This window comes from Sebastes fasciatus, chromosome 21, assembly GCF_043250625.1.
Source record: "Sebastes fasciatus isolate fSebFas1 chromosome 21, fSebFas1.pri, whole genome shotgun sequence".
NCBI lineage: Eukaryota > Metazoa > Chordata > Actinopteri > Perciformes > Sebastidae > Sebastes > Sebastes fasciatus.
The window spans coordinates 7,342,741-7,919,456 of NC_133815.1; the positions used below are offsets into that span (position 1 = coordinate 7,342,741).

A 576,716-nucleotide genomic window follows, 5' to 3' on the forward strand; every position below is an offset into this window, starting at 1 on the left:
AGTCTGCGGTTGAATTACAGGAAACTGGAAACAGCCTCAGGTGCCGCCCTGATGACGGACGGCAGCCACAAACATTGGTGAGAGAATAAAGCATGATGTGCAGAAGAAGAGTTGAATAAGGTGTTTTAATTTTGTATTTTTTAACTAACAAATACTATCTGCATGTCATAAGAACAATTTGAAAGATTTCATGATCACATTAAAAACAAAACTAATCATAGGAGCTTTAAGGTGTATATCAACATGAATAGTACCTCTGTGAGTCTGGGCTTCTGGATACAGTGAACATACGGCTTGGGGTTCGACTCTATCTCATCTGCCATTGTTTTGTAGCAAACCGCGCAGTCCATCAGTGGCTGTGAAGTCATTAAAAAACATAAAAAGCGTGAGGATGCTATACATAGATTTGAAATAAATCCGTCTCCTTTTTGAAATTCACTCACTCTGTCGTTCCTGAAGGGGCACGTCTGAGGGCTGGACTCAGTTGTTCCTTTGGCACACCTGGTGGGTTTCAGGGAGAAGTGGTGGTAGAGGTATCTCACACCGAATCCAGACTGCAAAAGAGCAGAAGGTCATTTTAATACGAGCTACAAGGCAGCTAAGTAAAGTTCTGCTTTGCTCCTGTCATAATTTATAAATTTCATGCCAATCCATGCAATATTTGATGAACTGGCTGTACAGTTGAGCCCTTTGGCCTGACACTTTCCATCCATTCGTCGGGTTTGGGCCTTTAAAGGTTGAGTACCTCTGTGAACATTTTTAAACAACAGCTGAAAACGTATTTATTTAATTTAGCTTATAATCAATGTCATTCTTTTTATTATTTATTTATTTACATTTTTTTATTAATTTTTATTTTATTTTATTTTATTTTCATTTATTTTATCTTATTTTATTTTATTATCCATCCATCCATCCATCTTCAACCGCTTATCCGGGATCGGGTCGCGGGGGCAACAGCTCCAGCAGGGGACCCCAAACTTCCCTTTCCCGGGCCACATTAACCAGCTCTGACTGGGGGATCCCGAGGCGTTCCCAGGCCAGAGTAGAGATATAATCTCTCCACCTAGTCCTGGGTCTTCCCCGTGGTCTCCTCCCAGCTGGTCGTGCCTGGAACACCTCCCAAGGGAGGCGCCCAGGAGGCATCCGTGCTAGATGCCCGAACCACCTCAACTGGCTCCTTTCGACGCAAAGGAGCAAGGACTCTACTCCGAGTCCCTCACGGATGACTGAGCTTCTTACCCTATCTCTAAGGGAGACGCCAGCCACCCTCCTGAGGAAACCCATTTCGGCCGCTTGCACCCGCGACCTCGTTCTTTCGGTCATGACCCAACCCTCATGACCATAGGTGAGAGTAGGAACGAAGATTGAACGGTAGATCGAGAGCTTTGCCTTCCGGCTCAGCTCTCTTTTCGTCACAACGGTGCGGTAAAGCGAATGCAATACCGCCCCTGCTGCTCCGATTCTCCGACCAATCTCACGTTCCATCGTCCCCTCACTCGCGAACAAGACCCCGAGATACTTAAACTCCTTCACTTGGGGTAAGGACTCATTCCCTACCCGGAGTAGGCAAACCACCGGTTTCCTGCTGAGAACCATGGCCTCAGATTTAGAGGTGCTGATTCTCATCATATATTATTTTATTATAATTTAATTTAATTTAAAAGTTGAGTACCTCTGTGAATATTTTTTAACAACAGCTGAAAATGTATTTATTTAATTTAGCTTATAATCAATGTCATTCTTTTTATTATTTATTTATTTACATTTTTTATTAATTTTTATTTTATTTTATTTTATTTTATTTAGTTTAGTTTAGTTTAGTTTAGTTAAGTTTTGTTTTACTAATTTTCTAATTTTTATTATTCTTAACCTGCCGGGTATTATAATAAAACTACTCCATTTGCAGTCAAAATTACACAATTTTGTTGTTTTTTATTGATTTTATACTGTGCACAATGTACTGTGCACAGGGTAAATGTCACGGCCAAAGGCTCCATTGTGTGCACAGAGCCTCCTGTAGTGGATACCAGTCGTATTTTATTGCCAGATTCCCTTTCAAGAGGTTGAAAACCCATTTGGCACACTTTGGATATCCAACTGGCCAAATGGAGAGTCCGCCTGGTCCTATCCTCAATAAAACCTTTGTAGAATCTATGTTCTTTGTGTTATTTATATCTGCTTTGGCACAGTTGTAGTCAAGGAGTTGCTGAATGAATCCAGTGGCATCTCTGTGCATGGCATCATTGCTATAATGGTGTTATCCACTGTCTAATCTAGAAAACATTTTAGGCGAGGATAAAAATGTACATTCTTCCTTTGGTTCATCACAATTTACTCAAGCATAGTAACAGTCACAATGTTACTGACACTGGGGATGAATTCTCTGCGGTCTTACCTATCCATAGAGACCAAGATCATGCATATAGACCTGGTAGTTGTGGAGCTATTCTTGATTTATTTTGGGTATGTCTGTCTAGGCGAACCACACCTTCCAGCACCTTCGTGCTTAAGAGGTTAATGGTCTCTGTTTTTAATTTCACTTATATATTTTAGCATCTATTGTCCTCTTATTGTCTAATTTTATTGCCCTTGTTTGTTGCATTTTTATTTTCTTTTGTAAACCACTATGAGCTGCATCTCTTGTATGAAAATTGCTCTATAAATAAAGATATTATTATTATTATTATTACCTTATAATTTAAAGATAAAGCAACACCTATTTTGTCAGCATTCAACATTTAAACAATTCAATTATGAAAGCCTGTTAATATAAAGCAGTTAAGCCGTATGCACACTGCGAGCAAACTATCATAGACCAGCAGTTGACAGTGATAGGTTCGGCTTTGGATATCAGCTCATATTTACCTTAATTGCGTAATAACCGTAAATATAATCTTCCGGGACCAGAGGGGAAAAAAACATAATATTGATTTGCAGCTGTCTCATATTTCAGCGTTGGCTTTTCTCCAAGCTGAAACTGTTCAATATGAAAACCACAGTTCACACGGATAATATCAGAGTATCAGGTTGATGCTTGAGGGAATGTTTGTATAATTTTCTATAATTTGTACATTGAAGCTAACATTCCAGTTAAGTTACGCCTTTTCTTTTTGGGAAAGCCGAACCCTTGCTGACAACATGTTGAAATGTGAAGATTCACAGTAGTGCACTTTGACGTGAAGCAGATGTGAAAACAGGTGTGAACAAGAATTCCCCGAGGGCAGAGTGAGAGTGACAAACCTTTGAAAGCAGAAACAAATCTGAAACAGAACTTCAATCTTTTCTGGTACTTATTAAGATTACAATTAAATGTTTGGCTTGTTTCGTTTATATGATAAATAAATAAATAATAAAATTCATAATTCTATATTTTCATTCTCTCCTGAAGACATTTAGGAGAACATTTGTTTAACATCTGCTACGTCATCACTCCCCATTAATGTTCGTCTCAGGCTGCTATACATGTTTTAACACAGAATATTGAATATACAAAGATATTGACTGATATTGAGGAACTGATTATAAAATCATAAACTCAAGGTTTACCTCGATGTCTGACTTCTGCAGACTTCTCAAGAAGCGAAAATGGAGGTGCACCCCGGCATGGGTGTTGAGCTGCTCTACCGCCAGATCCACTCCCTTCTTGTAGTTATCAGGCAGCCCATTGTACGGATCCTGGGCCTCGGCCGAGTACAGAAAAGCTCCAGCACAAACAAGCAACAGCAACCCAGCAGTCATCTTCCTCCCGAATGTGTGAGGAGAGCAGCTCGGCTCAAAGGGTGAACTCCCTCCTTTCTCTGCGGGATCAATACTCACAGGCAAAACAATTCCTATTATGGCTGTATGAGTAACAAGTGAAACTAAACACACTGACCAACGTCTGGCCTGCGTCACAGACTGTTTACGCTTTATCTCCAAGTTCCCGTACACCCCAGGGGATACAGATCAAAGTTTGTCTTAACAAAACACTTTCTCAATGGGGAGTTTCCATTTCCCAGAAGTGGAAATACACTCATATCTCTAAGTGGATCAGTAATCCAAGTCCTGGAAACAAGCCCAACGTGCCATGAAAAGCATTTGGCCCCAGGACAGATATAAAGGTCAGCGGTGATCAGTGGGTCAACGACCTCTTTTGGGTCTGCTTCATCAGCTCCCTTGTTGTTGCATTAACAGGAAAGTAGGTCACTTAGAAGAAATGTGGGGTTTTCTTGGAATATACGTAACGGGCTGGTTAATGAAACTGTTCTTTCACAAATTAGCTGACTAAGCAGTGAGTAACACCATTTTGAGAAACACACAATCAGAGTTCCTATGATCATCTTTTTTTTTTTTTACTGTTGTAGCCTGTCGAGGTGGAGCTACTTTTGTCTACTTTATATACAATTCAATTGTTTACCAGAGGTTCCCAATCGAGGGTTCGGGGCCCTCCAAAGGGTCACAGGATAAACCTTCCAGTGGAAAAAAATGATGAAGTGCTTTCTTGGGTGCCCTTAAATGGGGAAAACATGCTAAAGTGCCCTCTAGTGTGCCCTTCCAGTGGAGAAAATGTGATGAAGTGCCCTCTAGGGTGCCCTTTTAGTGGAGGAAACAAGATAAAGTGCCCTCTAGGTTGCCCTTAAGTGGAGAAAACAAGATAAAATGCCCTCTAGGGGTGCCCTTAAATGGAGAAAACCAGATAAAGTGCCCTTTAGGGTGCCCTTAAATGGAGAAAACAAGATAAAATGCCCTCTAGGGGTGCCCTTAAATGGAGAAAACCAGATAAAGTGCCCTTTAGGGTGCCCTTAAATGGAGAAAACAAGATAAAGTGCCCTCTAGTGTACCCTTCTAGTGGAGAAAACAAGGTAAAGTGCCCTCTAGGGTGCCCTTCTAGTGGAGAAAAAAAGATAAAGTGCCCTCTAGGGTGCCCTTCCAGTGGAGAAAACAAGTTAAAGTGCCCTCTAGGGTGCCCTTCCAGTGGAGAAAACATGCTAAAGTGCCCTCTAGGGTGTCCTTCCAGTGGAGAAAATAAGATGACATGCTCTGTCTTTTTCATGAATTAAACTTTATTGGCAATTTTGTTACACAAAGTTTCACAAAAATTATATATTTGCATAGTAGTAGACAATAAATTGCTCAACTCAACTCAAATGTCATAAAAACTGGCCATACTACAAAAAGAATACTTGAGGATGCATGCATATTAAAGAGGACCTATCATGTTCATTTCAAGGTTCATACTTGTATTTTAGGTTTCTACTAAAACATGTTTACATGCTTTAATGTAAGAAAAGACACTTTATTTTTCTCATACCGGCTGTGCTGCAGAAACTATTGTCACCCTCTTTCTGAAACGCTCTGTTTGAGCTCCTATCCCACCCAGTCTGCTCATTATCCAATTGTGTTACTTGGTGACATCACCACGTTACGAAAGAAAAGGCGGGATTTCAAACAAGGCGTTTCAGGCAGTTCAGGAGTGTTTCTGTGGGGGAGAGTAACTTTTACATGCACAAAAAACTATAACAGTGAGGGAAAGGGACAAAGCACAAAAGCATAATAGGTCCTCTTTAATGTCAACGTAGTAATCTGCTTTAATACTAAAAATAGCTTCAAAAAGCACAAAGAAACTGTGAAAGGTCCCAATAGATACTTAATAATGCATATTAGGATTCAGTGATGCCAGAGGTTCTGGGGATCCAGTAACGGAGCCCATTCTGTTGCAGCGATTGATACTGCGTATCTTCATCTTCTGCCATTCAAAACAAAAGAAGATGAAGATCAGTGTAAAAATGTCAGAAACAATCTCAAGAAGTTATATTTGATTTTTGCAGTGTGGATTTGCAGTGTGGATTTGTCAAAGTAAGTTTCCGGTGAACAGACTTACCTTTGTAATAGCTGATTTGTTGATACATTTAAAATACGGTTTGGGGCTCGTTTCGATTTCTTCATTAATCGTTTTGTAGCACATCGCACAGTCGATCAGCGCCTGCATGAATGCACACAAACAAAAGTTAGAGCAAGCAGCCGCCCTCCAATTCCACATTTCTGAGTTCAGTAAATCCAATAAAACTTACTCCATTGTCACTGAGCTGACACGCTGTGGTGTCAACCGTTCCGTTTTTTGAACAGTTGGAGGCCTTAAGGTAGAAGTGGTAGTAGATGTAGTACTCATTATCACTAGCCTGAAGAGAAAGAGGAGAATTAGCTCTGAGCAGTTCTCAACCTAATCCCCACATTCAGTGTTGATTAGAGCTTCTCTTTAGGGTTTTATTCACAATAAATCACAGGAAACCACTCACTAATGAGCCACAGCACAACAAAAGATAAACACTGCAGACATGTACAGTGAAAAGCCGACATACTGTACCTCAATGTCTGACCTCAAGATACCTCTGAAGTACAGAAAATGGTCCTGGATTTCAGCACGAGAGTTGACCTTCGTCACGGCCCGATCCACTCCTTCCTTAAAGCTTTGAGGAAGTACATCGTAATTTTCATTTGCATCAGAGGAAAAAAACAAGGCTCCAACGCTGAAGAGCAGCAGCAATAACGCAGCCATCTTTCTCACTGTGTCTGTAACAATGTGAGCGACGGGAAAGTGCAGCTGCAAACCCAATCTGTTGTTTTAACCAAACATCCAGCCCCTTTTTTATAATGTTCCAACATCTGTATTTGATAATGTTGATTCACAACAGTGTGGTGTCCCTGAATGCACTGCAGCTTAGAAAACAAATAGACAAAACAAATGAAAACTAGAAGGGCATTGGGGGAACGCAGACCTGTACGCCAAGGCCATGCCGCATCTCGCAATGTTAATGAAAGTGAAAAAATTATTTGGATCCACCACGTTTCATGAAAATCGGGCCAATAGTTTTTCCATAAACCTGCTGACAAACAGACAAACAAACCAAAGCGAAAACATAACCTCCTTGGCGGAGGTCACGAAGAAAGAATCCTCACATGCTTTAATGTTAAAAAAAACACTTTATTTTTCTCATACCGGCTGTGCTGCAGAAACTCTTGTCACCCTCTTTCTGAAACGCTCTGTTTGAGCTCCTGCCCCGCCCAGTCTGTTGTGATTGGTCAACAGAATTAAACTCCTCGGACTCCGCTCCAGCTCCGCTCTAACTAGCTTTGTTTTGAGGGCGAGCCAAACTTGGCAGGTATTATGCAATTGTGTTACTTGGTGACATCACCACGTTACGAAAGAAAAGGTGGGACTTCAAGCAAGGCGTTTCAGGCAGTTCAGGAGTGTTTCTGTGGGGGGGGAGTAACTTACGCCAAGGCTATGCCGCATCTCGCAATGTTAATGAAAGTGAAAAAATCATTTGGATCCACCACATTTCATGAAAATCGGGCCAATAGTTTTTCCATAATCTTGCTGACAAACAGACAAACAAACCAAAGCGAAAACATAACCTCCTTGACAGAGGTAAAAAAAAAAGCATCCTCACCAATTTGAAAACACGTGCGTGTACAAATCCGTATAAATGTTTTGAATTGGCATTTTTGTGATATGTTGGATTATTTCATCCTTTTAGGCCACAAATAAAACTAATAGAGCAAACTGCTACTAACTCATAGACATCTGAAATGTGACAAGGGGCCCCAAAGAGACGCTTCTTTTCTTTGTTATTTGAATAATTTTTAAATACCAGAGGCGGTAAAAGAATCCAGTATTTCCCGCAAAAAGAAAGAGTCTGAAATTTGATGTAACATAAATATATATTTTTGCTATCACTTAAATCATCTGGTGACCCCCAGTGTTGGGATCATAGAGTGTATATAAATAGTGGACGTAGACCGTCACGTCACCCATTGGTTTGTGGACTGCCGTTTTGAAGCCTCGAGTTTGCAATTTTGGCCGTTGCCATCTTGTTTTTTTGCAACCAGAAGTGACACGAGAGGGCGGAGCTAAGTACAACCCAACACTGACTTTCTTAAGCGACCAAAATGTTACAATTAACTTTCATGAACTGAAAAAACACTGTGAAAGGGTTAAAGTTGTAAGACGAAAACGCGTGTACAACGCTGTGTAGCGACCTGTCAATCACAAGGTGGCCACGCCCTAAAGCATCCCCTGCTTTATGGTCTATTTTACGGTCTATTATACATCACGCTGTATTGAAGAAGACTTGAAACTAGCGATTGAGACCATAAACTCATGTTTACTGAGGTAATAAATCAAGTGAGAAGTAGGCTCATTTTCTCATAGACTTCTATACAATCAGACTTCTTTTTGCAACCAGAGGAGTCGCCCCCTGCTGGCTGTTAGAAAGAATGCAAGTTTAATGCACTTCAGCATTGGCTTCACTTTTCAGACCCGGAGGTTACCCACTGTTTGGAACCACCGATCTTTGTGGGACAAACTAAAGCAGAAAAGATTTTTGAAACTGTTCTGGCCCTGCATGGTAAGCATTAACGCTGAGGCGTTAACCCTTGGTGTAGTCATGGACTCTGACCTGAGCTTTAACAGCCATATTAAGACAATTACAAAGACAGCCTACTATCACCTGAAGAATATAGCAGGAATTAGAGGACTGATGTCTCAGCAGGATTTGGAAAAACTAGTCCATGCATTTATCTTCAGCCAACTTGACTACTGTAACGGCGTCTTTACTGGTCTTCCTAAAAAATGGATCAGACAGCAGCAGCTGATTCAGAACCTGCTAGAGTCCTCACTAAGACCTAGAAAGTGGATCACATCAGTCCAGTTCTGAGGTCTCTACACTGGCTGCCTGTCTCTCAGAGAATTGATTTCAAAATACTCCTGCTGGTTTACAAAGCACTAAATGGTTTAGGGCCAAAATACATTTCTGATCTTCTATGTTCTGAACCATCCAGACCTCTCAGGTCATCTGGATCAGGTCTGCTTAGTGTCCCCCAGAGTCAGAACTAAACATGCAGAAGCAGCGTTCAGTTTTTATGCACCAAATATTTGGAACAAGCTCCCAGAAACCTGCAGGACCGCTCCAACTCTGAGTTCTTTTAAATCAAAGCTTACAACTTTCCTGTTTGCTGCTGCCTTTAATTAAACCAGATAATGATCTGATACTGCACTAGAGCTTTTACTCTTTTGTGTTTTATTCTATTTTAACTTCTATCCTAGCTTTTATTTTTAGATTGTTTTTATTTTCTAATCTTTAATGTTTTTATAACTGTTTTAATTATGGCTTAATGTTCTTTTGCACTTTGTCGCAATGTTCTTGAATGTTTATGTAAAGCACTTTGAATTGCCCTGTTGTTGAAATGTGCTCTACAAATAAAGCTGCCTTGCCTTGAGGCAAAAAATGTGGGCCGGTACTGACGCCCCTCCCACATCTCTCTCCAGAGGGAATGAATGGGCTCATGGCTGAGTGCCACAGACGGGATAGAGAGGTTGAACATTGTTGGTTTTGGTCTTTTTAACAGGATTTGTTAACAATAAGAAAAATATAGATTAGAATTACTGACCTTAGTCAAATTAGGTCAAATAAAACTTTATTGACACTTGTTACACAAACATATTTGCGTAGAAGTAAACAAATAGTTGACACAAGTATCAAACTCAAATGACCATATTACAGAAAGAATACTTATGAGGTTGTGTGCACATCGATGTAGTGATCTGCTTTTAGTTTTAAAAAAAGAAAAAGCATTAAGAAACCGTTAAAGGTGTCACAATAGATACTAAATGAGTCATCCAAGTATTCACTCTGTTGCTGTTGATGCCAGAAGAGTTGGAGAGCCACTGCTGTAACCCATTGTGTTGCAGTGATCTACTCTGGCCGTCTTCATCTCCTGCCATTCAGAACAAAAAGAGAAGATGTCAGAAACAATCTTAAGAAGTTCTATTTAATAAAGATAGAAGTGACCTTCCAGTGAACAGACTAACCTCTGTTACAGATGGTTTGTGGACACAGTGAACATACGGTTTGGGTTCCTGTTCAATTGCTCCTCGGTATGTTTTGTAACAGACGGCACAGTCTATCAGCGGCTGCATGAACACACACAAACAAACACAGCACGAGGCGAGTCAGAGGAGGTCAGTCGGTCACCCGCGAATTTCAGAGTTTAGACAAAACTCACTCTGTCGTTTCTGAACTGACACGCTGTGGAGTCAACCGTTCCTTTTGGACACTTGGTGGCTTTAAGGTAGAAGTTGTGGTAGATGTAGGTCACATCGAAACCAGGCTGAAGAGAAAGAGAAGGAGGAGGATTAGCTGTGAGGGGTTTTTCTCTGATGAAATCCCCACATTCTTTGATGATTAGAGCTCCACTTGAGGGTTTTACTACCAATAAATCACAGGAAGCCACTCACTAATGAGCCACAGTGCAACAAAAGATAAACACTGACTCTGGAAAGCAAACATACTGTACCTCAATGTTTGACTTTGAGATAGTTTTGAGGAAGAGAAAATGGTGCAGGATTCCAGCATGAGAGCTGAGCTTCTCCAGGGCCAGATCCACTCCTTTCTTGAAGGTTTCAGGAAGTCCATCGTAAGCCTCCTGTGCATTAGAGGGAGAAAACAAGGCTCCAACGCTGAGGAGCAGCAGCAGTAACGCAGCCATCTTGCTCCCTGTGTCTGTAACAAGGGGAGTGACGGGATAGTGCAGAGCGACACCCACTCCGTGTTGTTTTCCTGAACAGGAAAGAACATCCAGCCCTCTTTTTCCTGGGAGACAAGTCTGGAAACGCAGAACACTACTTCTTTTCCTCAACTGTCTGTATTTAATAACTCAAAGCAGACTTCAACATGAGTATTTTAGTATGGTGGCCACGAGAGCTCGATGCACTGCAACTTAAAAAACAAACATGCAAATAGACGAAACTAAAGACATTTCTGTGATATTGGATATTCATCCGTTTTGAGCCACAAATGAAACCATTTGAGAACTTTGATGGGAAATCTGCTAAACACTCACATCTGAAATGTGACTATAGGGGCTCTGAAGTTTTACATTTGAAGCATTTTTAGATGCAAGAGGAGGTAAAGTAATCTGGTATTTCCCAGAAAGAAAATAGAGAAAAGCCTGAAAAAAATATAACAAATGTTATGTAACAGAATCACTTTCTGAATCACCACGTTGGGAACCACTGATCTAACCAATGTCAAAAAGTTTGGGGGACAAACTTGTTTTTTTTGGCATTTGGTTGTTTTTTGGTATTTGGTTGTTTTTTTGGTATTTGGTTGTGTTTTGGGTATTTGGTTGTTTTTTGGGGTATTTGGTTGTTTTTTTGGTATTTGGATTTTGTTTTGGTATTTGGATCTTTTTTTGGAATTTTGTTGTTTTTTGGGGTATTTGTTTTTTTTGGGTATTTGGTTGTTTTTTTGGTATTTGATTGTTGTTTTTGGTTGTTTTTTGGTATTTGGTTGTTTTTTGGGTATTTCGTTGGTTTATTGGTATTTGATTGTGTTTTTGGTATTTGTTTTTTTTTGGGTATTTGGTTGTTTTTTGGTATTTGATTGTTGTTTTTGGTTGTTTTTTGGTATTTGATTGTTTTCGGTTGTTTTTTGGTGTTTGGTTGTTTTTCGGTATGTGGTTGTTTTTTGGTATTTGATTGTTGTTTTTGGTTGTTTTTTGGTATTTGATTGTTTTTGGTTGTTTTTTGGGTATTTCGTTGGTTTATTGGTATTTGATTGTGTTTTTTTGGTATTTGGTTGTTTTTTTGGTATTTGGTTGTCTTTTGGTATTTTTTATTTTTTTTGGTATTTGATTGTGTTTTTGGTATTGTGTTTTTTTTGGTATTTTTTTTTAGGGGGTATTTGGTTGTTTTTTTGGTTGTTTTTTGGTATTTGATTGTTTTTTTTGGTATTTGGTTGTCTTTTGGTATTTTTTTGGTAATTGGTTGTTTGAAATACAATGAACCTGGATTTTCTTTTTGGGTATTTGCATCGTGTTTCTGTATTTCGTTGTTTTTTGCAGCATGTTTTTCTAAATGCTGCACAACAGTTGTCATATTAGTAGATATTTTCTACATTTGCTTTGTTTTCTCTATCAGCATGCATTTTCTTACATACACAAAAAAAAACGAACGAAAAACAGCCAGGATAAATAGAAAATAACTTTTATTTGTCATCAATATTTCAACCATTATTGTACAAGGGAACATCAGCAATAGCCTCTCGGACTTTGTATTGCTTTTGAAATGGAACAACATATCGTATCAGCATTTAGCGACTTTGACAGATACTTTGGCATACACAGACCAACTTCACTTCATCCACAGGCACAATAAGCAAACATAAAACTGACACTGCCTACTTCTCATTAACATCTCCTTCATTGTCCATAGCCATGATGCAGCCAAATGTGTGTGTACATTTAAAAAAAAAAAGAAAAAGGTTCTGTGACGTGACAAATAAATCTTCAAAAACAGCAATAATGCCTCATATTGCAACAGATAAATAATGGAGAGATGTTTGATTTATGAGCGTCTTGAAAGTGCAAACTATTGTAACATGTGTGTCTTCCTTACAAACAACAGATACTTGTAGCTAATCACTTCATGGTCCCACAGGCACTTGAGATTTTGTGCACCTTTGTGACACCAAACAGGCACAAGATCACAACCACAGTCAGGCTGGGACAGGTCAGAGGGGAAAGTATCTGAAACTTGAGAGTAACAGAGGACTGAAAATTTAAGTTATTTGACACAGTCAAAGCTTTAACCAATCCATGTCACACTGATACAACATGACATAAAACAAAATACATATATATATTTTTTTAAAAGCCTTCCCTCTCAGTAAAGCATGATATTGAGATTGTCTACACAGCTTGTGTGGAAATTTGGTCGACCAAGTTCACATGATTGCGAATGAAATGTTTAAATTAGTCAATGCCAAAAACGTGATTATGATAAAACAAGGAATGTTGTACTGTGAAAATGTTGTTAATTTAGGCTCCTTCAAGAAATGCTGTTAGGAGATGTGAGATGGCTGAACTGCAGCTTATTGTTCTGATCACAAAACTATTTACACGAGACATTTGGCACCCCTGTGCAAAGAAACCAAATAAATTACAGTGATTCCCATAAACACACCAAGTGAAACAAACCCTACAATAATACATTAGTGCCCTAAACATGTGCGTGGAGACATTTAGAGTATATTCATTATGCCACTGTGTTAATTTTCTGTGTTGTGATTGGAAACATGATTTCATTAGTGTAAAGAGAAAAGGAGATTTACTTCATCATCACAGTCCTGCAAGATCTCCCTCTGCTGGTGATCTTAACTCACAGCAGGTACATAATTTGACATAAAATCCCAACTGTCATCTAAACTGCTGCGTTTGACTACAACAAAAAAAAAGTATTGTTAAAGAAAGACAGGCTAAAAATCAATCACATAATCGTTTAAGGAGCAAACTAAAGCGACATTGATATTTAAGAGGACGCTAAAAAGATATGATTTCATAAAATACAGTCATTGTTCAGATTTGGTGTCTTTAAAAAAGTGCTACGAGCTTCGCGAGGCGGGTAAAGTGATCTGCTGTCTAAAATAAGACAGAATGAGGAAAAAAAAAACACCTCAGTATACCGTTTAAATTCCTTCATAAGGCGCTTGGTGAGCTTAAAACATGAAAAAAGCGACACACTTGAATAGCGGTAGCGTGTTAATATAAAAGAATATATATCCCATAATTCCTCCACATATTCAATGTGAATCAGAGCAACCTTTCAGGGCTAAAAAATTAATCAATCTTGCAAATCTATACTGTAATCGCATTTCATTTTCAGCTCGAGATCACATTTGATTTGGAATCTCTTGTCCCCTGAAATATATATATATATTTAAAAAAAATTATATTATGAGTGAACACACGCTGTCGACTGTTTGATCTCAGTTGGATGCTGAGTTGCCCCCAACAATCTGAGAAAAAGCTACTTAAATAGTTAAAGTTGGACTAAATTAACAACCAACCGGATCGCCGACATAGCGTGCGTTCATGTCTCAGTGTTAATAAAGAGGATGCACAGTGACGCGGCAACAAATCGTGAGTGTTTCAAGTTTGAATGACCCCCGGATCTCATTGGTTGGTAGAGTGAGTCAACAGATTTTTTGGTGTTCACTAAAAGGAGTTAAGTGGTGATACGAGGGCTTGTTGCGGGTTACACAGGCATGTGCATCTCTGAGTACTCATCGTGACAGTCACGCTCGTCGAACTTCGGCTCTGCGTCGTCCGCATCCAGCTGGAGGAGGAGGGAGAAGACACATCGGGATTCGTTATTTTGATCTTGCATTAAGCTTCAGCACATTTTTTATTCCACGTTATATATAAAACAGTTTGTTAAAAGTTATTCTCGCTGTGAGTTATCATGAATATATATTATGTTCCTTGGTGTAATTTGTGTAGTCAATTTTCTGTATCTTTCTAATGTTTGGTCTACTAAAGAAATTTACTACATTTCCCAGAATGCATTAGAAGTAAACTCTTTCTTAAATGTTTAAATGTTATTGGTGAATATTGCTCTTTTGTATCTAGATTGTCAAAACCAGTAAACAACAATCAGATGTCACAGCTGGAGATACATTTAAAAAGAAAAAAGAAAATAAATATAACTAAACTTCAGCAAAACATGCACAATTTACAATAATAAAATGAAATAGATATAAAAAATAAAATAAATGGCAGCGCTATTTCCATGTGCTTCTTGACCTCTTTACTAGTTCCTGCTTCCAACGGCTCTTTGTACTGACATAATTTAAAAAAAAAACTGACTAATAATATGGCGTTTGTCTAACATATAATCAAATAAGATAATATAATCAAACACTAATATCTTTTTGGGATGGAGGGTTACAATCAAAGTATGCAGCAATGTCTTTATTCCTTAACTGTATGCTATAATCACCAGAATATTCCTCTAAAATCTTTCCAAAATGTCGGCCTAAATTTAGAAATATGATGCTGAAACTATTATCAGTGTCAATCATACTGCAGGGATGGATTTTGTGCAGGAGTTTTAACTTTAACTACTTTAACTTTTCTACTATGACTGCAGTGGTGCAGGTGTACAAAGCAACATATTGCGCCTTCCGGTGGTCAACTTACACATGCAATCTCTTTGACGGTGAAGATTTTGCGCAGCACAACCAATTTGACAGGGATGGTGAGGATGAGGACGAAGGGGAAAGCCAGCGACGCCTGGGTCGACATCACAGCCCACAGAGTCGCCAGACACACCACCTGGATGCAGGTGAACAGATGCATACGCAGCGTGCGGACCTGAAGGGAACAGAGACCGTTTATAAAACCTCTTCAACAGCACAAGTGTGTCTGTGAGATCAGATTAAAATCTGTCAAGATAAATGTTGCTACAAGGATTTAGCTCAATCACAAAAGCATCAATTTTTACATTTCAAATCTTGTAAGATAATACTTCTCTTACCTTGCGTACGTAGGTGTGGTCAGGGTGATACTTTGGTGGCATGAGCAGCAGCATCATCCGCTCCGTTAGCTGAATACCATTAAGCGACATCACACCCATGTAGAGGAAGATACCAAACAGCACCGCCAGGGGGATTTGGCGCAGCAGTTTACCGATCACAACGGACATACCTGAGGAGGAGGAAGGACGTTAAAAGTTAGTAAATAGGACATGGGAGGTGATGAGCAAAAGAGCAGTAATGAGATTTAAATGTCCGACACCCACCAACCATGATGGCCACCAGGAGCCCCGTGACCCTTTGCTCCTTCACCTCCTGGATGCGAGGCTTGTCTCCGGGGGCGACGGCCTTGCTCATGACCGTGAGGGCGTTGACGTGGGTCACCGAGCGAACGGTCGCGGCGGCCATCCACGGCAGGCCGAACAGAGCCGAGCAGCCGCCCAGCACCACGATCAGCAGCAGGTCCAGATGGAAACCAGAACCCTTCATCAGCATCCGCTCCTTCTTACTCACTATCAGGCTGCAGGAAGTCGGGGAGAGAGGGTGGGGGGAATACAGATGTAAACATCAGGGGTCGAATAAGTCAAGCAGAATTATCAGATCTTATTATTCAGTGTATACTGACTGAACATGCACGCTCTTTTAGATGAATACAATAAAATGTAACTCAGAAATACTAAATACTGTAGTCCATTGAAGTGCTTCAATATCATACAGAGGATGACATGGTTAGTTCAGAAACTGTGTGACTTTGATCTAGTGTAGCCTGTTATAGCAATGTATACTTAAATAAATACCTTATGTCAGTATTTAAAGTCTTCATAAATTAATCATAAAATATAGTAAATAAATGTTATAAATCCTGGATTCCTGCCAAATATTGCATCTTTTTTATGTTGTAAAATCATCGTTTTAAAGTGTTACAGTATAATATAATAAATAAACAATGTAATTATATTGTTTTGGCTTTTATGATATTAATGGTTGTTACATATTGTCAATTAGCAAACATTGCATCACAAGTAACGTTAATAAATGTATTATTTGTATAATGAAATACAGCTGTTTTTTGTCTTCAACTGTTTAGCCATTCAGAGGCAGATATTAGAAGATGTAAATAAATAAAAACGACACCTTTAGCATTGCTTTAATCTAGAATCTGTTATAACTATTATTATAATTATTAAAATGATGGTGAAAGTGGTTATGGTAATGATTATTCATTATTTGACTTCCTTGCACTTTTTAAACGTATTTTTATATTTTAACTGATGTTTTCTTTTTTAATTTATACAGCACATTGAGCTGCCTTTTTATATATGAAAGGTGCTGTAAAAATATATTTTTCAAAATTAGTATATTAAAAGGTACAGTGTGTAGGATTTGGCAGCATCTAGTGGTGTGGTTGCAGACTGCGACCAACTGAGAACCCCTCCGCTCACTCCTCCCTTTTCAAGACTGCGGTAACGTGAGCCGCCGAGTACAAAACAGCGGCAACGCCGTTCGCCTCACTCAGAGGTCATCCTTACCATAATAACACTACTTTAGGAGCAACGGAGGTCAGACGGCGGCTGGCGGTAACACGGTTTTGCAGTCCGCGGCTAACGTTACCGCAGTTTCACAAGGGTGTCGGAGAACTACGGTGGCCTTCAGTTAACGTAAAAACGCTAAAGTCTCTCTCTAGAGCCTGTGTTTGGTTTGTCCATTCTGGGCTACTGTAGAAACATGGTAGACTCTGAAGAGGACCCGCTCCCTATGTAGATATGAAGGGCTCATTCTAAACTAACAAAAACACAATTCTTATTTCAGGTGATTATACACTAATGAAGACATAGTTATGAACATTATATTCCATTTCTGCCAATAAATTCCTCAAAATGTTATCCTTTATCTGGACATTACTAGATTACACCATAAATCCAACTTTAAAATCCTGTTATATGAGTTTCAGGTTGTACAGTAGAGATTAGTCAAACTCAAAACAAACTGACTCTTAAAATGTCAAAACGTTGAGCAATTGTGAGGATATTCCTGTGTGATGTGACTTGTAACTCACGTGGTGATCTGAGTCTCCATGAAGATGAGGATGAAGACCAGCAGAGCGGGCAGACAGCAGGCGAACATCATCCAGATGGGAAATTCCCCGTTGGTGCCCAGAGGATTGATGACCCAGTTACGTTTATCGGGCCTCGTCACAGAGAAACCATCAGGAACGCTCAGTTTCTGGACGACAACAGGAATGTGAGTGTGACAACAAAGATGATGATTGTCTGAATCTTTGGCAGCTAAAGGTCAAATGTTTACAAAAGATTTAGTGGCACTATTTGAGTGTTACCTGCGTGTATGTGTCGTTTAAACTGTAATCCACCAGGACCATGATGAGGATGGCAATTGGGACACCAAAATCTCCAATAACCCTGCGCAACTGAACACACAAGATGGTTTGAGCACAAGTGGCAAAGATTTGTAGATACTGTGATTTTCTTACTGTATGATAACTTCAACAGATTAGAGCATTTTAAGATTGAAAGTTTATTCTTGAACTTGAAAACAGAAGTTCATAAAACAAGTTCCATTAAGTGGCTGATGATGGTAACACAGGAGAGGAAGAAAACCATGCGATATGATTGAAAAGCTCCAGAACAGCAACTAAAAGGTTATCTTAGCACAAAGACTGGAAACAGAAGGAAACAACTCAAGCTCACTAATTAACACTTTATATTTAGTTTTTGTTTCCCAAAATGTCAAACTATTCCTTTAAAGTGGTCCAACAAACAAAATGAAAATGTAACATGTCAACTGGACAAACTCCATCTGCATAGGAAGACAATGTGATACGATCAAAAGCTCCAGAAGAGCTACTAAATGGAACTTGTCGTAAGTTTTTTTTGACAACTAGGGCTCAAATGAATTTTAATTTGTTGTAATTAGTTGTAATTAGTTTTTTGTCTCTCAGCTATATTGTCTCAGAAGTATGTAGCTACATATAGACACAAAATACACGGATGGAAAACTGTAATCTTTAATCTTCACACTACTTTACATAAGTGAAGCAATTGCAGCATGGCGCCATCTCCTGGCATGTCACGTCCGTTCAATGTCCTTTTTCGGTAGTAATATTTTATAGCTAAAAAAAACTAAAACTGAAATAAATTTCATTGTGTAAATGTACATTTTTTTTTTTTTTTAATTAGTTATTAGTTTTTTTTAAACGGTACTTTATGTAACATTTTGCATGTTTTAATCACTTTATATTGCCAATGTGTGAACGGATTGTAACGTAACTTAAAAACTGAGACCTTCCTCGACTTTTTCGGTTGCCTCTAACAGCCTGTGCGTGGACTGATTTATATGTAAAGGACTTGGGACTGTTTTGTTGGGACAATCCAAAGAAGCCATTGGTTGCTTTAGCTAATAAAGTAATTTACAAACTATAAGCTAGTTAGTATCCTGGAGCAAATAAAATATAGAAACATTTCAGAACATTATGTAAGGGATAATGCCCAACAAGTGGTCCATTATCAGGAATTAATGAACAATGTGGTGGGATGTCAGGATGCTGACTGTAGGTGTCATTAATAACAAGGATTTTCTGAAAGTTACATACAGCACCTTTAAAAGATAGTTTTTTTTTATTTAGTTTCAGTTAACTAACAATATTTTTCCCTACTTATTTTCTTTAAGTTCCAGTTTTAGTTTACTATTATAATCCTGGCAAGAACTGACTTCACTGATTTTAATAACATACAAGGATCCGTGATAAGTGATGTTGGGATGTTCAAGGAAGGTTAAATAAATAAATAAATATGTGGGTTAATATACTGTATATGAAAGGGTTAATGTTGCAGGACTGATGTTTTATAGTGAATTTAGCTCCTCACCCTTCCAGGGAAGAACGCACTATTCTTGAACTTGCGCAGGTAGAAGGCGATGAAGAACGTTCCGGCCATGAGAACCAGAGAGAGCAGCGCCGTGTTGGGCTGGTCTCGGACCGACTCCGTCGCCGGCAGGCTAGTGTTGCTCACACCATATGTGATGTTTACGGTCGATGCGTTCCCTTCTGTGCCGTTGTTGAGGGAGCAACTTCTCAGCGGATGCTCCTTGAAAATCTGCCCGACGACACAGAAGGTTAAAATGAATGCACCATAATTTCATGACACAAATATGCATGCACACATGTACACCACCTCTTTAGAGGGATTATCATTTATCACTCTTTTAGGTACCACAACCACACTTTCTGGAAAATGAGATTATCTCAAACGCCTTAACAATAGCAAATAGCAAACCTTCCAAAATCATAAGCCTGGATAATAGTTAAACTCTTAATCCATTTAACTTTCAAGGCCAATCAATCACAAAAGATTTCAGGTGCACTTGTTAGAAAAACACACTCATTTCGACCCCGAGATTTGACATTTGTCCAAAGATTAGTCTGTTCAGTTTAGTGTCGGGGACGTGAACACGCAGCATGCCAACAAAAACTTTTTGTAATCAGCAGTTGTTATTTCAAGTCTCAGGTGTACCCTGCCGAGCTTGATGAAGGTCTCGCAGATGAAGATGAGGGAGATGAGGAAGGAGAAGATCTCCTGGGTGAAGCGGGAGACGAAGCGGACCAGAAAGCTTCCCTCGAAGGCCACCGTGACGACCACGATGATGATGAGCCAAAACCCGATCCAGACGCGGCCCGTCAGGTACTCCATCTCGTTTGCTTTGCAGAACTGTGAGGACACAGAGCCAAGAAACTCAATTCATCCACTGGAAAATGTTCACAGCAGCCATGAAAACCTTTTTCCTCAAACAGTTTCTTACTATGAATGATGGGGACCTACATGAACGCACAATGCTCTACCAAAGTTGAAATAGTTTAATTATTTCTTATGAGAGATTTCTGTATATTTAGTTTTGTTTGTGCTGTGTAGATATGAGAGTGGTAAAGATCTTCTCATCTAACTCTTGACAAGAACGTGGATACGCTTATTTCCAAAAAATTTTTTTAAAAGAGCATCCATCCTATCTGGAACCTTGAGAGAAATGATAAACTAGACTTTTAAATTGTAGGCTGTTCATCATCAGTTGTTGTTGTTTATCAACCTACACTGTAAAAGGCTTCTTCAAAGACGAGCAGGGGTCCGGAGAAGCCCACAACGAGCAGCGGCTGCGCTCCGAGCAAGCAGAAGATCACACCCTGCACTGATGTCGACACAATCAGCTCAGAAACACCAATCAGACCGTCCGTCTTCTCACCTAGCAACACAAAAAAACACAACTAATTAACACCGTAATGAACACCAATGAAGTTTAAAGGTTTGTCAATTGATAATTAAATGAACCATCTAGGCAAAAACATGAATGGGGTTTTGACATACGAGACGATAAACTGTGAATCCACAGTAACTCGACTCCTGCTTCCCCCATGTGTGACTCACCCAGTAGGCCTCCGAATGTTATGGCTGGAGAGAGGGCAGCAAAGTAGATAAAAATAACGGCAGCCATGCACTGACTGTTCAGGCTGTCCTTGAAGTCACTGAGGTACTTTGGGTAACGGCGCCGCACGTCTCGTACGAGCCCACCGAAGGGGCGTCCGGTGCGCTCTAAAGGATCGTCTGACTTTTTCAAGGGTGTGAGGAGGGCCTCTGTGTGACGGGAAAGAGCAGGTTATTAATTGCAATAACACAAAGTCATACAACAGCAACATTTCCTTTGATAAAGCCCACAGATGATATGATATATTACCTTTTTCCTCAAAGCTTTTAGGCTCCTTAGCCAGTTTGACCCCCTGCTCCTCCCTCTTGCGCAGCATCTCCCTCTGAAAGCGAGCGACGGAGCGCAGCAGCTCATCGCCTCCCATCTCTGAAGGCGGCAGCACGATGCTGCAGTCCAGGAAGCTGTTGATAGCGTTCAGCAGGTCCTGCCTGTCGTCTGCCAGGTAAGCAGCCTCGTGGAATTGCTGTATGGCGATTCAGATATAAAGAGATGTAACCAATAATATACTACTCTATATTTCTTTTCTAAGCTATAGTTCTTTATCTCTTGTTTGCAAATCAATTTTATTTTCCTTTCCTTTCTATTCTGGTCAGAAACTGGCTGATAGAATGACATTTGATAGCTCTAGGAGAACGAAATCTTTAAACGTAAACTTAAAACCTACATATTCAGCCAGGCTTTTGATTAAGAATGGTTTATAGACATTATTTACATTATTTTATTCACTTATTTTATTGTATTTAGGTTGTAAAATTGTATTCTATTTTAATGTTATTTTATTAATCACTTATTTTATTGTATTTAAGACGTGATGTTTAATTCTATTATATTGTTATTTTATTAATCACTTATTTTATTGTATTTAAGCTGTACATTTTTATTGTATTTTATTTTTATTTTATTTTATTTTAAGTATCCCTCTTTATTCTGCAGCTCGCTCACCTTGTCAGACATGAGTGTGGAGATAGAGCGTCCTATCTGGTGATAGTCCATGCTGGTGGTGGGGGGTCCCAGCAGAACAAAGAGAAACCGGACCGGCACGGGGACCTCAAGGACGGACTCCAGCTCCACGGCCTCCTGCAGCCGCACAAACGCCATGGTGGGCTGCTCCAGGAAGTCCACACTGCCTGGAAGACGGGCGGGACATAACAGTCAAAATACGGACAGCACTGCTCTGAGTACAAGTGATTTTAAGCTGATAAGATATTTAAAGTAAAGTGTTTGTGGTTTTCAAGACTCACCCACAAGGACAACAGTGGCCTCAGCATTTTCAGGAATCTTCTCCAGCAGCTTCAGCTCATGTTTGGATTTGGACCGATGCATACCGTGAGCCAAGTTCGGCTCCTTCTGCTGCAAATGGAAAGAACACAAAAATCAGGATAATGAAGAATACTTGTGACTAAGACTTTTTGAAAACACTTCAGCACTGGACTTACGTGTGCCTCGTTCTTCTCCATGTCAACGCGTGTTTCTTTGTCTCCTGTGGCGTGGACGGTGCCCATGAGCGGGTCGGTCACCGACGGTTCTGGCTGATGGGTGTGATTGGCACTGTGGTGATGTGTTATCAAGCTGCCCAGGCTGGCCGCGGACATGTTCCTGGGGAAAGGGCTACTGTGCTCCTTCTCATCGCTCGGGTGACTAAGGGAGGCAGGGTGAGGAAGAGAGAGGTTGAGCAGGAGGAAGATGGGCAATGACCAGGCATGAAGCCACCTAGTAGCAGGAAGCGTGCAGCGGTGAAAGAAAAGCCAGTTTAATCGCTGTTTATCCTCATAATCAACAGCACAAACTAGTATTAGCTTTGAAAGTCAAACGGTGGAAACGGTCCGATACCTTCTCATGAAAGCCGGTTGTTTTGGTCAGCACCAGAGTAAGATAACTGCTTTCACAACCGCCCAAACCAACCATACCAGGGGTTGAACTGCACCAGAGTTTGATTAAAACAGACCAAATGTTGGATTGTGAAAGCGTCCTCTGTGATCCTTTTTTCATCTGAAGTTTGTCATCATTGTTTTGAGAAGCACCTGACTCAGCTGCACATTGCTGGAGGATGCACAGAGAACCCCTGCTCACTACTGTAATATGACATTCAGCCTCAGTGAGTATTTGATGAGTTGTTAATCGATACCAGTAATACCAAGATATCTGCCATTTCAAAATAACTTTCCAGCCTGTACTCAGACATTATAATGAGCAAACACTAAAAAGAGCAAATGACAAGGTAGTAGTAAGGCCTCATAAACTTAAAGGGGGCTCTGCCAGATTCTTGGAAGAAAGACAGAAATCTATCAGTGTAGCTGAAATCCCCCTGCTAGGTTACTTAATTATCTTTTTAAAGGGAAACCACTGCTTGTTTGTTGCGGTCTGGTGCTGCAGGTCACCTGTGTTTCAGCAGCAGGGCCCTCAGGACGTTGGCTCGGTCCTCAGCTTTGATCTGGTCAGAAATGATCATTTGCTCCACCACCTGGTGGGCGATGCCAGGCAGGGTTTTCTGGTCCAGGTCCAGCAGCACGGCACCTGTGGACGCACACACACTGAGCTCAGCACTCCGTGAACTGCATCGCTGACTTTTAGGCTTAAAAAATTAACTCCATCTCTTACCGTGTGAGATGGTCTTTCGGAGGTCCAGCAAACTGCGGAAAGACAATGAGGCCACGTGAGGTTTCCCCCAGCGGTCGATCTCCTCTTCCACGTCCTCCTCAAACTTGATCCATCGAGCCGTCTCCTTCCACTGCATCCCCTGGTTCTTGTCCATAGTCAGCTCATTCAGCTCCACAAACACCTGGAGACAACATCACACACAGAGGTGTGGGTGAGATAGAAAACACCAATGCTGTCCACAAAACAACATGCACATTCAGCATGTGCCAAATATTCAACTTAAAGGGGCTGTATGTAAGTTTTTACACGTTTAAATGTTTTTTAAAATCGTTTATTGCCATAGTGTGAACAGGTTGTAACCATACATAAAAAATGAGACCTTCCGTGACTTTCTGGGTTTCCTCTATCAGCCTGTAGATTGCTTTTAATGCGAATAATGCGCAATGTTTTTTCCAGGAAAATCCAACGGATGTGACATCATGCGCGCTCGTTAGTGCCTTTATTTTCAGCTCCGCTTCAGGGCTAACAGTGTGCAACGATAGCTAACATTCGGTTAGAAATGGAGTCCGCTAATGCCAACAAACGACCAGCCTCCACCACAACTCAGACTCCAACACAACTCCAATGAAGCACAAAAAAACAAAAGTTATATAGAGTGATGCCCGTCTTGCAAAACAGGAATGTGATCGACGTCGGGGGGAAAACTAGGATCTTGTGTCTGTTGCCTCATTGTTTTGACCGATGCACGCTCGCGTCTACGTAATGCGAGCACAAGTAACAGGACGCTGACTGTCATTGACTTAACGGCCACAGGTGTCACTGTTAACGAGCAATTTCTGATTGTTACATCTAGCCCCTTTAATAACCAAAGCACTTTGTATTTAGTTGATTCAGTGGAGCATTTTGCACGTCAACATCAGGAAACAGACTCCATGCTTACCAAAGTGATTTATTTTAATTCACTCAACACACAACAGATGCATCTTGTTCATGTTATTATTACCCTAGATGTTCAACTTGGAATAAGTTGCATAAAAACATCTTAGAAGCTTAACACTAAAAAGTCAGAGAAGAGACCATAATCTTCAGCTCTCAGCATCAAATATCTTTTAACGGGTTATTAATTGAACACCATGCTGGTCAGTCACAATTCCCTGTGAGATGAAGACCAAACAACAGGCTGGAAAAACATAATATATCGTCTGCATGCCTGTGAAATCACGCTCACACGGATCAAACCTGACTCTGGCCGGTCACCCTGCCTCACCTTCTGGTACCTAGCCATTTGACCGATGTCCAGCAGGACGCCGTCGATCTGCGAGGCAGAGCGGTACACAACCACCGGTAGCGACTGGAGGAGCGAGACGATGCAGGAGAGGACTCAAACACTGATGCGACCGACAGCGGCACAAAGGGCGGGACCCTCACGTTTACACACATACCCACAGGTAACTCTTCCTCATCACACACACCTGACAGGGACCTGTTGTTTACCCGGTCTGCTGGGGGCTCAGAGCGCTGTATGAGAATGTGTGTGTGTTAATAAAACATAGCTCTCCCTCTCTCTCAGGAGCTCTCAGTGTCCGGTTACCTACGCTTCTCTCTCCCCTCTTTTTTTCTTTTCCGTGTGTGAAAGGAAAGAACTCATTCATTCATTTTTAATTGTCTCCTTCCCTCCCTGTCCCATCCACAAAAGAGAAGAGGCAGTGCCAAATTTGAGAGAGGGAAAGAAGACAAAACATCTCTCAGGATTTGCTACAATTTATGGTTACATTTTTAAACATAAAGTCTAAAGTGGAAAACATAGCACCGGAAAAAAATTTCCCCAAAAAGTTCCTCTAAGTAAAAATTCCCATCAGTCATTTTCAGACCAAATAAAAACAGTTTTTTTGTATTTATTCTTTTATATAACTGCAGCATTTTCCATACTGATTATTGAAAATATGAACCTGATTTATCTCTCTTTTTTGTAACAAACATACCTGAGGTAAAAAAAATCAGCAGCAGCGTCAGAAAACATAAATAAGTTAAGACTTTTAGACTTTCTTTGCAGTGTTTATTCAATCTATTGTCTATACTAAAAGTCTATTTTGAAGTGATGGCAGGTTTCGATTCTGGATTTTTAATATTGAGGAATAATTTAGTTGATCAATAGATAATTTGATCAAGAAAACATTCTGTTTTATATTGTAAATTGGATATTTTGGGGGAATTGGACTGACTGCACTTGTAACCTCATAATCTATCGAAGGACTGGAAAAAAAAATCTGTAAATAGTGTGAATTTTACCTACACTTCATTATTTGATTTATTTATTATTTCTTACACAAACTTGTAACCTACATACAACTATTTTTTTAACATTTTATCGTCAAAGCGTTGCAAAAATAGTTGACAGATTGATTGTGTATGAAAATAATCATTAGATGTCACCCTACTTTTGAATTTTGTTGGTGAATCAACCCTTGCTTACATTAGGATCACAGATTGTGTCTTAAATGTTACCAAAACTAAAAGATTGTACCCCGGTCTTTGACATGACACATGACAAAAGTAAAAAAAAATTTATGTACTGATGAGGCTGAAAAACGGGACAAACATCATCAAACTCGGCGTGGCATTAATTGACGTATGTCCTGCTTTAATGTTCAAGAGGATAGGTGACTAGCGAGTGCTGTAATGTCTCACCTCATGTGGGGTTCGGTCCTGCTTACGGCTGCGAGTGGTCGGCTCTGTGTGGTCCTTGCCGATGTGCACCACTTGACCCTTGGTGCTCTTTCTGACCAGGTGTCTGCGCACGCCGGGAACATCTTCGAAACGATGACCTGGTGGAGAAGAAGAGACGAGAAGAAGGGTGAGATGTGTTGAAAAATGCAGAGAAGACGGATGGGCAATGAGTTTAAACTTCAGACACCCTCAAACACAAATAACCAAAAACAAAACGTATATACAACTCAATATGATATCCCAATTATATTACTGGGAATTAAATCCCAGCACAGAGGCTGCACATCTTATTTAGTGCTTCTGCAGCCGTCACATGTTGACCTTGCACCCAAAGTTCAAATCTAAGCCCACCAGGTCACAGAGGGACAGACCACATTGTTTTTGTTTCTGTGGTCCCTCAGCAGCGAGTAGAGTTACTAGCTGGCAGCACACCAGGCACTGGAAAGGATTTGGAGAGACACCGGATGGCACAGAGACGACGCTGCGAGTAGGAACTGTCCGATCAGGTTTTTAGAGTTCAAAGATCAAAAGAACTCTGCTGATTCGGTCAACTAGAATACAATAAATAGTCAAAGCTAAGCAAAAATTGAACTACTTTCCCAGAAACCACAATCATATTTAGGAATAATAATCTTACAGTAAGAAAATCTAAATATAGGTACAGAAATAAGTGAGATTCCCTCCAAGAACACCAACTGCCTTACCTTTATCAGAGCGTGTATGTCCTATGAAACAAACAGTGATGCTTTTATGGTTCTTCATCAATGTTTCAACTCATCATGTAAAAATGTCATTGCAAGAGATTTCCAGCTGCTGTCCTGCTCATTCTAGCTTTACTTCATCTTTTACTGAGATGGTCCCCTGTCAAGTCGCTCCATGGTGTCTGAGTGAGGTTTGGGGCCGACCCTGGAGTGAAATGAGGCCCGACTGGCATGCGGCTCTTGAAGGATTTGTGGTGGGCGTAGGGTTAGTGCTGGACTACGTGACGCCCTCAGACTGGAGCGTGCAACTTGTGCAAGTTTTGACAAGTCGGAAAAAAGTTGCCACTTCTTGACCGGCGCCTGACCTTGCTGGAACGATCAGAATGCATCAGTGAGCGGAGGTGTTAATTCGCTCGGGTCGGACAAAAGGGTAGGGACAGTGATCAAATAATTCCTATTGTTGAGCAGCAGCCAGAGACGGAGACACTTTCCCAGGATGATTTACGGTGGCGGGAAGCAGATAAAAGAAGACACAGACAGTAACTGGTGATGAACCTATTGGGAGGCTCGACTCTGCGTCACTAAGCCCCATAACGACCAAATATCTGGCCCATATCAAGCCCATACCGCCATCCACGGCCTCTTTATTTTGCCTTCGAGTCCACTTAACTCTTCCCCTTGTTTCATTCCACTAATGATTAAAGGTTGTGAACCGAGATCCAAGTTTCACAATTAGCCACCATGTTTGCTCGGGCCCGAGTCCAGGGGCCTCAGCTGACAGCGGGAACGGCTAATTTAATAATGTGAGCCTGTCTGCCACACTCTCTGATAAGCTGCTGCTCTCTGCTGAGGGGTCGGCTCCCTGACGTAAATCTCCCCGGCCCTGAACACAACCCCACGCTGGCGCCGGGGGCCGGGAACGTCACAGGGCAGCGGGGAGCCGACTGCCAGGTTAGAAGGGACTGGAGGTGGCCCCCGCCCTCGCCATAATGTTTCTGGAGAAATCTGAGCATCAACAAATCCAAGACTTCATTTTTGTTGCCGTCTAATAACAACGACAATTCAGAGTTAATTAATTTATAAAACTGGCAGGTTGAAAACGTAAATATACACACAAAACACCATTAGCCAGCCACACATGCTGGAGAAACTTTGATGATGTTGAGGCAAAACACTACAACCCCTTGGAAAGTATCTGGAAATATCTGAAAGGATTAACAAGTAAGGGATAATGTACAACGAGCCGGTCATTGTGAAATAAACCCTGACCCGCTAGCTGTACATTATCCCACTTATTACACGGCTACTTACTTAAGAAATCAATTATTTGACACAAAAATGATCCGCCAGAGTCTGAGTTCAGACCTGCGTCCATATTAACGGTCTGTTATACATAGCAATGGTCTGCTATAAAGAAATAACAGACCGTAGAGCGATATCTTCTAAAAATGTTTTCTGCTGCAGTAAAAAAAAAAAATCTGGTTACAGATTGAATCGCCTAAATGAGCCATGAGATGGAGACAAACTCATCTATATTTCTAGGTGGATAAATTGGACAATATATTCAATTGAATAATGGAAATGGCAGTTGGTTTACCTCGTTCACCTTTCATGAGTTATCATGTGCAAATTATGTAGAACTACACCATTACTGTTCCCAATGTTTGTGACATAACGTGACCAAAGTGCTGTTGTTTATTTTGTTGTTATTGACAAAAAATAGTCATCTTTAACATTTAAACATGCAATCATTGTTTTATTTACCACTAGGGGGCAGCAGGAACAAATTGTATTGTGAAATGTTACCACTTTATAAAGTTGATTTTACTGCAGACTTGATGATGGGTTATAATACTCTGTGGGTTCATCACTACAAGCGACACATAAAAGTATGTTGGGTGATAATTCAATATGATCATTTATCACCCTTCAATGCAATCGTATTGTGAGGAAATCATAGAAATATCGTGATACACTATTACGTGGTCTAAATTGATAATAACAAGCACATACTAACTCAATTCTCAGAAAATCTGATCATTTTGCACCAAAGTTCTTAATTAAATAATAGAAGAGTATAGAGAGAAAATACTCTACAAAATACTACTCCTAAAATACTCTAATCTAGCATTTTTCATTTGTCAAGTACTGAATTCACTCAGGAGTATACAACAATGAGCTTTACCACGTGGCTATTTCATATAGACTTTATTTACTGAATTACCAGAACACTTGCTACATCACGATATGTATATTGTTATTGAGATATGAAATTACCTATATCAGGATAAAGGATTTTGACCATATTGCCCCTTAGGCCCACCTCCAAGCAAGTTTTAAGAGCATAAAATCTGCCAAGTGAGAATCTATCTGTACTCACTCTTGATGCCGTCCAGGTCAGCGGAGGCCAGCGTCTGAGCCTCGATCTCGTCAGTAGGGATGCGCTCGTACTTGGCCTGTTCGGCACCCGTCATGTTGCCTGTGCGCCGGCGCTCTTGCAGGTCGTAGCCGCGGCTGGCGGAGGACTGTCGGGCCAGCGGTATGTGTTCAGGTGGCGCTGACTGGGGAGAGGGGCTGGAAGTGTCGGAGGAGGCTGGCTTACTAGATAAAAGCAAAAAAACAAGACACAATTGTAGCTCAGAGGAATGGTTGTTTCATGGTTATTTTTTGAACATTTTCTGCAACAAAAGTTTCACATGTGAAGTTTGAAACATAGAGACAAAGAGGGACTTTTTACCAACTTATTGCCACTGAACTACAAACATTTCTCCTCCTCTGCTCTCCTTTTATAGACATTTTATTTTTTTCCTACTTGGTGATTTGGTTGTCACAGGAATAATATCTCTACACTATGGTTATCATCTTTTGATTGATGTATTAGACCCCACCAATGCTGCTCCTAATAAAACATGCACCTCTCAGCTCAAAACACTCAGCCAACACAAATCCCTCAAAGCACTTTTAAAATAAACATAATGAACTCACCGTCCTTTAAAGGTCAGTTGTCCACAGCATTTCAAAATCACTTTTTCACTCAGTTATATCAGGATGTTTTGTAAAATAAATCCACTGTTATTAGGTTGCTCGTCGATCGACTGAAAACAAGCAAAAGGTTTGTATACGCAGCTTTATCCCTTTAGCCCTAGACCCTCATGAAGTGGAACAGTAAATGTCATAGATGGAGCCTGAGGCTGCTGAGGTGTGCTGCGTCGTCTATAGCAACAGGTGATATATGGGTCTCCGAGGAGAGGAGTACTCGGGTCTATCAGATCATGCCCAGCAGGCCCACTGGATGCCTGAGACATGGTAACGTACAGTGTGAACCTCACTGGCCAATGAAACGTGTGCCTGAGCCGTCTCACCCAATCAGATTGTCTATGAGAACATTTCAGCAACATGGCAAAAACATGCCATCATCACAGCAGGTAAAGCATTTTATATTATTATTTTATAAAGTCTCTCAAGCCCCCAGAACTCGACTCGACTCACTCTGAGGAAGATGCATCTCCGGTATCTGCTCCCTCCGCAGACTGAGGCACGATGTCCAGCTCACGGGCAGAGTGTGGGCTTTCTTTGCCACGTCTGGCCACTTGGTCTTCATCCGAAACAAAGAACTGTGGAGGGAATACAGAGCATGAGAGCACTGCTTACTGTAAAAAAATAAAATTCAAACCAGGAACTTCAGATAATAACCACAGAAAAACAAAACAGCCCTGTGCACATTGGTCCAAGGGAGAGAATTGAACACAATTAATGAATTGAACAAGGAATTTGATCTTGAAAATAAATTATTTTAGATATTTACTGTACAAATCAGGGACTATTATTTAAAGGGGAGAAAAAAAAAAGCATCTATCCGATGAGGCCTCTGCAGTCTTAAACAATGAGGAAACATACTATAGGACATACAGTATATATATATATATATATATATATATATATATATATATATATATATATATATGTGATGGGAAAACTGGTATTTTCTTTGAGGAATTGGCAGAAGATTTTTCCTAGAAATTTGGAGACACTGATCACCTTCACTGTGAACAACAAGGACACTATCATATCTGGATCTGAATAAATCTAAGGGCAATGGACAGCAGAAAGTCAACAGACCAAGAAATGTATAACCTGCCTGGTTCACATGCTTTGTTGAGGTCTGTTTTCTCCTTTTCTTTTCTAAAATATATTTATTCAAACTGCTACAAAATAAAGCTGAAGCCAAACAGAAACACAAAACTAAAACAGATAAACGAAAGATTAAAGCAAAACAACTCCTCTCAATCATATTCTACAAATTCTGCAGGGGTGCATAGTATTTAGCAGAGGTGGACCAAGTCATTGTTTTGCAAGTCACAAGTAGGTCTCAAGTATTAGCACTCAAGTCCCAAGTCCTAGACCTTGAGTTTTGAGTCCTAAATAAGTCATAATGAGCTCTTCACCGAATGCAATGCCATTTGTGTCTCCCTCTGTAATTTTCGACCTGCACATTTTGCATACTAACGTAATGTTAGTTCTTCATGGTTCTCTCCTGCAACTTGATTGGATGATGTCGGATTGGTTCAAACAAAGTGGATCTGGGGACTTAAGTGTCGACTTGCTGGGAATGAATAGCATTAACGTCAGTTCCATTGAGGAAATTAATTGACACTTTGGAGCAAGTCAAGTCTAAAGTCATCAAGTTTATGACCGAGTCTGACTCAAGTCCACACCTCTCGTATTTAGTTACCATTATTATTTTTTATCAGGTTAAATTGGGTCTTGTTTTGTGAAGCATAATAACAACCAAACATGAAACCCACTGATGAATGATTAAGACTGTACTGAAATATTCATTAGAGGAAAATATGGTAATGCTACAACAGGCTGGGTATCAGAGCAAAGCATGGACTATGGCCATTTGTACAGCAGCACGTTCATTCACCCACATCTCAATGCAAATCATTAGAAGAATACTTTCAGATACATTATTAGAATATTTTTACTCCCCAAGTACAGTGTCAAAAGGATCTCAATTTAAACCAAAACAAATAATGTTTTAATGCAAAAGTCAGTCCCTATCAGTGCTTTTCCACTCACTCATAAATTCACTTAAAGATTAGGATGAAGGTGAGTGAATACCTCCACATCTTTGACTCTCTCCAGCTCAGATGGAGCAGACGTTGCCTCCGACCCCTCTTCCTCCTCTTCCTCCTCATCCTCTCCCTCCTCTATGGGGCCACTGCTGGGAGCATGGCTGCTTTTGTGATCTTTGTCCTTTCTCCTTTTCTTGTTGTTCTTCTTCCTGCGTCCGTCGGAGGGCAGTTTGGACAGAGGTCGGTGGATGTGGTGAGAGGAGTGACGGTTGTCTGGGGAGAAGATACAGCAGAGATACACAAACATCAGCTACTTCCATGTTAGATTTAAAGGTTGTTTTTATTTCTCTGGCTTGCTGAATGTTGAAATGCACTGAACAACGAGGAGACCGCCGTGCGCTTACATTCGATGTCCTCCTCATGGTAGATGTGGTGCTGTTCATCAGGAACGGCAGCAGCGGGACTGAGGATCTGCTGAAAGCGCTGGACCCCCAAGGCTTTGTTCAGGTCCCCATCATCCTCCTCTTCAGGGCGCGGAGTCCCGTGTAGTGATGAGGCAGCAGGAGCCTCTGGCTACAACAAAACAAAAGAACAAATACATTAAATAAACCGAAATATAAGACATTGGGAAATAAATGCAGACAAATGGATAATAAAACCATAAATCTGTGAAATAATCTAATACTTTTAAAACTTAATCTCAATATTACTGCCTCTTTTCACAATAAGCATTTACTGCAGGTCTTTTTTTATTTCATTTCAGCAATTCATTTTACAAGTCTTTTTTCCACAGTCAGTTTTTGTCTTTCAGATTAAAATGTAGTGTGTAACATCTGGCGGCATACAACGGTGAGGTTGTAGATTGTGCTAATCGTGTAGAAGAACTACGGTGGCCGGCATGACAACGCGAATGGCCCCATCTAGAGCTGTTGTAAGAGTAGTGGGAAGTGAGTGGTGAAGCGAGAGAGAGAGCGGCGGCGAATGTGTGTGATGGTGTGAACGATCAAGTGAGCTAGTGGAGCAGAAGTCAGAGTTAGTTTAACTTTGAGAATATCGATTGAATGTACAGTGGAAGTCGCAGTTTGTGCAGACATAAAAACTGCAGCTCCTCAAGAGGTTTCCTGTGTCTTGTTTCCTGGTGGCTGAGTGGAGATGACGGGGATCCCCCTAAATGCTACACACTGTTCCTTTAAGTAGTGAACAAAGTCTATACTGTCTCAATTCCTTAATATATACTAATTGTATATAGTATATACTATAATAATCTCTATAGTATACCATTTCAAACTACAATCAAACTGCGATTTTAGAATAGTGCTGCCAATTAAATCGGTCTTGTCTAGAAGGTAACACACATATTGCGAAACTCTTGCGAGTTGGTTAAGGTTAGGCATCAACCTCGAATGGTTAGGGTTAGGATAGGTCGTCGGGCAGCGAGTCTCGCGAGAGTTTTTGCAATTTGAGGATTGCTTTTCTAGACACAACCAATTAAACCTAAAGAGACAGCAAAATCTTTTTTCCATAAAATCAGTACTAATTTAGTCTTGCGGGGTGTTTCTGGAACCATTTCATCTCCATCCTCAATTAGTTTTAATGTTTTCCAGCTGCGATAAGCGCCTACTTTTTGTTTGTGCATTGCATTGTGGGAGAATGGAGTCCACTTAAAATTTTTTTTTTTTAGTCTGCACAGTAACACTCATACTCAAAACCTGCTTAGAATTCGTATGTATTATGGATTTTGGACACAGCATGCATTGCATTTCACTTCAACCAACACCAGAGGGAGTTCTGGTTCTGCAAATACTCCACCATCAGGACATCATATGACGAGTCCTCTCATGCATACCTTCCTGAAAATTTGCCTGAAATTGGAAACAATAGCCATGTGCTTCGATCGGTTACTCTTTTTCCACGCTGTGGTGTGACAGGGATCATGTGAGGTGATAAGAGATCTGTTTTCTTGCAGCAGGATGCCGTGCCCTGCTGCGCCCTGCTCTGCCGGTGGGATGTTGTGATAAGGCTTGGCTGCAGCAACACAGCGAGTGGATCTACTCTGGCTAACGGGATCGTGCTGTAGCCACCTCACGGCAGAGTAAATGTTGCCATGACTACTGCGCAGGTGCCTCGGATCCTCCGGCGAACCCTTCCTGTGGCAAAACTCAGGGGCCACAAGTCACCTGATGCTCCCACAAACGGTTCTCAGGACACCCAACATGTCAGTCGTATATTAAGTTTTCTCCAGTGCTGCAGGGAGTAACAGAAAGCACGTGATGACTCACTCGTCTCCCACCTGCAGCTCCTTATTACTTTTGTGTCTCACACTTTTTTCACTTTATGCACAGCAGACTGCTAAAAGAGCACACACATGTACTGTAATATATTCAAAATTACAGTGGCAGAAAGTAACTCCAGCACTTTACTTAATTATAGTACATGTACCTCAAAATTGTGGTTTGGCATTTCCATTTTATGGTACTTTATACTGCTCTACATTTATCTGACAGCTATAATTACTTGTTCCCTTTCTGCATATAGAAATATTTAATAAGCTTATAAAATAATGCATTGTTAAAGATTCACAACCTTCTATCAGGGGCCATTTTTCTGCAGAATGACAACTTTTACTTTTGATACTTTAAGTACATTTAGCTGATAATACTTCTGTGCTTAAGTAAAATTTTGAATGCAGAACTTTTACTTGTCACAGAGATTTCACATTATGATATCGGTACATTTAAAGGACCAGTGTGTAACGTTTAGGGGGATCTATTGGCAGAAATGGAATATCATATTAATAGGTATGTTTTCATTAGTGTATAATCACCTGATAGTAAGAATTGTTGTGTTTTCGTTACCTTAGACTGAGCCGTTTATATCTACATAGGGAGCGGGTCCTCTCCACGGAGTCCGCCGTGTTGCACCGCCATGTTTCTACAGTAACCCCAAAATGGACAAACCAAACACTGATAACTTTTCCTGCTTTGGCCGGAGTCGATAATGTTACTCGCTCCCATCGCTGCCGTTTTCTCTCTCTTGCTTCACCACTCACTTCCTAGGTACACACACACACACACACACACGCACTGGCTCTCCTCCAAATGACCTATGCAACTCTTAAAACAACTGATTCTAAAGAGGGCCTTTCGCGTTTTCGCGTCGGCCCCCGTAGCTCTGCAACAGGCTTGGCACACGGGAGAGGCTTAAGTTGGTTGCGACCTCCTCCTCACTGCTAGATACCGCCAGATCTTACACACTGGACATTTAAGTACATTTTGCTGATAATACTTGCTTAAGTAACATGTTTAATACAGGACTTTTACTTGATAAAGGGAGATTTTGTTTGTGGTATCGGTACATATACTCAAGTAAAAGAATACTTTTTCCAACATCGCAAATATTGCTTCAAAAAGTGCCACAAACTGTATCAAGTATAAATCCGGAAATAATATATTATTAAATCAAATCAATTCTTTCCATCAACTTAAATCAATACATCACATACAGAACAAGACGTTATACGCATGATGTGAAGTAGTTTGGACACTTTGTTTGTTCCACTTTTATCACATTAAGCGCATCAAATCCATCAAGACAAGAAAATGTGAACAGGAAACTCAAGAGTTCATCCTGAATCTATCACATTCATAGCTTGACAGATGTTCATGAATTAAGGCATGTCCAAAGAAAGTGTGAAGAGCTGATTCCCATGACCCACACAACGGTGCAAAGTTTTTACATGCCACACACAGGTGACAGAAGCAGAAAGCCCTGCACTGAACTGTGGACGAGCTGAGACCCAGGCCAGCCTGTTGGGCAAACATTCAATTCCTCTTATAGCGTTTTTTTCCTGACAGATCAACAAAAGTCTCAAAAAAAGGAGTAAACAAACTAAACGATCACCTCACTGACCTCCAGAACAAACTGCCAAAGACAATAGCACTTTAAAGCAACAATAACTCAGCAGATTTCTTTCACTGGAAACCCAAATAAAAAAGGGGCCTAAATGGCAAATGTGGCTCTTTAAACTCCAAATTTTGAGTTAAAGATAATAAATTGGAGTAACATGACAAAGTTAAAGTTAGTCAACTGTTTTTACTACAAAACTTTCATTAAAACATGTCACAAATTGCAGAGACCTTTTAAATTTCTGTAATTCTGCGTGACTATCTCAATACTTCCAATATTTTTAGATGATATATTAGATGACCATTGATCCAAAAGCCTTGAGTACACGTATCCTATCCAGATGTGTGTTGCTACACTATCCGGCAGTTTATTTTTACAGAGCTCTCATTCATATCATGGTTTCACAGTGAATCCCTAGAGGTGGGAGAGATGTGTGAGGGATTCTCAAAGAGGTGAGAGAATTTTCCACAACCGAAACCATGTGCAAAAACAAGCCGAGGGGAGCCGAGTAAAAACAAAAACTGACCAGACAACGAAGAAAACTATCAGGGACTTACCTCGCTCATGGCAACGTAAGCTTAATTGCAATCAGCGTTTTGGTGGCAACAAGTGTCACTGCCCTCCAACATGACAAAAGTGGAGCTCTGACCCTCAACAGCTCTGTTAAGAACTGCAGGCAGGAGACATCCCTCTCCCCCTACTTATCAAAGCCTCGTGATGCCCTAATCAGAGCCCTATCGGCCAACCTGCCACCTTCACCAGTCTGCCCATTGTACCAGCCAGAGCAGAATAAACAAGACTCTCGTTCTCCCTTTGAGGACGAATGCTGCCTGAAAGGACAAGCCGTGTTTGAACAGCCAGGAACAAAACCCCGCGTTGACATTCATCTCCACATTTTAACTTTGACACATGAAGCCTAAATATTGACCAAGGTGCTCTTAGTCAGCGCGCCTTGAAGGGCAATGTAAACGCATAGGAACTAAACATCTAGCAGTTTTCAATGGATGCTTTTTTTTATGGCTAATATTGACAGAAGACATGTTAAGTAACAGGCTGGAATGAAGATTAAAATGTTGTGTGTGCCAGAAAGGTTAAACCGCTAATGACTATTTTCTACATGACAAATGACTGAACAAACATATTTTGGTTGATCATTTGACCAAATAAAAACATCTGTGCATGGAACTCTTTTAGAAAAGATTTCCACATCTTTAGTCCGTTCAATTTCAGTCTTATGTCGAATTCACACCAGAGCAGCAGTAAATAAATAAATAAATAAATTCTAATCCTGTTCTTAATTTATTATTTTTTTTAAATAATATATTTTTAAAAGCAATTATTTAGTAATGAAAAAGAAAAAAAGAATTGAAAGAATATCAATAATGAACCGAACCGATAAGGAGTATCGATAAGAGTAGTAGGCTAATATCGATAAAATCCTAAAGCTACCCATCTCTACACGTTATGAATACAATACGTTTTGTTATTTTTTTATCGCCAATCGTTCCTGACCTTTGACCTTGAATAAAAATCAGGTGCAGAACTTTGAGTAATAAGTTTTAGAACGCCTGCAATAGCTGTTGAGATATTTCAGTTTGAACCAAAGTGCTGGAAAAAGTTTCTAACACAAATGACTCATACTCAGCAGGAATATTTGCCTCAACAGACTGCAGAAAAAACAAACAAAACTGATGTTATGTTCTTGTCTTTTAGTATCTAAATGTGGTGGTATGTGAGAATAAATTATTAGCTAGTGAAAGAGTTAATCTTGTGAAGCAACAGTTTTAAAAGGTAGAGGCATGTGTAGAGGCCGTGTTGTATAATGAGGACACTCGACCGTGTGTGGAGGCAGCAGAGGAGATTATCTGTGTCGTGAAGTAGGCTCAAATCCAACACAGTCAGCATTTGGAGGGGAAAGGGGGAGATAGGCTGTCGTAATGATCATGTCGAGATGAGTCAATGCATTCCTACATATCTTAACATGAGTCTGCCACGAGATCTGGGTGCTCAATATGCTCTGAGTTTCTGATGATTCTATGAAAGCGTGCGAGTTGTAACCCAGTTTCACCCTCAGCCAACTGTGAATTCTGTGTTATGCAAGCACTGATTTACACAACCTTCCTATTACATCATGAATTAAACAGCATGTTTGCGCTGCTTAAAATCAAATATAAAATGTTTACGTCATACACTCAGTCAATTTAATTAAGAGATACTCCAGACGCTCAGAAACCGGAAAATATGTCTCCAATTGGTTTGTTTTTGCTCCCCGTCTGGTGATACCGTTTGATTATATTTGTATTGGTAACTGGGCTTTTAGCAGTCATCAGCTTTGTCATTTCATATTATGCAAACAGGGTTTTCAGTAGCCAAGCATGGAAAGATCATTCACTAAAAAAATAGAGTTCTCACACCTCGGTTTTATCTAAGTTGAAGATGTCCAACTGATAAGAGGGAGATTCTACAGACGCTGTCAGATGCACGTCACAGGAAGTTTATGAGGTAATAAAACATGATAGGTAGGAGGGGGCGCAAACCACACTTTACTGATCAGATCTCTCTGAGGTCTGATGGCTCACTTCCAGACAGCGACTGTCTCACTGAGAGTCACTGATACGGTTGCACTATAATGTCAAAGCTCAATATATGACATGATGACAGCTACGGGTCTTGGGAGCATGTCGTGGTCTACACAAGTAGTTTCCAACCTGGGGGTTAAGCCCCCCAAAAGGGGTTGTAGGAAACTATGAGATGATTAACGGGACAAAGGAGAAAAACAAACATATTTTGATAAAGTGGGTAGTTTTCAGGCCTCAAAAATGTCAAATGAAACCATTTGTGTAAGGAAAATCACTTGGGTTAAACTTCCCAGGACGGTTAGACATTAAACCTGTGATGAGGGGTCACCTGTAGACATAGCCTCGTTTTAAAGGAACAGTTCAACATTTGGGGAAAAACGTCTATTCGTATTCTTGCTGAGAGATAAGCTGCTTTCATTTGATAAGAAATTTGCTCTTCGCTCACCACGAGGTAGGGCTCACAGAGGCAAAGTGCAGCGCAGGTATAATATGTCATCAAAAAGTGCAGAAGGGACACCATTCACTGTTTCTAGGCAACAACAACAGTTGCAGAGGTTATCTAATTTGTTGTGCTTTGAAAGGTCAGCAACAACCGAGGTTTAAGTTGAAATAATTTGAACTCTAAGCGCTGCGCTTTGTGGCACTTTCGAGCGGTGCACCATGGCAAGGGTAGCGATTCCGCCTAGTTGGGAGGCACCGCTCTCCCCATAGGAAAACAATGGCACAGTCAGCAGACAGCGATTCTACCACTGATCATGTGTAGGAGGATTAAGATGAGGAGATCGCTCCCACTTTCATGTAAATATCGAGCTCTGGCCAGCAGCTGACTGGCTTAGCTTAGTTCACTAAACGGCTTTGTTGAATACTTGATTCTGATTGGTCAATCACAGTTTTCTATAGTTTATTATTTCTTTATAACAGATCATTGCTGTGGACGCAGTTCTGATCTTGGACTCTGAAGGATCATTTTTTTTGTGTCAAATTTTTGATTTCTTAAGTTAGTAAACGTGTCATAAGCGGGATAATGTACAGCGAGCCGGTCACCCCTCTGCAAGTATCGCAAACCCCCAGTAACCCTAACCCAAAATCTGCACAGCACCTTATAGCTTGTTTAATCTGTGCAAAGAACAACATACAAGTTGTACACTAAGCTAACCATGCGGCTGGTTTAGTGGAGAGACATATCAATCTTGTCATTTAACTCTCAACAAGAAAGAGAATAAGCACATGTCCTAAAACATTGAACCATAGCTTTAAAGTAATAGTTTGACATTTCTTGTCATCTCTCTGAGGCTCAAGGACTGCCAGCCAAAAAACTATATGGCACATAACACCTGTAAAAAAATGCAACCTGATGTTTTTACACTTCAGTGTTTGTATGAATTAAAGAAACTAGATATAACAGTAATTCATGAGCTTTAGAGGTGCTGGTAGGTGGATTTTGTTACCTCTGAGCAGAGCCAGGCTAGCTGCTTCCCCCTGTTTCCAGTCTTTATGCTAAGCTAAGCTAACTGTCTCCCAGCTCCAGCTTCATGTTTACCCTACAGACATGAGTGTCGTATCAATCTTCTAATCTTACTCTTGGCAAGAAAGTAAATAGGCACATTTCCGAAAGGGTGAAACCATTCCTTTAAGGGGACACAAGCCAAATGGGTTGGAAACCAATAATCTAGACTGTTTTAATATAACAGGTTGCTTGCACTGCTGAAATGCCCTGAAGCAACATTGCTCCAATGGCTCAGCAGAAATAAACCTTTGCAAACTGTTTTAAACTGAACCAGCAGCACAGCAGGTTTCTTAATATTACTTTTTCCAGTTAATTAAAGAAAGTGGCACCCTTTTAAGAAACCTTTCATAATCCACCTGCTGACATTAGAGGGGCGACTATATGTAACTAGTGACGCATTAAAATAACATTAGGTTGTAATTATTACCTTGGATTTTATAATGCCTGAGAAAAGTCAATGAGCTGATGACGAAGTAAAAGTGCATTTCAAAAGCACAACTAGATTGAACATTAACCAGCTGCAGAGTTCGTGTTGAGGGTACATTTACCTTAAGAACCGAAGCCAGAAGAAGAAAGTCAGGCTACATATAAGCTTAGAAAATCTCTATTTGCCCCATGTAGGATAATGTTCAATGACTGACTGGGAATGATAAGAACAAGACTAAATATCACACACACGAACACGCCACGCTACGTTGAGTCCTCTATCCTCGAACTAAACAAACTCACCTTTAATGAATACAGATAGTCCATCACATTACACACAGGTGTGTTGCTGCAGCTTAAAATACAACAAGATAGCTATATTTGCTTTTCCAAAGTCAAAAGTAAAAGCCAGAGACGTCCGCCACTTTCATGGAAGACAACCTGCTTCCCATTTCAGTTAGCCCTCGTCACGTGACCAGGGCAGACCTTTCACGGTAGAAAGAAGACATTACTCAGTTTCACAATGAGTCCTTAAAAAAATTCAAACAGGATTACCTGAACTCTCCCTGTCCACACACAGACACACAAAACACACATTGTTAAGGAGATAATAATTAACTTGACAGAGTTGGAGCCAAGAGAACAACCAATAAGGCTCTGTCAATCAGCAAACATTTTTATCTTTCCTGAGCTTCTTGGTCATCAGGCTACATCCTGGCGACTCATACTATAGCCAAGTCATATTCTAGTCCACAAACTCAATATGTTTTATGGCAGTTAACTGTCTTACCGGCTGTAAATGGAAATAACGACATGCTGATTCTGAGCAGGCTTGACAGAATATCTTTAAGGATGTCAATCGACACCTTCTGCAAGAAAATAATAAAGGTCTTTGTCTTGTTTAAAAGGCACATCGCTGATACAAAGACAAAAGTGTACAAAAGTATTGACATTCTGAACAAAACTAAGTATATGTTGGATTATTAAGCACTTCCAATGTAGTACTTCTCACTTATTACTGTGAAGGAGGTGTGGGGCAACGCATATACAACTAATGTAAATCCATTATATAAACTACAGAAAAACAAATTATAAATACGGTGGATGTTTATCAAGTGAAAGATAATAAAACTGCAGGATTTAGCTGTTAGTTATGTTTAAAACCAACTACAGATTACTGCCTGAAACCTGTTTGTGCTAGTTGTTTGTGTCAGGTGATGATGATTACAGAAGGAAATTTCATTTTTAAACTCAGTTTTTGTTTTTTCCTTTGTCCTGCTAAACTACTTTAAAGCAGACGTGTATTTCAGTGTGTGGAGTCAAACTCACCTGAGACCAAATAATGGGATCATTATGAACTTAATGAGCGTTTATGTTTAATATTTGAGTTTAGATGTGTGTACCTAGGCCTTAAGGGACTGTATGTAAATTTGTACATGTATAAACATTTTGTAATTGTTTTTTATTGCCAATGTGTGAACAGGTTGTGATTTAACCTAAAAAATGAGACCTAGTGTACAGTAAAAGTGTACACTGACGTGATTGAAATAAATAATTAACTACTAAATGACGTATTTTGTAATAAGTCATCCAAATGGTAAAACTAAATATGAGAAGTAGTTAAACCCACGGCCTCTCGTCTTTCTGCACCTCTTTCATGGATCAGTGGTTAAGCGTCATATATCCACTTCCACCTCCTAAATTCGTTGCATTCTACGTCTGGACTGGTAGGGTAGGGTTTACAACTTGGACAGCACTTATATTGTTTATGTCCAGATTGCATGCAGGTAGATGCAGTGGTTGTCAGGATGGTCACAATGTTGTGAAACACTGAAAAGGAAGCAGCTGACTGCACACTGAGAAAAAATGCAAAGCTAAGGGAAAGCAAGCATTTCCCACATTGGTGTTGCAATGAAGAACAGAGCAGCTCTGATGTCAAATGAACACCATGAGCACGTCTAAAGGACATTTTGAACGAGAACATGTGTTCTTCCAGTCAGAAATCATCTCTCAACAATACAATAAGTGATGAACCTTATCAGAAGTGGCATCTATGACTTGTTACTGGAAAATCTCTTCTTATTATCTCTTCTCCCACTGCGCTATAAACATCACTATTTCCACTCACCTACACATTCAACCCACTGCACAGTAAACTCTCTTCAATTTGGGCTGTTGAAAGACATTCTGGGAAACTTAGAAATCCTTAACTCATGTAAAAGAACATGAGAAAGGTTTAGTTGGTAAATCAATAAAGATATGCAGTCCTTAACAATCCAATAACTCCTGGAATGCAATAGAACATATTAAATCCTGGAAATCACTAACCATGGCAAACTGATATCTAACAATATGAGGCTATTCTTGGGGGGGATTTTTCCTTTAAGCTTGTGATATTTTCTGCTGCAGCATCTTAATCATCCGAAAATGAACTTGTTGAGAACCTCTTGAGTCGGGGAATGCTGCTTTCTTTGGCTGCTGACCAGCTGCCCTCCAGGCAGCATGTTCATCACATCTATCCCACCAGCAGCCATGCAATTATGTTTTTCATTATATGCCAATATTATTTTTGTGTTTCCAACACTGGCAACCCATCAACTTGGAGTAAAGAGGAAGGAAACAGTTTCAGTTGTGGAACCGTCGACATTCTCCACTGCTCTAATGAAAAGGGGAATTCAAGGAGCAGCTCTCGGTGCAGATCTGAAGTGTTTCTGAACTATTCTCAACGTTTTTATTTTTGCGGTCAGAAGTCCTGTATGTGGGAACAGCGCTGTCCAAAACACACACTCTGATGACAGAGTGGACTGAGGGAGCTGATGCAGCATAAATCCAGCACAGGGAGAACATGAAATGAAGTAGAGGAAAGTTGAATACGCTGAGTAGCTACAGTCTTATGCACGAAAAGACAATAAACTGCTAATTGTGAGCGTCATCTCCTCATGAAGAGCATTTAACCTGGTTTGTTACAGGTTCGCCAACTCTGCCTCATGTGCAGGGCTGCACCATATTGGGAATATTCAAGGTGGAAACTTTTGATGGGAATTAACAGGAATTTAAGGGAATTTATGGCAATAAAATGGAAATATATGGGCTATTTGCTCAGGCTGTATTAACCATGTCATATGCAGACAGAAACAACCTTTTACCATATCATAAACAGACATAATCCATTAATTTGTCAAATGCATAAAATGTGAAAGGTGCCATGTGGTGAGTTACCTAGCAAGCTAACTAACGGGGAAAGGTAGTTTGAAAATTCGAGCCGATAATGTGGGCTATGTGCAAATTTAGGGTTTAAGGTGAACAACTCATTTATAAAAGAAATGCTTTACAACAAAGAATGAATGTGAAATAGATTAAATAAAACTCCTTGATTAGTATGCTCAATCAAGCTACAGCCACATAACTATCAAAAGGTGTTGACGAGTTATAAACTGCATGTACTTTGCTATCCGCTGGTTAACTGTAATATCATAATAAAATACAAAATATATTCAAAACTTTCCTGAAAGCATGTAGTCGTTTGGGTCAGACAGTGCAGTCGTGTTGGCAGCAGTGTGATGGGAGAATGCACGGCGCATATAGAGGGGTTGTAACTGTACTGATTTCCTATTTAATGGGATGTTGGCAAATGATCTGTACATGTGATGGAAGAGTGTGCTGCTGAATACGGAGTGGGGCATACTTCTAACCAAAACATGCCATGTATTTTCCCATCAAATGAGTTCACTATTAAAAAAGGTATGATTTTTATATTGACATAGTGCAAGATTTCCCGAGATAAACTTAACTTGGAAAATTTAATGAAATTTACGAGTGTTTTATCATGTGGTCAACAATGCTAAAGCGTGACCGGACAGGGTGCCGTGTGCGGTCGTGTGGACTTACGCTGTGAGTCACCGATGCCACGGCATCTGTAATCTTGTTGGGAGCGCTGGGGTTGCTCATGGCTCCACAGTGGAGTCGCTGCTGGAGAGGCTCTGGAAAGCTGGTTTGGATCGGTGTGGCTTTAGCCCTTCTCTTTCTCACTGGGACTCAGACAGCTTTTGGGCAGCATAACCTGGAGACAGATACAGATCCGAGGGGTTAGTCCACATGAAGCTGGAGATTTATAACATGAGGCGCTGAAATACTGGAGCTGTGGGCCAGTAATCCCTGAATATGAAGTGCAGGCAGAAAGTATAATGACAGTGGTGTGTTTTTAGCTGTTTTGGCTCTTTTCTTCTTTTTCAATATCTCTTCTAATACATTGTCCTCCAATTTTAGGACATTGCAGTAGGAATATGATCCTAAAACATACAAAAACTTATTGTGTTAGGGCAAAACAGGACTGTTTCATCACCTAATCTACATGTATCTCCATCTGAGGATGTGTTTCACTGATGGAAACCAGGCTGAACGCAAAAAATGTCCTGAAACAAACAAGTTACGATTTCTGCAGCACAGGCCTCACAAGGAAAGGTATGTACCAAAGTGTCGGCTGCAAATATTAAATAATTTATGAAGACTTTGAGATTAATGTTATGTTCATTTATCTCCTAAAAACAAGAGTTTTCATGATGTTTGCAGCTCTGTGAGGCTCTACTTAGACACAGCATTGCTTTGAGCTAAATGCTAACGTAAGCATGTACTCACAATGGCAATGCTAACATGCACTTTAACCTCATAAAGTGACGACTTTTTTTTGCATGTGCTGAAGTGCAAAGCCAACAAAATGCAAAACACAAAGCAACATGCTTCACTGGATGACTACTCTGAAGGAGTTTCAGGATTTTTTCTGAAAGCGCCTCAAGTGCCTTTGAGTCCCCAGACCCACTTTAGAAACACAGATGGCCTAAACTGAATGACGTTTTTATGATGAAGTGGAAACACTGACATTATACTTGAGGCATGATAGCAACAATGGCGGAAGAATTACACACCAACATGCTTTTATAAACAATGACACCCCGTCTATTTTCAGTTCTACGATTCTTGATTTCAAGCCCTGTAGCACTTCCTCGCCGCCATTCAAGGTTATTAAGCATTAGAGCCAGATAAGAGCCAGATAACACAGTGCTACTGTGCAGAGGACCCTTTGATAAGCGGCGGCACGTGCCTCAGCTAACCTCCATCAACCTCCGTCACTCTGGAGTCGCTGTTAGACGACATACAACCGCAGGAATCCAAAGGTAATCACAATTCAGTCGGCCAGAGGAGGAGGAGCACTCTATGATTGTAAACTCAATATTTTGGGGTTTCAGTCAGTTGATGAGCCAAACAAGATATTTGAAGAGGTCACCTTGGGGTTAAGGGAATGTAACAAGCTTTTTTTTAAATATATTTTACTATTTTATAGACCGAACGAAAAATAATTAAATCAAGAAAAATGTTCTTGTAGCCCTAGTTCTTGATATAATTAAACTTTATTGTTAGGCTGCAAAGATCAACGATAGAGTGTATAAATTGGTATAGTTCAAATGACACTGGGGATGTATTGCTAAACATGATATATCTAAATTAATTGAAGCAAACAACAAAACCCTTTGTTTTACAGTTGTTAAACATACTAGGCACTCAGTCTTAGACTTTACGGTTTTCCTTCAGTCTAAAAGCAGAGGAAGGCCCTCTTTTGGTTCACTTTTCAGTGTCACAGTCAGAAATAATGTTCTGGCTCCCTGACAGCAGCTATCAAAGAAACGATAAGCCTCCCTGCTGCCTGACTACAATCATATCAATGACCTTGTTGACGGCGAGGGATTTCTGAGAGGTATGTTTCACTAAAGCACAATCAATGACAAGAGATTAAAGGCAGTGCAGAAGTATTCAGGAGCTGTTCAGTGTAAACTTGCATTTAAATGTGGATTGAACAAAGACATTATCTGCCAAAGAGACCGTGAAACTGAGACACACAGCAGACTACACAACGTTTTGGCAACGCTCTTCGTTTGCTCTGCCAAAATGGAAATCATTGCCCCGAATGTTAATTACATACCAGCAGCTGTTCTTTTCAGAGTAACAACTTTAACTTGTTTGAGACGTTGTAATCCGGGCAGTAGTGGGCGACAAAGGAGGCTATTGGAGTTAGCTTGGGTGTGTTTGAAGCTTACTTTCTCAGTAAACCTAGACCCCACCACTGTGGAAGAGGCAGGGCGGGCTACACAGGGATAAAGTTACAGAACCCTGGGATCCTGCACAAATAGCATGGGAACCAGCTTATCTACCTCAGGGCATGGCTGTAACGAAACAGATAACAGTAACAATCAGAAGAAGAAATGCTAATTGTCTTGGTAAGCAAGCAGGTTTATTAAAAAAAAGCTGCTATCAGGTGCAATCAGTCAGAGGACTGAATAAAAAGGAACTGCATGGTTGCCCCTTATGTAATAACTGAAATGATGGGTGGATGAATGCTGACAGTGCAAGAGGAAGTGAGGACAAGACACTCTGTGTTTCCCCTGGAAGAAGTTCATCATGTGTGATCCAGAAGCCCAGTACCTCACAAACTGTTCCTAAAAGAAGACGATGAGTGTGGAATTTGTTTCCACTTCTCCATGCAAGATTTAGCCACATGGCCTCAAATGTGTGCACGCAAACAAAGCTTTGGGAAAACTATCCTTCTGGGAGGAAGTAAGTATGAAAACAGGAAGAAGGTAAGGAGGAGCTGTAAATGTTAAAAAAATATATAGAAACAGGGCACTTTGGGATTCTTCCTCGTGTACATAATGTTAGACTTTGGAAATAGTTAACTGAAAAACCATGCGTATGCTTTGCCCGGACCTACAGTATATTCCAAAGATAAGTTAATACAAAATGTCTCAATGTCTACCCTGTGACATTATAAGTTAACTCAGCATGTCACAGCATAACAAGCTGTCCCTGTCCCTCCTGCAGAGAGCAGAGTATACAGTATATAATCAGGTCACATGAGTGAAGACGCTACCTTTGACCGCAGAAACTGTCATCTTGTTGTCCCGTTTCTGTTTAAACTACAGATGTGTCTGGCATATGAGGCTTAGATGTCGCAAATGTTAGTTATCAGGTTTGAAAAAATAGCAGCCGAATACACTCAGCTCTTTTAAAGGATGCCCTTAAGAGATTTAGAAAAAGCTTTTCTGTATATCGGTCAAAATACATCACATTTCCTATTTGATTGATTTGACAGCTGATAGTGAGTACCTGCTATTTACGGTTTCTGAAATAACATTGCAATGTTTCTGACAAACTGACATTTCCTTTAACTAAACCGATCTAGTCTGAAATTTATCTGAATATCATAAAAGTTTTGACATTTGCGTCATACCTTTAGAGAACAATGATAACTCAAGAGCATGACTTTGGCTTTTTTTTTGGTCAGTATTAAGACCTGATATGCAGTTGGTGGTGACTCATCTCTCCCACACAGTGCAAATAAACCTGACAAAGTCTCTTTGGTATGTGGTAAATTTCCAGTATTGATCAAAATGTACTGCTCACCTTCGAAATGTTGAATTTCCCTGAAAAGAGCATTTTCCTTCTTTTATTTAGAAGCTCTTTTAACACCTTTTTAAGAGAAAAGGAGAATAAAAAGGGAGGAGCAAAAGTCAGACATTTGCCTGGCATCCTCAACACAATGTCTTTCTTTCGAAATTTGAGAGGTTTAAGGTATTTTTTAGATGCTCTGCAGGGCTTTTCTTAAAGGAAGAACGATGACGGGTTACAGAAATCTGGGACACTAGAGGAGTGATAGGTCAGCACACCAACCATCTCAAAAACGACAAAGTATGAGAAGCAACTATCAGATTTTTTCACTCTAAGCCAAGATCTGTATTTCAAAAATGCCAATTTCACTGTAATCTCATGTGACCTTTGGGGATACAGAGGGACAAAAAGGTTAAAAGTTCTTCTCCACATAATGACATTAAGCGAAAGGAGCGAGACAGTCAGACGACATAACAGAGGTCATGAGCCAGACTTGAACTCACGACATGAGCCCACATGTGTGTTAACCCAGTGATCTGCCAGGACACCCGGCCGGACCCGGCTTGAATCAGACCGCCTGGCACGCGAGTGGCGACCACAGGCTGCATGTTCATCTACAAACTCTATCAAAAAGGGCATAATTAAAGAACAGTTCAATAAAACACACAAACTGCCAATAAAAAAGGCCTGTCCAGAAATAGGAGTTTGATCACAATGTCCAAACCTCAACAGACACACAGGCCTGTACTTATAAAAGCAGGACAATGACAGGGGGGGAAAGGAGCGGTTTATGGTTTCATTAGAGAACTGGGATTCCAAAAAACAAGACTGTGTGGGTTTCCTTTTAACAGACAACGCATGTTTAAAGACATTTTTTATCCGGATTGTGTTGCTGTGATAACTCCAAGTGACATGAAGATAATTTGTGGCCTTAATGTTTTATCTAAAACAATAACATGCTGCTATGAATTTACAGAATCAACAGCGTTATCGCCGGTTTAAGACGCAGTCTAGGTCTGATGTAGAAAAACATGTGCGTGATAAACAGAAATGGGTCAAACAGAGGGCGGTTTAAGAAAACAAAAAAGACAAACACTTGAGAAAGTAAGGTCGGTTTTTTTGTAGATATGAATGGTCAATTCTGATTCGACCACAGCATTTAGAGGGCCATCACTTCCCCAAAACATGGCCTTTAAAAAGCTTCTAATTTAGGATTTACAAGAGTGTAAGAGCATGTTTGTGCTACTAAAACTCAAGTGTTTTCTGCTGTGTAACCTGTGTAACTAAACAGGATTTGTTAACAGTTATGCTATGGTTGCTCAAGCCTGAGACACTAACAGGAAGGATCTTGTTAAGTTTCATTAGCCCTGACAAACAATCACCTAATTGAGTACTCACCCATGTAAACAATGAATTAAACAGACAATAAATTAAATAGAAAAACAACGAGCAGTAGAAAGTGACATTCTGACAAATAAGACAATTTGAAAACATGACAACTGGTCAAGAAATATAAGAATATATCCATGATTGTACCATACCTTTGTGTGCTCACAGCAGAGAAGCCACCGCAGACATGGTAGTGCAATTCTGAACTCTGCCGTGAAGAGAGACCCAGGGCTGGTCAGAGTGCAGGGCAAAAACAAACAGAGGGGGAAAACAGAGAGAGGGAGACAAAAGAAAGGAGAGTTAGAGATGTGGAGCCGATCATGTGCGGTTCCAGCCTCTCGACGGGCTGAGTGCTCTCTCAGACGAACACGCACAGACTGATAAAAGCAGCCTTCCTCCTCAGGATTATGTTTCCTCCTCCAGCCTGCTGACAAGTAGCCATGTGACTCCAGGACCCATTCAACACTGAGTCAGAGGCTGCTGCTCAGTCACACAAATCTGTCGGTCTGTCTGTCACACACGCACAGATGACCTCAACCTTAAAGTGGAAACTCAACCCCAATGATCAATATCTCTCTTTAACAAACCATAACAGTGGATTTGCATGTTTTTTGACCAGCGGTTCCCCACATGTTTGGCTTGTGACCTCTTAAAACAAATCAATGACTACAACTACTCGTTACTGGTTGCAAATGTCTACAGTGATTCTCCTTACTTTATTTGAATTATTTTTACAGTACTGAAGAAGTACAATTATTCAGTAATTCACTAAAAAGCAAGCATTAGAGGCAAGTTTTAAAAAAAAAAAAAAGCGTTTTTGTGTAGCAGAAATATGTTTTTTCTGCTTTCCTCATCTGTGAATCATCTCGCCGACAGTTATCGTGCATCCTGACCCCGAGGTTGGGGACCACCGATTTAGCCCATTAACTACAACAGACTAAAAGTCTACGTGCTAGAGACTGCGAGACACTGTATTACCATACTAAGTTGCTAAGATGGTGAACATGGTAAACATTATATATGTTAAACATCAACAAGTTCGCCTTGTCATTATGGGCATGTTAGACATAGTGACGTTCGCGTTTAGGTCATAGACTGTATATAAAGATGGATGACATGACAGCTCCCCATAAGTAAAGTCAAAATATCTGGATCGCCCCCTGACGGCTCCTCTGACCTTTCCTCTAGCGCCACCATGAGGGCGATTGAGGAAAAGTCAAGAGGATCTCCAATGTTAGGATACATTGTCTGGGAACCATGAATGTCTGTATGAAATTTCATGACAGTCCCTCTGATAGTTATTGCTATATTTCATTCTGGACCAAAGCAGTTGATGGACATTGCCACCCACAGAGGCACACGGTAAGCATGGCTAAAAACACATTCCAATATCATAAAAAAAGTGCACTGGGTGGAAATAGGGTGGCAGTAACAATGGGCCAAAACATGCAAGAACATATATGGTCCTTTAATCACATGAGGATTAAATGCAGTGTTTCTCATGTGGAAATATCTATAATCTACTCTGAAGGTCTATTGCAGTCTATTTCTCAATCTACCAGAGTGACATAAATACATGTTGCCACACACAGACAATAGGTGACCGGCGGGTAAATAAAAGGCTTTCGACATAAAAAATTCGAGGGTGACGTGAAAGGAAGTGCCGCAAAAGCCTGGTTTGCAACCGCATACAAGCAAATGAATGACCTCTTTCATTCCATGTAATACAGATTGCAAGACAGAGAGTGAGTCATGATGTACTGGCTTTCTTTAGAAAAATTGGACAGTTTGACTTCTCATGAAGGGCACTGCCACTTTGCCAGGAAGCTTCTGTGCATTAATATGGTGAATAATTGATCGATAATGTGACACAAGCAATGCAAATGATTTATGGCATTGTATATATCTCAAGTTCGAAATGAAACTAGTGCAACTTTAGAACTGCATGTTTTTTGGCATGTTTATAAATTTGCACAGGATGTTTATTCATGTGTTAATATGTGTGCTTAAAATGAGTGGGAAAGCAATGACATGTTGCCTAATAGATCTTTAATTATTAACCGGTAATGACTTTTGGAAATGATTGTGGGTGCTGACATTTCCGAACAGCATCTTAATAATTTTTTGTTGGAGTTCACCTGGACTTTGTACAGGTCAAATATATCAGTTTTAGGGTCAATTTTCCTTCCTGGCATGCCGCAGGTTCTTAGTGTATTTGGCAATGGAAAAACAAACTTGTCATGTCATGGAGGAATCAACATTATTACACAATTAATCCCACATAAAGTCATGAAAGCCGCCAGATTAATTGTGTTTTGCAGCGAACAAAGAACAGTCCTGTGATCTAAACAAGTTGCTTACCCGTTGGCCAAATAATCAAGCGCTGCATTCCACATCAGCTTATTTGAGCCTTAGGGCTAAAGAAATACCCAACCTCAGGAGGAACCTGAGTGTGTGTGTGTGTGTGCGTGCATGTGTGTGTGAGATATAATTGTTTGTCCCCGGGGATGAGGGATCACTGTGGAGTCACATGCATGTCTTGCGGGGAAAAGAAACACAGTCAATGCCACAAGCAGCTAAAATTGAAGTCCACTTCAAAGTCTGGGGCTTTCCTCAATCCCAACAGTGTGCTAATAATAGCATTATCTACTGTGGTCAACCATATTAAGAGCAGTGACCTCATGCGTGCAAGGTCGATTGGCAACTTTTTCTTAACCATGACCAACAGACGATACGCTTATTACACAGCACAACCACAGAATAGAAACACTGTCCTCGTTCTGGCTGTCTGTGACATTTTCAATTAAGTTATTGAGCCACTTTTCATTCATTGTCACCAATTTTTTTAGCAAAATGTGGTGAAATAAAGCAATCTGTGCTGCGCCCAAACCATCTCCTGCACAGTACAAAACACAATTCCTCTGCTGAAAGATTTAAAAAAGACACAAAAATAACATTTAACAAGAAATTTTACTCAATAAATATCTTTTTATAAAGTGTTAACACAACTCGGAAATTCTCCCTCCAGCTTCCTGTTCTCTCCCTTCAAGTCTAAACAAGTCTGCTAGAACATATTCCTAGACGTAAAGACAACACACTCAAGTGGTCAACCCTGGACAAACTGCAGGGTATCGTGTCAACAGGTGACCATTACAACCAAATCTGTGCAGCCTAATTTCAAACATCCAAAACTTGACAGAAACTTACCAGAACACTGCTCAGTGCTCTCGCCCACTCTCCTTTGCAGCTTGGTAATGCAAAGCCTGACCTCGATGTAGCTGTATACCACTGATAGCTGCCCTGTTTGTGGATCTCTATGGGGATTTGGCGGCGGTGTATGTTGATGGCTGTGCCTCTGTTAGCCTGAAATAGCTCAGTAGTTTAAGAAGTCAGCCATCCACCTCCTCTTTCAACAAGCAGAGGTCTCTACCTCCCCGCTCTGGTCCTCACAGCCTAGCAGCCACACTTACTTTGCTCAGGGTTTGGCAGGGTCCAGCACTTTAGCATGACCGTGCTAAGTTATGTGCGCACACAGTCACTGGAACACATCCAGTCTCAGCTAACAGCTGCACACGGGCAATGTATGCCAATCTTTATCGCGGCTGTGCTTACAGCTAAGGCAGCACCTGTCTTTGGGGTGAAGAGGGATTGAGGAGGCAACTAAATCCTGGCAGCTTACATAATGCCAGCCCATTGTCCTCTACTCTAGAAAAGAAAAAGCAATCACCACTCAAGTATTTTTATACCTTGAAGAGGGTTAGAGTGCGTTGTAGGAGGCCAATACACATTCTCAAATGGAAAAAAAATGTCATGTGGAAACATTTTTTACTGCCTGCAGACTGGGAATGTCCTGTAGCTCATAGTAACAAGTTATATTAATGAGTTACAATATGAAAGGTTCATACTCAAGAGGGAGACAATAATTCAAAGAGCTACACAAGCAAGTCAATGAAAAGCTCACGTAACATCATGCATAACGCAACGGAAGGCCAAGTTCAAGCGTCACATTTGTTCAGTCTTACTTCCCATTTTGCTCGAGGCTTGGATGTAAAAGATTCTACTTTACTTTAGCGTCACCTCCTCTAACAAGTGAAGCCTGGCGAGATGTTAAATCATAATTTTCATGTCTACAGTAAACTAAGGAAAATAGTGTAAAAAGTAAATCTGGACTCAACATCAGCTGACTTCTCAGAGATGTACACATATCAGTTTATTCTGGAGATGTGAAAATCGTTGGCATTTTTGACACTTATTTAAAAAATTTCGTTAATTGTTGAAACTAAGGCTGCAACAATTAATCAATTAGTTGTCAACTATTAAATTAATCGCCAACTATTTCAATAATCGATTAATCAGTTTGAGAAATTTTTGAAGGAAAATTAAGTACAAATTCTCTGATTCCAGCTTCTTAAGTGTGAATATTTTCTGGTTTCTTTACTCCTCTGTGACAGTAAACTGAATATCTTAACAGAGTCGTGGACAAAACAAGACATTTAAGGTAGTCATCTTTGGGAAACACTGATCGACATCTTTCACCATTTTATTGACCAAACAACTAATCGATTAACTGAGAATATAATCACTAGATTAATCAATAATGAAAATAATTGTTTGTTGCAGCCCTAGTTGAAACTGAGATTTTATAAAAAAAAAATGTTTATAATACTTTTTAAAATTATAGTAAAGTTGTTCAACTTCTAAATATCCTGCACATCTCCTTGTCTTTATAACTACACTTCAGGGATCCATGGTAAAATGTTTACTTACAATGAGTGTTTGTGTACAACAAAGTTAATGCATCTTTACTAGACTTTATTAAAACCTGCATTAACTCATTTTTTGACCACTTAGGGCCAGCGCAGCAAGCTGTGAGCATGACACATTACCTTAAAAAGCTTTTATGGTGAACTTGGTGGTTGCTCACAGAGCAACATTAGCCCTCATTTGCAGTTGTGTTTCTGGCCATCTGGTGAAAGTACATCCAATATATTCTCTCTTCTTTTAGCTCCTGGGGGAAATATCTGGCTCTTTAGCTGCTAAATGTTCCTCTATTATCACCAGTAGCTAATTTTGTTGGTTGTTTTGTACTTGGGAGGTAGTATACAGAGAGATTATGAGAGCTTTTTGCAGAAAACAGCTGCCTGCTGCAAGTGACACTGATGAGAGTGGTGAGGCTGAACCAAAACAGTAAAGCTGTAGGCCATAAAACAAAAGCAATGAGCTGAAAGATGCTAAAACACTGTAGAGCTGCGGGGAACAGAGTCAGGTGATTGTCTGTGGGTTTATCGAGCCACCCCCATCACATTACACAAAGTAATTTGATCCATTCATAATACAAAGATATTGATTTGTGCAGCTTTTAAGTCACTAATATCAATTGCGGTATCAGCCTTGAAAAATCCCATAACAGTTAGACCGTAATAAAAACACTGAATTGGCACTGAGACTGTACTGTGACTTGTTGCAATGCTTCTATTCCAGTAAACTCCGATAAATAATGACTGCATAGGGATTTCAACTCTGTGGTATATCACCCAAAGGAATTATACGTCAATCGAAGAGAAACTCGGGCGGATAAAATAAAATAAAAAGGGAATACTAAATAGTTGGCCAAGGTCTACTGTATATGCCTTACACAAGAGTTAATGTTTTTACCCTCCACTGGACGTTTTTACAGTAACCACTATTACTACTGGTCCTGTCCAGGTCCAGAAGTGTTAGGGTGTGGTACTTTCTTGCAATAACTTCGTCCAGGGCTGCTCAGGTTGCACCAGCTGCACAAAACATAAAGCCACATTCTCACAGAAACACGGTAATTGTGGAGCTTTGACCCGGTGCACTTGTAATAACTGTATTTACTCTCACGAGACTCAGACTGGGACGGGAATAAAAGATCTCCCAGCCAGGCTCCCAGACCCAAAACAAAGGTCTTAAAACTCATACTACGGTCAAACACAAATCAGCCCTTTATCCATTTCCTGGGAAACAACCTAATATGATTACACAACCATGAAAACACTACGGGTAAAGAGTGAGAAAAGGCATGAGAATTTTAACTGATACCCACATGGGAAAGGATGAAAATAGTGAAGGGGGAGATGGGGAGAGTGCCAAGGATGCCTCACTGTGTCTTCTGCAGCTGAGTGTATGATTAAATGCTCCAAAGAGGCTACAAACTCCAGACATCTTAATGGGGTTAAATGTGAGAGAACAGTAGCCCAAACTCCTTCCAAGGTGTACTGCCAAAGCCACATTAAATGCAACTTACAGTAGGCTCGAGCAGAGCAACAGCCAAGCAAGCAAACTGAATTATTATCCACAATTTCTAATAGTAAACAGACCTAAAATAATAGTGTTTAGTTTCGGTTAAGACAGATGTTTGGGCCTGATGTGTTTAACCAAACTCTGGGCCTGTTTATCTGCAGAGGGGACGGTAAAATAAACATGAAGAGCCGAGAGGCCATGATAAAAAAAAAAAAAAAGAGCTTATTATCAACCTCTTTCCTTCCTTGTCTTCTGCATGACCAAGCAATTCACAGCAAGAATGTGGAGACACTCTGCTGCTCAACTGTTTGTGCTTTCACATTGTTTTCCCCCCACCAGCAAAACACACCATTGTTGTCACAAATCAGTTCACAATAAGTCTGTTTGACATATTCCACCGAGGCGAAGGAAAACAAATAAAAGCGGAGACTGTGATCACGCAGATAAGATGGATCTATCTGATGTGTTCAAGCACCGCCCAGGATTACACGACAAAAAGGAAGCCGAACCGCTCTAGAATTTGAGAGTGCAGATCGAACAAGGTCAGATTCACCGAGACAAACATTTCAGATTCTGCTATTCTACGAGTCCTTGAAGCGCTCAGGTTTTGTAAAACAACAACATCACTGTGGTTTGATTTACTTAGATTTAATCATCTCTAAGAAAAGATAATCACTTTATCCTGTATCTCGGCTTTACATCAAAGTAAAATATCTCCTCAAATAACCTGCAGCGCACATGGAGATGATACTAGTGAGTCAGCAGAAGAGACACATCCTTCCTCCATCCTGCCAGAGGGCATGTGCTGACATCTAATAGCCACGTGACAGAAACAATTCAGGGACCAAGGTTCCCAAACTGAGGTGCAGGGACCTAGAGGGATCCTGGAGAGGGTTTCAAAGGGGTCCATGGCACACAAAGTCACAGGGATTTCATTCACTATATAATTCATTATAGTACCAAATAGGGGTGGGGAAAAAAAACGATTCACCTACAGTATGTATCGGGATTTTTTTAATGCCAGAGTCAATATATTTGCTTCAGTCTATGCAGAGGTAGAAGGAAGTTATCGCTTTTATTCTTGTAGTCTGAGTAACATGACGTCATATCCGTTCTGTATCCGTCTCTCAAAACTAACTCTGTCATTGACAGGAAATGTTATCGTATTGTAGTAACTTGTGGCAAGCAGGCCGTCATTCTCATCTCTGTGGTCAAATCGGCTGACGCTACAACTGTAGAGCACCCATAGTATACAGACATTTATGTTAAATGCAGTCAAACAGCCCCGATGGAGCTGACCATGGATGTATAAAGAGAACGGAGCTGACCTTGTCTTTATTCTTTGTTTTTTGGGTTGCTGGAACTGTTTTTATAAATAATGCTTGACAATGACTGATATATTTGACTTCAGGACATCTCTGACTACATAAATGCTGAAACTCAAACATTTTTACTGTATTAATTTAGATATTTTCTAAAGTAAAAGCCCCTAGAAGTGTATGATTCAACTTTTTCCCATGGTTTAGTGTTAAAAAAAGTTTTTTTTTAAAAATCACAATAAATCGTAATATCGCATCGCAATACTTAAAAATCGAAATACATATCGAACCGGCACCCAAGTATCGTGATCGATTTGACTGACATTTATCCTTTATGAGCGACCATTACCAGTTTTCCTTTTCTTCCCTGTCAAAACTCTGTCCATCCTGTACTGTACATGTCGTATGGCTGCCTCAATAATCCCGCTCACATGAATCTTGATAGCCTCGCTCGCATCAGAGCACTCTTATTTCTCAGATTCATACTGTAAACCTTTTTCAAAGCAGACGTTTTGACTCGTCACAGCAGGAAAAGCACAGGTGGAACTAATAACACAAACCACGGCTCAGTTGCTGCAATTAATGTTATTAGTTTCACCCGTGTCTGACAAGTCAAAATGTCTGCTGTGAAAAAGCAGTTTCATAAATGAGGAGCTGCCTGTATTTCTGTTTTATATCATTATAAATAACTGCTTAGTTCAACTTTGTGATGGTTAGTAAAGAACTTTAATAGCAACTTCTTTGGTTCTTATCTCCATTTGTCACATTTTTGTAGCATAATGCTATATTTGTGCTCCCTCATTAGTGTGCTCTACTTTCATAGTCAAATCTATATGGTACAATAGAACAGAACAAAAACCCCAAATCGAGGTCAATGGGGTGAAACCTGGGGTTTCCTGTTGAGAATCCATGGCTTATATTGAGATAGATTTCATTTAATTGACAATTAATTATATAATTGTCATTCCTGCTTCTCAAATATGAGAAGTTGCTATTATATACTGATTTATATCATTGTATATTGAAAATATTTGGGTTTTGACAGTTGGTTGAATAAAACAAGCAATCTGAAGATGTCCCTTTGACTTCTGGGGACGTGCAATGGATCTTTTGTAACCATTTCAAATGGAGGTCAATGGGTTTAAACCTGGGGTTTCCTGTTGAGAACCCATGGGTTATATTGAGATAGATTTCATTTAATTGACAAAATTAATTAGATAATTGGCATTCCTGCTTCTCAAATGTAAGATTTTTCTCTGATTTATATCATTGTATATTGAAACTATTTGGGTTTTGACGGTTGGTTGAATAAAACAAGCAATCTGAAGACTTCTGGGGACGTGCAATGCATCTTTTGTCATCATCTCTCCACCAAAATAAAGAAAACAGATTAGTGAAAGTAGTTGCAGTTGTCATTATCCATACACTTTGCAGGCTATGTACAGGAGCCTAATATCATCATATTCCTCTTAAATTAACTTGCCAATGACATTTCTTTCGAATTAACTGATTGAATGATGAATTAATGAGAAACTGACTGCCTTGTTGAAAGCCTTGTTCAGTTAATAAAGACACAAGACTAGCTAACGTTGGCCAACTCTTCAAAATGACCATCACATGTTTACACTGTAGAAACCTGAGGTCAGGAGGAGGAGTGACCGCTAGCTTGCTAGGATGAGGAACTCTCCTCTTAACATTATCGTTTACTACCCAACCAGTCTGTGAGGAGGAGGAGGCTTTAAACCACGACATAAACCATAAGTTAGAGCACATTTCCAGAACTTTCTCCCATCTTTTACCTGGTTAACAAGCTGAGGAACAAAGCGAAGTCATCAACCGGCAGTAACGGCACTAACAGACATTAACGGACACTCTCATGTGCTTGTGTGGCAGTTAGTAGCAGTTAGATCAACCGGCAGCAACGGCAACTAACGGACACTAACGGTTACTACCCAACACTCTCATGTGCATGTGTGGCAGTTAGTAGCAGTTAGATCAACCGGCAGCAACGGCAACTAACGGACACTAACGGTTACTACCCAACACTCTCATGTGCATGTGTGACAGTTAGTAGCAGTTAGATCGACTGGCAGCAACTGCACTAACGGACACTCTGGAGCATGTGTGGCAGTTAGTGGATGTCAGCGCCAACGTATCTTCACATTCAAATACCTCAACAGTCATGACCAGTTCATGACCTTTAAAATAACGATAGTTTAAAACAAAAACCGAGTTTTTACAAAGCGAAATCCGGCTCATGAGGCTTTAATTTACACACACACACGCTGTGGCTTATATTTACTCACCGGTTCCTGGTGGTGGTACTCAGCATCTAACTCTCTCTCCTCTGCCTGAATGACTCCCCTCAACCGGCGTCAAACCGACATCATTAAAACCCCTTTCACTTCCGGTAGAGAATTCAAATTAAAATAATTTGTGACGAGTTTAGGTTAATGGGTGATTTTATCACAACAAAAACACAATATTATGTTTAATGATAAGATAATAATAAATACAGGATATCAAAAGATCACATCACAGCGTGATATGGTGATTGGCTTCTTATAAACGCTTTTATTCTGAAGTCAATATTAATTAACTTCCGGTTTTACTCTTTAATTTCCGGTAAATTTACGTCATCTTCCTCCAGACATAAGTTGTTGCGCCTGCGTGAATGATGATTAATATTTCTGATGAAGGCCTGAGGGGAAACGTTTTAACGTTATGATGCTCCGTACAGTCAACATCAACAGGAACACATTAAATAGTCATTATAAACATATATCATTTGTTTATACAATTATTTCTGTGATTTATTGGATTTTGTACAGAATACCAATAAAAAGACTTTGAACCAAAAAAAAAAAAAAGATGCACTTATGAGGCTTTTTATGGTTTCACACAAACTTTAGAAGATGGAGTTCAACCAGTTGTCATGAAACTGTGTTAGACATGTCTCCTGCATATATCCTTCCTGCTGCTCTGTAGTCACCTGACTATCACCTGCCCCTCAGTAACCCTAATTAGTCACCTGTATATGCACCAGTCCATTAGCTCACACTCTTTGCCAGATGTCAGATCAGTTATTGAACTTCATAGCCATAGTGGTCCAGCCTTTGTTCACTCTATCTGCCTAATGTCTGCTAATGATCGATGCCTGTTTTTGTTTTATATCTGCCTTCCTGCTTCCTCTTTGGACACTTGCCTTTGCTGACTGCCTACCTGTTGCTTTGTATTTGAACAAATTCAATTCAATTCAAACTTTATTGCAGACTCACGGTCCAGATAAGAGAAAAGAAAAAACAACAACAATACATTACATATAATACATTACAATACAGAAAGCACAATAAAAAGTCATGATAAAGACCAAATAAACTGCTATTATTTTCGTTTTACCTTATCCGCTCTGCCTTTGTGTCTTGCTTTTTGTCCCCACCTCAACTTATATCAAAATTAACACACACATATATAAACACTTAATAACAAGTAGTATTCCAACTTTTATCACAGTGCACATAGAGAGTGGGAGAAATGGGGTTATTTATCATATTCTTGGCTTGGGCCTACAATTAGTTTATCAAACTGTACAAAACATAAGTAACATTCCTAAACAGCATAGCGCAGCAAATATTTCACTGTTTTGGGTGGAAATATATGAACAATTTGGTCAATCAAAACTGTGAACTTCTTAATTTTGCAGCCTAATTTTTTAAAGGTAGTTGGATTCATGTGACTATCTATCTATCCATCTATCTATCTATCTAACTGTAATTGAATATTTAAATAAAGAAGGGAATAAAAAGTATTTACAGTAGCCTATTTTGTTATACCGAATAGAAAATATTGATTCATTTCAGAATAATACTGGTCTGTTTGTCAATTATATGGTTTATCTAGTTGCTTCCTATCGTACATTGTTAAGTAGCAGGTTTATGAAAGCCTTATCTCACTTAATGACATTCGTTATCACAAATAGTATCACATACTATTTCTGCACTAATGGTAGTAATGCCTTTGATGTAGTGGTATTGAAGAAGGCTTAATCAAAAGTAATTTAAAGTATTCTAGATTCCCACATTCCTATTTCTTTTTTTGACCATTTTAACTATCTTTTTAAAGCCAGATATAATGATAATAATGACACATTAATTTTACTTGAGTAAACGATTTGTATCTTTCTTCAGTTGCTCATATAGTATTTTTGTTTTATAGTTTTATATACCGTTGATTTGCTATTTATATGCAGCATGCATGATGCAAAGGTCACATCAATATTTTGGCAACACATTTGCACTTTTATTTCCCATTATACTGATTCAGAATTTTTCCTCTCCTATGAAAATGTATTTTACGGGCTTCTTTTCTTACCCCTCTACCAAAGCAAATCAATATTATATTATTTATTTGATCTTATTACTTGCAAATTCTCACATTCACAAAATATAAAATTTTCCGATCATAAACCTTCCTTTTTAATTTTTGAAAATAAACTCAAACAACAAGTGGCTTCAATCTTATATTCTAAAAATAGAAAGGCTATAAAAACCATAAATCTATGTACCCTGTATAACATTTTTATGAATGGATTTATGTTTTCTGTCATTGCTCTGATCCCCTGGCATTATCTGTTTTTGTATTTTGCTCTATGTTCACTTTGCTTTTTGTCAATAAAAGGTTAAAATAATAAAATAAAATAAAGAAATGAAATAGAAATGGAATAGAATAAAATAAAATAAAATAAAATAAAATAAAATAAAATAAAATAAAATAAAATAAAACAAAAATAAAATAAAATAAAATAAAATAAAATAAAATAAAATAAAATAAAATAAAATAAAAATAAAAATAAAAATAAAAATAAAAATAAAATAAAATAAAATAAAATAAAATAAAATAAACAGAAAGTAGGGGTAGAGTGACCCCTACTTGTGGTTTGCTGCTACTGAAGCCAGGGGTTTCACCTGTTAAATACATAGACTCTTATATAATACTAATACTAATAATACTAATACTAATACTAATACTACTACTACTACTACTACTACTAATAATAATAATAATAATAATAATAATATGTATTACTTATTACTTCATTTATTTATATGTGGTATAAATTTGCAATACATAAATTCATATATGATAATAATAATAATAATAATAATAATAATAATACAAAAATAATAATAAAATGTATTACTTATTACTTACTTCTTCATTTATTTAATGATAAAATAATAATATTTATTACTTATTTCTTCATTTATTTATATGTGGTATAATTTTGCAATAATCAGTCTAGTCTGTCTGATCTATCTCATTCTGTACCTCAATAAAAGCAACACATCCACAGATTGCATGGATCTGTTTAGTCATAGATGATGATATGACAGTCAGGGCGGTGGTTGGAGGTTTGTGTCTGTCAGTCAGTGAGAGGTGAACCTGATTTGTTCTCCAGCAGAGGAAACCTCGTGTTTCTCTCCTCAGTGTTGATAGGCTGCTCTCTTGTTGATATTCTGTCACTCTGCAGAGTCAAAGGGCTTCTGTTCAGTGTTAGCATTAGCATTAGCAGGAGCTGCTGCAGACACAACCAGGAAGTCAACTAAGCTGCTGACTAACATCAGCTTCAGTTTGATTTAATATCCACTAAAGGTTGAAACGACAGCATGAGTTCTGCTGCTCCACCGGTAAGATGCAAGTTAGACATCTGCGTTTCACATGACACTGCAACTGTTAGCATGCTAGCTGCTTTAGCTTCACCATCGTTCTCCTCTGCTTTAGCTAGCTGCTAGCTGTTAGCCGCCATGCTAACGTCGTTTGTTGACATCAGCTCACTGAACCAGAGACATAACAACATAACAACATCATGGACTAGCTGCTCAGCTGTTAGTTAGTTTACAACCTCTCACTTACTGTGATATAATGTGTTAACCCTGCCAGAAGCGAACTAACAGCTAACAACTTTACATTAACCTACAATTGGAGAGTTTAAATGCTAAACTGAGGTCAACTCCAGTCAGATTAAATAAAGGTAATATTTAATTGTTGCATTTAACCTTAACTCATATGCATGCTTTACAATGTTTTAACGATGACTAGCTACAACTAAACATATTTATTTTTCTACCCCTACTTTCTGTTTATTTTGTTTTATTTAACTTTATTTTATTTTATTTAACTCAACTTAACTTTATTTTATTTTATTTTATTCTACTTTATTCTATTTTATGTTATTATTTTATTTTATTTAACAGCTGTCTATACATGCATTTTAAATTTGCTATTGTTATTCAATTTGTAAAATGGGTTATTATCAAAGACATATTAAAATTATTAATAGAAATAGAATATAAAGACTTTATAAGGGATTTAAATAGGTGCTGGTGAGAATATTTAATTGTTGCATTTAACCTTAACTCATATGCATGTGATCCAATGTTTTAACGATGACTAGCTACAACTAAACATATTTATTTTTCTACCCCTACCTTCTATTTATTTTGTTTTATTTAACTCAATTTAACTTTATTTAATTTTATTTAATTTTATTCTACTTTATTCTATTTTATGTTATTATTTTATTTTATTTAACAGCTGTCTATACACATGTCTATGTCTATACATGCATTTTAAATTTGCTATTATTCAATTTGTAAAATGGGTTATTATCAAAGACATATTAAAATTATTAATAGAAATAGAATATAAAGACTATATAAGGGATTTAAATAGGCGCTGGTGAGAATATTTAATTGTTGCATTTAACCTTAACTCATATGCATGCTATACAATGTTTTAACGATGACTAGCTACAACTAAACATATTTATTTTTCTACCCCTACTTTCTGTTTATTTTGTTATATTTAACTTAATTTAATTTAACTCAACTTAACTTTATTTAATTTTATTTTATTTTATTCTACTTTATTCTATTTTATTTTACTATTTTTATTTTATTTAACAGCTGTCTATACACATGTCTATGTCTATACATGCATTTTAAATTTGCTATTGTTATTCAATTTGTAAAATGGGTTATTATCAAAGACATATTAAAATTATTAATAGAAATAGAATATAAAGACTGTATAAGGGATTTAAATAGGTGCTGGTGAGAATATTTAATTGTTGCATTTAACCTTAACTCATATGCATGTGATCCAATGTTTTAACGATGACTAGCTACAACTAAACATATTTATTTTTCTACCCCTACTTTCTATTTATTTTGTTTTATTTAACTTAATTTAATTTTATTCTATTTTATTTTTTTATTTTTATTTTATTTAACAGCTTTCTATACACTAGTGCATTTTAAATTTGCTATTGTTATTCAATTTATAAAATGGGTTATAATCAAAGATATATTAAAATTATTAATAGAACTAGAATATAAAGACTGTATGAGGGATTTAAATAGGTGCTGGTGTGAATATTTAATTGTTGCATTTATCCTTAACTTATATGCATGTGATCCAATGTTTTAACAACGACTAGCTACAACTAAACATATTTATTGTTTGTTATTTAAATCCCATATACAGTCTTTATATTCTATTTCTATTCATAAATTTAATATGTCTTTGATAATAACCCATTTTACTTGCAAAGATTAATCAACGCAGAGCTATTTTTTATGAAACAATAGTAACAAATTGAACAATAGCAAATTTAAAATGCACTAGTGTATAAACAGCTGTTAATGCAACTAGCAAATTATACTTTATTAGTCCCACAGCAGAATCAAAATACAGTGTAATAAAACAAAAGCTAGGTAATAAAAGAAGCAAATACAATAAAATAAAAGTGGAGAATAGGGCCATAATCTTTAATTTGAATATGTACTGAACATACAAAGTACAATTATAGTACCCTGTAATGCACTATACATTAGTACTGGATATTTAATAGATAATATTGTATGTTGTAATGTAAGGTGCAGAATTATCCTTGGTTATTAATAATAGAAATAACTGGATACTTAATAGATTAATTCATTGGATAGTGGTATTTGCATTCCCACAAACAGCACATGGCAGGTCAAACAAAGCAATAATAATACTAGAATAGAGACCATAAGCAAAGTAAAAACAAGTCTAAAAATGTGTTTTAATGCATCTTAAAAAACAATCTTGATCAATAAAGGTGTCAATAAAAAAATGTACCCCCATTGTTTGTGCATCACTGATGAGGGAAAACACAGAGGTCAACCCTTGTTTACATGTCTTTTTGATGAGTATTGATTTGCTTGTTTTTGCAGACTATTGGGGAGCTGTTCCTCATCCTCAGTGAGATGGGGTTCTCAGAGGAACAGATCCAGGCAGCTGTACAGGCGGGGCATTTCTCTGTGTCAGACGCGGCCGAGTGGTGAGTTGTCCCAGCTCTGCTTAAATCTTAAATAAGTTAGCAATAGCATTCATTAAATGCTAATACAATTGCATCTATATCCCTCTCTCATATGTCGACAGGCTCTTGCAGGGTCAGTATCCACGGCACCGGTTGGTCAAGCAGTCGTCACAGCCGGCTGCAACGCCATTTGCTGCTTTCAACCTACCGAAAGAAGCAGCAGGCACTTCAGAGACCCACACATCTCCTTCTGACAGCAGAGGTACACCAAGTAGTCTGCTAAAGACCGGGTTTGCTTTTAAGGATAGAGAGTCATAAATAAGTTTAATTCAACATTGTTGTATCATGTAAATAGTTCTTTGTAATCCTGTCATTGAAGTTTTCAATAAGACTTAAAGAAATTAATAGTTTAAGGTCCAAAATTGACTGTTTTTTTGTTTTTACAGCGTCCCCTGGATTGGTGCTGAGACCATCAGAGTCAGGCACCCTCTCCCCTGACCCGCTACCAGTCGAGTCCCGCATCAAACAGGACAAGAGTGACTTTGAGGAGCAGCAGAGGCTACGCGTTGCTCAGGAGGCCAAAACAGAGAGAAGACAAAAGAAACAGGTCAGCAGTGCTGAAAAGAAAGACTTCTTTAGGACTACTTTAAGTGTCCGATTTGTAGTCTCTGAGTTGACATCTTGTCTTGTGTTTGTTCTGTCTACCAGGAGCGCGAGTTGGTGTTGAAGCGGATAGCTGAGGATCGGAGGAGCTTGCAGGAGAAGAACCAGACCAGCGCCGCCACAGAGACGTCTCCTCCTAGTGTTCCAGAGCAGAAGCTTGGAGGACAGATTCAGACTAATGTGGATAACAACTGCGTCCTCATGGTGAGGCTATGATTTTTTAATTTATGTGTGTGTGTGTTAAATTACAGAACTTCAGTTTTTTTAAAACTTCATGTTTTTCGCTGCAGATTCGTCTCCCATCCGGCGAGTCCATGCGCAAACGCTTCCCAGCTGATGCTCCTCTGCGCAGCGTAGTGGAGCACATCACCGGACGCCACCCCTCCCTACCCTCCTTTTCCCTTCTCCAGGGGTTTCCACGGAAACGCTTCGGGGAGGCAGAGCTCGCTTGTTCGCTGCACTCTCTCGGCCTGACGCCCAATGCTGCGCTGTGTATCCAGACCACTCCTCCGGAGACGCCTCAGGATCCACCGAGTCCTGCAGCTCCGCCGCCGTTAGCGGGACAGGATGAGCCGTCTCCTTGCGATGTGTCTCCTCAGCCACATGTCCCTGTCCCTGTCCTGGAGGGGCCGAGAGGGCAGGACATGGTTCTGCCTCCTCCGCTACCCAACCAGCTGTGGGAGGAGGCGGTGAATTACGCAGGGATACCTGGAGTTGGTCCCTCACTGTCTGGGCCGTCTCACTTCTGGGGTAAATATGCAGGCCACTTTGCAGCTCTATTATTTCAACAAACCAGAACATTATTTAAACATGAGCGGTTGAGTCATTAGATATCTGACATTCCTGGTGCTGTCCAACAGGCCGAGGCCAGAAGCTGGTTCCTGGTAATGCTGAGGACGCTGTTGGCATAGAGGTCGATGAGGAGCAAGGAGAGGAGGAAGAACCACTTGACATGCTCAACGGTACTCCTCCCGGTGTCTGGGTTTTTTTTCGAACACGTCATCCCTCCTTTGACTTACATTTTGTCTGCCTCCCCCGCCTCTCTCCTCCCTTCTTCCCGCCTCCACATGTCTCCATTTATTCATAGAGCTTTCTGTCCTCCCATGACCTCCCTTGTCTCTTGCTTTCAGCTCAGTAACTCTTCATTCAGTTTCATACTGTATGTTGCATAAGTTCCCCAGTGTGGAGAACATTTGCCCGACTGCCCTAGTAATATGTGTCATATGTTAGAAAGATTAGGATTAGGAAATATGTAGGTGAACGCCCCTTTCTGTCAAACATATAGGACACAGGGTCAGAGCTGCTGAGCCCCACCGGAGAGAACCGAGTTCCCTAACTGCTTACAGACGATCAGCCAATCATATCAGTCTGTCTGAGCATGTGGTTGTGATGTAGTATTCTGAATGTGTGTCAGACCAGAGAGTGAAGTGAGCTCAGTTGAAGCTAGTAAGAGGAGAATCAGAGATCCAGAAGAAAAGATGCTGATGTTGATTAGAGGTGTGGGATATAAACATGTTTTTTCATTGTAAAGACAGTAGGACCAGACAAATACTCTATTATATTAATAGACCTGTGACGTATACTGTGTACAAGCTGGTTTTGAGTTTCATCTTTGTAATCCATAAGGATGTTCTAATATCACCATCGTTACTTGTGCCATGTTCACAGGAATGCCGCGGCTGCCTTTCTTTCCGGAGAACAGGATCCGTGGAGAATTTGAACCCAGGCACCACTGGCCAGAGCAGGGCAATCGACTCAGGTGGGTGTCTAGACAGAACGGCTCCAATGTAACATGATGTTAGAACTGTATATTGATGCAACTTTATATGTTCTTTTACAGTTTCAATATTTCCCTCTGGACTACAATTGATTTAAAAGTGTTGTTGCAGCTGGTTATAATGAATCATTCTGAAGGTGCCTCTGTACCGGGCTATGACACATCTTCACTACAGTTTATTGTTAAGCTCTATTGTGTTTTAATTGGAGCGAAAATCTATTCATCATTTAATTGATCGACAGAAAATTAATCTGCAACTATTTTGATATAATTGAGTCATTTTTCAAGCAAAAAGGTAAAACATTTGCTCGTTCTAGCTTCTCAAATGTGCTGCTTTTCTTTGTCTTGTATCATTGTATAGTGCAGGGGTCTCCAACCTTTTTTCCTCTCGTGGACCCGTGGGTACTCATAGAACCCATTTTCATGCACATATCTTGAGGTCAGAGGTCAAGGGACCCTGTTAAAAATGGCTAAGCCAATTTTTCTGAACCAAAATTTAGCATAAGTTTAGAGCGTTATTTAACCTCCTCCGTGACAAGCTAATATGACATGGTTGCTACCAGTGGATTCCTTAGGTTTTTTAGTTTAATATGATGCCAGTATCTTCACTCTACCTTTAAAACTCAGCCCGCTACACCCTAAAAATTGCAAGTTGCATTAATGCGTTAAAGATTTTGCGTTATTATCGCATTAACGTTGACATCCCTAGTATAACCATTTAAACAAGGTAGATTGGCCGAATATAGATGTTCAAGCGATGCCCTGTTAGACGCTTAGAGTCATTATTAGACAGGTAGAGAAAGAACAGTCGTTATACAGACCATATTGAGATGTCTGTTTTCACATAATTCGACCATGAAGTATTTTACATGTTGATTAAAATCCAGTATGTACGGGTGTAAAAGACGGTTGTGTTTGTGTGTTTTAGAGATGCTCCAGAAGAGGACCCAGCAGAGCCTGAGGACGCGGGAGGTCGGGAGGCGCCCGGAGCTGCAGGTCTGGCTGCAGTGGAGCGACTTCACAGAGCTGCACAGCAAGAAGACCCGCGAGCCTCCCAGGGACAACCATCACCCCCTAAGAAACCCTACAGGGCGCCCAGTGTGCCGTCCCTATGTGCCTTGGCAACCCGCGCAACTGTCCACCTCATGACTGGTGAGCCTACCATGTAGAATATCCACTAGGAGCACTCAGTGACTCTCTAGGAAAATGCGTGTAATTGCTTTGTTTAATCGCTGTCGTCATTCTTGGCCCTGTGCCTCTACTCTCTCTCTCTCTCAGCTCCCAGCATGCAGTACAGCAGCAGTCTGGCGTGCCTCACCCCAGAGCTAGCGGAGCTTCTGCTCAACCACATGTCCCGCGAGAGGCTCCTACGTCCACGCACCCTGGAGCTCTTCTTCGGCTGCCCGCTGCAGAAGTTTGTCCTGAACTGCTACCCTTACTCCACCAATGAGCTGCTGCGGCAGCTGAGGGCCTTCACAGCACTGAAGCATCTGAGTCTGGTCAATTCACCTCTCATCACGGGTATACAAGTTCATCTCAGGATGGAGTTTTTAGTTTTTTCAGATATCAGTTTTGCTGTGTCAACTTCTGCAGTATATTTGGTCAATGTCTGCTATTTTATTTTGTCCAGATTCTGGGCTGTCGATCCTGTCCAGCCTGGTCAAACTCCAGTACCTTAACCTGGCCTCCTGTAGCAAACTGACCGACTCCTGTCTGCAGCACATCACAGGTTAGACTTCCAGAGGGTTACCAGAGGGGATATAATAGATTATGTAACACTGCTTCATAGGCAATTACGTGCAAGAACGCCACATCCCAACATAAGCTGCTAAGTACTTGTATTTAGTGCTGAATGCCTTGACAATTTCTCTTTTTTCTTTGTCTACAAGGGTTAAAGAGCCTGTGTTCCCTGTCCCTGGACCACACCAAAGTGACGGATACTGGGATGGTATTATATCTCCAGTCAGCTCCGTCCTGTCTCTCCCAGCTCAGCCTGAACCAGACGGCTGTGACTGAAGCCACGCTGGCAGTCCTGCCCACCTGTGTTCCACAACTGCGGCTCCTCAGCATCAAGCAGACTCAGGTGACTTCAGTTCTACGGGGCACATCTGACGTGTGAATCACGCCATCACGTCTGTTTTTAACCATTCATAATTTTATTGTTTTGCTCTGCTAGGTCAGGGATGTGTCGGCTTTGGCGGAGCTGTCCAGCCTGCAGACTCTCAACCTGGACGGGACGGGGGTGTCAGAAAGCTCTCTGGGGCACCTCGCCACCCACCCTGCCCTGTCCTCCCTCAGTTTGGCGGGAATCGCCGTAGCGGATGGTAATCACGCCCTGCAGATCATCTCAGGTATGTAAAAAATGAGCAGACAGACGGTATGAAAAATCGAAATAACGTTTAAGAGAGAGTACGATTAACGGACTAAAACGGACTAAATGTTGGTTTGTGAAAGCGTCCTTAGAGAGGTTTCTACTTTCCTTCCAGGTCTAAAGCTGACTCAGCTGACCCTCCCTGGACGCCACTCCGTGACAGACGGCGGGTTGTCATTCCTCTCCAGACTGTCTCTGCTCTTAGAGCTGGACCTGACCGACTACACACAAGTCACAGACCAGGGTGTCATCCAGCTCTCCACCATGAGCAGGTCCGTCATCCCCACACTTTATAACTTTCCTTTACATTACATGCAGGTCATTGTTTCGGTAGGATTACAACATGGATATTGACAGGAGTATTGTGTATGTGTGTGTGTGTGTGTGTGTGTATTTTGTGTAGGTTGAAGAAGCTGTCGCTAAGCAACACACAGGTGACGGATACGGGGCTTCCCTCGCTGCGCGGCCTGCAGGAGCTGCAGGAGCTCTGTTTGGACCGGACAGCCGTCACCAGCCGAGGAGTGGCCGAGCTCATCGTCTGTCTGCCGCACCTCCAGGTGAGCTTACTGCTGACGTTTCTGTTAACCGCCTAACACGAGCTTAGTTTAAGTAATGGTAGAGAAACAATACGTGCTGCCCTGTAATTTTAACCCTTTGTTTTAATAAATATCGGTCAATTTGCATCACATTTAACACTGGTTTAATGTGGTCCTAGCTTTGCAGATCGAATCCTGCGACAGTACAGCGCTCATTGATTTAGGGTTAAAAGTGGTGCTTTACCATTTTTCAAAAATACTATAGTGAAAATGTGATAAACCAGGCTTAAATGTTGGGCTCAGAAAGGGGGTCGCCAGGCGTTTAAAGTTGTGTGAAAACTCTTATAGTCATGATCTGTCATGCAATATAATATTTTGTTATTTATAAAGAGGATTTGATTGTTGAAAGGAAGATTTTTTTCCAGCGTTTATGGAGTTTAGGGGTCAGGGCTGTTCACAGAACAGCTGCTTTGGAGCTAATTGGGATGTTTAAGGACTTTTGCAGACAGGTTAATTAGTATTTAGTCTCCATTCAAACCTCGGCCTGTATTGTTGATAAAAGATTTCAGTAACAAGTTAAGATATCAGAAATAATCAAATTTTATATGCATGATTGTTGCGGCGTCCCTATTATTACTTTCTAAAAGCCACTTTAGACGCTTTGTAGATGTAGACATTTCCAACACGCTATCTTTCAAGTTATTTGGCTCGGGTTACTCACCGTTGTGGCGACTTGTTTGGTTCGTCAGGATGACTTGATGCTCGTGCGGTTTATCGAAAATAAATCAAGGTTGTTCGGAAACACATTCAACAAAAACAAAATAGGCCTTTACAATAATCAAAACCAAATCAAAGAGGCAAAACTCAAATAAGCAAACTTAGATTGTCTCTAGTCGGCGTCTTCAGCCACAAATTGCCCACACCTGGCTCTATTAATTGGCTGGAGCATCATGGGAATTGTAGTCCTATAATTTTCTACGGCCTACAAAGGTAACCACAAGCTAGCAATATTGTTGTGACCATTTACCCAGACAAAAAACTGTCTCTAACATGATACTTTGCTGACGTTAATGTGTGTTTTCTAGGTGTTGGGGTTGGCCAGCACGCAGGTGGGAGACACCGTAGTGAAGCGAGGTCTGATCCGCTGCAATCAGCTTGTGAAGCTTAATCTCAGCCGCACACGCATCACAGACCACGGTAAGGTCAAACTCTAAAAACTGCTGGCCCTTGACTTGTTCACAACACACAACTGTAATCTCTTCTTACATGGGTGAACAATATCTGTGTATTTTGATATGTCTTCCTCAGGTATAAAGTTCTTGAAACACATGCACCTGGCCCAGGTGAACCTGGACGGCACCGGTGTGAGTCTGATGGGTATCGCAAACCTCCTCTCTTTCACCAACATCAGCAGCATCCGGGCCAGCAACACTCGCAGCATCCCCTCCGACGAGGTCTCAGATGAGGAGTGGGAAGCCCAGTGAGCATCGACACCTCTGGTTGGTCCACGCATACTGTCCCCGAGCACGCCTCCGACTGCTGCAGCCCCCCGTTAACGCCCCCTGAAACATGCTGCCCAAAACAGCATAACCGAAACACTCCTCCTATTTGCACTGTTTCAATTGCAGCTAGTGCCACTAATCCGTTAATCACGCACGCCACCAAGTTGAAACCCTTAAACGTGAGGCTGGCGGTTAAAAAACTAGGCCGTTAATAACATTAACATATACATAATCAATCTACGTGCATACACTGCAGCCCTTTGTCTCTGGATCAAAACTCCAGCTGACAAACTTTAAAGCTTTACGTGCAGCCTTAGAGGTTGGAGCGACCTGTGTTTCTCCTGGTCGGCACTTTCTGAGCCGACTGGCAGGAAACATATTAAATGTTGGAGATGTAACATATAACACAGCATGTATTTTCAGACTGTAATGACTAACAGCCTGGTATATGTATAAATTAAAAACCTTAATAACAAATTCAACTAAATATGGTTGAAGATTTTTTTTTTTTTTTTTTGTTGAAGGATGTGAAGGCAGATAATGTCTTCCAGTATAATTCTGTCACTCGTTATTAAAACTAACATTGAATCTTGAGCTGTATCCATGTCACCATGTTGGATTTATTAGAGTATATTTAGAACTGGGACTGACGTCTATTTTCTGTTAGCGATAATATTTGACACTATTAACTGTACAGGACATGAAAACACTACTGCACATGATGAAAACTGTCCCTGATGATAAAAATATACGGTTTCCTCTGCTGAAGACGAGATGTCAGCTCCTCTTAGTGTATAATTGGCTTTAAATCCATAAAAATGAAAATACTGCCGTGTTGTGTCTGAGTATTGTTGCCACCATGACAAAAAAGTTTGCTCAGTTTCTCGTTTTAATAAAAATGTTAAAGGAACAGTGTGTAGGATCTGGCGGTATCTATTGGTTCTTCTAAATCCATGATTCTCCTGTGTGCCAAGCGTAGTAATGGCCGTTTATAGTTGTCTAAAGTTGTAAGAATAGGGTGTTTAGTTTGTGTTTGTGTACGTGGGAAGACTCCGGCCCAAGCAGGAAAAGTTAAGTGTTTGGTTTGTCCGTTCTGGGCGACTGTAGAAACATGGCGGACTCCCTATGTAGATATAAAGGGCTCATTCTAAGCTAACGGAAACACGTCTCTTATCAGGTGATTATACTCTAAAGAAAACATACTTATTAAATTCCATTTCTGCCAATACAGCCCCCTAATTGTTACTGTTCCTTTAAGACATTTTTTCATTATTACTTAGTACATACCAAATTATCGTTTTAAAACATCTGGCCAGATGTCTAGATGCATTATGTTGCATGATTGATCTAGATAGGCATTGATAGTATGTTTTTTTTTTTTCTTTTAGCATTATGGAAGTGTCTTGTTATAACATCAAATGAGAAATGTTTCCTGATTAAAGGAATAGATTTGTGTGATTAAGTGTTTTAGTTTCTTGTTGAAACACAGATTTGGTATGTAGTAATATTGAAACAGGATCTTGATGAAATGAGAATTTTGTTATGAGAAACTGAGCATATATTTGTCGTCATGGTGGCAGCAAAATGCGGCTGTACTTCTTAGATGTTCCGATACCATTTTTTCCTTCCCGATACCGAGTACTGATCTGATACCAGCATGATAAAAAAAACTTATAATTTAACAGCTTGTTGGATTTTCCACTGAAATACTGCCAAATGGCTGACTACCGTTACTACCTGCAATCAGTTCTTCTTCGCTGCTCTAAAACAGTAGTTGCCAGTACCAGGAGCGACAGCACAGTGAAGGCTACTGTTTGGGAGCAGCGAAGAAGAATTGATTTGACGACTGGTGTACTTGCCGATACCAGATACCGAATTTTGGGCAGTATCGGACACATTTCTGATACTGGTATCGGAACAACTCTAATAACTTCTGAGTTACTTTATCACCGTTCCTGACATGAACACAGCCTCACTGCAAGACCTCATAATGAAGGTTTTCTAACTTGTGATGTCACCTGTATGGATGTTAGTTTACAGCAAGTCACCTAGAAACATTTCTTTAAGTGCATCCTGGCGATGCATTGGATTCAGTTGATGTTTTATAAACGGCTGTCGTATTACCCTTTTTTTTTTTTTTAGCATTAGTTATGCCAAGAAATGCCACCATCTTTTTTGACAGCCCAGCCATTTTCAGTTCGATGGAGGACAGGGTGAGCAGCAGCAGCGTACACATACAGTTCTGTAGTGTCTGTAAGATGAGGGAGGATCTATGCAGCCATGGGGGCTCACAAGCCAGAATCCAAAGCAACTTATTTTAATCACTTCAAGTTTTGTCCTCTTGTTTACAGAGATGTAAAATAGTTTATTTTCCCTAAAGGCTTTTGATTTTTGGATACGAGCACTGTATTCGTTAAGTGTAAAATGAATAAAGTCTGAATCTAAAATATGCTGTTTTTATGTTCTGTTTATTCAGACAAACCTTTATTGCATTACATTGTTAAATAAGGAACTGTTTAAGAACTGCTCTTTTACACGGAGAAAAAAAAAAAAAAAGTCAACTTTTAAATATAAAATATGACCTAAAAGCTGCTGCGTACATGTTGGGATAAAACAGAACATTCGGAAAAATAAAACTTTTCTATGAAGACAGCACAATGGAATGCATTCCACAATGCACTGAGATGCTTCAGGTGAATCAGCCAATCAGAGTGCAGCCTGAGGTGAAAGGAAAGTAGGGAGGGAGGAAAGGAAAGGAGGGAGGGAGGGAGGGTTCAGCACTTTGCGGCACTGTTAAACCGAGATGGAAATACAGTACAACATGTACAAGAGACGTGTCCAATAAGATGCATAAGAGATTGTTTCAGTTCTAGTTATGACGTTTCCTGTGTTGTAAATGCTGCTCATCCAGCAGGTCAAATCCATGATGCGAGATAAAGGAGTGGCTCAGAGTGTGACGTTTTATTTAGATATCATGCGCTTGCTGCTTTTCAATCTTTGATTTCAAGTGTTCCTTGTATGCCAGGATGTCCCTTTTCCACTTTGTGATGGTTTGGTTCTCACACACCCAGATCTCTTGAGCCACCTGGAAGAAAACAGATGATAATTAGGGTTAAATCCTGCTTTGCCATTTCCAACCAAATGTTAAAAATGAATCCATCGAACGATAAATATATATATATATAAATATACCTGTTGAATTAGCCTGAAGTCGTGGCTAACTAGCATCACGCCGCCGTCAAACTCGTTGATGGCTTCTGCCAACGCATCGATAGTCTCGATGTCCAAGTGATTGGTGGGCTCGTCGAGGAACAGCATGTGAGGGTTCTGCTGGGCCAGCCAGGCAAAACACACCCGGCACTTCTGACCATCAGACAGGTTCCTGATCGGACTGACCTGGAAGAAATTTATAGTGTAAATTTAGAGATAGTTACAGACAGTATCCTAAGGAGACTGGTAGATGAAAAAAATCCACCGGCCAAGCATACACATAGAGCAGAGGACAGAAGCAGTGTACATGACACTAAAACGCAGGAGAAACTCTCAGTGTAATCAAGCTTATAGTTTGACTATGATAGGAGTATTTTGGTACAAACGTTTACCCGCCAGATAGCCTTCCGAGATTTACTCGCCTAACGGAAAATCGAACCGCATTTGGTGCTTGGCGGTGTTAATTTCGGACCCTGGTTGCAGACAATTAATAATTTTGTACATTCTCATTATTTATCATCCCAATCCTACCTGCTGTTTTCCTGTCAGCCCGTAGCGACCGATGATCTTCCTCATCTCCTCTTTTTCTTTGATGGCAGGGAAACACTTCAGCATGTACTCCAGAGGAGAAAGGTCCAGTTCCAGTTGCTCTGTCAGATGCTGTAACATAAACAGATACACAGGAGACATTTAGTTTTACAGTAAATATACTTTCTATGGAAGGTTCCTCCCAGGTCTAGCAGAGCCTGATTTAGCCTTTTGAGATCACTGTAATGTTCTCTGGTTGTTAAAAGGGATGACGCTCATGGTGGTTTTGGTATTTGGTTTTACCTGGTGATATCTGCCAATCTTGACGTGAGAATGTTTGCGGATCATGCCATCGGTGGGTAGGAGCTACAAAGAGAAAAGGGACAATGAATACTCTGACAACTGCAGGTTGTTGCGGTGTGATTGGGAAATAATGCTGCACCTACCTCTCCCATCAGCAGCTTCAGCAGGGTGGACTTCCCTGCTCCGTTGGGTCCCACCAGAGCCACTCGGGTATCCAAGTCGATACCAAACTCCAGGTTTCTGTATATGTGCGGCTTTAGGAAACATTAACAGTTGAGTTAGACTGAGAAATGCATCTATATGTCAGTGAACAAAGCTCTGTCTATAATACTAACTGTACTCACTGTGTTGTCATTGTACTTGAAGCTCACGTTCTGAACCATGATAACAGGAGGAGGAATCTTCCCACAGGAAGGGAAAAAAAATGACAGAGTCTGTGGGAGACAGAGGCGGGTATTAGTACCATAATATACTGTATAATATGTATGCATATACTGTGCCACTGGCCACCATTGATCCTTCGCTAAGCCCCTCCCTAGAACAGCCACTGTCCAATCCTACGTGTGTGATGTCGGATATGGATTAAACCGTGTGGAAGATCTCACTCACAGCTGAATCCATCGAAGATCAACATAAACCTTCGTTTGCTACAAGGTAAGATGCTAATAATGGTAGCTAGCTTAGCAAACAAAGATGGTTGAATATTATGTTTGTCCTTCACATGAGCTTTTCCTTGATTTTAATGTCCTCTTCATTCACAATACACCGCCGACAAATTAGCCTACACTGCGATAGTAGCTCTCAAATGTATATTGTAATCATTTCAGTCTACTTCTCTCTTATTCCAGAAATTTGACATCATTTCATTTGGAATATCTCTTCACTGATATCGTTGAAAACGCTGTATTGACATGCCAATTGCGAAAGCTTGACAGGCCTAGCAACAGTAACCGTGGGGGGGAGGGGCTTAGCGAAGGGTGAATTGCTCTAAATGTGTGCCCCCGGGTCAAAAGTCTGAAAATAGTAGTCGTTTCCAAACCATCCCAACCACATCGGTAACCCACATCATTACGGTACCTTGTCACTCTCAACTTTTTCAGTCAAGCCTGAGGCCACCATCTTCTGCAGCGTCTTCTCTTTGCTCTGTGCCTGTCGAGCCAGCTTTGCAGAGCCGTGACCAAACCTGGCAATGTAATTCTAGAGGAGAGGGATGTAAAAAGAACAATGAGTACAAGTCTTGATTTGGCTAATGTCAAACAGAATAATGATCATTTGTAAAACTGAAAAGCATGCAACTGCTGTAAAAAATAAGTCCACACTTTTATAACATTTTCCCTATTTAACATCTTCATAGCATCAGAGAATGCATGTGGTGACTTTTTTCCTGTGGTCACGGAAACCCTAACGGTGGCTACTTGTTATAACATGAAATAATGTACAGCAAGAATCTTGTCTTGTCAAGAAGAGGGTTCACAGTATGGACATGGACTTGACTTAAAGAACTATCCATTGTGTGCAGAGGACACATCGACCACATGCTGTCTCTCATTTACCTTCATGTGTGTAATCTGGTCCTGTTCCCAGTTGAAGCGTTTCATCTGGTTCTCTTCCAGCTCCTCTCTGGTCTTAATATACTGGTCATAGTTACCCTTAAAGCAAAAAATAGATTTGCACGGTCATCCAACAGGGCGGCACACAGACACATAATTAGTAACAGCCTGCCTACAGTTTCCTTTTTTAGCATTGGGAGATTACATATAGCAGAGCCTTTTAAACTCTTTAAGAGGTTCTGAGGGATGCTGAGGCCGTTTTCCTTTCTGGCACCGGGCTTCTTTATCGTCAGTGGTTTTAAGCCTTACCGTGTAATACTTCAGTTTCCTCTGATGCAGGTGGATGATGTTGGTGCACACACCGTTTAGGAAGTCTTGGGAGTGTGAGATGAGCACAAGGATTCGCTTGAACCTGAGAACAGGAAGCAGGGTGAGCAATACACTTCAACAGTTTGGACTGATTTATAAAAGGTGAGGAAGTAGGGGGTGAACTTACGAACTGAGCTCCTCCTCCAGCCACACACAAGCATCCAGATCCAAGTGGTTGGTCGGCTCATCCAGCAACAGCATGAAGGGTTTGATGAACAGGGCTCTGGACAAATACAGGAAAATCGTTCAAATTTAATTCAGAGGAAACGTTTCATTGTGAAACTTGTTTTTTTCTGTATACGTCAACAACTCTTTAATTTCACACTCCATTACCTTTGAGTTTCTAAAGCTCATAGTTATCAGTTTTATATTACAGTTCAGGAAGGTACAGTATGTACACCTACTCCTCTTTAATGGGTGTGGCCCTTTATGAGTGACGAATCATTAGATTCCAGTTTGACTCACGAACGGGTCACACTGCCTGCATGAGCAGCGCGTGACGGCGACCTCACTGAACTGTTTCTTCCCTCACGTGTGTGGCGTCCACACCTATAGTTACCTACCGTTGCTGCTGCTAAGCTGCTACTGCCAGCAGTTTCTGTCTAAATAGTTTTTCATAATGGCCATTTCATTGAATTATAAATGCCATTTATATTTATTTTACACAGAAAACCAGTTAAGAAGCATGTGCTCATTTTTAAATAATAATAATCTACAAAAAAATGCCAGTACTCTGGAATACTACTGTACCATACTGAGCCATGCAAGTCACTGCATTTTCCCCTACACGGTCCTGCACATATTTCAGAATAAAAGCCTTGTGTTAACAAACAAAGGGATTCTGTCCACAGAAAAAAAACCACTAGAAAACACTAGAGGGCTTTCATTTTGAAACGAAACAGGAAAAGTTGAGTTAAAAATAAATATAAACTTGTTTTCACTGTCTGACATATTCTACAGATACGGACATTGAAATTGTAGTAATGTTGCTGTTATGATGTCAATATACGGTCAAAAAATCACTTTCACTGTGATATATTCCAGATATCTAGACATTGAAACTGTAGAAATGTTGCTGGTATGATGTCAATATATGATCAAAAGATCACTTTCACGGTGTATTTTTGCTGTGAACCGCATGCTACATCTGGAAAAAATAAGTGAGACCTCGAATCTCTAGAAGAGACAGCTGACATGCAGCCACACCACTCACACGGGCTGTGTGGCTCCTCTAACCTGTTAACGGGGCCGCCGAAAAAAGGTTCTGTGACGCACATACGCTGCTCACGAAAGCAATAATAATAATTAATTTGACAGCAAAACAATGTTTCTGAACCAGGTGAACTTGGTGCAAGAAGCAGTTCTGCCGTCAGTAGATTTAGCTGAACTTGGCACCAAGTGGGTTATACACAATTTGAAAGGTAGTTATACTAATACTCAGAATTCAGAATAAAGCATGTGCAAAGTTAAAGTCATGACTGGCATGGTTTTGTAAGTGGAAGCTTTAGATAGGAGGCAAGGCTATGTTACACCGTTTGCTTTCTTCTTATTTATTATTCAGAAAAACCTACAACCTAAAAAAAACTAGAATCTACACAGGACAAGCAGTGCTACCCAAAACATATCTGCAGAGTAGCTCTGAATGTAGTATTTTACAAATTGAGCAAGGGAAATCAGGACTAGACTGTTAAAATTCAAATGTATGCAGACAAAGAGGAAGGATGCATCACATCATGTCACTGAATGGTGTGATACTACTAAGCACTTTGCGTTTACCTGGCCAGAGCAACGCGCATCCTCCATCCTCCACTGAAGTCCTTCAGTTGCTTCCGCTGCATAGCAGCGGTGAAACCCAAACCGTGGAGGATCCGAGAGGCTCGCACCTCTGCCTTGTCTGCATCCAGCTCCTCCAGACGCTCGTACAGCTCCATCAGCTTCTCACACTCAGCTGTGCAGGGGTGTAAAAAAGGCATTTACTATTAATTTCAATCAGTATAGCTACCGAACAACTACATGTGAGAGTTTTCCTTGTGTTTGCTTTAAATCAAGTCAGCCTCACTCAAACAAGGGTGTGTTTTGTTAAATTTCTGATTAGTGTCTCAGCTGTTTTGCCTCTGTGACAATAAATTTCCCCTCTGCAGTTATTTCTTGGTACGTCAAATGGAACTCACAGTCCTCATGGGCAAGTCTCTCTGCCTCCTTCTCCAGCATAATCCTCTGCTCATCCACCTCCATGACACACTCCAGAGCCGTCTTTTCGCTGGGGGCCATCTCCCGGGTCAAGTGGTAAATATCTATGTGCTCTGGAATGGGAACCTCACGATGCCCGATGGCTGACAACAGCATGGATTTTCCTGGCAGATAGAAGTAGACAAAATTAATTTTCTTGTCTCTGTGACATGAAAAATCCCTTCTGTGTGACATTCATCCCACTTTTACTTAGAAGAACTGCTGTAAGTGAGCAAATGTGTAGGTGTAGTGACTGAATAGTGTATGTATGTGCTGTTCTTCGTGTTGAAAGAGTGTTGCTTTTAGGATGTCCAAGTTCCCAAAACAGCCAAAGGGAAATTGGCATTATGTACTGGGAAATGTACAGGCTACTGACTAGGGCTGGGACAATACACTTATCTCTAGATTAGATAAAATCACAATACTTGGGTGCCGATTTGATATGTATTGCGATTCTACAAGAATTGTGATTCGATATTACAATTAATTGTTGTTAACTTTTTTTTAACACTAGACCATGGGGAAAAGTTTAATCATACACTTCTACGGACTTTTACTTTAGAAAATGTTTGATTTTCAGCATGTATGTAGTCTGAGATGTCCTGAAGTCAAATATATCAGTCATTGTCAGGAATTTTTTTTTTTTTTTTCAGCAACCCAAAAATCAAAGAAAAGACATTTCCCTCACAATTTAGTGTTATTTTCTTTTTAATTGATAAAGGGACATGTAATGTTTTGTACTTCTGGTGAATATTCCAATCAATCTTATTTCCATATATGTATTTTGTATATACAGTTCCCTTTGTTAAAACCTTATTTTGAAAACTGGACGTAGTATACGAAGTGTATACTTCCTCTAACTTCCGTTTTGTGCTTTCTTGTTTCAGCTCACTGCGACCGGATGCTGTTTTTTTTGGGTTCACAGATACGGAAGGGATATGACGTCATGTTACTCTTACTACAACAATGAAAGCGTTAATTTCCTGAATATTCCCCCCCCCCCTACTAATGACTAGTAATATCATGTACAATGAGAGATCTTTTACCTGTGCCGTTAAGGCCAATGAGACCATAGCGTCTGCCTGAGTTGAGCTCCAGGCTGGTGTCTTGTAGCAGCTCTTGGCCGTGGAAGGTGAGCGAGAGGCTGGCAACGTGGACATCAGTGCTGTTGGGGTGTGAGGCCAGAACGCCCGTCACTGCCCGTGCCTCCGTCTTCGCCAGCTCAAATTCATCCAGCTCCTTTGTCAAACAGGCAATACCTATACCTATACCTATACCTATAAAAACAAAATCCTGTTCACCGTTTTGCTTACATTTCAAGCTTGATAATTGATCTCAGGAAATATACAAACCCTAGTAAATCACAACCATGCCTATACAATTTACTCAGGCTCTATCTGTTTGGCGAAACATCTGTACACACATATATTGCACATCTGTCCATCCTGAAAGAAGGATCCCTCCTCTGTTGCTCTTCCTGAGGTTTCTTCCATCCATCCATCCATCCATCCATCCTCCTCCCCAATTAAAAGGATTTTTTGGGAGGAGTTTTTCCTTATCCAATGAAAGGGTTGTACTGTAAAGCCCCCTGTGGCAAATTTGTGATTTTGGGCTATACAAATAAAATGGACTTGACTCAAAGATCAGTCCTCTCACCATTGCTCTCTGCTCCATTGACCTGGGTCTCTGGTTGTTCAGCCTCATCACCGTCCTCATCAGTTCTCTTGGTGCGCTGGCGGGCTTTGGCAGCCTCCTTCTTCTTCGCTGCCTTCTTCTTGGCTAAGTCGGATGGCATGGTTGTGAAAGGCTATTCAAGAGCAGGAAATAAAAAAAGGAAACAAAGGGATACATATAGATCAACACTTTTATTCTCCAATAACACCATGTTATGGTATGTATACTAGTGGTACAACCAGGGAATGAAATTAGCACCTGCCAAATACAGGGTAAATGTTGGTTGTGGCAGGTGAAATTTTCAGGTCACCTGCCACCATGGCACATAGGTTTTCCTTATCTTAAGAAATATTATTTTTTACAAAGCAATTCTAAACCCTAAATTAAATATATGGTTACACTTAATTTTACAGGTCTACAAATTTCATGGTAATAAGGTGATAATTAGCAGGTAACCTATTTGAAATTTCTTTGGAATTATTATTTGGAACTGAACAATGATTTTCTACATGAAATAAGGCAGGCTACTTGGTGGTCAAGTATAAGATAATTGCCTCTGGCACCTCATCAGATAATGAGCAGGCATGTATTTAATAGTGGTTCAACAAGCACACGGTTCAGTTTCTATTGAGGTTTTTGGGATCACGGTTTCAGTTGGTTGTTTTTTTTGCACATTAGGGAAAAGAAGACAACCATTTCCAATGTGATTAAACTCCAAAATATATAAATAGATTGGCAATAATGAATAATATTTTTCTGAACACTGATTTTATACATGAAATAAGGCAGGCTACTTCATGGTCAAGTATTAGATAACTGCCTCTTCTATGTCCCTGGCACCTCATCAAATAATGAGCAGGCCTGTATTTAATAGTGGTTCAACAAGCTCACGGTTCAGTTTGAACGTAATTGAACAGATCGGTTTGGTTTTACATCCCTAATGTATACCATACCCAGATTCTCAAATTTTAGCAATACATTGATAATACCTGACTGGTATAATGAGAGTATAAATCTGGATAAAAGTGGCTAATAGCTTACAGAAAGTGGCTTAAGGAGTAACCATTTCCAATGTGTTTGAACTCCAAAATATATAAATAGATTGATAATATTTCTGATTTTCTACATGAAATAAGGCATCATGGTCAAGTATTAGATAATTGCCTCTGGCACCTCAGCAAATAATTAGAAGGCCTGTATTTAATGATGGTTCAGTTTGTATGTTATTCAACAGATGGATTTGGTTTTACATCCCTAATGTATACCATACCCCAGATTCTCAATTTTGGCAATACTCTGATAACATCTGCCTGGTATAATGAGAATATAAATCTGGGTAAAAAGTGGCTAATAGCTCACAGAAAGTAGGCTTTAGGAGTAACCATTTCCAATGTGTTTGAGCTCCAAAATACATAAATAGATTGACCATAAGGAATCATATTTCTGATATTTTTCTGAACACCGATTTTCTATAAAAAGGCAGGCTACTTCATGGTCAAGTATTAGATAACTGCCTCTTCTATGTCCCTGGCACCTCATTAGATAATGAGCAGTCCTGAATTTAATAGTGGTTCAACAAGCTCACGGTTCACGTTATTGAACGGATCAGGTCTTTACTGTTTGGTTTTACATCCCTAATGTATACCACACAGCAGATTCTCAATTTTGGCAATACTTTGGTAACATCTGACTAGTAAAATAAAAGTATAAATCTGGATAAAAGTGGCTAATGGCTCACAGAAAGTAGGCTTTAGGAGTAACCATTTCCAATGTGGTTGAACTCCAAAATATATAAATAGATTGATAACATTTCAGATTTTCTACATGAAATAAGGCAGGCTACTTCATGGTTAAGTATTAGATAACTGCCTCTTCTATGTCCCTGAAACCTCATCAAATAATGAGCAGGCCTGTATTTAATAGTGGTTCAGTTTTTACGTTATTGAACGGATGGATTTGGTTTTACATCCCTAATGTATACCATACCCCAGATTCTCCATTTTGGCAATACTTTGGTAACATCTGACTAGTAAAATAAGAGTATAAATCTGTGTAAAAAGTGGATAATAGCTACAGAAAGAGTAGATTACTCGGTCAAAAATGAGCCTGTAATCTAACTCAGGGTGTTAACTCGACTTTAAGGAAGGACTTAACATTATTAGAGGCCTAACATGGTTAACGGTACAGCCTTAAAGAGCGGTGATGATGGTGACGACAAATGGGCCCCGCATTTTTGCCTCCTTCCAGTCTCACCACCTGCTAGCACGTTGGTCACATTACTGTTAGAGAAGCTAACGGCCGCTAACGGCCGCTAACGGTAGCTAACGGCCGCTAACGGTCACTAACGGTCACTTCAGGGTGAATTAGTCGACGACAGCACGGAGATAGTCGTGTTAGCTGATTAACATATAATGTCATATAAAGGAGAAATATATTTTTTGTGTATAAACTATCCGCCGAGTTAGCTTTCAAGCTAAAGCTAACAACGGTTGTTAAGCTACCTAGCTACAGCTGATAGGCCGGAAGCTAACTGTGACGCGAAGGCCCCAACGGCTAAAAAAACGGCTAAAATCGTCGGTTAATGTTCGTTTTTCAACCGTATTCTTTATTAAGACAGAAACCTGTGTGTGTTACTCATTCGAGCCGGTAGTTGTCAGACTAAATATCTCCTCTTACCTTGGTAATATGTCTCTGGTCTCTGGGAGCACACTGATCTCGTGTCCACTTTTTTGCCGGGTGGATGTAGACGCATGTTAAACCCGCCAGACGGACCATATATGGTCATAGAGAGGCGGTGTCATGAATAGGAAGGTTCCCGCCCACTTCCTCCGTGGGACTGCAGTAAAAAAATGTAGTGATGGGAATTACGGCGCTTTTTAGTGAGTCGGATCATTTGGCTCAGCTCACCAAGAAGAGTCGGTTCTTTCGACTCCCCAAACGGCTCTTCGTTTTTACCACTTCTGCCTTTTTATAATTCAGCCAAATTTAGCGCTCTTTTGACCTATGATTGTGCACATAAATCACTTAAATTATTCAATATAATTATACTAAACCCTATCATTTCCAGAATACCATCATTTTACATGCTGCTTCGTTTCCGACTGTCACTCATCTTTTCTGCTATTTGCGCACCGCACTCCTCTCTCTCTTTCTCTCCTCCTCACAGTGTCCTGCCGGTGTCTCCCCTGTTCCTGGTCGGGAAGCTGAAGCAGGAATAGCCAACACTAGGATCAGATCTAAATCATGTTCATGGAGAGACCTCCGTCTGGTCAGCTAACATTACTGCCAAACAGGTCAAATATAGAGTGATATTGTGGTTTTAGCTGACGTGTGTCGCCTCACTGTGTTGAGCGATGCTCGTTCATGTCTATTTAGAGCGAGCACAAGCGCGAGCCCGACGCTGACTTTCGTTGACTTAGCGGCCACAGGTGGTACTGTTAACAAGCATTTCTGAAAGTTACAAACAGTCCCTTTAAAGGGACTGTTTGTAACTTTGTAAGCGTATAAATGTAGCGGGTCGGCACACATGCGCGCTCACACATGCGCGCTCGCATATGCGCGTTCGCGGGTAGCCGCTGTACCCTCCTCCTCTGCCTGCTCGCCTTCACTCAGACAGCTCAGCTCGCTCCACCTCTAGACGTGAACGCGCGCTCACTACACACTGCAGAAGAGTTAGTTTAGCTCTGAGAATATCTAGTGAATGCACAGGGGACGTTTGTGCAGAAATAACTGCTGCAGCTCCTCCAGACCAACAGAGGTTTTCCGTATCTTGTGAAGTGACGGAGCTCTACAGAGATTTACGTTGTCTTCTCGTTACCGACCGGGTGCCGGTGTCTCCTCTGCTCTCTCCGGCTGCGGGCGGAGAGAGCAGGGAGACATGCTGCAGAGCCCCGCTGCCTCAGCCTGCACTTAGGCAGGAAAAGCCAACACTAGGATCAGATCTAAATCATGTTCATGGAGAGACCTTCGTCTGGTCAGCTAACATTACTGCCAAGCAGCTGAAATATAGAGTGATATTGTGGTTTTAGCTGACGTGTGTCGCCTCACTGTTTTGAGTGATGCTCGTTCAGGTATATTGAGAGCGAACAAGCGCGAGCCCGACGTTGACTTTCGTTGATTTCACAACCACAGGTGTCGCTGTTAAGAAGCATTTCTGAAAGTTACAAATAGTCCCTTTAAGTAAAGAAAGAAAAAAAAACTGCTCTCGGACGGGAGCCGGCTCTAATCGTTCACTTCAAAGAGCCGGCTCTTTGAGTCGGCTCGTTCGCAACCGACACATCACTAGAATAGATGCTCATCTTACTGATACTGATTCTAAATGCACCTTTTTCCAAACCATTACAAACATCCACATCTTGACACAATCTTACACTACTACATATACATGTGATCTTCTTGTGGTGTTAGATATTCTGTGTATATTTGTGATAAGCTTATCCTTATCACAAAAACACACACAGGTCCCTTAATGAGTCATAGGTGATGCTGCAGCAGCTAGAGGCTCAGTCAGATGATGATGATGATGATGATGATGAGGGTGAGGGTGAGGGTGAACCCGACGTGAGAGGAGACGTTATTCCTCTGTGTGTGTGTGTGTGTGTGTGTGTGTGTGGCACTCAATATTTGAGGAAGTCAAGAAACTGAAGAAAATGGACGACATGTTTGACGGATTTTTACCTGCAACACCGGTGAAAAACGGGATCTATACTATCATCAAGTCGTGGAGATGGATCGAGGAGCGACACTTAAAACCACAACGATGCTAGCTTGCTAGCTTTGATGCTTGCTCTTTGACACATTGACGTTAACTGTTGAGGTTATAATCTCACATACGACGACCAACAACTTTTCTTCGACTTGTATTAGAGTAAACCTAAAATAGGTCGACATTTAGCGTCTTGCTACATTAGTTATCTGACTTTAGAGGTTAGTTTATTAGCGTTAAAGCTTAGCCCAAAAATAGTTAATGCTAATTAATTAGCATAAACGTTAGCTCAACCGTCAATGAGTTTAAATGGCAACGGCTAACTGAACGTTCGTTACACAGCCGTTAGACAGCCGTTACACCACAATAAACGTTAATAATGTTAAGATATTTGCTATTTTTTGCTCTTATAAAAAGGACAAACTAGTTGACACCGTTTACACTTTATGTATCTTCAATTATGAGGTTGAAGATTTAACATTTCTGACTTTTATTGCTCAATATTTGCTTTGTAGAGACGTTATAACGTCTACTTCAACAGTCAATGAGTTTAAATGGCAGTTGGCTAACAGCCGTTACGCAGCCGTTACTATACAATACACGTTGATAGTGTTAAGATATTTGCAATTATTTGCTCTTAAAAAAAGGACAAACTAGTTGACACCGTTTATGCATCTTCAATTATGAGGTTGAAGATCAAACATTTCATATTTGCTTTGTAGAGACGTTATAACGGCTACCTCTACCTGAAGAAAAGAGACATTATGTGACATTTCCTGTCTGTGTCAAGCACATCAGCTTCCTCTATCATAGGTTATCTTCCTGCTAAAATGTGTTAAGTTAGTGTAGAGAGAGTTAACACATCTTTAGGTAGCATATTTCTCCCGAAAAGAGCCCTAGTTCACTGCCAGATATGCGTCTCTCCTCTTTCCTGGCCGTGTTCAGGCCTGCTCTGCCCCTTATCCTGGGGCTGTCTCTGGGCTGTAGTCTGAGCCTCTTGATGGTGTCCTGGACTCAAGAGGACGCAGAGGACTCCTCCTGTGGGGATGAACTGGGCAATGGGAGGCTGTTCATGGGCAGAGGAGATGCCCAGAGAGACACCAGGGATGGAGCTGGAGAGGAAGACTTCCAGCCACGGATAGTGCCCTATCACAAGGACCCCAACAAGCCACACAAGAAGGTCCTCAGGTGAGGGTGGAGGTCTTTGTCATGTTCCCCAGAGAGATGCTTTCTGCAAGAACAGAGCTACATATAGATAGATAGATAGATAGATAGATAGATAGATAGATAGATAGATAGATAGATAGATGGATGGATAGATGGATAGATGGATAGATGGATAGATGGATGGATAGATAGATAGATAGATAGATAGATAGATAGATAGATGGATAGATGGATAGATGGATGGATAGATGGATAGATGGATGGATAGATGGATAGATGGATAGATGGATGGATAGATGGATAGATGGATGGATAGATAGATAGATAGATAGATAGATAGATAGATAGATAGATAGATAGATAGATAGACTTTATTGATCCCAAGGGAAATTCAAGTTCCCAGCATCACAGTTCCATAGTGCAAAACATGTTAGTAAAAAAGCAGTAAAAAAGTTAGTAGTGCAAAGTACAAAGTACAAAAAAATCATACCAGATATAAAAATACAAGGAGATGAAGAAAACTTTAAAAACTGAATATAGTGCAGGGTAACAGCTGTGATCCAGGACTATTAAAAAACTGAATATAGTGCAGAAGAGACTGTCAAAAATGAGTACAGTGCAGGGTAACTCCAGTAGCTTAGTCTATGAAAGCTCGGCAGTGCTCATGAGGCGATCAGGCACCACTCCAGCTACCAGTCCGTACTTGATCCATCCAGGGACTTGAACCGGCAACCCTCCGGTGCCCAAACCAAGTCCCCACAGATTGAGTTACTGCCGCCCCATCACTTTATATCTTTCTCAATTTAATAGGCTTACATTTAAATCTTCCCTGCAATAATCTAAATGCTCTGAGTGGGATATACAGTATAGGTGGCTCATAGATTAGAGATTACATCAATCAGATCTCTTTGTACTGACATACAGTAGCTCAGATGTGGAGACCAGACATTGTAATACAGAGATGTATAAGATTTCATCCTGTTTTTCAAATCTTATTTCAAATTTAACAGCAGATTATTAGCTGGAAATCTTATCCTATCTCATCGTTTTTAATGCTTGTTTAATAGTTTTAGAAGTTTGTGTAAATAAGTGTTGAAATCAATATCTCATGTGATTGAAACAAGTTATGAGAAATGATCACCTTTATTCTGTTTGTGTGTTTCCATTTGTCTCTCCAGAACTCGTTACATTCACACTGAACTGGGCATCAGAGAGCGGCTGCTGGTGGGCGTGCTGACCTCCCGGGCCACCCTCAACACGCTGGCCGTGGCCGTGAACCGCACGGTCGCCCACCGCTTCCATCGCACCTTCTTCTTCACAGGCCTGCGCAGCCCCAAGGTGCCTCACGGCATGACTGTGGTCGCCCACGGCGACGACCGTCCGGTGTGGCTGATGTACGAGACGGTTCGCCACCTCCACCAGCACTACGGCTCCGACTACGACTGGTTCCTCTTGGCCCAGGATGACACGTACATGCAAGCGGATCGTCTGTCGGAGCTGGTGGGCCACCTCAGCGCGGGTCAGGACCTGTATATGGGTCGGGCGGAGGAGTTTATTGGTGGAGAGGAGAAGGCACGCTACTGCCACGGCGGCTACGGCTACCTTCTGTCCCGCAGCCTGCTGGCCCGTCTGCAGCCTCACCTTGACACCTGCCGTAATGACATCCTCAGTGTGAGACCTGATGAGTGGCTGGGCCGCTGCATTATTGACTACCTGGGGCTCAGTTGTGTGGAAGTGCACCAGGTAAAAAAAACACAGACTAATGCATTGACACCAGTAGACATTTGACACCAATAGACATTTGACACCGTTTTATTGGCGTCATATCAGTACTAGGGTTGTCCCCAATACCATTTTTTGGGCTTCGAAGCTTCGGTGAGAAATATTGTTATACATAGCAACGGCCTGTTATAAAGAAATAACAGACCGTAGAACGCCATGATTGACCAGTCAGAATCGAGTATTCAACAAAGCCGTGTAATAATGACTAATATTGTGGGGTTATTCCTTATTTCATGGGCTATTTGGGGATTTATACTTTATTGTTACATACGATTTAAAAACATTTGAATAGTGATTTGGAGGTTGAATACCATGGCAACAGTTGAAGTTTCAAAGCATTCTGGTCAGCATTAATCAATACTAACATTTCTTTTCTTTGTCGATGTTTGTGTGGCTCACAGGAGATGACCTATCGCTACTTTGAGCTCGGGAAAAACGCAGATCCAGAGCGTGAAGATGGCGTACAGTTTAAAAACGCCTTCACGGTCCATCCCATATCAGAACCGAATCTCATGTACCGCCTGCACAAACGCTTCAGCCAGATTGAGCTGGAGTGGACGTACCTACAGATACAACAGCTGCAGGTTTGTAATACTAAACACTGCTTTCTCTCAACTATAAACAGATATGATGGGACTGTATGAGTGGGCTGCTTGGGTGATGAGTTCTGTGTCATAGTATCCTGTTTGTTCTCCTCTTCACAACACCCACTCTTTGAGCCAAGGCAGGAAAGCCAAGACAAGGGATTGGGTGTTATGCGAGGGCATGTCGCATTCCAGTGTCATCATCTTGTGAATACGATTTGCCTCACAAGCCTTATTGTGTAGTTAAAGTAGCTGCTAAGGATGGTTCATTATCTCTGTATTGACTTAACTTTTCACCCCACAGAGCAATCACACACATCACAAAGGCAAATGTTTACACACGGGTCAGCGGTCGCTTTTCAGCTTTGATTTGACAGATTTTAATATGTGCTCATCAGGTGCAGATCAACAACCTGAGCGACCTGACGCCGGAGGGTAAAGCTGGAGTCACGTGGCCCATCGGGATCAACCCTCCCTTCAAGCCAAGAACCCGTTTCGAGGTTATAAACTGGGAGTACTTCACCGAAGAGCACATCTACTCGTGCATCGACAGCTCCCCCAAGTGTGAGATGAGAGGGGCCGACCGCGCAGACGTAAACGCGGTTCTGGAGATAGCGGTGGAACGTCTAAATGAGCGCTACCAGCCGCAGCTGCGCTTCCGCAAGCGGCGTCTACTCAACGGCTACAGGCGCTTTGACCCCACGCGTGGTATGGAGTACGTGCTGGACCTGGCGCTGGAGGCGTACACCCAGAAAGGCCACAGTCAAGTCATCGCCAAGCGGGTTAACCTGTTGCGACCTCTTAGCGCAGTTGAGATTATCCCCATGCCGTATGTGACGGAGGCAACACGGGTGCAGGTCATCCTACCCGTCACCGCCCAGGATCAGGACTACGTTGGTAACTTCCTCGACATGTACGTGATGAACACTTTGGACACCCATGACAACGTTTTGCTGACGTTCCTGTTCATCTATGATCCCTTCGACGCGCAGCGAGTCAGCCAGACGGACGTGTTCGCCGGCATCAAGGCGATGATCGGGGAGGTGGAGAAGCGCTACGGAGACGTGAAGATCCCCTGGATCAGCGTGAAGACAGAGGTGCCCTCGCAGGTCAAGCTCATGGACATCATCTCCAAGAAACACCCAGTGGACACGCTGTTTTTCCTCGCCGGCGTGTGGACAGAGGTCAACGCCGACTTCCTGAATCGCTGCAGAATGAACGCCATCAGCAACTGGCAGGTGTTCTTCCCCATCCACTTCCAAGAGTACAGCCCCGCCGTCATGTACCGCGACCAGCAGCCCTCCGCCGCCTCCTCCTCTTTCGCCTCAGAGTCGCTGCGAGACGGCCACTTCGACCGCCACGTCTTCGACGAGGCCTGCTTTTACAACGCGGACTACATGACCGCACGGACCAAGATGGCCGCTGACATCTTAGACAACGAGGAGCTGCTGGAAAGCATGGACGTGTACGACATATTCGTGCGTTACTCGGGGCTACACGTGTTCAGAGCCGTGGAGCCGGCGCTGATACAGAAATACGTGCGGCGAGCGTGCAACCCGCGATTCAGCGAGGACATCTACCACCGCTGCGTCCTCAGCAACCTGGAGGGTCTGGGGTCACGCTCGCATCTAGCTATGGCTCTTTTTGAACAGGAGCAGGCCAACAGCACCTAGAGGATATTTTTATAAAGGATACTCACACAGCAAATATGGGACTTTTTTTAATCCATACACTGAAATTTGCGCCGTTGTATTTGGCGGGAAGAGGTCAGGATCAGCTGCAGAACAGCGTCGTCTTGCTCATGGACACTTTGACGGAGCAAATGTGCGCTGATGCTGCAGTTCCTCCAGCTGAAAACCTCTTTGTTCAGAGTACATCTGACTTATGAGTCTATAACTGTGACTCTGTCGCGTCTACGCATTATGAGTCACGGAGGTGTCTGAACTACTGCCATTGATGTATTCTTACAGGAGCCGAGCAACAGTATTTATACTATAGGAGATTGTGTCTTGATATAATGAACGAACAAAGACTTTTATTGTTTGATTAACTGAGAAAAACTTGAGCCATAAGTCTTCCTGAGCGAAGACGTTTAAACTGAAACTGGAATCAAGCTGAAGCCGTCGGCTGCCTTTTCTTTTCTTTTTTTTAAGAGGTATTAAAGAGTAATATTTCCATTCAGAGTTGTTTCTTCATTCATACAGTGTGTAAAAATGCTTGTTTCAGTCTCATTAGACAACTCTTTATAGGAACAGTTACTCCTGGAGGTGTCTGTTATCTGCTTGGCAGAGCTGAAGAAAAGGCAATATGGCGGAAAACATCTTGCGGTCAGTAGCGATGGCGTGCTCATGTCATGTTCAGAATAATATAAAGTAGTCTTTCCGGTTTGCATAAAAGCTTTACTGCAGCGCCTCGAGGCAGTGAACAGTTTGTTCCAGAGCAGCTCGCCCCGCCTCGTCTCCCCACATTAAGTCAGTAAATCTCCACCCCGGCCCGGGCCTCCCTGGGTTTCTGGCGAGTATTCTACACACACACATGTCTTTAGGGAGAGAAGTGAACCCAGTGCCCAGAGGGAGGGTCGCCTCTACCTAGCCAAGGTCCGCCGTGGTGGTGGTGTGAGCGGTTAACCTTCACAGCGAGATGGTTGAACGAGCTGAATGGCTCCTCTCTTTCTCTCTCACTGAGGCCCCTTAACCTCCCCCCCCCCCACCCACAAAACTTCTCCATGTGAGGGTTGTCGGGAGAATAGCGGAGCAGCGGAGTGAAAGAGGCTCTTTCTGCAGTCGGCATTACACCATCTCTGTGGAAAAGAGCCTCCACCTGCTTCCTTGTGGTGAGGTCGCTGAACAATAAAACGCCTGTCTGCCACCTTTCTGAGGAACGCCTCTTGCTCATGCTGGAGATTTAACCTCCAATGAGCTGGAGCACAAAATCAACACAACACTGACGCAGACTAGTATGACAGTGTTCTGTTAGTGAAGGGGAGTTTAGCAGGGCTCCATAATTAGATACTGCAGCTTCAGATCCCACAGTTAATAGCATAGAAAAACAATAATTTAATTGGAAAATAATAAAGATATCAAAGAGTGCATTTGAGTAATTCTGCCCCATACATGTTTGAGAGTTATATCTGTTTATTCCAACATTGTTTTTCAATTATCATTTATCCATAATTAAAGATAAGACTGCAACAGTTTATTTTCATTGTTGATCAATCTGTCGATTGTTTTCTTGATTAATTAATTAGTTGTTTGGTCTATAAAATGTAAGAAAATGCTGAAAAATGTTGAATGAAAAAGCTCGAAAACGCAAAGATATTCAGTTTACTGTCAGAGAGGAGTAAAGAAACCAGAAAATATTCACATTTAAGCTGAAATCAAAGAATTTTGGCTTAAAAAAACAAATTGTCAAACTGATTAATCGATTATCAAAATAGTTGGCGATTAATTTAATACTTGACAACTAATCGATTAATCGCTGCAGCTCTAATTAAAGAGTCCAGGTTAGTCTCCCTGTGACCTCAGGTACCTGATATTCCTCACATAAAGTCAGCTCATACTGTGTAGACTTAGCACACAGAGCAAGATCTACATGCTATCTAGTTGAAAGATTGATAATTTAACATTTTACCTATTGAAAAGAGTACAAAAACTCACAATAATTATGCTTTGTGCATTGACTTACATTATATATTATACAAATCTATGTGCATTTATCCTCCAGGTCTTCAGCAGGGAACGTTTTATTTATGTTCTTGTTAAATTGAACAAAAATGCATTTAGACCCGAAAAAAGTCCCCGACAACAGGCAGCTACACAACCCCACGCTGCTTTAAAGCTGTTGTTAAAAGATGGAGTGTAAACAGATGAAGTAAAAAAGAAAGAAGTCTCCATTAACTCTGTGATTGCTTTGTTTATCAAGCAGTAATTCACTTTATGTGTCAAACACTAAAACAAACTGTTGTGTATCTGTACATGGGGAATGGGGTGAAACATACCTTAGTCTGAGAGGTAAAACAATACACGCTCCTTTGTGAATAGGCCCTTTGACGTGTCACTGCAGAGGTAACACAGGTGTAATTGATCAAATTAATTATGGTCCTGTTGTATTTAGTGTGTCGCAGCCTTACCAGTGAGCCAGCATGCACAACAACAGGACCCTGGCACACCTAAATGGAACAGGGCCGTAAATTAATGTTATTAATTACACCTGTGTTTACCCTGCAATGACATGTCAATATGGCTGCTGTGAAAAGGACATATTACTCATCTAATATAAATGTGTGATAACTGCAGCAGAACATAGTGTTATTTATAAAGCAAAATTTTGAATTTTGCCCATTTTTTAGTTTTGTCTCATGACTTCATTGATTGAAAAAAACAACCTAGTTCACTTTTTTTTACTGTATAACCTTTAGATGTGGATACAAGAGGCACTTCAGCTGCCTGATATCCTTTTAATCCCAATGACCTTTACAGTATCACTGATTCTTAGATATTATTTCTGCACAATCTCGTCAAAATAAAAATGACAATCTAGCATTGATAAGCCAGATATAAACCAGAATTTAAGCCTTATTTTGATTTAGTTTGTCTACGTATGGAGCAATGGCAGAAACATCACATATTGAAGGATCAGTTCTTCAGTTTGTAGCTTTAGGAATGAGTAAAAATATTTTTAAAAAAATGGTATTTGTAGATGGCATTTTTTAAGCATATTAAAGCTGTAACAATTAATCGATTAGTTGTCAACTATTAAATTAATCTCCAACTATTTTGATCACCGATTTATCGTTTTGAGTAATTTTTTAAGAAAAAAAAAAGTTAAATTCTCTGATTCCCGCTTCTTAAATGTGAATTTTTTTTTTGGTTTCTTTACTCCTCTATGACAGTAAACAAAATTTCTTTGAGTTGTGGACAAAACAAGACATTTGAGGACGTCATCTTAGGATTTGGGAAACACTGATTAACATTTTCTGACATTTTATACACCAAACAACTAATCAATTAATTAAGAAAATAATCGACAATGAAAACAATCTTTAGTTGCAGCCCTAAAGCTTATTACCACCCTGTAAAACGTTTAGAAGAGGCTCAGTTTAACACATTAATATGTACATTTTTTAATCATTTGAGGAAACTTGTGTCCACATCAACATGTCGTGTTCATTAAAAGATGAAAAAAAGACACTTCAGATATCGTGGCATTTACAAACTTTGGCAAGCGCTTCTTTATTTACATCCAGGCTGTCTCGCAACGTCACAGCTGTTTTCCCTTTTTTCTTTTCTTTTTTTTTTTTGTATGTAGAATCACCAAACAAGTTTGCTCTTTACAGATATACAGTGTCATGTATACTATCATCATCTCCCCGTTGGTGACGCTCTGACAGAAGACAGTGTAAACAGAGAGAAAGAGCAGTTCCCGCTCTTCACAAAACACATGCAGGGAGCTGGGACAGACAGTATGTCAGGGTTTTAGTAACAGGAGACGCAGCAGTAGTCTTGTTAACAGATACTCTGAACGCTGAGGTCACCCAGGAGAGTTGCAGCTTCTAGTTTCCTCCTCAAGAGGGTGCAAGTGAATCAGTGACTGTATGACAACAATGTGAATGCCCCGGCCATACAAAGACAAACCGCTCCTGGTCAGACACAGGACTAAGATACTACCAATGACTACTGTTCCTCCTCTAAAGAGTGCAGTTAATATAACTTAGTCCTAGTAACAAAAACACAGTTCAGAAAAAAATCACACCTACAGTTAGTTGCTGGTAGGGCATATCATTTTTGGCAAAAAAGTTTCCAGAAGGCATCTCAACAAAAGTCTCACAGACTGCTAATGCCAGCTTTTTGATATATTTACACATACTATCTCACCGGATGTATTAATTAATGTCCATGGAGCATGCATAGGTCAATCACTTTTTGTGTATGCTGGGATAATAAAGAGGCTCTCTCACCCACGCCGAGTCCTAAAGAGTTACAGCACAGTGCAAAGAAACCCAGAAAAAGGTTCCAGCTAGAAACTGACTGCTGAGAAAAAATCCTCCATCTGACGTTACAACATATACATACAAGTCATTAAAAAAAAAAAAAAACGTGTAAAAGGAGATCGGTGCAGATTATATCATGTGTTACAGCTACTGAGACTGAAAGCGAGGGAGGTCTTTCTTTGTTGCTTCCAGCTCCCACGATAGTTAGACCTAAAATAAATCACCCCAACCCGAGATAGTACACAGAGGAACACTAACATTCCTGCCCTACTAATTCAAAACTCATGGAGCTCCCATAATGCACCATGTAACTCACCCCCCCTCCCAACCCTTCCCTAAAACAAACACACAAATAGTCTTGTCGTATACTGTACAAGTTAGTCGGAAAAACATATTTACATTCACATCTCTAGAAAAGAAAATCTTCATGTAACATAAAAAGTGTAGAAATGGACAAAAGCCCCTCCAGACCTGGGTTTAAGTGTTCATTACAATAACACTTTTAGGGGTTTGTTTACAAAAACCTGAGGCCTAATTGTTTTTATGACCACCTTACAAGGAAATGTTCTGCAATTTCTGTTTAAACCCAGGTGAGGATTTATTTTTTTTGCCCACTTCTATTTCAGTGATCATGTTTCTCTTCTTCTTGTTGCAACCTTTGGTAACACCTTCAGGACATTAACTGGCAAAAATATACGACACAAGGAAGAGGCAGTGAGCGACTCTGACGAAACAAATCAAGTCCCAACACGTATAGGCATATTTGTCATTTATGCTATGATGATTAAGGGAAGATTATTATGACGATCAATACTTGTTTCTCCTTCATTAAAACACTATTGTGATAATACTTCTTATCTAATACTGTTGTAAGAGTTACTGTAAAAAGAAGTTTACTGGGACTAAAATGAGACACATTGGAGTTTTTTTTCTCCCATTTGATTCACTCAAACCTGAAAATGAACGACACCTCAGGCTTATAGATAGACTTGATTCCCTGCAAACCCAATGTGTCACACTGTAATCTCCACTTTTTTTTGCTGGTGTAATTAATCAACCTTTCAAAAACACTCTCCTAATGAGAACAAACAACGCAGTCACACTTACAATCAAACAATAAATCAGTTTCAGAAAGAGTTGGAAGCTCATCCAGAGAGCCGACTGACTGAGAATCCCCAAAACACAGCAGTGTGTGTGTGTGTGTGTGTGTGAGCAGACGGTTTTCAGAGTTTATCCTGACGTGTTTTGTGACGTATTTACAAAAGCAGAGAGTAGCGATGAAGAGGAGGTTTTGTTTATTAGGCGGTGAGTCTGAGGATGCTTGTGGTCTGAGGGTCGCGACCTCTGAGGGTGCAGCTGAACACATGCGGGTTAATGATGATGATCCTCGCAGTCCTGCACAAAACGGAACAAATACGCAGTGGACGCATGTCTGCATCGAGACATCCACATCGCTGCCGTCGTGAGAAAAGCCTCCTCCTAATTTCACTTTTAATTTTGGAAAATTGCATTTCTTTATCACATTTCTTAGAGGTATGAGGTTTCACCAGACTGCAGCGACGGCCTCACACACATCCAAACACACACGCAGCTCTGAAATCAGATGCAGAGACTCAGGAGGGGCCTTGGTTTAGGTGTTGCGGACAGCCAAAGCCTGTTCCAGCTCCTGTCTCCTCTGCTGGATCTGTGGAGGAAAGAGGAAAAGAAGAAGGAATACGTCATCTGAGCGTCTAGAGGCAGAGCTGCAGAGCTGTTGTGAAGTGAGTGTAAAAGACAGCTCCTCACCTTGCAGTAGAAATAGCGGCTGACGGCCTCCTGGGACCAGGGCTCGTGGTAGAACGCCGCCCTCCTCTCCTCTTCAGGGTTCCCCACCACGTCTGTCATTAACTGCAGCCGATGAGGAGGAAATCATTAATGATAGGACTAAATAATAACCAGCGTTAATGTTATATGTGGAAACTTTGATATTCAAAGTGACCAGTGACTACAGCTGCCAGATTCTTCTGTATTTTATTATCCACCCCGACATCCTGAACATTATGTCCAAATAAAGGCAGTGAAGTTGCTTCAATGGAACTTTAAATGATGAAAGGAGCGACATGAGTGTGTGCGTGCTTATAAATATCAAACCTTAAGGTCTCGGCTCTGGGATTTGAGCCAGTCCTGGATGTAGCCCTTGGGATCTCTGGAGAAACTGAGCATGAAGTCCCTCTGGATCTTCAGCTGGTTGATGGACTCGATGGTCTCATGGATCTGAAAGAGGAACAGACACATACTATACATCAGGAAAATCTATTAAAACTGATTCTGTATCAAGTCTCAGAACTAAAATCTTTATGGTGGGCTTATAGATGTAAACATCAAGAGAAGCAACAGAAGAAAAAGTGATTAAACTGAGTCTCCAAATCTGCCCACCATAACAAATGCACTTCAATACAGGCAGTTAGAAATAGAGGTGAATGAGATAAAAGAATATATAGAAAGAGGTATAACTCTACTATGGCACATTAGGGCCATTGTAGGGAAAAAATAGATAAATTACGGAGCAGGAGAGGGGGTAATATTTTCGAGAAAAAAATAATTTTCTAAATTTACAAGAAAAAAACGTAGATTTTCTAAGATTAAAGTCACAAATGTACGAGAAAAAACTCACAAATTTATGAGAAAAAACTAGAATATTCCCTGAGATTAAAGTAAACAATTTACAAGAAAAAAACTAGAATATTCTCTGATATTAAAGTCACAAATTTTCAAGAATTTTTTTATATCATATGAGATTAAAGTGGTAAATTTGGGAGAAAAAAATTTAATTTACGAGAAAAAAACTACAATATTATTTGAGATTATAGTCACAAATCTACGAGAAAAAAACTAAAATATTGTCTGAGATTAAAGTTGTAAATTTACAAGAAAAACATAAAAAATTTTCAAGACAAAAAAACCCGGAATAATAGTGTTGTTTTGTCAAGGAAACACATTGCTTCACTTTGCAAAGTTGGATCAACTCATCACACCACAGATGCCGCCGCTTGCCGTGTATTATGCCGGCAGTGGATGACCTAATCAAATTATTCTTTGCAATCGGATTTAGCAAGAAGGAAATACTCGTGATTTTGGCCCAGAATCACCACATTATCATAAGCCTCTAGACTTTAAAGAATTGTTTTCTTCTTCTTCTTACTGAATTTAGTTTGTTTTTTTTACAAATTTACCGCTTTAATCTGAGAAATTCAGAGGTTTTATAAATAAATAAAAGCAGCTATACTTGCTGCTGGGTATGATTTTTTTTGTTCTTGTTCCTTCCTGGTCACACACATCAACAAATGTTTAAAAGTTAAAATGTGTCTGTTAAACATAAATCTTGGTCAAACATTAATAGTTCCTATAACAGAAGGGTGTGAAATCCATTGCAAGCAAACTACCATAAAAAAAAAAGCTCCTGCTAAAAATATATGTGCAATAAAATTGGTTGTTCCCCCGAGGCAGCTTAGTTATCACCTTGGTGAGATTTACAGCATCAAAGGTGAATCAATCCACAGTTTGTATGCTGTGATGCCGGCGGTGATCTCACCTTGTTGTCGAGCGAGGCGATCTCCTGCTGGTTGGCGGTGGAGAGGAGGAAGCTGCTCATCTGGCCCTTCAGGGGGTCTTCCACCTCCACGTCGATGTCGTAGCAGGCCGTCTTCTTCTGGTCGTTGGGATCCACGCTGACAGAGAGCAAACAGATGCAGAAGAAAATCGTTAGAGAGATCTTTCAACAAATCCTTAAAAGCATGTCGCAGTGCCTGGAAAGATTACTGAATCCATGTTCACTTATAAGATGTGTCTTTTCTCTTATATAGTGAATAATAACAGCACGTTTTTATTACAAACCTACAAAAAACATGAATTGAAGAGGCAGTTTCTACTGTCTAATGGCCAACACTTGTGGTGCAAGAGTGGTTTATTAATTTTATTATATTATATCTATTATTTGAAATTATTCTATTTTTATGTTCACAAATAAAGTTAATTGAAAATACAAAAAAACTATTTAGAATAAGCTTGAAGACACATTTTCTAACTCATGAGGCCACACTAAGAAAACAAAGAAAATGTTTATAGCTATTTTAATTAAATATATTTTTAAATTGTTACTTTTTTCTACAAATGTGCAAAACATACACAAAAAAATTTATTCGGGCTGCAACTAACAATTATTTTCTCAATTAATCACTTGCTCTGGAGCAGGTTATGTTCCAGATAAGAGATCAACTCGTATAAAAGCACCGCGTACTGACCAATCAGAGCTCTGTGCGGTGATTGTATGATAATATTACACACATCAGAAGAAGTTTAAGTCATAATCCAGGCTAAAATCAACACAGTTTAAACTGACAAATGCAGTAATGACAGCTGGATTTATGCTGTGGGTGTTTACCGCTTTGAATTATGTTTTTATATTTATTTTTTTACTTGCTCTTGAATCAGTTTCACACCACCTGAGAGGGGGGACACAGCTGAAAGAAGGTTGAAATAGTCATACATGCCATATCATAATTAATAGATATAATGAGGTGTAATCCTTTCATCCTTAACACATAGTAAAGCTATTTATATCTAAACAACAATATATCACTTTTGAGTCTGTTAATTTACGCATTCACACATCGGGAGTTTTTTCTTTTGCCAGCTGTTCTTCCTGCATTTCGCAGCTTCAACTGTGTTACTTTTAGCCTGGATTCTGAATTTAATTTCTTCGTATTTGTCTAATATAGTTTCTTTCTTTGTTAAATGTGCCGCTCTGCCTGTCTGTCTGCAAGTCTGTGGACTTGTTCATGTCTGTGATTGGTCATATGCTGCAAACACCTCCCCGTTCATGTGAACGCGCTCACAACCAGACTGAGCAGCCCTGGGTTGATTTACCGAGTTGATAACCACCGTCTTAGGACCGCTTACCGAGATCTCGTTTGTTAGGTTAAGTGAAGCCAGATAACGAGAAGATACTCTGGGTATGATGAACTCGCTTCCTAGTCCTCGGGACGCTCTCGAAAAAAATATTTTGATCTCAATGAGGCGTTTCATGGTTTAATAAGGTTTGTATCATAGAAATAAAATAGGTATTAATTACATATTAATTCTATATCTATGGTTTATATGCAGTAAAAGAGGAATGTACCTGATGACATGGTTGATGACGATGGGGTCGGGGGGTAACAGGAGGTTGGTGAGGCGCTGAGGGATCTCAGAGAACTTCAGCCGAGGGCAGTCAAAGATCTGTAGAGGAGGGAGGGAGAAAATATATCACATTCATAATCATATTTTCGGCAACACAGACATTAATATTTATGCAACAACAGTGTGATTTATAGTGTGATCTTGTACCTGTTGGAAGTACTTGTCACAGTTGATGTACTCCTTGTCATGGGAGTCCTGCAGCTTGTTGGTCTTGACGTACTGCCAGAGGGCCTGGATGATGCAGGAGCGGGTCTGAGTGTGAATGCCAAGCAGGCGAGCCAGGCGAGGGTCCAGCTTAAACTGGGGAGGCTGCGGAGACGATATATAATCGCATTACAACACTTTAGTACAGCCGCCCACCTCGGAGCCTTTTACATCATCACATCTGACGTCCTCATCGCATTTCCCCGGCTCGGAGATGGATGTCAGGTTCAAAATGGAGCCTTTAATGCACTCTGTAATGTTTCTGTAGGCTGGTGGTTATCAGTGACGTGAGGCCTGCAGGTTGTCACTACAGCGGCTGATTTCATGGATTAAGTCACAGAGCGTGTGGCGCCCTCACCTGGTAGTCCAGCATCAGCAGCAGAGTGCAGCGCACGCTCACGTCTCCCGGCCGCTTCACCTGGAAGCCGTCCGTCTCCTGAGTTGTGGGCGTGCGGTGCCACTGAAACAGCAAACCGCCACATGTTGACTACACACCCCAAACTACTGAGGTGGTTTATTCAGACTGAATGTTCTTATTTAAGTTTCACACTTCATCATCAGTTTGTTTCACACAATATTAATCAGAACTGTTAATTAATTCATACTTTAAAGACCCTGAACATCTGTTTTGACAGGTTACAATTCACACCGTCTTAACATACAAATATAAATCCTGCATGCTGTATATACACATGTATACAGGCATACACTGTACATAACCACCTACTTCATATCTATGAAGTAATCAGTTGCATTATCCATTCAAAATGTTTTCCTTTGCACTATTTGTTTACAAGCCATCATCAGGTTGAAATTTTAATTTGTTCAATACATTGCTTTATGACCAAAAGCCTGCAAAAACTGATACATGTCCTCAGTTGTACTTTGTTTTTAGTGCTAATTACCAAATGTTAACATGCTAACACGCTAAGTAAGGGATAATGTAAAGCGAGCCGGTCATTGTTGTGAAATAAACCCCAACAGGGCAATGCAAGACCCCTCTGCATCGCCCTGTTGGGGTTTATTTTACAACAATGACCCGCTAGCTGTACATTATCCCGCTTATTACACGGCTACTTACTTCAGAAATCAAAACTTTGACACAAAAATGGTCCGCTAGAGTCTGAGATCTGAGCTGCGTCCATAGCAACGGTCTGCTATAAATAAATAACAGACAGCAGAACTTTGTGATTGACCAATCAGAATCGAGTATTAAGCAACGCCGTGTAATAAACTAAGATGGGGAACATTATACCTGCTAAACATCAGTGTGTTAGCATTGTCATTGTGAGCTTGTTAGCGTGCTGACATTAGCCTCGTTGAGTGTTCGGATATTGGATATAAAAATATCTAATGATTTCTTCCTGAACTCTAACTTTGATTATTATTTAAAAGGTACAGTGTGTAGGATTTAGTGGCATCTAGTGATGTGGTTGCAGATTGCAACCAACTGAGTACCCCTCCGCTCACTCCTCCCTTTCCAAGACTGCGGTAACGTGAGCCGCCGAGTACGAAACCTCGCTCAGAGGCCATCCTATACCACAATAACACTACGTTAGGAGCAACGGAAGTCAGACGGCATCTGGCGGTACCACGGTTTTACACTCTGCAGCTCACGTTACCGCAGTTTCACAAGCGTGTCGGAGAACTACGGTGGCCTTCGGGTAACGTATAATGTCCACGTAGTCCACGTAAAATGTGGACTCTGTGAAGAGGACCTGCTCCCTATGTAGATATGAAGGGCTCATGCTAAGCTAACGAAAATTCTTAGTTTCAGGTGATTATACACTAATGAAAACATAGTTATGAATACTATTTTCCATTTCTGCCAATAAATCCCCTGAAAGCCTGCACACTGGACCTTTAATATTTAATGTTGTAGAGAAATACTTATCAATGGCTTTAAGGAAGCTGCAGACTGTTTGAAGGAGGATATTTGGCACAATTAACATAAGCACAAAGACGTCTCTAGCAGCCATGATCTTGACCTAGAGCGCAACGTCTGTGGTTTGGTGAGAGGTTAAATTTCTGCAAACTAGCCATGCACGGTGTGCTGAGAAACTAAGATAGCAAAAGGTTAACCATGTGGCCGTGCAGCTGAATGTTATCACACTCAGGATCACACTGTCAACGCAGACTTGAAGTGAAATAACAGAAAAACTACATATGAACCCGGAACAAATACAACTATTTCCACAAGACTCTGTGTTTCAGTCTTTGTGTTGATGTATATCAGAACCTCTCCTGTATCCAACCGCAGATGAAATGCTTTTTACAACTCCACTTTATCTTAACTGCTCAGAAACTGAAAAGAAAAGCACTTTAAGCACCATCTTCAGTATAGTGGATTGCAGTAACTTGGCACGCAATACAGAGTAATGTTTTCCTCCAACCAATGGCTGATTCAGTACAGATTAAGTACTGATTGTGCCTCAAGGTGGAGAAAAAATTCTTTTGATGGAAAATCATTCAGAGCGATGCACCTGAGTGCCTTGCCAAAATTCCCTCTTAAAAAGAGGAACCTTGAGAAGTCATAATTTTCACTTTGAAACTCTTCAAGTGTTTTTTTTAAGTCAATACGTTTTTTGACGATACAAAGTGAAGGGCAGCTAATGATTGTTTTTCCATAAGTAAGCACTTGATTTCTGCAGCTCTCACACCTGCATGTTAAAACAACCTTGCCATGTTGAAAAAAGAAGCCTCTTCCTTTCTGTTGTATTAGAAAATCAAATTATGAATAAAGAGAGAGGGCAGTCCACTCTCTCCGTCTGTTCTATTTTGTATTTATCCAAAGGGCATGTAAGAAAAGGAAGCAGGTTAGTTGGGGTGATTGTAGCTGGAGACTTAACCAGACAACACGAAATAACACGTCTCTCGTCTGCACGATGAAGAAGTCGTCACCGACCCTGACTGTGTGGCTCAATAGTCTCTGATTTGAGCCGCACACAAAAGCTCTTTTACTAATGGATGTGATCTCAAATGAAAGCACTGACCTACAAAGTGACAAACTAGTTGTCCAGGTTGTGAATATTGAAGGGATAAAACAGATATTGAAGCGACAGTTCAGGGAAACACGCCTATTAGCCTTCTTGCAAAAAATTATCTGTTTTGTGATTTGTGATACGGAGCTATATAAATAAAATTGACTTGATTTGACTTTAAGAGAAGATCTAATTAGGCCACATAATAAAACACCTACAGTATGTGGGTGGACTACAGGTGTGTAGTGGAACTAAGCCATTGTTAATGAGCTTCACTTGTGATATCGCTCATATCTGTCCATTAAATATGAACAAAATCGGCCTATCAGCACCTCTAAAGCTCACTAATTAACATGCTATATTTGGTTTGTTTAATCTGTACAATATATATACTGTATATATACAATATATATATGTATATATATATATATGCAGTTTTACAGGGAGCCTCACAATGACGAGGCTGTAGCTTCATATTGAACCATAGACTGTATATGAGATGTGGACGTAGTCACCGTGACGTCACCCATTGGTTTGTGGACTGCTGTTTTGAAGCCTCAAGTTTGTCATTTAGGCCGTTACCATCTTGTTTTTTTGCAACCAGAAGCAAGCAGAAACTAGTGATTGAGACCATAAACTCCTGTATTACAATGTTTACTGAGGTAATAAATCAAGTGAGGATGACGTATGACCTGCAGCTTCGACTATAGTCGTACGTCATATTCCCATTTTAGCAACGACCTTCTTTTAACTTTGAACACCAAATTAAATTATTTATCAAAAATATTTGGCAAACAGTGTGGCTAATTAACTTAGTCAGGAAATCAAATAAATATGAAATATCACAGAAAAAGCCTAAATACACAGGAGGGGGGCTTTAACAGTGATGAACAGTCCGTCCCACACACACTAATGTAAAAATCTGAGACGGTAATTTTCACTAATCCTCAAAGAAAGTTTTAATGGGATTTGAAAGTCGAATAAAAACCCAGAAGGTATAAAAGATGTGGAACATTTTAAAGTTTGAATGGAGTTTCTATCTGAAAGTATGAATTAGTGGATAAGAGTTTAAAATGTATGAAAAAGTTGAAAGAATGAATAAAATTCTGAACATTACGTCCGTTCACTTGAATGCAGAATTTATATATTTCTGAAAGTATGAAAGGTATGACTGATAAAAGTAATCCCAACAATCGTGTTCAAATTGAGCTGAACGTTTTGATGTTTGACTGAAGTTTCTACATTGAAAAATGTGGAAGGAGTTAAGTGAGGAATAAAGCGGCTGAGGAACAATAATAAAGAGCGAGGCGAATGAGAGCATGTAGTGCTACCGCCACTGAGGACAAGCTGACATTCATTCATTTTAAAAACACTGATACTAAAAAAGTTTGCAATCATTTTATAAGAGCAGGTAAAAAGTCGATTGGATAGTTTGAACTGACCTCAACCAGGTGGTTGTCAGGACCGTAGAGGTCTTTGTCCAGCTCAATCACCAGGCTCTTAAAAAACGAAGAGAACTTCTTCTTCTGCTTCCCCGGCTGTGACACAGAAAGAGAGAGAGAGGTGGTTAATTAATGTCTAAATCAGACACACAAAATCCAAAAGCAAACAAAAGCATTGCTTATAGCAACGCGACAAACCCACAAGAGGCCGAGTGAGATCAGAAGCAAAGTGAGACACACTACGCATTCTCAGGGTCCACTTCCTCTGAGCTCGACCAGAAATATTTGTGGTTTGTGAAACCTAAATGCTTCCTACCGCTGTGAGACGACGGCCTTGCCCCGGACTGCTAAGAACATCAGAGCTCATTGAAGTGAAGCTTACGGTCCAAAAACAAATGTGTGATCCTTTCTGCTTTTCAAGCTGCATTCACAGTCTCTTTAAACACTCTCAAAACATCTCGTCATACTTCTCTGTCAGAAGTTGTTTGAGCACGTCATTATCGCGCGTGTGACTGCCGGCCAAAAACGACCCAGAGCAGCACATTCTCACACTAAATGGGAAGATTATGATCTCAGTTCTTTTTTTAGAGGACAAGCAGCTATTTGATGACATAATACTACACCCTGCAGCAGATCAGTAGCATTCAGTAGCTTCAGGACAGTACCGCACGAATGTACACACATGCACCTTTACACACAACAAACGGCAATATCCGGCTGAGAATAACTAATAATAATTCATGTTGAATATGAATAATGAGGGATTATTCCTTATTTCATGGGCTACTTTGGGATTTATACGTTATTATTACATACTTTTATATTAAAAAACCCCAAAACAAAGCATTCAAATACTGATTAGAAGGACGATTACTATGGAAACAGTCGAAACCCTAAAATGCGCACTGTATATTTCAGATGGACGAAACTCACATCATCCAGCAACTTCCCCTCTACTCGCAGTTCCCACGATGCAATGCTGCCGTCTGAGTCATCAGCGTCGGGTCTTGCAGGGTTGAAGGTGTTAGATATGTAAAGCCTCAGCTTACGCTTCTGCTGCTGACACAAGGGCACATAAAAACACCGGAAATCAAACGGACATCTCACAAAATATCAAATTATATGTCATCATGCAGGTGCCCCATCTGAACTGATTAAAATAGTGCTCTAATATAACAAGAGTCAAGAAATCAGATGAGTCTTTCTGTGTTTTAAGATGAGACAAAACTAAAAAAAAGTTATTTAAGACCTTTCAGTACATGTTTAGCTGCAAATATAAATAACAGTTTTATTTCTTTTCAGGAATGGTGTTTTAGACTGACACCTTGAGGTCGCCGGCTCTTGATTTTTCTTCCTTACCTTCATCGGTCTCTTCAGTGCTTCCTGGATGTCCACACGTTTGCGCATGATGGTCTGGTCCAGTTTGCGCTCAAACGCCAGCAGATCCATGTAGGCCTGAGACTCAGGGACCAGCTCACGGATCTGCTCAGAGGGGAGACAATCTGACATTAAAATCTTTACATCACACACATTAGATAAAGGACTTTCTTCACATATACTATCTGAATATCACTGAAAGGCTTAAGCAGATTAGCTGTCTGCCCTGGCTTAGTGCTGCAGGGGGTCCAATGTCTTATTTCAAGGACATTTAGCCCCATAACATTGTTTCGTTTTAAGTTCAATAGTTCAACGCTTCGTGATATTCACTTTCTTGCCAAGAGTTAGATGAGAAGATCGATACCACTCTCATGTCTGTACAGTGAACATGAAGCTGGTGATTGTTGGAACGGTGGTAAGACTAACCAAGATGGTTTTGATGAGTTTTCTTTTTTGTGTGTTTTACGATGATCAGCGAGGTCAAATTACTGTTTCTGTAAATTGGAGTCTGGTGGCTTTGAGGAGCGCATATAACAGCTGTTTCTTTTCCCTCTAACTCTGTGAATTAAAGGTTTATTTAGACCAAACCAGAGTTGGTGACTGTTGTTTTATCTTGTTTCTGTCGAGTTTGAACGATGTGTGTTTTGGTAAAATTACGGTTGTCTGACTGGAGTCAGGCGGCTTTGAGGAGAGCATATTAATTGTGTGCTTTGCACGTTGATAAATTCTAATAATTGTCCAATTCCCTGTTGATTTTACTTATAAAATATTCACTTCAACGTGCGTCACATAGTATTACATTGAGTACTGCAGTCATTTGTCCCAGGAATGAATGCAGACTGTAACCTTTCCCACTAAAGGCAAAAGCCAGATGTTAGTGGGTGTTAGTGTTTTTTTTTGTCCAGTGGGAAAATATATATACATACATTTATATATATATATATAGTACAATAATCAAACCCAAGACTCAGTATTTCTATGGCTGCACCGACCTTTCCATCAATTTTCTTGATGTCTTGTGCATCATTACGTATCCATTTCCACCAACATTTAGCCTGACATATTTACTATTTCCGTTAGAACGTTTGGGATCTCCACTTGAATTTGAAATAAAGTTCAGAGAGTTCAAACACAGTTTGGCTGCACAGAACGAATTTGTGCTGACTGACCCACCGCCAGGTTAGTAGGGTTCATACAGTAGGTTTAACTCAAGGCGGTGGTCTCGGGGTTTTAAGATTCAGACCATGAGCTGTAATGCCCCCGATTCGACTCCAGTGAGGGACTTATGGTGTATGCCATTCCCCATCTCTCTCTCTCCTCTGATCTCTCCAGGATCAGCAATCTAAAACCCAAAAATACTGACATACACCTGTGACACAATATTTAATATCTTGTCATCCAATAAAATCTTCATCAGATGACTAAATGATTACAGTATATGGAGTATACTGTGTTCAGTATCTGCTGCTGCCCTGCCCACCATTAATACAGTGGTCCACACCATCCTGGGGACACTGGGGGATAAAAATGAGATGCAGAGTGTGCAGCCAACCAGCCAGGACTCAGACATTACCATACCGATGAAAGTCCTCGGAACATCAAGGGCTGCTGCTTACTTACCAAACTGTGCACACACACACACACACTCCTCCTCCCTCCGTCTTCTTCCCTCTTTCATGTTTCTTTCTAAATGGCTGCCTACATTGTTCCCTCTCATTCCTTCTCTATCTCCATCTCACTGCCTTTCACCGGAGCCGAGGTGCCGAGCAGACGGAGCAGACGGAGGGAGCGTGGCAGACATTCCCTGTCCCTGACTCATTATTGTGGAGTGGCGCCCCGGCCATGCCTACTGCTATCTCTCTGTCTGGGTTATGTTAGGGGATAAGACCCGAGCCAAGATAATCACAGTCTCCAGACCTCCGTAGTTTTAAGCCTTGTGTATGTGCTGGCCAGGACGTGGTGAGGTGACGGCGTGGCACTGGGCCGAAGAACCGAGACCGCGGGATGAAAATCGCAACCTCGGTCGGCACAGACTCACCTGTGGCAACGTGGCGTTTCTGCTTCGCTTCTACTTGTGGTTGCGTCTCCGCCATATCCCGCTGACTACTCCAATTTAAATCAATGAGCCACCATCCGAATACCAGAATGAAACCCTACAACCTAAAAACCTCCTGATCGCTCCCCTCATCCTCTCCCTCCTCATTTGGAAATAACACATAATCGTCCGGCCCTCTGCGCCTTCCAAGATCCCCTGACATCAAAAACCGACCGGGATTTTTTCCACTTTGCACACAGAAACCACAATAACACACACATTAAAAAACAACAAAGGTAAAAAAAGATGCAGCCTCACCCTTTGCGGAAGAATCTTGTCTGCCATTTTCCTTCTCTTAGCACTAGAGAGAGGGAGAGAAAGACAGAGAGAAAGAGGAAAAAGGGAGCATGTTACTATGGTGACTGATAGCGTAGCACCCAGGCCATCTGCTAAAATGCTGGGCCATATCCAGCACCCCAGCATCCCAGCTGTGTGTGTGTGTCTGGGAGTGTGTGTGTGTGCGCATATGCGCTGGTGTGTTTATGTGTGGTGTCTGAAATGCAGCAGTCCACCTGGAGATCGAGAGCCTCTAACAGCCAAAAAAGTGTCACATCAACACACCTCTCGCCTGACATGCATTCACTTATTCACTGCACACACACACTGGGGCCGGTGCAGCAGGACTCAGGACGGTAACAGGATGTGTGTTCAAGAGCTTTTAGGAATGGATTTCACAGAGTGTGTGTGTGGGTGTAGATGTTTTCATTCATGAATGTTCCTGCTGTGTGAGAATATTTGTTTATGTTATACTTACCAGAGAGGGGACTGAGAACAATAAGACAAACTGTGCCAAGTTGGAGCCTTTTGTCAGAACTTTCATACTTCGGTGACACTGATTACAAAAACAACTACAAAAACAACACTACAGCTTCCTTCGCTGTTCAAGAACTCCTTTAAATATTCAATCTGTGATATGTGGAGCACGCTTGTAAATTCATGCAAGTGTTCTGTAGTTGCAGAAGGACACTGCCTTTAAAGACGGCACTACACTGCAAAAATAGCAATTCAATAAAAAGTCAGAATAATTTATTTTAGGATGATTTATCAAAGATAAATATAATCTTGCCGTGTGGGGTGTAAAGAAGCAAAAGAATTTGTGTCTTATTTCAAAGATCTCGTAATCTTCTCTGTAGTCCTGTTTTAGGATATTAACTCTTGAATTGAGTTAAATTAAAAGACAATCTAGCCTACTTTCAAGCACCTTTATTGTGAATTTGTTCAATTTTAAAATTTTTTTTTTTTTGCTGAAAGAGTTAGATGAGAAGTTTGATACCACTTTCATAACTACCTGCTAAATATGAAGCTACAGCGAGCAGCTGGTTAGCTTAGCTTAGCATAAAGAATGGAAACAGGAGGAAACAGCTAGCCTGGCTCTGTCACGACAGTGTTCCTTCTCATCTTACTCTCTGCAACAAAGTGAATAAATGCATTTCCCAAAAATGTCGAACGATTTCTTTCAAGGGTAGATTGATTTATGTGGTCTGATTTCTACGCTAGCTCATAATCTTTTGCTTTCCTGATTTTCTGTTTGATACTAGGGGTGGGCGATATGGATAAAATCTTCGGTATCGGACATTTCATATTGCAATATCAATATGCATTGTGATAAAATCTAAATTTAAAATAGTAGGAACGAGAAAGATAAAAAACGAACGAGAATGTCTGCTTTTTGGATAATCAAAAAGGTGCACTAAAGGTGCATGTTGGTTAATAACATTGCCCATCATTGCTATTAAAAGGGATAGATACCACAGTATAAACAATACAGAAACATCTCTGCATATGTTTGTGCGTGTAGTATATATCGTCATATCGCCCAACCCTAGTTGATGGTTTCTTAATATTTCTTTCTTGCTTGTAGAAGGGGATTTTTTTTTTTTGCAGTGTAGATAAATGTTCTATCACAGAGCACTGCAACGGTCTGTGAAGCAGTATGTTACATCAGCATGCCAAATACTGAAACAAGCCTGCTGCAGGGAGAATTGAAAAGATCCGGGGGTGCATTGCAAAGGAAAACACAAACCTGCATCACACACAATCCTCCATTTCACAACTGTTTCTAAAAGGGGTTTGAGATTGGATTCTACTTTATTTCTTGAAACGGTTCCCATCATGCCATGCTCCAGTCCAAAGCATGCACCACTAGAGGGTCAACTTCTAGGCCTGGACGTATGGTTCGGCCGTAAAGACTCATTCAGGGAGTGCTGGGCTCGGGGGTGAAAAGGCTAAATAGGCCATCAAACGTAAGAAAATGGACATGCAGCAGAATAAACTCCTACTTTGATCCGAGCGTGGGATCTGATTGTGGCTCTCTCATGTCCATCTGCCTCGCCGGCATCTCATTGGCTCCGGGGAATCCGACTGGCTTCCTAAGGATTGGTGAGGATTCGAAGGTTGTCCGATTAGAGTTGTGGCGAGACACACACTCAAGTAGGATGTCAGAGGAGGGGGGGGGGGGGGACACCTGGTGGTTCTGGCTGTTTGTGTGTCTGTGTGTGTTGGATGTGTGTTAAGTTCAAGGGTCTGTTAGTAGGTGCAAACTCTCAGACAAGGGCAGGCACTGGGGATGGGCGTGTGAGCGCGTCCATGCACGCACAAAGTGCAGCAGAGGAGGCGTCCTGCTCATCTGAGGGACACGCTCATTCAACAAAGTTTCTCTGTGAACCAAAACAATCATGCTTCACACACACAGACAGACAATACACTGAACACACTGTGAACTGTGTGTATCACAGGAAGAGGAGCAAACAGGCAGTGTGCGAGTTCAGCTCTATTGTTTTCGGCTCTGAATGTTGCATTGATGAAGTAATGTGCAGATGAAGACAACATGCATGCTATTCACTCCTTTTCTGCTCATTTCCCAAAGCAAATCGCAAACCTCTCTAAGCATTTCCTCTGTCCAGAAGCTTAAACCAGCCGGCCTAGCAACAAGATACCTGTTTCATTATCCCATGAAGCTAGCGATGTTCTTAAGCAACCTCTAAGTGTCCTATACCAAGCGTCATGAGCAGCAAGGAGCGTTTTTCGGTTGCTTCAAGGACAAAGACCAAAATTAACAGCCAAAATCAAGATATCAAAGCTTTATAAATACCACCGTCCTCATTGGAAATACAAGATCAAATTGAAAGTTTGCAAAAAATCCCTAACACAAACCAATTTTAAAAAAGAAAACCGGAACTAAACTGGTGCTGAGACATGTAATATGGAATAAGAATGGGCTAAATTATGACTTAGAGTCTGTGAGAGACACACTGACAACTAAATCAACTGACTGAGGTGGTGAATTCAGTGGCAGCCATGTTTGAGGTGACTCTCAGATCCGGTAGCAAAGCATGCAACAATCACAGAACAGTTTGATGGAAAGCCCACAGTCTTTAACTGATTCTATGCAACTAAAAAGGCTGATTTATAGTTGTACTAGATACCGCCAGATCCTACACACTGGACCTTTAAGTCAACCTCTCCTCAATTAGATCCATGCTTGTTCACGGAGGAGTAGCTGGAAATGCGATGCTACCAAGCAGACCAATCAAAGTAGTTGAGTTCTGCGTCGCTGCGACGTGTATTTACAGTTTTGGGGAGTTTCACGTCAGGGTACGGCGTAGGGTACACGTTAGATTTGATGGAGAAGTATAAATCACGCTTAAAGAAGTGTTTCACCCTCAGCCTTTACGATACAACGGCACACCGTGATAGAAACACAAGAATCACAAGAACTACAATGACAAACTTTAGGTTGTATAAAATGCGGCTAGAAAAGCTGCTCAGGGCTGCTCAAGAGGATTTTTGGAAATGAATGTGATAATGTGCATCTGAAATGTTACAGTATGCCCAAGATGATGCTGTAATATATTTAGACATTTTAAAGCACACATGAGATAAATCCACACAGAAGTCTTTGCTTTAATATGCTTTTTACCGCTTTAACCTCTGTCCTGAGTATTCCTCGCTCTGAGACACACTCACCATGAGCCTCTATATTAAAACCTACACTTTTACCTCATTGGGTTTTGTGTGATACAAATGTTTTCCAACCCTTTCTCCAAGAAATTACATTTATACACTACTAATTTGCAACAACAAATATGTTTTCTAGTAACATAATTGGAAAACGTTAGTCGCGTAACCACACGCGGGACTGGGTTCAAAGTCCTCTGCCCGCCATCTGCCTGTGAGTTATGTGGCCTTTCCTTTAGTACACAAAATGTTTCCGTATTTGGGGGAACAAATTAGTAGTATCTAAACGTAATTCCTAGGACACAAGGTTGAGTATTCATAGCCCTTTATGCAAAGCGAACTAGAGTTAAATCCTATTTTTAGCAGCAGCTTTGCGTAGGACAGCGTTTGTTCTGCAGAGCGAGTGTCGCTGGGACCATAAGGTCTCAATGACACTGCAAACACAGGTGGCCCGCCCTCAGCTGGCAGCGTCGAGGGGTCTGAGCGGGACGGAGGAGAGCGAGCGGGGAGCCGGAGCGGCAACTTGTTTGCCAGAGGACACACAAAAAAGCAACAGAGAGACAGAGACACCTGGACGGGTCACCCTGGACCATCGATCAGACCCTCCTCCACGCAGCCGGCCGGGCCGCTCTGGGGGGGGTTGATGCCCCGACGGAGGACAACATTTCCCCTGACCTGTTCGACAAGCCTGCTTAATTGTAAGTGGATCAATCGTGCTGCAGATACCGAGAGAATGAAACCGAGAGAGAGACAGAGGTCCACCGAGTGCGCATATTGATCTCCTTTCTAATGACCATACCTGCTACACACTCGTCTCCTAACAGACATCATCCTCTGTGTGTGTGTGTGTGTGTGTGTCTGGGATACTGATGTTCAGATCCTTTGTCAAATAGCAGACAATAGATAGTACTAATAGAAGTGCTAGAGCCTGAACGCCTGCAGACAGCAGCATGGACACATAGACGAGACCGTGGGGGCAAACTAGACAACAGAGGAGAGACATGGAGTCACAGCGGAGGGTCGGGATGGTGAGAAGAGGATGCACAGAGCAGTGAGTGCGGCAAAGGATGCAACAGAAACAAGGAGTAGTGGGACAGAGTCGAAACAAAAGTTGAAATGAAAGCTGAACAGAGACACACAAAGGTCATGGTTTCACCTCTCACCAATAGGATTTATGAGATCAGATTCTAGAAATGGTTCGGTACAGGTATGTCTGTTTCTGTGGCTCTTGTTATGATCATCTGTATTATCTTTTTTCTTATTGATAGTACAGTAGTGTGCACAGTGTACTAGATGGAAGTGTACTAACGGAAGTATCCGAATTGAGACACAGTTAAGATGGTGAACATGGTAAACAATACACCTGCTAAACATCAGCAGGTTAGCGTGGTCACTGTGAACACGTAGAGTAGTAACGTAGAGTCTCGTTACTTGATGACTAATCATATTGTAAAATAATCTATACGTCATGTATTGTTAGAAATGTGTTGATACTGGTGCTGGTATGATATCTATGTTTATTGGACCATTAAAGTAATACTTTTTCCAATACCTATTTTCAGGAATATACATTTACTTTTCTCCAAAACCCTTTTAATCATTCAACAAACTTCTTGTGTTTAAAGTTGTCTTAACACAGCAGCTGTATGAGAACGTTGCCTGAATGACATAACGTCTAAAATGAGCAAAACACTGGAATTGTGTGATCAGAAAATAAGTAAAACCCACTTAGAAGTTCGTACCAGCTTTTGGTATTTGACAGTTTTTGATACGGACTAATTTAGTTTGGTGCTGAAAGATATTGTGGTTCGATGCCCAGCTCTGACTACATCACCTGCACATGATTCATGATCATTTCCATGTTTGGTTTTGAACATCTACGCCAGACTAGTAGAGGTCAAAGTGTAACCACGGCCTCCCTCAATCATTCCACACAAGAAGCAGACTAATAAGGAGTTCTATATGCGAGCCGTGCAGTGTTTAGGTCGGAGTTGGAGGTCGACTGGATTCAGACTCACTTTCTGGCCCGGCTCTGGACGGACTGCTGCTGCTGCTGTTGCTGCTGCTGCTGGACCTGCTGGGAGGGGGCAGGCCTCTTACGGCTGGGCTCCATCACCGGGGCGGGCAGGCCGGGCCGCACCGCCGGGCTGCCTCCGTACGGCGGGCCGGGGGGGCCCATGGGAGCTCCCTGGTGGGGCATCCTCGCTCCAGACGGCATGCCAGGACGCTGGGGAGGGAAAACAAGAGAGAAGACGGGTCACATATATGTAGAAAACATCCTCCACTGTGTTTTCTGATTAATTATAATCAGAAATTAGAGCTTCTAAAAATACAACAAAGGAAACATTTGATGAATTGCAACTTTTATGCATTCCCAAAGCTTCTTGTAAACACACTCATCTTATCTGACAAAGTCGAGCTGCAACAAAGAGTGTCACATCAGCTCCTGATCCAGACCTCACACATCTTTTCCTATTTAAAATTAAATTCCGGTGTCTGCTCCGCTTCTAATGAAACTGCAGTCTCCAACCTTTTGTAACATTTCAGTAATCAAACATCAGCTTGAAGAAGTTGGTAAACATGAACACACACTAAGCAAATTTGTGACGTCAACACACGCGATTTCTGAGTTTTGAATCTTTTCCATCTGGTGCGGCAAACATGAAAGAAACTGTGTAGTAAAACTTTAAAAGACCCAATATGGGATTTGTTTGTGTTAGATAGTCGACGTTAGAGCCCAACGTGGAATATGGAGCATGTACTTCAGGCAACTTTTGAGCCCGCAAAGTGTCAGTGAAGTCAATTCATTCATTCACACACATTCATTTTAGCTGAAGCCAACATTTGAAAACTGATACTAGAGCAGCGATCTGTCTTGTTTAAAGATAACTAACACTGGTTTCCAGAAAAATGCCAGAAACAACAACAACCACACTGAGAATAAGCAGCATTGTTTTGTTTCTGTCTTATTTTATCTCGTCTGCTTTAAACAAAAAATTTCACGGCTGAAAAATAGACTAAATGAAGGTTTTCTTTATACTCGGTCACACACACACACACACACACACACACACACACACACACACACACACACACACACACACACACACACACACACACACACACACACACACACACACACACACACACACACACACACACACACACACACACACACACACACACACACACACTTAACAATGCAAACAGTGTCAGAGCCCACAGTCTCACACTCCGGTCTTGACGCCTGGGAACAACTGGGGAACTCTCACCTGTGCCTGTCACTCCCATGACAACAGCAGCTGCCTCAGTTTATTGTCTGAAACCAAATTGGGGGTTTGTATGATAGAAAGAAGTCCTTTGAGTCCTTTGAATGAGAGCACAGACCTCCTTCTGTGTGTGAAGAACTGTATGTCTTCTAATATAATATAATTTAATTACTTTAAATGCAGCAGAGGTGGAAGAAATATTCAGATCCGTTACTTAAAGTCAAAAATATTCCATTATAACTAAAAGTCCTGCATTCAAAATCATCAAAGTTCGTCACATTACTGAAGCTAAAGACGCTCTAACTGAAGCTTTACTGTGACTTTGATACCTTTAAAGGTTCTATATATGAGATTCAGAGCACAGACTGTATATCAGAAGTGGACGTAGTCACCGTAACGTCACCCATTGGTTTGTGGACAGCTGTTTTGAAGCCTCGAAGTCGCCATCTTGGCTTCTTGCAACCAGAAGTGACACGAGAGGGTGGAGCTAAGTACAACCGAACGCTGAATAAGACATTTTTAGGCGACCAAAAAGGTTATAATTAACTTTAATGAACTGAAAACACACTGTGAAAGGGTTAAAGTTGTAAGACGAAAACACGGACAACTCCCAGACCAGACAACGCCGTGGTAGCGACCTGTCATTCACAAGGTAGCCACACCCTAAAGCATCCCCTGCTTTATGGTCTATTTGACTCTAAATGGGACCATAATTTACTAAATGAACATCATGCTGTATTGAAGAAGACTTGAAACTAGAGATTGAGACCATAAACTCATGTTTACAATGTTTACTGAGGTAATAAATCAAGTGAGAAGTAGGCTCATTTTCTCATAGACTTCTATACGATCAGACTTCTTTTTGCAACCAGAGGAGTCGCCCCCTGCTGGCTGTTAGAAAGAATGCAAGTTTAAGGCACTTCAGCATTAGCTTCACTTTTCAGACCCCGCAGTATAAATTTCTGAATATTGTCTTGAGCACCTTTAATATTTCAGGTGAAACTATGGATGGGTGATATGGACAAAATAATGTAGATTTTTTTAAAGAGCTTTGGGACAATTCACGATACAATTTGAATTTTTTTCTATTTTCATGATGTAGACATTTTACATGTTAGTTGATATTATGCATACATGCTGCATATTTTTACATAATTTTGCATTTAATGAAATTATAACCAAGCTAAATAGGGAGTGTTTGGGTGGGGGGTCTGATTAGGGGCCCATGGTTTACTTTTGCCCTGGGGTCGCCTAGCAAGTGAATCCGGCCCTGACTGTTCTATGGTTTGATCTATAACAATGCATCATATTTCATTAGATTATCTCAGGGTTTGTATGTGAAATCTTAATCTGAAAAGTAACTATATCTTTCAGATAAACGTAGTGAACTACGGAGGAGTATAAAGTCACATAAAATGGAGGAACTTTAGTACAAGTACCTCTAAATACAGTGCTCAAGTCACTGTCTGAAATTCATTCTAATCACGAATTGATCCAAAGATATGACAATCATTGACAGTTTCTCAGAAAATATCAAACTATAAATATTCTACAAAGGACAGACAATTTGTCACATTAGACATTTTAAACCATGAAAGATGCTGCCAGTCTATTTTTCTTCTTCTTCTACCTCTCTGTTATTAAAAACACACACATCTAAACCTTGTTTGGCAGAGCCGTGACTTAACAGACCCCAATGTTTAACCATCACCTTGCAAAAAACAATGTCCTCTTTCAAACCGCCAGCTACATTTTGTAACAGAACGACTAAATGTTGAAAAGAGAGAGAGAAAGAGAGAGAGAGAGGACAGCTGAAGGATACAAATCAGGAGTTTCATAACCTCACGTTTCTCCGACATTTCACTGTTTTAATGTGGATTTACCGCGTGTGTGATGAGATTTGATCTTTAGACTGTCCACAAACACACGTGAAGAAGGAAACAAACAAAAGAAGAAGGTAATAAAACAGCAGGGAGGGCACAATAAGATATAACTAGATATCAAACTGGATACTGAATGTATTCACGGGCAGATTTAATAACTCAAAACAGACTCTGACAGCATACGAGAGGCTCAGACTGACGTGTTATGTGCCCTTTGAAACAGTGACCAAGCAGAGATCCTGTGATAAGAGGCCCGAGCAGGCGGCGCTGTCACTCTGACCGGGAGTTTGGCCGGCGAGGGGGGGAGGGGATGTTTTGGGGGTCAACGGGACTGAGATGGGTCTCCGAACGGGAGAGGATAAGACAACATATGGTCGCGGCCTCCTGCTCCAATGTTGTCACCTTGTGCAGCTTTAACAGAGCCGTCTACTTCCTACCTAAGCTGAACAATAACACCCAAACAGACCAGACCTTCAGCAGACAGACTTCTGTTACAAGCGTCTGTCTGGAGAATCTGAGCCTTTCAGATAACAGATACAGAAAAGCAGAGCTGGATAACGTGTAGGATGAGTTTCCCCCTAAATCCACACACACAAACTTTATAATCTGACCTGCTGAACTGACTCCAACACGCTGCCCGGAGCTCTGCCAGCCAGCCAGCCAGCCAGCCAGCAATCGAATCTGCCATGTGGATGGATATCTGAGAAGTGTGTTGGCATCTCTGGAGGGATTTTGAAGAGGCCAAACTTAACCCACACTGTACTAAACATATGAGTCTGTGGGTTGTAACATGGATGGTCCCTTTTAAAGGCTCTGATTGGAATCAAATCTATTAAAAACTGAAGATGAGGTTACTTGACTGGGACATGACTCATTTCTTTAAGGCTCAAACCTAAACTTTTGTCGATTTATCCTCTTTGAAGTGTCAGAAAACCAACCCTGTCTCCTGCTACATTGCATTCCCAGACAGCTAAACTGTATTCTCAATTACGTTTCGAGGGAAATGTATTTACTCCCAGATTACGGTCGCAGTTTTAAACATGTGGTTGTATATGTAAGTTGAAGCAAAAACAAAACAAAAACGCAACAAAATTGCTTGGTTATGTTTACTAAAAATACATCATGGTTTGATTTAAAATGACTACGTTTGTCGCGTTACTAAACTACGTAAATCAAAATAAATCAAAATTCACTTTTGGTTTCATACGGGACACAAACACCGGTCTCTTGGATGAAAGTCCTGTGTTTGTTTGACCCATCCACCACCATGCTTTTCTTTTATCAGATATTCAGTTTACTGTCATGGAAGGATGGATTCATTTTATTTTGTTATCACTAGGGACTGCAACTAACGATTATTTTTATTGTTGATTAATCTGTTGATTATTTTCTCAATTATTCGATTAGTTGTTTGGTCTATAAAATGTCAGAAAATGGTGAAAGATGTCGATCAGTGTTTCCCAAAGCCCAAGATGTCGTCCTCAAATGTCTTGTTTTGTCCACAACTCAAAGATATTCAGTTTACTGTCATAGAGGAGTAAAGAAACCAGAAAATATTCACATTTAAGAAGCTGGAAACAGAGAATTTTGACTTTTTTTTATCCTAATAAATTACTCAAACTGATTAATCAATTATCAAAACGGTTGGCGATTAACTAATAACTAATTGATTAATCGTTGCAGCTCAAGTTGCTAACAAAGTAACTATATATATACACTGTATATTGTTAAAGACAGAACTATAGAAGTCTCATCATCCTAATTGATCATTTTGTTTAAATAATTCCTTCAGATTAATTCATATCCCGGTAATTAAGGACATAATGTTGTACATCAATGTGAGAGTTGTGGGCAATAATTCGATATCAGTGTAATCAGTGGATTTCAGTGGAATAATATTGTGATGGAGCTGCAACAATTAATTGTTTTGAGTAGTTTTTCAAGAAAGAAAAAAGTAAATATTCTCTGATTGCAGCTTCTTAAATGTGAATATTTTCTGGTTTCTTTACTCCTCTATGACAGTAAACTGAATATCAAGACAAGACATTTGAGGACGTCGTCTTGGGCTTTGGGAAACACTGATCAACATGTTTTCACCATTTTATAGACCAAACAACTAATCGATTAATCTAGAAAATAATCAACACATTAATCAACAATGAAAATAATAGCTAGTTGCAGCCTTTGCAGTTGCAGGTGATGATTTGAACATGAGATTTTAAGCTATCCTATCTGCCTCCACCCCGATACAATAAAGGTGAATCTCATTCGTGATGCTTACAACGTTGATAAAAATAAAATCGCATTTAAAGAGATTCAACAGTGACCTTTCTTTCCAGAAAACAGTGTCCCTCATAGTCTGGATCCAAAAAACTAATTCTGGACAGTTTTCATAGCGACTGTTTCTTTGGTTCAATGATCATGGCAAGGTCTGCGGATTACCGAGTGTAACCGGTAGTATTGTGTTTCTAAAAGACAAGTGGCTGTTGAATCTTTTTAAATTTCACTTTTCAATGCTGTGAGCACCACAGGACATTTCTTTCACCTCCTTTGTGTCGGGGTGGAGGCACAAAAAAACCCTCAAAATCTGGGCAAATAAAACCCAAAACTATCTGCATGGATAGTTCTGTAATCCTGTTTTAATGATGCAGATCGGAGAGTAAAGGTGAAGATAATGTTCAAAGGTGCGATCACACACACAGACGCAGTTACAGATGACGGCGCTACAGTGTGTCGTATTATGTTTTGGCTTATCGGGGTTTCCCACGCAGAGCGCTGGAAGGCTTTTCTCATCGACGTGGCCCTCGCTGACCTCCACACACACACACACACACATATGAGAGAAATAAGGGGGGGGGAGGTAAGGCAGATAATGAGAGAGAAAGAAGAAGAGACCTCAGCCGGGCCTTCAGCCCACCCATCAGTCCTAGAACCAGACCTCGGCCAAACACTCTCCCCCACAAGCACACACACTGCTGCTGGGAGGCAGGAACACCACGACCTTCGGTAACCACAACAATGTGTGCACGTATTTATGTTGCATCTGTGCATTTGTGTGTGTAAAAGCTTCATCAAAGGGGGGGAAAGTAAACGTCATCCGTCGCCACAACTGCGCCGATTCATCCCCATATCCCATAGTATAAATATTTCTCCATTCTGCAGCACAACGAGGAGGGAACCTGCCGCAACTATTATAACAAGACTTTTCCATCTTGAAATGTGGGGGAGAGAACGAGCAAAGAGAGAGAGAGAGACGGGGGGGGAGGCAGGGCATGAGAGAGAAATAAGCAGAGGGAAATATTTGGCTTGGAGCAGCCAGAACCTCATCAAGGTTAATTGGTCTGTTGAGAGGACACACTCATCTGGCTCATCAATCACCTGCTCCATTGTTTCCTAAAGTCTGCCTCGGCGCGCAGGGCTTCAGCTCCAAAGCCCCTGTAATGACCGCTCCTGTCAAAGAGACAATGCCTCATCTTGTTTCAGTGTATAAATCTACCTGGTGTCAGGACGCCAAACATCAGCGCTGATTAAAGCGCCGAGAATCAGACGGCGGTCAAGCTGTGATTTTTTAAGACGTGAAAGGATCTGACAAAGTCTTTTTGACCTTCTCGGTGTACTTGAGGATTAGGAAGTGAAGCCAAGTTTCAGGATCTGTGCAGAGGTGAAATTCAGTTCAGCGGTAAGTAGAAACCACATCCAGAATGAGACATTTATGATGTAGGAGCTGGGACACAATGGATTAATTGTATCAGAATATAGTGAAACATTTCCATCACAATCCCCCAAAATGCTTGTTTTATTCAATTAACAGTCCAAAAATATTCAGTTAACTATCATAGAAGACCAGCATGTATTAAAGGGATAGTTTAGGTGTTTTAAAGTGTTTAAGTGTACGCTATATTCAGAATATTTCATCGCTTTACCTCGCCATCAGACAGCGCTTTCCGACAAGGAACTGAAGCTGTTGTATCCATCTATGCTCTCACCAAAGCCACCAGACTCCATAGACAAAAACAGTAGTTTTTTCCTCCGCGGATCACGGGAGTTTCTGGTCTACCGCTGCCTCGATCGGTTAGTTAGTTAGTGTAATTGTGTGACTTCGGTGAATCCGAACTAACACTTTAAAACACCAAAGTCACACAATAACACAAAGAAACTAGCGTAGATAACGGCTTCAGTTTCCCGTCGGAAACATGAAAATATGATATAATATAGCGTACACTTAAACTGATATGGATTTTTTTAGGTGAGCCTTTCTTTTAGGAGGCTAAAATATGTTTTCCTGCCGGCCACGTCCACATCACATTGCCTCTGTGTAGTCTGTTTCTCCAAACTGGGGGCGTGCCGACCGTCATCGCTGACTATGGATAAGTACCTCATACAATCCCACTTCAAAACACCCAAACTATCTCTTTAACATTTGAGAAGCCACAACTGGTGCATTTTTGCTTAAAAAATTTAATTGCAGATTAATGTGACGATAAAGAACCAACCAACATCTGCTCTACGAATTGTTTCAGCTCTAGAAACTACTTTACCAACCTCGATAAATCATCTTCAGGCACATTTTTTATTAAGGATTTGCCGTTTTTCTTTGTCAAATCTCAAAGAAAACCGAACATCAGTAGGTTTTGTATTTTTTGTTGGACAAAACAAAAGATTTAAAGATGTCACCTTGAGATTTGGGAAGTTGTAATGGGTATTTTTTAACCACAATTTCTTTAACACTACACTGAGTAAACGATCAATCAAAAACATGAAACCCATGACGAGGTCACGTCATATTAAGAGACAACGATTTGAGAATAAATCATCAGTTCATTTACACACTTGAGTCAATGTCAAAGCCACATCTGCTAAAACTTTCAACTGTCACTGACCACTTTTACATCATCCTCTCACCCCTCTAATTCATTCATCCCATCACCAAAACAAACCTCCACTGTCCCGTTATTAATGTAACCTATGGTAATAATTGCCTAACCTCTAACCACGAGCAACACTTGACTTGACATTTCACGGCAGCTTCACATGAATGGACCGATTGTTCTGCATGATTTCCAGGATTGGCCGCCTGCCTCACCCGGCTCCGTCTACGCTACTACGTCCGTTTTTGTCTCGTGACCTTACAGGTTCAAATCCTTCCACACCGAGCAACAACACGCCGCCCGGCTGTGTGTTGTTGTGAGTGGACTCTTCATTTCAAAACCCCTTTTTTCTGTCTTGTCTGTGACTCTCAGTGGAAAGCAGTGTGCTCACAAGGAGGGGGGAGAAGCTGGCTGCTTTCTGCTTCAGCTTCCTACAATTATCCATTTTTCTGTCTGAGTGTGTGTGTGTTAAGAAATCCTCCCCATCCTTCTCCTGCTCAGCTCCATCCATCCATGCTGCTCCACTTCTTCCATCTCCTTTAACAGGCTGGGATCCAGAGGGGGGCTGGAAATAACCTTCACATGGCCAGCTTTACCCAGCTATCTCTCACACACAGACTGCTGCTGCTGCTGCTGCTGCTGCTGCGCCGACTCATGCACACACACACACGCACACACACAGATGCATGCCAGCTCCCTTCATGGGAATGACGGACAGCGCCACTCACCACTCCATGGACCAGGAACTCAAACAGTTTGCTCTTGGTGGCTTTCCTGGCTCCCCCCGCCGTCTCCTCCGTAGCCATTTGCTCAGTCCCCTCCGTTCACCCTGCTATGTCTCCCTCTCTCCTTCTTTTGTCTTTCCCTCTCCCTTCACCCAGCCTCCTGTTCCCCTCCCCTGCTCCACTTTCCTTCTCTTTGTGCTCTCCTTTACAGCACTGCCTGTCCCTGACTCTCCTTCTCTCCCTCTCTCTCTCCCTCTCTCTCTCTCTCTGTCTCTCTCTTCCCTCCCTCTGACTATTTTGAATGTGCAGCAGCCTTGCTGAGTCTCTCACTGTGTGTCTAGCTCACTTTTTAGTTGCCTTTCAGGAGCCCGGCACGTCGCTTGGAGGTGGAGTGGTGGTGGTGGTGGTGGTGGTGATGTAGCAGGGGGGAGGCTTGTGAGGGGGACTGGCAGGGGGGTTTCAGCCAGCCCACCCTGGCGCTCCCCCGCACAGCTGTTGCATTCCATTGGTAGATAAGGGCATGTGGCGCGGCGAGGCTCGCCGTTTGGTCTTAAAACTGGGGGGCTGGGGAGGTTTAGAGTCGCTCTGCTGCAGCTTCCCCCCCCCCACCCCTGCGGTGACCAACCCAGAGGCCACGGTCAGCACACACGGACCTCTCCGAGTCCTGGGCTCATTCTCCAAAAAAAAAGGGGCTCTTAAAGGGGCCACGCTGCATATCATTAACACATGTGTAGACTGCCATATATGATGGGAGTCATGACGTGGTGATGATGACGAGGAGGAGGAGGAGGAGGAGGAGGGTGATTTCTCAATTGAAAGAAAAGCCACTCAAGGCAGGGAAATTATATTTCTCTTTCTCATGAAGCGTGATACTTGCCAACCTTGAGAGCTCAAAAAAAGGAAGGGAGGATTTGAAATCAAAGCAGAGGATCTGTGGGTCCAAATGTTTGAGTTTCAGAGACTTTGTTTCCTGCATTCTTGCGACTTTTAAAGAATGAAATATAAGAAATAATAAGTAGCTACACTGCAACAGCATTTTAAATCTTAAATTCTGCAGTAGGCAGAATATTTTTGGCATCATTGGGCAAAATTTTCCATAATAACCTTTCAGCATATTGTAATTCAAGTGTTCTGAGACTTCTGCACCTCCTCATGGCTCTGTTTTCAGGCTTTACAAAATCTAGCCCCGTGACGGGAGTCTTTGGCCAATCACAGGTCATTTCATTGAGAGAGCGTTCTTATTGGCTGTGCTCCGGCTGGTGGGCGGTGCTTGTTATTTCCTCAGCTGATCTCAACGTGGCTGCCGGGTCACATACTTTCTCATTTTACAGCTAAACCGTGCACTACCAGATGTTTCTGAAAACATTTGAAGCGAGAAATAGACATTACAGTAACAGAATATTGATTCATATTAGATCAGCGCTGCCTAGTTTGGTCTGTGAAATCCTGCAGATGCCGTTGGGAGCACCGGAGGACACCGAAGCACATGATATTTTTCAGATTACCTCTCTCATACACTACTGTCAGGATATAGTGACCGTTTTATAAAAATAACTTTTTTTAGTCATATTTTCTCCATTTCTACCTACTGCTGCTTTAATTCTCTGGAAAGAATACAGAATAATTCGCCCCTTTGGCGTGAACTTGTGTGAATCTCTATATTTATCGGTTTTCATTCATTCATTCATTCATCTATTTGAGTATTTATTTGTCTTAGTAGTCTCCATTTCTCTCTCCGTCTCTCACTCACTGAAGGTTATTTTAGACACAACGTGACATCGGCACCACAGCGCTCTGAAACCCGTTTTTACAATGGCTTGCACCACGCCACGACGGCTTTTCGCTGCGTCGAGCAAAGACCAACTTTGGTTGCTGCGCGTTGGGATTTGCAGCTGTATTGTTGTCCGGGTGGAAACAGTGAGCCTTATACACGCTGTACAGCGCCAGAAACAGGTTGTGAGAAAAAGAAAAAAAAAGTGTGAACATTTGTCATAAATTGGGAGAATTGTGACTCCGGGAGGAAACCGGGAGAGGGAAATGAAAAACGGGAGTCTCCCGGGAAAATCTGGAGTGTCGGCAAGTATGTGCTCCACTTCACAAAAGCAGAGGGCCACGTCAAGAGCACCTTCACTTCCTGTCTTTCTGTGCTGGCCCTTTGTCGGAGTGCATTTATAGGTTAGAAGCATTTCCTCCACTCACCTCATTAGCTTTTACCTTTCACCCAGTAGTGAGCCCAGAGGCTATATATGCAGGCTGTGGCTGCAGCGTAATGGCAAACAAACATGCTGGCCTGCACAGCAAGGTGACTGTGTCACTTGACACGTGTAACGTTGATTGAGATAATGAGATTTCTTCTCAAAATGCAGAAAACTGAAAAGCCCCAAATAAGGTGAAAAAAATAAATAAACCATCCGTTGATGGACAGAAGGAGGACTAACAGACTTGGGCTGGGATTTTTAGGTTGTAACACTCCAATTACACACAACCCCAGAGCTTCGCCCGTCGCCACACAGGTCATTACTCCGACTAAAACCACGCCAGCCACGTTGAAGATTACGACTCTTTCATGTCTCCTGCTGCTCCAGCCCCTCTTTTTCTTTCTCTCCCTCCCTTCTTTCCAGCCGTCAGATCAGGGGAGTGAAATATTCATGAGGTTATTTGAATGACAAAGGAGGTGAAGTGGGGCAGATTCAAAGGAGGCTTGGCTCCTGACACATGACGGCGTATTGTCACCGTTATTGTTTCCTCTTCCCCCATTGTGCCGGTGTGAAAACGGCAGAAAAGTGTCGAACCAGGTGTCAAAGTAAGGAAATTGCCCTCAAGAGGTGATGTGAAGCTTTGACACAGAATCCGTCCTTCAATTATCACATCATGACGAGCTTGTTCCTTAAAAATAGTGCGAGGTATAGACGTTAGGAAAGGATGGGGGTGTCGCTCCAGTTCTGGGAGGAAAACTGCAGTTATTGTGTGGACAGCTGGTTTGTGGTTGTGTGACCTCTAGGCCAGAGGTCATGACCTTCTGGAGGATGCACCATCCCTCAGAGGACCCAAGCCGTTTTTATGCATGCATATCATCCATAACATTAAGGCACCATTACTGACAGAAAAGTTAAAAGAGAAGCAGGAAGAGAAGATCAAAATGAACGTCCTTCAAACTACCTTCACACCCCTGATTATTGGAATCGACTTATTGATAGACAAACGTTGGCCCTCCTGTGTGTATTGCTGACAGCTGGCAGCATTAGTCTGCTTTGTGGTGACACCTGGTGGTGAGATGAGTGTACTGCTGCTGTCATGAATCCAGTCTGGAAGGCTTTGAGGAACATAAGGAACCCAAAACCTCCTCTGCAAAATGTCTATTTGCTGCCTCAATCCATCTGTGTTCTCCCTTTAGTCAAACACTTCAAAAAATATCAATCCACTATGCATTAATATAACCTTGTGTTATATAACATACGACACAGGCTTTAAATATATTAACCGTGTGCGTCTCACTTTCCTGCAAGGTCAAAAGCTCAACCCGTCGAGCGTTTATCCACGCAGATTTTGAGATTGAGCCAATCTCCCGTTTCTCACAGCGACGGCACGTGGGTTCAACGATAACAAAGAGATCCAGCAGCTCGGGCGATGCAAAAGGGAGCCTTGAGCGCAGGAGTACCCCCTGTTGGACCCCCGTCGTCTCCCTCACCAAAGCCAGTCAGTCTCACCAAATGGTAATGTCCCAGTGAGCAGCAGACAGGGGGGTAGAGGGGGGCTAACAGGGGGTAAAGGAGCAGCAGTAGTATTATTGATGACCAACAGAGGGAGCAAACAGCCGGGCAGGGAGGCAGGGAGGTGCTGACTGTTTGAATGGAAGGAGGGATCCATGATCAGAGCCTGTAGTGAGGGGTCCTCGTACGTCTGAACAGAGCCAACACATGGATGAGGTATCATAAAGCATGAAAACACTGCAGGGACCAAACTGTAATCACTGCTCAACCACTTTCATTTTCTAAGCATCTTTTTGTCATTATTTTGTAATTCTTCATGTCCTTATTTGGCCACCCGAGGGAGACAAAGAGCTCACACTATACATGCTTCATGCAATACAGTATGCAAACTGTCTGGCTGGTTTTCTAACCTGCAATACTGGCTGCATCATCATTTTACAGTGTTTAACAGTGGATCGCAACCAAAGACTCTCCGGTGTGAAATACTGGATACTTCAAGCCTCTATACAACCTTCAAACTGTGAAGTAGGGCTGCGATTAACAGTTATTTCCATCATCAAATACAGTCTTGATTAATCAATTAATCATTTAGTCTATGAAATGTCCGAAAATAGTAATAAATGACGATCACAGTGCTCCAGAAACCCAAGGTCTTAAGCCGACTTGTTTTGTCTGACCAACAGTCCAAAACCCAAATATAATCAGTTATAAAACAGAGAAAAGCAGAAAAGTAGGGCTGTCCTTGACCAAAGAAATTCTTCTTAGTTAACTAACAGTCATATGATTTTGTTGATTAATCGATTAGTTGATTTAATCGACTGAGTTTCTCCACAAAGAAACACACAAAAGCACCACTTTAAATCTGTCGTTAACCAGAGATGTGCGCTTTGAAATAAGTCATTCAGCATGTAAAAAGCATAAAAAAATGACTAATGGACTAAAGAAATCTTAGTCGACTAAGACCAAAACGACTGATCAGTCGACTAATCCACTAAGAGGGTGCAGCCCTACAGAAAATACTCACAAATAACATGCTGGAACTAAGCAATGTTTGGCTTTTTTGCTTGAAAAGTGACTGAAACGCGATGCTGTGATGATGGGTCACAACACATGCCGCCGCTTTGTCCAGCCCCCTGGCGTCACTTTAGGATTAAGCAACAAAATAACTTAGTTAGGTTTAGAAAATAACTACATAGTCGGGCTTAGAGCTACTACGCGTCAGCTGATTGTAACGTGAAAGTGGAACTTAACGCATTGGACACGAACAGCGGTCTCCTGGATGAAAACCTTGTGTCTGCTGTGTTGTGCTTTCTCAGTATTTCTCGATAACATTTAAAGCTGCAGTTTGTAGAAATGGAGCAAATATGATTAATAAAGTTATTTTTATAAAACGGTCACTATATCCTGACAGTAGAGCATGAGACAGGTAATCTGAAAGAAATGCCTATTTCTCTCCTCAAATGTTTTCAGAAACATCTTGTAGTGTACTGTTTAGCTGTGAAATGAGCCTGAAAACAGAGCCTTGAGGAGGTGCAGAGGTATAGTTTTCTCTCAGAACACTTGAATTACAATATGCTGAAAGGTTATTAAGGAATTTTTGCCCAATGATGCCAAAAACATTTTGCCTACTGCAGGTTTAACGGGGCTAAAGCCAAAAACTGCTGGTGTTTACATGAAAAGAAGTGCTGCATTCAAGCAAAGATCCCAAAGCGGTTGAAATATCAATATGCAATTATCAAAAAATCAATCAAGTTGCAGCTTTGCAGTCAGATTTTTCTTCCATCTTCTCTAAAATGACATATAATGATATATATAATTCATTATTGGGAGAAAAGCATGGTGGAGGTAAATTTATTGGATTGCTTTGCTCTGTTTAGCCGAAGTTGATGTGCAACAACAATAAGCTGAGCAGAGAGCATGAAAGGAAGGAGGAGAAATCCATACATTGATGGTTTAGGCTTGTTTTTCTGCAATCTCTTCACAAGTAGCCCCGGGGAGGAAGGTAGTATACAAAGAATAAAACGCTCTACCGGTGCTGATGTATAACACACAGCTCCCAGTAGGAAGGTTTACATTCCAGAGACCACGAAACCTGCCCTCGTCACCGTTATTGTCACAGACAGATGGGGTGCGCTAGGGGGAATATGGACTGTACTTAGGGCATGGAGTAAAGTCTGATCCCCTCCCACTGCTGGGCCCCTCTCTCTTTTTTCTTCAGTTTAAGAGCTTCACACAAAAACCAGCTCAAGCTGCTTAAAGGCCAGAGCTCTCAGAAAAGCTACTCAATGGCCATCAGCCACCATCAAAGGGACTGTACAAAAGCACGCAGACCTGCGCCTCCACTGAGGAGGATTAAGGAGCGGACAAGTACATTTCAGGGCTGATTTCTTGCAGCCAGGCATGTGTAATGAAGAGGAACCTACAGGGAGAGAGAAAGTCTCCCATGGAGCCTGAAAATAATAGGGCATCTGCTGATGTTTTGCGATCAAAGTGATTTTGGTACAATATACCGCAAGGAAATAGGCGAATGATTTTGCACAAAGCGGCAGCGCTGTGTTTGGCGCCTAACCTAAGATAAGGAGTTTAGTGTGGACCTTGTTTGGGACAAAGCATCTTTATCCAGACGGGTTTATGGTTCAGCTCCTTGGCTGCTCCCTAAAAGAAGGAGGCATTGTGGGAGCAGATGGAAAGACGGAGCAGCAGTAATGAGCCCAGTTTCCCCCCACAAGCAACGAGCAGCACACCGGAACAAGGCCTGAAGCTTTACCTGCTTCGAGGCATTTCCTGTTTGCTGTAGCCATGACAACGGCATAATCTGCCTTGCGCCCAAAAGCCAGCAGCCAATCGTGGGGGAGCGACGCCGACTGCAGTGGCTTCAAAACTGGAGCAGCAGCTGGTGAACTGAGCGAGGAGCTATAGTCCAGAGTTGGAACTGTAAAAACTACAAAGAAATCCCAGTTTTGAGACAGAAAAAAGACTTCAGTTCACTGTGTTAGTCACCGGGGTCAACTTTGACACAAATAAACAGTGAAAAACACTTTCACTTTCCATGAATAAACCCGACCCAGCAGCCATATAAAATTCCACGGGATGAAAAATAAAACTGGCAGAATAATTCCACCGCGATAAACCCCCTCTCCTCTCTCTCTTCTTTCCTACTCTGCATCCAAGCTCAGCATTAGCCCCGATCTTTCAGCACCACTCTGCCCGTGCGGGATGGTTAGAGAGAGCCGACAGAACGGGGGCAGGATTGGTATGTGCAGGGCCGCATCGAGACCACTCCACATCCAAGAGATGAAAATCAGACCCGGAGAGGAGGCACAGAGGTAGCATTAAAAATCCACTGCTACTGTGCCGAGGAATTCATGAAATGCATGACATTTTGAAAAGTAGATCCACTTCCTCAGGATCATAAGAACATTGAAACACACATACATACATACTGTATTAGCCCTGGTTTGTGCCTCTCATGTATTACTATTACATGTATTGGTCGTTTTGGTTTTAGTTGACTAAGATTTCTTTAGTCCATTAGTCATTTTTTATGCTTTTTCATGCTAAATGACTAATTTCGAGCACATGAGCACATCTCTGGTAAACAAAAGCTTTAAAGTGGTGCTTTTGTGTGATTCTTTGTGGAGAAACTCAGTTTTACAGATCTGTCGATGACATCAACTCGACTAAGAGTTTCTTTGGTTGAGGACAGCCCTAAAAAAAAAATATAAAATATTTGAAAAGTAACATCAATACATACTAATATAACTCATAAAAAACTTTTTTTTTATCTTTAATAATTTTTGTCTCAATTTAGTGAACGGGTTTAAAAAATATTTTAACAGACAAAATATTTTTCCATCCAGATGCGTAGTAGTGTTGTTAAATGACCGAAAACATCACCAGGTATTTAATTTGAATTATTACACGGCTTTGTTGAATACTCGATTCTGATTGGTCAGTCACTGTGTTTTACGGTCTGTTATCTCTTTATAGCAGACCGTTGCTATGTATAATAGGCCGTTGCTATGGGCACAGTTCTGATGTCGGACTCTGGCGGACCATTTTTGTGTCAAATTATTGATTTCTTAAGTAAACAGCTGTATAATAAGCGGGATAATATACAGCTAGCGGGTCATTGTTGTAAAATAAACCCTGACGCGAAGCATCGCCCTGAACTTACTTGTATGATTAGCTCAGTGATTTGAATGTCATGTTAATACATGAGAGGCACACATTGGTGCTAATAATACTGTACATGCATAAGTGTTGTATGTTCATAAACCATTAAAAACACATATACTCTCTCATATGTGTGTAGAAATTGACGTTATATAAGCAACAGTCAAAGATCTCCATGTGCACAGTTACGTTCAGGTACATTACCATTATAGAAACAATGTTTTTGAGGTCTTAAAAGTCTATGTGGTCTGGGAATTTATATGTGGATGACACAATAAACTACTACTAACACATAATGTCACCTCACTGTAACAACTCCCAAGTGCTGCACAACAAAGAAAAACAAAAGACAACAAGATGAAGTTCCAGTAAGGTCGCACGTTTAGCTCATTCCAGTCACAGAACAACATCATAACCACTTCTTCAGTTCCCTTAAACAACTCCACACATATGTTATGATAAAAAAGAACAATATAAAACCAAGAAAATACCACTTCCAGCTTCATGGACAACCACACCAATGTTCATATTCCTCAATCCCACGGTAGCTACCTGTTCCAACAGATAAGGAGCTGATACGATTAGACCCATTGAACTCATTAATCAATTAGTCAATCAACAGAAAATTAATCAGCAACTATTTTGTTAATCAACCTTCTGAAATGTGAGGATTTGCTGCTTTTCTTTGTCTTGTGTGATGGTATATTTACTATCTTTTTGGCCTGATGGTCAGATAAAACAAGCAATTTGAAGACTTTAACTTGAGCTTGAGGACATTTTTTTACATTTTTTCAGCATTTTCTGGCAGATTTATTGAGAAAATAATCATCTTAATTAATCAGATAATGAAAATAATTGTTGGTTGCAGCCCTAAAACCAAAGATACCACCATTCATTAAGGCCTGATCCGGATTAGAAAATAAATTCATTCAATCTCTTTGAAATGTTGCTGTGCACCTTTTTTAAAAATGATCATTAAATAAGCTTTTGCAACAGAGAGAGAAGGTGTGTAAACGCCAGCTGTTACATCAACATGCATGTGTGTTGTATTGGGTTGTTGTATTGAATCTCTCCAACAGAGTCTGGTGCAGTATTGAGCGTTAACATCTAAGTGGGTCACCCAGCCCCTCGCTGAACTGTAGCACCATTAGGACCCAGACAGTTTGTCTCTGAGTCGAGCGCACAATCTCATCAGACAGCTAACTATACATTATGAATGGGAGTAATATGCAAGTGAAAGAAAAAACCCACAGACGGTGCTTTAGGTAAGATAGCAGTGATTAAAAAACACACTGTTATAATCTGTTGGTAGGCAGCGAGGGCGCCATGTTAATTAGGTTACAAAGCGCTCGATTTAAACCCATAAAAACCTATAATCTCTGTGGGGAAAATGACAAAGTGGAGGTTCAGAGGGCTGCGTGAAAGTGGTGTTTATAGGTGGGAAATTGCATAAAATTCATCTTCAGTATTGCAGCTATAAAGTGCACTGTATGTCTGTGTAAAATATGCAGAGCTGCACCTCTATATACAGCACAGTAACCCACATACTGCATTGCTATACTGCAGTAGTCTAGGGCTGCAACTAACGATTATTTTCATAGTTGATTAATCTGTAGATTATTTTCTCCAGTAATCGATTAGTTGTTTGGTCTATAGAATGTCAGAAAATGGTGAAAAATGTTGATCAGTGTTTCCCAAAGCCCAAGATGACATCCTCAAATGTCTTGAAACTCAAAGATATTCAGTTTATTGTAATAGAGGAGGAAAGAAACCACAAAATATTCACATTTAAGAAGCTAAAATCAGAGAATTTTGACTTTTTTTCCTTAAAAAACTACTCAAACTGACTGATTGATTGATTAATCATTGCAGCTCTACAGTATTTTAGATATTGTAATGATAGTAATGGTAAGAAATGATATCAAAACTTTCATAATTCATATTTTCATTGCTGATAAATGATTGTTTTCTTGATGATTATATGTTATAGTGAAAAACATCCATCACAATTTCCCAGAGCTAAAAAATATGTCTTCAGATTGTTTGTTTTGTCTGACAAACAGCCCAAACCTGAAAGATATTTTATTTATTATCATATAAGATGAAGAAAAGCAGCAAATCTTATATGATATTAAATTAAATATTGTTGAATTTTGTCCAACAAACTGACCAAAACTCAAAGATATTAAACTTAATATCATACAAGATAAAGAAAAGCAGCAAATCTTATATAATAACAAATTCAATATCTTTGTGTTTTGTCCAACAAACTGTCCAAAACTCAAAGATATTTTATTTAATATCATATAAATATAAGAAAAGCAGCAAATCTTCACATTTCTGCAGCAATATTTTTTGCATTTTTGCTTGAAAATATGATCGAAACATTTACTTGATTAATCAAAATTGTTGCTGATTCATTAACTGTTAATCTCTAATCATTTCAACTTTTAATATTCTAGTGGAATTAATAGTTTTACTGTAAGCTCGTTCGTTTCCGGGGTAACAAAACAACCATTGAGGCAGCACATTCCTCGCCAGCCAAAAAAAGGAAGTGCTCCATTGTCCGTTTATCCCTGCAAATAATACCAAACACAAAGCCGGGGGAACATTTAATTGGATGACCTGCTATTTAGGAAACGGAGCCAAAAATGTGTACAGCTTCCAGTTCGTCTAATCAATCTCACTGCTGGTGCAGAAAACAGTGTGAAAAAACACAAAAGTTTGGCAAACTCTGGAGCTGAAACACTCAGTGATTGACTTTGATGAGTTGCCAAAACTAAATTTCAAACATGACTGAACAGAGTGACGAGGTTTATATATGTATGTGTGTGATGGGAGGAGTGGTCCTGTGCAGCTTTCCTTAAAAAGCCAAGTCAAGCATTGAGCGGACTGTAAAAGGAGCTGATCCTCTGATCCTCTATCAGACCTCAGGAGCTGTGACGGCACCTTGCATACTAATGTGGTGGCTGTCCTCCTTTTTCTTTATACTGAGGGGGAATATCTGTGCCAGCAGCTGGGTCAGGGAAGACTGAGGTTTGAAATTTAGCTATTTTAAGACCTATTTTCATAAAGAGAGTGAGCCTGTATCAACCACTTCTACGGCAAAACAGTAGGTTGAATTTAAAAGCAATCACAAAACAAGTGCAGAGCAGCTCAAAAGCTTCCTATATACAAGCTATGATGCAACTGAATAGAGCAAAAAAAGCAGAGGAGGTACTGTAGGACATTCCTGCAGCATTGCATGGAAATTCAATGTTTATCATACTTGGAAAAAGTATTTAAAAGCAATCACAAAACAAGTGCAGAGCAGCTCAAAAGCTTTCTATACAAGCTATGATGCAACTGAATAGAGCAAAAAAAAGCAGAGGAGGAAGGACATTCCTGCAGCATTGCATGGAAATTCAATGTTTATCATACTTGGAAAAAGTCTTTGCATACATACTGTACATACAAGCGACCTCAGAGGGATTAAATCTATGGAAAACCAAGCACAATCAACCATTTATTTAAGATAAGAGTAGTTCTGCAATATTCCATGTTGGCTAATTGCACCCGAATGGCTGTTTCATCTAGAGAGCATCAAACTGAAGTGCATGTTAATGGTGCTCTTTGAAATCAGCAAGCAGCTGAGTCACCAAGTCCTCCATAAATCAACAGATCTGTACATGAAACCAGAGCAGGAGAGATAAAAAGAAAGAGGGAGAGAGAGAGAGAGAAAGAAAGAGAGGTTGAAATCTGAGAAAGCCTTTAAAATACGCAATAAATTCAGTGACACATCTGTAATGTGTCACATTATAGAGGAGGACGGCCTCGTCACAAAGTTTTCAGCATCCTCGTGTTCCTCTATAAGCATTACTGTTGGAGCAATAATGAGATGATGATGTAAGCAAAATAACTAAATGTTTGCTTTTCCTAATGTAATACAGTAAATATTAGCTTTTCCCTTTATTGCCCAGAGTTACAAGAGAAGATTGATAGCACTCTCATGTCTGTACACTAAATATGAAGTTACAACTAGAAGACTGACTGGAAGCAGGTGGAAACAGCTACCATGGCCGGGTGCAGTGACTAAGAAATAATCCATCACAAAACCACATAGCGACATAAAGTGTTGTTTTTACACCTTAGTTTTATACAGATTAAACAGATGAGATAGAACAAGCTAGTGAGATTTAGCTAGAGGTTAGCCAGGCTAGCTATTCCCCTGTAAATATGAAGCTGCAGCTTGCAGCCGGTTAGCGTAGCTTAGCTTAGTGACTGGAAGCAGGTGGAAACAGCTAGCATGGCCGGGTGCAGTGACCAAGAAACAATCCATCACATAACCACATAGTGATTTAGCTAGAGGTTAGCCAGGCTAGTTTTTATACTAAACAAGTCTAACTGGCTATAGGTTAATATTTAATGTACAGGCATGAGAGTGGTACCCATCTTCTCATTTTCTGCAAAACAATATCCCAAAATGTCGACATATTCCTGCAGAGTTTAGTAGCTTCTCTGCAAGGACTCAGTCAAAAAGCAGATTTAGTGAATATATTAATGCAGGCTACAGCTGGAGCATTAAAAATCTACATTTTCCTTTTGGATCAGCTAAAAGTAGATCTGGCTTTATACTAAAGAAGCTACAGCCAGCAGCCGGTTAGCGTAGCTTAGCTTAGTGACTGGAAGCAGGTGGAAACTGCTAGCCTGGCCGGGTGCATTGACCAAGAAACAATCCAAGTTAGCCAGGCTAGCTATTCTCTGTTTCCAGTCTTTATGCTAAATATGAAGCCACAGTACAGCTAACAGCTGGTTAGCCAAGCTATAGTCTTTATGCTAAACAAGGCTGACTGGCTATAGGTTCATATTTAATGTACAGGCATGAGAGTTGTATCCATCTTCTCATTTTCTGCAAAGAAATGTCCCAAAATGTCGACATATTCCTGCAGAGTTTAGTAGCTTCTCTGCAAGGACTCAGTCAAAAAGCAGATTTAGTGAATATATTAATGCAGGCTACAGCTGGAGCATTAAAAATCTACATTTTCCTTTTGGATCAGCTAAAAGTAGATCTGGCTTTATACTAAAGAAGCTACAGCCAGCAGCCGGTTAGCGTAGCTTAGCTTAGTGACTGGAAGCAGGTGGAAACTGCTAGCCTGGCCGGGTGCATTGACCAAGAAACAATCCAAGTTAGCCAGGCTAGCTATTCTCTGTTTCCAGTCTTTATGCTAAATATGAAGCCACAGTACAGCTAACAGCTGGTTAGCCAAGCTATAGTCTTTATGCTAAACAAGGCTGACTGGCTATAGGTTCATATTTAATGTACAGGCATGAGAGTTGTATCCATCTTCTCATTTTCTGCAAAGAAATGTCCCAAAATGTCGACATATTCCTGCAGAGTTTAGTAGCTTCTCTGCAAGGACTCTATATAAACAGTCAAAAAAGCAGATTTAGTTGCAACAGAAGTGAATATATTATTTGAGGCTACAGCTGGAGTATAAAAACACTACATTTTCCTTCTGGATCAGCTAAAAGCAGATCTGTCTTTATGCAAAATATGAAGCTACAGCCAGCAGCCGGTTAGCGTAGCTTAGCTTAGTGACTGGAAGCGGGTGGAAACTGCTAGCCTAGCCGGGTGCAGTGACCAAAATATAATCCAGCACATAACCACATAGTGATTTAACTAGCGGTTTACCAGGCTAGCTATTCACTGTTACTAGTCTTTCTGCTAAACAAGGTTAACTGGCTAGAGGTTAATATTTAATGTACAGGCATGAGAGTGGAATCCATCTTCTCATTTTCTGCAAAAAATGTCCCAAAATGTCGACATGTAGCTTCTCTGCAAGACTCTATAAACAGTCAAAAAGCAGATTTAGTTGATATTATTGCAGGCTACAGCTGGAGTATTAAAAAAAACTACATTTTCCTTTTGGATCAGCTAAAAGTAGATCTGGCTTTAACTGTATAAAACCCCCTAAATTCCTCTCCTGCTGCTGTGTGCACCCACAAGCTCTGCTGCAACAGCAAGATTAAACACACTGAAACTGAAACTTTTCCTGCAAGATCCCCAAAACACACACACACACACACACACATGCATGCAGACTTGCACCCATTATATCATTGTGTGAATCAAAGAGGGGGGAGTGATGAAGAGGAAGAGGAAGAGAAAGATAGGGAGAATGAATTAAAAGGCATGCATAAAAGAGGAGGAGAGAGATGCACTCAAATGCATCCTCTCTTATTGCTCCTCAAGTGTCTGTTTCCCACCAACCAGACAAGGTTAACAAGCCGAGCTGGTGGTGTCTGCGTCGGCTGCAAAAACTGGGAGGGGTGGTGGAGGTGGAGAGAGGAGGTGGAGGAGGTGCTGCAACTATACAGTGATGCAGACTGTAGCCTATACAGTCAAACATGCACATCTCCACCTCCATGCATTTGTATTCTCTATAATAATAAACTGCGCACCATAATAAACAGAATAAACCAAAATAATGTGGATTTTTTTAGATGCACAATAAATTACACAGCTACATAATAAAGCCAGAATAAACCCAAAAATAAGGTGGATTCTTTTTTTTTTTTTTTTTTGCATGCACAATAAATTATTACACAGCTAGACAGACAGAGGAGGATAATAAAAAACTCCTCCTCCAGTGCGCACTAATCCATCTGGTGGTGGTGGTGGCTCCAGGATAATAAAGATATAGTTTCAATGGTGGATGCGGATGTGGAATAAAACAAATGGTTAGCATCCATACCTTTCTCTCCATCACTATGCGCTGTTTTTTTATGAGGCTACTCAACAACAAGGAACTGTAGGATGTAGGATGTCTCTCTCTCTCTGGAGGTGTCCGGTTCTGCGTCGTGGAGAGCTTCTCTTCAACTTCCTCTCGTCTTCCAAAGACAGCAGCCTCTTTATCACTTCTTCCCCATTACTGGAGGAGCAGCTAGGCGGACTTCTTAGCACCAGGACTGGCCTGTCTGTGGGACGCCGAGCCGGGGATGGAGCCAGAGAGCCCGGCAGCAGGATTGGAGAGGAGGAAGAGGAGCTGGAGCGCAGGCGCAGCTTCTCTCTGCTCTGCTGGAGAGTCCAGATAATGAAACATCACCAGTGTGCAGCAGGCAGGGAGTGTCAGCAAATTCATCCTCAGGAGCTGGCTTATACTGTCCCATGTTTGATTTAAACAAAAGGAAAATTAGGATTATTATATGTGCACTGCAAGACTGACATTTGTTGTATATGTGCAGGCCTCGTGTGTGACGTACTGGATACAATTTCTATTTACAGTCCCTAAACATAAAAAAACTGGAGCACTGGAGGTTGTGAGTTGTAACTATAAACCCTTTAATTAATAATTTACTGGTGTTTTATAGAGCAGCTCTTTATGGAGACATTTTGGGGTTTCCAGATTGTGAAAAAATCCCTTTGGCTGCAAAGGACCAAAATTATAAAGAATATTTATAACATTTAGTGCATATAGATAGTTTACTTATTCAGTTTGTTGTACAGTAAATAAGTAAGCAATAGCACCTTTCACAGATACAAAATCACTAAGTGCTTTACAATAATAAATAATACATCAGTCAATATTAAAAGGAAAATGAGGATTATTATTATATGTGTGCACTGTATTTTAGACTTTTTTGTTATATGCAGGCCTCATGTGTGATGTACTGGATAAAAATGTATAATGAAAAATTACCAGGGAGTGTCATCAAATTTATCCTCAGGAGCGGGCTTTTATACTGTCCTGTACTGTTTGCTTTAACAAAAGGAAAATGAGGATTATTATATGTGTGCACTGCGAGACTATTTTTTTGTTATGTGCAGGCCTCATGTGTGATGTACTGGATAAAAACCTGTTTACAGTCCCTAACCTAAAAGAACACTTTCTCATAAAGCACCCTTTATATTGGGGTTGTGAGTTTATTTGTTTATTTGTTTTGCACAATTTAAGACTATAAAACATAACAAAAATGAATAATATACAGTGCAGGAAGAGGCACCAAGAGCCTCCACCTACAGAAAAAAATAATATAAAGAAATAATATGACTATATTGAGTTGTAACTATAAAACCCTTTAATTAATAATTTAACTGCTGCTTTACAGAGCACAAATTTGGACAAATTTGGGTTGCCAGATTGTGAAAAAAGTTCCCCTTGGCTGCAAAGGATCTAGACCAAAATTATAAAGAATATTTATAACATTAGTGCTTATAGATGCATATGATTTATATGTGTTTAGCTGTAAATTTAAGTTTACTGAGAGCTTGTGGGAACTGAAAGTCTTCATATGTATCTTCATATGGTCACCCAAACAATTTTATTATTATATGTGCACTGCAAGAACAAAGACTGACGTTTTTGTTATGTGCAGGCCTCATGTGTGATGTACTGGATAACAACCTATAATGAAAAATTACCAGTGTGCAGCAGGGAGTGTCATCAAATTCATACTCAGGAGCAGGTTTATACTGTCCTGTACTGTTTGAAGGAAAATGAGGATTATTATATGTGTGCACTGCAAGACTGACATTTTTTGTTATGTGCAGGCCTCATGTGTGATGTACTGGATAAAAACCTGTTTACAGTCCCTAAACCAAAAAAGAACTGGAGCACTTTCTCATAAAGCACCCTTTAATAATATAATATATATAATTTACTGCTGCTTTATAGAGCAGTTAAAAGGGACAAATTTGGGTTGCCAGATTCTGAAAACTCCCCTTGGCTGCAAAGGATGTAGACCAAAATTATAAAGAATATTTATAACATTATAGTGCATATAGATAGTTTACTTGTTCGGTTTGTTGTGCAGTAGATATATCTTTAAGTTTAGCTTATTGTGTTTTATCTGTTAATTTAAGTTTATTGAGAGCTGCTGGGAACTGAAAGTCTTCATATGTCTCTCTGCTCTGCTGGAGAGTCAATATAATGAAACATCACCAGTGTGCAGCAGGCAGGGAGTGTCAGCAAATTCATCCTCAGGAGCGGGCTTATACTGTCCTGTACTGTTTGCTTTAACAAAAGGAAAATTATTATTATTATTATATGTGTGCACTGCGAGACTGGCATTTTTTGTTATGTGCAGGCCTCATGTGTGATGTACTGGATAAAAACCTGTTTACAGTCCCTAACCTAAAAGAGCACTTTCTCATAAAGCACCCTTTATATTGGGGTTGTGAGTTGTAATTATAAAACCCTTTAATTAATAATTTAACTGCTGCTTTGTAGAGGACAAATTTGGGTTGCCAGATCGTGAAAAATCCTCTTGGCTGCAAAGGATCTAGACCAAAATTATAAAGAATATTTATAACATTAGTGCATATAGATGCATATGATTTATATGTGTTTAGCTGTTAATTTAAGTTTATTGAGAGCTGCTGGGAACTGGAGTCAAATTTTTAGTATGTATCAACAAACTTGGACAAAAAAAAAAGTTGATTTTGATTCTGGTTTTATACCAAAATTTAAAGGATGAACACCAAACAAAGAGATTTTTCACAACCTGGCAACCCCAAATTCTTATAGCCAATCTATAATGCATTAGTACATGATCTATTAACCATTAATACAGCCATTAGTTAACCTTTATAAAAGGATGCTTTTATTAGAAAGTGGTAACTAAAGTGGAATATGACATTTGGGAATGTAGGACTGCTGCTGACATATGCTGATATACCAGGTGAAAATGTGTATTATTATACTATTATCAACTAGTGCTGTCCTCGACCAAAGAAATTCTTAGCCGAATAACACTCATACAATTGTATAGACTAATCGATTAGTTGATTTAATCGACAGATCTGCGAGTTTCTCCACAAAGAATCACACAAAAGTACCTCTTTAAATCTTGTGTTTACCAGACATGAGCTCATAAGTTTCTTGGAAATGAGTCATTCAGCATAAAAAAATCATAACAAATGACTAATAAACTTAAGAAATGTTAGTGGACTAAGACCAAAAAGACCAATTACTCGACTCATCAACTCAGAGGAGGCAGTCCTGTTATCGATATGAAGAGCTGTCCTGCAAAATATGAGGTATTACATGAGAATTAATCCTATTTCACATTACTTTCACAGCATGAAAATGACATCTATAATCTAAATTATATTGTTTTTCCCTGTTTTAGTTTTTTTGGGGGAGTTTTCCTTATCCAAATAGAGGGTCTAAAGACTGAGGGTTTACAGATTGTAAAAGCCCCTTGAGCCAAATTTATGATTTGTGGGCTATATAAAAAAACAGACTTGACTTGAAATCTTTTAACCACAATAACATGAGCAAATTATTTTAGGCTGTGCAGTATGAGGGCTTTTACTTTCACTTCTAGGTTAACTTGGTCCATTGTTCTCGCATAAAAACTGCACAAAAGAATAAACAAAGGAAAGAACAGGCTCTACTTGTTGCCGTGATATTAAGTCTCTTGAAATCATAAAAACCACAGAAACACTGTGAGGAGGGGAGAGGTAAAAAATATTGAGAAAAAGTCTTCAGGTCTGTATCAGCATATTTGTGTCTCAAATGTGAGTCATCAGCATCTTAACTCTATCAACCTCTCAGACTGCCGACTGAAGCGCTCCATCAGCCACAGAGAACAGTTTCAAACCTGTCGAGCTGACCAACATCCTCCCCGTTTATGTGTCCTTGAACGACACATGAATCCCACTCAGGTCTGACCTCAGCTATAAATTCCTTGAGTTTTTTTTTTAATTTTTTAAACCAAGGAAGAGTTTTCAGAAAGTGCAGCTCAACATCTGGGTCATAGCCGTGTTTTCAACAAAGCTTTCTTCCCCGCAGTGCAGCCCACTCCTTCCCACCCACAAACTCAATCAGCAGAGGTTTACTACCGAAGCCTTGGCTCAACACCAGCACACAAAGAACAAAAGATATCCCACGGCTGAAAATGTTTTCTGGCATATATACCGTTTGAGCTCACCCTGAAGAAGCACCAACCGGTGAGGTGGAGCTATTTTGAGGAGGAGTGATTGAATACTGAAGATGCATTAAAATCACATCAACGATTGTGTCCTTTAAATAAGGTGGGAATTCACTTTTTATTAAGTTGGGTTCAGTGAGGGATCGGTTGCATACAAATGAAACAAAGAAAACACTCAGCAGCTTCTCAAAATGATCCGTGCGATGCTCGATCAACTTTAATATCTGAGGGGAGAGGCACACTCAGCACTCATTCAATTCATCCTCCTAGATAAACCAAGTGTGGGTGTTCACAAATTGAATTTTATTTGATTATGGAGCAACAGGAACTCTTAGTGATATTTGATGAACACGAATGTCATAATATAATTATTATAATATACTTTTTTTGGCAGATGTAGACTGATGTTTATGAGTAGATCCTGAGGTTTCTTCTTCTATTGTTTGGCCTCATTTTTAGTCCTGGACATCAAAATAATCTATGACAGGCTCTTCCTTAACCATCTTCGACCAGGTGCCTCCACTGACGGCCCTGGGGGGAGAATAGAGAAGAAAATGAGTCACATAAGCAGGCAGTAAAATCAAAAAACTAACACGAATGATAAGGGCAAACATCCACAATTCATCCTTATTCCGAAAATGCTTAAATATGAAGTTCAATCTGATGTTTAAGGACACTTCTGTAAACATCCAGTTACAGAACAGTCTCTTTAACCACAGAAGAACACGTACTTGCTGCTGTGCTGTTTGATGTGAGCGATGGGAGGAGGGGCCCTCGCTGACGTCTCTCGCTCTATCAGTGATGTCAGGGTTGAGTTTGGACAGGTGGACTTCCCCCTGAGGAAATGAGCAAAACACATTCTTCAAATCCACAACCAACACTTGTATTTGATACGAAGGAATCCAGGCTGCGTGAATTAAAGTCTTACTTGTGGGCCGTGATGACCACGTTGCGTTTGGGCTCGCTGTCGTAGCTCACGCTCTCCACGGCGTACACCTCGGCCAGCTCGTGGATGATCTTGCGGTGCTGACTGTTCATGGGCGGGAAACAGTGGCTTCTCTTTGTCTGTTTTCCCTGCAGACATCAGTAACACACGTCCGTTAGGAATGAACTATTTTCATCGTTGATTAATCTGTTGATTATTTTCTCAATTAGTTGTTTGGTCTATAAAATGTCAGAAAATGGTGAAAAATGTTGATCAGTGTTTCCTAAAGCCCAAGATGACGTCCTCTAATGTCTTGTTTTGTCCACAACTCAAAGATATTCATTTTACTGTCATAGACGAGTAAAGAAACCAGAAAATATTCACATTTAAGAAGCTGGAATCAGAGAAATTAGACTTTTATTTCTTAAAAAATGACTCAAACCGATTAATTGATTATCAAATTAGTTGGCGATTAATTTAATAGTTGACAACTCAGACTCTTGGAGACTATGATGGACCTTTTTCAGTATTTTCTGACACTGATAGACTTAATGATTAATCAAGAAAACAATCAGCAGATTAATGTACAGTATAGTGAAAATAATAGTTATAATAGCAGCTCTACAATAAGTATCATTAAGTCTTTAAAAACATAAAATCATCTTGAGATAGGGATGGGCGATATGGAGAAAATCAAATGTCGATATTGTGACGATATATATTATTTACACAATGAGATTTTTGATAAATAATGATCAGTAATGTGGATATAATGACTAAGTGGGTAAAGACAAATAATAGTAGTCTGGTAAGTTCAATAAATTACATCCCTTTACTGTAATGCAGCCTTTAAAACCAGGCAAAGACAACACTTATGCCATATTATGATATTTCGATATCCCAAATCTAAGACGATCTCTAGTCTCATATCACGATATCAATATTATATCAATAGACGTTTGAACGCTTTAATCTGATTTTCTCCTCTGTACAGACAAAAATGTACAATATGTCAATTAATGGATTAATCGTTGCAGCTCTACTAAAATCTACTCTCAAATAAACTGGGAGGTCAGGACCACTGGATGCAACAGAAACCTGAGGGGTTGCGAGATGAATAACATGACAGGAAAGTAGAAAAAAAAACATTCCTGCAACACAAAACCTGATTCATTGTTTCAGACTTTGCTCTTTTCTTGTGAATTAAAGGATCATTTTACCATTCCAACCTCTAAAAAGGTCTGGGCTGCTTTTCATGAGTTTCTAGTTAAGGCATGCAGTGATATTTTAGATTTTATAGTGCAATTCCAATTTCCAAACCAACAGTTTGGGGAATTCCCTTTCCTGTTTCAACGTGACAATGCCCCTGTGCACAAAGCCAGCTCCACAAAGAAATGGATTTTCTCAGTCTGGTGTGTGTAATAACTAGACTGGCCTGCACAGAGCTCTGACTTCAACCCCATCTAACACCTCTGGGTAGACGATCAGCCAGACCTTATCGCCCAGCATCAGTGTCCAACCTCGCTAATGCTCTTAAGGCTGAATGGTAACAAATCCCTGCAGCTGCAGGTGAAACCGAAAGCCTTCCCGGAGGAGAGGCGGAGGTGTTAAAGCAGCAGATTAATGCTCATTGTTTTAATACGAGACATTAATCACATATGGGTTTAATGTGCAGATGTCCACATACTTTTAGGTATGTGGTGTATATGTGGCCTGTTTTCTGTAGCTGACGTTTTACAGTACACATGGAGAGGTTGGGAAAACACCAACTGGCATAAAACTGATCCACTTTCTCTGCCAGAAGCTAGTTAGAAATTTTGATAGAGAATAAAATGTAATAACCTCGCCCACACTACAAGGTCAGGAGCAGAGAATGAAGTCAGCAACTTTAAGACATGAGAAAATATGATAAAACCCTTTCATAAGCAGACTCTGAGGCAGAAGAGCTTTTGCCCCCCATGATTCATCGTTCCAAAAAAAAAAGGCTTCAGCCGGCCATAAACAATACATTTTTACATTTGGCAAAGCAACCAAAGCGGCAGTGACCTTGACAGCTTCACTCCTGTTAGCCTCGATGCATCCAACAAAGCTGAAAAAAGAACACGGAGACTATTTTTCTAAAGGCCCCACGAGGCAACTACTAATTTAGTCTGGCTTGTTTCTGAAGAGGCTCCGCCGTCCTCTCAGTAATCTACAAGCAGCTGGTCCCATCTCGCAGGTCCGCTGGAGAATTGACCGAGCTCAAGAATAGCTGAATATACAACAACTGGGTCAGAAAAATAATGTATAAATAACTATTATAAGACAGAAAGCTGTGGGTTTAGACAACTAAAAGTGGGTAGTCTAATCAGGTAGGCGTAGCTTTTTCCCTAAATTGACACTAATTCTAAACATGCAAGTGTTTAACAGGGCAAACAGTGACTTTTTGTAATGGTATAGATACAGATGAACAGTAATAGATTGTACATTAAAATTGTTCTGAATACAGAAGTTATGAAATGATTGTTATAGCTGCATTTTAAGCAGAAGCTGAGGCAATTTATGTTGGTTTTATTTCCTTGAACATCTGTAGAGTGCTGTAACATTCTGTCAGTCGCAATAGAGTGCTGCAGGAATGAGTCCTAAAACCCAGAGATGAGTTAGCGTTTTAGCACTTCTGCTTCCCTCGTCTGGAAGTCAATGGGGTTTTAGTTAGATGCCTGAAATAATGTCTGTGGTCAACACAAGATTAACAGATTTTAACGCTTTGTTCTAGGACATTAAATACGTCAGTAAATACCTCACTAGTGAATTTTGGAAGCTTTTGTGTCTTAAAAAAGGCGTGGCTAAATGAGACTACTAAAAGTCATCTCGCCGACTCGTCCTCCTTTACATCCTTGTTGTGTATACTCGCGCTCATGTGACCGGGTGTAGTTTGTTTATAGCCTAACGTTATCTTTCTACTTCTGACGATTGCATTTACACTTCAAAAATCATAATTCATTTGTGGAGATTATCTTGCTGAACAAAACATACAAGTATCATAAACATCTGTTTGCCACAGATTATTTTCTGCAATAATCCAAAACCCAGTGGAAAAATCTCACTGGCTTTTTGTCGAGGGAACTCGTACGATGCTAACTTCTTGGTTGGCCTACAAAAACACGTCATCCCTGGAGCACTCTACTGTCTTCAGTAACTGTGAACAATAAAAAAAAAAATCACTGGACTGATCTGAACTCCACGGTGCCGATAGAGATTGCATTAATGAGTAACCTATTGTAGAAAATGATGCACCAGCACATCCTATCAACAGCAGATGCCCTCCGGTACGCGGTCCTGTGTGCTGCAGCTTTAAACAAATTTGTGCTTAGAAATCGTTTTTGTTTGTATCTTTGTGCCTCTTGTCGTGTTAGGAGTTCGTTTTGCTTTAGTTGATGGCGCACCAGCTGCTCCAACTGTGCCTAACAGTGTTGTGTGTTAACTGACAATTAATTTCCCTAGGGACAATAAAATGCCATTTGCCATTATGCAAATGAAAAAATCAGTAAGATAATTAAGTTAAGGTTATCAATGTGCAAAAGAGACCAAGACCAGGAGCAGTGGGCTCCCAACACAGCCACCAGAGGGAGCACAAGGGGTCACCCAAACTGTCATTACCACCCTGGCACAATGAGTCCCTTGTATCATCATCTTACCTTATTAGCAAGCTCAACGAGATTCTTGATCTCCTCTTCTACCTCCGTGACAAATTTCAGGTCTTTTCTGAAAGAGAGGAGGAACAGAAGAACGTCTGTATTTTTTGGGCCGTGGGAACAAACTGACAGGATTAACCAACTTGTGCAGTTAATAAAAAAACCAGTAATAAATGTGCAGTAAAGGACAGACCTGGCATCGTCTTTGAGGCTGTCGCTGTACACAGAAGTAGAGCGGGCGTTGAAAGGGTCAGAGGTTATATCTATCTGCAACGCCTCCGCCAAACGCCTGTTTCTCTCCAAAGTAGCGCACTCTTGATCACATTCAAGCCTGAGAAAAACAACAAACATGCAGGCGGATTTTCAAATCTTTTAAGTTGGATGCCGATTCGCTCCTGGTTTGTTTTTTAACTTCAGATGGTTCTGCTGTAGCTGCTGTAATCCATTAAATGCATTCCCCTTTGATTGATTTATTTATTTAAATATTAATGCACAAACAAAAAGCCATCACTCATACTGAACAGGAAAATCAATTTCTGTGCAGAAGAACATTTAAATAATGTTTCATTATTGATTAAAAAGAAACTGCATCGTGCCACGCCTCGCAACTGCACATAAAACCACTGCAGAGAAATATGACTCATTTCCTCAATCATTGTGTGCGTCACTTTCAGCAAACACTTTACATCGATAGCTTTTGGCCCTAACTCTTGAGCATCGACGTCCTCCGTTACTCTACCTGGTCTGTTTCAGCTCCTTCTTAGTGAGGAACGGGGCGATGTCCATCGAGTCGCCGAGCTGCATGTCAGACAGCTTACTGGCCATGGCGATGGCTGCGTACCTGATGTGCAGAGGATTCAAGGACGTTTCAACCACTTCATATATTAAAAAATTCAAAACAGCTGAATATAGAAACACTTTAACGGACCTCTGATATGAAGTGGCCGCCTCTGTGCAGTTCACCATTTCCTTTCTTCGCCCACAATCGCACTGTAGAGCGACCTGTGGAAAAGATGAAGAATTAGACTACACTACTAGTGTTAAAGGGTAATGTCGATATTTTTCAACCTGGACCCTATTTTAAGTGACTAATAGGGACAACAATTTCTGAAATTGGTCCAGTATTGACGGAGTATGCTGCTGTATTATTTGGCAACCTGGCACCGTCAGCTTACGTCCACTAAAAGTGCTTGTTTTTGTCTCCGACAGGCTCAGATTGTTATTATAAGCATCTGACATTATAGAAAGGACCCTACAGAGAAATAAAACGTGAGTGAGAGTTGGAGAGAGGAGTGCCACGGGACACCGGTGTTGTCAGAGTTTGTTGTGTTGGAGATTAAGAAAACGTAGCTTAGTGTTATCTAAAAGATTTTCAATGTCATGGCTGAATATTTAAACGTTTTCGACAATGTGGATGCGACGAGACTTCTCCGAGCGAGACACACAAACACACTGGATCAAGCGAAAGGTAAGAAAAACGCTTCACTTCTATGTAGGGTCCTTTCCATAATGTTGTCAGATGCTTATAATAACAATCTGAGCCTGTCAGTGGCAAAAACAAGCACTTTTAGTGGACGTAAACTGACGCTGCCAGGTTGCCCCAAATGATTATATTGCAGCTTGTTTAGCAGCTGGGAACATGGGAAAATAGGGTCCAGGTTGAAAAATACTGACCTTACCCTTTAAACATATGAGGGAACAGACTTCAGTTTGGTGCTTTTGTAAGCAGACAAATATGTTGCTTTCTTGGAAGTTTGATGCTGCTCATGTGAGGAATTCCTGCAGCTGTGAAAGGCCTCATTGTTTGTTGAGCTTTTGGAGGGCTGCCACTGAAATGTTGTTATTTCATCCAAGTTAACTATTTATGACAGTTACACACTATTTTGTGGAGCTAAAAACTACAGAAATAACACAGCTGGGCTCTTGAACATAACCTTCAATAATTAATAGATGTGACACCTTCATAAAACTGAATTTATTGGCTAAATATAATTTTATTTATCAGCGTAATGAGTTATTAAATTGAGGAGAGACTTCTGATGGTGGGAAAATATGCCTAAACTCCCCATGAATCCAAGCCTCGACGTAACAGCGACCATCTGCTCAAACTTTGTAAACCATATTTCAGCTACTGGGAGTCCAGCTGTTCTCAGTGTGGTGTACCTTAGCGGTGCAGGTGGTGCGTGGGCAGCTGCTGCCTTTATGACAGGGAGCGGCGCACGGGTGGCCGCAGTCTGGACGAGGCAGCGCGCAGGGCTGCTGGCAGCTGCTTCCTGCCAAACACTCGCTCCGGTGGCAGATCTTTCTGCAGCGGTGCATCTCACACGGCAGCGTTTTGTTACACGTCAGGCCACAAGAAATGTCCTGCAGGTGACACGGGATGTTGCTGCGTTGCTGTGGGACGGAGAGAAGAGTGTCACTTTAATCACAGGAATAGAAAAAAAGAAAAACAGAAAAGGAGTTATGCAGCTCAGGGTTACCTCGTGCTTTCCCATGCACCATTTCTGAGTGAGGTACGTGCAAGGTGGACACTTCTCTTCACTGTGGCAGTTGTGAAACACTAAAAGAGACATAAGTGTTAGGATTCTCAGTCACAGTTTATAACTGCAGTGTGAACGCTTAACTTCTTTTATCTCACCTTGGTGGTCGCACTCGTGTCTCCTTGTACACATGCTTTTGCACTCTGGAGGCTTTGTGCCACAGGGGATGGGCGGGTACAAGACCGTGAGCCCACAGTGACACGCCAGCTCGTCGAAACCTGCAAACACAATGAAATCAGGACACCACGTAGGATATGAGCTGCATCATGGCACATTAATGCCAGACATAATACCATAAAAGACAAAAGATTACACAACAAAAACTCAAATTAGTTTGTTTTTTGTGGTACATGTGAGACTTGGCTCATAACTACAGTGCTGTTGTCGGACTGCAGGACTCACTGGACTGCCAGCAGGGCTCACAGTTTCCACGGTGACAAGGCTCCTGGCAGCGGTGGAGGCCACAGTTGAGCTTGTAGCCGCAGATCAGGGGACACTTGTGCTCCACAGTCTGGACGGACAGAGAGAAACCAGTGACACCACCTCCTATTGTCTAGTGCTGCCCCAATACCCAAACTTATATTGACATTTTGACTAATCATAAGAGCTTGTAGTCAACACTTTTATCAGATGTTTGCTGCAAACTGTCACCTCCAGATGTGAATCTAGCCTCTTTGCATCTAGGTTGCATGATAAGATAATTTTGTTTAATTCTATGTCATGTTTGGACAGTATGAACTCCACAACATTGACCCAGAGTCACTGAATACTCACCACACAACACAGCTCGCTGCACTTGTGTCGGCCACAATAGCGTTTCTTGTTGCAGCGCTTCTCACAGGTGAAGACGAGCTCTTCTGCAATAGAAAGAGTCAGAAGTGAAATACCAGACAATATAAGTAGGCGCTGATATTTCATCTGCCTTTGTTTAAATCTCACCTTCTTTTTCAATCGTTGCACACGGGACCTCCTGAAAAACAAAAGGCCTATTATTTAACTCTTTGACATAATAAATAAAGCACAACGAATGACTTCAACACTGAAGATGAATGTTGTTCTGCTGGTGTTTCTGCCGACCTTGGTCTTGGAGCCACATCTGCATCTGATAGTGGAGGTCAGGGAGCAGGGCCCGCAGCTGTCCTCGTGGCACAACTTCTCACACATATGGATGATGTCTGAAATAACACGAGTTCTTTAAGTCCTGACGACGTGTGAGAACAATGCATGCGAGCTCAACATAATGAACATCCTGTCTGAACACGCAAAATAAAAAAACGGTTTCATTGTCTCAGGATTGAAAAACGTGCCGAACGTCGGTAAACTGTTACACTATGTTATGAGCAATTATGTTGGAGTCTGAGGATGTTGACAAGGAAGAATTACTTTAGTACTTTCTCTAGTTAAGACCCACTTTGTTTTGTTCCTTACCGCTGGAGCCACAGGCCAGAGGTTGGTTGCACGTCTTTCCACAGGAGGGGATGGCATCAGAGCAGCTCCGTCGCTCAGAGTAACCCAGCTCCAGGAGTTTTGTCAGCTGCGTCTGACTGCATGGACACGTCTTCACCAGGCTCGGGGAGCGCGGGCACAGCTGGCACGGACCGCGGTGGCACTCCTGCTGGCACTGGTGAGCTTCGCAGTTCAGCATCCTGAAAGGAGGAAAGTGAGTGTGAGGCAGCGGTGGGAACTGTCTAACTGACGGAGGATGGACATCATTAGGCGCCGCGAGACTTACTTCCCACATAATTTTTGACAGGAGAAATGTCCCGAACCATCAAATCCGTCTTTGTCTGTGCCACACAGGGCTTCGCGAGTGGTAACGCCACAGTAGCACACTAAAGAAAATAAAAACAGAAGAAAATTAGTTGATTATAAGACCAAGTTGCCAAGATCAAAAGACGACTGCAGGACAAATTCTGAGAGAACATTGTATGGAGCTGACAAAGTGAGATTCACCTTGCTGAACTTGCAGCGGGCAGGGTTGACACGTCCCATTGTGGCACACCTGGGTGCAGGGGTGTTTGGCACAGTTGAGTAAGGCACCACACACCTTGTCACACTGGAGCACTGTACCCTGACCACAGCGCATTGGTTGACTGCAAACACATAGTTCCATCAATATCACGGTGTCAAAACCACAGATAAAAGGAGCCGATCTCTTTGGGTAAATACATAATGTCAAAAGATACAAAGACAGATATGGATGGAAACATGATTCAAATGTAAAGTACCTGGTCTTCCCACAGATACAGGATTTAGTTATAAAGGCAGGACATTGTGGGCAAGGTCCAGGGTGACACAAGCTGAAGGGAGACACAGACAGTATTGTTTAACACAAATACTCTTCAGGAGAATTTTGGATTGATAACATTTAAAGACACAATATATAAAAAAAAAATCATGCATACACACAATAAGTTAATTGTGGTGAATTTTTGTTATCGGGATCATCGTTAATATCGCCATGAGTGACTTGAAAAAAGCTGTCTAGCTCACTATCATGGTAGAGAAGTGAAAAAAAGAGCCTGATTTAAAATACAGTAATTATCATGTAAGAAAGAACAGACTCACACAATGTTATTTTATTAATTTATCCTATATTTATGCAGGGGGACCTTATGATTTATGATTACCTTTTTTTCAAATTGTTTGTTTGTTTTTAACTAAAAAATATGTGTCCTATCTGTGATACAATAAAAATATTTGTTTCTTAACAAAATGTAAGTTTAAGTGATTCCAGTATGTTTTAGTGCCATTTTAGTGAGTTTTGATGGTTATCGGCATAATATCGTGAATTGCAATTATTTTGGCCACGATAATCATGACATGAAATGTTCATATCGTCCCATACCTATACCATACAATCACAGATTTTTAATAATGTCTCACTCCTCCTCACTCATCTAATAATAATCACTAACTTCACAACTTGGGATCAATTTATTTGAAAAGGGCCTGGATACCAGTGTTACATCCAGGCCCAACACATTATTTCCCTGAAGATTACAAAAGGAAGACACCATCAAAACACAGTTTTTTACTGCTCACATGTTACAGGGGTGGTTGCAGTCCACTCCGCTCCTTTTCTTCCCACACATGTCACCACAGCTGTGGGGAATCTCAGTGCGCTGCCACTCTGGGTTTGTCACTTTACCTGCCAATCAAACGTGGAACATAAGAGTGATGACTTTGTTTCATTCAGTTTCAGTCACAAACTTGATAAGTTAGAGGGAAAAAAATGGGGGAGAAAATGTCCAAATTATACGTTAAATGATCTAACCTGACAACTGATAGATTACAGTTAATAATATGTATTTAATTGCATAAATGACACAGTCACTCACCACAGAAGCAGGTGTAGGAGGTTGGTTGTTTCAGTGCAACATTCTGGCAGGCCGGACAACGCCAACCTTCAGCTGACTCTGAAAAACAGCTTTGTTTTAGTATAAATAACATTTTTTAATATAAACTCTCAATAAAGAGAACAGCAGATATTCCCACTGGGCTCAAACTGAAACGCAACACAATACACTGTTGATGCAGCAGGAACTTAAAAGCCTGAGAGCTGTGTTTTTGTTAATGGGGCCACATCGACTCGGTATTGTCCAGCTACACAACGGTATTATGCACAGAGGGCATGTTGTTTTGTAGCCTCACAGAGATCAACATACTGAGTGGAGAGTAGGTCAGTGCTGCTTAAACTGTATACTAAACATCCAGATGTTGTTTAAGGGTTGTACCGTCTGCCTGAGAGGCCGGGGAACGAGCCCACTTCTTGATGCAGTTCAGGTGGAAGACGTGGAAGCAGCTCAGGCAGCTCCACACCGGAGCCATGCACCGGATGACATCACAGCACACCATGCACTCGTACTTCTCCTCAGACAGCTGCTCAATCAGACACCCTGTGGAGGGAAGAGATCACAGGTTCAGGAGACAATTAACTGCTTTAACCTCAAGAACCCGCAGGCTGCATTCACACCAGATCAGGCGTTGTGGCGATTCGCCGTAGGGTTGCGCAGCGGTGTGGGACAGTCACATTAATGGCCCCATTAACTGCCACAATTAACGTCTTTTGTTCCCTCATGACTGGGTTGTACAGCTCGCAGCGTGACGTCTGGTCGCGTTTCTCCAAAAGTTGATTCTGTTTCTACTTTTCTGCTGCATCATGTGGATGGATGAAAGCAGATTGGGTTATATTTGCATAACATATTTACATTTTCTTTTGTTAACATTAGATATTTACATAACTAACAGCCATATTTAACATTGCGAAGATTAGTTAACTAGGGTGTTAGCGAACGTTAGTAACCGCGAGTGTGTGTTGCCACAAATGCCATTTTAGTGTCAGAATGTTGGGAAGATATGTGGCTTGTGAAAAATGGGTCTAATATTTTCTTTGGTGACTATGGGGGGAAATAATCAGTCATAATCTGTGTTCACTTTCACTTCTCCCATGGTAGTTAATAGACTCAGGACCTGTCATTAGTCTCTCCTAGAGGGGCGTGGCATTGGTGAAACTCCCGTGACACAGATACAGGAAACTGACTCGCAGTGCACCGTCTCCTTTCTGAACTGTCTCTGGTTTCTATGTAAGAGTTTACAGGGAGTTACTGTCTAACCTGTCTGCGTCTCCTTGCTCTCTGGCATCTTGTCCCAGTTCCTCTGGCCTGGCCTCTGGTTTTGATGATGCGTTCTTCTCCCCCCTCTGGGCTGAAGGGGTGTGTTTCTTCCTGAGCCTCGTCCAGCTTTACTGGCAGGATCCTGAGATGATCTGCCATGGCCAGACTCATCTTGGACACTGGTGCCCCTCTCTGAGCCTGTTTCCTCTTGAGATGGTGGTTTAGGTGGTTTGATTGGACCCGTCCTGCTCCTCTGACTTCTTTCCCTGATGTCTGAAGGGGGGTTTTCTCCTTTGGTCTCATTTGACCTCTCCACTGCAGTGTTGTTCTCCTTTAAGCGAGTGCCCTTTTCATTTTGTTGCCCTCTCCTCTGCTCCTGGCTAAACTTCCTGGGTTTTTTAGCCCATGCATCTGGATCTTCATTGGTTTGGTCGAAATTCCTGCCCGCATCTTCTCTTCGCCAGCTGGGCCCATCAGGTCCATCCATGGGATGTGGCCTAGAGGAAAACCCCGCCGCACCCCTGTTGTTACCACTATACGGGCCAAAGTCACCTCCAGGTCTTTGCCAACTGGAGCTGGACCCACCAAAATTCCCATTTACACCTCTATTCCCTTCTCTCCTCCCTCTGCCTCTGCCTCGCCTTCCGGCTCCATCCTCTCCTTGGTAGGGAGGATGCTGATGCGGTGCATAATTTGAATTATCGTGGCTAAATGGGGGTTTAACGTCCTGCTGAAAGTGTCCATATTGTTGAGAGGGATCATAACTATTCAGGTTTCTGTCATTGTTGTATCTGGGCCGGCCTCTTTTGGGTTTGTGCTGATAGTGTTTTTGATGTGACGCCTCATCTGGATTGAGGTCGGGTGGATCTGAAAACAGAAAAAGTGACAGTGTTAGAAGCCTGAAGCTGTGTGTATGATAATCTCAACCAAATACAGCTATGGTAAATATGTTTAGTAGAAGGAATGAACACAGCAACTTGTCCAACAGCTTTTGTTTCCTATTGTTGACTATGGTGACATCATATACCAGAACACCACTGATCTTCATCTTTAAATGTAGTTTACAATAATATTTGTAGATTTGTTCTGAGGTGTCATTATCGCACACATCATTGTTTCATGTATGATACACTTAACTGGCTATCACTTCACTCTAGGAGACATTTTCATTGGTTGCTCTTTGTTTTCAAATGCATTTACTTCAACTATCCTTTATACTTAAAACAGCTTTTAGTCCCATTCAGATCATCATATTAACTTTAGACAAACTCAACAACCTTTTTATTTTTATACTTCCTAGAATTTTTAAAGAAGTTGGGAGACATGTTTTAAAGTTTAAAGCACCATCAGACTGGAATAATTTGCCCAATTTACTCTTCTCTACTCTCAAAGCTTATTTTCTTGTTTATCTTAAATCGACTTGTTCTTGTTTGTATTTGCCTTTGTTTTCAGTTTATGAAATCAGTATTTTGACATAATGTTATTTCATTATTATGTTCATCATTATCATGTTATGTTGGTGTGATTTGGGTTGGAGGGAGAGCCTTTATGTGTATGTCCTTATTGATGTTACTATGTTGATTGTTGTTGAATTTATGGTTTTGTTTAATTTGTTATTTAATTTATATCATTATTAATAATTATGTGCTTAAATGTTTGTTAACTTCCATGTTTTGTGCCTGCGGACCCCCTTGAAAACGAGATGGTGCATCTCCTCTTATTAAGTTTGAAATGAAAAACAGTGACTCATTGATTTCCATCAGTGATTCACCAATCCATTACTGTGTCTTTTATCCAGTATATAACCAATCAAACACTACCAGAGCCCAGAATAATGTCTTAAAACTTACATTATCTAGTACAACCAACAAAAAAAGTTATTTCTTCACTGATGGTATGGATTCCTTTATTCAGTCAAATAGTTACCAATAATGACAGTATACTAGGTAGTAAGATAGCTACCTAACAATCATAAAACAAAGGTGCTGCAGCTCTCAGGTGTAATGATAGCTTTCAAAGTTCACTGTCATAATGATGTCACGTCAGCTACCTGCCTGAGGAACCCATGAAAACGAAATGGTGCTGATTTCCATCAGTGATTAGAATAATGTCTAATGTATGACCAACAAACAAACTCTCAAAAAATAGTTATTTCTTCACTGATGGCATTTTTCTGTTGATTTACAACTCAATTACAACCCACATGATGTAACCAGAAGTAACACTAGGTAGCAATCATTAAATAATGGTGCTGTAGCTCAGGTCAGGTGTAATGTTAGCTTTCAAAGTTCACTGTATGAAAAGCCTTTAGATTACACTGATATATTAAAGACTAACTAACCAAACTAAATGAATAAACAGCTGCTCAGTTAGCTTAAAGTTAGCAGCTAACGTTAGCTATGCAGCTAAACTAGCTAGTTTACAACATAAAGAGAGAGTGACACGTTACAGAGTCAATCAGCTCCACGTGGACAGTATAACATGTCTATTCCCTGTGTGGATGAGTCATTTAGACAGTCTGTTAGTTACCTGAGGAGCCTTCAGCCATTCAGCTGAACTCTGATTGTTGTTGTTTCTCCTCCAGCGACTCAACTCTGAAGACAACAGGATGTTTATTTAGAGATAACGAGCTTCTCCAGGTACTCTGAGGCTATATTCAGCTCTTCTACCTTTAATCTGGTTGTTAAAACTGAGATGAACTCCCTAAAACTAGCAGCAAAGATCTCCTCCTACCTCAACTCACTTTATCAACTCCTAGCTTAAAGCTAACACAGGCTGTGTTAAGCTAGCGAGGAGCTAAAAGCGGAACTTCCGGTCAGGGTTTTTCAAAGTAAAACAGGAAACTCAAGCTTCAAGAGTTTTATTTTCCATTTGCACCTATAAGTACATTGTAATTCTGATTAGTTTACACCGAGTCAGCTTTAAGAAAAATAATTATTATATTTCAGACAGTTACACAGTGGAAGACAGCATATTGCACAACATTACAGTCCATTCAGTTCAGATGTACTGTGTGTCAATACAATTCATATAATTTAACCTATAATAAAACACTTTTCACCTACATAACAAAAACATAGTTTGGACAAGCTTATAGGTAATTGTTAATTTTTTTATTTTTTATTATTATTATTTATTTTTTAACAATGTCTTTATTGTTTTTTTTTGTTATACAGACATCAGCATTATTATGCAATATATTCAATACAGGATTTACTTTAACAAACAAAACATACCCCACACACCCACCCATTCTCTCTTAACTTTTCCCTTTTTTACAGGGCCAAAATCAATATACAGCTTCACAGTATCGGCACCTCTAACAACATGAAGATACACTTAAACAGAAAATAAATATATAGAAAATAAATAATAAATAAAATAAAAAGATTTTCAAAAACAAGAATCCATTCTCTTCTGAGGGTCTACCACTATTGGGAAAATTGTTAATTATTAATCATTTGCTAAAGACAACCCATTCAAGGCATAGAAAAGACATTGACTGAAAATAATATTAATAAATAACCACAAGATGGCGCCCCATGTTTGGATTAGTACAATAGGGAATAAAGAGGCTTCTCTAATTAAGAATAGCTTTGAGAATAACTAATTAAATCTAAAGATAATAAAATATACAACATAATTTTGCACATGTTTATGGGTGTTTCTGCAACTATGTTCACTTTTGAGTCTCCCAAATTTTTTAAATTTTTTTTTTCTATTTAAATATTTAAAAATTGTAACCATCAGAGTATAAAATACACATAAACAGGTACACAAAATTACATATAGTTGTTAAGATTTTAATATACTAATTAGGTCTAAAGATATTAAAATATACATCATAGTTTTGCACATGTTTATGCAACTATGTTCACTTTTGACTCTCCCAAATTATATTTTATATCTGTAACATGCTTATTTTTTATGGTTTTCATCACTTGTTCTTTCTTGGCCTAAAGGTCCTTAACGCAGCATTACAATAATATTTCTATAATAATATAAATTATTCTACAATCATTTTTTCTATAATATTTTGTAGACATTTAAATTAATGTTCATCAAACTTTGTGCATCATTGTGAATACTGAGATAAAAATATTTTAGAGAGGCTTCTCTAATTAAGAATAGCTTTGAGAATAACTAATTAGGTCTAAAGATATTAAAACATACATCATAATTTTGCACATGTTTATGGGTGTTTCTGCAACTATATTCACTTTTGACTCTCTCAAACTAAAAAAAAAAAATCAGCCTCTATGAATTTGAATTTGACAAGATATTTCACTTTAAGATGAACAATTTAAACAACTTTTAGGAGAAGGTCATGACCTCTGTGTTGAGAATAAGGCTCATTGTCTGTAAGAGTTTGAAGATATTATGTGACAGAACTGTGAAGTTGGTTTAAAAAAGAGGAAGTATCTGTTTTTGTATTATACATACACATATTTTATTACATGCGTATATCATTTTTCTTTACATGTGGCTGTCTGGCTGCAAATCTGCTTCCCTTATGGGGACAATTAAGTTTGAACTGAATCTGAACTGAATTTATTTCAGAGGTCGATTAGCTTTACCATACAGACAATGACAGACTCTAAATTCATAAAATGATTCTTTGGACACATATATGACACCAATATCTAGCTCATTTTACCAGAATTTTTTTTTTTTCCCAAGTGACAGTTAGCTGAACTAAATTGAAATAAACTCATCTGACAGTAGGGGACACTAGAGCAACCTCACTAAAAAACAATTCTTTTATCAGCCCATGTTAGCCTATAGGAAAATGAATGTAATGACCACCAGTAACAGCTCATGGGAATTAATTTGGTTATCTGTTACTTACTTTTTCGACTAACAAAAATCCTAGATATCATATTAGAACGTAACACTGAGAAATAGTGTGGTGAAATTATTTGTCATGGCGGTGATTCTCAAAGTTTTGTGTCATTATGTTATAAACTAGAAAGCCCTAATGGAGTATTTTCAACCCTTAACGTTGGAAATTAAGCTTTACATTGATTATCTTGTCTTGTTTCTACAACATTTTTACCAGTTTTAGATTATGGAGATGTTTTGTACATGCACGCCTCTGCTCAGTGCCTTCATATGCTTGATGTAGCTTACCATGCATCCTTAAGGTTCATCACAAATTGTAAAGCTCTGACTCACCACTGTGAGTTGTACTCTCGGGTGGGATGGCCTGCAATGGCAACCCGTAGGCTCTCCCATTGGTACATCCTTATATATAAGGTGATTCTGGGTCTGCTCCCGACAATACTTTTTTTATTATGCAAAAAAATTATGGACATTATTCACTGCATTCACAGGACCTCTTTGTGCTCTCTGTCCCATAAGCTCTGACAAAAAATGGGGAAAGGGCTTTTGCATATTCTGCACCCTCAGCCTGGAATTTGCTCCAAAATGACCTAAAAATCAAGGAGCTGGTATCATTAAACGTTTTTAAATCTAAAATGAAGGCTTTAGAAGCAGACTCTATGGCATGCCAATGTTTTTAGCCCCGTTGTTGTACAGCTGACTCCCGTAAAAGTTCCTTTTTGTCCCCCATTTATCTTTTGATAGTTCTCTTTTAATGCAAATTTAATGCTTTTAGTGTTTGTGAATTGTATTTTATCTCTATTTGTGTCTGCAACTTGGTGTTCTTGCTGCTGACCGTCTCGGCCAGGTCTCCCTTGGAAAAGAGGTTCTTAATCTCAATGGGACTAGCCTGGTTAAATAAAGGTTAAATAAAAAATATATATATTGTTGCTTTTAAAGGTCAAACTGACAATATTTAGGTTATCTGCTATAATTACAATAACACTCGGGACTGTTAATATCTATCTAATTGTGGCTTCAAGTCAAACAAACGACACATTAATGTCTTTTTTCCCCTGTAAATGGTTGTTTTCTGTGGCAGGCCTACAGTCCAGCAGGGCTCTCTCCAGCAGTCACAGATTCCACACCGCGCATGCGCAGAACGGCTCCTCGGCCGCGTCAACCAGGCGGTGGGTGGAGGAGAAACGCGTCAAGCTGACGTCACTAGGAGCAAAATACCGGAAAACGGATACATTTTGTTTTCAAAATAAAAGAATAAAATTATATCGTAACGACTTGAGTCATGTGCATTATGATACAAATTTGATTATATATCACGAGAAGCTCTATTTAAATGCTTGTAGCGTCCGAAAATGTTCTAGAAAGGGGTAGGGCAATATAAGTTTTACTTCTACCTACTCCTTTTCGGACACTATTACTTTTCTTTTGTTTGTTATTATTTTGTATCTGTTTTTATTTATTTTTATGTTCGAAATAAAGTCTTTCATGCATTCATTCAACTTCAAATAAATTCAATTAATTGTAGTATATTAGCTACAATTAATTTACAATACATGTATAATATAAAAAATGGCTGCTACTCTTACAAGTACCTTTCAGCTTCTAGCTTACATATGCAGCATAGAAATACAATATTTAGGGCTGTCAATCCATTCAAATATTCAATCGCAATTAATCGCATGATTATCATGATTATCATGATTAATCACAAATGAATCACACATTTTTTATCTGTTCAAAATGTACCTTAAAGGGAGATTTGTCAAGTATTTAATACTCTTATCAACATGGGAGTGGACAAATATGCTTGCTTTATGCAAACTTACATATATATCTATTATTGGAAATCAATTACTAACACAAAACAATGACAAATATTGTCCAGAAGCCCTCACGGGTACTGCATTTAGCATAAAACATATGCTCAAATCATAACATGACAAACTGCAGCCCAACAGGCAACAACAGCTGTCAGTGTGTCAGTGTGCTGACTTGACTTGACTATGACTTGCCCCAAACTGCATGTGATTATCATAAAGTGGGCATGTCTGTAAAGGGGAGACTCGTGGGTACCCATAGAACCCATTTTTATTCACATATATTGAGGTCAGAGGTCAAAGGACCCCTTTGAAAATGGCCATGACAGTTTTTCCTCGTCCAAATTTAGTGTAATTTTGGAGCGTTATTTAGCCTCCCTCTCGACAAGCTAGTATGACATGGTTGGTACCAATGGATTCCTTAGGTTCTCTAGTTTCATATGATGCCACTAGCTTTAAAACTACAATCGTAATATTGCAAGTTGCTAAAATGCATTAAAGAAATTAATGTTGTTAAAACTAATTTGCGTTAATGCTGTATTATCGTTAACTTTGACAGCCTTCAAAATATTATATATTATTATTTCTATGGCTGAACGTTCCCTTTAAGGTGAGGAAAACATGCACATTCTCAAAATTGTTTGTGTTTCTGGGAGTAGATCCCCTCCAATATGTACTTTTTCAAAGAAATTACTTGCCTTGTTGACCGAAACATTGACTAATAAAGCAGAGAAAAGTGTGTGCGGGAGCAAGTAATTTTTTTGAAAATGAACATTCCCTTTAACACATTTAAACACACAATTTAACCACAGCATATTGGTTAAAAAACAACAAAATGTGACAAAAATTGGCAACTATTTAAAAAAAAAAGTGTTAATATAATAAAACTTGTGCAACATACGCAGACTTATATGTTCATTGGTCTGTTATATGTGACAATGGCATTCAAATAACATATTTTTTTAAATGAATATGTCTATACTTGAAAACATGAATAATTCATTCATTTTTGGGATTAACAAAGAAAAAAAAAAAAATCACCCCCAGTCAGTTTTATTCTGAAAAACTCTCACCGGACATTACGTCTTCACCTTCCAGTTGCCTTGACACTCTCTATCTCTCTGAGAGCAGCTCCAGCGCGGCCGAGCAGCAGCAGAGAGAGAGTAGAGGAGCAGTTTAACGTGTCTGCGGCGGCTTTTAGCGTTAAAAAACACCAACTACGGCTGAAGAAGAGAGGACCAAACCCCGCTGCAGTCAACAGACCACCTCGGGCAGACTATGGACTATGATAAATACTAACCACAGGCTGGTAACGGTGCGCTGTTTTGACGACAAGCGGTTTATTGAACATCTGTAGAGAGCAATAATGAGGGCATCCGCTATTCTCCACCTCGGCTTCTCCTCCGAGGTTTAGATAGTTAGACTCTATTTAGACATCTTCTGAAGGAAAAAACACACCGAGAAGACAGACATTTAGCTATTTCCCTCCTCCCATGTCCCCTGAGACGCAGTGAAGTCATTTGAGAAGAAGACACGTCTTAATCATCACAGTTTTTGCGAGGAAAAACCAGACTCCCATCGCTTTTTCGTCTATTTTTAACTCTTACATGGTTTTGCGCTTCTGAGCATTCATCGCACAAACCCTCCCGAGGGCTTTTTCCCACCTTTAAGGATGCCGGATCAAATATCGGTGTCCGAGTTTCTCTCGGAGACGACAGAGGATTACAATTCCCCGACGACATCCAGCTTCACCACCCGACTGCAGAGCTGCAGGAACACAGTGAATGTGCTGGAGGAGGTAAGGCCACAGTGTCAGCCTGGCTCTCTGCAGGATGGATGATGATGATGATGATGCATGGATGGATGACTGACTGGAGATGCATGATTAAATAACACAACCAAAGATTATAATATTCAAAATAACAGGTTATTATGGTGGAATGCAGTTTATATGCAACCAAACTACATGCAATAAAACATAAATTTAACTGGAGATATTTGACATCATTTCAAAATCATATTAGAGGCCAAAATGCATTATTATGTTGCATAATAATTATAACTGCACCTGTTGAGCAGCAGTTGCTGTGAAAGTGCATTTTTTTGATGCAAAAATGAGATTATAATATTAAAAATAAATATTTAAAACAGTTTTTTTTAATAGTGGAATGCAGTTTATTTGCAACCAAACTACATGCAATAAACCATCAATTTGCAACCAAACTACCAAACAAGCAATAACCAAACTACATGCAATAAACCATGAATTCAACTGGAGATATTTGAGGGGCCAAAATGCATTATTATGTTGCACATCCGCCCACTAGAGAAGAAAATAACTGCACCTGTTGAGCTGCAGGAACACAGTGAATGTGCTGGAGGAGGTAAGGCCACAGTGTCATGATGGATGACTGGAGATGCCTGATTAAAAAACACAACCAAAGATTAGAATATTAAAAAATAAACAGGTTTTTATGGTTTAATGCAGTTTATTTGCAACCAAACTACATGCAATAAACCATCAATTTAACTGGAGATATTTGACAGCATTTAAAAAATCCCTTTAGAGGCCAAAATGCATTAATATGTTGCACAACCGCCCACCAGAAAAGAAAAATAACTGCACCTGTTGAGCTGCAGTTGCTGTGAAAGTGCATTTTTTTGATGCAAAAATGTAAATTTGCCTCCTACACATATAGAAGAGATGGCTGGTGCAGAGCTGGAGTGTGTGTAGGTGAACTCTCATCTTGTGAATCTGCTGCTCTTTTCTTGCCAGATATGTAGTGTAATAATAGAGGGGGTGGATGGCTTTTGGTGGTGTAGGGAATAGGAGGCTGTGCACTCAGGCCTGCAGCTCTCTGTGTTCACTATTACATAACTCACAGCTTCAGAGCATGCTGCCAGGCTGTAGCAGTGTGTGTGTGACAGAGAGAGAGAGAAAGACCATCTCTAGTCCCTGGCAGTCAAATCTGGATTCAACCGTTTCAGGATTATAGAGATTCCCCACTCTCAGATAGACCAGATTGCATTCAAAAAACGACTTATTCTCTGAAATCTTGCGCAGAAGCACACCCAAAGTCACACTCTATGATGCTGTGTCACCTTTGATTATGTAGGGGGGGGTGTAATCAGGCCAGGCAGGTGGGTTGCTATGTGTGTATGTGTTTCCCATCTAACAACCCCCCACCATCACCCTACATTGGCATCCTTCCTGCTATGATTAAATGGAGCATCAAACCAGGGGAGTGCACACCTTCGCTATTGTCTGTTAATGCCAAAATGTGACCTCATTTCCCACTTTAAAACACATTTAGCTGCGGACATGAATGACTTCAGACTCACAGTGTAATCTGTCATGTAAAGTGGAAACATTCAAAGTGACTAGATGGGTTTATTTGTAATTAAATAGCTGTACAGATGACATTTAAACATTAAGATGAGCAGTGCAGTAACCAGTAGGGCTGGGATGATACACCTATCTCCTGATTCGATACTATCACGGTACTTGGGTGCCGATTAGATATGTATTATAAGTATTGCGTTTCGATATTTATTGCGATTTTTGTTAACTTTTTAACTCTAGACCATGGGAAAAAGTTGAATCATACACTTCTAGGGACTTTTACTTCGGAAAATATCTAAATTAATACAGTAAAAATGTTTGATTTTCAGAATGTATGTAGTCAGAGATGTCCTGAAGTCAAGTATATCAGTAATTGTCAAGCATTATATATATAAAAAAAAAAAAATCAAAGAATAAAGATATTTCCCTCACAAATTAGTGGTATTTTCTATTTAATTTTTAAGGGACATGTAATGTTTTATATTTCTGGTGAATATAATCCAATCAATGTTATTTACATGTATGTATTTTGTATATACAGGTCCCTTTATTTTGAAAAACGAGCATAGTCACACGTGTATACTTCCACTAACTTCTACAAGTCCGTTGCTAGCTCTCCCGTCAGCTCCGTTCTCTTTATACATCCATGGTCAGCTCCATCGGGGCCGTTTGAATGCATTTAACATAAATGTCAGTATATGGGTGCTCTACAGTTGAAGCGTCGGCCGATTTGACCACGGAGATGCGGGATGGCTGGCCTGACCGCACATTACCGCAATACGATAACGTTTCCTGTCCATGACAGAGTTAGCATGCAGCTTTAGCCGTGATGTCTAGCTCTGCTTCTCGTGGTGATGTGTGAAACCCAAAGTGTTTCCATACTTTACTGTATGTGTAGTGTTTACCACTTTGGATTTAAAATGTGAGGGTACAGGTCGTATCTTCGCCGACCCTCCGCCGTTTTCTGCTCTGTCGTATCTGCCGGTTTCTGCTCGCTACGGCCGGCTACTGTTTGTTTTGTGACGGATACGGCGCGGATATGACGTAATGTTACTCTGACGTCACGTTACTCCAACTACAACAATAAAAGCGGTAACTTCCTTCTACCTCCGCATAGACTCAAATGAAGCAAATAGATCAATTCTGGCATTAAAAAAACATTTTCCAAATCGTAAAAAATAAACTACTATACATGGGTGAATCGATTTTTTCCCCCCACCCCTAGTAACCAGATATGTTTAAAGGAAAAAAAACACAGGCCTTTCTGCAACATCCTAACGGCTACTACAGCAAACGCTCTCTGCTATCCATCACTTCTATCTTCACTACAAGCTTATTATATATCGTGATAATAAAATCGACCAAAACAGAACCAGGGCCGTGTTTATTCTCCAGCCGGAGCACACTGTGTGTCTGCTGACTGTAACAAGGAAAAGGCTCGCATCATGAATCACCTCTCTGGCTCTGTGCCTCCGAACCCAGAGACTGCAGCAGCACAAACGAAAAACATCTGTTCGAGAGGGCCGCCATGTGCGCTGGGCTTCAGTAGCCGCTCTGGAATTTTTTGCAGAGATCACATGACAAGGAAGACCATTATGCTGGTACCGAAAGAGCGAGCAACATGCTCTTCGGTGTTTAAACAAAGGCAAGATGTCCCTGAAGCAGATTGGGGCGAGGATAGTCACTCTAAATGGGATACACCCATCAGATGGAGGCGGTTGCAACACATATAAGCAGCAGACAGCCAGCCTAAAGCCACGAACACTGTTAGATTAGTGTCTGTTTAATAAAATTAGCTACCCTGTTTGATCCCTGCGTAGACTTGCATCAGAGCTGCCGCAATGAAGTAAAACTGCCTTCGGCTTCACTTTGCCTTGAAGAAGAGTTTGTTTAAACCGTCCCGGGTTTCTTTCTGCTGAGCTCCGAGTTCCTGCAATCAAACTTAAAGCATTCGTCCCGTTTTTATCTCATTCCTGGGTATGTTGACGAGGTAAATTATGCAACGGTACGGCTTGAATATTTAATGCTGTAACTTGAGGGGGTGAATTGACCCTCAGGAGGGGTAGTCATTCTCTGAGTCACCTGGAGGTGCAAAGAAAGAGGAAAAAAAGTTGTCGCAGCATCGTATCGTCCTAACTCATCAATTATTGATCACTGCATAATGACACCAAAGTATTCACGACTCACCATCCTCCTCCCCTGTAACTTTTCTCTCCCTGTGGCGGCACACAAAGGTGTTTACTGTTTGCAGAGATATGGAAAACAATGAGTCTTAAAAATAACCTTTCTGGCTCGCTGTGACTGCTTGAGACACAGGAGATGAGGGCATTGTGTGTGTGTGTGTGTGTGTGTGTGTGTGTGTGTGTGTGTGTGTGTGTGTGTGAGACCGGAAGCTGTGCTGGTATGTGGTGTGGGTTTTATTTTGGTGTCATCTTTTGGTGCTAAGGAGTCATTGGTGTGGTGTTTTTTCCACTGCATTTCCCAGAAAAGCAGTGTCGGTTAAGTTGGAGGGACTGTAGTTGGTATTAATCATCTTTTGTTCATCCACATTCCAGAGAATATAGCTGCATATAACAACAAGTATTTTCATTGTTGACTGTTGTCAAAAATAACCGTAAATGTCCTTACACATTCCAGAAACTCAACGTCTTGGAATCGGTTACTTGATGTATTCAATTATCGATGATATGAATCAGAGAAAAGCAATAAAGTCTTTGGATTTTAGACACGGGAACCGGAAAATATTTGGTGTTTTTGATCTGCTAGTGGTGGAGCACAAGGATGACACTGTCTTTGGTTGGTTTTTGTTTGTTAATTCCTGCTCCTAGCACTTGATATCTCATAACCTAGTTGGCAGATTGCCATGGAATTTGCCTAGCACATTTTGGCTATCAAGGGGAAAACCCTTTTCGTTTTTTATGACCCGCTGATCTTTTCTCGAGTGTCACCCTCAGGACGAACTTAACATTTTAGCACCACAATACTGATAAAACCTCAAAAAACAGGAAGCTTTCTGTGTTTTATCATGTAGTTTGTGACATCCAAGACTTTCGTGGTGATTTGTGTCTTCTGCTTTTATTGTCTCTGGTTACCTGGCAGCTTTTAACAGTTAACCCAAAGTTGTCACTGAATAACGTTCTGTAAACAAGCCATGAATCATTTCTGCAGCAGTGGAGATCACTGATATGGTACCTACCGCTCTTTTTTAACTCTAGAAATACAACAATATAATATACAATTAATATTGCCTTAGAACTTACTATATTACATAAGGTTATTTAGTTGCCATTGCCAAAGTGTAGTTTTTGCTATTTGCGGTCGTGGAATTTTTCTTCGAGAATGTCCCTTCGGTTAATACAGCAACACAGTAAATTATAGCTGCTGCGATTAGTTGTATATTTGTTAGTTATATGGAAAATTAATAGGCAACTATCTGGGCAATCAATTCATTATTTAAGTTATTATTTCAGCGAAACTATCAACCATTTTCAGGTTGCAGATTTGCTGCTTTTTTCTGTCTTATATCATGATTGTAAACTGAATATTTTTGAGTTTTGGACTGTTGGTCGGACAAAAACAAGTAGGGCTACAATTATTTTCATTGTCAATCAATCTGTCGGTTATTTTCTTGATTAATCGATTAGTTGTTTGGTCTATAAAAAATCAGAAAATGGTGAAAAATGTCGATCAGTTTTTCCCAAAGCCCAAGATGACGTCCTCAAACGTCTTGTTTTGTCCACAACTCAAAGATATTCAGTTTACTGTCATAAAGGAGTAAAGAAACCAGAAAATATTAAAATTTAAGAAGCTGGAATCAGAGAATTTTCTTTAAAAATCAATCAAACCGATTAATCGATAATCAAAATAGTTGCGAGTAATTTAATAGTGACAACTAATCTAAAATCAAGACATTGAAAGTCTCTTCTCAGACTCTTTTTTTCAGTATTTTCTGACACCGATAGACTTAATGATGATCAAGATAATAATCAGTACATTAATGTATAATAAAAATAAGTTATAATAGCAGCTTTACAATAAGTGCTTCATAAAGTCTTTAAAAACTCAAAATAATCTTGAGATAGGCACGTCTGAACGCTTTAATCTGAATTTCTCCTGCTCTGTACAGACAAAAATGTACAATATGTCAGCGCCCGCCGATATATCTAGTATTGACATACAAAAATATCAGTGCATATGTAATTTGTTCCACACTGCAACCTATAATAATAACATGTAAAACTCATCTTTTTCCTCCCAAAGACCAAAGAAGAGCAAACACAACAGCAGAGCAGCAGAGAACAGCAAACATTTGCTTGTATGAAAATGTCACATGTTATTACTCTCCCTGTTCCCCTGATATTTAGTTAATATTAGCAGGCAGCAAGCACTTGTTATTCCCCCGCGGGGCATGCATTGTGTCCCTCTCTACCACACAGATGGTACTTTGCGTCACTGGTTTGCTCTCCTAAACCACACAGAGCCGTAGCAGCGATACAAGGGAAACCCTCACTGCATTGGCATTCCTTTGAGCATGCCTCTCGCACCACATCACATGGGCTGGACCAGAAAAATGTTGACTTTTCACAGTCGTTCTATTCAAGCGTGGCTGGGCTTGACCTAATAGGCAGAGGCCTTTTATATTTTTTACTTTTATATAACAGCCTTTTCAGTCGCAGCTCGAGACACTTCAGAGAGTTTGATGCTATTTAAAAAAAATAGCTGAATGGGGAGATTTATTCCAAACCACTGCGTAAGTCATCGCCTGAAGTCGTCAGAGAGTAATTCAAAGATTGCAAAAGATGTAGTTTATAAAAATGTCCCATAACTGTTGCCGGGAAAGGACTCAACATTCCTACCATTCTTTTTAAAAGCTTAAAAGTTTATTCATGTCAATTTATATGAGTTAATGTCACTCCAGTCAGATGTTGGACACCTCGTTTTGGAAGAAGCTCGTCTTAAAGGCGCCCGGTGGAGATTGTGACCACTAGTGAAGCTGCAGAGAGAGATGTCGATGGGATACACATGCAGAAATGCATATGTGGCGGTAAAAGCCAGCAAGGCACCAAGAAAAAGGAGTAAAATACCAGCTGAAGCTGAAGCTGATGTGAGCAATGCCGGTTTTAAAACAAAAAAGCAGTACTTACATATGATTTATGAGGTATAGGCGGTGGTGGTTTTCATAGGCGGAGTATTCACTCTGGGGTGGTAAAATATCATCATCATGTTCAGCTTTCTCTGCGTGATGCAGCACGTTGGCCGAATCCTCTCTATTTTGTAGGGCTGCCCCCTCTTAGTCGATTAGTCATTTTTTATGCTTTTTTTCATGCTGAAAGACTTAATTCCAAGAATCTTATGGGCCCATCTCTGGTAAACACAAGATTTAAAGTGGTGCTTTTGTGTGATTCTTTGTGGAGAAACTCCATCTGTTGATTAAATCAGCTGACCTACTATTTTCAGTCAATCACTCTTTCATTCACACACTCAACAGAGACCGAGCACCGAGCTTGCAAATACACTGGGGCTGCAATTAAACTGTGTTTTTTCTCGCAGTCCAGTAATTTTAGAGCTGCAACGAACGATTAATCAATTAGTTGTCAACTATTAAAGTAATCACCAACTATTTTGATAATCGGTTTGAGTGATTCTTTAATAAAACAGTCAAAATTCTCTGATTCCAGCTTCTTAAATGTGAATATCTTCTGGTTTCTTTACTCCTCTTTGACAGTAAACTGAATATCTTTGAGTTGTGGACAAAATAAGACATTTGAGGACGTCATCTTTGGCTTTTTGGAAACACTAATCGACATTTTTCACCATTTTCTGACATATTATAGACCAAACAACTAAGAAAATAATGTCTAATCGTTTCAGCTCTTAAATGCATCAGTAGGAATCATTTCTTTTTTATAATATACAGCCCCCGATAGATTAAATAATGTCTGATATTCTCATAATTAAAGTTATCAAACAGTGGAAGTTAAAGGATGTTGCCAACAGCCAATTACAAGTATATTATCTAAAATAAACCCAGAAACAAGCCAAAACTTATTAATAAAACATGATAAAGAAATGAGTGACCCAGAAGTGTGTTGGAAACACATTCAACATGTTTGTAAGGCCTGAAGGATACACACAGTGGTTGAAACGCTGTAAGTAAACAACAAGACGTTTGTTTATAATAAATCATCCATAGAGTACTTTTAAAGTAATCTACTGTAAGTGTGTGTTTATGATTCACAAAAGCGTTGTTTCCTCTCGGGTTCAATATATTAATACTAATAGTAACAGATAAAGTATTTGTTAAGCATTTGTTAAGCACCTGAGGTCATTTTGTAGACGACACGTTGTCATGTGATGGTTTGAGTCTCGTCACATGTATCATCTAACCGCCAACAGAAAGTCAGTTTTAACTATCTACACAGATAGCAGATAATGTTTGCTTTTTTCCCCTCACATATTTGTTCATTAACCCTTAGAGGATGAGTCGGCTGCTTCTTTGAGCGTTCTTGATGTGGAAACTACCTGGAAGTCTTATTAAAGCAGTGGATTTCTGTTGAAAGGACATTTCATTTTCCGCTTGTGTGTTTCGCCTTTTGGGGAATGTCTTCTGTCATACACTGAATTAAAAAGGAATACATTTGTGTGTAACATAAATTTGGCTCCATATTTTGGACGGCTTTTAAACCAGAAATGAGGCAAAAGCGATGAATAATTCAAAAGCACGAGGCAGGTTTTTATCATACTTGGCTTTACATAACAAAACTTGAGTGCCGGCTATTTGAGGCTCCATTTGGAAACATTTGCGACGGAGGAGCACAGCTGTGTCAAATTCAATTATTTATGAAGTTATGGCTTTTTATTCATCATTTGTCCCCCGTGTCACCAAACCCAGTGAATCATATGGTGTGAGAGAATGGGAGCATTTTTCGTCCCATGGCACCGTTACTCACATGACATCTTGTTCCAGTTAAACTGCACCGTAAAAAAAGGAAAAGAGCAGTTAAAGTGGTCATTTCCAAGATACATTATCCGTGATGACTAAATGGTGTTTCCGAGATAACAGAGACACCACTCCTATGATGTTTAATTTTCTTGGACGCAGTAAAGTAGTAAAACTGACATATATTTTTGAGTGGAAATGTTTCAGACTGTTCCTTTAAGTTCGGACTCAAGCTCATAGTTTTTTATTTAAAACGCTTGCTGTAGCCCGTAGGGCTGAAAAACTCACAACTTGAGTAATTTCTCAACTTAAATTCTTCGCCTCGAAGCGTTCATCTCATCAATGGAGCTTTTATACGGGGGTCAAGTGACGCTTATTAACCATGCACGTTGAAAATTGAGGAAAAAGAAATGGCAAAAGAGTGAAAAGAAGATAAAGGAAGTTAAAGATGCAGTGTATAGAATTTGATGGCATCTAGTGGTGTGGTTGCAGATTGCAACCGATAGTTATGAATATTTTCTTCCATTTCTGCTAATGGATCCCCCCAAAATTTTACACACTGTTCCTTTAAGTTAAAATGGCAGAATTTATCAAAGTTTTGGGAGAATTTCTATTTGAAAACTGCTGCGTTTTGGTTGCTTCTTCGTGCTAACAAAGGGCTGCTAATGCCATAGTGCAGGCTACAGGGCTTTATTTAGCCTGTTAGCTTAGCCACTGTACCACGTGGCCCAAGACATCATTCACGCCATGCCAACTAGAAAATCTCACGTCATTAAAGCATTATTTCAAAATGGTTACCCATTGCTAACCTTGTTGTCACATCACATGAATGTAAATTAAGCCTAAATTAGCTGTCTTTATTGTGTTACATATTGTTAGTGGTTTGCTATCAAGTGGAACCAGATGCAAACAAACATACATTGGTGCTGGATTTTAATTTAGATGTAACTTGCTGCCATTTTGCAAAGAGTTTGACATTTTTCTGTTTACTTTCACCATGAAGGAGATACAGTATTGTAGCTCATAGAAATCCCCAATATTTCCAACTGGGAATTCCAACTAGAAGGCTGACGTGAACAGGTTTAACCACTCAGCTGCTCATAATAACAGTCTGTACAATATGACATGGATGAGGTAGAAGTGAGCGCTACAGTGCCGTACTGGTTTGTTTAATAAAAGAGCATCTAAGGGGGAATGCTCCTTTAAATACCAAACAAACCTCCGAGCCATTTTCTAATTTGTTCTGTCTCCCACAGCAGGAGGTGAGACTCTGTTGTGTTGCTTGTTTGTCGGCTTGTTTGCCGTCTGTGGCTGAAATCTGATAATCGGTCTGTGGGCCACAGCTGTTGGCCTACCTTCCTGCCACAGCTGCACTGCGTATATCATCAAGGGCTATTAGCCGGCAGCGGATTAGCCCCCGACCAGACTCTGCTCCGGCACTCTGATCCCCCTGCTCTACCCCAGATTTAGGCGAGGAAGAGTGGGTCAGTGTTCACATCTGTCTGCAGCCTTCCCCACAGTACAGAGAGACGGTGTTAAAGTCTTCCTCCTCCATCGACAAGACAGCCATTTTAATCTCCGATGGAGAAATTCAGTGTGCCATCAATGCAGCTACCAAGTGTGATGTATTTGCATGACCATAGAAATGATGTGTCTACTTTCCTTGTACAAAACAGCAACACTGAAACGCTGCAGGTAGATATTGATCCTTGTAGGTAACACTTTTATTAGCCATGCTGGCAGTGTGGCTATAGGGATGTCAATGTTGGTCAGTTGGTCGGCCCACCACTTTGATTCAGACTGAAATATCTCAACAACTGTTTGATGGATCGCCATGAAATTTCACATTTATGATTCCCAGACATAGTCTGTATTTAAGAAGTGGATGTAGTCACCATGATGTCACCCATTGGTTTGTAGACTTCCATTTTGAAGCCTTGAGTTCGGCATTTTGGCCTTCACCATCTTGTTTTTTGGCCGTTGCCATCTTGGTATTTTGCAACCAGAAGGGACTCGAGAGAGAGTGGAGCCAAGTACAACCAAACACCAAATAAGACAATTTTAGGTGACCAAATTAACTTTCATAAACGGAAAACACACTGTGAAAGGGTTAAAGTCTGACGAAAACACAGACAACGCCATGTTAGCGACCTGTCAATCACATGGTAGCCACGCCCTAAAGCATCCCCTGCTTTATGGTCTATTTGACTCTAAATGGGACCATAATTTACTAAATGAACATCATGCTGTATTGAAGAAGACTTGAAACTAGTGATTGAGACCATAAACTCATGTTTACAATGTTGACTGAGGTAATAAATCAAGTGAGAAGTAGGCTCATTTTCTCATAGACTTCTATACAATCAGACTTCTTTTTGCAACCAGAGGAGTTGCCCCCTGCTGGCCTTTAGAAATAATGCAAGTTTATGCAAGTTTTTCCGCATTGGCTTCACTTTTCAGGCCCGGAAGTTGCCCGCTGTTCCTAGATGATGTATCCCTAATGACTTTGGTGATCCCCTGACTTGTCCTCTAGCGGACATCTGACATTTGAGTGAAATGTCTTGACAACTATTGGATGGATTGCCATGAAATTTGGTACAGACAGGTACACCCTCAGGATGAACTGTATTTACTTGGTGATCCTCTGACTTGAGTGATAAATATTATATTTGCCTTTAAAAACATCATCCGGCCAGATTGAAAAGACCCTAACATTGCTTTTTCAATCTTTTTTGGTCTGTGTCTGTAGCTCAGCTGCAACAAAACACCCACAGACCCTCTTCACCCTCCTCTCTTCATCCTCCTCTCTTCATCTTTTGTGACTCTTCGTTTTTCTTCTTCTATGATTCTATCAGCGCAGTGGTAACATTGTTTTCCTGAAGGACTGCCCTGCAGAACCAGGAGACAGTGTTGTCCTGTGACGACGGGCCGTCTTGTTGTGGCCTGAGGGGTAAACAGTGCATCTCTGTCTGTGAGCTTTGATGCTGTTTGGCCCTGGACTCTCTCTCTCTCTGTGTGTGTGTGTGTGTGTGTGTGTGTGTGTGTGTGTGTGTGTACTGCAGCTACACAATTGATCCAGCCTTTCAGTGTCGACTTTGAATACCTTTCCCGGAACAGCCAAGTGCATTCAAGCCTGGAGGAAAAGCACTGACAGTCCATCAAGACAACTTGTGTACATCTTTTTCTAATACCATTTAATGTCCGTGAAAAGCATTACATCACTTCCTTTTCCACATCATGACAGCAGCCGTCACAGCTCCTGTCACTACTCTCTGAAAGTGGAAATCCGGTGCATTGAGATTGGTTAAAGCCTTTTGTTGGACTTAACATGCAGTAAAGGTTTATTTCTGTTCCTCTGTATGTCCAGTTGCTCAAAATATCTGAACATCCAAATGGCCCGTGGGAGTGGATACACCTGTGGTTTTGGAATAGCGGGTCTCTCAGCCGGCAGAGTCCCATAAAGTGTGAAATTCGAGACTTGTCTGCAGAAAAAACGTCCAAGGAATGCTGTAAAGCGCTCTGCAGAGCCTGTGACTTTGGCCAAGGACTCATGACCCAGCGGTTGTGCGGGAACGTTACTCAGAGGCTAGAAAAATAGTGTTTCTTCTGATTGTGCATGTTTATCAAGGGGGCACATTCTTTGGCGGCGTGCCCTAAAGATTTACAACGCAGGCGGCTGGTTGGAAGGAAGTGGAGCTGGCGGGCTTATCAGATGATCAGTGATGAGTGAACAATTAGAGATAAAAGCTCGGAGTAGTTTATTTTAGTTTTTCTTTGATCGACCTACACGGCGCTTGTGTGTTGGTTTGTTAAAGTCTCGGTCTTTTGCCAGCTCTTCTAGTATTGTGTTATAGATGATCATGTTTGTATGTTTCTCATTTATTACTGATCAACAATATGACAACACTAAACAAAACACCACAAGGTCCCCTCCGTAGTTTAAGACTGCAAACAATGATTATATTCATTATCGATAATGCCTCTTATTTTACCAATTAATTGATTAATTAATTGGTCCATAAAGTGTAAGAAAATAGTCAAATAACACCCATCATAATTCCTCAAAATCCAAGTTGACATATTGAAATGTACTGTTTTGTCCGACCAACAATCCCTAAGCCTAAGATATTTAGTTAAATATCATAGAAGACTAAAAAAACATCAACTATTCACACCTGAGCAACTGGAACCAGTGAATATTTGTCATTTTAGCTCCAAAAAATAATTGAAACGATTGCTTGAGTATGAAAATAGTTGCTGATTAACTTTCTGTAGGTCAATGTATCAATCACAAAACCTTGGCAGTTGGAGCCACACAATTGTCATGGAAATATAAATGTTTATTATTCACTTATATTGTGATATGAGACTAGATAACGTCTTAGATTTTGGATATTATAATATTGTAATAATGGCATAAGTGTTGTCTTTTACTGGTTTTAAAGACTGCATTACAGGAAAGTGAAACCAACCATTTCCTGGTCACATGCTTGCTCTTCTCAGTTTTATTTCATTATAAATGAAAAACTTTCCATGTTGCAGCTTGTCAATTGTGAGGATTTGCCGCATTTCTTATCTTATGTTGTAGTAAACTGAATCATTTGGGGTTTTGGACTGTTTATTGGTTCAAACAAGTGAGCTAAAGATGTCCTTTTGGACATTTATTATTTTATAGGCCAAATGAATAACTGATTTTAACTGAGAAAATCTTCTGCAGGTCAATCAATACTTAAGATAATCATTGGTTGCTGCTCTATTTGGCATTATTTGGCATTTCAAGGACTAAATTATCAATCAAAACCATAATCAATAGAACAATCATTGTTATATCCTCCATCCCAGACTGGTTTTGTGTGTTTCGAGGTTCATATTTGTCAGGAAACAAACAACCTCTTTGCTCTGCATCATTTGTTTTCTCACTGATATCAAACAGAGGATGATAGCTGTCATTTTTTAATCATCAGCTGCGAGTTCCTCCCACTATTCTCCTGTTGAAGGCTGTTAATAGCAGCTGCTTCACACATGAATAATGACTTCCTGACTGGTAAACACAATACAGATAAAGGTACGCTCGCTGCTTGTTCGATGTCAGGTGAGTGCAGTCTGATGCAGCAGTGTGTGGGTGTGATTGTGAAAACATGCACGGTGCTCGAAACAAGCGGTGGGCTGACGGAGAGAGAGCGAGCATCGCAGAGGGAAGCCGCCAAATGAAGTGTGAATGTAACACTGCAGCATGCTTGGCTTGGCTTGACTTTTTTCGCCGGCCGCACGCATGCGTGTCAGTTCCTGCGAGGTCTGCAGCAAAGAGCCGGCATCCTCGCAGCTCATCCACCGTGTGGCCTCATCAAAACCAACCACCACAGGAAGCTCACAGCCGAGCAGCTCATTTCTCTCTCTGAGAGCGTAGAGCCGGATGCTAATAGCAGGACTAATAGCAGCTATATTTAATGGAGTAATCTCTGACTGATATTGACTTCCCTTAGTGGCCAATAACATTAGCAGGTGGAGATATGTGTAATAGAAAGCTAATTAGAAGCTAATTAGAGCAGAACTACATACATAAACTGCCAGCTTACAGAGTAAGGGAGTGGTACATCATCGCAGTAAATGTTTTATTCGACTTTATTCTTAGTCAAAGTAACATTATTATCACATGGCCATCCAGTGGAGAGCAGGCTGTGAAAATTCAGTGTGGTTTGGACTTCCTTGTGGGACGTTCAAGTGCTAATGGGAGGTTGCCACAAATGGGAATTGAGAGTTGGCTGCTAAAAGGCGATGCATCGACGAGCTGCGCCGCTGGAAAATCTAACAAAGAAGGCTGAGCATTACAGGCCAAATGCACACTATCATGAGAAAAATGATGTTTGAAAAAAATCTGTGCAAGTGATAGCATTGGTTGTAGCTGCTAGTATGTAATATTTGATTACTAATGTTTTTAACAGAGCTGACATAATTTGCTAAAATTTTGTTATCAATACAAATTCCTTATTGCTTTGTGCTAGCTGTTGGTCTGTCGGTCTGTCGACTACTTGTGTCCAGTCTGAAATGTCTCAACCAACTCAACTAATGGATGGATTGCCATGAAATTTGGTTCAGACATTCATGGTCCCCTCAGGATGAATTGTAATTCCCTGCGTGCTGATGTTAGCAGCGTATAGCAGTGAGTGTGCCGGTTGACTCTTATTGATTCATCATTAGTGTACATCATATTACAGTATCTTGCCACAGCCTTAAAGAAAAAGCCAACATGAGTTGTATGACAAAGGATAATGTGAGTTTGGCAGTTCGTTGTATTAAAAAGCTGCTCTATGGCAGCCAAATACTATATTTATATTTATATGTACCAGTGGACAACTTACAGTTCTGAAAAGTGAAGCCAAAGCTGAAGTGCCTTAAACTTGCATTCTTTCTATTAGCCAGCAGGGGGCGGCTCCTCTGGTTACAAAAAGAAGTCTGATTGTATAGAAGTCTATGAGAAAATTCTTCTCACTTGATTTATTACCTCAGTAAACATTGTAAACATGAGTTTATGGCCTCAATCGCTAGTTTTCTTCTTCAATACAGCATGATGTTCATTTAGTAAATTATGGTCCCATTTAGAGTCAAATAGACCATAAAGCAGGGGATGCTTTAGGGCGTGGCTACCTTGTAATTGACAGGTCGCTACCACAGTGTTGTTCGGTCTGGGAGTTGTCTGTGTTTTCGTCTTAGAACTTTAACCCTTTCACAGTGTATTTTCAGGTCATGAAAGTTAATTGTAAAATTTAGATCGCCTAAGAATGTCTTTTTCAGCATTAGGTTATATTTAGCTCCACCCTCTCGTGTCTTAAATTTGATTCATTTTTACTAAAGACTCTCCTGACAAGAAGAAACTTGATCTAAAAACACATGTTTTGCTGTAGAGAATGGTCAGCAGTAATATGTATGCATGATGTTTAGTTAAAGGGCTAAAACATGTGAAACCACTGGTTTGTCCCTTTACAACGGCTTTGTAATTTTCTGCTTTGGCCTTTTAGCGTTTTAGTTGCAACACTACTCTGTCATCATGACACTGTGCTTCATCTAGGTCCAGTAAAAAAATGTGAGTAGGAGGAGGGAGGTGTCAGAGTTTTTTATGGCAAAACAGAAAGTTTGTGCTTAGAATTGAAAGTAAAAGATTATGTTCTTTTTTAGTGTGAGGAGGTGAAAATCTTGGCTTTTATAAACCTCTTCAGTCCGTTCAGAAAAAGACCATTTCATGTTGATCGATGTTTGGGATCCTCGTTAACTTCACAACCCTGAAAAAGATGTCGTCTCACGTGATCCTTCTTGTCTTATTTGCCATTTCAGTTGCACTACATCGGTCATGCGGTCGTCCTGATACACCTCCTAACCAAAACCAAAACCACTGGCAGTCGATCGCTCTCTTTCAGTACCATGTGTTGTGAGAAATAGGCCATCTGACCTCAGCTGCTTTTGGAAATGTTACATCCTCTCATTTTTGCCATTCCACTTGGAGAGCTGAAGGCCTCGCCGGCTGCAAGCCCAGAGAAAGGGATGTGCATTTGTTTCCTGCCAATGAAAGCAGCTCCCCACCCTTCCTGCTTGAGTCATGCCACATAGACTCAACAGACAGACAGACAGACAGACAGACAGACAGAATGACCTGACAGACAGACTGATCTCCTCTAGTACTTCTTCATTCAGACACGACTAGTAGGAAGACTTAATGAGCACACTACGTGAACATATGCACTTGTTTTTGTGTGTATTTTTACCGTAGCTGTGGTGTAATTGTGAGTCAGAAAGGAAATGAGAATATAGTTGTGAAAAGGAAGCAGAAATAAAACATAACATTGGTGGGGAGAAATAAAAGAATGATGATCCGGTCTGGTGCTTTCCCTCTAAAAAAAGCCACCGCAGATGTTTTTAGCCCCGTGTTCTGGCTCTGGGGAAGTCCGTTGATAATTGTGCCCCTTTCCTGTTTTCGTCTTCTAGGAAATAATTAGCATATTAGCAATTCTGAGAACTCGGGTGTCTGATCTTTGCCGGGTGAAGAGTAAAATCTGCCACAGTGGCACAGCTGAGTCCCAGTGCTGCTGACAAACAAGAGAGCAGGCCAGTTAGTCGGGAGAGAAGCTTCCCACAATCTCCACGGCGAAGAATGTTGAGCCGACGCGTGAGACGGCCAGACCACATTGCCTTGGTAACCGCACAGCCGCCCCGCCGTCAATGCGATGCCAAATGCCGAGGTGGAGGCGAGGTTCAAGGAGCCGGGAAGGATGAGTTCAAGGAGGAAATGAGAAAGACGACTAACGCGCCATGAAAGTGACAGAGCAGGAATCTCCAGAGTGGATCAAGAAAACCACTTTCCCAGACAGCCAGAAAAGTTGTTTTTTCATTCCTCAGCTGTCAGCGGAGAGCAGTCGGTGTCATTAGACGGAGTGCTGTCGACCCGGCGGGACAGGACACCGACGAGCCTGGCCGCTTCCTGCTTCCTGTTAAAGGATGGCTGCAGGGGAAACGGCAGGGCTGCTGAGGGAGGATAAGGCCTCGGGCAGGAAGCGTGAAGCTGAGACAGCCTCCAGTCAGTCATGCCCAGTCACTCCAACCGCCAATTTCCCCCGAGGCTTTGACCTCCTGGGCATGACTCTATGTGTTTGTGTGGTTATTTGGGAACCAGGAAGTCGGCCCCATTAACCCCATTGGTCACACATGGGTCAAACTTTAAGGGCCTTTGGGGGTTACTTCAGTTTTAACTATGAAATAATAAACTAGGGCTGCACCCAACTTTTTTTCCATTCATTTTTTTTAGTCTATAAAAGTCAGAAAATGGTGAAAAATGCCTGTATCGTTTCCCAAAGTACAAGTTGACGTCTTCAAATGTCTTGTTTTGTCATTTGAAGCCCAAAACACAGCAGCAAATCCTTACATTGGAGAATCTGGAAGCTCCAAATGTTAATCAACTGATGAATTCCTCTACTAATAAAATCTGTTTTCTTTTATTTTAAGTCATATTTCCCACGTTTCCGTCGCTGCAAACTTGTGTCAGGTTTTACAGAAAAGGATAGAGCTTTAATTCACCCACTCTGTATCCCTAATCAGTCCACCTGCCAGCTTTTGATTGCTAAGTTTTTTTTATGGTATTTGTTGTTGATGAAGTGGTTTGTGCGGCTGCCAACTGCTTTTCAAGCTGCTGAACCGCAATTGATCAAAATCTGCTTCAGTTTCTCACTCAGAAAGCACGATAAAGAAACCTCCGGCCACAAACAACATTTGGTTTTGATACCAAGTAATAAAAAGGCCACAATTACCAATATTTCACAATACCTATATCTTTTATTATTAAAAGTGGTCAGTGTGCTAGCCGTTATTTACATAAGGTGCAAGCATCATTAATAAACTACTTCTGAATACATTTTCATTACCAACAAATGCCTTGTCAAACATTAAGCATTTCTTTTTACTATTTTATTAATTTTAATGGTAAATAACAAACATTTATTGTGTGGATTGGAGCTAAACTTGGGCTTTAGGAAATTAAAATGGTCATTTGTCAGTATTTTGTGGCTTTTAATAGACAAAAACAACCTATGAGTAAATCAAGAAAATAACTACAGATAATGGAAATAATCTTTATCCACCCGTAGTATGAGTTCTGTGAAATAACAAGGTAATGGCTGCACGCATGCACAGAATAGCAGTACAGTTGCAAAGAGTGCATGCACTAAGAAGTGTGTTCATGTGTCCATAACATGATCGAACATGAAATGGATCTATGTTTTGGGTATCAACCCTATTGATGCAACTATACAAATACTCAAACGCTCTCAAATATCAATTATTTGGTTCATAATGTACTTTTTTTGCTTTGATAAGTGAATATTTATCTAAAAAAATTATGTTTGAACAGGATGAAATGCCAGAAAATGCCTTTTCTGCCTCCTGATGTTTAATATCAAGACATTTAATAAACTTTCAAGTGCATTTATTTGTGACCTCGGTGCTCACACTGGCTACAAAATCCGTTCTTGCTGAGGCGCCGTGCACCGCCGCTGCCGTCCTTCATCTCCTTTAACCTGGCCCTTTAACCTCTTTGGCTCCGTCTTCTGACACACTTCTACCTAAAAGCATTCTGACACTGACATGTTGACTTTCACAGCACAAACGGTTCTTGGAGATAGATATTTCTCAGTGGACTAACACAACATACATTATTCTTTGCTTCTTTTTTCTCAGCGGCACTAAATAAATCTTCCACATGCATCACTTGCTGTTGGGGCAGACAGATGAGCGGCCGCAGATGTTTTGGCATTGTCACACTTTCTAATCCCCCTGGGTTGAGTGGGGGCTCGCCGTTGGTTCCTGGCGGATAAAAACAACCCTTTGACTATATTCAATAGTTGTCGCCCTTTTGGAGGGCAGAGTTTGGATGCATTCTTGCCTGTTGCCAAGGGTTTGCAAAGAATGTGTGCCAAGACGGCGCTATTTCATTGATTTCTTCCCCCCTCTAAAAAGCTGAGAGACGACAGCTTTAACAAAACCACTTCTCTAAGTTACATTAGTCACATTTACCACTGAAATAGTGCTGGCCAATGTGTAGATACTTATAGTTTATCCTCTCTAATGATCTGCTGAGATTTTGAATGAATGTTCTCAGTCTTGTTATCTAAAACAAACAGTATAAAGCATTCACTAAATCAGATTTTGACGTAGTAACCTATATGGACAGTCTCGCCAAAATCTAAAGAAAACGGCTAAGGAAGTGAATCTGTAAAAGCTTGTTCATGTTACGGCTGAATATTTATTCACAAACACAGACAGAGTGGATTATGGGTGACCCTTGGATGGCGGTGCCAGCTGCTCTCAACGTGATCAGCCTGCCTGTTCAGCCTCTGTTTCGTGCTCTTCATCCTAATCAACCTCTGAATAATCACAGATTTACTTTGGAGGCGTTTAAATGCATGACTGACTCGAGCTGAGTGGCGAGGGGCGGGGTTTGGTGCGTCGCAAAGAGGCGAGGAAACGCAGCTTATTAGTGAATGTGTCGGCTGTTATGGGGATCTAATGCGTGACTTTTGCGGTATAACACAACGTGTCTAATCATTTAGATGGAGTCTGCTAGTGGGAGCCGCTGTCATACGAAAATTAATCTTGTGGAAATGCAGTCTGCTGATTATTTCCTTCATTAAACGATTCAGTGTTTAGTCTTTAAAATAATGAAAAATGTGTAATCATTTAAAGGGCGGGTCCATCTGCGTCCTGTCTTTGAAATGGAAACGTCCACTCAGCTGTTGCAAAGAGCAGTGACGTAGCTTACCAAAGTACGCTAATCGAAGCTAATCAATAAGGTTATGAATAATGTGACCAAGAGCAGCAGAAAAAAGTATTTTAGCCACATAAAAAAAATCAATATCAGTTTAAGTGTAGGCTATATTTAGAATAGTTTCACTGCTTTACCTCGCCATCAGACTGCCCTTTCTGACGGTGAACTGAAGCTGTTATATCGCTGTCTTCAAAGCCACCAGACTCCATTCACAAAAAGTCATTTTACCTCACAGAACACAGGAGTTGCTGGTCTACCGTTGCATCGATCGGTTAGTTTGTTTGCGTTATTATGTGACTTTTGGATCCAAACTATTGATATACACTAATGATAATTCAGCAGTACATTGCTTAGCTTCTGTGCCTCCTGTCTGCTTCTCCAAACTGGGAGCATGCCAACCGCCATCTAAGTTACTCTATGTAACGTTAATATACTGACTATAATGATGTATATATAGTGTGCATGTAGCAGCGTCATCATGTAGAAACCTACGTCAGAACACATTGGAAAAAAGTTTTTAGAAGGGCTTGAAGGGAAAATAGCATTTTGACACTAAAACATACTTTGACCAAAATGTGAATGTTCAGTCATAAGGAACACTACTGGGAAGCTACAGAATGATATAAAAACCTCACAAAATACCCGCCCTTTAAGTATCTTTTCATACTGAAGAATTTCATTATAGTAATCATCAAGATAATGTCATAAACAGAGACCATATTGACCAAGATAATGGTAACATCAACTTTTGATATTGGCACCAGCCTGCTCGGGCCACTGTTGAGCCAAACAGACACAGGGGCTCAATAATGAGGCAGTGTGGGGCGGCGTTGGACAGCCGAGTCTGTTCCCATGTGCTGCGGGATCAAAGGGCTCGGCCCCGGCAGAAAGGGCCCTGCGGCGGCAAACTACTGCTGCCATAATTGGGGAAGAGCCATGTAAAACTGTCCAGGGGAGGCCAAGGACGGCTTAATTATGTTGTGAAATTTAATTAGCCCTCTGTTGTGTGTGCTTCTTGCTCTTAACCGCCTGACCTTGATGTAATGCTGCTTTTGCCGGTGTTTATCATCTATTACGAGCAAACACGGCAGAGTTATGGTTCCATTCCTTCTGGTTAAGATGCGCAGGATATGAAGCGATTGTACTGTCAGACTGTTAAAACCAACGATCCTGCCTCTAAATCATTTAGTGGAGACGGGTTATTCAGGTTTGTGTTTATGTTGCTTGTTTTTCTGAGCTTGACAAGGCTCCCAATTATCTCAGCTTTTCCTGCAGTGAATGAAACGATAATAGATGTCACACACATACAGACAGCGTTCAGTATGACAGGTGATTTTTATATTGTTGATGAGAAAAAGTCTCCAGGTCTCACAGCGGGAATAAATGCTTGACCTCAATTTAGCTGCATTTTGTGAAGCAGATCAGGAGGGTCCCATATTCTCCCAACAAATAAACATCTTCCTTTCACTTCATCACACTGTGATTACAGATAGTAATCTGGGAAATACATCCGGCAAATAACTGCTAGAAACTAATTACAGAGAAGGTGCGGTGTTGGAATACTCCGGGGATTTATCACTAGATTACTGTGTGTACAGATAGGGATGGTGGTCAAGTTGAATGGGGTTTTGTGTATTTCTTATTTGAGTAATTTGGATGGTTTCTTTTACTGAAAATCCAACAGTTCACCAGGTTATCTGATAATAAATCACAATCTTTGGGTTTAAAGGTGCAGTGTGTAGAATTTGGCGGCATCTAGTGGTGTGGTTGCAGATTGCAACCAACTGAATACCCCTCTGCTCACTCCTCCCTTTCTAAGACTACGCTAACGTGATCTGCCAAGTGAAAAATCGTGGTAACGCCATTCACCTTGCTCAAAGGTCATCCTTACCATAATAACACTACAGAAGTCAGATGGCGGCTAGCGGTACCACGGTTTTGCGCTCTGCGGCTCACGTTATCGCAGTTTGACAAGCGTGTAGAAGAACTACGGTGGCCTTCAGGTAACGTAAAAATGTGAAAGGCTCTCTCTAGAGCCAGAGTCTGGTTTGTCCATTCTGTGCTACTGTAGAAATATGGCGGACTCTGTGAAGAGGACCTGCTCCCTATGTAGATATGAAGGACTCATTCTAAGATAACGAAAACACGATTCTTAGTTTCACGTGATTATACATTAATGAAAACATAGTTATGAATATTATATTCCATTTCTGTTAGTAGATCCCATGAAATGTTACACACTGTTCCTTTAAACCAGTGGTTCTCAAAGTGAGGTCTCAAAGGACCCCCAGGGATCCTTGAGGGGGCTCCAGAGGGTCCCCAGCAAAAAGGGGAATAATTAATTTTCACTATAATTCCATTCATAAGTAACACAATGACATAATGTATGACTAGTTTGGTCATGAGTTTGATACACTTTCTGTAATAAAACATCTAAAAGAAAAAATGCTATCCGAAGGGGGACCCTTGTGTGGACTTTGTGTTAGTTTAGGAGTCCTTGGCGAGAAAAAGTTTGAGAACCACTGCATTAAACCGCTGTTCAGAGAAGCTTTTTATCTGCTGATGACAAATTATTCCCATGCTGTATGATATTATGATCATGAAATAGATTTATTGCAAGGTTTTTTTAATTACGAAAAGACAATAAGATCAGAAAAAACCTAGCTCATATTAAAATAACAACACTAAATGTTTGGCTGAAATTGAAAAACATACACACTGTTAAAAACAGAAGTGTCAATCAAGAGAGATGTCAAGAGTATGCTATACCGATGAGGTAATGAGAAGAAAAACAGCACTGGGATGAAAATGAAAGTTTATTAACAGACAGCTTGACAAAGAAAAGAAAAGGCTATAAAAACCTAAAAGGCTTTAAAGATTTAAAATGTGTCTCCCTTGAGTGAAATGTACTTATGTTTAGGTTTCAGGTCACAAATCACCCGTGCAGCATGTGAGACGTGTTTGAATGTGGTGTAACTTCAGATGTAGTTGATATTTTCTCTGGCAGCGAGCGAGCTGAGCAATAATAATAATACGGGCACATGATGAGTTTTTCTTAAAGGCGGATGATGTTTACGATGATGGATTTTCCTCGTGTGAAGCTGTTTTCTGAAGGAGGGGGGATGATGAGTTCAAGGGTCACACTAGCTTTGGCTTTGTCTTAACTCGCTTTGCAGACTTTTCTCTAAATATAGATATGCATTTCATCGTTGAATGAGTAACCACTAGTGTTATGATCTATAGCGTCTTTGAAGTGGTTTTCTGTTTGTATTGGTCATTATTTTAACTCCCCTGCGCTTTCGAAGCTGAACTCTGAGCGTTAATCTCTAAAAAAAACACATTGAAGTGAGACAGATAGCTCCCAGAAACAATAGGCCAGTGGCGGTGTTTATATTTCTAGCATTTAAATGTGAATAATTATTGTAATAAATCGCCTAACCGTTATAAAATTGGATATCCTGCCTATTTATTTTTGCCTATTAGAGAGCACAAAGGCTTTGCTCCAGCAGTCAGCGGTGAAATAATGATTCATGCCACATTCAGGTCAAGCACTGTATTGTGAGCACTCTGTCCACATTAGCTTTATGGAGTATGCATGCTTTGAATTACTGAGCAAATATTGTTGTTCTTGTGCCCTAAATTCTTTCAAGTTTGCTGTCGCATTAAATAGAAATTATCTGTGCTGTCTTTTGATGTGAATGTTTCCAGTATGTTCCTCTCTTAATAGCGTCCTCTCCTCCTCTTTCCTCAGGCATTGGATCAGGACCGAACCTCCCTGCAGAAGGTGAAGAAATCAGTGAAGGCCATCTACAATTCAGGACAAGGTGAGACTGTCTGTTTCTAAATTTATTAGGCCTGAATGTGCTTTAGCTGATGGTTGGGTACATGCTCACAACCCCAGCAGTCCAGTATTTCTTAGATATCTTTAATAAATTAGTTTTTTTTTAAGTCTGTAACAGCCTTTTGTGGGACAGATGGTGTTTTGTGTGTGTGTGTGTATTTTCCAGCTGTCCCAGAAACCAACACCTGAGTTTGTTTTGCTCGTTGCTGTGACATGGATCCACAGTAATTTTCCACTGAATTCTTTAGAGAGCGGCCTCCTCCCTGTAAATTGACAGTTTCAGAATTTTGTCCCACAAAAAAGTGTGTTTGTTCTCCACGGAAAACACAGTTTACCTTACTCCCATCGTGGTTCTTTGGCTGAGAAACTCCAAAAGCCTCAAAATAACTGGAACAACTGTCAAGTGGAGTGTCTTATCAGTTAGCCTCTAGCTACAATAGTTAGTTTGGGTACATCTAGTTATAGTGAGAAAAATATATGCGATCTAAGAATAGAAATAAGAATGGGATGTTTGTGCATCTTGCAGATGTAATGAATAGTTAGACTCGGGGCTGTAGCCAGGATTTTATAAACACAGATGTCATCACGAGTCCCTCCAACACACACACAATCCTCCAAAAACTAAAGTTATAATCCCAAAGATTCCAGTCCTGGTTGATTTGGCGACAACTATGGTTACTGGTGGTGACAGCAAACACTCTTTGAGCAGCTACTTTGTTAGAAATATAACCGAAGAAGACAGTTTAATAAAGACGTCAGGCAATAATTAACCTTTTGCCATTTGTTTGAGCAACCGTGATTTGACTTCATGCTGCATTCGTAGCAGCAGTGTAGAGCTGCAATGATTAACAAGTTAGTCGTCAACTATTAAATTAATTGCCAGCTATTTTGATAATCGATTAATCGGTTTCAGTAATTTTTTTAAGAAAAACAAAGTCTAAATTCTCTGATTTCAGCTTCTTAAATGTGAATATTTTCTGGTTTCTTTCCTCCTCAATGACAGTAAACTGAATATCTTTGAGTTGTAGACAAAACAAGACATTTGAGGACGTCATCTTGGGCTTTGGGAAACACTGATCGACATTTTTTTTTTATATTTTATACACCAAACAACTAATCGATTAATCAAGAAATGAATTGACACATTAATCGACAATGAAAATAATGGTTAGTTGCACCCCTAATAGTGAAGCAGGATTAAATGCTGCATCTTTCATGTGAATCCTTCGAGCGTAGGAAGTCAATTGAATCCATCGTGAGAATGGTGGACCCTGCCACTACTAATAAAACCTACGATATAGAGAGGTAATTACTGAAATGAAATGCATTCAATGGCTGTTGCAGAAAAAATGCTGACTATAAATGGTATAAAAAATGGGGCTTGATTCAAGGAATAAAATTCTAGTAGAGAACAGTGTTGCCACATCAGACAGTTTCCAGCCCAATCACAACTTAAAACCTGCACAATTCAATAAAAAACAGCCCAATCTGGCAACACCGGTAGAGTAATACTGAATCCTTTTATATATATTTTTTTGTTGGCCCATGTGTAGGTTTTTTAATTGTATAATGCAAAGTAAAAAAAATATGAAAAGACAGAAAATAGAAAGAAGAAAAATAGAAAACAATACAGAGGACATGACCTCTTTGTCCTCAGTGGTAACCACAGGCCTGTTTGGACTGTGTTTGAGTTTCCAGTATACCAAACGTTCAAAATGGCTCCTGCAGCTCTACAGGCTCCTCGTCTCACCTGACCTTCCTCTCAGGACTCTTCCTCACATTTGGCAACATCACTCCCCCTCCACCTCTCACTTAACGACAAGGACAGATGGATGCTGCCGTTTGACCGACTGCTCCCGCAGAGTCTCGAAAAACCTGGAGAACCACACATCTTGTTACGCTGACATTTTGCTGCGTATAAAGATGACTTATCGCAGGCTAAATGTATAAAACAAAGTCTCTCTGGAGCAGCACTGATCAGAAATCAAGGGTTAAGGTCACATGTGTCTGTCATTGTATCGCTTGTGTTGCTGCGCTGATGAAAGAAGAACTTTCCATTGACTGTTTCTGCCACATCTGTGTTATTGTGAAGCATCACCAGGAGATCTCAGAAGATTTACAAGCCTGTTTGCTCCAGGTGTTTTTGCCTCTGTTGCTATTGACAACAAAGAATCGTGCATCATTGAAGTACATTTTCTTTATCTTCAGCCCCTTTTCTTCACTTTTTATCGGATATTTTTTAACGTAGGTGATGGATTTTCTGATATAACAGATGATGAATATGACATCAAATAACATGGTTGATATTTAGAAGTATGATATTTAGAAGTATGATATATAAATATGGGTGTGGTTTCCACTTTTTCAAACATTTTGACCTGACGAAGGTCCAAGCAGGATCGAACCGTAGTCAATAATAATTTTGTGGCATGGAGTAGTGTGCAGGTTTTACCTTTTTCTTTACTGAAACTTTTGGTACTTGACCGTTTTCAATATTCAGGACACCATTCGGTTGGTAATACAAAGTACTGAGGTTCGATATAGCCACCTTTGTGACTATTGCACCTGCAGTATACCTCCATCAGGACGTTACAAAGACTGCAGGCTTCTACACATGCTAATCATGCTAATTCATCATTCATCGTGCTTCTCTCCTCTGTTTCCAACACAGACCACGTCCAGAATGAAGAGAACTACGCTCAGGCTCTGGACAAATTCGGCAGCAACTTCATCAGCCGGGACAACCCCGACCTGGGGACGGCGTTCGTCAAGTTCTCCTCCCTCACCAAGGAGCTGTCCGCCCTGCTGAAGAACCTGGTGAGTTCAACATGTCAACGCTTCTAATGGCATTAAAATGAATACATACAGAGGGCTCTCTGCATTTGTGTGTTCTCACATCGGTAGAAAGAGGAACATTTTCCTGTCTTCACTTCTATAAGTGGTTTAGGATTTGGGTTTAAGGTTAAGATTAGGATTAGGAGGTTGGGTATGTAGTGAAGTTGAAGAGGTTATTGATGAATGTAGTCCTCACAAATGTAATGATACAGTTTCATCAATCTCAACTCTTTTAAAAACTGTATAGAATTCGCCGTCACAGTAACCCCCGTCATCCCAGTCGGACGGTATAGCTGACTGCGGCTATATCTACCTCCGAGCTTTGTATTTTTTTCCCCCCGTCGAGGCTCTTATCTGCCTGCCGTGGATTTCCCCTGACGTTTCTGTTGAATAATGTGTCCTGTTTGAATCCTCTGTGAGTGATTGTTGTTGGAAGAAGAGCCAGTCCGCGCTCTCTGCCTCTCTTCCTGTGTGGCTGACAGCGAGATTAGACTCCATAAATACACTTGGCAGCACCAGGAACAACTGTGTGTGTGAGTGTGTGTCCATAAACCTTCCTAAATCACCCACCTGTTGGCGCTACCTGCATATTACAGGACAGTGAAATTATCTCCATTCATTCCTCTCTCTCTCTTGACTCTCGTCTTTTCCATTTTCAGTATTTTATTGAGTGAGTTTTTCAGACTTCAATACCTGCGCCCTGAGGGCTGCTGGTATGTGCGTGCGCTACAAATGAGAATTGATGAATGGTGCTTGTCCTAGATGTCCTACATGTGTTATCGGCTTACATTTTAAGGATTTTATAGACAAATTTGGTCAGCTTTTCATCATCTTTCGTATACTAGAATGGTACATTAAAAGAGACGGCGGCCGCTTCCAGGATGGGCTGTTAGAGTACACCGGCAGCCGGCCAGTAGAGGATTGATTCTGACGTTGGCCATATGCAAGACAGGCACTTAAGAAGCACATTACCGCCCATTAAGCGCTGTTTACTTCCTTGACCGCTGCTGTGTGTCTGTATGGACTTGGCTAACAACAACAGGGTCTTAAATGCTTAGTACGGTTGTAAATGACCTTGCTGATCCTGATGGTTAGAGCTGCTGAGCATAACTGTGGCAACCTGAGCTGTTGGCCACAAGCTTTTGCTAATTCTTCAATAGACTAACTTGCACTTTTGCTATTATGTCGCTGATTTCTTCAGTCAGCAGCAGCATGAATGTGTTGATGCACTGCACTGTAGGTTAAAGGATGAGGCCGGCGTTATTCTGTATTTTTCTTATGATCGACAAACTCACTCAAGTAGTGCATTAATTGGGGACTATTTTCAGCTGCGGATAAATACACATTTGGTGCCGTAGTGAGTATTTAGGGCAGCAGGACAGTGTATATGGAAATTACTTCTAATACAGTACCAGACAGTGTTCATCATAATGCAGAGACATGTCGCCCAGTGCAACGATGTGGATCACTGATGCGTTTTTAATAGTTTTTGGACAACAATGGCACAAAGTAATGAGTTTTATCAAGCTTCAGCTACACAGATAATACTTGTTTGTAAGATCAGTTCATCCTTATCTTATAAAATCTGCCTCTGCACTGTGTGTTTTGATATGTTAGCTATGTTCTCTCATTATAACCCCCCCGTGTGTGTGTCCTCTTACAGCTCCAGAGCCTCAGCCACAATGTGATCTTCACTCTGGACTCGCTGCTGAAGGGTGATTTGAAGGGCGTGAAGGGGGTAAGATTTACTGTAAAACAGTTTCTCTTCCTGACATTTTTTTTCTCTCTCTTGCCTCTTCCGGCGCCCCCCCCCCCCAATGACACAGCCTAGCAGCGGGACAGGGGAAATACATGCCTCGTCAGCACATCTCTCTATTAACCTCTGTATGTCGAGTGTAAGCGAGAAGAGACCGGAGAGACGGGGGAGAGCTCTCTGTTTAAAAGCTCACACTGTAAATCTTGCAGAAGTAAACACTGCCTTTGTGTTGTGCTTGGGGCAGGTGGCGAGTAACTGGGTCATGAACCGTTGATGTTCGGGGTACAAGGAGGGGCGTGGCCGCTCGCTGGCCGTCCAGGACATAAATCATGAGCGGAGTGAGGCATTTGTTGGATCTCTGGTAGCGATCCAACTCTGCAAATAACTCCGTCCCCGCGGTGACCTCTTTGTAGTTTGCTGATGCTTGTCCTCCTGTGTTTCTGCAGGACATAAAGAAGCCCTTCGACAAAGCATGGAAAGACTACGAAGCCAAGTTGTAAGTGGATAATTAAAATTACTGCATATGTGTTCCAACTAGCTCATTATAGAGTACTGAATAATGGATCAAACACTGTTGGTACTGTGCGGCAATATTGTTTTTACCCTCTAGAAGATGTTGCACACATTGAAGAACAACAAACTTACACGTATGATATAAAAACAGACAAGGTCACTAACCGTCCTCTCCTCTGTGTCAGTACAAAGATCGAGAAGGAGAAGCGAGAGCACGCCAAGCAACACGGGATGATCCGCACTGAGATCACCGGGGCTGAGATTGCCGAGGAGATGGAGAAGGAGCGGCGTCTCTTCCAGCTCCAGATGTGCGAGGTAGGTCGTAAAATGAAGCTACATTATAGTATCGAACATTTTTGGTTCGCTTCTCAGCAGAAATCGAGCGTCAGAGTGACAAACTGTACAAACTGGGAAAAGGGAAAGGCCCAAGGGCTCTGGCAAACCAGTCAAACCTTACTCAACTTTTTGCAGCAACGTAGCGTAATATCATCTTACATTGCCCGCATGAAGTACCGTACATGCAAGCACACATTTCTGGGAGATTACTTCTTATTTACTTACTTATTACTTATTTATTTTGGCATTTTCAGCCGATATTAGATGGTCAAGATAGAGATATTAGATAGATTTTCATCATGATAACCTTCCAGATTTGTGAAATGCTGTCTTTTTGTACTATAAACCACTAATGTATGTAGTTATTTTAGTGTTTGATAAGCCTTCAAACTCATGGCTCTGTCACCCAAAACCGGCCTTCCAGGATCATATTTCATCTTCATACTGGTACCCGTAGCAACACAAACCCACCAACGCAGCTCTATTTTTGGTTTGAACACCCACTTATTAAAATCCTATATGTATATGTATGTAAAGTCTTCTCTACCAGCTGCACTTAAAGGAGATTTTAAGCTCGAGTTGACTTTTTCTCTCAGATGATTTGAATAATTTATAGAATATATTTAAGACTGGTGCAGCTCCACATGTAGGGATTACAGCAGCCCCAAAAGATACAGCTGCACCTACATTAATTCATGAACAAGGTATGTTCAGCTGCCTGCCTCAGACTGAAGCTGGTTGTTAAGATAATTATATGTCAGTGGATATGATTTAGAAAATATAACACTGAACATCTGAGAAGACGTAATGAGTATAAGTCTGATATTTGAGCAGCTCGTACTAAACTGTTTGCCCTTAAGTGTTTTCAGATGTTCCTCCGGTTCACTAAACTTGTTTGCTTCTAAGCATGTTGTGACACAGTTTGAACTCTCTTTGATATTAACGCTCAAAGACTAATGCTTAAAGAAATCTGACAGCTAGAATTAAGTGTAAAACAAATGTGAGTTCTTTACGTGCCCGAGAGAGACAGAACAAACTGTTAGAGCTCACTCCGCGCTGCCAGAAACCTCTCTAGTGGTGGGTGGTGACGCCTACGCCTTGTTCACTGTTTTATCCTGTCAGGATTTTTTTACTCAAATTACATAATGGACCAATGGCTGTTGCACTGCTGTTGGTTCTTTGAATTATTCAGTACAGAACTCGCTGCAGTCCTTTTGTGCCCTGCAATGCTGATCTGCCCTCGTCTCACGGTCACTCAGAGGTGTTTCCTTGCCCACATTTTCCACCTGTGTTCACACTTCTTATTCCGAGGCTCAGGTTTATTTACATAATGTTATCTAGAAAGAAACATGAAACGAGGAGAACAGTATCGTCAGAGTATGAATCTGCTGGCGTCCAATAAGAGTTTGGAGAGGCAAACACCCTTCCAAACATTATAATATTAGATAAATGTATAGGGTAACATTACGAAAATGTTATATTTTGGATGTGATGGACAGATTTTGTCACTCCTCTTACTTCTATTTGGTTTTGGAGGATGTAAACATGTTGCTATAGATTCAGTAAGTTCTGCTGTGTTTAGCTGCCATTTAGTTATTATTAGAGCATCTTTTTTCTATGATTTCTAAATGGATTTATGGACGTTCATCATGTTCAAACTACAATAACACCAGCATGCACCTGTCCTTTTCACCTCGCCTGTAATCTCCTTTTTTTTTTATTGGAAACATGGCGGAAATGAAGTAAGCAAGTCGATTTCTCGTTTTTTTTAGCATTCAAGTTGAAACATTAGTTTAAACCTGAACTTTTTATGTCTTCATGATTTCAGAAGATCTACTCAACAGTCCCTGTATTGTGCATTTTTGTTTCCCGCCTCCAGTTGAGGTCGGATGCCAAAACTGAGTTGTAGCTCCCACGTTATATATCAGCACTGGCTTCCTCTTTCATTGGCTCCCTCAAGTCCTCATTTGATTTTATATTTCTAATCATCTGCAGAGCTTTGCATGTTGGTGCTCTAACCTACAGTATGATGCTCGTTTGTCGTGTCCTCATAGGACTGCAGGAGTCTTCTGAACAGTGCCTGCTGGTTGTTGCAGGGTTAGAAACGTCAAACAAAAGGCCTTTGTGGTTTTGGCCACTTGTTACTGAAGCAGCCTCACTGTAAACGGTAGTTAGATGACTCTGTGGTTTGAAGAATGCACCCTAAAAAGCAATAAAGGGCTCTATTATGAGAACATAATTGACTTGTTTCTATACATATATGATGTGATAGTTTCAGGCCAAGTGAAGTTCAGTGTTACAGAAATAATGACTTCTAAAAGCCAGATACAGTTACTGTATCTCGCCAGCGGCTGTATTTATAAAGTAATTTCTATTGATCCTCGGAGCTGTCGAACCACTTCAGATAGGCGTATGTTAGCTCACAGGAGTTTAAATCTTTATCAGAGATTTTGCCATACTATATACCATCGCTATCTACCTAGCGGGCTGTCCCTTTAATATCTTTGGTTGAATTTTGGTGTCGTAGCCGTCAATAAGCAGGACTACTTTTGCATCAAAAGTTCTTTTATTTGGATTTCATTAGCTGGGTTTGCTTGGGTTTATCTTGTTCTTTTATTCATAAGCACTACTCACTTGATTTTCCAGAAAATGTACTATACTTTACCAATAGTCCGTGGGCCAGACCAGATCAAATCAATACAACCTGATTGGGCAAAACCTTACACATACTAATTTAATTATAGGGTCAATATAATTAAATTAATATATGATAACCTTTCCACAGGAGCAGCTTTTCATATTTATTGGACATTTTGTTATTTTCTCCTATTACGATTACCATTGCATCATTTCTAAAAATGCTGTTAAAGTATGCATATATAATATTAGCAAGTGAAAAATCTGTATTTACATCTCTATATAATAATATTTGAAGATATTTTGGTAACAATTTATATGAAGGTCATGTCTATAATACATTGTAAGCTTATTCAGACATTATAATGTATTCATAAGGCTTTATATAACTCTTAATAAATGGTTATAATCATGCATTATGACAAGGTTTATTAAGTATTATAAATGGTGACATAATTAGAATCAGAAATACTTTATTTATCCCTGGGGGGAAATTGGAACGTTAGAGTTGCTCTTATATAAACATAAAGAAATGTAAGATAATAGTTTATAAGATGCTCTACCAATAAAAAGATGAGGTAGAGTAATCAGAAACATCAGAGACGGCTGAAAACACCAGCGTTGCTGCTGCTGCTGCTGCTGCTGTTGTGCGGGGCAGTTGCTGCAGTCAGTGGTACAATCTGTTCATCCCACTTAACCTCATTTCTCTCCGTGTGCGTGCACTCGCTCGCTCTCACGCTCCCTCCCTCCCTCTCTTTCTCTCTCTCCGTGTTACTCAATCACCAGATTACAGGATGCTCTCACTCTCTTGCCCTTTTCATCCCCACGCTGCCAGTGAAGGAGTGCAGAAAGGCAGGGCTCAGCAGCCTGCATTATGTCCCGCTCAGACACGGCAGCAGCGCTAGCGAGCGAGCGATGACGCTCATTCACACAAAAGAGTCTAAACACGCACATGATGCGGCAGCGGCGCTCTCCAAAACACTGAACCCACACGGGGGCTCAGACAAAATGTGGATAATCTCCCGTCCGACAGGCGCTGTCAGCCTAGACAAAGGGACAGCACATGCATGCATACACACATATATGCACATACACTTGCACTCATGCGTGTGCTAACACACATACATGCATCCATGCACGTGATCTAAGGAGCGAATTGAAAGTGTATGATCGCGTCGGAAAGCTTTTGTGTTGTAGATTAAATATTGCTGTGGAGCAGAAAGTGGTCTTTAGCTGTTTGTAAATCTCTGTGGATTGGGATGCTGCGGGATTAGCTCAGATTATTTTTGTTTGGTGGGAGCCCTGACTGAAGAATTTGTTTTGAATCATCAGACTGAGTCTACAAAGCAATTCCCCTGGAGGCTATTCTCTCTTTTTTATGATGCTAATGTAAAATATTCCCCATCATCCTTTTGAAACTTTATTTAGACGAAGGCAGGCGTGATGGTATTCTCTTGTACCGCTGGCGTGTTTACCAGTCTGGTCCCCACTCCCACAATGTCAAAGCAGTCTTGGCTCGTACATCAAAGCCTTCATAAAGCACTCAGACGCGATTATCATAACGCGGAGTCTTCATACTCTAAAGTGTCCGCGGCAAAGCAGAAGTCTTTATTCTGTGTGTAGCAGCTCTGCCACATTATACCTCATTAAACCAAAAAAAATCCTTTAAACACACCCTGAATTTCACTCCTGGCTGAACTCTGCACCTCTCTTTGCTTTGCAGTACCTGATCAAAGTAAATGAGATCAAGACCAAGAAAGGCGTGGACCTGCTCCAGAACCTGATTAAGTATTACCACGCACAGTGCAAGTAAGTACCACCGTAATCCCCCTGAACACCAATGTGTGCATCACACCCACTGAGAGATGTATTTCACAACACGGATGAGAAAATGGTCTCCTTCCTTCTTTTACACGCTCTTAATGTCAATTCTCTATCTCCTGTATGATTCACACTCGTATATATAGCTCTCATAAATATGTACAGGTCATCATACAGATGTGTTCTGACAGCTGTGGGGTTTGGTGGGTAAATAAGTGGGCGCGCTCCGTTGCCAGAACCGCAGCTCACGACGGCATGTGACAGAATGACAAATTTTCTCTCGGCGTTGCTAGGTCCTGTCATAACACTGGGACAAAACAATATACTCTCCCCCCCCCCACCCGTTTAATCTGTTCAACCTGGGCGTTGATGGATCGAAAAGCTGCAGCGGTGATGGATTAGGAGCAAAAAAAAGCAATCGATGGAGAGCCGAGGGACGAGCGTGACTGCTCGCAGCCCAAACAAGAAAAGTATTTATGTTAATTTTTACCATCTGAACGACTTCATGCAACAAATTAATGATGCTAATTAAAGGGACATTTTGGGTATTTTTCAGCCGGCCGCAGGGAAAAATGGACTCTTGCAACAATGTCGGGTCTGTTTGAAATCACATATTAACATACTATTCATGTATGGTGTTTACTGGAAGCACTCAACCGCCCCACAATGCATTGCAGCTCTTCAGACTGTCTAATGGCAGACGGTTCAAATAATAAACCGCTGGATGAAATAGTTACGAATGATGGCGAGTGACGTTACGGAACAGTTAAGAGGAAAAGCGCGGGATCTACTGTAGAAAACATATTTAACAATAATTTCATTAATCATTTTTATTTGCCTTAAAATAATACTGCAAAATATTAAATTGACTGGAAGAGGTAATGTTGATTTACATTTGTGATTAACAGTTGTCATTCAACGGTAGCTCTGACTAGAGCTGCAAAGACTAATTGATTAGTTGTCAGTTAATCTGTTCTCTTTACTCCTCTATGACAGTAAACTGAATATCTTTGAGTTGTGGACAAAACGAGACATTTGAGGACGTCATCTTGGGCTTTGGGAAACACTGATCGACATTTTTCACCATTTTCTGACATTTTATAGACCAAACAACTAATCGATTAATAGAGAAAATAATCAACAAGGAAAATAATTGTTGCATATATAATGTACCGTAGAAAATTTAACAATAATTTAATTAATAATTTGAATTTGCCTTAAAATAATACTGGAAAATATTAAATTGAGAGGAAGAGAGGTAATGTTGATTTACATATAAGATAAACCATTTTTTATTCAACGATAGCTCGGAGCGGTAAGGCCTTGATCGATTCAGTCATGTGATTCAAAGAAGACGTATTGATTGAGTTTACCTCATTGTGAACAGTCTGCTGGTAGTGGCATGTAATCTTTAATTTAGTACTCACTATGCAGTACATACTGATGGAGTATGTAGTACGTTAGTATGCAATTCCGAAAACAGCAGGGCGAGATGCCTACAGCTTTCCAAAACACTCCAAAGTAAAATAAATAATCTCAAATCATCTTTTATTGGCAGTCAGTAAAAACAGCACATTGTTTTGCTCGTCATTTTATTTTACTACTTTGCTAACTTGCAGACGCACTACTTCAAAAATCAAAAGTGAGCCACAGCCTCCTCACTAGTATAATCAAAATGTGCATCAATATGTCAGGTATGTCAGCTGCCAGGGTAACCAGGATGTTGCTATGCAGTCTGCTACAGCACCTACACGGATTTCTAGTGGACTACTTTCTGAGCTTATTTGAGAAGGTTTTTTTTGCAAAGATGTCAGAGTCTCCCACTCGTCGCCCCAATGATGATCATTCTTGCTGGAGTCCATATTTCCAAAATCTCTGAGAGAGATGGTGGGTAACATGTTAAATAGTCATAATGGTTGGTATACCAGAATATCCCATTAGATAATAAGTAAAAGTAACTGTATATAGTGCAGAAAAATGTGTCAACCGAGGTGAATCCTGATAGCTGCAGCATCAACACTTTACCTATAGATTCTGCCAGCCCCTCAGTACGCGAGGTGGAGAGCTGGATGCAGTGGGAGGAGAGATGTGGGATCCTCGATGCACAGATTAAAAGAAAACAAGCCGAGGAGAGGTGTGACAGAGAAAGTAATGAGCAGAGGAAGGGAGAGGTGGAGAGAGAGAAGGAGGTCATTAGCGGTGATTTGCAGCTGCGGCGCTGCATCGAGGTGTGTAACGCTGACAGATCTGTGATGGATTTCAGGATGTGCTGAGCACCTCTGCAAATCTGCTAGTGGACACGGCCAGCTACCATTTTCTGTGCCAAGAGCCGGAGGCGCCGGAGCTATACATTAAACATAAACTGCACCAATCTCCTCTCCCCGTGTGACCTTCATAGTGGCCAAAAGCAGCACAGTGCAACACCTGACATTTGCAAAGGAGTAATTCCCGTAAACGGCCGACTTGTCTGTCATAGCTCGTTAATGTCAGTGAGATTCACATGTACCTTCTGCTCTCCAGTTTCTTCCAAGACGGCTTGAAGACAGCGGATAAGCTGAAGCAGTACATCGAGAAGCTGGCAGCTGATCTCTACAATGTAAATACTCACATCTTTACCTCCTCATCTCTTCTTGTGCTTTTAGTTTGGCTTTTAGTTTTCAGAGAATCAAAGCTCATCTGTGTTTGTTTACACGTACTTTGTCTGTGGTTACCTTTTAGTCTGTCTGAATTAAACAAATTTGGAAATTTGGCATAAAAAATCTCAACTCAAGGTCCACTTGCTAGCTTTTTTTCAACAGATGAATTTTGCTCATATTGATGCAATAAAAGCTCTGGAAAAAGCTAGTGAGTGGACTTAAGTTGAGTTTTTACTGTTTCCAAGGTCGAGAGTGAAGCTGTACACTTAAGAAAAGCTGTGTCCGAAATCATTCACACATTCACTACTCCCTATCCAGGGAGTTCTATATAGAGGACTATATAGTAAGCTCAGCAGCAAAATGAAAAAACACTTCTGTCGCATGATTAAAGTGTGCCAGATCAACATCTGCTGCTGCTGGAAGACCATCGATAATAGATGCCAACATATATTTCTGTGATAAATACATATTGTAAGCTATTTTGTTTAGTTGCGTCTTAGTGAAATGCTGTGATTGACTTTAACTTCCCCCTGGGTAAGCAGTAATGTAGCGTATATGTCTAGGGCTTTTATTGTGAAAGGTAAGAACGTCAATGTGGGGGCAATAAGTGTATTTTTCCGAAATTAATAAATACAAACTACTTTGTGGCCTTTTGTGCTGTGATGCGCTACTCTGCTCACATTAAATATTTGCCGCTACTCATGGATTTGTCTCAATCGCGCTGTCTCAATCCACTATATAGGGTATAATAGTTATCACTATACATTCGGACAGCACTTTAAAATGGCGAACTCACTATATAGTCCACTATACAGTATAGTGAGTAGTGAGTGATTTTGAACACAGCCACAGTTTATGATTCCAATAAAAGTATTTGCATGAGCCCTCAGAGAAATGACTGGATAAAAGTGTCATTTTATATTATAGGCATCACTTTAAGTTATTGGAAAGAGAAAGTTGCGTTGTGCTCAGAATAGCAAATCTAGCACAAGCAAACTTTTATTGAAAGATGAGCCTTCACTGACTGCTGCTCACCACCATCCTTTATTTACAGTACCGCTGTGTTTTCCCCTGAAGCAGCACTTTTATCAGCATATAATGCTCCTGCAGTTATTATATGAGGGGAAAGTAGCACATCTGCAGCAACTGTCATGATTCAGAATCTCCTGGAAACTAGTAAACAAAGCCAAGACGGTAACGCCTGGGAAAGTCAGACAGAAGATCCTCACAGTCTCATAAAACCTGACACTTAGGAGCTATCAGTAAATAGGTGTGGATCTTCTGTCTGACTCCTGCTCTTTGTTTTGGGATCCAGCGCCTTAAAAAGTTTTTCGGGATGTGCGTTCTCACTGTTTGTTAATTCCTGGGAAAGTCACACAACTCACTATTAGTGGGAGAGATGTTGAAAAGGTATATTTTCTAAAAAAAGAAAGTAATGGAGAAGTCGATTTCAGGCTTGATATTTACATGAGGCATTTTATTAGTGCAATAAACCAGAGGTGGACTAAGTCATTGTTTTGCAAGTCACAAGTAAGTCTCAAGTATTTGCACTGAAGTCCCAAACCAAGACTGACAAGTCCCAAGTCCTAAACTTTGAGTTTTGAGTCCTAAACAAGTCATAATGCACTCTTCACCAAATGTAATAGATAGATAGATAGATAGAAGCGTAAATACACAGTAAATAAACATAGTAACACAAGAGATAAATATCTATAGTATATGCAATATAAAGAATATATTACAATACACTACCAATATACCAGACTATTACAACTACCGTAGAAAATATAAACATAGAATAACAATAACATACTATATACATCAGCAAAGTGTGCAAGTTACAATGGATAAAGAAACTATAAAGCTGAGAGTTCTCTGTTAGATAGAGGTGAAGTGTTGTTGCTTTGGGCAGGAAAAATGTCCTGTATTGAAGAAGTTGAATCAGTCTGTTGGAGAAAGAGAGAAAGATTTATGCCGTTTTAACAACAGAGGAACTGCCTGCTCAGTAACGTAACGTTAGTGCTTCATGGTTTTCTCCTGCAACTTGATTGGATGCTGTAGGATCGGTTCAAACTAAGTGGATTTGGGGAATTAAGTGTAAGATAATCAAATGTAAGTCGGAGTAATATTCACAAAAATAAAGAGTCCAGAGTTCAACAAAAAAAACAGCAATAAACAACAAAAGATAGAAATTCAGTTTGTTCAGTTCAAGTATTTCCCCCCACGAGTAAATCCTCTTCCCAAACAAATCAATAAAGGATTTCTCAAAAGTAAATAAACCCATCATCTCCAACACTGACGTCTCCGTGCACGCACTTTTTAAATAACCCTAACCCTTTAATCTTTGTTCTTGGGGGAAGGTATCAAGTGTTTTCAAGTCAAAAGGCTCAAGTCCAAGTGAAGTCATGAGTCACTGGTGTTAAAGTCCAAGTTGAGTTGCAGGTCTTTTTTTATTTTGTCAAGTCGAGTATAAAGTCATCAACTTTGTGACTCAAGTCCACACCTCTGCAATAAACATAAACACATCTGGTAATCTGCATCTTGTCCTCAACTTTGCATTTGTTCTCGTCAGATCAAACAAACTCAGGATGAGGAGAAGAAGCAGCTGACTGCCCTGCGGGATCTGATCAAGTCCTCCCTCCAGCTGGACCAGAAGGAGGTAGGCAGCTCACATTCAGAGAGACTCCAAGGCCAAATTTAAACCTGTAGCAGGTGAAATTCTTAACAAAGCAGCCCAAACTCAGACATGTAAGGCTAAACACAGCACCAGCCACGTTGATCCAGATGCTACACAGACATGTTGTTAGAGACTGATGACTCGCACCTCCTCGCACTCTGGCCACTACCAATTTTTGGAGCTTGTCTCCTGCAGCACAGAGCGAGTGCCCAGTGCTGTACCATGCTGGTAGCCAGTGTGTGGTAGGCTTTGCTGGTGACCAGTGTTGTGCCTCACTGGCTGCTCAGTGGAGAGCCACTCACACCCCGACTTTAACACCACATCACACACATTTAAAAAACACTGACAATCCCAGATTTACTTTCTCAAACAGCAAAAACAGTCCGCTGTGGCTCTACGTGTGTTTTCACACATTCACTCTCAGTCCGCTGTTGCGCATGACACAGTCTTTCACATTTAATTTACACTTCCTGTAGCTCCTCTTGTTAATAATCACCCTCCCGTAAGCACAACATTTAGTTAAACACACAAGATTGTGTGTTTTCGGGAGGCACACTTTCACACCCACCGCCTGCACCTGATCTGGATCTTTCACACCTCTCCCCTCTATCTCCCCCCTTCTGCCTTCTGCTTGTCTGGAATCAAGTCTAGAAGAGTAAGTGCTGGTGCATGTTGAGCATGCTATCTGTTCTGCTTGACAGTAGAGTGGTTTGGCCCTTAAGAGGCTTCAGAGCATGCCCTATAGATTTACATTTTCCTGTTTGCACTTTGGTTTTGAGAGGAGACCCTATACTTTGATGTTTGCAGTGTGTTTGTGTCTGCGTTGCATGTCCTTCAGCAGCTTCTCTGTACACCCCGCGTGTTAAATGTTTGTATTTTGTGTGGATTCGCACAGGACTCGCAGAGTAAGCAGGGTGGCTACAGCATGCACCAGCTGCAGGGGAACAAGGAGTTTGGCAGTGAGAAGAAAGGCTACCTGCTGAAGAAGAGTGATGGGTGAGCTGCTAGCACGGCAATTATTTAAAAAAACGCCATAGAGACACATTCATGTTGCATTAAAATTCAGAGACAAGTCCTTTCCTAATGTCTCCTCCTCCTCCTCCTCCTCCTCCTCCTCCTCCTCCTCCTCCTCCTCCTCCTCCTCTTCCTCTTCTTCACAGGCTGAGGAAGGTGTGGCAGAGGAGGCAGTGCTCAGTGAAGGGGGGCATGCTCACCATCTCTCATGCCACAGTGAGTACAACACACACACACACACACACACACTGGCTGTGCGGATCAAAGGGAGAACATCATGCGGGGAGGTTGTGTTGGGCTTTCTCAATCTGGAGGCTGGCAGAGTGGAATTGACATAGATGGGTTGTCATGGCAACCTTCTCTCCCCCGCCCCCCCTCTCTTCCCTCTTCCAGTCGCCCCTCCCCCCTCCGCCCGCTGCGCCTCGGTGACTCATCTCAGAGCAGCGAGTGTGAGCGTGTACTGTATACGCTGGCACGTCTGTGGGGTCGTCTCTCCTCCTCTCTGGTGCAGCTGCGGCAGCTGATGTGTGATGGTTTCTTTCCTGTGTGAATCTAAAAACTGAATTCAGATCTGAATTAGTTTAAATAATTGTGGCGGAGCAGTGAGGTGTCTCATCGGGCACAGATAAATCCAATTGGTGACAGGATATAGTCTGTGCATTTTGGCTGTGTTAACCTGACTGTCACTGTACTTTAAAGGGATCAAATTATAGCATCTAAACAAAATATTGTTACAAGAAGCTCCTGAAAGATGAACCAACAAGTTAACTCCTTCTCATAAAGGGAGGGTCATTTATTTATTTTTGTCTGTGTTGATGTTGCAAATGGAGCTGCTGAGATGTAAGAACAATTTCAGACTTGATCTGACTATAAAGTAATATCATCATCATCAATAACCAGCAAAGGCACTATTATATAGGGCTGTCCTTGACCAAAGAAATTCTTAGTCGACTAACACTCATACGATTTTGTCGACTAATCGATTTGTTGATTTAATTGACAGATCTGTGAGTTTCTCCACAAAGAATCACACAAAAGCACCACTTTAAGTCTTGTGTTTAACAGAGATGTCATATCTTTCTTAGAAATAACTCATTCAGCATAAAAAACTACTAATCGACGAAATAAATCTAAGTCGACTACGACCAAAACGACCAGTTAGTCGGCTAATCGACTAAAAGGGGGGCAGCCCTGGTACTCTAAATATCAAACTATAGATAGTCTTAGAAACTAAGATGATCTGATTCAAATCATCTTGTGGTTAAATAACACTTAAATCTATCTAAACGATCTGTTTACCATGTCCCTTAGGATTATCCTCTATCCATTGCTGGCTATGAATCACATGAACTTTCCCTTTATGAAGAGTCTTTGGTTTGTAGACACGAGGAAGATCCTTGTCAGATCAAATTGTTACCAGTTTGATAAATGAAGTGTTCTGGTTTGCTGGCCTCAGACAGTGCAGGATCTTTTCTTTTTTATTATTTGTCCTGTTAGTCAAACTCCAAAAAATATCTTTAAACTTAAATGATAATCTACAGTAAAATGTAATGTCTAAAGGCCATCTTTTGGTACAAACGATTTAGTATTTAGCCACACTAGTGGTACAGCTCTTGTTGTCTAATTATAGTCAGTTTATTAAATCAGTCCTTTCATTTCATGCGAGTGATACCAGTTCACTGTCTAGTGCTACATATTTGATGAATTTCAGTAACTTTGAGTTGAGTTGAGGAACGTCAGTGAGCTGGGATGTTGTTTGAGATGTAAGCCTGGTGACACTCAGGAAGCTTTCTTCCCAACGGACACAGCTGGATGTACCATGGCAGGGAGGATAACGACTGATGCATCCGTGAGCCTCTGCATTTTAATCGTCCCATTTGCTGTTGTTGAGGTGTTATGGTGTGAACATGATCTGAACCTTCACTCAGCCGCTGCCTCAAACATCCTTTGTGTCTGCTAGGAGTAGCTCAGGGGAAGTGGTTGATTCAGATTTGATATGAAAGATTTCCTTTTGTTCAGCTGAGCGAAGGGGGGGACTAAATCTTTAACCTATCTGTCTGACTCTTGGTAGTTATATGAGAGCTTATAATCATTTCTCTCTCTCTGGAGGCGGCTTACTGACACTCCAAGTTCTCCTTTTTCTCTTCAGCCTCTGTGGCAGCTGAACTCTAGGTGACTCTAGTTGACATGGCGGGTTGCCAGCAGGCCAGGCGAGCACCGCGGCTCATCACAGCTTGTTAGCATTTCATTAGCACGTGCCCAACCTGGCCCCTCCTCTGCCTGGACACTGGCAGGAGACAATGCTCACCATGCATGTGCCAACTGGGCCCATTATTACAGTACACAGCCCTGCCAGCACGGTCCAGTTTCTTAATACGGGGTCTTTAATTACATGAATATTCAAATTCCTGAGGTGTGTATTTGGATCACAACAGAAGTGTTGAATAATGGATTCATAAGTTGACAGAAAAATCTATATATACAATAATTCTGTTAATGATTCATCATTTAAATACAATATAAAGCAAAAATGTTCTTTGCTCCAACTTCCTAAATATGAGGCTTTTTTGCGTTGTTCTTTTTTATATGATTGTTAATTGAATATTTTGGTATTTAGACTACATTAGGGTCTTTATTATGAAATCAAACAATAAGTTTGAGAGCAGAACTCTCCACACTTAAAAATGTATTAATGTAAATCCAAAAGTTTTCTTTGTAAATCCAAAAGTTTCGTTTGCAAATCCTAACATTTTGTTTGTAAATCCAAAATGTTTGTTACTTGACATCAAGCAAAGTTTTTAATTTGCAATAATCCATTTTTATTGACAAATTGATTCTACTTGCAATCAAACATTTTTTGATTGCAGTGTGGAAAGTTTTGATCTCAAACCTATTCTGTTTGGTTGCATAATAAAGACACAAAAGTAACTCCATAACTAATGTATATAGACTCCTGTGTGTTATATAGTGATTTGTTGTGATTGTATATTTCATGTTTTCTGATCTGTGTGACCCTCAATGTGTTTGTGCTCCACAGTCCAACAGGCAGCCGGTCAAACTCAACCTGCTCACCTGCCAGGTCAAGCCGAGTTCTGAGGACAGGAAGTGCTTCGATCTCATTTCTCGTAAGTCTCACTATGTCTCCAAATAGCTTAGTTATCATCTACACGTTAGTTTGAGACAGTTGGGGAATTCTTGCCTTTTTATAAACATCAAGGAAAACGAATCTGTGGAAGTATAACAGACTATTTTTAGACTGCTTTTCCAACAGGTGCCACACAGACAAGTGATACATTTGAATAATTTACTGCACGCTGTCGTTTGCTTCTAGTATTATAAAATGCAAGATAAGAAATTTGCCTGTTTAACGTCATCATTTCTGTATTCAACAGATAACCGGACATATCATTTCCAAGCTGAAGATGAACAGGAGTTTGTCATGTGAGTATAAATACACTAAAAAGAGCATTTATCATGACTTCTTACTGAGTTTAGCTGTCCCATTATTAGCTTTTCATATCCGACCACCTTTAACTAAATGAGTTTGTGTGTGTGATCACAAACTGTCACCTAATGGTTTTTATTAATGGAGGGGTTGGTTAGCGGCTGCTCTCATACTTGAAGACAGGAAGTTGCAGAGAGACTGTTGAGAGTGGGTGGCAGTGAGATTTGTGGTCTCCAGTAACTCAGGTCGCTGTAACCTCATACTGTTGTTTCCCATGCCGTCATACACACGTGCACGTCAGTAGGCAGACGCACACACACACATGCACAGACACATATTACTAGAGTTGTAGTAATTCAACAAATGCTTTATTAAGTTATTACACAGCAACGTTAAGTTTCATGTTCTGTAGTTGTGCTAAATGTTCAGCTAACCTTTTGACTCTTACCACACAGGCGCACACATTTGATTTGGTTTTACAGCAAGTAAACATTGTTATGATATCTCTGCAAATGAAAAGTTAATCTTGCTGTACATTATCCAGCTTAAATCAGTAATTTGACACAAAAATGGTCCTCTAGAGTTCGACATCAGAACTGCGACCATAGCAACGGTCTGTTATACATGGCAACGATCTGCTATAAAGAAATAACAGACCTTAGAACGCTGTGATTGACCAATCAGAATCGAGTATTCAACACAGCCGTGTAATAAGTTCTGATGATTACCACACCTGGCTTGTTGTCCCATAAGTATGCATGGGGACGATATAAAAATGTCATGTCATGATTATCCTGGCCAAAAGAATTGCGATTCACGATATTATCACGATAATCAACAAAATATAAACTCTTAAAATAGCACTAAAATATACTGGAATCACAAAAACAAATATTTTTGTTGCATCACAGAAAGGACATGCATCTTTTGTGATGTAGGATTATCCTTAATAAATTATTCCTTAATGGTTCCCTGCATCTACTGTGACTGAAAACAAATAAAAGAAATCTGACTGATTCACATTTCACAAGAGTCAAAATTATGGACATAAAAAAAGATCTCTGTTGAATCTAAAGGTATTTAAACGCTCTGAAAAACACTGAATCATATAAAGAAAAAACTAAATGCGTCATACTGAATGTTCTTGAGCTGTCTAGACTACAAACTCTTTGATTTGTGGCACTTTTCTGTTCTGGGTCTGCGTGTTCTCACTCTGCTGCCTCTCTGTGGTTGAACACTCTGCGTCTCCGTGTACTTGTCGTCCTTTGGGATCAAGTTTGCTGCTCCTCACTGCAGCTTCGGTCACGCACTTCCAACTGCTACAGCAGCATCGGCATCTTCATGGGATTTTCCATGAAATATTTAGTATTCCATAGGGTTCCTGTTTTGTGCAATCACGCTCCCCTTCAATTAGGCTGGGAGCGTATCATGCATAATATAAGTAAACACACACACAAACGCTTTGGCTCAGCATCTGTACACCTACGCATCTGTGGATCAAAATATCTTCACACATTCACATAAACAGACGATCTAACACATCCTTTATGTGCCCACTCCCTGTCTGGCCTCTGCCTCTGCAGACAGGGTCGAGTGGCAATGACAGGAAGTGCTGACGTCAGCAGGCTCATAAAGCCCAATGTGTGTGTGTGAGTGTGTGTGTGTGAGTTCAGTGGGTAGACTGCAGGAACAGATTGTGTGTTGTAGAGAGCTGCAGGAGGCCATGTTTGAAAGGCGTCTACATCGTTTCCTATCTGCCTGATTCTTAATGACCACGTTGACCTTTTCCAAGTAAATAAATCTGCTAACACAAAAACACCGTTGAGGAAATTAATCCAAAACAAGGACGTTTTTGAATTTAATAAAGAGCCATCTTCAAAAAATAGAAATAAGAAGAGTTGAACTAATTTTATTGTTATTATCTCAGTAGTTGTAGAAAGAAGTTCTCCATACGTCTTTTATGTGAAGGTTATTCATAATTAATCACATGATTGTCCGTAGTTAATCGCAATCAATCACACATTTTTGTATCTGTTCAAAATGTACCTTAAAGGGAGATTTGTCAAGTATTTAATACTCTTATCAACATGGGAGTAGACAAATGTGCTGCTTTATGCAAATGTATGTATATATTTATTATTGGAAATCAATTAAGAACACAAAACAATGACAAATATTGTCCAGAAACCCTCACAGGTACTGCATTTAGCATAAAAAATATATGCTCAAATCATAACATGACAAACTGCAGCCCAACAGGCAACAACAGCTGTCAGTGTGTCAGTGTGCTGACTTGACTATGACTTGCCCCAAACTGCATGTGATTATCATAAAGTGGGCATGTCTGTAAAGGGGAGACTCGTGGGTACCCAGAGAACCCATTTTCATTCACATATCTTGAGGTCAGAGGTCAAAGGACCCCTTTGAAAATGGCCATGACAGTTTTTCCTCACCAAAATTCAGCGTAAGTTTGGAGCGTTATTTAACCTCCTTAGTGACAAGCTAGTATGACATGGTTGGTACCAGTGGATTCATTAGGTTTTATAGTTTCATGTGATACTAGTATCTTCACTCTAGCTGATCCTGCTACAGCCTCTGAAGGAATTGTGTCCGGGCTTGTCGGATTTTTAAGAGGTTAATTAAAAATTGCAAGTTGCGTTAAAGTAATTAGTGGCATTAAAAAGAATTTGCGTTAACTTTGACAGCCCTAGTGTGTAATGAGTAATACATCTCTCTTTGGACCAGTTATACAGACGGTAGATATAAAGTGATAATAGGGTTTATGGAAATCAACATCTTGCTCTTTCATTACTGTAATCTACATATTTAGTGATTTATTTATAATGTTTTCTAGAGCAGAAATGATTAGTTGATTGCCAGAAATAACTGATTCTTTGTTTAGGGCATTTTTCAAGAGAAAATGGCAAATATTTCCAGAGGCTCAGCCTCTCAATTGTGAGGATTTTCTCCATTTAATATCATTGTAAACTGAATATCTTAGGGTTTTTGACTATTGGACAAAACAAGGAATTTGAAGATATCACCTAGAGATTAAAACATTGTGATGGGCATTTTATAGTTCAATATTTAGAGAAAATAATCATCAGATTAGGGCAGTTGCAGCTATAGATTTTTCTTTTTAGCTTACTTACTTTATATCTGGTGGTGTTTTTATCTCTTGGTTAAATAACTCTGCAACTGTGCTTTAAAAATAAATAAAAACGTCTTATTATTTCTAACACCAATAATGATGTGTTTCCTTTTGCAGCTGGATCTCGGTGCTGACCAACAGTAAGGAGGAGGCCTTGAACATGGCGTTTCGTGGCGAGCAGAGCAGCGGAGGCGAGGACGGTTTAGAGGATCTCACTAAAGCCATCATAGAGGACGTGCTGCGCATGCCGGGCAACGAGCTGTGCTGCGACTGCGGAGCTGCAGGTGTGTACTGCTGCTGTTTGTGTGTCCAGAGAGGCTACGTATACACATCCTCTTCCTGTTTTGTGCTTAGTCAACCCTCACCTTGTTGAAACACCTTCACTTCAGCATTTTATGATTTCACTGTGGGCAAATGTTTTATTTAAAGCCACGCACCAATCTGGATTTCTTTGCAATGTCACAGCTGCCCTGAACTCAGTGTCCTTCAGTTAGATGGTAACTGAACGAGCTGCAAATCCCCCCTGCAGCCTTCAACAAACAAGTGTGTGTGTGTGTGTGTGTGTGTGCAGGAGCGTTGTTAGCATTCAGGACACAACCCCATCCTGATCCTCCCCCACACTGGGAAGCAAAGACTCAGCACTCAGGAGTGGCGTACACATTCAGGCACTCTGACGCTTAACACACACACATATACGTACACACTCTCCTCTGTCAACACAAACACACACAACGAGCGTCCGACGGGAGGATTTTATACTCTGAGGGTAAAAAAAACAAACATTTCTACGCTTTGAGAAACAACATCATTACATCACTTTGTTACATAAGTCACGCACGCTCCGCCGACCGCTGCAGAGGTAATTCGTCATGTCTTTATACTCTTGTTGCGTCGTCCCTTCGTGAACATGGTTTCAGTGTATAAACACATGTTCCAGATGTGGGTTTAAGCTCCGTTTCCTGTTTGATTCCTGTTTCCTTTATCAAATGCTCTGACAGGGTTTCCTTTCCTCAACTCATAAAGTTAACTCCGCGGTTGAAAGGTCGTTGTAATGACTTTCAAAGGTTCCCTCTGGTCTGAGTAGAACGAGGACAACTCCATCACATTTGATATTCTCCCAGGACCTCCCTCCATACGACGCAGCTTTAGCATTAAGCAGCTATAGAGGTCACCGTGCATCAGCTCATCTTGTCGAGCGTGCACTCTGTGACCTATTGCCAGCATCTGTTCATTATGTTGTGAAGATGTGTGTGCGTGCCTTCCCTTCCGCCCGTGTTTCTGTGGATGACTCATTGGTTTTCGTGCTGCCTCCGACGTTTCCAGCGGCGTCTGGCTGCCTGGTGTTTTACTTGTCAGATCCAGGCAGAACGACATCACAGCATCAGCAACCAACACAGCTGAGCGCTACGTTCTTTAAAGCTCGCTTAAATCTCCCAGAGTGCATCAGAACATCAGGCGGTGACGCAAGATCAATGACGGCGGTTTAGAGGGTGCTACATCACAGCTCGCTCATGCAGTTTGCTTGGTTACGCAATGGGCTCTATCTGCCTCCTGCAGTGTGATGCGACTGTGGTGCAGTGGTTCTCAACCAGGGGTCCGGGGATCCCCAGGGGTCCTTGAGGGAGTCCCAGGGGGTCCCGAGAAAAATGGTGAATAGTTTATTTTCACTATTTAATTCACTATAGAGGTGAGCCCAATATGAGTCATAAAAGTGACTATTCTGATCATAGGTTTCACTTCCTCCACAGTTATCTCTGATCTTAATCATATCTAACAACCAAAATCTTTTCACATGGAGGTCCCTGAAACAAAATCTTGCTCATCTCGTGACATAATGTGTACCAATTTAGGGGTCTTTGACACGAAAAAGGGTTGAAAACCACGGCTCTAGTGGTCTGAAATGTCTGTTGTTGTATAAGTGAGGGATAATATACAGTAAGCCGTTTAGGGCTGACCGTTGCCATGGTAATTGACCTCCAAATCACTATTCGAATGCTTCTTTTTTGTTTTTTTTGGTATGTCATAATAAATTATAAATCCCCAAATAGCCCATGAAATAAGGAATAATCCCTCAACATTATTAATTATTCATATTCAACGTTACTTATTCTTAGTTATTCTCAGACGGATATCGCTGTTTGTTATCTGTAGAGGTGTGTGTGTGTGTGTGTGTGTGTGTACAGTAGTGCAGGAGCGGCATTGTCCTGAAGCTTTGAAGCAGCTCGGAAATAAACCCCTACAGGGCGATGCGGCACCAGACTCCGACGCAAAGGGGTTTATTTCACAACAATGACCCGCTTGCTGTACATTATCCCGCTTATGACACGTCTACTTACTTCAGAAATCAATAATCTGACACAATAATGGTCCTTCAGAGTCCGACATCAGAACTGCGCCCATAGCAGCGGCCTGTTATAAAGAAATAACAGACACTGGGATAACTGATCAATCAGAATCAAGTATTCAACAAAATAAAAAAAGGTGGATGTAGTCAACGTTCCCTTAATTTAAAAGCAAGGTTCATGTGTAAAAATACACCTGTCTCATCAGCTAAAATTGTGTTTTTAATCAGGTGAAATCATTCATTTTTCAGTCATTTTCAGTCATTTTTCCAATGGCATAAGATTGCAAAATGGAGCTGCAGCAGAAATAGATCGGTAAAGGTGTGAGATTTGTAACAAAAATAGGTAAAAACAGGTGCAGTAGTGGTGATAAACATTGCATCTCATTGCAGCATCTCGTTGAGAAGTCACAGGACAGCTATCAAGGTGTTTTATAGCAGAAAATGTATAGAAAACTATTTTTAAACATCGGCGTCAGAGGTTTTCAAGGACAAGTAATAGCTTCTGTCAAGGCTCGACATATTTCTCCCCAAGTTTTACAATCATACAGGAATAAATCAAATGTAGGGACGCTGAGAAACCAATTTCTCTCCTGACAGCAGACTTTAAGCACCAGAATACAGTGCAGGCACACAAAACGTATTTTCAGTGAAGGACGGGACTGATTTTATTGCTGAAAACGTCTTGCTCGTTTATTCTTAGATACAATTTAAAGCATTTAGTTGATAGTTGACAGCAGAGATAGGGATGATATGTGTCTGATATCCCCAGACTGGACTTGAGTTGAACTTTACCGACATTTATTTGCACGATTTCTGGCACTTCTTGCTGCGATTTGGAGCTTCCAGTGTTACCTGGCGCAACTTAAATCAAAATCTGTTATTTGATCTTCAGTTGAGGCTTAAAATCTGAGGCTTATATCCAACTTCTAATAGATTTACTGGACCTTCACCAGCTGTCAACAGCAACCATATGCTTTAGATTATGGAAAGCATTAACACACATTTTCTCATATCTGTGTTTCTAGATCCGAAGTGGCTGTCCACCAACCTGGGGATCCTGACTTGCATTGAGTGCTCTGGCATCCACCGAGAGATGGGGGTCCACATCTCCCGCATCCAGTCCATGGAGCTCGACAAGCTAGGAACCTCAGAACTCTTGGTGAGTCAGAGAAATGGTCTACCAAGTGAATAAATAGCATTTTTTTTGAGGCAGCAGTCCACGCCCTTTACTATTTTCATCTCCAGTGAAATATTAGAAATAATGAAAGAGTAGTGGAAACACTGGAAAGAGCAGAATTGGATCCCTAACGCAGCAGGGATGCATACTCCCACAACCAATGTGCTAATCTGTCTCTGAGAACATGCACATATTGTGATCTAATACTAACTCTTTCTTCTTTCTCCCCCAGCTGGCCAAGAATGTAGGGAACAGTAGTTTCAATGAGATCATGGAGGGAAACCTCACCACCCCTACACCAAAGCCCACTCCATCCAGTGACATGTAAGTTTCTCTCTGCGCAAAAAGCTGCCAGAACAAACTAGATTTGTTTTTATATCCAAACCGCTGACTGGATTCCTCTTCTCCTCCTCCTCCTCCACAGGACGGTGAGGAAGGAGTTCATCTACGCTAAATATGTGGACCACAAGTATGCGAGGAAGACTTGCACGTCCGCGTCAGCTAAGATGATCGAGCTGTTTGAGGCGGTTCAGTCCAGGGATCTGCTGTCCCTCATCCAGGTCTATGCAGAGGGGGTTGAACTCATGGAGCCGCTCCCCGAGGTTGGAGCGGTGAGTCTACAAGTTTATATATTATGCACAGAGCTTAAATGGTCAGGCTCACCCATATCAAAAAACATACATACTCACTTATTTGTTTTTTTATCGTTATCAAGATTAATGCTTTCACTCCAAAAGTTACTTGCAATAACTGTTTCTGGCCACTTGGGGGCAGCGGAAACAAGTTGTGAACACAACACTGACATATCATCCTCTTTTAAGTTGATATGGCGAACTTGTTAGCAAACAGTTGTTTATTTACGCAACCAGCAGGTACAGAGCAACAGTAGCATTTATTTGGAGTCGTGTTCTTGGTCACGAATGCAAGTCCAATATTCACTCTTTAATAGCTCTGTTTTGGTCTCTACCAACTCCTGAGGCAAATATCAGGCTCTTTAGCTGCTAAATGCTCCACTATGTTCACCAGCTAGTCTCTAACTGTGTCTTTCTGCTGTTTGGCGCCACGCAGGTAGTGTACGATGTGTTTTTAGAGTTTTTTTGCTGTAAACAGCTGCCTGCTGGGGCTGAAAACGACGCTATGAGAGTGGTGACCGTGAACCAAACCAGTAAAGTTGTAGCCGGGCAGCTAAACAATGAAAACCGTTGAGAGTGAGGTCTGTGCGTCATCGTAACCAGTCAGCAAAAATGCAGACAAACATCACTGCTTTCAGCTTCTCAAATATGGATATTCTCTGATTATCTTAGCCTGCATTCAAACTAGATCAGACGATGCAGCAACTCTCCGAAGGGCTGTGCGGCGATGTGGAAGAGTCTTTTGTTCCCTCATGACTGGGTTGTAAAGCTTTGGGTTGGCGGTTACATAATTGGCCACCGTAGCGTGACGTCGGATTGCGTTTCCAAAAGTCGACTCTGTTTCTACTTTTCCGCTGCAGGCTACTGCGTGTTTTTTTTCTGTGCTCCCTGCAGCCCAAATGCACTACCCCGATTCAAAATGAATGGGAAGACTTGCAGTTTTGCCGCACCGCTGGATTTGGTGTGAATGTAGCCTTTGTTATCGATGAATATCTTTAGGTTTTGGACTGTTGGTCTGACAAAACAAGCAGTTTGAACAAGTCGGCTTGGATTTTGGGTAGTTGTGCTGCTTATTTTTCATTAGTTGCCCTTTAAAAACTGCGTATTTCTACTGCAGTGGCCTAGGCCCTTTCCTGCATGTCATCCCTTCTCCCTCTCCCCTACCTCTCCTGTCTCTCTCACAGCTTTCACTATCCAACAAAGCAGAAAAATGCACAAAAAGAATACTAATAACTGCGTATTTCTGACATGATTTGCTTACTCATTTGGCTGCGATGAATATCATGTAACACTGTAGGTTAGTATGTTGCCTGGAATCTTGGCTGCATTTCAAACCTCCTCCCATAACCTTCACATACATGGCTGCAGTATATTTTTATCACACACACACACACACCATGATCTCATATTAGACTACACACCCCAGAGATGTTCCTCTCAGAGCTCTGCACATGTTACTGTAAGCAACGCTGACACATTTCTACCAGTTGGTGCATTACTTTGCAGGTAGAAACAGTTGGAGAATTAGGAGTCATCCGGCTAACTTCACCAGCAGGTGGTGATATCCAGCAACCTCCACCACATTAAAAAAAGGCATCATCTCATTTTTTGAGTTCATATTTGCTCAGATGACGACATCTGTGGCGACATAATTCATGCCTCTTGTTTTTCATTCTCCTCTTTGTTTCCTCGCCTTTTGCACCGCCGGTTCAGGCATAAATGAAAGTTAAATAACAAAGCGGTGGATGGTGGGGATGCTGCACCGTAAACAACACGGGTGATCAGACTTAATCTGACATAAATGGGTCAAGGTTTTATAACACAGACATGGTAGTTCTCTGATGAAAAATTAAGCGATGCAATGCAGCGGCGGAATAAAAGAGGATATCGTTTGTTGACAGAGAGAGCTGCTGCTGCTGCTGTCTGACTCACCGATATCTGATCTGCTGTTGTCAGTGCGTCTGAATGGCTGCTGACAGCACAGCGACATCCCACTCCCCCCGCAGAACACAGACACAGACAGGGATGCGTGACTATATACAGCCCTCATTCTTCCCTATAGATGCCACCACATATATATTCCTCACTCCCATATATTAAACCTCCATCTTTGATGCTGCATCTAAAGAAACGACATCTAGATTATCGTTTTAATTCACAGAGAAGGATGAAATTACTGCAAGATACTCGCAAAAAATGTGCAAATCTACAGCTTCATGCTTGCTGAAATATTATTTTTAGGAGCCATTTTGTTTACTGCAGCTTGTTTAAATGCTGAAAGAGACACAGAGAGAATACAGAATGGATGCTGCCCAAGATTGTCTCACCGTGTCTTTGCTGTGTTTGATGGCCCCCTGCAGGAATCCGGAGAGACAGCACTGCACTACTCTGTACGGACTGCTGACCAGACCTCACTGCACTTAGTGGACTTCCTTGTGCAGAACAGGTACATTTTTTTAAAAGTCATTTTCACCAAAAAAACACAGAATAGAATTTCACAAGTGTGTGCATCGGTTTCAGCTTTTCTTGCAAATTAAAAAGCTGTTCAAAATGTCAGCAGTTTTAGAGATAAATGATGTGGTAAACAACAGTTTTGTGCAAACGCACAGCATCAAATATGATCTGTCTGTCTGCAGTGAGTCTTTCTTCTTCTGTGCTTTCAGTCTGTAATAATAAACGCAGTGGAAGTGCAGGGGGAAGCTTAGCGCCGCTGCACAGCTCAGCTCACATTCCCACAAGGCAAACAGAAATGGGTCAAGCACTTGTTCCCTGCCTTAATTTATTCCTCTCTTTTCAATTGTTTACCCACCACTGCTCCAACCGCACACACAAGAAGAGGAACCCTCTCATTAATTAATAGCTGTGCTCGTACGGTGTCATGCTCGGCCCTCATTATTTAAGATACATCTCTTGAAACAAGAGACCTAAAAGGGATTATTTACCTGCTGTAACAGTGTAGCTGAAGTTGGTTTTGCTCGGCTAATACAAATGCATGTCTGTCTTGTGTTATTTGGTATTCTTATGGCTGATTTTTAATTGCTCACCTCAGACTTTTAAGGGAAAAGACAGCATTTTTTCTTTTTCTCTCATGCTAAATCACAAAATCCTGGGTAATAACACATTAACCAGAAGCTACAGGACTGTGGAAAACACCCTCAGGCGTGTGACCTGTGTCCTGACTATGTGTATGTGTGTTTTCTCCCAGCGGTAACGTGGATAAGCAGACGGAGTGGGGGAACACCGCCCTGCATTACTGCAGCATGTATGACAAGCCCGAATGCCTGAAGTTACTCCTGAGGGGCAAGCCGGCCACCGATATCAGTGAGTCACATCCTCCCGTTAATGTCGTCTGTATGCACGTATATCCAGACTCTTTAACTGTTGATCATCCTTCCTCTCCCCTTCAGCCAATCAGAACGGAGAGACTGCGCTGGATGTTGCCAGGCGACTGAGGAACATTCAGTGTGAGGAGGCAGTAAGTACAAGACCATCCAGCTGGTGTTTTTTGGACATCGTAGTGGATTTTAAAGCTCTAAAAAAACACCGCAAAAATACAGAGAAATGAAACAAAAGGTTGTGGAGATTAGATTAAACGTGTTATTAAGCAGATTATTCAGAACACTAGATGGCAGTCAAAGGTCTGTCTGCAGCCTCGAGCAACAGTGACAGCAGAGTGGAAATAATTGTTGATGTACGTTCATTATTAACGCTAATATGACCGTGCAGACAAAAAAAAGGATTTTAAATGCAGTGTAAAATCTGTAATAATTAATAAACTCTGACCCTGACTTATGGTGTTACTGTAACCTATTACATTTCCCGCTTTATTGTTTATTCTGTCATGTTTATAGAGTGTTTTTGGTTTCTAGATAATATTTCTCAGCCAATTTTGATGCAACTTGGAAGGGATAGTATCTATTTTCATGTGATGAACGTGTGTGTTTGTGTGTTTAAGCTCGTGCAGGCTGCAGAGGGGAAGTTCAACCCTCACATCCATGTGGAGTACGAGTGGAGCCTCCGACTGGAGGAGATGGACGAGAGCGATGACGACCTCGACGATAAGGTTCGAAACAGAGCGTCACATTCAGTTGCTTGAGCTTGAATTCAATCAGGTTTTCATCACGCCGCCGCACCGCGCTGCTGAATCTAATAATGAAATATGAGTCAATCTGAAGCTCAGTGGTTCGACTCTCTAACACTTTAAAAACAGCTGCTATAAATGTACCTACATTTTAAATCCTCATTTCATCTTTTTGTGATATATTGAATAAAAAATAACATCATCATCCTCCCCTTGTTGATAGGTTGCTATTATTACTAGTTTGTAGGGTCAACTGTAGAATTTGGCAACTCCTGACTGTAATTTTCTTTCTTTTTCGTATTTCTCATGACTCGGTTTTACTGTAAGAGCCTTTTTTGTTTGTTTGTTTTCATGGAAACAATGAAGAATAAACACCGCACATCACACACATTGAGAGAGCTTTCAAAGGTGGATTTTCCTTTCACATTGTCAACGTTGAGCAGATGGATTTTCAACAGTTTAAAGGAATAGTTTGACTTTTTATGAACATTTTTCTTGCAGAGGGTTAGATGAGAAGATTAATACTGCTCAAATATGAAGCTGCAGCCAGCAGCCGGTTAGCTTAGCTTAGCAGCTCTGTCCTAACAACATCTACATACCAGGACCTCTAAAGCTCACAATACAAAAACCCGGCAGAGACTCTATGGAAATGGCATCTCATCTTCTTCATTTAACTTGACAAAGTCAAACTATTCCTTTGAAGCATCTTCATGTCAGGTTATGATGTCAGAAAGCAACCTGTTCCTAGACTGATGTCGGCTCTGTCTCATCTGTCTCGTGTCCCTCTGCAGCCCAGTCCCATCAAGAAGGACCGCTCTCCGAGGCCTCAGAGCTTCTGCCACTCCTCCAGCCTCTCCCCCCACGACAAGCTCTCCCTGCCGGGCTTCATCAGCCAGAGGGACAAGCAGCAGCGTCTGTCCTACAGCGCCTTCACCAACCAGATGTACAGCGCCTCCACTGACCTCACCTCCTCCCCCGTGGCCGACGGGCCGCCGCTGCCACCGAGGAACCAGGGCAAAGGTCAGACCTGCCTGCTCCAAGAGCTTCTGAACCATATTCAGACAACATCCGCGGTTTTATCAGTCAGCTTATAACCGTGACAGTCAGTAAATTCAGGAGAGCATCTTTCTAATATCTCTTCTTGCAAATGTCAGCCTGTAATGCAAATGGTTTAAAGGTCGTCTGTATGCTTTGCTGTGTCTGATTACTGTAGAGGGAAGATAGTGTTTGAAACTTTATAATGTCTGTTAATGTTTGATTATATCCAGGACAGGATTAGGAGCAGAGGAATGCTTCGTAATCACTTTTCTGGAAAGTCTCTTCTTTCAGTCAGTCCACACACACACACACACACACACACACACTCTTATAAACACATTTATACACACTCCCTGCAGTGGAATGCAATTTGTCAACACACAAATCAGAGGGCGGGATGCAAGTGTCATTAAGATTGCTTACACAGTAAACCTTCAAGAAAACATGGCCGCAGGAGAGGGCAGAGAGCCGATGGTTAGTCAGGCCTGTGAAAGGCAAGCTGGATGCACACTTCATCATTTTCTCCGACACATTATACACCCGGTACACTGTGGGCGTGCTGTCTCTGCAGTATTAGAATTAAAGATAACACTCCTCCCTCTGTGGAGGGGTTTCAAACACCAACCGTCACAGCTTTAGGTTGAAGACATTGCTTACACTGCAAAAAACATCCATCCCAACAAGTCATTTAAATCCATTGTTGAGCATTTAAATCTTATTTTTCTTAAAACAAGAGGTGTGAAATTTCACCTGTTTCCACTTGTTTCAGTTGACCATTTGCTATGGTGTTTTTTTTTAACAATCGGTCTTTGCTCTCACACAGACAAGAACAAAAGTTGGCTCTCGTTTCTAGCTGGCAACCGTTAATTGTTTGGCTGAAATGTTAACTGTCGCTGGCAGATTTGATCAGCTTGTAGCTAACTAATTAACACGTCTGCAGCTGTTCAGTGTTTTTAGCTGACTCGCTTTAAAATGAGAACCCTGTGAAATGGTCTTAAATATGCACACGATAGATACATACTTGATAAAACAGTAAAAGACTGAGGCTTAAAGTGCATGTCTCAGTGCTCTCATCATTTGACAATCCACGTTGACATGAAAATAAAGAAACCATCACCTCTAGTTCCTGGAGCACTTTTGTTCCTGGAACTTGAAAAGGGTCTACAGTGGAAACCTCTTTACGCGATCACGTTTGTCCGGGTCAAATTGATCACTATAAGAGGATGACTATTAGAACCAAATTTATTTCTCATGCCGATTACCATCTAATTGACATTTTTATATTTATTAAATTAATATAAAGTAATGAAACAGACAGATTTGCTATTATATTATAATTAATTTTATTGACTGTTTCAAAATACAGTACAGCTGTTTCAAACGCAGCTTCAATCACAAGCCCGGTGCGCATTCGTTTTCTGTCTCCATCGTAGCAGCCATGACTGTTTCTCGTTGTTTGAGTAGATTACACAAGGTAGCCTGAGGAACACCAAGTTTCATGTTTCGAAGCATTATGGGAGTAAAGTAAAAAAAAAAAATAGAATTACTGTAGTTTTAAAATGTGTTTCCATATATTGTCATGTATGAAAAGACACAAAATGAAGACTTAAAGCGGACTACTTGATTACTATAAGCTGGGGCTGGGCAATATATCAATATATCGGAGATCTTAATGTTGTAATATGGCACAAGTGTTGTCTTTTCCTGGTTTTAAAGGCTGCATTACAGTAAAATTATGTAATTTTCCAAACTTACCAGACTGTTCTAGCTGTTCTATTATTTGCCTTTACCCACTTAGTCATTATATCCACAATGCTAATTATTATTTATTAAAAAATCTCATTGTGTAAATATTTTGTAAAAGCACCAAGTGTCAACCCTACAATATCGAGGTATTTGGTAAAAAATATTGTGATATTTGATATACTCCGTATCGCCCAGCCCTACTCTAAGACAATTTTTTTAACCGCAGTTGCATAGAAATTATTCTGTCCCACGCTTTTTGATCGCTATAAGCAGTTGATCACTGTAACCGTGATCACTATAAGCGGATTCCACTTTACTAATAGTGTTCAAACCTTAAATGATTTGAAATAGCACTGGAAACAAGTGGAGTTTTTAAGTTTGATTTCTGCAAAAATAAGATGAGAAGCCTGAGTAAGAGGCTAAATGACGTACATACATATAGAATAACATGCTAACTCTTCAGATGCAGCTCTCTCTCTCTCTCTCTCTCTCTCTCTCTCTCTCTCTCAGTGGGTGCCGGAGAGCTCGCCCCCGGGGCCAGCTTTGCGCCATTTCTCCTCTTTTTTGTTCCTTTGCTTGCCACTGATAAGATTTCATCTTGTTATTTTACAGTGTGTGGGAGCAGCTCTTTTTTAAAGACTGACATACTGTAGATTCTCTCCCACACTCCTCATCTCGCTCTCTTTTCTTTCTCTTGTTTTGTTTCTCTATTCTTTCAGCTCCACACTTGGCATTCCTTGGCTCTCATTCGCACTACGCCACTCTGGCTGGCACTCGACCATACATCAGTGAATATCCTGGTTTTATGTTCTCCCCCCCCACCATATATACTTATCCCTCAGTTGTTTCCTCCTTTTACAGCTCACATTCACAGGGTGGTGGTGTTTATTTAAGTGAACAATGGGACCATGTAGGCAAGCTCAGTCTCCACTTAATTATTTCTTGCCTACATGATTTTTTTTTTATCTTGCTGGAATCACGTCCCACCATCCTTGAGCTGTAAACTCTTAACCACAGCTGATTCCTCTCTGGCTGAGCTCTCGATTAGCTGCTTTCACCCTACTTTTCTCTATAATAGTGACCAGTGAGTCCCATTAGACACAAACAGGCGTATTCGTAAACAAATAAACACCAAATATGCCCACACCCCGGATCATAGTGTCCCCTTTTCATGATTTTGCACTCCCGTCCAGGCGTTTCTGTTCTATATTTGATGTTGTTTTACCTGCTCCTCCTCCTCTCCTCTCCGTGCTTCATCATCCTCTCCTCTACGTTCTCTGGGTTTTGGGGGTTAACCGAGTGACTTCATCACCTCATGTGTTTTATGTATCGCTCCTCCAGCTCCTCCCCCATCTGGCCCTCCCTCTACACTCACACCAGGAGGCAGCTCCACCCTGTCCAAGAAGAGACCTCCGCCCCCACCTCCTGGACACAAACGCACCCTGTCTGACCCACCCAGCCCGCTCTCTCACAGTCCACACAGTAAAGGGGGCTTGACTGGGGGTGAGACGCAAAGCACACGTCTAAACAGTAAAGGGCTGGTTTCACTCAGGCTCCAGTCTAAAGCTTGGATAGTATCATCGGCCAAAATTGCAGGGTTATTATAAAAGTTATAAACATGTGCAGCTTGTAAGAGGACCTTGAGTTAAAACTATTTTATCAAATGTTCCCAAGACTAAGAATGAATTAAATGTTTAGAGATTTCTTAAGAGTTTGAGGGTTTTTAATTTAGAGTCGTACAGACTAGTGGAAGCTTTTTTTATGTCTCTTTGTGCAGTTTAAAGGTATGTTGAATGATAGTCTGACTCATTACATGGACACGTGTAGGGCTCCAACCAACAGTTATTTTAATTATGGACTAATCTGTTTTTTTTTAATCAATTCGATTAATATTCGGTTTTAAAGAAAATTTTTATTTTTCACATTTATTCTAAAGTCCAAGGTGACAATTTAGCAAATAATTCAGTTTACTATCACATAAAATAAAATAAAAGCAGCAAATCCTCACACAAAAACTGGAACTACACATTTTTTGGGGATTTTTTATTCATAAATTACTTCAACAATTAATTGATTATCAAAATATATATTTATTATTATTATTATTATTATTATTATTATAATTATTATATAAATATATTATTATTATATAAATATTATCCTCTCAGATGTAGAAACATAATTAACCTTCTCCAAAGACTGATGGCTGATTTAACTAAACTACACCTGATCAGTTATATATCTTCAAAACATATTTTCACTACTACTACTTCAAACAGACTTCCACTCCACATGCTATTTCTTTATTAACATGTTTCTAAAACACAAAGCCATAGTGGATTAATGCCAATGACTATTTCATAAAAATTACAGCTACATTTTCCAGGATTTTTATGTGCCTTTAAAGATATTTTTTCTTTTTTTCATGCTCAAGGTATTAAACCCTCGGCTTGATGCTACGTCCAATTCATATGTGATGGATGGTTTAAATGGGAAAGATTCCCCTGTTTACGACTTCTGAGAATTCACACCACCTCAACTATTTACCCAATAATCATACTTTCAAACTGCACAAAGAGATATCCATAAGTTTGACTCTTTAAAGCATCAACTAGTTTAACTCTGGTTGATGTACAGTGAAAATAAAAGTGATCTTGTAGCCACCACTTTGGAGACAAAAGAAGACAAACACACCTCAGTCATCTTACCTGCAATCTTGTGTCCTTTATGTGTATAATGGGGGTATTTTTTACTGTTATTCCACTTTTATCATTTGTCCTCTGTGGTGTTTTGTGCATTCTGTGTCACCCGTACAGTAAACACCCAACCACTTTAAATTAAACGATGACACTTTATTGCACAACCTCCAAATAACACGGGCTCATGGAAAGCTCAGCCAGATGACGCCTCCCTCATTATTTATTTTAATCATCACAGCATGTTAATTTATTTCCACATTTATATTCAATTAATCTTCTGGGTTAGCGCTCTGTTACGGTGTTGAGTAATCTGTGTCGTCGTCAATGTCGATGTTGTAGGAAGCGACTCCACCCCTCCTCCTGTCAGCAAGATGTCTCCTATTTCTAACAAGTTTGAAGGGATTCCTCAGCCGCAAAGGTACCAAAATAAAACTGAAAATCACAGTGAAATTATAGGCCTGAAATGTATTGCATCACTGGCTATGATGAAATGTATTCTAGCTGATGAGGCACACTCTTGTTTTTTCTTTTCCCAGCACTACTTCAAGCAACACAAAGTCTACACTTGGTCCAAGGGTTCTTCCCAAACTACCTCAGAAAGGTACCGTCTTTATCCAGTTTTCATTTTGATGCGAGCTGTTGAATGAAGTACTAAACTGTCTGCGTCTCTCTCCAGTGGCATTGCGGAAGATCGATACCATACACCACCCGTCTATGGATAAGCCCAGCCTTCCTCCAGAGGTCTTCCAGAAGTCCCCGCCGGCGATCGAAACCCCGCAGAAGGCTCCTCTGGCGGACCGGCCTCACCTGGGAGACCTGCCCCCCAAACCGCAGCCGTCTGATCTTCCTCCTAAACCTGGAGAACTTCCCCCGAAACCGCAGCTCTCCGACCTCCCTCCTAAACCTCAGCTGGGAGACCTCCCGCCCAAACCCCAGCTCAAAGACCTGCCTCCCAAGCCTCATCTCGCCGACATCCCCCCTAAACCTGGAACCGTCGAGTCCGCTCCCAGGCCGCCTCCCAGTGAGACGGTGCAAAGGCCTCAAACGCAACCGCCGCCTCCGCCTCAACCTCAGCCTCAACCGCAGCCGCAACCGCAGTCTCAAGACTCACCGTCACCCAATCAGCAAGTAAATATAGGGACCCCCACCCAACAAGCTGCTGAAGACACCAACGGGACCCCTACAGGGACTGCAGAGACACCAGTACCCCTCCCGAGGAAAATCAATACGGTATGAACATGCTTCTTTTTCTTCTTGGCTACCGAGCTACTACTTCTTTATTACTCCTTTTTAACGGTCCAGTGTGTCGGATTTTGCACGCAATGGCTCACATTACCACAGTCTGGGAAAGGGAGGAGTGAGCGGAGGGGTACTCAGTTGGTTGCAATCTGCAACTCCACCACTAGATGCCGCCAAATCCTGCACACTGAACCTTTAAATATTTCTGGTCACCTTTGGTTTTCTAAACTAAATGAAAGTTACCTGAGAGAAGGTTTTGTTAACTCTGATAATAACAGTTTTGTTATTTTTACGTCCAGGGGAAGAGCAAAGCCCGTCGAGTGAAGACGATCTACGACTGCCAGGCTGACAACGACGACGAACTGACTTTTGTTGAAGGAGAGGTGATTATAGTTACAGGAGAGGAGGACCAGGAGTGGTGGGTGAGTGCAGCTTCAATACTACACTCTGTTCTTCCATGTTTGTTTTTGTTATTTCTAGCTCTTCTTGTTCCTCTTTGAACAAAAACACTGAATGCCACTTTGTGCCGTTTTTCTCACATGTTCTCTTTTACTTTTTATGTATTGACTCAATTAAACCAAACATGTGCTTTGTTCTCCAAGATACAAAAACATTGCACCGTACAATATCCATGAATTAAACAAAGAACATGCCGTAACATAATCATCATATGAACCCGGAAGCAGTATTTTTATGAGGGGAAAAAATATGTAAAAATTAATTTATGGCAATGAGAAACATCCAAACAAAGAGACAAATATATTATTATTATTATTAGTAGTAGTAGTAGTAGTAGTAGTAGTAGTAGTAGTAGTAGTAGTAATCGTAATAATAGTATTTTTTTTAGGCTGATACTGATATTGATATATAAATTAAATTGCAATACATTGGCAAATACTCTTTACAATACTTTTCTTTTTATCTAAACAGACATTCCTGATTTAAGAATCCTTAAATTAGTTTGCTAAAAATAAATAAATAAATAAAATAAAAGAGAAGAAAAAAAATGTAAAAATTAATTTATGGCAAGGAGAAACAGCTAAACAAACAGAGAAATAATAATAATAATAAATAAATAAATAAGTGAGTGGAAAATAAATTGAAAATTCATTAAAATAATAATAATCATGTTCTCTTTTCCACTTCCAGATCGGGCACATTGAAGGAGCTCCGGAGAGAAAAGGGGTGTTCCCCATGTCTTTTGTGCACATCCTGAGTGACTGACAGTCGGAGAGACTTGCACTACGCCTCTCCCTAAACTGAGAGGTCCTGTAAATAGCTATCATAACACCTCTTGTCACTCGACAAGTGTCCTAAAGAAGAAAAAAAACAACCAACAACAATGAAGAAGAAGAAGAAGAAACCCAAGAAGGCTCATCTAGCCATGGATGCCTCATCCATGCTGTACAAAGAATGTGTGTATTCTTCCTTTACCAGTATTATCTTAACCCTATAGCACGGCTGTGACGAAGCCACTCTCAAAACCCTAGCACTTACCTAAAGTCTATGTTTATGCTGTTACTGTGTATATATGTATGTAAATATATATATTTGTGTGTGAGTGTATATACATGTTTTATTGTACAAAACATGTACCATTGCTCTCTCTCTCTCTCTCTCTGCCTGTCGGATTAAGCGTCAGGGCGGTAGACTTTGAATTTTATCTGTATTGATTTTACTGGCCCTCGAGTAATTATCAGCTTATATTTCTGGACAAATAAGAAAAGGAATGTGAAATAGATCACGTCACTATATTTGTCTCTGTTTACCACCATAGTTGATTGCAGAGGCTGGAGTCTCCCACTGACATCCCCCCCCCTCCCTCCCCGAGATGAAAACATTAAATGTACTCCTTGTTCTTGCTTGCTTTGTGTGTACACGTATTCTGGTTGTTTTACAGTATAGAAACCTGCTGCTACTGTGTGGTGGAATATCAAAGCCTGTGGTTCACTGTAGGTCACTAATTTACTCCTTGTTACACTGTTCACTGTACGTATGCAGCTCTGTGTGTGAACTCGACGCCATCTCCACAGTCCTCTGACCTTTCTCTGTGCATGGTGTAACAATGACTGGAATTGAGTGGAGTGCTGCGTTCAAAGACGCTCACCTCAGGGGTTTGAAGAGCCACTATATTTAAGCAGGACTACACAAAAAAAAAAACGGTATCCTGTTGTTAAAGCCACTATTAATGACAAGTACGGGGAAACTCAAGAGGACATCTTAGCAATAACTTGATTTTCTTGACAGGCTAGAAATTTCACATTTTACCTGTGTTCACAATTCAGTGTCTTGTTTAAAAAAGAAAAAAAACCAAAAAAAAAACCTCATGAGCTTGAAATTTTTTTTTTAAGTTTGAATCATGTAATATCATTCCATGTTATACTGGATCCAGTACATTTCCAGGTTTGCCTGTGAACCAGAGATGTCTTTTAGAAGCACGGTGGACTTTGTAAAAGGCTGGAGAGCCCGATGTATTTTCACCCAGTCCTCACTGACTTGCAGTTTTTCCCTCCATGTTAAGGAACAAACCCATCAAACCCATTGTATCATTAAAAGTGCTGTACTTAAACTCTGAGCCTGATCTTTTGATTTATAGACACTGGACCTCATGCAGCAATTTTCTCTTAATTTTCTGTTAAGAGAAAAAATAAAAACTCCAGATGCACCAAATGTTATTAACCATCCAAATCTGCTCTGAATGATGAGTCCCACTTGATCATAAACTGGAGGTGTGTGGTCGATTATTTTATTATTAGCATAGGTAACGTCCCCTAAACACTACAGTATATAAGGGCAGGTGCTGTGTGAAAATATTCCAACACAGAATTGGAGAGATGCCACCAAAAAATGTCTGTAAGGAAGAACTTCAGTAGTGAAACTGAGGTACAGAAACTTAGTGATTTTCAAGAGCGTCTGTACTGGCATTGTTGGAAAATCAAAAAGCATCTAAGAGCAGCATGTAAGCCAGTCAGAAAGTGAAGACACACAATATCATCCAGTTTTTATAGACTTCATTGGGACCAATAATATTTGATATATTCTCATGTTTATGATCCTCAAATTTAAAACTTGTTTCCTTGCATAGGACAAGCAATTTGTGGACTGAAAACCAGATGTTTCTCATCTTAGTAAGGGTGCTCTCGATCACCTGTAAAATATTCTTAAGAGCAAAAATAAGCATTGGTGAATCTCAGAAACCAATGGGTACTAACAAAATAACATTGTGTACGAATAAAAATATAGGAAATTTGTATATCACTTCCTGCATGAGGCTCAATATTATGTGGTTTTAAGATCCGTTTGTGCTTCCAATAAGAATTCAAAAACTTGTATTAGGAAAAGTGTATTTTTAAGCATCTTATTGAAGTTACTGTTAGACTCAAGATAAAAAAAAAAGTCAAAGCAGACATTTGGGAAATGTGCCATTCCCATTCTGGAGGAGAGTTAGCTTAGAGAAGATCAATACCATTCATGTCTGTTCAACGTAACCAAGACCAAGCAGTGGTGGATTGTACAATTTTGAGGTACTTTAATTTTATGCTGCCGTTTTCAGTCTTTAAACAAAGCTAGTTGGTTGCAGTAGCTTCATATTTACCCTTCAGGAATGATTGTATTTCCCAAAATGTCCAACTACTCCTGTAAGGAGGACAAACTGAAGGCTGAACTCTAGTTTCAAATTCTCTTTTCCACACCTTGACGTGGTTTAAACCAACTTTCAAAAAGACATTTAAAGTATTTCTAACTTCCCACATTAACTACAGTTCAAGAACATTCAAGACAAAAGTTATTCAAATAAACATGAATCTTTATTTTGTTATCTCAACAATTCACATTTCAACCAAAAGTTTCCATCCAATGCTTACAGCTTCTTTTGGATTTAACATTAACAAAGAAATAATCACTTAAACATAAATACTTTGTGTTACAACACAAAAATAGCATTTTACCAAATAAAAAACTGTTCACAAAGCAGCCATACCAGAATGTACTGGTAAACAAAAGCAAAATTATTTGCACACTTGGGATTTTGGGGGAAGTTTTGACCCTTGTTCCTTCTTCACCGACTTGATGACGCCTACAGCGACCGTCTGCTTCAGGTCTCGGGCTGCAAAGCGACCTGGGAAGAACAACAAAATTAATTGTAAAAACACTGCAAAAGACAACATGGGGGAGATTTCTTTTAGACTTAAAGTGGATTGGCTTACCTAAGGGAGGGTATGTGAAGAAGCTCTCCACACACATGGGCTTGATGGGAACCAGTTTGACCGTAGCAGCGTCTCCAGACATCAACGTCTGCGGCTGGTCCTCCAGTTTGTTGCCCGTGCGTCGGTCCAGCTTCTCCTTCAGCTCAGCAAAGCGACAGGTGACGTGGGCGGTGTGGCAGTCTAGGACTGGAGAGTAGCCCACTTTGACCTTCCCTGGGTGGTTCAGGATGATCACCTAAAGACATAAAAAAACACATCAGCACAGGGAGGGGGAAGAACAACTACAAATACAAGTATCAATTTAAACTCTGAACCAACCTGAGCTTCAAAGCTGCTGACATCCGATGGAGGATCCTGCTGGGCGTTGCCAGCCACGTCCCCACGCCGCAGGTTCTTGACCGCCACGTTCTTAATGTTGAAGCCAACATTGTATCCCGGCAGAGCCGCCTGCAGCCCCTGGTGGTGCATCTCAATGGACTTTACCTCAGCAGTTATCTTGGCGGGGGAGAACATCAGGGTCATGCCAGGTTTGAGGACGCCAGTTTCAATCTTACCCACTGGCACGGTCCCGACTCCTGAGAGGAAGAACAAAGCAGTCATTAAAGTCAGTTTCTTCCCCTCTGCTGCACCTGGGCCTCATTTTCTTGATTGGAGCCAATCAGGCTTTGAACCAAAGAGTCAGGGCAACTTAAAAATGACATGATTGAGCATTTCTAACCTCCAATTTTGTAGACATCCTGCAGAGGTAATCGAAGGGGCTTGTTGATGGTGCGTAGTGGTGGGTGAATGGAGTCCAGGACTTCTAGTAGAGTTCGCCCACTTGCGTTCCCTTCCCTACGTCTGGATTTCCAGCCTTGGAACCAGGGCATCTGTAGAAAGAGACATTATGTTCAAAGTGTTGCATATCCTTGGATATTTTAAACTAAAAGCCATCATTACCTTCTGAGTTGCAGTGATCATGTTCTCCCCGGTCCAGCCAGAGATCGGAACAAAGGGCACGGTGTTGGGGTCGTAGCCGATCTTCTTGAGGAAGCCGTTCACGCCTCGCACCACTTCGTCAAAGCGTTTCTGGCTGTAAGGCGGTTCAGTCAGGTCCATCTTGTTAACACACACTATCATCTGCTTCACACCCAGAGTGTACGCCAGCAGGGCGTGCTCTCTGGTCTGACCGCTTCTGGACACGCCGGCCTCAAACTCTCCTTTAGCTGCAGACACCACCAGGACGGCCACATCAGCCTGAAAACAATGATGTATAGGTGAAAAAATATAACTTATACAAAGAAAGTTATGCACTTTAGTGCTGCTTACCTGTGAGGTCCCTGTTATCATGTTTTTAATGAAGTCCCGGTGGCCAGGAGCATCAATTATAGTCATGGAGTATTTCTGTGTGTTGAATTTCAGCAGCGAGATATCAATGGTGATTCCTCGCTCCCGCTCAGCTTTCAGCTTGTCCAACACCCAGGCAAACTTGAAGGAGCTCTTCCCCATCTGTAAAAGAACACACAATAAGTCTGATATCAGGTTTTTAAGTGTTTCACAGCAGGTTTTTCCTTTACTCACCTGTGCTGAAGCTTTCTCAAACTTCTCCAGCCTCCTCTGGTCGATGCCACCACACTTGTAGACGAGGTGTCCGGTGGTGGTCGACTTGCCGCTGTCGACATGACCGATAACCACCACATTAACATGAATCTTCTCCTTGGCCATGGTTGAATCTGAGTTTTCTCAATCAAACAAGTAGCTTCTGAGATGAAATGACCCAAGTTCACGCTTTTAAATTCTTCTGTTAAATGAACATGACCAGCCACCATGCAGCGGCTTTATAAGCTCCACCTGGACACACAGGACACGTGATTGAACACAGGTGTGCTGCTTGATTGAGCTTAATTGGTGACTGTTCGGTAAAAGCTGAATATTTGATGCTTGAAGTAGCTTGAACACAAAGAGAATTAAATGCTGGGAAGCTAAAAGAATTCCTCAGAAATGTTTTTTTTTCCTGTGAACAGCAGTGAGAAGGATTAAATTATGTTTCATCAATGTGCAGCAACAGTTTCAGTCGGTTAATGATCTCACATTACAGCCAATAAAATATTTTTTTTATTTATGAGACTGCTGATTGTAGAAGTTTAAATGTGTCCTTGTGCATATAAAATGGGAAAATGAGGGGCTAAATAAAGATAAGATAAAATAAGATAATCCTTTATTAGTCCCACAGCAGGGAAATTTGCAGGATTACAGCAGCAAAGGGGTACAGTGCAAACAACAAGAGGCATCAGTAAAATACATAACAGGATGTAATAAATAAATAAGCAAGTAAACAATAAAGATATTGTCAGTGAGTAAACAGCAAAAAACAAGATATAACTCCACCAATTGTGCAAAGAAAAAAATACTGTTTCTACCAGGGAGAATGCTCTCTAATAAATGTCTCATTTCATCCTTGAAATTACAGACTTATTAGATAAAATTTAAGTCCTTTTTCAAGTGAACATGTTTCCTAACCGCAAACTTTTATTTCATAACGCAGAATACATTTATTTATTTTCTCATTCTAGTCTTTTTTAAAACTTTAGTTCCTATCTAATTATGTTGAATTGAACCAAGAGTGTTATACTTTGCATATTGTATCATAATTATGTTTGAAGAGCTTTTTCAGAGCTCTGTTAGTTTGCTTTGAAAACTCAAACATTACAGTAGATCAAAGTGTCGGTTGCTAGGCAACTAACACATTCTCCTAATTAGCATTCAACCTAATATAACCCACTGTGTTTGTAATTTGAAGTTAACTTCTTAATTAAAGTCCTTCTTCATCTATTGTTTCACCCTGTTATCGTTTCATCTACAGCAGGGGTCAGCAACCTTTACTAGCAAAAGAGACATTTTAGGCACAAAAAAAAAAAAATCTGTCAGGAGCCGCAAAACATTTGCAGTGAGGTATGGGCCACATTGAGGGGAAAAGAAATCTGAGATTTTGAGAATAAAGTCATAACTTTACAAAAAAAAAGTCGTAATACTACGAGAATAAAGTCAGAACTTTACAAAAAAAGAGTCGTAATATTACGAGAATAAAGTCACAACTTTACGAGAAAAAAAGTCGGAATATAACGAGAATAAAGTCATAATATTACGAGAAAAAAGTCAGAAGTTTACGAGAAAAAAGTCATTATATGAAAATAAAGTCATAATATTACGAGAAAAAAGTCATAACTTTACGAGAAACAAAGTCATAACTTTACGATCAAAAAAGTCGTAATATTAAGAGAATAAAGTCATAACTTTCGAGAAAAAAAGAAAATAACACGTAAAATTACTACTTTATAATATTATGACTTTATTCTCAAAATCTCAGATTTATTTTTTTTGCCTAAAATGTCTCTTTTGATGGTAAAGGTTGCTGACCCCTGCACTAGGTCTATGTGGTTGGTTCAGGTGAAGGAGACACACCGGTTCTGACCTAAACCGCTTCTACCGGTCAGAGGTCCTAATTAAAGCCGCGGTGAGACACATATTAATAGGCTAAGGTCAGTAGTAATCCGGTAGGAAGCCAACGTTAGAACACAGCACCGGGTCTCTTCTGACCGGGCGGGTCTATCTCCACATAGCTCAGGAAGGTGTATAACTCCCCGCCCTCCGCCCTCCGCGCTCAGAAGGTAAAACAAACCGAGCCCACACTCTCGTTTGACGACCACAATGACGCTCAATAACTAACCCGGAAACAGCAACCAGCAACCAGCAAATCGCTGCTTTTCTTCTTCTGTTTCAGCTTTCAGCCTCCCGGACCGGACCGCTGGCTTCCTCTAGCGTGGTGGTGTCCAGACGGGTTTTCTCTACGAGCATCAAGGTAAAAAACACAGTAAATTACTCACTTTGTGTCCTTTTCTTCTGCCTTTCTCCTCTAACAGCATTAACTGTCCAACGGGTTAACGGTTGCATTCAGTCCGGCTTTGTTTTTACAATTTTGTTCCTTTAGTATGAAAATTAGTGATGAATTATACACGTGTTTAATCAAACTCAAACGTATCTTGAAGTTACTGTAAAATACAAAATAGTGTGACATTTTGTGTTGTGTGTATTTTGTTTTAAGTTACACCCTCGATGCTCCGTTAACTTCCCCTTTTTTCAGACCTACAGTCGCAAGGTAGACGTGAGGCTACACCGCTAACTAGATTTTCCTATATTTGGCCAGAGGCATTGAACGTTACATGCTTGGCCCCCATGTATTACTAGTGGCAGGTTAATATCAGGTGTGTTTACAACAGGTGATGTATTCAGGTTTATACTAACCTAGTGTGGCTCGGATTAACACTGCAGTGAATGATGCACCTTTATAAAGGAAATGCACACACTGACAGCTGGATTAAACTGCTTTGTCTTTGAGGATTTTTCATTCTTATAAGTGCATGATAATAAAGAAATGTCACAGGTTCCCTGGCATGTATTAGGGTCATTTACTTAAGTAAAAGTAGCAGTACCATAATATACAAATACTCCTGAAATCCTGAGTTCAAACTCTTACAAAGTACATAATCAGGTAATTTTACTTTAGAAAAAGTAGCAATACTATAATGTAGAAATACTCCTGAAGTCTTGGATGAGTAAAATGTACTACTATTATATGATTGGGTAATTGGGTAATCATGCATGAGGTTTCATTCACTTTTAAAATCTGACTCTGCAAAATGTTTAGTAGGCTGTCAAATAAATGTAGGGGCACAAAAAGTGCAATATTTCCCTCTGAAATGTTGTATAAAGTTGCATTAAAGGAAATGCACACACTGACAGCTGGTTTAAACTGGTTTGTCTTTGATTATTTTCATTCTTATCATGATGCATTATGCATGATGATAAAAAAAATGTCACAGGTTTCCAAAACTCTGGTCCTGGCAAGTATTAGGGTCATTTACTTAAGTAAAAGTAGCAGTACTATAATGTAGAAATTCTCCTCAAGTCTTGAAATCAAACTCTTACATGAGTAAAATATACTACAATTATATTATTGGGTTATTATTATTGTTGTATTAAGATCCAAGCAATAATTTAATGTTGTCGCTGGTCTAATTTTAGCAGTTTTTTATATGTTTGATAGTTTAATTTACTCATACACTTGTAAAATCTGACTCTGCAAAATGTTTAGTAGGCTGACTATAGTTTTCAAATAAATGAAGGGGCACAAAAAGTGCAACATTTCTCTCTGAAACGTTGCATTAAATGGAATTATTCAAGAACCTGTACTTCAAAATTGTACTTTAGGACAATACTCGAGTAATTGTACTTCGATGTATTCCACCACAGGGCTGATAAACTGATAAACCTGTCACCTGTAATTCCATTTGAACGTTGCAAATTTTTCTATTTGCATCAGTCGTCTGCACAACTCAACCCTAGCGTGGAAGTGTCTGCGTTTCCTTTTCGCCCCAGTCTCTGCAAAGGTCCTGAAAGTGGAAGTGAGACGTCCCAGAAAGCCTGTTGGGCAAGTGCAACTCTGATGTGGTCGTGATGCAACGTCTACATCACATTTGTCTCAAAAGTCTCACAGTGTCTGGTTGTGCAAATTGGGCGAATTGTGCTTGTTAGACATGAATTCAGAGAGATTATACTGGGACCTTTACCTCCTCATGTCACCATGTTTTAGGGGTGAAACGACTACTACTATTAATGGCATGCTGCACTTTCTGTGTCAGGAAATCTGTATTTACTGCAAGCCAGTGTAATAAGGTCTCAATCTGTCACATCAAACCCAGTTTTGCTGTGTGAAACAACATGCCTCCAGGTTATTTGTCCTCTTTTGCAATGTGTCTTCCTTATATCTGTCATTGCACATTTTGAAAGAAGGAAGTATCACCTTTCTCTGTCTTCTTTAACAGACGTGTGCTCTCATAGTTTGAGTCAGTGTAGACTTAGCTTAGCTGGAAAAGACATGGCAAATACCTGACTGGTGCCCCAGTTGCAGGGCTGTGAGACATGGTACAACTTGTCTTGCCATGTCTCATTTCTTTCTCTTTCTGCAGTGGTGTGAAGAGATGTTAGTCTAGAGCTAATTCTTCCTTATTTTGCATGTAAAGGTTGCAGCAGCAGTTGCAAAGATTGCAAAAGTGAGGGGAGAGACTGCTTACAACAAGAAAGGGAGTTCTGGTGTTGAGCATTAGTGGGTTCAGGAAGCAGGAGCTTTTTCTCACAGTTCCTTGGCATGTGGAACAAGCATGAAATGAAAATATGGCATTTGGCACCATGTATTCCCTCATAAAAAAACCCAGTCTAATGCAGGTGGAGGCATGCAGGTACTTTTAGGCATTCTTAGAAATTAAACATGTATTGAATGCAAATATTGTCAAAAAAAAGCAAACACTATAATAGGAAAGGTTTCTATTTTCAGCTTTTACATGTCACTTTTTAGTTATAATCTGGTTGTAATCTTGTCATACAGCTTTTGGCTCCCAGTCTCTTTCTACGTGAGGACATTGTTGACATTAGATAAGACATTTGTCAGCGCTTTACGTCACTGTTTGCATTATGGGTACTTAAATAACAATAGGGGCAGAGATGTGTTGATTCTGATTAAAAGAGTCCGTCATAGAGCGCTGCAGGGAAGACGTATTTTTGTAGGCCAACCAAGAATTTAGCATCGCCCTGGTTCCCTCGACAAAAAGCCAATAGGATTTTTCCATTGGGTTTTGGATTATTGCAGAAAATAAGCTCTGTGGCAAAAACACGTTTATGATATTTACAGGTTTTGTTCAGCAAGATAATCTCCACAAATGAACACCACTTTGATGATTTTTAAAGCGTAAATGCAATCGCCAAAAGTAAAAAGCTAACGTCACGCTATAGACGAACTATAATGAGGCTGTAAAGGCGGACGAGTCGGCGTGATGGCGTTTAGTAGTCTCATTCAGCCACTTGTTAGCAACCGCCTTTTTTAAGACGCGTAAAGACTTAAAAATTTACGAGTGTGGTATTTACTGACGTATTTTATGTTGTTAAAATCTCTTCAGCTTGTGTTAACCACAGACCTTATTTCAGACATCTAACTAAAAACCCATTGACCTCCAGACGAGGGAACCGGAAGTGCTAAAATGCAAACTCATTCTTGTAGTACTCTGCTAATGAACTCTGTTAACCCCTGAGGAAGCCCCTGCAGTGGATTTTCCACATCCAGCAAATGTATTTCCTAGTTGGGACAACTGTAGATACTGTAGCTGGGGTGATAACACGAGGGTGGAGTCAGTGTAATGGTAGTTAATTTAAATTATTAATCAGTTTTCCAGGAGTCCTCCTAATGAGTGACCTTTTAAGAGCAGAGCTGCTCAGACGTTTTCATGCCACAGACTTGCAAACAGATTTAGATTTTAGAAGAAATATTGTTTATTTGTCTGTAAACTGTCGATACATTTGGACATTATCTCATTAGGAATAAAAAGTTGACTTCACAGGAATGTCACAAAGTCGCCAGCGGGTCCAGAGACCCCTCTTTGCAGCCCACTCCCTTGAACCCAGCCCGTGTCACTGAGCTGCTGGCTTCAGGTTGGGTTACTGCAGTTATTCCCGGTATGAGGTTCTCTGTCGTCTCCTGCTGACAGTCAGACTATTTATTGCATTTCCGGCGGCGAGTGGATCCACTCGTAAACATCTTGTCTAGTTGAGTCATCGTTGTAACAGCTAATGTACCATTGTGTGGTTTGTCTGTATTGTTGGGACATTTCAGGCATCAAACATGAGTTTGTTTACTATTCAGAAAGACTTTAATACTCTTCATACTATCAGCTGCACGACACCTTCTGTCTTTAAACGGAAAATGATTCACCAGAGTGAGAATGAATGTTTGAACCTCCTCTTTTTATTTAGTGCTCATGTTGATTGTAACATGAGCTCTTGTGCAATGTAAAGCAATCCACAGCAGCTTCAGAAAACAACCACAGAGTTAAACCAACACCTCTCCGACACACCAAAACTATAATTTTAGATTTAGAAATCCGTTTGCATCATATTGTTAGTGTTTACGTTATTATGTCCACTCCCTACAAACCACAGACGGCGTGCTACAGTAGGTCAGGTGCTGCTTCAGGTCTTAGCTTCATGAAGAATAGAGCTGTATTGATCCCTTTCTGGGGCATAATGCTGTTTGTTCAGTTATTTGGATTAACTTCCTCTAAGTGGCCCGTTCAAGCTTTCTGCTCTAACACCGTTTTCATGACTCGGCTTAACGCTGGAGGACTTTGTGACTTCAGCATCGTTTAATTTAGGGCTGAGTATCGTTTTATAACTTATGATACCAATACCAGAACCCTTAAAGTGCTACTTGAGTACTTGATTTGATGCTTTTGAACGTTTTGGTGACATCTCAGCACACTGAACTGCGTGAAATACGCCGCGCTTGACTCACTACACCACAGACTGTATTAGGGCTGTAACGAGACGTTTTTACAACGATACGATACGTATCATCACTTTCCATGGTTCTGATACGATTCAAGGACAATATTTGTCTCATCTAGAGTGATATACGATATGATACGATTTAATGACTTGAAATCGATACAGTTACTTTTTTGGCCAAAAATTCAATCAGTGTGACTGTGAAATAAATAGCTGGATACTGGACAGTGCAGGTCACGATTCCTCAAAGTCTTTTTTTGTAAGGGAATCAGGGATAAATGAATTATGGATATAAACAAGTAAACACAACGAGTAATGGCAAATAGTGCTAGAGTTACCTGGGCGTTCGGTGATCCCAGGTGCATGGAAAGATTGCTTGTGTGGGCGTAGCATTTTATCTGGCCTTTGCATATTCTACAAACAGCAAACAGACTTCTCCTTTTTTTTGCAAAAGCCAAAATGTTTCCACCCGCTGGACCTCAAACACCGCTTGAAAATCTGTCGCTTATCTGAGCCATGCTTCGTTTGTTGTCGTCACTCTGAGATGGCACTGCTGGAGCATGTCATACACAGGGAGAGTGACCCGTAGTAACGTTTAAAAGTTCTTTACTATTAAAAGAGCTAAAAAATACATCCATATAACGTTTGTCGTCCCTAAATACAAGGTGCTTGGTATCGATACAATAGATTATTTACCTTGCAAATCGATTTTCGATTGATAGACGTCCCCCGTGAAGGACAACTTGCCAAGTACCTATCGATGTTTGACTAGAGAAGTTTTGATACTACTTCTTGGTACTGGGTTATTTTCGAGTGAGTACCAACACCTAGGACTAGTTTAATTTCTAAAACGCTTCCTATTGTTGTTTAAAAGAATGTGATTTTAAAGGCACTTAACTTACAATTACAGTACTTTGTTTAGTAATGTGTGGAAATTGTACCATTTTGACAATTAATACTAATAGTTTGCCATGGACTTCTCTGTGCTGTAAGAGTAATCTCATTTGAGAACACACGATCCCTCTTCCATTGCTGTTGCATGTCTGCTCTTGTCCATAAGCACATCAGAGTTGATTTGATGACATTACATGAGTCATTCTGTAGGAAATGCTGACTGTGCCCCCCCAAGTAGGCCTGCGTGTTTCTGCACATGGCTGAGTTATTATAGAGAGCAGATATCTCAAACAATATCTAGTCACCGTCTACTTTAAGAGTTGTACCTGGTTTTAATGAATGCATGTTTATTATGAAGAGTCCCTGCTGTTCAAGCCACAAACAGATGTATTTAATAGGTTTGTTGATTAACACATGGTGACAGTTTTGCTGTTAAATAAGCAGAGAAAGATGGTCTGAAGCAGCAGCGGTCCTAGCTGTGGTGGTTTGCAGCCTTCGGCGGTGGCGAGTGATGTACTTTTGATGTGCGTCTCTGATGTGCATGAGTCAGTCTGTGTGCCAGTTTCTGATCTGCAGCGCTGGCTGTGCCGGTAGACTCGAGCATTCCTCTCAACTTTCTCACTTCCGTGCTGTGATGTTGGCTTATCTGAAGCCCTGAGCATGCACATAATGAGAAGAGAGAGTATCCATCCTAAAGGCCTCCAACAACAGGATGCTTTCGTTTGTATGCAGCAGCAGCATCTTCCGAGTAAATGTGGTACAAAAGCAAAGTGGACTTTGCATAGAAAATCTCAACATAACGCTATGAATAACCCACTCAAAAGGAAAAAAAGCTGTCACTGTGTGTGCCCCTACCCCCACACCTTTCAACACATGCACACAAAAACCCTCCAGGCTCAAATCCAAATAGAGAAAATCTACACAACAGACAGTAGAGATCAGGATCTACTGGAGCTCCTCTGACAGCAATTATTTGATTGTCCTGCTGTACGATCATATCAAATCATTAAAAACACGGTGAGGATTTTATTATAGTATGTTAAACCAGGCATGATGAGATCCTCATGTGGCCGCCTACATGTCAGTGGACACACAGAGCAGAGGGGTGATGCCACAGATGGCAGATCAGCATGCTAGAAATTCAGCTTTTGCATGAAACTGTTGCCGTTCTGCCCCCGCACCAAACCTCCATCCTCACATGGTGTCACATAAACCTGTCCTACTTTTATGTATGAAAATATGTCATAGACATACTTTATGTAGTTGCATATATTACATTAATAGTGATAGATTTTGTTCTGTTTTATTTGCAGGACTAAAGCTTCCATTATAATAAATACATGAATTAATAAATAAACAAATGACTCGATAAATAAAATAATAAATAAAGAAATAAATGTAGAAATAATCACATTTCAGTTATCAAATACATGTGCATGTTGATTTGGAAATAAATAAGTATGCACAAAAATGATTAAAATGTTTTTCTTTATTTGAATAAATACAGAAATTAATAAATAAAAGAAATAAATGGAAAAGAATACATTGGAAAATAATTGAAAATGAAAATAAATGAATGCAAAATGTAATTTGTCAAATAAATAAATAAATGCATTATATCTGTTTATTTTTATTTTTCTGTGCATATTTATTTATTTTCAAATCAACCTGCACTTTTATCTGATAATTGAGGCTTGTATTTCTACATTTCTTTATTTCTTTATTTCTTTATTATAATGGCAGTTTTAGTCCTCCATAGTTTTATAGTCAAAGCTGTAGAAACCTGGACCAAAGGAGACCCACTAATACCCACAAATATATACACTTGGGTGTTTATTTTAAATGTACATCCAAATAAAGATTGTTTTATTAAAGGTATTTGCATTGTAGTTGCCTGGCATGGTGTGTAAACCATTTTTGAATCCAGCTGAGATGCTTGAGTTGTCATTTGTTCTGACATTTCAGTTGGAGGATCTCCCGTCCGTCCATATAACTGATCTGTGGAGGTTTTTCTTAATGAAGTGGTTTTCTTCAGAGGCTCGGCCGTGCTCTGTGGGCTTCAGTAAATCGTAAGTAAGTCGATAGACATCCCTCCTCGTCCCTTCGCTCTCGCTCACCAGTAGGGACGGGGAATACAAGTTGTCATGGCAACTTGAGTTTTAATGGACGTTTTATTCAGTGGTGTTGAAACACAGCACGGACTGATTTATATCCCGGTGTCACTACTTGCTTCAGTTTGGAGATAACAGAATAAATAAACTGGTGACGGAGCGTATATATTATGTATGTGTGTGACAAATGGACATGCACGACCACATGCAGTATAGATCCTATTGATTAGCTCAGTGGCCTACTCTACAAGCAGACTCAGCACACGTCTGCAGCACACACTCAGTCTACAGCAGGGCCACACATGTTGGCCCTCAGTTATTGACCTCTTCATGTGGTGGACTTAATTAAACCCAAACAACTATACGTACTTGGTATGTTGACTTATTGCTGCTACTAACTGAAGATGTAAGAGCACAGATTGCCACTCTGAACTGTTGAGATGTTGCAGCCTCATAAAAACAGTTCTTGTACACAAAACTTTCAAATGCACTTCTGGTATGTAGCTGCTGTACACGACTCTGGAAATGACCAATCAAAACAAGGAAATAAGTCTTTGGAAACAGCAGGAAGTGAGCTTTTAGTTCAGAGAAAACCCACACTGAGCAGCGTTTGTTTTATTGCCTCTGATCCGGTGGGAATGAAGCAATATCAGACGAGTTGTGTTGGTAAACAGGAGCATGCTGTGTGGAGTTTATGAAAGTTTTGTTATGTGATTTTAAGGGTATTGAAATTCAGATTTCTCTGCTGCCACTACTCATCTCCTCCCATGACTTGGTCCTTATTTAAATTACTTCAAGTTTTTGTTACGTTAAATAACTCATCATGTGACGGATGGATGCCTCCGAGGTAATTGAAACACAAAACGCTGAACCCCCCACGGTGACACTGGATAACTGGGCTGTAGTTGTTCCCCTGGATGTAATTGTTGCTTGAAGGGACACACACACTTCAGTATGATCTCATCATGTCATGTTGGGTCTTTTCCCACAGCAGCACTGAGGTGAATGACTAGTATTCCTATAAACAGAAAAACCCACAACAGCACAGTAGTGATGTTTGTCATTCGCCACAGTCCTGTTAATAATTTAAGGGGAGACACTCCAGGCAAAAACATCGTCTTTCATGCACTGGTCAGTTTGGAGATTTGGGGCTATTTTGCTTCCAAGACATGTCTTCTGTCAGACTAGTGGAAAGAAAAAATCCAAAATACACATTTAGGTGTTTATTTTACTACACTTGCGTCTGTAGATTTCTCCTAAATTCACCACAAGTTAGCCTTACATAATGCTCCATTTGCATATTTAAACATAATTTCAGAAATCTTGTAATACAAAAAAGAATTGTCTTAATGTAAGTAATCAACTGGGTAAGTTTCATGGTGTTTTTTTTACCCTATTCACCTAGGGTGTCTTCCCTTAATGAAACATTTAATGAAAGATTCTGGAAAGGACTAATAGTCAGCGTTTTCCTCACTGTTATAAAGATGGAGAGCTAAAAATCAGCCCTGTTAGCATTTAGCTCACAGTGCAGCCTCACAGAGCTGCTATCATGGCTGTAAAGTCCTGTTTGAATATGCAAAAGCACTTTGTTAGGTATTCTTTAAAAAAACAAAACATATTTATTGATTGTTATACATTTAACATATTATACATACATCACTAAACCTTCCTTCAAATTGAACATATGGCAATGTATATAATAATAATAATAATAATAATAATAATAATAATAATAATAATAATAATAAAAGAAATAAAAATAGCTGAACATATAGTTGGAAAACACTTGTTAGTTAGTCTTAATTGTTCTTTCTCAATGTTGTGAACTTATCTAGTATGGTAAGACCAAATTTGTGATTATAATTTTTTTTTTTTAAATGTTTCTTTTGTTAAAAACAAAGTAAACGAAGTAAGGATTAAAAAAAAAAAATGCAGTTTTGGAATTGTTGCCAAACTGATTGTTGACAAATGATATCCAATAAATGTTGTGAAAGCCCCGGAGCATTTGGTAATGTCTGAAATTTGTACCTTTCAGCTTGAAGTATGTGAAATTACAGGAAAAAGACACGTTACTTGTTGTTTTAATGCTCGTGATTCCATCGTTGTAATAATCTTGCCTGTGTTTGTTGAGGTCATTTCATGGAGAAACATATTACCATTAGTCCACCGTTTCCTGAAACACTAATGTACGGTAACCCCCCTATAACCTCATGTGCTTATTCAATCATGATTTGGCCCCCAGCTGTAGGCATGATGATGCATAGCTGACTCCCATGATGCTCTGCCACAGATGTCACCCAGAATGTCCCCAGTGACATGTCAGCTGTAATGCATTAGGAGCAAGTCGTGGTCAGTTTGCATGAAGGAGATCCTCTGTCAGAACGAGGTAGAAGAAGAGAGATTTTTTTAGATTCAGAAGAATGTTTCTTTATACTTCTTGCTTTTACTTTTCTAGTTTGCCCTTTTCACAGCGTCTTGTTCGATCGTGTTTGCTTCCCCTCCAACCGTCTCTCCCACACAGCTCACAGCGCTCTTGTGGGTTTAAGGTTTCAGGGTTTGAAGTCTGATCACATTCATGCATGACCAGCGCCGCCACTATTGCCATGCATTTGTATGCAGGCTGGCGAATAGAGCAGTGCCTTGGTGCTAATGGTCTCACAGTCTACTGAGCTTGTGAACAACTTGTGAAACGAGCTTGTGGTTTACAGAGACTGTGTTGAATCTTAAAACTGAGGAGACTCATACTTCGGCCAGAAACTAGATGTGTGTTTTTTAGATCAAATGTTTTTGATAACATTTCATTGCCTTTTCAAAATCGTAATCCTTTGCTGGATGAAAAGGCATAAACGTGATCTGGATTGAGTCAGTCGTGTTGTGGAGCTCTTACAGGAGGTAGCAGAGCCTTGTAGAAACCTGAAGTGAATCAGAGGAAGTGTTACACAATAGGAAGTGGTGTGTTTTTTTTATGTGCGTCTATTTGTTCCATGTTTTATAAAAGCTCTGCAATTGGCTCGTGTTTCACCAGGAAGGTAGGACATAAGAACAAGTCTGTCACTGCATACGTAACATGATACCTACAGTTCCCCTTTTTGTGTGATTTTTAGTGTTATAATCCCCTATTTTAAAAGGGAACTTACAGTAAGATGAATGTTTTATTAAGAGGTGTGACCAGTATGTGAGAAGAGTGTGATTTGTTGCACCGATAACGCACAAAAGGAAGCAGTGTTTCAGGTAGACAAATGAGAGGAAACGAAAGTTGTCTGTGATTTTGTTTTTTATGAATTAAGTGTTTTATCTGCAATGATGCCGCAGTTTGTCTTTAGCAGTCAGTGTTTACAACACACCCTGATATCTCCTTTTGTCAGGCCCTACATTGTTATACATTTCTTAAGCGTCAGGTTTGATGTTTTGTTCCTGTTGTCTGGTGTTTCAGAGGCTGACCTCTGGTGGAGGACTGTGACCCGGGGCCACCTGCCAGGCCGGGCCTCGCTGCTCCTGACTGACCGTCTCACAGCTCCACTGCTGGTAAGTTCCTCATACCAAGTCACACTTTCACAAGCTTGTTTTCAAAGGACTGGTTTAGGGCTGCAACTAATTATTATTTTTAGGGCTGTCAAAGTTCAACGCAGATTCGTTTTAATGCCACTAATTTCTATACTGCAACTTGCGATTTTTAGGTTGTAGCGGGCTCAGTTTTAAAGCTAGAGTGACAATACTGGTATCATATGAAACTAGATAACCTAATGAATCCATTGGTCGACCTCAAGATATGTGAATGAAAATGGGTTCTGTGGGTACCCACGAGTCTCCCCTTTACAGACATGCCCACTTTATGATAATCACATGCAGTTTGGGGCAAGTCATAGTCAAGTCAGCACACTGACACACTGACAGCTGTTGTTGCCTGTTGAGCTGCAGTTTTTTATGTTAAATGCAGTACCTGTGAGGGTTTCTGGACAATATTTGTCATTGTTTTGAGTTGTTAATTGATTTCTAATAATAAATATATAAATACATTTGCATAAAGCAGCATATTTTCCCACTTCTATGTTGATAAGAGTATTAAATACTCGACAAATCTCCCTTTAAGGTACATTTTGAACAGATAAAAAAGTGTGTGATTAATTTACTATTAAGTCTCGAAAATGTCAGAAAATTGTGAAAAATTTCAAAATCTTAAGATATTTAATTTACTGTGACATAGGACAAAAAAAAGCTCACAACTGAGAAGCTACAACTAGCTAATGACTAAATGAACAATTAATCGTATATTAAAATAGTTGCTGATTCATTATCTGCTCATCAGCTAATTGATTGAGTGACTAATTGTTTCAACTCAATTGGTTCAAAAGTGTCTAAAAAATATTCACATCTTTATATGTACCTTTAGTTATTGGTCTCCTCAGTACGATCAGGAGCAGTACAGTAACATAAAATGTACACATGGGCATGTTAGTATTGTTTAAAGACACACTTTAAAAAGAAGTGAACTTGCATTATATTTATCGATGCAGTTATTTTCACACTGTAGACTTTCATTCTCCGCTCCAGATTACCATCTACATATCCGCTGGTATTTGTTTAAACGTCTATTTATATCTTTTCAAGGACATGACTCGTATCTGATCCTAATTTGAATTGACGGTAATCTTTGAAAAGCAGGTTGTTGAGAATAACGAGGCAAAATCCTCTACATCGGGCTTGTTTGTGTGCCTGCATTTCTCCCATTGTTTCAGACATATTTGGGTCATAGTGCGTACTGAAGGACTGAATGAATGGAGGCATTTCTCTAAATGGCAGTTGAGTCCGTTACCTTGCTTTCTTTCCACTGGTGGCGTTTTCCATGCAAATGTGGGCCCAGTATAGGTACGAGGGAAAATACTACAACTGTTGGTGGAAATATTCAAATACAAGGGACTTGTTGGATGAGTCTAATTTCGCACCCCACCTACATTTGGTTCAGAGCTCAGAAGGTGCAGCTCCTACAGTTTTTAGACTGACTTAGAAAAATAGACACAGGTCACATTTTTGAAGGTGCTAAATGCGAGATTGGGAGCATTTCTGTTGCCTCCGCACGGCTCTCAAAATGCTGATGGCTGAGCCAGCGGCTCGCAGCTAATGTTGCTAACGGTGAATACAACGGCGACAGTGCTGACAGAGCTAACAGTGTTACCTTAAGGGGGAACCGGAGGGTGGGTGTTACTAGGGCTGCACAATTAATCAAAAAATTTATCAAAATCGCAATATGGCCTACAGAAATTTTCAAATCGCAGGAGGCGTAATATTTGTTAAAGGCTAAATGTGTGTCAAAATATCATTTTACATTAAATATGGTCTACACATCATATTCTACAGACTTAAGAAAACATCTTTGTTTGGTACAGATCCTTCCAAAAATCACACCATAATCATTTTAATGTGTTTTTCGTTGAAAATTCGAATAATTATTATTATTATTCGAATAAAAAAATGATCATTCCCTCTAATATTGCAAATCATATCGCAATTGCAATATCAGTCAAAATAATCGATATTTTTCAAAATCGTGCAGCCCTAGGTGCTACGCTTCCGCAACAGCGCCGTCGGTCGGAATGGCCGTTATCAGCTGTGATCGCCTTATGAGAGCAGTGCAGAGCAGCAGCCGTGAGCTAGCCAGTAGGGCACGCTGACATGCACAAACATGCACTAAAAGGCATGCCCGGCCGGCCCGGCTATGTAAACAAAGCACGGAGAAGCTCGGATTACAACACACACAAACATTACTCCTCTATATCTTTACATAGTAAATAGTTGTTTGATGCTATTTTAATGCTCTGGATATTGCATAGATAACCTTTAACTATGACACTGTCTGCTTCAGTTTGAATGCAACATTACATTGCTCTCTATGGACATTGTGCCCTAGCTGGCGTTGAGTCAAACCTCACCAGAACTGCCCCTCCTGTGTCTCTTAAACTCCTTCACTCTGATGAAAAAATAATGAAGGAGAACTGGACCAAAAATCATCTTAAAACCTGTAAAAATCCTATCCTCCTCAAGACAGTTTCCCTCTTCTGAAAACCTTTTAAAAGCCTCAAGCTTCAGGTTGTCGTGTGGAGGAAGAAGAAGCACGCTCGCCTAGATAAACTCCTCATGTAATCAAATTACAACTTTATTATCAATTATCTGAGGTTTAAAACATGATCAAAAATTCAACCGTAGGAGTAGCTTTGTTTCACCGATCCAGAGTAGACATGTCATTATGTAAGAACGCCTGTGGTACACCTATTATAGCCTTAATGTGCCGTGCTGTGGGTGTATGTGTAATGCTTGCTCAGGAAATGAAGTGCATTGTGGGCCATAAAAAGGAGTTGAGTAATGTAGGTGCTCCCAGCTTCCTGTCTCCCCTCAAGGCCAGAGTGTTTATGTAACTACAGGGCAGCTAGCAGGGTCACTGCTCACACGACAAACTGCCAGCTCTGACATCAGACTCACGAGTGCATTTTACATGTTTTTGTTTTGATTTAATAGTCGGGTACTTTGTGGCGTTGACGTTTAGTGGTTTGAGTCTAATTTTAGACCAGTATATGTGTAGTTTTTACTGCACGTTTCTATTTTTTCAAGCCGGGTTTTACTCATGTTTCCTGCTCACATTAAAAAGGAACTTCTTCTTCACCTCCCATCACTTCTCCCCTGCTTGCATGTCTGCCCATCCCTGTTGTATTTTCCTCCGTGTCTCCTTGGAGATTGTAACCATGACACACAGCCGTCACTCGATTGGCTAAGCTCCGGCGCTGGAATGCTGTGCCGTTTTGACAGCTAAGCCTCAGGTGGTTCATATATAGGATCACTAAGTCAGTGTATCCACATGAGAACTCTGTCGTGTGTGTGCGTACGTGTACCATAGTAAGATTCAAACCTATTCACTATAGTAATAGACTGAATGGCAGGCTATTTCAAGTCAGCACGCAGTACACAACCCCGTGGCGGTACAGGGGAGCACCAGACGTGTTGCATTATAAATGGAGAATGGAGCTGAGTTAATGCAGCGGGCCGAGTTTTGTGTGAATATATACAGGATGGATTAGCCTCGCTAAGCCAGGGGGAGGTGTGGTACGGTAGCCCGAGGTGAATCTTTTCTTGGCTCTCCTGTTGGTATGATCATAACTGGGTTAACAGTGCCCTCAGCTGGTGGAGCCTAGCACTGTTTAGATGATGGCTTGTGCACAGAAAATATAGCTTTTTGTACAGTTTATAGCTCTAGAATTAGGGATTCCCCAACTCTCAGCCTTTGTTTAAACCTTATCAGCAAGTATGACATTAAATACATCACAAAAAGTCAGCTTCTTTAACTTATTAAGAAGGCTTGCTAAAATAGTGTGGTAATATCAGTTGCTCCACTCATGACTCAGCATATGGAAGACGCTCGACCTCACCCACTGAACAGGTAATTTGAGATGATCTGTCTGAGTGGTTGTAATATGTAGAGTGGCTTGCTATATCAGCTAAAAGCTCCCAGCTTCTCCTCGGTTATCTATTATTTATGCCTCCGGAGGGCTGACGCCGTGTAACTTCCTGCCCAGGTTCCCTTAAGGAGGCCGTCAGGCGTCTGTCGTTCCTCTGCAGACGTTCGTGTTTGACGCAGATTAGTATGAAACATGGCATGAACATTTAGTCTGCAGAAATGTCATTTCAATTGTAGGTGTTTCACCCCTGAAGTTGCTGCATGTGAACACCGGATGGTGCTCTTGCATCAGGCATCAGTGCTGCTTCTAATGTCAAGAAACTGTCTTAAAATTTATTTTATTTTATTTTATTTTCTGCAAAATTCTGCAGCAAGTGATTGTTCTCTACAAAGATATTTCATTGAAACCGCTGTCACTTGCATTTGCACATTTCAGCAGAAGCATTCCTGAAGCTGGCATGTGATAGTAAAAAGGTTTTGGGAGTGGTCTCTCCCTCACCGTTCACTCCTTGTTGTGCATTACTGTTTGCATCCTCCAGATGGCTCTCCTCTCCTATTCAATGAAGATTCTGGTACTCTTCAATCTGACACTCATCATCCCTCCAAAACCCTCCACTGTGCCCCACCCAAAATCCTGTTAGGGTGATACTGTGCAGGGAAAACAATATCTAAGGTGTATTTCTTCAATTCAAATTTTAATTTGGCTCAAGAATCACTTACATAAGGCCTGAATTCTCATCCTTAAATCTTATACTGAGTGTTGAGAGAGTGAGATTTAAGGATGCAGCGAGGTCGGTGAGTCAGTCAGAAGGTCAGTCGAGTAATGATGGTTTTAGGGCTGTTTAAGCAGAAAAAGGGAGATATGTGTTTGAATGAGTTTAGGAGGCAGCTGCCCCAAGGGAGGTGCTGCTAAGACCGACGACAGTGAGTCAATATGCCCCCTTAATGATTTCCCAACACATCCTAGGAAGGAGTCAGAGGACTCTCAAGGGCAGGGCGGGGAAGCAGATGTTCGGCGGATGGAGCAGAAAATCGAAGTAGTACATTTGGGGTAGAGTTCCTACAAACAAACACGGGTTTCACAGCTCTTCAGGACTCTGTCACAACATATTTCCAGCCTTTTTTTTGGATGTGGAAGGCATCTTCACTTGAGATGATCATATAAGGCCCCTGTGGTGTTGGTATAGAAGTCGACTCGCTGTCTTTTTTTTTTTCCAGTTTCAGCATTGATCTGAAATTATTAACATCAGTCCGAGCCGTCAGCATCCGTCTGTGTGTTTTGATGCTACAAAGTGTCGTATTGCCGTGACTGAAGAGCGGCGCTGAGAGCCTCTTCACAGAGCTCCATTTCAATGGAGCCAGCGTTTTAGCTGACTCTTGTGTATGTGCCTGTTGCCATGGTTTCCAACTTTCATCAGGTGCCGTCCAAAGAGACAGGGCTAAGCCGGGGATGAGGCGCTCCCACTTTCATCCGCCTCTGATCTGCTTCTCTGGACAAACTGCCGGTTTCATGTGTTTTCATTTTCCATTTGTGCTGATCGGAGGCAGTGATTTGAGTTGTTTTTGGCGAGGACATATTTATAGCTGCTTCTGTGTGTGTGTGTGTTTGTGTGTGTGGTTGCGGGAGGAAGATGAGACAGCTGATACTGGATGTCACCTCATGTACCGCCGTCAGTTGTGATGTTTTAGTCATGCTGTGCGGTTTGTTTTGATTTGCCAGTATCTGGGTGAGGGGGGCATTAGCAACAATACAGAGGCGTGGCTACGAGGTAATCGAGTTCACCCCCATAAACAAACAAATGGCAGACCCCCCTTCTTCTTTCCTCAATGCCATGTGACCCCTAAGCCATTTTTAGTCAGCTGGGTAGGATTGGCAGGAGATGTTGTGGGGTGAGGAGAAGTGGAGTGGGTGGAAGGTGGGAGAGGGGGACGCATGCCAGCCCCATTTGGGAAGTGCTCCCCCATTTTCTGCCTGTCGAATCGGGCCAGTGTCAGCGAGCTCCGGCGGGTCCAGGTCTGGCCGAGTGGGCTAATGCGATGTGGCGTGTCACCCGGGGAATCTAGGTCAAGTTTAAAGCTGCCTGGCTCTGCCCGCCTCTGCTGCAGTGTGACGCCTCGCAATCCCTCCCCTTCCACAATAACATTCATCACACACGCCCTCACCTACATTACTATTTTATTTAAATATCACATATAGACAAAAAATGTTCCTTTCTAGACCCACTCAGACATAAACACACATACAGCCTCTCCCCATCCCCCCCCCACTCCCTCCCTCCACACCCCAGGCAAGCGCCGTCTCAGCCTCTCCACGGCGGAGACCACGTGACGCTCCGTGCTGTGTCTGCGCCCAGCCTGGGAGGGGAGGGCGTTGTTTTTCTGCCATAGTAAAGCAGCAGGGCACGTGGACCCTCATGCTGCAGCCGTGGAGTAGTGGAATGTCAGCACTATCCCTCCCGTACATTAGCCAGCCATCAGCCCCCGAGCCCTTTTTTGCAGGACACTGCCGCAGTGCTCGGTTTCAGCTGTGCCCTGCTTTCTCGGCCGTGCTTGTTATTAAAGGGGAGTCACCGAGCTGGGAGATGTTTAAAGGCAGTGCCATCCAGAGGTCAGGCTGCTGCATGGGCGTGGCACTGCTTTGGTGTGTTTACCAAAAAAAAACCTCTTTGAACCATCTGCAAATATTTGGGATGTTGATTTTTTTTGTATAAATCCAACATTTAGTTATTTTATTGATATATTTTTTGTGACAAAATGTGACCTTATATTCAGCTGCAATTAAAATGTAATAATTTGTTCGTAGTCATCAGCATATGATTTGATTTTGTAGTATTTTTTCATAAAAATATAATGTGAATTTGCTGAGCTGCACAGAAAAATCAAATCACATTAAAAAACACTAAGTGCTCACTAGTGGAATTAAATATTTCTCCATCGTCTCCAGTTGACTTCCCGACTAATCCGCTGTTTTTGGCGCATTACCTCATCTGTATTAATATATTCATGTGCTTTCAAGTCCTACTACTACTGTACTCGCTCCTCACCCGGAGCTCTTCTCTGATTGGCTGCCGCAATGTTTTCAATGGCACCAAATTTTTTTTGACTCCATGGATACAGCGAGCTGTTGGGTAGATCCGCTCAGCCAATGGGAGAGCTGCGCGGGCTCCTGCTTGTCAGACTCTGCCCCTGGCCTTAGAAGCAGCCCTCCCTCCCTTTCTGCGAGCACGCGATGGCTCAGTGGGGGAGTTCAAAACAACAACAAGGCTGTCGTCGGGCTCTCTGAGGTGCCCCCCGACATGCCAGCACTACCGGGTACTACTACAGCCACTGAAGGAGGGGGGCTTCAATTCCTCAATCTCTCTCTGATACAGTATCTGTGCACTGTCTGCCAGCACTTCATCCTCTCACTTACTACGCTATCACTAAGCAACCAGTTCCTAACACACATTGTTTTGAGTTTATCTTTAAAGGGAGGGTTGTCAACATCAAGATGTCCAAAGTTTTGTAATCTATAAATGATGAATTTGAGTGGAAGAGTTGGACATAAAAAGCTGCAAAATGTACAAATGTAATCAGCTCTTTTTCTGGTACACTTGAAGATTCTCTGACGGACTTTGAAATGCCGCCACACAAATCCCCGTCCTTAAAATGACCTCATTTCAAGCAGCACAAGGGAGCGGCGCTGGGCCCCTGCGAGGCTGCCCACGCTGTAGCGCTGCGAGCCCTGGCAGCTCTGCCAGCCGGTCGGCCCCTTAGTCTGTGAGCGGCTGAGAGGTGGCAGTAGAGGACCAGAGGAGGCCTGGCGATGGTGGGCAGTGCCCACATCATCCAGCAGGGTGGGGTCAGTGACAGCCTCTCATCCCTACTGAGGCTGGATCAGGTGCCGTTCTCCAACAGCCAGTGAGGTGCCAACGCTGGCACAGTCAGACATTCAGGTCACATTAGTGGAGGGTAAGAAGACGAGGCAGGACAAGGCAGGTGGGTCTTTGCAGGTGGTCAGTGGGTCGGCTGAGGGAATAACAGTTGTTAAGGCGGCTTTCGAAGTAAATTAAAGTAAAAAACAAACCTAAAAAAAGCTAGTTGCAAGCTGTTTGTGGGATGAATTGGGAGTGGCTCACCAAATATTTAACTGACAACATTTATTAATAGACCACATAAAAGTCAAAAATAGGGCTGCAGTCAACCATCGATTAATCTGCTGACTGACTTTTCAATTCATAGATTAGACATTTAGTCTTTAAAATGTCCTTTACAATTTCAATCCAAGGTGACATTTTTAAATGTCTTGTTTTGTCTGAACAAAAGTCCGAACCCTGAAGATATCCACTTTACCGTCATAGACTGTGAAAACCAGGAAACATTAACATTTAAGAAGCTGAAACCGGAGAATGTTTTTGGGCCTTGTCGCTTAAAAAAATGATGCAAAAGATGTTTCTGAAAACATTTGAGGTGAGAAATAGTCATTACAGTAACAGAATATTAATTCATATTTGATCGGCGCTTCCTAGTTTGATCGGAGTTTGCGAGTGATTGACAGCTGCTCAGAGACGGCAGGCTCCAGCTCAGCTCTGACTGGTTGTTTTCCTCCGGTCTGTGAAATCTTGCAGATGCCATTAGGAGCACCGGAGGACACCTGAAATAGTTGCAGATTAATCTTTTGTCGTTTAATTCACAGTTTCAGCTCTAGTCAATACGTTTTAGTTTCCCCAGAGTCACTCAGTGTGTTGTGAGTCAGAGCGAACCTGAGGAACCATTAACATGTCAAAGGCGTTCCTCTAACATCTATTAATCTATTAATAGACGCCGTCGATGGAGTACCTGGTTACAAGGAAGGTCGTTTTATAAAATCTTTGTGTAGAAATTGTCCATGCGTCACTAATGTTTCCTCTGTAAGAGTAAGGACATGACCCACTGCTAGGTTTTCAAGATGCAAGACATGTCACCCTCCACCTCACCCCCCCACCCCCCGATAGTGCATCTCATGCATTTTAAAACCGCTCCATCTAACCCTCTGCTCGTGACTGCTGAGTGTGTACTTTGCTCTGTCGCAGCACCTCGCTGTCTCCCAGCATTACCTGTGCAGACATGATTTATCCCGTCACCACCGGCCCCTCACTCACTCACTCACTGTGGCTCTTCACCTGTCACTCATCTCGGATGTCACCTGCCTGCCGATGTTTAACCTCGTCACTATTCCGCGTCGACCCTCCTTCCTTCCGCCCTCTCGGAGTGCATCCCGTCCGTCTCCGTTCTGTCACCAAGGGTTAAATCAGTCTGTTTTTTCTCTACAAACTGTCACAGATCTGTGACTCGTCATATGTCTGTTGTTGACCTTTTGCTTCTGGGAAGGATCGGCTCTGTGCTTTCGAGGAGTGAGAGGAACACCAGAGCGGAGAGCTGTGCAGCGCTGTCACTTCTCACTGCTCACATCATAGCTGAGGTGTACTTTGAGAATAGATATACAGTGTATGTGTGCATCAGCGGGGAAGGCATGGATGATACGGTAAAGTCACGGTATCCAAAGCTTGGACACACAATCATCCTCTTCTTTAACCTGCATCATTTACAACAACATAGTAAAGTATATAGTGATATAGCGCAGTTGTTGGGCCAATTACGCAGCCGAACAGTAATGAAATCTAGTTAAATAGTTTTTAAAAAGAGTAAAAGTTTGTGAGGGAGGAGCTCACTGTGTTGATACGGGTGCTGTGTAGCGGCAGTGTGTTGGTTGGTTGGTTAGTCATTTCTGGGTGAAAGTGCACAGGACTGCACAGTGTTGTTAAAGTGTTCCAGGCTGTGCTCTAGTTTTGGTGCAGGATCATATCTCTTCCCTGCACACCCTCCTATCTATTGATTAGTCCAGTCATTCTCAAAGTGAGGTCCAGCGACTCCCAGGGTCCATGATCATGATATAGTTATTATTATTATTTTTTTTTACAAAAGGCTTCATAGTCCAATAAATAATCTTGAAATTTTTAAATCTACAGTATAATAGTTCAAATATAAACTCTTAGTTTCTGCAAACATGTATGTATGATGCATGTCTAATATATTTCTAACACATTTCTCTTGTGTTATTCTTTCACAAGACTATAGAAGTGTAAAAAATAAGGTTACGCCAAATTATTCTAAGACACACATGAGGGGGTTCCCGGCATATTCTCTATCTTGTAAGGGGCCCTTGGCTGAAAAAAGATTGAGAACCTCTGGATTAGTCGATCAACAGATAATGAACTATTCTGATAACCGATTAATTAAAGAGGCAAACACCGGCTGGTTTCAGTCTCTCTAGTATAGGATAAGATTTGTCGCTTTTCTCTGTTTTATATTATTGTAAATTGAATATGTTTTGGTTTTGCACAGTTTATTTTATATTATATCTCTATCAATAAAATAATGTAGAGATCAACAGCAACTAATTTTTTATTTATTGTTGATTTAATCTACCAATTCTTTTCCTCAATTTAGAGATTTGTCTATGAATTGTTAGAAAATAATGAAAATTGCACAAAGTTTAGTCTCCATATTCCTTGTTCCAGCCGGCTAACAGTCCAGACCCCAGATTATTCATTTTACTATCACATTTGTCAAAGAAAAGAAGCACATTTTCACATTTGAAAACCAGAAACCTGAGAATATTTTGAAATATTTGCTTGAAAAATAAATAAAATTGGTGAATCAATTCTCGAAATAATTACTGATTAATTAATTATGTCAGCTTCATAATCAATAATTAGTTGCAGCCTTCACTCTCGTTTTCCTAGGATTAAATGTTGTATGAATAAAATGTTTTATTTTGATATTAAATAGACTACTGTACAGACGCACTGTGCTCTTGTTAATATACAGTGAATGTAAGTCACTGTACCACATGTGCTGTATGTGCTCAGGCTTGTTAAATATTGATGTTATATTTCAGCTCCTATGACAAAGACACTGCATGGCACTTCCTGAGGTCATTGTACTTCTGCAGAGATGATAAAGTGGTCTAATTTACAAACATGCGCTTCATAAACAGGTCATATTTATGTTTCTGCATAACAACGACCTTTATTAAAGTTTCATTGGATGTGTCCTGTTATGTGCAGCAAACAACTACTTACTAGATGTGATTTCCCTGCGGTGACCCGTGAAATGGATTGTTTTGCATACGGCTGCCTGTAAATGCTCACGATTGCTGGGAAGAAAGTTAACAAAGCAGAAAAACGTAAACTGAGTTTTTTTTTAATTTTTTATTTTTGGGGACTTTTTGGTTTTGACATCTGGTTTGGCCTGGCACAGGAAACCCACATGGGAGAGGGGGTCCAAGGGGAGCGCTGGTGTCTGTGGGCGCATCTGGGGCACCACCGAGCTCACTCATTCACCAGAGCAGTGAAGCAGAGCAGGAGCGAGATGTCGTGGACGCGGTAGTGTTTCACCACCTGCTCACTATACTGCTGCATTCCTCTCATTTACTGGTTTCTCTCTCTTGTCCTCAACAGGTATCGTAACATGGGGAACCTACTGAAAGTTCTGACTTGCACAGATCTGGAACAGGAGCCCAATTTTTTCCTCGATTTTGAAAGTGAGTTTCTTCTTTAAAGTAATTGCTCCCCTCTCCAGATATCGATCACATGAATATCTTACCATAACATTATCAACTCTCCAACTCTTTAAGTCTTTTCACCCCCCACTTATCTTCTACTCTACGTTCTTCCCAGCGGCAAAAGAATCAAATCTACCACTAGAGCTTCTCCGCTTTCCATCAACCTGCCTCTTCCATGCCGGGATGTGTGCAGAATATCAATCAGGGGCAGAGTTGCAGCAGAGCCCCCTCCTCAAATATAAAGCAGTGAAGTTCAGCTGCTGCGTAGCCTAAGGCCCCTCAACACGGCTTGATCCTGCACCGTGGTGTTCTCGCACTTGGCAGACTCAGTCATACCTTTAGAGAAAACGATGCCTCATACAGCTCACACTGTTTCCAGGTGATTTTTATATCAAAAAGAACATCACAATTATATATCCAACAAGTATCTTTTTTATGCAACACTCCATTCTGTTAAGTTTTCTCTAAATTTACCACATTCTCTGCATCGTATTTTACATTTTCAGGATGTGTCTGTTACGCCCTGAAATCAGACCTCAGGGAGGCTCACACCAAATATATAAATGATGATTTTTTTTAATTATTAATAACAAATTACAATGCAAAATAAAAAAGTAAAGAGACTATACTGTAGCTGCCGATATGAGTTGCGTTTGAGGCGCTTCTTCTGCAGGAGTTCACAGTCATCACACTTGGCAAGGTGTTCTTGCTTCAGGTGGTGGGAAAGGTTCATACTGTTCTTCATTGCTACTTCTCTCAAACCAAAATAAATAATAAAAAAAACACCTTCTGAAACTGAACCGTCTCTACACCCAGAGAGAGTGTGCATAACCCTTTTTCACTTGTCTTCTCTTATCTTGCTCCATTTTCCTCCTCTCAGCCAGGAAAGTGGGTGGCGTCAAAACTAAACGAGAAGCGCTGGAAAGATGAGATTATTTCACTGAACTTTCATTTGCATAATTGAAAGTTGCATATTAGACTTTCTATTATATCGGAAGAGTAATGGGGTTCCTAGAGCGGCCTTTTACTGTATGTTGAGTCCAGTGTGAATGTGGACGAACTTCCAATCACCCTCGTTGTTGTTATCCTCTGCAGACGCCCAGCCCACAGATGCAGAGCGAGAGGTGTGGGAGCAGGTGGATGTGGTGCTGAAGGACGCTAAGGGGATCCTGGACGAGCTGCAGGCGTACAAAGGAGCCGGGCAGGAGATCAGAGAGGTACACCTGATACAAATACCCACCTCCGACTGGCAGACACAGAGCTGCTGCAGAGTTACCGTAGGACAGACATAGCATAGAAGGGCTGCTGCTTGAGTTCAGAGGGGGACTTTATTTAGAGTTCATGAGGAGTGTAGGTGTTACTATTTTTATCAGGTTTGTGCTCAGTAATTTGCATCATATGTTGCATTGTCTTTTATTTATTGCATGTGTCCTCTTAGCCATATCATCCTCTAAAAATAGACCTTGAGTCAGAGATAAAAGAAGTAAAAAAAAAAATGTATATTAGAAGAGTGACTTCTTGCCTCAGTCTGTTTATACGCTCTGGAATATAAATGAAGCCTATAAAACACCAGAGAAATTTTACATTTATTTTCCAACCGTAGAAGTATTGGCATCCCTTTATTTTTGGTCAACAGTGGTTTTGTGAACAACAGGGTGCAGTCAAATACCTTCTGTAGCATCAAAACTCGGCAGATTATTAAATTTTTCAGAGTGAATATTTGTTTCCATCTCCTTTATCTGAAAGAGACGAACCTTTTCCTTTTTAAAAGAATACTCCTATAACATTATCAGACTTGTGATGGACAGTTTAAAAAAGAACAACACAGCAGAACCAAAGATATCATCTTTTTAATTTCTTGAAAAAACCTGGTGCCCACATTACCCACAATGCAACTCAGCTGCTGACAGTTCGATCAGAGATTCGGGTGTGTTATGCTAGTAGCGGCGTATGTGCCCTTGAACCACTAGACTCAAGAGATGAGCAGCGGCCTACAGAGGTCTGGAAAACTCCCTTCTTTCTAACTCCACATCCCGTGAGGTTTCTCATCTTTAAACTTCAGACCCAACCGACGCTGACTCAAGTGACATCACTTGAGGAAATTGGTCAGACTTTGCTTAGCCCCCTCTGGAGCATACGCAGTAGTAGAACTCCCCAAAACCTGTAAACAGACTTTCATGTGTAGAATCGGTGGAGTCCCCCTAGATAAGTGTCATTACACACAGTTATGGGTGCCTTAAATTGTATTCAACTTTTACAAACTTGTATCTACTGTAAGAGTTAGACGTAAACAGTCTTTTTTTGGTGTTTGTATTTCCAGGCGATCCAGAATCCAAACGATGAGGGCCTACAGGACCAGGCGTGGGCGGCTGTGGTTCCCCTGGTGGGGAAACTGAAGAAGTTCTATCAGTTCTCCCAGAGATTAGGTACGTGTCTGTCTGTTCTGTTTCTACAGGAACCTTTTATAAATTACATGAGTGGGTTCTCAGACTCCGACTCACAGTTTCAAGTTGAACAAGCTCAGGTGTCCTGGGAGATTTTCCTCAAACACAAGCAACCGTATGTGTGACTGCAAAATCCCAATATGCAATAAGTTGAGCTGTCAACAGTTTTAGTGCAGTTTATCATTTAAGTGCCAGACGTGATGCCGTGAAGGACGAAGGCAGACGTCCTTCATGTAAAAGGTCTTGTGTAGTAGCAGTGCCACATAGACACAACCTCCATACATGACCTTAATTGTTTGCATGTGCATCTGCAATATTGACTGCTGAGCTGCAAAAGTCAACAGACATGCGACACACGCACACACACACACACACACACACACACACACACACGCACATGCACCCCAGCCTTACATAAACATGCTTTGAAAACCCCCACAGCCGTGCATTTCTCAACATGCTGCTTGCGCTGCACTGTGCATTGACCTCTGTGTAGGATGGGCCTATAGGTTGTTTAATTAGCATGGATACAAGGGGGAAGGGGGAGCAGGCTTACTGCTCCCTGATCTTCTTATGACCCTCAGGGTGGAGGGGGGGGTGGAGCCCGCCGCGCCTCGACGCCCTCAACCCCACGTAATCCCAGTGGCGGTGGAGAAGGTAGTCAATGGGAGCATTGGGCGGCAGAAGCCCGGCGATGGCTGTTATGTAACGAAGTAGGCCACCTCCCAGCCTTCCCTGCCTCGGCTGCTGCTCTATTTCACCGCCTTGACTTCAGGCTTCAGGGGCCGCGATGGCCTCCGCGGCCGGCTGTCCTGCCTGATACGCGTGAAGCTTAAAGTCCTTTACTACAGGCTGGTGGATCTGCAGAGCTCCACTACCGAGGATGGAAGATATTATGGAGGGAAGATTATGCAATTGGCTTTGCATTTGAATTGAAGTGACTGAACGACTAGTTCTTGCATTGCCACACATAATGTGATTTAAATTTAACATCGCTAACAGAACCGTATACATTTTCTAGCTACAAAACTACCACAAATCTGAGTTGTTATCCTCATATTGCTTGTTTTATCAGTGTAACACCCCTCAGTATTTATTTTACAGCATTATAAAACAGAATTGCTACAAAATTGTCACATTTGAGAAGCTGGAACCTGTAAATGTTTGATAATTTTGCCTGATAAATGACTTGTCTTATATAAATAGTGCAGTTTTGTATAGCTTGGTCAATTAATTAACTTTGCACATCACATGAAGGGACTGATTTCTCCTGCTCCAACTACTAGTTCTTGTCTTGACATCCAAATTTGACTTAAGTTTAATAGAAAATTATGAATTTTCTAGCTACAGATCTACTTTGAATCCAAGATGAAGTCTTAATATTGCATGTTTAGTCTGACCAAAACCCCAAATATTCACTTTACTGGAATATGAAACAGAAGAGCATAAAAATTCTCACATTAAGAGAGCTGATTAGTCAGTTATGTAAGTACAATAATTGTTTTTTATAGCTGAAAAGCTTAGTCAGTTGATTAGCTTTGCATATGAAATGAAGGGACTCTTTCCTCCTGCTCCAATTACTACTAGTTCTTGTATTGACATCCAAATTTGACTTAAATTTAACATTGCTGACAGAACATGATTAATTTCCTGACTATAGGCCCACCGAGAATCCAAGATGATATCTTAATATTGCATATGTAGTCTGACCATCAGTCAAAACCCAAAATTATACACTCTACAGGAATATGAAATAGAGAATAGCAGCAAAATTCTCACATTTGAAAAACGATTAGTCAGTTATGTTTATAGCTGAAAAGCAATTAATTAGCTTTGCATATGAAATGAAGGGACTGATTTCCTCTGCTCCAACTACTAGTTCTTGCCTTGACACCTAAATATAACTTCAATTTAATGTTGCTCATAGAAAATTATTCATTTTCTGGCTACAGATCTACCTAGAATCCAAGGTGATATATTAATATTGCTTATTTTGACTGATCAAAAGTCAAAACCCCCCAAATATTCCCTTCACATGAATGTGAAACAGAGAATAGCAGCAACATTCTCACATTAAGAGAAATGATTAGTTAGTTATGTAAGTACAATAGTAGTTCTTTTTATAGCTGAAAAGTAATTAATTAGTTTTGCATATGAAATGAAGGGATGGATTTCCTCTGCTCCAACTACTAGTTCTTGCATTGCCACCTTAATATGACTTAAATTAAACATTGCTGACAGAAAATTGTTAAGTTTCTAACTACAGATTTACCTTGAATCCAAGGTGATATATTAATATTGCTTATTTTGACTGATCAAAAGTCAAAACCCCCAAAATATTCCCTTAACAGGAATGTGAAACAGAGAATAGCAGCAAAATTTTTCTCATTTTAGAAGCTGAAATCAGCAAATATTTGACATTTTTGCTTGATGAATGACTTTTAATCAGTTATACAAGTTATGTAAGGGACAGTTTTCTCCTGCTCCCACTACTAGTTCTTAGCATTGACACCCAAATTTAACTTTGCCGATGTAACATAACACATTTATCTAGCTACAGACCTCCTCCTCATTGATTATAGGTTTTTACTGTTATTGAAAGAAACTGATCTGATTCAGAGTCAGTCTGGTCCGTCACACATTGTAGACCAGACTAAAGTCCCGCCATGCTCTGACCCTCCCCTCTCGGCGAGTAAAGCGCCTACGTGCCCGCATTCTGCTCGCCTGCTCTGCCGTGACCTGATGAGATCAGACATCCCGCCCCCCCGCCGCTCCGCCCCGCCCGGCCCCGACTTCCCCACATACTAGAGTGGCTCGTTTCTGAAGGCCTGAAAGCAGCTCCATCTTAACTTCTGTTTTGACTGGGACGTATAGGAGGGGGGGTTAAAAAAAACTGCACCACTAAGGCCATTTTTAATCAGCCGCTTCGCTGCAAACGCTGGCCCAAGCAGATGGGAGTCATTACTGGACGGCAAACGTGCTCAATTTACTGCAGTGCACCGCCAGCGCGCTGTCCGTCTCCTGAAAGTCCCCTCACGATTATCTTAAGTAGACCGCTGTCTGAATCTGCCCTTTTCTAGGTTATGTTGACATGCTCATCGACATGTGTAATCAACAAGAATTATAACGTACACTTTGAATAAATCTATCTAAAGCAGCTCATTTGGTTGCATCAGATGTGGAGCTCGTCTGGGTTATGTCATTATTGAAGCTGCTCTTCAGCGTCTAGACTGAACGCTGAACACCGTCTGCATCTATAAATAAATATTCCCTCTGGGCTTTAAAGATTTCCTATTTTTTTTTTTTTAACTTGAACAAGACATGTTTGTTTAATAATATTACTTGTGTGGAAGTTGTTCACTACATTACACTTTCCTCATTTCCCTGCCGGTGCTCCTCATGCGTGCCTTGTTATCGGTCTGTGGGTATGCTGTTATGTCAAGGCACGGCACAGGCTTTGTATTTACTTATTGTCAAAACAATGAGTGTAATCCTGCTTGAATGAAATCCCGTTCCCCCCACCCCCCCATTTCATGCCAATGAGATAATTAGTCCCATGTCTCATCTGCATCTGAGCAGGAAAGCCTCTCGGCCCCTCCCACTGCCTCCCCCCTCCTCCTCCTCTCAGACTGGCACTGGGCCCTGGGCAGTTTGGGCACCACCGCTGTCCCATTATCTGTCTCTGTCCTAATCAGGATGCTTCAGCTGGCTGACACAGTACACTGATCACATATCTCACTGTGTTATGATCCACTTTAGGGGCTCATTCTTTGGCCTCGTACACGTAGAAGAAGAATCCCTCTGCTGCTCTTCTTGAGTTTATCACATGGTTTTGGAGGGAGTTTTTCCTTATCAAGTCAGTTTTCTTTGTATAGCCCAAATTCACAAATCACATATTTGCCTCAGGGGGCTTTACAGTCTGTACAGGATACAACACCCTCTGTCCTTTACAGTACGACCCCTTTCATCGGATACAACTCCCCCCAAAAAAATCCTTTTAACAGGGTAAAGAAAATGGAAGAAGCCTCAGGAAGAGCAACAGAGGAGCTCTTCCAGGACGGACAGACATGCAATAGATATTGTGTGTACGGCGTAACAACAGAAATGAAAATACAAAGAATTCTACAAAGATTCTTTGACAGATCTGTCGATTAAATCAACTAATCGATTAGTCGACAAAATCTGTGTTAGTCGAACGTTAAGTTGTTTTGGCCTTTCAGTTGTGATTATTTGCTGTTATAATCGATGATGAAACGTAGTCGTTAGTTGCAGCCCTATAATATTAGTCACTTTTTTATTTGATTTATTGACTCCTGTGTTTTATATATGAATATTCATCACTTCTCCACGCTATATGCAGTATTTCCTTTTTCTCTTGACCTTTGCATCTTTGCTTGTAGAGCTGATACTTCAGCTGTTAACTGGCTGCTTGAATGACAAAAACCTGAATGTGAAACATTATTCAGCTTCTCTCACTGATGACCTGGAAGACTTTACACACATCAGCACGGTCCAAGGTTCACCAGGGTCCTTACAGAATGAACCACATATGTATTTTCCACAAAAAGGCTGATGTATTTGTGGCCGCCCTCTGACAACGCTGCACCTCTAACACCGATATATCTCTTCTTTTTCTCACAGAGGCGGCGCTGCACAGCCTGCTGGGAGCTCTGACCAGCGAGACTTACGACGACCCCACTCAGCACCTGGAGCGGGAGCAGGCGCTGGCCAAGCAGTTTGCCGAGATCCTGCACTTCACACTGCGCTTTGATGAGCTTAAAGTACGACCGCCTCTCCCTCTTTAACATACCCCAAGTATCAGTTTCTGCTTTTTAAACCCCAAACTCACCTTTTAGATATAAACCTGTGATACAAACCAGACCTCTCAGTCGCCCTACAAGCTGCTGATGCCCCCGAATTGATTTTTAGCTCTGCAATTATAAACTGCAGCCAGTGAGCGCGTGATTAGCATTTAATTAGAATCCAGATACTGCTCTGCTGTTTACAATACAGTGGATGTCAGTGAAATGGTTAATAAGGGTTATAGCGGGGAGAGAGGTCTGCAGATTGTTGTTGTCCTGAGTCGAGTTCTGCATAATGTGGCAGGTTTTTAGGAAATAATGGAGGGAGGGAAGTTTAAGAACTTGAATTAAGACACAAATTGCTCGTATGCAACCCAGAAAACACCAGGAGTGAAGCGCGGGACTCGGTCGGATGCCCATTGTCAAAAACATAATTGTGTGATGTGGTTAGACAGCGGGTGAACTGGTTCCCCTACACCCTCGCTCCTTAGATACAAAAAACACGCCCGACACCCCCAGGCGATTTGCTGCGACGTCCCAATTAGTGCCCACTACCCGGGCTAGCAAGATACAAAACATGAAGGTAGGGGGTGCAAGGTGGCATGCCAGGCCTATTCATCAATCTTTCACACCCATACACGGGCTTCTGACCTAGTTAAAGTGTCTGTGCGGCGTGCAGCCCCTCCCTAGCGAAGCAGCCTGTCTCTCCCGGTGCACGCAGTGGACACAAACCGAGTACCAGTCTATTGTAGCGGGATTAGCATGCTGCCAGTGCAGCTTTGACTGTGACAGGCTCATACAGGAATGAGGATAATTAACCACATGATGAGCTCTCACTGGTGGTGACGTTTGAAAGAAGCTCTCTGGTTGGCCGGCTTCTGTTTGACGTGAAACCAGATGATTTATATTTTTGTTAACTGACTCCTGTGGTCTTTTATCTGAGGCTGTAAGTTAAAATAATAGCAGATAGTGGGCCGACACTCCTTAATGAGACCCTTTATACCTTTTTGTCAGCTTTCTAATCGTTGACCCTCTTGTCACAAACTATACTGACGTGCAGCCCGACTGTAACAGCAAAATAACCAAATTGTTCCTGACAGGATGAGTGGGGATGTGGATGTAAAAAGGGGGGATGAGTGTCAGAGGATTCAAATCCAGTTCAGCAAATAAAACTGTAATTGTATCCGTGTTCTTTTCATGTAATTTCTCCCCCCAAAGCTACGTTTCTGCCTTGTTGGCTAAAACGTTGTGTCACGACGATGGCGTGTTTGATCCAGAGCTGAATGTCCCGCTGCAGGCGGTGCCGCCTACAGACATGCAGAGAAAACTCTGTGTCTCTATTAAGATGCATTTCTGTTTGTTTGTCTGTCTGTTTACTGCAGATGACAAATCCTGCCATTCAGAATGACTTCAGCTACTATAGGAGAACCCTGAGCCGGATGCGGATCAACAACGTACCGGTGAGCACATTATGTCCCTCTCCTCTCTCTCAGCGGCTGTAATCAATGTTTGTGATCAACTACATGACACCCCAGGTGAACATTTAACTAACAGCTACCACAGCTGGGAGTTGTCTGTATTTTTGTCTTACAGCTTTAACCCTTTCAGAGTATGTTTTCTGTTCATGACAGTTAATTATAACCTTTTTGTCACTTAAAAATGACGGCCAAAATGCCGAACTCAAGGCTTCAAAACGTCAGTCCACAAACCAATGGACGACTACGTCCACGTCTTAAATACAGTCTATGATCATTGTTAAAAAAACAGTAACATTTTAGTGTTCAAGTAGTTTGTGATTTTATATTCCTTTAATGTTTCCATGCTGTTGGCCCTGATCAAACACAAAAATGTTCGTCCTCATGATTCATCTATACTCAAGACGACCTGATGTTGATTAAAGTCATCAGTTCTCATCATAATCTCGGCTCAGTTCAGACTGCAGCAGCGGTGATGGATGAAGTTTGCAGACTGTTAGAGCCCTCGGGAGTCAGGAGGAGTTCGGCAGGAAGCGTCTCGCAACATGAAGCCGGAGCCCCGCGGGGAGGTTCAGGGAGTTCGGAGCACAAAGTGTCGGGCAGCGGCACGTGGCGGCAGAAACTGATCCCAAATCAGTAGCGTGGCCCAAACCCTCTAGAGAGGAAACTCCCGGTCAATGTGGAGACAGTGCAGTAGATGTAACCAAAGACAAAACCCCTAATCTAGTCAGTGTTTCAGATGCGTTTAAATAGAGAATGTGATTCCCCCACATGGATACATGTAGCGCTGATAATGCAGGATGACATCACCAAAACTGTCCAATCGATGATTTACGGGCTAGTCCATGTGACTTCCTGTTTACGGCTGATCTAAAAGGCAAATTGGCGCCCTAAAAGTCCGAGACCTGCCAGTGTCCCTTCTATTATTTGTGGTTTAAGTGCCTTAAAACTGAAGCATCTCACTCGATTCTATTAAAGTGTTGGATGTTCACTATATTGATTGCAGACAATAGCTTCCACATGAAATTCAAGGACACATCCACTCTCCTATATCATGCATGCAGCACTTCACCAGATATACATCTTTATTCAGCAGCTTCAAGGACATTTAAAAGATACTTTAATGCGGGAAATGGTGAGATTTCAATGTTTCTGTGAGCCGCTCTTAGTTTTGACCGTCTGACAGGAGGTTTTATTCTCCAAACCAGAATGTGCCATTAGGCAAATGGGCCCAGACAAGTTGTCGTTAGGACCTGTCACTGCTGAGAGACGCTCCGGCAGCCGTCCTCTCACACAACGGCAGCATTTTAGTCACCGCTCAGACAACTGAATCATTGAGACATCTGAGATGAAACACATCTGTCCCCGCGGTAACAAAGTCTTTGAGCTTCATATGTCATCATTTGTTAAAACATGAATTGGTTTGAATTTTTTGGGGAGCTTATTCCTATTCTGTCAGTGTTCTCGTGGAAGAAAAAAAGGCAAGAAAGGATCTTATTATTTAAATGTGCAGACAAATTTAGAACAGACTGTTCAAGAGACACCTTGTTCTTTGTTACCCGCCAGGTGTTTTCAATGTCTCGCTCAGTCTGAAACTATAAAGCGGCAGGATGAGTTAGTCAGCTGGGGAACCGGGAGGAGCAGCAGGGCTCGCTGATGTGGTTTACATCACTATTTCTCACTTATTAAATTCCTTTAATGTACAATCTACCAGAGCTGCATGACGACGGCGAGCGTGACGCCAAACAAAACTTCTAATGTTTCAACATTTTATGTTTCATGCTTCCTTAAGAGGTTTCAAATAGAAGTATCTCATTATATATGTTAATAACAGAATTGTCTTTTCACAGTAAAGAGCAGTTCACAGCAGCAGCTTTATTAAAGCCTGTCACTCATCTGTCTCATGGAAAAGATATATTATGTTTCTGTAAACGCATCAATCTACTTATTAGGGGTAAGACTGACACAAGAGCTCCTCATGAGCTCCAGGGTCTCTGTCCTGTAGCTGACCCTGACCTTTGACCTGAAAACTTGCAAGAAAGAAAAGAGTTTCACAATAAAATGTCTTTTTTTTTTTAATGATTTTCAGGCGGAGGGTGAGAATGAAGTCAACAATGAACTGGCCAATCGGATATCTTTGTTCTACGCCGATGCCACGCCCATGCTGAAAGCGTTAAGTGACGGCACGACGAAGTTCGTATCGGAGGTGAGACTGACGGGTGAAAGCAGTGAACACTTTGAAACAGATGTGTGAAAGCATCCTCTCATTTCTTCGTCTGTCTTTTTTTTTTTTTTTCACAGAACAAGAACCTGCCCATCGAGAACACGACAGACTGCTTAAGCACGATGGCGAGTGTGTGTAAAGTCATGTTGGAAACACCGTAAGTGACTTCCTGCATCGTTAAGAGCTGCTTCAGTTCTCGTTCTTTGCGTTCTCGTGTTTAATCCCTTCGTCGTGTCTGTTCAGGGAGTACCGCAGCCGGTTCACCAGTGAGGAGACGGTGTCTTTCTGCCTCCGGGTGATGGTCGGGGTCATCATCCTCTACGACTACGTCCATCCTGTAGGAGCTTTTGCAAAGTCGTCCAAAATCGACGTGAGTACGGTCCCGTTCAGTCGCGGAAGAAGTATTCAGATTCTTTACTGCAGTAAAAGCTTTTTAAATAGTTTATTTAGCTGAAGAAGTAGAGGAACACATAAAGAAATACTTTGTCCTTCAGCATCAGAAACATTCAAATTCATCATTTCATCATTCATACTGAACAGGATGGGTATGAAAATAGTATAAAGTACAATAATTGTAGTTGATGTAGTTGACTATAAGTATAAAGTAGCATAAAATGGTCCCTTGGATTTGTACTTTAGTACAGTATTTGAGTAAATTCACCACCACTGGCCATGTTCGCTCCACTATCCCACTTCACAGCTTGCCATATACAGCTGACAGTGTGTCTTTTCTTCCTCAGATGAAAGGCTGCATCAAAGTCCTCAAAGATCAGCCTCCGAACAGCGTAGAAGGCCTTCTCAACGCTCTCAGGTAAGCTCATGTTGAAATCAAATTGTGTTTTCCCCCCACAGCCCAGCATGTAATGGGATTGTGGCTACAGTTGGGTCTTTCATTGAGAGAGGAGCAGGCTGCTCATGCTGTGAGTTGAATGATATTGGTGCCTGTTCATGAGCAGCAGACAGACCTCTTGGTTTATTTCACAGTGACTCATTCGCTGCTCAGTCCAGCAGGGACTCGGTCAGCTGTGAGCGCTCTGTGCCAGATCCGGGTTGGGTGTCGAAGCCTCTCCAGAAAGGCCGATTACATCTGACACCTCGTCCCCCTCACGGTCTCCCAAATTTTTACCCGCCTCGCCTAATGCTCACAGCTGCTCGAGATGACGGGGTCATGCCTGTAGTGACCTCACATCTGTATCTCTGTGTCGGGGCCTGAGGCCGGCGCTACCCGGTCACAGAAATTTTTTTTTTTTTATTGGTTTCATCTCTGATCCGACAGAAGACGACAAAATATAGTAGATGTAGGTAGCGGTGGAAAGTAACTAAGTACATTTATTCAAGTACTGTACTTAAATAAATGTAAATTTAACTTAGAGATACCATTTTATACTACTTTATACTTTTACTAGTCTACATTTAAAAGTGGAATATTTTATCTTTTACTCCACTACAGCTATAGTTACCTGTTACTTTTCAGATCAAGATTTTATATAAAAAATATAAGATTATAAAATACATAATTATAGATTTATAGTGCAGTGCTTCCCAGTGCTTGTTTGAAAAGCAGTGTGTATTTCGGGCCCCTTTTTCATGTTTCAGATGTCTGAGTTACATGAAAGAGAGCTTTCCCATCAGATGGTTTTATTTCAATGACAGTTTGAGGCCCAAAGAGTTCAAATGATCTAATTTATTTGAAAAAATGAATAAAAGAATGCAAATTTGTGTAGCAGAACTAAGTCATTTTTTAAGCAATAATGTTAAATACGTGTTGGTTGCAGCTTCTCAGATGTGAGGATATGAAGCTTTTCTTTATCGTGCATGAAAGTAAACTGAAATCTATCCATCTATCCATCTATCAATCTATCAATCCATCCATCCATCCATCCAGCCGTGTGTTTTGCAGTGTTGGATTGGTACTTTTACTTAAAGGAATACTTCACCCACAAAATGACCATTTGTATATCAATTACTCACCGTGTGTTAACTTGAATTCTTGCATGCTTCCACGGCTAACAGAGAATCAAAAAACTGAGAAAAATCTCACGCTTGCGCAGGTGCACTACTCGTCCGAAGTGTTTTAAATACTAAGGATTTTAATGTGCATGTGTTTTGGGAAGGAGTGAGCATACGACTGGATAAATGACACTTTGGTTATACTACTCATTTTGTGTTGATTTTGGCGGCCCCTGTGGACAAAAGCGGTAGTGTTTCTGAGCACCAGACTCCCTTTAGAAAACATCTAATTTTACTGCAGCAGGGTCTGACAGTCTGACCCGCTCAGTCCTGGTTCTGGTTCCCCCGTGCCTCCCTTCCCACAAGCGGGCCCAGCAATACGGCCTGGGCCTCCAGCAGCATGGTGTCGGTGTTGGCTTCCTGCGAGGACCGGCGGAGCAGTAAGGCAAACCTCTGCTCCTGGCCGGAGGAGAAGCCACTGCTGCGGGTGCGCGTATGGTGTTATCAGCGGTAACCACCGTATGAGCGCAGTGCAGAGTTGCGGCGATTAGCTAGCAGGGGGACACAACTCGCATGTACTAACATGCATGCGTGGCCAGCCTGTCTACGTAAACAAAGCACAGAGAAGCTCGGATTACAAAACTCAGAGAGGACGACTTCCTTATCTGCTCAGGTAGACATTACTCCTCTATATCTTCACATAGCTAATAGTTGTTTTCTGCTTTACTTAATTTTCTTATTAAGAATAACTATTTAGAAATAGCCAGACTTCTCGCTGATGGTCTTGTTTACTTATGTAGGTCATATAGGTGCATCAGTATTAAATTAAGACTATTTCATAGCCAGTTAAATGTTCCTTTTAGTGACTTTAACATAGTTCATTTAATTCAATTCACCAAGACCTTTTTCAGCTTTTTTATTCTTAGTTAACTTCGTTCACAACTGAAGTTTTCTTCACAGATTCACGGTAACAGGGTGAGTAATTTATATACAAATGGGTGAGGTATTGTTTTAAGTAAATGATCCGGATGTGCAGGAAGATGTGATCTGGCCACTGATTTATTTCTCTCACCTGCAGGTACACAACCAAGCATCTGAACGATGAATCAACCAACAAGACTATCAAGAGCATGCTGCAGTAGACTGAGCTTTCTACGACTGCTTGCCTCACACCCTGCTGGGGGGAGACGCCACTCTCCTGACTGATGTCGGTGCACAGAATGTTTTTGCTTTTTTTATTTTTTTAATGGAAAAAGAGCTACAGCTCCGCCCTCTTTTATAATGCAAAATGCTACTGCCATTATGAACATCTTTTTCTGTGCCAAAAAGATGTTGCTGAGATGTAATGTTTTCGATACAAGGCCATGCGACAATGGCAGCTAATGAAAGCATTGTGGATCCTCTGGTGTTTTTAAACTTGTTTTTCCCTCTATAAGGGACGGGAGTGCTTTGACTTGAAAATTTAAAAGAGAGAGATATATAGAGAAGTATATATTATTTTTGTTTGATTCGTTATTTAATATTACATCCTCTGCATGATGAAAATGATGTCTTTTCCTTCTATTTAAAAAAAACTAATGGTTCAGTTTAATTTGTCTGCTCTATTGTGCATTATTAAATGTTTTGTTATTGAAATGGTACTTTGTCGAAATGAGATTTAAGAGTACTGTTTATATTTTTTATAGGTTTTAATTTGTGCATTTTTTTTCATAGTTGTGTTGTATTTTTCATTTGAAAACTTTTAAACTGTGATGTGTGCAAAATCAAATTTAAATTGGGAGGTCAGTACTGTAAATGGACAGTATGATGTGGCTGGAGGAATTAAAAGGAGAACTCTTGTTTTCTACAACGCGCCTTGTCGGGTTTGATCTGTTATCTCATATCGTCGTCTCCGGGTGGCTGAGAGGAAGCTTCTTTTCTTTTTCTCGTGAAAAGCAGTGAAATACAGCTTCTCATGCTCAACCACCAGACAGGCTGTGAGGAAAGTTTTAGATCTCACAGCCTGATTAAATACACACAATGACACACACAGAGGCAGTTTATTTTCCTTGAAATTACCTCAGCTACTATTGGCATAATGCATTTTAGCGTCTTTAAGCTCATTGTTTCGGTTTTTGGGTTGCAACTTTACTGTTTTGGTTTACTCTTACTGCTCTGACCGGCTGCTGACTGTAGCTTTATATTTACCGCACAAACACGAAAGTGGTGTCAATCTTCTCATCCGACGCAGTAAGAAAACGAATATGTATTTCCCAAAATGTTGAACTATTTCAAGCAGTAATGAGCCAACATTAACAAGATGAATAGATCAGTTCCAGCCTCATGAAAGATAGGTTGTTAGAGAAAACAGATAAAGAAAAATATCCATTTACGCATTTGTTACATATTCACTGAATGTGCTTCTACATTTGAGCTCATTTTGCTTTTTGTGACCACTCTACGTCTATTATAGTTAATGGCTCATTAAGAAACATCTTTGTGGAGATGTCAGTGACAAGTGGGCATCTCTCTTTCATCAACATCCATTATTCCTTCACTCCATCGCAGCTTTTTACTCTCCTTCAGTAAGACAGAACAGAAATACCCTTTCAGTTCATTTTCAGTCAGCTAACCTTTCTGTTTTTAAAAAAAAGAAAAAAAATCCTCTTCTGGCTCCAGTAGTGCTTTAGAGTGAGAAGGGGGCTACTGTTGGGTGGGCACTGCAGCACTATCAGCAGAGAACTTCTCAGGGTCAAAGACAGAGAGGCAGCAGAGTGTGGATGGATTGGGTGTGTCCTCTGCAGCATCACTGCACTAACAGACATGGCAGAGGAAGGAAACGGGAGGGAGGAAATAAAGTGGTTTAATCTTGGGGTGGGTTTTAAAGTCCTTGAGGGAGAGAGAGGTAAAATATGGGAAAGTGCTGCCCCCATAGCTTGTGTTGCATTTATCTAATGAATGAATGCAGCTTAAATCTGGTTAGAGGATGCAACACTCAACAAAAAAAAAAAGCTGCCTGTTCGTCACCGTGACAACTTCTCAGTGGACAGCGGTAACCTTGTTCTGATCTCCCACCGTGACCCTCGATGCAGAGGCTCTCACTCATCCTGCAGCATCAGCTGCTGCAGGCGGAGACGACAGCTCTGATATCCAGATGAATGAACTCTTTTTCAGGGAGGGCTGTTGTATTTAATCTAACAACAAGACAGTCGTTCCTCTGAGGAGTTTTTAGATTCATAAGACCTGAAAATGATGCTGTTTAAAGGCGTGGCTCCTGGCTTGTGATGAAGTAAAAAAAAAAAAAAAAAAGGTGCACCAAGACTCCAAACTGCACTTTAAACCCAGATGGTATTACAGATTGATACTGGAGGAAATTAATTTGATTCTCTAGTCAAGTCAAGCCCAATAGTCCAATATCACAAATCACAAATCTCCCTCAAAATATCATCTGTACAATTTACGACACCCTCGTTTCAGATGAGGAAAAACTCCTCCCAAACAACCTTTAACAGAGAAAAAAATACAGGAAACCTCAGGAAGAGCATAATAAAATTATAGTACGACAATCAGGATGACGAAATTATAAATTGATCTACTCTCCTTTACATCATGATTTGCGCCAAACATTGTTTAAAACAGTTTGTGTTACGGATTTTGATTTAATATTAGATATTAGAATTGAGGATGGTGCTTGAACAGGATAACTTCTTTTGGAAATGTTTTTCCGTTTTATGAATAAAAGCATGGAATAGGAGGAAAAAAATAACTAAGTTTATATGGATTAGAGATTATTCATGACATGAATCAGACAATGTTTTAATTGGCATGAACTGATGCATAAATATAGATTATATTTTTTATTTTTATACACTAACACTGTTCTCAATGTTATTAATGTGGAGTTAAAGTGAGGCGTTATTTTATTTAAATTTTTTATTTTGAGATATGTTCATAGAAAACAGAGAGTGAAGCATCTCATTCAATGCAGAGACATGAATTGTTTTTGCCCAAATGCTCCAAAGAGCACCAAGCATGAAAGATGTTGCTATTCGCCTTTTTTTGTGTTTCTTTTCCCTTTTTGCGTCTGCATTTCTGCACAAATCAATCACATTTGAAATGCGTTTTCACTTCATCTGCATCGACCCATTTGGGAAGCAGATTCTTCCGCTGTTACCGTGTGTTACTGTGCATATGAATCATGCCATTTTCATACTCATTAAACCATTCAGTGACCCCTAGTGCCCTGTATGGAAGCATCTGGATTTTTTTAATGTTGCTCCACTCAGGTTTTTCCCTTAATTTGACACCCATGTGTATATTTTTTATACATTTTCTCTTTTACAAACCATCAATACAAAATAAATTAGTGTTTGATTAAAAACGAGTTGCTCAGTCGTCATGGAGATAGTTCAGTTGTGGCATGTAACCGAAACCATCTCCATGGTAATTGAGCGACTCCATCCGCTTAGGAAGGCCACAAGATGTTTGAAACCTAAAATAGAAACAACAAGAAAGTTGAGAATTGTTTGTCAAAATGTTGTTTCCAAGGTCAAGAATGAACCCTTCAATATCAAATGTAGTGTTATTGATCAGTCGGTTGCAAACAGAAGAAGATATTGATTTATCTTGGCTGCTAAACTCAAAGGTATCTGTGAAACACGGAACTGGCTTCACTTTCTCTCTTCTCAAGGACAGATTCTGGCCAGATCTTATGCATACAGCATCAGTAGAAAACAAGGCAATCATTTCTTGTACTTGTCCTTAAACCGTCCACTGTACCCTCCACACATGGGCCCCTAACAGAGGAACTTATGAGGACAGCCGTGTGAGGACATTCAGGCAGTGGAGGAAGTGAATCATGAAGTTGGTTAACACCTCGCAGATAACATCTCTTTCTCATGACCCCGATCGCTTTGAGGGCTTTAGGACAGTCGTCGCCGTGTGGCTTACGTTGTCAAAGCTCGTGCAGAAAGGAGCTGAATATTAAATTGAAATATTTAATCCTGATTAATTGCATGATAGTCCTTAGTTATTCGCAATTAATCGCAAACTAATCACACCTTTTTAACTGTTCAAAATGTACCTTAAAGGGAGATTTTAACAACACAAAACAATGACAACATGGCAAACTGCAGCCCAACAGACAACAACAGCTGTCAGTGTGTCAGTGTGCTGACTTGACTATGACTTGCGCCAAACTGCATGTGATTATCATAAAGTGGGCATGTCTGTAAAGGGGAGACTCGTCGGTACCCATAGAACCCATTTACATTCACATATCTTGAGGTCAGATGTCAAGGGATCCCTTTGAAAATGGCCACGCCAGTTTTTCCTCGCCAAAATGTAGCGTAACTTTGGAGCGTTATTTAACCTCCTTCACGACAAGCTAGTATGACATGGTTGGTACCAATGGATCCCTTAGGTTTTCTAGGTTCATACCAGTCATTTCAATCTAGCTTTATAACTGAGCCTGCTACAACCTAAAAGTCACAAAGAACTTATGCTAATGCAATGAAGTTAGTGGCGTTAAAATGAACGTTATTATCGCTTTAACTTTGACGGGCCTAGTAAATATATATTTTAGGACAGGATATGAAGAGGTAGAAATGGTTTGAAACATTTTTGTAGGACAAATCTGCCCCCTCTTACCTAATGAGGCCTTTTCTAAACCCACATTGACTGATGTGTTGACAGTTTGACATTTGGACTATTACAGTATGTGCCACAGTGAACTGGCACAACTGTCAGTTATTTCTGAGTAAAGAGTTTCTTCTTTTATTCCAGTGAAAGCCCCGGCAGCCTGAGAACTGTGTTCTGTCCATAAACCACAAGGCCCTAACACATTGCTCATCTGTCTCTTGGGTGAGACAAGTTCACTTTTCTGAGAAAGACAACGGCTATCCTCTGAGACCACCCCGCCACCCTCTCAACCACCCCTCCACACACAAACACGCTGTCACAGATGTAGATCCCCCCCGACCCCCCCAAGATCCCACTTCCTTCTGCACGTTGCTTTAATCGGGGGAGTCTTAGTTAATCAGTCGTGTCAAAACATTAACGGCTCATTGAGGATCACGTTTCATGCCAGAAAACTGAACCAAGAGTGCTGTAATCTATGTCCGTTGGGCAGATAGCACTATTTGCTTGGGCAAAGCATCAGTGCTTTATCAGGAACTAAGAGTCAGTGAAAGTATTGTGACACATCATTGAGAGGGCACTAGTTCCTCTAAAACACTGTCAGAGAAAGTGGACGATTTACACCAAGGAATATTTGCCTTTTGTTTTAGTGAACATCCTGTAACACATTGAAAAATAGCCTTTTTATAATGACATTTCAGACACATCTGGAGGAAAGACTGTACAAAATGTTGTGTGTTGAAATTATTCAGGTTTAAAGTTTCACAGTTTTGTATTATTAAAATTAAACAAACACATCCTCCTTTATTTTCTTTCTGCAAATTACTGCTGAAAGTGTAGATATTCGGTGTGGTAAAAGATTAGTCGATTAGTCGATCAACAGGAAATTAATTTGGAATTATCTTAATAATCAATCAATTGTTCGAGTCGTCACTTTTTACAGCTTCTGAGTGGTGAAGATCTTATATGATAGTAAACCAATCAACAATTTGGTTTTAGTTGGAATTAGTTGGATTAATATGGTTAAATATGTGGGAAATTATAATAACATTGACATAACATTTTTTGAAAGTTTTTCTTGACAGACTATACTTTGACTTTTTTAAGAATTTCTATAACGTACTATACTATGACTTTTTTATCACTTTTTTCGATATAATATAATATGACTTTTTTATCACTTTTTTATCACTTTTTTAACACTTTTTTTCAACATACTATACTATAACTTTTTTTTATAATTTTTTTCGACAAACTACACTATGACTTTTTTAATCACTTTTTTTGACATAGTGTACTATGACTTTTTTTGACATAATATAATATGACTTTTTTAACACTTTTTTTGACATACTATACTGTCATGTTTTTATCACTTTTTTCAACATACTATACTATAACTTTTTGAAAAAAAACTTTCAACAAACAATATTATGACTTTTTACCACTTGAAGTTTTTATCTCTTTTTTAGCCGTTGTCTTTCTCTTTTTACTATGACTTTTTAATGACTATTTTTGACATACTTTACTATAACTTTTTTTATCACTTTTTTCTACATACTACCAACCGAATGAAGAAGTCAAATACACATATACCAAACATAAATCAAGTATATCATGTGAAATATCTCAGCTGGTAGATATGTGGTTGGTATACTGAAGGTTGTAGGTTCCATCCTTATGTTGGGCAGGCAGTTTTCAGGTCTAACCTCAAATGAAGAAGTCAAATACAAAACATAACACTACTTCAGTGTGTTTGATCAGATAGCTCAGTGTTAAAAAAGTGATAAAAAAGTAGTCGTATAGAATGTCGAAAAAAGTGATAAAAAACTATGTTGAAAAAAAGTCATAGTATGGTATGTCAAAAAAAGTGGTTAAAAAGTCATGGTATAGTATGTCGGAAAAAGTGATAAAAACTTCATAGTAAAGTATGTAAAAAAACGGATTAAAAGTCATAGTGTGTCGAAAAAAGTGATAAAAACTACATAGTCAAAAAATGTCATAGAATAGTATGTCGAAATAAAGAGATAAAGTCATAGTATAGTATGTTACAAAAAGTGATACAAACTTCAGTGTATAGTATGTCAAAAAAAGTCATATTATAGTATGTCGAAAAAAGTGGTAAAAAGTCATTGTATAGAAAAAGTGGTAAAAATGTCATTGTAAAGTATGTAAAAAAACGGATTAAAAGTCATAGTATAGTGTGTCGAAAAAAGTGATAAAAACGTCATATTATAGTATGTCGAAAAAAGTGATAAATAAAGTCATTGTTTAGTATGTCGAAAAGTGAAATAGTGTAGTATGTCGACAAGTGGTAAAAAAGTAATTGTGTAACAACCTCCCTTATACTATACTATGACCTTTTTAATGACCTTTTAATGGCATATTACACTACGACATTGTATATGACATACTGTACTATGCCTTTTTTCTGAATTTATTATGACATACTATACTCCAGTTTTTATGACATTTTTAATGGCATAATATACTATGACATTTTATATTACATACTGTACTGATTTCTTTTAAATCAATTTTTATTACATATTATACTATGATGTTTATGTTACATTGTTATGACATTCTAAATCATGACATTTAATATGACTTTTTTATGACTTTCTTTTTATAGCTCATTAAAATGTGGTACTTAAATATCATCTGGTCATTTACAAATTTTGACAGATTTTCCTAATTAATTACAATCAATAATGCATTAATGAATAACTCATTAACCTCTAATGAAGCCATTAACTGCAAGCTTACAAAGTATGACTTATTAAAATGTTGTACTGAAACATCAGCTGGCCATTCATACATTTTGACAGATGTTTTCCACTTTTGACAGGCCAGTCACAACAAAAGTGTTCTGATTCAAGTCTAAGAATAACCTCAAAGCCTCAGGTTGAGATTAAAACCTGACTTGGACATCAGGATTTTTTTTGTCCGCGTATACAAAACTGTCGTGCCCACATTCACTTCCACTTGCAGTTTTGATACACCCTGCCTATTGCAATTTCCTCAGACGGAGGTCCTGAAGGGAGTCGACCGTTTTCTGTCTTTCTGTACAACCATAAATCATGGCTCTGAGTCCTGATGACTGTGCAACTGTGGTTACAGTCTCTACAATCCAGGCTTGTCTCCTGCCATCCTGTCACTGAGTAATATCCGACAGAACGGCACAACATTCAAATGAGAGGCCTGGCTGTGTGTGAAATCTGCTGGTGTGGTCTCACCAAGTTATTGTGTTTCAGTGGTCATCCTGTTCTAGCTAAATGGTGAAATAGTTTCAGTTTTTTATTCTTGGTAACAGGAAGTCATGGGTACGACGTTGTGGAAATGCTTGAGATGTCTGTAAGACTTATGAAGGTGGAGCCAGCAGTTAACAGTTAGCATAGCTTGGCATAAAGACTGGGAACAGGGGGAAACAGCTAGCGTGGCTCTGTCCAAAGGTTAAAAACTCACACCTTATATCTCATAAGCAAGGTGTAAAAACGACAAGTCTGGGGTTTATGTGCGAGACTATAACGTCTCCTGGGTCCATCTACATTATTTACAGTACAGACATGAAAGTCTCGTCTGTCTCTTGGCAAAAAAAATGTCCCAAAACGTCAAACTATTCCTCTAAGATCACACGTGATGTGTATGACATTCTGCATTTAAATGTATTTTTGTTGTATTTAGTAATGAGATGCGATTAATTAATGTGTTTCATTTGTTTTTTTACATTCACATGATTTCTGAAATGTTATATCGAGACAAAATAAATCTTTGATGATCACAAATCCATTTTTGACAGCCTCAAGATCACAGAATCATTATCTATGTTGAGATCACAAGACAAAACTGTGGTCTCTTTTATGATTTCAACAAAACAAAACATCTTTACCTTGTTCTCACTCTAATGTATTCATCACTGTAGTGGTCTTTACGCAGTGCAGATTAGAGGAAAACCAAATTAAATGTATTTTGTATGCATTTGTTTTTCACAGCTTGTGTCTTTAATGTCTTCATAATGCAACAACCTATTGATTCTGTATGACTATTACAAGCCAGAAGAGTAGTGGAAGCAGAAATTAGATTTATTGATTGGAAAATGTCACTGATTATATCTTCAAAATCATAGATTATGTCAGTGATACTCTCATTTGGCTCTACAGTGTTTCCCTCCAAAGGCTGATGGAGGGTATTTATATTGAATTAGAAACCAGGCAGTATGTGTGTGTGTGTGTGTGTTGAGAGAAGGGAGGGGTGTGTCAGCCGGTGCAGAGCTGCTGCTGACTTTAGCGGAGAAGCTCCAGCTGCTACTGAGCGTTCACATTACTGTAATCAAGCCCTGTTGGCACCGGTTACACTGTTCCTCTCCACCTCCTTCATGCCATGCTTCAGGATTATCTTACATTACTAGAAAGGGTGCTGTTAAAGATGCCCAGCTTAAATAGGACTTTTTAGGTAGGCAGATATTTGCACATGGGGTTATTATTAATCATTGCACTTGTTTCCAGTGCAGGGGCATTTCTTTTAAGAGTCATTTAAAAAAAAAAAAAAAGACAGTAAATGCAACCTATGGCAGATCACTCCACTGGCATTAAGCAAGATTTAAGTAGAAGTAAAATGATCTCATCTGACGCCATGATACGGTTTTAGGATGCATATTCGTTGCAGTGCGCAGCCCTCGCCATGCAGCAGCACTCTCATCACTGACCTATTACTCTGCAGGGCGTGTCACATGAGAAATAAATGGACACCAGCAACTACAGCTGCAGCTATTTGTATCTAACATAAAAGCAGAGGCCTTTTTTCTTTCTTTAAACATGACATTTAACATCATGTCACTTTACAATCCACATCCTCTACAGCGGATAATCAAGGTTGCACCCAGAATAAAAATAATCCAGCAAAGTTCTTTTTTGTATTACCTTTGGCATAACTATCTTTTTTGATATAATAATGATGTACTTGGGGGAGAAAAACTTCCCAATATCAAGATCATTTTTGACTTATTCACACCCAAAGACACACTTGGTCTGGTCGTGAGCCTGCAGGTGGTGCAGTAGCATCAGCTTTGGCTCGCAGCTCTGTCTGTCGGCCTCTCCCTGACTGGAAGAAGAGCTGCTGACTGGAACACATTTCCTCTACTCTGCTCTGCAGAGGTAAAACACTGATTCAGCTCTTATGGGAGAACCCCGTCTCTGGGGTTAGTGGGGCCGAGGATATCACCACCGCTGCTAGAGACACCCACATCCCATCCGCATCGCTCTCGGACACATCCGAGCACGAAGTTTAAAGATTTTTAATGTATTACAGTTATTGATTTGCTGTTAAATATGACTAAATCTATTAGCTTCTGATGATGCTGAAGATTTTTTTTTGCACACGTTTTGTAAATTAAATGTATATTTGACATTATTAGAAGCTGTTCAGGCTCTTCTGATGTGTCAACGCCATACATTTGCTAATCACAGTACAGTATTGAGGAGGGTGATCACTGTCAGTGTGAGAAATTGGCCTTAGGGTGATGATAACTGACTGAGCCCAGTTGCTGGGTGGACGACCTTCTCTGGTCTTTACAGCCATGGCAACACCCTAACACCTTCACATGCCCCTGCAGAGCGTATCACCCCCCCTTTTCCTCCTCCTTCCTCTCTTACAACACCCCTCCTCAACCACCACCACCACCACCAAACCCTCTCCTGCTACTCATCATGAATAATGCAAGAGGCCTTCTCGATCGTCGCTACCAACATGCCACGGCATGTTTTATTCACACTAAAGTCAGACAGATCTCCCCTCGCCGCTGCCCGCATCCGCGAGCCGCCCGTCGGCCTCAAAGACATCAGCATCGGCTCAGTGTGTCTGCTCGCTCAGTCTCCTTGACCTGCACATCCCCGCAGAGGAGAGCGGATCCCAGTTTTTAATGGAAGTACAGAGCTGGAGGTAAATATTTGCATTTAATTCCGGACACCTTGTCACATCCTGCTGAAAATAAATGCGCTTCATTTCAGTTGTTCCTTTTTCCATTTAGCTGCTGTCTTGTTGTTGTTTGTATTCAAGGTGGCATCATTTCTGCACTCTAGACTCACCGCCTCGCTGTTGTACGCCTCCGCCAACCAGTTCAGTTGCAGTTCACATCCATGTCTGTCCAAATTGTCATCACTTCATTTTATCCTGTCAGACATTTGTGTGACATTGTCATAATTAGCAAATGAGTTCTTGAGTTAAGGCCAAAAATGTGTTATGTGAGATCACAGTGACCTTTGACCACCAACTTCTAATCAGTTCCTCCTTGAGTCCAAGTGGGTGTTTGTGCCAAATGTAAAACAATTCCCTCGTTCCTGAGATATCGCTTTCACAAGAACGGGATGGATGTGAGGCCACAGCGACCTTTGACCACCAAAATGTAATCAGTTCATCCTTGAGTCCAGGTGAACGTTTGTGCCGAATTTAAAGTGATTCCTTCCAGAGGTTCCTGATATATCGCGTTCACAAGAATGGGTCGGACGTGCAGACATATGGACGGACATATGGAGGGATAGACAGACAACCTGCTATTGCCGCCGCTGAGGCATAAATATAATAAATACTTTTTCCATGTTCTTATCCTGTATTACTGCATTCATTGTTCTGCTGTCTTTTATTGTGTGCTGAATATATTGCCAAAAACATTATTATATATGAAAAACACTCTTTTTTTCTCTTACGTTAATTACATTTCTGCATATTCTGCACTTTGGTTCTTAAAGATAAATTGGTACCAAATATATAAAGGGTCAGTAATAAGAGCTAATTTGGGTTGCAGGTTGTGAAAAATCCCTTTGACTAATTAGACTGTGTGACCTCTGACCTCATGGAAAAGGGGTGCAGAGCATCTGGACCACACAGTCATTTATTAACAAGCATTATTAAGCAGTTATTAATAGATTAATAGCAGTTTTAAATGCATTATTACAAGAAAGAATAAACGGCAGCAAAAAAAAGGATTTTACACAATGTGGCAGGACAACATTTTTTCCTATTATGGCCAATGTTACAACTTATAAACCCTTTATACAGGGTGCAATATACATTGACCTTATATAGTCAAATGCGATTTGGGATCAGCTGATCTCTCCAATCATATAAAATTGCACTTAGAAGAAGCAAGTGGTGTAATATCAGGAGTCAGATATCAAAACACAAAAACTTGTTCACACTGGAATTAAATATAAATTCCTCACTCGTCCATGAGCTTCCTGTTCCAACAAGGCAGTTGATCAAATTCTGTTTCACTTTTCAATATATCACATTACAGACGCTACAGGTTCCCTAACTGCTACTTCACTTTGTTTTTAAGCCAAAGAACACTACACAGTGTTTACCCGTAACAAATGTTTACCTGGACCGTTGTCCTGAAGGTGAGACGTTCCTCAAAACCAACTGTTTTGTGTATCATTTGAACATGCATGCACACATGAGTAACCACCTGTGTTCCTGTTGTGAAAACAACACGCTTCCCTTACTCTAACAGACGGTGTTGCCACATCAGAGTTTTTCACCCTTATCTGGCAGCCTGATCACCTCCGCTCATTATCTTATGGCACGGTCCGCGGGGCGGCTTTGGTCACGCGTTGCTGACCCTCCATGGCCACGTCAGCGAGGGATGACAGGACTTTGATGGACCATTTGTCTCCCTACGGGACTCTTTTCTGCGCACCTTTCTGAAGTACTTGATTTATTATTCATTTGTGTTCCCGCCGGGGCTGAACAGTCATTAGCAGGAAGGTTCCAGGTTCAGGTCGTTGGCTTTCAGTGCAGGTTTTGATCCCATTTTGTTCCGCAGTCCAAAGACACTCAGCTCAGATGGACTGGAGACTGTTTTCACCTAAATTAACCTCCTCCACCGCTGAAAAAGGCTAAACAGCGAGGACTCAGACGGACGGTACGGAGCCGATGCCCAACTCACTTTCACCAATAATAATATCTTGCATCATCCCGTCTCTCTTTAGTATGCATCCCCCAAAAACGACCTCTGAGTGGTGAAACGTCCAGTGTCCAGATGGTCCGCCATGGCAGCCTCTTCATCCTTGGAAGGATCGTTAAGTGCTAAGATTGGCTGTTGCTGTTGATTTATCTGAGCAAAGAATACAAGCACTTTAAATATCCCAAATCCTGAACATGTCATTTCATTATGCTATTTTTAATTTTCCGGTTGCATTTCACTGAGAAGTTGAATGTTAATGGAATATTTTCACCCACATACTGATAAGACTTGCTTTGTTTTGCAACAAAGACTTACGTCACAATATACTGTATATAGTATATATATGCTCTTGATAACAAAAATAATTCAAACAGGATCGTGTTTACACACAATACATGTTTGCCTTCATGAAATCAAGCTTTCAAGTGAATGAAAGCTTGTCTTGGTATTTTGATGTATCTCATTAATTCAGAAAAACAGCAATTTTTTTCTCTCAAGTGAATGCATTACGCTTCTGTAAAGAGACGGTTCTCATCACTGTAAACTGTGTAAATGTGAGAATGGAAAAATGTAGAGTCTAGCCACAGTAGTTACTATTTGATAAATGAAACACATAGCTTTCTTGGTAATTAGATAAAGAAGGCTTTTCTTTTCTTTAAAGATATACTGTGTAGTATTGTCGGTTGCTGTTTGTAAAGACCCCCTCCTCCTCCTCCTCCTCCTCCTCCTCCTCCTCCTCCTCCTCAGCAAGCCAGAGAGAGAGCGAGAAGCGGGTGAGTGAAGAGAGGGAGCGGCGTTAGTGAGAACAAAGCAGTGAATTCGAGAAATAAAATGTTATTTTCTGATTATCCGACTGATTTCACGGTGGTTACATTCTAAAGCACAAATAAACACACCCACACCTCCGCACAACCATGCGGGAAGGTGCCGCATTGCCGGATTTTGAATGAATGCAGCCGAAGCCACAATTTAACCTGTCCTCTCTGTTCGATAACCAATAACAGCACACAGCAGATGTAACAACCAAACGCATTCTCACTCCCAACTCGTTAAGTACCGCTGCATGGTCGGTGTCCCTCGGCATCAGAGACCGACTCACGGGTTACCCCTCTTACGTTACTTTTGGACGGACCAGGGACGGCGTGTCAATATACGCTCATTACATACATAATGTCCTTTCAAAACACACGTGACTAGCGGAACTGAGGATACTAACGAGTCACGTGACTAACGACTGATGTGACAAAATAAGTCAACGTTACTTTTAGTTTCACACGGGCCACGAACACCGGTCTCCTGGTTGAAAGTCTTTGTTTTGAAAGTGTTTGTTTGCTGAACAGGCTGCACACCCTTCGCGCTGTTATTGGCTTGGGGTTACAAACCCACGTGGGGCCCAAAGGCTCCCAGAAACATCACGAACACTACAAAATAAGAAGAAAAAGGAAATTACAGACAGAGAGCAGGTTCTCTGCAGATACAGACAACGCCACACTCTTCTATGGGTCATAAGTGATCATTGAGGATTATTTTTGTATGAGTCTATACATTGTTTTTTAAGGAAAATGCTGCATATTATACCTTTAAAAAATCTATGAGGATGACCCTATCAGAAAAAAGAAGTGCCAGTATTCACCATAACTATGCTAATTTTGCATTTGCATAAACTATTTTAGTAAGCTATAAACATAATGCTGCCTTGATTATGTTTCTTCAGTGTATGTCTGTAGACGAGACAGCGTTGTAAAGGGAGAAGGTGTCCCTGATGAACTACACACCATATGACAACCCCATTTAAAGACCCTTGAAGCACTCATTCATGCCTAACTTGCCATATTTTATGGATTATGGATGCTGAAATGCCCTTTACACCCAACGAGGAGCCTCCGGGGAGCCTCAGGATCTGCTCCTGTCCAAGTTTAGTAAATAAAAGCCTGAAAACAGATGTCGCTGCTCAGATAGCTATCAGGAGGAAGGACAGTGGGCCCAGTGGAGCGATCCCGGCCGACAGAGGTCATGTTCTGCGGTGGGAGAGTAACTGAGCACATCATTGAGCGCTCAACTTGACCCTCGGTGAGTTATTGTGCGGAGGTGGTCTGGTTTGCAGGGAGGCCCTACTCAGATCGCTTACATCCCACGCTACCTGTGGTGCTCCAGAGACTGCCCTGAGAGGGAGGTGTAACATGTATGGGTGTTAATATTACTATCAAGGGAGAGCTTCAGAGAGAAATTTTTTTTTTGCTTCAGCTGAAGTCAATTTTTGTGTTTTTCTCATGCTAGATTAATAAAAAATGGAGCTGCCGTACATCAAGCTCTTGCCTTTTCTCCCTGTGCGAAGTGTTCCCATCATTCACTCAAGGCTTACTTAACCAGCAGAGTGGAGATGAAAGCTTGAGCATTCGAGTACCCCCAAGATCCTTTGATGCCTAACCATGAAGTATGTCTTAGAGCTTTTAGCATTCCTGACTCTGAGACAAAAAAAAAATCTTTCTGACTGATTTCCAGAGAGCAGGAGGTCCTCACGGTGAACGCTTTTCCTGAATTGAATGTATGTTGTTAGACTGTTGAACCGAAATGCACTGAGTCAGGTACTGCACAACCGCAGCGCGTCTAATCTTACCATGCTTGTTGCTGCAGATAGCAAAACCGCTGGATGCAAACCGTTGTCGAGCGTTACGGGTGAAATCGCCGTTTGTGATAGTGTGCAGCAGTTGTGCATTGTTTGTTCTAGATACAGTACAGAGCCAACAAACAGCAAACGTTTGTCTTCTATTTCGAGCACAGCTGTCTATTAGCTGAGTGCCTGTAAGCCAGTTTCTCTGCTCTCAGCTTTTTGTCAACTCTGCGGAGATTTGGGTAATGGCTTCCGCTCAGCTTAAGGAGCAGCTCTAAGTGTGCAGACAGACTTCATCTCCTCTCCTCAACAGGCTTTCCTCATCAAAAAGTCCCAGAGGCCGCTCTCCGCCGCCTGCACGGGCCCTCGTGGTCTCAGCTGCTCGGGCTCTGGAGAGCATCGGGCCCACTCAGCTGTCTGTTCCCGTCCTGAGCCCCCCGCCTCTCTGCTAACCACCGGCAGTATAACCCCCACTAGGATTGACGGCATCTGTCAGTGTCACTCATTCAGCAGCTTTTTGATGTTTGACCTTTGGAGATGGGAATCTACTAGAACTGTAAACACTGTTTGTTTTATCATTATTCTCCACTGTTACTGCTTGACACGGCTGTAAATATCCCCTTTCACCATTTTGTGTACATTGTACGACTTAATGTCGAACAATATATCATATATGAGAGCGCATAAGCAGATAGATTACCTGCAGCGGCACTTCTCGCTGACCTTTCCTTTCAGATTGGAAATAAGAAACAGGGACCGAGGCATCACGACGCCGGCGGATAAGATCACGCCTTCGCCCTTTTTTATTGGAGGCACTCACTGATCCGCGGGCTCTGCTCGCCTCGCGGGGGAAGTCGTTTGTCAAAGACAGATCCCCTCAGGAGCCCTGCAGGATTTAGGGGTTTCCTCTGCTGTTCACGGGGCACATTTCCCAGAATCACACTCATTCATGATGAGTGAAAGCATCCAGAGGAGAAAAGAGCTGCCTCTCGCCTCCATTCAGCGGCCCAGGCCCCTAATCTCTGCTGGGACGGCCCACAATGAGAAAAGAAGGCCCGGCACTCACATCAAGCACCGGCCTCTGTAATAAAGGCACAATGACAATAGATAACATTTCATGGCATAACGTGGACTGCCTCATCTGCCTGTGCTGCTGGAAACTTTTTAAAACACTTCAAATACCTCACGTGTTTTTAAACCGCATTCCTTTGTCTCACAGCAGTAATTACTGTGTCATTATAATCACCACTGTGCGTCACTTTTGGCAGATTTATGAGTGTAGTTTTGAACGGTACACATTTGTGTTACTTTCCAACACAAGCTATACTTATGAAAACATACAGTAACGTATGTTTTGCCAGTAAGTGATGCTATTTACAAAAGATTGCAGCACATATGTGTGTGGTCCCAGACAGTAGATGACCTTTTACATTTGTACATTGAACCCCTTAACAACCCCTTTTGTTTCCACTTGTGTACCTTTAAGGTTATTCAAATCATCGTATCACACTTTGACAGTTGCTCTATATTCTCTGTATCAGCTTGTTCCAGCTCTTCGGTGGAGCCAAATTCACTCTGACATATTTGGTATCTTTGCAAATCTTGGGATCCGTACAAGAATATGAAACACAGTTCTGTGGGTTTCAATAACGCTTGGCTGCACAGCATGAGCTCATAATGACAGACCCATCAGTGGGCCTCTGCTTGGGAAAGGTGTGTTCGCGAACTAAGAGAAGCAGCTGGATTTTAACCTTCGAGACAAGTTTTAAAAGAGTTTTACAAGCTGAAGATGTAGGAGAGCCTTCTCAGACCATGAAGGTCAGTGATCTCCTACAGTTTTCTGGAATTTCCTGGAAAGGACTGTGTAATTTGGTACCAATTATGGGGAAAAAATATTCTTCATTTTGTTATTGTATTGCATTACATCCTCGCCTGTATACAGATTTTTGCATGTTCAGCTCACCTGCTGTGCAGAGACTAGAAGACTTTCTTAGTTACTGTAATTGGAATTAATTAATTGGAGGTTGGTTTCTATTTTCCCTGTTAATTATCACCAAATTACATAGCATGTTTCCAAGAAACTATTAGGAGCTCACAGACGCTTTTGCATTTAATCATTCAGTTTATCAGAAGTCATCAACATCACAAAATTTCGAGGTGCTTGTTTTTGCACAGTGGCAATATGCTGAATTCACTGAAGAACCGAGGGTAACATTTCAGGGGATCTATTAGCAGAATATGGAATATAATATTCATAATTATGTTTTCATTAATGTATAATCACCTTAAACTAAGAATCGTTGTGTTTTTGTTCAGGCTGTTCTCATACACCGTTCTTAACTATACCTATGAAAAGTAATGCTCTGTAATACATGTATTTCCAACAAAATCAGTTTGTGCAGGGAGGAGGTTGGGGTAGATGGATGGGTCAAAAATTACCGGACTTTCACCCAGGAGACAAGTGTTCATGTCTCGTGTGAAGTCAACGTTGATTTATTTGTCACCTAACTAACGCCACTTCCGGAGTTATTCTAACCCAAACCACGATCTTTTCCTAAACCTAACCAAGTAGTTTTGTTGCCTAAACATAAGGAAGTTGTTTCCTGTGAAGACGGAAGTTAATTTTGAAAAGACTGTATGCTTGGAACAAGCGGAAATTGACAAGCGTTGCTGGACATTCTTAGGAAAATGAACAAAAAAGGATTTTTTTTCGAAGATATCATACGAACCGTTGCATGAGAATACGTTGTTTTGTTAGCTTAGAATGAGCCCTTCATATCTACATAGGGAGCGGGTCCTCTTCACAGAGTCCGCCATGTTGCTCAAACCAAACACTGGCTCTAGAGAGAGCCTTTCACGTTTTTACGTTACCTGAAGGCCACCGTAGTTCTCCGACACGCTTGTGAAACTGCGGTAACATGAGCCACAGAGTGCAAAACCGTGGTACCGCCAGCCGCCGTCTGACTTCCGTTGCACCTAAAGTAGTGTTAATAAAGTATGGATGGTTTCTGAGCGAGGCGAACGGCGTTACCACGCTTTTGCACTCAACGGCTCACCGTAGTCTTGGAAAGGGAGGAGTGAGCTGAGGGGTACTCAGTTGCAATCCGACACTAAATGCTGCTAGAGATTAGATAATATTGATACAAAACCTGTACAGATCTGTAAAATGTTTATTCATAATTAATTTCATGCTGTTTCAATCTTGGCAGTGCTGTACATCGATATATGCTTTGCATTAGTTGAGTAAGTAAATACTCACAGCAGTGTGTGTGTGTTGGTTGCATAATGAGGCGCATTAACAGATTGCCTGGAGGCCGTCTGCAGGATATCTGGCCAGGAAAAAACGTCACCCTGTGGCTCTTTGACCTGATCATCACCTGGAAGCACATCAACAAGCACGCTTCACTCATTTATACTTCACACCTTCTGCAAACCACAAACAAGTAATTTGTCCTCTGTCTCTTAGCCAGTTCACTCTGGTACACCGGTGGCCTAGTTTTTTTTTTTGTAAACCAAAACAGCCAAACAAAGCCAGAGGACGTTTTGGTAAATAGCAGTATCCCTTGGAGCCGGTGCCTCTCTCCTCTTCTGGTGTTGTTGCTAGGAGACAGCGGGTCTAAAAATCTGGCTTCGGCGAGGTGCACCTGCTTCACGGGGTCTGGCACATTCAGCGTCTGCACATTCAACACATGGGAGGAAGAACTGATCTGAGCGGCAATGAATCTTGGGGGAGTTTCCGTGCTTTGCTTTCTATCCTTGCGATTAGATAATTGAGCTGAGGAAAATCTTCAGGGACAGGTGTGCGTGTGTGCAGGTGTTTTCTGCTCTTGTGACCGCATACTGTACTGTACAATGCAAGTTATTTATTGCTCTCCCAAAACTAGGGAACGTCCTTCGCCTGTCTTTTGCGAGTCAGTAAACACAGCACGGGCTCAAAAGTCAATAAAGGACAAAAGGATTTAAAATCACACAGCTTATGGGACTTTGAAGCGAAGCAGAGCATCCTCTCTGAAAGCAATCACACCCACTTAGCAGCTCATCTCCATTAGGTCTATAAAGATGGAGAAGACTCGATTTTTCCGCGTGAAAAAATGGGTCAGTTGCATTAGAATCCACTGACATCTCATGTGAGCTGAGGTAATGTGTGATTATATAACTAGAGGTTCGGCTTTAGAGTAATCTCTAGTTGCTTTACTGTTTACCAGTCAGCTGGGAACAACAGCTGCCTGCCGTGACCCTGAGCTCTACAGCGCACGCCATCATGTGGGGGAACTATATCAGTTCGCATACCTTTAATACCTTCACACCTTTTTATTTTGTCCGACACTATTCATGGGGAGTAAAAAATAGACCTCTTTAATAGACCTGAAGTGAAACAAAGCTCCTCACTGGGCATCACGTGAGGATGAAAATAGCACTTGAGCATCACTTTTTTCTGGTGTCTCACTGGTGCTGCTATGTGTGTCAGCCTCCTTCTGTGTGGCTGCTGCTGGGCTCCACTGTACTACTGTGCATGTGTCAGACTGGAGCGCCTCCAGCTCCAGTCTGGAAGATGATCAGCTAGGCGCGACAGGGTCCGCTAGGGAACCAAAGCCAACAGCCAATAAACACGTCCGTATCCTCGCGCTGACCCGCTGAGCTGCAGAGTGTTAATTGTGCTGTGGGTCATTAGGCTGAACACGGGCATATTTCAGACCTGGCCTCTTTGCAGGCTTTGACCTTCTGCTGGGCACCCTGGGTAAAATTGGGTGTGGGCGCCAGCACCAAACTGACTGGTATGAGCTGCCAAGCCAAAATTATCACTTTTTCCATAAATAATGATGAGTAACTGACCTAGTGGCCGTGATATATACTGAATAAAAGTTTTCCTTTAATTTTGCTTTTGCTGCCTTTACATACAAGTAATTTGTATGTATTTATTTCTGATATGGATTTCCATTATTCTGATTATTCTGTATTGATTTCTCCTTAGTTTTTGTGATACAGTATGTTGTATTTGTGCCATTTTCTATGTACAGTTTGGACCTTAAGAATTCTCTAGATTTTGGAACAGAAAAACCAACAAGATATCACGCCAAAGTATGCAATAGACCCGCCTGGCATCAAATACCGACGCTTTGTCATGGCTGTCGACATTTGATACTGCCGCACAAGGCACCCTTGAGCGGCAGTATAAGACGCACTGGGCTTTCCATTAACTACAATGTAAACCCATCAACGGCAACAGTAGTTTAAAGAGCGAACAGAGACACACAGGGCGGGCGGGAGGGGAGTTGTATGTTGCGTTACGTTTCACTTTCACTTTACGATCAGCTGTTTTTTAGTGTCTCGTGTTCACAACGTCAAGTCACATTTTCACTGTAAGAAAGTTGTAATCTTAAGCGTTAAGAACTTGTTTACTGCGACCGAACAGGGACGCTGTGAAGTCTGACAAAAGCGTCAGTATTTGACGAGTTGGGATGAGAACACGTTGGTGTGTCAGCGTCACGTTCTGCTTCATCGATACATGAATATTACACATATGTATGAAGCTGCAGTACCAGCAGGGGGCAACAAAACCACTAATTTAAATTTAGGTTTAGTTAGGCTTAGGAAAGACATTATGTTTGGCCTTAAAATAAGTACGTAAACTAAGTAAAATATGTTAGGAAACAACGTAACAGAAGTACGGAAAACACATCACAAATGTCACTAACGTAACTTACAAAACACTAGTCTCAAACACCGGTCTCCTGGTTGAAAGATCTGCGTTTGTTGGACCCATCCACCTCCCCTCGAGCCCACCATGTCTGTAAAGGGGAGACTCGTGGGTACCCATAGAACCCATTTTCATTCATAAATTTTAAGGTCAGAGGTCAAGGGATGTCTTTGGAAACGGCCGTGCCAGTTTTTCCTCGGCAAAGTTTATCTTACATTTCGAGCGTTATTTAGCTTCCTTCCTAACAAGCTAGTCGACAAGCTATCTTCACTCTAGGTTTAAAACTGAGCCCGCTACAACCTAAAAAGAATAAATAAATTAAAAAAATGCCAAGAAATTAGTGGCGTTAAAACAAATTTGTGTTAACATGTTATTATTGCATTAACTTTGACAGCCCGAATGATTATCCGATATTTACAAAGCTTCACAAGCAGTTTCATTTCCAAGAATACAGAGTACATACAGTATAGTATCATACAGTAACTGTCCCAACACATTTCCTATGCAGTCAAACATCTCGACGGGGATATAGAAGGATTCCCTTTTTATAAATTGTGGATTGGGGGCAAAGAAAGAGTAAAAAGGTCCACTTTATGACCCTTTTACCTTCCAGAGGACTCACCTCTGGAAGCCATCACGGTGATTTACGAGCCCACTCAGGTCAATGGGCAGCTCCATTTAAGAAGCTCAGTGAGGCAGATGGGGAGAGAGCACAGTAAGACTTGAGGGAGGGCAGGAATCATCCGCTCGGCTCGTTTCATGCGTCTGTCTGAGGACGGGGCAGATGAGACTCGGGGTGTGTTTGATGGGTGGTGGTGCCCACTGGCGGTTTATTTTTCCAGTTTTTGGGGACAACAACTCGGTGCCCTGTTGGGAGTCTCTTTTTTTTGTTAATGTTTATTTGCTCAGTGGGGCTAAAGGGGCGCAGGGGAAAGTAAAGTAAAGACAGATAAGATAAAGGCCTGAAGCTTCAGACCTATTTCATCCACCATCCTCACCTCTCCAGGGCTTTTCTCTTTAATAGGCTGCTGCTGCTGGTGAGTGAGTGAGTGAGTGTAAATGAAAATGGATTCTCCTGTTTAACGCAAAGATACTGATAAACTTTGTAGTATTATTCATATGTTTTTATTTGGCTTATATAATTTCGTGCCCCAAGTTCCTGAATCCCACCCACCCCATCCCAAACAAACAAAAACATACTATCTCAAGCAGCAATCTAACTACAAAGCAAAGAATCTCTTTCACATTCTATTCACATATCTCGAGAACCAATCGTCCGATCTACTTCACACTTGGCGGGTGTATTGCTGGAGACCCAAGGGAGTGCTTTTTCGAATTTGGTGCAATTTATAAACATGACACGTCCAACATTGATGAGCTTTGAATGAAAAAGCACGGCGCTCTGTGCAGCAGCGTGGATGGGGCTTCGGGGATCTGCAGACTGAGACGAGCATGTCGTCCGTATAGCGGTTACTTTTGCTGCTGGATCATCGATATACCTTGCTAAAGCTACATGAATGGTGGATAACGTTACATCTGAACTCTTTTTCGCTTACCTGGAGTCAACAATCGCCGAACGGTTCTCGAAAATTCAGCACTTCCTGCGAACGGCCATGCGTTCCGAGCGGGCACAAGGCCCCTTCAACGCTGCAAGCAGCAATACCGGGAAGCTACCGGGAGTCAAGCAATCGACCCAATGATATCAGCTGCTCCAACAGCGTGTAACGAAAAAACATGAAGTTAAAGCCACAAGTTATCTGTGATCTACAGTATGAAATCAATTTTACGTTCCTTGATACTACGTTTCCTAGCCGAAATTCCACTTTACATTATGACTGGTTTGAGATTTTTTTATTAAATGATGCATTTCTTCTGATTACAAGGCAACAAATCCTGCTGGGTTCAACTACTCCACACCGCAATTCATTAACTGAGCCCTGAGTAGTGTATCTGAGCTTCTCCTCCTTCAGATGAACCATCACCTCATAGCGGCTACGTATACAGGAGGAGGGATTACCAACCATGTAGAGTGAGATGTCTTGCTAAAAGCAACGAGAAGGCCACAGCTTCAGCCTGGCCTCGAGGGATTCAAATCACGACATGCAATACCAAAAACTAAAAGCTAAGCTCGGTTCAGGGTCTATGACCTTGTTAAACATGTATGAAAAGCTTTGAAAAACACCCCTTAAAGCTTTGCTCAGACCTTTTCTGGACCACAGCTGCAACACTGTGTTCAGCATTGAAGGTGTAATGGCATAGAGGAATATGCTTGTTTTAGTCCAACATGACTCCTACTCTGTGCTCAGATTTTTACGGAGCCTTTAATAACATTTTCTGCAGCCTTCAAGTTAATGGGTAGTGGAGCACGGACTAAGGATCATAAGTTTTCAGGGCCATTAAGACATTTTTCTGTGCTTTATCCAGTCCACTCTCATCCTCTACTTCATCTTTCTGGATATTTGCAGTGCAAGAAAATAAAATCCTTCCTTCTTGCATCAAAGAAGGAAAATCACTGATGAACATTTAGCAGTTAATACAATGTCTATCGTCACATAGATGCATATTGAAATCATATCATGTCTTCTATTAAATAATATCAACTGTTTAACGAAAGCAGCAACAAGGTGTTGAAATTCAGTTCATGTCCAAGAAGAAATTCCACTTGACATTTTCATTCATGGTTTGAACCTCTGGGGTGATTCTCGGTAAATGACAGATCAGCAATGTCAAAAGACAGCGTCTGTGTCTCTTTGTTGTCTGAGAGACACCGAGGAGGCTTGTTGTCGAGTGCCACTCCCACATCCTCTGCTCCCACTGTGGCACGAGCCTTTTAACCTTGACTTCTTCCACATTAAACAGTGTTTCCATCAGACGGCGCAGAGTACCCTGGTGGTTTGCATTGATGTCGCAATCAATCTCCTCCTGCCAGCCAACAGGGACCTTTCACAGGGAAGCACGCAGAAATCAAACACAGAGCAGCTACCTTGAATCCCATCGCGCTAAGAGGCTCATTCAGTTTGAACGTCACGTTGGTATTCACAAATACTAGATGTTGGTTTTATCCTGCAGGAGAATCACATGGGACACGGAGAAAACATGACGGGTGTCAGAAAGTTTAGAGAATCCGAAGTAAATATTGTTGTGGTCTTTTGAAATGATCATGATGCGATTTAAAGGGGGGGTTATCAGAGAATTTGCTTGATGGTTATGTCCATTTATACGTTGGAAAACCACTTCTAAAAGCTTAAAAACATGTCATGGTTGCAGCCCGTTCGCAGGAAAAAGTGTATGAATGACACAATAACGTGCAAGGCATTTAGCGTGCAATAAGAACGCCTTTCTGGCATTTGACGTGTCAGTTGTACACCATGTAGTCTGTACTGAGTCCATGTTAATGTATCCACGTAAATATGCTACGCTCAGAGCTAGTGACGTAGAGTAAAAAGTGAGAAAGACCACCTATGGCGGATGGGAGGGAAGGAGGATGGTTCCAACAAACACACACCTAAATCTACTTGCAGACGTTACCGTAGTGTTGTTGCATGGCGTACAAATGACACGCGAAAAGCCTAAAATGCGTCCTCATGACACACAGAATGTCCTTGTAATGTCATGCTATTCATACACCTTCCTGTGAGACCGGGTTGCATGGTTGAGCTAAAATCAGAGGTGCAATCAGTTTTAACATTCAGGACATATTGTATAAGGCAAGGTCATTTTATATATAGAGCATGTTTTGTACACAATAGCTTTTCAATTTGAATTAGACACATAACAGAATGATTAAGGAGAGCAATATCAGTAATAATAATAATACATTTGATTTATATAGCGCTTTTTTGGATACTCAAAGACACTTTACATACTGTAGATAAAATGATCATAAAAACAAGGACATCATAAAAGTGTAAAACACACAATATTAATTACACATTAAAAGCAGTTCTAAAAAGGTGAGTTTTGAATCGTGATTTGAATGTGGACAGGTTGGTGCAGTCTCTGATGTGTTTGGGGAGTGAGTTCCAGAGGGAGGGGGCGGCTATGGCGAATGCTCCGTCGCCTCAGGTCCGGTGCTCGGTTCTGAGTGGTATGGACAGGAGGTTGGCGGGAAGGGATGTGATGGTGGAGCAGATCTGTGAGGTAGGAGGGGGCCTGGTTATGGAGAGCTTTGTGAGTGAGAAGAAGAAGTTTGAACTGGATGCGTTGTGGGACAGGGAGCCAGTGCTCTTTGTAAAACCAAAGTGTTGAGCATTGAAGTTTGTTATTGTCCTTGAAACATTTATCTGTGATAAAATATTCTAAACTTTTAATTTCTTCGGCGTAGCTTTCGACTGAATCTCCCAGCCTTCTTCAGCAAATTGTAACTTGACTTACAATAATCATGGAAATGTCATTCTTTACGTCTTGCTTTCTGCGATCTGTGCAAGGCAACTATTGTACGGTTATGGAAAGACTGTTGCTATGGCAAAAAACTATGGTTAACAAATGGGTTAGGCAGTAGGGCCGCGCACACCGGCTGTGAACGCTCCGTCCTCCGCACGGCGACTGCATGCAGCAATCAGCAAGAGTCAGATTGTGTGAAATCTGACTCTTACTTAGACTCCGTACGGAGTTTGTAGCATCTGTTGTCCGACTATGCATTGATAACACCGTGCTGTTATGTGAAAACAAACTAAATGGGTTTTATTTCTATAAAAAAAAAAGTAAAACGACGGTGGGCAGGTCATGTAATCGGTGCATGCCCGAAGACTGTGTAACACTGTTAACACCGATTCACCAAATTAAAGTATTGGTTGGTTAGAGGTCGGGAAAGATTATGGTGGTGAATACAAATTTTAATTGTGGGTCTGTGACAGGTTGTGAACTCCGGTCTCCTGCATGAATCCACCAACCTTCATAACCTCACTACATATAGGGCATGCAACTTCCTGCATTGGTACTAAATGTCAAAACTGGATGTAACTGTGAGATGTTTTCTTACTTTTCTCCTCGTTTTTCTATCTGCATTTTGCTACTGTATATACTGAAGATTTGTTCCTGGTTAAATAAACTCACTCCTGTATAAGATCTCACATTGTCCTTTCAAGGAAAGATAAATACATTCTTGATTAGGGTGGTCTATATGGAGAGCGGCTCAGGTTGCTCTTTTCCTAGCAGGGTAAGATATGGTTGCACATTCCCGTTTGAGGTTTGGCCTCGATGCCAGAGAGGACGGACTCGTTCAACTGACGCCTCGTGTTCAGGAACCACGAGTCCCCTCCTGATCACATCTTCACCTGCCAACCGGCTCCTCATTCCTCTGGTTCCACTGAGGTCGCTCCCTGGATCCTATGGAGGTCACTGAGTCAATAAGAGCGACTTGAGTGTCGAACATACCGTGTCCTGCAGGTGTGAATGTGGTGTGACGTTATGGTGCCAACGACGGCAACAGTGCTGACAGAGCTAACAGTGTTGAGGTGGAACTGGAGGGCGGGTGCTACCCTTCTGCAACGGCGATTGGGATGGCGTTACCAGCTGTAACCGCCGCCATTTTTCTTCACTTCATTGGATCGGAAAATTGAGTGACAAATTAGTCACGTTTCATGTTTTATTAGCTAAATCTTTTATTCATTGCACTTTGTTGCATTTTGTTTTTATCGATACAACAACTTTTCCACCTCATCCAAGCTTAAAAACTGTTTTGCAATATTCTGACTTTTTTTTTTCCTGTGTTTCCAATCTGTTTTTTAATGCGCAAATTGAAAATGCGTACAAATTTAGGTGGATAGAAATGCACTTAATCACACATAGGACAAGTGAATATTAAGCACACACTAAGCACAAACATGCATGTGGATTTCCTTGAAACAGTCCATGACGAGTACAAGTAAAAGACCCCCCAGAAAAGAAGTGTTTTACACTGTACGTCTGTGTTAATGAGAGGAGTCAGGCTCTGGATTCATTAGATACAGCTATTAGTTAGTTAATTAAAAAGGCTAATTCAGCAAATCAACCAATATTAAGGCATTAACGCTTGCTTCTTCTAAATACATGGTGAGTAAATCAAGTGTGTCGGAGCGGAAATTATCAAGTTTTCTGTCAAAAGCACCTCAGACATTAAATCTCTTCAGTTCAATTCTGACCATTTAAACCTGAAAACAATTACCAGACTGCCAGAGGGACTGTGTTTATACAAACATTATGTATTTCTGCCACTTAAAAAAGTGTTCCAGTAGTTGTACACATGTTGTGTGTAAATTAGTGTAATAAGCTGGCAACATCCAAGGTTTAGTTTGGACCTTGAGCCTGTTATACTGCATGTTGTCCTGCTTCTGCATCCAACTTCTGAAGTCATGTAATACCAAAGAGAAAGGATTGTAAAGTCTAAAAAAGTCTAACAAATGGAAATACTCCTTGTTGCTCTAATCTCTCATATTGAGCGGTGTCAAGCTCATCCATACAAAGCATGAGGGCAAGCATCCTCCGGTTGGTGCTCAAGGTGAAAAAACAATGTCAAACAAATAGATAGTAGCTTGGATACATAATAAAGAGCAAAGGGGCTATGGTAGTCCATCATACAACGCCGGTTATGTTATCAACATATTGTTGTCATAGAAACATAAAAAAGCACTCTGAGCGCTTTTTCGATAAACGCTGTGGCGAAGAGCTCCCCAGCGCCATGCTGCCGCTTTTCGGCCAGAGAAAGACACTATATGGACACAGGCCCTAAGTCAAGCAGCCTAATGTTAGAATGATCTGACATTATTCTTTATCATACTTATAATACTAGGACTAGCTCTACACTGCAATATAAGACAATGCTGTTTCTTTATTTACATGCCTTCTACATGAATCATCAGATGGTGAGGATGCAGATGTTTTGCCTTGGATATGTAGCTTTAGCCTTTTAACATATTATCATGCATGAAGCAATGATGCATATTTAAGACTCCTTGCGGACATTGTTTTCTATCAACTCATGGGGCGAGGCTGAGAAATGTTAAAGCATAATTGAGTTTGAGCTTTGGAGAGAATCCTGCACATCTCTGTGATGTTAAATGTAAACTCCATAAGATGAATCTCAAAGTTTTGTCAGTTTATTTTTAGGGAGAGCTGTGACGTTTCATACATCTGTCCTGAACAACTTCATTATTTGGTCTTCTTTTCCAAGGAGAACTGAACTATTGCATTTGTTCTGTTCTGTCAGTATTGTTACAGTCCCTTTTTGCAATCTTGTTTCCAATTTTCTTGTGTGTTATAGATTTTTTTGGGGACATTGTGTTGTCCTGACCAACGTGATAACCGTTTCGTCAAAACAGGACCAGTGGTGCAGAAGTCCCTTTTGAATGTTTGACATTTGTTGCATCAGTTGGTCTAGTTTTTTTTTTTTAGAAAGGGAGAGACACAGCTTAATCCATAACCTCCACTTCCCCTCTTATTCTCCACAAAGGACGTCATGTTTTCAGTTCGGTTTGTTTGTTTGTTGGTTTGTTTGTCAGCAGTATTATGGAAAAACTACTGGCTCTATTTTCATGTAACATGGTTGAAGGGTGAAGCATGGGCCAAGGGAGAACCCATTACATTTCTGCGCTCTCTGAGTGCCTTTCTAGTTCTTAATGTTTCCCTTTCATTAGATGGAGGAACATAAAGAAACTACAATCTGAACTCAGTTCAAGTTGGCCAGATGTTAGGATGTTTGGACCACCATGGTACAGACCAGTGACAGCGGGAGGACGTTCAGTACTTAGGCCAATTATCCCAGCAGGAAATGAGGAACTCCTATTATTAGTCTGATGTAGCAGAACACAAGCTCAACAGCATCTTTCCTGCACCGTGAACTGCTGTTATTCACTCAAACAGAGTTAAAGTGAGTTATTTTCTGCTTTACTTGATTGTCAGGTGTCTAAATTTAAAGTGAGAGCAGAAATTGCTGTTGAATGTGTGACTCAGTTTAATAAACTTTGATCAAGTCTTCTATGTTTTAAAACCATTAACTACAGATTATCTGTACTCAACATTAACATGAACATTTTGCAAAGTATACTATAAGTTTTTAGATTTATTTCCTACCTTCCAGGAAGTTGTTTGTTTACGGTCATATAAACAGACTTAAAGAAGATTTTAAAACTTGCTTGACAAAATTTTGGTGAACATTTTGTCACCTTTACATTTAATTTACAAAACGCCTGCATGAACTGGGATGTGGAGTTTAAAAAGAGTGGGCATTTACCAGACAGAAAGTATCTAATGAATAGATGCAAACAAGTTGCATAATGGGAAATGTAGGATTCAGTGTTTTTTAAACGCACTAGCTCACACTATAAAGTCAGGATCTCTCTGCCTCTGCTGCATCAACTACTGAAGTGACCCTGTTGTTGCATTCAAGAATGCTCCGATATCGGATATTTCAGAGATGGCTGGCAAAGAGAAACCTCTTTTAATGCTAAAAAGTATTCTTAAATTATTCTCTGAATACTTGTTTATCTATTTATTGTCTTCTAAGTGTCATTTTCCAAGAAAAAAGCTCATGAACACAAAGCAGAAGACTCTAAAAACAGGGAATCAGGAGTGTCCTTGAATGCACCATCATAAAATGTGAATACTGAGTTTCAAGTCTATGCTAATTTATTGACAAGTCATACTTAAATTAATGGAAACCCATCAATTTGTAAACTTACGCTATACTTTGGTTAAGTTGGTGATAATATAACCGTTGAATGTTTTTGTAGTTTATGGGCTAAAACAAGCTAAACCACAGGTTTGGTACTTTAAGGAGGAAGAAAATGTAGTTAAAATGTGCGTTGGTCTGTTTCTTCCTGCCGGTCTGGGAACGAGACGCCGACATGAATTTACAGCCATGTGTGAATCAGCCCGTCCCACCAGCCACATGTAGACATCTCAGGGCTCCTCTGATAATAGGAGTTAATAAGCACAACAACCTAATTACACTTCATAATGGAGATGACGAGCATGTCTCAATAACACAGAGGGGGGTCTTCCATGAACAATGGGGTCCATCGCTGGCGGGGTGGAGACCTCCTGACTGTGACCCTGACACATTCACCCACATCACATAACTGCAGACAAACACGCGGCCGTTGAGATACAGAAGGAGGCTTTGAGTGTTTGTTGTTTTGAACCATCGAGAGGCAAGTCCACGAGATAGTTTCTGTCTGTGTTGACACTGAGAAAAGACCCGAGGCCACAAAGAGCCAGGCCGAGGTCAGACAAATGATTTGTACCGCACTGATCCGCTCCCAATAAATCTAGTTTAACAGAGCAAAGATTTGATCTAACAGAGATCTTTGTCTAGTAAACAACTACAGAGCCGAACAAGTGATATACTGTATATACATATAAACATAAACACTCATCACTCAAGTGGTTGTGAGCTGCATGATTAAAAGGCAATTTACTCCCAGACTGAACTCATCAGAGCACTGCTGGGTAACTGTCTGATATGTATATATATATATATATATATATATATTAGGACAATGAAAATATAGAAAAGATAAAGAAAATAAATGTTAAAAAAATATGATAAAGAACACAAATGATGTTGAATTTGCTACATCACAAAAATTTTGTAAAATAAAATACATAAATCACATAAATTATCCAAGAAGGAAACATTAATCACAGAAACACAGAAGATACAGTAAATAAAAGAATAGATAATAATACACTACTTTCTAAAAAAAGGATTTGAATTGTGAAAAGAAGTATAAACTAATAGGCCAGAATATATAGAGGAAATAAAGAAAAAGAAAATAATGAAATAGAAAGAAAAAGCTGTGTACAGTACATCTACTGGGAGAGAAAGAAATATATTAATCTTTAAGTCTGAGACGAAAAGGAGCATTTCTGATATTTCCCCAGAGAACCTTTTTCTTCCTTTTAATAATAAAAATAATATTAACACATTTTAAAAAAACATGTTGACATTATTTCAACCTTCAGTTTTTTGTTTTTTTATCTAGTATGTAAAGGTTGTTTGGATGTTCTCACAATACACAGTTTTTTTTATAAACCAGGCCAGTTGGCTATAATCTTATTAGCGTAAAAAGTCTTTGGCAGTTATTGAGGAGGACTTTAACACAAGTTTTGCAATAAGTCAACATAAGTGTATTGTAAGATTAGATTTATTTTTGTAAAGACTTATTTTATACAGTATACATATTCTATTCTGCTCTTTAAGTTAGATATGGAACTATATAATTTGGCGCACCTTACGTGCTTGTAAGGTGAGTGATGATTAAGATTGGCGGAGTGATATGAAGTAAGAAGTGATGTGCCACCCTTAAGTTATCGGTGTTCAATTATCCTACGCTGGAGTTGAGACATTAAAGTGGATCCTGTTGCACAGACCAAGCTCTCCCCGTGCTCTTGCTTTACCCACAGCCCTACAGTAGTTTAATTAAGTAACAAGTAAGTTTATAGTTAAGGCAGCTAGAAGCCTGCCTTACAGTATCATGAAATATGAAGAGTAGATCTGATGTTCACTTCAGTCACTGCCAGCATATCCTCATACAACGGTTCATATGATATCTTATGAAAAGTTATTCTAATTTTTTGTGCGTTCTCCTACGAATGTCCTGCAACACGTGTCAATTTCCACTTGTTACATGCATACAGTGTTTTCAAAATAAACTTCCGTCCTCACAGGAAACAACTTGGTTAGGTTTAGGCAACAAAACTACTTAGTTAGGTGTAGGAAAAGATCATGGTTTGGGTTAAAATAGCTCCGGAAGTGGCGTAAACAAAGTGACAAATAAATCAACGTTGACTTCTGGTTTCACACGGGGTATGAACACCAGTCTGGTGTTTTTTTACCTACCCCAGCCTCCGCCATACGAGGCGTTTATCGCTCTTTATACTTCCTGCTTCACAATTACATGAATTACATACAAATTTATTTAGTGGGATATATACGAATTACAGTGCATTTACTTTTCGTAGGTATAAATACGACCGGTGTATGAGAACAGCCACTCAATGCATCTATTTTCCTCTCCTAAAGCTTCCTACAGATAGATAACTTGCAGCATATGATGAGCTAATAGTCCTAATAGTCCTCTATTTTCCAAATGTTATATCGAAGCATTTTCTGTTGGTACGCTAGACCAACAATTAATTGTAAAAAAAGCCCTCTGTGAGTCAGTGATCCTAACCTGTTGTGGTGCACTCTGGACACTCTGCCTTCAGGCCACGGTTAACAATGTGCCGTTTCATGTCAGGAACAAAAGAGCCAAACTAAATCCTCCTCATATGTTCAAGTTGTGGGAATTCCAGGCCCTTACCCCGGTCATTAGAGCTGTCTCATAATGAAACTCAAGCCTCACCTTGACTCAGGGATAAAGCCAGTAAAATGAGCCAAGCAGGACGTGCTTAGAAAATGTGTGAGAGTGCGTGTGCGTGTGCACGTGCACGCGTGTTGTATTTTTGTCTCAGGTAGAAATATGTCAGGATTGCATCCTTGGAGCGGAACATGTTTACCTTGGCCAGACATGACGTCTATGCATGTGTAAGTCATGTGTACTTTGTGTTTCTTCCCCTGCAGCTACTTCTTGTTCAGGATATCTGGCTCTCACTGCTTTTTTTTCCCCTCAGCTTCTGTGTGTGTACAGAAAATTTCCTAACTAGCTGATTTATTGGGCTACACAAACATCATACAAACCCAAACCGCATGTGAGCTAACCCCCTTTTTTTCCTCAGGGCTACTCTTTTCCGGCCTCTCATGCCCCTTATAGAAATATGCGGGAGGTTGTGGGGTCAGCAAATTCATTGCAATGAAGGTGCTACAAGCGAGAGCGACTCGTTTGATCCCAGTATGGTGCTTGTCTCCAATAAATTAACCAGCAATCGAGGCTATTTAGTTTGGTTGGGGGCCATTTGTGCAGGCATCATTAACTGGCCAAATTCAGGTATTTATGGGAAACGTGTGCTTTGTCCTTATTGAAGCTCTTTGTAGAGGCTAAACGTGCAGTGCAGGGGTCCTGCTTGAAATTGCCTTGACTCAGTACCCGGATGATGAACTTTCAGGGGAAAAGTATAATAACTTTTTTAATGAACGCATTGCAGAGGTGCTGTTCTTTCCACTTCAAAAGCCCCTCGTTTCTCATATAAATGAAAGGCACTTATTGCAAACAGAAGCCTCTGCATTATGCTTGTCTCAATACATCAGTCACGTTGCAGTCAATAAAGGCCTTTAGTTGAACTGCTGTCATTATTCAGTCCAGATGCCCTAAGAGATTTTCATTAAAAACCAGGCTAATCCTCATGGAAAACAGTTTTTAAGAGAGTAAATTGCACCTTGTACACCTCCAGATTTCAGCTGACGCTCTGTGCAAACACCCACAACAGACCCACCACTTCCCTATTATGCTGAACCTGAGACGATGCTTCCTCTCTGCTGCTTCAGTAATGATCAGAATGGGAGGCTTCGACACCCTCTTCTCTTACTTTCTTAGTTTCAGGACGGCGAGCCGGGCCAGTCCTTTTTTTTCCTGCCGTCAATGGATTTCACATGGCTCACATCCTCTCCGAGAGCTGCCGTGAAGTCATCCGCCAACACTCCATTCCAGGTGGTCAAAGCGTCTGTCTGTTTCGCCCACGTCACGCCAGCCTTTTCTGGCTTTCTGCGGAGCTCGAGCAGAGGAGGTTTCCATCAGGAGGATGGTTCGGCTCTGAAGTGTCATCATCTGGCCAGACTTCCTTCCTGGTTAACCATGTGTTTGAACAATATGAGAAAATCCTGATGTCATGGGGACAGATCATTTATTTTATTGATTTCTTTTTTTACTGTACTTTTACTTGATTAAATGCAAGGATAGTATTCTCTCTTTTAGGTCAAAGGTAGTATTCAGTCTGCTGGCACTAGGGCTGCAACTAACTATTATTTTCATTGTTGATTAATCTGTCGGATTATTTTCTCGATTATTCTATTAGTTGTTTGGTCTATAAAATGTCAGAAAAGGGGGAAAAATGTCGATCAGTGTTTCCCGAAGCCAAAGATGACATCCTCAAATGTCTTGTTTTGTCCACAACTCAAAGATATTCAGTTTAGGGTCATAGAGGAGTAAAGAAACCAGAAAATATTAATATTTAAGAAGCTGAAATCAGAGAATTTTTACTTTCTTTCTTAAAAAAATTAGTCAAACCGATTAATCAACGATCAAAATAGTTGGCAATTAATTTAATAGTTGACAATTAATCGATTAATTGTTGCAGCTCTAACTGGCACTGTCTCTGTTTTTAAATTCAGCCTTAAAACACATGTTTTTTGAGTCGCTTTCTTGTCTGACTAATAGATATTGTGCCTAATCCTGTTTCCATTTTTTATCTTTGGTTTTTAGGGATCTCTTATTGATTATTTTTTATGTCTTTTTGTCTAAATTATCATTGTTTCTTACACCGTTTATGCTTATAATGCTCTTCTTCTACCTACTATTCTTCCTACTATTTTATTTTGCACTGCACTGTAATTTGTGCTTCTCTCTTCAAAAGTGTGATATGTTCCCTTCTTATACAGCAACATCAATCTGTGCATCTTTAAAAAATATGTGTTTCAAGAAGCTTGATGACGTATTGACTACTTGCAGGGCTAGTTGGTGAACTACTGTATCTGACAGTTTCTCTCCTCCCCACCCCCCGGTATTTTGTTCTCATGATTGTGCATAATTTATTGAAGAGGGAGAAAAAGGTCTCTAACTGTCAGTTAGCATGCTCGTTAGGCCAAGTTCACACTACACGACTCGCCGATAGTTTTTTGGAGCTCTCCGACAAAAGCCCCAGATCAGATGGCAAATCGGCGTTGACTCGAGAGGCTCGCCGGTGCCTCGCAGACACGTTCCAGATATCTAGCATACTAAATATCTGGATCTGTCGGGGAGCTGCAGCCAATGAGAGCGCGAAACACGGGTTGAGGAGAAACCTGGTGGAGGGGTCTCCTGTAATAATTTACTGTATGCATTGCATTTGGAACACGGACAAAAGTTGTTGTTGCACCCAAGGTGTTGGATGTTTGCATGAATAAACATAACACAACATAGTGGCTGATCTACATAGGGGAAATAGGCTTTTATGTGAAAACGTATGCCTGTGACACTTGTTGCATGTGTTTTTGTAACAAAACATAGTTTGGAGACCTCATCGGAAAAGATCCGTCGCCGGTATCACACCAAAATCTGTAACCACCGAAATCTGTGACCACAGAGAGCCAACAACACACGACATCACCATTTCTTATGGCTGTCGTTAGAAAATGTGACGCCACTGTACCTGTAATATGAGGCAAATATGTGACAATTGTTAAAAAAGCATAAATTGATTTTAATATTTTTACTTTAAATATATAAACAAAACTCTAAAAGAAAAGCAAAAGATAAGCACAGTAAGGTCACATTTTCTGACGACGATTTTCATGTGTTGCTTGCTCTCTGCGGTCACAGATTTCGGTGCAACACGGGTTAGTCATGTAGTGTGAAAACCACAATAACTTAAAGACAAGACAGCAAGTTGTGTAGTGTGAACAGCACAGCGATCTGACGTCACTAACGGGACACTGAATCCTGTCTCATAACTTTCTGCAAACTCTTCCGTGGAGCAGTTTATACTCAGACAGAGCATGATTTGATGAAATAAGGCCGGACGGTGCAACACAGCTACGATAACTCAAAATCAGCGCAACATTAAACTTGCGTGAAAGTTTTTACCATTTGAAATGCTGGCGTGACTCAGCCTATGTATGATAAGGTACTGATAGTGAAAGTGCTTTTGGTGCAACAACATGACCAAATGAACACTAAGTTATGCTCACTAAAATGAGTTTTTTCGGCCGTACAAACTCAACAAACAGTTCGCACAGTGAGTTACAGCTTCTCCATACTCAGGTCATCTGTATAGGAAGAAGCTGCCTGTTGAGCATACCAGGGTCATTCACAACTCAAGCCCTGTGGCCCCAAGGGATGTTTGTCTTTCATCCGTCCAGCTCCATATTTTCACACCACCGGCTGTGGCTGCTTGTCCCTTTTCCGCGTAACTGTCTCTCCTGCTTGGTGTGACCTGCTGATGTTGTAGCGTCCGCGCAAATGATTTACAGTCTCGAGGAAAGACTGGTACTTAAACCGGACACCACGGGGGCTGACACGTTTTGGAGTAGGAATAGTACGTGTGGCTGATGGGTGTGTACGGAGGGGATGGCACTTCTGATGAACACACATGACTCATGTCCATAAATACCCATAAACATTTGGATATGTGTGCTACCATATATATGAAACCAGGTGTAGGATGTCTGCTTGTATGTGGCACAAGTGTATATTGCTGTGTGTGTGTGTGCGTGTGTGTGTGATATGTACTGTAACATAAGCCGACAGACCGTCTCCAGATTCATCATCTAAAAATGGGGAGAAGTCAGCGACGTACGATTTCTTGGAAACACGAGTTGCTGTGCAGTGTAGTTTGCTAAGTTAGGACACATCTGTCTGTGTTCACACACACACGTACACACACACACACACACACACACACACACACACACACTCTCTCTCTCTCTCTCTCTATCACACACACACGTACACAGCTGAGATTTATGAAGCTGTTTTCGTGGAATGAAGAGCTGGCTCAACAATTCCTCGCACAACTCACATTGCAAGTTAAAAAAGACACAAAAGTGCCAAGGAGGCCAAAACTCAATTTGTGTCATATGTTAGACTAAGGTTAAGTAGAGTCAAAGGTCAGTAAGGGGTAAACAGTGTAGTACACATGTACAAGTACACTTAGAGCGCAGAACAACAGGAGAAAATCTCAATAACTACTAATTACACCTTTAAACATCCATTACTACATTACAGCTCTTTAAAGGGACAGTGTGTTGGATTTGGTGGCATCTAGTGTTGTGGTTGCAGATTGGAACCAACTAAGAACCCCTCGGCTCAATCCTCCCTTTCCAAGACAGCGGTAACGTGAGTCGCCGAGTTAAAAACCGCGGTAACGCCGTTCGCATCACTCAGATTCCATCCTTACTATAATAACACTTCTATAGGAGCAACGGAAGTCAGACGACGACTGGCGGTACCACGGTTTCACAAGTGTGTCGGAGAACTACGATGGCCTTCAGATAACATAAAAACATGAAAGGCTCTCGCTCGAGCCGGTGTTTGTTTGACTTTCAACATAGCGGACTCTGTGAAGAGGACCTGCTATCTATGTAGATATGAAGCAGTTTGCAACTCCGGGGTCTGAAAAGTGAAGCCAATGCTGAAGTGCCTTAAACTTGCATTCTATCAAACAGCCAGCAGGGGGCGACTCCTCTGGTTGCAAAAAGAGTCTGATTGTATAGAAGTCTATGAGAAAATGAGCCTACTTCTCACTTGATTTATTACCTCACTAAACATTGTAAATATGAGTTTATGATCTCAATCGCTAGTTTCAAGTCTTCTTCAATAAAGCATGATGTTCATTTAGTAAATTATGGTCCCATTTAGAGTCAAATAGACCATAAAGCAGGGGATGCTTTAGGGCGTGGCTACCTTGTGATTGACAGGTTGCTACCACGGCGTTGTCCGGTCTGAGAGGTGTCCGCATTTTCGTCTCACAACTTAACTCTTTCACAGTGTGTCTTAGGTTCATCAAAGTTAATTGTAACATTTCGGTTGCCTAAAAATGTCTTAAACACCCTCTTGTGTCACTTCCGGTTGCAAAAAGCCAAGATGGCGAACTCGAAGCTTCAAAACGGAGCTTCACCGTCCACTTCTTATATACAGACAATGATATAAAGGGCTCATTCTAAGGTAACAAAAACACAATTCTTATTTTCAGGTGATTATACACTAATGAATCTGTCCCTGAAATGTTACACACTGTTCCTTTAAAGCACATTAAACCCACATTTTAATTACAGTTAAAGTGGAAATCAAAAGCTGTATTAATAATAATAATGCAAAACATTAAGCTACTGTTTGTTTACCATAACATACGATTGTTGTCCTACTGAGCAGGTCAGACCCATTTGGTCGCCCGTACGCAGATGTAGGTATTATTACATAACACAAGTCTCCTGCAGCATGTGTCACATGTGGATGGACAGTCAGTTGTGTAAGGACAGGACACTGCCCTGATAAATACGGGCAGCTGCACTTTCATGACACTGACGGTAATTGAACACGACTGGAAGTTTGCTGGAGTGACACGTATCATAAGAAACATGACACATGAGCATCATTTGTAGAATTTAGTGCTATTTAAGGTTAAAATATTTTGAATACATGTGTGTCCAACTCCGATTTCAGTCTTGAACTTCACACCGGGAGTTGGTGCGTTGGTTCAGAGGGGGTCAGGGTGGTGTGGGAGCGACGGTCACAGTATGTCCCGTCCTGGCCCCTCTCTCCTGCAGCGAGGCCCTGATGCTGACAGCGGAATGACATCACCAGGGGGGCCCTTTGTCCCCCTTTTTGGGAGCGTTGAAATTTTGCACACAAAGGCTGCGCGGCGCTCCTATCTCCAGATCTGAGTGGACGCAGCACTTTTGAAAATCCCTAACAAGATTAAACCATAGCGCAATCAGCTGTCAGTCCGCACACACTAGCTGCTTCTCAGAACTCACATAGGATCTAAGCCCTGCTGTTTCAACTGAACACGCAAGGGCCACATCCACAACTATAGAGCGTCGGATGGAAGAATATACTGATCCACAAAGGCAGGGAGCATACTATAGAAGCTATATAATGGAGAGAAATGGTTTGAAGTTTTCAGGCTGGCTGGCAAACTGTGGAACAGAAAGTGCGTTAATGTTCAGGCTGATTAAGAGGCGGCATCACTGCTGTACAATCTACATAAGACCTTTTTATTATTTACTGCACAGTCCATATGGGGTTAAATGTCTGTCAACTATTAATATATACATATATATTTTATTCAATGATGAATTCATCTCCAATTTAAAGGTGCAGTGTGTAGGATTTGGGGGCATCTAGTGGTGTGGTTGCAGATTTCAACCAACTGAGTACCCTTCCAATCAGTGCTCCCTTTCCAAGACCAAGTAACGTGAGACGCTGAGTGCAAAATCGTGGTAACGCTGTTCGCCTCACTCAGAGGCCATCCTTAACATACTAACACTACTTTAGGAGCAACGGAAGTCAGACGGCGGCTGGTGGTACCACGGTTTTGAACTCTGGCGCTCACGTTACCGCAGTTTCACAAGCGTGTCAGAGAACTACACTAAGGTGGTTTTCAAGTGACGTAAAACACAACAATTCTTAGTTTCAGGTGATTAAACACTAATGAAAACATAATTATTATGAATATTAAATCCCCTGAAATGTTACACACTAGACCTTTAATAGTTCTACATTCAAATACGTGATTTAAAGGCAGCTTAATCACACCAAATCACATGAATTATACCAGAGTCAAAAGAAAATAGCTCTAAAAACTAGCTAAAAGTCACCAGACGACATCATACGATCATTTGCATAAAGCGTAGTGGTTGTGTTGATTGCAGCGAGGGAGAGATCACCTTTTATATGGCTTAATAGAGAAGTCTTTAGCTAAATAATCACAAACTCACTACAGGGACATTGTATATTTGAAGTTAAAAAGTACAAATAAAAATATTTATCTATTTATTTATGCAAAACTATTTATGAATCAGTATCTATTTGTATGGAGAAGAATGTAAGGAGTGTGTATATAGAAGACATAACCATAGAAACTCACTATAACTGAACCCCTACTCCTGCGGCAAGCTGCGTCCTCCTGCCTGCCCAACTCCTACTGACCTCCTGCTCACAGCGCAAGAGGAGATGGAGAGAGCCTTCGCTGTTGGCAGAAGAGCTGGTCACTGCAATTAATCTGAGCAGCATGCGTGGCAATTAATTACAATATAATATATTATTATTATTATTATTATACATCTCGCTTTTTCCCTGAGGGGTCTGAATAAAAGGCCTCTACACACCAGGGGCGTGACAAACAAACGACACGAAAATGCAAAATACGCCTGCAAATGTCATGTATCTAGAGCTTTTATTGTGAAGGGTAAGAGCGGAAAGAGTGGCTCTGGTCTGCTGCGTTTGTCAAGGTTGAAAGGAGTAATAAAGTTTGCCATCTTGGTTGTCAAAAAGTCAGATTCCTGTCTTAATTTTGACAAAAATATTAGGCAGTTTTTGAATGATTTTCTTTTGGTGTAAAACTTTTTTTAAGTATAATTACAATTTGAATGTTCTCACGAGTATCTGTCTGTGTCTGTGTTGTGTCTGTACATTGTCTGTAGGTGCATATCCATCCTGTTACATCACTGCTAAGAGCTGCTGACTACGCGTAAATCAAGGCCATACAAATGGCTTCTTTCATCCTCTTTAATTTCAAAGAGATGTCCTTCCTGTGCTGCTACACTTAACCCTTGTGCTAATCTCCAGAAACAGGTGAGTAGCTGGTGTTGCTGCTGTTATCCAGATGTGTACCTACAGCATCTCAACATTTTCTCAGAACACGACATAACTCAAAAAGGTGAATGTGATGTGAATGAATTCCAGCGTTGTGACGGGTACGTTTCTCTGTGTAACAGCATATGTCAGAATTTCACAGCTCGTGTCAGATTGCCTTCCTGTGCGAGCCTCTCCCTGGGAATAACACATTGTCATTTCGTCAGGATGCAAACAGCTAATAACTGGGAGGCTGGTCCTCTATGATACGCCTCATGTTGTCTCATCATGTGAATTTCAATTTCACAGGCTTTGACTTCTTAGTAAGCCACGTCAGGAGTCTGTGTGGTGCAACGTTCACCGACAGACCTAAATATAGAACCAGGACAATGTAAACCTCCTGGAGTCTGGCCAGGGATGTAGAGCACAATACATTATTAACTATACTATTATATTGTTTATTGGTTCATGTCTGATGTCAGCTGATAAAAGACATTATTGTCACCTTAATGTGATTTTAAACTAACGGTTAGATTAAACTTTTAGATCTAATTTTTAGACTCGACCTCCTCGGGGCAGTTTTTAATTGAACGTGTCTTTTCTCAAAAGAATTTTAAACGAGTGCCGTCAACAGTCTGCGTCACGGGGAAGCTGATTACCTCAATTGCTGTTCAATGCTCATTTGTTTCCAGATGACTTGCTTTGTATTTTTGTGCTGTGACCGTAAACACTGAACATCTGATGACATGTGCACGCACGTATTAACGATATCATGGCTTCGGTGGTAATAAGATGAGTTTTGAGACAATTGAGATGATTTCCTTTAAGGACGTCGTAAGAAGATGTTGAAGGTGATTTAATATGAAACTAAATCTAATGAGCATGTTAGTGCACTTCATTTGAGACTATACGTATACAAATAACATGTATAGCTGTATGTTGTAGCTTCCTGGGTTTCATATGGCATTCAAAATCCCACTGACATTGTAACTGATAACTATAAACCCAGCTTTGGAACGGAGCTTTTCTCAACAGTATGTCGCGTGGCTCGTTTCATGTGTCTAGATAAGGACAGAAAACGTTGTTTAACTTTGTTAAAATCATGGATGTTTCATTTTTCTTATAGCAACTGCTGTTGTGGATAGATATTTGTCTCAGAATATGGAAAGTGAGCTTTGCCTATTAGGCGTGTTGCCAAAGGGAAGTGATCTGAATGCCCATCAGATCTCCTGGTGCAGAATCGCACTGGATGTCGGATAGTGTTGCAATACCGGAAAACTAAAGGAGATATAGCAGTGAAAAAAATGTTGTTTCATATTTTAAGCCGATGAATAGGCAAGATATCTAGGCTAGATGAAAATATGGGGTCCTTTTGTTACGGTAACCTGATGTGCTGAAGAGTTCCACCCTTTCTAATGAATTAAAAACCTAGAAAATAATTTTAAAAATTATATAATGTGACCTTATGTACTATATGACGTTTATAATATGTGGTGTTATTTAGTTTCTATAATATTATGTACTATTCGGTACATATATCAGAATCAGAATCAGCTTTAATGGCCAAGTAAGTGTGAACACGTGAGGAATTTGACTTCGGTATTTTGCTGCTCTCATGCACAGAAATAGACATACAGCTAAAAACAGTGAAGGTAAACATAAACACTTGTCTACTATGTTCAATATATACTACACTATACATAACGTCCTACTCTTTGTCCTTGTTTCCTGTTCTTCTCCTGTCTTAGCTGTAGTTTGCTGTGATATTTTGATGTGTGATACCTAAATCTTAGGATCACGCTTAATTAAATTGAAATAATTGCAGGATAAGATAATGCAGAAGCTATAGTGGAACAGAGACTAGCCCGGACATGACGTCTCTATTTGAACTCCGTCTTAATTAAATGATCAATTAAATGAGTTAAAAACTGAACAATGGGTTTAAAGTGATGGACTTTCTCCTTTAATTCAGGGCCTGAGACGTTTAGGGGGAGATGAGCTGACATGAAGACCTTAATGAGGCCGCCAAAACAACGGGAACACAAATAGGTCAGTTTGCCTTAATGAAGATAAAGGGTTTATTAGTGAGGGCATTTCCGTCGCTAACAAAAGGGTGTCACTTGGCATTTAACTTCACTTGTACACATTCATGTGCCACGTGACGCATTCTGAACGTTAACACCAGTCTTTTTTGATAATTGCTGAACACTAGTGGTTCAGCAAACTGAAATAAAAACACTATTTTACACACTTTTATGACAGTAAAAGCTTCGGAGGAGAAATCATTGGAAAAAAAGCTTCCGGCTCCGGAGACTCTATTCAAGGGTTTAACCTCTGTAGTCTGGAGGTTAACACCACAGCTGCAGGATCTAATCAGAGTCTTTGCATAATTAAAAAGAAAATGAATGTGGAACAATTTAGGAATACTTTGCATTTAAGTACTCCTTTCATTTATACTTTTTTTTGGGAGGCCAATGTGGTTAAAAACGGCATGTGTTCAGCCTCTAAACACAACGACATACAAAGAAAATGTCCCTTTTTTCCTCATCTTTTTAAATGTGTGATGTGACTACAAAAAAATAGTAGTTGTGTTTCATAACTCACCCATGTCACTGATGCTTCATTAAACATTTAAGTGACAACAAAACCGATGACTGCACATCTGTCAAATCACTGCAAACAAGTCTTTGAGATGTCAAAGGCCTATCAAAGTATGGATGACCTCTCCACCCTGCCGACCCCGACACCGCCGTCTGTAGGTTCAGCCTGGCGGGTCAGACTGGTGTCAAGCCCCGCGGATCAAAGGTGACAATAAGACCAGTGCCGTCCTGGAAATTAGACCAAACTAATTGTCCATCAGTCCACTTTAATTACAGACGAACCAAAAGCAAGTCTAGTTTACCAGTTCCAGGGCCATGACACCAGGCATGGGCGGGGGTTGGGGGGTTATTACGGATGGAAAATTAAATTATGTATGCTGCAGTGCACTGGACACAAAAGCAAATTCCCAATTTAATTAACAAACAAAGACCCTTAAACAAGAAACAGGCTCTGTGGTGGGGTTACAACAAATACAGTGCAATCTTTCCAAAGCAGGCTTTTCCTAAAGATGTCTATTTGTGTCGCATGCTGCATTTCTAGAAACAAATACAAGAATACCTTATTAATTTACCCTGAAAATGGATCAATCTTCCACTAAGTCTGTATTTCACACAATAATTTAAGTCTCTATTTGTTGTTCTGCAACACATTCACTCCAATATATTGTAAACTCAGCTTGACATTCACATAAACGTGCATTTTCTAGGGCTGTCAAAGTTAACGCAATAATAACGCGTAATCAGTTTTAAAGCTAGAGTGAAGATACTGTCTCATATGAAACTAGAACCTAAGGAAACCATTGGTACCAACCATGTCATACTAGCTTGTCACTAAGGAGGCTAAATAACGCTCCATACTTAAGCTAAATTTTGGCGAGGAAAAACTGGCATGGCCATTTTCAAAGGGGTCCCTTGACCTCTGCCCTCAAGATCTGTGAATGAAAATGGTTTCTATGGGTACCCACGAGTCTCCCCTTTACAGACATGCCCACTTTATGATAATCACATGCAGTTTGGGGCAAGTCATAGTCAAGTCAGCACACTGACACACTGAACGCTGTTGTTGCCTGTTGGGCTGCAGTTTGCCATGTTATGATTTTAGCACATTTTTTATGCTAAATGCAGTACCTGTGAAGGTTTCTGGACAATATTTGTCGTTGTTTTGTGTTATTAATTGATTTACAATCATATATATATGCATACATTTATATAAAGCAGCATATTTGCCCACTCCCATGTTGATAAGAGTAATAAATACTTGACAAATCTCCCTTTTAAGGTAAATTTAAATGGTAAATGGACTTGTATTTATATAGCGATTCAGATTGTAAATCTTTTTGTTATCAGATTTACATCATGTCAAGCACATGGCTTCAGCGTCAGCTGGATTTATCATCCCTGCCGGTCCCAGAGGTGAAACCTGACCCTTGTTAAATTGCTCGTAGCCCGGGCTAAATCCCTGCGCCTATGTGGGAATTGTGATTAGCATATTAACATTAGCATATTAGCATGCTTGCTGCTAGTTAACAGTCAAGGCAAATCTGCCCCCCCGTTACTCATGCTGCAGTCTGTTTAACTCGGTCAGCAGCAGGGATCTCCATCTGCAGACAGCGAGCGCTCCCTTGGCGAAAGGTTTAGTGCGCTTCCTTTGATCAGATAAATCCTCATGTTAATGGATGCACCACGCCTTCCTCTGTCTCTGCTGCATTTTCACCCACCTCTGGAAGTAAAGAACCCATTGATCCACACTCTTGCCAACCCGGCCTGTAAATCTAGAAACGCATCTCCTTATTTCTTGGCAACATGTGAAGCACTTAACCCCCAAGATGGGGCAAGTGCACTTCAGTCTGTAGAGTCCTTTCACTTGAAAGTGCCACCAGACGGAGGACTATAGGAGTGTGCAGAAGTGGCTTGGACATGTATGGAGCTTGTGCTCGGTTGTTTTGTTGACCCTGATCTACAGTATGCATACGCCCAAGCATGCTCTAAATGTGTTGTGCTGGTGGCCGCATTCCTTATCTCTGCTCAAAGTTTACCGCCCAACAGTTTGAGCCACGTGCGGCTCTGGAAAACTGCTATAGAATATCCTCCTGCAAGCAATCCCTCTCAGTGTGGAATGCCTATTTTTGGCTGGACTGCTACATTTTTCTGCATGGAAAAAAAAAGAAAGAAAGTCGAACCCTGACAGCCTGACAGCGCCGTTGAGCAGTCCCAGCCAGCTGTGAAGTGCTGCTTTTAAGGACTCTTACTGTAAAACATGTGGCTGCCTTCCTTAAATCAAGCTATTTGTGGCTACATGATTATAGTCTAGACGTGCTTCTGCTTTTTACCATGAATCTGGAGTTAGATCTGAATCTACAGATAACATACACAGACTCTGTGCAGTAAAAACATGGAGTCGGGTACCTTGTCAGTCAGAGGAGGGAAAAACCCGCTGGCTGTAAATAGAAATAAGAAACCACTCAATGTTATGATTGATTTTGATTGTTTAAGAGGACTGAAGAATTAAAGGAATAGGTATAGGTAGGGTATAGTTTGGTATATAAGCATATTCACTTTCTTGCCGAGAGTTAGATGAGAAGATCGATACGACTCCCACTCGCAAAACTCAGAGAAAGTCACGGACGTGCAGAGAATCTCATCATCAAAGGGTGTAGGCGAAGGCTCTGTGCGGACGTCCGCATACTGGCAATTTGTTGTGACCGTGCGGACCCGTCTGCGCAGCCACTACGCTACACATGGTAGTGTAGTGATCTACTGCGCATGTGTGGAGCGGACAGTACAAACAGAACTACTATGCATCCGTGGTGTCCACAGCTGTCCGTGTACGTGTCCGTTTGGGAGTATAAACAAGGCTTTAAAGGTACTAAATGCAAGAATGGGAGCATTTCTATTGCTTCCACACGGCTCTCAACATGACGACGGCTGAGCTGGTGCAAGCCCCCCAGGGAGAGTGTCGGTCGGTCGTTGATGCCAAGTTTCGTAGTGGTCAAACGGCGGTACTGCAACTTTTGTGTCCGTCACGTGATGCCATTGGGCCCAAAAATACTTTTTCCCATAGACTTTAGGTGTATCAACTTCCCAGTATGAACACTTCAATAGCCCTTATTTAAATCATGACGTCCTTAAAGTTGTAAAATGCACTAACAGCTGAATCCAGAGTTATACTCCTTTCTCCGTTCACGTGAATGAGACCCAGACTGAGGCTGGAGCGAGGACTGGGAGGCGTAGTTAGCAAAACGTGACGACAGCGTATGATTGAGCCATGTGACCGAGCGGATGCTACTGCGTCTGCTCCATGGACCCAATGGATGCGGAAGATCGGCGGAAGATCCGGGTACTTTTCCAATCGGCAGTCGAGCCATTTTGGCTTCATGCGCCACTGATCAACTCTCATAGGAATGAACGGGGCCCCGCCTCCAACGCTGTATCCAGTTCTCTGAATACATCCACGAGCTGGTGGCTCGCCGCTAACGCTGCTGATAAAAACAAGTGAAAACAAAGGCAACACTGCTACACTTCCGTAACGGTACCATTGGTTTGGACGGCGTTATCAGCTGTACCTGCTGTATGACAGCAGTGCAGAGCAGCTGCTGTGAGTTAGCCTCAGCTTGTTGTTTTTACACTATTTCTTTTGTATGAATTAAACAAATGAGGTACAGTATAACATGCTAATTAGTGAGCTTTGCACAGACATCATGAAAACGATTTAAAAACATGTAAATCATTAAAACCGGTATTTTCAAAAGAATTTGGATTTCACCTCACTGGGAAAAAATATTCCCAGTGTTCCCAGGGTGTTCATGTAAAACAGTACCTGGGATCGGAGAGAAAGATCCAGACAGAAAAAAGCTTTTATTTCTGACATCACAGCTGCAGGATCACGTCCAAGTAAAGGATGAGGGAGGTGGAGCGGGCCATGTGAAGTTTTTCAGGAAGAAAATGAGTTTTCAATTCACAGCGGAGGAGGAGAGGCAGGATTGGAAAAAACTCATCCGTTGCTTAATGAAAACGTATACACACTTGAACATTACTCAGACGTACAAAGGACCCTGTTATCTTATCAGTTACGTTAAAGATCACGTGTCATCACTTGAGTTTAGATCCTGATATTGCATCTATTAAAAACACATGTTTAATGGCTAGCATTACATCTGAGGAATAATAAATCTGTCCATATAAGGAGGATTGAACACACACACCCCTGAGAGAACCGATGAACAGTAAGTACACTTAAAGGATAAACGAGCAACATATGTTGCTGATATAATCTTAATGTGGACACCTAAATAAATCTGCTTCAACGGGGATTAGGTTTAATTTATGGAGGTATGTTTTAGATATTGTGAGCAACTATTTTGACAGTTCATACTTCATATTAGTGTTGACAGAGAGAAATGAATGAATCATAATTAACATCACTGATCTCTTTATAAAAGTGAATGCCAATCAGAGGCGTATCCATTATCTTGAACACTGTGAAGCCATGAACTGTACGATCGCATCCTCTTGTATGCTCCGTGTAAAAGGGAAAGTCCATCAATCAAAGTGTCCTTTAGGGGAGCCATGAAAGGCTTGACGTTACACAAACAGTAATTTGACTCGTCCTACCTCAAAAGGGGCCCGAGTAGTGTCACGTTGTCCCCTTGCGTTGAGGCTCACCGCGGGGGGCTATACGGGCCCGACCGGGATTTCTGCATCAATCTGGAAGTGTCTCCTCGTTCGAAGAAGAGAGGCCTAATGGGAGAAAATGTACCACCTCATCACCACCTCCCAGGGCTGCCATAATGGAGCATCCATGGTCATTAATGGAGCGTACCTCCCACCTCAAGAGTCTCTATTCAGTCTCTGTCATCATTCACGGCCATCACTTCCTCAGAATTTAATGGTTTTGGAGGTCCCTTTTATCCCATTGTCTCTACGCCTCTGTGTCCCTTCCCCATTTAGGAGCCCAAACTAGAGGACGGGCCTGTTAGTCGGGCGTCGGGGCTGACCTCTGCACCCCTTCACTGGAGACTCCTTCAGCTTTGTTTTGGGCCTCTGTCCCCCTTGCCAAGGCAAATCAGACCCCAGGCGGGTCATGGAGAGAGGGAGCCACTGGGGGTCTCATTGTCTTCCCATTCACATCATAGACAAGTGGCCCGGAGTGGACATCAGACGCTCCCTATAGCCACACACACTGAGGGGACAATGTCCACACAAAGTGACAGCTCCTATTGGGAGAGGAATGCATGTGAATCGAGAAGGTTCAAAGAAGCACGCCAGCAAACCAACGACATGGGAATATTAGATTGCCAAGCGCTATTTCTCCCTCTTCTATCATCTTCATGCAACAATGAGGAAGATTACAGTCATTTATTGTAATGTAAAGTTCATCATATGGCATACTTAACGCATAAGGAGAGGAGCTGAACGTTTGCATTTTCCACCTGCCTTATTAAAAAAAATGCCTCAGGAGATCCAGCAGGACTGACCATCACAGGCTGATTCTACGTTTTGTGCTTTAGGGGGCAGGAGAGAACCAGAGGAAAAAAGATTGGCTGGACCGCACAGGCAGGGCCGTGGGGTCGGAGCGAGCCTGTGGCTGGGGGGTAAGATTAGGAGGCAGCTGAGAGAGGGCACGCGGCCATCCTCCAGTACACATTCCCGCCATGGCCCGAGGCCAGGAGCTGGGGATTAATACAGACTAAAGAGAAGGGCTGGCGTTGGCAAGTCACCGGCAATCATTCCCATGCATGTTCTAGTCGTCTTTCTGATGACAATGCATCTGAATGCATGCAAATCAGGGTGCAGGGATTAATTTAAGGGACTGTGACGAAACTCATGCCTCGCTCATTTAATCACAGATTCATTCAATTACCCTCTTGGACACTTGGCAGGCTTTGCAGATCCATATAAATCATGAGGTTATGTTGCTATTGTGTGCGCTCTAATTTACTGAATGTCCTCAGAGTGCGTCATAGCAGCATGTTCTCCCGCCTGATACTGTACGTTTTCTTATCTCCCATTTTCTCATCTACTCTCAAGTGGTATTGCGGCGAGATTAGAGCCTCCTGTAGATCTATTGACCACCGATTCATCGGCTCATCACAGGACATATTGCTGTTTTGTTAGCCCTGTGACAAGCAGCTTAAGAGGTTCATCCTGCTGAGAGTTAGAGCTGAACCTGAATAGCGGCCTGTAATAGTCTTTTCCAGTGTCTGGAAGGGGTGCCTTCAATCTAAGTGTAATCACATCTGCAGACCAGGAAACTGGAAATCCATGTTCGAGTGCCAGGTAAGTGGGGATTGGGTCTTTTTCAGACTGCTTCCTATTATCTGCTGTTTGCAGCCAAACAAAATGGAGGCAGGTGATAAAAAGAGGAGCTGAGGGGTTTAAAGGCTTAAATCCTGAATGAATGAATCAGCCATAAAAGGTTTATTCATAATTAAAATATTCAAAAGGTGCTAATGTTTTTATAGTGAGACGAGGCAAGGAAAAATGTACTTCCTCATCCTCTTTTGTCGTTAAGCAGATGTTTACCGTACTGTATAGAGTCACAGAAAGCATCAAGCTCACTTAAATCTCAGCAAAGATGAAGCGGAGAATGTGGAGCTAATGACAGTAATGATCCGACTGCTGATTAAAACCGACCTGATTAAACACAAACTCAATTAACAAATCTCAAAACAACCAACGCATTCATGTAGGAGCCACACACAATCTCACGAAGCATAGTTCAACACGATAAGCAGGGAAATGGCATCGATAAGGAATGAATATATGAATAACTATGAATGAATCGGGTAAAATAACACATCAGTAGCTGGCATTTCTGTTTGGAAAGTCTATTCAGCAGGTTGTGTACTGAAGCTCATCTGTTATGTCTTTGCAAACATCACCCGTTCACATGCAGGAATGTAAGTAAGTATGAAGCCATGTACACCAAGGATGTGACATCCAGATCTGCAGACCAAAAATGTCTAAATATAAGTAGTCACTGATCATTATCCTAACAGACTATGGTCACCAAACAGGTCAACTATTTCTTCACTGCAATAAAATAAAGATTGGGCCCTTTATGGATTAGTGTGATCGTACTTTTTGGGGGGTCAATTTTGTCCTCATTCGATAACGGACAGTGTTAAGATAGACAGGAAACATAGGAAGAGGGACAAAAGGTCCCCAGCTGGACTCAAACCAGGGACATTGCAGTTATACTGCATGCATCTAAACCACATAAAGGTCACCAGGAAGCTCCGGCTAAAACTCACACTTCTGAACACAGGAAGAGTGAAACTGTTTCATAACAAAATGAAAAAAAAAAACACTTTAAAGCTGCTTTCACATGATCACTGCGAGGTAGGGCTTTTGGTGCCTGAAATTCAGATTTGGAGGCCCGCCACCGCCGCTCTAGGGTTAGAGTTAGGGTTCAACCCTAGCCTCGTAAAGGGCAATACACATCAGACATCACAATGATTTTAAGATCAAAATTAAGATTTTTATTTTCATTAATAACTGTATTTACTATAATATGAATAAACAACTGGTCCCTGATATTATTGGCTTAAAAGTGTTTAGTCACAGAAGTGAAAAGTGTATTTCTTTCTTTCTTTCTTTATTTGTTACCTCAATGCAGAAAATGAGGAAAGGCCACCAAAATGTTATTTATTTATTTTTAAGAGGGCAACCAGCACCCCCCAGAAGGTGGACGACAGCCTATATGGCCTACGCCGGGCCTGAGGGTGCAGAGCTCAATGTGGTGAAGCACAGCGCAGGCATAATGCTGCTGTTATCTCATTGGTTGCGCTTTGAAAGGTCAGCGGCAACCGAGGTCAAAGTTGAAGTTGGAAGGTCAACTTCTGATATGTGTGGGCGACATAGTGTACACACTGTATTCATATCATTCCTCTAGCTATTTATTCTGTATATAATATCTTACCATTAGCATTACTTGTACATAGAGTATAAGTAATGTACATACTGCTTTATATATTTGATTTGGCGGCTGGTGTGATCCCATCACAAGATAGTCTCTACTTATTATTTATTATTTATATTACAGCTACACATATGTACATTTCAATTTATTTTTGTATAGCGTCAAATCACAACAGAAGTTATCTCAAGACGCTTTATATATAGAGCAGGTCTTAGACCGTACACCATAGTTTAGAGACCCAACATGATCCACCAAGCGCGTGGAAATTTGTACATCACTCTGCACTTTACTGCTTTGTGCACTTCTGGTTAGATGCTAAACTGCATTTTGTTGTCTCAGTACTTGTACTTTATGAAATGACAGAGAATAATAATGTATGTGTGATATTGTCAGACAGTGATGAACAAATAGAGAATATTGGGAACAGCAGGGTTTTCCCTTCAGAAAAGGTCTTTGCGGCTTAAAGAGGATCAATTGCAGACTGAGGCGTTCGCCCCCTCACCTCTCTGCCTTTCACTGTTGCCACGTCGACGTCATGGAATGTGTGATGTCATCGCCAGAGCACACACACGGCACATGCTCTCACCTGGTTTCCGCGACAACCAAACCACAGCCGTTTCCTCCCAGCACATGTCGCAAGACTGTTCAGTGAAAGGCCTCGTGCATACCTAGAAAACACAGGAAAATCAAAAGGCAGCAGGTTACATATGTGTGTGTGTGTGTGTGTGTGTGTGTGTTGTGATGGACAACAATAGCTGTTTCTCTCTGGTTTTGTCTTTTTTTGTCTCAACCCAGCGTGTCCTGTGTGACTCACAACAGCTAAAGATTCAACTCCTTTCACTAACAGCTTTTCAATACATCAAAGGCTCAGTTTGTGACACAGTTTTGGCTGCGCTTCGCACGCTCGAGCCCCAACACAACAAACTAGGTGATAAAAAAAACCCAAAATGCATTTAAAGTCCTCATGAGCTTCATCTTTCACTCACAGCTCCGACAACTCATTCAGTCAGTAAAAAAAGTGTGGCTGATGCTACATAATAAATGCACCATTAACAGAATAAATGAAAGTGTCCAACATGTGATTATAATAAAGTGAAGCATACACCGATCAGCCATAACATTAAGAACACTGACAGGTGACGTGAATAACATTGATTATCTGGTTACAATGGCACCTGGTAGTGGGTGGGATATATTAGGCAGCAAGTGAACATTTTGAACTTTGAACTTTGTCTCTGAAGCAGAAACAATGGGCAAGCATAAGGATGTGAGCGACTTTGACAAGGGCCAAATTGTGATGGCTAGACGACTGGGTTCAGAGCATCTCCAGAACTGCAGCTCTTGTGGGATGTTCCCGGTCTGCAGCGATCAGGAGGACCTACCAAAAGTGGTCCAAGGAAGGTTAACCGGTGAACCGGCGACAGGGTCGGACCCGAGGCTCATTGATGCACGTGGGGAGCGAAGGCTGGCCCGTGTTGTCCGATCCAATAGAAGAGCTACTAGAGCTCACATTACTGAAAAAGTTCATGCTGGTTCCGATAGAAAGGTGTCAGAACACACAGTGCATCGCGGTTTGTTTTGTGTAGCCGCAGATCGGTCAGGGTGCCCATGCTGTCATAATGCTATGGCTGATCAGTGTAAATACTGTAATCATACACTACATACATATTGCAGACCAGTTCACCACAGTTCCCTACTCATGCTAAAATGCTTTTCTGACTCACACTCACTTATTGTAGACAAATCTCTGCAATAATCGCTCTAGATTTCTGGCACCAATACGCCTTTTGTGATCCTTCACCAGGGCCGTAGCCAGAATTTAAGAGATTCTGACATTATGGGTCTGCTGTTTTGGGGGTAAGAAGTTATTTTTTTGGTCTGGTTTGTGTGTAAAGATGACTAACAGTTAAGCGTGTGGCTTATGGTTTGATCATTTCCACATATGTTTCTTAAAAAAAGTGACTAAAGGTCTTATCTTCTGTTGCAAAAGTTGGCAAACACCCTGGCATGCAAGCAAAAAAAAGGAGGTTCCTTAAAACATCAGACATCACAATGGTTTTAAGATCAAAATTAAGATTTCTATTTTCATAAATAGCTGTATTTACCATAAAATTAAATAAACAACTGGTCCCTGATATTATTGGCTTAAAAGTGTTTAGTCACAGGGGTGAAAAGTGTATTTCTTTCTTTCTTTCTTTCTTTCTTTCTTTATTTGTTCATTTGTTACCTCAATGCACCTTCATTTTTCATCTCTACATATATATTGCACACCAGTACATTACAATCCTCTACTCATGTTAAAATGCTTTTCTAACAATAACAACTGACCCACATTCACTTATTGTTGATAAATCTCTGCAATAATCGCTCTAAATTTCTGGCATTAAAGCTTCAGTAGGCAGTATATTTTTGGTATCATTGGGAAAAAAATCCATAATAACCTTTCAGCATATTGTAATTCAAGTGTTCTGAGAGAAAAATACACTTCTGCACCTCCTCATGGCTCTGTTTTCAGGCTTTGACCAATCACAGGTCATTTCATTGAGAGAGCGTTCATAATGCCTGTGCTCTGGTCATGTGACCAGAACTTTGCGTTCCTTCAAGCCATCTCAACCTGATCTCAACATAGCTGCTGGGTCACAAACTTTCTCATTTTACAGCTGAACAGTACACTACAAGATGATTCTGAAAACATTTGAGGTGAGAAATAGGCATTAACGTAACATAATATTGATTCATATTTGATCAGCGCTGCCTAGTTTGACCGTTTGGTCGGAGTTCAGAGTGATTGACAGCCGGCTCTCATAGACAGCAGATGGACAGCAGACCTCAGATCAGCGCTGACGCTGCAGATTCCGTTAGGAGCACCAGAGGACACAGAGGCACATGATTTTTTCCAGGTTACCTGTTTCATGCACTACTGTCAGGATATAGTGACCGTTTTATTGATTTTGCAATCCTTCACCAGGGCTGTAACCAGAATTTAAGAGAGTCTGACATTATGTGCCTGCTGTTTTGGGGTTAAGAAGTTCTTTTTGTAGTCTGGTTTGTGTGTAAAGATGACTAACAGTTAAGCGTGTGGCTTATGGTTTGATCATTTCCACATATGTCTCTTAAGAAGTGACTAAAGGTCTTATCTTCTGTTGCAAAAGTTGGCAAACATCCTGGCATGGAAGCAAAAAAAAGGAGGTTCCTTAAAACAGTTGATGTTGTGACATATGCTGTACTGTGTTAACTTAATATTAATAATCCTTAGGTTTTCTACTTTCATATGATTCCAGTACCTAGCTTTAAAACTGAGCTCGCTACAACCTCTGAAAGACAGACCATCGGGTTTTTAAGAGGTTAATTAACAAATCGATACAACGTTCTGGAGAATCGATACAGTATCACAAAACATAAAATCACGATACTCACGTGTGTTGATATTTTCTTACACCCGTAGTAATCAGTGAGCTTTGGAGGGGCTGATTTTGTTGTGTTTGTGTTTCCACTCTTTGTGTTAAGCTGAGCTAACCAACTACTGTAGCTTTGTATTTACCGTACGAATATGAGAGTGGTATCAATGTTTCCGTCTAAATCTCGGCAACAAAGAAATGAGCCTTTTTCCCAAAATGTCAAACAATTCCTTTAACTAACTTTTCCAAGCACTGCACTAAAAAAACCTGAATGTATCTGAACAGCAGCTGCACACAGAGGCTCCACTGTGATCCAGTGGATGGAACAAAATGCCACAGGTGACTTTTCAGTTAGTAAAGACCATATAGGAGCTTTATTTTCTCGTGTGTTTGGCCCCCATCAGTCCTGAGCCCGCAGACAGGATAAAAGGCTGCACAGACTGTGTCCTACAATTAAACAATCAGACAAAAGACAACGTTCAATCGACTTCAGCCGGCTCTCTTGTGCACATTGTGTACGGACACAAACACAGAAAGAAATAGTGTACAGTGCGTAACCACTTAACAGGCTCAGACTGACAAACAGCTGGTAATGGCAGTTAATCAAGAACCTTTTCTTTCTCTGGCGGTTGACAGACCACACGGTTTGACTTCTAATAACAAACACGCACGTTATCCCGGGCACACACACACACACGAGCACGCACACGCTCCCCACACACGGCCCGCTCGGCGCAGCGCCAGGCCTTATGTGTAACTGGCATGACTGGTTATCTCCATGGCAACGGGAATGTTGGCCCTGGCAAGTGCCAAGAGAGCAGCTGGTAGGTAGTGGCAGATTAGTCTCCAAACAGATTTACAGCCAGTCAAGTACTGCATGCCCTTTGAACAGAGGAAGAAATTATAAAGAAGCCATTAGAGTGAGAGAAAACAAAGAAGGGGATTGTAGTGCGACCGAGCGAGTCCACCGACGGAGAGGAGGAGAAACCTTTTCCTAGTCGATCTGCCAGCTCGCTGGAGGTGTCGAGTGGAAGCGAGGAGCTCGTTGCTTCGAAAGCGAGCGATCAAAAAGCAGCTCAGGCTTTTCTGAGAACATAATACGAGGCAGTTTGCTGCGTCTCCCGCTGTGATTCAGTACTGTGAGGTGTAAAGTAGGGAGGGATTGAATTTCAATTGATTATGTGAAGTTATCACTCAATTAGCTTATCCTCTAAGTGGTGATATCAAAGAAATAGAAAAGGAGTAGAACAGTAATTCTTATTCTAATCAATGTAGCAGGATGGTCAGAGCGGCGGCCATTTTTATGTGTACCGTTGCCATAGCAGCCATTGAAGCTTATTAGTTGTTATTAGGACTGGGGGATATCATGGATAGATGGATAGATAGATAGATAGATAGATAGATAGATGGATGGATGGACGGACGGACGGACGGACGGACGGACGGACGGACGGACGGACAGACAGACAGACAGACAGACAGACAGACAGACAGACAGATAGATAGATAGATGGATAGATAGATGGATAGATAGATAGATAGATAGAATCAAATGTCACAATATTTGTTTACCAAATACCTCAATATCGATATAGTGACGATATTGTATGGTTGACTATTGGTGCTTTTACAAAATATTTACACAATGAGATTTTTGATAAATAATCATCAGTAATGTGGATATAAAGACTAAGTGGGTAAATGCAAATAATAAAACAGCTAGAACAGTAAGCTCAGAAAATGACATCACTTTACTGTGATACAGCCTTTAAAACCAGGAAAAGACAACACTTTTGCCATACTACGATATCCAAAATCTAAGACGATATCTAGTCTCATATCACGATATCGATATAATATCTAGTATGAATATACAAATATCCATTCCTAGTTATTATACATCCATGTAACTTCCGTATAAACTTCTGTATACACCGATTTGCAGTAAGTTGCTGTCTCACTCATGCCGGCGTGACGCGAAACACAACAGCACCAGCGTCTAGTTTGAGTGTGGGTATCCCGCCATGAATTTGCCTTAACAGACGTCGATTCGGCTCTGTGACTACCTCTGATGCAGGCTAAGAGGCGGAGTGACAATGTGTGACACACTTTACAGCCCCCAGAGATGTCACCAAAACAAATAATACAAATCACCATTTCATTTTCACTATAGTCAAATGACCACGCCAAACAGCTCAATGTCCGTTCTGCTCCTATTCTATTTCTATGCGTGGTATCTAATATGTAGATCAGGATAAAGACCACCTGCTGTCAGAATCTGGATTTCAACAATTTAGATTTAGAATTTTAGAGTCAATAAATGCTACGTTCATGATTCTTATTCAAAACTAATATGTCTTTAGTGTATTTTATATTAATATCTTTACACAGAAGACATCTGCTGATGAAGAAGGCCATATGATATGACTGAAAGTTGCAGAACAGCTACATGATGGATATTGTATTAAGTGCGGTTTTCAAGGTCAAGAATGACCTTTGACCCTCAGCTTTTGAGTCAAAGTGGACGAAACGTCTTTAGAGGAATGTGGACATCTTCAATTCCACGACAACATCTGCTGATGAAGCTCATGTGATATGACTGAAAGCACCAGAGCAGCTGCTAGATGGAGATTGTGGTGAGGATGCTTTTTCTCAATTACAAACTGATTTATTTACATCCACAATCAGCCGTCTCTCTTATTGGTGGCTGCTGTCCATCATTTACAAGATTGATCAGAGTCATAACTTCAGTCACAAATGTGTAAATTAACACCAACAGACTCTCAGTGACAGACTGAGTGCTCCTCTGAGGAGGTGAGTCTGATTGGAAGTGATGATTAAGATTATTTATTGATGCTTTTTTGAAAGGTGCTATGGACTAAGATTTATTCTAAATGGAGTTCGGATGACGGCAGAGGACTACAGAGAATCACTGCTGTCATATTTCAGCCGTATCTGTCTCCCCATGTTGTCACTGAGTGAAGTGAATCTGGTTTGAAACATATTTTACTGATGTTTCTTGTCAGTCTAGACTGGGTACATTTAAATCACAGTTTGAGCGTTGACTTTTATCATTTTACCACATCAGGATGCATTAAATATCAGCTGTGGGTTCATAAAAATCATGTTTTTTGTCAAGTAATGTGAAGAGATGGAGGCGAAAAGAGGAGAAAGGCAATAAAATGCCATGTGGTGAGTAGCATTTTCAAGCCAAATGTCGACACATATGTATGTTGATGCCAAAAAAGCCAAGTTAAGCTACACGCTTTAGTCAGAAATCCACTATTTGTGATCATTGGAGTCAACACAGCTGCTGTCTGCATCCTCAGATGCGACTTAGACGTGTGAATCGTGCGTTTTGTTTGTGTTTATTAATACATAATTCAAAATGCAAGCCAGTGCAGCATGTAATAATGTTACAATGAGCCGCGCACGCCCTCCCGGTTTAATATACTTTTGCATGCGCAATTGTTTTTATGACTTTTTCAGAAAACGGCAAAACACATTTCTCATTCTGGCATCAGGTGATTTAAATTCAAAGCGGGTCTGTTTCAGAAGAGTCAGTGTCCATTAAAGTGTTTTATGTCCGCCGCCGTCACGATTCACTGACTTTTATCGCAGCATCACAAAAAAAGTAAAGAATATGCGAAACAGAGATATCATTTTGAGTATTGCTGTTTTGCGTGCTAATGAAAATCCTCACAGGTGCTGATGGGAAGGACGGCAGCAGATGTTTTAGAGTTCTGACACCAATGGAAGATGCAACTAACGTCTACTTAAACTGTTTACTGTCACCAGATAGTGAAGAAACACATCTGCCCATGCAAATTACTCTAATTTTGCCCCGGCCATTGAACATTTTGGAATTGTTCCTATGATAAACATCACACCCTACAATAAAGGTTTTGCGCTGCAGAGCCATCCGCCAGCAGTCAGCGGAGGGACTGATGATTACAGTGATTCAGTCTGACTCTGCTGCCGTATTCCCAATCCAGTCTGACTCAGGAATATCTGTCCTCACTAACAAGCCTCCCCTTTCTGCACAGCTCATCATGTTAACACTTAGCTGCACGCTCCAGCAGCTCTAAACAGATAAAAGGGAGCATAACCAACAATAAAGGCGGTGATTAGAACACAGCGTAAGTCCGTGTTTAGCAGTCAGAGCTGTTGTTTTTAATGCTTGTGAGAGTCAGTGGGTGTTCGGCTGGCAAGAGGTCAGAAACACCCCGCTGCAGGCAACACACTTGACATTACAAACTTCCAAAATGCACTTGACATCACCTCCATTATCTTGATGTTGACATGACATCACCGGCGAGCTTGTGTCAGCTTATCAAACATAATCACCTTTATGCTGAGAAGCTACATGCACCCGAGAAGAAAATAGATAAGGAGCGAGCAGGATTTCGAGCCCCCCGATGAACAATTAGGAACAAGTCCAGGCATGTCGGGCGAGCGTCCCGCTGCCATCCCATCAGTGGGTGAGCATGAAGTGCAGCATGAATCCACAGACTGTTGGGAGTTTGCACTCTTTCTACAGACCAGCAGCTGCCTCGTGCAGCTGTCTGGGGATGCAGCTTGTGAAAGATCCAACAGAACTGGTCAAAACAGCACACCACGAAATCAGAACAGGTGACAAAAAAATGACCACCACAAAGAGGCTTGCTGTCATTCAAGAGTCCAGTAACTGGAAACATACTGTGTTTCCAAATGACACTTTCTTAGAAAGCATAACAGGATCCATGGATGGATTATGACTGAATGGGCCTATCGAACACATGACTCCAAGGGGTCAGGGTGCCATTAAGGGCCAGAGCCTCTGTTTGAAATCACTGTTGACATGTCTTATTGGAAAGACAAATCAAACCATCACCAAGACATAAACTACTACAAAGACACACAAAACAACAAAGATGCACATAAACAGCTACAAAGAGACGTAAAACCATCATAAAGAGGCATAAAATGACCACAAACAGAAACAAAACGACTTCAAAGGGACGAAAAACTGTCACAAAGACACACTGAATGAATAGAAGACACACAAAACCAACACAAAGATATGCAAAACGACTACAAAGAGAGACAACAAGGACAAAGGCACATAAAACTACCACAAAGAGACACAAAACAACCACAAAGAGACACAAAACAACCACAAAGAGAGGCCAAACAACCACAAAGAAAGGTAGGACCAACAAGGACACATAAAACGACCACAAAGAGAGGCAAACAAATCACAACGATGCATAAAACAACCATAAACAAATGCAAAACGACCACAAAGACACGCAAAACAACCGCAAAGAGAGGCTAAACAACCATAAAGAGTGGCAAAACAACAATAAAGAGAGGCAAAACAACTATAAAGAGATGCAAAACAACCACAAAAAGGCTAAACAACCATTGCGAAAGGCAAAACAACCACAAAGAGATGCAAAACAACCTTAAAGACAGACAAAACAACTACAAAGAGAGGCAAACAAACCGCAAAGATGCATAAAACAACCATAAACAGATGCCAAACGACCACAAAGAAAGGCAAAACAATCACAAAGAGATGCAAAACAACCACAAAGAGACACAAAACAATCACAAAGTGAGGCAAAACAACCAAAGACACATAAAACGATCACAAAGAGACACAAAACAACTACAAAGGGATGCAAAACTATCCTAAAGAGACACAAACAGACCATAAAACAACACAGTTTAGTGTCTCTTTCAGTCTGCGAGCCTCTGTAGGAGGGGTGGTGGGGCCTTTTACATGTACAGTATGCGCCCAGAGGCACATTGTCTCATAATCCGTCAATGACAGGACGGACAAAGAAACTATTTATTTCATAAGCCTTACAGCCTGAACACTCTACTGTACAGTACTCATCGAGTATCAATCATAACTTTAAAAACGTTTACAACATGGGAACACACAGGAGTCAGTGTCTCCTAAAACCTTCACTTATGTAGGCCTTAATTCTGTAGCTTGTAAGTTGGCTCCGTGCCTCAAAACCTAATGAAAGAGCTCACAGAGAAGCCCAGTCTTCATATGAAAAAGTGCTAAGTCCACACATTAGGGCCTTTAACTAGTCCTAAACCTCACAGGAGCAGGAACAATGGCTTTTGATTAGAAATGCATAGAGAAGATATGAGTCGGAGATAAGGGAGGTGATTCTGTAAAGTTTCCAAACTGGTGCTGCATACGAGGAGGGCTGGCACTCTGTCAAATATAGGATTAATAAAGGAAGGAGCTATAGCTTGACACTCACGTGGAGTTCATGCAGGGAAAAGTAGATGCTGTTCAGTTGTATCTTACAACAACTTACAACTTTTACAGCACAGATATGAGAGTGGTTTATGTTCTCATTTCATTCCCAAAATGCCAAATTATTCCTTTAACAGCTAAAAAATGTTTGCTTTCCAGCAAAATGAGTCATTGCTTGTCTTGAATTGTAAAAAGCCATAATGGTGTGTTGTTGTTTTATTTGATCTGACACACTGATTTCATTATTTCACACCGCATGTTGAGCTTCATGGAAATAAATGTGTTACTTGTGAGACACTCGGGTGACAAAAACAAATTGGTGGGGATTATCACTTTTTGATTTGAGGGAAAGCAGAGGAGGAAGAACCTGGAATGAGCTAGTCATGTCGTCCATGACATCAAATTATTCAAATTTTTAGAATATATTTGTAACGCTACAGTCGAGAAACTCACTTTTAATGGCCTCCGCTCCATCACCTTTCCAACAGGGCTCTGGTGAGATTGTGTCCCTTTCAGAAGATTACTAATCCAGCTGGAACAACAGTGTTTTGTTTGAAAGTGACTTATTTTTCCTTCTTCCTGCTTCTTCTTCTTCTTCTCTTGGTTTGAATGGCAGATTGCAAACAGCTTGGAGATGCATAGCGTCACCTACTGTAAAAGAGAGTGTAACTTCACATCATTTCTTAGTTATATCCCACCCACCAGCCCTGTGTTGTGTTTAAAAAGGAATAAAGTGCCCTCATGGGGACTCCTGAGTTGTTGTTGGTGTTGTGGTAGCCTACCAAGGTCAAGATGTAGCCTATCCTAGAGCCTATCCTAGAGGCTGTGTTGCTGTGTGCCTAACAGTGCTGATCTCGGAGACCACATACACAAAGAATGTATATTGCCAAGAAAGTCAGTTGTTCGTTCCATTGCAACATCAGCGCCCAGCAGCAGAGCTACGCTTCTGCCATTTTGGACTGAAAGCGACTACCGGGCGTCAGTAAAACGTCCGCCTACAAAGTGCTGTACAATAGTAAAACAAAATGATCTCTATTCTATCGTCATATTCTACCGAAATGGCCTGTGTTAACAATAAGATATTATAAATATAATAAGCGTTTTCAGTCCAAATTGGCGGCAGCGACTGTTGTCACCAGAGTTTTGTCTCTTTGCTTCTATTCTCTTTGACGCGCAATGGAATAACATGACATTCACTCCATCCTAGTGTCAGTAGATCTGTGCTGTTTGGGCAGCAACCGAAACAATTAGTAGAATATAATGAGTGTAATAAATAATGTAGATGTAGATTATCCTGTGCCCAGGGCGCACAGAGCAATCCATGGATATACTGTAGTTGTTAATCCGTTTTACACATTTTATTTTTTTTATTTAATCTTTTTATTTAGTTATTGGAATGTACAAACAATCAGTCATATCATTTCAATTGACAAAGAAAGAAAAAAAATAGCTACATCAGAAGATAATAAAAAGGAAAAATCGAAATAATAAGTAAATAATAATAATAATAATAATAATAATAATAATAATAATAATAATAATAATAATAAACACATAAATAAATAAATAAATAAATAAATAAATAAATAAATAAATAAATAAATAAATAAATAAATAAATAAATAAATAAATAAATAAATAAATAAATAAATAAGTAAGTATTTGGCTTCTTGACACAGAAATGGGCAGGAAGTGACATCAGAAGAGAAGGAGCCTAATGACCCTGAATGAATAATTAGGACCTGTGCACACTGCAGGCAGTCCAAGCAGGTGAAGCAGTCTACCTCCTGGAAGTGCAGGCAGTGTTATGTGGCCCTCTCTGTCATTGCTCTTGTCCTGAAAAGAAGATGTAAATATGATTATGCATTACAGCGTTGAGGTTCTATACATGCATTATTACAAAAGGACACCAGATGGACCAAAAATAGGAAAAAAACGTCTTAGACCTGAGAGGGTTTAAACTTTTGCTCTGCAGAAAAGTTGCTGAAATGGGAAAATCTAAATGAATCAAAAATGGGTCTACCGCTCTTTGTAATATTTTCCATCCAGTCACCTGTATTGTAAGAGACAGAGTTTCCATACAGTGTAAATATATTCATAGGAGTGTGTGTGGTTTGTCGTAAAGTGGGGGAAAAGTGAAAAAGTACAGACACTATAGTTTCTGCTGCAGTGGTTAATGGATAAACAATGGGCTGCATTCTCCTCCTCTCCTTCTTCCTTGTCTTTTTATAGATGCCTTTCTTTCTTTATAATGTCTCCTTGCCTTTCCCTTTGACATGGGTTTAAACCGAGCCATATCATTAGGGAGTCAAGAGCATCTCTGTTGTGCCTGTGAGGTTTCCCCTCTCGGTTATATAATGATCTTCCCGTAGGCCTCTTCTGGTGTTGGCGGCGCTCCCTGCCTGCTAACCCGGCCCAGCTTTGGCCCGGCTCCAGTCCAAACAGAACCTACTTTGTCCTCGACTCTGTTTTTGGCACCAGCTGTTCGTGCACGACTCCAGCAGCTGACTCCTTTGTTTTACTTACAGTCGTCTTTTTCTTCTTACATCACCTTCTTTTCTCTTTTTTCTCCCCCCCAGTTTGATCTGTTTTTCAGCCCTCTCTCGTTCTGTTTCTCTCTTTTTGTCTCATTTCTATTGACATTTTTTTCCAGCTCTCGCCTCGAGCCCCTTTGCACCCCCACTGTCTGCAGAAGAGGCTGTTAGAGCCGTGATGTATGAGGGCAGCTGACGCCCACCTGCTTCCCAGCAGTCAGTCTGGAGGGTGTTTCTAAGCTCCACCATCAGCTATTGGCTATTCACCGGGCTCTACGGAAGAATCGATACCAACTGCCACACCTGTCGCAGCTCCTGGTAAACACCGGCCACGCTCGCTGCCGTTAAACCATTACTAAAAATGACTAATGGTGACATAATTATATTTTTCAACCGCTGCCAACAATGTGTCATGATTGGTTATTCTTTTACAACTTCATGATAGCCCACTAAAGCTGGATTAAGTCGTATTTTATGGAGGAAGGACGGCAGTGTCATTAGCAATGATTAACAGCCCCAGTAAGTGCTTTGAAACGGTAAAATTAATAAAGGGAGGAAATTGGCTTAATAATTGAGAGCCACTGAGAGGCGATTCTCCAATAATCTCTCTCCTGCCGTCGGCACAATATTCCTCTTTGCTATCTCAGCTTTGCACAGGTGAAAGGGAAGATGGTGACCTTCTCCTCATTGGGAATAAATGACTCGACGGATCCTAATAATGTCCCCAATAAAATGATTTTATTGCTCATAACGTTTCGGTCTCACAAATAAAGGGAAGTTTTTAGTCTGAAGCAGGCGTCTAATATCTGCAAAAGACTCAGAAAAGAATCAATTCAATTGTTAAATAGCAGAACAATGCAAAATTAGAGTCGTCTCTTTAGAAGCTGTCAGCGCTCATTTCCATTTTTATCGCAGACAGAAGAAGAAACAGGACAATATCAACACTGAGGTCAGATGTCGCCCCCATCATGACTTTATTATCACCTCCGTACATGCCTGAGCATCAGTCACTCACGGGGTAATAGAGCTGAAGGATATTGATTTGATGTCCAGGCTAATTGTGTGCCGGAGCCGAATGGCTGTGAAACGTGACAGGTTTACGCGCCGGTGATGTATAAAGTTTGAATTTTATGTAGTGCATCTGTCAGATCGGGGTGGCTGCTTCCTTCTTTCTACAATGTGTTCAATTGATTTGTGCTGCAGGCGTCTCTCCTCGGCGTGCTGTAAATCTGGATTACTGTGCGCTTCATGCTGGTTTTATGCAGACAACACTGCTGTTTACTGTGAGGCAAAATTTACAGATGGCTTTGGTGTAAATATCGCACAACTGGGTGGCTCTTAAATGCAGATAAACAATAGAGATACTTGTTTCTGATTGGCTGCCGGTCTGACAACACTGCCTGCGAAAATGTCGGACTATTCCTTTAAAAAATAAATCAAGTTTTAGAGGTTGACTGCTTCTGTTTCGATTAAACTTGGAATGGCGATTGATCTTGTTATTGATTGGCTGAAGGGGTACCTGCATATTTCATGGTCAAGTAAAGTAAAGTGTGCATTCATTTTTCTTTCTGTCCCTAAGCAGATCTATTATGAATGCATTAGTGGACTTGTGGATACATCAGTTTAGCATTAAACTTTTAGATATGTTTCCTCTGGACTAAAGAGCTGGTTGGATATAGAGGGTTTTCCCATGTGAAGAATAGTTCTGGCTGTAATAGCAACGAAAGTACAACGATTAAGGCCTTTGCACACCAAGTCCGTATTTTTAAAAATAAATACAAACTCACGTTGTGTCAATGACGTTTACACACCAACTCCGAAACTTTCGTCCGTCGTTAAAGTTTTCGGAACAGGTTCGATTTTCTGCGTTTTTCCGCATCCGTCAAAAAGCAGAAGAGGGTTGTTTGACCACTCAGAGCCACCGTCTGTGCAAACTTCATCATCCAAAATGGCATCTGATAAACGTTCACTTTGTTTCCCGGCACAAAAGCACTTTATGGTAAATAAATAAAAGAATACAGAGATGTGGAACTTAAAGATAGGTTGTGACAGGTGATTGCAGAACAGCATGGAATCAGGGATGATCACATTACAAAGGATGTAGGAAAGATTAGACAGTAGTGATTGTGCTTTAGGCAGCTAAACGATAGCTTCTTGCTAATCTCATTCATTCATTAGCCCCGTTTGAGACTAGCGCTATCCAACGCACCCACGTAATTAACTCAGTGTTGTCGTGTACTGTGAATTTTTGCAACAAATAGAATAATAAAAAGCATTGTGTGCAGGGTTTCTGTGCTTAGCGTCTTTTATCGAATGACGGATTAAAAAAACGCATATACGAAAAATACAGACTTGGTGTGCAAAGACCTTTATTTATATAAATAAAGGTCTTTGCACACCAAGTGCGATGGATAGAGCTAGTCTCAAATGGGGCTAATGAATGAATGAGATTAGCAAGAAGCTATCGTTTAGCTGCCTAGAGCACAATCACTACTGTCTAATCTTTCCTACATCCTTTGTAATGTGATCATCCCTGATGCCAAGCTGTTCTGCAATCACCTGCCACAATATACGTACATACATATATATATATATACATATACACTAGGGTTGTCAAAGTTAACGCGATAATAACGTGTTAACGCAAAATTGTTTTTACGCCACTAATTTATTTAACGCAATAACGCAATCGATCTTTCGTGGGTTGTAACTGGCTCAGTTTTAAAGCTAGCCATTTTCAAAAGGGGGTCCCTTGACCTCTGACCTCAAGATATGTGAATGTAAATGGGTTCTATGGGTACCCACGAGTCTCCCCTTTACAGACATGCCCACTTTATGATAATCACATGCAGTTTGGGGCAAGTCATAGTCAAGTCAGCACACTGACACACTGACAGCCATGTTATGATTTGAGCATATTTTTATGCTGAATGCAGTACCTGTGAGGGTTTATGGACAATATTTGTCATTGTTTTGTGTTGTTTATGATTACAAATAATAAATATATACATACATTTGCATAAAGCAGCATATTGACCCACTCCTATGTTGATAAGAGTATTAAATACTTCCTTAAATCTCCTTTAAAAGTACATTTTGAATAGATAAAAATGTGCAATTAATTTGCGATCATGGACGATTAATAACAATTAAATATTTTCATAGATTGACAGCCCTATACAAAAGAAAATACTTTTTCAATATTATATTTCATTTCTGCCAATAGATCCCTCTATAGTACATACTGCACACTGTTCCTTTAAACTTTCTGTCCGTTGACTCCTGCCACCGTTCTAACTGCGTCCACACTCCTTATTGACAACTGTGCTATGACGGGTTTCCATCACTCTGCTCCTGCTGCCACATTACGTAACTCCTTTTGTTTCAGAGTCTGTTTAGCAGTTGCTGTGTTTGTGCAGGGCACACTGTGAAGTGACCAAACACAAAAACAACAAGCCTCGAAACATTTCGTCTGAGGCAGGAGGGATGGATGCCACTTATCAGTCAGGGAGATTAGAGTGAAAAGGAAACTCAAACACCGGCACGCTGTGCTTTGTGGAGACGCATTTATTACCAAGATGTTCCACTAATGGCTGCCTCTGCCCCTTTCTGTCTGTTTGAACGAGACGCCTCCGCCTCCCCTCGCCTCACTCAGCAGCTCTACTTAGAGAGTGATGAGGAAACGGCCTCTTCCTGATGTACAGTACCTTGACAGGATGAGGGAAAGTGTATAAACCTGTGGTTAGTGTCTGTGTGAGTGTGTATTTTACAAAAGTCCACACTCAGCTGCCTGTGGGGAGAATTTGCTGTGTAATTACAGAGAGAGCGAGAGATAGGGACAAAGTAGAAAGTGTGTGTGAAGCTGAGAGGAATGTGCTGATTAATGGACGATCGAAGGCAGCGTCCCTAAACAGCCCGCCTCATTACCGTTCAGTCTGACCCGACACCGCCTTCATTAGGCCTTAAAACAGCCTGTTAAAATACTGCTCGTGTGTGGTATCCTCATTAAAGCTACAGATGATAACCAAACAAAGGCCAGATTCCCTTTTGTCAGTTCAGACCGCTGTGCTTCAGCCAAAAAAAAGGAGACTGCTTTGTGTTGGGGCTTTGTAAACGGGGTTCACCACTCATGTTTTTTAATTTCATAACTGTAGAGAAGATCAGTTTGGTAACGGCCGGATCACCAAAATTAAAAATAAAACTTCTCAGTTAACTCCGGTGCAGTGATTCCTAACTTTTTGGGCTTTTTACACCTTAAAGGAGAACTAATCAACATTTTCTATATTAAAAAAAGAATCACTAAATGTGAAAAGGGTCATTTCCGGCCCCAGCAGGCAGCTGTTTTCATCCAAAATCCCACTATACACTACCTGCTCAGCACCAAACAGCAGACAGACACAGTTAGAGACTAGCTGGTGAACATAGTGAAGCATTTAACAGCTGAAGCAACCCGTTCTCATTCCCAGGGTGTGAAATACCAACGCTTTGTCACAGCCTTCGGTGTTCCATACCGCCACACAAGACACTCTTTAGCGCCGGTATGAGATGCACTGGGCTTTCCGTTAACTACAATATAAACCCATCTGCGGAAACAGTAAATGCTCAGAGAAAGTGCTGTGGTGACGTAGTTTAAAGAGTAAAAAGAGACACACAGAGCTGGCAGAAGGGGGCGACGCTAGCTCAGTGGGTAAAATGGGTCGTCTTTTAACCGCAAAGTCGACGGTTCGATCTCCAGTTTCTACTGTCTGCATGTCGAAGTGTCCTTGAGTGAGACACTGAAACCCAAGTTGCTCCCTGGGCGCTTTAAAGCAGCCCACTGCTCCTAAGGATGGGTTAAATGCAGAAGTCAACTTTCATCTATGTATATGACGATGCTAATAAAGTTTAAGGTTTTTTTTCACCCACATTTTCACATTGTTTGTATTTTATTTTTTGGCGATTTATTGTTTTTTGCTGTTTTACTGTTGTTTTTTTCTTCTGAAAAGCACTTTGTAACCTTGTTTAGAAAAGTGCTATATAAATAAAGTTTATTATTATATTATTATTATAATCAACTGTTTGTTCGTGTCCTTTGTTCACAACATCAAGTCATATTTTCACTGTACAAACATTCATGTAGTAGTTTTAATCCCAACCATGATGTTTTTTTTCCTAAACCTAACTGAATGGTTTTGTTGCGTAAACCTAAGCAGGTCTAACAAAGCGTCGGTATAAGACGAGAGAATGAATTGCAGTAGAGACAGACAATTCCCTCAGCAGTTGGTAGAGACCAAAACCTAAAAGACACGACTCCAAACGAACGCTAATGTTGCTCTGTGTTTGATGTGTAAATAAGCAACAGTTTGGTAACTGCTCAAACTTTGCTTTAGAGTTTTTCTTCTTTTTTTTTTCATTTGAATAATTGTTGGAGAGATTAGAGTCACACAAAAAAAAGATAATGCTTCAGATTACGGCCCGCATTGTGCTGCATAATTCTTAACCTCTAGTTTGAAACCCACTTCTCTACTGGTCTGTAGTTGATCAGATAGTTTTGGTTTTATTTGTCCTGGTTTTGAGATATCGTCTCAGAGATTTCTATTTCCACGCCAATAAACTTGAGGTGAATGATTTGTTGGTTTGGTGTTGAAATGAGTACGAAATTATTATTTTTTTTTCATAATTTGGGTGAACCAACCCTTTAAAAGTAGATCCAAAACAACATCGCACAGCAACTTCATCTGTAAACGAAACTCAGTAGATTTACAGGCAGACTTTCAGAGTGTTTACTCTTTTTTTCTAAAGAGTTCAATGAGGGTATGAAAGAGCAGAGATCAGAATGACTTTGATTATTGGCGTCTCAGCATTGTCAGCGATGATTTAACACCGGCATCACAGCACCTACGTGCTCCGCTTAGTCATGACACTTACTGGATCTCTGAATTCTATGAAAGTGCGGGATGATTATAATTAAGCTGTGGGAAATCCCTGCCGGGGTCCATCTGTAGCTACATCATAACAGAACAATATTTGTAATGGTTGAGAAAAAAAAAAAAAAAAAGGGGGAAGATCCCAAAGAGTCATTTTGGTGCACAAAGGGCAGAACTAAATAATGTTTTTGCTTGTAATAAGTATAATAATCTGCCAATGGAACATGTGAAAATTGTCTTGGTAAGATTTCTTGAAATAAGATGTAATATTTAAGCCTTTCAAGATAAAAAGAGATCTTGAAATTAGCTGTTTTGAGCATTTCAAAAGTAGTATTTTGTCACATTTGTCAAGATATGTAAGATGCATTGTCTAAAAACAAGTCACCGAAATGTTACTTGTTAGGTGACTGTATCTTGTATTAAGTGTTATGAGATATTTTGACTAATAATTAGACAAATATACTTTGTCAGATTTAGCATTTTTGCAGTGGGGGCTGTCTCAATCAAAGTGTTTCTGCTGTAGCTTTTCAATAAAAGAGGTCAAGAGGCATTCATTTAGCTTTTTGTATTTGCTTTAGTCTAAACTAGGGGAAGGTTATGCCGTCTTGAGGTTTGCACCCTTCAGATCTTTGAAAAGATGTTCTTTTTGGATGATGAATAAGCTAAATCTTACACAGACTGTCAGGGAAGTAAAAAAAAAAGAAGTGATGAAACAGCCGCTTTGTCACTGAGCTTCTACCTGCTCATCCACTGTGAGAAACTCTGTTTGGGATCGTCATCTGACTCTAAAGTGAAGCATTTAAAAATCTGTGACTGTGCCGCCCTTTTGTGCCGCCATCAGGTCACATCGACTGCTTGATCAATCGTGCTGCGGGTGCTGTCTGGAGGATATATATCGCCGTGGTAACGGAGTCTGCCATGCTGGACAGTAGAAGGGAAAGACTGACTCATCACGCTCAATAAAACAAAGAGCAAACAACAAGTGCGTCAGGGACGGATGTGCTGCAGCTATAAATGTCAAAAGCATCATTTCCCAGGGAGCGAGGCGGTCGGATCATAACAGAGCTCTCCAGGCGGGATGTTATGACAGAGAAGACGTTACAGCCGGCTGACCTCACGATCAGTTTCCATACCTGAAAAAAAAAATATTAACGTGATAAAAGGTAGATGGAGATACGTTTTTAGTACCTACAAGCTTGTTTTAAATTATTATAATAAATATTATAATACACATTACAAGGCTGAGCGGCAGCACCGTATCCAGGTCTTATTATACATGACGCAAACATTTATAACAGAGTGTCTCCTCTGTGGAGCTCTGCCCTCCTGACGACGCACAATTTGTTACCAAACAACTGTTAAAAAAATGTCTTATTCAGTGTTTGGTTGTACTTACTGCAGCTCCACCCTCTCATGTCACTTCTGGTTGAAAATAAACTAAGATGGCAACGTCCAAAATGCCGAGCCGAAGGCCACAAACCAATGTGACATCATTTAAGGTCTTTTAAGTGCTTCTGATCCATCAATGTATTCTTTGAGGTAAGTCTTTCCCCCTCAGTCTGTAGACATTGTGTCATAGTTTTAGGTTTTGTTTATTTTTGTATCCCTATTTTATGTATTACCTTTATATTTGTGTCTTTTATTGTGAAGCACTTTGTCATGTCTGATATAGAAATAAGCTTTTTAACCTTTGACCTTGTTTTTCTTCTTAATGTTTGCTGTTTCATTGTTGAGCATGTGAAGCATGTCTGAACTGTGCTTTTATGTATCTAAAAAAAAGGATATTAAACCTCCTGTTGTCTTCGGGTCAAATTTGACCGGTTTTCAAACTTCATTATATCATAAATATCGATGTCTTTCACCTAATTTCCTCAAAATTACATGGTTGGTTCCCTTATATGGTCTTTGCAAAAACCCACTTTCACACTGTCATTAAAATTTTTTTTTTATATTATAATATTTGTAATATTCTGACTAAACTTTGACATATACCGGTCTGTGATAATCCATCAACATTATTACTCCAATTTTGTGTATAGTCCAAATAATTAATAATTTCTGCATTTTTTTCCTAAAAAATTAAGTTTAATTTCATAAAAATTAGGTTTATTGTCATATAAATTAGGTTTAATTTCATATAAATTAGGTTTAATTTCATATAAATTAGGTTTATTGACCATGAATTCCCCAAAAAAGTGTAAAACTTGTGGTAATGAGTTGGAATGAAGTTGGCCGAAAAGATGTTATACAGAATTGGGTGGTAATTTATAATGTATGCTTTAAAAACAGTCAAACCAGACCGGGTAAATTTTGACCCGGGAAGACAAAAGTTGCATGGTCGACGGGAAGACAACAGGAGGGTTACTCTAAAAATAACTATTTGATTAAAGCCGCAGCAGATTGTTTAGAAAAGGCTGAAATGTCGACACACTTACATACATTATTTAACAACTAAATCATGTAACAATTGTGTCATTTCCCCGCAGCGGCCCACGGTCAACCTCAACCGTAACTTTCTTTATCGGAGAAACTCCACTTTTAAGGTCAAGGTGTATTTAAATTCAAGCTTTCTTGAAAACAGTGAAAGTGTCTGTGGGAGGTTTCTGGCAGTGGGAGTAAAAAAAAAAAAATCCCTTGTTTGTTTTGAAACACAGGAAGTTTTAAGAATCAAATGCTATTACAATAAGGAGAAATACACACAATGCCTATTTCAAGAGACTGTTGTTGTTTCATTCAAAGGAAACAAGGAAAGAGTACGTTTATGCATATTTGATTGTCTGGTTGTCAAACTGTCACCAGTGCTTCAAACAGGCTGCTCTGTATCTGGAGAAAGAGTGAAGGTACGTCACCGAGGTAGCTTTTTAAAACTCCACTTGACTTTAAGACTGTAACTCAGGGATTCTTATTACTTTTAGGGTTATTGTTAGTTGGTTTTTATTGCATTGGAAGTGCCCTTTTCTTCTCTTTTTGACACTCTGAGATGCTCGGCCACATAAAAGAGAGGACTCTCTTACTTTATGTGAATTCCTTGCCTTCATTTGATACTCAGGATGCTGATGAGATGCATTTTAATACACCTTTTTCTTTCTTTTTTTAGAGCGATTGTATGCAGCAGCTCACCACTCAGATCAACACACACAGTGGATAGGAAAAGCAAGTTAATCGCAAAACTAAAAAACATTCAAAGGCTATAAGCTTGAAAAACTGTAAGTGACATTGATTATAACATGAATAAATATTTTAAAAAAACAATCTAGAAAGACAGACAATGTTAACTGCTGCTTTGTGGGTAGACGTGTGAGTAAGTCACCAGACTATGTGTTTATTTTGGGGTGAAGGTGGGAGGAGGATGCTGCTGTCTCTTGTCAGGTCTCCCACCTTGTTGTTCATTATAGAAAGTCCATAATGAGAACACCTCTTCTAACTAACTAACTACCTGTTGATGAGTAATATTGTGTTCCAGATAAAAAAGTATTTTAAAACACATAAGCATCATGTCGGAGACTTTGTGTTTCTCTTTTGGTTTTGGTAGATAGAGGGAGCTCCTCTCCTGTAGTTACTGACTCTGAACCTCTGAGTGTGACAGTTGGATGACATTTCATAAAAAAAAGCCTCTTCTTTTTGAGGCTCATTGTTTCCCAGTCAAACAGTTTCACAGTAATCTGCAGCCCCATCAGTGGAAGTTTAAAGGGCGGGTCCATTTTTGTTTTGTTTTTGTTTTTTATTTCATTCTGTAGCGTCCCAGTAGTGTTTCTTATGTATTCAAATCTGACCATTCAAATTTTTGTGAATGTTTGTTTTAGTGTCAAAATGCTATTTTCCCTTCAAGTCCTTCTACAAACTTTTTCCCACGTGACCTGACGTAGGTTTCTGCATGATGACGCTGCCCCATGTACAGCATACAGTATACATCTTTATAGTCAGTATATTAATGTTAGGTATGGAGAAACAGACAGGAGTAACAGCATAGAAGCGAAGCAACGTACTGCTGTGGACGCCACGTCAGCTCGGATCTGAAAGTCACACAATATCACAAACAAACTAACCAATCAATACAGCGGTAGACCAGCAACTCTTGTGTTCTACGAGGTCAAATTATGTTATTGTGAATGGAGTCTGGTCTGGTGGTTTTGAAGAGCGATTTACTGTAACAGCTTCAGTTCCCCGTCGGAAAAGGGCTGTCTGATGGCGAGGTAAAGCGGTTAAATATTCTAAATATAGCGTACACTTAAACTGATATTGATTTTTTTTCATTCGTCCATCAGACTGCCCTTTCAGACGGAGAACTGAAGCCGTTATATCACTCTCTTCAAAGCCACCAGACTACATTCACAAAAACAGTCATTTTACCTTGCAGAACGTGGAAGTTTACAACACCGCTTCAAAAGGTTATTTCCAAACCTAGCAAAGCTAACTTTTACTCAATTAGTGCTAACGTTTTGATTAGCGTACTTCGGTAACCTCCGTCACTGCTTTATGCTAACGGCAAAAAGTGGGTGTTTCCATTTGAAAAAAACGGAAAAGAACGCAGACGGACCCGCCCTTTAAACATCATTAGTTTCACACCGTATTGGCTGTAAGATGACTCATTTTCATCCCGGCTCTCACGCTGACCTTCCTCCTGTTCAATTTTTAATGAGAGGAGATTGGACGGTCAGCGCCGGCTCTTCTACGTCCTTTCCTGTTTCTACAAGTATCGGCTTTATTTGATTTGAGGACGGTTCAAATGAATGCTCTGTACTCCAAACGGCCATCTGCTCTAACCTTGTTTCATCGACCATAAACAGGCCGGCTCCATCAGTGAAAAAAAAGGTCTTGGCCAAATATTTGCTGCTCTTCGACCCCATTTGGTTTAGTGTGTTCTCTGTTTGCATTTCAATGACCCACGGTCAGTGTCAGAACGATGGCACGTGTGTCCCTGACGAGCTGTCCCCTGATAAGACGCCAGCACAAGAGAAAGGGACTGAGGCCTTGTGGGATAAGAGCAGGGTGAAGGATGGAGCAAATGCAGACCGGCTGCTGGTTCACACACATATACGCACACACACACACACTCCAGCTCTGGTATCAATCTCCTAACACACATCACACACCCTGCTGCACCGCCAACCAGCTCTCTGATAGCTGCTCCTTGTCTTGTGTTTCCTACCTTTAAACAGCCTCACTGAAGTGTCAAGAAAATGCATCGGGGAGCAATTGTTATTCATTGCTTTATTATCTGAACGGCACTTGTCGATTAAGTAACACCTCCCACCGCGCGCCTCCTCCGTCAAAGCATGCCTTTAATCCCCAAGCCTCCTAATTACTGCTCATGCAAATCACAGATCAGGGCTCACCAAATATTGTTGTGAAAAAGCGAGAAAGAAAGAGAGGGTGTGAGAGGATACTGGAATCTGTGCATGCACATTTTTTTTTTTTTTTGAATTGCAGCAGATTTTGGAATTAGCTGAAGAGGACGGGATTGCGCGGATTAGGCGGAGAGATTTTACCAAACGCAGGCTCCCTATGTGTAATTCATTTTGGCGTCCTTGAAATTGCTACTGTGAGAAATTCAGCAGCTGCAACAGCAGCACGGAGAGTCCTCAAATAGGCAGAATCCAGCCCCCCTACAACCGCCCACCCACACCACCCACACCACCACCACCACCACTCCCACGTTTCTCTGAAAGCCGTTGGGGGTGTGAATGCAGTGGTTTGGGTTTTTGTGAATTCTGCAGCTCCTAAAAATATTTGAGCCTTTGTGGGGAAGGGATGACATCTCGCACAGTTTGATGCCTCTCAATGTGCGCCCCTAATCCTGTGAGAGTGTGTTAAAGGGCTGGTCCTCCCAAAAAAACATACAGTCCCATTTAGTTGTAGCCACACAGATAGTTCTGGTTCCAGATATTTGCTACCAAGACTTCTGCTGCCGCCTCATTTTAATGAGGGAATTTCTTTTTTGGTGCTCACATTATTAAAAAATGAAAACGGAGGAGCAGCCAGGTGGACAACCATGAACCCCAACTTCCCTGGTTAGCGTCCATAATTTGTTGCACCTCTCTCTCTCTCTCCTCTCATTTCCTGTTATCTCGCCACTGTCGTTCTCCAATAAAGGAACGTTTTTCCACCCAGAAACAATATCTTGGTAACCCTTATAATCCACAGACATCACAGTTTTCACCTGGAGCTATTTTCTACCAAAGGGCCTGCAGATTATCTCAAGTAACCAGGACACTGGTTCTGGAGATGCTGTTTTGTTGTCATTATCCAGGGCGAAGAGCACCACAAACAAAATTAAATTCACTTTCATTGTGAGAAGGCAAAGATCTCAAAACATCAGAAAATAAAGTTAGAAAAGTTGAGTTTTTACCAAGGTCGTGTCCAGAAGGTAACCCACAAGTTTTGAAACTCCCGCAAGGTGGTTCAGGTTGGGCATTGACTTTGAATGGTTAAGGTTAGGATAGGTCGTCGGGCAGCGAGTCTTTGCAAGTTTTTGCAATTTTTGGGTTACCTTCTAGACCTTATAAAAAGTCTCCCAACACGTTCAAACGCCCTTGTCATCACTTTATTTTCGGCATCAAAACCACATTAGGTGGTTGAGCTTAAAACTATTACATTTGTAAAGTGAAAATGAAACTGAACGTTGTGAAGACGGGTCACGAACGATCAGCTGATTGTAACGTGATGCGCTTGACACAAACAGAGGTCTCCTGCCTTGTGTTTGTCTGACCCGTCCGGTGTGTGTCTTTTCGCTCTTTAAAGCTACGTCACCACACTCACACAAGTGCATTTTCCCTGAGTGTTTAATATTGACGCGGATGTTGTAGTTAATGGAAAGCCCGATATGTTTCATACTGGCGCTAAAAGGTGCCTTGTGCGGCGGTATCACGCGCCGACAGCTGTGACAAAGCCTCGATATTTGACACCCTGGGAATGAGAACGGGCTGGTGACGTGATGCCATTGGAAATGTTAGTGCTCTTGCTCTATGGGCCCAATGGATGCGGAAGATCACGGTCATTTTATACCCAGGAAGTCAAACTTTTCTGGCTTCACGCACTGCTACTTTGACAGGAATGAGCGGAGCCCCGCCTCCGACGCTGTATCCAGTTCTCTTAATACATCCATGATCTATATTTGATGCAAGGGGCTAACGACATGGCAGCAGAGATACCTACAGCATCCAATTTCACCCATTGACCAACACTGGACTGATCATACAACAGGCTGCATCGTGCTTTTTAAATATTGCCCATAATAACTGCGTTACAATACGTCATTGTACGTTGGTTATATAGCTTTTCATCTAACTCTCGGCAAGAAAACAAACAAGGCGTATCTCCTTAAAATGTCAGAGAGCACCTGAATTATAGAAGAAAGTGTTAAACATAAAGGTTAGTAGGCAGCACTGATATGCAGCGCAGGGAGTCAGGTGTTCATAAAACTGTAACATGCACTCATAAAACATCATCGCACCGCAGTTGCAAGATAAACACTGTTATACTCCCTGCCAAGGCCACTTAGTAATTTTTATTTTCTGGAATCATCGCCTGGAACAGCATCAGAGAACGACGCTGCCGTCTTTAAAGACACATAGATGGATGATGAAGTGCAGCATTTCATCAAGCATCATCAACATGGCCTCCACCGCCGCACCCGTGAAGGGGATCATAAAGTTCCCAGCTGCTACCATCCGTTTAATAAAAAATAAGACGGAGAACAAAGTGTCTGCTACCTGTCATGTTCCTGTCTGTGGCTCTGCAAGGCAGTCGAGCCCACAGAGGTCTACTCCAAGTCTACCCAACCCATTACAGCATTCAGTGTACAGTAAGAGGATTATATCACCAATCCCCTGATGTCACCGTAAAGCCACAGAGGCCTTAGCTTAGGGTGAAACCCCCCCCCCCCACCTCCAACCCCTCCTCACCTCTCTCCTGTCAGTCTGAATAGTGCCACCCATCATGATCTGGCAATCAGCTCACAGGTTCAAACCATTTCCCCCTCAGGTCGCCGATGACAGCGGCTTCTGCACATGCTCAGAGGCTCGCTTCATTCTTTGGCTGTTTGAGTGGCGCACAAGAAACAAAGGGCCATATGTGTCGAGCAAAGGTGTCATAAGAAGCCATTAAGCCATTTGTCATGGGGTTGCTCCTGTTTGGTCTGAGGAGGATTTACCCTAGAAATGGTCGTTTTCATGTCCACCAACCAGGGGACCAAAACTGGAGCTGGTTCGCAAACCAAAGTTTAGCTGCTGTGATGGTTTTCATCACAAAAAAACTGTTAAAATCAGCTCTATTCCAGCCTCTAACGGCGGGTTTTCGTAAAGAGAGGGACAGGATTCACCCAAAGGGTCGCAAGATAAATCTAAGGTGCCAAAAAGAGGCCATTGGGGATCAGCATATGATATTGGCAGATATCCTTTGTTTCAGCCCGCTTGCATGAAAAGGCCTATGAATGACACGATACTGCGCAATTGGCATTTAGTGTGGAATAAGAACGCCTTCCTTGCTTTTGGCGTGTCATTTGTACGCCGTGTAGTCTACTGTAAGTCCAATGTAAATGCATCTGTGAAAATATGCTACGCTCAGAGCTAGTGACGTAGGATAAAAAGTGAGAAAGACCGCTTATGGAGATGGATCGGTCCAACGAACACATGACTTTCAACCAGGAGACCGGTGTTTTGTTTTGTGAGTTACGTTAATGACATTTGTCACGTGTTTTTCATACTTCTGTTACGTTGTTTCCATACATATTTTACTTAGTTTACGTACTTATTTTAAGCCCAACCACGATGTTTTTCCTAAACCTAACTAAGTGATTTTGTTGCCTCAACCTAACTGCAGACTTTACTGTAGTTTTGTTGCGTGGCATACAAATGACACGCGGAATATTCGTGTAATGCTGTGCTATTTATACGCCTCCCGTGACACCTCTTCCTAACACACAGCGACCGACTTCCATAAATAGAATAGGGTCTTTTTCAAACAAGTGACACGTTAGGACATCTTCAATCTATTGTTCATTCGTTCACATCGCGTCCAGTTAGGAAGAGGTATGAGACCGGGCTGTGGGTTTAATGTGTTGGGAAACAAAAACTAAGATTAGAGCATCCTTAACCGAAGTATTCTACGACATAGAACGACATCATAGTCCCAAAACAATTAAAATCCAGACTGTCACATTTGGTTGACATGACAATGAAGACAGCAAGTATACGTCTTAACATTTTTTGCTTTCACTTTTTATCCTTAGGGGCCACTGTAGTTTGTTAAATCTGGTCATGTTATCATTCATCTCTCAGACTGGTAGAAACAAAAGGCTAATCCAAATGCAGCTTTCTGTCGCTGTCAATGTCAAAGACAACAAGGATCACCAGAGTCAATCTAATTGGCTAACCGTGGTCGCGTATCCCCTGTTCTCAGAAGACCAGCTGTACTTCCCAGTCCAGCTCGCTCCTCTTAAGCACAGATGGCCCTCAAGGATGACGTCTGCCAGGTGACGGAGGTTTGCAACTCAGCGTTTTTGGTTGAGGTTAAGTGAAGGCTGTTCATTGTGCTATATATGGGCCCCAGCGTCTGACTCTTACCTGGGATTAAGTCCCTCCATTAGTTAATCACCCTCACACTAAACCTCCTAAGCCTGGCGCTCGAACAATAGAAAACATCTCACACAATCAATCAGCATTTCACAATGCTGCTGCTGCTCAGAGACATCACCGCGCTCGTATTATTCATACGGGCAATAAAACTGGTCGTCTCTGCTGTGACATCTGCTGAGTTTTATCTCGTACATGTTGCGTCCACATGGCAGACATTTTAAGCAAATTACTAAACACATCCCCCCGCCCGCGGGCGTGATCACTTTATTGTCATTAAAAAGGTTTTGTTGCTTTGTCTGACGCTGTAACGCTCAGCAGGCGGTAAATGTCCAAACCTGGAGGGAACACGGTTGTTCTTTCTAGATAACAGTCCTGGATGACTCAACTGACCTATTGTGAAAGTTCACTTCAAAGCGGTGGGTCAATCTGACCAGATCTGGTGGATGCACAAATTAAGGGAAAGGACAAATCTTAAAAAACATCACATCAGCATGAGCTCATCCTATTAGGCAATGATTAATGGACTTTACCCCTGATATCATGTCATGTTGAATGTTGAGCTTCACTTGATCCTGTTCTCACTTTTGTGACAGAAAGCTCACACACTTTAACAGGCTACTCCATCAAAAAGTAAGCGCAACTACAAGCCAGGTATACATTTCTGTAGGCCTATAAGGCAAGAATACTTAATTATACTTTTCTTAAGTGTATCTCAATCAAAAGATTAAGTACAAGTAGGTCTATAAGCCCAGTATACTTAGACTTCTCTGTTTACTTGTCAGTATAAGCTAAGTATAGACTTTTCTGTATACTTATCAGCATGAGCCAAGTATACTTAGACTTTTCTGTATACTTTTCAGTATGAGCCAAGTATACTTATACTTTTCTGTATGCTTAGACTTTTCTGTATACTTGAGAGTATAAACCAAGTATACATAGACTTTTCTGTATACTTGTCAGTATAAGCCAAGTATACTTATACTTTTCTGTATGCTTAGACTTTTCTGTATACTTGAGAGTATAAACCAAGTATACATAGACTTTTCTGTATACTTGTCAGTATAAGCCAAGTATACATAGACTTTTCTGTATACTTGTCAGTATAAGCCAAGTATGCGTAGACTTTTCTGTACACTTTTCAGCATGAGCCAAGTATACTTAGACTTTTCTGTATACTTGTCCGTATAAGCAAAATATAGACTTTTCTGTATACTTGTCAGTACGAGCCAAGTATACTTAGACTTTTCTGTATATCTCTGATAAGTACATAAAAAGTAAACTGAAAGTATACTCTCTTATTTTAAGTTTAAAAGAAGTATACTAATAGCACACTTGTATAAACTTCTTTTTGGTAAGGGATATATTCAGCAGTAAATGGTGTTGATACAACAATTTCTAAAGAAAGAAATATATATGACAATAAAAAAACGGACATAAATTGCCAATTAGCTGCAGCATTTCCTGACAGTAAGCTCCACAGTTTAGTCACCCCCGAGCTCTGCTTTATCCTGTTGTGCTTTTCCAAGGTGAGAGAAAAAACAGAGGAGGCATGGGAGAGTGTTAACTGTCTTCTGTAGAGCCATTCATAGTCTCTCTACCGCTGGAAATGCTGGCGAGGAATTCAGGGAATGCGACTTCTCAGCAGAGATCAAAGGGGTTGAACATTAACGGCGCTGAACTCTTCAGCCCTCCAGTGCTGCTCCCAGGGACTGCCTCTCAAGTTCAAGGGTCCCGCAGGAGCCCTGTTGAATGCTCAGTGTCAATAACAGGTACGTCACATGGAGCGGTTACACGTGAAATAGGTCGTCCCCCCCTTTTCTGGCCCCACACACACATATATACTGGGAAATATACAAATACGCACCTGCTGCTGCCACTATGAGGCAGAGTAGGGGTGACTGAGTGATGAAAACAAACGCAGAAATAAGTTATCTATGAGGTTATTTCTGCGAAGCCAAGCAGAGCGCAGAACATGACATGTAATAATTTGGAATTTCTCAGCTGCAGTTTTCCCAACACTTTTGCAATAACCGAACATGTCTTTTGCAAGAGCTGCCATGCAGGTCTTAACCTGAGGTGACAACTGCTCTCCAGATGAGCTCTCAACACCACCAGGATAACACCTGCAGTATTTGAGGCCCTCGGGGGTCTGTCTTTGTCGGACACTTTGAATAAACCCGACTAGGTGCCCCCCGTATCTGGGAGCTGTCAAAGTAGGCTGCAAATGAGTGAGTCGAAAGATAAATTATCCAGATTAGGGACCATAAATAAGTGATCTTTGTACTGAGATGCCCCTGGCCCTCTCAGTCCACCTGCTGACGACTGTTAAAAGCAGTCTGATTAGTTAACGAGCAAGTCGGAAATTGGATTCAGTCCGGTTCAACTCGATTCACTTTCTTTCAGGCCACATAAGGAGAAAATAAAAGAAAAGGGAAAGTCAGCACCAGTTGATTGATCAGAGAAAAAGGCACACACACACATAATACAGCTGAGGAGGGATTAGTGTCAAACGCCACAACTATTGTACATACAGTATCTCTTTGCGGAGGCCTTGGCAGCGTTCCCAGGTAGTAAGCAGCCACTACCGAGCCGGGTTTTGGGTGTGTGCCATGTTTTGACAGTGAGGGATGGGGACGTCCATGCAGCAGCTGTGGGTCTCTGTCACAGGGCAGGAACGGGAGGTAAGAGGGTTCACTGGGTAACGCTGCGGTGGATGCGCCCTCTCTTGTAAGAGGCTCAACCCGCTTCCTGCTGGGGGCCGTGACAGATTTATGATCCGGCAAATTAAATGTTAAAGCAGGATGTTCAGAAGAGCCATAAAGTTGGGCGTGGAAATTATCTGCATGTGTCTGCTGTGCCATTATAACAGTTTGTGTGTGTCCTGAAAAAAGGCCTGTTTTAAGAACATTGTCAACACATCACTGCTCAGACTTAAAGCAGAAATCTGCATGTTTTCGTACATTGGCGTCCTCTGTGGCGGCGAGAAGTGATCGCGCTAACTGGACTTCCTGGATTGTATTTCATTGTGTCACCAGTATCTTAAACAACACGCCCCCACCAACACAACCCTCTGCATTGTTTTAACACAGGGCTGTTTTCAATCCGAATCCCAGCTAATGCTGATGCTAATGGTTCCCACCCTACAAGAATCTTTGAGTCAATATTCATGGTTCTCTTCTAGCGATTTCTATTTTGTGCTTTTGCTTACTTCAGACACATTTTTTTCTTTTTACAACATTATATCATTGCTGTTTATTTAAATTGCAAAAAGGCGCCAGCTACCAAAGCGTATCTTTTATCCACTCGTTGCATATTGGTGTTCAGGCTGGGACGATTCATTGACGTAATCGATTATAGAAATACGTCGATTTGCATAATGTGCATCAGCTCTTCGTAAGAATGGCTGCGCCCGGTCAAAGCATGGATTCCCCTGGAGAACGAGCTGCAGCTAAAAAACCTCGCCCACGATCCCCTAAAGTGTGGGAGTGTTTTAGACAGAGAGCCAAGAATGTGGTGCTCTGTAAACTCTGCAAATTGGAAATGGCTTATAAACAGCAGTATGACTGTTATGCACAAACACTTAAAGCGAAAGGATTATCAGCACACGGAAAAATAGATTTTTTTAAATGTTTCCTCATTGCCCCCGTTTTAAAAGGAATTTCTGCACCGCTGCTTTTATGGTAACGTAATGTTTCACCATGCGTCATCTAACGATGCTATTCTGGCCGATTTATATTTTCTGTTTACTTTAACGGCCTAGTAGGATTAAGAAAATGGCTCAGACTAACGTGAGTTAATGGGAGTAAATTGTATCGCAGACAACAAATCCAAGCCTTGACGACATTAACACTTCATAATGTAGATGTCCTAAAACATTTGAAGTAAAAGAAGTCAGTGTTTTGAGCTGTTGCTGAGATTTTATTCTTAGGTTAATACATACATACAGATAATGTGTCTTGTGTATACAACGCAATGTCCAAAGTCAATCAATTTGAAATTAACAGCAGATTTCAGCTCATCTTTTGGTGGAGGGGCCACCCTTTGTTTACATTTGTTTTACAGACTGTGCCTTTAAGGATACACTAAATTATTCTGGTTAATATTTTACATTTTATTATGTGCAAACACGACAAAAATTGCATTTATTTAATCAAATCTGTGCAAATTTCATGTCTTTTAAATGCATTTTTGGAGGCTGATTATTCGAATATGACCTTGGATGTTAATTTTCCAACGCGCTGTATTTAGATTAGATTTGCATGTATTTTATTATAATATAATATTGGATAGATAGACAATCAATTAGTCCCTGCTGCTTCACACTGCACACTCAGTTGGTTTCTGATCAAAAGCTCCTGACAACACCTTCAGTGGCCCATGGGGGACAGCAGTCGCACTCTCACATGAATATTTGACAACCCATCAAAGACATGTGAACGGCAAAAATGCAAAAGAGGCTTCTCATAATTATCAGGGGCGCTTTTTGCCCCCTCATTTTACAGGCTTTTTATCAACCTTCAAGGGCACTTTTGCCCTGAGCCCTTGTTAATTACTGACCCTGGTTAGTGTGTGTGTGTGTGTGTGTGTGTGTGTGTGTGTGTGAGTGTGTTTCTTGTCTGATTTCGTCACTTATCATATAGTCTAGTTATCAGATAACTGTCTAAAAGACCTGCAAACTCTCTGACAGACGATGGTCTCAGAGCGGTGGGATACATTATGCTGATATGTGGGATTTCACTCAGCTGTGTACTTTGAACCGTCCGTTTCACTCTGAGGACGCCGGCGGCCGCGTTTGAAACTTCTGTATGGGGGGGAGCAGAAATGACCTTTGTGGTGTTGTGGTTGTTTTGCATCTTTCTAGCAATTTTACAACTCTTTGTGTTTGTTTTGCGTCACTTTGTGTTTGTTTTGCGTCACTTTGTTTGTTTTGCATCACTTTGTGTTTGTTTTGCGTCTCTTTGTGTTTGTTTTGCGTCACTTTGTGTTTGTTTTGCATCACTTTGTGTTTGTTTTGCGTCTCTTTGTGTTTGTTTTCTAGTAATTTCTAGTAATTTTTCTAGTAATTTTACTACTCTTTATGGTTGTTTTGCGTCTCTTTGTGGTTGTTTTGTATGTGTTTGTGGTTGTTTTGTGTCTCTTTGTGGTTGTTTTGCGTCACTTTGTGGTTGTTTTGAGTCTTTCTAGTAATTTTACTACCCTTTGTGTTTGTTTTGTATCTTTGTGGTTGTTATGTATCTCTTTGTGGTCATTTTGTGTCTCTTTGTGGTTGTTTTGAGTCTCTTTGTGGTTGTTTTGTGTTTTTTTGGAGTTGTTTGGCATCTCTTTGTGCTTGTTTTGCCTCTCTTTGTGGTCATTTTGTGTCTCTTTGTGGTTGTTTTGAGTCTCTTTGTGGTTGTTTTGTGTTTTTTTGGAGTTGTTTTGCATCTCTTTGTGCTTGTTTTGCATCTCTTTGTGGCCGTTTCGCGTTTTTGTTTTGCATCTCTTTATGGTTGTTTTCTATTTGTGGCCGTTTGGGTCTCTTGTAGTTATTTTGGGTCTTCTTGAGGTTATTTGGAGTCTCTTTGTAGTCGTAATTACTTTCTAACAAGAAATCTTTACAGTCACTTCATACAGATTCTCCGTTCCGGAGGCCCTTTAGGCCTGTGCCCGATAGGCCAATTCAGCACTCCATCCATGATGACTAATACGCCAACTACCCATCACCTCCTGACTTGTACTTGCACGAAGGAGGGTAACACGAATGACGTTGGAGGGTCAACTTTGTGGACAGTGCAGGTCAGGGCTCGGCTGAGGTGGCCTTTAGCCTGAGCTCTGGAGTTATTTCAGTCCAAAGTTAGTAATGAGATGCATACTTGTGTGCACGGCAGAGACACAGAGGGCCCTTCATGTACACAGCATCCCCGAGTCTCCTCCTCTGTGAGCTAACACAGCCGGCCATTCACTGTCTGTCACACTGCAGCACATGATCCTCACACCCACAGCCGTCCTAATCAGCCCATTTATGAACGTGGTGGCACATAAAAAAAGACATTTCGTCTCGCGGCTGTGACTGCGCGCACAAAGACGATAATTGATTTATTCAGTTTAAATAATATGAGCTTCTTCATGAGGTCAAGGGCGTTATTCCTCCCCAGAGTCATCACAGTGGATGCAGTCATTTACAGAGTGTTGAATCATCAAATGTTCTCTCTTACTTGACCTTTTCCTGCCGCTGCATTCAATCATTATAGCAGAAGAATTAATCTGAGACGCCGTGGAGTTGCACTCTGTGAACTCCGTCTTTTTTGGGCCTGAGCTGTCATTTGTGGATGCACATGATTCTATGCTGCTTCTCCAGGACTATACTCATCCCGAACAACAGGCGCTACATTAGATGGGAGATGCCTAAACGCCGCTGCGCTGAAAATTACAAGCTTTGATCCAATTGTGGTTTCTGTGTGTGTGAGAGAGTTTGAGCTGTTCTCTAACGTCACATGATCTCCGCCATCAGATCGCTAACCCACATCGAGCAGCTGCTTCTCTGTGTTCTCGCTGTCTCCACGAAGTCTGAGATTCCACAAGTCGATTCCTTATTGAATAAAAAGGATGGATTAATGTGGCTGATCACATACTATTAAATCAGGAAGTCCTCTGATGTCATGTTCAACAGAGAGTATCTCGAAATCTCCGAGTCTCTTATCTTTTATCTACGTGTCTGCCTGGAGATTACATACTGTCTGAATCACAGCATCCTACACAAACAAGAAGTATCAGAGAAATTACTGGAGACGAATCTGCATGTGTGACCTGGAAACCCCACATGACCTAGAAAACTTTTTGAGGTTTTTCAAACTTCAGATCAACATTGTATAACTCTTGTTTGTTTTTAATGCCACAGGTACATCCCCTTATTTAGCATTTATAAGCAGGATAAACGTCTTAAAATATTGTTTACAACACACTTTAATGTATTTCTATTCAAATGTAAATGCATTTTTAAATGTTTATTAATGTGTTTGTCCACAATTCTCCGATGAAGCATCTGTAACTGGTGGATTAACAGTTTTTTAAAGTTTTAATGAATGATCGTTAACACAGTATGACATAGATATAAATCATATTAAATAATAAATAAACAATCAGACGTAAAACAGACTGTTATAGTGTGTTTTTAAATCATCTAATAACTGTTTCTACACATGGACAAGTCATTTATTAAAAGCAGGTTTATATATGTGTCTTGATTAGTTCTTTACTCAAGGTCTACTTGCTAGATTTTTTTCAGGGACTTTCAGCTGCATCTCATGGCCTTCATCAGCAGATGGAGAGTTAAGAAGAAGTATTTATTAAAAAAAAAGTAATCTCTTCATTAATGAACAAGAAAGATAAGAAATATCATTATAACTACTTCATCAAAGTAATATTTAAGATTTCAGTGACACCCCTGGTTACCATGGTAACGGTAAGTGCGGTTTAATATTAGAGTAAACAGTAGTTGAGCCAAACAAAACTCACGTTGTTTAAATAGAAATGTAGAAAAATGACAACGATAACCTCGGTGACAAATACACCGTATTTCCTGTGGCTGCTTCACAATAAAAGCCTCCCTAACCCTAACCCTGTAATTACTGAATGTTGCAGAAACTTGTGTGGACCATATAATTTAGTATCAAACATGGGGTTCTGTTTCATGATAATCTTAAGGTTTATAACTGTAATAAATGTAGCAAAATAGCAATATCAATCATTCATTATCTGTTTATACAACAGTTATTGATGCTTCATAGGGCACGCCTCCAGTTTGGAGAAACAGACAGGAGTTACCGCACGGGAGCAAAGCAATGTACTGATGTGGACGGGGCTGGCTTTAGCCACCTAAAAGAAAGGCTCACCTAAAAAGATCAATATCAGTTTAAGTGAACACTATATTTAGGGTATTTTCCGACAGGGTACTGAACTGAAAGTGAAATATATCTACTGTTTTGTCAACTGAGTCTGCTAGTTTTGAAGAGAGCATAGATAACTTTCACTTTCGGTTCAGTTTGCCAACGGAAATGGCTGTCCGACGGCAAGATAAAGCAGTGAAAATATTAAAAATATAGCGTACACTTAAACTGATATTGATTTTTTTAGTTGGGCTTTTCTTTTAGTTTGCTAAAATACGTTTTGCTGTTGGCCCCGTCCACAGCAGTACATTGCTTTGCTCCCGTGCGGTAACTCCTGTTTCTCCAAACTGAGAGCGTGCCGACCGTCATCTACTGTAGGAAATACACTCATACAACCCCTCTTCAAAACACCCGATCTATCCCTTTAAACAAACTGATACCAGGTCACATATATGTTGTCCAACCTGCCCCTAACGTGGAAACGAAGTCCACAAAGCTGAAGACTTTCCTGCTCGTCTATGAAGTGAGTCCTCCCCGAGGAGTATCAACTTCAAAAGGCTCAGTCATTAATAATTCTGATTTAGGAGCTGGGCCGCTTGATATTTGCAAGTCTGATAGCCAATGCTTGAAGTGCAAGAGAGGACAGAAGGTGGAAACGGGAAGACGGGTTTGGGGGAGGTGGGAGGTGTCTACTACGGCTGCTTTTTCCCAAATTATGCCTCAAAATGCTGACACCCTCTGGGGCACCGCAGCCACATGGGACTTCATGAAATACCCCTACAAATAAATTATTCTTGAACAAATTGGTCTGTGTGTTTTGTTGATGCATATTTCATGCACCTTTCTTAAATCATTAAGATTAATCCTGTATATAAATCCCTGGCTCATTATATTAGCCTAATACAAAAGCTAGTGAGAGTCTAGAAGAAGTAAGCGTGCATTTCAAGCAAAGAGGAAACTGCAGTTTTATTTTAGGTCCGCGCTACAAAGAACATGCTTCTGCGAATACACTACAACCATCGTTCCTAGAAGTGTCAGCGGGGTGATAAACATGCAAGGACTGTGGCAAAGTAAAAAACACACATATGCACATCATGGCCTCCATTCAAGATACTATTTTATAAAGTTGCAGAGTAAAGTGGTTTACCGCATTCAATTGAGGATGTTCATGCTGACTTCCGTCTGAAACGTTTATGATGCAATTTCCTATACTGTTGTGCAATTTAAATGTTAAAGCGTGAGTCTTAGTAGCCATAAAGATATGTGGCAGTTAGTGTTTAAGTCCCCCAAAAAAAGCTGCTTTTTCTGATTTTAAATGTTTTCAAATTCCATCAGCTGTAAAACCGGTGTCAGAAAGCTGCTCTGAGTGATGTTAGTTTGCTTAACAACATTCACACACCCTGACCGGCTGACTCCTTCCCAGGGAGAAACTCAGTAGGGGGGGCAGAGAGCAACAGCGACACCCCACTAACACAAACCCAGCAGGTAAACAGATGAGCGAGTTGTGCCATCCTCTCACGGGCCGGTGTGCTAGCCCCTAACAACACACTCTACTATAAACACTCGGGCGAACGAAATGATTCACTGCCTGCAACCTGATCACTCTGTCTTTCCCCGTTCTCATGGCCTTGTCTAAATGTCAGCATCTGTGTAAACGCTAAGGCAATTCCACTTGTCGGCTCCCCGCTGTTAGCGTGGAAAGAGCAGAGGATGAGCGAATCACTCTCAGTGCATCCTCTTGGATTGGCTGCTACTGCTTCTGATGTTAATTGTTGTTTAAAGGTGCCATATCGTGCTCATTTTCAGGTTCATACTTGTATTTTATGTTTCTACTAGAACATGTTTACAAGCTGTAATGTTAAAAAAAAACTTTATTTTTCCTCATACTGTCTGCCTTAATATGCCTGTATTACCCTCTGTCTGAAACGCTCCGTTTTAGTGCATTTCAACATTGCTAGGCAACAGCTTGGGTCCATGTTTACTTCCTGTCAGCTGACATCATTCACATACACTGGTTGCATCCGAAATTCCATATTAACATGCTATTTAGTACGCTAAAACAACGTCCGTAGTTAGTATGTCCGAAAACCAATAGTGCGCAAATTGCATACTAATTCGGTGAAATATTACAGTATGCGGCATGAATATCCCACAATGCAACGCGGTAGTGACGACAACGTTCATAACGGACATTGAGGGACAGCTTTGTAACATCAATAACGCTTCAATTTAACTGTAAGTATAAGATTTCACTTTGCTATACGTAATATATATTTTCTAATTAATTCAGACTTTGTATCTCACAAACCGTCGTTTTGGTCACATGGAGTTGACACAGGTTACCATGGCTACACACCTTCAGCCGGCAAATTACAGTTTAGGGCGTCTGAAAAGATACATACGGTACTACTGCTTATTCACACAAAAGTATGTAGAACGATAGTACACCTATTGAGTATGTAGTGCAAATGAAAACACATACTATGCACGTCGTCACTACCGCATTGTCGTCACTGCCGCATTGCAGTATGTAATTTGCGTACTATCGGTTTCATACTAAGGTTTCGGACACATACTAAAATATCACACATACTGATTTAGCGTACTACATAGCACGTTAGTATGGAATTTCAGACACATTATGGGAAACATTTAGAATATTAACCTTTAAAACGGGGAAATGGTTATTATATGTACATTTGTGACATCACAATTAGACAGAAATCCAGACGGCTTGTTTCAAAGTCAAAGTTTCGGAATACGGGCGGTGTGTATTTCTCCACAGATTGAGCGTTTCGATACCGTCACAGTATTTATATAGCACTTAAACCTGCTTTATAATATAAAAGACATGAAAACCTTACTTTTTACAATATGGGACCTTTGAAGAAGGTTATTCAAAGAGCCTGTGTGTTTTTTTGGGGAGATACCAGGTGATATTTGAATGTATTTCTGGTATGTTCACTGCTGCATAATTTAAAAAGAAGAGTCTTTGAGTCAGATGTGATAATCTTTTTCCACCACACAAGTTCATTGAGGTTAATGGAGCGGAGTGGATACAGAAGTGAGAGCCCGGCTGACCAGGGGGAGGCCCCATCACAGACAAGACGATTTCTAAATGGCACCTTTATAAAAGCAACACTAGTTTTCACAACCAGCACATATGCATAAAAAGAGCGCCAACTTCCCCTAACCATGACTCAGAGTGAAGATGCTGAATAAAATAGATTAAGCAAAACTGAATTTTTCAATACCTATATGGCTGTACATTTTCCACAGACATCAACGGCAGAATCTTATTAGTGTTTTTCTCAGGAATCCAAAAATACCTTGTTGAGTTTTTATGTGGCTAGATCATGTGAGAATGAGATGTGACTTTCTTTTATGTGCTGGTGGGAAATGGGTTTGATGAAGCCTACACAGTTGACATCCTGTCAAAAGGCAACCAGTGTCATACGTTTTAGGTAAACAAAAACATACATGCAAATGCTTCAAATGCTTCTCTAGAGTCAGAGTCATTTATCAGAAAGTCAATGCAGTTGCAGCGCTTTAAGATTCATTTATTTACATCAATATACAATAACAAAAGCCTACAACTTAAAACACCTTTTAGTAATCAAATAAAATCATTAAGGCCAAACAGTTTTACATTACAATACAAGAAAAGTATGAAACAACATGGTCAAGATTGCATATCAAGTCAATGCAACGTTTGTACGGAGACAAGAAAAAGGGAAAGGGATCTGGACAAAAATACCAGAAAAAATGGAGCTCTTTGTAAGTTTCAGATCAGTCAGAGACTCTGACTCAGAGTCTGAGTCGTCTGAGATGTCACACACACACAGCACTAAGCTCACAGGCTACAGTCAGTAAACACACAATAAACACACCTTAAAGCAGTGGTTTTCCATTTTTGGGATATACACTTATTCACTTTTTTGCCGAGAGTTATATGAGAAGCTTGATGCCGCTCTCGCTAGCCTGGCCCTCTCCAAAGTTAGAAAATATGCTTACCAGCACCTCTAAAGCTCACAAACACACTATATGTCATTTAATACGCACACAAACAGAAACAGAAATGAGGGATTGTAGTTTTAAGTGGAGTTATGTGCAACCAGCGGCCAAACACAGTGACTTCCTGGAGTCTTTTTGTTGTTTACATTTCTGTTTGTGTGCGGATTAACAAGATACCACAGTGACCTTTGGAGGTGTACGTCGATGTATTTTTATTTAAATTTGGACAGATCTAGGTTAACCGTTTCCGCCTATTCACAGTCTTTAGAGCTTTATCTTTTGGCTAAGATAACAGTTAGCTACTGCCTCTTGACTTAACACAGTAGTAATCGTAGCCTAAATGTCAGGCAGAAACTTGTAAACTAATTCTATATGATTTCTAATGTTGGGTTTGCAGTGGTTGAATGTAACTAAGTACATTACTCAAGTAGACTACTGTTCTTCAATGAGGTAGCCTACTTGTAGCCTATTTTACTTTCCATTTTATGTTACTTTATAGCCTATATTCAGATAGAAAGTAGGCCTACTATTAAGCCTACTTCACTACAATTATTTGATAACTGCAGTGAGGCTAAACGTTACTTTTCAGAGTTATATTATTAATCCAAAATATAAAGATTATAGATTACGGGTTAATCTATAAATTACAATTAACCCCATTTCTACCAGCTGCAACACTGAAATGATGAACACATGAATGCATTAATAATTATAATCCAGTAATATAATGACTCTGAAACAGGCAATTTTGCATAGCAAGAAGTTTTACTATTATTACTTTTACTTTACTAGGCTATTGGTACTGTTACTTAAAGTGGCAGTAGGCAGTATATTTTTGGCATCATTGGGCAAAAATTCCATAATAACCTTTCAGTATATTGTAATTCAAGTGTTCTGAGAGATAACTAGACTTCTGCTCCTCCTCATGTCTCTGTTTTCAGGCTTTAGAAAATCTAGCCCGTGACGGGAGACTTTGACCAATCACAGGTTATTTCATTGAGAGAGCGTTCCTATTGGCTGTGCTCCGGTCATGTGACCAGAACTTGACGTTCCTTCACCAGATTTCACAATGGCGGCGGTGTCACAAACTTTTACAACTGAACCGTGCACTACTAGATGATTCTGAAAACATTTGAGGCGAGAAATAGGCATTAACGTAAAATAATATTAATTCATATTTGATCAGCGCTGCCTAGTTCGCGAGTGATCGACAGCCGGCTGTCATAGACGGCAGCTGGACAGCGGACCTCAGATCAGCTCTTACTGCTTGTTTTCCTGCTTGTATGTGAAATCTTGCAGATGCAGTTAGGAGCACCGGAGGACAGAGGCACATGATTTTTCAGGTTACCTGTTTCATGTACTACTGTCATCGATATAGCGACCGCTTTATAAAAATAACTTTTTTTAAATCATATTTGTTCTAATCTCGCCTACTTCAGCTTTAAGTAAAAAATCTGAATAGCCTACTTCTTCCACCCCTGAGGGTTCGTCTGCCGCAGACTGACAGTTATTTTAAGGTCTATAGTTTGCTCTTTTTATCTTCTTGGTCAGCACTGATATAATCGCATGCAAATCAAGCCAAATCATCATCCTATATGGGACTCTGCCATGTTTTCCCTCTTAGCACTAAAGCATGTGTTGATGGAAAAACACACATTACACACGTCAGGAGTCTTGTGGAAAGTCTTTATTCAAATGTTTGATAGCCAACAGAGTCACACTGTACATATAGCACCACCACTGACTGACTGACAGTGTTCTGGGATGAATTCCAATCGCTACTCCGTCATACATCCACATTAAAATGCAACAGCAGTGAAAAGCTCAGCAGTCGTGGCCGTGACAGAGCCTGTATTTCAGTGCCAGGAATGAGCTGGGCTCACTAACACAGTCTTTTGATATAGTGCGTTGGAAATGCAGAGCGGTTTAAGTCTATACAATGTGTGACAGCTCTGTATACTGTGGCTTGTTCAGCAGTATGGGGTGCGCTATAGCTGCATTAAATTCACTTTCAGTTGTATCATCGTTATTTGTGACCGCGAGCCAAGCCTTTGATTAAAGACCGCTGTTTAAATTTACGTTGGAACTTTATAGCCTTTTACAGTACAGAATGTTATTTTAAGAAATCGTTTTAACCCAAACAAAGTGATGGGTTTAAATGAAATAAAAGTGCCTGGCTGGGTATGGAGATCGGTGGAGCATGATTCCTGGAAAGTGCTTTCCCATGTGTGGGCGGGCAGATCAGTTGGACAGGAGCAAGTAGCAGCCTGTGCTGGTGTTTGACTTAGGAGAGGGCATACTTTTGAACACACTCCTGCCAAGTTACAGGCACTCAGAGACCTCCCACAGCTGTCTGACTGTACTGTTTTTTACCCCGAGCCTGGGAACGCAGGGTAAGCCGCTCACCTGCGGCATGTCTGGACATTTTTTAATCTACAGGCACTCTGCTCCGGGGAGTTATGGGAATTATTGTACCTGTGAGATCTGAGCAAAATGGAAAGATAAATGAGATAATCTGCAGTGAGGGCGGCTGTATAATATTACTTGATGGGGGAGATAAGAATATGCAGTCACATACAAACATAAAGGTGCACGTGGGCATGCACGTTAGTGTAGTCAACATTGGCCAGATCCTGTAGATAAAGGTATTAAATGACTGGCAGTCTGAGCAGTTACTTTAATTGAAGATTTGCTGATGAAGTCATACTAATGCTTAATGGGCCTATTCTATTTTTATCTCACCACACCCTCACTGACCTTTAGTAGTAAAATTCTGGGCTATGGAATCACAGCAAACTGTATTACTGACTTTAAGTAAGTCCAGCTGCAGTCACACAGCAGTTTGTGAAATAGTCATGCATTGATTCTTGTACAAAGACACTAATTTCCCATTTTTTTCGTGATGGCCAGCACAAAATCAATTCTTATGTAATCCGGGAAGTATGAAGAGCAGTGAACGCCATGTAGGGAGGAGGTCGGGGTGGATGGGTGGGTCAAAAAACACAAAAAACAATGTCCCAACATTGATTTATTTGTCACGTAACTTCCGTACTCAAGTTATAACCCTTCCGGAGTTATTTTAAGCCAAACTGCGATCTTTTCCGAAACCTAACAAAGTAGTTTTGTTACCTAAACTTAACCAAGTAGATCTTTTCCTAAACCTCACTAAGTAGTTTTTGTCAGGTAACTTCCGTACTTAAGTTACGGCACTTCCGGAGATATTTTAAGCTAAACCATGATCTATTCCTAAACCTAACGAAGTAGTTTTGTTGCCTAAACTTAACCAAGTAGATCTTTTCCTAAAGCTAACTTAGTAGTTTTGTCACTTGACTTCCATACTTAAGTTACGGCACTTCCAGTGTTATTTCAACCCAAACCGCGATCTTTTCCTAAACCTAGGCTAACTAAGTACTTTTGTTGCCTACGCTTAACTAAGTTGATCTTTTCCTAAACCTAAGTAGTTTTATTTTGAAAAGACTGGAACGGAATTTGATGTCAATTTCATGTCAATGTACACAAATCAAAAAGCATCAGCTTTATCCTCTGAAATCTGATCTATGGAGCCACATGTAACGGAAAATACTGGTGCATACTTGGTTAGGCCATCTCTAAATTCAGAATGCAATAGATCAAAAGCTAAACTTTTGCATAATTTTTGCATGCAGTTTGACTAAAAAGTATTACAATCAATGGTTCAAGAAAATATTTTGCCTGTGCATGAGCTGCATTTGCATTTTACAGTAATTCTGCACAGTAAAGGTGAAACAGTGCTCTGTTTAAGCCTCTGTGTTCATGCATGTGCATTTTGCGAGCTGCAAGTCATGCGCCGAGCTCCGTATCAGAGGTGCCACCGGGTGCTGTCGTGGGTTCACAGAGTTCAAATTTGTGAATGAAGTGCCTTCCATTTATGGTGCTGATATGGAGCTGTCAAGACAAGAGGAACTTAATGGTTTCCTCTCTTCAGTTTCAGCTGTTATGTCTCTTTGTCAATGAATTGTAAAACCACTGAGTTCACTACGTGTCGTGTTACTGTATACATGATTCAGCTGCTCATTGTGATAAAGCAAATAAACGTTGAATAAATGTAAATATTGAATTATTTGTGCTTCATTTAAGTTGTTGCCTTGAAGTCTGGAATGTCAATGAGTAACCACAGTTGAATGTGAACTCCTCTTATCTTAAATAGTTCCTGTTAGTGATGATTCATAACATTTTTGTCTCTCAGCTTTAGTGGGAAACTTTCCTGTCAACAAATATACTTTTACTTTTCCAGCTCTTCAGACTGCCGCAGGTTGCCGCCCTCAAAGCCGCGATCATGACCGTTTTTCACCATTTCCTGATTAATTCAAAAACTGGGGGGTATGTATCATCATTATCATCAGGGAATGAATCATGGTTTCAGGTAGTTTGTGCTTCTCATGTAATCATTGTTTTACATTTGAGTCAGAGAGACACTTTTCTTCTCAAGGTTCAGTAAACACAAACTTTATTTGCTCAGAGACTCTTGTATCCAACTGGAACAAAAAACATTCTCTCGGGCCAAGAGAGTAATTTGCTGTTGTAAGCATTATTGTTGCTGCTCTAGAAACAACATTGTTATATCTAAAATATATAAAAATTCTAATCCTGTTCTGAATTTATTCCTCTTTAAAATTAGGCTATATATTAAAAAGCAATTATTTAGTAATAAAAAAGAATGGATTAGTATTGATAAAGAACCAAACTGATAAGGTGTAAAGTAATAAGATCCTAAAGATTATTCATGTCTACTCGTGTTATGAATACTGTACAATACGTTATGATGTTACTTTGTTATTGCCAATTTTGAGTAATACGTTTGAGAACCTCTGCTTTCGGCTCTGCAATAAAAAAAATTTCCCACGTTGTGACTTGTTTAGCCAACAAAGTCATATATTTATCTCCTCGCTAAATTAATTTTACAAGCAGGTAATCTATTTTAATTTTATTTCATTATAATACATTAACATTAATATAGATTACCTGCAAGAAAATTTTGTGCATTGTACAAAACAAATGAATCTGCAAAATACCTTTCATTCAAAAGTTGAGCTGCTGGATGTAAGATGTCTCCTACTTCACTGGAAAGTCCATTTCTCAGTGTCTGTGACCATCTGGAGGTTTCACGTTGCTTATATGACCACGACTGGTTAGTTGAGATGTCACAAATGACGCTCAGACGTACTTGTGTTAAACTCAGATTAAAGGTGAGCACAGACAAACTTCCCCCTCCAGCAGATAAATGTCAAACTGCTTTTTGTTTAAAGTCAAAATATTGTTTGTTCCAGCTGGATAGAAATATAATAATAACATGAGAACACAAACGGAGGATAAAGGTTTGTTTTTAGTGACGTCACCGGAGCCCAGCTGGATTTGAATGCAGGTGAGAAGTCACACCTGATTTCTGCAGAATGTTTTCTGCAGCCGGGATGGAGGCTCCAGAGGTGTGAATGAGGCCGAATGTTTCTCACCTCCGAGTGTAAAATGCAAACAATGCGGCCGCTGGCCGGTCAGTGAGGGATTTAACGAGTGGCAGATTGTTGAATGGGAGCGAGCAGACCGCTGGCGCTGGTGAACAAACAGAGCAGCCACATCAAAAGGCGGAGTGCGTGAACCGAGGCTGCACCGCTGACGATGAGGTCAGACAGTCGGGGCATTTTACTACACTGAAAAGCTCTGGATGATGAGGATGATATGAGGATTATTATAATGCATATTCAGCCTGGAAGTTATTCATTTTAATAAATTGTTCCCTGACATATATATATCATCACTCACTCACTCACTCACTCACTCATCCCCACTCCTCCAGCTGGCTCATAGAGCAGCAACATTGATTTATCGTCTGCACTGATTTAAACTGAGGCTATAGATAGCCTGACATGTGAATTTAGTGGAGCACTTATTTGATTTACAATTGCATAAATTTTTTTAATATTTTTAATTTCTTGATATATCTATTTATTGTTCAGTGGTTCCAAATGTGTCGAAAGATGTTCAACAGCAGAACAAAAACATTCATCGTACACAAAATTCTGTTATTTTCATACATTCTTCTATCTTTGTCTTTTTTTCTTATGAATTTAATCTATTTTACTTTCTGAAAACTGGGAGAAAGCATTTTTTGGTTGACCTGATAAACCCACAAATATATAAAACTGGTGACAATGAGTCACAAGTAGACGTTTATTAAAATCTCTAATTTAAAAAAAAAAAAAAGGTTTTAAAAAGTTGCATATGTCTATGTCTTGAGAGGCCGAAATAATACACCATCATTAGTTTCAAAGGGTCACAAACCAAAAAGTTGAGAAACTAAATCTAGAGGACAAAATTAAACATAAGAAAACTTATAGCATTTCCAGTATAATCTCTATTTTGTTTAAAAAACAGACAGAAAAATACATACCATAAAATTTAACACGCACAACGCAAACATCTAATTGGTATCTAAGACAAAAGCTTGACATTTATGCATTGGAAACAGGATGAAACAGCCGTTGCCAGGCAACCAGCTGAGACTCAGGGAGCTTACTGATGACTTAATGAGTGATTTGTTTTTAGAGGTGCTGGTGGGTGAATTTTGTTACCTTCGGACAGATCCAAGCTAGCTGTTCCCCTCTGTTTCCAGTCTTTATGCTTAGCTAATAAGCTTCCAATTTACTGCACAGGAATAATGTTCTTTTCTCAAGACTCAAGTGATGCTTTCCAACACACCTGACGCTGAGAGAGTTGGATGTGCGAATATCTCGTTTGAAAAAACTGAATGATAAAATGAAAGTATTTCCCAAACTTTTCCTTTTAATGATGAATATAATACCTTTTGTTACTCTCTCCTCTAACCTCTACCGTCTTCACTTCACCTTGCTCCCCTTTTGTGAACCAGTAAAAACAAAAGAATGACACGTCAAGCTGAGTTAAACTAACATTTAACAGGTTTACTGGGCTGTAAAGAATCACAGCACATGTGAGCACACGAGACGACCCCACAGGTACTCGATCATTAACATGTTACACAACAGAAAGAATTCCTCAGATCTTATATTAACGCTCCTGAAAACCTGGTATCAAATCTGAAGTATTTAATATATTTTCTTGCACTTCATGAACTACGAAGAGAGTTTATCACACACTTTATGAAGGTGATTTTCCTTTTTACATTTCAGCTAATCAGTTTCTCTTTCTAGTGTAAGACTAGACATCTTGGGTCATAAAAAAATTCCTGAACCACTTTACAGAGATGAATGATGAGTGCATTGGTTGTGTGTAAACACGCCACACAAGTGTGTGTGTTTGTGTGTGTTAAACGGTCCTGTACGATGAGGTGGCACGGTGGTGGGAAACTCACTCATCCTTTACCGATCTGGGAGTGATGGTTCTGCTGGGGTGGGCATCCCCGGCCGGTTCATTCATTACCCGAAGTCATGTAGTAATTCTGTGTGGGAAGTGAAGCACGACAGCGCTTTCCTCAGAAAAAAAAAGGGAGTGGGAGTTGACGGAGGTTTATTTTAATGAGGTTTGTATTTGTTTAACCTTCTCGCGTCTCTTCCAGATACAACCCCGGCGAAAGAGAAACAGCTTGACCCGGCACAGTCCTAACAGTTCTGTCTTATGAGGGTTTGAATGTGAAGGAGATAAAAAAGCGACAGTGGCAGAAGGATATTCAGTCCAGTGAGCACAACTAACCGCTCAGCTGACCACATCCAAAGGTTTCTGCTAGGCCGACAGAAGCAAGAGGGAAGTAGTGTGAAGTCCACGACATGAACCAACACCTGGAGACTGAACTGGAGGTGGCAGACAGTCAAATGATTACCCAGCTGCCCATGAGCAAGGCGCTTCTCCACCTGCTTTAACTAGAATACTGTACTGTGTTTTTAAAGAAACAGTTCCACATTTTGGGGAATACTCTTGTTCGCTGTCTTGATGAGAGTTAGATGAGAAGATCAACAACCACTCTCATGTCTGCTGGGAATCGGGTAGCTTAGCTTAGCATAAAGACTGGAAACGGGGGGAAAACAGCTAGCTTGGCTCCGTCCGAAGATAATAACACACGTCTGCCAGCACCTCTAAAGCTAACTAAAGCCCGTTTTCCACTGCAGGAACTTTCCCCTGGAACTAGGAACCTTTTGAGGAATTCCTTGCGTTTGCGAACCAGGGTCTAAATTAAGTTTAAGGGACATTTTTCCGGGATTTTTACCCCCCAAAAAGGGCCCTGGTAAAGGGGAAGTTCTTTCTGAAAGTACTGGAACTTTCGGGGTGGAGTTTGCAGTGATGACCGTCGCTGATTGGTAAGAGTAAGAGTAACAGTAATGTCGGTAATAATCACTCACTGCACTGGAAAACTTATGTGCATGACGTTATTACATTAGTTCATCTGTAGGACAGAGTTTGGGTCTTAATTGTACAGCTCACATTCACACTGCCTTCCCAGATCCTAGCAATTACTCTGGTGAGTAAAGTGATATTATTATCAATAAAAATAATTGAAAAACTATATGAAAATAAGATCCGAGTTGTAATAAAACATAAAACTGAAACTGCAAAAACTTGAAATTCTGCAGGACATCACCTTATTCATGAGGCAATACCTCTGTGTTGTGGTTAGGATTTCATAACTAGTTCACATACAGTGTCTTGTGTGCCTAATTGACCCTTGTGAGAGGTGCAACGCGCTCATGTACAGATTAAACGCTTTCACTCTCTGCAACTGTAAACAGGAGGCAGCGGTGCAGAACACCCGGGACCGGCTGCAGTGTAATGAGTACGCTCTACTCGCTTGTTGGACTCTAAGAAAAACACACGCGTAGTAATCATCTGCCAGAGTGAAAGATTTATTCAGACAAGAAGTGTGCAGCTTTTTCAAAACATACAACAGCGTGAAGGGAGAGAAAAGAAACGGGCACACTGAATATGCAAGTAAAAAATGTATGTGGTTTTTATATTGCAAAACAAATTCCTCTTTCACTTGGCTGTGGTTAAACTTCATTTACACTATGGCACGAATCATCAACGGATTCTGACCCCAAAAATACTCCTGTTCCCAGCAATTGTAGATATGTCAAGATGGGAAAATTTCACTTCTCTATTTTATTTTTCCAAAAGCATGAAGATGAACGCCTTTAAACTCGGGCTGTCAAAGTTAACGCGATAATAATCGTTTTAACGCATTTTCATTTCTTTAACGCATTAACTCAACTTGCGATTTTTAGGGTGTAGTGTGCTCAGTTTTAAACTGGCATGGTCATTTTCAAAGGGGTCCCTTGACCTCTGACCTTATGGACTGATTCTTTGAGAGATGTTCTTTTTAGGCTTAAGGCAGTGGACTTTTCCTTTTCTTACTTCTTTTATCAGAGAAACAAGATCCATCCATCAAGCTAGAATATGGTATTATATAAAACTAGAAACCTAAAGAATCAATTGGTACCAACCATGTCATGCTAGCTTGTCGTGAAGGAGCCTAAATAATGCTCCAAACTTGCGCTAAATTTGGTGAGGAAAAACTGGCATGGCCATTTTCAAAGGGGTCCCTTGACCTTTGACCTCAAGATATGTGAATGAAAATGGGTTCTATGGGTATCCACGAGTCTCCCCTTTACAGACATGCCCACTTTATTATAATCACATGCAGTTTGGGGCAAGTCATAGTCAAGTCAGCACACTGACAGCTGTCATCATGTTATGATTTGAGCATATTGTTTATGATAAATGCTGTACCTGTGAGGGTTTCTGGACAATATTTGTCATTGTTTTGTGTTGTTAAATAATTTCCAATAATAAATATATACATACATTTGCATTAAGCAGCATATTTGTCCACTCCCATGTTGATAAGAGTATTAAATACTTGATAAATCTCCCTTTAAGGTACATTTTGAAAAATAAAAAATGTGTGATTAAAAATTTGAATCACTTGACAGCCCTACTTTAAATCTATAAGATATATTAAACAAATATCAACTCTTTCTGCATTTCAAAAGAGCCAATTTGACGTCCTGATCATTTAGAAACTGCAGCGTTTAATGCAGAAAAGACCCTCTTTGACTCCTGAGCTCTGCACAGAATAAGTGCTCACTCAATATCAAGGCGACGACTCAAACATCCAACTATAAAGGTGATTGAAAAGCCCTGACAGGAGGACAACTACTGCACGTGAAAGTGATCAGCGCTGTCCCTTTAAGCAGACCATGCATGGCAGTTGTAACACTAGGTACTTCCCAACCACAATGTAGATCACCAGGGGCCCATTCAGGGTGTATCTGTGTCCTCTCAAAGAAAGGGGGAAGTAGATAGTATTAAAAACCATGCAGTATGTGTGTGCGTGTGTGTGTGTGCAGTGAAACCGAATCCAACACTGACTGCTTCCACCTTTGCATCCTTCCCATTCAGATCGGTATCTTCAGTCGTCTGTGAGCGCGACAGCTGCAGTAGAACTTCACGAGGGTCTGCAACACCACCGGGCCTGCAAAACACAGAGCAGAGATGTTTAAGTACCGATATGACTGTCTGTGAGCTAACTCTTGTTTCATAATGCATAAAGTAAAACTTTCAGCAGATGAGCCGCTCCTTTCGGTATGAGCTGTGGGTGTTTTAGTTGTAAATATGCTGTAAAATTCTGATTAACAGCAGAGAAAAATAAACACTCATCTTTAGAGTAAAGTCCACCTCTCGAGAAAAAAAAAACACTCATTTACAAGTCGGTATATCTGAACAAGTTAAGAGAATCAATAATTTTATTTGTATAGTAAACTCAATGTGCTTTACAGGAAAACATAGAAAGCATTTAAACAGATGAAATAGAAAAGACATATATAAAATACTACGTATAAATAAAATGGAGTATTTTAAAATAACCAACAATGCACATATACATAAAATACAGTTTTTTTTATAACCCCTCTCCTATTCCTGTTGCACTCATACATGGACTACAACAGGCACACACACTAATTACCAAAAGCCTGCTATATATATATATATATATATAGGATATTTATATATATAGGATATTTATATATATATATATATAGGATATTTATATATATATATATATATAGGATAAATATAATATATAGGATAATAATATAAGATAAAGAAAGAAAAAAGAATAAACAATGGACATAAAAACATCTTGTCACATGTTCAATTGGTCAAAGTAAGGGATCCCAGAGCTCCAAATAAAGTATTTTTTTCTTGATGACTGCCTAATTCTGCATTTAATTGCTTATAGGACCAATAAACATGTTAACGTACAGTTTCCCACTTTTATTCCCCCCTTAAGTAGCTTTAAAAGCTTTAAAACTATGGAATGGCATAACAGTACATAGTAGTAGAATAACGCTACAGTGAAACATAATACAACAATAAATCAGTGAAGTGACTCAGTATGTCAAGAACACTCCGATATCTACAGTATATTACGTTTTAAAAGGTCCCATATTGTAAAAAGTGAGATTTTCATGTATTTTATATTACAAAGCAGGTTTAAGTGCTATATAAATCCTGTTAAACTATCAAAACGCTCAATATACGGAGAAACACACACAGCCCGTATTCAGAAACTGTGCGTTTGAAACAAGCCGTTAGGATTTCTGTCCATTTGTGATGTCATAAATATACAATATTTAGACCATAACACGGTTTTAAACATAAACATTCTGAATGTGTCCCAGTTTATATCCGGTTGCAGTGTATGTAAGTAACATCAGCTGACAGGACGTAAACATGGACCCAAGCTGTTACCTAGCAACGCAATTCTGTTGAAATGCACTAAAACGGAGCGTTTCAGACAGAGAGTGAATACAGGTATATTCAGGCAGACAGTATGAGGAAAATAAAGTTGTTTTTTTTAACAATACAGCATGTAAACATGTTCTACTAGAAACACGAAATACAAGTATGAACCTGAAAATGAGCACGATATGGGACCTTTAAGAAGTAAAAAATCAGAGTACTTCTTCCAACACTGCAAGAGGGGTTTTATTTCAATAAACATGAGGTCATTCAGGTACATTGGATGGTGAACATACAGTAGGGTTGTTAGTCACAGAATGGCGCATTTTCATGTTTCACAATTGCATTTACTATAGTGTCAGACTCTTTGTTAGTCGGTATGTATCGCATTTAGACCAGTGCTCATCTCCCTTTTCTTTCTGTAATCTTAAACTGAATGTGATGGGTTCCATACTGTACATGCTATTTACAACATTTATCCATTGAATCAAGGTGGGAGGCTCTTTAAGAAGCTTGCTTGCTACCATTAGAATGTTTTAGTAAATATTTGTCTCTGATACCCAGTTCCTTATAAATTAGGTTTATAGGTTTCCTAAGTAGACAGAGGGACAAGTGAACTCAACATCAAATCCTAATATAGTCCTGAGGCGGCTTGAACATCTGTCCAGAAAGGCTGCAAAATGGGACCAAAAGATGTGAGTGTGATCTGCCATTAAGTGCCCACATTGCCTCCAGGATTGATTCTAAAGTCAAGTTTGTTTTGATTTGATTTTTGGGGTTATTAAAAACCTCACACAGTTCTTCCAGCAGTTTTATTTCCTACGAAATAAACTTTCCATTTGTGGGTGGGAAGATTGTGTTTTGTCGTCTCTCAAAAGTTGCTTTAAAGTTGGAAAAATCTTATCACACGCTGTTTGACAGTATCATCACATGTACACGTAGTTTATAAGACAATATATTAGGTACACCTAGCTATAACTAATGCTGCAATAACATCCTTCATAAAGGTTATAATGTTCAGTTTTTTGTTGAAAGTGTTTTTACTGAGAGGTGTTTCTAATATTTAATACCCTTATTGATATAAATGTAGTGGCCAAAATATCAGAAATACCTCTCAGTGTAACGCAGTACAATTTGAGAGCACCACAGTCTGCATTAGTTTTAACTAGGTGTACCTAATAAACTGAGTGTATATTCTCTCGCAGTTTGTTCCAGCTCATCATTTAAGCCATACAGTACAATGAGTTAAACACTCAAACCTGAGAACCTCTGTGTGTCTTTTTAAATACATTTCCCCAAAATACAACCCGACATCCTTGGTTTCTCCTAGAATTTAAGTTGCGTGGGCTTCGACAAACTGCTGAACTTGGTTGAGTCTACCGGCTCTCAGGCTGTAAACCACATGACAGTTCAGAGTTGTAAAGTCAAGGGCAGCATTTCAAAGAACTGACGTCGTAATGGACAGCTCTGCTTTCAAACTGGAGTTTCTTTGTGACGCCTGAAATCCTCCTCCACTTCCTGTCGCTGCACCTAAAGCTGGCTGTGTGTGTGTGTGTGTGTGTGCGTCTATTGGGGAAAGTCACTCTGGAATGCGTGTATGCAAAATATGTCATTCGCCGAATGTGTCGAGCGCCTCGCGTTCAGACACCAAAGGTTTGGTTGCAAGTGGAAAAACCATAATAACGTTATTTATTACGTGTCCTGAGGCTGTTTGAGCAAAACAAGCTATTTTAGCATGAAGGGGTCTTTAAATACAATCCTAGAAATGTGTCACACATACAAGGACACGCTTAAAAAGAAACACACCTAATGGAAGCCACCATGTTTCAGGATCAAGAGTCATCTTGACCAACATCGATGCACCGTTTAAAGGTTTGCTTAATGGCGCCAGACGTAATTTGGTGATAAAAAAATCAGACAAAAAAAGTCAATAATTCTGTGTGAAGATGAGACTATAGTGCAGAAACAGCAGCTCAATCGTGCTATCTTCATTTTCTATTATCTTCTAAAGGCTCTTCAGTGAGTGTCTTCTTGAAGCAGGAAACACATAAACTTTTGGGTGCATAGGGGACATAAAAAGTTTTAAATGATCTGCTCCTTTAACAACCCTGTCTCCTAAAAATGACGTTCCCATACAACAAAACTGCATTGTGAATTACGATTCAAGGGAAACGTATTTTGTCGTGGATTACGCTTGTTTTTGACGTTTCTAATCATAGTCCGTGGAAGTCCGAGTAGGGAGGAGATCAAGATCACACCGCCGCTTTGTCACGCCACTTGGCGTCACTTTATTTTTGGCATCAAAACCACTATAGTTCGGTTTAAGAAAAACTTTGAGTAACTACATTTGTACAGTGAAATGACACTGAACGTTGTGAACATTGGACACGAAAGAACAGCTGATTGTAACGCAACACACGGGACACGACCAGCGGCCTCCTGGATGAAATCCTTGTGTTTGTTAGACCCATCAACCTTGTATCCCGCCCTCCCTGGGAGTGTCTTTTTGCTCTTTAAACTACATCACCACACTCTCAGCGCACTTTCTCTGAACGTTTACTGTTGTCATGGATGGGTTTACATTATAGTTAATAGAAAGCCTGGTTAATAGGGTGCCGTGTGCGGCGGTATCGAACACCGACGGCCGTGACAAAGCCTCGGTATTTGACGCCCTGGGAATGAGAACGGGCTGGTTTGTGTCCCCCATATGAAACTAAAAGTCAATGTTCACTTATTTCAATTCACGCCCGCATCTTAATAACGTAACAAACACGGTCATTTAAGCCAAACCATGATGTTTTTTTTACTAAACATAACCCGTTATTTTTTTTTGTTTTGTTGTGTTTCCATTTTTAACGTTTACCTCTGTGTTTAACACTGTTTAAAACTGCGACCGTAATCTGGGAGAAAATGCGTTGAAACGTAATTGAGAATGCAGTTTAGTGGAATGTAGTTTTTTAGAAGACAGGGTTGCATTTAAAGAGGCAGCCTACTCCCATTTGAGGAGTATTTTACTCCTCCAATGTTGGGGGACTTGTAAGAGATAGATTACAAAAAAGAATGAGGAAAAGATGTCCTGACTTTTAGTCCCCAGTGTGGGAAAGCTACAAAAACACAGGATCAAATATATCCCATAATGAAAAATCAGTGGAGTGCCCCTTTAAATAAATCAAACCCAGGTATGTTCCAGTGAAAACCAACACAAAGTGAAAACCTTAAAAAGGTCTCTCTGCTGCTGCCAGATTTGGTGCTTCCATCACTGTCCCGTAATAGGAGCAGTATGCGGTTCACACAGAGGTTGACTTCTTGGGCAGCTGTAATAAAAAAAGCAGGGACGCCACGTGTGAGAGAAAATGTATTTCCAGGGGGCTGACAGAGAATTAAAAGAAATGTGGGCGAGGTTGTATCAGCACGACCCGACTGGCACGGTGCTTCCTCACGTGATCTCACACTATTTGTGGAGGTTTGGTATCCGAGCGCGGCCCGGCTAAAACCGGCGCTGGGATGGAATCCACTCAGTCACATGTACCTTTAGTGTGCAGCAGTAGCTCTTATGGCTGCACACTCATATCTCCTCTGCACTTTCATTTATGCACCGCTGCTATTTATACATGATAACCAAACTGGCTGCTGCTGAAACACTGAGGCATGCAGGAGAGCTTTCATGACATTTCCCGCTGTGACTTTGGTCTGCTGTGGGAAATCCCATTCATCTGATGTTGATTAAACCAGGTCACTTGATAACAACGGCGCTCCGAGGGATAGTCTCGTCTACAATAGGTCACAAAGGGAACTGGCTGGCTGCCGTTCCATAAAAAAAACTCTAATGCCACGATACCAGCAGGATTTCTCAGTAGTAAAAGCAAAACATTATCCTGGAATCAACATCAAACATCAAATTTAATGTTAACATCTGAAGGTGGAATATGATCAGAGAGCCAAAGAATGTGCAGGAAAAAGAAAAAGAAAAATACTAAAAGTACGAGAGGAACAAAACCAAACAAAGCTGCCAGTCATTGTCTCCCTAAATGAAGCAATACATTACAATTTTTGACTCTTCTGTCCACCACACCTTTTATTATAACCGTCATCGACCAAAGAAATTCTCAGTTGACGAACACTGAAACGATTTTATCGACTAATCGATTCGCTGAATTAATCAACATATCTGTAAAACTGAGTTTCTCCGCAAAGAATCACACAAAGGCACCACTTTAAATCTTGTGTTTACCAGAGATGAGCTCACAAGTTTCTTGGAAATAAGTAATTCAACATAAAAAATGACTAATTGACTAAAGACATCTTAGTTGACTAAGAACAAAACGAAAAGCACAAAGCTGACTAACAGGGGGCCGTCCTAAACAAGTCATTGTCTCCTTAAATAAAGCAATAAATTACAATTTCTGACTCTTCTATCCACCACACCTTTTATACACACAGTTCCTCTGCAGACTGTCAGCCTGTTCACACCTCCGTTCAGTCTCATCCTGCTCTCTGTGCTCACCTCTACTGTGTTTTAAGGAAGCCGAATTCACCACACAGTTGTTCTGACTCATTGTCATCCCAACTAGCCACATATAGTGGTATATGAAATATACATTTCAGTCTTCATAAATGTATGTAATCCTTTTGTAAGTGTATATTATCATATTAGATAGCACAATGTAGTCGAATATGTTAAATGGGTACTGCAGATAGACAGAGGAAAAAAGATTAATGAGTGTTGATTGATAGAAAGGCCTACTGGAATGTTTTTGCACACATTAAAGCTCCACGTAACACAGTATATCGTCATACAACAGTTCGTATGCTTTTATTACAAATTTCTTGTGCGTTTTCCTACAAATGTCCAGCAACACGTGACGCACGTGTCAATTTCCAGTCTTTCCCAAATAAAACTACTTCATTAGGTTTAGGAAAAGATCGTAGTTTGGGTTAAAAGAACACCAGAAGTGGCGGAATTCAAGTACGGAAGTTATGTGACAAATAAATCAACTTCTGGTTTCACATGGGACACGAACAGCGGTCTCCTGGTGCGAAAGTCCGGTGTTTTTTGACACACCAATCCCCCCCGACCTCTTCCCTACATGGCGTTTGTCGCTATTTATACTTCCCGGTTCACGATTACGTTGAAATTGATTTTGTGATATATACATACGTAATACAGTGAATTACTTTTCTGTAGGTATAGCTACAAACGGTGTATGAGAACTGTAGTATATCATAGGTTAACATTGAGGTAAGAATGCTGTATGTATTATATTTACACCATATTATCCCAAAAGCACGCATCATTCTGTGGCATTTTACGCTTTTGCACACATTGATATTATCCCCCTTTCACTGTAATCCTCCAGACCTGCAACCCCCCGCCCATTTCCAGCACCTGAGCCAATTGGTATGTATTGCTGGCGGGTTGTGACCCAGGTCGTATCTGAATTGTCATGACCAGGGATTAACCATGTAGACTGGTTGGGGTTGAACATGGGTCAAATCAACGACCCTGGTCGATGGTGTGAAAGAGGCATTAGTCTCATAATAAGCCATTCAGTTAAAGTCCTCCTTCACCCTGATGAAGATGAATCCACTTCACTGGTGAATACGTCATGGAGGACATGAGATCTGCAACGGGTTCTTTCCAACTCGTTGAATGAAAGCATCGTCAGCCCCTTTGAGTCACCAGTTACTAAACTCGTCCAACTCCAGCTGCTTCACATCTCCGCTGTAACGTGAACCAGCAGGAATGTGCAGCCGCGTCGATGCTAGCGGCAGCAGCGGCGGCTGCTGCTCCGACGACGATCTGCGACCCATCTTTCATCGGCGACAAGCTCATTACCCGAGAAACCTCTTGACCGGAGTGACAAACAGGAGGGCAACAGTCGTCAGAGTCAATCCTGTAGGGAGGTTAAAGGTCTGACCTGGACTTTTCTGGGTCTGAAAGACCACCCGGAGCTCACTGATCACCACCCTGTGAGATCTCCATACACTTTAGACAGAAAAGATTGTTAGCAAAGCTGCACATGAACGCACTCGTTTACAGAATTTATGTGGCGTTTGTAATATTCAGACATCGAATGCAGCGGGGGAACCTCGTCACCTTGCACGGCGTGATGCTGAGTTCAGGGCCAGGCCTTCCTCAAGAGCTCCAGCCTCATTAGCGTTCAGAGATTTACCCACTGACACGCTGACCGACAGCTGCTCCAGAGGAAAGCCAGCAGGCGAAGAGGAGCCGCTCGGTAATGGAGCACTTCCTAAAATCATCCATTTACAAAGCGGAGATTTCTCCTCTCATACTGAGACGCTGTTATCCAGTGGAAGTGTGCTACGTCCTTCTCTGCCAAAACCAGAAATAAATTGGCACAGATATTTCAGCTACTCTTTGTAATGAGTCAGCATTGCTAATGTTTCTCTTCACACAGCTGCTGGCCCATTTTCCGTTGCCAAAGACCACACATATGAGAAACTGGGGGGCATTTCAGTGGTCTCTTCCTGCCCGTCTTTCACTCGCATGAATAGATACAAATGAGACCATAAGGAGAAATGAATACACCTTTTTATTTCTTTGAAATCAATCGGATAGAAACTAACAGCTGACGGAGCGCCGTGTCAAATCAAGCGGCTATCAGGTTCAAGGTGCAGCAAGGAGAGCCTCCACCATCCTCCTCCGTCCTTGACGTCTTTTTACACCAGGAGCCAGTGAAGTCATCACAGCTGCTGTGGCTCTCCCATAGAGGCCGAGTGAAAGGTCGTCCCTCCAGCTGAGGGTTGTAAATCCAAGACGTAAAACGGGGAAGACGTACGCTCCATTCAACAGGTGCAAATCCAGAATGAATGTTTTTTTTTCTTCCTCTGAAGGAGCGAGGACAAAGAGGAGTGAGACGGGAGCATTCAGCCTGGAGGACTTACGACGCTTAAACGGCCTTAATTAAAAACAATGATGGTCCTTCATGAATCCGCTGCACATTAAAGAAGACGGGCAGAAACTTGGCACTCATTCTGAAGCTGTAATTTTGTTTTTTGTGAATGCAACACGTGAGGAATGTCAACAATCCTTTAATATCTGACACACGGGATCTCAAGTGAAACTAGCTGAGATGCGTAAAACCTCTTCACGTCCGTTTGCGGAGCGCTGCACATCTCAACTTCCTCTTAATAGAAGATCTGTCACATGAGCTGCATCTATAATGAAAGTGAAATAGTGACCATGGTTGTAGATTCCTACTGCACAGACAACAGGAGATGAATAATGCATGAATGATCATTTAAAAACATAAATCTTTTTGCCACTTGACAGCTCAAACATTATTCAAACACACTCTGAGATATTAGTTTGTTCTGTCCTCTGAAGACATGTTCAAAGTTATGTTTTCCAAGTTTCTGTGAGAAAATAGTGCATATAATTATATTATAGGTCAGTGTTTCTCAAATGGGGGTACTTTAAAGTACTGTAGGGGTACGTCTGATTTCTTTAAAATGTTAATTTAGAAAAAATCCAAAACTCTGTAATGCACTTCCTGTAGATATTTGATCATTTAAATCTGTATCCACTTTAAAATCCTTTTGAAAACACATTGTTTTAGGATTCTTATAAGGTCCCAATGTTATATGTCTATTTATGTGCATATGTGCGGTGAAGCATGTGTACAGAGCATGTGTGTATGGGTATCTACAGTATATGTATGTATACATCCGTTTGTGTATGCGTGCATATATTTATACACATTTATGTATATATATATATTTGTTTTTTTATCACCTTGTTTTACTTCTTTACTACTTTAGAATTATTGATATGTTCTGTGATGTTACCTTATTTTATTTTTTTTTACTTTATCGGCTTTTATTGTCTTATGAAGCACTTTGTAACATCTGTTTTGAAAAGTGCTGTATAAATAAATACATTTATTATATTATCATTATTATATCAGTCATGCATAGTTCCTAAAATGATTATACTATACAAAGTTCAATAAAAAAATGTAAATGTAAGTTTAATAAACCACATTTTATAGTCAATCAATCAATATTGCAATCCTTAATTGACGTAAACTCTCCACTGTCGCAACAAACAAAATATTTTTGCTCTGGTTAGGGGGTACTTGGCTGGAAAAAAGTTTGAGATCCACTGTTATAGGTGATATTCAGACTGAATCTATCGTTTATCAAACACTCAAACACACTGAATAAAATTTGTGGTTTTGTTCCTCATAAATAAATGATCAAAAATTCACAAACTACCCCTTTAAGCATCATATACGTCTTGGCTGTAAGATTTAGCTAAATACAAGACTTTCATTGGTCTTAACCTCTCATTGTCTCCGCTGACAAAAGTCTTCCTCGTCTAGTTTCAACTTTCAACTGGCTCCCAGACATGACTCTTCCTCAATTAAGTGACTTCCTCAATGCGCTTCTGTTCACGTCACATGGGACGGGAAGGACAGATAAAAAGATGAAAAAAGATTAATGACTTCCGAGCGTCTGCGTCACGGGAGAACTGGAGATGGTTGTGCTGCTGCAGAGTTGATCATGTGAGTTTTATATAATGCAGTGCATTGACAGTACAGTAGGGTCGACTAACATGTTATTAGAGCTGCAACAATTAATCGATTAGTTGTCAACTTTTAAATTAATCGCCAACTATTTTGATAATCGATTAATCGGTTTGAGCTGATTCCAGCTTCTTAAATGTGAATATTTTAAGGTTTCTTTATTCCTCTGTGACAGTAAACTGGATATCTTTGAGTTGTGGACAAAACAAGACATTTGAGGACGTCATCTTGGGTTTTGGGAAACACTGATCGACATTTTTCACCATTTTCTGACATTTTATAGACCAAACAACTAATCAATTAATCCAGAAAATAATCAACAGATTCATCGACAATGAAAATAATCGTTAGATGGAGCCCTACTTTTTATTTTTAAGAATAACCCGGGCTATTTGAAAAGTAACTATGAACTCACTGCAGCACTATAACCAATAAATAAAACAGGCAATACAACAAAACTTCGACTAAAAGTAACTTTTACTCCAGTCAAACCTAACTATCCTTTCTGACTTCACAGAAGGTCAAAAACTAGATTGAGATTTACAAAAGCAGCAAAAGTCAAGCTAAACACAGTAACTGTATTTGTGAAAGACAAAACTTTGCAGCCAAAAGTCCGATTTTAGGTCACATCGAGGTCACACCGGGTCACATACTTACACAACTTGATAAAGCAGCAGCACAGTGTGCACTGTTCCTCTGACTTCCTCCAAAAACGAGTACATTTGTGTGAAATTGGTATACAACGCAGGAAGAGAAGAAGCATATGATTCCTACACACAGAGATCGTCACGCTGATATAGGACTGTCTGTTCTCCACCACATTCATGGAATTTCACCCTGTTTATTCTTCTTTCATCTTCACTTCCAGTCATTGAGAAACGTCTCACACAAATCCAATAACTGAACAACCGGGTCTCACATAATGATTCGCCGTGTTTATTTCCTGCAGTAAGAATGACACCATTATCATTCTCAGAAAATCAGGACAGACATTTAATTTGGGTCTTTCCACTTTCGTAGCTCCTTTAGTGCAGAGGCAGAGAAATTACGTAAAACTACTAATTCAGTTGCATTTTTAGGTCCAAATGCAGTTTCAGTGGTGGAATGTAATAAAGTACATTTACTCAAGTACTTAGAAACAATTTTGAGGTACTTTACTTGAGTATTTCCATATTACTTATTATTTTTTATTGCAGTTTTGCAGGAATATACAACATTTGTATCAAATACAAATACGATAATAAGCCATGAACTAACAAGGACATGTATTTTTATAAAGAAGTGGGCACCGACCCCGCTAGGCCGGTAACAATAACACATGCACATATTTGTGCTCACGTTATAATACACGATTTGTAGCTATAGCCATGAAAAGTAATGCATTGTAATTCGTATATATATCCCACAAAATCAATTTGCATGTAATCCACGTAATAGTGAACCAGGAAGTATAAAGAGCGACAAACATCATGTAGGGAGGATGTTGGGGTGGATCGATGGGTCAAAAAACATCAGACTTGCCTAGGACTGCTGTTCGTACCCCGTGTGAAACCAGAAGTCAACGTTGATTTCGTTGTCACGTAACTTACGCTCTATTTTAACCCAATTCACAATCTTTTTCTGACCCTAACCAAGTTGTTTCCTATGAAGACGGAAGTTTATTTTGAAAAGGCCGTATGCATGTAGCAAGCGGAAACTGACACATATTGCTCGACATTCGTTAACCTGACCCGCCAGGTGGTTTGTTACACAGAACCATCTGAGCAGCCGTCATTGGAAACTGTTTGGAAAAGGGCGGGCACTTTAAAAAAGTACGTGGCAGGTTATTGGATGAACCACCTGTCAATCAAACTCTTGCCGAAGCCAGTCGGGAGAAGAGTGACAACATCTTTTCCGTTGAGGAAAAAAAGCCCTAGGTTGGAATATCTGAAAACTTAGTATTCTTGATGTACTAGAGAAAGGGGCCACAGACCTTGACAAATGCATTGGACCTTCCTTGGAGAGAAAGTCTTATTTTCTCCAATTTAAGAAAGTATAGCACGTCCTGAATCCAATGTGTATGAGACGGAGGTGCAGGAGATTCACACTTCATCAGGACCAGTCTCCTATAGCCAGTAAAGTGGTGAAGGCGATTTAAGTGGCTGACACCACAAAGAAAGCACTGAAAGGGTTTCTGCCCAGTATTCCAGACAAGGTATTAAAAATCATTGTCTAGAGGTTAAACAAGGACGGACAGAGCCAGAGCACATGTAGGTTGGCAGAGGCCTGATGACATCCGTCACAGATCGGGGAGACATCCTCGGTAAAGTAAGTGGTATCAAACAGGAGCTCTCCTCAAAATCTCACTACTGTACTTTTCAAAAGAAGACTTCAAACTTTAAAAAAAATGTATTAGCGAGAACTTTGAAGTTAATTTCCTTTCCACTGACAGCTTTGACATTTTCCATGATGTCAGTTCATCTGGTCGGCCCAACCGTGATGCCGCAGATCATGAAGATATATATCCGATTTATCTAAATGTCACAAGGAATTTTGTGTGCCAGAGGGCAGCAGCTGAAGCTCTGCACGCTGAGAACAGAAACGGTCCAGGCTTGAAAGATACCAAAGTGACACATGACAAATTAACATCCAGAAGATGAAGAGTCTTACTCACATACAGTATCAATAACGGGGGATAATTACTGCTCATCTGAGGTAAACATACCAAAGGGAAGAGAATAGGTTGTCCTCATTTCACGTGGGATTTTTATATTCATGAAGGAGACAAAATGAAGAAGTTGCATCACATTTCCTCTCCCACACTTTTAACCGGGGTCGCGACCTTTCTGACCAGTCTAGACAGTGGACACCAGCAACCTGCCTAAAATGACCTCATGACTTTTCACCCTGTGTCCAAACCTTTTCTCTCACACATCCCAGCATGCCTGTCAATTTGAGGAATAACCAATAGCTAACCCAGCTTTACAGGACGGTGGAGTTTAAATCTGAGGCCCATTAATCAACAACTGGTGGTGGGAAACTCCAGGGGAAAAACTGGAAACTCTGGTGTCCTACATTAAAGACGGCTTGGTGATTAATTGCTGCCCTTTCACAATGAAACTGTAGTTTTAGCTGTGAAGTTTCTTTATGGACATTTAATTCAGCTTCTTTTATCTGGGTTGAAGTTGGGGCATGCCTCCCCTCCTGGCCCCCGCCCCCTTCCTCGCCGCCATTCATTTCTTCCGCCGCCTTTGAACTCGCTCAAACATGGAAGGCTAAATATTTACACGTCGGCCCCTTGCTTGTTTAAAGTTAAAGGCACACTCACACAGCAGAGTAAATGAATGAAAAAGCTTTAGACAAAACACCTCCAGCGGCTGATGAGTCCCAGGCCACTTTTACAGCGCCGCTCCCACAGGTTCGACCTCCTTTTCAGGGCATGATGGGAGGCAGGGACCCGGGGGTCTAGCGCGGGGGGCTCAACGGAGAAGCGCAGCCCTGCTGACGCTGCTGTCTCTGTGAAAAGAGGCGATCTGTGCATTTAGAGTTGGCTCGGGCCCAGAGAGATTAAACGGAGGTGGGCTGGTTTACCATGTGAGGGTATTACAGACAAAGAACCATCTGATCAGCTGCGAGCGAGCGCACCATTCACGATCACAAAAGAAGGAGGTGTACAAAGGCATGTACTTGAAAGGTTTTTTATTTTTATTGATTGACCGTTCTCTAAACCCCTCCTCCCGAACAGTGATTGTCCAATCACAGCTTAGCAACCGTAACTATGTCTGTCAAACATTGGATTTCTCTGCATGTCGAAATGGTGTTTGGAGGGGTGGTGTCTTTTTTATAGTTTTTCGAAAACCCAAAACACAGGAGTGAAAGTGTGAGGAATTAATTAAACACTTTATTATTTGCTCTGTTAGCATGTCTGGGTAACTATAGCAACCTAACGGAGATGAAACTCGTTTTTTATATTTTATAATATTTCTTTGTTTAACACAAGCCATTTCGGACGATAGAAATAAATCTGTTTTACTCTTGTACAGACCTTTTTGGCGGATGTTTTACTAGTGTCCGGTAAGAACGAATAGAAAGCGTTGAGATGCCCTCCGTCACTGGATCTAGTGGAAATGCGCTGTAACACGCTCTATTGCAATATAACAATAACGCCGTTTCTTTATTTACATGCGTGGATCATCAACTGGTGACGATGATGACTTTTAGCCTTTAACCTCAGTCTGCACATATTCTTTATACTGTAAAGTTTTGCATATTCTTGGTCAATATTTTGCACATTCCTGCACAACCTGTAGCTCTTAGCACATATTACATGTTTTTTTAATAATAGTTTTCATATTTTTATTGTCAATTTTTCTATTTTAAATGTATTATTCTTGACTTTTGCAGTACTTGCTTTTTATCCTTTTAATTTCTCTCACTATGTTTATTGTTCTGCACCAAAACACCAAGGCAAATTCCTTGTATTTGTTATATTTCAGCAAAATATCATGAGGTATGTAGCCATAAAGCGCCTCTTTAAGACCCCTTCTTTTAAAACAAGTCAGCTGGCAACAAAGCAGGAGACAAAGTGTTCAACCAACTCATGGAGAACTAGTTATCTAGCTGATAAAGGGAACGGTTGCTGGCTAGAAAAATGTCTGCCTCTGTGTGAAATCAAGGAGCTACTGTTTTAAAAATTACTTAAAGTATGTTGAGTGGTAAATCTGCCAACGTTATCATTGCAAACCGCCTCGGTGCTGTTAGAGAGCGGAGCGCTACAACAATTAACCCTGCTGTCACCTGTATTTAGTGGATGCCAAATGGTGTCAGAGGTGTGAAAATCTGTTGGATTTTAAGCTTTAAGCTGCCTCCTTCTGTAGCAGTGCAACCAAAACTGCCCCTGTGACATTTTCCAGCCAATATGAAGCCTCGCTGAGCCAAAATGGTGTGGGAAGAGAGTTTTGGCAATATTTAAGATGTGCGCTGTGCGCAGGAAAAAAAAAGGGAGGCAGGATTGAAAGAACGAAAGCCAAGTGAGCAGTAAAGAATAAAGAGCTATGAGAGCAGGATTGACTCCTCTCTCTTATTCTTAATCCTTAAATCAGTTTAGACTTAGAGATCTAGCTAATGAAGCATCTGTTAAACACCCCACTAAGTGCAAAAAAAGAAAGAAAATAATCAGGGGGAAGGAAGCTATTACCAAATGTGATCAGCTAAATCTGTCACAAATGCTTTGGACACAGCCTTGATGTAATAAAATGTAATAAAACATAAAAGAGCCGTTCCTTTATATTCAAAACACCCATGTATAATGGCATGCATTATACTATAAATGACTCATGTAATGTTACAGAGCGAAACCAAGCAATCTCATGCCTGGGGACAGCAATCTAATCTGTGGTGAATCAGCAGCAACTGAAAAAGTCCCGTTCTGCTTCGCCCCGATAGTGAAAAGAAACAACAGCCATCAGCAGGAAGTAAGAAACAATGTCCAATGTCACCACAGAGGAGAGAGGAGGAGGATAAGACATGTTCAAGTCTCAAATCGGAGGGTTAAAACAAAAGGATTTGTACATTTGTGAGAATTAACGGAGTTTTTCAGAGCTGTCTTCTCCATCCAAGATGTAGAATTCATCTTGACTCTGAGACAAACAAAGACAATCTGCTGTGTGAATGAAAGGCTCAGGAGACACGATGGCGGAGCACAGACGCTTCAGTCTGGTGCTGCATTTGTCTCATTTGGCAGAAGCTGATGATTAGATTTACAAGTACAAGTGCAGAAGAAGAAAAAAACACATTCTGGCACAAAAACACTGAAACCAGAAAATGTTTAATTGGCTGTTTTACTTGTAGAGTGTTTGGATCGACCACATGCTCCTCATATCCCACTCACAACGTCTTGAACCTAAGCTGTTACTGTCTGAGATGCTGCTGAAATATAATCCTCGATAGATTAAATATATCATATCTACATATGGTGGAGAAGGCTGGGAGGTTTACAAAGGAGAAGAACCAACACGTTCTCATCCCAACTTGTCACATAAACGGCCGCTTTGTAGGTTTAGGCAACAAAACCACTACAATTAGGTTTAGGAAAAAGCTACATGGCTAGGCTTAAAGCTGAAGTAGGCGAGATTATTTTTATAAAACGCTCGCTATATCGTGACAGTAGTACGTGAAACAGGCAACCTGAAAAAAATACATGTGCCTCTCTGTTCTCCGGTGTTCAGACCGGAGGAAAACAAGCAGCAAGAGCTGATCTGAGGTCTAATGTCCAGCTGCCGTCTATGAGAGCCAGCTTACAATCACTCATGAACTCCGAGCAAATGGTCAAACTAGGCAGCGCTGATCAATTACGAATCAATATTATGTTACGTTAATGCCTATTTCACAAAATTCCCCCCCCCCAGAGATCAATAAAGTCCAACGAAGTCTAAAGATCCAACTCTCCTGTCTCTTTTTACCTCATTTAAAAGCTGTATACATCAATGTGTGGAAGATGAGCTGCATAGTTTACGTGGGAACAGTCCCCAAATATGTCCAGGTTGCCCTTTAAAGCGGACATGAAATGGGATTATAATGATTAGTGTTGCTTATTATGTAGAAGACAAACTGTAGAAGCATGAATATAACTTCTGCACAAACATATATGTAAATGCCTGAGAGACATTAAAGGCTCTGTAGGACGGCAGCGTTAGATCTGTCACTCTGCCGGAGTGTCGTCCTCCTGCAGAGTGAGGACAGAAAAAAAGGAAATATACCGGACAACGATAGTGGAGTAACTTTGAGAAGGAGGACAAGTCTCGGAGGTCACCTGTAGGTCAGGTGACTGTGCTCAGGAACCTGTTCACTGATTAAGATGAAAGATGCTGAGCGCATAAGGTGCAAACGAGCCGGGGGCCCCAGGGGGCCAATCTGTTGTGGGCAAATAAACGGGGGCTTCAGTGAATGAGAAAACAGCCCTGCCTTTCCCCTGCGAGGCCCAGCAGACAGCTCCATTAATCAGGAGCAGGATGAGCCTGCTGGGCTCGCAGTGACAAGTCAGCAGTGGCACAAAATCTCCTCCTCCTCCTCCTCACACTGTATCTCCATTAGAAGCTGGAGGTGTCAGCTGGCTGCAGCTTCTGTTCCTCTGTTGTCACTATCCATGTTTTCACAACTGTCCTCCAAGAATAACTTTAAACAGTGACACAGGAGGAGCAGGGAATAATTTACCACGTGCCGTAAATCCCACCAATAAATAAACATTTGTTTTGAGGGCTGCTTTACTACCGAGTGACCAAACAACTTCAGCTTGACTTAGATTTGAGTTTGACTGTAAGAGTGATTCAGTAGTGACTGATGTGTTCATTAAAAATCAGTGAAACGGACCGCTACAAGGGACTGAAAGATAAATCTGAGGGGTCACGAGATCATTAAGAAGAACCATTAAAAAAAACATATTACAGCTACACAAAGTTAGGTTTTTTAGACTTTCCTCTAATTTCTGGCCATTTTTCTAGTTGTTCGGTTTGTCTAAAAATAAAATAAAGTCGCTTGAACTGGTTGCAACCAGTGAAAAGGGTTCGAAGTAGACATTGTTTCATGTTAAACGGGTTATAAGCCAAACAGGTTGGTATCTACTGCCTTAGAGGATAAAAGGGGCCAGAAAAAATGATCCAACTACGAAGATAAATTAGAGATACAGTACTTTAGGGATCATTGTCTCGATTAATCAATTAATTGATTTTTCTTTAAAATGAAAACTGTGAAAAATGCCAGAATCATCTTTGTTACGTTACGTTATTACGTTACGTTGTTACGTTGCATTGTTACGTTGTTATGTTACTGTTTTAACACAAACCATGATCTTTTTTCTAACCTTAATCGAGTAGTTTTGTTGCCTAAACCTAACCAATCGTTTCATAACGTTAACCACGTGGCACTGAGCGTTTATGCAAGAGTGATATGAGGCTGATGTATTTATAGAACATAATTTTTGGGTTCAGAAACCAACGTATCCCGTGGTTTGCAGAAACTTGACTGGGCTAATGATATGATTATTTCCAATAATAAGAAAGTAGTGATATAAGGATTGCCCCGTAAACCTCAGTGGAGAGTGGCATCTTATAAGCATTAAAAGGCATGGGTGTATCATTAAAAATAGACTATGACGTCCGTATTGCATCTTCTCACCAGTACCAGCACCTCCTGGTAATGCACTAGTCTATTTTCAGTCATGAACGCGGCCTTAGCCCCAGTTGGCAAACGCGTCTCCTGCATCTCCAGCAGTAAGATAAGACGTGTCCCCTCAGAAAGAGGGAGGGAGAGGGGGAGGGGAGGTCGGCGTGAGAGGGTGCGGGCAGAGACAGTGGAAAGGAAGATGGAGGAGCACTTTAATAGTATGATTCAGCAGAGGTATCAATTCCCACAGATGGCAAGCTGGCTCCTATTGACTTACATAGGAGGGGAGTAAAGAGGCAATCAAAACCACCCCGGGGACAGACAGTCAGCACATCAAAAGGGAGCGGGATCAGTGTGTTCAAGGCTCCCCCGGCAGACCCGCTGAGCTCCGTCAAGTGTGAAGTCAATGTACTTTAAAATGCTTCAAATTCGAATCAATCCAGCGATTTCATTTGGAGGCGATGCACAAAAGCGTTAAATGTCACTGTAAACACAAACCTCTATAATGTGTGTCCTCTGTCATGAGACGATGCGTTACTTTGCATACTCCCTCAGCTCTCCTGCCTCTATTCATCCAGACAGACAACTGGAGATCCTGAGTGACACAACCCGAGGCGGCCTGAGACCAGGTGTCAGAGGATGTCCTGTGACACCTAAACGCACCGTAACGACAGCCGCCTGCTTCACACTTTCTCACCAGCCCGCTTTGACTAACACAACAAAGAGGAGAAGACAGAGGAAAGGTGAGAAAGCCGTTCCCACCTAAAGATGGAACGACCTGCAACCCGAGGATCTCACCTCTGCACTTAATACGACGAATACAACCATGCCAGTCTCGCTGCAGGAGTGAAGCCACATTAACCTTTTAATCAGTCTGATGAATTCTGCCAGACAGACGGCAGCCTGACCTCCAACCCCTGACGAGTGATGGAGAGAGTTGGCACTGACAAGACACCATTAATATTTCATCAACGGTGCTTTAATGATCATTAAACTGCGCTGTGAACTCTGCTGGTAACATGTGATCCTGTGTTGTACTGTCGGCTTCTCTTTGTAATAAATAAGGATGAATCAGCCTGAAATTATAGGCAGAAAAAGAGCTGATATTGACACCAAAAATACTGCAAATAAAGCTCGATAAATAAAAGTGAGGTGGCCGCAGCATTCGTAACGAATGCTGTTAGATTAATGTAAAAACCTGCAGCAACAAAATTTCATTTTTTATGCATTGAGACATTAATATCACTTTAATGAACCACAAACATCAATGATTGAGCTTTAAGTTTGTGTCTGATGTTCCTGTCATGTTGGATCAGTCTATAAAAATGTGTTTCCATTCATTTTTCCCATGCAAAGAGGGAAATCAAATTAATTTTCTGCTTCATGCCAACTGCTTATTATATGAATATGCAGCAAAACGCATTACCTAGGCAACAGCATGACAGCAAATAAATGATAGCTTGATAATCAGACTGCATTGCCACTTTGTTTCACTTCATTCATAAGTCTGGCTTTACTTTCTGTTTGTTGTTTTGCCCTAAAAAGTATAACAAGCGAAATATCAAGATGAAAGCTGCAAAAATAGCTGCATATTTTTTAACGTCGATACAAAATATGTACAGATTTAAGAGATCTGTCCAAGTTGACTCACCACAACCAGCTGCACCAATCTCCGTTTTTTGGTTGTCATTTATCTCACATGAAGATGATAGTCCTACTCTTAATCCAACCAACTGTACAAAGCTCTGACAGGTGTGGTTGTTGGATATACTGGCACTGCATCAAAACATGCAGCTTCCACATTCATGTCAGTACAGATCCAAAGGTTTCTGGCAAGAACATGCAGGATCATCCTGACCTCATTTGTCTATGTCATTTTGTGAGGCAAATTTTTTGTTTTTTTCTTATGTTCTGCCCTAGTAACCGTCTCATGACCTCAGATTCATCCCAGGTAGGGAACAAAGAGCCATTGAATGCCAAAAAAGCCACCAACGTAACAGCTTCCACGTATGAAAAGGGCTTATGTTGTAATTCTGGTAACATGTCAGATTACTCATTGTATGTGCAAAGAGTTGGCATGCATCAGCATCAACACATGTGGGCTTTACCCTTCACCGCCGCGGGCAAACAAAAGTTGCCCATCCGTCTCTCGCTCCTCCTCCGCTCTGTCAGCTCAACAATGATTATTAAACGTGTGGGCATGTTTCCTTTCAAACTCAAAGTCCTTCCACTAGCACGGCGGCTGCAGCAGGACACATAAACACAGTATGTAGGTCAGTCAAACAGTTTGTGTCTCTCTCTCTCTCTCTCTCTCCATGGCTGAGGTGAACTGACAGCAAAATCAAACACGTTGTTTGCCGAGTGTGACTCATCTCACCCGGAGAACCCGGGAAGTGGAGCAAGGTTTGATGTTTCCCTCCTCGCCACCGTTTGAGTGTGACTGTTTGGTGTGAGCGACCAGACGTCTACCTGTCTGACAGCAGCTGGGGATCACGTTTCCTCTCTCTCTCTTATGATTGATGGGCGACCTCCTGCGTGTTTATAGCGGTGTGTCAATCGGTGGCATAAACTGTGCCGGGCTACTTGTGAGCGAGCAGAGGAAGCAAGAAAGATGTCATGCGATGAAATCCATTAAATCCATTCAGTGAATTACACGGAGAAAAACACACGGCATGTACAATTTTCCATTTGATGTATTGGCCATAAAACTCAGTGTCATGGGTCTGTGTATTAATATCAGTGTGACAAAGCTTCAATGGAACAGAATATGTGGGATTATTCTAATTTTTCTGTGAATAAACATGGGGGAATTCACGTTGGGTTCAAGAGGTTAAAGATGAAGTCATGTCTTTGGAGCTAAAGTTTAAGAAGTTTTTAAAGACAGACACATAATAATGAGACTAATTATTGAGAGCTAACTAAGTCCCCCACAGCGTAAAGGTATTTTTATTTGACAATATTTTTTTTTTAAAGTACACGCTAGACTGCGTTCTCTTAGTAAAAACAGATGTGGACGAGTTTATTTCAACCACAAAAATCAATAAAAAACCTGACAACGTTTTAATAGAAATGTTGTAGTTCTGGTTCTGTGAGGAGCGTTTTAGATGTCTGATAGTTAGCAGATGGTTTTTCTTTTACGTGGCATGCTTATGGTTAAAGTTTGTTTCTGCTCCAAATGAGGGTGAGGTAACTCTCTGAGACTAAGGCCCCCCACTACCCACTTCCACTCTGTTTGCACTTTGGCGTGGAGGGTCCGCCATAGTGCCATCCTAAACCAATTAGTGGGAAGCGGATTACGTGTAACGCCGTCTTGTGTTCGTCACCGAAGACGCTCCGTACAAATAGTTTGACTATAGTGCGACTACCCGTACAAACATTTACTCATAAACTGCTCAAACTAAGATTTAATATTGTCATACAGACGTTAAAGGGACAGTGTGTAGGATTTGGTGGCATCTAGAGGTGTGGTTGCAGATTGCAACCAACCGAGTTCCCCTCCGCTCACTCCTCCCTTTCCAAGACTGTGATAACGTGAGCCAGCGTGTGCAAAACCGTAGTAACCCGTAATGCTACACACTGTTCCTTTAACAACTTATAAATACATTGCATTTAGGATCAAATATAGCCTACCCTTGTCTAGTCTACAAAATGGCAGACGAGGTGGAGTGTTAGTTTTTGCAACAGTCCGTGTAGATATATGAGAAGATATTTACAAAAGCAACCAAAGAAATGCCACCAAGGAAGCTTTGGAGTTTTATTTCTCTCCATAGGCTTAGGTTGCCGCGTCTGAAAGATGCTACGATGATACGAAACCATGGTTACAAAAAGACAATTCCTGTTTCCCCTGGAGAGAGGGAAGTTTGTCTCGAAGCTTGCCGCTGTATTTACAGTATACTCTAGGGGTGCTTCATTCAGCTGTGAGCGGGACTATACAAACTACTAAACACAAAGTACAGCGGAGGCTGGATGTCATTAGTTTTGCAGCTCTTTAGTTATAAACTGTAGTATTGGGATTTTTACCTGATGACGGCGCTCGAGGAAAAGTCAAGAGGATCCCCAAAGTTAATACAGTTAATCCTGCAGGAGGACATGATAGCAAAGTTCATGTGAATCCATCCAATACAGTATAACTCTGAACGTCTTTAGGATTGATCTGTGCACCATAAATCTCTGTGAAAGGCAATATTTGTTGAGATAATTCAGTCTGGACCAAAGTCAGACCGCTAGTGTGGCTAAAGGGGCAGAATAGCACGAGAGCAGTCCCTCAACTAATTGCTTTACAGCATGAATATTTATAAAAGAAAAAGCGACTGTGACGATATCAGGTCATTTTCTAGTCATGTATTCAGTTTCAAAACTGCGGGAACATTGAGTTCAGTCCGGATGCATAAAGAAGGTCACATGACATCAGTTTCATTCACTGGTACGGAGCGACTCAAGGCCGGACATCAGCGTGACTGATTGACATACTTCCTTTTCTGGAGGGAGATGTTAATGCGCACGGACACGGATTGGTGAGTCCTTGGATCTTTTTTTTCTATTCCTCTTTAACATGTGCACACTTCTACTCCTGCTGCACACCGCCTGTCTCTTGAAACTCAACACTACAGACTCTCATGTTTAGTCCCAAAATACAAACTTGGTATTCATGGTATTTTCAATGTGCAAGTTACCAGAGCCATGAATCCAAACTATGACACCAAGCCAGTCCATCTTAAAGAGTGTAGGGATATAGCTAATGATTATTCTTATTATTTATTGATTATTTAGTGTATAAATATGTCAAAAAATTGCTCTAAAACCAAACGTTTTTCTTAATAATGATGTACAAAAAAAGAGAAAAGCAGGAAATCCTCAAATTTAAGAGGCTGGAACCAAAAACTATTTGTCACTTTTTCCCATGGTTGTCAATCCATTTTCTTTCTATTGACTGATTAATTAATCCGCCAATTATTTCAGCTCTAAACATCTCAGCTATGTCCTACTGTTGAATACCAAGACGAATATTATTATCACGCACAAATCTAACAGGAACGTACAATTTCACACATGCCACAGATTCCTTGCTTTATATACATATACTCTATACGCCTCTCTCTCATGTGACGTGAATTAAACACGGGAATAAAATCAGTTACAGCTAAATACCAAAGATAATTATGTCACATTTGAACTTCCTTCAGCTGTATCTATATACTGCAGCGTTCCTCTCCTCCCCCAGGACTTGGCTTCAGCACGCTGCCCTCCTGCTGGCCTTCTCTATGGAGGTCTGACGGGGAACTCCTGTTGGAGAGTTAGCTCTAATCCAGCTGGAGCGTCCAGCTTTGATGAGGACCGTCGGTACAATATTGCACATGACAACACACTCTGCTATGCACTGACGTCCCCTGCATGCAAATAGAAAAACAGGGCTGACCAGCTCCAGTATTCTGTGCTGCATCTGAAAGTGGACTTCTACAGTATGAGGTTATGAAAGTGAAAAGCTACACCTTTATAGAGGAAAGGTAAAGTGGTGTTACCGAGTGCTAAGTTGGAAGAAAAGTTTTAAATGAGTTTTTAAATTGGAGTTTTTGAATGTGTACATTTTCTTTATCAAGTTGTATATTTAAAAAGCATGTGAGGTTAGACGATGACATCATTCACCAGAGGGACTAATACGGTTACATAACAGCCAGACATGGCTGTGAGGAGCGCACCACACTATACTGCTCCAAATACTCTCTTTCTGAGGCTCCATATAGGACAAAGGTCTGCTTACTTATTTAAATCTGAGAAAAACATATACAGTAAGTCAGATACTGATCTCAAGTACATTATTTGCAAGCAGCAGAAAGGTTAAGGAGGAGATGACAACTCATCCATACAAGGTAAAAATGTGATGATTTGTAGCCTTAACTCGCATTAAACAATTAGGAAGACATGGAATGAGTCCTTTTTAAAGTCAAACAAAATATATACTGTATAACCTTGTTTGTTTTGACTTACATACTTATTTGGTCAAAATTGTGATTTCAAATGGAAGTTTAAGACAGTTAGCAGGTTCATAGGTCCCAACATCGTTAGCTGGTCATTTGCCATCACCACAACTGGACCTATTCATGCGAGACAGCAAACCAGGCGGCAACCTCCAGGTCTGAAAAGTGAAGCCAATGCTGAAGTGCCTTAAACTTACATTCTTTCTAATAGCCAGCAGGGGGCGACTCCTCTGGTTGCAAAAAGAAGTCTGATTGTATAGAAGTCTATGAGAAAATGAGCCAACTTCTCACTTGATTTATTACCTCAGTAAACATTGTAAACATGAGTTTATGGTCTCAGTCGCTAGTTTCAAGTCTTCTTCAATACAGCATGATGTTCATTTAGTAAATTATGGTCCCATTTAGAATCAAAATATATAATACAAAGCAGGGGATGCTTTAGGGCGTGGCTACCTTGTGATTGACAGGTCGCAACCACGACGTTGTCCAGTCTGAGAGTTGTCCGTGTTTTCGTCTTAGAACTTTCACAGTGTGTTTTCACTTCATGAAAGTTAATTATAACCTTTTTGGTTGCCTACAAATGTTCGGTCGTACTTAGCTCCACCCTTTGGTGTCACTTCTGGTTGCAGGAAACCAAGATGGCGACAGCAAAAATGCCGAACTCGAGGCTTCAAAACGGCAGTCCACAAACCAATAGGTGACATCACGGTGACTACGTACACTTCTCATATACAGTATACGGTGTGTGAGGGCAGGCTTTGAAATAAACAAAAAGTAATGTTTAGCGGGTATTCAGTGCTAATGTTTGCAAGCTAGGCTAACTAGCCTCCACTTTCCCAGTGCAATACAAACTTAATAGCACGATATGTCCTCCCAAATGTTGAATGTTGTAAAAGGGACAGGCAGCTTAAATTGCCAGCCAGTGCTATGTGTGCTTGTATCAATGTTTTTACACTACACACACTGCAGTCGCTAGGCACCACAGAACCCAGAGGTTTGAAGCTACATGCTAATTCAACACATATGTCCAAAAAAAAGGTTTGAAAAATGTGAAGATATGCACAGTAGTGGATATTTCCTGACACACAAAAAATCAAACTTCGGCTCCACGTTAAATATGTGGTGGTGTTGCATTCAAGAGCACACGTGTCACATTCCTCTGCAACATACTCCTGGAGATACTCTCACGTGGTGAAATGAAAACACTGTGCAGGCGCGAGGCTCTGGCAGCCCAACACAGGTCGGACACCGCCAATAAAAAACACACTGACAGCTCAGAGACAGAAACAGAGCATGCAAATGAGGCAGCGTAGTCCGAAAGAGGAAAGTGATGTCATGTGATAATAATGATGCTGTAAAGTGAGACGCGGCCAAAGAGAAAGAAAAGTCTGGCTGGCGAGTCCTGACTTCAGGAGTATGAACCACTTTAATCTATTCCAGCTCTGAAAAGCACAGATTACATAAGAGCAGACCTCCATGTATTCCTGGGCCTCTAAAGTATCTGAGAAGTATGTGTGCAGTCGTTGTGGCGAGGCAGCGGAGTTTGGCTCAGAGTAATAAGTCTGACTGGAAAACACACAGATCTCTAAGATACACAACATTTACTGTGGTACCACTCCAGCGAGGAGTACAAGTATCAGACGAGCCGAGAGCTGATGTAATCATAGCAACGCAGAAAGGAAAATTCCCTTCCTTACTCGAGGAATAGCAAATATGTATGGACGTGACTCAACTGTATTCATCAATATCTCCCTCAGAAGACTCACTGTCACTGCTATTTCATGTTTAAATGTTATATATGGTTTTTACATGATATAAGTACAACATTTAGAGCCCAAATCTGCACTTAATCATCATTTATTTAGAAAAAAATGCCAAATATTTGGCCGTTTCCAGCTTCTTTTCTCAGTTTTACATCACTGTAACTTGAATATCTTTGTGTTTTGGACTGTTGGTCACACAAAACAAGACATTTGTGATTGTGATGTTCCTTTTTGAACTACTTTCTGACATTTTATAGACTAATTTTTAGTTGAATTCATCACCAGATGGAAACAATCGTTAGTTTCAGCCTCTCATGTATTAGAATTAGTGTTACATTTGAGTCACAGAGGTAAGCTTTCATTTATCTTAAAGATAAATAAGAGCCGATGTTTGAAAAACCAAACTTTCCAGAATCTGGAAAAAAAAACATCCAACCATCGAAAAGGTTTTGAACCTGTTTACCAAGTCGCAACTTTCCCAATCCAAACACAGACGGCAGCAGGTACGTAGCTACCTGGAGAGGAAAACAAGTTAAGAGCTGCAACAATTAATCATTTAGTGGACAACTATTAAATTAACAACTATTTTGATAATCAATTAATCGCTTTAAGTTAATTTTTTAAGAAAAAAAATTTAAAAATTCTGTTTCCAGCTTCTTAAATGTGAATATTTTCTGGTTTCTTTACTCCTCTATGACACTTAACTGAATATCTTTGGACAAAACAAGACATTTGAGGACGTCATCTTGGGCTTTGGGAAACACTGATCTACATTTTTCACCATTTTCTGACATTTTATAGACCAAACAACTAATCGAAAAAATATCAATGAAAATAATCGTTAGTTACAAGTTAATCATCTTTTTTTTTATTGTGCAGCAGTTGAAAATATTTCCTATCCACATGGTTAAAAGAGTGTTTGAGGATTCTGGAAATACCGTCAGAGCAGTGATAAATGTTGTTTGTATCTATGCTTATTTATCTTTAAGACAGACGGTTACTTCGCCCTGTGACACAAATACATGAGAGCAGTGGTGGAGGAAGTTTTCGGATCCTTAACTGTAGTAAAAGCAGTGGTGTAGTGGTCGATGATGAGGTGGGTGTACTACTAGGTCGATGGGTACGTTCCTGAGAAGGATGTGGGCATACTCTCCTATATTTCAATGGCTTTTTGACTGATAGGTGGTTGCAACCTGCTAGAACCCTCCACTACACAACTGAGTCAAAGTACCACCAATACCATAAATAATACCACACTGTAAATGGTAAATGGACTTGCCTTTATATAGCGCTTTTCTAGTCTTCCGACCACTCAAAGCGCTTTACACTACACGTCAGCCTTCACCCATTCACACACACATTCATACACTGATGGCAGAGGCTGCTAAAGTGCCAACTTTGCCTATCAGGATCTAATCTCAATACTCATTCACACACCGATGGCTATGCCTTCGGGAGCAATTCGGGGTTAAGTGTCTTGCTCAAGGACACATCGACATGTGACCCGGAGCAGCCGGGGATCGAACCACCAATTGGTGGACAACCTGCTCTACCCTCTGAGCCACAGCCGCCCCTGTAAAGTACTCAGTTACAAGAGAGACAAGAGAGTATTAAATACTTGACAAATCTCCCTCTAAGGTACATTTTGAACAGATAAAAAATGTGCAATTAATTTGCGATTAATCGCAATTTAATATTTGAATCGATTTGCAAACCTATTTAAAATAGATTTCAATAATTTAATTCAATTTAATCAAAGGAAAAACAGAAAATCACATCTGTGAAGCTGGAACCATACAATTTTTGTCTTTTTTTTGTATTAATTGACTAATCTTTTCAGCTCAACTTGTATATATTCAGTTTAATAGAGGCTCTTTGTATGTTTTGTTTGCAAAAATCTTAATTTGTAAAGTAACTAAAGTTGTCAAGTAACTTTAATGAAGTACAATATTTCCCTCTGGGATATAGTGGAGTAGAAGTAGAAAGCGGCATGACAAGAATATACGCAAGTAAAGTACAAGTACCTCGAATTTGTGCTCAAGTAAACGTACTTAGTTACGTTCTACCACTGCATTAGAGGCAAAAACTGGGACTAGTTTCAGCCACCTTGATTGTACATCAGGTACAGTAGAATAGTTATTCTACCTGATGCTGCTGAGCCAGTATGAATGTGAAAAGTTGAAGTCAATTCATGTAATTATTAAGTATGAAATATTAAAGGAGCAGTTGGTAATCGATAATCTATGCAAGCAATCATTCTGCAAACAAAAAAAGAAAAGGCTCTCCAGATTTTACTCCATTGAGTACTTTATTTTTAATACTTTAAAAGGGACTGTTGGTAACTTCTTACACGTATAAATCACCCGGGTCGGTGTCCCATGCAAAAAAAAGCAAAGGCTCTCCAGAGACCCTGCATGACCCAGGACGCATGATGATTTCTGTGGGTGTTTCGCAGGTGAGAAGACATTTAACCATCAGAGTGAGAACTGGGGTAAACTCCAGTGAATCACAGCCACAGAAATGAGGTTTAAAAAGCAGCGGTTATTTGTAACCAAGACACGTACAAAACATTCGAGCCCAGTTTTAACGTAAAATGCCTCCCTGCAGATTCTTTTTTTTTCTTTGCCAAAATGACATCACCTCCACACAGGGTTTCAGTGTTTTTCTTGGACAAAAACTTCAGCAGGGTGGATGCACGTTGTCATGGAGGCTTGAACTCAGGTCAGCCAGTTACAGCACAAACTCTCTCACAATACACCATCCTGCCCACCCAGAAAGCACCACACAATGAACCCACTGCACTACTAATCCCATCTTTTTTAAGGTCCTCCCGCATGTCTCAGTGTGGCTCTACCTCTCTCTGCTTTATATGCATGCAAAAAAAAACATATATATAGAAATCTTCTTTTGTTGCACACAAACAAAGCTGCACATAAAACAAGCTCATAAATTCAGAATAAGGGAGCTGTGAGCACTATACCTGATGCTATCACACATGCCTTTTATCATCATGTGTTTGTTATGATCACTGTACTGACAGCAGAGATAAAACAAATGCTGGAAGCAGCTCTACACTTTGTGCTCCGTGGAGAATAAAAAGGAAAGTAGATAGTAGTGTAGCTACAATATAAAAACACACAAAGAGACAAACAGGAGCATGCATGCAAACATCTCCAGCAGTATTTAGCAGGAGTTGGACAGACACAATAGAGACGGAAATATAACACTTGTCCTGAGATAACAATAGTTTTACATTCATTCTGCAAAGTCGTTCACATCCACACATGCGACTCCCTTTAAATCAAGTTTACACTGAAAGATAAAGAGCTTTAACTTCATATCATCAGCTCTATTAATCACTATAATTAAACAATTAGTTTATAAACTGATGAATGCATTCGACAGGAGACACTTAAAGAGCTCTTACCGCTTCAAGTCTTGCAGCTTTTATCGCTTTTATATTCCTCTTTTTATTCTGATGATCAGTCGCGCGACTCACAGACACAAATCTCGACCTCACTTCCATGTGCTCGCGACCAGGACCACGCGCTCAGGGGAGCGCTCGGGATACGGCGCGTGACGTCACGGCCAGACTTGGAAAGCTGGTCGAAAAAAAAACCTGACCCAATATAAACAATAATAATACAGGTATTATTATATATCATTATATATTATTTATTATGCATAAAACACAACAGGTATGTTATCATTATCTATTATTTATTATACTTAAGCTGTATGTGGGAAGTTATTATTCTATATAGTGTTTTTATTGCCTATTATTGATATATTTCTTTTATTATCTCCTCTAAGATGTAGTTATATTTGTCTGATATCTTAATTTAAGATTTATTGTAAAAAAAACACACATTTGGAGTGCGTATATTGTCTGCACAGGCAGAAATCTGTGAATTATATGACTTAAATCTGATCTAAGAAATGAAATTAAGGCATTATTTGATCATAATCATTGCCCAAGTATGTTTAACCATATAAGGAATGTGAAGTAGCTTTCAATGCACTTAAAATAATGTAGGAAATTATGTTTCTGTGCATCAATTTTTGGTGCAAAACAGGTCCAAATCAGGTGTTATTCCCTCTTCTGTCCATAAAACAGATGTAGGTGTTATTATGACATTTCTTTGTTGAAATTCGTTCATTTTAGCATCAGTGATATTAGAATATCTTCAATAACAAGCACTCATTTAGGTTAAATGTGCCATATAGTGATAGTTTAAATGCTTCTATATGCATAAATCACAGGATGTTGTGATCTTACCGTGTCTTCTTTATGATCATGAACTATAGATCAGCATCTTCATGTGAGAATGAGTCATTTTTACCGTTAATGTACTTTAAGTTTTACCTGAAGTAGTCACAGGAAGAGGAGGGACTTGTCTGAGCATCATTACATCCAAACATGAGCATGTCAGAGTCACTTTATTCAAATCATGCAATCATTTATGAGTCTTATCTCCTACTACTGCAACATGTACCCCCCAGCCCATATTAATGTGTGTCTATACTGTGATGAAATGAGTGTTTGTGTACTGCAAGAACAAGGACACAAATTCAAGAAGAAACATTTTTTTTATATTTCAAAAAGAATCTAGGAACATAATGGAAAAAACCAAACACTGGGTCTGAACATCCAGACAATTGAGATCCAAAAATACATTTTCTTAGGAAATATTAATTATATACAAAACATAAAAATTTATATTTTAGTTTGGGCCCTCAACACAGGTAGCCCCATTTTTTTTTTTATATTTTATTAATAAAAATAAACTTTTAAATATTTAATCCACCCATAACTTCAATTGAGGCAGTTTCAACATTGAAATCAAACAAGATTCCAAACAACTTAATCCGCTTTTGCATTTGCATGCAACAACAACTGTACACCCTAAGTCTTGAACTTGCATAAAAAACAAAAGGCCAAAAAAGTCTTATCAAACTTTAAGCGCGAGGGCTCTGCAGCTGTGCCAGTCTCTGCTTTAAAAGTTCACTTCTCCTCCTCAGCTGTTCTTTGAGTGAGAGGAGTCTCTGTTCGTCTGTCTGCATGCTGTAAATGCACTCTGTGGCCTTCTTCAGGATCACCACTTTGGCCGCCTTCTCGTTGTTGGCCACCTCGGGGATCTCGTCCCGCAGGGCGAAGAAGCTCAACTTGAGCTCGTTCCTCCTCTGGCGCTCCAGTACGTTATGAGTCCTTCTCTTGTCGTAGTCCTCCGTGTCAGACGTCCGCGGGCTCGAGCACTTGCGGTTGCTGCTGATCTGTTTGAGGACCCTGCTGTGGCCGCCACCTCCTCCTCCTCCGCTGCCTCCTCCACTAGTGCTGCTCTCCAGCTTCAGCCTCTTGACAGCCGGCTGCTCGTGCCTCATGGATGGATGGGCGGCGTAATTGTGCTGGTGGGTGGAGACGTGGCACCTCTTCAGCACGAGCGGGCTGGGATGCCTGCTGGTCTCTGCCGGGCTGGGGTCGCACCGCTTCACCGCCTGCCTCTTCTCCACTGTCACCACATCGATCTCCTCCTCCTCTTCTTCTTCTTCTTCTTCTTCCTGGTCTTCCTCCTCCTCATCATCCTCATCTTCTGCAACACACAAAAAAATCAAACAATCAGCATCAAGGTTGCAACTCACACACAGTGCATGCCACAGAGGGGAAGAGAGGATGCAATCTCTCCTTCCACATCATCAGTTGATTGCTTAACATGCAGCCTCTATAATCACAGCATGGCATGTGAGGAAGAGGCAGCATGTCTCTCTACCTTCTTGCATGAATTAAAACAAAAGTTGGCCTCCTTTTAGTCAAAATAGTGCATGCAATCTGTGCAGGAGATATTCCTAATTGCACACAGAGAGAAAGGTGAGTGCATGGACTACAAACATGAATTAAAACAAAAGTTTGCATCCTTTTAGTCAAAATAGTGCATGCAATCTGTGCAGGAGATATTCCTAATTGCACAGAGAAAGCTGAGTGCATGATGAGTTTACCTGAGTCACTACAACTGCTGCTGCTGCTCCCACTGTTTGGTGGCGTGTCCAGCCCCAAATCCTTACTATTTGGCGTCCCTGCGCTCTGCTTGGGCGTCTCTGCTGCTATGGGGTAGGGGAAAACCACAGACGGATCAATGCACTCCGCTGCGGATGTGTTCAGGTCCTGCAGGTAGCTGCTGTTCAGCCTCCAGGCGGCTGCACCTGCATGCTCCGACTCGCACTCCGCAGCCACCACCGCTGCAGACGCTGCACACGCAGCAGCAGACGACGACTCCTTCCTGGCTGCGTGCAGCGTGGCGAGCCGCTCGGACACCACCTTCTCCAGCTTGGCCGCAGCAGAGAAGCCGCTCCACATGCAGTCCTGGATGATTATGGACTTGAGGAAGGTCTGCGAGTAGTCCGCGTCGCAGATGATGCTCTGGTTGACCGCGTCGTCGCCCAGGAACTCGGTCACCATCTCCAGCTGGTCCGCCGTGGACGGGAAGAGGCTGGAGAGGCTCGGCCGGCGGCTCGGAGAGAGAGGTGGAGTCGGCAGCAGCTCGAACTTCTTCCAGATGTCTTCACTGGGAGCCGGAGGCTGCAGCTGCTGCGGGTAGAAATCCTCCTCCTCGTTGTCATAGTAGAAGTAAGGCTGCAGGGAGTCGTAGTCGTAGTCGTAGTTTTTACTCGACAAACTTGAACTCAGAGGCATTTTGTGTCTCCTTATTGTGAAGCTGTATGGAAGAAAAAACACCCATTAGATGTTGCAGGAGGAGTGGAGGTGTGAGGAAGATGTGCAGGAGGTGTGGCACATTTTTAGATTATAATGTACAGTCTTTAATGCACATTTTTAGATTATAATGTACCGTTTTTAATGCACATTTTTAGATTATAATGTAGTTTTTAATGCACATTTTTAGATTATAATGTAGTCTTTAATGCACATTTTTAGAGTATAATTTACAGTCTTTAATGCAATTTTTTTGTAATTTACAGACTTTAATGCACATTTGTGTAATGTGCACATATGTCACTTTATGTACATATTGTACTATGTACATACCTGTCATTGTAAATATAAATTCTACTCACTTTACATACAGTATATAAACATCTTACATGTACATACTGTACATAACAACCAGTCCATGTATATCCAGCCAGTTTTTTATTTCTTTGCACTATTTGTTTATTATAATTATTAATTTATTAGAATTGACCTAGTGTGGAGGTGTGAGCAACATCACATGGTCACTTCACAACATGGGAGTGTGCACGCCTTTTGCATGCATGCATCAACCTTGCATGCATGCTGCAGCAGCAGGTGCTAACCTGGGATAAATTAAGTGCAAGAATAAAGGGGGGAAACCCCACCTTCACTTACTGACATTTTTTTTTGGAAGGGTGTCATGCAAAGCTTCCAGAAACTCTCCTTACCTTGTAGATTTGAACGTGTCGGCGGACGAATTTGGGGCGAAATCGACCCAAAAGGCGCACAAAAAAGGGCAGGAAAGTTATTCCAACACGACAGTAACATTAAATCCTTCCAGTGATGGTTTCAGTGGCGGCTGTGAAGAAGCATGCATGGAGTATTTGCACCAGCAGACCCGGTGAACGACGTACAGTCTGTCATCAACAGCGTGAGAATCACAGCTGAGAGCTCCGCCGGCTGCAATAAAAACCACCGCAGCACACACACACACACCGCACAGCTCCTCCGCTGTATCCTTCCGCGCAGTGCTTTTTTCCCGCGAAACACTCGCCGGCCTTGAAAATATCACACGCCTCGAGTTAAATACCAGCTTTTATCACCACAAATAATCCATGCACAACATTAATAATGATTTGCACTAAAAAAAAAACGCTTTTATTGATGCATTTAGTCGCTAAATGGTGTGTTTTCTCTGCACGCTTGGGACTAGTTTGTGTGGAGGACAAGAAGTGGGAGGGGTTATAGTAGAGTAGAGCACCCATTGACTGGAGACATGCAAAAAATACTAATGCAAAGTAGTAGTAGGAGGTAATTAGGATGACTTATTGTGCTGCTATCCCGCCTAAAATAATACCAAACATGAAATCTGTTTTGCTGTCATTTCTAAGTGATATTTGCAGTCTAAAAGTGGAATAATTGACCTGCTTTTGTGCAAAAACTTTGCTTTTTTTTTTTTAAATCCCAGTTGTCCGTCTGCAGAAATGCAATAAATAACACATTTTGTTTTTGACATGAAATCTGTTTTGCTGTCATTTCTAAGTGACATTTGCAGCCTAAAAGTGGATTATTTTACCTGCTTTTGTGCACAAACTTTCCTTTTTTTTAAATCCCAGTTGTCTGTCTGCAGAAATGCAATAAATAACACATTTTGTTTTTGACATGAAATCTGTTTTGCTCTCATTTCTAAGTGACATTTGCAGCATAAAAGTGGAATAATTTACCTGCTTTTGTGCACAAACTTTGCTCTTTTTTTAAATCCCAGTTGTCTGTCTGCAGAAAGGCAATAAATAATTTGTTTTTGCACGATTTTTGCAGGAGCTTACCTCAATGTGTCTGCAGACACTGACACAGCTCTGAAAACAGGTGAACCCACTCAATAGCACAAGCAATAATTGCAGTTTGTGATGTAAATGCATTTAAAATGAAAATGCACCAATAAGAAATGGTTAGTGATCCTGTGTTTTTTTTTTTTTTTTTGAGGCTGGACAGATTGGCACCAATTAACTACAGGAAGGAAGCAATTAAAGGAATCAGATGGGTACCGCAGTTGGATGGAGATGGAGATGTAGATGGATGTGGAGGGAGGATTGGATGGGCTTTGAGCGCCCTCTGCTGGTCACAGTGTTTGTGGGTGTGGACAGCAGCCAGGTGGGTGCAGGGTCAAACCATGGAGGTCAACATAAAGTCCACAAAGCATCCATGAACTAGGGGGATTATTGTGCTGAAAGCAGATTAAAGATTGTTGGGTGTAACACTAAAAATGGCTCAGTAACACAACAGTGCTGCAGTGGGTTAGTGGAGCTTTTTATTGGGGTTACTGGGTCACTTCATTAAAAAATAGAGTTCTGGAAAAGCATTAATGAACTAAGTATGCAGCCTTTTCACAAAGTAGGTTGTGCTATTAATAATCAAAGATTTAAGAAAGAAAACTAATATTTTGTAGTGATAGGTCATATGATCTTTTATAATTCTGAGAAAGTTAATTTATCTAAATGTTTATATATATATATTTTTTATTTGTCAGACATCTTATGACATGTATAACCAACAATAATTGTGAGTTAAATTATATTTTTTTCTAATTTTTTTTCCAACTCTGTTTTAAAACACAAGAAAACACAGACTGGATTTTGTCCCCCATCACTTATATTGAAAATCACCTTTAAAAGGAATCTATTTATAGCCTTTCAATGTACAAGAGAGTAAGATAGATAGATATAAAAAACAACAACATATGAACCTATCCTTTATAAGCAAAATCACCATTAATTTTTACAGTTTTATGAGCTTAAAAACTTATTTTAAAATGCATTTATTTGGCACATTCATGCCCTTAAATTATGTACTTAAAGATTATTAAGTAATGATTCTAAATGTCACTCATAATTGTTTAATTCAAGGACGTCATTTCCAATTTTAATCGACCAGATGTTGAAAATAGTAGTTCGAATTTTACGTTGTTAAAAAAAAAAAAAAATCAAGGAACTTATAGGTGACTATACGAGTTTATGCTTTAATATTTTGCATTCTTTTTGGTAGAGCATCATTGTTATAGAAAGCATGACAACCAAATTCTTTAGAATAAAAACAAATTTACTTCTGAAACAAAAACTACGCCCTAGATATATGTCTGTTTTATTCTGTATGTTTTTAGGTCTTGATCTCAACCACAACACCTGTTTAAATAAAGGCCATATATATATAATATATATAAAACATATATAAAATGACAAGTATAGCCTCACATTTAAACAAAACACATGCAGTATACCTGCAACATTACTCAGTTTTCCTCTGGAAAAAGGCTAGTACAGATTTGGACCAGAATTGATTGTTAATTTAAATATCATATATTTTTACTAACTCAAAAGTGAAGTTGGTTAGTTAGTAATGTTACTATTTAAAAAAAAAAATCAATTTCCATCATTAGAAAAAAAAAAAAAAAAGAAAAAAATGTATGGAAGCATAAAAAAACTGACATAATTTCAGATTAATGCACAATATTTCTCTTTAAAATTTCTGTTTTCTGAGTTCTGGTCCCTTTAACTCGTAACTCCTTTAAGACTAATTGAGATTATTAGTATTATTATAAGGAGTGTCACTGAGGGATGTGGTTCACTAATGTCTCACTGGCACATAAGTGTCCACTTTTTGAGGCGTCAGAGGAAAAAATTAATCAATAGTTGAGCGAACAAATGGAGGAGAGCAGAGAGAAGGAGACAAGAGGATAGGAAATGAGAGAAGAGAGATTTCTCTTGTTATCAAGTCCAGAGGAAGTTGGAAAAGAAAACCCAAACTGAAATAACATCTGTACTCATTCCTTCCTCCTTTCCCTCCCTTCTCTCCTTTCCTCACTTTAGGATGCTGTGTGCAGGATAGCGATCATAAACCACCAGACTCATGTGTTGTGGTCATTGTGTTTATCGGCTCCGGATGTTTCTTGTGTTACTGTGTTTTCAGAGCGTCTGGGGACACAGAGGGAAGCTTTGAGAGCTGCTGGCATCGCTTCCTCTGATAAGTGGAGGCTGAAGGTGCTCAGTAGAACTGGTTCTACCACTTCTGATTGACACAGAAACATACAGAGGTTTTATTTATATTTTATGTCAAGGGCAGAGATTCCCATTCAGTTTAGCGAATGATAAATATTGCAAAAAAAGTGCTATAACATGTCATACACCAGTTGAATGTAAGTGCTGTATAAATCTATATTATAAGGATCAAAGTAGGCCATTAAGGTGGATTGACAGTGTCATTCATTCTGAACATTGAATGGCTAAATGACTTCAGAAACCAAATTGTTCTGCTAACTGTAAACTGTTTGAGATGACCCACCTTAGCAGTAAAACAACCACAATGCACCAAAAACTACACAATTCGATGCACATTTCACACTCGGAGATTTGGCTGCTTTTATATAAAACATGTTTATTTTATTTTATTATTCTATTTAATTTTATTTATTTTAATTTGACTGTGAATCACTTTTCGACTGGTGTCTGTGAGCGATGCTGTATCAATAAACTTGTTAAATAAGGAATAAATAAGAAGATCGGTTGATTATATTCTCAATTAATCAAATATTTGTTTAGTCTAAAAAATGTCACAGAAGAATGAAAAATGTCCCTTCAAATTGTTTTGTCCAGCCAACCAACAGGCCCAAACTACAAGATGTTCAGTTTTCAATGAAAAAACAATCAAAAACAGAAAAGCAGCAAATTCCCACACTTGAGAAGCTGTAAAACAACTTTAATTATTCATCTACAATCAAAATCGTCAGTGATTCATTTTCTGATGATCGACTCATCGATTAATCACAATCACATTCTACATGAGAGGAACACAATGAGTCACAAATCACTCCCTATTTGCTTCCTAGTGCACTAAATTGACTTTACATCGTTATAATCAAGTGTTATTTATGCATATACAGTGCCCTCAAAAAGTTCCACAATGCAAAGCAATGCTTCTCGGCAAGACACGTTAATGATAGTGTACAGAATGGGAAAAAATTACAGCAAAACTTCATGCAAAGTCAGACGTTTTTAATACCGATTTAATTGTGAATTTGGCCCAAACTAACATCTGTCTCTTTTAAGGTATTTTTGTTCATCTCTTTTTTTGAGACTCCTCTCTATGTGGAAACACATGATGCCACGATTTCTAATTTTAATTATGTTTGTTTGCCGAACTGTGAATAGTACCTTTGTTCATTTCCTGATGACACGTATATTCCAAAAGTACAAAAGTGTATTAACATTAACAAGCAATGCTTCTTCTTTGATAGGTGTAAACAGTTAAGAGTTATGACATTACACCTTCCAGTAATGGTGCAAAATAATCATTTCTAAGGGCCTGTAATCTCTGCTCACTGCAGAGGGATATAATTGAGTGTAGGGGACAGTAAATAAGAAAATTACACCAAAGTCACATTCAAAGAGAAAGCAAGTATTCTCACAGAAAGGACGTATTTAACACCTCTAGAATCTGAAGATTTCACCCTTGAAATGTAAGAAAAACTAGAAGATTTTGCCAAAGGAATATTTGCAATAGTTTTAGTGTGTAGAGTGGATATATATTACCTATTTTTTTTATTAAAGGTGCAGTGTTTAGGATCTGGTGGCGTCTAGCGGTGAGGTTGCAGATTGCAACCAACCGAAACATGTCCCTCTCTAGAGCCAGTGTTTGGTTTATCCGTTCTGGGCTACTGTAGAAACATGACGGACTCTTTAAAGAGGACGATGTAGATATAAACGTATCATTCTAAGGTAACGAAAACACAACTATTCTTATTTTCAGGTGATTATACAATAATGAAAACATACTTATTAATATTATATTCCATTTCTGCCAATAGATCCCCCAAAATGCTACACTTTGTTCCTTTAAATCGATCTTTATATCCAGCACGTGATCTACTATCTTTTTTCCATTGAACTCATTTCGATATATAACTGCTGAATGAGTCTGATTTTGAGCACCACCTGTTGCCCTTCTTTCGCCTCCTCCCCGAACTTCCCGTATTTCTGACCACAAATCCAACGTCCTGCGTCCTGTGGCCTCAAACATACAGCACATTCAGCAAACTATACCAGCCCCGCCAAGCCAGTCGTTTCCTCTTCTGTGTACCATGGAACAGAAGAGGAGGAGAGGATGCTGATTTATTGCATCAGTCCCGTGGCAGCATGTTAAATTCATTCATACACTGAAAGGCTTACACATCGTCAGCAGACACATATATAGATGAATAGAGGATGTGCTGCGTCTCATACAGTCAGGACACATTCAGCACGATGCCTCGCTATATCAGGCAAGAAATCAATAGCTGTTAAGCTTAGATGCTTAGATGGAGGCTGCCAACTAAGCAGTCAACAGTGAGAGCATGGCAGATCTGTCTCAAGAGCTAATTGTGTCATTAATTATTGACAGTGACAACAGGCAGTTATTGACACAGCCTGTATAACAGCTACAGGACCTGACCTACAGTGTGTTCATAGCAACAGACTCACATTTTGGCATTTGGGTGTTAAGATTTGACTTGTGCAAAGAAGATTTCCTGCCAAATCTAAGACTAAATCTGGTCAAAATAAAAGAGAGAGTCGCTATAGATAAATACTTCATTTATTCTCCACTATCTACCTGGAAGAATCCAGCCAACTGTTCTTTTTTATGGTCACATTTTCATTGATTTTGTCTTTAAACATGCACATGTGCAGCAAGACACCACCTTACCCCAACCTTTAAATGTAAACTTAAAACTTACCTATTCAGCTAGGCCTTTGATTAACAATGGTTATCTTATTATTTTATTGTATTTAAGTTGTACAATTTTAAAATACTTTATTGTTATTTTATTAATCACTTATTTTATTATATTTATTTTGTATAATTTTATTTTATTGTTACTTTATTAATCACTTATTTTATTATATTTAATTTGTAAAATTGTATTTTATTGTTACTTTATTAATCACTTATTTTATTATATTTAATTTGTATAATTAATTTTATTAATCACTTATCTTATTGCATTTAATTTGTATAATTTTATGTTATTGTAATTTTATAATCACTTGTTTTATTTAATTTGTATCATTTTATTTTATTGTTACTTTATTATTCACTAATTTTATTATATTTAATTTGTATAATTTTATTTTATTGTTATTTTAATAATCACTTATCTTCTTGTATTTAATTGTATAATTTTATTTTATGTTATTGTAATTTCATAATCACTTATTTTATTATATTTAATTTGTATAAATTGTATATATACAGTATATACATATATTATATGTATTTATTTTATTAATCTAGTTTTTACTTCACACTGTTTTAGTACTATTAATGTTATTATAGCTTTTAATTCTATTTTATTACATATTTATCATTTTATTGTCTCACATGCATTGGTCTCAAATTATTATTGTGCCCACTGTAGTAATGGTAGTATGGTAGCATATGTAAACCTGTTTATTGTGACTAATACTTAAAATAATTCTGTTTCCCATATAAATGCCTGATACTTTCTGAGATATAGATATAGATATAAATATAGATATAGATATAGATATATATAGGATGGAATTTATCATGCTTTCTATAACAATGATAGTTGTTTTAGGTGGAACTTAACTGGACAGGGCTGGAGTCTGTAGGGGCATCAAGTATCGGATATATGAGGCACCAGAAGGAGCCAGCGGAATTCACTAGAATGGGAACGTTATTTTTACATGAACTTCCTCTTGTAGTGGCGGGTGTGTATTGATTACACAAGATTATCCCGAGAAAGACGTATGACATAAGAGATCAGTTCCATGTATTCGTCATAAATGGAACTAAACAAACATGTGGCATTATCAGACTGATAACCTTTAACCCATATTGAACCCTTGTGGGCATGTTTGTAAAGGGGAAACTCATGAGTACTCATAGAACCCATTTTCATTCACATATCTTGAGGTCAGAGGTCAAGGGACCCCTTTGAAAATGACCATGCCAGTTTTTCCTCGCCAAAATTTAGCGTAAGTTTGGAAAGTTATTTAGCCTCCTTCCTGACAAGCTGATAGGAGCACTGATTGAAGGCAGATTGAGTTCACATGAGACTCGTTTAACTCCAGACAGCACAGGTGGCTCCTCCCAGAGGTCAACAGGGTCATGGCAGACTTTCAAATGTAGTATAACAAAAATAGGAAATTCTATTAAACCTCAGTATTGTAACAACTTAAAACCATTTTTAGTTTCCTTAATAGTTCCCTTACACTGAATGATAGATAAAATAGCAAGTATAGATAATATATTACTACAAAGAGCACTGGACTTTGCTGCCTTACTGTATCTGGAGTTGTGGTGCAGGTGTGCTCTGTGGAGAGGCACAGGTCAGGTTGTGGTGAGGTAGGGCAGTCGTTGTGTTGTTAATTGGTGGGATGAAGATGACACCTGTCGGGATTTGTGATGTTTTGTTTTTGATTTGGGGTCCAGAGCCAGACGTCAGGAGATGATGACCCTCCATCACAAAGCTGAAGGGGAGGAGAGAAGAGTAAATCAGCAGGTGAGTGATATACTGCTAAATTGAAAGACAACCTCCACATTGTTTACTCACATATCATCATTCTTTGACTAACATCTGCCAGTTCCTCTCTCTCTCTCTGTAGTTTAGTACATGACTAAGGTACAATGATACGCTCCTTCTGTGACAACTCAACATCAGCTGCTTTATTTGATGCTAAATTTGAATATTTTTCCTGAAGTTGGAAAATCCAAGAGGAGGTTTCCACTCCTTGAAATGAAGCTCATGATCTGTGTTTAAAAGCCATGTTTTTCATTCTACACATTATTTCTCACTTATTATTAGATGACACTGAAATAAAGGTTTTTGCATATTATTGTGTCGTGCAACATCATTTAAGAAACAACTGATCACATTCATATAGGTAGCACTTAACTCACTTTTAGAGACATGAGTTACCGAACATAAACGTCGTAACAGAAGCAGAAAGTCCCCTACTCAACTTTTGTTTTCCAACTTTATTGATAAATCAAATACAAACAACAACAATAATATATAAATAAGTTCAAAGAACAAAAATGGGGGATAAAATGAGGGGGAATCCATTGATGACATTAAAAAATATATTAATAAAGAAACATTCGTTAAAGGGATTATTGTGCAGGAAGTTTTTTACATTCAATAAAAACTTAATACGTAGGTGGATGAAAAAGTAAATAATTTGTAGTATTTTATAGTGTTTCACATTATTTGGGTACACAAGAGCATACTTAAGGATGTAATCTATTGGGACTTTGACAAATCATCAGGTCACTTCGGTGCTGAATAAAATATCTCTTATGAGGACGAAGTTATACTGTTCACTTTGTGGAGGGTGGGTAGTTTTCAGGGTTTAGCTGTTGATGTACTTTAAACTGAACTGTTTGACTGAATCAGGTGTATTCTCAGGTACTGTTGCTGACAGCTGTTGCCCCCCTAAATTTCCACTAGAAGGCGAGTTGTATCACCTGAAAACCGACATATATAAACTCAACATTTAACAACTCTGCTGTTCTCCTGTTCCTTTGATTGACTGGTTTCTCTACTGCACTTACTTATTACTGCACTCTAACTGTATTTCTGCTGTTTTCCATTAGTATTTTTTTAATTTAATTTGATCTAATTTCATAATTTTTTCAAAAATCTAATTTTATTCTATCTCAGTTTATTTTATTCTGTTTTATTGCTTACTTTTTTATGTAATTATAATGCTTTTCTTTGACTACGTAAATCAATTATCACTGTGTTTGAAATGTGCTGTATAAATAAAGCTGCCTCGCCTACATTTGTCATTCATTAACAGATATAAATCCCACTTATATTACATCACACCATACTGTGGCTACTATTTATAGTTTTGCACAGCATTTATTTGAAGATTCAACTAATGTGTATACTACCATGTTTTCATTTGAAATTCTTAAGTTATTTCACACTAATAATTTTCTTAAAAACCTTGCAAGGTCTTGACAAAGTTTAGTAACATCTATATTTTTAATCTCTGGCTGCCAATACTTAAATTACTGGATAATTTGTAATGCCTGCTAAATGTTTGGCAGCCAAATATGCTTCCTGAAGTCAGAGCACCGTAAAACACAAAATGTCTTCATTATAGTAAATGTTAAAAGCAAATGAAAAAAGCAAACTTGTGAAAAAGACGGCTTCCTACTCCATAAAACACACACAATAGAATACATTTTTACAAGATGGTTTTTATAATCTGGGAAACTTGTAAACAGGATTTTCAAAGTCGTGGAACATGAATAGTAAAATGAGCACGTTCATGCCAATACCAGTGATCTTGGGTCGACACCACCTGCGGCTACTGTAAGAACAAAAACAACTCTTCTGAACTACATGACATTATGATTGATACAGATATATGTGGGGCCCCGACTGTTGCAACATACACACTCAAAGACATTTATACGAGGATACCTGGGCACCGCTCCATGATTTAATAACACAAAATGAGCAGTAGTACACACAGTTGGATGTACGCTGCACTAAAAACCTGCTTGTAAAAGTCAATGATTGACTTTCAAAAGAAAACCACAAAGTCCTCTATTATTGAGTTAGATGTAATGAAATCCTGACATTATAAAAGGATTTATATTGTAGCTTTAGGATTTAACACACAACCTGCAGGTACAAGCTCTTTAGTAAACATCTGACTTCAGTTAGAGCTGCAGAGGAGAGGCATGTCTGCTATCAAAGGTTGTGTCAACTGTTAAAATCACTACAAAAGCTCCCTCAGGCGCCAAACACACACACAAACAACTCTGTGTTTTGACTGAACATTATTCAAAACAGCTCTTACAACAGTAGCATGTTTCCACTTGATATTAACTGTAAACAGACATTATTTATGTGTGCATGAAAGGGAGACTGCAGAGAATGCAGTGTATTTCAAGTCTGACATTAATGGCTAAATAACTATTCTTTAGGATTCCTCTCAGGTAGAAAACTTCTGCTACTGCAGTAAACTGACCTTGAGTACAGATTTTTTTAATTATTATTTTAGTCAAACTACTGTTTCCAAGGTCAAAATGAAGTTCTATGCTCAAACAAAGGTTGCACAACATAAATGCAATCTGCAATTTATATCTTTCACAATTAAATCAGTTTCTGATGAGTGAAACAGCATTTTATTTTTCTGTTAAGCACCAGAAACAGAATCAGGTTTATTGTCAAGTTTTCACATATAAGGAATTTTAAAGAGCAGAAATTTTGCACACCTGGCAGGACCACAAGTGCGTACATACGTACATCAAGTCCCCATTAATATGAGTACGTTTGTCTTTGACCAACATGTGTTTGCAAGGAACACTTTGTTAACATTCCTGGTTGATTAAAAAGTCTAAATAATGACGGATTATTAATTGATTAGAATCAAATTGTCTCTATCGGCATAACCGCTCTTCTATTTTACACACACTCACTTGCTATGAGACATAAACAAAACTATAACTATATGTATCAGTTTACACATATATTAAGGTAAAATTCAGTCCATTTAAGAGAGTACACGGTTGTTTTGTTTGTCTTTATAGACTCTGATCTCACACACACTTTCAGCCCATAAAATAAATGAATTCTTAAAATTTACATTTTATCAGTTAACTGCAACTGATGTGCATGCTTATCTACATTTTTGTTGACTTTTTCTCAAATATTGTGTTATTATTATTATTATCATTATTAATATTATTATGTTTTTCTTCTGTTTCATTGATTATTATTTTATTATATCTTATTTTATTCTATTCTATTTTGTCATATGCTCTGTAACTATAGAATTTCTTAAAAAATAATACAATTTTTAAAAATGCAAATAAAAAACAAAAACAAATGTGATGTGTTGTTAAAAAAAATATTAAAATAAATAAAAGTAGACATGTCTTGGAACTAATTTGCTTTGTCCACCAGGGGTCAGTATTTTATTAAATATTGCCATATCAGGGTTTATTTGTTTATTATACATATAATGTCTGTCCCCAAGGGATGTAAACATAAAAAAACTTGTATGGAATCAAACTATTCTAAGATATATTTGTAACATTTAGGTGTATGGGGGGTTTATCACCATGTTAATCCAGCTGACTCATCTTTGCACCAGATTCCAGTCAAATTTTCCCATATTTAGTGCCATGTACGCACAGAAAAAAATATTCCCCAAAACTATTTGCTTATCCACCACTATATACCAGCTGAGACAATTCGTACTCAAAACAACAGTGTTTCTATGCCCCTGCTCTAATGTAAACACACATTATGCAGTCCTGTGTGTGTGCAGGCTGATATAATAATAATAATAATAATAATAATAATAACAGCCAGGTTTATTCTATCTTATTTTTTATTTTATTCTATTTTGTCGTATGCGCTGTAACTATATAATTTCTTAAAATATAATAATTTTTTAAAAAATGCAAATAAAAACAAAAACAAATGTGTTGCTAAAAAACAATAAAATAAATAAAAGTAGACATGTCTTGGAACTAATTCGTCTTGCTTTGTCCACCAGGGTCAGTATTTCACTAGATATTGCCATATCATGGTTTATTTGTTTATTCTACATATAATTTCTGTCCTTTTTTTATGTAAACATAAAACAACTTGTATGGGATCAAACTATTCTAAGATATATTTGTAACATTTAGGTGTATGGGGTTATCACCATGTAAATCCAGCTGAACATCTTTGCACCAGACTCCAGTCAAATTTTCCCATATTTAGTGCCTTGTACATACAGAAAAAAAATTATTTTCTTATCCACCATCACATGCCAGCTGAAGCAATACGCATTCAGAACAAATAACTATATAATTTCTTAAAATAGAATATATTTTTTTTAAATGCAAATAAACAACAAAAACAAATGTGATGTGTTGTTAAAAAACATTAAAAATAAATAAATGTAGACATGTCTTGGAACTAATCTGCTTTGTCCACCAGGGGTCAGTATTTCACTAAATATTGCCATATCAAGGTTTATTTGTTTATTCTACATATGCTTTCTCTCCTCACAGGATGTAAACATAAAACAACTTGTATGGGATCAAACTATTCTCCTCTCCATGGGGGTTTATCACCATGTAAATCCAGCTGACCATCTTTGTACCAGACTCCATTCAAATTTTCCCATATTTAGTGCCTTGTACATACAGAAAAAAATATTCCAAGAAAATATTTGCTTATCCACCGCTATATACCAGCTGAAGCAATTCGTACTCAGAACAGCACTATATTTCTATGCTCCTGTTAAAAAACATTAAAATAAATAAAAGTAGACATGTCTTGGAACTAATTAGCTTTTTCCACCAGGGGTCAGTATTTCACTAGATATTGCCATATCATACCATTTATTTGTTTATTCTACATATACTTTCTGTCCTCACAGGATGTAAACAAAAAACGACTTGTATGAGATCAAACTATTCTCCTGTTATTGTTAAGATATATTTGTAACATTTAGGTCCATTAAATCCAGCTGACCATCTTTGTACCAGACTCCATTCAAATTTTACCATATTTAGTGCATTGTACGTACAGAATTTATTTGTCCAAAAAATAATTAGCTTATCCACCATTACATGCCAGCTGAAGCAATTCGTACTCAGAAAAACACAGTTTCTCTGCTCCTGCTCTAATGTAAACACACATTAATGCAGTCATGTGTGTGTGTGTGTTAGCAGGCTGTGATAATAATACCAGCCAGGTTTAGACTTGCTTGATGATGTCACGGCCGGGATGCCTGGCCCCACGTGCGGGCAGCAGTTGTGTTCCAGCCTCGGGGAGAAGGTCGACAACAACCGGAGCGCAGTCAAATGCGGCGCAGTCAAAAAAACGGAGCTAAACTAATCCAATTCTCGCTTTTATCCAAAATCTGACCCGACAGAAACCTTGAGACGCTTCCTCTCTCAAATTCGGCGCTGTTTTTTTTTTATGTCCGCTTGCGTCTCCCCCCACCCCCACCCCCTTTTTGTGATGATGATTTGCGAGGAAGATGCGCCTGTGTGAGATTTCCGTTGACCTTCGCCTCCGTTCAGCAGCAGCAGCATCGACGCATTGTGAAGCGCTCCAGACGCTTATAACCTCCCTTTTTCTCCCCTTTTTCGCCTGTAATTTTCCTTTTTAATCAATCAAGACCGAGGCAGATGCCCCTCGCTCTGTCCTCCCGGCTTGTACTATGGTGGAGTTTCCATCTCTCACTCCTTACTGGCCTCTCATCCGCTTTCTGGTGCCTCTGGCGATCACCAACGTTGCCATCGACCTCGGCGAACAGGTAACTAACGGCTTTTATGCTCTCAGTATTAACGGCTGTTTTGCTCGCGCTGTTAACGGCTGTTTTTAAAATATTTTTAAATGTTTGTCAGTTGGCGACGGTTGGCGACGGTTGGCTTGTGTTAGCTAGCTAGTGAAGACAGCCAGTATATATACATTATTTAAGGAGGTAAAAGGCCTCTTGTTTATTCTGTTTTTATCACTTCTGTCACTGTCATTGAGCTACTGCGGGTTTTATATCTTATTATCAAGCCTCTCCCTAAACAAAACAAGCATGATTTGACATTTTATATGCAGAAAATAATCAGTAAATCAGAATTTAAAGGCCTTGTTTATGGATCATGTATATTTCCTTTCATATATAAGTCCCATTTCCTACCAGAGAGACACCAGAACAGATAGAGTTAAAAAGACACACATTGGGGCTGGGTTTGGCATGATTTTATATTTTAATAATCAGGAAAATCTGAATTTAAAGAGGCCTTGTTTATGGATATCATGGTGGATCCTTTCAGTCCCATTTCCTGTCCTCTCTCTCAACCAGAGGATAGTGCGAGAGTTAAAAGGAACACACATTGTGGCTGGGTAGATGTTAGGATTAAGCTTATGTAATGTCTCTGTTTAGCTGGTTTAAATATAGCACACACTGTCCTGCAAAAAAAGGGGGAAGTATGTGAATGGATACCATGAGTGTTTCCCGTCCAGACATTATGATTGTGCACATCAAAGGTCTATTTTTTATTGTGACTGTAAAGCACATTATTCAATGCAAGGCTGGTTGTGGAGTGCCATCTGGTTATAGAGATAAAGTTAAAGGAGACATCTCATGCTTCAGGTTCATGCTTGTATTTTTTGGTTTCTACTAGAACATGTTTACATGCTTTAAAGGGGCTGTTTGTAAGAATCAGAAATGCTTGTTAACAGCGACACCTGTGGCCGCTAAGTCAACGGAAGTCAGCGTCCTGTTGCTCGCGCTTGTGCTCGCTCTACATAGACATGAACGAGCATCGCTCAAAACAGTGAGGCGACACACGTCAGCTAAAACCACAATATCACTCTGTATTTCACCTGCTTGGCAGTAATGTTAGCTGACCAGACGAAGGTTTCTCCATGAATCACTGCGGATCCTAGTGTTGGCTTTTCCTGCTTCAGCCTCCCGACCGCGGCCGGAGAGAACGGGAGACACTGGCCCCCGGTCGGAGACGATAACGTTTCTCTCTGCGGAGCCCCGTCACTTCACAAGACACGGGAAATCTCTGTTGGTCTGGAGGAGCTGCAGCATTTATTTCTGCGCAAAAGTCCACTGTACATTTGCGCTATTCACTAGATATCTATTCACTAGATAATCTCAGAGCTACGAAGTCTTCTGCAGTGTGTAGTGTGCGCGCATGCACGTGAGGTGGAGCGAGCTGAGTGAAGGCAGGCAGGCAGAGGAGCAGAGGAGCAGAGTACAGCAGAGACTCCGGCTCTGGAGACCAAAGCTACAGTCTCCCCCGCGTACTCCGACCGCAGCCAACACTGGTTAGCAAGACGGGCTTCACTAGATATAACTTTGGTGCTTCCGTGTAGTTTGTGTTGGAGTCTTGTCTGAACAGCGTAGCCACAGGCGAGCGTGCATGGAACACCGACCCGGGTAATTTATACATGTAAGAAGTTACAAACAGTCCCTTTAAATGTTCAAAAAACACATTATTTTCCTCATACTGTCTGTCTGTTTATACCTGTTTTCACGCTCTGTCTGTAATGCTCCGTTTTAGCGCATTTCAACGGAATGGCAACGGGATTGCGTTGCTAGGAAACAGCTTGGGGTCCATGTTTACATCCTGTCACCTGATGTCATTCACATACACTGCAACCAGGAAATAAACTGGGACACAGTTAGTATGTTTATGTTTAAAACTGTGAAATGGTCTAAATATTGTAGATTTGTGACATCACAAAGGGACAGAAATCCTAACGGCTTTTTTCAAACGCACAGTTTCTGAAAATGGACTGTGTGTATTTCTCCGTGGGTTGAGTGTTTTAGATAGATAGATGGATGGATGGATGGATGGATGGATAGATAGATAGATAGATAGATGGATGGATGGATGGATGGATGGATGGATGGATGGATAGTAACTTTATTGATCCCGAGGGAAATTCAAGTTTCCAGCATCACAGTTCCATAGTGCAACACATGTTAGTAAAAAGGCAATAAAAAAGTAAGTAGTGCAAAGTACAAAGTACAAAAAAATATACAAGGAGATAAAGAAAACTGTTAAAACTGAATATAGTGCAGGGTAACAGCTGTGATACAGGACTATTAAAAAAGTGACTATAGTGCAGAAGAGACTGTTAAAAATGAGTATAGTGCAGGGTAACTCCAGTAGCTTAGTCTATGAAAGTGCACTGTATGCATTATTATCTGGCCTGTTTTGGTACTTTCACAGTATTTATATATCACTTAAACCTATTTTATAATATAAAAGACATGTAAATCTCACTTTTTACAATATGGGACCTTTAAGTCATGGTCATGTGGGCTGGTCACGCTGCCATACTGAACTTCTCTAACCCCTCTCTCTCATTCCACCTGACACCTTAACCCTCTCCGTGATCTCTTTTCCAGGCCCTCAACAGGGGCATAGCCACAGTCAAAGAGGATGCGATCGAAATGCTGGCCAGCTACGGCCTGGCCTACTCCCTGATGAAATTCTTCACCGGACCCATGAGCGACTTCAAAAATGTGGGTTTGGTGTTTGTCAACAGCAGGAGGGACCGGAGGAAGGCGGTGTTATGCATGGTGACGGCCGGAGCCATCGCCTTCATCCTTCACATCTTGATAGGTGTGTGTTTTAAAGGGGGTTGTTTGTGCACACGTGGGATGACATGCTGCGCTTAAATGCAGACGTTTTTTGGTGTTTTGTGGCAAACCTTCTTTTTCATTACTGTCATTCTGGGGAAGATCACATTCTGCTGCTGCTCAAAACAGATAACCTCTACTCACTTCCTCTTTTTTTCTCTGTAGCTTACACAGATTTAGGATACTACATCATTAATAAGCTCCACCATGTGGATGAATCTGTGGGGCGCAAGACAAGAAAGGCTTTCTTATACCTGGCTGCATTCCCTTTATTGGATGCAATGGTGAGTGGCACAGTATAGAAGGATTATTCCACAGTATAGTAGTAGATTTGAACACACCTGACCTAGAAATAGCTGGTTTTTAATCCTCCATCCATGCTGGTTTAAAGTGATAATGTTTGCTGCTTTAAACTCTCTATAGCCTTGTCATCCAGCTGTGGTTGAGAAAATGTCCAAAATAGAGCATTTGTTTTGGGATAACGCTGCCCATTGTTCTGTTTTTGAAGGCGTGGATCCATGCAGGGATACTTCTCAAGCACAAGTACAGCGTCATAGTAGGCTCAGCCTCCATCTCTGATGTTGTGGCCCAGGTAACGAGATCTAGTATTTTTAATTTAATGCAGAAAAGTCAGTTAGTTGGTCAATATTAATCGTCGCTGTTCTTATTTCCTGCAGATTGTGTTTGTGGCCATTCTGCTCCACAGTAACCTGGAGTGTGTGGAGCCTCTACTCATCCCCATCCTCTCCCTGTATATGGGTGCCTTGGTCCGCTTCAGCATCGTCGGTCTGGGTTACTACTGTAACATTCACGACAACATCCCGGACTCTAGCGGACTGGATGTGGGCGTAAGTGCTGCCTTTTTGTTAGGGGTGGGGGGAAAAAATGTATTCACTAATATATCGCAATTTTGCAATTGATTTCTTTATTGCCAGAATCGATATATTTGCTTCATTTGAGTTTATGCAGAGGTAGAAGGAAGTTACCGCTTTTATTGTTGTAGTCTGAGTAACGTGACGTCATATCCGTTCCGTATACGTCACCAAAACAAACCGCAGCGGGCCGCAGTGAGCTGAAAACGACCAATTAAATCCAAAGTGGTAAACACTACACATACAGTAAAGTATGGAAACACTTTGGGTTTCACACATCACCAGGAAAAGCAGAGCTAGACATCGTGGCTAAAGCTGCATGCTAACTCTGTCATAGACATGAAAAGTTATCGCATTGCGGTAACATGCAGTCAAGCCAGACGTCACTCTCTTCTCCGTGTTCAAATGGGCCGACGCTACAACTGTAGAGCACCAATATACTGACATTTATGTTTAATGCACTCAAACTGCCCCGATGGAGCTGACCATGGATGTATAAAGAGAACGGAGCTAACGTGAGCTAGCGATGGACTTGGCAAAGTTAGCGGAAGTATACACGCGTGACTACGTCCGTTTTTCAAAATAATGTGTTAACAAATGGAACTGTATATAGAAAATACATATGTGGAAATAAGACTGATTGGATTATATTCACCGAAAGTATAAAACATTACATGTCCCTTATAAACTAAAAAGAAACTACTAATTTGTGAGGGAAATGTCTTTATTCTTTGATTTTTGGGTTGCTGGAAAAATAATTAATAAATAATGCCTAACAAGACGATGTATTTGACTTCAGGACATCTCTGTCTACATACATGCTGAAAATCAAACATTTTACTGTATTAAATTAAATATTTTCCAAAGTAAAAGCCCCTAGAAGTGTTTGATTAAACTTTTTTCCCATGGTCTAGTGCAATAAATCGTAATATTGAATCACAATACTTAAAAATCGCAATACATGTTGAATTGGCACCGAAGTATCCTGATAGTATTGAATCGGGAAATAGATGTGTTCCAGCCCTAATTTTTATTGTTCAAATTTTTAGTTTTTGTTAAAGGAGAAAAATAAAAAGTGTATTGACCTTTTTACCTGAACTCAAAGGATGATGGAGTTAGTTGAATTTTGTAATGATAAAATAAGGATTTTTCTAAAACAAGAGTGATTTATTTTCTGGGATATGTCTTTGCTCCCTGCAGGGCGATGCCACTATCAAGAAGATGCTGAGTTTCTGGTGGCCCCTGGCCCTCATCCTGGCCACTCAGCGCATCAGCCGACCCATCGTCAACCTCTTTGTGTCTCGCGACCTCAAGGGGACCGCTGATGCCACAGAGGTAATTTAAATTCACTAAACGTATCTGAACTCTCCTTCTAGAAAGCATTTTCCTGCAATTTGTTAAAGTGACCAACTCTTTTTTTTTTTTTTTACATTTAATCTGGATGTTATTTATAAAGCTGACAGAAATGACTTGATAGTAATAGTAGTATAATTATAGGCTGTTGGTTCGACATCAGTACGAGGGACTTTACAGCTTTCCCTCAAGTTATTGCAGATGAAAAGCCAGATGCTAACAAACTCCCTCTGGAGCTTTCTGGCTCACAGAGACCCTAAACTACTAGAGACAATACAAAGCTGTTTACCAGAACCAACTGGAAATCATTGACAACACTGGCTGCCAGTGGTTTGGGTGATTCACCATGTTCATGTGGAACTCAGGGCATGATTACACTGAGTGAAAACATTCCTACATGGCGCTACTGTTCCTGCGTAAAGCCTGACACTGCCCGTTGTTGTTGTTCGGGGCACAATGACGAGCTCCAGGCTGTTATCCAATCGTAAACTTGTGAGAGAAAAAAAAGCCACACGCCGCTGGGAAAGTGAGAGACGCACGTGTTGCTTCCATGCCTGCTATTGTTGGACAGCTGTCATTAATTTAACGATGGTATTTTCGACATTAAAGTGGTGGCGTGCTGGTGACTTATTGCTTTGTGGTTCCAGGCGGTGGCTGTCCTCACGGCCACATACCCCGTAGGTCACATGCCCTACGGTTGGTTAACTGAGCTGAGAGCAGTGTACCCCGCCTTCGACAAGGTAATCCACACTCCTACATTACTAGCGTTTGCTGCAGTGGGAACAAGTTTACGCCACTAATATTTCTCATTTCTCATCAACAGAACAATCCCAGCAACAAGCTGAACGCTGGCACCCCCGTCACCAAGACACATATTAAAAAGTTTACATCTTGCTGTCTGGCTCTGTCACTCACGGTAAGATGAGCTTCTTTTTTCAGGCGCTTACTTTTACTCTCAGAATATGGCAGGAGTTATCTCAGAAAGAAGGTGTGGTTAGCAGTTGGTTTTTATGCTCTGTGTGTGGAAACAATCCTGAACGTCTGGCTGGAATTTTTGAGGAAAAATGAATGCGGTTTAGAGGTGAAACAATTAATCAAATGACGGAAAATGAATCTGCAACAATTAAAAAAAACCTGCCAAACATTTTTATTGTTTATACATTTTGACTCTTGATTTTTATGCAGCTCTCTCAATGAACTTACACAGAATATAAATAACAGCTAGGAACAACAGTCACCAAAAATAATACAAAAATAAAAATAAAATGTCTATATACAAGTCAAGTGTTCTGGAAGTTTTAAACAATACAAATAGTGCAAAGAAATAAAAACTGGCTAGATATACATGGACTGGTGATTATGTACAGTATGTACATGTGAAGATACTATATATATCTATATACTGTATGTACAGTGTGTAGGATTTATATTTACAGTGACAGGTGTGGACATAGTACAATATGTACATACAGTGACAGATGATATGTGCATATTACACAAAACTGAATTAAAGACTGTAAATTATAATCTAAAAATGTACAATAAAGCCTAAAGTATAAAAAATGTGCATTAAAGACTAAATTATAATATAAAAAATATGCATTAAAGACTACATTATAATCTAAAAATATGCATTAAGGACTGTGCATTATTATCTAAAAGTGTACAATAAAGACTAAAGTATAAAAAATGTGCTTTAAAAACTGTAAATTATAATCTAAAAAATGTGCATTAAAGACTGTACATTATAACCTAAAAGTGTGCATTAGAGACTATAAAGTATAATCTACAAATGTGCAAAAATGTGCATTGAAGGCTGTAAATTATAATCTATAACGGCAGCAGCGGATATTTGGTGTTAGATGGTTGATGACTGATTAGGCGTTTGGCTCGACCTTCTCAGATGTGAGGATTTGCATCTTTTCTCTTTGTCATATCATTATAAATTATAGAGAAAATGTTGACTATTCTGACAGTTTATTATCTAAACAATGCATTAAAATGTTGCTGAAGGTTTACTGAAGTCATCCAGTTTCCTTTCAGTCATTGCTGTAATGTAGACACACAGTTATTCAAGCATATGGACCCTCCCTGGTAGTTGATACAGCCAGCATGGAGTTCCACTATTCACTTTCATAATAGGCAGTTATACACTTGTAGAGTATTTGTTTACAGTCTGTGGTGTCCTTCATTGAGATTTGACCTCTCCTACAGTTGGTGTCAGTTTTCCTACCATGGCGTCCTACAACTACCTCATATGCAAAGCAAGTTCTTTCAAAAATACATTAGAAATACCTGATTATACCGCTTAACCATGTATTTTCAACAACTTGTTGAAAATATATGTATTATGGCTTGTTCTCTGGGGTCGTAAAATCTATTTCTGCCCATGCTGATAAAAACACATCTCCAACGGGCAGAATGTTTTCCCCAAAACATCTCTGCTATGTTTACCTTTTTCTAATCCTGCTGCACCACAGATTGAGAGACACTGTACTGTACGGTCAGGGTTCACTTCCAGGACTGACAAAACTAGTTCAGTGCCTGCAGAAACATGTTGTGACACAGTTCCTGCAGAGCTTTGCCAAATGTACTTCTGTCAAAGTTGCTCCACTAAATAATCTCTGAACTTGACTTGCTTTCTCAGAGTCAAGGCTAAACTTAAAACGGTCCTAAGTTAATTATGCTGGTGCACTGATGCTCAGAGTGATGGGGGTTCACAGCTTAGTGGCAGGCGTACTGAATGTACTTTTCCTTTGCCGCCCTGTTGTGGTTTCAGGTTGCAGAGAGAGGGAGACACATTAGGGTGGAATTTGTGAAGAGGCTAAGGGCCTTTTGTTTCACCCTCAACACTCCCACCCAAGCTTTACGAGCTTATTAAAATAGGCATTCACGTAAAACATATCAGTTAACACTTTCCTAAAGCCCCTCGCAGGTGTACTTTTTCTGCTTAGTAATGAGCACTGCAGTCACACTACAGTATGTACGCTGCTGCTGCTACTGCTGCTGCTGCTGCTGCTGCTGCTGCTCTGTGATTTTGTTTTTCAGCAAAATGTTGCATAATTATGCCACTGCATGATCCAGGCGCTCCGATCATATTTGCGAAGTGAATCAAGGTTAAGTAAAAAAGGAACCTTTGCCCCAGTTAGTTGGCATAACAGCCCGAATAAGAAAAACAGGAAGTTTGTGGCCAAGGTTGGGTCTTTGAGGGGGAGGAGGAGGCGGAGGAGGAGGCGGAGGAGGAGGAGGAGGAGGAGGAGGAGGAGGAGGAGGGGGAGGAGGGTTGCACTCCAGATGTGGGATTCCAGAGCTGTAAACGTGTGCGTGTGCGGGGGTGTGGGTGTGGGGGTGTGTGGGTTGAAAACACAATCTGACAGCTCTCATGCCGGGGCTTGTTCTGATCGCACATGGAGGCAGACAAACGGGTATTTGAGAACGAACCGTTCTGCAACTTTATGAAAACAGACTGTCGAGGCAGCGAGCGTGGATGTCTCACCTTGTTTAGACAAACCACAGCTGAGTCAGGGGGAGACGGCGGTTTCGCTTGAGCCAAACAAATTAGTTATGGGCCTCCATCTCGCTAAAGTAATGATAGTCGGTAAGGCGATAGCAAATGATATCATCAGGTACAGGTAATCTTTTCCTATATTTTGGTTCAGGGGATCAAAAACCAGAAAACCACATCAAAGGCTTTTGCTCAATTCATCATTTCCTACTCCATGTTAAATTCTCTAAGCAGAGAGAGTGAGATGGTGAAAGGTTTATGGCATTAGTCTGGGAGATATGTGCTTCAGTGTATTCAGAATATTGTCAGCAGCATAAGACAATTTAACATTTATTCATTTGGCAGACACTTTTGTCTAAAGTGACGTACAAATGAGGTATAATCCAATTTCGTCTTAAGGCTGGCCCTCACTAGAAAATGTGAGAGACCCCACACATAACGACGTGTTAGGTTAAATTTAACAGTTTTTTTTCACTAACAGATGACATTCATGAACAACAAAGTTCCTGATTCTCCAAACCGGAAATCTCGCGAAATCTCTCGCGATCAAATGTGACTTTAGTGTAAACAAACATGGCAGACAACGGGCGGGAAGAATTAGCGATGTTAACTTTTGTACTACTTTGTACTGAAAATTCACGAAGAAAAGAACAAAATATGTATGAAATCATGGAGACACGTTAAATAAACCAAAACATTTACGACGGCAAACACACAACATGTCGTCTGCGTGGAAGTTCTTCAGTGTGAGTGAAGAAGACATAAAGCTCGCAATTTGTCACAACTGCAAGTCCAAAATAAGCCGTGGAGGAACAACCCTAAACCCATTTGGTACAAATAACTTAATCAGACTCTTATTATTTTGTAATTTAGTTCCATGATGCTGCTCACTGCTAGCACATTATGGTGCGTTCAAGCTCTACTCAGTAAAAATTAACATTGGACAATGGTAAATAATAACTCTATCATGATGCGTTCAAATGTAATCTTGTAAATTGTAGTTTTTGGCGAAAATCTTGAATAAATGCAGCTGTTTGAATGAGATGTTTTCACAGCTATATAAAATAGATATTAGAGAGGGAAAAGGATAACATTTAGAGTTTTTGACAGTTGGAATGGAGCATAACATGGAAGTGAAAGCAGCGCTCTGTTGTCCCTAAAATCTCTAAATAATCTTGGTCTCAATATTGATCGTGGTTATCATTTTGGCCATATTCGTGCAGCCCTAAACGTGGGTAACCTGAGTCTGCTTAAACATTGTGGGGAAGGTACCTGAAGCCAGTGTTCAGGGATGGAAGACAACAGTATGTCCAACTCATCAACAAAACTGCACAACTGTCCTGTTGAAGAGTAAATAACAATGAAAGAGATTTTGACCGCAGCTGGTGGTATTCAAACAAGGAACGGTTTTAAATAGAGGGGATAATTTGGGTGAATTTCCATTTGTCGGAAATTAGAAATGCGTGTTTCACCTCCAGAACAGAAAGCATGATTGGAGTAGCAATGTTTTTCGGATGTATCCAAGTTTCAGTGGGCTAGTGAGTATAATGTGTGACTGGACAGCAAAGACAGGGATGAAATCAGCTTTATTGACAACAGACTGGCCTGAGAAAGAGGTAGAAATGAGCTGCTGGAAAGTCTGGAGGTTTTTAATATTAAGTCGTTTTTTGCATAGCTGTTAGATTTGCATTTGCTTTGAATGAATATTCTGGAAAAACACCTTTTATGGATCTCTAGGCCCCTTGGTGCTCGTTCTAAGTTTGGATTTTAATACAATTTTAAACAAATGGATGTATCATTCATGTTCAGATCAGACAGGTTTATACTTCTGTTTAACACGTGCTTATAATACGGTAACAGCTCTGAGATGCTTTGGCATAATGTTGCACGTGCCTCGGCGACTGCTTCCAGAAACAATAACATTGTCTGTCGTGTGTTTGTTCGCTCGCTTGTTTTATGTGAGCTTCAAAGCTCCCACATTCAATCTGATACCCCCTTGAGTTAATGAACTAATGAAATCTAATGAGGCGCGCCGGGCGACTCTATTGTGGTGCAGCGAACGCAGAAATTAATTTGCTTTTGTTCATTTCTGTGTCCAGCTTTGCTTCGTGATGTTTTGGACTCCGCACATATCAGAGAAGATCCTGGTTGATATCATCGGGGTGGAGTTCGCTTTCGCTGAGCTTTGTGTGGTCCCGCTACGAATCTTCTCCTTCTTTCCGCTGCCAGGTAAGACACTCCATTAGATGTTTTTCAAGCTGCTTTTTCCTTCCTGCTGCGGGTTTAGTCGAGGCGTAGCTCGGACCAGTGGGGTGATGTTTCCACTTTGTGTCTGTTTTCAGTGACTGTTCGGGCTCATTTGACTGGATGGCTCATGACCCTGAAAAAGACCTTTGTGCTGGCCCCCAGCTCGGTTCTCCGCATCATTGTCCTCATCACCAGTCTAGTTGTGCTGCCTTATATGGGGTAAGTCAACACTTCAGAGAACAGTGTCAGGGTCACAGAGGTCAGCACTGTGACTCAGGCTTACTGTGCCATTTCACACAGTATGGTGGGTTATTCTGGTAGAATGTTTTTATATTCTGATTCCTTTTTTACTCCTGGAAACAGGAACAGAAGGATGATTCACTTCCTTACTTGTAAAATAATGCGTCATTATGATCCTTTGTATTTCAGGGTTCACGGGGCCACGCTCGGGGTTGGTTCCCTCCTGGCCGGTTTCATAGGAGAGTCGACAATGGTTGCCATAGCAGCGTGCTATGTTTATCGACAACAGGTGAGAACACCTGCGTTGAGGTCATTGCAAACATGAGAGTGCACACCTTATTCTGTTGCTTTCTGCAAATCCCATCAGCATGTCGCTCACTTATTATGAGCATTGTATTTAGTTTGAATATGGAAGTAACTGATCACAAATGAATTGCACATTTTTTATCTGTTCAAAATGTACCTTAAAGGGAGATTTGTCAAGTATTTAATACTCTTATCAACATGGGAGTGGGTCAATATGCTGCTTTATGCAAATGTATGTATATATTTATTATTGGAAATCAATTAAACCCTCACAGGTACTGCATTTAGCATAAACAATATGCTCAAATCATAACATGGCAAACTGCATCCCAACAGGCAACAACAGTTGTCAGTGTGCTGACTTGCTGACTATGACTTGCCCCAAACTGCATGTGATTATCATAAAGTGGGCATGTCTGTAAAGGGGAGACTCGTGGGTACCCATAGAACCCATTTTCATTCACAAATCATGAGGTCAGAGGTCAAGGGACCCCTTTTGAAAATGGCAATGACAGTTTTTCCTCGCAAAAATTTGGAGCGTTATTTAACTTCCTTTGCAACAAGCTAGGTTTTCTTGTTTCATATGATGCCAGTATCTTCACTCTAGCTTTAAATCAGAGCCCGCTACAACCTAAAAATCACAATTTGCATTAATGCGTTAAAGAAATTAGTGGCGATACAGCTACAAAGCTAAATCAGGACAATCAGTTTTTTTCTCATCTTCCCTAATAATTGTGCTCAATAAGTAAAAATGACCTTCTTACAGGAAGCATCCTGTTAAAGCATCTGTCATTATTTTATTTATTACAGGGTTATATTAAAGAACAGTAGTTTGAAGTCCAAGATATCTTTTAAAATAGAGTGTTGTTGGCAACAGCTTTACTTTATTCCTTTTAAAGAAAGAAACTGTTGTTACCTTTGGACCGAGCCATGCTAGCTGCTTCCACTTGTTTCCAGTCTTTGTGCTAAGCTAACTGGCTGCTGGTTGTAGCTTCATATTTAACGGACAGATATCTTATGGATCTTCTCATCTAACTTGCAGCAATAAAATGTATTATGTTGAACTATTCCTGTAATACCAAGAGTGATTCAAACATCCTTCATATCTGTACTTCCATACTGACACATATTACTCCCTCATTGACGGGAGAATTGCACATGATGCAGAACAATATACTCCATTTATGATCTGAACAGTCACGTGTTTCTATGCTCCCACTTAGAAACACGTGACTGTTCAGATCATAAAGGTTATGCTCCCACTTAACCTTTTTCAGAAAGAGCCTACTGTCCTCACATACGACTCTTCTAATATTCCAATTTGTGTTTCCAGTTTGTAATTAGTTAGTGCAGATAACCAGAAGCATATGATGTTATTGGTTTCAGGAGGCTCTGCATGCTCTTTATACTATCATGTTCATGTGAGGACTGGATTACTCAACCAGTTAAACTGTAGATTCAGGCAATCTTTTAAGGATTTCTTTCTTGCCGTTTCTGCAGAAAAACAACGAGATGTCCAGTGAGCTGGTGGTGGAGGGCGAGGACGCCGCCCCGATGAGCGAGGTGTGCTCCAGGACGCAGATGGACGCCATCGAGGAGCTCCAGGAGGAGGAGGAGGAGCAGGAGGAGTGAACTGGTGAAGCGAACTGGTGAAGCCGACACTCCATGTGGGACTTTGCTGAAGAGGAGTGTTACAGTGCTGGAGAGGAGAGAGAGAGGACCCGAGTATTGTTTGGTTTCAGAGGTTCTCCCCGACAGACTTTGAATAAGAGTGACGACCACACACCACTAAAAAAAACGCACACTGTAAAGAAAGCCATGCACCTCCAAGTGTTCATCCATCAGTGTAAATACCGTGATGTCTTCCGACCTTTTCTTCAGTTCTCATAGTTTTTGCATCATCACATCAAGCCGGTGTATTAACAACCATCATGTTTACTGGTAAACAAGGGAAAACGACGCGGGAGAACTCTTCCTCCTCAGCAGCGAGGATGAAAAAACGTCTTGTCGAGTGCTAGTGGAGTTGCCAAAAATACAGAGTTCATTATTTTATGTTATTTTATCAAGACTAAGCGGCAAGGGCCTTGCTTGAATTCAAATATAGACATGTTATGGGACTTGTTGGGTTGTGCAATCGTATTTTACATACAACGGTGTACAGATTATTGTTGTTTTCTATAGGTAATGCAATGTGTATATTTAATTGCCCAGAGGGGTCAGGAATCCCTCGTTATATCATTGCGTGTGTTACAGAATACAGTTATGATTGTTCACTTTCCATGCAGTCTGGGAGTCCATCTACTTTGTTTTGCCAAGCATTTTCCTGGTAGTATTCAGACTGTCGTACGTACTGTATATACTGTATAGGCATTCTTATTTGGCAAATAAATTGCTTTATTATTAACCCTTGTTTTGTTGACATTGGCTTTAAGGAACTCATTGTTTGGGATCCCAAATAGTCATTAAATTATAAAAAAAAATTGTTGATTTTTGAGAAATGATTGACTAGTTCCCATTGATTACCAAATCATATTTTTGCCTGAAATACATTCCTAGACCCCACTGCTGTATGCATAAAAATAGGAATTTGAAAATAACCTACCTATAAAATAAGCCAGTATGTAGAGAAGTATCCTCCCCGTCTTTAACACAAACCAGTTTTGCACATTTGATGAAGGTGACAAAATACGGAAATAACCATAAAGCGTGTTATTACACCAAATAAGGAACTATTTCCTGTTTATATGGTGCTATGCATGAACACATTTCTTTTGCTTGCCAAAAAGTCATTGACAGACAAAACAAATGTAGTTTGTTATCCTACTACTAGAGCTACAACCATTAATCGATTAGTTGTCAACTATTAAATTAATCAGAGTAATTCTTTAAGAAAAAAGTCCAAATTCTGATTCCAGCTTCTTAAATGTGAATATTTTGAAGTAAACAGTATGTATACAATATACATGAGTAAAACATGGAGCGCCTGAGTATATCTCTATGAATTGTATCATTAATTGTGTATTTTCATTACACTAATTTAATTATTGAATTAGTTGTAGTGAAGAGTAGAATATTCAGTTGCATCATTATCTATGGGATTTTTGTTATAATAGTGATATTGCCTTTGAAATTAAGATTTTATACTTGTTGAGGATAAAAAATATTTTTTTTAATGCTTCTCCATGGTAATATAGTTTAGTTTACTTACAATTTATTCATATTCAAATGAGACCAGCTATATGCATCTAAGCGTCATGGATGAGGAGCTAGTCCCGATTAATGTTGGGTAGTTATTTTAGGCGTTTTTTCCCAAAGGATGGAGCTTAACAGGTTCAAATAAAGTACAGTCCACACCAATCACAGATTTAGAGCATAGGAAAATCCATTGTATTCAACCATGTTTGACAGATGGAGTCTATGAGACCCCAAACAGACGTAACGTGTCATTTTCTGTAGCGAAACTTCAGTTCAAATTCATGTTTTCTGTTCTCAAAATTAGGAAAAGCTGTAACAAGCCGATACAAACCAAAGAAATTTACAAAAATTGTACTTTCGTTTGATCTAAATTGCCATCCAAACATCTGACAGAGAAAGAAACATTCCTGCAGACGGCAATAATCAATGTTTAACTGCTAACAGATCACCTTCGCCTGCTCTGGAATTAGGGCAAGAAAATGGCCTCTCATCACTAATAACCAACATTCATCCTTATTGTGCATTAGTTCTAAGGCAACATGGAGGACCAAGCGAGCGTTTACGACTGAATCCAGTGGCTGGTGGTCGGGACTGTTGCCAGTATTTGCAGCAACATTGGCACGTTTTTCCCTTCAGAACAGCTTGGTTAAAGGCAACATGTTACACATTTAGTTTGACACACACATACACACTGACACACAACATCACAAACCACACCTCTGACACAGAGGCTGCGATTCATCTTCCGAGTCCTCCGATCGGAGCTGAGCTGTTGTTAAACCTGATAAATCACCAAACCCTCACTTGACTAAGCTCACTCATTTCACTCGATTTAAAATGCATTTTTTTTTTTTTTTACACAATGAAAACAAATAAATTAATATTAAATTAAAGTGCCCAAATTCCAGTGTAAACACCAACCATCTAATCATTTTGGCGCTGTTGGCAGCTTGTGTTTTGATCAGGATTTTACAGAGAAAAATGTAAAAACAAAAAAAAAAAGGTTGAAAATTTGGGCTTTTTTTTCCCACCTGAAAGTCAAACTGACACCCTGCAAACTAATTTGGACTTAACTGAGATGATCTCGCAATATCAGATGCACATATATGTACACATAGCCAAATAGAAAACTCTGTATACAGTACAGTGTGTACAAAAGTGTGTAAACCACATCTTGTACAGGGTCTCAAATCAGCATATTTAGTTTTTTTTAAAGGAAATACGCTCATTTGCTTTCTTGTTAGATATGAAGATTGATACCACTCTAATGTCTGTGCGCTGAATACGAAGCAATACAAGCAGCCTGTTAACTTGGCTTAGCACAAAGACTGGAGACAGTCCTTGAGGTGCATCCCGGGTCTCTTTGGGTGCTTTCACATCAGGGATCCGGGGCCAAAGTGACACCAAAGTCCAGTTGGTTTGATTAGTGTGAACGCTCCGTACCATACAGGGTTTATTTCACAACAATGACCCGCTAGCCGTACATTATCCCGCTTATTACACAGCTACTTACTTAAGAAATCGATAATTTGACACAAAACCGGTCCGTCGGAATCCGACATCAGAACTGCACCCATAGCAACGGTCTGTTAAACATAGCAACGGTCTGCTATAAAGAAATAACAGATCGTAGAACGCCGTGATTGACCAATCAGAATCGAGTATTCAACAAAACACGCTCTATCTGATCCGGGCCTCAGGCTAGCTGTTTCCCCCTGTTTGCAGTCTTTGTGCTCAGCTAAGATAACCAGCCGCTCGCTGTAGCTCCATGTTTAACGGACAGACATGAGTGGTATTGATCTTCACGTCAAACTCTCAGCAAGAAAGCAAATGTCCCAAAACGTCCAACTATTCCTCTAATTGGCGTAAATGTATTCATCTTGATCGACCTGAGGAGTGTTTTATTTATTTTTTTATGGCAGGAGATTTCTCTGCAGAGTCAATCAGCTCGAGTCGAGCTGCTCGTGTAGTTCTTCTTCTGCAGCTTCTACAACTGGCACATTGTAGTGACGATCGTCCTCCGTGACGAGGCACACGGAGGGCCAGTCATCTTTGTGGTCATCTGGGTAGTAGGTGATGAACTCCTCTGTGTCGGCCTTGTACAGTCTGTAAACTTGAATGGTGCACTGCAAGGCGTAGCCCAGCAAGAACATCTCCACCTGGCAGGGAGATAATAGCACGGTTACAGAAAAGCCCGGCTTACAATGCATCAGCTGCTAAAGCATATATATGGGTAGGGTTTCCTTTATTGAAAATGTGAAAATAACAATTAAAAGCAAACAGCAGCTTGTCTTTCCTGTAGCGTCCTCAGCCCCGAGGTTACAGCTTCAAAACAGGACAAGCACCAGCATGTTTCACTGTTCAGGTCTCAGATTATAAGAACCTTACACGCCCTGATCTCGTGACACCCAACATTTGTTGTTGTTTTTGTTCGTTAATGCATGACAACTGTTAATTCAGCGGAAATGGATTCAAACGGCTGAGAAAATCCCAGCAGCTAGTTTCCAGTATGTTGTTTTCCATAAAAGCTTTGATGTAAATGCTCCCTACCTGCCAGGAAGCTACTGTATGCAGCCAGTAAATCATGTCTTTAAATGCCTGTTGAAGCGAGTCTGCGGTTTCTCCTACCTGCTCCAGCCCGGCGCTGAGGCCCACGTGGCTGAGGTGGTTGGAGAGGAAGGAGCGCGGGCAGTCGGACGAGTCCCGGGCGAACAGCAGCCAGCAGAAGAGCGGGACGTCTCCGCCGGCCTGCATGCAGCCGTGCAGCTCCACCGCTCTGCCCAGCATCAGCAGCTTGAGCGCCTCCAGCAGCCCCAGCTCCTCTTCTCCTCCCTGAAACACTCGCTCGCACAGCTGCTGCCGCTCCGCAGCGGAGGAGCAGTCCACTGCTGCCCGCCACTGGAAAACAAATCGATAGGAGTTAAATCACTAACTGTTTTTGATGAGCATGTAATCATTGAAGTCATTTATATATTATAAGTACAAATGCCAAACATTTGCTGGTTACAGCTTTACAAATGTGAGGATTTGCTGCAGTTGTCTGTTCAGTTTTTACTGTTATTGTCAAACAAAATAAGACAAAAATCGGTTTCACCAAACTGGGATTTATTGAAGGCCTATAGAGTGCTGCAGGGTTGACATATTTTTGTAGACCAACCAGGATATTAGAATCGCCCTGGGTTCCTAGACAAAACGCCAATATTATTCCAGAAAATGAGCTCTGTGGCAAACCAACATTTATGATACTTTGGTTCAGCAAGATGATCTTCACGACTGAACACCACTTTTATGATTTTTGAAGCGTAAATGCAGAATCGCCAGAAGTAAAAAGCTGCACCACGATCGCATGACTTCACGTCACCACCACTGAGCTAAAGGCGGACTAGTGTTCGGCGTGATGACGTTCAATAGGCTCCTGTTCAGACCATGTGTTAACATGGCCGATCGGATCACAAGTGGACAGCTCTAAGTACGGGTGTGAACGCACTCGAGACGCATTGAGATCCGACCGCTCAGACCACCTTCAGAGGTGGGCCACATCCTTTTAGCAGTGTGTACGCCAATGTTTCCTGGGCCACATCGAAGGACCGCCTACTCAACTGATGTCCTGCTTGGATCCGCGGGGTCTCACTGTGCTCCTCAGGTGAACAGACAGACAGGTGCAAGCCTCACATGGAAACGGCCTCTGTGCTCTACTGTATTCTGTCGGTACAACTGTATTTTATTTAAATATATCTTATCTATAGGCTACATATCTACAGACTATCAGACTAGGCACGGGAAGTGCATTATTATCATACTGTCTGAGATGCGTCTGTGTTTATTTTGATGTTAATCAAATGTACCAGAATTTAGTAATATTACGTCACAACGTCGGCTGTATTAGCCATGTGTTTACTAAGTGTTTATTTGCATATAGAGCAGGGGAAGTGAGATCGGATCACAAGTGGTCACTCGAGACGCATTCTAATGCCAGGTGTGAACAGGCGGACTTAGAGCTGTCCACTTGTGATCAGATCACCCAAGACGCATGTTAATGACAGGTCTGAACAGGGCCCCGAGTCTCATTTAGCCACTTGTTAGCAACCGCCTTTTTGAAGACAAGTAAAGGTTTCAAAATTCACGAGTGGGATATTTACAGATGTATTTTATATATCATAGAACAAAACATTAAAATCTCTTCAACTTGTGTTAACCACAGACCATATTTCAGGCATCTAGACAGAAACCCATTAAAAAAAAAACATTGACTTCGAGAGGAGGGAGCTGGAAGAGCAAAAATGCCGACTCATTTCCGGGTTTTAGGACTCCTGGATTCCTGCAGCACTCTATTGGATATCCATTTTCCTCATTCCTTGCACACACATTAGTGCAAATAAAAAAGGAATCTTTGTGGAAGCAGCACAGACCAGAATGACACAACACAGTGCAAATTCATAATGTCGGCCACAAAACCAGCACACAGTTACCTCTCATAAAGCAAAAGAGGTCTGACTTTCATGAGAGGTAAACACTAGAATTCCAGTGACTGACCATAAAACCTGCTCGAGGCCTCATACAGTTACAGTAAAGAGGTTCTGTGGTTTTAACAGTAGAAACAGTTTCTTTGAGGCTGAGGGTCCGGTATTACCAGGCTGTGTTAATGACACAGAGACGGAGCAGTGCAGCATTTAGAAGACTACCTCCCTTTAACATATGGTAGCAATCACAACTAAAAAGCTCCGTGGATGAGTATCAATGCCCTCAGTGTCCTCAGACGACATAAATAAAGTGCTGCGGTTTACTCGCTGTGTCTTTAAAAAACGTTCTCACTGTGTGCATGTGTTCTGAGCAGATACGCAGCCAGTACCTTATTCAGAAGAAGCTCCATGTAGACTTTCAGCTGCGGGGTGGCATCTCCTGACCCCTCTGCCTGCACGCACTCTCCAGGAAATGTCCACTGACTTATCAGACCTTCCTGGGCCTCCAGTTGCTTCAGAAGCTGCAATTAAAATGTGGAGATGAGATTTCAGCTGTGTTCAAATGAGCTCAAGGCTCACTGGCAGAACAGAACGCTTGACATGCATAGCAACGGTAACTAAGGGGCATGGGGCTTAGCAAATGGTCAACTGATACCATCTCGTTAAGTGAGTATTTACCATGTTAATGTCGTCGTCCTCCTGCAGCCATGCGGGCAGCTGGGTGCTGTGGGAGAACACCTGGAACAGCGTGGCTCTGAGAGCGCAGTAGTTGTCGCCTCTCACTCTCCTCACGCTACCAAAGCTCTGGGACATCTCTTTATAACCCTGCAGCAGCACACACGGGACACCACAGGAAGCCTCTTAGCCCATTCATGTGGGAAAAATACATAAAAACTAAATCTGAAACACTTCTTCCCAGGAGCTACCGGCACCGACCTTTCTAATGAGAGCACTTTTGGCAGTGTTTCCTTTCCACTCTCTCTCACTGTAAGACAGGATGTCCACCGCCGGCGCCAAACTGCATCTGTCCTCCACCTTTAAGACTGAGAAAGAGAGAGGAGAGTGAGAGGAACAAAAGGGGACTATTGTCTGTATTTTACATGACAAAACAAAAGTAGTGTGTGAAATCTCGGATGCATTTTCAATACTGAACAAAAATATAAACGCTTTTGTTTTTGCTCCCATTTTTCACGAGTTGAAATAAAAGTTCCTATTCACACAAAAGACTTACTTCTCTCAACTGTGGTGCACAAATTTGCTAAAATCCGTGTTAGTGAGCAAGTCTGCTTTGCCAAGATCATCCATCCATCAGACAGGTGTGGCACGAATCAAGATGCTGATTAAACAGCAAGATTATTACGCAGGTGTTCCTCGGGCCAGTCACAATAAAAGGCCGCTCTAATGCTGCGTTCCAGACAACCCCGGAGGTTTTTCCCAGTTGAAATTTCCGACTTCCGACCTCCAAGCGTTCCAGATGCCAGACGTAACCAGAAACGTTGGCTGACCGTGACAAAGTGCATACTCCACATTATTTTTGGCATTTTTAAACGTTTTCCTGAATAACTTTTGTGCTGAGAGGAAAACTTTCAGATATTGTTTACTGCAACCAGCTGACTAATAACATGGTGACATATTTTCATTTTACATGCAGAACAGGTTTTGCTATACGATAGTATGTATTATTTTTAGGGCTGTCAAAGTTAACGTGATGATAACCGCGTAAACGGAAACCCCACTAATTTCTTTAACGGATTAATGCAACATGTGATTTTTAGGTTGTAGCGGGCTCAGTGTTAAAGCGAGAGTGAAGATACTGGCATCATATGAAACTAGAAAACCCAAAGAATCTATTAGTACCAACCATGTCAAACTAACTTGTCGAGAAGGAGGTTAAATAACGCTCAAAACTTACACTACATTTTGGCGAGGAAAAACTGGCATGGCCATTTTCAAAGGGGTCCCTTGACCTCTGACCTCAAGATATGTGAATGAAAATGGGTTCCATGGTTACCGACGAGTCTCCCCTTTACAAAGCAAGCATATTTTCCCACTCCCATGTTGATAATAGTATTAAATACTTGCTGACGGTGGGAATTTCCACCCGAGCTGTTGCCCATGAATTGAAGGTTCATTTCACAACCATAAGTCATCTCCAATGTTATTTACGAGAATTAGGCAGTAAATCTAATCGGCCTCACAACTCCCCCCTTGTTGTTTGGGGTATCTGTGACCAAATAATACATATCTGTAGCCCTAGCCATGTGAAATCCATAGTTCAGTGCCTAATAAGTCTCTTTTTTTGACGATAAAACTGCACATTATAGACTGGCCTTTTATTGTGACCAGCCTAAGGAACATCTGTGTAATAATGATGCTGCTTAATCAGCATCTTGATACGCCACACCTGTCAGGTGGATGGATGATCTTGGCAAAGGAGGAGTGTTCACTAACACACAAACAACACATATCTGCACAAGATTTGAGAGAAACAAGTGTTTTGTGTGCATATTTTGGATGCATTTACTGTATATTGTTGTTCGGTGTAGATGTGTGATTTGGATGTTCTTACGTGTAGTTTCTGGTTTATTTTTTTGTGATGCCGACAGCTCCTCGGCTCCTCTGTACAGGTCTTCTTCACTAAAAAAGGAGAAAAAAACACTTAAGTGACTGAACTCTAAGTACGATACTTCATGCATAAGGCTGGCTATGATTTGTATTATTCTTATTGTCAACAACTCTTGTGAAAAGATCAAAACCAACAATGAATTGATCCTACTGACAAGTATTCTTGTGTGTACAAAGCCTGATATGTCTTCTTCCTCTGTGCCATAGAGCTCCATTGTTGCCCCAAAACTATTGAAACACATGAGTGATCCACACTGTTGCACTGGGTGACATGTTTCTTCAATTCATGAACATGGAGAGAGTAGTTTATTTTGAGTTAATCCCAGATACACCATCCTGCTGCTGCAAATACTCACAAGTGCACCAAATTGATATTAATCTGCAGCTGAAAATAGTCCCTGATGGAATGCACTATTTACTTAAGTTAAGTAATGTTTGCTCCACAGTGCCCAGCTATTTTAAGAAATAACTTAGCAACAAAAAAATGAACTTGGCACTGAGAGCCACAGGCGCAGAAAGTGTGGAGAGACAGACTAACACATTGTTGGTTTTGGTCATCTTATGGGATTTGTTGACAATAAAACAACCTTAACCTAACTTTCTTCCAAACCATGATAACAAACACCAAAATACCTACATTTTTCTCATGTTTTTTTACAAATGACTTTGTGGCGTACCACTATGCGCAAGCAGAAATTACAATAACACAACCACGTTTTTAACGATGTCTTTGGGGATGATGTGTAAAGGCCCTGACACACCAGTTTCGAGCAGTCGGCGAGCGTCTGTCAGCCCAGTTTTTTCAGTGTGTCCCGCACCGTCGGCTCTAGTCTGCCCGTGTTAGAGGCTGTTTGGTCGATTCGGCATGTTGAATCGGCTGCGTAGCTCGTCGGTGAGAGAAATCACTCTGATTGGCTGTTCAGGTTAAACGAATCAGTGCACGAGAAGAGAAACGGAAGTGAGGAAAGCAAACACAGAAGGCTCTTCTAATTTTTCATCTTCATCTCATCTGATCATTCCAATACAGAGATATTTTCACAGCGACACGGCCATCTGGAATGAAGCTAAGTGGTGAGTGAGAGTGATGTGAAAATGGTCAACAAACGCCGCTTTGTTTCATGTTTGTATCATAACAACGGCTTGTATACCCGTCGTCCTCGGTCTTCCGGTTTCCCTTTTTGAATGACGAATACAGACTACCGTAACCTGCTGGTATGGAGAGTTATTTCCTCTCAAGCAGGCACAAAACGTGTGCTGTAGATGGCTGTTCGGTGTCGTCTTTGTGGTGTGTTTGAGTGCAACTTTTTGGCCAAGACAAAGGCGACGTGAGGCGACGCAGCAGTCAGTATTTGTCGCCGCTAGTTTTTTGATGTGGGTTTGGTATGTCTGGGCCTTAACATCTTTCAAAGCTGAAGATTAGACACATGGTCTACATTGCCACACAGTTTTGAACAATGATGTGATGTTCACTCTATAAAGCATCTAAAAAAATGATCATGACAAACCTGTTACCGAGGCCATCTCTCGCTGTGACGGGTATCTCATCAGCCTTCACATCATGCTCCTCTTCTCCAGTTACCTCCTGAATCTCAGTATCTTTCCCAGCCTGAATCTCCTCGGCCTCTGTTGGAGCGTTCTCCGCCTCTTCCTTCATCTCATTGTCCTCCTTCGCTTTGGGAACATCTCCATCTTCGTCCTGTCCTTTCAGGATCGTTTCCTCTGCAATATCCTGTTTGATGTCCTCTGAGGAAGTGACTTCCTTTGAGCTTGAAGTTGTGCACTCAACATCTGGCTGTGCATCCTGATCGGACTTTGAGCTGGAGAGAGAAAACATGTTTGGTACTTTGCTTGAACTCATATTATAAATGACATTTTATATCATGAAACATAGAAGGATACTAGTGGTGTGTAATAAATCATCTTGCTTATACAACCAGCTGTGGCGTTTATGTGCCCCCTAGTGGCCACAGGAAGGCTCTCAAAAACACAAGTACACAGTTGACGTAAACAAGCGTGTTGTTTTGATGTCACAATCTGCAAACTCACTGACCTGTCGCTGGCGTCTGCCGGGGCTGTGGCCTCTGGCTCCCTGACACAGTTGGCGGCGTCTCGCTCCTCACCACTGTGGTTGAGTCCCGAGGGCTCTGACCCAGGAGAGGACTCACAGACATCATGGCTTCTTATGACTTCAGGACCGCCGCCCTCCGTGCACACTGAAGAACTGCCAATCTCTGAATCCTCCGTCACAGCACTAGACACAGAATGACAGGAGAAAGATATTAATAAGTATACAGCAGGATTGTACAGAAGCAGGGTTTTGTGATATGAATATTTTTGTACTGTAATTTCTATTTATGCGACAGTGTATTTTATTCACAACAAATCAAAGTACTTCATCACACTGCTCATTGATTTTGCAACACTGCCCTCGATGGCCGTTACCATATAATGTGGTGCAAAATAAAGCTATTTGCGTACGATATAACGACATCTTGCATGTTTTCCAGCCTGACTCAGACGACATAGTAAAAACACTGTAAATACAGAAACAGCCACCTCCTCCTTCCAGTATAAATATACTACTATGGTATCTTCTGAGGTCATGAAAAATCACATGATATGTTGTCTGGTTCAGGATGCAAACAGTTCAACAAAAGAGTAATTATTCCTTCTCTGATTTGTTTCATTTTAATATGTTTAAGTGAACTTAAGAGGTAAAATTATCAATTAATTCACTAGAAAAAGATGAGGAAAATCTGAGGAAACACTCCTAGTGGTAACTTTTTGTGTCGTAGAAATGTTTTTCGTCTTTTTTATCCTTTTAAAGCTACGAGGAAGAGAAGAGAATCATCCATCCAACCCGTCATATTTAACTTGCTACTGAACCGCCAGATTTGGAACCACTGGTCTATAGTTGTCAGATCATTAAAAACATTTTAAGGGCGCTTTCACGAGCCAACATTTAGTCTGTTTTAATCAAACTCTGGTGCGGTTCGTTTGGGCTGTTGTGAACGCAGTAATCGTTATCTGGTGTGGACAGAAACAACTAGAGTTCGCTTGGAAACGGTCCGAGACCACCCTCTCGCAAGCGTCTCTTACCGTTTCCAAGCGAACTCTAGTGCGGTTCGATTGCAGTGAGAACATAATACGAACAAATTGCAGAATGTGAATCAAACCGCAGGGGATTATGGGCTGCCTGCGCAGGCATTTGTTGAGTTGGACACCAGTAAACGCCAGGTTAACATGAGTGGGAGAGGACGGACCTGGACTTCTGCAGTAGTCTGATGTTTGCTTGACATCTGGGCCGAAGAGAACATACAGAATATGCTAAATAAAGTCTAGTGATGTTTATAAAGTCATTCAAGATAAACTGGAGGAGAAGGGATTTGTGCACACAGTAGATCAGTGCCGAGACAAAGCGGAAAAACGTCGGCCTTGCCCCTTTGTACACGCCCCTCAGCAATTACATTTTTTTTGTGCACTGTGATACCGAACCAAAATAAATAGATAACGAACCAAAAGTATGAATTTCACTCCGTTTGGCTAGTCCGAACTAGCCAAACGGAGTGAAATTATGGCTTGCCTTTTTAACCAACATCCAAAATAGCAGCAGAAACAGAAACCGTACAGTTTGTCTAGCCATGTGACTCACCAGCTCGCAGACTCTTTGTCGTTCTCCTGACCGACCGCAGAGATGGACGACATCTGACAAGCTGCCGCAGTGAGCTGAGGGTCTGGCACGGATAACACTTCATTGTTTTGAGCAAACTCCACTGGTGGCTCGACTACAGCCTTTTCAATACTGATTATGGAGCCGGCCTCTTCTTCATTATCATGAGCAGTGTCCAATGTAATGTGCTCTCTTGTTGGGTTTGTCTCAGTGTGGTTTTCAGGGCAAACTGCCTCTGCTGTTGGTGAGCTGCTGACGGGGATTGTGTCCAGCGCTGAGGCTGGATTTTCTTCTTCTGGTGCCGCATTTTCTTCTTCTGGTGCCGCATTTGTTGCTGTAAAAACCTCCCAATCAGCGGTGGCGTTTTGTTTCTGCAGAGAGTTTAAAGTGCATTGCAGGAGCTCAGCTTGTCCACTGTCTGCAGGACGGTCCTTCATATCTTCATCTTGTACTCTGGTGGAGTTTTCTTCGAGTTCAGACCCTTTGTTGGGAGAAGGTGCTGCTGTTTGTATGACCTCCTTCTGCAAGGGTCCATTCTCCTGAGTGTTATTGGGCTCCGTCTCTGCGACCTCGGGACTCTGCTTCACCTGCACAGCCTCCTTCACCTTTATAGTGGCCTCATCAGGTATTTTCCTGAATGACAGAACACAGAGAGAGGATGAGCAACGTCACATCATACAACAATAACATCCTTCAAACCCTAAATTCAATACCTAACTCAGTTGCAGCTTTGATATATTGTGTAATAACCTTTTCATAAAACAGGAAACAAAAGTAGATATCATAGATAAGATTTTGCAGCAACATGTTTCGACATTATCTCTGTAATGTGGGGAGGAAGTGGGAAATGTATAATCAAAACAGTCATCTTTAGTTAGCAGCTCTGCACTACCGATATTGAAAAAATGCAGCTTTTCATATTGTAGTCAAATCTTTTAAACACGTTCTAAATAAAAAGGGAGTTCAGTTCTCTTTTTAAAGAAGAATTTGAAAGTGTAAATGACTGTTTTCATGGCATAAAACAAATGATCCGTTGATCTTTACGAATCAAGACTCCATAGTCTAACAACGGCATGTTGAAATCGAAAATCGAATCCATTCGTGACCTTAAAATTGAAAGTCAAATCGAATCGTGAATTTGGAGAACCGTGACACCCCTACCAACCACTGGAAGAACCTCTGGAAGTCCCCAGCCCTATTTGTAACCTTAGCCCACCTTATGTTACTCTGTGTTTTGGTCATATAACACAACCTACGCAAACCTTAGGGGGGGAAATTCTAATTTTTTTAACGTGTTATCCAGAAGTGAGTCACATCTTTAAAGGAAATTTCATGATCTGACATTTGTCTGAGTCAAAACCAACAGACAGCACAAGAAAGCTTCCTTAAAAAGTTAGTTTTAACACTGACAAGTCTTTGTATAAAGTGTTCTTCACTTCCTTTATTGAGTCAGTTCTAAGATTTGCTATGATCCCAGTCTGAATTTTTTTTTTTTAAAGTTCGTCTATGAGATATTCAGAGCATTAATAGCAGCGAACAACTATTTGCTATGTAAAGATATAGAGGAGTAACCCATCCTCCGGTTCCCCCTCAGGTAAGCACTGTTAGCTCCGTCAGCAGTGATGTCATTGTTTCCATTGTTGGGGGGTTTCCTTCTCTAGATTAGTTACTGGCTTTTTAAACATAATGTGATTTAGCGTGTTAGCAACTGTGGATGCAACAGAGGGTCCTCCTGGTTTCTGGCTTTGTTTAGTAGCCACCTTCTCAAAGTGGGGCTGGCGATTAGTGACAATGCCAGAAGTGACAGCGTGTATTTTTTTGGATCAATTTTTGTTTTATTCACTGCCGTATTTTTCTGTATTTGTTGGCCACTGGGACATTAAAGGTTTACTCTACATCTGTGGGATCATGAAAATACCTCTGAGGACGTAACTCGCTGCTGAATTGCAATTATGAAATTACTTTTTGATTTTCCCCCTGAAGTTTGCTCGAGGAAACACCATGTCACCAGATCATGTTGTAATGTTGTCAATCATACAATACAGCAATGTTTATCTCACCTGATGTCATCATCTCCTTCAGGACCACAGGTCCCCACCACAAGTGTGTCACCCGTGGGCACCGTGACCTTCGAGTCATCTTTCAGCAAACCACTTCTTTCCTCCGCACTGCCACAGGGACTCTCAGCGCGACAGCAACTGTTCCCCATCTGCTCGCTCCCTCTGCTCGGGAGGACAGTCGTCTGAACGGTGACCTCCGGTCCACAAAAACAACCGCAAGCGACCGGATGAGTCGCTGAAGCCTGAAGATTTCAGGAGTTCATGATGACGAGGGGTCAAGCTGCTGCTAAAGAGAGGAAGCAACCATGTTCATGTCTTGTTATAGAGTTGATACCTTAAAAGCACAAATGTACAACATCACTGAATGAATGCGAGAAAACACTCCTCACTGTGTGATACAACAGGTGTTACAATAAATCACATACTGTATTATGATAGATGTTACTACTCTCTCTGTATCTAAATGTGGTCACATTTATTTGGTTAACATCTATCAAAAATGTCTGACACTATCTAAACTCAAAGAGGACACAATTATTATTCATAGAAATTTAAATCAATATCCTCCTCACAAACACTAACAATCACTTCCACGCAACACACACACACTCATCTTTTATATATTTACTGTATTGTTATTGTTGTTATTAGATAGATAAATAGATAGATAGATAGATAGATAGATAGATAGATAGATAGATAGATAGATAGAGAGAGAGATAGAGAGAGAGATAGAGAGATAGATAGATAGTAACTTTATTAATCCCGAGGAAAATTCAAGTTTCCAGCATCACAGTTCCGTAGTGCAAAACATGTTATTAAAAAGGCAGTAAAAAAGTTAGTAGTGCAAAGTACAAAAAAATATACCAGATATAAAAATACAAGGAGATGAAGAAAACTGTTAAAACTGTCACTCCCCATATTAATAATAATAATTATTATTTATATCTTGTCCTAATTGTTTATCACTATTATGTAGTCATATTATTTCTTTATATTAATTTATTTTTATTTTTTTGTTATGTTGTATAGTCTTAAATTGTGCAAAAATAAATAAACAAAACAAAAACAACAAACAAATATATATAATTTCTTAAACCTGTTGGGAGCCCAACAGTTATATCCACAGTTGTATCCACTGTCCTAACCCAATCTGAAGATATATTTCATATGTGATAAATAATATGATGGTTTACCTTTGTTATGTTGTATAGTCTTAAATTGTGCAAAATAAATTAATAAAAAAAAAAAAAATGTATAACACCTATCAAAATAGGTGATAAAATATTAACATTAACATTACAGCTGATTCTGGTGTAACACCTGCTATTACATTTTGGTGTATATTATTATTAATAATAATAATAATAATAATAATAATAATGGATAATAATGGTCTGACATATATCTTGTCCTAATTGTTTGTTATCACTATTATGCAGTCATATTATTTCTTTATATTAATCTTGTCTTTAGGTGGACGCTTCAGATAAGCCCAGTGTTTTTTTTGCCTCTTCCTGCACTGTATAATACCATAATCTGAAGATATATTTCATATGTGATAAATAATATGATGGTTTACCTTTGTTATGTTGTATAGTCTTAAATTGTGCAAAATAAATAAATAAAAAATTTGTAACACCTATCAAAATAGGTGATAAAATATTAAGACAATCTATTTTTGCACAGACATTACAGCTGATTCTGTTGCAACACCTGCTACTATGTTGTTTACAGCACACATGTGGTGTGAAATTAGCTTCAATCATAGCTACATTGTTCATGTAAATACAATAAAAAGGAAGCAGCAACAATGACAACACATTGCACATTCATCTGCCCCATATTATTAATAATAATAAAGACATAAAAACCTACCTCGATTGGGTTTATTGTGACTCAAACTCCTCCAGCTGCTCAACCACGTCGCTCAGATTCAGTTCCACTTTTGCTTGTTAGCTGAAGCTAGCTTGAAGGTAAACTCTTAAAATATAAACATTAAGCTGCTAAATACCGACCAAAGCTCATGAGGATCACTGCTGCCACGCTGTTCACCTCCTCTACTCACTGAACCGGCACCGTTTAACGCGTTACATCTCGTAGATACCGGGTGTTTCGCGGTGTTTCAACGCGGTGAACATGTGTCGGTAACGGACCTCTAGCATAGCGGAGCAGCAGGTCACGGCTCGGTCCGAGCGCATGACGTCATTCTCATGTGCGCCAAAGAGGGTTGTTGTGCTGCGTTCAGGTGCTGCTCGGAAACTAGCAACTTCACAGTATTAACCCCTTAACGTGTTTTGACATAATTATAGCAAAATATTAAAGGTCCAATATTGTGCTCATCTTCAGGTTCATACTTGTATTTTGTGTTTCTACTAGAACATGTTTACATGCTGTAATGTTAAAAAAAACAACTTTATTTTCCTCATACTGTTGGCCTGAATATGCCTGGAGTTACCCTGCACTATATTCAGTTTTAACAGTCTCTTCTGCACTATATTCACTTTTTTAATAGTCCTGTATCACAGCTGTTACCCTGCACAAGTGCTGGACTGGGACAAAAAATCGGCCCTGGCAGTTTGGCCCAGACTGGCCCCATCATCGGCCATTTGTGCTGTCTGTACCACGTTTTGTTGAAGGCTCTGTTCGAAGAAATTCCTTCAAATGTGGTTGTTTTGCGTACACGCCAACATTGAGACCTCAAAAATAGAGAGGATTTGAAAACCAAAGCTGGGGGTCTGGGGGTTTTAGTTTCAGAGACTTTGTTTCCTGACTTCTGGTGACTTTAAAACAATGAAAATAACAAAATAATAAGTACACTGCAACAGCATGTTTATGTTAAACTTCTAATTTTACCTTTAAATCTCAGGAAAGAAAACGGAATAATTTGCCCCTCTGGCGTAAACTTTGAGTGTGGATATCTAGCATAAACTAATATTCATCAGTTATAATTCATTTTTTTGCCCCTGCTGTCTCTTTTTTAGGATTATACAGACAGAGCTCCCTCCCTCATCTCTCTCCCTCTCCTCCTCACTGTTGCCGCCTGGCACAGAGCGATTGGGCCGGCCCAATGTCAATTAGGGAAAAGAAATGGGCCGAATATCCTATTATATGGGCCAATAAAAAGACATACATCGGCCCACAGGGAAAATGCCGGTATGCCAGATGGCCATGCAGTCCAGCCCTGCCCTGCACTATATTCAGTTTTAACAGTTTTCTTCATCTCCTTGTATTTTTATATCTGGTATATGTTTTTGTACTTTGCAATACTAACTTTTTTACTGCCTTTTTACTAACATGTTTTGCACTATGAGACTGTGATGCTGGAAACTTGAATTTCCCTCAGGATCAATAAAGTTACTATCTATCTATCTATCTATCTATCTATCTATCTATCTATCTATCTATCTATCTATCTATCTATCTATCTAGCCTCTGTCTGAAATGCTCCGTTTTAGCGCATTTTGACGGAATTGCAACAGAATTGCGTTGCTAGTCAACAGCTTGGTTCCATGTGTACTTCCTGTCAGCTGATGACATTCACATACACTGCAACCAGGAATAAACTGGGACACATTTAGAATGTTTTACGTTTAAAATTGTGTCAAGGGTCTAAATATTGTATATTCGTGACATCACAAATGGACAGAAATCCTGACAGCTTGTTTCAAATGCAGAGTTTCTGAATACGGGCTGTGTGTATTTCCCTGTGGATTGAGTGTTTCGATACTTTCACGGTATTTTTATAGGACTTAAGCCTGCTTTATAATAAAAAAAACATGAAAATCTCACTTTTTTATAATATGGGACCTTTAATACTGAAACAATTCGTAGATTAATCGGGTAGTCGACAAGTTAATTGATAAAAACTCGATTATGCAAAGCAAACCAAGGAACGATGTTTCCAGCTTGTCAAATGTGATGTTTTGCTGATTTTCTCTGTTTTACATGACTTTCAAATTGAATATTGGACTGGGAATTTCACTATTTTCTGACATCTTATTGACTAAACAATTAATTCCTTTTTGGGTTTTTTTAAAAAAGAAGGTAAATAACAGATAATTTAGCAAAATGTTAATACTGAAACAATTCGTAGATTGATCGGGTAGTGCAGGGGTCTGCAAACCTGAGGCTCCGGAGCCACATGTGGCTCTTTAGCTGCTCTCCAGTGGCTCCCTGTGGATTTATAAAAATGGAAATGAATAACTGTTTATTGTTTACATTTTCATTTTTATTTATCATTGTTGTAGGTCTATGGTACGACAGTAGTATTAGGGCCACATTGAAGAAAAAAAAAAAATCTGAGATTTCAAAAATAAAGTCATAATATTATGAGAATGAAATCAGAAGTTTACGAGAAAAGAAAGTCGTAATATGAGAATAATGTCATAAGTTTACAAGAAAAAAGTCTTAGTTTTACGAGAATAAAGTCATAATATTATAAAGTATTAATTTTATGTGCTATTTTCTTTTTTTCTCATAAAGTTATGACTTTATTTTCTCGTAATATTATGACTTTATTCTGTAAATCTCAGATGTTTTTTGCCTCAATGTGTCCCTAATACTCCGTAGTACATTTATACTTTGGCCCTCACTGCATTAGACTTATATACTATATACTTAGACTATAAACTGTGTTACCTTCATCACAATGCTCAAATGTTTTGGCTCTTTTGATAGTAAAGGTAGCTGACCCCTGCACTAGTCCCATGCTTGCGCATGCTTGCTGCTAGTCTGTGCATTAGACAGTAGTGGCGGAAGTGTTTTAATAGTTTGGTTGCTGTTAAACCTGTATATTGCTTTTATACTCTTTGCCTGACCTCCATTTACTTTAATTCATCAATACTTTCCCGTTTTTTTATTATTCCTTCTCCGTACAGGCATGAGAGAAAAACAACGCTTTCTTCAAGAAAATTCAAGGTAACAGGTGGGGAGTAATTTATATACTAATGGTCATTTTAAGGGTGACATAATCCTTTAACCCAATCAGTGGGTTTTCTTGTTATATTCTGCCACTCTGAATTATGGGAAAATATGTACAAGCTTACCTTTGTGGCAATGCTTTTGTTTATATGAATTTAAAGAAGTTATTGTTGGTTTACTAAGGGCCAAAACATTACCCAGATATTAGAACAAATTAATGGCAATTCTTTATTGCAAAAATATATGTATGGCCAAAAATAAATAGGGATTATTTGAACATTTTTTTTATTTAGTTGGGCAACAAAAGATGTGAGAACAGAAATGCAGTGAAATATAGCAAAGCCATTTTTATTTTCAAGCATTCTTCAACAATCTTATACAAACTAGAAACTCAAAATCCTATTTTACATTATATACATCAAAAGCACTTCACTGCTGTAAAACCAGAATATTGTCTGCTGTGATTCTGATCTACAACCACTACATGTTCTCCATCTCCTGTATGTGACCGATCAGCTCCTGTGGTAGTCCGAGCTCTGAAACTAGATCCATGCAGAGCTGCAGGAGGTGGGTTAGACTCTCACTTGAGCTGGAGGAGGAGCAGTCAGTGGAGCCAGAACCGAGCTTTTGCTTCTGGTGAGACACAGGCAGGTCTATGTTTTCTCCTTTCTTGCAGCAGTCTGTTTCTTTACATCCCACTCCTCCACAGCAGCCTGGTTCTCCTTTCTTGCAGCAGTCTGCTTCTTTACATCCCTCTCCTCCACAGCAGCCTGGTTCTCCTTTCTTGCAGCAGTCTGCTTCTTTACATCCCTCTCCTCCACAGCAGCCTGGTTCTCCTTTCTTGCAGCAGTCTGCTTCTTTACATCCCTCTCCTCCACAGCAGCCTGGTTCTCCTTTCTTGCAGCAGTCTGCTTCTTTACATCCCTCTCCTCCACAGCAGCCTGTTTCTTTACATCCCTCTCCTCCACAGCAGCCTGGATCTACCGGCTTCACCTCAAGATCCTCCATGCTCTCAGAGACGGAGCTCACGCTGGGAGGAGGCTCCTCCATAGCCCTCTTGATGCCCTCCCTGATTGCGTCTTCATGCTTCGAAACCCGCAGCAGGAGGTCGGTCACCGAGGCCGGGACGGGGCTTTCCGGATGCTGGATCTGGCACCAGCACGATATAGCACTGTGACAGAGACACAAAGAGGCAACAGTGTCAGATACAATGGCACAGAGAAGAGACTGGGACGGACAACATCTGGACAGAAAAGAGTCTTCTATAATGACCAGAACAAAAGAGGCTCATGATGTTTCTGTGCAAAAAAAGAGACTGAAACAGTGTTTTATAAAAGAGTGTTTTTAAAAAAAGAAAAGAAATTGAGAGGCAGGAGAAAAAAAGAAAAGAATAACAAAATACCCTTTTCCAATATATACTGTATATATGATTATGGGTGAAAAAAAAAAGGTTGCTGTTTATTACAACAAAATCCTGCAGAATGATTTTTAATATTTAAAAAGTGACACACATATACAACAAACAATATTTGGAACTGCCCAGCCCTACATTAACACATTGTTTTCAATGTATATTATTCATTTATTATCTATTTTTGTTATGTTGTATAGTCTTAAATTGTGCAAAATAAATAAACAAAACAACAAACAAATATATATAATTTCTTAAACCTGTAATCATGTTGGGAGCCCACAGTTTTATCCACTGTTCTAACCCAATCAGACTTTAGGACAGTGGATGTCCTAATGATAGTGCGGTGTATGTATGTGTATATGTGTATGTATATGCTTATATATATATATATATATGTGTGTGTATGTATGTATATATTGCAGGTTGTATTGCATGTGCATATTGTATATTATAAATTGTATATTATAAATAATAATTTGCACATATAAGAAAAGATAACAAATAGTCAATATGATTAATTTAAATATGTAAGTAATGAAATGGTATTGTGATTAAGTTATATTATAAGTAATGAATTGGTATTCTGGATTGATAACAAATTTATATTTTGATAAGGATAATTATATCAATAATTAATTTATATATCTGTATGACACAGATTAAAGGTAATAATTATAGTTAGAATAATTATAAATAATAATAATTATAGTTAAATTTAGGAAAATGTAATTAGAGTATATGTATGGCTCAATAAGGAAGCTGGTTGATTATTAATAATTGATTTATGGAATTATGAAATCATAATCTGAAGATATATTTCCTATGAGATAAATAATATGATGATTTACCTCACAACTCCTTTGAGCCTTCCCGTAGCTACAGTCTGAGCTGCTCCCTCGTGGAAGCCGACGTTGAATCCGGGCAGCAGCGCCGCATCCTCTCCGTGATCAGCTCCATCCACAAACCCATCCTGAACACAACACCAGTCGGGAGAGGAAACACACATCACATGCTAAACTCAGCTTTACAGCTCTGTTACACAACACTAATAACAGGAATACAAACACTAGATGACAGACTGAGAGTTACCACTGCAACACACACACTGAGTTAAACATTAAGAGTGAAACAGAGTTAATACAACACGTGTTAAAGGTACGTTATTGTTTACCCTGGTTCTCTTCTTCTTGTTAGATGCCCAATCCTTTTCCATCAAACTGAATTCGTCTCCATCCTCGTCGAACACATCTTCACTCTTTGTAGCTGCGTTAACCCAAGACATCATGAAAGCTATTGTTATGATATTAAAATAGACTGGTAATGTTTGACTAGCAGCTGATCAACACTGACAGACAAACTCATATGTGTTGCCTCAGCAGCAACTTCTAGCTAAACTGCGTCATCAGCTCGCGACTAAGAGAGGAAATACACCCTTGATGGTACACATAAAAAAAAAAACATAGAAATAGTGACATTAATACTTTTTGTTTAATTGACGTGGTAGCTTAAAAACTTGAAAACATTATAGTAATTTTCATATTTTTATGGTAAATTTATTTTATATATATAAAATGGAAAAAAATTACCATAAAAATATGAAAACTATTTTATATATATATATATAAATTACCATAAAATAAAACTTGAATATATATATCTAAAAAAAATTACCATAAAATAAAACTTGAAAACATTATAGTAGTTTTCATATTTTTATGGTAAATTTATTTTATATATATAAAATGGAAAAAAATTACCATAAAAATATGAAAACTATTTTATATATATATATATATATATATATATATATAAATTACCATAAAATAAAACTTGAATATATATATCTAAAAAAAATTACCATAAAATAAAACTTGAAAACATTATAGTAGTTTTCATATTTTTATGGTAAATTCATTTTATATATATAAAATGGAAAAAATTACCATAAAAATATGAAAACTATTTTATATATATATATATAAAAATTAGCATAAAATAAAACTTGAATATATATATATAAAAAAATTACCATAAAATAAAACTTGAATATATATATATATAAAAATTACCATAAAATAAAACTTGAAAACATTATAGTAGTTTTCATATTTTTATGGTAAATTCATTTTATATATATAAAATGGAAAAAATTACCATAAAAATATGAAAACTATTTTATATATATATATATATATATATATTTTTTTTTATGGTACATTTTTCCATTTTATATATAAAATGGAAAAAATTACCATAAAAATATGAAAACTATTATATATATACATATATATACATATATATATATATATATATATATATATATATATATATTTATTTTTTGTTTTGTTTTTTTACTTTTACAGTACTTTGCTATTTATCTCTTTATTTTCTCTTACTGTGTTTATTGTCAAGCACCAAAACACCAAACCTTATGTTTCAATATAAACCTGATTCTGATTATTTTTTCATGCTCCCATACCAAAAATGTTTTGGTTTGACATTCATAAATGGATCTCTTTGAAGCTTGATAACATTCAATTGAATGATATCAGACTCAGGCAGAAGCAGAGATAAATGGATAAATAATCCATTTTGCATTTTCTTACATTCATTTGTTAAAACAATTTAAAATCCCTGAAAAAATATCAGTAAAAGACATAAAACTAACTATTTCATTAAAGGCTTTTCTATTAACACAATGCACAATACAATTTAAATATGTAAATGAGATGTTTGTTCTGATTTTATTTGATTGTGTTATTATGCATTTTTAAGTCTTGCCATTTTTTGTACTATTTATGTTTCCTCCCAAGGGTGTAGGCTACTTTTCCTTTAACACACACTTCTTCTGTGGTGTTTAACCAAAGATTGTGAAGCTGGTGAAGCTGTGGTGCACACTGCCATCTAGTGACGTCACCCATCAGATAATAACATGTTAAATCCTGCAGGGGGCGCTAGTGTCTCACTGTAAAACTGACTGAGGTTTACACAGATAACTGAAAGTACTCATAACCACCAAACATCCTCAGGCATCAACTGTGTTTACAGGTGATAGGAGAACAATTTAACCCCTAAACATATTTCCTATTTTATTTTTTAGTTTAGTCACCTTACAGATTTTGTCTCTTTATGTCTTTTATTTCTGTCTTACTCTTTATATTTATCAGTCTAACAGCACTGTGACTATCAATGTTGTAATTTTTGTTTTTAATCAAATAGAGATCTAAACAATTAATATAATAAAACACACATTATTTTAATTCTAGGCTCTATTTGGATGGCTATGGATGCAAAAACTCTAACTTCACGATGCCAAGGAAAGTTTAAACAATTTTTAAATGAAAAAATAGAAAATGTATCATTGTTCAGTGAAAAACATGTATCTGTATATTTTTGTGATTTTTATAGGATTTCTGATAAATTGAAGAATTAAATTTGGGGTCAGACAATTCTCTGAAATTAATTATTGAAAAAATGCATTGTCTCAAAGCTTATTTATTATTTTATTTAACATTTATTTAACCAGGCAAGTCAATTAAGAGCAACATTTTATTTACAGTGGCGGCATGTCAAGGCTGTCTTTCTTATTTCTTTAAAAGTTGACAATTTGCACCTCAAAACAGTGGAAAATAAAGTTGCACATATATGTGACATGTTTATGCAAGTTGCGTTGAGACAGATCAAATCAAATTAGACATTAATTTCATACTGTTGTTCATGATTTAAGTAAGTAGCATTTAACTCAATGTTTCTGTGGAAGAAAACAAAAAATCTCAATAAAAATGAGACATTTTTCCATTTTAATTATGAAGAGATATCTGTGTTTTAAAAATGTTTTCTCTTTCTGTAAACATCTAATTTAACATTACTGACAAATAAATACATCTTATAGGTTTTGGTCAGAAACATATTGTCAGGTTGTCAAAAATCATGTCTGCTGTTGTTGTTTTTCTTTCTTCTTCCATGAAACACTTAGTGCAGCCTGAACGCACCGGCTGTTTCAAATCACTGTCCAGTGCATCTTTACAGCTTCCTGTTTAAGTTTTCAAACAAGAAAATGTCATCCGTCATGACAAACACATTATCCACTCATCAATAATGCACCTCACCTCCCCTTTTCCCCCTCACTGTTGAGTAGAGAGATGTTTTATTTTCAGGTTTCCTCATTCTTTATGCTTTATGGGAAACACAGGAGAGAAAGCGGAACGCATGCCTTTTAGCCTGGTGGAAGACATTTGCAAGCGGCGGACAACAATGGCCTTGAGACTACTCCGAGGCCACGGTGGAGTTGTCTTCTGCTCTGGAAATGGAGGCCTCATTCATGGGCAGCCACACCTTCAGTCCCCCCTCGCTCAAAAGAGTCAAAACAACAAACCGGGGCAATCACCTGACACATTTCCATCCAATTTCCACTGCAGAATGTGTTCATTTTCAGGCTAATGGCATGTCATTTTGCTGGAGCCTTTGGTCAAGAATTAATCCTGGAATCAAAACAGATTTTCCGGGGAGCAATCTTCCATCAAGTATTGATTTTTTTACACTCACAGAGCCTGTACTCCCTAATTTAACCTGACAGCCAGCAGCACAATGGACTGGGAGCACCTTGGCATCTCACAGAGGGAGCCCTCCTCCTCCTCCTTCTCCTCCTCCTCCTCCTCCTCCTCCATGAAGTGAAAGAGAGATTGAGAAGGAGGAAAAAAGGGACTCCCTGATGTATAAAACAAAGAGCATTGCTTACAGAAAACGCAGAGATAAAGCTTCCGTCTCTCTGTTTTACCTCTAATTATGTTTTCTAGTATAGTGCGACTTGGGCAGGTATAAGGCTGAGAGGGAGAAGGGGAGAGTGTTCTGGGGCCATCAGCTATCATTATGTGCCTGTTGACATCTCCCTGTCTTTGAGTGATTCTCATCTGTGATTTCCCCCGGCCATTTTCCGCAGATGCGCGAAGAGGGGTTTCATCATGGCCCCATAAAAAGGGTCCAAAGTGTCGGCGCAGACCCTCACTAATAAGAAAGCAAAGATGTGTCCGACCATGTCACTCCTCTCCCATCCATATCTGCTCTCTCCGTGCCTTCAGATATGCAATCATTCTCTTTTCTCCCCCTCTTCTCTCTCCGTTCTCTGTGTGCTGTAAGTATACTATACCGCATACGTATAGAGGTCAGCAGGATGAGAGGATGATGGAGGGCAGGGCCGGCTATTTTCCCGTCGGCTCTTAAAGCTGCGATGACCCATGAGCAGTGAGAGTTGCACTTTGCCAAAGGGTTTTCCATGCGCTGCTTACAAACTACCTGACAGGAGGGGAAACAATTTCAGTTTTCATCTGCTGCTTTTGACTCATAATCGGCCATTTCAGGCAAAAAAAATGGGGTGCGATGCTTCTGTTTGGTCATGTTTTAGGTTAAGTAGCGCATTATTATACATGGGCAGGGCCGTAACCACGGAGAGATCTAGAGAGGATGGACCCCTGAGTGCAACCCCGGCATCATTTATGGTCATTTTGCATTTATTTCTGTGGTATTCTGCAGGTTTACCATAACTCTAACTCACTGTTTCAATCCTTCTCCTTGCCACGGCAGATCCACTGACACACAAAATACTACAGTAGACTGATTCCCAACCTTTGTTGCTTGTGACCTTGTGACCTCTTACATAGAAAATGTCCACTTGGCTGCGCTGCAAAAGAGCAGAGGAACTACAGAAGCAGTGAAGTGGAGAGTTAGAAAAGTTTTCAGGCCTGTTTAAGATGATTAAGATCCAACGTAAGACCAAAAAAAATGCAGATAATCTTCTTTAATCACTTTACCTTTAGTCACCTTCATATACCGTAGGCTACTTTATATACTTTACATAAAGCAGTATAGACTGCTGGTGTGAAAGTTGGAACAAAATGAGTTTGTGGTGAAGTCAGGATTCATGTTTAAAAATGTATTCATGATAAAAGTTTCTTTTTGAGGACTTGACTCATTTACATTTTCCAACCTTATGAATTTCAAGTGGCAGACATATAGATACACTTTGAAATGAACCCGAGGACGTGATGTAATGAGTCGTATAAAACACATGAAATAATAGTCTGATGCTCAAGGTCAACACAAGGAGAGCCATAATATCTTTTACAAGCTACAAGCACAGAGCTATACAAACTGTAACTATTAAATACATTATGAAACTATGAAAACTATTCACCGACTGGAGATTTGATGGGTGTTAAAATCGTTTTCATCATGTCCTTGTCGTATGTCCACTGGATCAAAAGAAACACATTTATATGTGCACGGCGACAAGGATGTGAACTTTAAAATAAAGTTTTATTCATTACAGACTTTTATCTTCAACTATATAGAAATGTAGAGCAGTAGTGGAGGAAGTACTTATGTCCTTTACTGAAGTAAAAGTAGCAATACTGCACTGTAAAATACACCATTACGATTCTTGCATTAGAAATGTTAGATTGCTTGTTACTGTTGATGCATAAATGTGAAACATTTTACTGCTGTAGTTGGTTGAGATGGAGATAATTTAATTAATTTGGTAAAACTTTATTTTACAGATCCCAGTTTCTTGTGATTTCCTAGAAAGTCTCTTTTGTAAACGCTAATTAAACACAAATAACTGTCTAAGAAAATTATCCATACTTTCCCTATAATTTGTATTAAATTACATATATTTCCCAGGAAATTCCTATAAATCTAAGAGGAAATAACAGGACCTGCAAAATAAAATGTTATACCTGTAATTTAACCACTATGCTGTTGGTTAGAGTATTCAGATCATTTACATAAGTAAAAGTATCAATACTACAATCTAGAAGTACTTTGTTACAAGTAAAAGTCCTGCATTCAAGATTTTACTGAAGTAAAAGTACAAAAGTATTAGAATCAATATATACTTAAAGTATAGTATAAAGTAAAGCATGTTTGTTTGTTTTATGGTTTTATTGTTTTTGATTATTATTTATTCTTATTCTTGTAAAGCACTTTGTGAATCGTGTTCTATGAAAGGTGCTATACTAAATAAATATATTATTTTTTAATTATGATTTATTATTATAATTATTATAAGAATTATTAACAGTAATGATAATAATAGCAATACTAATAATAACAATAACAATAACATATAATAATAATACATTATTAATAAGTTCTAATTGTTAATAATCTTGTTAATATTATTATTATCAAAGTACCAAAAGTAAAAGTATGCATTATGCAGAAATGATTGTTTCAGAATAATATATATTATACCACTAGATTATAGATAATTATTGATGCATTTATGTGTAAGCATCACTTTAATGTTGCCGCTGGTAAAGATGGAGCTAATTTCAACAAATGTATATACTGCTATAATAACACATCATAATTAATTTGATTAATTCATTATATTTGGTATTAAAGAGGACCTATATTATACTTCTGTGTGTTATATAATTTTTTAAGCATGTAAAAGGTCTGCAAAGTTACAAAGCCCAAAGTCCACACCAAAAGGAGAAACGCTGCTCCTGAACTGCCTGAAACACCTCGCTTGAAGTCCTGCCTTTTCCTCCGTAACGTGGTGATGTCACCAAGTAACAGATCTTGCATAACACCGGCTAGTTTGGCACTCTGACACTCAAACGAAGCTAGTTACGGAGGCTGAAAAGAGGTGCTGCAGCACAGCTGGTAGGAGAAAAATAAAGTGTTTTTTGAACATTAAAGCATGAAAACATGTTCTAGTAGAAACCTAAAATACAAGTATGAACCTGAAAATGAGCATAATAGGTCCTCTTTAACAATCTGAATCTGCAAAGTACATGTCAAATAAATGTAGTGGAGTACAAAGTATAATTGGCTACCAAAATGTAGTGGAGTAGAAGTATAAAGTAGCATAAAATGGTACAGTACTGAAATACATGTACTTGTGGTATAGAGTGTATCTGCAGGAGGCAGGTGGAAAGCAGGTGTGCAACAGCAGCTGTAACAGTCTCACCTGTGTGTTTCTGAGACTTTTGGGAAAGATTCCTTCACCGAAACACTAAGCAGAGTTGGAGCGCTGTTAGAAAACAGAGACATCACCGCCTAAAGACATGCATTCAAAAACTGGGCTGCTAGAAAGTTAAATGGACTATGAGGCGATGCAATCAGCTGCTCAAGTCAGACAGGTGTCTCTGTAAAGACCCGGGCTATTAACTCCTCTACCTGCAAATACCTCACAGTGTGTCATTGCTAATAACGCTGAAAAAAACACACAGGAACAACAGTGAAAGCAAAAGGGATCATATGCATGGCCAACACCGATTGCATGTGAGGATTGGTAATTGCACCCCCAGAGGCATCTGGGTGTGCAGAGCAGCAAAGTGGGAGACGCCTGAGCAGCTCGGGCTTCACAGTCAGTGTACCAACATCTCAACCTTGAGGAGGAAGTGAAAACAAGAAGGCGGAGGAGCGGGAGGGTGAGGGATATACCGACAGTTCATTTACCCAGAACATCAGCCCACCGCGCATTGTCTGAAAGATAAGGAAAGTGAATGCTTCATGCCTGATGGAAAACAAAGGCAGCAATTTAAAGCCATCTGCATCCAACACATGCACTCTCTCCCTCCACCTCTCTGTTTCTGTGTCCTGACTGATATTGAAACATAATCCATTTGGAGCGCCGACATGTCATAATATTTCTACCGGCCTCCCTCTCTCTCCCAGTCAGGACTATTTCAGGTGGTTGCAGGTTGAACAGACCGGAGTCTTCACTTTGATTCTGTTTAGAGAGAAATATATATATATATAGAGAGAGATGGAGGGACACAAAGAAAATGACTTATAGTTCACTTTAAATCCTTCTTACGGAGACTTCAGCTGTCCTGTAGGTTCAGAAAATAACAATAAACCCCAAGATTCAGAGGTCAAAACTCTTCTCTACTGGATTACCGTCTTTACGAGAAATATAATACACCACAAAGGCCCTGGTGTCAATCCTCAAACTACTGTTTATTTCTCTTAGATCTCTGCCAAGTTAAGAAAAGAAGAAGAAAATGTAGTATTTCCACTCCTCTTTGAGTTTTCTTCAAAATATTCTGCATTTGTCCCTGAAGCACTTTGAACTGAGCACTTTACCCAAAAACGTTCACTTATTAAACTTCATCTTTACTTAATATCATACTTTATGTACTGAATATGATGCTTATTACTAATGGCTTGTTGCTTGTGGGTTCTTAAGATTCTTTTTTAGGTTTTTCCTGATCCAAATCCGGGGTGTAAAGTTGTATGTGTATTTATGTGTTTAATTAAAGAGGACCTATTATGCTTATTTTCAGGTGCATACTTGTATTTTGTGTTTCTAATAGAACATGTTGACATGCTTTAATGTTGAAAAAACAATTTATTTTTCTCATACTGGCTGTGCCGCAGCACCTCTTTTCACCCTCTGTCTGAAACGCTCTGTTTGAGCCCCACCCCTTCTGAAAAGCTCAGTCTGCTCTGATTGGTCAGCTGGCCCACTCTGTTGTGATTGGTCAACCAAACCAAACTCTTCAGACTCCGCTCCAGCTCCGCTCTAACTAGCTTTGTTTGAGGGTGTGCCACTAAACTAACTGATATGCAGGTATTATGCAAATGTGTTACTTGGTGACATCACCATGTTACAGAAGAAAAGGTGGGACTTCAAGCAAGGCGTTTCAGGGAGTTCAGGAGCAGTGTTTCTCCTTTTGGTGTGGACTTTGGGCTTTGTAACTTTCTTCTTACTTGCCTAATCTAGATTGGATTACTGAGTCTGTTTAACAATTTGATTTGGTAAATTCATCTATGGCACAATTTAGCACAACATGAGCTGAAATAATAAGACTTGAGGCCCCATTTTGTAGTGGTGCCTCCAACTTTAAATCTAGTTTTATTGCCTTTATTTCATTTTATATTGTGCTAAAACTTTGCATTGCCCAATTCGTAATCCAGACATGGGGTACCAAGTCACTGAGCGCATGAGGAGTGTGGTTATTTGGGCATTTATGGATAAGTTTAATATATATAATATCCAATATATGAAATTAAAATGTTAACATACTGTTCTCTTAAGACCTGGCAGTGGTGGGATCCTATCTTGTAAGATTGTAAAGCTGTCTGAGACAAACTTGTGATTTCGGGCGTTATGAATAAAATTGACTTTACTGAATTAACATCTAATCTGTATGAAAAGTGGATCATAAAATGTAGGAAATATATCAGATAATTTTCTTTACTCCTGTTTGTTTTAAGTGCCATCATGAAAAATGTCTTTAAATTTATGCAGGTATACAAATATGAAGATCTTTAGGAAAAGGAGCTTTTTAGGAATGGGATATTACTTCCTTTTTTTTTTTATTAAAGTTGTTAAATAAGGATAAAGGATACTATAAAACTTAAGAAACTTGTGCACAAAGACAAACTTTTTGTGCATCTGATCAGATTCCCATCCAGGAATGATTGATACAAAGCTCAAACCTTGACATTTACTCTATAATTCTGCACCAGGATTCCTTTAAACCGTGCCGTTACCCTTCATTCAAAAGCAACCGCTGTGCTGTTGGAGAGACAGAGAATAGAAAGTAAACTTTTATCAGCAGCAGAATACAAACAGTTTGAGAAAACAGATATGGGTCAGGAGCTGCATCTGCACAATTACATTGTTAATGGGAAAGACAATAAAAATGGCGCGGATGGAAAACAAAAGAACATCAAATAACTGACTGGAGCTGTGTACACCTCAGCCATCACCACTCAAAAATACATCCAGTGTTTTGAAATGAAGGGGGGTGAGAGAGAGCTGAAAGGAAGACGAAAAAGCATCTTGAACATCAGTTTTCAGTCTAATGTTAATAATTTATGTTGTCTGTGCTTTTTATTATTATTATTTATTTATTTACTACTTTCTTTTCAGCAGCCTGCCCGTTTTTCAAAGGCATCATGGACAGGGAAGCCATATCAAACTTTTGAGTTTAGTTTCAAAAGGCTTTCTCCCCGTTTATTTATATATTTCTTCTTCTTTACACTTGTCTTGTTGTTATTTGGTGAGGCAAACACATGAAGCTTTGATGAGAAGCAAACCTGACATGTAGCCTATTCTTCTCTACTGACCCCAAGGAAATCTAAATAAATAGCTAAATATTGCAAGGCTCCTCTCGTAGCCCCGTCTCTCATTAAACACATCAAATAGTCACTTCATCTATCAGCACCAATAGGTTAAATGTCAAAAAAACATCTTAAATCTTAAGGCGTCTGTGCATGATGATTTAAGATGCTCTTGACCATGACCTCTCTCCGAGAGAGAAAGTCAGGATTTTATTTGACATTTTCAATCACTGTGTTTATGTGTGGAGTTGAAAAGATGAAGATGAAAAGAGAAGTCAGTGATGTTTGTAGAATATTTGTATGTTACTGAAACCTTTGAACCTTTGAACTGAGCAATACCTGTGTTACATCTATCTATCCATCTATCCGTCTATCTGTCTGTCTGTTTATCTATGTGGCTTATCTTTTCTATCCTGGAAATATTAACCATATATGAAATAGTATAATAATAGTATATGAATGTAAATTTAACACATTTAAACCTAATTTTAACCACACCAAATTGCATGAATTTCGCTATAGAGAGATGGCTGCGAGTTGTCGTTAGCATGAGTTTAGCTACGTTTTTCCATCATGACTACTGCCTTATGTGGAATAACAAACTGGATTTCCAAGATTGTAATCAATGATAAATTAACACTATAATGAATTTAAATATGTGATTTAGTTTAACCAAACAAAATCAAATCACATGAATAACACTGGAGTCAAAAACTTAGATGGCAGCTAGGCTAATGCTTCTCCGTTAGCAAGAGTTAAGCTTGTTTTTTTCCTCCATGATTTAATTTAGATACTTAACCAACATTGGAATTGATGGTCATTTAAATAACAATATAATAAATGTATGTGATGTATAGCTTTCTAAACAACATCAAAAAGCTAGTTAGTGCTTTTTACGTTAGCTTTAGCAGGCGCTTTTAGATGCTTATTAGCCACTCATTTAGTTATGTGGAATAACAAATGTTAGGCTACCAAATTTAAAATCACGAATATATTAATCTTCAATATAATACATTTAATATGTGATTTAGCTTAACTAAATCAAACCACATGAATCCCACTAGAGTCAATAGCTTAGATGGCAGTTAGGCTACCGTAAGCTAGTTACCGTTAGCAAGAGTTTAGCTTGTTTTTTTCTCCATCATTATTTAATTTAGCTACTTTCTCATTTAGTTATGTGGAATAAAAAACTGAGTTACCAACATTGGAATAAATGGTAATTTACATGACAATTTAATACATTTATGTGATGATACATGAAGTCCACTAGAGACAAAAGCTGAAACGGCAGTTATCGCTAATCTGCTTAGCTCGTTAGCCGGAGTTCAGCTGTATTTTCAATCATGATTGCCTCATTTAGTTATGTGGAATAACAAATGTTACCAAATTTAAAATAAAAAAGATTCATCTACAATATAATAGTGATTTAAAGTTAGTTTAATTACTCAAAATCACATGAATTCCACCAGTGTCAAATGGCAGTTGATGTTACGGCTAAGTTAGTTAACTTAAGCAGGAGTTTAGCTGTTTCTTCTATCATGATTGCTTAATTTAGTTATGTGGAATAACAAATGTTACCAAATTTTAAATAAAAAAGATTAATCTACAATATAATATGTGATTTAAAGGCAGTTTAATCACTCAAAATCACATGAATTCCACTAGTGTCAAATGGCAGTTAATGCTTTTTTGATCACAATTGAGTCTAGGTATTTAGGTTTATGTCACTGCAGCATTAATATTGTGAAATAACAAACTGAATGCTAAAATATTAGTTAATCATATTTTTTAATTACAGATTAGGCTACAGCGAGGAAAAAAATCAGTAAGTAAATATAACCTATTTCTAGCTTTAGTTAAGGCTAGCAGTGGCTATCTCCCAAGTTAGTTGTTCGTCCCTGTGACAATTTTACATGTTTTCTTATGAAATATATTTCTATGGTATAATTATTTTTAGGCAATATGAAAAAAACAGATGCCAAACAATCAGATTCCTGTCTTTAAATTCAGCTTTGACAAAATAAGTAGGCCTATTTACTGTGTTTTAATCTCTAAAAAAGAAATAATTCCACTGAAAACAGGACACAAAATTCATGTCAAACAATTGTTTATTACTAATTATGGTACAAATCAATGTGACAGACTTGAAGCTTTTTTTTTTTTTTTTTTTGGAAATACACAAAGTGCTGCTTAACTGACCAAACAGATATTGCTCTATAGATTAAGTACAGTTTTCAGTCTATAAAAAAATGAAAACCAACCTCTGCAGGCTCTTCAGCTTTGGTTTCGAGTTCTTCGACTATTAAACAAAAAACGTCAAACCGGTTCGTTTGTGTTAGTAAAATTTCCACAAAAAGCATTTAAAGGTGATTAACAAATCCTCCTAATTGGGTTAAGAGCAACATTACTGTAATCTCCTTTTTCTACGCGGGTCTACAGGTCTGTGAAAAAACTGAGAGGTGAACGTCACAATGAGAAATAATGCAACAATAATAAAAAACTGATGACCAGAGAGTCACACATGTGTGGCTCAGGAAACCACTTCACAAAAATAAAACAATCATGTGTCACATAATAATAAATAAAACACAAGCCTCTCCCTCCACATTGAAGGTGAACATCGACACACACAGTGCAGAGTAACTGTCTGTCTTTTTCTATACTGACCTGCTTGTATGGCGTTTGTATGATTCTCACGAGAACAGTACTGAGGTAAACCTTGGATGAACTACTGTACATTTCTACTCTTCAATTCTTTTATCTCAGTTTTTTAAAGATTGTCAACATCATGAATCTATTTCTCTGTACAATGTGCATAACTATAGAGCTTTGGTCCAGCATTGAAAAGTTGAGCAAAGGCATTACTCCTTCCTGTGACTTCTTTTTTTTTTTATTCATTTATTTTTTGGTTTTGGTTACAGCTTTATTGATAAGCCTCAGAATAGATCCATATTCTACCTGCGGGAGCCTGCTGCTTTCTCGTATCTGGTGGGTGGGATGCAGACGTGTAGTTTCTTGGCCAAAGATTCGCTTGAATGGAAGCAAAATAAAGGTGGAAATACACTAAAAGTGTTGCTGTAGACATGCAGAAAATGAATATATAATCAAAATGATATCTAAAGTCTCTGCGCACCAAAGAAAATGAGTTGCTTATTTCTTTAAAAACACACACAAGTAAAGCTTTTTCATGTGTTTTTCTAACGTTTACAGAGTGTGCGTGTTTTCCAGGCAGTGAAGAAGAACACAGCAGTGCACAGACAGGAGGACTGAAAGACTGAGATAACCAATGTGACATGGAAGGACAGATATCGAGCAGACACATGATTCTGAATAAATTGCATCAAATTTCACCTCACTTCAAATTAAGTTCACTCGTTCTGACATGTGACACTTATTCTCAACATTCACTTCTTTTTATATATATCTTTTCCTGTGAGGGTTTTTGTGAGATTTGCGGGGACGTTCTTGCCTGGAATATTGACAGATCCTCACAAGGTAATACCACGTTAAAATGAACAGTTTAGTACAGTCAATTGACTGAAATTAAAGAAAATAACATGAAATCTTGAAGAGAATCTGTTGAAATTAACCTTTTTAAGCATTTTTACTGTAGTAGAAATCAATTCATAGGTGCAGAAAAACACACATTTCCATTAAAATGGTTGATTGTAAACCTTCACTTAACTGAGTACAGAATATAAAGGAAACAACATCGCAGAAAAAGCATATTCGAGTTGAAATATTCAGGTTATAAAAACATCTGAACTGGAATGAGCTCGGTAGTTTGGTCAGTGGCAACAAAACAGGCTTCAACCACATGTTTATTTAATTTTAGGGCTTAATTAAAGGGTTTATCATGTAAAATAATGTGTTATTTTCAGTGATGTTAGCAGGTAATGATGTTAATTTTGGGGTTGAAATTGATCTTAGATGAAGCTTTAATAATAACAAAAAGTATCCTTCTACATGTGGTTTGAGTTGAAGCATGCAGAAGCAAATTTGCTTGAAATAAAATTCATCCAACACATTTTTCTATATTGCCGTGATCAGTTATTACAGCAGACACTGTTGCAGCTGTTTGACATGGTAGTGTTTTTTTTTTTTTGTTAAAGTTGACCCACAGAGTAAAACACTTTAGAAAAAGGGGGGGAGAGAAAGCCGTGTGAACAATAAAATAAAAATCTTCACCAGTCCTTGAGCTGAAATGTATGTGTTCTTTGGCTATCAGGCTTTGGCAACAGAATGACACAGTAGCTCAAAACAAAGCTGCAGTAGACTTGACAGACACTGAAACCCTCATCATCATCATCATCATCATCATCATGTGAAAGTCCTTAGTTTACTCCCTCCGTTCGTCCTCTGAAACAATCTCATGAGATTATTAATAATAAATACCTGTAAAAGTTGTACAAAGTTACACTGTGACTGAAAATATCTGCAGATGAAACACAAATCAGAGGCAAACAACATTATTATGCAATTGTTTAACAGCAAAGGTTCTTTTTTTTTTTTTGTCCAAAAGAGATGCTTCATCAGTGTGATTCAATTCAAAGACAGCATTTTTCTGTTGTTTTTTTCTTTTTTTCAGATATTTACATACAAACAATGAAGAAAAAAGTAAGCGAGACAAAGATAAAATGTATACTCAACCTCACACATATAGCTTAGATTTGCCAGTACAAATGTAAAAATTTAGAGCACATTTACATTACAAAATTATTCTTAGTACTCAGATGCAACAGACTTTGGTAAATAGTGTTTTGATTTGGTATGATCTCTTTACTAAATCCCTCCTCGTGGGAACCAAAATTTGGGCGATAGTCTGGTCTGTGAAGCCAGAATCTAAAACTCTTTGAAACAGCACACCATATGTTTTTACATAATTCTCAGATATTAATCTCTTTTTTCATGTTTTTGGTTTCGCCAAGGTCATTTACATAGCTGTGGTAATCACACTGACAACACATAGTTTTTGTTTGCAAACTGTCCTTCCGGGTGACTCGTGGAACATTTTTTCAGTTCTCATTTCAAAGATGAGTTCATCCACCTTTGTTCTATTTAATGGCTGCCACTTTTCCACTCCGCCGTTTTTGCCGGTGGAGCTCGCTCATTTCGGGAGCTCCTCTAGAGAATCAGTGAGAGGGTCCATCGGTGCAGCCGGGCCGAGGTCGGGCTTCAAACGCTTTATTGTGTTTTTCAAGGCTTGCCTCTTGTTGCAGAACCAGACGCGCACCACCTCCCTGTCATAGTTCAGCTTCTCGGCTATTTCCGTCATTTCCTGTCCGGAGGGGTGCGTGTTCTTCTCAAAGTGGCTGTTGAGGATCTCGAGCGCCTGCGGGGTGAAAGAGGTCCTCCGCTTGCGTTTTTTGGAAGGCTCGCTGCCGATAAACTCAGTCAGGTTCTGCATGCCGGATCGGTGGCGGGCTTCAGCCTCGGCCATCCAGCGCTCCAGAACGGGCTTAATCTTCTGGGCGCTTTTAGGGGTGATGTCCAACTTCTCAAACCTGGCAGGATATAAAAGGCCAGGGTTCAGTTTGCCTGTCAGACTGCTACCTATAGTGTTCTCTTGGGCTTCCTGTGGTAGGAAAAAGTGGCTTCTCAGGATGGTGTGTCTGGGGAGAATTGAGAAAAAAGAATCTTAGGTGCCCTGCCAGAACAACGGATAAGCTGCCTGTCTTTTGTCTCCTCACCCAGAATGCCACAGGGACTGAGACTAACATCCAGGTACACATCCGAGCCAAACTCCTGTATTCTGCACCTGGAAACCCCTCAGCTGCAGCAGCTGGGGCTGACGGTTGCCAGTAGGGTGTTAATTTTCTGGAGGAGGCTGTGCCTCTGTCCCAAATTGGCAATACTGGAGCAAGGAGATGTTGCCAGTGACTAAAAACAGGTCCAGTTGAACCAAAAACATACAAAACATCTAACTGAAAACTGTACTCATAAAGCAACAAAAAAAAGAAACAGGAATTACTCCAAAATATCCCATTTCTTTCCTTCAGGTGATAAAAAAACAAAAATCCACTAATGCATGCAGTTAAATATGGCACCATCATTTATTTACAAAAGGAGCTTGAATTATTAATCAAAATGTACATTTAATACATTTTTCAAACTTTCTTTCGTCCTCTTAACAACGTCTCATTTTATATTTAATAAGAATACATTTGCACACTCTAATCCTGAAGGTTCCTGCAACTTTACGGCCGTGTGACGCGTAATTCTGACTTCTCGCCGCATTTTAGCGAGTCTCAGTAAGAATGGAGAATGAAGCTTTTTATAAAAAAAAAACACTGCTGGCTGGCAGCCCAATAACTCCGTCAGGTGCATATGAACATATACTGTATATGGTGTTAGACTGAGATATGATGAAGATACAGTAAAAGGATTCCTCTCATGTCTGTTATGTTTATGTTATTTAGTGGGAAAGGAGACTACTTTATCTCAATTTGTTTAGATGTTTTAATGTTTTAATTTACTGTTATTGGCCTGAGTCTGACCAAAAGTGGATTTTTTAGATCAATTCTGTCATTGATATGAGAGTTTAAAAATTATATTAATATTTGTTTTTTAACCGTACATTATCAGCACACATTTTTGATAAGGATCCTTTAAATAAGGTTATTAAAGATTACAATTTTGACACTTTTACAGAGCAAGGTGTATGATTTAATATTGTATTTTGTAAATATTGTAATGTTGTTTTAGATATTTTGTATTTATTTACAAGTCACATACTTAATTGATGGACTATATATGAACACCACCCTTACAGTTAATATTTGTCGATAATGTTTGGTCGGGCTCTATTATTATTTCAGTTATTCAAGTCGCAGTGATGCTAACTGACCTGACTGGATAGATTTGAGTCATTCTTTGGGGTTTATTGTTTGTTTTATGACCATTTTGTCTTTTGATAGAGCGACAGGAAACATGGGAAGAACGATACGGGGATAACATGAGATAAAGGTCTGTTTAGACTCAAATAAGTGACAGTTTCAACAGTCACTTAGTACTTAAATTAATTTAATTGAAGGAGCAAATCAAGTCGTGAGGATCTTGTATATTTGCAATTTGTTCTCTTTTTTACCTTATTTGATAGCAGACAATATAGAAGTGATAAAGAGAGAGAGAAGAGAGATGATGTAACAAAGCTGGACTCAGACCAGGGAACTTGTCATCACATGTCAGTGTCTAAGACCTCGAGGCCACCAGGATGCACCCTCAGGTCTTTTTTTGCAAAAAATATCTTGATCTAAATGAGATTTCCGGATTTATGTAACCTTAAATTTCACCACAGAAAATAAAGTCTTCATAAGCATCATATGTGCATATAATAGAGGAAGATATCTTATCATAGCTGCTCTTTAAACGCTGATTTCCAAACATTATTAAAGAAATAAGGATACGAGTTTACTAAAAGTGTCTCTGGGACAAACACGAGTGTGACTGCGTGTGTGAATGCTTTTAGTAAAACAACTCCTGATCTGACAGCAGAGATCTGCTCTGCTCTCTGTGGAACAAACAATGCACACAAGACATGTTTTAATGGCGAGGTGAGCTGCTGCAGACAACAGCAAGCGAGGGAGAGATGACCATGCGTGCATGAACTTCCTCTGCCGCTACACCTCGTTGGTGCATTCCTCCTGGTCGACAGGCGGTATTATTTATAACCTCGTCCTAAACAGTGGAGAGAGGAGGGCTCCGTACTGCGGGGAATACATTAGTAAATATGAGGAGTCACCAGAGACAGGACATTTCATGGATCAACAGGAACCGCGGATACTAAAATGAGTTGAGAGCTGCTCAGCTGGGGTATGCACTCCCTCCTCTAGTGCATCAGCACGAGGGAGATTTCCCTGAATGCACCTCCAGCCTCTCTTCTTTAAAGTACCTTAGGAGTCTGCTTAGACATGCTGTATGTTTAGGCCTCAGTTACTGTTGGCCTGAAGCTTTACAGCCAAGAAGTCTTTGAAAGTATACGCTTAAAACGAGGGCGTATGACCTAAAATCTACACTATATGAAGAGATTTACCTCGACAACAATAAATATGACAACTATCAGTTTTTATACATCAGCACACGTATCTCCTTTCTCCGGTTGATTCACTTCTGATACGATTGTGCTGTTTAATTACAGTACGACCAGTTTAAGACAATGAACTGCTGATTGGTCTGTTTATAGACATTTATTGAAAACTGTCGATATATACAGTGAGACAATATCATTTATCTATCTGTTAAACTGTTTATACTGTGGTATGTAACATATCTCTGGTTGTTATAGACTATTGTGGGGAATATTGGATGTCATTAAATATGACTTTGAATTCATATAAAGTACTTGATACATCAAGTACTTTGATTTTTCAGGTGTAACTGGATAAGTCAAAACCAAGCATATATTTTATATATATTTATATTATTAATATTGATATAATGATATAAAATGACGCACTGTATACCATAATATTCACATTTTATCCATATCACTCAACCTTACTGTCAGGAGAGTTGGAATCAAATGTTTTATAAGATTCTTGGTCTTGTTTACTTGATTAAATATTTCCTGGTTTAGATATTAATTTAGATAATTTTAGACTGTATTTTATGAGGCAAAGTTCTTGTAAGGCCGTTCATGTTGAGTAAAAGTAAAACACTGATCCTATTAAGAAGTTTGGCTTCTTTTGTTTAATAGAAAAAAGATTTTGTAGACAAAACATTTTTATACTTTAAAAAAAAGTGTTGTATTCAGGTATTGTACACACAACATTAAAACTACGGCTGGGCAATATGGTCAAAATCTACTATCATGATGTATTTCAGATTTCATAGCTTGATAATGATATATATCACGTTATAGCATGTTTTCTGGTAATACAATAAATAAATAGTCTAATGAAATAACTACATGGTAAAGCCTATTTTTGTATACTCCTGTGTGAATTAAATACTTGATAAATGAAAAGTAAACTGAGTATTTTCTCATTTTAAAAACTTGAGTGCATAATTAAAAACAGTTTTAAATGAAATTATAGAGAAAAATTAAATAAATACAGGCCTAGCCTATATCGCTATAGAAACAATATAGAAAAATATATACTATAGAGATTTTTATATTGTTTTGACGATATAAATCGTCATATTGCCCAGCCCTAATTGAATGATAACCTGCCCTTGAGATATACATTTGAATCTGTAAGAGATTCATAACATCAGTGGGTTTATTATCTAGCTCTAATGATAAAATACATAAGATTATGTTTCTATAAGCTGGTCATGTTTGTTTATGCAAGGTCAAATGTGTCTTTGGAAATATTTAGCAACTTACTTATCAACTAAACAACGTTTTCTATCTTAAATCGTATAATTAAATTGAGAAATGTATGTTAGATTTAGAGACAAATTAGAGCCATGAGAGGACACACTGGTGCATCATTGGTTTGATGATGCCCTGCTGTAATGCCTGTGCCTGTTTAGATAAACTAATAAAGTGCCTGGAAACATAGAGAGCAATGAAAGGAGACGAGATGGAAGCATCTGTCAGTGTCTGTTCAGCGTCTGGGTTCAGAGCCGCAGCCCCAGAGCTACCGTGACGTCCCGCTCCTCCTCAAACTTCATGTCTGTGTTGATGTTAACTAAACTAAAGCATGTGAAGTTTTCCCCTACTACTTAAAACATCAGGATGTCATGTCCGATGTCATACAAACAAAAAAAAATTGTCTTAACGGCATGAATAACAGCCCACAGAGTGTTTATTTTTGAAGCTAATGGCTTTTAATGTATGTTATAAATATTTGAATTATGCCTGGCTGTAAATATTTCATGTGTGATTTCAAGACTTTAAACATTAGTCAGAGATGGCTGGGCCTCATAAGAACCCCGACCCCTGTAGCATTTCACATTTTATCCGCTGTTTGATGTTGATGTGATGAAATTTTTAAAAGTGCGTGGCAGCGCCGTGTCACATAAACAGTACAGGTCATAAGCAAAGCGCATGCAGGGTGGACATTAAAATTAATACAGGAATAAGAGCTGCAGACGGACGGGAAAACAGGCTACAGCTGTGTTACGTTTTGTGTGTTTTTTAGCAAAGAAAAGTTGTCAAACATGAATATCCTTTAATTAGATTTTATTTAACATTAACTTCCATTTGTTAACTTTTTAATTAAATAGTTTTGTTGCATTGTAGAATAATATATTTTTTTATTTCTTGAAAAATAAATATTTGGGCATGATGTGGCCCAATTATTCTGACTTGAAAGGGAAATGTGGCTCATTGATGCTAAATGTTAGTCAAGTGGAAAAACAGGAGGGATGAACCGCTGATTGTCTGATTGTCTCATGAATATATAATGCACCATTTATGACTAAGCTGTCCTGGTGGCAGCAGTAAAACATGGCAATCTTATTAACAGATCATCGCCGTCAAGCTCTCTCATGTTCAGGCGGAGCAGCCGGCGTCGGGCCTTAGTAATTATTAAATGCTTTAAGTGCTTCGTGTAATACTTGTGTATGTATTTTGCATACCCGGCTGTCATGTCAGCGGGGTGGAAGGGAAGGGAGAGGAAGTACAGACATGAGAGCTCCGTTTGTCAGGGTGGTGATAGTCAATTATGTATTTTAATATCTTAATAATGTCTGTTAAAACACAGGATGAAAAATAGATGGCAGTTATGAGCAGCAGACGACTCAGTGAGGCTGCAGGACCTGACAGAATTAGGACATATTGATCAGAAATAATGAAGCGTTTGGCTCTCTTTGTTTGCTCTTACCTGCAGATGGCAGACTGGCTGTACGCCGGCCCCTCGGCGGCGCTGAGCGCCTGGCCCACCTGAGTCTGTGTCAGGCCCAGGGACAGCCGGCGGATCTTGAATGCTTTGGCGAATTCACGAATCTCCTCCAGGTTGACCCCGTCCACCTCGCTGGGGGCGGTCTGCGGGTCTGCAATACAACACACACATCTCATTTTATTAGCCCTCTGCTCCGCCGTCGCTTACCTCATTTTCCAGAGTGAATGAAGCAAACATCCAGACATATGTGATCATGATCGTCCCTAAACAACTTTTGAAAAAAGAGTCCAGCTCCGGGTCAGAACTTATTATCTCTCTCTGCCCTTCTGCTGTAAACTCGGAGAGATGTTTGGACGAATAAATTCATCTGAGGTGTGAATGCAGGCGTGTCATGGCTCTGACTTGAAAGTGTGAATCTTTAATCCCACATACAAAAGCATGGGGACAAAACGACACGACACAGAGCTTCAATAGATGTTGAGCAGATCGATACTGTAGGTCTTTTTCTTTTATCTCGTCTGTATGAATACACATACATACCAAAGCTAAACATTTAAGAATGTATAATCCGTCTGACCCTGTGTGAAGACAGTTCAGGCCTTCAAACCTCCAGCTCCAGTCCAACAGAGAAAGCTCTTTATGCACAGAAATGCTGTTTGTGACTCTGATCTGAAAAACTTCACTGAAGCATTTTGAAGAATTTCCCTGCTAATAAAAAGTGATTTCACATTGTACATCAATGTCAGATGCCCTGGCATCCTGCTTACTAAAGCAAAGTTTGTGCCTCTGAATTATTCATCTTGGTCATTATCAATGAATTATTAAAGGAATCCTCCAAGCGTATTTAAGCAAAAATCTATGGGGCTGCCATCTCGTTGTGCCTCATAAGTGACGTGTAGCGTATGCGGCGTGCTCCAGACGTGTGAACACTTGGAAGATGAGGGACCGGAGACTCGGAGCCGACTAAATGGGAGGGATGAGCACTCACAGCTTCGGGTCCCATCATCTCCACATTGATGAGCATCTCTTCATCATTCCCCACAGAGTCTATTTACTCAGTGGTTTGAAAGACTAATGGCGCTCCAGAGCAACTGGTCTAACCTCTGGATCCATATTTATCTTTAGACATGAACCCAAACATGATTTAAGATTTAAACACTTCTAATCTATCTTGCAATAACAAATGGAGGAGTAAGGCTTTCACAAAACAAACAGAGAGGTAAATAAAATGTTTGAGAAGATAAATTAAAAAAACAAGTGAAACAATTGAGACAATCAATGTCTGGGCCTTTTCTTCACACCAATAATACACTAATAAGCTATATAATTACAACAGGACAATAACAACTTAAACACTCAATTTATATGCTGAAAAAGAAAATGAGAAAAAGCACCTTCATAAATTACAGGCGAGACTCGTTCTATTATGAGCCAGACACACAATGAAGTCAAGCGTTTGTCTCTGTCTGTCCTCCACTTAAAGGGATAGTCTGGGTGTTTTGAAGTGGGGTTATATGAGATACTTATCCAGTCAGTGTATTACCTACAGTAGATGATGGTCTGCGCGCCCACCGTTTGGAGAAACAGACAGGAGTATCGACACGGAAGCAAAGCAGTGTATTGTTGTGGACGGCAGAAAAACATATTTTAGCCACCTAAAAGAAAGGCTCACCTAAACAAATCAATATCCATTTAAGGGTACGTTATATTTAGAATATTTTCACCACTTTACCTTAACGTCAGACGGCCCTTTCTGACGGGGAAACTGAACTGAAAGTGAAACTTATCTATGTTCTCTTCAAAGCCAGCAGGCTCAGATGACGAAAGACAGTATAGATACGTTTCGCTTTTAGCTCAGTTTGCCGTCGGAAAATATTCTAAATATAGCGTACACTTGAATGGATATTATTTTTTTTACGTGAGCCTTTCTTTTAGGTGGCTAAAATACGTTTTGCTGCCGTCCCCAGCAGTACATTGCTTTGCTCCGGTGTCGGTAACTCCTGTCTGCTTCTCGATGCTGGGTGTCATCTACTTTAGGTAATACACTGACTATGGATAAGTACCTCAAACAACCCCACTTCAAACACCCCAACTATCCCTTTTAAGGTAAAAAACAAGTTTTTCTTGTGTTGAAATATAATAATCCACCTGAAAACATCAATGGTACATTTCAAAGCATCTTGTGATAGATGACAGTAAAGTACAGTAGTTCACTATCTTATATTTTCATGTAATATTAAATTGAAAGTTTATCAATCAAAAGTTTTAGAGCTGCAACTAAATTAATCACCAACTATTTTGATAATAGATTCATCTGTTAGAGAAAAACAAGTCTAAGTTCTCTGACTCCAGCTTCTTAAATGTGATTATTTTCTGTTTTTTTTATTCCTCTATGACAGTAAACTGAATATCTTTGAGTTTTGGACAAAACAAGACATTTGAGGACGTCATCTTGGGCTTTGGGAAACACTGATCCGAAATTTTCGTCACCATTTTCTAATGATTAATCAAGAAAATAACCGTTAGTTGCGGCTAGACTAAATGATGATGAAGTTTGTAGTTGTGACATTAGAAGTTAGAAATCTACATAGTCTTAGAAAATGTGACGAGGTAAAGTGAACAAATAATGTTCTCCTGTCCCTTAACAAGTTCTGTTTTAGACCTTATTTACACCTGCTATTAACATGTGATCTGTATTTGGATACTTGTCCGCTCTTTGTATTTACACCTGGGATCAATAAGCATTCTCGTTATGTCATTTCACCGCACTGTGATGAAAATGAAAGCTAAATTGAGTGTTGCTAGAAAACACTTTGAGTTTCCTATGAGAAATATAAATAGAAAGTTAAAATGAAAACAACCCGAAGGCAAAAATATTGCTGACATTCTTCTTTCTGATTGACATTTTCCCCATCTGATTATTTTTAAATAACAGCAACAGACATTCTCAGCGTTTTAATCTGTTTTCTGGCACTTTGTTTGTGGCCAGCGAACGCAATGACATTTCATCTTCTCTCCTCGGCAGACGACTCTGATTCTGTCATGGGATTTTCCTTTGTGTACGTATGCTGCGAGTGATATTGAGGGGAAGTGATATGGCTCGTACTCAGCATAAAGCATTAATTCTATTTACCGCAGAAGCGAGCCACAATGATTTTGTGCAGACTCAAAAATGGTTTATAAGATATTTTCCGAGCTGCGAGTAAACACAAACTAAACACGGTGTCTACAACAAGTTGATCAATGGCGACTTGTTTTTTATTAAATTCACTGGCATTGTAGCTGCCTTTGAAATGAGTTTACATGGAGTTTAGGGGAATCGACTCTGACAAATGAAATTTATCTGAATAAAAGAGAGTTTTTAAAGGCAGTAGCTGCATGCTGACAGGCTGTGGCCCAGTGATTTATAGGCCCACGCATTGGGAGAATGAAACTTATGTTCATTAAACATAACACACGCCACTTTGGATCGTCTAATAAACCAAAGAACTGACAGTCAGGAAAAAATCAAACATTGTAGGAGGCGGGGATCAGTCATCACTGAGAGTAGTGTAGAAACTGTGTGGCCGCCATGTTGAATCTTTAAAGGGACAGTTCACCCAAATTACAAACAGACATTTTTTATTCTCACACCTCCGGGATCCAGCCATGCAGATCAAATTAAATTTCATTGGTCATACTCAAAACATTCCAAAATGTGTATTAAAAAAATCAGCAGCAACATGTCTTTACAGTGACGGTGTCCATGCTACTCTGGATAATCCACATGTTATCACCAGTTTTCATCGGGACTATTTATTCAGTGGAAAGTAGCTCCAGTTAAAACAATTCGCAGTGACATCTAGGACTGTCACGATATCAGATTTTCATGATATTGACATGATATTATCATATGTGTATTATTAACATGCTATCAATATTTCATTTTTAAAATATCACGGCTGTCGTCAATACCAGTATATCGCAACACCCCGAGTGACGTGTCTGTATTGCAAAAATGTCTATATGATCATGCTTATTCTGTCTAGATTTCATTTTCCTGGGTATTTTGAATAACCAGATAATAAATATAACTCTTATCGAGATTTCATTTCATTTATTATAGTCTTATTTTCTTAAAACAAAGTGAAGAAAAGGCCAAGGCAGTGAGAATATTTGAAACAGTTTCCAATAACTTATTTCAAGAATTTTCTAGAAATAAGAGTCATTATCTGTTCTAGCACCAAGAAAAATGTAACTTGATTTTGTGTGTTTTTATGCAAAAAGATAACTATAACAAAGTAAAAGGATAACATTTAAATATAAAAACAACAATAAAAACAATCCGTATAGGCGGATATGGCTCATCGACGATCTGCAATCTGTATCTGCGGCAAAAAACGTGATCGGGATCTCTAAAAGTTATATTTACTCCCTTTTTTTCTGCTGATCCGATCCGTGACTCAAAACCTTGATATGATCCGAACCGTGAGTTTGGTGATCCGTTGCACCCCTAGACATTATATATATTTTTTATTCGCAACAAAACCCATGAAAAGACCAAAAACCATCAATGAATTGACCCTACTAACAGCCATTTCTTGATATGTTATTCCCCTGTGCCATAGAGCTCAATCATTGTCCAAAACTATTAAAAACACATTGTTGAACTGATTAACATGTTCCTGCATTAGGATGAACCCACACACTGTAGTTTATTTTGAGTCAATACCCCGTACACTGTCCTGCTGCTGTAAATACTTACTAGAGCACCAAATGTGTATTAATCTGCTGCTGAAAATAGTCCCCAACAAATATGCTATTTCCACCTGTTTGGATAATGTTTGCTAAACGCTACAGTGCCCAGCTGTTTTAGGAAATTACTTAGTCCTCTTTAAAAATGAAAGTATATATTTGTGACCCATTTTTTTAAGACCTACAGTACCTCTTCAGTAGAAACGAATAGGTGGATGGATATCCTGCATGGCTAGATATGTTTTGTTGTAATTTGGGTGACCCTTGAGCGCACATTCACTGTCATAATATGATACAAAAGTCAGTGGACTTGTATAATCAGAGAAGGGTTATGGTTCTTTTCTTCCATGTATTTGAAGGCGTGTTGTGTTTTTGTGAGCTGTGTCGGACACTTACTGCTGACCAGCTGCCCCACGCTGAGAGCCGAGGAAGAGGAGGAGGTGGAGGAGGAGGAAGAGGCCTGGTGGAGAGGACTCTGTCTGTGGGGCATGTGGAGCAGGTTGGGCTGAGACGATGCGGGGCCTGTCTGACCCTGCTGAGCCTGAGGCAGCTGGACACACACACAAACACACACACACACAGAGAGCTGATATAATATATTGACAGCAGGCAGTGGAGGAAAAATATCCATTATTCCCTCGCCCACATCATCCCAATAATCATCATTTACAGTTATCATGTCATTATAGTGATTAGGCTGTTATATTAAACCTAATCAACCAATCAACAGCTATTAAATTAGCCACTTAGAAGCTGAATATAATGACATTTACCTTGGACCTGATGAATAAATGTTAATTACTGCCTGCAGTATTTAAACCGACGGAGCAGAATATAGTGTCAATAGTCTGCTCAATAGACTAGGTACTATTGCAGGAGACAGTGAGAGTCAGCTGAGGTACTCCACCGCTTTACAAACGCTTATCTGCAGAAATCAACTTGAAAACTGCTCGCGACAATTAGAGTCTTCTCCCTCGTCATCAGACCTGCGAGGATGCTAATAATGGCAGCCTGAATCTGAGATGTAAACGTGGACACAGCAGTCCCTATATCAAACATAATTCATGATCCACACGCTGCGTGCTCTGATGGCGGAAAAAACGATGTATTTTCATGTTTTATGCACATTTGAATTGCTTTTACAAGATCAAGATGGTGCGTCTTCACTCTTAAAGCGAAAAGCTGTCTCCGCCATAAGCTAGGCCGGCTTCTCCTCTCCTTCTTTTGCTATTAATTATTTTCTCTGTGGCATGTGTTTGTTTGGATGGTGGGGGGTGTCAACAGCGATGCACACACTGTCAGGACTGTTGACAGGCTCGGAGAATTATCTAGCTTCACTGGAAATATTCTAGACTTCAGGCTCTGACAACCGTAAATTATGCCCGTGGAACAATGTGTACATGCGGGCTTTGAAGTGGAGACAAAAGCATAAACATTATTACAAATGCATTAATTCATTCAAGAGTATGATCTGGTGGTTCGGATACGCCACAATTAGGTGTCCATCTGCTGAGAGGTTCATCCATTCTGCACTGTACGGGCCTTCAGTGTGAACTTTTACCCTGTAATTCTGCGCTGACATCGTCATTATCAAGTCAATAACATTTTCATTGTTGTGTGCATGCATCTGACTCCGCAATTGAACGCTGTATAGATCTGCAAGTTGGGGGTGTTTGAGAGTTTCTAGACTTACAGTTTTAACTCAAATCTAGTGTATAAAAAAAGAAAGAACTTGTGTGTTTTATGCACCTTCAAATCAAAACAAAATACTTCTTGTTCAGGTCAGAGAGGACAAATCATAAAGCTGGAGAGTGTGATTGAGGAAGGAGCGAGAGGTGGAGTGTTTGAGTTTTAAGTGGGGTGATGAAAAGTGTGTCTTTGTTTTGTTTTTGGGGGGTTTGGGATCTGCAGGGGCGCAGCAGGCTCCCTGAGACTGAAAGGTTGGCTGACAAGTGCCTTCCAAACATGCAAACACACACACACACATTGTACCAAAAGCTACAATTTCCCAAGTGGAATGATGCAAATGATCGTTACGAGTGTTGAAGCAGGAAAAATACGAGGTGTTTATTAGCATAAAGCAGACCTGACTAGCAGTGCTGGAGTAATGCTTTCATGAATAAACAGAGCTCTGGTCTGACTCCACTAGGTGTTGCTCATTCAACAGTTTTAACGTCTTGATCATGGTTGAAACATCAGTTTATAATAATACAAGATATCTTCCTCTACATGTGTGTGTTTGTGCATCCGAGTGTGTGTTACCTGCTGTCCAGGCTTGATTGGTGACAGCGTGATTCCCTGGGTGTTGATGACAGGCAGGATCTGATTGCCGATCACCGTGGCGATGATCTGGCCTTGAGCGTTGGTCAGAAGCTGAGGTGTAATTGGCTGTACCTGCAGTGCTGGGTTGCCACCCCCTGATTGGCTGGAGGGCCCTGCAGAGTTGGGCATCAGTGGGATTGTTCCAATTATCTACAAAGGGGGTAGAGAGGAGGAGAAATCAGCTGGGCGGTTTTAAAAAGAAGATGGAGCAGAGAGGGTAAACGCTACTGGAGGTATCTGTCTTAATGATCTCCGTCGCTGCGAGAGTTTTTTTTGGCAATGTAATCGGAAACAAAGCGGCCATTTAGCCGTGTTATGAGGTTAATCAGAGCAATCAGTTGGTGAGTCGTCTGTGTGTGATTTTGTGAGAAAAAAACATGCACAAGTGTCCACTGATGGTCTGTCACTGAGGTGGTTTTACAGGCTGGAGCAAGTGAAGCCAAAGCAGACTGCTGGGAGCACACTGCAAAGGTCAGCACTGAATACCTGTGTGTGTGATGGTGCACACCACTGACTGTATTATCCATCACCAGGCCAAGACCGGGATGAGTGTGCGTATGTGTGACTGTGTGTGTGTGTGTGTGTCTAAGTGTGTTTGTGCTGTAAGTGTCTTTGTCTGTCTCTGGTGAGAAGGAGTGAGGCTGCTGAGAGACAGAAACCTCCATTTCACCCTCACAGGCAGAGAGGAAGAAGTGGAGAGAAAGAGCAAGAAAAGAAACAATAAGAGGGAGAAAAGAGGAGCATCGGAGAGTGAGACAGGACAGGACGCTGTGTTTCTAATTCAACTCTCAGGGTCCCAGGGGTACTTCACCCCTCCTCCACCCCCCTCCAGCCCAGGCTTTCCTCTCCTCTGTGGCTGTAATCAGGAAGGGCAGATCAAAGGGGGCGGCAGAGTGTCACTGCAGCGTTTTAGCTCTCAGAGCTGCCAGAGTGTGGCCAAGAGTGGCGCTTTAGGGGGGACTTAGCGCCTCTTCACCATGATGAAGGTTAATGTCATCTGGGGACTGGTTCTGAGCAGCCGTCGCCCCGTCGCCCCGTCCCCCCGCTGACACCGCTCCTCCACCAAGCCTCATTACACCAGAGAGTAGCTCAACATGGATGAGACGCCCATCAGTCCAAATTCTGTTGTTTGGCAACTGGACAAAGAGCTGCTTTTGCAAAAATTGCTTCGACTCTTCTTTAAGTTTATATTTCAGTGCGAGCTTCTACACCTCAACACAGCTTCTACATAGCTTTAACCGAGCCTCGTCTGGCTGCCTAGTCTCTATCGCCAGCGCTGCTGATGTGTTTCAGCGCGTGGCCCTCCTCCCCCTCCTCTCCCCCCGTCTCTTTGACATAATAGGGAGGGATCAGTGAGAGAAAGGTGGGCCGACAATCTGTAATTCATCCCTGCCACGGCTCATTTGCTTACGTTGCTTCGCATTAGGGGAGAGATAATTTATCTCTCTCTCCGCGCCGGCTTTACAAATTCGCTGTAATGCTCTCCTGCCACTTAGCATATTTTATTGCCCTGCCTGACGCTCTCGTCTCCGGAGTCCCACTGATCCCGCTTTGCATGCTGCCGTGGCAGGGAACTTGTTCCGCTCAATTATTCATCGTCATTGGACTAAGTGGTTGTTCTATAAGCATAATAAAAGAGCAGGCAACTGACAGCTTAGCTCTTGTCCCCGTCCCACCATGCAATGCTCCTCCATCTCACTATCTCAGGCAGATGTTTCATGGCAGTGTCTCACAGAGCTGGAGGGGTAAAGTTCTCACAGTAGTCAACTGTTTGAATTTATAGACAGAAGGGACTTTATTATACACTTTCCTAATGGGGAAAGGTTTACAGATCATGGCCCTCATTTATAAAAGTTTATAGTTTAAGATAATCAAACCTCAATGCTTCTTCAGTAACAACTGAAATGCATCTGTAGCATCGGAACAATGATCGGTCTCATGGCCGTTCTCAGGTTTACTAATTGTTTTAACAGAACTTTCCAGATCTAAATCAACAATTGCTTTTTAACTTTAGTTTATATTGAGGCAAAGTTCATAATTTAACACTGATGTATCTGGCAGTTTGGCAACATGTTTATATTCTCCAAATTAAGGTATCAACATAAGCATTGTTTTAGTATTAAACCAAACCTCAGCTATCAAAAAATCAAAAAATGTAAAGAAAATGCCCAACCCTATAGGCTGCATATTAAGACCATTTCCCACTGTATGCTTGTGTTTTTAAAAAAAGTATGCAACACTTCTGTTATGTTTAAATCTTAAACTAACTTTCTGTGTTTCTTGTGAGACAAAAGTGACTGACAACAACAATTTTTTAAGTCACTGGTTTCATTCTAGGCGTATTGTATCGATACACGGACGTCAAGTGTCGATCTTTCATTATATAAACTAATTTATCTTTCAGAGGTTGTAGCAGGCTCAGTCTTAAAGCTAGAGTGGAGATACTGGAAGATAATGTCATACTAGCTTGTCGGGAAGAACGCTAAATAACGCTGCAAAGTTACGCTACATTTTGGTGTGGAAAAACTGGCATGGCGACTTTCAAAGGGGTCCCTTGACCTCTGACCTCAAGATATGTGAATGAAAACTCTGAGATGAACAGAGTGAGAACTGTATCTTATTAGATAAAACAGATGTTGACAAACTGCATAATTTGCAGTTGAAAAAAGGTAATAAATCGCAAAATATCTTATTGCAATACTAAACATACTGCAAAATGTTTAAAAACGCATAATATTGTATCGTGGGGCCTCGGGTGATTCCTACCCCTCTTTCATTCATTTAAATGTGAAACACATCAGGTCTTGCTATAAATTCCTCATGTTTTTACTGATTATGTACACCACCAGTGAAGTTACTCTTCAGAAGGTTGCTCATATTTGGTGAACGTGTGCCTCCAAAGCTGCACTACTCCAAATCAACCAGCAGGAACTCCACTCACTGATGGAGACATGCAATCATTTCCATTTCTTTCATCGTACCACAATTTCATAAGTAAGCAGCTTTCAGGACCTTCTGTCATTCACTGCTGAGGCCCTCTCCTCAGTTATCTTTGAGTTTGCTCTCCTTTATTTGGCTTCCTGTGTTTGCTTCCCGCTCCACTTCGTATGGCATGTGAGTAACGTGCTCTCTCTCCACCCAGCAGAACTCATTAAGATTATGCTGCTCTTGTTTCCACAGAAATGTCATCTCATCTCTCCAGCCAGGGCAATCTGTGTCTTTAGCCATGGTCGCCAGGCAATATCTTTGCCCATTTTCTCTCCTCCACTGTTCATGCGGTGAATTGAGACCCGAGAGGGAAAAATGTTTGGGAAGTTTGGACTCGTGTCAACACACAAGTCCAAAAAAGGCTAACATTCAGAGCAAATCCAAGGCTAAAACAGCAGACTCATAAACGTGCACTGGATAGAAGACATTTCCTGGGTAGACAGGTGTTTTCTATTAATTTAACAGCCTTTGTTTTATTTTCTCAAGATGCAGATACGCAGCAATGATTAGTTGTTTATTTATCCAACAAAATGTCAAACATTAGCTGCTGCAGCGTCTCAGCTTTGCGGCTTTTCTGTGTTTTATATCATTAGAAATGTAATATCTTTGCTTTTTGGAGTGTTAGTCGGACAAAACAAGCAATCTGGGAACTTGGTAGGGCATCGACAGAGTAATTGATACGGAAAATAATCAATAGCTGCAGCCCTACAGTAGATTTACAATTACAAGGGCAACAGCAGTTTACACTGTGGTTACACTCGATCTAAGAGCTGGAAGCATCCATCAATACAAAGGGCACACTTGTGTTCACCCACTTTGCAGGCCAACTTGCTTTGCAGGTTAACCGTGCATGTGTTCCTACTAGGGCTGTCAATCGATTAAAATATTTAATCGCGATTAATTGCATGATTGTCCATAGTTAATCGCGATTAATCGCAAATTAATCGCACAATTTTTATTTGTTCAAAATGTACCTTAAAGGGAGATTTGTCAAGTGTTTAATACTCCTATCAACATGGGAGTGGACAAATATTCTTGCTTTATGCAAATATATGTATATATTTATGATTGGAAATCAATTAACAACACAAAACAAACTGCATGTGATTATCATAAAGTTGGCATGTCTGTAAAGGGGAGACTCGTGGGTACCCATAGAACGCATTTTCATTCACATATCTGGAGGTCAGAGGTCAAGGGACCCCTTTGAAAATGGCCATGACAGTTTTTCCTCGCCAAAATTTAGAACAAGTTTGGAGCGTTATTTAACCTCCTTCACAAAAAGCTAGTATGCCATGGTTGGTACCAATGGATTCCTTAGGTTTTGTAGTTTCATATGGTAGCAATATCTTATTTGTTTCTTCTTTCTAGCTTTAAATCTGAGCTAAAACTTCCAAAAGATCGATTACGTTAATGCGACAAATTTGTGGCGTTAAAACGAATTTGCGTTAACGCGTTATTGCGTTAACTTTGACAGCCCTAGTTCCTACCTGTTGTTCTCTGCATTAGTTCAAGCAGTGTCCATCCCAGGGGTCAAAGCCCTCGCCAAAGGCTGGGAATGCTGGGAGTAAACGGGATGGATGGCCTGAAAGCCAAAATTCAGAGAGGAGAGGGTTTCCATACACAGAGCTGAGGAACCAGGGTTTATCAAACTGGGATTTGCCACACTCACAAACCATTTCAGGACGTACGGTGCGCTCCATGAAACAGCCCTTAATGTCCTCATTTCCCAACACAGTTTTACTGCCATATTAAAGCTGCAGGCAAAGTGAGAATTTGCACTGAATAGAAGATGCCACAAAGGGGAAAAAAAAAATCAGGAGTGAGAGTGACAATATTCTGGCCTTTTATCCACAGCCTTAATCACTGTTGTAGAGGCGGTGCGAATAAAAGAGCCTCATTGATTCTCCTTGGAGAATAAAGAGGCTGGGGCCAATATAATTAAGGTTTAAAAACATATTGAACTCCAAACGTCCATCAAACCCGGCACTTTTCAAGGTCCCCAGAGCTCTCGCTTATGAAAAGGTCTTTTGACAGAGTTGTGGAGGAAATTAGGAGGTCAAAGACGTTATGCCGTGTTCTATATTCAAGGAAAGGTGACTTTTTACTCATGTAGTGATGATAAAGATTGTTCTCTAAATTCCAATGACACACTAGCCTGAATGGAAACAGTTCTACAAACCGAAATTAGATAAAAGCTGCTCCACTGTCTCCTATTTTGAAGCTTTTCCATGCAGACACAAGTTCTCAGGGTGTGTTAGGTGGACCTCTAGCCTTGTTTGAGGTATGTATTAGCCTGTATAATCTCCCCAGTGTTGGGGGGGAAGGGGGTGCGGGACCTTCTGATATGGTAGTGCGTGTTTCAGAGCCCTCCGTCTGAATAATGCTGTGGAATAATGAGGTGGGGAGCAAAGGCTGTAGCCCACGGCTTTGACCGTCTCTGTGACCTGATTATGTCAGGGACTGTCAGCCGCCAAGACACTACAAAAGCACAGAGCATCCCATCAAGTCCATATCCACAGTGATCTGTCCCCAGTGCTCCAGGCACCTTGTGTGCCAGGGAAGTCCATACTGTCTCATTAGCGACGTTTAGCATCAAGCGCTCGCACACTTTACGATAAACAATGAGGCATGGTCACACTGGTGGTGATGAAACCTAATACCAGTGGGCTAAGTGTCGAGTTTAACAATTAAATATCAGTTTTTGCTTTATTTTTAGTGCTTAGAAATGTCACCTACTGCTTCGGTTTTAGGGATGGGAATCACAATGGCCCCACATTACGATATTATCACGATACTTAAGTCACGATACAATCTTATTGCAATAGTATTAGGATAAGATATATTGCGATTTATTACCTTTTTTCAACTGCAAATTATGCAGTTTGTCAACATCTGTTTTATCTAATAAGATTCAGTTTTCACTCTGTTAATCTCACAATTTTCTTTCTTGAGGTGAGAGGTCAAAGGACCCCTTTGAAAACGGCCATGACAGTTTTTCCTCGCCAGAATTTAGCGTAACTTTGGAGCGTTATTTTGCGTTATTCCCAACAAACTACCAGTAGATTCACTCTAGGTTTAAGACTGAGCCCGCTACAACCTCTGAAAGACAGAATAGCGTTGGGCTATGGGATTGTTAAGAGGTTAATAGTTTATATAATAAAAGATCAACTTGATGTCCGTGTATCTATACAATATTGCCACGCAAAATATCACGATATGCTGTATACATTTTTCCCCCTACCCCTAGAATGAAAAGATGAAAATTGCTGTTGTCAGTCACTCTTGTCTCACAAGAAACACACAAAGTTAGTTTGACATTTAAAGATATAGAAGTGTCACATAAGGTGTCAACATCTGTTTTATCTAATAAGATAAAGTTTTCACTCTGTTCATCTCAGAGTTTTCATTCACATATCTTGAGGTCAGAGGTCAAGGGACCCCTTTGAAAATGCCAGTTTTTCCTCGCCAAAATTTAGCGTAACTTTGGAAGAATACTTAGCGTTCTTTCGGACAAGCTAGTATGACATGGTACCAATGGATTCATTAGGTTTTTCTAGTTTCATATGACACCAGTATTCACTCTAGCTTTAAGACTGAACTTGCTACACCTTCTACTAGACAGAATAGTGGTTTGTTAACAGGTTAATGTTTATATAAGATCAATACTTGACGTCCGTGTATCGATACAATATTGCGAGGCATCGATTTTCCCCTATTCTGTTCCACCATGTTTGTGTTAAGTTTACACTAGGGACAGTGCAAGTGTTAAAAGATGAAACAAGGGTTAAGGTAAATAACACCGAGTGGCATGAAAGGGCACATTGTCCATACAATTCTCCTTTAATATGTGCTGTGTGCACCTGCGATAAGATGATTCATTAGATAGGGTCCCACAATGACAAGCATCATCGTTCAAGCCTCTGGCTACTGATGGAACAATTCTGCAGCCACCCTGTAAATATGACAAGGTCAGCGTTTTACTGCGACAGGCGCATGCGGATAAGAGAAAGAAGAGGCTTTGTTTATTCCCAAAAAGCTTAATATATGTTGGGGTGGCTACTCGAGTGTAGACAAACAGCTCCAAGACAACACACAGACTCGCCACTAGAAATCTATAAGGAAAGATCAGAAATACTATACGAATGTTTTATTTGGAGCCGCACACTCGTACGTGATAGATGGCCTCTTACAGATCTGTTACCAAGGAAACTGTGGTGTTTAATTAGCTGTATGTTTAATAGATTCAGAAAGTTTAGCATCCAGCACACTCACCTGTCCTTGTGCGTTGGTGACCAGCTGTCCGGTGGCTCCTTGCAGGTTTGACAGGGCGTTGCCGAACACCTGAGACCCGGCGATGGATCCCATGGCTGCCGCCGCTGCTACCGCCGCCTGGCTGGCCAATGGATTCAGCTGGTGGGGGCAAAGAAATCATTCGTCAAAACTGAATCTCTTTATGTCACTCGTGCAGATGTTTACGTATAAAAAAGCAGGTTTAGGAGGGCTCGGTGTGCGGGGCTTCATTGTTGTCAAGGCCAGAATAGGCTAACTACAGTGAGGTCTGTGTAGTCCAGTAGTCCATCACACAGTTCCCAGAGGTCTGTGCTCCTGAACCCAGTGGGAGGCTCGAGGGTAAGGGAGGAGCAGTGAGAACGGGGAGGGTGGTTGTGAATAAGTGGCCATTTTACCACTCTAAGTGCTTCCTCTGGCCCCCGGGACTCCCCACGGGCCGAGCCGAGCCTCTCCACCCGCAGCAGCGGCCCAACAGCATCCCGCTCTCACAATAGAGCCGGCCAGCGTGGCCATGCATCACTGTATCGCCAACCCCTTCAATACGCTTCGACTGAGAATTCCTCCTGCGTCATAAATGCACTAGCACACTGTTTCTTTTTGAAGGAGAGGAGGGTTAAAATGACCATCTTTACCCCCGCTGTAATAGACTCATCTGGTCTGGCCTGTGGTTGTGGAAAGAGGCTCCTCGCATCGGGGACAGGTTGTAGAGCCCCGCCACATCGCCGAGATTACCCATATAAATCAAGCTAACCACTTATTAGGGGGCTGAAAATGCACTGCTGATTTGGTTGTAGTGCAGCAGAGCAAAGTCTTATTAGGTTGAGTAAGTAGATCAAAGACCAAGAAGAGATAGGAGACCTCCCAATTACTCAACAGAATAGAGAAATAATAGAAACACTGCTTAGAAGCAGGCTGCCTGCTCCCTGCTGCTAAAACATATTGAAACAAAACTGCTGAAATTGAAATATAAAAGGTTTAAAATAAAGTATTGCATGTGTTTTATATATTATTACGTAAAATACAATGTGCTGTAAAAGAAACTCTTTTACTGAAAGCATCTCTCTGTACTCTGCAGGGAACTCAGCTTTGTTCATCTGGAATCATTCGGTTGCCATTCATTTTTTTATCTTACCCCACCACCATATATTATTACACTTTCTGAAATCAAATGATGAAAAAATGCCACAGAGCGATCAATACTTTTTCATTGACAGTAAAGGTTAAGCACATTAAGAATGACACTGCATTTGTCTTATGAAATCATATTTCATGTAGGTGGCCTCAAATTGGCCGTGATTGATATTGCCTCCCCTCGTCTGAAAGTCATCCAGTTTTTCCTCGATAATCGCAAGATTGTCTTTTATGTGTCCAGCAGTCGTCCTTCGGAAATCTTGACGTCTCGAATGTTAGAAAAGTACAAACCTGACCTCAGTCAAGCTGCAACATTTGATAGTATTTGGATGCTCTAATACTTTACAAAAAATACTATATATGTTCATCAAACTCAGAGATCAGCAGTGGAAGACGCATGCATTTATCATATGGGAAACAATTTATGCCAAAACATGTAATTTCTAATAACATTTGCTGATGCTTGAGCTTCCAAAGACAGGAGTTTACTATTGTATCTTGTCAGATTTGTCTTCTCCCAAAGATGCATCTTCTTTACCAAACTGTTCTTTACCCAATTTGCTTTTGCTAAATAGTGACATTATAATTAGAGGTCTGACTCATTTGACTACAATATGCAATATGGGATGAAACAATAACTGCTATTACGCCTGGGTGATAAAGCAACTGTATTATGTATCAACTTTTAGCATGTTTATTATGATCTTACCATGTTATCGTTTAACAAATTTCTGTTTTCCAAACTAACGATTCCAAGCTAACTGGAAGAGTTTGGTTTCATGTAATGCGTTTAGATAATTTTACATATGATTTTACAAACATTCATATCATGATATATACTGTATACATTTTGAAAAATATCCTCATTAAATTGTGACAATTATTTCAACCTTGTCAACTAGCCTTAACTGAAGATAAATATCTTGATAAATGTACAAATGGTTATATTATAGATTTTGTTTTTATTATTCATTCATAACCTTTATTTAACTAGGAAGTCACATTGAGATTAAAACCTCAATTATTATTATTATCACAATCGCAATAAATGTTAGGGCTGGGACGATATGCTTATCTCCTGATTCGATAATATCACGATACATGGGTGCCGAGTCGATATGTATTATGTACAATATGTAAGTATTGTGATTCTACAAGTATTGAGATTACAATTTATTTTTTAATACTACAGTACACCATGGGGAAAAGTTGAATGACACACTTCTACGGACTTTTACTTTTGAAAATATCTAAATTAATACAGTAAAATGCGCAATAATGCGTGACGAGAAACACAGCTACTAAGTGCTGAACTGATACTCAGCAGGTAATTTCCCCTTTACTTATGACGAAGTAGAAGTAGTAGTTGAGAAGAAGAAATAAACCCTGAACCAGCTACTGGTGGTGGTAGTTTATGGTGGAAACAGTATTATTATGGGTGTTGTGATAGTGAATGGGGACACAGAGAGAAGCCAACAGGGCCAGTTAAACAGAGTTAAAACGAGGCCACAGATCAACACACAGATAATGCGATCTGCTCGGGCGAGCACACCCAGAGTCCCCCTGAAAATCTGCTGTGCTTGGTGTCATTGCGTGAGTGATAGGTTGTTGGAGAAGCTTTCAGATTTATTTGAAATATTATCATTGCGCTTCATTCGATGATAGCCCTTTCAGGTGCTCTGTTATTCTGGTAAATCTAGGTGAAAAGAGAGCAGGCTTTATTGCCGCATCTTCCTGGCAATGGGTAATATGGATAGCAGTTGAAAGGAGAGCCAGGAATAAGGAGAGGCGAGGCTGTGTTCAACACCTAAACAGGTGATTTTCCGCCACGGTGACTCCTCTCAACACCTCGGCGGGAGGCACAAAATGACAGACCTGGCCTAGCATTTGTACTGATTGCATGTGTTGGAGGAGATAAACAGTGATCTCCCAGTTTGCAGAGCCTGCATGTTAACCATTGTGTTTCATTCTTTTCATTCCCAATGAAAAGGGGCGTCAAGAGGATTTTCAGCAGCGTAGACCACTTTGGTCAATGTTGGGATAACAAAAACAAACTGTGCATTTGTTAAAGAAATGTTTGAGAAATTCAAGTCAGAAATGTAGAAATATTTTACAGTCTTTTGTCAACAAATTCTCACACTGTGTAGCAGAAAACTGCTCCAGCATGTGACATCATCTTGTCACCTTTAAGTCCCCACAACCGCTATCACTCTCTGCACTATCACAGTTTAATATAGCCAAATATAAAAGGGCTACACAGGGATCAGCAAACACTAAATAAGTGTCTCTGAAAGGACCAAAAAAAAAAAAAGCCTGCAAATTCTTAAAAATGCATCTTTTCTCTGGACGGTATGAAGGGGAGGGAGTCTAAACTCCGCCAGGCTCTCCGTTGCCTGTTTGACCATGAGGGTCACCTGGTGCAGCAACCCGTGTAATCTCAGGAATAGAGGGAAAAATAGCGTCCCCACAAACCGTGGAGAGACCCCTGGAAACCAAAATTGTCTGACACAAACTAACTGGAGTTTATTCTTGGTTTTGCTCTTTTCATGTGGCCGTTTTAAACTTAATTGCTTTTTTTTTTTTTTTTCCTGGGCCTGCACAGGACAAAAAAGAGCAAAGATAAATGGACAAAGTGGTGCAGACACCAGCAGGCAGGCAGATTTGTCTACTCTCGGGCTTCAGTGGTGTGTAAAACTTATTTTCTGCTCATCTATGATTCAACAACAGAATCAAACATTTATCTAATATATCAGAGAAAACTGAAAGAGAATATAAGACCACAGGGAATGATTTAGCAAGTCAGTGGTCAGTAATGGTTTTAATTGAAGCAGATATATGTAAACTTTTGTCTAGAGGGTTAAATAAATATTTTCTTTTTCAAAAAGTCTCTCAGATTGATTACAGGTGGAAGCTAATCATCTATAAAATTAATCGCCACCTATTTTGATAATTGATTAATCAGTTTGAGTTTTTTTTAGGAAAAAATGTTAAAATTCTCTGATTCCAGCTACTTAAATGTGAATATTGTGAATTTTTTTTAATTTTTTTTGGAGGGTAATGTACATTAAATACATGTATTTAGTATTTCTCCAAGCCTTAAAAAAAAAAAAAGCATTCAGACCATCGAGATAAATTGTCAGGTAAGTAAAGGTGAGTAAATAAAAAGTCAAAAGTGGAAAATGTCTTAGGGGGGTGGGGTTGTGTTGTGGGAATTAGAGCTGCAACGATTAATCGATTAGTTGTCGACTATTAAATTAATCACAAACTATTTTGATAATCGATTAGTCGGTTTGACAAATTTTTCTAAGTCAAAAGTCAAAATTCTCTGATTCCAGCTTCTTAAATGTGAATATTTTCTGGTTTCTTTACTCCTCTATGACAGTAAACTGAATATCTTTGAGTTGTGGACAAAACAAGACATTTGAGGACGTCATCTTGGGCTTTGGGAAACACTGGTCAACATTTTTCACCATTTTCTGACATTTTATAGACCAAACAACTAATCAATTAATCGAGAAAATAATCGACAATGAAAATAATCATTATTGTCAGCCCTAGAGACGTGCCAAAGTCTTCATGCTTTACTCTCTATCACTCAGCCAAAAGTGCGTCAAAGTGGGCCAAACAGTGTAAATTAACAGTCAAAAGAACTATTGTTTCTGAGAAGAACAACATGGAAGTTTCCCTCGTTCATCCCGGCCCCAACATCTCCGTCTCCTCCCTGCTCTTTTCCCACTTCGGAGTGAATGTAATCAGCTGTGACATGAGAAAACACGTTCTCTGTCTGTCAGGACTCTGCTAGTCTTCCACTGTCAGTCCTCTGCTGACTCTCCTCCTCCTCCTCCCCCAAAACGGCCTTTCCCCCACCTCCCTGTCTCCCCTCCCTCACATCCTCTGTGCTTATGAACATCAAAATGCCATTAGGCCCTCCAAAACACCTCTGGTCCCTTGGTTAGCGGGGCCTCGCACCGTGGTCGTGCACTCTGAGTCCTCCGAGCCCCGGCTATTGCTCACCACTGGGCCTCTGCTCCAGCCGTTGTGAAAAATAAACCCCAAAAAAAGAGCCATTCTTGGAGGAAAACTATTGGGAAGTGAAAGACGGATAGAACAACTGGGGCAGATAACACCCTGGAAAATACAATAACGCTGCATCCGGAGACGCTCGGACATTGTAATTGCTTAAGGCAGTGGGGGGATGACGGTGGCAGCGGGTGTGGATGTGGAGGTGGCACGGCGGGTGCTAATGGAGTGATGTCATATGAAACGCCAGAATGACAGCTAGTTAACTGAGGAGGTTTGGCTGATCAAATAAAATGCATTAACTCCAGGAAATGGATATCGCGGGCAGCCTCAGAAATGGCCATATCTAATGAGGCAAAATGCAAATGAAGGAGGAAAAGAGTCGTGAAAACGTTTAAACTAACTATAAAGGGATGATGGAGTGCCGGACAGTGGCCGTCAATCTCCCCACTCATTACCCTCATGTGAAATTAACAGCAGCTTTAATCATGACATAAAATCTGCTCCAGCCCATTTGTTGATAATTGTGAGGCACAGAGGTTCAGAGTGGGTTCTTTGTCATCAATCACAGCAGCAGTGTATTTCCTCTGGTTAGGGGACACGCTGCGAGTAAAAATATAAGTTATACTACATCCCTCTTACACTATTTCTCTTCCTGAGGAATGATCTATAATATTTAGCTGTTTCCAGATGTATTAAATTTGAAACTACTTGGTGATTAAGTATCTACAGGAAAGTGCTGACCATTTCAGCTCATGATGTGACATATTTGGTGCAGTTATTTCTGTACCGTACTAGTGTTGGGTTGGAAATCATAGCAGCGTTAAACCGGCGTTGCAGTAAATCTACTGCTGCTCTGCTCTATGACTTTAAAGTGGATACCTGGTGTTTGCTGTGAGAAAATGAAAAATAAAATCATTAAAGTCAGGAGATCAGACTATACAGAAATTACGAACACTATTAATTCGGTGTATTATTGAAGACTCTCCCCAGCCTTTGGATGACAATTACCTCGATATGTAATGAAATATATTTCTTTTATTTTTTAAGACTTCCATTTCCACTGCACCGACGACATCCCATTCGTTTTCGTTTAGCTGGAAATGGCTTCTCTTTTCACTCTGCTGTTGTTTGACATATAAATATAGCATTTGAATGACTTTAATATCCTTCTAATCAATGTCCAGTGATCTTTTGATGTCCTCAATTCAATATAGGAAGGGTCATCCATGCCGCAGCTTTATAAACACAATAAAGGTAAATGATTACTCTCCACTGTGGTGTCCAAAAATACGGCCAGTAATGAAGAGAAATGGAGGAGTTTGAGGGGGAGGCCTGTCATGTGTCATTGGCCAACTCTAAGCCCTAAGATTAATCACGAGAGAGGGGCTCTGTGGCTAAGATGTGGTCACCCTTGATCGATAAATCCACCTCCCTCCCCTCCCCTCTGTGTCTCTCTGCTTCACTGTCTCTCTCTTTTTCTCCAAAATATACACAACCGTTGGCAGAAGCTAAATCAGCATAAGTGGAGAGATGAATTGATGACATTTGCAGCCTTCGTATTTGTATTGATTACTCGAGTTCTGACTTCTGAGGCTCCCCTCTTTCAGGAGTCGACTTAAGAAAATACACTGTTTTTGCATTCTACTTGAGTCTATTTACAAAACCATCAATTGCACATTCCCGTAATGAAAAAGGGCTTAAAATCACCCGCTAGGAAACATAAAAATGCAAAATGCTCCTCATAGGGCAGCAGAGTACAGTTTAGAGGAATTTCAATTCACGCAGCCCAACGATACATTGCAAAATACCAAATCTAGCCTCCGCTTACCACGACTGAAAACACTGTGGAGAAGAATTTCTGATAATACTCTGCAGGGACCACAAATGGGACTTTTGACTTGGTCTATGAGGAGGGCATAATGCAATAACATTGCATTAGAAGGGTCTTTTTACAGCGTGGCAGCGCTGCACGGCTGTATTCCTTGTGTGAACCGGTGCTCTGTTTGCGGTCACTAATGGGCATCAGAAATTACAGGCAGTGGAATCGCGCCCCGCGGGGGGACTGGCCTCCTCAGCGGAGCGGAGCACTTAGACAGTGTCTGGGAGCCTGCTGGAGGAGGAAGGGGGGAACTCAATGTCACAGCCCTGCCTCATAATTAAAGAAACCCTATTCCTTATCCACTGTTAGGTGAGCCCTTGCTTGGTGCTCCATCTGAGGGCTCCCCTGTGGGCGTCTAATGCGTGTTGCCCCCAATGTGCATGTGGGCTGATCAGGGAGCTGTGCCTTTCTGCCGGGTGTCGGAGCTGGAAGCCCTATGACCACCACGAGGGTAGCGGGGCCACGTTTAGAAGAATCGCAGACCTCAGAAAGCAAAGAAAATATCAACTGAGGTGAGGTCTGCAAACCCAATAAAACCAGAGAAGCCAAAAAGTAAATGCAAGTCAGCCTGTAGGTGTAAATTTAAAAAGTGAAAGAGCCTTCACACTTTTCCAAATGATCCCTCTGAAATATGATAAATTTAAGTTTCTCCCTATTTATAAATTCAGGGCTCATCGTTGGTCCTTAAGTCTGTAGATTTTCTTCCTGCCTAATCCCTCATTTGAAGTAAATAAAAGTAGTAGAGCTGTCATGGTCAGGTTGTTTTCCTCATCTAGCTCCCATGCTTTATAATTATTCATATGAAATGTGGTTCTGTTGATGGGCAACAGTCTTATTTTCTGCTTCAGTCAACAGTGCACATTTGTATTTCTAAATTGTGGAGCGCTTGTTATGTAAGGCAATTTTCTGCCTTCTTAAGAGCCGGATCTCCTGTGCATTAATAAGAGGCTGGGCTGAGCTGCTGGAGAGCTGAGGGCCTGTTCATGCTCTGAACCACACCGCCACAGACTGCCACCACACACCATTTATACAGAGTTAAAAGTTTTATTAGAAAAATTTGATTTTAAAACAGGTGTTATTATGGATAATAGTCAGATGGGAGTGTATTCAGATTTTTTGCAACTTCAATTTAAGATTAATGTTAAATGTAAGTAGTCAACTTTACCAGAGCCGCAGCCAGGATTTTAGGAAATGCTGAGATCATGAGACCAGATTCCTACTAGGGCTGCAACTAACGATTATTTTCATTGTTGATTAATATGTTGATTATTTTCAAGATTAATTGATTACTTTTTTGGACTATAAAATGTCAGAAAATTGTGAAAAATGTCTTGTTTTGTCCACAACTCAAATATATAAATTTTACTGTCATAGAGGAGTAAAGAAAACAGAAAATATTCACATTTAAGAAGCTGGAATCAGAGAATTTAGACTTTTTTTTCTTAAAAAAATTACTCAAACTGATAAATTGATTATCAAAATGGTTGGTGATTAATTTAATAGCTGACAACTAATAGATTAATCGTTGTAGCTCTAATTCCCACAACACAACCCCACACCCCAAGACATTTTTTTTTTTATTTACTCACCTTTATTTACCTGATTAATTATGTTTTCTGACAATTTATCTCCCAACATGATGGTCTGAATACTCGTTTTAAGACTTGGAATACATGTATTTAATGTGCATTTCCCTCCAAAAAGTAAAAAAATATCAGAATAAGGAGCACATGACCTCAGTGCCCTCATTATTCGGTATGGCCCAGTGCTTTACTACTACGACAACCTTGAATAAACAAACATAATTATGTTTGTGCCTTTTTTAATTTACATGAATTTGTTTGGCTTTCACAAGCACTCAAAATGATTCTATGCACATGTTAGTTTACTGCTAGAAATCAGTTTGAAGATCATCTGCAAGACGATATTTCTAATAATAAACTCTGTGATCTTTTTCCAAACCAGACACCACAGTTGAGTTATGAGACATCCGATAGATAATGGACTCTTTCCTCAACTTAAGCGTTGCCGGTTTCATCGACAAGCCTCAGTATAAACCATTGGGTCTACATTTGAGCATGTCATTTTAATTTTGATTTAATACCCCGTGGAATGATGGCGGCTCGTTCTGCTAAATTGAATAGACGTGGAGCTAATCTGGAAAATCAATTAATCGATGTGCAAGGCTCATTTAATACACATGTTAATATAATGGGAGAGACGCCCGCCGCCCATAAAAAAAGACACATTTGGAGCAAATTGGACAGTAGTGATTTTAACAGCGGTTGACATAAGTAAAAGTGCACTGCAGCGGAAAAAAGTGACATGAAGGGGCCTCAGCTGGAGACAAAAGCAGCAGAGATGGGCCCGAGACTTGAGGAGGATGGTGGAGCGAAGGAGGAGGAGGAGGAGGAGTAGGAGGGGAGAATGGCAAGGAGGTGAGGAGAGATGGAGAGTGCAGACAGCCAGGCCTCTGAAAGGCCGTTGTGGTTGGCAGCCGCTGACCTTGGTGACGATGGGTTTTCACCAGAGGCTTCTAATGAAGGCTGATTGCCAGGGAATAGTGAGGGAGCCAAGGGGGGAGAGAAGGGAGAGGAGAGAGAGAGTGAGAAGAGAGAGAAAGAAAAGGATAGAGGAGAGGCTCAGGTAATTGCAGCACTTGTGGGTCTGAGGCCCCGCGGTCCTGTGATGTCGGGGTGCAGTGGGGAAGAAGAGAGATGTCTGTGGACGCTTTGGTGGTAAATTGTGGAGCAAAGGGGTAGGAGGCAGGCCCCTAGGCTGTAATTACCCCTATGAGTGTGCGGATGGAGAGTGGACAGGCCCAGTGTGGGGCTCTGACGGCGATCAAGGAGACGACTGCGAAGGGGAGTAGAGACAGACAGACGGCTGACGGAGGAGGAAGACGGGACGCCTCCGTCTCTGCCAGGCCCCCCGAAAACCAGCCAGCCAGACACTGGACCAAGGTCAGAGGCTGTTAGCTAACACGCCGGTGACAAGACAGCTATGACAGGAGCAGCAGAGAGAAGCTCCTGGATGGAGAAGGACATAATGTAGAAGGATTTGGCTAAAAAAAAGGCAATGATTAATTCGATCAGAGCCACGGAGAGATAGATGTTGGGGCTCCACTGGATGGCGCAGCCGGGTCAGGAGGGTCCGGGACATACGAACTGGAATAAAAGAGTTGATAGGCTGGCCTAAGCTTCCCGCTGCCACGGATCAGTATGTACTACCTCTCCTCTCCCTGCCTGGGCTGATGTAACTCACTGGAGTGGCAAATTACACCAGACCTACAGCTGTAGCCCGACATTATGATTAATTTGATCAGTAATTTCTCCTGTTTTTCATTTTAATCGCCGCGACCATTCTGCTGTGGCAGGTCTTTCAGATCTAATTAAGATCAATTCCGGTGTAACAGACTTGGCGAGCGCCTTTACCCCGTCAAATCCCTGAGCTCTCCGGGCGTGGAGAAAACCCGCAGCTCTAATCAATCAACTTCCAGCAAAATCCAGCGGGCTCCCGCAATCAGCCCATTAACACACTTAAGCAAATTTCATAATCTCCCCCCGTCTATTTGTCATCACTGTGGTGGCTATTTCAGGAAAGCCACGGGCCGCATCTCACTGTACTCTGGGAGCAGAGAGGTGGTGGGCGGGGTGGAAAGGTAAATTCTGACTCCGTTTAACCAAATTAGCCGCAGTAATCTGAGTTCAGACCGTTGACTCAAGAGGACACAGTCTGTTGTGGCCTGATTTGTATTCTAATCGGGATATTAATGAGCCAATTAATGAATTCTGTTTCACAAATTAAAAACAGCAAACAGTAAAAACACTAGGGATGTAATGAATGCTCGGGATTTCCTCCCTAAGATCACACACCTCCCATGAGAAGGGAATTACAATGGGACATTAATTGGAACATAATGAGTGTTTGTCTCTCTGCAGCTCGTTGCTGTATTTTCAGCAAATAGCTGAATGGCTGGGTGATTCTGCACGTCTGAGTAATGACAGCAGGAAATAGGGGTGTTATCTGTGTAATGCTGATTGTATTATGGTAATTATGACTCGACTTTACGGCACAGACCTCTGGGTGAAGCATGGGAACACCAGAAATGCCCTTCAATTAAAACAAACAAAGGGGAAGATCACGGCGACAATTCACGTGAGAAAGTCTCCGCTCAGGGGAATCTCCACGAATTAAAAAACTTCTGCGAATTAACCAGCGAGTCGCTCAGTGATTCTGGGACTGGAAATCCAATCACTGACCCAGGCGGAGGAGAGAGGCGGAGCTGCTGTTTAAATCCTATTGCAGCCTTGAGTGGGTGCTGAGGCTGCGACCTGTCCTTGGGCGGGCCCCTCGCTGGGTGACACACTCTTTGACAACACCAGCGCTGACCCAGAGAAACTAAACCTTTTATGGCCATTCTGCTCTCCCACACACACACACACATACACACGTTCCATAATCCTATTTGATGAGGCAATATCTTAATGATACCTGATGTGGCCCCTTTGGCCCCCCTCAAGGGAGGTCTGTCCTCAGTCATCATAATCAGCCTCGCTGCTTCTTTTAGAAGAAGACAATCTGTATGAAGCTGCAGTCTTATCAATGCTTTGTTCTACAGTAAACCTGCTGTCTTTGTGAGATATTCAGATTCTAGGAAATTTAACAAAGCAGTGGTTTCCTAGTAAATCAGATCTGATAGTAGTGTCGGTTATCCAAGGTCTTTTTACATTGCCTGATGCAAGCTTAATGTGTGAATCTGTATGTTGGTCAGTAGCCCTTGTATCCAAAGTCAGACTGGACAGTGTGTTTGGTGCGATGTAGCGGCTAGCCTTTGGAGCCCATTAAATCCAGAGGCTGTTTTTCCTGCTGAGTCTCACTAGGCCGTGACAGGGCCGGAGAGGGCTGCAAGGGGGGAAACAAATAGCCCAACTCATCCTGGCCATAAAGAAGGTTGCACCACAACCCAATAAGGGTCTGACGCTGATGAATGTGACCAGGGACAGGAAGGCGACCCTGGCCAGTCTCCACCAGAAATGAAACCACAGGGATATAAAATAGGTTATTATCGTCACACGGTGACAGCCAGACGGACAGAAGGGCCGAGATGGATGGACGGACAAAGTGACTAAAAAGGAGGTTGAGTAGGAAGAGCAGCAGAGATTAAGGGACTGATTACAGCTGGAGAGCCCAAGGTTAGATAACCTCATCCTGAATCTGCCGTAGGAGGATTTGAGTCTGGTTGTGAGGTTTGATGTGCTCAAATGCGTCAAAGCTTCAGCAACAAGATGCATTATTCTAATAGCCCCACATAGACAGAAGAGCTGCCAGCCTCCGTTCAAATGCTGCCACTTGATAAAGATCAAGTGCTGACAGAGAATCAAGCATTGTGTATACTGCTTAACCACTTCAGTTCTTTAAGTGGAAAATTACAGGAATTGCAAATGTAATTTGTAGTAACTAATTAGCTGGGTTACTTGTATGGTTCTTGTGATGTAATTCATTCAATGTGTCCATGAGATATTATATGAATGGGCTAAAGGACGCTGATCATTTCTGGGAGACTTGTATCTTTGTATAATGACGAGCGTTGAGATCATTAACAAGTGAAAGAGCGAAGCACTGGTCTTATAAATTGGATCGGTATTACTGCTGATACTGGCTGACATGCTGGATTCATTAAAGGGGACATATCATCATCCTCATTTTCAGGTTCATACTTGTATTTTGGGTTTCTACTATAACATGTTTACATACTTTAATGTTCAAAAAACACATTATTTCTCTCATACTGTCTGTCTGAATATACCTGTATTCACCCTCTGTCTGAAACGCTCCATTTTAGCGCCTGTCTATTTAAGATCCCCCATCCTGAAAAAGCCCAGTCTGCTCTGACTGGATAGTGAGAAAAATATGGTGCACCTTTGCAAAGGTAGCTCTCAAGCTGTGGGCGATATATTGTAATGAGCCTGAATGTGACATAGGAATAGGGCCGGGTATCGGTATTTGATACCTTTAAGGTATCGACCGAAACAACCAAGTAGTATCAAAACATCTCCAGTCAAATGATACCTGCAATCGATCCTTTTTGTGCCCAGATCTAGAAATTATAAGTATTTTGCTCGCAGCCAATGGCCACAAGCGTTTTTCAATTTATTGCGACGTGTGATTGGCCCACTACCGCAGCAGCTACAACCCATATAGCCGAGATTGCCTGCCTGCACACGGCTCTGGACACGGAGATATCTGAGCCGAGGGCGAGCAGCTAACGGTGCTAACAATGCTAACAACGGCAATAAGTGCTGACAGAGCTAACGCTTAACCTGGGGGGATGGGAGGGTGGCCGTTACGTCCCCCGACGCCACCGTGGGTCGTGGGACGGCGTTATCAGCTGTAACTGCTGTATAAACGCTGTGCAGCGGCCGCGATTAGCTGATGGGTAAGTACTCTATTGGTGTCGGTATCACTTTAAAGGTGCTGGTATTGGTACTGGTGTCGTAATTTTTTAAATGATACCCAACCCTAAATAGGAAGGGGAGCCAAATCTGAATAGCTTGTTGAATCACATGTTTTCTGATCTAGACAGCAAACAAAAAACTGACTGGTTCGTCTTATTTCTTAGTTTGTGGGTTGGTCGGCACTCCAAAATACCCAAATGTATGTGCTCAAGCACTGATGAAGTGAATGTTTCATGATATGTCTCCTTAAAATCAATATCAGTTTCTTGGTCATTTTTTGATAAAAAAAAAATGTAAAAACACAACTTTATAAATATTCTAGAAAAATATCCTTAACATTTGTTCAAGCCCGAAAAGAAAGCTGGTGTATGAACATATCAAATTATAGCTAAGAGGTGATATGTAGTTACAGCCTCATGTTACCTTACACAAAGAAGAATTATCCCAATCAGTTGCATAATATGCAAAATATAAACAAAAGGGAGTTGGTACCAGATCAGTTTGAGGCCAATTCTATGAGGTTACGTGTCAGAAAGAGTTGGATTGGTGCAGTTCATGGACTCACCGGCAAAGGCATGGGTGGGGTGACGGGCGAAGGAAGGCTGCGGGCCGGTGACTGGTTGGGCCGGTGCGGCGGGGAGTGCTGCGGATGTCCAGAGGTGGAGGAGCAGGTGGAGCCTGGAGACGGGACGGAGGTCTGCTGCTGGCTGGGCGGGGTCATGCGATGCTGGGATGAAAGCTGGTTCTGCACGTGGGCGAGGGTCTGTTGGTGATGGTGCTGCTGCTGCTGTTGCTGCTGATGCTGCTGCTGTTGTTGCTGCTGCTGCTGCTGGTGGTGGTGCTGCTGCAACTGTTGGAGCTGCTGCAGGTGTTGGAGCTGGGAGTTCAGTGATGAGGTAGCTGTTGATGAAAGAACAGCGAGTTGTTTGATTCTTCTTTGTGCTGGAGACCTGACCTCTCCACACAGAGAGCAACAAACACAAATGAAATTGGGGCCGACAACATGACAACATGTGTTTACAGGAAGCTCTCATTATTTGAAGAATATGCTCACACTTCAGATAGAAATACATATAGAGGTGTGGGATGCATAGGAGGAGTAGTGAGAGACAGATGTAAATTGCATGGAGACACAACAAGGTCCTCCAGGGTTTTTAGCCTGCGTGATAGAGTCAGTGAATTTAATTTAGCTAGTTGGAGGACAAAGCTATCAAGCCTGACTGATATAATTGCTCTCTCTGGAGCCAAAAAGTCTTCATTGTCACTTGGAGAATGTCAGAATCTTTGGTTTAATGGCTTAAAATCTCATAAGAAAGAGACATCCATCTTCACTGGAAGACTTCAGAAATAAACCCATTAACTAATTGGATCCAATAATGGCGAGCCATTAGAACCTAATTTCTACATTTAAATGCTTATAAATTTTTATGCTGTTTAAAAAAACGGTTAACACTCAAGCCGAGCCAGGCTGCAGCCGCACCAGCATGCAAATACTCCCACGGACCCAGAATGTCCACCGCAAATATAATATAAAATAAATATAAAAGTGTGAACACTGTGCCGGTGCACCTCAACTTCATGGTCATTTTCTTTGGCAGTTCACTCAAAAACATCTGTTCACACATAAATCCATATACAACAAATAATGTCTACTAAAGGTATCAACCGTAATACTACATGTGGAGAATTGGGCTAAAAAACAGCATCTAAGTTGACCTTCACAGATGGAAAAAAGGACAAACTGAGTTTTCACACAGATATGATGGATAGAAAAGTGTTTTTATATCTGTGCTCACATTCAGAGCACTCTTGACATCCTTTTTTCAGTCAAACACAAGAGAAAAATATATATAGACAAACAGTCGTATGTACTGTATACAGTGACACGAAAAGGTTATTCACAGGTCACGCTAAAAGCAAAGGGCTTAAAGTAAACACCAATGCTTTAGACTTTAGAATACATTGTTCGTGCAATGACCTAAAGACAGTTTATCTGTTGCCTTTGACTGTGATGTTAAAGCTTTGTATAGATAACTAAAGGATGACCATGAGAGGATTCAACATGATTTTCTATGGAGTCAAAGATAATACAAGCTTGGAGGCAACAAGACCGGAGCTGAATGGTGATATTTGACTGGACTTCACAGACTGTACTGCACTACAGAAAGAAACCTTTATGAGTTTAATACATTTCCCTTAAAGGTACAGTGTGCAGGATTTGGTTGCATCTGGTGGTGTGGTTGCAGATGGCAACCAATTGAGTACCCCACCGCTCACTCCTCCCTTTCCAAGACTGCGGTAACGCAACAGTCTCATGGCAGTTTGTGAAATAGTCACGAAATATAATCTATTTGATTCTTGTACATAGACACAAATTTCCGTTTTTTCAAGGACTTTCAGCGACGTATTGTTTGTGCGTTTGCCTACGAAAGTCCAGCAACATGTGACGCACATGTCAATTTCCTCTCCAGTCTTTTCAAAATAAAACTACTAAGTGAGGTTTCGGAATAGATCGACTTGGTTAGACTTAGGCAACAAAACTACTTAGTTAGCTTTAATGATTGCAGTTTGGGTTGAAATAGCTCCGGAAGTGCTGTAAACAAATCATTACATTAAATGTCGTGACTATTTCACAAACTGCTGTGCGGCTTGAGCCGCCAAGTGCAAAACCATGGTCAAGCCGCTCGCCTCGCTCAGAGGCCATCCTTACCATAATAACACTATTTAAGGAGCGACGGAAGTCAGACGGCGGCTGGCGGTGCCACAGTTTAGCACTCTGCGAATCATGTTATCGCAGTTTCACAAGCTGTTGGAGAACTACGGTGACCTCCAGGTAACGTAAAAACGCGAAAGTCTCTCTCTAGAGCCAGTGTTTGGTTTGTCTGTTCTGGGCTACTGTAGAAACATGGCGGAGCAACATGGCGGACTCTGTGAAGATATGAAGGGCTCATTCTAAGCTAATGAAAACACAACAATTCTTAGTTTCAGGTTATTTTACACTCATGAAAACATAGTTTTGACTATTATATTCCATTTCTGCTAATAAATTCCCCAAAAGTTACACACTGTTCCTTTAAACTGAGGCCAGGCGAGGTTAAGATAGTTCCCATAATAAATGATAAGAACATTTAAAATTATTTCTATGACTAAAAAGCAAGGTAGATATACAGAGTGAAGCATACTCAATATACTGCTGTCTAGAAGTACTAAATTAATCAATCTTGCTTCCTGAAAAATACATATATTGTGCATCTTCTAATAGCCTGTTAGCTTAGAATCATCAAACTGGTAAAGAAATCCAACTGGGCATTGAAAAAATTGAAAATTAAAAATGATAAATTATTAAATTGCACAAAATAAACCTTTTCTCTCTAAAACGAATTTAAAGAAACACATTTTCTCTCAATGATATAAATAAAAGAAAAAAGAAAGAAAGAAAGAATTCAAATTCCCTAATTACAGATTTAGTTTAACACATTGCATGTAAAACATACAGTATACAGTATATGTTGAAAGACCCCTCACTCACTCCAGCCTAACATCTGCAGCATTACGAGAAAGCACAATGTGCTATCAAAATGACTTGAAACACAAAGGACTGAATAACAAAAGGGTGTATTGATAATGCAGCCAAGCAATTGTGAACACAGGCGTAGACAAGCTTGTATACATACAGAATCAATGCACTTAAATAATTTAAGTATGGTTGCCTCATAAAAGATGAATAAAACATCAGGGCAGATAAGTCTTTGATTAGTGTGGTCACTACGACTCCAGGACAGGCACGTATGAACATTTGATGAACATCAGATCATCCTCCTCTTTCCTCACTCCGCAGAAGCGCAGCAAAAGAAAGCCGGCGTCTCTTGGCCAGTAAACAGTGCACTTTTATATTTCTTCTACCTCCTGACACATTGACACCTCTCTCACACCCCCCATCATGAATTATATATCACCTGTGCAAACGGCAAGAGTCCAATTCTCACTTGAAATGTTGGGGCAAGTTGTCTGGCGAGCGCCGAGCCCCTGACAGGACCGGCTCTTTTTCCGTTTGCAACTTCGCAACGACAAAATGTTGAGGCCTATTTAAAGATGGAATAAAAAAAGGGAACAAAGACGGAGAAAAAACAAAAGGGGGGTAAAATGAGATTTCTGTCAAAAAATTATCGAAACCAGGCGAAGATCAAAGAAAACTGGAGAATTTCCTGCAGCGCCAACCATTACGCCAAGGAACAAGAGGTACAACAAAAAATATGAGGCAAAAGAAAACAAATACAGAGGGAATATGGAAGAAGCCCCATGTGGCCTTATTATAAGGGCTACACCGCAGGTACTATATTCTTTAACAGCAGTGCTTTATAAATTCTGTCATCTTGTTAAGACTGTCAGGACCACTGACCCTCCCTTCCCCTCTAACTGGGCATCTGGCATTTTGAAGCTCATTCTTTTAACCACAGCTGTCTGATTGCTTTGGTTGAGCACATAATCCAAACGGCTTGTCTCAGCTAATTGTTTGTGCTCCTTCCTCCAGCAGACACAGGGCCGAGGATGAGAGTGGGAGCTTCACTCGTGATGGAGAGAGGCCAAAAGGGTGCCGGGATCCTATAGTGCTCATTATATCTCCCACTGTCTCTTTGTTGTGTTTCATATTCACTAGTTCTCCGACTGCGATGCAAGCGGCGCTCCCACTTGATCATGACGCCCGAGGGGGGTGTAAGAAGAGCAAGGGGTCCCACTTTCACTGTTGTCACAACTCGCCTATGCTAATGTTTATAATGAGGAATGAGCCACATCGTATAAAGAGAGTCATGCTGCTAAATGATCAGATACAAGCTGAACTGTGGCGTTTTGTGCTCCATTTAACCATTTAACAACAATCATTTGGGACTGAGAAGTCTACGGCCTCCAACCTCACTGCTTTGAAAGACTGTCTGCCGTCTCTCTTTCTTTTTTTGCTGTAGTGCCACAGTAGAAATCAACTGTTATCTTTTGACTGTCCCGGCCCCGGCTTTCTGAAGTACTGGAGGACGAAGCGAGACTGATTGTCAGAGGTCGAAAGGCTAGGTCAAAGCCGGCTCATTCGTCAGACAAAATGCTATTTTTGTTTCCTGTGCGGTTGAGGAGTGAAGGTGGGGGGAAGCAGCAGCCTGCTCTCTCATTACCAGCGCTATCGCAGTAGTCCCTGCCAACCCCCCCTATTACGGCACTTTTCTCTCTGGGGCTGATTCGACTCCTTGTTTTCCTCTCAATGCACAACACCTGCGTTTACAACTATTCCCTAAGAGTTATCTTATACATCGTTTGTGTGTGTGCATGTTTGTGTACAGGTGGAGTCTGGGCAGGAGCCAACCTTTCTACACTGATACTCAACCTAAATGTTGAGGAACACGCAGGACATTAATGCTGAAAAACTGTCACAAATGCACAGTATGTGTGATGTGCACGTATGAAAATGGCATAAGATGCATTTGTACCAAAGATACACACCAGGGCTGTGTATCGGCATGAATCTGGCGATACAATACATATCACGATACAGAGGTTATAATTCAATATATTGCGATATATTGTGATTTTTAAAAAATACAATTTTAGGAAAACTGTTATATTATAAAGACAACCATATGCATAAAATCTGAATAAAAAAAGGTTTACTTTTTTATTTGGGCTGTCAAAGTTAACACGATAATAATGCGTTAACACAAATTTGTTTTAATGCCACTAATTTCTTTAATGCATTAGCATAATCGATCTTCCGGAGGTTGTAACGGACTCATTTTTAAAGCTAGAGTGAAGATACTGGCATCATATGCAACTAGAATACATAAGGAATCCATTGGTACCAACCATGGCATACTCGTTGCGAAGGAGGTTCGATAACGCTTCAAACTTAAGCTACATTTTGGCGAGGAAAAACTGACATGGCCATTTTCAAAGGGTCCCTTGACCTCTGACCTCAAGATATGTTGATAAGAGTATTGTATACTTGACAAATCTCCCTGTAAGATACATGTTGAACATGAAAAATGTGCGATTAATTTGCAATGGATCACGATTAATCATGGACAATCATGCGATTAATCGCGATTAAATATTTTAATCGATTGACAGTCAACATGAACAGTGGGATCTGCGTTTGCATTTATCACAGTCCATATAACACCCAACATCATAGCACTACTTTGAGAGGGCACATACACTGAGAGGGTGCATATCTTTGCAAATAAAATGAATATTACCTGAGTTAATCTTTGCATGTAAACAATTAATTCAAAATAGTGTTTTTGAGAATCGATACAGTATCACAAAACTCAATATTTTCTTACACCCCTTATACACACTACATAACATAACGGTTTCAACTCAAACTAACTCCAGCTGTAAAAGCGTTCAAAGAACTTTCTATTGATGCATTTAGGCTCGCCAGAAAGCCTACACAAACAGGAGCCTATCATATTATAGCCCATAGAAAAGGCCCAGCCAAGGCCGACATGAAGAGTGACTACAGTCATCTCGTCTACACAAAAGGACTTTGACTGTCTTTCACTGCATCAGACTGTGTGTGCGCTCCACACGGCATAAAGTACGGTCAGAAGAAGGCAGATGCGATCGACTCATGTCGCAGGAATTCAAGTTTTCCGGGGGGTCAAAAAGAAAAACCTACTGTGCAAACCTTGATAAGAATGTATTGAGTTTACAGGGATGAATAAAATCTATAGTAGTTTTTATGTAAGATCAGTGCACTGAATGCTTTTCTTAAAGATATAGTTGGTGTTGGAATCACGTCTTCTACTCAGCACAGAGACATAATTAAAGAAAATCATCCCTAACTGCTGTTGTAGCGTCTGAGTGTCTTTGGCATCTTTTATGTGCTGTAAATTAAGAGCTAATCAGAGGCTGTGGATGAGCCTGTCAAGAGTTAATGAAATTGTCCAATGTGACCCACCTTGTATTTTTAGGAACTGCTCTAGTCTAAACACAGCTGTCATTCTCTAACAAGAGAGGTGAGAGGAGACAAACAAGCTCCCCATTACTGCTCTGCCTCACGTTCCGCTATGGGAGTCCATAAACCACTGTCTCAATTGCCTTTTCAGAGAGTCACACTGATAATTACTCCACTGGAGGTAAGGAGATTTAGCCTCTATGAGATCTGGTAATTACAAAGGTGGTCAAAGGAAGGTCATTTTTACTCTGTGGATTAGATCGGAGCACTCGCACACTGATGAAGTGGATAACATCACTGTTTCTGCCCTCGTTTCTTTAGTTAACTTCTGTCTCCGTTGGTCACTGTGATAACACTCGTTCATGTGACAAAACATTCTCATTAGTGATCAATCTGTCAATTATGTTTTTTCACAATTAATTGTTTAGCCTATAAACCTTTACAAGTAACTAGACGCAAAACAGACATAAAAGAAAAAGAAAAGCAAGAAATGTGTTGGGAATTCTTCAGTCAAGTACTGCAATATACTGTGAATATTCAAAGTCCTGCATTGTAAATTTCACTGAAGTACCAAAGTATTATTAGTTGGGCTTCATTTTGGGATAAGGGTTTAATTGCATGATTGTCCATAGTTATTCGCAATCCATTGCACATTTTTTTATCTGGTCAAAATGTACCTTAAAGGGAAATTTGTCAAGTATTTAATGCTCTTATTAACATTGGAGTGGGCAAATATACTGCTTTATACTGATGTATGTATATATTTATTATTGTAAATCAATTAACAACACAAAACAATGAGAAATATTGTCCAGAAACCCTCACAGGTACTGCATTTAGCATAAAAAAAAAAAAATGTAGCACAAGTTTGGAGCGTTATTTAGCCTCCTTTGCGACAAGCTAGAATGACATGGTTGGTACCATTTGATTCCTTAGGTTTTGCAAGTTGCGTTAATGCATTTGACAGCCCTAAATATTAGCAAAATATATTTAAAATATTAAAAGTTAAAGTACTCATAATGCAAAAAAATATATTATTACTGTATGTATAGTTATTATGAATGTGCAAGTAGCATTTTAGTGTTGTTGGTGGAGGTAGAGCCTCTAACTGTTTTATATACCACTTTGTATTTTAATTTATAACAATGCATCATATTTTGTAAGCTTGTTTAATGCTTTGTATGTACAATCTTCATCTGTAGTTATAGCTAAAGAAGTAAGAAGTATAAAGTGGCATAAATTGTAAATACTCAAGCAAAGTACCTCAAATTGGAACATAAATTTGTGTTAAATTCCTTTTATCAGTAAGTCCATACAATTGGTGATCACGTTAAAGGAATGGAAAATAGATTTGTGCCTTGGCGATGGCTGGAATAAACATGGAGAAAATGAAACGTTAAAGGAACTACTGAACTACTGAATAAAAACATTACTCAGAGCCACAGCAGGCAATATCACTGTTTCAGCCCTGCTGCAGGGGGAACTCAGCGACTGCAAAAAAAATAAATAAAAAATAAAAAAATAAAATAGGCAGTTAAGATTTGAGTGGAGTCGCAGAGCCACAGGATTTTAGAGAGTAAACCACATCGCTTGTAGGGATCCAGAGATAATGCTTTCACTTTGTGATGCAAGGCAATATCAAGCTGTGTTGTAGAGTTCTCACTCTGGGGGAAGCATTTCAAAGAATCAAATCCTCTCCATGGAGATGTTACACATACAAGAAAATCCCTGCGTGCTCGATAATGTTGCCCTTTTGTGTGTTGCTTACGCGAGGTTATTGATTTCCAAAGTGTGGTCCAGGGACCTCTAGGGCCCCTTAAGAGCGATCCAGGGGGTCCCAAGCAAAGTAAGGTCTAGTTTAATTTCACGATCTCCTTCTTGAGAGAGAATATATAAAGAATATTGTTATTAATATGAACCTCAGCTATTAAACTAGGTGCTAATGATGTTGAATGCGTGCATATTTTCTTTCCTACTAAAGACTTTATAAGTTAATTTCACAAATGAATTGAAGTCTCTCTGCTTGAGGGTTTGTTAGCTGGTTCGCTGTCTGATTTTAGGAAAAACCTGCAGACTCTTGTCCCTCCGTGGCACTAGGCTGCTGTACACTTATGTCTTATTTAGGTCTAAAATTAAAATGCAGTTCTTTAGGATAAAACCTTATTCAATGACATGATGAAGCATTTGGTTAACTTTCATTATAGGAAAGATTTATGGGCTGGATGATATGACTAAAATCTTCTACACCGATACAGATCATTTCATATCTCAATAACGATATATATATATAACAATATAGCATGTTTGCGGGTAATTCAATACATAAATAGTCTATATGAATATAATAACCGTTTCATCTGTCAAGTGTGATTATAGAGAAAAATAAATGAACAAATATTTCCAGCTTTACACCGACTATGTTAACATGCATGCACACAAATACAGAGTAATTAGATTAAGATAATAGTTTGATTTAATTCCACTGGAGTATTCCCATAAGCAGAATTATTATCAAGTCAGATTATTAATTTAGACGACGTAATTGTGTATCACAAAATAATTAATGTGCTGCTAAGGAGATGTAAATCCAGAGGACAGATGGTAATTTTCAATGTGTTATGTATCGTTAATTGTGTCTTACTTGTCTGTTTGTCTATGGTAACAGTATGTCTATTGTATGTGTAGTTTTTCTCAAATTGAGCTGCCTATGGATGCAAAATGAATTTCAGTGCACACTGACAATAAAGTTGTATCGTATCACGATATCTCGATACATGATTCCCCTGAAAGACGATAAATTATCATATTGAATTATCACAGAGCCCTATTGGAAACCTCAAGATGTAGGTAATGAATCTTGTATTTAACTACATTAACTGCATTTAACTTTACTTATACAATGCCTCAAAACGCTTTTAAAAAAAAATCAAAGTAATGACAAAACCAACTAGATCTCTTGTATACATTGAGAGATTTCCCCCTGATTTTGGTCACAGATGAGTTTAACTATCATTTCAAATACTATGTGGACAGTACGGGTATGAATTACAAGTTTCATCGCGATACAATATCTTTTTGATTCTTTGGACAACGATACGATATTTGCCGATATCACAAAGTCTTCCACGATACGATTTTGACTAAATTCAGGGGACTGCGATCGTCATGAGGAGATATCATATTTCATATATATTTAACACAATCAGTTACATTTATATTAACTAACAAAAAGCAACTAAATTATGATTTGACAATTTTATTACTGAGATCTTCCAGACGGTTAAATGAAAAATTAAATTTAATTTAATATAAATGAAAGAAATCTATTTTTTTTAAATAAAAAAGAATAATAACAGACTTCCTGTTGTTCACTATAAAGTGCCACATTTCTCATTTTTAAGTGCAAATGTTTCTTTATCAGTTATCAAGAATTTCAAAATAAAGGCGTAATCTTAAAGATGACGATATGTATCAATGTTCTCTCTTTGCATTGATTGGATTGAATCGATAAATCGATCCAGATCGATGTATCGTTACACCCCTAGTGGACAGTATGTAGTACTGTGACGCCCAGTACGGGGTCGCTCGCTTTTGTCCTTCAGAGTCCAGAAGCACTCCGCCCCCACTCCCTCCCTCCTTTAAGCCTGTCTGCCTGGCAGGACAGACCGGGTTATTACAGCGTGTTCATGGTCCCATCATGTGTCGTCAGACCAAAGCGGAGGCCGCAAGTAAAAGCCTCATGCAAAATTTATGTTCATGCGGCTGTTTCAGTGGGTGGAAAAATCAATATTGCGGGCCTGATGCACGGAGATGACTGAGTGCTCTCTGACTGACAGTAAAAGCTGAGAGATTGAGGGGCTACATTTACTGCTCTGGAAATGGAGTGGAGTAGAGTTGCTCTAATAGTCTAGTTCACCTTAAATTTGAATTTCATTGTGGATTATTTTGGTAACAACTTGGATATTGGAGGGCTTGGAAGAAATTACGCCATTAGAGAAAAAGAGAACAAATGACGAATGAGCCAGCTTGTTTTCAAATCGTCTAAAACACATCTTGCGTTGTGGTTTCTGAGCAGCTACAGTATTGTATATTATGGGGTTATTAAGCCTTCCCTTCCTTTCCAACTTACACAGATATAAAATGATTGTAGAATAATCAAAAGACAATGTGGGTACGAGGAGGACATCATAGGGATTTTGTTCTGCGCCGCTTCGCTTACATATGCTTTTGATAGCGTACCACATACCCACAGTGCATTTGGGGAGGAATGTGAGAAGAGAGCGAAAGAAAGTGAGAAAAAGAAATTCAGTGGGATGAAATAACCCCAAACAATGGGATTTGCTTTCCATTCTTCTGCCTCCATCTTCTGTCTTTAATTATTCCCTTTGGTTGTCTGAGGGAGCGTGTAAGCACTTTCACACAGCACAACATGCCCAGCAGCACAACACTGTCTGCCTTAGTGATGTGGAGACTTCTGAGTGACACTGAGCCTCTTGTGATTATTAATGCTGTTTAATACAACACAGGGCAGCCACTATGATTGAGGGGAAAAAACAGATTTCAAAATGCATGCATTCAAAATGCAATGCGAATGGAATTATGTACAACACGAGCACTGCACTTGAGATACATTTCTCCCCTTGCTACATAAACAATGTGTACACCATGAAATGAAGGCTAATGTTTTGTAGATGCAACACTAGAAATGTGTATTTGATAACAAGTACTATATTTTGTACACAGCGTTTAATGGAACCTCAGCTGATCCTGGTAGGATCCTTTGTGCCGGTTTAGTAGTTTCTTCCTGAATCGCATATGAGATATTTGAGAGCCCAGAACGATGTATGATGAATGAAGTAGCATGCTACTTATACGCTTATCGTGCTCACTGACTAGCAACAGGTTCAGCAAAGGGCAGCGGCAGTAAATGAAATTCCGCGCCGGGACAATATATCATCAAAAGAAATGTATGCACCCGAAACTTACAAGCCTTCCTCAGATGCGGACAAGGTGGCTGACGGGGTTGGGGGAGGATGGGATAGTAGGGGAGGAAAAAAAAAAAAGGGGAGAATAGGGGGGAGGGTTTTTTCTGGATGGGTGACGAGCAAGCAAGGGGAAGCAGCAGATTTTGTTGAATCAGTTCTATTTTCATACTGGCTGATCTGTGTCTTTTAACCATTTCACTGCAGCTGGAAAATGAAAGTACCGGGGCTAATTTCACAGTGAGAGCTCACTGAACAAAACCCCCCACGGTCTGTGGAAAAAGGTGCTAAGTCTACTTTGTCACTGTGAATTACAGCAGCGTAATTCAGGAAACGGGCTCGCGTGTATGAGAGCGAAAAGTAGAATATATGTTCAGAAGAAAACCCTTTTTTCCCTCTCTAGCCTGAGATGTACTTATGATGTGTAAGTAACAGATATCTCTCTCCCCAAACATGCCGCCCTGTACTGATGCCACAGGATCCATCTGTGATGTGTCTGCAGTTAGTCCAGAAATAGCACCCGCGGGACTTAACACACTCCTCAGGCCTCCTACGGGACCTTTTAAGCTGCACTGATACTGATAAAAGCCCCCACAAATCTGGCCCTGAGATACCTCAACCGTTAATTAAGGTAATTAGGCCCTGGTCAGCAATTAGTAACCACAGATAGCTTTTAGCAGCGGCTAAGACGTCCCCGCTGGTGAGGGGTTTGGTTACATACCATCTGCTGACAAATGTCACCACGGACTCTTTGGTTTCACAGACGGGGAACTGGAGAGCCGTGTTTAAAAATGACCTCTGTGTGATCCAGACTGGCTCCCAGACTCCCACAGCCTCTCTGCTGCTGCTGCTGCTGCAGCAGCGCGACCACTTCGTTTGTTCTTCTCACTTCTTTGGTGCTTTTCTCTTTCAAACACGGAGGAGCGAGCTCTATGAAAATCCATACATGCTGTACACGGCCAGAGAGGGAATAGGAAACATTCACTGCACAAGGTATCGATCAAAATTAGAACATCTGGGCTGAGTGTAAGTAGTATTGATTAGAGCGTAATGCTACATTGATTTGCTTGTATTATTAAGTCCATATCGATAATATGTTAGTTTACATTATAATGTTGTATACAGTTATAACAAAAGAGAGGATAAAAAGATGCTGAACATATAGAATATTTTTACTGTAGTGGAAGTGGATTATTTATATCAAGACATTCCTCTAGATGTAGTTAGTTAACAGCCGTTAGCATCCTATTAAATCTATTTTTTAAGTACCTGTGAAACACAAATTCACAGGGAGGCATTAACCTATTGTTGAATAAATGTGAGGAACATTCACAAACAAATTTGGCATTTATACTAATATGAAAACACAGCAGTGTGTGTATTTCATGCTGCGGCAGAGGTGTGTGATTTAAGGCGCTCTGATAAAAAACCTTAGAGAACAGATCATGCAATAACTCACATTACTGGGGGAATGGGAAATAAAGGATGCAGCTGTGCTACTTTACACAATTCCACATTTGAAGCAATCGGCGATAACACCATTTTCATTCCGGTTCAGTCCCATAAAATTACCATTAACATTACAACTCATGCAGAACACAGATAAATGTAAAATGTCACCCAGTTCTGCCAGGCGGGAATTCCAGTTCCACAAGATTACCATCTCTGCCTGCTCTCTCCCACTGCACCTTGTCTAATATTTCATTTACAACATTTCATAAGTTCATTTTCCCCTCACTGACCATGTAAATCACAAATCAATTTTCATTTAAAATGCTTGACTACAGATTGTTGCTGAAAGCCTCTGGATTGCGCCTCGGCAACATGGCAGACCTTTAGCAAATCTTTCGGAAACAGTCTGGCCGGAAAAAGGGAGGGAAAAAAAGTGAGATGTAATTTCTACAAAACAACTCCGGGGCCAAGTGGTCAAGGCATTTACTGGAAGCATTTTACAAGTGGTGAAATATCAGGAAAACAATACGCTATTATGTGCTATAATTTGTATTAGATTCACTCCTCCCTCAGACGTGTGATTGACTGGTCTACTCACCAGGAACAAAAGGCAGATTATTATTATTATGATGAAAAGATGAATACTATTGATTGGGCATAATTGTTGGGGACATCTACTCGATATATGCAACAATCTTAAATACTGAATATTTATTGAGGATATCATGTGCAGAACATTTAAGAAAGATAATTGAGATTTTATTAAAAATTACCCACGTAACAAACTGTTAATTTGGTTGAACGGACACAAGTGTGTATGTTTCATATTTAAAAACGTAATTACACCGGGGAGAAGGTTATCTGTTATAGCTCAGGAGCTAAGGGAATAGAAAACAGCTGGATTAAAATAGAATAATTTAGCATGTTCGTAATTATTCATGTAATTGGAAGCTAATTTGAAAATTTGTCATGTTGGCAAACCCACTCTCTCCTACTACAAAATCCATTTAAATAAATGCATTGCGCTCTCTGCATGCACAGTGCAGACAGACACGCTGTGTAATGCAGAGAGACTGTCTTGTAGATTGTGTGTTTATGGCAGGAGGTTTGCAAAAAGCCTCCCTCAGTGTTTACCAGTGAGGGCAGATGTCAAGGTTTGCTGTGGAGGAGCAGACACAGCCACATCTGATTAACAATATTATTGTCCTCCTCCACACCGCCATAAAGACTCATCCTCCTCCTCCTCCTCCTCCTCCTCCCCCCACTTTTTCTTTTCTTTCTTTCTATTTCAGGCTTTGGCAGCGTGCTGTCCTGTGGCATGGCTGAGCCAGAGTGACACTGCCACCATCCACAGACACAAAACACGAGTCAAGAGCCAGAAGGTTAAGACAAACAGCACTATACTGTGCTTTACCAGACAGAAAATGTAAAAATACCTCGGGATGCACAGGTTAAAAAAATATTACTGTATATTCAAATACACTCCGCACCATTTGTTCTGTTATTTTTGTGCAATTATGAAATATATGTAACTTGAATTCAGAACAAATCATTAGCATGTCGGCAACAAGTGAAACACCAAGGGGGAAAATTTACTTACATCTCAGCTTCAAAACAGACATCAGAGCATAAATCATGAGTCTCATGGGAGAGTCTGTGTGTTCGTACGTGCAGGTACAGTAAACCTGCGAGTGTAAATGTGTGTGTTTGATTCTAACCCTCTCATCGCTCCTCTGTACATTTTGATTGGTGATTTTTTTCCTCTTTCCGTCGCCAAACTGTCACAAAGGCGGTAACCCCGCACGTTTCCAAGCTGCTTATTGAAGACAAACAATAAACCACTGGCAGATATCAATGGCAGAGATGAGAACCCGGGTGCCATATCTGCTGGGACTGCCTGGCGAACCTGCCTCTGCCTGCGCTTCATCTCCAGCAGCACCTCTCACTCTCAATTATTTGGCTGCTGTCACAACAAATCAATCAAATTACCGCTCCAGGACTGTGTGCAGCTGCTCCTATTGCACCGCTAGTTGCATTAGCTTTGAAATGTATGAGGTCTACATTTTATCACTGTTATTTATTTAATGCAGCTCTCTCCCCTGCGAGTCATCGTACAACCACAGCAAAGTTAAATCATTAAAGGACGACGTGGAATACATACTGCTTGAGAACACTTCAAATTAAACCGCGATAAGGGAGAAGGGATGGGTTTGGCCTCTATTGTGTTAAAATGGCAGATGTTGATGTGAGGAAATGTGGACCGCTTGCTCTGGGTCCTCTTAATGCAGTCCTCTACTGGCCGAATGTGCACACAAACAATAGCTTCTTTCTTTTCTTATCCCAAAACGATTCGACAAATGCACACATGAGAGAAAGCAGCTCACAATGAGCAACTAGTGTGGCTGTAACAAGCCCAAAAAGGATGCTTGAGACTCTCTAGCTCCGATAATGTAATGGGTAAAGGGATACAGAGGCATTCCCACAGCAGACAGAGGTTAAGTCAGTGGCCCGGCCCGGTGATCTAACCTCTTAAAGGAGCAGCAGTCAGCTGAGGCAGAAGAGATGCAGTCTGACATGTCTTACTAGTGTGGAAACATTTGGCTCTTCCCCCAGGAGCCCACCCTTTGGTGGTGTAATGAGAAGAGTGATTTCCCTAATTTGTATCGCAACCTGCGAACGACACACCGCTGAACATCTCCATCAAAACGGCAGACAAGCCTTTGATTGGCGCTGACACCGGGTCTCATTACTGCAGGTGAGTGGGATGCCGACCTTTATCAGGAAGCCTGAGTGCTGTTTTGTGTTTCCTGCGGACGAGTACAGAGGAACAATGCTCTCACCTCACCATTAGAGCTCGGCTCTCTGATGTGATGCGCTGCCTGGCTTTCTGCTGAGAGCAAATAAGATGGGATGTGCTTATTAATATGAAAGAGCTACAGTAAACTAGCTTCTTGCATTACCTTTGAGTGAGTCTTAGAGAAGAGGAGTAGACAGATGGGACTTTGTTCTGCTTCCTCCCATTGGGCATTACATGTACAGTGCTTTGATACAACTAGTTTTACAAGTATGGTAATCATGCTTTGCTTGTTAGAAAATCATGCGAAATGAGAACCTATTAAAAATGCATCAGAAAGTTAGCATCATATCTAACAACAACGAAAAATCTGTAGATGTTTTGTCTGCATCATTTTAAATTGTAGAAATCACGCATGATTTTTTTTTTATTCATATGAGCCGTCATATTTTCAGACCTCTAGCATGACCCAACCTAGTTTTTGCCTCTGTGAAGTCAGCTAGAATTGTGTGCACTCTGTCACAAAAGATAACTTTCTCCCTTGTTTAGTTTCATTGGGAATTTGTTTTTACTGCATGTTTGCAGGCATAAATCATTCTGACAAATAACCAGTTACAGTGGTGCCTGTGTTTACGGAGTCTGCCACGAGATGCTGCTCAGTTTTATTTAAGCAAGCGCTCCAAATTTATAGCACAACCCCATTACAGTGATAGTTATTCATCACAGTCTGAGCGAGCTGCCCTCCTAAAGCTCACAGCGGTTCAGCCGCTTCCCTCTTGTCAACATGCGCGCCTACAGAGCCAGCTTTGATTAGTATGATCAAAACGTCTGATCAAAGATGCTGTTGTTCTTTTCATTTAATTTCCATCATTAAAACTGAATATGGAAATGTACAAAATGCAAGAACAAATTAAACAGAAAAACCTAATTTTTATCCAACATAACTTATTAAATATTGCTTTCTTACAAAGGAGACTACAAGCATGCCGGCTCTCATGTAAAGAACACAATTCCTCCAGCCTCAACCGCCCATTCCCCAAGACAAACAGCCTTATTAGTTGGTCATTAGCCGCCTCATTACATTTAAATACAGCCATTGGCCGGGCTCCTCCCGGAGTCTCATTACTGTGCTGCACAGTTGTCTTGTGTCTGATCTGACGCTAATTAGCTAGCAGCGTGAGCGCTGTAAAGCACACTTGCTCCTGAGGTCGTGAAATGAGCTGACTGCTCCCCGGCGACAGCGTGCCGCTGTATTATATGTGTGATTAATCAGGCCTGGAGACCCGGCGGGGCAGGGAGGGGGAGCGAGGGGGACGCGGGGGCAGAGGCCAGAGCTGCAGTTGTCTGACAGAGGTGCTGTGCCAGCAGGCCTCATTCAGCGGAGCTGTGATGAACTCAGACAGGGGAGAGTGGAGGAGCGTCGCGTGGCCAGAGGGGCCCGGACACAGTCAAGACATTTAGCTTCACTCGTGACTTGTGTCACTTTCTCTCCATGGAGGTCCCTTCAATGCATCCCCTTTAGATAAGAGGACGTGCCAACAGGCAGTCTGTCAGTCCACACGCTTAAAAAAAGATCTGCCACAGAGGCATTTCTCTACAACAGTTTTTTTTTTTTGCTATCTCTCATGGATGGGGAATTTTATCAGAACATTGGATTCCAGACTGTCTGTTGGTTTGTTTGTCAGTGGACAATAAGGATGACTGAGAGGTGTTTGTTTTGGCGTTCTGACACCCTGACAATGTGTTTGTCGATCAGTTCATCAGATCGCTGAAGCCTCTGGGTTGCTCCTCGTGCACCAGGAGGAAGATCTGTTGAAGTGTGAGTCAGACGGGCCTGCTGGGCCCATTATCGTCCACTACTGATGGATACATTGAAGGGTTCGCTGGATAGATGCGGGTTTATTAAAAGCTCTGCCCACAGCGATGGCTGATGTTATTTATGCATGTTTGTGTCCATTAGGCTTCTACCTCCACATTTCCTCACTCAGGGCATCTGTCCATCCATTTCCCCACATGAGGGGAGCGCTCCCTGCACTTTGTGCTGCACTGGCATTATTGTAATCGCCATCCAAAAAACACACTGCTTTACATGTAGCCTGGCATCTTTTTACATTAGTGCAGCTCTCTCATCCAAGATTTATGACTGATGGTTTCCCCATCCATCCCTCAATCTAATGGTATAAAAGAGACAATGTTTTAAACATTAAAATGAAAACCATTTACAACTGTGATCAAAAGAGAACACTTGGGCATTAAAGTTTAAAAGGCAAGGATAAGTACAGCCATGTGGATGGACAGATGAGGTGGAAAAGAGATAAAAAAGTGAAGTACAGTGCACTCTTATGCACAGGAAAGAGGCATAAAGTGCTTTTGCGCTGCACTGCAAAACGTTGACCTGTAATTAATATGGTTGTTCCTTCGGGCAAGTTGAGGATAGCGGCTTTTTGGGATACAAACTCCTGAAGGAGTCGTACCTGGTCAAGAGCTTTGTAAAGCATTTTTATTAAAGAATAAACAAAACCGTAAGGTCACCTATTGGTTTGTGGATTACAGTTTTGGTGCCTCGAGTTCGTCATTTTTGCCGTCACCATCTTGTTTTTTGCAGCCAAAAGTGACACAAGAGGGTGGAGCTAAGTACAACCGAACGCTGAATAAGACTTTTTTTAGGCCACCAAAATGTTTCAATTAATTTTAATGAACGAAAACACGGACAACTCCAACACCGGACAACGCCGTGGTAGCGACCTGTCAATCACAAGGTAGCCCTGCCCTAAAGGATCCCCTGCTTTATGGTCTATTTGACTCTAAATGGGACCATAATTTACTAAATGAACATCATGCTGTATTGAAGAAGACTTGAAACTAGAGATTGAGACCATAAACTCATGTTTACAATGTTTACTGAGGTATTAAATCAAGTGAGAAGTAGGCTCATTTTCTCATAGACTTCTATACAATCTGACTTCTTTTTGCAAACAGAGGAGTCGCCCCCTGCTGGCCTTTAGAAAGAATGCAAGTTTAAGACACTTCAGCATTGGCTTCACTTTTCAGACCCGGAGGTTACTGTACATGACCATCACATAGTGGATTTTTTAGAACATCCATCAGCTTCCTAGAGTACCTGCCTTATTTTCTACTTTCTCGCTGAGATATCACGCTGACCTTGTTTTGTCATACGAATGAGTCGCCATATGTCTACACTGCCCTCGTTCTTACCTTGCAGGTTCTGGAGAGGGAGTGTCATGATGCCCCCTGCAGCAGCAGCAGCCACCAGGCTCTGGAGGTTGGCGGTGGGCAGGGAGAGAACGAGGCCCTGCTGCCCGCCCAGGTGTCCGCCTGCGTTGAAGGGGATGAGGATGGGCTGGTTCATGCCTGGCGCCGCCCCAGACATCACGCCGCCTACTGCGTTGGCCAGCTGCTGGGCCACCAGGAGAGACTGCAGCAGACACATATGCATAGCATCATTGGTTATATAATCACAGATGGGTAGTTTTTATTTTTAAATGGGTATCATATCACCAAAAATATCATTAGTAATGTGAGATGGGGAAACGTGCTGGACAGTTTTTTAGTTTATACTGTGTAATATAGTCCTTCTTATAATGAATAAACACTGTTTGTAATGTGATATATTTGAATTACTTCAAAGTTATTTACTATATTACATATTATTGTATTATATATAGTTTATGTCTCAACCAAACACCATTCTGTTTCACTCCTTCAATAACATTTCACATGTTGAATTTGCACATCGGTATACTACCACATTTAATTTGTATTTAAAAACAAAAAAAATGCAACTACTTTGCACACTTTGCTAATGTATATAATATGTTACTGTTATTCTATGTTTATATTTTATATGTTAGTTTTAGTAGTCTGTTATAGAAGGAGGCTACAATACCTTCAATAGCTTATTTTGTTCAAAATTTTTTAGGGCAATACCTTGATAAGATTTCTCTGTAGTCGATGCATGATAACTGAATTATCGCCACACACATTACCGTCATTACTTGTGTGTGCTGCAGAATACTAGAAGAAAAAAAGAATAAGGGCATCACATTGGATTGATGAATACATATATACACTATTAATTATCCTGGGATGCTCAATTGAGACAAGAAATAAAGCAGTAAAGCAGATGTCACCAAAGTGACTGTACCCCTAATCAATGTGTTTTGATGAATGCAGTTGTATTGCAGATGAATTCTGTGCTTTGCTGTGTCACAGACTGACAGTCAAAACACACCGCCGTCGGTACTGACAGAGATCAAATCCAATCTTTATGAAAAAGCTGAGAATTTCTCTTTCATGGAGATGCAGAGTGATTTATGTTTCATGATTCGACCCATTGAACAAATCCCTGGTACCAGAGAAATGTGCCTGAAATACACAGTGCTTTTTCTGAAAAAAAAGGAGCAGTACTTTACTCTTTTGATGAGGGATATAACACATCACTCTCAACTCTCTGTGTATCCATTCATTCACATTAGTTCAAGTGGATTCGGTGCAGTCATACCCATAGAGGAAAAGATATGTTATCAGAAGTATCGCTCTGAGATATTTTGCACAGTAGAAGATCTCTTCAAATGTATTTTCCGAGGAAGTCGGTTTGGAAATACACCAACACATTTTTTCATCGAGAGCTTTGAGTCAGAATTGGTAATGTTTGTACCGTGGCTGAAATCTCCATGAATACACAGGGAATGACATCTTAAATTGTATTCATTCTGATAAGACCTTTTTTCAAATTATGTCAGCGTTTGAGCACGTCAAACTGAATTTACACAGGAGCTACGAGACGGGAGATACTGGGGATGCTGCAAAATCCAACAAAATTACTGTTTAAACATTGAATTGAACTGTTTGGAATAAAATAATAAGAGCACACTGTCAGCTTGTGTTGTGTCCGCAGTAAAGCAGCCTTTAGACGTTGCTAGGTGAACCCGGCTGCACTGTGTTGACTCCTCCACTGTGACTTCACAAGCCTTTAACTCCAATTGTCAGCTATCTGCTTCTGTTTTGCATGGCGTGTCTGCAGCTTGCGCAGGACGCAGAGCGGGCTGACTGGTGCGAAGACCCCACCATACTCCCAGAGCTGGTGCTCTTAGGTGACAGGCGTGTCACTGTGATAACCCTGCATGGTGCAGAACGCCTGCACCCGCTCCGACATACATGCGATCGCAGTTTAAGAGGTACGAGGTCACGTTGGTTTAAAGCTACAACGCACAGAGAGATCTCGGGCCAAATATCTGAGACAAATAATAATAATAATAATAATAATAGCTTGGATTTATATAGCGCCTTTCATGAAACCCAAGGACGCTTAACAAAGACATAAATAAACACAACAAATGTAACAGTAGCTAGAGGCCATAGGCCTTGGTGAAGAGGTGGGTTTTGAGGAGTCTTTTGAAGGTGTCCAGAGATGGTGCGTTGCGGAGCTCTATGGGGAGAGAGTTCCAAAGTGTGGGGGCTGTCACACTGAAGGCTCTGTCCCCAAAAGTTCGCATTCTTGTGTGAGGGATGGAGAGCTGACCCGTGCCTGAGGATCTGAGGTTCCGGGGCTGTGTGTAAGGGTGGAGGAGGTCAGATAAATACTGAGGAGCCAGGGCATTGAGGGATTTGTAGGTGAGGAGGAGGATCTTGTAGGTGATGCGGGACTTGACCGGGAGCCAGTGGAGGGAGCCTGTTTGTGTTTCTAAGATGTTTAAAGAATAAAAAAGCACGGAGAAGTGATTGTTGCTGGCAGGAGTAATCACACACACCATATAGGATTCTTCTTTCTCAACATTTGCTTTGATACACAACAACAGCGCATAGCAAATGACAATATCTGACGCATCTGAGAGCATCCAAAATGACATTTGCCATTAACTTTAAAAAATTAATTAATAATCCGGGAGCTCAAAGAATCCTCAAAGGACAATAACAAAGGCATCCCGTTTGTTAGCTGCAAGTGACATATGTTTAATCTTGCGTTTTAAGTTAAATTTAATCTCGAATCGAAGCAACATATAATCAAAGACACTCTTTGAACATTTCATCTCGGAGTCAAACAAAATGAGACTGCCAGGCTTGACAGCAAAGACAGCCTCACATAGAAGGGAATAACATTAAAAGACAATTCTGCAATTATCAGATGTAGCCCTGATTTATTTATCATTACAGGCAGCTTTGGAGAAACAGGCAGCTGTTAGGCACACAGGCAGCTGCAGAGAGGCAGATTTCTATTAAAGCATGCAAGCTTTTGGTCTTTGGGCTGTTTGTTGTGCCAGTTTAAGGCTGATTATGATCTTCATCTGAAGTGAGAACACTGTACACGCACACATCAAAATCATAATTAACATGAGCCTACTTAGCTCATCTCTGCAACCACACAACAAGCCGTTACTACGAGAATCCCCAGCATCACTCATCTAGATTTACAAGCAGTTCACCTTCTGGCTTTCCGCCTGATACTCTCACTCCTCCTCTCCATAGGTGCTGTTGGAAATCTGTTGTACAGTGCTTGGCAGGCCTGACAGCTGAGTGTTGAGAAGTGGTCTCCTAGGGGCCACACAGACGCTCAGACTGGGTGTGTGTTGGGCTCTGGATGGGGAAGCAGCCCCATTCAGGACTGGATGTGGTACCCAGCCTCTCTGCCCATCAGGGGAGAATAGGCCCTTCTATCTGCTTGGCAGCTCTGGCACTGAGAAATTGCCCATAATCACCCAGATAGCAGACTTTTGTCATCCTAACTGCGAGTGGGAAACAGAAGGAAGGTGGATTCATGTTGGGTAAACTACCATCGGATAATGGTTGTTCGAACAATATCCGGCTCTGGAGCGAGAATCTATCAAAACATATTGATCCTGGAACAAGAGAATTGGGTATGGCATGCGGAGCGCCTTTGTTTCTGAAAAGTGTTAGCTTCACAGAGACTGTACTGACAGCATTAATATATTAGATGGTGACTGTTGAGAGCCGCCTGCTGAGGCTCAGACTGTAACTGCTGCCTGCTCCAGATGCTTTCCTTTTGTGTTTATTTCTTATCTATTACAGAAACAGTGGCTTTGACCAGCGAGGGTGTCTGTAATCAGAAAAGTGCTTTTAATTAAGCCCATTCTTCATCTCCGCTTGCAGCAGATTTCACCGGGGATTTCTCACCCTACAAACCTGAACGACTCTCCTCCTCTCATGTTTCCTCTCTTGTTTATCCTGATGAGGATTGACTGTCATTGAGTAACACTGAGTGCAGGGAGAATGGCCTTGTTAAAGAGGGTGGAGGAAATCTGATGCTCTGTATGTGTGTGTTGAGCGGTGACATTGAGCAACGCTAATGAGATAGATGTTCATTAAACATCGCAGAGCCACCAGGCCAATAAATCCAATCAGATAGGACAATGCCTGATTGAGCTATTAACAGGGCTGCAGGCTCTTTGCTTCCCTGCTTGTTGTGACAAGGCCTGTATTGTCAGCTCATTAGTGCCACAACTCAATTACATTTGATGTGTGATGACAAAATACTTTACGATTTCACATTTTAGCTGAAAACGATTCACGGTGTAGCGTTCAGTATTTTTTTGTTTCACTCACCATATGTACTCAAAGAATGTCATTACTGAAACTGTCAAACACCTTAATATTTCTCTCATTATGGCAGCAATCAGAGTAAACATAACTCAATTAACAGAGTTAGTCGTCTATTTTTTGTATTTGCTCGTAGTGTACTGAACTCAGTTTGGCTTCTTTGAATCGTTCTACACATGTGGAGAAAGAGAAATAAACTACGAAGGATTAGGGTTGGCAGATATGGCCAAAAAAATTTTTCATTTCATATCTCGATAACGATATATATTGCGATTCAGCATGTTTTCTGGTAATGCAAGAAATAGTCTATATGAAATAACCACATGGTAATCTATACTCCTGTGTGAATTAAATACTTGACAAATGAAAAGTACTGAGTATTTTCTCATTTTATTAAGAATTTAATTGCAAAATGATCAGATTTTCTGAGAAATTTCAGTATGTGCTCGTTATTATCAATTTAGATGACGTAACTGTGTATCACAATATCTCATTATATGATCTCATCATGATATGATTCCATTGAAAGATGATCAGTTATCATATTGAATTATCGCCCAGCCCTACGGAGGAATCCACACTAAACACAACGAGGGGTCGACGTCGGACCGCTCATCATCAAAAAGAAGGATGCTTGAGCCAACCAATCAGAGTGACTTCTCACGCACCCGCCTCCAGTTGGTCCAATCATTTATCATCATTACAGTATCAAACGGTACGCCACTGCTACAGTCAAACCAAACAGTGGATATGTTGGATTTCATCCACTCCACACTGTTCCTACATGAACCAACATATCTTCAAATGAAAGGTAATTTGAGGAGAGATAAGGAAGTGACAATCAACACAGTCAGACGTGGATGCATTATGACTTTGCAGTCGTATTTTTACCTACTTAGCATAAAACGATTGGTCAAAATTGTCACTGGACCTGTTTTTTAGTATTGTACCTTTATGTCTGGTGTCACCCTTCCTTCTTGACTCTTCTATGTGTGGAGCAGGTGGTTGAAACCTGATGAGGCTGGCAGCTCTCTGCTTCAGTCAGATAAATTTTTCGCAGTATTTTTTAGGTCAGTTAGAATAGGGTGGAGACACAGTGGGCTACTGAAATAGTTACAACTTATAAAAATACAGTATGAAGAACTTGAAATACTGAAGATGTGAAGGTTTTCAGGGGCTTTAAATTCACAAACAATAATGGCAAAGCAGGAGATAATAAATTGATTCTGAATAGCTTCGCCAACCTTTTTTCTTTGCATGATAATATGTCAGTTTATCCTGAGTTCAAGAGTGCAAACCTTTTTACATTTGTTCGCCTAACATCTTATTATGTCAGTTTTCTTTTAATGACATTTCTGCAGACCTCTGTAAGCTTGACGAGGAGGCGGCTAACTCAACTTTTACAGATGAGTGTCATAACCATAATAATAATAATTTGAGCTATTGTGGGAGTTTCAGCTTTTGAAAACTTCTTAAATGCCTCAAGCAGGTGGTTGAAACCTGATGAGCAGCCTCATCATGTTCCCTAATGGATATTTTTATTGCTTCTTATATTTTATTACATTTTATAAGATTATAACTTTTTATATTTACCATTTCTTTTTTTCTTTTATGGAGCCTCCCGGTGAAAGCATTTTTCACGATTGTACTTGTATAACCGGAGTGACAATAAACATCTTGAATGAAAATATTAGCTTACTCTAAGTGTTCACATTATCAGTGATTTAACAGTGTTTTAGGTTTGGGTTCAGTTTGTTGCAGATCTCCTCACTCACCTGTGGTCCCATAGAGAATCCTGGGTGGGACTGGCCCAGGTGACTCTGTTCAGATGGACTGCTGCTGGTGTCAGACTGGACCGAACCGTCGCGAGCTCCTGGGAGAGAAAAAGAGGCAACAAAGAATCCATCTTAGATCAACACAGACGATATAAGTAGATAAACACACGACACGGACCACGTTGTGATATCACAACACACAGTGTCGTACGGCGCAGAGGAGGGCAGTTGGGAAAGGAGGGGAATTTGTATTTAAGTGCTTTATCAATAACCGCTGTAGCGCTGAATAAATTACCAACCAGCGGAGAGGCTCATTGATGGGGGATGATGCATACTGGCGGGTCCCCGATGGCCTAGATTACCGCTGAGAGATAGAGCTCCACCACAAACGCTGGGGCCATATTATTCAGCCATTTACATCACCGAGTATCACTCATCTAAACCCCCCCCCCCCCCCCCCCCACAACCCTCCGCTCTGAGCCTGCAGCTACGAGACACAATTAGACCTGTTTGCTATGAGGGCAGAGTGGAGTGGAGCAGACAGGGACATGATAATAAGCTCTCTGATGGCTGCAGGGAAAACAAAGGACGCCGCCGATTGGATATCATAGCAATCCCCATCTCGTAGAATCTCTCAGCGGTGCGCTGAGTGTGGATTGCTCTAAAAGGTCGGAAAGGCTGCGTTGACCCTCACCCTTTGACCTCGATGATATCGGGATCGCATGATGCCTCACTGTTAAAACAAAGACTTGCTGAGTAAATGTTGCAGAAAGAACTGTCAGAAAAATTAAATGTCTCTTAGATGTTTTTTCCACCAAACTGACTGTCCAGAGGAAAAATACCACCTGACTAAAAATGACTTTATTTAATTGTGTAAAAGAAGAGAAAACTTAAAGCTGGAAGAATTTAATTTGAAGAGCGCAAAGATCTTACTAAAGCAATATGCCATGTTTGGGATCCATCGACTGGATGCTTTAAAGTATCCTGATCTTAATGAGGATACAGACTTCACATGTTTTCTGTAATATATTTTTTTCTTTTCTCTGTATGAGCTCCATGTTTTTCTTAAAGCCTATTTTAAAACCTATGGGTATAAATCTTTAAATGATGATGTATATAAATACGTTTTTTTCTGTTTTATCTTATCTCATGCCGTTTCATTGTTTTCATTATTTTCAGGCCACATCCGTTTTGTCTGTTTTTTTTTTTTTTATGTCCTGACGAAGATGATGATGATAATAATAATAATATAATAATTTAATATTCCTTCCTCATTGTCACTTGTTCTAATGAGGGCCGTCAGTCGATTAAAATATTTAATCACATGATTCTCCATAGTTAATTTGCGATTAATCGCAAATTAATTATTAATTAATCGCAAATTAATCACACGTTTCTTATCTGTTCAAAATGTACCTTAAAGGCAGATTTTTCAAGTATTTAATACTTTTATCCACATGGGAATGGACAAATATGCTGCTTTATACAAATGTATGTATATATGATTTATTGGAAAATCAATTAACAACACAAAACAATGACAAATATTGTCCAGAAGCCCTCACAGGTACTGCATTTAGCATAAAAAATCTGCTCAAATCATAACATGGCAAACTGCAGCCCAACAGGCAACAACAGCTGTCAGTGTGTCAGTGTGCTGACAGGTACTGCATTTAGCATAAAAACTTGTGTTTCTAAGTGTTTCAGTGTGCTGACTTGTCTATGACTTGCCCCAAACTGCTTGTGATTATCATAAAGTGGGCATGTCTGTAAAGAGGAGACTCGTGGGTACCCATAGAACCCATTTTCATTCACAAATCTTGAGGTCAGAGGTCAAGAGACCCCTTTGAAAATGGCCATGAGTTTTTCCTTGCAAAAATGTAGTGTACGTTTGAAGCGTTATTTAGCCTCCTTCGTGACAAGCTAGTATGACATGGTTGGTTCCAATGGATTCCTTAGGTTTTGTAGTTTCATATGATACCATATCTATATCTCCAATTTTGCTTTAAAACTGAGCCAGCTACATCCTAGAAATCTGAAGTTGTGTTAAAGAAATTAGTGGCGTTAAAACAAATTTGTGTTAACGCATTATCATCACATAAACTTTGACAGCCCTAGTTCTAACATTTTGGAGTGTCTAGATAGCCTTCCTGTTTATCCTGATCTTTCCCCTGTTTTCCGAAAGCACCCAACACGTTTTTGATTCACGATTGAGTACACAGACCAACCAGTTATGTCTCTTTCCCAATGTGCCAAAAACTTGAACTAAAACAATATCCTTGTGAAGAAATATCGAATACTGGCATATAAAAAAAAGAAACAACTGTTAACAGTCTGACAATAAAATAGATTTTTCGAATTTCAGAAAAGAGCGATGAAAAGATGTCCAGAGGATGAATGTCTTTTGTAATAAGTTGGTGAAGGTGAGGTTGTATCTCCGCAGAAACCAAATATGATACAACTATGTGCTATTATAAACAAGGACTCCTGTTACTTTACTGACAGGCTGTCAATACAGTAGTGGATAACGTCTTCTCACTGATTCATCTCACGCATGTGTGCCAATGACAACTTCAGGCCTTTTATTGATGCCGACTGCCATGTTTTACAACATTAGATTTAACCTGGATGAACATTGCTGTCCTTGATCGACCTTCAAGCTGTTATCCAAAGTATTTAAGGACTTTCTTTGTGGATATCTTTATTTTTGGGAGTATTTTTTACTTATTTTGGAGACAAGGTGTCACCAGTACATTTTCATCCTTAGTTTTTCTGCTCTGACTGAGTTTTGAGTTTGAGTTTAAAAGGCATACTTTGTCCGCTCCAAACAGCATGAATAGATTTTTTTCTTGTTAAACATACAGTGGTTTCTAGTCCTTTTCTAAAAGCTTCATACAAAGCTGACTATTCAATAGCCTTTGCCAGAAATATCTCATTGCCTGTCAAGTATATTTATGCATTACATTTTAAACTCCACTCCGCCAACTAAAATCATTTCATCTTTACATAAAATCCAAATAATTGGTGAGTGGCATGACCTAACAAACCTCAAGCATTTGATGGCTGATGTGAAAGCCCAAGGGGGAGCCTGCTTTTTGAGCTGGTTTCTACCTCTGGCTGGCTGGCTGGCCCTGCGTCTCGATGAAGGTCCACATCCTCTCGCTTATCAACCTCGCAACGCAGTGGATATTTTGACAAGCCAGTCTCTTTTCACCAATTATTTCACCCATTATAGATCACGTTGCGCGCAGCCCCACCCTGTGCACTCAGTATCTGGAATTAAGATCAATCTGAACATACAGGAAAGACTTTGTGGCTGTATTAGAGTCAATATAAAGCGACAGATAAAGTACAATGTCATCATAATCTGCTGGATAATCACATTTATTTTGGAGGGTGAATATCAAGGCCATGTTTTTTTTTACTGGATTTCTGCGGCAGTATTTGGTCCAAGCAGTTAGTTCTCATTTTGGAAGTTATCAAATTAAAGAAGGGCTGTCAATCGATTAAAATATTTAATCGCGATTAATTGCATTTTTTTTAAAAATCTGTTCAAAATGTACCTTAAAGGGAGATTTGTCAAGTATGTAATACTCTTATGAACATGGGAGTGGGAAAATGTGCTGCTTTATGCAAATGTAAGTATATATTTATTATTGGAAAATCAATTAACAACACAAAACAATGACAAATATTGTCCAGAAACCCTCACAGGTACTGCATTTAGCATAAATAATATGCTCGAATCATAACATGGCAAACTGAAGCCCAACAGGCAACAACAGCTGTCAGTGTGTCAGTATGCTGACTTGACTATGACTTGCCTCAAACTGCATGTGATTATCATAAAGTGGGCATGTCTGTAAAGGGGAGACTCGTGGGTACCCATAAAACCAATTTTCATTCACATATCTTGAGGTCAGAGGTCAAGGGACCCCTTCGAAAATGGCCATGACAGTTTTTCCTCGACAAAATTTAGCGTAATTCTGGAGCGTTATTTATCCTCCTTTGCCTTTTAATGCGTTAAAGAAATGAATGCCGTTAAAACGCGTTATCACATTAACTTTGACAGCCCTAAATTAAAGTAATGAATTTCATTCTGATTTTCATTTACTGCAACTTTCCAACATCTCAAAAGCTGCTGTGATAACATAAAATAAACCCAGCTATGTTACTGAACAACTTTTGCGCCACTGAATTATCCATTTATCATCATAACAAAGCCAATTAGCTAAATGAAGATATTCAGCAATAATGAAGGACTTCATAACATCATCAATAGGCTCCAAACAGTATAGCTCATGACTGTAGTTAAGATATTGGTTGTGAATAATGTATTCTATCTGATAAACAGTGTGGGAGACTTACTGAATAACGATTCCTTGACGCCTTCATTTCACAATAACTTAGAAAGCTTCATCCCCTTGCAAATATCTGTAACGTTAACACGTTTATCGCAGGGGGAAAAAATCGATAATAAATAAATACACATGCACATCTTCCCCCAAAGGATTTGTGTAATTTCTTTAACTAAATTAAATAGCTGACAGGAGAAATGCCCAGGGAGTCAGTCTTCAATTCTTTTTTATTGCTAGAATCTTTGTACATGTTTTGCTTTTCTTTAAAAAAAAGAAGAAAAAAAACGTATCCAATGTGAATGATTCTTGAATGGATTTCCAGATGGAGATTAATATAATATACAGGGGGGAAAAGAGAAAATATCAAACCTTCACTAAAAAGAAAGTCCTTTGATGCTGTGATTATACGCAGGTTACACAATGGGTAAAATGGAATGAATGGATGTATTGATGTGAGGAGAGATGAAAGAAGAGGCCAAACGGATGAAAGAACAGGCGATGCACATTCAACATAGCTTTACATTTATCTAGGACATTCAGGCTTCATCTTCCTGAGCAGTTTAACTACTGTTGTAACGGCACAAGTGCCCTTAAATCAAAACTCTTTAGCCCTTAAACGTTTGGATTTTGTACGATTTTCACGGCCTTGACTGAAAGTAAGAGGACGAATTTAATCATATGAATCAAGTCTTATTAATTCCAAACTCATACTGACAGTGACATGATGATATTTTCAGTGGAAACGTTTTTTTATGTAAGTGAAATAATTATATTTATTACAGGGCACAGAGTGCAATTTGATGTGAGTTATGTCATGGAAATATTGCCAATATCCACCACTATATAAATTCTCTTTCATTGATCACCAAAGTGGCCACTGGAGAGCGACTTTCAATGCCACACAAGGCAGAAGGTCTCTCTGTGGTGGGTGTGTGCGTGTTGGGTGGTTGAGGGGGGGGCAAAGAGCCATATTTATTTGACTTTGTTCGGCCCGTCTTAATGCAGGGTGCCCCAAGGACTACACCACAAAACAATTAGCCTGGATTTCATAAAGCAATCAGCATGCCACCTTGTCTAATGCAACCGCTTCATACATTGACAGTCTGAATAAAATGGGTGTTATTGAAAGCTTTGTGTTCATGTTAGCTTTCGCCTCAAAGCATTCATGAATCAATTTTTGCCCATAAAAGAAGCTTTAACACTTAAGCTATTTTAGTGGAAATGCATTATGTAAGTTGTCAAATGTACGAGAGAGGCCTGGTAACGATTCAGGCTATTCAGAATGAACAGCCAACCCCCCATTTTTATAATGGTCCTTTTGAAAATGTCTGGCTGAGTGCATGTGTTTGCTATTAAGATGGTGTCAATCATTTTGCCACTGAAATCTAATCCATGGAAAATAATTTCACATGTGAACACATTTAAAGAACTGAAGATTATAAGATGATTACATTCTTAATTGTTATAATAAATTGGATTATTGAAGTAGAGATAATTATTGTAGCACAAAAACATGCAAAACAGCAATATGCTTTTCATTATTAGATGTGTTGATTCAGAGCGTTTGTTGGACGGCGATCTGTGAGCTGTTGAAGCGTAAAGGATGGGCCCAGATAAACAACAAGCCACATCATACACAAGCTTTAATTCCATCAATGCACAACCAATTGTCCCAGATTGTTTGACCATTGATTTTGTTAATGCCGCTTGGAAAGTTGATGTTGCATTGCGGAGAGGGCTGAGAGAGACAGAAATGTAAAGCGACAGCTCATTTCACTTTCATTTTTCTGTCTAAAGCGGCCTGGAATAATGTCCAAAAAGTAGGGCTGTCAAAGTTAACACAATAATAACGCAAATTCATTTTAATGCCACTAATTTCTTTAACACATTTACGCAACTTGTGATTTTTAGGTTGTTGCTGGCTCTACTGGCATTATATGAAACTATAAATGCTAAAGAATTCATTGGTACCAACCATGTCATACTAGCTTCTCGTGAATGATGCTAAATAACACTCCAAACTTACGCTAAATGTTGGTGAGCAAAAACTGGCATGGCAATTTTCAAAGGGGTCCCTTGACCTCTGACCTCAAGATATGTGAATGAAAATGGGTTCCTTGTGTACCCACGAGTCTCCCCTTTACAGACATGCCCACTTTATGGCAATCACATGCAGTTTGGGGCAAGTCATAGTCAAGTCAGCACACTGACACACTGACAGCTGTTGTTGCCTGTTGGGCTGCAGTTTGCCATGTTATGATTTGAGCATATTTTCTATGCTAAATGCAGTACCTGTGAGGGTTTCTAGACAATATTTGTCATTGTTTTGTGATGTTAAATTGATTTACAATAATAAATATATACATACATTTGCATAAAGCAAGCATATTTGCCCACTCCCATGTTGATAAGAGTATTAAATACTTGATAAATCTCCCTTTAAGGTACAATTTGAACAGATAAAAAATATGCAATTAATCGCGATTAACTATGGACAATCATGCAACTAATTACTTTAATCGATTGACAGCCCTACCAATAAGTAATGTTACATACAAGTCATGGTGCAGTATGGAGGAGAGCAGCCTATAATATGCAGTGTCGGCTTTATAGTGATTTACCTAACTCCTTGTAGAATGCAAGAGGGCCGAAATCACCAGTGATTTAGCTCAGTGTTTCATTACTCCCACCAAAGCCCTCAACAATAACACAGGGCATAATCTGCTGCCAATAACTCCAGGTGCTCTTAGTCAGATGGCTCCCTCCGGACCGGCTGGGAAGTAATACTCTGTTTAGAGGCTGGGGTGGAGAAGCTGCTAAGGATAGGTCAATAGTGTTTCTGGGGATAGAAAATCACCAGAGACGGACTTTTGAGTGGCTGCCTGTAACACTATTAGCTACATTATGGCTACCGCTGCTGCTAGGAGAGCTGTCATTTCCTTAATTAAGAGCCCGGCGCAGGGCAAGAGGGAGAAGAGGCCACGGCACTCTCTCCGGGCCTCTAACATTAAAGCCTGATTCCTCATCGCGCAAGGGCGGAGACCATACGGGGGAGAAAAAAGATCTATCTCATTCATTATTCTGGCACAAAGTGGAATTATGGAGTTAAGGAATTACATAGGGGGTGGTGCCGCGGAGTGTGCCGAACAGAAAGGATTTTACACCTCAGCAGTTCTGCGACTATTTCTGAGGTGATTGTTAAGCCACAAGCAGCGGGGGGAAGACTCAGAGGACAGACAGAGAGGAAATGGATGCATAGATGTCTCCACTGGCTGGCGGTTTTAAATGTAAACAGAAGAAAATAGTAGTAAAAGTAAGCCCCCAGTTTCTGATGAATCTGCATGTAAACGATGCTTAAAGCAGTGAGGACCCCGTGCTCCAACACTTATGCTCTCACTCGAGGCCACAGGTCTTCAGCAAAAGGCTCTTCGACATGAGAGTGCTCTGCTCCAGCTCTTACCTGTCTGTCCCTCGATGCTGGAGTGGAGATGTAAGCAGCACGAGTACGAGAGGGACCAAAGGGAGGTAAATTGGTGAGAAGAGGCAAAGCCCATTTCAAAGGTCAAGAAGGAGAGATGGTGTGATGGAGGAGAGGAGGATGGAGAAGGGAAGAGGAAAGGGAGGGGAGAAGAGAAGAGGTGCTTTTGTGTTGCATCTTCACGGGGGACTTGGGACACTTTGAGCACATCTGTTATGGAGCGTCCTCCTCATTCCCAAAGCAATGTCAACCTGATTAGCTCAGGGTTGAAAGAGGCAAATAACAATCCAAATTATTCTTCATCCTTTTACGGCCATCAGCGGAGGCGAGACGCTGAGATGAAGACTAGCTTTAGAGAGCTGTAAGCCTTTTAGGAGATGCCTGCTTCACTATTGCTCCTCCTCCTAAATTACTTAAATGATATTTGCTGTAAATAGGATTCTGCTGCCGGCCGCCTGACGCCCTGCGCTGAATAAAGGCTTTCCTCTCACTCTGTGTCACAAATCTTTGTTCAGACTTTGTCTGTATAGAAACCCAAGGCTTATATGACAAGGAATGATTATCAGTTAGTTGATCAACAGAAAATTGGTCAATTTTGACAAGTGATTAAGTTAATTTTCAATCAATCAAACCCTGCTTTATATCACGTAAAGTAAATATATTTGGGTTTTGGACTGTTGGTCAGAAAAAACAAGGCATCACCTTGGGGTTTTGGAAATGTACATTAGTTACTATTTTCTGTTTTGGTTTTATAGACAAAACTTTTAATTGATAGGTCGAGAAAGTAATCAGAAGATTAAACAATAATGACAGTAATCTATAATTTAGGGATGCATCGATACCGATATTGGGCTGATACCGACTCAAATAGCTGGATATCGGGTATCGGTGACAATGGGGCCGATCTATCATTTTTCAAACAGCTTCTCAAATTTGAAAATTTGCAGATTTCTGTTCTCTTCTGTTTTATATCATTACAAATAAAAAAATATTCATTGCTATGTTTACGTTTTTTTCAGCACTGTGTTCTCCATTTTCATAGCTTCCTCTTGGATGTTTATAGAGGCTGACGCTCAGAAACGTCCTGCACACAGCAGAATAAGAAAATACAGGCAGAGAGCTGCGGGGTCTCTGCAGATTCAGACACCGCTTCACACACTGGTGGGTCATAAGTGATGATTGAGAGGGATTATTTGTGTATGAGTCTATACATTTATTTTTATGGAAACCCCTACTCATTGTGCCTTTAACAAATACAAAGAAAATGTTTATCCAAAGATTTAATACTTTTCTTATGTACTTTTCTCAGGTATGCTTGAAGCTGTCTCACCATTATCTACTATTAGTTTATGTATGTATGTTTTACATCATTAGAAATCAAAAATATTTTTAGTTTTGTACTGTTTGTTGAAAAAAATAAAAATAAATCTGGAAAGTTGAGATGGACATTTTTGACTATTTTCCAACAGTTAATAGAATGATTGTTAAATGGAAAATATAAACAAGATAAAGAGATTATTCAATAATACAAATTTAAAAATGATTTGCAGTTGATCTTCAAACTAGGATCGTCAAAGTATAATCACTTTAAAAACAGCATCTTTTTGGACTTGTGTCCATCCTGCGTTGCATCTGGTCAGCTGCAGGACATTTAGCAGTAGTCAGTGGGGTGTGAGGGCAGTCCAGGGCAGAGAGTGTGTGTGTGTGTGTGTGTGTGTGTGTGTGTGTGTGGGTGGGTGGGTGGGGGGCTAGACACCCACATGTCATGCCTGACACATCAGCCGGGGCCCCCCAGGCTATCCGGCACTAATGCTGCCTATGTCCCACTTTCTACCCCTTGCCCCTCAAAGCTTCCCCTCCTACCCCCTCCTCACCCGTTCCTTCTGTCATAGAGGTATAATAACAATGGATCACACCAGCGCTGCAGCACAGGCTCAATCACTATAGGATAACATCAGGTGATACAAGCTGCACGAGACTATATCTTCCCTCCAATGAACCCGAGCTAAACGGAGTTTATCTAGAAAATAGTTTATCTGGAAAAAAGTCCTGTATTAGTTGTTCCCCTGTTGCAGATATATTTACAGAGCTGGGTGTGTAAAGGTGGAAACAAGCAAATAATCATGTAGCTAAAAGACACCCAGCCCACCCCCTCACACCCCACCCCTCCCAGCACATTATTCTGGTGGAGCAGACAAATAGTGGAAGGAGGGACGTCTGGAAATAGTATTGCTTTGAAGCCCATAACTCTATTCTGGAGAAAAGAATCATCACAGTGTTATTCCACATCCTCAGATATAAAGGGAAAAAACATAATAACTTCTCGATAGCCTGGATCTCCACTGCCCTATACTAGCATCCCCCCCCTCTCCCCACCGCCCGCCCACACCCCTGCCTCATCCACCATACACCCACTTCTCCTGCCTCAATCTTTGGTTTCAAAGGAAGCGAATCAGCCAGAAGGACAGAAGGTTATGCATTAGTACTGGTCATTGCTCAAAGAGCGAGCGTTATAAATAATAAAGGCTTGTGAAGGACACAAGGGCTGTGGGATGCATCTCTGGTTCACGCCACACAAGTCAAAGACAAGACTGTAATTTCTATTCCGAAAATGTGACCCTTGCAGCTTCAATTACATCTCAACAACACCGACCGTGTCCGTGCCAGGAGATGTGATGCCTCTTTGTTAGCTCTACATGAAAGGCTTATTGATATTGGTTATGGAGCGCATGCATGACATATATAAGTTTTTCTGAAAATGATTTCCCAACTTAAAGACGCTGTATGACTAAAACAAATGAATATTGAAATTCAATTTATTTTCCGAAACAGCTACAGACCTTGTGATGTGCTTTTGTTTGGGATACTTTCTAGTCAAGGCGACGACAATCTTCTTAACTTTAAATACACAAACAACAGGGAGAATTATATTGTCAGTTATTTTGAAGTTCTTTGTTTCGCTCAAAGTCATTTCTGCATAACCAAGCATCCGTGAAGCCTGATGACCTTTACTGCTGTTTGCATCGAAAACAAGAAGTGCGCCTTGTGCTCATCCTCCCCGTCCTCCATGCCACGCAGCGATTGTGTTGCTGTAGCCATGGGCATTGCGGGCACATTAGCAAATGTATTACACCTGCTTTATAGGCATGCATTAAGCTGGTTTTCAAGTTTGCGCAGACAGCTGAAATCCCCATAATGAGATCCACCTCCTGGGGAGAGACTTGTTCTCCCTCGGTCTCCTTTATCCACTCTTATTTACTCAGCGTGGCCCATTCAGCACTGGGTTTGCGCCACTTTATTACTTAACCTCACCACACAACATTACGAGGCTCTTTGCATCAGCAAGCAGCCTATCCCACCATGCATCCTGCTCACTAAGCTGATTACACAAAAATAATAAGAACTCGTGCCTCCAGCGGTGTTAGTCTGTGTGTGTCTCTCAGTGTGTATATGTGTGTATGAATTTGCAAAGGCAAAAGAGAATTTTGCACGAAAGACAGTGGATTTGTCCCATATCTACACTACATAATCATACTATCAAGTATGCACTGAGTATGTTAATATACAAAATTAGTATATTTTACCGTTTTGTAATAATAAGAAAAAATACAAGATGGTATGAAATCAAATCAAGTCAATCAAAGTCAAATTGTGACACTTGAAGGCTTCTGCAAATATAAAATGTGGAGCTTAGGCTTTGTCCACACTTACATGGGTATTTTTGTAAACTTAGCCTTTACTTATGTGCTTTGACCTTTCGTCCACACCCAAATTGCGTTTTAGGTCACTGATTTTCAGAAACAAGGAAAACAGAGTTTTGGGCTTTTGACGTCAGAGTATGCGCCGTTATCGCCTTTGTGAGGTGTCACTGATGATCCGACATGTCGTGCAACGGCGGGATAAATACCTCCATAAATGGCAGACGTGGCCAAATAACCTGCTAACAGGACTTTTTACATGTTTACACATAAATGTACAGTTACTCTTCCACTATATTGAAGAACAGTGGCATCAGAATGCCTGGTTGATTGGTTGGTCGATATGCTCTCATTGGTCAGACAATCGCTTCTTAATCCATTACTTTCGAGGGCGGGAGGGACATATGTGTGTGTGTGTGTGTGTGTGTGTGAGAGAGAGCGCTTTTGCAATATTGTCCTTGTTACATTCATGCCAATAAAGCATATTGAATTGAATTGAGAGTAGCTCTCTAGATGTAGCTGCTCCCAGCAGGAGGAGCACCTCAGAGAGCCTCGCAGCGCTCAGTCCTCAAACCTAAAAATTGAGCTACCATAATGCATAAAGTTGGCAGTTTGCAGGTTAGGTTTGGGTGATTGATTAACGCATATTTTTGTGGGTGGGTCCGGGTATTAAAAAATAATATAACTACAGGTGCAATGACAGCTTCGACGGCTCATTCTATTTTCGTAAATCATATGAATATGGGCAGGTGCAGGCTGGTCAGCTTTGGGTCTGTTGTTATCATTTAAGTATAAAATAATTAGGTTAAAAATAATTTAATATGCTACACATAGCTTTTTATGTTTATTTATGATTAAATTAGGCTACCAGAAGAGTGCACTCAGTGCACTGTCGGTTGGTTTAAGAGTAGGTAGAATTTCAGTCGACCAAGATTTTCTTTGGTTGACTACAGCCCTAAGGAGAAGTACTACAACTTTTCTTATGGCGCAACCCGAAGTACTCTCCACAATAAAGTCCTGTGTGTCAGTGACTAGTCCATGAATAGTCCAGATGAAATTAATTTCACTCATCCAGCGTGCAATCTGATTGTAAGTGAAGCCTAACAAACCAGGAAACCCATAAAAGCCAGGAGCAGCATTACAACAGATGCATTCGGTGTGGACTTTTTGTTCTGAATGACCTCCAATACCAGGAATCGATGAAAGATTCATTTTGCTCTTTTGGGGAGGGGGGTCTCTAGGTGACCTTTGTGAAAATGTTCCACCATTTTGGCAGAATCCGAATAAGTGCAGACCATTTCATGTAGACAGTAAGTGTATGAAATGAGTGCTCCTGTCGTTCCAGCCTGGCTCACTTTGACAGCATGATGATAGAAGCGTCACATCCTTGGGAGAGTAAATGCAAACTGACAAGAGATGAGCCTTTGGTTGCTGAATATAATACGGAATTGTGCTCTGAGTGTCTTATTATCTTGTCTGTTGATGTCTGAAAGGGGGAGATTTGCTTGAGAAGAGAAGACAGAAACTGTACGCATCCAACACCATCCCGTGCTTTGAAAAAAAAATTGCTTGCCCTACTAACCACAGCTTTCCCACCTAATGTCCACTTCTACTTGGAATAAATACAAGGCGGCAGGATGTTTGTGGTGCCTCGTAGCCCCTGTTAGCTGAAGTGGAAGACTATTTGCACAGGCAAGCTTTTAGGAGGAGAACGACCCTTTCACCACTGCAGTAAGCATGTGGTGGGTGTGGAAGGTGGACAATTTACTGTAGACAAACATGACCGCTACTGTCATTGTCTCCAACTGACTTCTGCTTCTCATACTAGCACAAACTCTTATTCATAGTATTAAGGGACTAAAACTAAAGTCCATCAACTCTGCAGGGAAGAAAAGTTGTGGTAGGTCTCTCTAGATACTAGGGGTGTAACAGTACATCAATCTGGATCGATATATCGATTCAATGATCAATGATCCAATATCATCGATGCAAAGTGAAAATATCGATACATATCATCTTTAAGATATGCCTTTATTTTGAAATTCACACTTTATATATATTTTTTTGAATAAAGAAATAGATCATTTAAATATCTGGAAGAGCCCACTAATAAAATTGTCAAATCATATTTTAGTTGCTCTTTGTGAGTTGATATAAATGTAACTGATTGTATTAAATGGCCGCATGATATTGTATCATATCGATCACAGGCCCCTGAATTGAATCAAAATCGTATCGTGGCAGACTTTGTGATATCAGCAAATATCGTATCGTTGTCCAAAGAATCAATATAATACCTTATCGTGATGAAACTTGAGATTTACACCCCTACTAGATATGATACACATACAGGGTATGGCACATGTATCGCAGCACAAAGTAGACATGCAGAGATATCAGCATTCAATGATGATTCAAAACTTTTCAATATTAATATAATAATGTGTATATTGATGTAAACTGCAGGGTTGCATCTTTATCACAACTTTTGTAACAAAAAACCCCAGTGACAAGAGATCTTGTGTATATTTTCTGGGAGTATATAACAAATTAGCTGTAGGTAGAAGACTCACAGGCTATCCCTACAATTGTTTCAATCATACACTGCGTATGCATGTGTGTGTATGTCATAAAACTACTCTAAACTTAGTAGAAATGTGTTCAGTTTCAGATAGAAGATTATGAATTAATTAATTAATTAATTAATTCTCAACATGATTTGCATTTCCTTGAAACTATTAGTTGTGTGCTGTTATTCTGTGCATTGGATAAGCGTGTTAGTTTGTGTAAAAATGTCACTCATGAAACTGGAGCACTATATCATAGAGATTATGCAAAATAACAGCCGTAAAAAAAGAACAAAGTTTAAATTTTTCGACAGTATTCTTGCTTCTTCACCACAATGCAAGTAAATATTGTGGCTTCTGCACAGTTCAGAACCACATAAAGAAAACCACTGAATAATGTAAGGCCTAGTTTAGAGGCTCAATTCAGGGTTGTTTTCACATCAGTGGCATTCATGTTGATAATAGAACGGTGAGAATTGCAAACTTAATACCATCTCCTTGCAACCATGAATGTTCACTGCAAACACATATACGAGCAAATGTGGCTCAAATAACTACAACATCAAATCCAACTGATTTTTAGCTATTCAAAAGGTCCAAATACTGTACCTTAAGATGCATTACTTGTCATCGTGTGGAAATTGTGCATCTTCAAAATGTCAATTTGTCAGGAATTAAGATAAACAGGATAGCTTTCACCTTTATGGCCATGTGTGTTACGCTCAATTGGTTTTAGAGAGGTTTCATAGAGCCAACTCAAAGCGGGTTATATCATCCATCAACTGCAGTTAAAAGTTTACAAAATGTTCACTCAAACTTCAACTAAATACCAAACAAAACACGGAGACTACCATCCTAATTCTAGATTAAAAAAATGTGAGTGACCGATCACTACACTACATTACAGAAAAATGCTGAGTCTCTGTTCCTCAGCCCCCCACTCTCTCTCTCTTATTCTTCCCTCCTATCTCCCCCAGCAAAAGACACGACTGTACCACGTCTCCTCGTCGGTCCCTGCCTCTCTCTTTCTCTCTGACAGGTCATGTGGGCAGCGGTTCCCAAACCAATCCTGCCGCTGGCACAGCCCAGGGCTCCGCCACCGGGCAGAGAGAAACCATTCCCCCAAAAACTCTCACTGGAGAGGCTCCGTCCAGCCATCAGACGGGCCATCAGCGAACACCAAGCACAAACTAGACATAGAAAAATCTTAATTTTATAAGTAATGATTTGTATTTCTTGATGTTTTTCCTAAGTAATTTCTCATTGACAAAGGCGCATTAGTAATGTAAAGTTAAAATAGCTTCAAATATAAATGAATACTAAAGCATTTAACAACATTTAAGTGTACGTGCACGCAAGAAAAAGAGAAGCAGAAAGTAGCGAGTGAGCAGCAGGAGAGGAGTCAAATAGAGACTGATCAGAAACGAAGAAAGACGGAGAGACTTGATGCTTATTAAACCAAATTGCAACACTTCTGAGACAAATCCTGCAGTACACAGTCCTTGTTTAGAAGACTCTCGCCTCGGGTTATTCTTGAAAGAAGGATTTAAGAGACAGCTGAACTCTCACTCATTAGGTTTGAGCGTCATATTTGGCTATCTCTTGTCCAAATTCGTATTTTATTTCGTTCACAAATGTTTGGCAAGCTCAGTATATAGGAACTATACTACAGTCTCTGCTACCGCCCAGGAAACACACACACAGACAGACAAACAAACACACACACACAGGCATCCAGACATAATGATATTCTATTAACAACTCTCATTAAAATCTTGAAAAACAAAAAACGTGCACTTTTTACCGCAGTATAAATTCATAACCAGCGATAAAACAATTATATGCCAGAATCTCACACACATACACACTAAGACATGCACGCACACATATAAACACACAGTTTAACTTTCAGAGATGCAAAAACACACAAACCGTCACAAGCAGAAGAGACAAGGTAGTTTGTATAAATATACAAAACAGAAACCAGCATCTAAAGTCATTAGAGAGGGAGTTTTGTCACCTTGCATCCACATAAAAAAAACTAAATGCTATAATTACAATAATATTAAAACTTGACAAAAAGGGTAAATGATGAGGATATGTTAAGCAAATCAGCTCTTCATAGAAAGTCCTTCCAATTTGTTTTGCACAATATTTATAATGGTCTCTTCAAAGAAGCTTCCTACTGAAATTAAGCAAATAAAACAAAGTCTTGGAATTAATTTGTTTAGTGGAGAATAATGGATGCATTTCACAAATACTAAAAAGGATGAGAGCACATCATTTCCTCAAAATTAAATATATAAATTCAAGTTTAAATTCTGTAGCTCTCTCCACAAGGACAAATCTATTATATCTACAGTGACTGGACACCACAGTTTGATTTAATTAAAATTATTCAGTTTTATTTTGAATGATTCTCTAATGAAAGCCTCTCAGGAAAAAAACGTTATAGCTCTATTACTGTACCTTTCTCATTCCATCAAATAATTTGAAAATGTGCTAAAATGGTAATTTATATCATTATGCTTATTGATTCATAATAAGGGCCCAGTGATTAAATTAGTCCTTGACTGAAACACCTCATAATAAAAACACACACACACACACACACACACACTGATTTATACACAACCAAAATAGAGTGTGAGTGTCAGCACTCAATTCATGAGATAACTGGAAAAATAATGAGGCATGCTGATATAAAAATCGGCTAATTTTGAAGATCATTTGCAACTGAAGATGCCACAAGACTAAAAATTACTGAATAAACTGAAATAAATAACTGTAGGAAGAGAAGTCTCTGCAATAATCTAGAAACAATAATATTATATCTGATGTGCTGATGATAAATATTATACTTGACATAAAGTAGAGGTTTTAATTTCACTCAGCACTTACTTATTATTTATCTGCATTAGTTGCTATGAATTCTAACAAATATAACATTTTCTCTATTTGAATGAAAGAAAAAAAGAATAACCACCCGAGCTGTGAAGGTGAGGTTGAAGCTATATATCCTGACAGATTGTTAAGGGTTAATTCAACTTTTAAATACATTTTATATAAAGGAAAGTCGTGCAAAGATGCTGCCATAAAATATAAAACAGTGATAAAGCATCAAATGCATCCAGTATTTAAGACAGACAGTACAACAAAAATGTACCGCATCTTCCAAAGGAACATTTCTGCAGTATAACTGCCTGTTGTATTCAAGTCAATACACTTTCAACTAACCAGACTGACCCCTACAAAAATCTGAAGGCTGAAAGTCTGAAGGTACATGAAACATCTTAACACACAAAAATGACATAAAATACAATTTCCCCAAGCTTTAAAAGAGCCAAACGGTGACTTGCTCATTGCACTTAAACTTAGTTTGCTGCCTGACACTGCTGACACCTGTCCCAGCACTGGAAGCCCTCTGTTCTCACCTCACCGCTGCCTAAACCAGACCTCCGCCAGCAGCTTTATGAAAGGAGAAGGGACAAACATGAGCTGACTTACCGTACAGCTTGTTGGGAGTGCCCTCTCTGTCCGTGGCGTCGGAGGGCAGGAGCAGGGGCTCGTCGTTCAGATCGCTGTCTGGGGTGGCCGCTTTGTCGTCCGCCCGGAGTTCTGCCGCGCTCATGTCGCTGCGCAGGGAGAGCAGCGACTTGCTCAGCTGCCCTGTAATCATCGGATCCTGGAGGGAGCTGGGAGCCCAGATGGGAAACAGGGAGGAGAAAAAAAAGAGAAAACACCCCTGGTTAGATGTGCTTCGGCGTCTCACCCTCACCGGCTCCTTCTCTATGTCTCTACTCACTCTCTCTCTACCCAGCTTCCCCTTTCTATCGCTCACTCATCACTCTCCCTCTCTCTCCTGCTCCCTCCCTCTCCAGCTCTCTCTTTTATCTGAGGCTGGTGCTACCCCGCTGATACTGCCGGCTGCTGCCTGGTGAAGAACTGTTACGGATCGCGTGGCGTTACCATTATACCCTGCAGTCCTAAAACGGTGATACATCCATCTCCAAGGGCTCATTACTACCTGACATGTGCCTCATCTTCAGCAAACACTAAGCTGACAGCAGCCTACAAAGAGGTCCACAAGCTGTGGGCTGATAAATAAATATAATTCTACATCTAAAAAGAAGATATGAGTGGAAGTACACACCAGTGATTATATCAATTTTCACATAGTTGGGGACATTAAATTAGATCAAAGGTGACATCTTGCAGCAGAGTGTGAGGCAACATGAATTTAAGGCCTGATTTAAACAAGAGATGAAGTCACTGATCCCCAAATTTTCTCCCAATTATTTTCATTTTTTGGCAGCATTTAGAGACAAAAATGAAGAGCATCTACATGACATGATTAGAGCATTATCTGTCTGAACAACTTGTAATAGAAACAAATTCAGTAAAGAGAACTTTGAAAGAAACACCACGGTTTAAAAATACAAAAAAAAAGCATGTTTAAGAGCATTTTATGAATGCTTCCATCAGGACATTTTATCCAACACAATTAATAGAATCAAGTCTACGGATATTTTCTGACTTTTACAAATATCAAAAGTAAAGTTTCTCAAAAGCCGCTGCTCTTACCTAAACAAAGCTCCAGCAGAAAAGAGTAAAAAAAAAGAGTTTTCAGAAAGTCCAAATGTTGAAGTTAGTCAAACAGCAGCTAAAACATGCCACCACAGCGCAGAGACCAGCTAGTACATGCTTCTTTCTGCTGAACCAGAAGCAGCCTCCTCAACCTACGTGTATCTGAATGGCCACCACAGGTTCAAGCCTGAGGTTGCTTCCTAAGACAGGCACTGGAGATGTCACCTCCTCCCTCTCTCTCTCTCTCTACCTCACACACTCCCTCCCTCCTGTCTCTTCCCCCTTGTGTCCTGTGACTGGAGAGCTCCTCAGACAGTGTTCACCCCACCTCAGGCTCTGAGACACAGACACAGAGCAGCAGGACTACGGCCCGCTTCCTTATTTATGAATAAAGTCCAGCCTAAATATATCTGAGCAAAGGACAGGTGACCTGTACATATAGGCACAGAAAGAGGGTGAGTCTTATCTCGCCCCCGCACCCATCAACACCCCCCACCCTTTCTATCAGGGTGGTCGATGAGTTCCTGCCCAGAGGGGCCTTTTTAATGTGCTCATCACAGGAATCAGCCCTCCTTGATATGACACATGATAATCTATGAAAATGTTAATCAATAGAAATAGTTTAAGCGGTCGTTAAAAACGTGAGCCGGCTGGTCAATACTCATATCCCCGGTAACAATGTCACTAGTCATCAGGGCTTCATTTGTGGAGCACTTAAATGTGGGACACTGCGCATCAATGCACCTCTCTGCCCGCCGAGGTAAACACATTTTCCCCTCTGTCTGAGCCTGGCCACACTCTGCATGCATTTGGGTCCACCCCCACCTCCTACCTCCTCTCCTTTGAGTTGCTTGATAGGTCCACTGGAGGGCAAAATTAATACCTAATTGAATCTTGCAGTCATCAAAATAATCAATAGTTTTTTATTATTTATTCTTCACAGTCTGTTGACTGTTTGAAAGCTCAGAGGGACAGGGCAGAGCACAGGCAGCCCTGAAATTCTACCGTTTCACAATGTAATTTTCACTGGGGCATGAGAGTTTGCAAGACCTATAAAAAATGAGAGAAGCGTTTTTTGTTAGGAGGTGAGGGAAAAAAATAAAGGAAAAATGGGAATCTTTGCCCCAGCAGCTACGATGAAAAATAGAATAAACAAGCTACTGACACTTCAGAGAAGGGCATGGTCCTTTCTGTCCATCCCTCCATCTTTTTCCCTTTCCCCTTTTCTCCTTATTTCATCATATCAGGAGTGTGGCGGTACCTCTCTAATGCTGGCATTTCTCTTCCTGACAGACTCCAAACAAGTGCTGGGAATGAGATCAGAGCTCTAATCTTCCCCTGGCCTCTGAGGCTCGAGGATAAGGGGGCAGCACATCTCTCACCATCTCACGCAGCTGTTAATTACCTCATTTCAAAACAGTTTGCTTCGCCTATTTGCAATCATGCCACTAGGTTGGGTGTGTTTATTAATTTAAGCTCGGGGAGTAATGCAATTACACATAATGGGATAACTGTAATCTTATTGTAAAAATCCCTAATAAAAAGGGATATTTAAAAATTACCATAAGAAATTACATTACTGATTCTAAGCAGTGGATGTGTAACGGATTAGCTTCATTTTTTAAAGTAACCCTCAGACCTCTGATTAGCAATAATGTGAGTTTGTTCATGTGTGTGTGGAAGAGGGTTGGCGGGAGCAGACATGAGGGAGGTTTGTCTCGTTTCTTTTCTGTTCACTGAGTCTGGCCACAGCTCAGGAACAGGTTGCAGGAACAAGAAAAAGCACTTGATCCCCCCCCTCTGCCTCCCGCTCACCAAACTCCCCCAGTGGCCGAATAATCAGTGGTTAGCAGAGTCCCGAGCGTCATCAGATACCCATGCTAATAGCTAGTGGTCTTACCAGTGCTGTAGCAGTGTGAGGGGGACACTGTGTGAGGGGTTTCATCCCGGGACCGACACACTCCACTCCAACACTCAAGGCTCTTCTGGTTATTGAACAGAGAAAAAAACATTAATACTCATAATTGTCACAATATCAGAATAAGATACAACAATCTTATACACAATGATCTTTAACATTTATGCCAGTATTCATCATGGACTCCCAAACAGTTGGAACAGAGTATCTACTGTACAGCTGTGTTCAAGTTAGATGTTATGTACTTCACTGGTTTGCATCAACAGGAAGTTATGCAATACATGCACTGACATACATCATTCAAACTGTTGAAAACATTGTTAATAGTGTGATGTACAAACAGAGGTCTGGTCTTGGTGATGCTGTAGTTATAGGGTGAAGTTAGGGATGCACCAATACCGATACTGGATCGGATATCGGGTCGATACTGACTCAAATAGCTAGTTGGGGTATCGGTGACAATAGGGCTGATCTATTAAATTCAGTTCTATATTTATATACTATGTACATTATATACTGGAATTTGAATTTTGACCAATTTGTTGCTGCATTAAAAAGGTTTCCACTTGAATTGTAATTCCTTTAATTTTGAAGATTTTTTCCAAGTTGATGTTATACGATTTATTATTTTAATAATAAAAAACAATTCATTAAATTTATATCTGTATTTATTTGTTATACTTTGTTTTACAAAGTTAGGAAAGCAATGTTTAAGTCAAGCTTGATGTTGGCTTACACATAAAAGAATGATCCCAGTCACTTCCACACAGTGAGGCATACAGCTGATAAATTAAACACTGGTATCGGATCAGTACTCGGTATCGGCAGATACCCAAAGCCCGGGTATCGCTATCAGTATCGGGACTGAAAAAGTCGGATCGGTGCATCCCTCGGTGAAGTTGCTGAAGACAGTACAGTTGTACAACAGTAGAGCTGAAACAATTTCTTAATTAATCAACAGAAAATTAATCAACAACTATTTTGATAATCAATACATCGCTTTTTGTAATTTTTTAAGCAAAAACAGCAAACATTCGCTGGTTTTAGCTTTTCAAAATGGGAGAACCTGCTCCTTTTCTTTGTCGTACATGATAGTAAACTGAATATCTGTGGGTCAAACAAGGTGAATACATCATCTTTGGTGTGGGATACAGTCATTTTTCACTATTTTCAGACACATTTTATAGACAATATGATTGATCGATTGAGAAAATAATAGGCATATTAATCGATGATGAAAATGATCGCTAGTTGTGCAGCCCTATGCCAGAAATGAACTTTCTCTCACCCAAACTGACTTTGAAAGGTCAGTGACAATCAAATCAAAATAAAGATATAATCAAAATATTTGTTTTGTTTTCTAATATTACCCTTAATCTGTCTGATTAGTGTAATATTTGCAGCTCCCCTTGCCCCTTTTCCTTTTTGCATTGCACCGCGGACCGTACACAGTAAACTAAAAAATCAAGCATTTTCTAGTACGCATACTGACGTTTATGTGTATACTTAATTTTCTTACTTCTCCAGTGAAACACACAACATATTCTAAACCTGCTCTGCATTAAATATGTAGTATGGAATTGGGACACAGCATTAAGAGTTTTATAATCTCCATAATGCATTGGTGACCTGTCCATTTTCCTGCCTTGTGCCCAGTGCATGCTGGGATTGACCTCAGCACACCTGTGATTGTGAATTCGATGAGTCCATGTGAAAAAAAATCATTAAAGAATGAGGTTTAAAATCTACCCAAATACACCTCACCATGTGTCAAATGTCTCTTTCAGATGTCACGTTATTATAAACATTAATGTTGTCAAATCATGTGTTTATCTTGTCCATCATGTATTCCAAGCACTTCACAAATCACCTATAATAGCTTTATTTTAAATTCATTATCACTGCTCTAAGTGGCTTACTGGCTAAATAGCAAATAAATGCATACCGTCATTAGCTGATTACTTTTTCAGCTGGAACCTAATGAGTTAGTATTTCTTGCATTGCAATCATAATGACCTGAGTAATGTAGGCTGCCAAAATGTATATCCGATATCGGCCATAAGGAATTAGTATTCATTGCTGCAGTAAAATTATTTAAATGTGTCACATTTTCTGTCACTCTTTTATTTAGTTTTCCAGGAATAAATTAATTTAAACAAAATATAAATGAAGGCTTCTTGAGCTCTAATAATGAATGTGTATTTAAGGAATGCTTTACACAAAAATGACTGTAAACATATAAGACTGTATGTAAGATTACAAGAAGACATTCTGGTGTTTTAAGAAAAAGGATTCCTTTCTCAAAGTTATAGTGTTGATTTGACTACCTTTAAAACGACTTTTTTTGAAGACATGAATAGTGAACTTTACATTTTTGTGTTGATGTATCAGTCAAAAGCCAACAATAATTCTGAAGCACCTATTTAGAATAACTGTGCTGCTGTTTTACTCTACTGTACTGAGCAAACATCCCAAGACCCATATGTCTAATGTGGTATGTTAGATGATGATTTGTCTCCCCCTTAGGGTTATTAACCAAACTGTTCCCCTCTCTCATGGTAAGTGGATCTTTGTGTAGTTTCACCAAAGTCCCTTTATGCTATTAATTAGTGCTATTAATGATTTACTCATGAAAAATGCAGTAGGTTTGTCTTATTTTACCTGTCCCATTACTAGCTAATCTACTTCCTCTGAATACTTTTGGGCCGAATAGTGGGCCGGTGGTGTAAGTAGTTAAGATTTGAGGTGATTTTTTTCCACACTTATTAATATGATCAGCAGTTATTCCTCTCTACTCCACTAAAGCTAAAATGCTCCCCAGTGGATGGTCGGTGGGTCAGTGAAGGCTGAGGGCTATCAAAGCAGTGTATTAAAAGGAGCTCTTTGAAGCTTGTAAACCACGGTGCCCAGCAGGTCCACAACAGATAGACGCCTCTGATTGGTCAGGTGTGTGTGTGTGTTTTTTGCTAGATCGATCCACAGGGCTGACATTCTGGAGCATCAAAGCTTTCAGCACACTAATCTGACTCCTCCTATGAGGGCAAGGGTTGTTTTTATTATTTTCCTTTTTTTTTTCCTCTATAAAATGCTGATACCTCAGAGGGGCTCCTACATTGCTTATGATTCGAGAGTGGGCGAATCATGTGTTTTAGAGGTTTGAAAGAGAAGGAAAACATATTGAAATCAAGCTCGGACACTGTATTTATCAAGCGATAAATAATGCAACAATATAGAGAGCAATGGGGAGAGCAGTAGCGAATCACAGGGCCATCCACGGGGCATAGCATTGGCAGCAGAGGAGTGACACCGCAGAGATTCACACACCGCTGCTCCTCAAAGTCAGTTTCCCCTCACACTGTCTCTGGAGACCTGCCGCCACATACACACTCATGAAAGGTGTGAAAATCTGATTTCCCAAAAAGGATCGGTAATTCTCTGCGAGGGTGGAAGCCGCAATCAATAAATCATTGCTAAGTAGATTGTAAAGAAAAAAAAATTATTCCCCCTTGGTATCAGTGCATTAGGATTCTCCTGAGGATGGATGAGGCGAGATGGGGGTGTGAGACAATCTCAATAAAGAAGAGGCAAATCATACCTTCGCCATTCATCTGGACTCTGGCAAGCAGCTGTCAGCAGAGTGAAGAAGAACCAGGAGAGTCGACTCTGAGGGATTCATTGGGCCATCAAGTCTAGGAATGTCTGGAAATATACAAAACCAATAAGCTAATTGACTGCCTTTACAACATGTACGAACACAGCTTTCTATGTCATTTTAATGTTGAGATTTTGAGCTCTAATTCTGATATTATAACCATTCAAAAATGATTTGTTTGAATAATGCAGAGGGACTTTGAATAAAGGAATACATGGGCGACAGGTTCAGAAAAAACTGCAGCAGTCATCCAGCGGTGGAAAGTAACTAAGTACATTTATTAAAGTACTGTACTGTATAATTATGAGGTAAAGTTGCATTTTATACTACTTTATCCGACTACTCCCTACTTCCCTTTAGTGGCAAATATTGTACTTTGCAGAATCAGATTTTACCTACAAACATGATGCATAAACATGTAATAAAAATATAACACTCTGAACAGGGCCATTCTGCATAATAAGTACTTTATGTTTAGTATATTTTGCTAATAATACTTATAATATTTCAGGACTTTTACTTGCAATTAAGTATTTTAATATTGCTGCCGTACTGCGATTTGTATTCAGTGGTGGACGTGGCAATACAACAATGTAAAAATACTTTTATTACGTTACAAATAAAAGTCCTGCATTCAAACTCCTCCTAAGTATGAAAGCATATAGTAAAGGTAATGCATCAGAATTACCCCTGAGGGTGTTTGATGTGTAATTACTATTTCAAGTATAAAGTACCATAAAATGAAAATACTCAAGTAAAGTATCACAATAATACTTCAAAAACTGTACTTGAGTAGCTTATGTAGCTGTATTTAGTTACTTTTCCATCACAGTAAAGCTAGCTATCAATTATTTTATCCACTTGGGGAAAGTTTGGAGGAGTAACAGTTTAGCTATTAAGTTATTCAATTTGGCACTCGTTCAAATTTGTAATAAAAACCTCTGTGAAGATATGATTTATGGTTAAGCTATATATCCTACCTGTATCCTCTACCACAGGTGTTTTCAATTTGGCTGATTAGACCTCTTGTGTGGACGTTGAAGTTATGACTTTATTCTCGTAATATTACAACTTTTTTCTCGTAAAGTTATGACTTTATTCTCGTTATATTACGACTTTTTTTCTAGTAAAATTATGACTTTTTTCTCGTAAAGTTAAGACTTTATTCTCGTAATATTACGACTTTTTTTCTCGTAAAGTTATGACTTTATACTCGGAATATTAAAACTTTTTTCTCGTAAAATTATGACTTTTTTCTCGTAAAGTTGTGACTTTATTTTCATATTACAACTTTTTTCGTAATATTACAACTTTTTTTTTTCTTCAAGTTAGAACTTTATCCTTGTTATATTACGACTTTTTTTCTCGTAATATTACAACTTTTTTTCTCGTAAAGTTATGACTTTTTTTCTCATATTACGACTTTTATTTTCTTAAAGTTATGACTATTTTCTCGTAATATTATGACTTTATTCTGTAAATCTCCGATATTTTTCCCTCAATGTGGCCCTAATACTCCGTAGTACATTGTCCCTTTGGCCCTCACTGCATTAGACTTATATACTATATACTTAGACTATGAACTGTGTTACCTTCATCACAATGATCAAATGTTGTTTTTTTTGTTGCCTAAAATGTGTCTTTTGATAGTAAAGGTTGATGACCCCTGGACTAGGTCTATGATGACCCCTGGACTAGGTCTATGTTGACCCCTGGACTAGGTCTATGATGACCCCTGGACTAGGTCTATGATGACCCCTGGGCTAGAATAACTGAAAACACCTGTGTGGGTGTTCAAAGGCTAACGTTAGCTTTAAGGCAGAGAAAAAAAAAAAGCTAACGGTCAATTTTCCAGAAACTTTCTAGCTTAACACCAAGCTAAAATTGTCTAAAATCAACAAAAAAGCGTATAAACAAAGTTAAAACCAAGCAAAAAGTAGTAATAAAAGCGTAAAAATCTTTTAACAAATATAAATACCACGTTAGAAACAATTAAAACGTGTCACCTGTTGTTAATTAGTGTCAACGTCTCTTCATCCGACGGTTGGCGTCTCTCTTTCTGCCAAAAACGACTACAACACCCACAATGCATCACGGCTCTGTGTCTGTCATGTGATGTCACTCATGACAGTGAGGAAGCAGCTTCAACAACAAACCTACAGTAGCATCACTCTTTGTTGTATTGTGGATGTATCTTTGATATAAAGCAAACCTAACTGTGATATTGTGGATCTTTAACATGTATTCTCTTAAAGCGTTGTGAGATATTGTAACTTATTCTGCTCCGTATACGGATAATAATAATAATAAGGATGGCGAATGTGGAGGAGAAGCAGGTGAGCATAGCATGCTTAGCTGGCTAATGTTGATATTTGTATATGTGTGTGCATCAAAATGAACAAGAATTGTGATCAGTGCATGCTGTCAGCTACCTTTTGATTATATTTAACGTGTAATGTGACAGTTACTGTGGTGTGGAAAGCTTAATTTTGTGGTTTGATAGCAGTTTTACATTGATTTGTTATCTATTTGTTGCCTTTTCTAAGTAAAACATATTATTTACAGTCTAGTCTAGTCTAGTGTGTGAGTTAAATTACATTATAATGCAGTCTCACTCTAAGTGTGGCTCTACTGTATGCTTTGGTGCTTTAATATAGTAAGAAATGTAATGGCAGATTGCTAATGTTGATGTTTTTAGACATGTATGCATCAAAATAAATAAGAATTGTGATCAATGAATGCTGTCAGCTCACTTTTGATTAGATTTAACGTGTTATGTGACAGTTATTGTGGCGTGGAAAGCTTAATTTTGTGGATTGATAGTAGTTTTACATTGATTTGATATCTATTTGTTGTCTTTTTTTAAGTAAAACATATTATTTACAGTCTAATCTAGTCTAGTGTTTGAGTTAAATTACATTATAATGCACTCTAACTTTAAATGTGTATGCTTTGGTGCTTTAATATAGTAAAAATGTAATGACAGATTGTTGAAATCCATTTAAAATCTGTCTTCATTCGTTAATTTTGTGGTTTGATAGTAGTTTTACATTGATTTGATACCTGTGTGTTGCCTTTTCTAAGTAAAACATTATTTGCAGTCTAGTCTAGTCTGGTGTTTGAGTTAAATTACATTATAATGCACTCTATCTTTAAATGTTGCTCTATTGCATGCTTTGGTGCTTTGATATTGTAAGACATTTAATAATAATCCATTCAAAATGTGTCTTCATTCAGGGCAGAAAACAAAGTGAGGAATTCACAGATGAGTCTGAGGTAAGAAACATCATCACATGTGCTGCCATTTCTTTCTCCTACAAAAACACAAGTCAAGTCAAATTTATTTCTATAGCACATTTAAAACAACATGAGCTGACCAAAGTGCTTTACAGACATAAGCAGAATAAAAAATGGTCAACAGAGCAGACAACAAAATCTCACACATCCACAGACAGAGACCAAGGTAAAATCCATGACTGTTATAATGAGCATTTATAAAAGGCCAATTAGTAATCACAATTCAAGTACATTCAAAAGCCAAAGAAAAGAGGTGGGTCTTGAGCTGTGCTTTGAAAGACTCTGTAGAGGGAGCAGATCTGATGTGGTGAGGCACAAAAAGTGAGTTAATATGGAGGTTAAAGGGGAAAGAATTACACCTAAAAATGTCATGCGGTTGCACCAGTGTGTCCATCTGGAAATGCATCAAGAGTAGCATGTTGTCGATGACAGGGCTGCGCATACTTCTGTCAAGCATGGATGATTTTTTGAACTCAAGTAAAGCTCGCTGCCTACTGAAAGGACTGTAATACATAGCCCAGCCTTTATCAACCCAGCTTGATCCCGGAAGGATCTTTGTCAGGTTTTTTGAGAGGTGTCAAACACTCATGAATTACAGATAGCTCTCCAGATCCATCAATATTATGACTGAGCTTCGGCATGTTACAGTACACTTGTGCTTGTGAGAATCACAAGTAGGCTAAATAAAATATAACTTTATACATCAGCCTGGCAGGAAGGGGAAAGTCTTTTTTTATAGAAAGCAGAGAATTGAATGAAATATCAGAGAAAGGCTCTCAGACAGCAGAGTTAAGAAGAACAGGAGGAAAGGGGGAAAACTGCAGGCTTGTAAATAGAAAGAGCTCCTACATCCTGTTTCCTGTCTGTGCACAGTGTGTCCAGTACTGTAGGACATGAACACTCACAGGGAAACAGGCACTTACAGACTGTGGGATTGTCTCTCCTCCAAGTGGCTGCAAGCAGCTGATTATTTACTTGGAATACAGCAAAATAATGTAGCTCACTTGGTGTCTTGCTGCTGCTGTTACGTGTTTTGACAGCAGGCTCACTGGTTGAAGGAAGTGAGGGCCGGTGTGCTGCTCTACAATCTGCTGCTCACAGAGGACATGAGCAGGACAACAATTTCATCTTGAAAGTAAAAGGCATGCTACTCACCATCTTTGTAATCTGGCCGGACTAGTCTGATTTGTTATGACATAATACTAGCAATAAGCCTGGCTGTAAGTGTTTTTGATTGTTCGTGGTTTAAAGGAAATCAGAATTTGTTTTATTTGCCAAGTGCGTCATACAAGGAATTTCACTCTGACTTTTATGCATTGCTTTAAACGTACTTTCACAGAAATATATAAATAACAGCTAGGGACAAGGACCCCAAAGCTGGACAAATAAAGGCAAGGAATAGACAGGACGATTATGTACACGAGTAGAGAAATATTATATACTGTATATATTATGGCATGCCGTTCAGGAAATTATTATATATATCATGTGAAATTTTAGAAAATTGAATGAAATCCTGAATATATAATTCCATATATTCAGGATTTCATTCAATATTCTCAAATTTCACATGATATATATATTATCTCACTAATATATATATATATATATATATATATATATATATATATATATATATATATATAAAATCTCTCCTAGTTGTTTGTATGGTTTGAGATCAGGCCGTTTCTTCAGGTTTTTCCTATTATTCGTCACCCATCTGTACATTGTGTTTGAGACGGAAGTAAATAGAGGAGTAGGGTGCAGGATCTATTATGTTCTTAATATTGAAGAGGACATGTCCTCCTTTCATATCCTGAATGTAAGTTAGTGACTAGTGTGGTCTTCAGTTTGTATTTGAAAGCAGCATGTTGTTCTTATTGTAGACAGACGGCTTGGTTCAGTCTGTTGTATCTTAACTGGCAATAAGCAAATAATATGGCCAAAATGGTTACAACACAAAGGCCAGCTCAGTAGTTGACAAAACAAAAAGCAACTTACAAGAGATGGCAGAAGTTTGAAAATGGGTAGTTTCTCTCCGGGGATGAAGTTTTCTTTTTGTTGTTTGATACACCTTTGAAACCCGTGACAATTGCCCCCGCATCAGAAATCTCACAACCAGAATACACAGGAAATAGCCTAGATATGGCGTTGTTGAGTGGGAAAGGATTGTTTTTGAAAATAACATTTTTTCCACGCTATTGTCCCCCCACCTCCAACCCAGTAGCACATAATGGCAGACACTGTTTTGAGTTGATGCACCCTCTGGGCAGCCACAGACTGTGCAGCATTGGTTATAAACTGAATTAGGAGTAATATTCAGGCTGTGACTGGCCGCAAATGTTGGCTCACGCTGGAAAGTGTAACACAGTAGAATACCTTAAGTTTGCTTTATGAAATGACTAAATGCATGTATGTCACTGGGGATGAACGGTCTCGTGGAAAAATCTAAATGACTTTATGCTGCATTTCACACAAGGTAATGGAAATGTGTCTTTGTGCATACATCTCCTGATACACACACGCAAGACATATGAATGTCTTTAAAGAGGCCAGAATACATGTAGGATTGGACATCAGTGAGGTTCTGCTGGGTTCAATGTCACTGTGGTAGTGATGGTGGGCACTGTGCATGTGAAACCAGCCTCCCATGATGTGTTAGTTAGTTACTTTTTGCTGCAGATTGTTAAAGGAATGCTGCTGAAGACTAGGAAGGACCCTGTCTTTATTATCTTTTATATACATTGGTATTATACCGTATGCATGTGTATAAATACATTATGTATAAATGGATGTAGAGCTTTTTAATAATTGGTTAATCATTTGTCATTTTTAAAGCACATGTTCTGCGTTTCCAGGTTCTCAAATGAGAGGATTTCATGCTTTTCTTTGCCATTTATGATACTTAACTATTTGGATTTTAAACTCTTGGTGTGAACGCAAGATGTTTGTCATGTCACTTTTTCTTTTTTATTATTTTATGGACACAATTCTTAATAAAAAAAGAAAATAATGAGCACATTGATCATTAATGAAAACAATTGTTAGTTGCAGCCCTAAATGGATGTTTTTTTCTTGTTCAAGTTAAATGAAGATGAATGCGGTCTAACAACCCAGAGTTTGCAAATACAACACCTTGATGTAAGCAACAATACCTTAAAATATATCACCAATTCTTAGCAAAATATAGTTAAAAAACAATAATATGTCCTGTCAAGTTTATTTATATACTGTAACTGAATATCACAAATCACAAATTTGCCTCAAGAGGCTTTGCATTGTCTATTTCTTTTTTATTTACACTTGTGAAGAGTTTTATCTGATGAACAGAGGAACGCAATTAATTGCATTTAATGTGATTTTGCATACATTTATATTGGAAAAATATTCTTATGAATGTTCTGATATTGATTTTTAACCATTTAACCAGCCTTACAAATATGCTTAATTGAAGCTTATTTCACATTTGATGGACTTAAAGGTGCCCTGCGGAGTTTTCTTGTAAACAAACAAAAGTTGTGTTTATCTGTGACGTCTAACAAACACATTGAATGCATCTCCTTCTTCTTTTTAGAGCATTTAAAATGATGAATTGTTTACATCCATGTTTACTACCTAGCTGTCTTCCTTTAGCTGTCAATTGATTAAAATATGTAATCGCGATTAATCACATGATTGTCCATAGTTAATTGTGATTAATTGCAAATTAATCGCAAATTTTTTAATCTTTTCAAAATGTACCTTAAAGGGAGATTTGTCAAGTATTTAATACTCTTATCAACATGGGAGTGGGCAAATATGCTGCTTTATGCAAATGTATGTCTATATTTATTATTGTAAATCAATTAACGACACAAAACAATGACAAATATTGTCCAGAAACCCTCACAGGTGCATTTAGCATGAAAAAATGCTCAAATCATAACCTGGCAAACTGCAGCCCAACAGACAACAACAGCTGTCAGTGTGTCAGTGTGCTGACTTGACTATGACTTGCCCCAAACTGCATGTGATTATCATAAAGTGGGCATGTCTGTAAAGGGGAGACTCGTGGGTACCCATAGAACCTATTTATATTCACATATCTTGAGGTCAGAGGTCAAGGGACCCCTTTGAAAATGACCATGACAGTTTTTCTTTGCCAAAATGTAGCATAAATTTGGAGTGTTATTTAGCCTGCTTCGCGACAAGCTAGTATGACATGGTTGGTACCGATGGATTCCTTAGGTTTTTTGTGTTAATGTGTTATTATCGCGTTAACTTTGACAGCGCTAGTGTGAAACCAAAGGCAGGATATGTTGGGAGTTGCACATAAATACATTGCTCTATAGCGCCACTAGTGGTCAAAAACTCTACAGGGCACCTTTAAGCTGAGTTGGAAGCTTATAAAGTCTTGTTCTCTTCTTCTCACTTGTTTTAAAATGGAGAGTACAGCATTTAAATGACTTGAGGTGGACATTGTGTATATTTCAGTTTGCTGCGTGGAGGGGTTTTGTCGATGGCTTTCAAAGAACATTGTGAACCGTAGAGGACACTGTGCTGTTGTAATGAATACCTTTAAGAACACGTTATAGCGAGAGCCCATCTTACACGTCTGCTTTCTCCACCAGGAGGAGGACAGCGAGGAGGAGCCCAAGCTGAAGTATGAGAGGCTCTCCAATGGGGTGACAGAAATCCTCCAGAAGGATGCAGCCAGCTGTATGACCGTCCATGACAAGGTAGAGGTTATAATCCACCACCCACCACAAGGGCATTTCACTCTCAAGTCCACCCATCTCAAGCACACATTGTTTATGTAGAGATGGCAGCCCATTCTTTTCTCACCTTCCCCCTGCTTTTCCCTCTCAGGGAGGTGCATCAGAAGGCGCCATTGTTTTCTCCTCTTTTTTATTCCCACTCTTACATATTTTTTCCTCTCCTCCGTTTGTTGGTATTTTTAAGAGGGCCACTCTTCGGCGAGATGGTTAATCGTTGTGGCACCAGCAGCGCACATGCACGCCTGAGCAGAGCAAAAAGTCATCCCCAGTTATGTCTCCTCACCTGATGTTTTATTAACCGCTATTGATTTTCATTTATTTATTTTTACTTTGAGTATTTTGTTTTTAACCTCAAAATAGAAACCGTGCCACAGCGAGAGACGTCGCTTTGCTGCAATTCTAAATTTGATCTGACTGTCTTTCTTCCTGCTCCTGCCATCCAGCTACCTGTGTGGTCACACCAGCCCCCCCCTCCCTCCGCCGCGGCAAAACTCCCACCGCCTTAAAGCCACCGGCGGCACATATTGCCTCATGTTGCCTCATATTTTAAGTGTCTGAATCGGAATTTCATTTGAACAATTCCATTCTGATAAATCCCTTTAAAAGTCGCTCCGCCTCACAAGGTTGAACCCTTTATTTATTTATTTTTGGTTATTTTATTTGGGGAGATTGCCGGGGCTCTGTCTGACATGCTCAGCTGTGCCTGTAAATATAAGCATTTCATTATAGACTGCACTGAAGCATGGTGGACTCGCCGCACATCCACATGCTGGTCTAGAAGGGAGGGGGATTAGGAGGAGGGCACGGAGCAGGGGCTGGGGTGGAAGAACACACACTTAATCTAATGCCAAAAGCCCCCAGTTTCTATAATTTTTTTGTCCCAGTGGACTCACGTACACACACACACATATGCACAAAACACAGAAACCAGTTGCTGCTCAGTGGAAATAATAGCTGTGTGCTGGGCAGGGAGGGTAGCGCGGGGAGCATGGGAAGAAGTCAGATGTACAGTGCATTTATTATGCTTAAGCATTTTAATTTGAGGGTGAAAAAAATGCCATTTCACACTGTATGCTTTAATAAATAGGGCTTTTCCACCCCCTGCAATTTCACAGTTTTGCCTCCAAGCCCACCCAATCCCACTCTGCTCATGTCGCTCCAGCTCCAGGAAGTGATTTTTTTTTTTTTTATCCTCTCTCACAGCCTTCGTCAGCACAAGATGTTTTTTTTTACTAGAATTTGTTTCATGTATCTTCTGGTTTAATTTACATTACATTTGTCTCTTTTCAGTTTCTTGCCCTAGGTACTCATTTTGGAAAGGTGTTCCTGCTGGACATCCAAGGAAACGTAACTCAGAAGTTTGAAATTGTGAGTACATTGAAATGGATTATAATGCTGAAATTCATTAAGGCCTACTGGTGCACGTGATTAACCTTTTAGCCATGCCAATGACTAATGCTAATATTAGTAATTATATGATATATTATTAATGATATTAAAGGAACAGAGTGTAACAATTAGGGGATCTATTGGCAGAAATGGAATATAATATTAACAAGTATGTTTTCATTAGTGTATAATCACCTGAAAATACGAATCGTTGTGTTTTCGTTACCTTAGAATGAGCTGTTTATATCTACATACGGAGCGGGTCCTCTTCATGGAGCCGGCCGCCATGTTTCTACAGTAGCCCAGAACGGACAAACCAAACACTGGCTCTATATAGGGCCATTCAGGTTTTCGCGTTGGCCACCGTAGTTCTCCTACACACTCTGGAAGAAGTTTCAGTTGGTTGCAATCTGCAGCCTCACCGCTAGATGCCACCAGATCCTCCACACACTAAACACCTTTAACACTAAATAATCTTAATGATTTTGGTGATTTTTTTACTTTTCCTCTAGCGCCACCAGCAGGTTGACATTTGTGTTATTTAGTGACATGTCTTGACAATTATTGCCAGGGTTGCCCCCTCTTAGTCGATTAGTCGACTAATCTGTCGTTTTGGTTTTAGTTGATTAAGATTTCTTTGGTCGATTAGTTGTTTTTTAAGCTTTTTTTATGCTGAGTGACTTATTTCTAAGAAACTTATGAGCACATCTCTGGTAAACACAAGATTTAAAGTGGTGCTTTTGTGTGATTCTTTGTGGAGAAACTCAGTCAATCAATCAATTAATTGATTAGTCGACAAAATCGTATGAGTGTTAGTCAACTAAGAATTTCTTTGGTCGAGGACAGTCCTAATTATTGGATGGATTGCCATGAAATTTGGTACCCATATGTGACTTTTCATCTAGCGCCATCATCATGTACAAATTTTGATTTGTCTAATATTTTTGACCAAATACCTGCAAAACTAGTAACATTCCCATCAGCCTCAGCTCTACTGTGTGTTCAATGATAATTAACAAATGTTAGCATGCTAACACGCTCAACTATGAAATAGGCAAATAAGCATATTTCCCAAAATGTCGAACTATTCCTTTAACAGTCCTCTTGTCTCTAAAACACAGCAGAAGCACAGTTTATTTTACATACACCATTTAATGGTTAGGGACATTAATATTAGCTCCTAAAGGGATGCATGAGGAGGCATTTTGCTCGTGTTGGATTTATAACCAGCAGGAATATCTGATTTATTCCCACTATTTTACTTTCACTAAACATTTCTGCTCCCTTGATGTGGATGGAATGACTTCTAAACTATAATTTAATTTGCAAGTCAAACAAAATCAGTAATCAGGGCTGATTTGACTAGTGTTCCCGCTGAGCGCATTGATTCAAGTGCTACTCACCTGAGGAACTTACAGTACTGGCCAGTTATCAGACTCTGCCTAAAAGAAACAAGGAAGTGATTTCACTGAGTTCTGGTTGATGGATTTGTGACATAGTTTCAAAATAAACCGGTCTGAATTCAGTGAAAAGGATTTAATATGCGTACCAAATACCCAGGTGTATAAATGTATGTATAATTATGTATAATAATTAATGTAGTTAATGTGTATAATGTATAATATATATATGTGATAAGCAAAACCTTGTTCTCCTTCAGGGATGGTTTTTAAGTAACATTTGCTATAATTTATGCCATTTGGTCGTCTCCTTTTATCTAAAGAGCCCTATAGTGTCATGAATGTGTAAACTTTAAAAGCATCAGCAGTGAGTTTAGACCCCCCTAACCTTCACAGTATTAATGCCACGCTCCATGCATTGACACATACGGGACTGTGCATCCATTACATACTCAAATTTTTCTCTTTTTCTGGCATTTCACTTAACGGGGTAAAATGTCAGCCAGCAACATTTGGCCAGCCGCAAAGATATTTTCACCCTGCCGCCTCTAAAAAAAGATGCCATGATATTGTGTCTCCGCAGAGTTCAGTGAAGATCAACCAGATCAGTCTGGATGAGAGTGGAGAGCATGTGGGCATCTGCTCCGAGGATGGGAAGGTAAGATCGCTCTGCTCATCGCCGCTGGTTACTGATCCTTGGGTGTTTTTCATCTCTCATAATTCATCCTAAAAACTCATCTTATCACTGTTAAACTTTATGCTAATGATATGGAACTTGGCTGTGAATTTTTAGAAGGCAGTTCTTCCAGAAGTTTTATCTTCACCATATCTACACATATTTTTTTTTTCATGATGCATGAATTTATAAAAAGCTTGCACCTATTTTGAATAGTAGGGAGGAAAGGATCCGTCGAGCTGTCAGTCAGCCATCAGCCGACTATGGATACCCTTTCCATGTTCTCCACCTCGCTGTTATCTTGTCTCTTCTCATCATTACCACCATCCTTCATGGATTTCGCAGTCAAGATATGCTCTCTGATATCACCCTCCCCTTACTTCCAGCACTCTGGTGGCAAAAACAAGATCTTGTCGCGCAAAAAAAGTGGAGCAGACAATTAAAATCAATGCCGCAGCAATTGTTTGCCCTCAACCAATTCAGTTGGCTGTTAATCCTTTGAAAATCTAACTTAATCCTTAATCGCTGGTGCGGTTCGAAAAATGAGATTGCATCGGAGTTTTATATTATTCCTCTACTTACAAAAAAAACTCTTCTTTTTGGGGCCTCGGATGAAGAGAAACTGGGTGTCATGTACTCTAATGGTACATTAGGGTTTGTTGTAGCCAACAAAGATGACGACATGTGTTTCTAAACCCTGCGGGGTTCAAAGAATCAACTCGTCCACTAATTGGTGACCCAGCGGAGAAGTAGGGAGCCAATCAAAGTCTTTTCTGACCACAATTCCCCCCGCTGGCCTCGGATAGTTGCAGAGGCAGCAATTAAAGGAGACATTTTTGAGTTATTCACCTTTTGCTTTTCTGCTCGGCCGTCTCGTCTTTGTTTCAGGTTCAAGTGTTTGGTCTCTATACAAGAGAGGGTTTCCACGAGAACTTTGACTGTCCCATCAAAGTAAGTTCATTTCACACTTATACCCCCATATACTGTATATACTGTACATACATACACATTGTACATCAATTACTCACCCCGTGTTACCTTGAATTGTTGAAGAAAACTTTGTGTTTCTTGCATGCCTCCATGGCGAACAGAGAATAAAAAAAACTGAGAAAAATCTTGAATTGAAGTAAATGGGGACCACTTTTAATAGAAAGATAGATAGATAGATAGATAGATAGATAGATAGATAGATAGATAGATAGATAGATAGATAGATAGATAGATAGATAGATAGATAGTAACTTTATTGATTCCGAGGGAAATTCAATGCCGAATTCACACCAGAGCAGCGGCAAAGTGCGGCCTGCGGTGAGCCGCCGTGCAACGTCTATGAAAAGCTGCGGCGGCTGCTCCCGTGCTCTGCGAGCAGTGTTTCTCTCTTTGGAGTCATGGACTTTGGGCTTTGTAACTTTGCAGACATTTTTCACGCACAAAAAGCTGCTGATGCGGCCAAACAAAAGTTGGGAAAAGTTTAATTTTTCGCGGCGAAGTGAGGCCAGAGAGGACCCGCAGCCAATCAGTAAACAGATCCTTGATTTATTTTTTTGGTGGAGGTTTTAGCGAAGATGCATGTGTTTGAGAAGTAGTGAGCATACGACTGGATAAATGAGACTTGGATTATTATATATTATATTACAGTGAGCGAGTTGTTTGAGAGTGTCAAAATGGATCTTTTGATATAGTTTTGCTGTTGTTAAACGCGGCCTCCATTCACCTCAATTCCTCAAGGATTTACTCTTTTTGATTCTCCCTTCACCATGGAGGAGCATGTGAGAAAGTTTTCTTTAAGAATTCAAGGTAATGCTGGGGGAGTAATTGATATACAAATGGTCATTTTGTGGATGAAGTATTCCTTTAAGTGCCTCATCATACATGTGTTGCTACAGCATTACCTGCATATGGACCTTTTTAAAACTGGACAACTTGAACATTTTAAATGTTGTATTTCCTGTTGCGTTGTTTGTTAGCTGACAGGAAGTAAACTTGGACCAAATGAGACAATCTGTCTGTATTGTTTTGCAGGTGGTGGCGTTACACCCTCAGTTCACCAGATCAAACTACAAACAGTTTGTCACCGGGGGCAACAAGGTAGGTTTGAGCACTACTTTTTACTCGTGCAGTCATTATGAACAGTTTTTCGCCATTTCCTGCCACAATAATTCATCCTGATTGTGTCCGGGGGCGAATACCGAATCCCGCCAACCTTCTCACTCTGGCTTGGCCGGCTGCGATGCGCGGGCCTTTGTCTGGCGTGAAAGGCTCTTAGTTTTCTGTCTCTTTGCTGGAGTGCTCTCGGGAGAGCTGCCCATTTTCACAAAGTGCTGTTCGCTCAACAGTGTTTGAAAGGCAATGCTTCACGAGCACGGCAAGTAGATGTCATTATCAAGAGGGGAGATAGTCTTAGGGTTTCCGGGGCGCATGCGGTGATCTCTCTCTGGTAGGTATGTCACCACGGAAACTATCTCAGATATTTGTCATTTTGTTTTTCGGAAGTAAAACCACCTACCTATTACCACACGCCAATTACTGTACACACAAAACTATAAACTGCAAGTAGCGTCATTGCAAATCCATCCGTAAATAAAGTATACTGACATTTATACAACGGGTGAGGAAAAACAACTTTTTTTCTATCAAACCCCATTGTTAGTGTTACTTTGCCATTTTCTTTCAATTGGCGCTGATTCCTCTCAGTTCCAAGTTGCGAAGGCCTCCACAATGTGCCCGTGATGAAAATCAATACGCCTCAACGGGAGCCACATCCTGTCAAAGGAAATTCAATTTTGTCTCCACAGTTCTTTTGTCATATCATCTCTTTGTAGAGCAAACTGTTTATTAACATAGCACAACTGCTGAATTAAAGAGCCTATACAACCTTCTCTCGGCATCCTTGGTCATATTACGAGCATTTAGCAGTTTATATAGTGAGGACAGTAACAATGCAGGGAATGTGAATGACGGGCTTTTGTCCTCATACAACACAAGGCCTGAACATTAAACGACAGCTGATGAAGCAGTCCTGCGGTTGGAAACACAACACTCTCGCTGAGCTTCCGCACCTAAACATAGCATGAAGATGTGATGTTTGAATACTTGTTTCTATACTTTACACCGCCCACAGTGACAACAATAAATGGTGTGTATCCTAAAGAAGCCGCAGCCATTATGATGGGAGCGAAAAGGATGTATGAAATCATGCTTGTAATGCATCACACCATCTTCAAATTACGTCGACTATGTGAAACCTGTAAAATGACTTCTTCCATCACTGAATGTGAAGCTTTTCTCACTTTGATGGAGTCTAATGAACAATCTGTCTTCATCGTCTTTATGCCTAAATGCTCTGAAGCTGAATTAAGATCTTCATATAGAACTAAAAATCTGGTTTTACGTCATAATTTGCAGCGTGGATGAGAAAGTTTCCAACAGATTTAAGTTAAATCTATAAGGCTGTTTCACTCTTTTATCAGACTCAGCTCCTGACTGGCTGTCCCCGTGCGTTGTGCTGTTCATCTACTGCCCTCTGTAGGCCGGCCTGCACAACTGCAAACTGTAGTATTAAATGTGTTTTCTTTCCCAGCTGCAACTGTATGAAAGAAACTGGCTAAATCGCTGGAAGACGTCTCTTCTACATGAAGGCGAGGGCTCCATCACTAACATCCAGTGGAGAGGTAACCTCATTGCCTGGGCCAACAATGTGGTGAGTGATCAACCACAGACTTCAATAAAAAGTATTAAAAGTATTAAAATAAAAAATATTGAATGTGTAAAATGTAGGGCTGTTAACCGATTAAAATATTTAATTGTGATTAATCACATGATTGTCCATGATTAAGCATGATTAATCGCAAATGAATTGCAATTTTTTTTTTATCTGTTCAAAATGTACCTTAAAGGGAGACTATTTAATACTCTTATCAACATGGGAGTGAGCAAATATGCTTGCTTTATGCAAATATATGTATATATTTATTATTTTAAATCAATTTACAACACAAAACAATGACAAATATTGTCCAGAAACCCTCACAGGTACTGCATTTAGCACCCATAGAACCCATTTTCATTCACATATCTTGAGGTCAGAGGTGAATGGACCCCTTTGAAAATTGGCATGCCAGTTTTTCCTCACAAAAATTTAGCGCAAGTTTGGAGCGTTATTTAGCGTCCTTCGCGACAAGCCAGTATGACATGTTTGGTACCAATCAATTTATTAGGTTTTTCTAGTTTCAGACAAAATAAACAAAATAGAAAGTAGCAGCAAGCACGTCTCCAAATCTTGAACAGTATCGGGTGCCAGGTAGTAGTAAGAACAGAAGAAACAAATCACCGGTACTCACAGATATACTGTAGGGGCTTTCTTAGTTTATTCTGGGCAAAAAAACAAACACGTTTCCGCTATAAGCCATCATCAGTGTGACGCATCATGCGTTAATTTCTAATGCCCAGAATAAACTCAGAAAGACCCTAGTTTCATATGATACCAGTATCTTCAAACTGAGCCCGCTACAACCTTAAAATAGCAAGTTAAGTTAATGCATTAAAGGAGTTAGTGCCGTTAAAACAAATTTGTGTTAACACGTAATCATATTAACTTTTACAGCCCAAATAAAATGTTGTTGTTTTTTCTGATGTCTTTTAGGGAGTTAAGATCTATGATATCGGCACAAAGCAGCGGATCACAAACGTGCTGCGGGATAACGTCAGCCTGAGGCCGGACATGTACCCCTGCAGCCTGTGCTGGAAGGACAACTGCACTCTCATTGTGGGCTGGGGCACTTCCATCAAGGTTTGCTGCTTTTCTATTTAAATCCATGAAAGACACTATTAGCTGTTCACTAGTGTTTCAGACTTTCTCTTTTGTTCTTATTTCTCCTCAGATTTGTGTTGTGAAAGAGCGAAATCCCACTGAGATGAGAGATCTGCCCAGCCGCTATGTGGAAATAGGTATAAAACACATTGCACATTATAATAAACTACACGATAATAAACTTTATTTATAGAGCACTTCTCTAAACAAAGGTGCTTCACAACATAAAGCCAGAACAGGCAATCACAGTAGTGAAATGAAATATATCATAAAGTAAGAATAAAACTAAAAACATGGTAGTTAAAATTGAGATAAAATAAGAGGGAGCCAAATTAACTATTTATTTAGAGTTATATGATTAAAAAGAGTGTTGTAGTACTGGAGACCGGTCACGAAACCACTTTATGTAGGTCCGGTCAAGACCACAACTGCAGGATATCACTAAATTGTAGGGCTGTCCTCGAAAAGAAATTCTTAGTCGACTAACACTCATACGATTTTGTCGACTAATCGATTCGTTGATTTAATCAACAGATCTGTAAAACTGAGTTTCTCCACAAAGAATCACACAAAAGCACCGCTTTAAATCTTGTGTTTACCAGAGATGTGCTCATAAGTATATTGGAGTCATTCAGCATGAAAAAAGCATAAAAAATGACTAATCCACTAAAGAAATCTCAGTCGACTAAGACCAAAACGACCGCCTAATCGACTAAGAGGGCAACAAATGCATAGAATATCATTATGTTACCACTGCCAACTTACAGATGCATTAAATGCACTCTAACATATTATCTATCATATTATCTTTGATCCTCTTTTGTTTGGTTTCTCTTTTTTAAACAGTGTCTGCATTTGAGACGGAGTTCTTCATCAGTGGCCTGGCCCCGCTGGCTGATCAGCTCGTCACCCTGTACTTCGTCAAGGAGAACTCTGATCACATGGTAATTATACTTCTTTTACATGTAGATATTAAAGAGGACATATTATGCTCATTGTCAGGTGCAAACTTGTATTTTGGGTTTCTACTAGAACATGTTTACATGCTTTAATGTCCAAAAAACACTTTACTTTTCTTATACCAGCTGTGCTGCAGCACCTCTTTTCATGATCTGTCTGAAACGCTCTGTTTGAGCTCCTGGTCAACCTCTCCAGCTCCGCTCTAGCTAGCTTTGTTTGAGCGCGTGCTAAACTAGTCACTAGGCGGGTATTATGCAAATGTATTACTTGATGACATCACCATGTTACGGAAGAAAAGGCAGGACTTTCAGCGAGGCGTTTCAGGCAGTTCAGGAGCAATGTGTCTCCCTTTGGCGTGGACTTTGTGCTTTGTAACTTTGCAGATTTTTTTAAATGTACAAAAAACTATATAACACACTAAAGGAAAGGGGAAAAAAGACACATAATAGAGCCTCTTTAAAGGGGCAAATATGGTGTAAGATGTTGTACTCTTGTGTGTGTGCAGGACGAGGAGTTTCGTGCGCGTCCTCGTCTCGACATCATCCAGCCTCTCCCTGAGAGCTGCGAGGAGATCTCTTCAGACGCGCTGACCGTGCGCAACTTCCAAGACAACGAGTGCAGAGACTACCGCCTCGGTGAGACTATGAAAAGAGAAAATGTCACGCGGCCTTTTACTGAGCTCTGATTTCATTATGCATCGGCCATCAAATGTCAGCTGTAATGCGCAGTACGCAGAGGCATAAATGTATTTTCATTAACAGAGCATTCTGAGGGAGAGTCGCTCTTCTACATCATCAGTCCCAAAGACATTGTCGTGGCCAAGGAGCGAGACCAGGACGACCACATCGATTGGCTGCTTGAAAAGAAGAAATATGAGGTTTGCGTTGTTGAGTTTTATGAATTCAGCAAAAGGTTACGGTCTACAATTATATAGTTTAACTGTGTGTGTCCCGTTACTGTGACAGGAGGCGCTGATGGCTGCAGAGATCAGCTTCAAAAACATCAAGAGACACGACGTTCAGCAGATTGGGATGGGTTACATCAATCACTTAGTGGAGAAAGGAGACTATGACAGCGCTGCGAGGTGGGTTTAACTTCTGCAGGTGGACAGTCAGTTAATCCATTTCATAAGCTGTACAGTGAGTGAGCGTGTGTGAGATACATGAAAAACAATATGTGTCTCTTTTTACATCTCCAGTGTCCATATTACAGAAAGTGTTGAGCAGAATTAAGGCTGTGTATTGGCAAATATCTGGCGATACGATACATATCATGATACAGGGATTACTATTTAATGTATTGGGATATATTGTGAAACTGTAAGCAAGGCAATATGTTTCTTTCAAAATATAATTTTGGGAAAACTGTCATAGTATAAAGAACACACCACTTTATGCATAAAATATGAGTAAAAAAAGGTAGCAATGCACCCTTACGCTACTCAGTGTATGTTTTTTACGTTGGAGTGGAAGAGTCAAATGGCTGAAGATAGATTACAACATTGCTATCTAGCAGTCAGGGTTTAAGCACAAATCTTTGCATGTAAACTATTAATTAAAAATGAACTTTTTGTATGAACTCGATACAGTCTCACAAAACACATCACGATACTCAAGTGTATTGATATTTTCTTACACCCCTAAGCAGAATATTTCACTCATGTCTTTATTTAAAATTGTAGGAAGAGAGAACACTCTTAAACATAATCCAAATGTATTTTCACTAAAATCACCATGGTTACTGAAAGAATAAAATTAGATTTTAATTACCTGTAATACATGTTCATTGCAAATTCAACCAATAATTAATAGTGTGACAAAAGAATCTTGACTCAAGGTTCACTTTAACCAGTAAGTGGACCTTGGTTCATTTTTTTTTTGTCAAACTACTATCTCCAGGGAAGGAAGAATGAACTTTCAAGCACAAAGATCGTATTCTAGTTTATTCACTGTATGTTAATGTCATGTATGTGACTCGACAGCCGCAAGCATGTCCACCGCTAACAAAGTCAAAGACCAGAACCTTCTTATTTCATCTGAATGATTCAGGAAGTGCCAAAAGGTTCTTGGAAAAAACATGGAACTATGGGAAAATGAAGTGTACAGGTTCAAAACCATCGGACAGTTGAAGGTAGGAAGTTCTCTTCCTTAATAGAACTCAATTACTAAAGTGATTATGGACATGAAATAATGATGCATTTCCTTCAGAAAGTCTTTCTTCCAGCATCAGTCTGTTATCAGTATTGCTCCTTCTCTCTCTAATTTCAGGCCATCAGTCAGTATTTGCCCCGAGGAGATCTGCGTCTCAGACCGGCCATCTATGAAATGATCTTGCATGAATTTCTCAAAACCGACTATGAGGTACTTTGTCCCATAATATCCTGTGACAAATCCAGAGTTAATCCACTGGTTGATCGTCAGCTTAATGGTTTGTCCCACTTCCTCTGCTGTCCACAAAGGGTTTTGCCACACTGATCCGGGAGTGGCCTGGAGAGCTTTATAACAACATGGCCATTGTTCAGGCTGTCACCGATCACCTGAAGAGGGACCCCACCAACAGAACCCTGCTCACCACATTAGCTGAACTGTAAGTGATATTAACGTGTGCATTACTCACCCATTTTAATACATATTGAGGGAAATATTTAAACTCAAGTTGCCAGTTTTTAATATTACAACAAAATGCTACAAGTTTATACATTGTGCATTATTTTATACACATTTGTGAGGAGTTCTGTGTCAATTATTTGGTATTTTTTTAAATTCTATGATCTAGACTGAAGTTTTAAATCCAGTTCTGTGTATCTGAACAATGCATGTTTGCACAATATTTGTCTGTAAATATGTATTTACTGTAGAACTTGTTTGGTTGAAGCTTTCAAATGACTTTATAATAACACAAAATCAAATTCCATAAAGTGACTTATTGGTATTTGATGCTGTTGCAGCTACACGTACGACCAGCGGTACGACAGAGCCTTAGAAATCTACCTGAGACTGAGGCACAAAGACGTCTACCAGCTGATCCACAAACACAACCTTTTCTCCTCCATAGAGGACAAGATCGTACTCCTCATGGACTTTGACAAAGAGGTGACTCAAAACGTGCTTAATTTTACTGTCATGTTTTCATTTTATAAGTTTGATGTTTGAGTAATAAATTCTCTAAATTTACAGAAAGCTGTTGACATGCTTCTGGACAACGAGGACAAGTTATCGGTGAGTGTTCCCGACTTCTCTCAGTATTTTATTAACGATGTGATGAAAACCTGCAGCCCACTGATCCTGTTTCTCTTCTCTCCTCTAACAGACAGACAGGGTGGTGGAAGAGCTGACAGACAGGCCTGAGCTTCTGCATGTGGTGAGTTGACTAAATCCAATCATATTAACTCTCAAGATTTAATTCAGAACTGATTTAACTCCTCTTTTTCCCCGCAGTACCTCCATAAACTGTTCAAGCGGGACCATCACAAAGGCCAGAAATACCACGAGAGACAGATTGGCCTGTACGCCGAATATGACCGTCCAAATCTCTTACCGTTCCTGAGGGATAGCACACACTGCCCGCTTGAAAAGGTACAATTCTTACATATCATCCTACTGCATGTTCATGTTTCCAGAAGCTACAAGACATGACTTATGTTGTCTCTTCTTTTTTCTGTCAGGCTCTGGAGGTTTGTCAGCAGAGGAACTTCGTAGAGGAGACTGTCTTCCTGCTCAGTAAGTGTTAGTTAAGGTCTGTTTTCCTACTTTAAGTGTGTTTAAAGGAAACTAATTGAGCATGTTGTCTCCCAGGCCGGATGGGGAACTGCAGACGAGCTCTGCAGATGATCATGGAGGAGCTGGAGAACGTAGACAAGGCCATAGAGTTCGCCAAAGAGCAGGACGACGCAGAGCTCTGGGAGGATCTCATCTCTTACTCCATTGACAAACCACGTATGATGCAGTCTCCCATTGACCATGTTTGATTTTGTCTTTCTTTGTCATTTTGCCACTTTCTTATATATATATTTCTTTGTCTCTATCTGCCTGCTACTGTCTCCCCAGCGTTCATCACCGGCCTCCTTAATAACATCGGTACTCATGTGGATCCCATCCTGCTCATCCATCGCATTAAGGAGGGCATGGAGATCCCAAACCTCCGAGATTCACTAGTAAAGATCCTCCAGGACTACAATCTACAGGTTAGAAATGTTTCTCTTATTCATTAGAAATCTTTATACATTATAAGATTATACAGTGGTGCAGCTGTAAACATTGTTCTTTACTACTAGTACGGCTTTTGTTCAGTTAAAATAGAAGATAAAAACTAAAATAACCATCACAGGTACCAGTATAGTCAGTTGGGGATTGCACATAGACCGTATATAAGAAGTGGATGTAGTCGCCGTGACGTCGCCCATTGGTTTGTAGACTGCCGTTCTGAAGCCTCGAGTTCGGCATTTTGGCTGTCGTCATCTTGGTTATATTGCAACCCAAAGTGACACAATCATCATGTTGTTTTGCTTATTAACCAGCGTTTGTTTTCTCGTTTTCTAAGATTCTTCTGAGAGAAGGATGTAAGAAGATCCTGGTGGCCGACTCCCTCTCGCTGCTCCAGAAGATGCACCGAACGCAGATGAGAGGAGTCCGGCTCGACGGTGGGCGATGCACTTTCTTAGCGTTCATGTTGAGGCAGCAGCGGAGATTAATTCATTTTTAAACTGCACTAACACAAATGTTGGTTTTCTTTTCAGAGGAGAACATTTGCGAATCGTGTCATGCTACAATATTACCGTCAGGTGGGTTTTCTGTGTACTTGCATCCAAGTATTTTACTGTTGTTTTGCATTTGAAAGCTATTCATTGCTAGTTTTTTGCTTCACCCCTGTGGTTCAGACATGGCCAAACCCTTCAGCGTGGTGGTGTTTCACTGCAGACACATGTTTCACAAGGAATGTTTACCGTCTTCAGGATCAGTAAGTAACTTCCCTTTAATCTGTCTCACTCTTTACACAACACATCACATAACTTGACTGTCCTATACTGAGACTCCTGTACCTTTTCTCTCTTTCCTGTTTCAGATTCCTGGGGTGCAGTTTTGTAACATCTGCAGTGCGAAGAAGCGCGGGCCAGGGAGTGGAATCCTGGAGATGAAGAAGTAAACGGGGATTTATGCACTCACAATGCTATTATTGATGCTTTTACCTTCCCCCTGTTGCTTTCCATCTACTGTCAGTGCATTGATCAATGGATATCACCTTCCCACTACTCACTGAACTGTACACTTGCAAAAATGCAAAACTTATATATTGGATTGTCTCTGTATATTTACATCTAACAACTATAAAGTGCTTTACTTGTTCTGCTTGCCACTAATGTGATTTGGCAATGAACTATCTGCAACGTCTGAAAAATAAAATCACATAAAATGTGTTTGTGTCTGATAATTATTCATGTCAATCAATCCCGAGGAGAAAGGAAATTCATTTAGTCTTCAATGTTTGAGCTTTTGTGTTCTATTATACTATGGTGTCTATAGTTGAAAACACATTAGTAACAATACACATTCAGTATTGTGTTAATATGTTTGTCATAATTGCACAAAATATTCCTTAAAAACATGTAAAGAATGTTGTGAATGCAGCAAATATTGAATATGGGCAACTTAATATTTGATTTTGTCAGACTTTTCCCTCAAATTACTGATATTACAGCTTGAATTGGTGCACACAGACATTTAAAACCACCCTCAAAGCTGTTGAAAGGATGTACAAAGATGCCAATAGCATGACTCATTTGTGGTATTTCAGACGTTTTAAGCTAGTGAGATATACAGATGCACTATTACAGTAGTTCTTCAAATAATCAGTGGTTTTGCTCCTTCCGTATTAAGACGCTTTGAAGAAAACCACAACCAGGTGCACTGGAGCTGGTTATACTGTAGATAAATAAAGGAACACATACTCAATATAGACATGCAGCTGACATGCGGTGGTGAAAGTATTCAGATCTTTTAGAGTCCTGCATTCAAACTATTACTTAAGTAAAAGTACAAAAGTGTTAGCACAAAATACACTTAAAGTACCAAAAGTATATTATGGATTAATGGATTATAATTATAGAATAGAATAGAAAATACTTTACTGTCTGCTTTTCACGTATAAGGCAGAAATTTGTCTTTGGTTTGCATGTGCAAATGCTGCTATTAAAGGGGTACAATAAAACAACACATCACATCCAGATGGGACACATTAAAATACATATTAACTGTATATAGCAACTTTCGAAACACAGTTACAAGGTACTTTACAATAAGAACAGAACACTTTTAAAACACAAGTATAACGAAATGTACTAAAATCCAATAACTAAACACATAAAAACAGAGTAAAACAACTAAAATGTGAATAAAATCACAGGAAAACAATTATACAAAAAAAGGCATATATATATATATGCCTTTTTTTGTATAATTGTTTATACATATATATACATATCTATTTGTATATATATATACAAACATATGTATATATGTATATGTATATATATATGTATACATATACATATATATGTATGTATGTATATATATACATATATATATATAGGGATTATATGTATAATTGTTTTTCTGTGATTTTATTCATGTTTTATGACATATATTTAAAAAAAATTAAATATATGTATATATATATACATATATATATATACATATGTCTGTAAGCCTATATAAAATGTGTATTCTATATGTTGGCATGCGATAATATTTGTTATAAAGATATTCTACATATATTTGTTTTGCCTGTATACTGCATATTATTTACTTTTACTATTATTTACGCCTATACTAGGTAGAGAAATCATTTATTTGTTTAAATATGGCACATTTACATCACAATCACAACCTGATGTTCATTAGTGTGTATGGTAAATTAATAAAAGTACAACTTTAATCTGGATGTTGAGTCTGGCCTTGGAGGGCTACTGCTGCTTGCTACGTCACATCCGCCGTTTCCCCTCCGGACCGGAAGTACAGTTAATTTTTATTCACAGGAAGGAAAAAAAAAACAAACAGCTGTTGTTGAGAAAGAAAACATCAAAGTGAGTTTGATTAACGCGAGTGTTGTCTTCATGTTCTCTCAGACACTAGAAGAGTAGGAACCGCTCTCTGTAGTCTCCTCTCGGTCTGTCTGACTGATGTTTCTACCGACTTTAACCGAGAGTTGTCTGATGCTAGCTAGTTAGCTCCCTGTTAGCTCCCATCACTGTCTATCACAGCTAGCAGCATTAGCCACCGCTAAGCTAACTCACCATTTATCTGAGAAACTCTTGGTGACAACAATCTCTGAGATAATCAGACAACCAGTGAGATACTGTGTTTAAATGTTGAATACGTGAGTAAATGTAGATGGTACATTGTGTGACTTGCTAGCTGCTGGTTTTAACTGCGATTTATCACTGTTTATGTTCAATGTTAGCATGTTGTTTGTTAGGGAGAATGATTATAGTTCATACTAGTATAGTTCTATATGTTGAATTTACTTATTGATTATGGACACAGCTCATTCTTATTAACTCTCAACCTAAAAGAAAACTGCAGGATGCCTTGAAAAACGTGTTAATCCTAGATAATTTGATTAAATAGTCATTTTCAGGCTTCATCACACTTATTTTACTTTATTTTTGTCATGTATTTTTCTTATATTCTGTATTCACTTCACCACTCTCAACTTGGAAGAAAACTACAGGATGCCTGGAAAAACATGTTAATCCTAGCAAGTAATTTTAGGCTTAAGTTGCATCTCTTCCTGGCTTCATCACACTTATTTTACTTTATTTTTTATCATATATTTTTGACAGGATGCCAGCCCCAAAGAGGATCATCTCCTCATGATTCAAACTGCGATTGAAAATCGTGTAGAAAATGATTATAGTTCATGCTAATATAATACTAGTGTATTTTTATTATATTCTGTATTCACTTCACCACTCTCAACCTAAAAGAAAACTACAGGTTTGTCTGGAAAAACATGCTAATCCTAGCTAATTTGATTAAATAGTCATTTTAGGCTTAAGTTGCATCTCTTCCTGGCTTCATCCCACTTATTTTACTTTATTTTTGTCACATGTATTTTTGACAGGATGCCAGCCCCAAAGAGAGAAAATGATTATAGCTCTTACTAGTATAATACTAGTGTTGAATTTACTCATTTTTATTATATTCAATATTCACTTCACCACTCTCAACCTGGAAGAAAACTGCAGGATGCCTGGAAAAACATGTTAATCCTAGCAAGTAATTTTAGGCTTAAATTGCATCTCTTCCTGGCTTCATCACACTTATTTTACTTTATTTTTTATCATATATTTTTGACAGGATGCCAGCCCCAAAGAGAGAAAATGATAATAGCTCATACTAGTATAATACTAGTGTATTTTTATTATATTCTGTATTCACTTTACCGCTCTCAACCTAAAAGAAAACTACAGGATGCCCGTAAAAACTTGTTAATCCTAGCTAATTTGATTAAATAGTAATTTTAGGCTTAAATTAGATCTCTTCTTGGCTTCATCACACTTATTATACTTTATTTTTGTCATATATTTTTGACAGGATGCCAGCCCCAAAGAGAGAAAATGTTTATAGCTCTTACTAGTATAATACTAGTGTTGAATTTACTCATTTTTATTATATTCAATATTCACTTCACCACTCTCAACCTGGAAGAAAACTGCAGGATGCCTGGAAAAACATGTTAATCCTAGCAAGTAATTTTAGGCTTAAGTTGCATCTCTTCCTGGCTTCATCACACTTATTTTACTTTATTTTTTATCCTATATTTTTGACAGGATGCCAGCCCCAAAGAGAGAAAATTATAATAGCTCATACTAGTATAATACTAGTGTATTTTTATTATATTCTGTATTCACTTTACCGCTCTCAACCTAAAAGAAAACTACAGGATGCCCGTAAAAACTTGTTAATCCTAGCTAATTTGATTAAATAGTAATTTTAGGCTTAAATTGGATCTCTTCTTGGCTTCATCACACTTATTATACTTTATTTTTGTCATATATTTTTGACAGGATGCCAGCCCCAAAGAGAGAAAATGATAATAGCTCATACTAGTATAATACTAGTGTATTTTTATTATATTCTGTATTCACTTTACCGCTCTCAACCTAAAAGAAAACTACAGGATGCCCGTAAAAACTTGTTAATCCTAGCTAATTTGATTAAATAGTAATTTTAGGCTTAAATTGGATCTCTTCTTGGCTTCATCCCACTTATTTTACTTTATTTTTGTCATATATTTTTGACAGGATGCCAGCCCCAAAGAGAGAAAATGATTATAGCTCTTACTAGTATAATACTAGTGTTGAATTTACTTATTGATTATGTACACAGCTCATTTTTATTATATTCTATATTCACTTCACCACTCTTAACCTGGAAGAAAACTGCAGGATGCCTGGAAAAACATGTTAATCCTAGCAAGTAATCTTAGGCTTAAGTTGCGTCTCTTCCTGGCTTCATCACACTTATTTTACTTTATTTTTGTCACATATTTTTGACAGGATGCCAGCCCCAAAGAGAGGATCATCTCCTCATGATTCTCAGCCCAAGATGAGGAAGTTGGATGAGGACGGGGAGGATCTGCTATCCAAAACTGCACCAGCTTCCAACAAT

At 40.3% G+C, this 576,716-nt stretch overlaps 16 protein-coding genes and 3 long non-coding RNA genes across 48 annotated transcripts in view; 8 read left to right on the forward strand and 11 right to left on the reverse strand.

Annotated features, from left to right (window-relative positions):
- LOC141759494 (uncharacterized) overlaps positions 1 to 248 on the reverse strand; it is a 1,514-nt gene extending 1,266 nt beyond the window's left edge. The window contains exon 1 of the long non-coding RNA XR_012592127.1: positions 1 to 248. This exon is cut by the window's left edge and continues 1,014 nt beyond it. This is a non-coding gene — a long non-coding RNA (uncharacterized LOC141759494).
- An 11,764-nt stretch (positions 249 to 12,012) lies between these two features.
- Positions 12,013 to 59,159, reverse strand: slc4a2b (solute carrier family 4 member 2b). Of its 3 annotated transcripts, XM_074622741.1 has the most exons (24): positions 59,081 to 59,159; positions 49,344 to 49,422; positions 44,254 to 44,425; positions 32,352 to 32,520; positions 31,994 to 32,220; positions 30,359 to 30,483; positions 29,250 to 29,470; positions 26,130 to 26,266; positions 23,442 to 23,622; positions 23,222 to 23,357; positions 22,280 to 22,481; positions 22,085 to 22,193; positions 21,786 to 21,970; positions 21,093 to 21,306; positions 20,786 to 20,992; positions 20,455 to 20,603; positions 19,883 to 20,077; positions 19,238 to 19,465; positions 17,692 to 17,781; positions 17,413 to 17,579; positions 15,623 to 15,876; positions 15,359 to 15,528; positions 15,022 to 15,195; positions 12,013 to 14,158 (listed from the first exon to the last, which is right to left on the reverse strand). In XM_074622741.1, the coding sequence occupies exons 3-24, from the start codon at positions 44,311 to 44,313 to the stop codon at positions 14,078 to 14,080; spliced, it is 3,681 nt and encodes a 1,226-aa protein (XP_074478842.1). In that variant the 5' UTR covers positions 44,314 to 44,425; positions 49,344 to 49,422; positions 59,081 to 59,159; the 3' UTR covers positions 12,013 to 14,077. The 3 variants fall into 3 exon arrangements, with proteins under 3 accessions (XP_074478842.1, XP_074478843.1, XP_074478844.1); XM_074622742.1 differs by lacking the exons at positions 44,254 to 44,425; positions 49,344 to 49,422; positions 59,081 to 59,159 and adding an exon at positions 40,669 to 40,769; XM_074622743.1 differs by lacking the exons at positions 44,254 to 44,425; positions 49,344 to 49,422; positions 59,081 to 59,159 and adding an exon at positions 36,411 to 36,434.
- Positions 59,160 to 62,240: 3,081 nt separating this feature from the next.
- On the forward strand, positions 62,241 to 74,417 carry LOC141759525 (uncharacterized). 2 transcript variants are annotated; one of them, XR_012592133.1, is made up of 18 exons: positions 62,241 to 62,461; positions 65,036 to 65,142; positions 65,244 to 65,383; positions 65,568 to 65,728; positions 65,830 to 65,988; positions 66,075 to 66,534; positions 66,645 to 66,746; positions 67,453 to 67,543; positions 68,490 to 68,713; positions 68,840 to 69,082; positions 69,192 to 69,290; positions 69,451 to 69,644; positions 69,738 to 69,912; positions 70,048 to 70,204; positions 70,336 to 70,489; positions 71,554 to 71,665; positions 71,777 to 72,802; positions 73,229 to 74,417. XR_012592133.1 is itself a non-coding variant. In XM_074621664.1 (17 exons), the coding sequence occupies exons 1-17, from the start codon at positions 62,441 to 62,443 to the stop codon at positions 71,950 to 71,952; spliced, it is 2,775 nt and encodes a 924-aa protein (XP_074477765.1). In that variant the 5' UTR covers positions 62,241 to 62,440; the 3' UTR covers positions 71,953 to 74,417. The 2 variants fall into 2 exon arrangements, 1 of the variants encoding a protein (XP_074477765.1); XM_074621664.1 differs by having other exon boundaries at positions 71,777 to 74,417.
- A 2-nt stretch (positions 74,418 to 74,419) lies between these two features.
- LOC141759527 (ATP-binding cassette sub-family F member 2-like) lies at positions 74,420 to 84,669 on the reverse strand. Of its 2 annotated transcripts, none has more exons than XM_074621667.1 (15): positions 84,510 to 84,669; positions 81,816 to 81,966; positions 81,206 to 81,424; positions 80,102 to 80,284; positions 79,707 to 79,878; positions 78,058 to 78,153; positions 77,871 to 77,973; positions 77,565 to 77,660; positions 77,089 to 77,208; positions 76,356 to 76,445; positions 76,155 to 76,265; positions 76,012 to 76,074; positions 75,712 to 75,840; positions 75,163 to 75,366; positions 74,420 to 75,055 (listed from the first exon to the last, which is right to left on the reverse strand). In XM_074621667.1, the coding sequence occupies exons 1-15, from the start codon at positions 84,606 to 84,608 to the stop codon at positions 74,936 to 74,938; spliced, it is 1,956 nt and encodes a 651-aa protein (XP_074477768.1). In that variant the 5' UTR covers positions 84,609 to 84,669; the 3' UTR covers positions 74,420 to 74,935. The 2 variants fall into 2 exon arrangements, with proteins under 2 accessions (XP_074477768.1, XP_074477767.1); XM_074621666.1 differs by having other exon boundaries at positions 81,206 to 81,430.
- A 1,639-nt stretch (positions 84,670 to 86,308) lies between these two features.
- On the forward strand, positions 86,309 to 92,252 carry chpf2 (chondroitin polymerizing factor 2). Its single transcript, XM_074621665.1, has 4 exons — positions 86,309 to 87,726; positions 88,884 to 89,448; positions 89,889 to 90,071; positions 90,470 to 92,252. The coding sequence occupies exons 1-4, from the start codon at positions 87,452 to 87,454 to the stop codon at positions 91,742 to 91,744; spliced, it is 2,298 nt and encodes a 765-aa protein (XP_074477766.1). The 5' UTR covers positions 86,309 to 87,451; the 3' UTR covers positions 91,745 to 92,252.
- A 3,020-nt stretch (positions 92,253 to 95,272) lies between these two features.
- Positions 95,273 to 139,010, reverse strand: smarcd3b (SWI/SNF related BAF chromatin remodeling complex subunit D3b). Of its 8 annotated transcripts, none has more exons than XM_074621672.1 (14): positions 138,699 to 139,010; positions 115,352 to 115,560; positions 111,656 to 111,745; positions 109,635 to 109,677; positions 107,264 to 107,386; positions 106,838 to 106,963; positions 105,905 to 106,000; positions 101,840 to 101,968; positions 101,425 to 101,586; positions 101,219 to 101,316; positions 99,632 to 99,767; positions 98,191 to 98,313; positions 97,846 to 97,947; positions 95,273 to 97,744 (listed from the first exon to the last, which is right to left on the reverse strand). In XM_074621672.1, the coding sequence occupies exons 1-14, from the start codon at positions 138,708 to 138,710 to the stop codon at positions 97,691 to 97,693; spliced, it is 1,503 nt and encodes a 500-aa protein (XP_074477773.1). In that variant the 5' UTR covers positions 138,711 to 139,010; the 3' UTR covers positions 95,273 to 97,690. The 8 variants fall into 8 exon arrangements, with proteins under 8 accessions (XP_074477773.1, XP_074477770.1, XP_074477772.1 ...); XM_074621669.1 differs by lacking the exon at positions 138,699 to 139,010 and adding an exon at positions 124,082 to 124,603 and having other exon boundaries at positions 106,838 to 106,960; XM_074621671.1 differs by lacking the exon at positions 138,699 to 139,010 and adding an exon at positions 124,082 to 124,596 and having other exon boundaries at positions 101,840 to 101,941; positions 106,838 to 106,960.
- LOC141759533 (uncharacterized) lies at positions 113,552 to 114,884 on the forward strand. The gene is made up of 2 exons (XR_012592134.1): positions 113,552 to 114,031; positions 114,211 to 114,884. It is a non-coding gene; the product is annotated as an uncharacterized LOC141759533 (long non-coding RNA).
- Positions 139,011 to 143,160: 4,150 nt separating the features above from the next.
- Positions 143,161 to 157,437, reverse strand: nfx1 (nuclear transcription factor, X-box binding 1). The gene is made up of 23 exons (XM_074621485.1): positions 157,163 to 157,437; positions 154,634 to 155,500; positions 153,755 to 153,916; positions 153,359 to 153,436; positions 153,063 to 153,168; positions 152,246 to 152,317; positions 151,971 to 152,110; positions 151,750 to 151,849; positions 151,446 to 151,663; positions 151,095 to 151,192; positions 150,957 to 150,987; positions 150,792 to 150,874; positions 150,420 to 150,528; positions 150,116 to 150,235; positions 149,958 to 150,037; positions 149,641 to 149,871; positions 148,406 to 148,479; positions 148,217 to 148,318; positions 147,671 to 147,808; positions 147,481 to 147,547; positions 143,807 to 143,952; positions 143,610 to 143,714; positions 143,161 to 143,409 (listed from the first exon to the last, which is right to left on the reverse strand). The coding sequence occupies exons 1-23, from the start codon at positions 157,179 to 157,181 to the stop codon at positions 143,334 to 143,336; spliced, it is 3,222 nt and encodes a 1,073-aa protein (XP_074477586.1). The 5' UTR covers positions 157,182 to 157,437; the 3' UTR covers positions 143,161 to 143,333.
- A 4,966-nt stretch (positions 157,438 to 162,403) lies between these two features.
- asap1b (ArfGAP with SH3 domain, ankyrin repeat and PH domain 1b) lies at positions 162,404 to 227,067 on the forward strand. Of its 4 annotated transcripts, XM_074622480.1 has the most exons (29): positions 162,404 to 163,090; positions 186,632 to 186,704; positions 189,393 to 189,538; positions 191,220 to 191,294; positions 191,759 to 191,808; positions 192,011 to 192,140; positions 196,522 to 196,607; positions 199,140 to 199,215; positions 201,828 to 201,914; positions 202,828 to 202,928; positions 203,093 to 203,162; positions 205,984 to 206,071; positions 206,339 to 206,387; positions 209,660 to 209,826; positions 212,912 to 213,045; positions 213,296 to 213,387; positions 213,488 to 213,674; positions 216,056 to 216,141; positions 216,901 to 217,016; positions 217,103 to 217,170; positions 217,651 to 217,758; positions 218,568 to 218,796; positions 221,280 to 221,348; positions 221,902 to 222,063; positions 223,599 to 223,677; positions 223,796 to 223,860; positions 223,936 to 224,489; positions 224,798 to 224,920; positions 225,648 to 227,067. In XM_074622480.1, exons 1-29 carry the CDS (start codon positions 162,965 to 162,967, stop codon positions 225,720 to 225,722), a joined length of 3,471 nt encoding a protein of 1,156 aa, XP_074478581.1. In that variant the 5' UTR covers positions 162,404 to 162,964; the 3' UTR covers positions 225,723 to 227,067. The 4 variants fall into 4 exon arrangements, with proteins under 4 accessions (XP_074478581.1, XP_074478584.1, XP_074478582.1 ...); XM_074622483.1 differs by lacking the exon at positions 221,902 to 222,063; XM_074622481.1 differs by lacking the exon at positions 221,280 to 221,348.
- A 1,225-nt stretch (positions 227,068 to 228,292) lies between these two features.
- Positions 228,293 to 230,423, reverse strand: eef1a1l3 (eukaryotic translation elongation factor 1 alpha 1, like 3). The gene is made up of 7 exons (XM_074622485.1): positions 230,264 to 230,423; positions 230,012 to 230,191; positions 229,643 to 229,939; positions 229,422 to 229,572; positions 229,022 to 229,278; positions 228,704 to 228,938; positions 228,293 to 228,615 (listed from the first exon to the last, which is right to left on the reverse strand). The coding sequence occupies exons 1-7, from the start codon at positions 230,405 to 230,407 to the stop codon at positions 228,506 to 228,508; spliced, it is 1,374 nt and encodes a 457-aa protein (XP_074478586.1). The 5' UTR covers positions 230,408 to 230,423; the 3' UTR covers positions 228,293 to 228,505.
- A 1,957-nt stretch (positions 230,424 to 232,380) lies between these two features.
- fam49bb (family with sequence similarity 49 member Bb) lies at positions 232,381 to 269,851 on the forward strand. Of its 4 annotated transcripts, XM_074621440.1 has the most exons (13): positions 232,384 to 232,541; positions 239,933 to 240,036; positions 243,512 to 243,603; positions 255,004 to 255,086; positions 256,203 to 256,324; positions 257,428 to 257,533; positions 262,193 to 262,332; positions 263,736 to 263,813; positions 265,918 to 266,034; positions 266,130 to 266,209; positions 266,296 to 266,422; positions 266,793 to 266,863; positions 269,081 to 269,851. In XM_074621440.1, exons 4-13 carry the CDS (start codon positions 255,014 to 255,016, stop codon positions 269,142 to 269,144), a joined length of 978 nt encoding a protein of 325 aa, XP_074477541.1. In that variant the 5' UTR covers positions 232,384 to 232,541; positions 239,933 to 240,036; positions 243,512 to 243,603; positions 255,004 to 255,013; the 3' UTR covers positions 269,145 to 269,851. The 4 variants fall into 4 exon arrangements, with proteins under 4 accessions (XP_074477540.1, XP_074477542.1, XP_074477541.1 ...); XM_074621439.1 differs by lacking the exon at positions 239,933 to 240,036 and having other exon boundaries at positions 232,381 to 232,541; XM_074621441.1 differs by lacking the exons at positions 239,933 to 240,036; positions 255,004 to 255,086 and having other exon boundaries at positions 232,381 to 232,541.
- A 130,262-nt stretch (positions 269,852 to 400,113) lies between these two features.
- Positions 400,114 to 404,207, reverse strand: myca (MYC proto-oncogene, bHLH transcription factor a). Of its 2 annotated transcripts, none has more exons than XM_074622384.1 (3): positions 404,054 to 404,207; positions 401,537 to 402,252; positions 400,114 to 401,133 (listed from the first exon to the last, which is right to left on the reverse strand). In XM_074622384.1, the coding sequence occupies exons 2-3, from the start codon at positions 402,228 to 402,230 to the stop codon at positions 400,502 to 400,504; spliced, it is 1,326 nt and encodes a 441-aa protein (XP_074478485.1). In that variant the 5' UTR covers positions 402,231 to 402,252; positions 404,054 to 404,207; the 3' UTR covers positions 400,114 to 400,501. The 2 variants fall into 2 exon arrangements, with proteins under 2 accessions (XP_074478485.1, XP_074478484.1); XM_074622383.1 differs by lacking the exon at positions 404,054 to 404,207 and adding an exon at positions 402,956 to 403,346.
- A 1,361-nt stretch (positions 404,208 to 405,568) lies between these two features.
- Positions 405,569 to 416,127, reverse strand: LOC141759905 (uncharacterized). Of its 2 annotated transcripts, none has more exons than XR_012592227.1 (3): positions 415,993 to 416,127; positions 410,564 to 410,749; positions 405,569 to 406,289 (listed from the first exon to the last, which is right to left on the reverse strand). It is a non-coding gene; the product is annotated as an uncharacterized LOC141759905 (long non-coding RNA). The 2 variants fall into 2 exon arrangements; XR_012592226.1 differs by lacking the exon at positions 405,569 to 406,289 and adding an exon at positions 406,805 to 408,348.
- Positions 416,087 to 430,337, forward strand: ankha (ANKH inorganic pyrophosphate transport regulator a). Its single transcript, XM_074622387.1, has 12 exons — positions 416,087 to 416,566; positions 419,177 to 419,393; positions 419,576 to 419,694; positions 419,919 to 420,002; positions 420,088 to 420,258; positions 421,483 to 421,617; positions 422,283 to 422,375; positions 422,459 to 422,551; positions 427,240 to 427,369; positions 427,483 to 427,606; positions 427,817 to 427,916; positions 429,434 to 430,337. Exons 1-12 carry the CDS (start codon positions 416,471 to 416,473, stop codon positions 429,563 to 429,565), a joined length of 1,494 nt encoding a protein of 497 aa, XP_074478488.1. The 5' UTR covers positions 416,087 to 416,470; the 3' UTR covers positions 429,566 to 430,337.
- Positions 430,338 to 431,292: 955 nt separating this feature from the next.
- LOC141759901 (uncharacterized) lies at positions 431,293 to 446,160 on the reverse strand. Of its 2 annotated transcripts, none has more exons than XM_074622385.1 (11): positions 445,822 to 446,160; positions 443,944 to 444,229; positions 441,866 to 442,516; positions 440,264 to 440,464; positions 439,719 to 440,030; positions 438,158 to 438,225; positions 436,525 to 436,631; positions 436,267 to 436,413; positions 435,978 to 436,109; positions 433,757 to 434,026; positions 431,293 to 433,287 (listed from the first exon to the last, which is right to left on the reverse strand). In XM_074622385.1, the coding sequence occupies exons 2-11, from the start codon at positions 444,090 to 444,092 to the stop codon at positions 433,072 to 433,074; spliced, it is 2,253 nt and encodes a 750-aa protein (XP_074478486.1). In that variant the 5' UTR covers positions 444,093 to 444,229; positions 445,822 to 446,160; the 3' UTR covers positions 431,293 to 433,071. The 2 variants fall into 2 exon arrangements, with proteins under 2 accessions (XP_074478486.1, XP_074478487.1); XM_074622386.1 differs by having other exon boundaries at positions 443,944 to 444,226; positions 445,822 to 446,154.
- A 3,028-nt stretch (positions 446,161 to 449,188) lies between these two features.
- On the reverse strand, positions 449,189 to 451,697 carry otulina (OTU deubiquitinase with linear linkage specificity a). Of its 3 annotated transcripts, none has more exons than XM_074621988.1 (4): positions 451,452 to 451,697; positions 451,129 to 451,250; positions 449,808 to 450,037; positions 449,189 to 449,717 (listed from the first exon to the last, which is right to left on the reverse strand). In XM_074621988.1, the coding sequence occupies exons 1-4, from the start codon at positions 451,563 to 451,565 to the stop codon at positions 449,347 to 449,349; spliced, it is 837 nt and encodes a 278-aa protein (XP_074478089.1). In that variant the 5' UTR covers positions 451,566 to 451,697; the 3' UTR covers positions 449,189 to 449,346. The 3 variants fall into 3 exon arrangements, with proteins under 3 accessions (XP_074478089.1, XP_074478088.1, XP_074478086.1); XM_074621987.1 differs by having other exon boundaries at positions 449,189 to 449,774; positions 451,452 to 451,696; XM_074621985.1 differs by having other exon boundaries at positions 449,189 to 450,037.
- Positions 451,698 to 465,831: 14,134 nt separating this feature from the next.
- pou6f2 (POU class 6 homeobox 2) lies at positions 465,832 to 551,867 on the reverse strand. 3 transcript variants are annotated; one of them, XM_074622678.1, is made up of 12 exons: positions 551,766 to 551,867; positions 549,703 to 549,806; positions 546,090 to 546,174; positions 543,110 to 543,297; positions 525,502 to 525,599; positions 519,368 to 519,587; positions 500,546 to 500,880; positions 486,472 to 486,609; positions 479,149 to 479,358; positions 477,283 to 477,436; positions 472,135 to 472,303; positions 465,832 to 466,866 (listed from the first exon to the last, which is right to left on the reverse strand). In XM_074622678.1, the coding sequence occupies exons 4-12, from the start codon at positions 543,279 to 543,281 to the stop codon at positions 466,470 to 466,472; spliced, it is 1,893 nt and encodes a 630-aa protein (XP_074478779.1). In that variant the 5' UTR covers positions 543,282 to 543,297; positions 546,090 to 546,174; positions 549,703 to 549,806; positions 551,766 to 551,867; the 3' UTR covers positions 465,832 to 466,469. The 3 variants fall into 3 exon arrangements, with proteins under 3 accessions (XP_074478779.1, XP_074478777.1, XP_074478778.1); XM_074622676.1 differs by having other exon boundaries at positions 465,832 to 466,974; XM_074622677.1 differs by lacking the exons at positions 546,090 to 546,174; positions 549,703 to 549,806; positions 551,766 to 551,867 and adding an exon at positions 544,187 to 544,352 and having other exon boundaries at positions 465,832 to 466,974.
- vps41 (VPS41 subunit of HOPS complex) lies at positions 551,866 to 572,461 on the forward strand. Of its 2 annotated transcripts, XM_074622674.1 has the most exons (29): positions 551,885 to 552,095; positions 552,997 to 553,035; positions 556,141 to 556,197; positions 557,667 to 557,774; positions 559,104 to 559,181; positions 561,186 to 561,260; positions 562,167 to 562,229; positions 563,301 to 563,366; positions 564,859 to 564,978; positions 565,921 to 566,067; positions 566,159 to 566,225; positions 566,935 to 567,032; positions 567,554 to 567,683; positions 567,810 to 567,925; positions 568,014 to 568,132; positions 569,097 to 569,178; positions 569,316 to 569,408; positions 569,507 to 569,634; positions 569,996 to 570,140; positions 570,225 to 570,266; positions 570,358 to 570,408; positions 570,486 to 570,623; positions 570,713 to 570,767; positions 570,843 to 570,983; positions 571,095 to 571,231; positions 571,588 to 571,687; positions 571,784 to 571,828; positions 571,925 to 572,004; positions 572,110 to 572,461. In XM_074622674.1, exons 1-29 carry the CDS (start codon positions 552,072 to 552,074, stop codon positions 572,188 to 572,190), a joined length of 2,625 nt encoding a protein of 874 aa, XP_074478775.1. In that variant the 5' UTR covers positions 551,885 to 552,071; the 3' UTR covers positions 572,191 to 572,461. The 2 variants fall into 2 exon arrangements, with proteins under 2 accessions (XP_074478776.1, XP_074478775.1); XM_074622675.1 differs by lacking the exon at positions 556,141 to 556,197 and having other exon boundaries at positions 551,866 to 552,095.
- Positions 572,462 to 574,024: 1,563 nt separating this feature from the next.
- The window catches only part of LOC141760009 (uncharacterized), a 14,553-nt gene continuing 11,861 nt past the window's right edge, over positions 574,025 to 576,716 (forward strand). For all 5 annotated transcript variants that reach the window (XR_012592249.1, XM_074622596.1, XM_074622597.1 and 2 more), the window contains exons 1-2: positions 574,025 to 574,126; positions 576,605 to 576,716. The exon at positions 576,605 to 576,716 is cut by the window's right edge. Coding sequence is in view for 4 of the 5 variants with exons in the window: in XM_074622596.1 (XP_074478697.1) it covers positions 576,606 to 576,716 (111 nt within the window). In the remaining variant the exon portion in view is untranslated. The remainder of the gene's footprint in view (positions 574,127 to 576,604) is intronic.

Bases quoted from the DNA above. Each gene is read 5' to 3' on its own strand.
- slc4a2b (XM_074622741.1), bottom strand. From the start codon at position 44,313: ATGAGCAACCCCAGCGCTCCCAACAAGATTACAGATGCCGTGGCATCG. The intron at 22,194-22,279 runs GTAAGTCCAGTG...TTCCATTTGCAG, and splicing joins TGGAGAAGAACGAGGCACAC to CAGAAGGAGCCGAACTTGGC. The intron at 15,196-15,358 runs GTAAGAGAAGTA...TGTTCCCTTCAG, and splicing joins ACCACACCTACGTACGCAAG to GTCCGCACGCTGCGTATGCA.
- LOC141759525 (XM_074621664.1), top strand. From the start codon at position 62,441: ATGAGTTCTGCTGCTCCACCG. The intron at 66,535-66,644 runs GTAAATATGCAG...GCTGTCCAACAG, and splicing joins TGGGCCGTCTCACTTCTGGG to GCCGAGGCCAGAAGCTGGTT. The intron at 69,913-70,047 runs GTATGTAAAAAA...CTTTCCTTCCAG, and splicing joins CGCCCTGCAGATCATCTCAG to GTCTAAAGCTGACTCAGCTG.
- LOC141759527 (XM_074621666.1), bottom strand. From the start codon at position 84,608: ATGGTCCGTCTGGCGGGTTTAACATGCGTCTACATCCACCCGGCAAAA. The intron at 78,154-79,706 runs GTAAACGCAAAG...GTATTTGTCCAG, and splicing joins ATGCGCGTTGCTCTGGCCAG to AGCCCTGTTCATCAAACCCT. The intron at 76,075-76,154 runs GTAGGTGCAGCA...TTCTCTTTGTAG, and splicing joins TGAAGCTGCTGATGGGAGAG to CTCCTACCCACCGATGGCAT.
- chpf2 (XM_074621665.1), top strand. From the start codon at position 87,452: ATGCGTCTCTCCTCTTTCCTGGCCGTGTTCAGGCCTGCTCTGCCCCTT. The intron at 87,727-88,883 runs GTGAGGGTGGAG...TTGTCTCTCCAG, and splicing joins CCACACAAGAAGGTCCTCAG to AACTCGTTACATTCACACTG. The intron at 90,072-90,469 runs GTTTGTAATACT...TGTGCTCATCAG, and splicing joins TACAGATACAACAGCTGCAG to GTGCAGATCAACAACCTGAG.
- smarcd3b (XM_074621668.1), bottom strand. From the start codon at position 124,159: ATGGCTACGGAGGAGACGGCGGGGGGAGCCAGGAAAGCCACCAAGAGC. The intron at 99,768-101,218 runs GTACATTCCTCT...GCTCTCTGTCAG, and splicing joins GTCATCAACCATGTCATCAG to CGTGGATCCCAACGACCAGA. The intron at 97,948-98,190 runs GTTTGATATTTA...CATCGGCTGCAG, and splicing joins CCCAGAGCCGAGACCTTAAG to TTAATGACAGACGTGGTGGG.
- nfx1 (XM_074621485.1), bottom strand. The intron at 153,437-153,754 runs GTACAACCCTTA...GCTGTTTTTCAG, and splicing joins CCCGGCCTCTCAGGCAGACG to AGTCAGCTGAAGGTTGGCGT. The intron at 150,529-150,791 runs GTGAGTATTCAG...CTGTCCGTCCAG, and splicing joins GCAGCGAGCTGTGTTGTGTG to ACTGTGGAGCACAAGTGTCC.
- asap1b (XM_074622480.1), top strand. From the start codon at position 162,965: ATGCCGGATCAAATATCGGTGTCCGAGTTTCTCTCGGAGACGACAGAG. The intron at 213,675-216,055 runs GTGAGTCTACAA...GGCCCCCTGCAG, and splicing joins CGCTCCCCGAGGTTGGAGCG to GAATCCGGAGAGACAGCACT. The intron at 217,171-217,650 runs GTAAGTACAAGA...TGTGTGTTTAAG, and splicing joins ACATTCAGTGTGAGGAGGCA to CTCGTGCAGGCTGCAGAGGG.
- eef1a1l3 (XM_074622485.1), bottom strand. From the start codon at position 230,407: ATGGCCAAGGAGAAGATTCATGTTAATGTGGTGGTTATCGGTCATGTC. The intron at 229,279-229,421 runs GTTAGAAATGCT...TCTTCCTCTCAG, and splicing joins GGATGTCTACAAAATTGGAG to GAGTCGGGACCGTGCCAGTG. The intron at 228,616-228,703 runs GTAAGCCAATCC...TGTTCTTCCCAG, and splicing joins CTTCACATACCCTCCCTTAG to GTCGCTTTGCAGCCCGAGAC.
- fam49bb (XM_074621438.1), top strand. From the start codon at position 252,991: ATGTGTGCATCAGCGGGGAAGGCATGGATGATACG. The intron at 266,035-266,129 runs GTGAGACTGACG...TTTTTTTCACAG, and splicing joins CGACGAAGTTCGTATCGGAG to AACAAGAACCTGCCCATCGA. The intron at 266,423-266,792 runs GTGAGTACGGTC...TTTCTTCCTCAG, and splicing joins CAAAGTCGTCCAAAATCGAC to ATGAAAGGCTGCATCAAAGT.
- myca (XM_074622384.1), bottom strand. From the start codon at position 402,230: ATGCCTCTGAGTTCAAGTTTGTCGAGTAAAAACTACGACTACGACTAC. The intron at 401,134-401,536 runs GTAAACTCATCA...TGTGTGTTGCAG, and splicing joins CAGCAGTTGTAGTGACTCAG to AAGATGAGGATGATGAGGAG.
- ankha (XM_074622387.1), top strand. From the start codon at position 416,471: ATGGTGGAGTTTCCATCTCTCACTCCTTACTGGCCTCTCATCCGCTTT. The intron at 422,552-427,239 runs GTAAGATGAGCT...TTCTGTGTCCAG, and splicing joins GTCTGGCTCTGTCACTCACG to CTTTGCTTCGTGATGTTTTG. The intron at 427,370-427,482 runs GTAAGACACTCC...GTCTGTTTTCAG, and splicing joins CTCCTTCTTTCCGCTGCCAG to TGACTGTTCGGGCTCATTTG.
- LOC141759901 (XM_074622385.1), bottom strand. From the start codon at position 444,092: ATGGGGAACAGTTGCTGTCGCGCTGAGAGTCCCTGTGGCAGTGCGGAG. The intron at 438,226-439,718 runs GTTTGTCATGAT...CTCCTTTTTTAG, and splicing joins AGAGATGGCCTCGGTAACAG to TGAAGAAGACCTGTACAGAG. The intron at 434,027-435,977 runs GTACTGGCTGCG...TTTGTTTTCCAG, and splicing joins TGGAGCTTCTTCTGAATAAG to TGGCGGGCAGCAGTGGACTG.
- otulina (XM_074621985.1), bottom strand. From the start codon at position 451,565: ATGATGTCTTGGGTTAACGCAGCTACAAAGAGTGAAGATGTGTTCGAC. The intron at 451,251-451,451 runs GTAAACAATAAC...TGTTGTGTTCAG, and splicing joins ACAAGAAGAAGAGAACCAGG to GATGGGTTTGTGGATGGAGC. The intron at 450,038-451,128 runs GTAAATCATCAT...TCTCTGTCACAG, and splicing joins AGGCTCAAAGGAGTTGTGAG to TGCTATATCGTGCTGGTGCC.
- pou6f2 (XM_074622676.1), bottom strand. From the start codon at position 543,281: ATGATTACAGGGCAGCTGAGCAAGTCGCTGCTCTCCCTGCGCAGCGAC. The intron at 500,881-519,367 runs GTAAGAACGAGG...TTTCATCAACAG, and splicing joins CCCTCTCCAGAACCTGCAAG to CTACCTCATCACTGAACTCC. The intron at 477,437-479,148 runs GTAACACACACT...GTGTGTGTCCAG, and splicing joins CAATCAAGCCTGGACAGCAG to CTGCCTCAGGCTCAGCAGGG.
- vps41 (XM_074622674.1), top strand. From the start codon at position 552,072: ATGGCGAATGTGGAGGAGAAGCAG. The intron at 566,068-566,158 runs GTTTGCTGCTTT...ATTTCTCCTCAG, and splicing joins GCTGGGGCACTTCCATCAAG to ATTTGTGTTGTGAAAGAGCG. The intron at 567,684-567,809 runs GTGAGACTATGA...TTTCATTAACAG, and splicing joins GTGCAGAGACTACCGCCTCG to AGCATTCTGAGGGAGAGTCG.